Source organism: Taudactylus pleione, unplaced genomic scaffold (genome assembly GCF_031769625.1).
Source record: "Taudactylus pleione unplaced genomic scaffold, aTauple2 ptg000216l, whole genome shotgun sequence".
Classification (NCBI taxonomy): domain Eukaryota; kingdom Metazoa; phylum Chordata; class Amphibia; order Anura; family Myobatrachidae; genus Taudactylus; species Taudactylus pleione.
The window spans coordinates 1-557,325 of record NW_028284618.1 but is presented as its reverse complement, the minus strand read 5'-3'; the positions used below and the strand labels follow the sequence as shown (position 1 = coordinate 557,325).

The 557,325-nt window shown below is 44.5% G+C and overlaps 1 protein-coding gene and 1 long non-coding RNA gene across 6 annotated transcripts; one reads left to right on the top strand and one right to left on the bottom strand.

The window, feature by feature from the left end:
* Positions 1-123,025: 123,025 nt before the first annotated feature.
* NEBL (nebulette) lies at positions 123,026-399,805 on the bottom strand. 4 transcript variants are annotated; one of them, XM_088478590.1, is made up of 34 exons: positions 242,779-242,949; positions 242,627-242,698; positions 237,418-237,513; positions 228,419-228,529; positions 211,619-211,729; positions 209,213-209,314; positions 208,546-208,647; positions 206,313-206,426; positions 196,673-196,777; positions 171,537-171,641; positions 171,290-171,397; positions 170,580-170,684; positions 170,336-170,443; positions 169,087-169,191; positions 168,833-168,940; positions 168,172-168,276; positions 167,713-167,820; positions 167,199-167,309; positions 162,491-162,601; positions 162,282-162,392; positions 155,379-155,489; positions 154,290-154,400; positions 153,441-153,551; positions 151,700-151,804; positions 149,323-149,415; positions 147,865-147,957; positions 147,685-147,777; positions 147,187-147,279; positions 145,980-146,084; positions 145,108-145,279; positions 140,177-140,269; positions 138,664-138,804; positions 126,080-126,204; positions 123,026-124,148 (listed from the first exon to the last, which is right to left on the bottom strand). In XM_088478590.1, exons 1-34 carry the CDS (start codon positions 242,833-242,835, stop codon positions 123,972-123,974), a joined length of 3,678 nt encoding a protein of 1,225 aa, XP_088334716.1. In that variant the 5' UTR covers positions 242,836-242,949; the 3' UTR covers positions 123,026-123,971. The 4 variants fall into 4 exon arrangements, with proteins under 4 accessions (XP_088334716.1, XP_088334713.1, XP_088334714.1 ...); XM_088478587.1 differs by lacking the exons at positions 145,980-146,084; positions 147,187-147,279; positions 147,685-147,777; ... (24 more) ...; positions 242,627-242,698; positions 242,779-242,949 and adding exons at positions 280,209-280,316; positions 299,510-299,594; positions 372,323-372,417; positions 399,557-399,805; XM_088478588.1 differs by lacking the exons at positions 145,980-146,084; positions 147,187-147,279; positions 147,685-147,777; ... (24 more) ...; positions 242,627-242,698; positions 242,779-242,949 and adding exons at positions 280,209-280,316; positions 299,510-299,594; positions 372,323-372,417; positions 399,557-399,805 and having other exon boundaries at positions 140,189-140,269.
* Positions 327,644-372,408, top strand: LOC148517441 (uncharacterized). Of its 2 annotated transcripts, none has more exons than XR_015879285.1 (3): positions 327,644-328,000; positions 333,587-333,624; positions 371,580-372,408. It is a non-coding gene; the product is annotated as an uncharacterized LOC148517441 (long non-coding RNA). The 2 variants fall into 2 exon arrangements; XR_015879284.1 differs by lacking the exon at positions 371,580-372,408 and adding an exon at positions 335,489-335,686.
* Positions 399,806-557,325: the final 157,520 nt, after the last annotated feature.

The window sequence follows — 557,325 nt, the reverse complement described above, 5'->3', positions numbered from 1 at the left end:
AAGTGGCACCTGCACTGTAGCAGAATCTAGTGAGCGCCTTTTTTCGATGTAATTTTTATTTTTTTTATTAAAATATTGCCCATATAAGCCTCATTCCTGCCAAAAGTACCTTGTGAGTGTTATGCTGGGTACACACTATGCTACAGGGGCGTTTTAAGGGAGGAGGGGGCCCGTGTGCAGCCTCCATTAGGGCCCCCTCCGCTCTGTCAGTGTACCGAGCGCTGTAGATTCTGGCTTCATGCCAGAATCTACTGTGAATGCGAGGATCTCTGGGAAAATGGCGCCTGTGCCTATTTTCCCGGGGACATCTTTCTGCGCATGCGCAGATCACTGGGAGTATGGCCGCCTCCATTTTCCCAGTGAGTATTTGCTGCTCTGCAGAGCCGGTTTGGCACTGTGGAGCAGCACATTTGGAATCTGCAGAGAGGTAAGTATTTATTAACTATGGGTGCAGGGTGTGCGGTGCACCGCACACCTTGCGCCCATTATAAAGACGCCTATGCTATGCCATATGTAGTTTTTACAGCCAGCAATGACATATTGCGTAGTGCATTTGCGGGTCTGTAAAAACGATATGTCGGTGAGCAACGTTACCAGATATACCAGGTCGGCCCTACAGCACAGCCGATGCCGACATATTTTGCAGATATATCGGTACATCTGCCTGTGTGTACCTAGTGTAAGGCATATGGGCATGATGTGGAAACCACCCTCTAGCAATCCTGCATTTGCCTATATATATATGTGTGTATATATATATATACATATATATATATATATATATATATATATATATATATATAGATCTGCCAGCAGCTTGATGTTTGATTTATCCCAGTGCAGCGGCCATGGTGTGTAGCTGTGTATGACAGTGACTTGGATGCTTGGTGTATTATATGGCAGTCACTGTAATGCTCTCATAGGCTACTATAAGCTTCATGTTCTGGAGCTTGGTAAATCTGATAGCGCTGGTCACATCCCCTGCAGCAGCACACAATAGACCCTTCATACATTTCAGCTCCAGGCCCTTGTGGCTAGTAATCTGGCACTGGCTACAGCTCTACACTGGAGAGGAGCATTATTATACATGGTATGTCCGGCAATCACACTCCCAGTTGATAATAAGATCATTTTAAAATGACTGGCATTATATTTTTTCTGCTGCCTTCTGGTGGAATAAAACAAGAATATATTAATATAAAGTTACTTCCAATCAGCTTGTGAGCTGGAGATTTTGTGTAGAAGTCTGAGCTGTCACATTCCCCTCTCTTCCCAAATCACTACAATAGGACTTGGCAGGCAGCTGCAGCTTCTGTCCGCTTTCACTTTGTAAAATCAACGCTGCTGCCCTCTTTAACACCACTTTACGAGCTGATGGGTTTAAACGATTTCCACCGAAGGACAGAAAAATAATAATGTTTGCAAATCATCTTATTAATGGCTATGAAATATGAATTAAAATAAAATTGAGTAGACATCTATGACGAGAAAACCACATTGCAATATGTTTGTATTTTTTTCCCATTACTGTAGTGTATGTTTCTTTCTTGCACTGTAACAGATAACCTGGGAAGGAATCGGTATGAATGACCGGTGGACAGGATGCCCGTGGTCAATAGGCCGACAGCGGCAACCCGATGTGCAAAATACCGACAGGGGCCAGTAAGTAGACTAACCCTCCCCCCGTGGTGCATAACCGTAACCTACTTTCGGTGGTGCCTAACCCTATCCTCTCCCCAGTGGTGCCTATCCCTAAGTCCCCCTTCCCGCACCCTAAACCTTACCCCCCTGGGGTGGTGCCTAACCCTAACCCCTTTCCCCGTAGCCTAACCCTTCCCGGTCGGTGCCTAACCCTAACCCACTCCGGGATGGCCCCTAAACCTAACCCCCCCCATCCCCAGGCTAACCCTAATGCTAACCCGCATACTTACCGTCAGGATGCCAGCAGTCGGGATGTCGATGTCAGTATCTTGATCTACTTGATCTACTTCTCCATTCTTCTGCTTTTATTATCTGGTGACATATCACCAAATCCAGGCCCCACACACGGACAGCGGATATACTATGGAATAAATATCCTGCAAACCTCACATGTCTCCCATTCGCCTCCAAATCAATAAATGTGCCTTATAGAATTCACACTTGATCACAACTTATTATTTTACATCTGAACATCTCTTTACAATAACTACTTTTACCAATTTCTACATTTACCTGAGACTGCTGGTTTATACGTTAACCAAACTCTCTAAATAGCCCTTCATGAAGTGGCTTCAGCTACCCGTCAGACTTCACGTAAACTGATATAACAGCCATGGCTTTCCACAAACACCTACAAAAACTGCCTCTTAAAGTAGAATGTCAGTGGCATAAATCTTAATTCAAATGACTTCCACACATACTGTAAAATAGGAATCCAGCCATCTGTCATCCTAACCCTCTGTCCCATGCTCACTGTCTACCCCATCTGTGTCACCCCTGTCTGTCTGCCCATCCCCTCTAGAATGTAAGCTCTCACGAGCAGGGCCCTCTTTCCTCTTGTGCTTATCCTTTCTTTACTTATATTATCTGCTCTATACTCAAAAGCGCCTAACCCGTGACTTTTGCCATCCTGCTTCTGTTGCAGCAGTGTTTATATACCATGTACTTGTATTGCATTGTCTTAAACTGTATGACACTGTTTTCTTGTTCTGCTCAACTGTCTATGTACTATGTTTGTGCACTATGTTTATGTACTATGTAAGGCGCTGCGGAACCCTTGTGGCGCCATATAAATAAAGGATAATAATAATAATAATAATAATAGCAGCGTCGTCATTCTGATGGGTGTCGGGATTCCGGCGTCGGTATCCTGATGACTGGTATCCCATCCACTGGCATCTTAACTGGATCCCCCTGGGAAAAGGGTCCTGTTCGTTTCCAGGAGTTGAAACATAGCAACGTCCAGGCAAAGTATTACACCTAAGGGAGGGTTGTTGTCAGGATCCCGGTGCTCATGAACCAGATAGTTAGAATACCGTCTCTGGAATCCAGACGGTCACAATCCTGAAGGTGAGTCTAATGGCCTGATTCACTACCGTACGCAACTGCGTATGCAATAGCGATTATGCACGCAGTTCATCTGCGATAGTATGAAAATTCATTGCGATCGCTATTCTCTCACAGCACTACACAAGGACGGACACTTTACTTACCACACGTCCGTAATGTTTAGCAAGATTGTGAAACTGTCGGTACAATCGAGTACTATCGCAGTCTCACTTGCACAAGCTCTGACCTTACTCAGAAATTGCTAACTTCCACGCACGCTATCAGGCCTCAGGCTACGTAGGGCATCACAGTGGCTAATTTATGCACGCCCCTGCAACGGCGTTGAAACGCACTGGAACGCCTGCGTTTCACCAACCACCTCCCCGTCACCACCCACAAACGGCACTTCCTGTCAATCACTCTGCGATGGGTCTGCGAAGATCTCAGACCCGATCGCAATAGCTAGTTCATGCACACGCACTGCGATGCTTACAAATGCGCAGTATGCAACAATACATGCGTATTATCAACGGCGTTCCCTGCTGAATCAGACCATTAAGCAGTGGCATAACTAGGGTATTTGGAGCTCCGGGCAAGATGAAAAATTTAGCCCCCCCCCATGTGCGCGTGCCAAACATGTGGGCGTGGCCAAATGCCACAAGAGGCGGGGCCACTGAAAAATGTTGGCATGTCAACATGACACGCCACCGTTTCTCATCACTATGGGAACATTCCTTTCATTCCATATGTACCTTAGTGCCCCTCTTGCAATTCCCACTATAGTAGTGCCCCATATGCAATGTCCCCCCCCAGTAGCAGTGCCCCTTATGCAGTGCCCCACGTAGAGTGCCCCTTATACTGTACAGTGCCCCCACTAGTGCCCCTTATACAGTGCCCCCAGTAGTGCCCTTAATACAGTGCCCCCAGTGGTGCCTCTTTTATACAGTGCCCCCAGTAGTGCCCCTTATATGGTGCCCCCGGTAGTGGACCCCTCTATGCAGTGGCCCCAGTTGTGCCCCTTATGCAGTGCCCCCCCAATAGTGCCCCTTATACAGTACCCCCCAGTAGTGCCCCTTATACAGCGCCCCCAGTAGCGGTCTTCCCTATGCAGTGTCTCCAGTAGTGGTTCCCCCTATGCAGTGCCCCTTATACAGTGCCCCAGTAGTGGTCCCCCCTATGTAGTGCCCCCAGTAGTGGTCCCTCCTATGCAGTGCCCTTTATACAGTGCTTCCAGTAGTGCCCCTTACATATATCACAAATACACACAGAAAACATAACTCTTACCTGAATCCCCGCTCCTGCGCCCACCACCGTCCGCTCCTCCGTCCTCCCACTCGACACTATGGGAGAGACATCATGACGTTTCTCCCTTCACCCATTATGGGAGCCGAAGGCGGAGCTCATGAGTAAGCTCCAGCCCGGCTCCGGCCATGGGTGCAGCAGCCAATGAGAGTCTGTCTGAGTACGAATGTACTACCAGGCGCCGGTGGCGATGTGTTTGTTTTACTGTGTAGTGCGGACCACGCTCACTGCGGTCCGTACTACACTGAAATGAACCCCAGACCTGGACTGCGGTCGACTCCCCAGTTACGCAAATGGGTCTTAGGGTTAGTGTTAGGGGTTAGGTTTAGGGTTAGGCACTAGGGGGAGGGTTAGGCAGCGGAAGGGGAGGGTTAGGGTTAGGATGCGGGAGGGGAGGGTTAGGGTTAAGATGCGGGAGGGGAGGGTTAGGCTGCCAAAGGGGACTGTTAGGTCATGGCTGCAGGAGGGGTGGGTTAGGGTTAGGGTTAGAATACTTACCAACAAGCGTTGGGATTATGACCATCAGGATTCCCAAGACAGCATTGTGACCGTTGGGATTCTGACTGTCGAGACCGTGTACCCAACCCTAGTCAGGATCCCGGTGCTCAGGATCCCCATGGTCTTAATACCAGAACCAGAATCCCGATGGTCATCAGAGCACCATCTCTGGAATCCCTAAGGTCACAAACATGAAGGTGAGTAATAGGGTTAGGTTTAGGGGTTAACTCCTCATGGAATGTGTCTGCTCCTTTTCTTCCAGAATTCCAGATTGAGTAACGGACTGAGAAGTTAAAGATGATCGCAGCAGAGGTCTAAGCAAACTGATTATGTGTACTGCAGGCTTAGCGCCTGAGTCAGAGGTGCACATCTTGCTGGAGTTGCGGCAGTGATAATGTGCAAATGCTAGTTTCAGCCTCCTCCTTGTATATAGCGTGCGCCAGAATGTGCAAGCCCTGAGATACCCACTTTCAGTGCCTATGCACGCTGTAACATCACTGGTGTTCCTGGACAATCCAGCATTGGCGTGCCATCGCGTGCATCATTGACAATTGCACCAGCCCTATGGCACTCCTATAACACATCCATGCATCTTTTGCGTTCACTTTAAGCCACCTCCCAGTCATCGCCCAGGAACACCCATCGCTGTGCCTCTCCATTTCTGGTACCAACAGTTCCCTGCACAGCCGGCATTTGTACGTAAATACAAGGTTTTTCAGAATTTTTTCCATATGCGCAGTAGCAAATAATCACTCAGCTATGCGAACAAGGGCATTGTGTGCTCTTAGCGTGCACCTCTGAATCATGCTCTTAGTGAGAGATGAGGATAATCATTGCATTGCTGAATCATATACAGTCAGGTCCATAAATATTGGGACATTGACAGAATTTTCAGATTTTGGCCTCTATTCACCACCACAATGGTTTTGAAATGAAACAAACAAGATGTGCTTTAACTGCAGACTTTCAGATTTAATTTGAGGGTAATTACATCCAAATCGGGTGAACGGTGTAGGAATTACAACAGTTTCAATATGTGCCTCCCACTTTTTAAGGGGCCAAAAGTAATGGGACTATCAACTCAAAAGCTATTTCATGGATAGGTGTGGGCTATTCCCTCGTTATTTAATTATCAATTAAGCAGGTAAAAGGTCTGGAGTTGATTCTAGGTGTGACATTTGCATTTGGAATCAGTTGCTGTCTACTCTCAATATAAGATCCACTATCAGTGAAGCAAGCCATCATTAGGCTGAAAAATCAAAACAAACCCATCAGAGAGATAGCAAAAACATTAGGTGTGGCCAAATCAATTGTTTGGAACATTCTTAAAAAGAAAGAACACACCGGAGAGCTCAGCAAAACCAAAAGACCCGGAAGACCACGGAAAACAACTGTGGTGGATGACAAAATAATTATTTCCCTGGTGAAGAAAAACCCCTTCACAACAGTTGGCCAAATCAAGAACACTCTCCAGGAGGTAGATGTATATGTGTCAAAGTCAACAATCAAGAGAAGACTTCACAAGAGTGAATATAGAGGGTTCACCACAAGATGCAAACCATTGGTGAGCCACAAAAACAGGAAGACCAGATTAGAGTTTGCCAAACAACATCCAAAAAAGCCATTACAGTTCTGGAACAACATCCTATTGACAGATGAGAAAAAGATCAACTTGTACTAGTGTGATGGGAAGAGAAGAAAAGGAAAGGAACTGCTAATGATCCAAAACAGACCACCTCATCAGTGAAGCATGGTGGTGGTAGTGTCATGGCGTGGGCATGTATGGCTGCCAATGGAACTGGTTCCCTTGTATTTATTGATGTTGTGACTGCTGACAAAAGCAGCAGAATTAATTCTGAAGTGTTTCGGGCAATATTATATACTCATATTCAGTCAAATGCTTCAGAACTCATTGGACAGCGCTTCACAGTGCAGATGGACAATGACCCGAAGCATACTGCAAAAGCAACCAAAGAGTTTTTTAAGGCTAAAAAGTGGAATGTTATGTAATGGCCAAGTCAATCCCCTGACCTGAATCCAATTGAGCATGCATTTCACTTGATGAAGACAAAACAGAAGGGAAAATGCCCCAAGAACAAGCAGGAACTGAAGACATTTGCAGTAGAGGCCTGGCAGAGCATCACCAGGGATGAAACCCAGTGTCTGGTGATGTCTATGCTTTCCAGACTTCAGGCTGTAATTGCCTGCAAAGGATTTGCAACAAAGTATTAAAAAGTGAAAGTTAGATTTAGGATTGTTTAGTTTGTCCCATTACTTTTGTCCCCTTAAAAATTGGGAGGCACATATAGAAACCGTTGTAATTCCTACACCGTTCACCTGATTTGGATGTAATTACCCTCAAATTAAATCTGAAAGTCTGCAGTTAAATCACATCTTGTTTGTTTCATTTCAAAGCCTTTGTGGTGGTGAATAGAGGACAAAATATGAAAATTCTGTCAATGTCCCAATATTTATGGACCTGACTGTATGAAGCGATTACAGAGAGCACTGCAGAGGGTGGAATGTACACGTTAACTAATATTCTGGCTGCAGGTTAGTAGCACAATCTAAAAAAATCATAATTCTATTTTTGTGTACTTACTGATTTTTGATGTAAGACAGGCTGTTGTTAACATGGGATGCGAGGCAGGTCCACGCTTCCTGGATTTGTGTTCCACTGTGGAACGCAAACTGTAAGCTGTCATCTGCTGCGGCTAGCGTGCATTGCTGGGCACCGTTAGCCCCGCTGTTGACTATATGACAATAATGTGCAAAATGCGGCCAGCAAGTCAATTGGTCTTGCAGCACCTGTGCTGGCACTGTTGCTGGCCTGGGCACTGCAGTGATCAGAATAAATATCATCTCCCCACAGCTCTTGTGTCGGGAGCTAAACAGCCAAATACACATGACGCTTGAGGAGTGGAACTAAGCCTGTCAGCAAGCACTGCAGACAGGTCAGTCTTCTGTGGGGAGCTGGGGCAATTATGTATGTTATATTGTAACCCTGTGGGGACCAATGTGTTTTATTTATGTATTTATTTATTTAAATATATGTTTATTGGTTTAAAATGACAATAACAACAGGGAAAATTAAAACAAATTCAGCACAATACACCCAATATAAGAAAAAAAATGGGTTGAGAATAAAATATATTACAAAGAACCTCCATATCTTGAATGGAAGCCATGATATTATAAATATGTGAGCGGGAAAAACAGAGTTGTGTGGGCACCATTGGTCACACCACTACAAACAGTGTGTTAATCCGTCCGGTATAACATATGTTTAATTGTACATAATTGACCAGAAATTTTTTTTTTTAGCTTAAATGAATGCACCAGATATGAGGAGAAACAAAGGTGGAATGATAAAAGCTAGAATTATAGGATATGCGCTTTGAAATTTATTGCATTGTATTTAATTGTACCTATTTTATATTAATGTACCCTCATAACTCTATGTACATAGTTAATCTTTTTATATCTGTTTTACTCATGACATCTATACAAATCGATTGGAAACTAACGAATTACGATTTACAGGTGTGTCACCTTAAGCACTTTAGATCTGGTATATAAGGGGGCTGGGTTTCTCCCTTGGTATATCCCTCTGAAGAAATCCCATGTGGGAAGAAACGCGTTACAGCCACTGGATTGTATTCCCATAGCTCCATCCCTATTTTATTGGTGCCGTCTACTTAGACTCTGCTGACTACAAGAGACCACATTATTGTCACTGCTTTGATGTACAGAGCTTGTTCAGGACAAACCACAGGCTTAACCCCCCTGCGAGTGGACATACTAGTCAAGCAGCGTGTCATGTTCCAAAACAGCGAGGCAGAGAGCGGGGTATTCGCCAAGCCGCTACTTCAGGTGCACCTCGTGGAGAACACCGCTCCATGAGAGACCTTCTGACTGGCCGCAGGGTAAATACACGGGAACTGAACCCCATCCGGATTGAGGTGTGGAGAACGGGGGACCTGCCAAACTGTCACTTTGGGTCCACCTCGCGGCGAGTGCCGCCGTGTACAAATACCCGCTGACTGTTTCCCCTGGCATTAGCCACATAAAGGTAAACGGTGTACAGCGTCTGCTGTCACACTGTAAGTTGCTGAGCAACGCTGAATAACATAAACAAGTGATTATACCTGTATTATTGTGGACCAGACACTAACAATAAGCTTAAATAGGTATCCTCACAGAGGAGATTTGCCACAATGGGGGCTATATAAACAAAATGGTGTCCCCACTAATGCTGGGTATACACTATACAATTATCTGTCTGGTTGAAATTAAAACATGGTAATGTATGGGAGCAAATGACAATCAACCATTTGCTCACAAACATTGGAAAACAGACAAAAATGTTCGTTCAGGCAAATTGGTTAAAACATCAATTTAATAAATTTGAACAATTGTTTTTTGTCCGTTTTCCAGTGTTTAAAACCATATGATCGACTGTCATTTGCTCCCATACATTACCAGGTTTTCATTCCAACCATCTAGATTGGACAGATATCTGACAGACAATTGTATAGTGTATGCCCAGCATAAGTGATTTTACAACCTATATATAGATACTTTTTTCTGTACACCCAATTGTCTACCATATACACACAGCCAGTGTATGGACCCTACAATTATCTCTCTATAGAGCTATTCCTTTCTAACTGGACACTATTGTGAGGACTCAATTGGCAACATTTGTTTGGGGGTTTTACTAGAGCTGTGGGGATTAGGGCCTGATTCAGACCCGCTCGCGAGCGCTGAGTGCTCGCAAGTTGGTCGATGTTGCCCAAGTGCGCATGCGCACGACGGAGGCGGCTCCGTCGCACGCATGCGCGAGACCCGAATAACGATGGCCAAGCTGTCGTTATGGGTCTCGCACCAGAGGGGGCGTGCTGTCGATGGTGATTGACAGCACGCCCCCTTTGGTGGGCGTGCCGGGGCATAGCTGCCCAGACAGAGGCGTTCCTATGGGTACGCCTACCGTCTGGGGCCGGCCCCACTGACATCACTAGTGATGTCAGTGGGAGTGCTTTTGGCTCTGATAGCACTCCAGGGCTTGCGGCAACGAGACCCTACCGCAAAGGTCTTGTCGCAAGCCCGATGGTCGCGATGGTCTTGACCATCGCGACCATCATTTTGGCCGCTCGCTATAGCTGTGGGTGGTCACCCACAGCTATGCGAGCGGCCAGGAGGCCGCTCCAAACAGTAAGAGGGACGGCCCTGATTCAGAGCGAGCGCTCTGTCAGAGCGGCCGGCTCTGAATCAGGACCTGAGTCACATACATTGATACTGTTGTTGCAATTTAGATTTATCAAGCCATTGCTACACATTTGTATTTTATTGTATCAACATGATTTTAATATAATTATGTCTTTTGTACTGAATATTCATTACTACAGTTTACAGTATCACTATATGATTTATATGTTTTTTATCATTAAAACTTGATTTATTTTATTAAATTGTAGGCACATTCTTTTCATTTTTCACAGGGCTATCTTTCAATTATTATTATTATTTTTTTTGTTTGCCACCATTCAAACAGCTGAGTGAAGTGAAAATCCAATTAGAGGTTTTCCTTTTGAGCGCCAAAGCTACTACAGTATATATCTTGGATTATACTGTATCAACTATACTAATGGACAGAGGTTACCTTTATTATTCATCCAGATCCATTTCATTGATCAATAATCCTTACTGTGCTTACATAGCAGAATAAAGGGAACTGCATCTGGGTTACTTGGTTGATGCCAGTGCTTCTAGTCTCATGGAATATTTGCCATGTCTCACTCTAATATAATTGTCATTAATATGTTTTGTGGCTAGAATTCTCTGTAGTCCCGGCATAGCTGAATTCATTTAGCTGTACTTCTTGCTATTGGCCACGATACGTATACTGGGCCTGATTCAGAACCACTCGCAAGCGGGTTGATTGTTAGGCAGTGCGCACGCGCGAACGAGAAATCACTTGCTCCGGCCCTCGCATCCAACAGGGGCGGCTGTCAATGTTGATCGACAGCTCGCCCCGTTTGGAAGGCGGGGAGGGGGGGGTGGCTGGGCAAATCCAGGAACGCCTGACGTTTGTGGGCGGCCCTACTGACATCACTCGTGATGTCAGTAGGTGGACTTCCTGCTTTATTAGAGCAGGAAGTCCACTGGGGCTTGCGGCCACAAGACCCTACCGCAAGGGTCTTGTTGCAAGCCCGATGGTCGCGATGGTCTTGACAATCGCAAACATCACCTGGCCGCAACTTAAAAAACAAGCGCCCGCCCTGATTCAGAGCGAGCGCTCGCTTTTTGTGAGCGGCTCTGAATCAAGCCCACTGTTCCCAGACATTGTTGTAAAACACACAAACCACTAAAAAAACAACAATAAAACAAAATGAAAATAAATGGACAGAAATAGTAAGACAGTTGCATACAGTAATAAATCACAAGGTTCAAAAAGAAAGGTGCCCATATATACTAGGGTTGGTAAAATCTGGACCAATATAAAAGTGCTTGTTACCTAAATTCAAGCATGATACGTGATAATTATTGGAACAGGTAATGATCAGAGTGACATGCTCAGTCTTGTCAAGAGATGACCGCTATTGTCCTGTGGTTGCTATTGTCTTAATTATTATCACAGCGCAGATTGGTGATTATTGCTCAACCGGATAAACATCATAATAGCATACAAGCATAAAGTAAGTTATATAACTGAGTAAATGCTGCGCGGGCAGCCGGGATTTCTTATATAACTGAGCAAATGCTACACGGGCAGCCGGGATTTCTTATATAACTGAGCAAATGCTACACGCGCAGCCGGGATTTTTATTAATTATGGAATCGCCAGGTATAGTGCTGGAGGCTGCATGACAGGGTGACCGTGTTAAAGATTTGTATCTTCACAACAATATTCCCTCATTAAGAAAAAATCCTGATGGCTTGAAACAAAAAAAAAAGAAACTTTCCATATAAAAATAAATTGCACTTTGGGTATAGAAACCTCGGTAAGCCCTTAAGATAAATAGAGTCTCTGCATCTACTATTAGAGGAATTACAATATGCAGTTTGACATAGTATTTGTAATGTTTATCTTGTATAATCCTCCTCACTGTTGTCTTCAATAAACAAATAGTCCCAGCAGTGCATGTGTTTAGAGGCTGAAGAGAGATTTTATACTCAATAAGCCTTTGGCACATTTCTCTGAATAAGAGGCCATTGCTGACAAAGGGCCTGATTCAGACCCGCTCGCGAGCGCACAGTACTCACAAGTGGGTCGATGTTCCCCCACTGCGCATGCGCCACCTCCGGTGTGCACATGTGCGAGCGACAGCAGCTCCGTGGCACCGGGGCTCACTACAAGACGGGGTGGCTGTCGATGTTGATTGACAGCTTGCCCCGTTTGTAGGCAGGGAGGGGGGTGGCTGCACAAATGCAGGCGTTCCCTTGTGGGCAGCCCTACTGACATCACTCATGATGTCAGTAGTGGACTTCCTGCTCTATTAGAGCGGGAAGTCCACTCGGGCTACCACAGACCCTACCGTTGCAAGCCCGATGGTCGCGACCATCGCCAGGCCACCTGCGCTAGCTGTGGGTGGTCAGCGACAGCTTTGCGAGTGGCCTGGAGGGCGAAACAAAAAAAAAAGCCCTGATTCAGAGTGAGCGCTCGCAAACAGCGAGCGCCTATGAATCAGGCACAGAGTTCTCTCCCATAGAGCAAAATGTTTCATCTAGTTTCTAAGAAAAAACACACACTGAACAAACACAAATACTCACGTGGCGCACGGGCACACACTCACACATATACAGTACCGTAACTAGGGGTCTCGGCTCCTGGTGCAGGCTAGGCCCCTATGCGTGATATCATATGGAGAGGTTGGTGCAACAGTTGCCAGGAATTACAGCAATGCCAAGAGCATTCCAGGCCTGCTGCTAGCCTGATGCAGGGGCTGTGGGCGAGCTGCTTTGCCGCCCACCAGTATGTACAGTATACTACCGCAAGGGTCTTGTCGCAAGCCCGATGGTCTTGACCATCGCGACCATCATCATGGACGCTCGCATACCCACAGCTATGCGAGCATCCAAAAGGCCGCTTCGCAATTAAAAAAAACACGCCCTGATTCAGAGCGGGCGCTCGTTCAGAGCGTCCGGCTCTGAATCAGGCCCTCAGTCTAGGCTTGTTATCCCTTCCATCTTTATTCCGCCTCTCCAGGAGTAGGGAGACACGGCATGCAGTACCAAGTTCAACAATCGAAATGTCAACACTCAGAATGGTGACAGTGTCAGGTAGAATCCCTAATGCTAACCTGTTAATAATGAAATTTAAAGCAGTTTAACAATTTCTGCTTTACAACTAAAACATGATGGTGATGCATCATACTTGAATTTGTAAAGCCAACAGTGTTAAAATGCTTTAAATCGCATTAGTAACAGTTTGGCAAAAGGGCTTCGACCTGACACTATCTCCATCATGAATGTCAAAAGTTTTATTATCTATCACTCATACCCAACCCTGGAGACACAAGGCATGGATATACAAAAAATAGCTCCAGACCCATGCACATGCATTTTTGTTGTGTATGCGCAGCAGAGCCGTAACTAGACTTTTTGGTGCCCTGTGCCAGAAAGAGCATTGGTGCCCCCCTCATTTTTCAAAGGGACATAATGCACCCAAAAAAGGGCCATGGCTTCATGGGGAAGGGTCAGGGAAGAGATAGGAGAGGCCAGGGGATGCTGGGGATGAAATAAGACGAAGCTACAAGCAAGAATGATAATAAACAGAAATTTGACAGGCCCAAACAGCGCCCCCTGACCTGTGGTGCCCTGTGTGATGGCACCGGCCGCACTACCCTAGCAAGGGCCCTGATGCGCAGTTTGACAATGTGTATTTTGTGCACAACACCCAACATCCATCTGCAAATGAGCCCCATAATCTCTGATTATTACCTTAATAAAAGGTATAATTGCAAAAAAAAAACTAATGCAATTGAAATTCCAATCAGCACCTTAGCCGACCTAAATTGCTTCCAAATGATTTCACCCCTTTCATCCCATTGTCATTGAAAGTGAGAGCCACTTCATTATAAAGTAATTGTAGTGTCTGAATGTCGTGTTCCTTTCAGTAAACATCTAAAACCTTCCCATAGAGTTTAGTATGCTCCCTGGTACTGCATCGCTGCCAAGACTTTAATATAACGTTTTAGGTGTTTATCATTCAGATTCAAAATGCTGACACTAGGGAAAGAAGAGATGGAGGCAAGGTGTGGATAGAGCTCTGTAGTATAGCACAATATTAACAGACTGCAACTATGAGAAGTCAGATAAAACAGTCTCTAAGGTCAGTGCTGTCAGCAAGTATCAGTCAGAAGATCACAAGCACCAGCTTCAGGACAAATAGTTGATATAAGTAGTCTAAAACAATAGCCTGAAAGTTTAGTGCAGGTTACATTAATTAGATACCAAGGATGAGGTTAGACCAGGCAGCAGGTGTTGTCAGTCAGGTAAAAGGCAGAAAGTCAACGGAAGAACAGTACAAACATAGGGACATATCCAATAGCAAGCAAAATTTTGACAAACTCCATTAAGCGGGGGTTTTCCAGCAGATGCATGTTTTTTTTTATTCAACTGCCGGTTAGAAAATCAGTTGCAGTAATTTCCAGAGGAATTACTGTGGCTCCAGAGAACGTCTAAAAAAAAAAAATTGCTATTTTAAGTAAATAAGTTGGGAAGACCTTCAGAACCACTTGAACATCCCCCAAAGACTAATTAGACAATTGGAATTTTTCAATTAGCCTACTTGGTCCTATAATTACATGTCATTATTGGTTGTTAAACCCAATAATGACCCCAAATTATAATTTTTCGTACATTTTTTTTTTATTTAAATTAAAAATAATTGTTTTAATTTCTTTAAAAAAAAATAGATTGTTTTTATTGGGTAAAAAAAAATCACCTTTTTCCTACTTTTTTTTTCATTTATTCATTGTAATAAAACAAAAAAGTTTGCTTTTTATAACTTTTTTACTTTAAAAAAATGCACAAAACAGCCATTTATTGCATTTTTAAAAAACAACATATATATTCTTGGAACAGTAATAAACATTATTACTGTTACACAATATTTTGTTTTATTTTTTTAAGGTACAGCCTGTTCCCCATTTAATAAAAATCACGTGGGGTTTTGCCTGAAAAATATTTTTTTTTTCTATTGGTATTGGGTGAACGCATGCCCCCGGTGATAGGAGATTGATCGCAATGCCCACATATTTTTTTGCAGGGAAAACCCTACAGCCAATTGGATATGGACTTACACCATGTATACACTACACGATAAATTGGACGATTTGAACGATAACTACATCATTATCATTCATTATCCGCAATATCGTGCAGTGTATATGTCGTCAGCGACCAGCAATGCGCGCTCCCGCTGGTTGTTGTCAGCATCTTTCATCGCCTTAACCTGCTGTCCAACCTGACGATATCATCAGTTTGTGCAGGTTCGGGATGAGGGAGGGTGTCGGCACTGAACGACATATCGTTCAGTGTGGGCACAATATTCACTGCACGGTATAATTAACGATATCGTTATCATTCAATCATCATTATATCATGTAGTGGATATGTCCCTTAAGTTTTAGACAAGGTCAGGACCCAGGAAATTGGGCAGCACAGACGGTGTAATGGTCAGCATTACAGCCTCACAGCACTGAGGTCGTGGGTTCGATTCACGCTATGGCCCTCATTCAGAGCCGGACGCTATTTGCGCTCGCTCGTTCAGGAAAAAGGGGTGGCTATTCAAATGAACCGTTCGCTCTTTGCGGTCTGTTCACGCCTCTATGTCTGAACGAGCGAACAAAACTTGCGGTCGTAATTTTGAAAAATACGCCCCCTGGCCGCTCGCACCATACATCATGTCTGCTATTTATTTGATTAATCGAGTACATCGAACAGCGTATGAACTGCTCGCTATTCTTGTGGTTGGTTTTTCCTACCGCTATCTTGTGAGCAGTTCTGACTATAAAACAACCAAGTGACGTGGTCAATGACGCTGCTGTATTAATTATGCACACCCTTAAAACGCCCGTTTTGACCTTTAAGCACGCCTACGTTCTGAATTCCACTCCCTGTTTTCAAGCACCTTCCCCTGTTACCACCCACATATGCCTCCTCCTGTCACTCAAAATAGCAGGCATTCGCTATTTAGCGAACAAACGATTTTCGGCCGCACTGACTGGTTCGCGCATGCGTATTAAAATCCGTACGCATGCGCAGATGAGCGAACATCGCTCATAACTAACGAGCGGCCGCTTACGAGCGGCTCTGAATGAGGGCCTATGGTCCTAACTGAGTGGAGTTTGTATATTCTCCCTGTGCTTGCGTGGGTTTCCTTCGGGTACTCCGGTTTCCTCCCACACTCGAAAAATATACTGGTAGGTTAATTGGGTCCCAACAAAATTAACACTAGTGTGTAAGTGTGTGAGCATGTGGTAGGGAACATTGGGTCTGATTCAGAGCCGGATGCTATTTGCGGACGGTCGTTCTGATAAAGGGGGTGGCTATTTAAATGAACCGTTCGCTCTTTGTGGTCTGTTGCCGCCTCTATGTCTGAACGAGCGAACAAAACATGCGGTCGTTTTTTTGAAAAATACGCCCCCTGGCCGCTCGCACCATACGTCATGTCCGCTATTTAATAGATTAATCGAGTACATCGAACAGCGTATGAACTGCTCGCTATTCTTGTGGTTGGTTTTTCCTACCGCAATCTTGCGAGCAGTTCTGACTATAAAATAACCAAGTGACGTGGTCGATGATGCTGCTGTATTAATTATGCACACCCTTAAAACGCCCGTTTTGACCTTTGGCACGCCTGCGTTCTGATCTCCACTCCCCGTTTTCAAGCACCTTCCCCTGTTACCACCCACATACGCCTCCTCCTGTCACTCAAAATAGCAGGCATTCGCTATTTAGCGAGCACACGATTTTCTGCCGCACTGACTGGTTCGCGCATGCGTATTACAATCCGTACGCATGCGCAGATGTGCGAACATCGCTCGGAACGAAGGAGCTCTGAATGAAGCCCATAGATTGTAAGCTCCACTGGGGCAGGGACTGATGTGAATGGACAAATATTCTCTGTAAAGCGCTGCGGAATATGTGTGCGCTATATAAATAACTGGTAATAAATAAATATCACACCAATGAGAAAAGGAACTTATAATGGGAAACAGCAAAGGACCCCTGTTATATAAGGATTGCCAGCAAAGATCCCCTGTTTCCAAGGATTGCCAGCACTGGGCTGACCAGTTTGGGGCTGGTGAATGCTTTGCAGGGGTACCCCACTGTGTGTGTCTCCCTGCTTAAGGCATTACCACCCCGGTTGGTTGAGCCCGATAATGGTTATAGGAAAATAGGAGGGACCCCATACTGGTTTTCCCCCTGGTTTTTCTGTACCAGAATGAGCTCTGAGGTCCAGGCTGGTTATGCTTTTTGGGGAGACCCCACACTGTTGGTTTTTTAATTATTACATTGCTTTTAATAATAATATCAGGGTTAAAGATAATGATCCTTTTTTGTATTTGTGTTTTAAGTTATATTTGCTTTTGTACAGAATGTTCAAAACTGAATGCATTTACACCTGCCAAGTCCGACTAACATCAAAGTCGATTTTGAAATTTACTTCAAAATCGAATTAAATGAGTGATTTGGACAGTGAAAAAGCAAGTCGCTTTCAGTCCACTTAAATCAACTTCTTCCTTATGCTGGCCATACACTAGTGTGATTTCAGGCCGATTGCCCGATTTGCGACGCGTCGTACAATGAATCGTGTGGAAATCATGTAGTCTTTAGGTAGGATACAATCTGATGTGCGCTTCCGCCTCTCTTAAAACGTATCTTATGATCAGATGTGCAGCCCATCATATCTATCGTGATTGTATGCCGATCGTGCCGTGTATTTGTGCATGCGATGCATCGTGCGTCTGACCGGCGTCATTTCAGTTACACTTTGAAGAAGTGTGTGTTCTTTCAATGACCTTCCCTCCTAAACTGCAGATCGATCATATCGTGAGATCGTATGTACATCGTACGGCCGGGACTGCCGGGGAGTTCAAGGGAAATATTATGCTGGTCGTACTAGTGTATGGCCAGCATTAGGGGATGATTTACCTAAGGTTGATCTAGGACAATTTTTTTTTTTTAAACAAAATTTCTTTATTGAAGCATGGACAATGAATACAACAAAATAGAAAATAAAGTATACTATATATAAAAATATATATATATATATATATATATATATATATATATATATATATATATAATGACACAGTTAGGTTAGGGGGTCCCTCTCCTGGGTAGAGGACTCCTTCCTTACACACACACAGCAGCAGGGAAGCAGCACACCAGTCTGGATGCAAGTACAAGCTGGTCGGCGCCAGTCTTTATAGTACAATGTCAGAAATATAAAGAAAATATAAATCCTAGCCCTGTCGGGGCACTAACTTCACAGGTAGTTCCCTCACTACCAGAACCTGGCAGGGCCTAACGCCCTCGCCAGCAACAAAAGCACAGCACAACACTCAGTTAGGTTTCCAAGTGTCTCTGAGCAAACTCCCTGCCTGCTCTCCCAGGTGAGACACTCAGCCCTAAACACACTAGGCTTATATTGGCCACTCTCAGGTGGAAAACTAACAAGCCTGTTACCAGGCTGCGAGAACCAAAACCTGGAGTGGCCATGGGTGGAGCCCTCCCTCTCCTCTCACCCACAACCCCATGGTCCCAAACCGGCTTTTCAAAAAGCCGAAACTCGAGCCTGCTTCACTGAAGACTTTCTCCTGGGGGTTTAAAACACAAAAGACATGAATCTCGGACAAATGTACCTGCCACAGACCACTTTACCAGTGATCCTATCACAAACCCCCCCCCTTTGTTTCGACCTGTGGGGCGGAACAACTGAAGCCCCCAAACAATGAACACGTGATAACGCGTCAGCATTGGCCAGCTGGCTTCCTGGCCTGTGTTCCACTGAAAATTTAAAAGTTTGTAACGCCAAGAACCATCTTGTAATTCTCGCATTACTGTTCTTATTTTCAGACATCCACTTCAGAGGGGCATGGTCAGTGATCAATTTGAACTTTCTTCCGACCAAGTAGTACCTGAGAGCCTCTAACGCCCACTTTATGGCCAATGCCTCCTTCTCCACTGTGGCATAGTTTCTCTCATGTACATTCAACTTTCTGCTAAGATAGAAAATAGGGTGTTCCTCACCCTCCTTGTTCTGGGACAGGACCGCTCCTATACCTACTTCTGATGCATCGGTTTGTACTATGAATTCCCTTTCAAAATTAGGAGTCATCAGGACTGGTTGGGAACACAACGCTACTTTCAACTCCTGAAAAGCTTTCTCTGCCTCAGGACTCCATTCTACCATGACTTTTTGTTTGCCTTTGGTCAGGTCAGTCAGTGGGACTGCCATGGTGGCAAAGTTGGGTATAAACCTCCTGTAGTACCCCGTAATTCCCAAGAAGGCTCTCACCTGCTTCTTATTCAGAGGCCGTGGCCAGTTTTGTATGGCATCAACTTTATTGAGCTGAGGCTTTATCAGGCATCTGCCAATGGTGTATCCCAGACATTTTACTTCCTCCATGCCTAGACAACACTTTTTTGGGTTGGCTGTCAAACCTGCCTTATAGATGGAGTCCAACACTGCTTGTACCCTGGGTAAGTGAGACTGCCAATCAGGACTATGAATGACCACGTCATCCAGATAAGCACCCGCATACCGTCTATGGGGCCTTAGAATCCTGTCCATCATTCTTTGGAAGGTAGCAGGTGCCCCATGTAGCCCGAAGGGCAACATCTTGTACTGAAACAAGCCCTCTGGCGCTGAAAAAGCTGTCTTTTGTTTGGCGCTCTCTGTTAACGGTACTTGCCAATACCCTTTGGTTAGGTCAAGAGTGGTTAAATACCTTGCCGTCCCTAGTCTCTCAATCAGTTCATCCACTCTTGGCATCGGGTAGGCATCGAATTTTGAAACGCTGTTCAACTTTCGGAAGTCATTGCAGAAACGCACACTCCCGTCGGGCTTTGGAATCAACACAATGGGACTTGACCATTCACTATGTGATTCTTCAATAACCCCTAACTCTAGCATATTTTTAATTTCTTTCGACACCGATTCTCTTTGTGCTTCTGGTAACCTATAGGGCTTTAGATTAACTTTAACCCTTGGGTCAGTGATTATATCATGTTTAATGACCGAGGTTTTCCCAGGTACGTCAGAGAACAGCACCCTATTTCTGATCAGAAACTCCTTGACCTCTTGTTGTTGAATTGCCGACAGAGTTTTTGCCACTGTCACTTCGGGAACTAAGGGCCCTGGATTTACTGGAGGGGCTCGGACGGCCGACAGTACCGTTCTATCTTTCCAGGGCTTTAACAGATTTATATGGTATATCTGTTACGGCTTTCTTTTCCCCGGCTGGTAAACTTTGTAATTGACCTGTCCCACTCTTTCTAAGATTTCAAAGGGCCCTTGCCATTTAGCCAAAAGTTTATTTTCCACAGTGGGAACCAATACTAACACTCTGTCCCCAGGAACAAAGCTGCGTAACCGAGCATTGCGGTTGTATACCCTCTGCTGTGCCTGTTGAGCCTGTTCCAGGTGCTCTCTCACTATTGGCACTACCGCAGCAATTCTCTCCTGCATTTGAGAAACATACTCAATCACCATTTTGTAAGGACTAGACTGCCCCTCCCATGTCTCTTTGGCAATGTCTAGTAACCCCCTTCTTAGTCACCTGATATAACAAATCCTGACACATTGTCATGTGGGGATAGGACAAAGGACTATCAGGGTCTACGGGTTTACCATCAACTACTTTTACATTCTCCCTGGCTTTTACCAAAGTAGGGTCATTCAACTGCTCCGTGGCAAAGACCTCTCTTCTGACCTCTAAATCAGGCAGACGATCACCTGGCCCAACAACACTTCCCACCTCAATGGGAGGCACATCAGTTGGCGGGCCACCGTCACGTTCCGCATTCTCTAGTTCGCCAACCATAGTAGAAAAAGGGAATAACTCTGACTCAGAAGAAACTCCCTCCTCCACTACATCGACAACCTTCTCAAATGGATCGGGGTTGTTCACCTCTGGAACAAAACTGCTTTCCCACAACTTCCAGAAGTGAGCAAAGTCTCTCCCCAATATTGCATCGTACACCAGTCCATGCACCAAACCCACAGAAACTGTAGCAGAGCCACATGGTGTCTTGATGTTCACCTCGGCCGTAACATAGTATCGAGTATCCCCATGTATGCAGGTCACACCAACAGTTTTCCCTGTATGCCTCAAGGGGTTCACCAGCTCAGCTTTTATAAGTGTCACCAAGCTACCAGAGTCTAACAGTGCCTCTACTCGCTTGCCATCTACAGTGAGTACACACATGTGCTTATCAGTCTCAGCCTGCCGGTCAGCCGTACAGGCTGTCTGTGCAAAGAAAGACCCCCTGCAGTAGTCATGAGCAGTATCACATTGCATAGGTTCAGTTGTAAGTGAACAATTAGCGGAAATATGGCCGAAGCCACCACATCGGAAACACTGAGTCATATTAATGTCTAGTCGTTTACGGGGCAAGAACCTTCCTGGCCTGGCAGGCCTGTCTCCAGGTTCTACACCCTCAGTCTTAGGTACATTCCACCGCCCAGCACCCTTCTCCCCTGGAACAGTCTTACCAGTGTCTGTGGGAGTTCGCCGGTGCGCCATCATCAGCTCCTCAGCCGCCACGTACCTCTCCACCAGCTCGACCCACTGGTCCGCGGACTTAGGATCTGCATGGCTCACCCACTTGCGCAGAGTCACAGGTAATGATCGCAGGTACCGGTCCATCACGACCCTTTCCACGATCTGTGGTCCCGTCAGCGTCTCGGGCTGTAGCCATTTTGAGGACAGATGGACGAGGTCATGCATCTGTGAACGTGGAGGCTTGTCCCTATGGAACTCCCAGCGGTGGACCCGTTGGGCACGAACAAAGGTGGTGACTCCCAAGCGAGTTAGGATCTCCTGTTTTCGTTTTTTATAGTCCTTGGCATCAGCCAGGCATAAGTCGAAATAGGCCTTTTGTGGCTCCCCAGACAAAAAAGGTGCCACCAGACTTGCCCACTGCTCCTTGGGCCAACTCTCCCTTTCGGCCGTTCTTTCAAATGCGGTGAGATAGGCCTCCACATCATCGCCCGAGGTCATCTTTTGCAGGAAGTGACTGGCTCGTACGGAGTGAGTGGGGGTGGGAGGACCAGTAGCAACATCTCTGGGCCGGGCGAGCAGGTGCTGTACCACCTCTTTTATGGCCTGGCAGGTTTCCTCGTTGGCGACCTGTTGTTACCTCTGGGCTGTCTCCAAGGCCAACAGTTGCACCCTGGTGGATTCCTGCTGAGCTCTGGTGGATTCCTGCTGAGCTCTGGTAGATTCCTGCTGAAGTTTGTTTGTCTCCTGCTGAGCTGCTGTAGCTTGGAGCAACGCCTTAATAATATCCTCCATTTTGTCCTGGGGTATAGGTTGGAAGCTGAACCTTGCCTCTCTGAGCATTAGCTGACGCCCCCTCTATGGGACTCCAAGGACACAGCGTTATTTCCACACTTACAAATTGGGTGTCTGTCCCTTTAATTTTTAAATGGAAAGTTTTCCTCTTGCTGCAACTTCAGTGTGTGTGGATGCCCGCATTCTCCACCATATTGTGACACAGTTAAGTTAGGGGGTCCCTCTCCTGGGTAGAGGACTCCATCCTTACACACACACACACACACACACACACACACACACGCAGCATGGAAGCAGCACACCAGTCTGGATGCAAGTACAAGCTGGTCGGCGCCAGTCTTTATTGTACAATGTCAGAAATATAAAGAAAACATAAATATAAATCCTAGCTCTGTCGGGGCACTAACTTCACAGGTAGTTCCCTCACTACCAGAACCTGGCAGGGCCTAACGCCCTCGCCAGCAACAAAAGCACAGCACAACACTCACAGTTAGGTTTCCAAGTGTCTCTGAGCAAACTCCCTGCCTGCTCTCCCAGGTGAGACACTCAGCCCTAAACACACTAGGCTTATATTGGCCACTCGCAGGTGGAAAACTAACAAGCCTGTTACCAGGCTGCGAGAACCAAAACCTGGAGTGGCCGTGGGTGGAGCCCTCCCTCTCCTCTCACCCACAACCCCCAGGTCCCAAACCGGCTTTTCAAAAAGCTGAAACTCGTGCTTGCTACACTGCAGACTTTCTCCTGGGGGTTTAAAACACAAAAGACAGGAATCTGGGACAAATGTACCTGCCACAGACCACTTTACCAGTGATCCTATCAATATATATATATATATATATATATATATATATATATATATATATATATATATATATATATATATATACACAATTAATCCACTGAGCTGCACTCATAGCATCCAGTTCACCATGTGGGGTGCTCTATTTAGAGACGGCAAAGTCCAAAGCATAAGGAAGAGAAAATAGGCACTCACCATTCAGTAGAAGGAATCTTTAATAACTCACATATATAGCATGATGAAATCGACGTTTCGGTCCTACCAGGACCTTTGTCAAGAGAGAGACAATCGCGTGTCTTGTTGGTGGTAGCTTTGTGGCGATTGTCTCTGTCTTGACAAAGGTCCTGGTAGGACCGAAACGTCGATTTCATCATGCTATATATGTGAGTAATTAAAGATTCCTTCTACTGAATGGTGAGTGCCTATTCTCTCTTCTATATATATATATATATATATATATATATATATATATATAGCACATTAGACATAAGAAAAAAATAGCATTATATATCAAGAAATAACACTGTAATATCAACAAAATTCACATATTGACAAATGTAAACAGTACTGAAAATGATTAGACTCGGACCTGCATACCACCGTCATCCTTAGTAGAGATTATATCAATGTATATTGGGGGGTCTTGGGAACACATACGTGTTTCATACCATTCTGTACCTCGAAAACATTGCCAAAGTTGTTCCCTAAGCAATGGGGATGGAGTGCCAATATAACTCTCCCATGTATTAAAGAAGCATTTAGTGAAGTTTTGTTTTTTAAGGGAGGCTTCTAGCCAATCCATCCTAAAGATATAAAATAATTTTTCTAAGAAAAGTGAAAATAGTGGGCTGTATACATATCTAAAGGATACATTTCTTGGAAGCTGTAGATATCAATAATCTCAATCGATTTTTATCTATTTTAATCAATGTCAAATCAAACTAAATCGATGTTGTGTTTCTGGGGCCAAATCACAACAGACAAGTTTTGATTTTTTGGGGGGGTAAATGTGTGATTTAGCCCAGAAACTCAAAATCGATTTCGATCGATTTATATAGATTTTAAATATTTTAAAATCAATAAAAATCTATAGAAATTGACCTGTAGTAAATATATCCCTTACTATACAATTTACAGTCTAATCCTGGAACCTCAGATCACCAATTAAAAATGAATATGAATGACTTTCCCTGAATCCCAAACTTCTGTTCTTATTTCTGACATTTTGATGAATGAAATATTATGGACCATGACATGTCACCGCCATTGCTCACCAGCTCAGAAACTCCACCCACGAACTTTGTCTCTGGTGTCATAGCGCATGCGCTCTAGTAAGATCCTTTATTCCAGGGTAGCCAACCTCGAGATCTACTAACATCCAGACCATCCAGTTCACATCCAGACCATCTAGCTGTTGCACAGATATAGTCATTACTAACTGTCACACTCGCAAACATGCGGTGCATTCATTCCTAACTGACACATTCTACAGATCCACAGGTGGTCTAGAAAACAGGAACTGTTGGCAGCTCTCGAAGACCAGGGTTGGCTGCCCCGGCTTTATTCTCTCTGTGAGTGATGTCACTAATTATATCAGCCGATTTAAGGAAGCCCATTCTATCCCATAATGCTAAAGTGTTTCCTTGTCCCCAAACTGTGTTCCGAATAGTTCTCACGTACTTTTACCACTGCCTCTAATCTGACTATGTCTCTCAGATTCTCTGAGTTTGCCATTCTGCCTTGTAAAGATGCACTGTATAATGATCTCTGGGCCTGATTCAGACCCACTCACAAGCGCATTGCGCTCACAAGCAGGTCGATGGTGGCCCAGTGCGCACGCACGGCGTGAGCGAGCGCAAAAATGTTGATCGACAGCTCGCCCCGTTTTGTAGGCGTGGCCGGGGGTGGCTTCACAAACGATGGTGTTCCCATGCAAACGCCTGCCGTTTGTGGGCGGCCCCACTGACATCACTGGTGATGTGGGAGAGCTTCCGGCTCTATTTGAGCCAGAAGCTCTCTGGGACTTGCGGCGACGAGACCCTACCACAAGGGTCTCGTCGCAAGCCCGATGGTCGCGATGGTCTTGACCATCGTGACCATCATCATGGCCGCTCGCTATAGCTTTGGGCCGCTCCTAAAAAAACAGCGCCCGCCCTGATTCAGAGCAAGCACTCGCTTTTTGCGAGTGCCTCTGAATCAGGCCCACTGTTCCCATTCACTAACTACTGTACACCTCCTGTGTTTCCCCTGCCAGCTTCCCTGAGCTGTGAGGATAACCTGTGTACCAACCTCTGCTCAAGTTACTGACCATACCTCACACATTCCAGTGTTTATCTTGCCTGCTGCTCAGTTTTGAGCCACCACTCAATTCAGATTTAGTCCATCCTTGTATCTTTTATCTAGTCAACATAAACAGGTACTTTTAACAAAGCCTCTACAACGAAACACGTGTCAACTTCGTTATCTTCATCCTCCTCATGATACTCAAGAGATCACCAGTAGCAGAAAATGGGAAAAGATCACTCGGTACAACTACAGAAGACAGAAGCAAACTCTCACTGCCATCAGGGATGAATTAAGGTTTGTGGAGGCCCCGAGGAAACTAACTTGTAGGGACCCCTACCAATAAAATTGTCAATATGATATGCTGGTGATGTTATTAAAAAGTATAATGTGTGACTGCTCACAGCACCAAACATGTGTCAAACACACTGTAGTGCCCCCAGTTCACAGTATGCCACACAGAAATCCCACTAGTGTATGGGGAAGCAATGTGTACACTAAGCTGGGGCACCGCTGGACAGTTTTCTCCATGGTGACCCCTTCCATGAATAGGAGAAAGCAGTGAAAAGCCCTTTATTATCTAAAAAAGATGAAAACATTTTAATTAAAACATTTACAGATTTCGGTGATCCATCCTTTGCTAACATATGCTATTCCATGGTGCACACGAGCAAGGTGTGAGAGCAAGACTTTTGGAACCATCAGACTTCCATCTGGTGATTTCAAGAGTTTGTCAGTTTGCAAAACACAGTGAAGAGACATCCGTGTCACCTGTATAAGTTCAGGGGCTTCGTTATACAAGTAGCAATATCCTGTAGAGTGGGCTATAATGCATGAAGGTGAAAGATAAGTATAAGTCACCCATAGTTTTATTATTTTACACAACACTCTTAAGCTATAACTTAACTAATAAATAAGACACAGACAACTGTATAGAATTGGTAAAAAGAGGTCACAGCCAAATTTATTATATGAAATTAGAATTGTTAATTAGTCCTGGTGGCGAAAAAGCAGTGCTACCTCGGTCCACAGCTCATAATTAATTGATCGCTTTACCAAAATGGGGTGGAGTTTTCCCCACCCCCTGCGCGAGCTAACCTGGGTAGAACCACCCCCCCTTAACTAGCATAGTGCTGGCCCCTCCCTAGGATGAAGACCTGGTTCTCCCTTAAGGTAGCAACCGACTCGCTTTTCTCAAAGGGGGAATGCTAGCCAAGCTCTGCTGCGCTAAATTGAGCCGCCAAGGAGCACTGCTTTCCGCCAACAACGTGGACAAAAAAGGAATGGACACGTAACGCCACCAAACAAAAGACACAGCCCCTACTAACTATTCCAATGAGGCTAGAATGTCAGATACGAAAAACCCTAAACCTTCCTCAGTGAGGTGCACTCCACCTGGCCTATATAAATGTACCTCCTCATATCGAAGACGAGGGTGCTTGATAGCGCGCCTGCCCAAGCCAACCACAAACCGAGAGACTGCAGCATTCAGCTTCCTTCTTACTCTGTCTAGGGCCGCACCACCTTGTGTACCCCGCCAGAACCTCCTTGGAATCATCTCAGACCAGCAAAGTTTAACCAGTGGCCAACGTTCCGCTACTAATTTCAAATCATGCTTAATGGCAATGATCAATTCCACTCCTTTACACGTGCCAAGGTCATTACCACCCAAGTGCACGACCAGACAGTCAGGGGTCCCCCACTTACTCTCTGACTGTCATAGCAGGTCCAAAAGGCCGCTCCACCTAAAACCTCTCAACCTTATCCAACGTACCTTAAAATGGGCTAAACTGGCCCCATTATGCCTGCCAGCCCAGTAAACAAAAGAATGCCCAACAATACACACCTGGCAATCTTTCTCCAAAAAACCTGTGATGGGAAAAAACAGTATAACATAACGTTAATAACGTTAATAATTAGCTGCGGAGTAAGACCTCAACGTACCTGGCGCGAGTGCCCTCAAAGTGAGTCCCTCCATGCCGGATTCATGATCTGCCAGACAAAATCAGGACAAGGCAAACCATGAAACCTGGCAGCCGGTGCCAATGACCTAAACCTACCCCACTGGAACCGTGACAAGGCATCCGCTATCTCATTCTCCACACCAGGAACGTGCCTGGCCTTAAAATCAATGTTTCTCAACAGACAGACAAAAACTAAATGCCTAAGCAGCCTGAGCACTTGGGGGTAGACCGACCTCTGATTGTTAATGGCTTGGACCACCCCCAAGTTATTGCACCAAAATACTATTCTCCGATTGCTAAACTTTGAAGCCCAGAGCTCCACCGCCACCACAATTGGAAATAGCTCCAACAGGAGTAAATTGCGTGTCAAACCCTCCAAATGCCACGACTCAGGCCAAGCTGCCACGCACCACTCCCCGCCAAAGAATGCTCCAAAACCTAATGCCCCTGATGCGTCTGTAAATAATTGAAGCTCGCGATTGGCTACAGACGAATCGAGCCAAATGCGAACCCCATTGAACTCTCGTAGAAATCTTAACCAAACCTTAAAGTCTTCCTTCATGTCCGCCGAAAGGCGGACCATGTGGCAAGCTTTTTTGACGCCTGCGGAGGCACGCTCCAGCCTGCGGCAAAAAACCCTACCCATGGGAATGACGCGACAAGCAAAATTTAGCCAGCCTAGTAGCGACTGCAGCTGCTTCAAAGTTATTTTCTTAACTGATGTAAAATGCAATAACAACTCGCTGATTTTCCGCACCTTTTCACAGGGGAGCCTGCATAAACTCAAATCAGTGTCGATTTCTATACCCAGGTAAGATAAACTAGTAACGGGGCCCTCGGTTTTTTTGTGTGCAATGGGAACGCCCAATGAACTAAAAAGCGCCTTCGCCGAAAAAAGCAGGTCACTACAGACTGCGCTATCGGCCGGCCCTACTAACAGGAAATCGTCAAGATAATGAGTGACACCCGAATGGCCAGTGCCTGCTTGCAGACACCACTGCAAAAAGGTGCTAAAACACTCAAAAAAGGAACAAGAAATAGAACAGCCCATAGGTAGACACTTATCTATGTAAATGGAATCGCCTATCCGAAAACCCATGTACTTAAATGATTCGGGATGCAAAGGGAGCAACCTGAAGGCCGATTCAACATCGATCTTTGCTAACAAAGCCCCTTTACCAAAATCCCGCACGATACCAAGTGCATCCTCAAATGACTGGTATGTGACACTGCAATCGCCCGGATCTAAAGCGTCATTAACTGACCCTCCTTCCGGGTAAGACAAGTGTTGTATAAACCTGAACTTTCCCTGTTCCTTTTTTGGTACCACGCCCAGCGGGGAAATGCAAAGATTTTCCACAGGCGGTGAGGCAAAAGGGCCACACATGCGCCCCAAACTCAGCTCCACCTCTATTTTTTCCGCCACAACCTCTGGAAAATCCCTAGCTGACTTAAGATTTCTTCTAGCTACAACTAAAACGGGACGAACTAGCGGTAACCTAAAACCTTCTTTAAAACCCTGTAATAGGAAGGCCGCGTCCTCCTTAAGAGGATAACGCCTCAACCAACGCTCTAATATCTCCAACTTAATTGGAGACACCGCTTTATTTAGCACCTGTACGCTGATCCCCTTTTCCTGCTGTGGAACCACCGGGGCGATTGCATTCCTTTGCAGTGTGACTTCCCCCACAAAGCATGCACGCGTGCCGGTAGCGGCAACTGGCCCCTCTGCTACACTGGGCATTATTAAAAGCGTAGCACTTCCCCTTGCCTCCGGTATTATATCCGGGGCGGGCTGGAAAGGGATGTTTACGTCCCACCGCAGGCTCGACAGCTGATCGGGCCTGCTGCGTCACCTCCATCCACACCTCCACGTCCTTGAACCCAAAACAAAAAATTTTTTGGCCATCCTGTTTTTTCCTGAACAGTTCATCATACTGCCTCCAAACATTATGCCTAGCTGCGACCTGCATACCCTGCACTAAGTGCAGGTACTTCAGCACATTCAGACATTCAGCTGGGCGTGTCTCGATATAACATGCAGCAAACACATATATACCAGTCAGCCAATTCTGATAGCTCCTCCTGGCCTCCTCAGCTGCCACTCCCCCCTTTTTTGCTAACTCCCCTTAATATTGCTGTGTTTGAGCAATGGACCGCATCCCCCGAAGCGTCTGGAGCCGAACTGGCCGCTATACTACTCGCTTTTTTGGGACTCTTGCCCTTACCCTTCAACTGCTGCACAAAGTATTTCATGAGCTTGCGCGGCCTCTCTCCAGAACTAGAGGAGTCTGAAGACTCATCAGAGTGTGAAAGCTGCGCAATTGAAGGAACTGCAACACTCATCTCACCTGTTCCAGACGCCGACGGGACCTCGGGCGCATTCCTAGAGGAGGAGGCTTGACTCTCGTTGTGCGGCGCGCCCACCGCGCTTACAACAGTGACGACATCCCTTGAAGACGACCCGGATGCCAACGGCTGAATTAATGTAACCTGCGGGCTCGAGACATTTGCGTTAGCCACGGGAGCCGATGGTGGACATACAGCAACAGGTGCGGGGGTTGCGCTCCGTGGCGGGGAAGATAATGGGGGCTGCGCAGGAGGAGGAAATGCTGGGGAAGGTGGTAGGGGCGGGGCTAGAGCAGGGGAAGGTGGACGCATCACTGGGGTAGATGGCGGGGGCGGGGCTTGCGGAAGGGGGGGATGACGCACCAGCTGCTGGCTTGCATGCAGCCCAGGATTAAATTGAAACTGCTGGTGCATGGGTGCAAAATTGCCTGGGGCGGAGATGAACTGCTGGGGAAAAATCCCCGGCGCTTGCGCGTATGAGGTGGCATAAAATTGCCGGCTCGGACCCATGAACGGGTTCGGGATTGACTGCTGGTATAAACCTTGGTTAAAATAAGGTGAAAAACCAAATGGAGGGGTGGGGGCGGGGCCAGGCCCGTAATTTAAGAACTGCTGCCCCGCATTTGCGCAGGCCGCAGCGAGTGGGGGGGCGACATTGGAGCCACCAATCTGGGCCAAGAGCCCCCATAAGGGGTAGCTCTATCCTGCTGCGCCAACGGCCTAGGGAATTGGCTGAAAGGGGGCCGGTGCAACGAATCAGCGGGCCCGCTACCCTGGATCATATGATAGCCCTGCGCCCTAGGCGCTGTGGCAAACCCCAAACCTCCAGTCCCTGAGACAGAGAGGGGGGAATCTGAGGAGGTAAAAACCTCCTCAGCATCTAAAATGGCCGCCGGAGGCGAGGGGGCGTGGCTGTCGGCCGAGGAGGCCTGGCGCGCAGCCCCTCCAGCCACCTGGGACACATTAAATCGGGGGGTCCCTGGTGTACCCGCCGGGCCTGGCGGGTTTATTATATAAAACTCGCCTGCCACTGCAGCCGCAGCGGCGGGCGGGAGACGGGGCCCTGCACGGTCCAAAATGGCCGCCGGGGATAGCCGCGCCTGTGGAGCTGCCGGGGGAGCGATCTGGCGGGGGGTGCTGGGAGCTCTCTCCGCACTCCTCACCAACCAAGCCCGGAGGCCGGATGGCGAAGGGGCGGGAGGGAGAGAAGCGCCGGAGCTCCCTGCCGCTGTGGCCGCAGCGGCGGGAGGGGGGAGGGGGCCCGCGCGCACTGAAGTCAGGCGCGCACCCCGGGCAAGGGAAGAGACTGCGGCGACCGATAATGGTCTGGCCGCTTCAGCAAGGCGAAGGGGAGGGGGGGCATTACGGCGGGGACGGGGCATTTTCAGTTAATAAGAGGGGGGGGTATGTTAGAGCAGACAGTAATGAGGAAAAAAAAAGGGGGGTGGGAAGAAAAGAAAAAGAGGGTGAAAAAGAATAGTAGGAAAGAAACAAAAACTGTGTGAAAGGGAAAGAAAATATAGATAGAGAAAGCTGAAAAAATGAATAAAATGCTTAGACTGGTACTTATCACTCAGATCACAAGGTACTTGTCACTCTGATCTCAAAATGGCAAGAGGCAGTTGACTCCTCCTCCAGCCTTAAAATACAAATGTTAAACCCCGCCTCGACGGGGCAGCTAATAGGCTAATCAAATAATGATTGGCAACTGACCTCAACCAATACAAACTATCAACAAAACCAGCTCTAACTAGTACTGTACCAAATAAAAAACAGTGTGCTTACATCTTCTCAAGCTTATTCAAGCATTTGAATATTCTTATATAAAGATGAACCTTTTGCTGTTACAAAATGTCCTACATCACATTGGGGCTGATTCAGAAGTGGAGGCAGTTTTGATGTTTGTGCAGTTAAGCAATTATTTAGGGGTAAATGCAGAAATAGCTGTTTGCGAACCTAGTCACTTGCAATAGAGCTGGTGGAGGACAGCCGTGAACGTTACCGGGTGGTGGCCTGAAGTGAGCACAAAAAAGGCTGTCTCATGGGCGTGTTATGGGAGTGTCAAGAGCGTGTCAGTGAACATGGCTACATTTTCAAACGCAAAGCTGTAGCAAAAGAGACCGTAATTAGAGAACGTTCAGAAGGAGACACTGCGCCACCCACAGGTCATCATAAGTGTCAATGGTCATTGTATTGGTGAGCCCATGGTGGAGTGTTGGAATTCAATGGCGGATCTCCACTTTTCACGGACATTGAAAATGGGCGTCTCAGGGCTTGCAATCTGTCGCTCACAATTACATAAGGGGAAGGCTAGTGTCCTCCACTGAATCAGATCCATTGTGCGGTATATTCAGCATTTCAATAAAAAAAAAACAGGCAGGAATGAGGTTTTCTGTAAGAGATTATTGTCAGGAACAGGTTCCATTTGAAAATACATAAGTAATACACATGACAATAAATCTGTTTATCCAACTATTTATGTATTAGAATATGAATCATTTGAAAATCTATTAATGCAACTGTATTTAGAACAAGGCAATATTCTGCAGATCTCTGGCTAGATTATATGTTGCGTTTTATCCCAAACTTAACTTTCCGAAGAGGAGTGAGTGTACCCTGTGCTTTGCAAGCTTCGGATAGGAAACTACATGTCCCAGAATCCAGCTGAGAAAAGGGGCGTAGCTAAGAAAGACCAGGAATTGAAAGCCCGCAGTAGAGCAGACACAGGAAGGTTACCGAGGAGAGAGCATCCTGTCTGAGAATAGACAGAGAGAGCCAAGTGACAGACCCTGGGAAGGAGACCTAAAGTAAAAACAGGCACTGGACCTGCGGGCGAGAAAGAAGGAGCTGGCTGCAGAGTCTGTGCCCCCGAACAATTTGCGAAAGAGCCAACAAGGAAAAGTGCAATTTGGGGCTAAGTGGAGGCAGGTCGGGTGCACTGCTGAAGAAGGCTTTGCTGCAAACATGCTTAGTTGGATGAGACCTCAGGATCAGGTCCCGGGACTACAGCTAGTCCCAGGACCTGATCCTGAGATCTCCTCCAGATACAGTAGGGCCTGATTCAGAGATGGACACAGCAGCGTGTGCTCTTGAATCTGTTGACAGAGTCGCAGCTGCGATAATATGCAAATGCTTGTACCAGCCCTGTTCCTGGTGTAGTAGCCTGCGTCTGGATGGGCAGGGAGTGAGACGCCCACTAACAGCACCTCTGCACGCTGTAATATAGCTGGTTATTCTTTAGACGCCACCACCAGCGCCCCATGGACACTTGCACAACCCATATGGTCAGTAGGTGCAGTTTCACCGTCTGACTCTGGCCTCCAATGGCTGTGGCTGGGAACTGACACGCCCACGAGACTCCCATAACACGGCCATGAGGCTAACTCTTTTTGTGTTCACTTCTAGCCACCACCCAGGAACGCCTGTCACTTTTCCGCCCCATTTCTGATACCATCTGTCCTGATCGCAACAGCATCTTTGTGCATCTCTGTTTCATGTATGCGGTGTAGGGCTTCTGGAAATTTTCATGCATGCGCAATTGCCAAAAATTGGTCATCGCTATGGATTGCGGATTGCATGTAACTCAGAATCATGGACATAATGGATTGCCGGAATGGGGTTTTGGACTGTGACTGGTTATTAGAGCTGAAGAGTTAGAGACAGAAGGGTGGGTAAGAGGAGTATACTAATTGTTTGCTCAGTCCATACTGCCTTAATACCATGAGAGATGTGGAACTACAAGTACCAGGATGGCATTCTCTGCAGAGAAGAACTTGGCGATGTCCGGTATGAGGCCAATGACCTGATTCAGAGGTGTCAATGCCGCACTCAGTTGACCGATACATGTAACGTCCAAGTCACACTGCGAATGCGTCTCGATGATTACCAAAGGGAGATGCAGAATGAATTATCAGTAGCTAAGGCTCCGACGTCTTACTTGCGATGGACATTCTCAGTGACCATAGGGTTTCTCAGAAGTATGATGGTGCGACCGATGTGCAACTAATGGTGCATCTTTGTATGCAAGCGGCGGACTTGAGACGCCGCTAGTGGGTGTCTCAATAAAAATCCAGGCGGCTGCATATTTTCTCACCAATGCTGTATACAGGATTGCAGCAGCGACAGCAGACCCTCCAACGTGACCCGTTCCATTAGGTACAAAATGCTCTGCTCCTGGACAACTTTCTTAATTTATGATTGCAGCCACCTGTGATGAAACACCTGTCTAAACAATTACCTAGTTCACCACAGGTGCCTGCAATCATACATTATGTGGGAAGTCCAGGGCCAGAGCATTTTGTACCTGATGGAATGGGTCATGTTGGAGGGTAGGCGACAGGCATTGCATCATCCTCTGAATTACGCCCATTGACATTAAACTGTACAGACATTCATGTAAAATGACTATTGTGCGAGGCAGCCAGACAGAAGGAAGCATGGATGTGAGTGCCGACACATTATAGGAACATTTTCAAACACAGTTCCTGATATTCAATAATTTCCTAATTTGCATAATCTATTTCCATAGTTATTGCCTACAGCAAACCTGCATTATTATTATGACCCACCCCTTATTATTCTCCCACCTTGCAGAGGGACAGGAATTGTAATTGGTGACAGCTGTACATTTATATTTATCCTCTCTTCCTCTGCATGGCTAAAGGTGCGTACACACTGGGCGATAAAGTGGACGACTGAACGATAACGATATCGTTATCGTTCAGTCGTCCACTTTATCGTCCATTTTTAAGCCCAAAAAGATGAACGATGACGACGACGCGCGTTCCCGCGGGTCGTTCGTCATCATCGTTCATCGGGCTGACATGCAGGCCAACCTGACGATCTCGTTGCTGCATGTCAGGGAATGGGGGAGAGAGCCCGGCGCTGAACGATATCGTTAATGATATCGTTCAGCGGCTGTGCTCAATGTCATAAACGACATTGAGCACAGCCTGCCGGGGACACACTAGACGATATCGCTCAGGGAGCATATCGTCTAGTGTGTATGCACCTTAAGTGTTCTATGATATATTGGGGAGGGTTTTATATGATCTGTCTTTCAATGACAGATCATGACTGTATATGAGGAAAGAAAACAACAGCGTGGAATAGTGGACAGCACATTTCCAATAAATATATTACTGGAAATTCTGGGCCTCACACAGTTTTCACAAGCTGCTCTCTTTATATATTGCATTCATTAGTGTATGCGGTACCAAAGGATTGGTGCTAGAGACAAGAATAACGGTCAGAGGCAATGTACACTATTTAATGGTCATTACAATTAGCTAATTTCCAGGAGGTTGTATTTTACGCTTTACAGACCCCTCCTTAAATGTCTCAAACAAATACTGCTAACATGTGATAATTATAAGGCACTTAGATGCACAATGGTTAAAGGACGTTGGGCCTGATTCATTACGGATCGCTATTGCGATGGCGGCTGCGATTACGCACACAGGTCTGCTGCGAAAATATGCTAACGAACGAAAGCACAAAGCGGTCGCACAGCCAGCATAGAGACGCCCACTACCGCTATCTCACATCCGTAATACCTTGCAGTCCTGCGTATACATCTGAAACATCGAGTAACATCGGCCCCTCACGCACAATTACAACAGGTCTGACCTTACTCAGAAATTGCTAACCCCGTCTGATGCGATAAGTACTCAAGGTGCGCATGCCGACGCAGAGGCTAATTTATGCACGCCCGTGCAATGCGGTCAAATGGATAGACATGCCTGCGTTTCTCCAACCAGTCCCCCGTCATCACCCCCAAACACTGACGTCCTGTCTCTCGGTCTGCGATGGTTTTGTGTCTGCGTAAACGATCTCAGTACGATCGCAATGCTAACTCACGTACGTGCTCTGCAGTGTATACACATGCGCAGTACGCACCATCGGCCGATCTGCGTATGGTGTTGCAGTTGCGATCCGTGGTGAATCAGGCCCTTTATCCTTGCTGCAGACGGTTGTAGTCTATATGAATTGGTCCATTTTCTGGGGTTTGAATGAGAATGACCTGTAATTTGCATAAACTAAAATATTTTACTATACAATTTTATATGCAGCATAAAAGTATATGTAATTTGACACTACGTCACCTCCATTTCCCAACCATTTTCAATAATCAATTCAAATTTTTATGTAAAAATACAGTGTTTTATCTTGCGCTACTCAAGGAGATGTAGCCTATAACATGAAAGGCTGCATTTGCTTTTATGCAGTAATCACTCCTGGCCAGTACACTTCCTGCATTATAGTTAAAAGCTCATTTAGCTAAAGATGAACTTTTATTATGCATCTGCAAGGCATGGTGGGAGCTCTATAGCTTTACTTCTAAGCCATTGTTACAAGACTTTGCAGCCAGCTATTGCATATATTAACCATACTTAGCACCCGCTGCTGAGATATATTGGTATACTGGTATGCAGTCATGATGTTGGCAGACAGAATGTTGACCTTTACAATGTTGACAGCAGAAGGTCAACATTGATTACGCCGACATGGTTAAAATTATGACATCATCAGTGCCGACACCTGAAAAAATGTCGACATAAAATCTTGATATTGGAAATGATGATATTGAGGCTGATTCAGCAGTGGACGGAATTAAAAAGAGGTTTTGCAATTCCGTCCCGCTAAAACTCAAATACTGTAGGAGGTGTCTAACGTGAAGAGATGCCTCCTTTCAGCATCTACGATCCAAGCTCTCCGTCTGAGGTCGCAGTCTGGCCAGCTTACAAAACCATGAAGTCAGCTTCAATGGACGCAGACCCAGGCCTCGTCCCTCCCAGAAAATTGGGGTGTCATGGATAGCGTCATCTCGGCCCTGCACCCCCATGACGTTTTGTGTCACTGGGAGCTGGGCTGCGAGGACGTGATTCACAGCCCCACCCACTTACTTGTGTTGGCAGCTGCTGGGTTGTGACTAAGTTGACCATTTTTCCGAAAGCTTGGAGAGTGTCCTCAAATTCAGAGGGATGGGTACAGGATGCCGACACACGGGATCCCGGTGGTCAAAATCCTGATGCCGGCATCCCGACAGGGTTAGGGTACCGACACCTGTCGATAGGTATCCTAACCCTCTCCCGCTCCCTGAACCTAACCTCCACCTTAGTGCCTAAACCTAACCTCCCCTAGTGCCTAATCCAAACCCCTAACCCTAACTCTCCCCCCATTCCTGCTACTTACCTTCAGGATGCCGGCGGTCAGGATGCCGGTGTGGGGATTCTAACAGGTGTTGGGATCCTGGCACCCGTATTCTAAGTGCCGGCATCCCCTGTGATTGGATACTGAATATATCCCAATTCAGAAGTCTCCTGGTAGTTCTGTTGGAGTGGGCCAGTATGGTTTGGGACAGTGGAGGTACTGGGGTCGGTGAAACCCAGTGCACAGTGCAGCCAGTAATCCCCAGTGCGTGCAGAAGGTGCGCGGGGCCGGATAAGGGGCATAGTCTCACTGAGAGGGACGTGGCCTCGTGGCACACCCTCGGTTTCATCACTCTGGGGGAGTGTCCAGCATTCTCAGAGATGCTGGGCTGCTCCCGGAGATTCCGCCTGCACTGCCGGCTCCTCCTCCGTGACCAGGAGCTGGGTGCTGCACTAAGATGTTAGTGTGCAATGCCTGGCTTCAAGTAACTGAGGAGGAGCCTGAATTTTGATGTGACACCCGGTGCTGTACACACCTCCCTAGGGACGCCACAGGTTTGAGAGTTATATACTGTACATTAACAAAGTACAAAAGAAGAAATGTGCAGTAACTACTAGCAATTCATTATTTTAATTCAAATTAAGTTAATTATTTCCTGGTTACAAATGGTCAGTTTCTCTGATTATTGAAAACCTTTAATTTTTCAAAGAACAGCTAAGGCTCTATAAGCAAATCATGTAACACACAAAAACGTATCTTTTATTAATAATAATATCTGCAAACTGAGCCAAAAAGATGTTAAATCATGATTGATTCTTGGAAAATGACACCAGACAAGGGTAGGTAGAGGTTTGAATTATGATTTATAAGTTGGGGTAAGATTGCTTATGTATGAGGGTAAAATTGATTTTTCTGACAGATGTTACGACAGCAGTTTTGCCAATAAATAACCAAACTTATGTCAGTATTTTTGACAGTGGGCGAAATCGATGCTGTCATACCTAACATGAGAAAACAGAAAGTCTGTCAGACAAAAAATATTCTTATATTTTTTTGTTTGTTATGTGTTTCAAAGCATCTGATCTATATTATACATCAATAAAGTGACATGGAGAACAGTAGAAAGCTTTTGATGATATTGCAGGTATCTAAGTTTTATAAATAGTAAAAATATAAATATTAAACTCCACTCACGAAAAGAGGATTGGGTTAAACTTAAATTAAGCTGATCTGTTCAGGGTTGCCGACAATCAGTAAATTTGCTGACTGCATGAAAGAACATCCAAAAAAAATAGTAAAATAATGACAGTACACACACACACCGTAGATAGTAACATTTTATTACATATTAAACACACTCACACATACTTACCTTCTCGCCTATGGTCGATCCCCTTCTCCAGTAGTAATCCAAGGGTTTCCCTAAAAAAAAAAAAAAATTAAATGCAGACCGCCTGCTGGCACTTGTAGTTCCACAAGAGGCAAAAGGAAGGCACACTGGCACCTGTAGTCCCACTGTAAAAAAACAATAGTATACATCTATTATTCCCACTTCCCGGGCTTCAGCCTAGGCCTGTGATGTTCAGGAAAGGGGGGACTCCTTTATTGGGTGGTCCCCTGAGATCCCCGGCCTGGGCTGACTAGCTTGAGGTGTTAATGTTTGGCCTGGGTGAAGTGTGTCGGTATGCTATGGTATGGCATACCGGTACTTCAAGCAATAGACATATTTTTTTTTTTTGTAGTTGATAGGACAGTGAGCTCTGCGGGTATCCGCCCACTAGGACAGCCCCTAAAGCCAGCCGCAGTGTGTGTTTATGTGGCTGGCTCAGTAAAAAGGCTGGAGTCTGAACTGTCTGTCAGTGTGCCACTGCCTGTCCATCCACTCGGCCACGTGTGCCCTGAGCTGTCCCCATTGGGCGGTATCTGGAGTGCAGCATTGTGCCTTGTGCCTCCGAACCCCCACCCACCCACTGCAGAGACCAACATTGTGGCTTGTACCTCCAGACCCTCGCTCACTTGCCCGCATGTCCTGGGTGACAGACCGCCACCTGCTTGCATGTGGGTGCCTGTCCCACGCCGGAAGATCTGCAGCATCCATTACAGGCTGCAGATGCTGAGATCAGTATTGTTCCGGCCATGTGTGTATGTCCGTCCTCCACTGGTTTCAGTGACAGGAGTCACAGCCAGACAGCCATTCATACTGGCCTCCACGGTTACAGTGCGTTGGCTGAGGGAGCCCTGAGACTTGGTTCTACTGCTGGGGGCTTGTGCCCCCCCCCCCCCTATCCTTTACAACTGATGGTGCCACTGGTTCCTTCCTCACTCCTCTGGATGGAACCCTCTCCACTTCACCTAGTTTGAGTCAGAGTCAAACAGCCTCCTTCTCAGCTCTGTTACAGCAGCAGGTGAGTAATACTTGCTTTTAGTTATTTCTTCTTCTTTGTAGTGTGTACCCCACCTCCCCTGTGTGCCTCATTACTCCTGTGTGCTTCCCCACCCAGTGTGCCCCCCCACAACATTTTCCTATCGATGCCAATGTGTGTGTTTTATTTTTCCTGTAGCCTATGAATTTCTTTCTTTTCCATTCGGTGGTATTTGGGGGCACTTCAATTTAGTGCGATGTTGAATAGCGCTGGGAAGGGGTTTCCGGAGCCATTCAATTGATCGCGCCGTTAGTCCGACTAAAGGATTTATTGGTGCGAGCAGAAATCCAACTAAAGTGCTATCCGTGATGCTGTTTTTCAGTTTAGCGAGGTGCTGACAGTACTGCAACCCGCACTTTATTTGGAAAATGCTGGAGAGCGCGCCTAAACTCCTGGCTTAAGGCACACTAACTGGCATCTTCCGACTTAGTGTGCGGCACAGGGGAAATAAATGATTAGCTCCAAGAATGCTTTCCTGGTGCTATTCAGATCACGTTTAATTGAATTGCCCCAAATGTGTGAGGGTTTTTTTCATGCAAAGTTTATGTGATTACTGTATTTACTTTCTTCAGCGGGGGCCTATTCGGTTTGTATTTTCCTATGGGTGCCAATGTGTTTTTTTTTCCCATGCAAAGCTTGGGTGATTTATATATTTTCTGCGGGGGCCTATGTGTTTATTTTATTTTCCCTATGGGTGCCAATGTGTGTGTGTGTTATTTTTTTTTTTTTTCATGCAAAGTTTATGTGATTTATATATTTTCTGCCGGGTCCTATGTGTTTTTTCCCTATGGATGCCAATGTGTGTGTTTTTTTCAGTGGTCACACCCCCTTATGACTCATAGCCACGCCCATGTGTTGTATGACCACACCCCTTTTTTGCACGCACCTTTGTCGCGCAAACACAGTAGATGCCCGTTCCCCCACTTCAAAATTCCCACTTTGTCCACTGCCGTGGTGAAATGGTGAAAGCATTGAGTCCAATGCTGGTTTTAAAACTACAGGGACCCCCACACCATTTTTTCCCCGTATTTTTGAAACCAGGACTGGCTCACAGAGCCCAGTGCTGATTCATAAAATACTGGGAAACTCTACATGTTTTATCCCCCATATTTTTAGAACCATTGTTTTTTTTTTTTAACATTTAACTATTTTGGGGCTAATTAGAGGCAGAAACATGCACAGATCACACTGATCTGTGTATGTTTCTGTAAAACTCGCATCTCATGGGCAGGTGAATTGTTTTCCCCGAATTTGGACACGAGTTTTGTCCGTTCTCGTGAGTGTTATAAAACTCGATTTTTGGTAAATTCCCTGAACCTATCTTTACTAGTGAAAAGGCTCTCAAGTTTAGCTCTTGAGTTTGGCCGATGGTAAATTTAACAAAGCGTCTTTGCTAACTCTCCAGAGTTGTCCTGTAGCAAACGAAAGTTCTCTCCCTAGTTTGATGTTAGTACTTTTGCAATTTGCAAAAAATGGTCAAACTCTCTAGAGAATGCTAACTCAACCAAACTACTATCTTAGTAAATTCACCCCCCCGGATCGCAGGTGCGCAATAAGGGTTTCCTAGACTTTTTAGTTTCATGCATGCACAGTAGCAAACAATCACTCAACTGCCCAAACATCGGCACTGCGACCACCTTTGAATACGGCTCTATTTCTTTATCACACAAGGCGATTAATGTCAGGAAGGATGAAGGGATAATACTTGGTTATACAGATATGTCACTGGACAAGCTTTTAAAGGATGACCTTGAGCCACGTGTTCCTACCAATCAAGCAGTGCCATGTGTAGCAAAGCTCCTGAGTGCTTTAAGTCTATGGCACCATTAGTTTTCAGACGATATTAGCATTTGTATCCATTTAGTCCCACTCAGCGTTTTCACGTTGCCTTATACAGGTCATGACTGTAATAGAAAAACACATTGTATAGTTTATTAAGCTCCCACAAACTAGCAATGAGTTGGGAGCCAGGACATTGGATATTCATTGATGGAAACATATTAAGCTTGCAGCCCAATGTCATAGGACCCCTATTTCTGCATCTTTACACTAGCATGTATGCTTCACACCATTAGATTGCAGTTAATATGCACTCACCTCTCAGATATGGAGGGTAACATCCATACAAGGACTGGTTTGTGAGCCATACCCATATAGACCTTATATAGCCTTTATTGGAAGCAGCCATTACAACAATAGGCACAATTTTAAAACAGAAACAGAAAGAAATATGCCCGTGCTCTTCTTTACCCATATTGTACATGGTGCCAGCTGCATGGCAATAAGAGGTGTATCAAGGGTTAATGGTGCCCAGTGCAATTTTTTTTTTTAAATGGCTCCCTTTGAAAACTGATCTATTTGACTTCTAATATTGATACTCATATAAACACTCACTGGAAACACAATAGTGAAACAAGAGTATAGAAAAACCACAGTGATAAATAACGTGCACATAAACACACTGCTTGTGAAATGGAAATTTTAAGTGAATGGCAGGGGGAGCAACCTAGTGATCAATATACAATACAGAGGGCATCTAATTGTTTGCCATACAATACAGAGAGCATTCTAGTGAGTGCCTTACTATACTGAAGCCCACGCTATGCAATGATAGATGTCGTGGGAGCAAATCAGAATCTCTCTGATTTGATTCCATGCTGCTTGTAGATTTTTCACAGTATGTGCGACAGTAATTTCTAGGGGGGTGTCTTTAAATCCTGGATTTTGCATAAAATCCCTATCAGTATATTTAATTTTATATGTAAAAGGCAATTTACATTACTGCGTTTTACATATTCACACATACTTGTGCACTAACCTAAAGGCTGCTGGCTGTATGTGTTCCAGTGCTGGCAGCTGATTAAAATTTCCACTGCACTTAGGACCTGATTCAGACCCGCTCGCTAGGATGCGTTTGCTCGTAACTGGATGATTTTCCTAATTTTGCGCATGTGTACGCATTGCAATGCGCATGTGGGAACCAGTGCGAGAGATCAGGAAGCGTTCGCTCACTGCGCATAGACAGCCCAGCAGAGTGAGTGACCGGAAAAGCCGTTTGTGGGCGGTAACAGGGGCTGGCCATTAAAAACAGGGGAGTTAAGGTGCAAACGCAGGCGTGCCTGAGCGCCTCAATGCCGTTTCAGAGGCGTGCATAATTAAGAGACAGCGTCATTGTATACGTCACCTGGCTGGTTTTTACACTGAAGTGCTCGCAGGACTTGCAGCAGGGTATGGTCTGCCTCAAGCGATGCGATCGCATCCGATGGTACCCGATGTACCGATGGTTGCATACACTTCCTGGAGATGACGTGCGCAAGTGGGCACCTTAAGACAGGCTGGTGGGCGTGTGCATACACAGAGCGATCGCACGCCAAGACATAGTGGGCCTTGCCTGTTTTGCATGCGAAAGCATCTAGCGAGCGGGTCTGAATCAGGTCAACAGTCTTCAGGTCTGCTGCACATTTATCTACCAAGGATGCTCTCCCCGAACCAAACTGTATCCTCCCTACCAGTTCTCCCTTACTGCCCAGCTCTATCCATTATCCATACTACACCATCTTTACTTTGATGTCCTAATTATTATAATTAAATATGCACAAAATTGAATTAATTCAGATAAATTTTTCCTGTATAATTCATATAACAGCTAAATAATGCATTGCAGGCCTATCGCCTCAGTGAATGGATTAGTCATGCCAGGATATAATTGCATGTAACCTATTTCTTGTATTCTTCATCTATATATTTCAATGGGGTATACTTAGTATTGTTGTGGGAAAGCCGCTGATAACATCCATTTTTGGTGGATAGCTGTGAAAGTTAAGTATCCACTGAATGTAAGAAGTTGGAAGCTCAGAAGATATCGCTGATATCTACCAAAGTTCCTCCATATCCGACAGCCAAAAGCAGCACCCATAGGTTTCTATGAGGGCTGCCAAATGGTCAGATTATCAAGTTCAGGAATGGACTATAGGCTACTCTTTGGCACTTTTTCTTGGAGAGGGATCCAGAGGATCTCTCCCCATTGGCCGACACAGATGAATGTGCAGGTCTACAGCCCCATAAAACAATGTTCTCATACCTCATCCACAGAAATACCCCTCACTCACAACCACTCCCTGGCACCATACCTCACCCACTGTAATTTTCCCTCACTCACCTTTTCTGTCTGACACCAGCCTTAGCCACTGTAATACCCCTTACCAATCACTGCTCCTTGGCACCATTCCTCACTCACAGAAATACCCTATCCAATATCTCACAAAAAAAGAAAACACCATTGTATAACATTTGTTTATTTCTTAAATTCAATTGTCCTACTTCTCAAAGGTACCCATTGCTATTCATTCCTCCTCCCACTGGGCTCTTTCTCAGCTTGAGTCTGCTGCTGAATTCAGGATTGGACTGGCCCAGAGGAGTACCGGGGAAATCCCAGGTGGGCTCCACTGTCCGAAGACTAAGGCCCTCATTCAGAGCCGTACGCTCTGAGCAGAGCGCACGCTCTGAATGAGGGCCGTCCTCCATAACTATGGAGCGTCCTCCTGGACGCTCGTATAGCTGTGGGTCACCACCCACAGCCTATACGAGCGTGCAGTTTGATGGCCGCGATGGTCTTGACCATCGCGACCATCGAAACTGCGAGCCGGAGCCTGCGGTTGAGGTTTTCAACCGCAAGGCCCGGAGTGATTTTGGCTCTATCAGAGCCAAAATCACTCCCACTGACATCACTAGTGATGTCAGTGGGCCGGCTTCTGATGGTAGGCGTTCCCTTAGGAACGCCCCCGTCTGGCAGGCACGCCCCCGGCACGCCCACCAAAGGGGGCGTGCTGTCAATCAACATCGACAGCACGCCCCCTTTGATCAGACACAACAAGCGAAGGAAAGTCCTTCGCTCGTCACGTCTGGCGCATGCACACGACGGAGCTCCCTCCGTCGTGCGCAGTGTCAGTGCTGAACATCGACCCACTTGCGAGCGGACAGCCGCTCATGAGTGGGTCTGAATCAGGGCCTAAATGGTTTAGTGGCGAAGTCGTTAACACACACTCTGGTTACTGAAGCAAAAATTATAAACTGTACCCAGTGACTAAAGCCAGTAACCAGTCTAGAATGCTACATCTGTAGACAAAATAGTGGAGTCAAAGGCTTCAGAGGCATCGAGAAACACCTCCACCACTTCTCTATCAGCATTGTGGTGCATATGGAGATGCATATATAAATGGCGGCAGTTAGTTATAGTCGATTTGCCAGACATAAAACCAGAGTCAGAGTGGCACAGGGGTACAGGGGGAAATCCCCAGTGGGCCCCACTGTCTGAGGGCCCCATCTCTTTCATTAATGTCAGATTCCAGACCGTGCACTTAAATGATACATTATGACTCTGTTCCTGATTTACTACCATACGCAACTGCGATTACGCATGCAATCGGACGTTTGTTGCTTACTACGCATGCATATGCATCGCAGTGCACGTACGCGAACTAGCCACTGCGTTTGGGACTGCAGACCCATTCCAGAGTGATTGACAGGAAGTGCCATTTGTGGGTGATGGCGGGGGGGGTGGTCGGGGCGAACGCAGGCGTGCCAGTGCATTTTAACGCCATTGCAGGGGCGTGTATAAAATATCCACTGTGGTCTATGCAGACTGAGGCATGATAGCGTGCATGGAAGTTAGCAATTTCTGAGTAAAGTCAGGATTGTGCATGTGTGCGTGAGGCTGCGTTGGTACTCAATTGTACTGATGGCTTCGCAGACTTGCTAAACATTACGGATGTGTAAGGTAAGGCAGGCGTCCTTATGTAGTGCTGCATATAGCATTGCTATGAATTTGCATACTATCGCACTTGAACTGCATGTGTAATCGCTATTGCATTCGCAGTTACGTTCCATAGTGAATCAGGCCCTCTATTAGAGGTTTGGTTACCTGGTAGAGCAGGAACATGAATGAACACTGGAGTTTGGCTTGTTTCTATGAAAACTACACCGATTCGCCCTCCTGCCAATCAAAATTAGCGGATGGGTTAACAGATCTAATGCTTTCTTGTGTGGTGTGAAAATAAGTTTTAAAATATAGCACATTGCAAAATAAGATTGTAATTGTAAAAAATTAATTAAAAAGTAAGCAACATTTAAGTCATCACTGTGGTACTAACTTATTGTACTGTATTTGGCCTTTACTAGACCTAATGCAGTTCTCAATGAGTTTTAGATACATAACGTGTGTACAGGGATCCCCTATCATATGTAGAGGGCATAAATGTGATACATATAGACATGATCACCATCATGTGCTTTATTATTATACACATATACTGCATTACCAGCACTATGGCATTCCCAGCACTATGACGTATTCACTACAGTGCACAATCTATAGATTATACTGCATTAACTATCAGTATTACCTCTATATATTTATAAAGGGACCCAGACCATGCACTGTAGTATCCATGATGTCCTCTCTAATGGTTGGCCAAGCCTCTATTGGGCCCTACCACTGCGTACCACTGATGGCCCTTCATGACCCAGTTTGAAACTGTCTGTGTTCCTACATGCTTTCTGTCTACCTGCTGTGCTACCATACTCTCTCTGCTGGTCTTGATAAAGACCCTTTGGAACTGAAACGTCGACCGATTGTGGTGATCGTTCTATGAAAAAAGCACTTTGACACAGTTATATAATGCTGAGTGCCCTCATTTGGTTTAACAACCAATAACCTGGATATTATTTGGAAACTAAACCATGTTATGGATGTGACTGCAGCTTTCTTCTATCAACAGAATCCCAATGCAGAAAGCTCGACTTGGGATTAAAGCTAGACATCGAAATACCGACGCCTATCTTTATCCCGACGCCAAGATCCCGACAGCTGGCATCCCGAACGAAGGAACGCGGGTGCAGGTTATTGTTAGCCGTGGTGGTTAGGTTTAGGGACCCCCGGGGGAGATTATGGTTAGGTAACCCCCAGAGAGAGCTAGGGTTAGAGGTAGGCACCCCCTCGGAGAGTTAGGTTTAGGGTGCGTGAAGGGGGGTTAGGGTTATGCACCACCAGGAAGAGGTTAGGGTTAGGCACCACTAAGGTAGAGATAGGGTTAGGTGTGGGACAGGGGAGGATTAGGGTATTTACCAGCCCCAGTCAAGATGTAGAGCTATTGATTGCAATAGTAATGATAGAATAAAGCATTTCTATTCAAATACTGTACATAAACCTCAAAACATCTTATAGAGAAGGTAAATGTGGTCTGTAATAATAATTGCCACTTGTCTATTTTGGCTACAAGCCCCATTTACCTTCTCTACACTATAAGTTATTTTGAGTTTTAGATCTTTAGGTACCCTTATACTACTATATAACATTATTATTCCAGTCATAATATATGTTCTGTTTTGAATCACTGCACCCTAGTATTTTTACATTTTACATTTTAGGCCAAAAATGTCTTATTAAGAAATTCAACAAAGATTATTAAATGAAATAAATTGTGCTTTCCTGTCATCTTTAGGTGGTATGTTCAGGGATGTGTTCCTGTTTGTCCTCATATTTTATAATTGGCAGCACCTGCCAGCACTGTTTTTTTTCTATCAAATTGACCATGAATAATTTAATTTGTTCCTGGACCACCATCCCATGGCACCCCTTCAAGTACCCAAAGATGCCATGGTTTCTAGTATGGGTACCACTGGTTTAGACTATTCTTTCCATTTTACAATTTTATTTTCCTTGTCTCGCCCTTTTGAATGCCTCTATGTGCCTCTCCATGTCTGTATGTGCCCCTCTATGTGCCCTTCTATGTCTCTATGTGCTCTTCTATGTCTCTATGTGGTCTTCTATGTCTCTATGTGCTCTTCCATGTCTCTATGTGCCCCTCTATGTCTCTATGTGCTCTTCCATGTCTCTATGTTCCCCTCTATGTCTCTATGTGCTCTTCCATGTCTCTACGTGCTCTTCCATGTCTCTACGTGCTCTTCCATGTCTCTATGTGCTCTTCCATGTCTCTACGTGCTCTTCCATGTCTCTATGTGCTCTTCCATGCCTCTATGTGCCCCTCTATGTCTCTATGTGCTCTTCCATGTCTCTGTGCTCTTCTTGTATCTTTCATGAAACAAAACCCTACATTTTTGAGGATTGAAGATCTAAGGGGTAGAGAGGATTTTAAAGAAACCTTTATGTGAACGAACCAAGGGGGACATTGGTGAGTACACATGTCCATTTACTCGTAGAGGTGTCTGAGAGAAGTCTTCCATGCTGAAGAGTAGGGAATCAGTGGGAATGTTAAAGAAATGTTTCAATGAACTTAGCCTTCTGACTTATGGTGAGTGCGGACCATTACATAGCTTGATGGAGAAAATCGAGAGGGAGGATCATTGACAGGAGAATAAACCGTGTATTGGAGAAAGTTCAATATTTATCAGCTGAGACAGCACTTGTGGACTGTCCCAAAAACTTTATTTGTATAAATTTCTTCCCATAGTGCATCCTGGTGCCATCTCTTCCCTAGGTAAACAAAGCACATGCATCTGGCCGTCCACATGATGTAAAAGAAAATGTGATTTATCAGACCAGGCCACCTTCTTCTGACACCTTTCAATCATAATCACATATAAAAAGATGGAAATAACTCAGTCAAAAACGCTACTAATAATACAAGAAATCCAAAGGCCATCCATGTGTCCTCAGTGACCAACAAGGTATTATAAAGGTATTATACAATATGTTTCTTGTTAGAGTCCTTCTTTTCTTTCCTGTTTTCTTTTGGATACGTGAAGATAATAAGATAAAATTATTTCAATTTGTAGAACGTTCCTTTATCACTTATTAGGTAAAATTTCTCCACCTGGGAGAAAATATAGAAATAGTGGTGAGAACTTAGTAGTGTTGTCTTCTACTGTTAATAAATAGAGTTGGCTGTACCTCACTCACAATGAAGATGCAGCATATAAAAGTTTCTTTCTGGTTTTAAGATGCTCAGGTGTCCCTTTCCCTCATATGAATACTTACAGCACATATAGAGATAGGCGTACCCCACTCAATCTTTCTGTGTAGGGTGCTGTACATACATATGTAACACTAGTCCCAACGCTGGGACTTTAACCATTTTACTGCTGGCATTAGTGAGAGCTACTCCCCCAGTCACCAGTGCACTGCACCAGCCTCCCCCTCCTGCAGCCTGGGTTGTGCTGGGGTCAACAGCTACGTAGTATCACTGCAGCCGCTGAACTTAGTCCCGACTTCAGGGCTCAGCTGCTGTTGCCTCTCAGTGCTGGGATGTACCAGGAGCTGGCATTCCTGGTCCTCCAGCACTACTGGCCATGTTTTTTTATTTTAAAACTTGCAGCCATTTTACATAAAATCTTCACATAAAAAATGTACATAAAATAGAATAAATAAATATTTAAATTCCAATTTTACAAAAACATAATCATAACAGAAAAAGAAAGTAAACAATTTCTCTCTTAAGTTTAATTCCCTCTAACCAAACTTCAAATTCAACATAACAACTTAACCCTCAACATAATCTATATCTTTGCCGTTTACTTTAAACTTTTTTTTTCCCCCGTCCCTGTCTTCCAGCACTACTGGCTCCTATTGCATAGCTGCAGTCTCCAAACATGGTCCAGGCTGCAGCACTCCTGGCTTCTTTCTCTGCACAGGGGCACATAGAGCCGGTATTCCCGGACCCCAGCATGCGGCCACACATAGCCCTGTGGGCCTGTAGTGCTGGGTCTTGACCCGGTTCCCAGATATCGAGCCACAGCCCTGCATCCCGGGGCTATGTCCTGGCTGCAGCAGCACTTTGGTGGGATTCCAGGCCTGTAGCACATAACATAAAAATCTCATTTTGTGAAACAAACGGCGCCTGGCATCAGTAATATTTAATAATGGTGCCTAGTGCCAATTGGCCCATTCGGTGTCACAGCCGCCATTTCAAACAACTCAAGCCACAATAAGTGAAGATAAAACGTCCTTCTCTCCTATCCTTTCATCACTTCTCTCCTCTTTCTTGAGAAAAATTAAATTCACTTACAGGAAGAGCTCAATTGATGATGTATTATTACATCACAGCCTCACTGAGAACACTGCTCTATTTGCCCCCTCTGTATATTATACAGTTACTGTATGTTTTCGGCTTAATATGTACATGTAGCATACTTGCCGACACATTTATTGTTGTTTCTGAGAGATCCCAGAGAGGTATCCAGGTAAGAGGTACCGAGACCGCAGTGTAGTAAATCATGCCATCACAGCCCCGCCATTGAGTATGAGGCTTGTCACCACAATGCCAAGAATGATGTCACCAAGCCCCTGAACCATCCACTTCACTGGTGAAATGGCCAACATCAGGAGGCTGATCAAATGTCCCTGGAATCCAGGAGAACAGACAAGTATGACATGTAGGCTTACATGACGTCACAAAATGTAAAAAAACATGGAGATTCTATCAAATGTGCATTGTAAGAAATTTGTACAGGTAGTGACATGCATATATAAGCCCTGTGACTACGTAGTTTTGAACTGAGCTGCAAATTTTTGAAAATACAGATCTATTGTTGTCTGTACTGTCCAGAGCCGGATTTACACCTCATGGGGCCCTAAGCAAGTTATCAGTTTGGAGCCCCACTCCTTCAACTGCATGCAATTTTACACACACCCAATGCCCCCATAGCCACACACACGCACACACATTGACCCCATAACCACAAACACACACATACACACACACGGCCCTCATAGCTGCACATACACTGCCCCATGCAGTAGCTGCACGCACACATATTGCCTTACTAACACGAACACTAACTTACTAACTTACTGACATATCACTTTTTGACACAGATCCCTTACTGACAATGATACAGACACAATTACTGACACACCTTGCTGACAGACACCACTTTCTAACAGACACCACTTACTGACAGACACAGCACAATGACACCAATACTGCTTACACAGATACACTTACCTATAGACACCTCTTACTGACACACACACTTAATGACCCAGACACCACTTACTAACAGACACACCTACACAGAGACCTCTTACTGACCCAAACACTCTTTCTGACACAGACACCACTTAGTGACACAGACACACTTACCTACACAGACACCCCTTACTGATACGGACATCCCTTAGTGACACAAATACTCACTGACACACACATTTATTGACACAGATACCACATACAGGACGGGATGCAGCAAGGTGAGAAATGTGGTCAAACCCCGAAAATGCACGTTTGACCGCATTTCTCATATGCACCAAGCTACGAAATGCGATGCACTACGGGGCTTGGTTGCGGTGAGTAACGCCATGTCCTGATTGGTGTTACCCTATAGAAACCTATGGTCTTCTATCGGGAGAGTGCTGTGAAAGGGATCCAACCAGATCCCTCCCAGCACCCCCACGGCATGTGCGTCCTTCTGTGCTTCACCAGAATCCAAGGGTTGCCAATACCTTGAAATCGGATCACTACATTTTGGCGACCATGCTTGATCCTAGGTTTAAGTCGTATGCAGAGCCGTAACTAGACTTTTTGGTGCCCTGTGCCAGAGAGACCATTGGCACCCCCGCATTTTTTAAATAGGGACATAAGATAGTGCACCTGAAAAAGGGCCATGGCCTCATGTGGAAGGGCCAGGGAAGAGACAGGGGAGGCCAGGGAAACCTGGGGATAAAAGAAGAGGAAGCTACAAGTGAAAATGATAATAAACAGAAAAATTGACAGGCTGAAACAGCTCCCCTGCCCTGCGGTGCCAGGCAGTGGCCTGTGCAATGGCACAGATCGCACCACCCTAGTTACGGCCCTGGTCATATGTCGTGTCTTTCTTTCCGACTGACCCAGATCTTAAGAGATGCAAAGAGCTCCTGGAGGGAAAGTTGGCAGCTCAAGTGGTACACGACACAACAACATCTCATCCATCAGATTCTCCGACAGCTGCCAGAAAAAAACTCAAGTTTCCAGAAGACCCATGGTGATGCAGAAGAGTCAAAACAACATTGTGATATCTGGTCAGGTCTAAAAGAATTAGTGACACCTCTACCTCAACTTCATCTAATAGGTTCATCATCCAAAGAATGGTGGAGGATTATTTTCATGATACCACACAAATAGGCATGGTACAGAGGGCCTAATTCAGACCTGCTCATGAGCGCTGAGCGGTCACAAGCGGGTCGATGTTGGCCCAGTGCGCATGCGCACGATGGAGGTGGCTCCATCGTGCACATGCGCGAGACCTGGATAGCGATGGGCAAGCCGTAGCTATGGGTCTCGCTACAAAGGGGGCGTGCTGTCGATGGTGAGTGACAGCACGCCCCCTTTGGTGGGCGTGCCGGGGCGTGGCTGGCCAGATGGAGGCGTTCCCATGGGAATGCCTACCGTCTGGGGCCGCCCCACTGACATCACAAGTGATGTCAGTGGGAGTGCTTTCGGCTCTGGGCTTGCAGCAACGAGACCCTACCACAAGGGTCTCGTCGTAAGCCCGATAGTCGCGATGGTCTTGACCATCACGACCATCTTCCTGGCCGCTCGCTATAGCTGTGGGTGGTCACCCACAGCTATACGAGCGGCCAGGAGGCCGCTCTAAAATTAGGAAGGATGGCCCTGATTCAGAGCGAGCGCTCTGTCAGAGCGTCCGGCTCTGAATCAGGGCCAGAGTGCCTTTGACTACTGGAAAGAAAAAAAGGCAATTTGGAGGCCCTTGTACAGACTGGCTTTGGCTTTGCATTACTTAAGCTGCCCACCCTCCAGTGTGTTTTCAGCACAGTCAGGAACCTTATCAGCGATCACTGTAGGAGGCTACTTCCTCAAAATGTGGAAAAGATGATGTTCATGAAAATGAACTGGAAATTCCAAGAGGAAGACCGTTACCGCCAATTACATAAAATAAATACAGAGGTACCTGTAATGGTGGATTACAGCGGGGATGAATTAATATTGTGTGAGGATGATACTGTTAGTTGCCTTAAGCCCATTGGTAGCTTTTTTTTGTGGGGGCCCAAACAAACCAATCACTTCAGCTACAAGTGGCAGTGCCTGTCCCTGAAGTGATTGGTTTGTTAAACTGTGCATTTCCTGTTTAATATGTACAACAGATGGGTCGGTGGGAAAAACCTAAGGACAATTCAATCTTGCACCTCTTTCCTTTGCATTATGCGCTGATTGGGGCACTGCTGACAAACATTTTTATAGTTTATTAAACTGCCATGTTGTCTGCCACTGCAGTGCCACTCTTGTTTCCTAGATGTGCCATGTTGGAAGTTGATCTGCCACAGCCGCTGAAATCTTCTACATGTGGTTGATGGTGCCCGAATCATAGCGAAAGGGATTTATATATCGAATCCAAAACCCATGAAATCCAACACCAGGATGATGACGTTTTGTCTTGATATTGAATTCGAGCCTGGCGGGAAACCCCCAGCTGGAGTTCAGATCCCGTCGGATCTCCCTCCTCCTTCATAAATTTTCTTTGTAATCAAAAAATTTAATTACATTTACACACTAATCAATCTTTCCTTCCTTTCCCTGCCTTAAACTAAATACATACTTCATCTCCCTCAGGCCTCTTGATTAATGAAAACATTTGTTTCCTGATGTGCCATGTTGGAAGTTGAACTGCCATATGTTTGTGCCACCCACAGCTGTCGCTTAGCTTAGTCAGCCAGCTAGCTCAGTGCAACCTTTGGACCTAAACTGGATGAAAACAATATATTGCGCTGTGAGGTGGTCAGAATTGACTGGAAATGAGTGGAAATTAATGTTATTGAGGTTATTAATACTCTAGGAACATAAAAAGGCTCAAATTATGTAATTTTATTTTGTAAATATTTGGGGAAAAAATTCAAAACCAAAAAAAGTTACAGCAGTTCGGCAAAACCAAAACCGGCCAATGAATTAGAACCAAAACCAGCAAAACTGGTCCAGCGCACATACTCAACACTTCTATCCTAGTTCAGTATACTGTATGCGCCCCGTCCAATGTTGCAGGATTGACCTATATATAAGAAGTCTGTAACAAACTCATCAATACTTCTACTTTGCTTTCTCCTGTAAATCTTCCACTTTTTAGCCTTTACACTTCTGCTGCTTTCTACACATTAGCACACCAACTCTTTATCACAATATCAAAGTGTGAGGTGCAGTTATATGTGGGATCATGAGGGCTATTTATACTATACCTGACGCCTGTGTAGTATGTACTGTAAGCGTAATCTTTACCTTTTAAGAAAGAAAAAAATCCTGTAAATTAAATTCTGCCAATCAAATGTCACAGAAATCAATAAGAATAATAGCATGAATCAAGAAGCAGAGTGGTCCTTAAGCTATATAACATTTATCTTGTCGCCCCAATGTGTCACTAGGAGATAACAGGCTGTTATCACAGAAGTTTGTTCACAGAAAATGTTGCATGTGGCATTTTGGGACATCAGAAGATGTAGTGAAGCAAACAAACTCGTCACATCTGTCACACTAGCTATTATATTGCTGTCACACCATGTTTTCTCCTAGTGAAGGGCTGGAAAATAGTTCAGTTTTTAAGTAACAATTTCAAAAAGCAGAATTGGCTTGGAAAACTGCTGGAACAGAATGAGCAACTGTTACAGTTTTATTAGAATTCCAACAAGGAGATACAATGTGTTTTTCCCTGGATGTCATTCTTGGAACTGAAATCAGCTCATATGACACGAGCTAGAAGCCACTGAGCCCATACATCTAGGTGCGCCTGCAGGTCCCACTAACTAACCACTTGCTGTCCCCTTCTATCAGCCAGGTGGTATGCAGTCGGGAAGCCGGCGGACCTAATCCCTATAGCTGGCTTCCCGACTGCTTAATCCCGGCGAGGGTTAAATGACAGGCATCTAAATGTAAACGCCTATCATTTTACCGACGCAGGGAGACCGGTGCCCGGCATCCCGATCGAAGGGACGCCGGGCACCGAGCGTGGATAGCCGCAGGGGGGGAGGGTTAGGTTTAGGGCTCCCAGGGGGGACTTAGGGTTAGGCACCCCCCGGGAGGTTAGGTTTAGGCTAGGGGAAGGGAGGGTTAGGGCTAGGCACCCCCAGGGGGGACTTGGGGTTAGGCACCCCCCCGGGGCACTTAAGTTTAGGCAGCTGGGAAGGGGGGTTAGGGTTAGGCACTGGGGGGAAGGTTAGGGTTAGGCACCCCTAAGGGAGGGTTAGGATTAGGGGAGGGAATTAGGTTAGTCGATACTTACCTTAGGTATGATTTGGATTTTCACCCATGTCGGGCAGCCGCTGTCTGGATTCCAACCGCCGGACAGGCGTCCAGTGGTAAATCATACCAATTCCAGCCAGGTACCAGGTGCTGTGAGCATTGTCAGATTATAATTTGGGAAAAATAGGGCCACTCTCCAATGCAAGAGGGAGGCCTAAAGTTCTACCCCCATAGGGTCATCACTAACCCCATACCCCCCATGGGGTGATCACCGCCTATCTAATTTCTTTTTATAGTCTTGGACCATTCAGCTAGGAATAGAGTTGTTGTGAGTGATGAGGGGGTGGATGTACAAGCTCCTGCACTGCATACTCCGTACAAGGACATATAACGTGCCTGCTCGATAACATGAGCTGTCTGTGCAGAGTGCGGGTGATTGGTAAAAACATCAATGGATGTCACCATCTCTCTGTATAGAGTTCCTGTTGGCATGAGCTGTTGTGATAAAAACTAGAGCATCCCCCTCCTCTTCCAGAAAATGCAGCATCCAGAAGCTGGAAGAGGGTAGGGAGAGTTTGGGGAATATGTGACATGGGTAGAATAGTGGGAGAGCATAACTGCTGATAATGCTAAATAACACTGATATTATACAAAAATAATAATATACTAAGAGATCCTAAGTATACACATATATATGGCACGGGGAAAGTGGGGGTCATATGTGACCAGGAGAGCGTTAGAGATATAGGGGGAGAGGTATCAAACCTTAGACAGAGAGAAAGTTGCCAAAAGCAACCAATCAGTTTTTAACTGTCATTTTATAGACTGTCCTAGATAAATGACAAAAGATGATTGGCTGCAATGGGAAACAGGTTAAATAAATAGTGTATTTTACCAACTACACTATGGGGGCATATTCAATTGGGTGCGAGAATATCAAAAATCCCACACCTGTGAGCTTTTCCTGTAGGTGCGGGCTTTTGCTATTCAATAAGGCGCGTCTTATGTTTTTTTTGCGCTCCGGGCGGTTTTTATTCTCGCACCTCCAGAGCAAGTGTGATTTTTCCTAAAATCGTTAATCTAATACCCCTTTTACACCGGAGCTAAAACCCAGGTTTTTGAAGGGTTAACCCGGGCAGCTCCCTGGTGTAAAAGGGGAGAGAGTTGGATCGCCGGGTCGAGTGACCCGGCAATCCAACCCAGGTAACTAGCAGGGTTTAACACGGGCGTAGCCCGTGAAACCCTGCTGTGAGAACAGCGCACTCCGGGTCACGATGACCTGGAGTGCGCTGCTAGCCGGCCGATTGGTCCAGCTTCAGTGGCGCTTGGAGATGACGTCATCTCCAAGCGACCACTTTCACTCCGCAAAAGCCAGGTCTATGCAGACCCGACTGCGGTGTGAGCGGCGCTGACTCTGGAATATCCCGAGTCGGCGCCTGCAAAATTCCGGGCCTGATCCGGATAGGAACTTTGTTCCAACTCCGGGTCAGACCCGGAATTTAGGTGGAAAAGGGGTATTAGATAAAATCAGCAGGACTTGCTCTGGTACCCCGGCGGCACTCCCCTCCCCCCCCCCCTTAGGACTAATTAAGCAATTGAAAGTTTCCAATTAGCTTAATTAGTCCATAATAACTTACCTTCTGCAGCGCTGTCTTCTGCATCCAGCGTCGGAACCTGTGTCTTCTGCAGCAGGGTGAGTATGTCAATATATATAATTAATAATTAATATCCTATGTACGTTTTCATCAAAATGTATATATATATTTTTACAGTATACGAATATTGGTTTTGAAGTGTAGATTAATTGTCCTTATACATGTGGAATTGTTAATTATTATTTTTGTGTCAATGCTATTGATCTATGTATGGATACAGTACATTGTTGTAATTATTGGTTAACACAGTTTATCAATAATGTACCACAAAGTAGTGTTTTGTGCTGTTTCAACCATTGTACTAACCATGCTAAAATGGATTGCTGCTCTGAGTAACAAACTGGCAACATATATGAGGTGATGTGAGCGCAATACAAAGTACCTTTAATAATTGGCTCTAAATCCTAGGGACGATCACGTCTCTCTCAATGCTTCTCCGGAATGAGGTTTGCAATGCATAAGTGAAGACACAGGTGTAACATAGAGACTAAGAAACACCTGCTGTTAATTGACGGCATGCCAGTATTTATAGCGGCTGCCGGGACTTGGTACCATACTATCTGAGGAAGCCGCTGACGGTCTTAAGGCGGAGGAACGCGTTATATGAGTGCCAACCTGTGGAAAGGCATGACGATATGTGAGCTGCTGTTGGAGGTGAATCCCTGCGAATTATTGCTGCCGGATTAAGAACACGCATACCGGGTAAAGCACGTGTTCTGTGAATTAAAAATACTTTTTTAAAACTATAAGGAATACCACCGGGGATATAGATTTCTTGAGACGTAAATATGTTATCTATGCATGCTGTTTAAAAACTTTCCCTGCAACCCATGCCTCACAAAATCCACAGTCTAATCATCTCCTAACTGGAATTATTTTCATATCCGCTTATTGGGACAGATATCCAAAAGCAACGTATAAATTATATATCTTGTTTGAGGACTTTGTTACAAATATATAAAAATAGTGCTGTATACATTTTTTTCAACAAAAAAGGATACAAACTTTACAAACTTCTTCAAATAGAATTTTACTAGAACACTTTGATGTTGCAAATACTTCTAACTATCTGGTATTTCCTTTTTGTATGTCAATCTCTACTAAGTAGTATTGAATGATGCCATATCAAGTATAGCTATATATCTATGTAGCATCTATAAATCTGGTACATGTTGAGTTTTAGGTATCTGTATATTTCTGTATGTGATCTTTAATTTTATTTTTTATTATAATATTATAGTTTTATTTTTGTGTTATTATTTATCTATTTTCTATTTTTATTTTTCAACATATTTATTTTTAAGTTTGATATTATTACCTGTTGTTTAATTAAATAGACACCCCATAAATGACTAGCGCCTTACATTTTCTGTACAGCCTCTGCTTGTTTTAAAAGTACAGGGGACAAAATACATAGGGAACCCCTGTATCTTAAGTACCAGCACAGGACTTTTCTGATCCCATCCTGGTTGTGGAAATGCAGGGGACAAAATGAGTAGGGGTCCCCCGTAATTTTCATAACCAGCACCAAACTATTTCTAGTGGGTGTAATGCCACAGCCAGGGAAACTCTTTCACCAGGTCCCCCGGCCAAAGCATTACACCTGACCGCTAGTCATTCCAGGCTGGGGATCCCTTTGGAGGTGGGGACCCCCCCAATAAAGGGGTTCCCCTCTGCAGGTCACCCCGGAACTGGACCGACAGCCCAGTCTATTCCCATCACCCCTGGCCGATGGGTGCCAGGTTGATAGTGCCAGGTTGATAGTGTAAAAGATAGGAGTGTAAATATTGTCTTTTGTAATAGAACTACAGGTCCCAGCAAGCCTTCCCTGCTTGCCCCTACCCGCACTGGGTGTCATCAGAGGGAGGAACGGCACTGGCAAGGAGGTGTCTGTTTCCTAAACACACCTCCTGCTGAATTTGCATTTAAGATGGACGTAATTGCACAGCCGATTTAAGTGTGGCTCTGCAATACCGTCCATCTCTGAATTAGGCCCATAAAATATAGATTTTAAAACATGCTGAAGTGGTGACAAGTCTCATTTATACTCTTCCTTTTATTCAGTCAAAGAAATTAAGCATTCACATTGCTTCATCAGCAGGGACAGGTTGAAGGGATGTTATTTTTATTAATGGAATGTCTGACTCAGCAGTGGCCTTTCTGCACTTTCAAATGTATGTTTGACATAAATACCATCTTCATGTATAACATTATATATATATATATATATATATATATATATACATCTCTATATATATATATATATATATATATAGTTGATGGTTTAGATTTGGAGAAATATTGAAATGTTACCTGTAGGAAGTGGGGTGATCACAATCCTGTTTGGAAAATAAAATAATCAGAAAACCAAATCTGCACCCTGGGAGATTAACCTCAGCATGACTTATTATGGCTGCTCTGTGCTAGAGATTACTTTTATACAAAATTACAAATTAGACTTTTGTCTATGTCCTTTCTTAATGATAGGTTATCACAAGTGGCTGTCATTAAGTCTATTTATCTATGGCTAAAACGTTTTCAGAGACAGAGGAAACAAGAGAGCCGTGTATGTATATTTTGCCATTTATCACCTACTGTATTCCTCAATTCAAAAACACAGCTGGAAAAATAAATAACGTGCAGAAAACCTACAGTATACTGTATACCTGCGCTGTATCCGGTTTCTGATTTGTTTTTAAAAAAAGTGTTTTTGAACAACGTAAATTATTCTAATGTCTCTGTCTCATTCTGAGACAGCATAGGATTGCTAAGTGGTTCGATGTGCGGCCACAGTGCGGCCGATGTTCCCTCTTTTGTACGTAAGCGGCGGATGTGAGACGCCAGAGGTGGGCGTCACTGTGCAAACGACATCAGCTAAGTCATTAGCATATTTTAGTAAGTCTGCCGTGTCCGAAATCACAGTTGCGAATGCAACTGCTCGACCTTTGAACAAGGGCTCTGGGTTTTACTATAATTGCCCTCACTTTTCTAACTGATAGAAAGTACCCAGTATCTCTAGATAACTGCTTAATTCCCTGACTTTCTGATTAATGGGTCGATTCTGAGTCGGAAGCAAGTAGCAATGCGGGTGGGTCACGTGGTTTTCAACTTACTGCACATGCGCCAAAGAATAATATTGGCATCGCACATGCGCCAAACCAAACTACAGCACATGGACGGAGATCGCTTGTGTTTCCAGATTGATCTGTCCTTTGAGTGACCACACTAGCCATGAAATGGGCATTTCTGGGCGGTAATTGGGAGGCGACCATGCAATGCATGGAACTGATCTGTCCTTTGGGGGTGTCGTGGGCATGTTGGCCGACTTCAGTGCTCATTCGCGGAGTGCAGATAGAGATGGGACGTCTGTTTCAGATGGATCTTTTGCATCCAACATGAGGCTGGTGTTAGTCTTCCTACTAATGATGATGGCTGTAGCTGCAGACATAAGGACAGTGGGCAGGATCTGCTCCACATGCATTCTCGTGGATTTTTAGTATACAGAGGTGGATTCTCGCATAACCATGATATAGTTAGCAGGCAGCAGTGGCCAGACGAAAAAGAAGCCAGAATCAGCTCCTAATTAGGCAGATCTAGAGGAGTGCCAGATTGGATAACATGGTAGGATATAGAAATACATATTTAAATCAAACATCCATTTCTGTTGGCTATTTATTAGAGATGTGCGGTTCGGTTTTAATCAGATTTACTCTGATTTGTTCGGATTTCAAAAACAGCATAATATTGGCTATATGGCTGTCGCGTGTTTTGGATAGCCAATAAGAGAAATCCGAACTAATCCAAACTAGAGATAATATAGTGATAAGAATCTAATAAATCCGAACACACACATCTCTACTATTTATGTTTTTAGTGGCAAAGGGTGCTTAGCTTAGCAATTTTAAAAACCAAATTGGAAGGGAAGAGACTTGCTGGGTAGATTTGTCATTGCCTAAACAGTGGTGGACAACAGGTGTCCCACAGACCACCAGCGAACCGGCCACCTTTCTCCTGAGGCTGATGGTTCTGTGCCCCGCATAATTAGGGAGGCCACTGTGGGCTCCAGTCAGAAAAGTAAGTATTTTAGACTTTTAGTGAGTGGGGACATGTGGGGAGGTGTGAAAGTCAGGTGGGGAACACTTCCCATCAGTCCTGCTTTGTGAAACTTAGAAGGAGAGGACTTTACATGGAAGTTGGTATAACTGTGCAGTGCTTATTTTGCCCCATTTTGCCTTTAGAAATGTTGGGAGGTATGTGATTGGCATGTGGTGAGATCTGGATGGTATGTGGTGAGATCTGGATGGCATGTGGGGAGATCAGAGCGGAATGTGCAGAAATCACAGTGGGATATGGTGAGGTCTGGATGGCATGTGGGGAGATCAGAGTGGCATGTGGTAAGATCTGGATGATATGTGGTGAGATCAGAGTAGCATGTGGTAAGATCTGGATGGCATGTGGGGAGACCAGAGTGGCATGTGGTGTGGTCTGGATGGCATATGGGGAGATCAGAGTGGTATGTGATAAGATCTGGATGGCATGTGGGGAGGGCAAAGTGGCAAGTGGTGAGATCTGGATAGCATATGGGGAGATCAGAGTGGCATGTAACAATAAGAGCATTATATATACTTGCAGCCATCAGGAAGGTATACTTTGGGTGCAGGGTGTGCAATGTGAGGCTCCGCTGGAACCAGGGGCATGCGTGCAATTCCCACCCTGCACTCATTATAATTACACCTATGTGAAGAACTTCTTTTTAAATAATTTTTAGTACCTTCCAGTATTATACATTTTTAATAGAAAATAGTAAATTGTCCAAAAAAAGTTGTTGTTATATTAAACATAGCACCTAGTGATTACAGATGTGTTGTCATACATTCTGTCATACAACAGCCCCTCTTGCGCACTAGGTCTTGTGTTACTCTGCTAGTGATTTGTAGTTTTCAGATTAAATTGAAACGATAATAGATTCAGAATGAAATCAGGACTGCTTTGCCATTAATAAAAGTATCACCAATAAAGTGAGTGCCAAGTCCATGGCAATGGGAAAATCCAATATGTCCTATGTAGATATTAGCAAAGCTCAGCATAAATGTGGTGCCCATTACCGTCCCCAATGTTTTTAAATTAAAAAAATATATATTGCAACATACAGTTCAAGATTTAATTCTGATGCGTATTTGAGATACCACTGTCTTTTTCTAAAAAGTCTTTTCTGATAAAACTCCCACTTGCTGGGCGATTAGATTATTTGGAGCTCAGTGGTGTCACAAGAGGGGTGCAGGCCACACTTGGTGTCACCCTCCAAAGGGGTGACACCAAAAGCTGCACTCATGCCTGCAACCCCCCACTGCCACACTCCTGCCCGCACACACCCCCGCCGCCACCACTGGCACACTCCTGCCCACATCCGCCAGTCCGCTCCTTGCTACCACCCCTGCTGTGTGGGGGGGGAAATGGATGGACTGGCGGCGGCAGTATTTTGGTCCAGTCCATTGGACCATCCTCTCTTGTCTACCCAGAATACCGGGCATGATGTTTTCACACCCACCACGTATGCCCGGCATTCTGGGAGGAACACAGTGTGACTGCTGGACTGGTAAGGGGGGAGAGTTCACGGAGCTGCGCACTTTGGTTCCGAATTTTTTTTTTTATTGGTGGAATAGGGGGGGTCACTGTGCGATACAGCACCAGGTGACATCAGCCCTAGTTACGCCTCTGATGGAGCTAGCACATTTAATGTAAGAAAAAAATTATATTCTTCAACATCCTTGATGACATTGAGAATAAGAGTGGTATCATTTAAATGAGATTTCAGGGAGGCAGTGTGGGGCTGAAGTAAGTGCTCAAGTTGAAATGAAAAATTATCAGTGACGGATGCATTACCAGATAATATTGGATACTAGTGAGAAGTAGGAAGTGAAAACTGCAATTTAGCTATCAATATCATCCCATCAGACATGACATTTCTGTAGGGTGAGTCAGTAGAATTTTATAGAAACTGTTGACATTTAGTTGCCCCTTGGCCTCCAAGGTATAGTTTTATATATTCTGGACCACGATAGATACTGTAGATCGACAGACAGACATACAGCTAGATGTGTGTGGGTGGTTGTGTGCTTTAATGCATATATATTCAAATTACAAGGGGTTTTCAAAGGCCCCAAATCAAATTTAGCAGAAGTAGCCAAGTGACAGTTAGCATTATCATTGCTAAGACAATTAAGGCAGGAAAGACATTCATGGCGCTGCTCTGATCAAAGATTATTTCAGCATTGTGACTAATGCAACATGAAACTTCTACAAAACTTCTAGTGATAGCAAACATCTGGACAAAAGCAGTTTCTCGTGCAGTTCTGCCTAGTTGGTCAGAGCAAGTGAATCCATGTTACATGTGAAACAGATGATGGCTGGATGGTAAACTCTCTGCTGTCTCTTGGAGTTTGAGGCTCAGTTATTTATATAACATGTAGGATTAATCTCTGATGTGAGGAGTGCTGTGGTTAATGTTTAAATTTTAATACATCCTTTTATGTAATTACCATGTAATGTAATTAGATATGCTTTGTTATACTACAATAAGATGTCCTCTACTAGATTGTATATTTGGAAACACATTTGATGAACTGTTCACAATTTTTACGCAGTTCGCATAAAGCAGTGATTCTCAAACTCAGTCCTCAGGACCCCACACAGTTCACGTTTTCCAGATCTCCTGGCTTGTGCACAGGTGTATTCATTACTCACTGACACATTTAAAAAAATCTACAGGTGGAGCTAATTATTTCACTTGTGTTCTGTGAGGAGACCTGGAAAACATGCACCTGAGGACTGAGTTTGTGAGCCTGTGGTGTAAAGTAAAAGGGCGAGCAAATCTTAAATATCTAAATCATAATAGCAATGTAGAAGTGTTACATTAATCATGAGATCTCTTTTTATTGGAGAAGTGAAACTTTACATGTCTACATTCTATATACTGTACATCTTGATGGGTGTTTTAAAAAGCTGCTTTTATTCTTACAAGGTTGACTATGTGAATATACCTTTCCTTGGTTTTGTTCATTATATCTTATCATCATTATTATAATTTATTTCTATGGCACATCAAGGGGTATGCAGAACCTTACAAAGAACATTATACAGTGCAGACATAACAAGATGACATATACATACAGTGGAAATTGTTCAAAACAGTGCAACGTATAAGAGGATATAAGCGATATAAGCATTTCTGCATACACTGCCATCATACCCACAAAGGCATTGCTGGCTGACCCAGAACGTTCAGTGCTGCTGTTGGCTAGGAGGAAGATGGTATAACTGAGGACAGAGAGAGACTGTGTGAGGGGAGAAGGCTTTGCTCATATGAGCGTACAGTACAATGTATAATGCTCTGATATCCTGCTATTAAACTGCATACTAAGAAATTTCCTTAAGGGCATATTTTTGCCAGAGGCTTGAATCCGCTGCCCGCATAGGATGTTTTGACCTTCAAACTGACGGATTTACTACTTTGGAGGCTGATTGTAAAATCACCAAACACGTGCAGCATTTAAAAAATGGACAAATCTCCAGCAGTTTGACCCAAAGTGCCACAAAACTGCTAGAAAGCTATCTGGCCAATCAGCAGATGAGAAGACTCAATACATTTATTCAGTGCATTCATTAAGTATTGACCAAAAATATTAATAATTATGTTATGAGTATTGGTATTGATAGGTGTGAGCGGATGTGCACTGGAGGTCATCCACAAAAAGATGCCTTAACAAGGGATCGTTTTTTAAGCAACAGGAACAATACAGGGATAGCAGGACGTGCAGATGTGCAGTATATATACAGTAAGCTGGTATACACAGGGTTAATGTGATATACAGTGGTGGTATGCATTTGTGATGCTCTGAAAGTTTGTACAGTGCTGCACCACTAGCACCAGGGTCAGGTGTGTTCGGAAGGGTCCGGTGGCCGATTTCCCTGTAGCTATGATAGGACACACCGTGACAGAGAGGCAATGACCAGTCAGGAGGGAAGGTGCAATGCAATTTTATTGCTGCCAATCAAAGAATAACAATTGACACAGGAAATGTTTATCATTCACAGATTGAATGAAATAAATTACACTTTTCAATGCAAATTGGATAAGTATCTGTATTATTACAACTATAATGGCTAACAGTCTATGCAGGGTAAATGGCTTCAAGCACAATAAAGCACATGCAGGTTAGGCTGGTACTTGTGGTTCTCCACATGTAATGGCTAACAGTCTCAGACACAAGTCATTAATCAAGAAAGTGTTGCCAACTGAGGTTACACAGGGTTAAGAGTTTATCAGCTACCAGAAAGCAATACTAAACAGGTAATGCAATAATTAAACAGGTGCAATTGTAGAACTAAACCAGCAAATTACATTTCAGTACTACATTAGGCAGAAAACAGCATTTAAGCACATGGACACAATATTTTCACATAATACTGCATAGATGAAAAATACATTACATCCCTATACATTGCATTACAGAACAATATAACAGACGAAGTTCCCCCAGCGGGCCACTATTAATCAATTAATCAACACCAATGGCCAACAGTAAACAGAGAAAAATACATATCAATGGCATTACATTTAGTTTAAAGATAAACATAGGACATATTGTTCATCACCCAGAACTGCATCAGGCATGAGCGGATGCAGTAAAACAAGTCAGGTCCCCTCCCAGTATGAACTGGAGGTTCACAGGAAGAATAACAGCACCCCAAATCAGCCACAGATTTGTACAGAGAGAGAGAGGGGGCGACCAATCTCTTGCTTCCCCCCTATGTTCACAAATAAGCTACTGAGTTAGAACTCTCTCCTTATAAAGTGACAGAACCCCTAACTAACTGGGAGCCCCTTCCTACAGCTGCTCGGAGGCAGCTCACATCTACAAAGGGGAAAACCCTATTAGATAACCTGTGCTCAGGGAAAGATTAAGGGAACCACTAGAAGGCACTAAGGGAAGAGGGTGAGGGGGTGTCCCGGCTGGGTGATACTATCTAAAGACAAGAGGTGCACTCAGGGGAAGAGAGGAGACAAGAGCTTAGCAGGGGGGGGTCTGATGTTCTTACCCCTGGCTGTGGCTGTTCAGCCCCGCACGATGTCCAGGGAAACTCCGGGATGCTAGGCACCGCGCTGGAGCTCCCAGCTGCAGACCACTGGCAGGTATTTTACAAGGGGCAACAGGTGCAAAATTCCTTTCCACAGGGGCTCTGTCCGACAGACAAAAAAAACACAGCAGCAGGAGGGGTCCTGAAGCACTCTTCCTCTGGGGCTGTCTTTTCTTCTATTGTATGACTAGACTCTGGGCACTCCACAGACAAATCCTCCCTGACTCAGCACTGACAGCCCTGGGGAGGGTATTTTATAAACTCTTCCATACTGTTCTCTCTGTCAGTCCAGCATCTATGAGTGGACAGGGGGAACCCAGCAACAGGCCGCCTACAGGGATCTCTGCCTGGACACCCAGGCTACCAATCAATGGGGCAGGATTTTCTCTCCTAAATGGGTCGCTGACCAAGGGGCACTTTCTACCCCCTTGTTTGCACATGCTCAGTTAGGTCCGAGGGAGTGGGGTTAGCAAAAGTTCACTGTATTATCCTGTAGGGCCACTGGTGCTATATGATCTTTCAATAAAAAAAAAATGACAGGTTACAGAACACCTAAGTGTCTCCCTAATTTGATAAGGGGTGACCCCATAACTATGGGGGTACCACACATTGGTGTCTTATATATACACAGAAAACCTCCTCTCACTATGGGGAGATGTACAAAGTCTTGTAGAGAGATAAATGCATCTATGTACTATGCCTTGGAGAGAGATAATGTGGATGAAGATAAAGTACCAACCAATCAGCTCCTAACTGTCATTTTTCAAACACAGGGACAGATGTATTAAGCTCTAGAAAGTGATAAATTGGAGAGTGATAAACGACCAGCAACTCAGCTCCTAACTGTCATATTACAGGCTGTGTTTGAAAAATGGCAGGAGCTGATTGGTTGGTCGTTCATCACTCTCCAATGTATCACTTTCTAGAGCTAAAACATCTGCCCCACAGCCTGTTAAGTGACAGTTAGAAGCTGATTGGTTGCTACTTTACCTCTATCCACTGTATCTCTCTCCGAGGCTTAATACATAGACCCTAAAGTACCAACCAATCAGCTCCTAACTGCCATTCTACAGGCTGTGTTTGAAAAAAAACAGTTAGAAGCTAATTGGTTGGTACTCTCCAGTGAATCTCTCTCCAAGGCTTAGCACATCTCCCCTTAGGAAGGATAAAAGATGCGTAGTTATGTAGCGCCTAATTCAGCAAGGATCGCTGATGTAAGCGCGCACACAGGTCTGCTGCGAAAGTATGCTAATGCTTGTAATCGCAAGGCACTCGCATGGACAACATGCAGACGCCCACTTCCCGTCTCGCACATCCGTAATACCTTGCAAACCTCCTCAAACATCGGAAACATCGAGTACCATCGACCCCCTCACGCACAATTACTGCAGCCCTGACCTTATCTATAAATGGAATCGGTATGATTTACCGCCGGACCTGTGCCCAGCGGTTGGAATCCCGACACCAGGAGGCTGGCAGTGGAGGAAATCCCGATCGTTGAAGGTAAGTATATACTAACCTAATTCTAACCCCCTGACCCTAAACCTCCTTTAGGGTGCCTAACCCTAACCTTCCCCCCAGTGCCTAATCCTAATCCCCCTTCCAAGTGCCTAAACCTAACCCCCCCTTCCCCGCCACCTAAACTTAAGTCCCCCAGGGGGGGTTCCTAACTCTAACCCTAATTTAGACGCCGGTCACTTAACCTTCGCCGGGATATGACAGCCGGGAAGCCGGCTGTCGGGATTATGTCCTCCGGCTTCCCGACTGCATACCCTATAAATTGCTAACCTTGTTGCACACAGTGAGAGCTCAACCTGCGTATGCCATCGCAGTGGCTAATTTATGCACTGCCATGCAACGGCGTTCAAACGCACTGGCACGCCTGCGTTTCTCCAACCCCCACCCCCGCATAACCACCCCCAAATAGTACTTCCTGTCAATAACTCTGCGAAGGGACTGAGTACTCACTGCGATCGCAGTCCTGTTTGCAGTGAGGCATTCGTGCACGCGCACTACAATGCATACGCATGCGCAGTACGCAACAATCGACCATCTACATATGCTTTAGCAGTTGCGATCCTCGCTGAATCAGGCCCATAATCTGGAGTCACACTAACATCAGTGGTACTAGAGTGCTGGGGTAATGGGAGACTGCATGGAGCGTTCTCCCTTCAACAGTGATGGTATTATTATTTAATTACTACATTAGGGATTCAAATGAATGTTTATATTAATAATGGAGCATACACACGGTCAGAATAGTCAGACTTGTCAGATGAACGATTTGAACGATTTTTGACTGCATTAAAATGAATGGAATCGTCCAAGTCTGACTGCAAACACATCAGATGTCAGATATCGTTATCTGACAAACGGGAACGCGCATCGTTGATCGTCCATCGTTCAGGCATGTCAGATTTTCCTTCAGATATGAACAACTGAACGATTTTGAAATCGTTATCGTTCATATCTGAAGGAAAAATCTGACCGTGTGTATGTACCATAAAGCAATATTATTTATCAATTACATTAAGTTGGAAAAATTAATTGTTAATGGTGACAAATAAGGTATGTAAGGTTTATTCCTTTATTCAGTACATCATGATTGCACTCATAATAAATGTATTGAGAATCCTAATCTGTTGCTCAGCCAGAGAGCGCATAGAGAATGCTGTTTGAGCTATCTTATCAATCAGAACCACCTGTTTTGTTGAGCAAGTGTTTTTGATATTTTGGTTGTTTTGTAAACAACTGAAGAAATATTTAATTAAAGTGGTTCTTTTTTTGTTTACTTGTGAAAAATTGTCACAGCAATGTGTACTGAGAGTTTTGGAAAATTGTGGTTTTGTGGTGGTTTTTGCTCTAGTAAATCTAGTGTTTGAAAACCTCCAGAAAACCCCCCCAAAAAACTGCCCTTTAGTAAATTTTTTGCTTTTCTTTTATTTATTTTTTTAACCTACTGGTACAGCATATAGTAAAGTACCCAGTCTTCTGAAATAATCACACCAGGAAGTGGAGATGAGTATAGGGTGTTACTAAAGGGATTGGATAGATGTTAATTTGATTGAACTCTATGGCAATGATGCACAAATATAATGTGTGTACAGACACTGTGTCTGAAGAAGTTGTCCCAAGATGAGGAAACGCGTTGGGGGACTGCAGACATCATTGCCCTTACTCATCCGGTTCCCACCAGCACTGGCAACATGCCAATTAATTGTCAGGAGTAACCTCCTCATCGGCGGGGCATACGCACACTCAGCCATGGTGATCATTAAGCTAATCGGTAGAGATGAGCGGAGTCCTCCATCCAGCTCCAAACCATCATCATCTCAACCTAATTACCAGGATACAGAACACACAGTGGAACCGCAGCCCACCATCCATGATGGCCATATGATTATGGTAAGAACTGTTTACCTGTAAAGTCTATTCCTAATGTGTTTGTAAGCAGTGTGGCTTGTGTAATGTAAGCAGTTAGGATAATTAGTAGGATAATTCGAACACTTTATAAGTACAGATGGCAATGGTATGTATGGTCTCACATGTACAGTTGACAGTATGCTGCCAAGTTTTCACCTAACTGGGTCATCAGAATGTATTATACCTGAACAAGTAATATTCAAATGGTGCAGGACAGTCCCAGATGGGACATTCTGACACATTAGCAAGACCAATTTAGAAGAACTACATACATTCTGATGGACATCAAGTAAAGTTCCATTTGGAACTTGGATTTTGTTTTCCAATAAAGTAGGTTTTATATATCTTATTATATCTTAAACAGTAGTTGAATCTTTTTGGTCAGTGGCTTTCAGGTGCTAACTATTAATTGCCACATTTTTTAGTACCTGTTTTACTTTTTGTTTTGCTACATTGTATCTACAAGTCTGCTTAGGTGGATGAACCTGTCTTTGAATCACGACCAGACTAATGGGCCGGTCTGGCCTGCCTAAAGACCTGACTGAGCAGATCCGCTGTCCAGCGCACTGCCCAGCCAGCATGCTCAGATGTGGTCCTGCCGCGAGGCCTCATCCCAGTGACTTGCAGCACGCCCCGGTGATGTATGGCCACACCCCCGTGATGTGCACTAAGAATGCTGGGGCTGATTCTTGCCACCAGTCCTTCCCTGCTTTGAATGCATGAAATTGACATCTTTTTACTACAAATGTTAAGTGGGAATTTTAAGTCACTTAAATTAAAGGGAGATGTAATGATCAGAATTTGAATCTGTTAGTTTAAGAAAACTCTCCAGTTTTCAAAGATGCTTTGACCAGCAGATTGAGGGTGGTCAGTATCGTTTTGCTGCCTCTGACACACTCTGCACCTTTATGAATGCAAACCAACCAAAGTGTAGTGCAAAATCAGCTGGCCTAGATTTCCCTCAAGGCGTAGAGGTTTAGGGAGCACTAAGGGGAGGGTTAGAGTTAGGGTTAAATAAAAACAAGACCATTTTGTGTTAACCATCTTTGTGCCGACCATTTTACAATGTCGACCTTTTAATCCTGTCGACCTTTTGCACTGTCAATCTTTTGGCAGTCGAACCTTTACCCCTGTCGACCTATTGCATGTTGACCATTTGATGTCGACCTATTGACTGTCGACCATTTTATTGTTGATCTTTTATAACACATGCTCTGATCATATCGGGACAGGAGCCAAACAACTGAGTTTATAGGGTCATACAGTCAGGGTGGCAGATATTTGCACTACCCATTGAATTACTGTACATCCACGGCTCCAGACATCTATTTAATCTATGGTAATACAGCTACAGATGTGTCCTTTTACAGTGTGGCTTCAGTCGCACAAAATGGCCACTATTGGGATGTCAGGTCCCAAGAGACTCTGCCTCGCCAAACATCATATTTGCTTCAAATGTGCAACTTATTTGTTTAAAAAAAAAACCTGAAAGTGGCTAAACTACCATGCTAGCATACACAGAGCACTAGGACTTGCAGAGTTTGTACATCTGTGTTCAACTGAGTCTGAATCTGTGTAAAAAGGGCCCCGATGCCGGCGTCCGCGGCTTTTCCTCACGCCAAGTTCTGTTGTGATTCATCTGCGACTTTGCACCTGTGTAAAACCAATTCCTGTGCAGTTAAGGTCGCAGCCCAGCGTCTCTGGTGCACTGTGAGCGGCTTTTCGCTGGGGTGGCAACACAAATTCGCCGGGTAAAATACGGATGCCAGTATCCCCTTATGCATCAGGATACCGGCGTTGGAATCCCAACAGCCACATCCCGATCATAAGACATCGGACACAGGTAAGTATTAGCCGCAGGGGGGGGATTAGGCTTAGGCACCCCTGGGGGAAATTTAGGGTTAGACACCCCCCGGGAGGAGGGGGGGTTAGGGTTAGGCATCATTAGGGTCGGTTAGGTTTAGGCACCCCCACCAGGATACTTAGGTTTAAGGTGCGGGGAAGGGAGGTTAGGGTTAGGCACCACCGGGGGTGTTAAGGTTAGGCACCCACCCAGGGAGGTTAGGGTTAGGCACCAGGGAGGTTAGGGTTAGAGGGGGTAGAGGGGAGGGATAGTATACTTACCAGCCAGTCGGGATTATGTCCTAGCCGGGCTTCCAGGCTCTTCAGCCGCTGGTATTTCATACCCATTCCCTAAATCAGACCAGAAAAAAAAAATAATTACTAAAGTACACTTTTCCTGATCATTCTCAATGTTAGTAGAATAGAGCTGATGCAGAGTGGTTATTATTGAATGGGTGTAAATTACATATAAGAGAGTGCTTAGAAAAATAGCCTATTCCTCCACATATGTAGAGCTGTAAATATCCCCAGATGTAGCTGTCTCTGGACCAATAGTAACGGTGCCTGGTTCTTTACATGTCATCATCAGTGTATGCTGCATCTGCACTACATCAGGGGCAAAATGATGCATCTCTTTACAGGCGTGTGTGCACTAACATGCTGATCTATATGGGCCACAGTTGCAGGAACATGCTCTTACTGAACTTTGCCTTTTATGGCTCTACTCAGCCCAAGTAGCTTGTATGGAGTGACCGCAGCGACAGTATTTACATGTGGAGAAAAAGCTGCAAAGGGCATTATTGAACTATGGGCCTGATTCATTATGGAACGCAACTGTGAATGCAACTGTGAATGCAAGTGTGAATGCAATAGCGATTACGCAAGCAGTTCAGCTGCGACAGTATGCTAATTCATTGCGATCGCTATGCCGCCGCTGCACTACATAAGGACGCCCACTTTACCTTACACACATCCGTAATGTTTAGCAAAGCTACGAAAACATCGGTACAATCGATTACCATCGCAGCCTCACGCACGCTTGCACAAGCTCTGACCTTACTCAGTAATTACTAACTTCCACGCACGCTATCAGGCCACAGTATGGCATGGCAGTGGATGTTTTATGCATGCCCATGCAATGGCGTTCAAATGCACTGGCATGCCTGCGTTTACCCGACCACCCCCCCATCACCACCCACAAACGTCACTTCCTGTCAACCACTCTGCAATGGGTCTGTGTAGTCACTGTGATCGCAATCCCGATCGCAATGGTTAGTTCGCACATGCGCACTGTGATGCATACGCATGCACATGACGCAACAATCGGCCGATTGCGTGCGTATTAGCAACTTCGTTCCTTGCTGGACCCTATGTACAGTATAGCAGTGATCATCATGCAGAAAGGAACCATTATCAAAAATTCCAGTTGTCTCTCTGGACTCATAAGCTGTCCAATTGCAGTTGCTGTATGGTAGCTCAGAAGACAGCACAGTCCTGGCCATCTTAAATTATTTTATAGATGGACATTAACAGCCTAAGCGGTCTATGTACTAACCCTTGGAGAGAGATAGAGTGGACAGGGATAAAGTACCAACCAATCTGCTACTAAATTTTTACTTTACAGGCTGTGTTTGAAAAATGACAGTTAGGAGCTGATTGGTTGGTACTTTATCTCTGTCCAGTTTATCTCTCTCCAAGGCTTAGTGCATAGGCCCCTACATTTTGAATATATGAATGTCTTCTGTTAGGGTCAGTTTGACTTCCACAGATGTAAAAAAAAAATTTTTTTTTAAATTAGAGGTATGCTTCAGTTCCCCAGAAATCTGAATCCACCCGAATTTTGTGAATCCGGGCAGATCCAAGAAGCAGTTTTAATCTCCTGAGGAGATTCGAATAAATCCAAGTAGCGGTTCTGATCTTCAAGCAGTTCAGAATTCGGATTCTAAATCAGAATTTCAGATTTTGGATTGCAAAAATTACATGATTTTAGCTGTTTTTAAAAACTTTTTATCATTTTTATTTTTTTTTTTAAATCCTAAACCAAAACACGAAGCTGAATCCAGATCCAAAACCAAAACTCAGGGGTCAGTGCACATCTCTAATAAAAATACAGATTAATTCAATGTAAATAATTTATTGTTAGTCAAAGGAAATGTGTAAGAATTGTCATCAGTCAACGGCTAGGGGGAGATTTTTCAAACATTCCAAATAATTGTTGCCCATATAATAGCAATTCAGATTCTGTTATTTTATCGAATATACTAGATAAAATAATATGATTGGCTATTATTGGCAACACTTCTCTTTGGAAGTATTAATAGGGCATTCCACGCATCTTGTGTTTTCGTACAATGGATTTTAATTACATATAAATATTTTTTATAATAAAGCTGTTTATTTTTATTGTCTTTCCATAAAAAAGTAAAACATTTGAAAAGTAACTGTGCAAGCTGGGACTGTTTCTATTTACAACAAGGATTTTTTTTTTCCCCCATGTAGAAAACTTTTTTAAAACTTTATATACTTTTACACTACTTTAGATATTGATTAAATTCTCAAGTAGGATATTCTCAAGGGCCATTTACAACTAATTCTATTTTAAGAAGTTTATAACCTTTTAACATAACCTTTTCAAGAAAACGATTGCTGTTCATTTGCTAATACAAATAATCTGAGACATTTCCAAGGTCAGACATTTTATCTAATTATGCGATTTCTTATCCATCTCTGACCTGTTCTGCTTAATATCTCAAAGATTAAAGTGACTTTTCCAAGTGGCGGAAACTTAAAGCAGAAATCTAGTCCAGGCACATCTTCAAAGAATAAATCCATTTTCTAGAAATTTGACATAGGAGTTTCATATTAGTTTGGGGAAAATCTATTACTTACTCATCTACCTGCAAATCTTCTATCATTAAAGTCCACTTGATGAGTTTTTTCTCCTTCTGTTATTACTAGAGATGTGTGCAGAGACCTCCGTGTTTTGGATTTGGTTCAAAATCATCGTCGTGTTTTGGCTTTGGCAAAACAACCCTCGTGTGTATTGATTTCAGTTTTGTTTTTTGTTTTGGATCTGGATTTCTTTAATGATAAAAAGAGCTAAGATCATATGACGGTATGTAGTCAGGAAGCTTCCCGACTGTGAAATCCCGGCATGGGACTAATGATAGGTGTCTAAATACTGACGTCTATCATCAGCTCCATAACAAAATGCTGACGCCCGGCATACCGAATATAGGTAAGCCGGGCGTCGGGACCTGTTAGCCGCGGGGGGGGGGGTTAGGTTTAGGGACTCCCGGGGGGAGGTTATGGTCAGGCACCCCTGGGGGGAGGTTAGGGTTAGGTTTAGAGAGGGGGGGTTAGGTTTAGGCACCCCTGGGGGGAGGTTAGGGTTAGGCACTAGGAGTAGAGGTTAGGGTTAGGCACCCCTAAGAGAGGGTTAGGGTTAGGGGGGGAGAGGAGAAGGTTAGAATACTTACCAGGCGCCGTCGGCATCTTCATCTGCCGGACTTCTGGCATCGGTATTTCATCCGCCGGGCTTAGGACCGGCAGTATGTCATACCAATTCCCATATAACTTGGACCTGGTTTTGTACCTGCAGTAGTATTAATAACATCAATTTCCAATCAGTTTTGACCACCTCACTGTTCACAATTTTATTTTCACCAATATTGACCAGAGTCTGCAGCAAGGTAACTGGCTAAACTAAGGGACAGGGCAGCGGCACAAACAGTGAACATGAACTACAGCCCACACCCTCTCCATGCAAACTCCTGTGTGAAATGGCACCTGACATCACAAGGGAGGGACTTTACATGCAACCCAAAATTCTCAAGATCCGTTTTTGAGATCCAAGTTTCGAACTTGGCAAGAAGATGTTCCCAACAAAGGTCATTAATTAAATGGCAAAACTTGCAGCCAATTACAGCAAGCCGAGACTGGAATTACAAGACCAAAGTTATCTGCATGAAAGGACGTGAGAATCTAATTTCTGCTGCCCCTAGGATGGTGCAATACCATACCAATGTCGCCCAGGGTGCTATACAGAGGGGGCAGCACAGTCAGAGTGCCTGCATGGATGCTGGGCTTGCCATTAGGACACATCTGGCACCCAGCTACTTGCTCCCTGCCTCCTTGCTGCAGCACACGTGATGTCATGATATTGCGTGTGCTGCGGGAGGTCTGCCCAGAGTGCTGATGTGCCCTGGGCAGGCATGGCACTGGTATAATCTAGAGATGAGCGGTTCGGATTCCTCAGAATCCGAACCGCTCCGAACAGGTGGAATCCGAGTCCACCCGAACGCAAGTTCAGGTGTTCCCGCCTGACTCGGATTCCACCTCTAGGCCAAACGTCGGATTCTAGCGAGACCCGGGTGACGTTCGGCCTCTATAAAAGGCGCGGCGGCCGGGACTCAGCACCATTTTGCGGACAGTGAGGACGGACGTAGTTAGACTAGATAGAGTAGTAGGTATGCAGTAATTAGACTAGTTCTGCCAACTTTTGTTCTTGCCGCTGGACTTTAAAGGGCATTAGCCCCCTGACTGTGATAACACAATCATATAAAAAAAAATAATAACCTCCGTGACCTTACTGGGCATAAGCCCACTGTGTGTATACAAGCTCCATGACCTTACTGGGAATAGCCCACTGTGTGCATACAAGCTCCATGACCTTACTGGGAATAGCCCACTGTGTGTATACTGTATACAAGCTCCGTGACCTTACTGGACATAGCCCACTGTGTGTATACAAGCTCCATGACCTTACTAGGAATAGCCCACTGTGTGTATACAAGCTCCATGACCTTACTGGGAATAGCCCACTGTGTGTATACTGTATACAAGCTCCGTGACCTTACTGGACATAGCCCACTGTGTGTATACAAGCTCCATGACCTTACTAGGAATAGCCCACTGTGTGTATACAAGCTCCATGACCTTACTGGGAATAGCCCACTGTGTGTATACTGTATACAAGCTCTGTGACCTTACTGGACATAGCCCACTGTGTGTATACAAGCTCCATGACCTTACTAGGAATAGCCCACTGTGTGTATACAAGCTCCATGACCTTACTGGGAATAGCCCACTGTGTGTATACAAGCCTCATGACAGGGCATAAGCCCACTGTGTGTATACAAGCTCCGTGACCTTACTGGGCATAGCCCACTGTGTGTATACAAGCTCCGTGACAGGGCATAAGCCCACTGTGTGTATACAAGCTCCGTGACCTTACTGGGCATAGCCCCCTGTGTGTATACAAGCCTCATGACAGGGCATAAGCCCACTGTGTGTATACAAGCTCCGTGACCTTACTGGGCATAGCCCACTGTGTGTATACAAGCCTCGTGACAGGGCATAAGCACACAGTGTGTATACAAGCTCTGTGACCTTACTGGGCATAGACCACTGTGTGTATACAAGTTCTGTGACCTTACTGGGCATAGCCCACTGTGTGTATACAAGCCTCGTGACAGGGCATAAGCACAGTGTGTATACAAGCTCCATGACCTTACACTCATAGATTTGCTTTAAACTGCGGTGTCTGTGTCACTGCGCCGCTGCTCTGACGCTTGGTAACCATTCAGCTCACTGCAACATTTGACCAATAATGGTGAAAACTATAATTTAAGCTGTGAGGTGGTCTAAATTGACTGTAAATGACTGGAAATTAATGTTATTGAGGTTAATAATACTCTAGGAAGAAAAAAAAAAGCCCAATTTATGTGTTTTTAGCTTTTTTTGACAATTTTTGTAAAAAATCCAAATCCAAAGCCAGCCACCGCAGTTTAGTAAATCCAAATCCAAAGTCGGACGACTACGGTAATTAGAACCAAATCCGGCAAAAATGGTCCGGCGTACATTCCTAGTATAATCTGAAATTAAGTTTCTCCTTGTTTCTTTTGAGGAATTTCAATGTCCCCTGCTCAATTTAGCATCATTTATAAAGCATGAGAGTGCGCGGTCATCGGGGATGTTTCTTTTACATGTGTCTCTCTTGTGTGTTTGAATGTTTTTATGGTATTGTATTAAATTGAAATGCAAACACTTGTAGGAAGTTCCCCTGTAAAGTCACAGAAGATATACAGTAATAGGAAAAAATACTCTGCAGCTTATTTAAATAATCTTATCCTGTACAAATAAAACTTTTTCTGCAAGTATGTCATAATTAAGCATTTCTAAAACCTAGCCAGCACTCAGCAAGGATGCCCCAATCCGCTGAGTATTTCATACGCAGCAATGTTAGTTTTGTAAAATATAAGAGCTATCTCAATTGGGACAAGTAAGGAGCAATTTTCCATATCTCCAGACTTAGAGCCTGATTCAGAGCCGCTCGCTCTGAATCAGGGCCGGGCTTTTTTTTTTTTTGGAGCGGCCTCTCGGCCGCTCGCATAGCTGTGTGTGACCACCCACAGCTATAGCGAGCGGCCATGATGATGGTCGCGATGGTCAAGACCATCTCGACCATCGGGCTTGCGACGAGACCCTTGTGGTCTCGTTCATCGCAAGCCCCAGAGAGCTTTCGGCTCTAACAGAGCCGGAAGCTCTCCACTGACATCACTTGTGATGTCAGTGGGGCCGCCCCCAAATGGCAGGCGTTCTCATGGGAACGCCTCCGTTTGGGCAGCCACCCCCCCCAGCCCCGCCCACCAAACGGAGCGAGCTGTCACTCAACATCGACAGCTCGCCCCCTTTGGTGCGAGACCCGGAGCGACGAAGTGCCCGTCACTAGCCGGGTATCGCGCATGCCCACGACAGAGCCGGCTCTGTCGTGCGCATGCGCACTGGCCCACCATCTACCCGATTGCGAGCGCTCAGTGCCCTCATTCCCAACAACTGCAATGGGTGTTCTGTTTAAATAATCTTTTAGTAAGTAGTGAGCAGCAGATAGTGAACAGCCTGCTGAGAAATGTTCTAATCTAAGGAACTTTGGGCCGCTAGGTTGATGCGTATGCTCGCTGGATGCATATGCAAATTCGGCTAAGTGACAGCAAGGCAGGTGATCGCACAGCAAGGCATAAGCACGCCCACTATGTCTTGGCGTGTGATCGCTTTGTGTATGCAGACGCCCACCAGCCTATCTTAAGATGCCCACTAATACACGTCATCTCCAGGATGTGTATGCAACCATCGGTAGCATTGGGTACCATCGGAAGCGAACGCAGCGCTTGTGGTTGACCATACCCTACCGCAAGCATTGCGAGCACTTCACTGTAAAATTTAGCCAGGTGATGTGTACAATGACGCTGCGTCTTAATTCTGCACGCCTCTGAATCAGCGTTAAGACGCTCGGGCACACCTGCGTTCGCACCTCCACTCCCCCGATTTCATAGACCAACCCCTGTCACCACCCACAAACGACTTCTCTTGTCACTCACTCGGCTGAGCAGTCTATGTGCAGCGAGCATACGCTTGCCGATCGCTCGGCCACTGTGATGCGCACGCATGCGCACAATGCAAACATCGGCAGTCTGCGTGCAAACGCTTCTTAGCGAGCGGGTCTAAATCGGGCCCTTTGTCTGAAGCCATATATTTGACTATTTGTGTCCCATGCAGGATTAGGGCTGAATTCATGTACTGTAGACAATGAAATGGCTACAGTAATACTTACCTGTCCGGCGAAGTCCTCCAATAAGCGGCTCCCGGCAAGCAGTGCGAAGACTGAATATCAGGCGTCCAAAAAGTCATCTTCACACTGTGCAATGCACCGGCAGTAGAGATGAGCGGTCTGGCTTGCTTTAAATCCGGACCGCTCCGAACTTCTTATTCCAAGCCGCATTCAAGTCCTGGGCAGGGGTTTCCCGCCAGGCTCAGATGTCAGATCGAGGCCGAACGTCAAACCTCCTGGCGTCGGATTCTTGCTGGATTTGGATTCCATATAAGGACCCACAGCCGAGACTCTGCGCCATTCACTCCAGTCCAGTCACTATTCTGCATGCTGCGCTTTGTGGTGTTCAAGTGGAGCCATAGGCGTCTTTATAATGGGTGCAATGTGTGCGGTGCACACGGACCCCTGGGTCCAGGGGGGCCCACACTGCACACCCTGCGCCCACAGGTAATCATACTTACCTCTCCACTGATTCCCAAAGTGCTGCTCTGCAACGCCGTACTGGCGCTGCCGAGCAGCAAACACTCACTGGGAAAATGGCGGTGGCCATTTTCCCAGTGATCTGCGCATGCGCAGAAAAGATGTCTCCGGGAAAGTAGGTGCGGGCGCCATTTTCATGGAGACCCGCGCATGCGCTGTAGATTCTGGCATGAAGGCAGATTCTACAGCGCTCAGTGCCGCGCTGAGCCGCCGAGAGAGAGGAGGGGGCCCAAACAGAGGCTGCACACGGGCCCCCTCCTCTTACAATGCCCCTAAGTGGAGCTGTCCATCTCTAAGGGGCTGTACTGCTGGGGCTGTGTCCATCTCTAAGGGGCTGTGCTGTCACTATGTCTATCTAAGTGTCCAGTCCCCTTAGTCTAATTAATTTCTATGGCAGTGGTGCTGCACTGACTCTGCAGGCTCCACCCACTGCTTTCACACTGTGACTCGATATTTGTCAAGCAAAAAATGTTTCAAATAATAAAAAAGTACTAAAAAAATGTAAAAAAGAAATGGTTGTATTTGTACTGTTCTGTGCACTGCACCCCAGTACTCTGTATTACCCCAGTGCATGTGCGTAAAAGCGGTCTGACTCCACGCAGCTGTGAGGTGGTCAAATTTGACTGGAAATGAACGTTATTGAGGTTAATAATACTCTAGGAACAAATAAAAATGCCCAAATTGTGTGATTTTAGCTTATTTTGTACATTTCTGAAAAAAATGCAAATCCAAAACCAGTCACGGCGGTTTGGCAAATCCAAATCCAAAACAGGATGACGAATCAGAGCCAAATCCAAATCCAGCAAAAATGGTCCGACGCATATCTTTAACCAGCAGTGCTTTGCCATCCAGCATCTGCCCACGTCACAGGGTGAATGCTGGACACAAGGGGCGGAGCGACGGAGAAGGAACAGGATTAGTGAACCTCGCTGCTCTCCCCTACTACCAAGTTACTTGCCAGCTCATTGTGGCAACTCTAGATGGCAAAATTAAATTAAGAAGTGAAACAGAAACAAGAAGTTTTCAGTTCTTTTCTGAATCGCTCTCCACATTCTAGTGTATGGGGAAGCGACTCTAACAATAAGCAGTAGAACCGCTGGAGAAATCTTAGATTTCTCAACGTAAACCCCTTCCCTGAATAGGATGAAGAAGTGAAAAGATCGGTTATCAGGGAAACGGAGCTTTTCACTTCTCTATAACAGAGCCCTAAAAAACATGAAGCCTCATACAAGAGCAGATGCACTAATTATCCCTCCTTACAGTCCCATAGTAACTAAATGACACATGAAAAGAAGTTAAAAAGATTCCACTCATAGATAACACCATTGTCAGACAGATACATGATATGTCAGCAGGCATAGAAGAAACCGTGTGAGCACCCTAAGTAGATAAAGTAGTCTACAAGTAGTCGAGGGAAGGCCCAGCTATCAGCATTCATTTGCTACTTTACTATTACTATTTTGTTTTTTGTGAAGACCTTGAAGCAACAACAAAAGGCCTATATATACAGTATATATATATATATATATATATATATATATACAGTATATATACGGTATCCAGTCAGAATGTTGAAATGGACATGAGGTCAACAAGGAGGGGGGCGTCAGTCCTTTACTCTGCCAGGAGCACTCGGACTCCTAGATACACCCCTGGCTGTTTGCTTGTAAATACGTGACATTATGTGCTTTTGTACTAGGTATTTATATTGCAGAGCAAGTTGTTGGTACTTTAGAACTCAACGTCCAAATCCTTCCATGTAGGTCAAAGCTGGAACCATTTTCAAAATGATGGTGCTTATACTGTACATGTACCCAACCTTACCAACAGAAACCGGGTTTGAAAAATGTCATATCCTTAATGATCTGTAAAGTGCTCTTATAGTGTTATTAATTATTATTATTATTATTATTATCTGTACCCAGTAACCAGCGTTAAGTTTTTTTATTATGTGATGTCGTCCAAATCCATCCAGTGGAAGGCCCAGGACAAGCTCCCTTGGTCAAAGTTCTGCTCGGCGCACTCCACCGTGAGGACCTACCGGGACCCCAACCACTCCATTAGGCATCCCAGACCAATTGCCACCCCTCTGTGAAGTTTTCGTACAAATACATCCAGTGGAAGATCCAGAACAGGCTTCCCTGGTCAAAGTTCTGCCCAGTATCCCCGGGTTAAAGTTCTGCCCAGCATACACCAACAGGAGGTCCGACCAAGACCCTAACCCCCCTAAAACCTGGCCAGGATCCAAATGGACCACCTTGCATTGGTTTCATCTCAATCATTGCAGGGGTGGCCGAATGCATACCCAGACAGACAAACAAACATACCAATGAATTATATATATATATATATATATATATATATATATATATATATATAAGATTGTTTATTATTATTAGTTTCTCTTTTATTAATGAATTGCTGTTGAACTGAATAAACAGCAGCATATCCAATAGGACCATAATATGGTGAGGGCAGGGGCGTATCTATAATGGGTGCAGGGTGTGCGGGGAACATGGGCCCCTGGGTCCAGGGGGGCCCCACACCGCACACCCTGCACTCATAATATTACTTACCTCTACGGAGTCCGACATCGGTGCGGGGGTCCGGCGCAGTAAAACGACTGGAAAATGGCCGCGGCGGCCATTTTCCCGTCGTTTGTGCAGTGCAGGGAAAATGGCTGCCGCGGCCATTTTCCCGGTGACCTGTGCACTCATTATAGACTCTGGGCACACTCTAGTGCCCAGAGTCTATAACTCTGGAGATGGCCGCGCACAGCTCAGTGCGCTGCCGGCCACCGGGCGGAGAGGAGGGGGCCCGTGTCGGAGATTGCACACGGGCCCCCTCCTCTCTAGAAACGCCCCTGGGTGAGGGGGTGGGGAGAACACGACACATCATCATAAGGGTCGATACCCACTAAGCATCTAGAAATAAGAAAACACAGCAACATAGGAGATAAAGCAAAACAAAAATTAGAGAGAAGACATCAGTTGCTGCCCATGGATCCACACTAGGGGCGTATTTATAATGGGTGCAAGGTGTGCGGTGCACATGGGCCCCTGGATCCAAGGGACCCACACACCCTTCACCCAATTAAATATACTTACATCTCCATCGGTTCGGCACTGCAGAAATCACAGGGAAAATGGCCACTGAGGGAAAATGGCCACTGAGGCCATTTCTCCCGGTGATTCGCGCATGTGCAGTAGAGATGTCCCTGGATCACGGCACGGGCAGCATGCTCTGGCACAATGCCAGAGTCTACTGCACCGCCGGAGAGGTGGGGGCCCGATCGGAGCCGGCCCACGGGCCCCCTCCTTCCTTCTTTCTGGTCCACACTCTCTCAGTAAATTTTAATCAGCCCCACCTGCAGTGCAACATGGTTTTGCCAAGGTCCAAATTGCACTTTAAAAAAAAAAAAAAAATTTGGATTTGCTCCTAGCTCTGAATCAGGCCCAATGTACAGGGCCGCCATCAGGGGGGGACTGGCGGGCCTCGAGTCCCGGACCTGGAGACTGCGGAAAGGGAGGGGGCACGGGTGCAGCAGTGCTGCACTGGTAGCAGCGTTCAATTGAAATACAAGCCCGGCGGCTGCATGTGATTTATGGTGCTGCCGCGAGCCAGCCGGAGCTCGCGGACCGGCAGCCAATCAGAAGCAGCCGCTCCTGATTGGCTGCTGGTCCGCAAGATGTGATTGGCTCACAGCCGCGCCATATTTGAAATGCCGATGCATGGATGCCGTGCTACTACCAGAGCCACCCGGGACCCCCCTCTCTCTGCTCTCAGTGCTGATTCTGGTTGGCTGGCTGCACCAGCGCAGCCAGTTGAAAAAATTCTAAAACAGGTACCCTACTACTACTCCCTACTACTAATTCTAAAACAGGTAGCCTACTACTACTCCCTACTACTAATTCTAAAACAGGTACCCTACTACTACTCCCTACTACTAATTCTAAAACAGGTAGCCTACTACTACTCCCCCCAGTCCAGCCAGCTGTTCCTGCCCTGCTCCACCCCCCCTGTTCCTGCCATTCTTTCTTGCCCTATGATTCCCCCCTAGTCCTGCCAGCCCTCCCTGTTCTGCCCCCTGTTGATTAATCAACTATATGGAGTAGTGTATCCTTATTTACTACTATTGCTACTAAGACCTGTGAGTGCCGCTCGTGACCCTCTCTTATATATATATATATATATATATACTGCTTTATGGCTTATTAAATTGGTTTACGCATAAATTGGTGTCCTACCCTCTGGTGGTGTAGTACCACCCGCCTCTGCCAAACCCCTCTGCCTATTTTCTCAGGCTCCACGAATTCTGATGGCAGCCCTGCCAATGTAAGTTGGAAAATTTCCTTTAAATGCAGCTGTCAAATAGGAAAACCTTGAAAATAAAACTTACATTTAACAAATCTTAGAATGTATTAAATTCCACTTATGCAAATCAATCTGTTGTAGATGAAATAAATCTACCAGTCAGGCACAACTAACTAGAGAGTGTGTGTAAGAGCCATGACTGCCTGCACAGGAAACACTACCAATTACCCTAAGTACTGCTTCAGAGGGGCTTCGCTGTCATTATTCTCATCCCAATCCCGTTATCTGATAATGATATGAATATTTATTGTAGTGAAATATCCATAATTATACAGCACTTTATTTTTTGTTGGGATTTTAAATTTAAAAACAAAACTACAGTCTAATCATTTTTAATTATATTGAAAGTAGCTTTGTGATGTTCCTTTTTATGAATTGCTGCTTTTAAGTTTTAATTAATTATTGATAATTTAGCAATTCCCAATATACTGTAGAGATAAACATATTGATTGCATGACGGCTAGTTACATCCCATCAATCAGGGTTATAGCAGCACCAGTGCACAATGCATCTTAAAAGGAAAATGTCACCAATATTGCTAGCTACATTATTTCAAATTATTTATTTTTTTAAATGTATAAAGGAAATACGTGTTGGTGAATAAACACATCAGTGGATTGCTCATGTGCAAAGATACTGTTGTAAATGTACAAATTTACAGAGAGAGAGAGAGATGAGCAGTTCAGTTTTTCAGAAAACCAAACACACTCGAACTTAAGGGTTCCAAGTGATTCTGAGTCCCAGCTCAGTTCTTCTCACCACGCTCAGACCTCAGAACGAGGCAAAACATAGTTTTTTTGGAAATATCGGATTTTGCTTGTTTAGAGGGTGTGGGCATAGTTAGTCCAAGAAAATACCAGTATGAATGCTATTAGGACAGAGTTGTAGCAGTAAGTAGATGTGGAGTAGATGGGAAGCGTGATTTGCTGCAGGCATCTTTCTCACAGATGTGAGCCGGACCATTTTTGCTGGTTTTGGTTCTTTTTCGTCAGCCGGTTTTGGTGTTGGTTTTGCCATACTGCCGTGACTGTTTTTGGTTTTCGATTTGTTTTCCAAAACTTTACAGAAAAGCTAAAATAACATAATTTTAGCCATTGTTTTGTTCCTAGTGTAATATTGATATCCACTCATTTCCAGTCAATTTTGACCACCTCACAGCTCATAATATTGTTTTCAATATTTTTTGCGACTGGGTGAGAGCTGTCATACTTGCTTCCCCTTGCAAAAGATTGTTTCACAGTTAGTTGTTTTTTTATTAAATAGTAGTCTTCTTGTTCCCCTTCTGGGATGAAGATCCATTCCCAGCAGCAGGCATAGTGCTAAAGTATTCTTCTGAGGAATCCTGGATAGGGAAGGAGTTACCTAGCCTTAACAAATTGGATGCAGTACTACCACCGATCATTACTGTGGATATTGAGCATGAAGGTGTTTACGGTAGAGATTGCAGGTGCTGGGATCTAGATGAACTTGAGAGAAGGGAGTTTGCTGATGCTGGACTGCTTGTTGTTATTTTTTAGCACCAGTATCGGATGTTGTCAAAAACTTTTCATGGGTTCGCTGCAATGACGTAACAGGGAGGAGGTTCCTAGATGGTTAACATCCCTACCTCTACTTATCATGGTTTTACAAATGCTACAGATGGCTTGACAATTGTTGTCAGGATTTGGGTAAAAATAATTTCATACATAAGAGGTGCATTTGTTGGTCCTATGCCCAAGCAAGACAATGGCCTTCCTCTTATCATGGCCAAGAGCTGCTTCCACTGGTGCCTGACTTACACAAACAATATCCTCATCCTCAGCATCCTCATTAGCACTGGCGTCAGTTACACAAATATCCCCCTCATCATCTTGCACTTCCTCGGTGGCATCCTCAATTTCCTATGTCATCAGCTATGTTTGTGCTGCTCATCCCCACATTTGCAGAGGGAGCAGAAATGGTGGAAGGCGTCTTCTATGCGAGTACAACAGCATCAGAAATGTCAGGTTCTCCTCAGGGATTTGTGACATTTCTGTTTCTGAACACACAATTTGTTCTACAGACTTAGTGGATACATTTTTTTTATACCTCTTCTACACTCTGAGTGATAAGGTCTTCCATCATCATGAGAGGCAGAGGAATATGCCTGACTGACACTAGCAGAACCACCACTCATAAATAAATGCCAAGGCCTCAGTCTTTCCTTGCCCCTGCATTCAGTGAATGGCATGTTTTATGTTTTACTGCACCACATTTTCCCTTTTTTATATGTTTTTTTCCTTTGGCACTGTATATTGTTTTTTTTTTATTTTAAATGCCTTGAGTTAGACCCTTTATGCCCATGAGCATCGGCTTTAGTAGATGACGTTGAAGGACTAGCTTCGTCATCATTACTGGTGGCAGCAGCTGCAGTGACAGTATTTGGTTGCTCTTCTCTAAACGGAATGTTATCCATTTTTCAATTTGCAGATCACTGCATGGTTTATTTATATATGCACGTAAAAAAAGCGCACAAAACAGTACAATTATTTAATTTTTTTTATGTCACAACTCTATTCCTGCGTAGACTGAAGCCACAGGGCTTATATATGCACATGAACAAAGCACACCAAAAAGTACAATTATTAAAAAAAAAAAAAAAAATGTATGTCACAGCTCTATTCCTGTGTGGACTGGATCCACGGGGCTTGCCTTATATATGCACGTGAACAAAGTGCACCAAACAGTACAATTAATACATTTCTTTTTTTGATGTCACAGCTCTATTCCTGAATGAACTGGAGCCACAGGGCTTGTCTTGTATATGCACGTGAACAAAGCACACCAAACAGTACAATTATTTAATTTATTTTATTTCATGTCACAGCTTTATTCCTGCATGGACTGGAACCACAGGGCTTGTATATGCATGTGAACAAAACAAAGTAGAGAAACAGTACAAACAATACAATTATTGAATTAATTTTTTTACATTTTTTGATGTCACAGGTGCAGCTCTATTCAAACTACGTGGAGTCACAGGGTTTATATATTCATGTGAATGTCTTACTGATGGACACAGCACAGCCAATACAGCAGAGTACAGCATAGCTTACAGAAGCGTACACCCCCTATACACATTGACTAAGCGGCACAGCCGCTTGTGACTTGTGAGTCTGGACACAGCCTATACAGCAGAGTACAGCACAGAATACAGCAGTTTGCACTTACACATTGACTACGAAGCACACTTGTGTATAAGGGCAGAAACAGTGTGATTTCAAGTTCAACTCCAAGCTTATTTGTCCAAAAGTTCCTTTCAAGAGTGTGTTTCGTAAAGGCAGCGTATATAACTGTGCTTAGTGGGTATGTGTAGACTATACGTTTCCATAACACCTCAAATATAAATATAAATAAATATATATAAATAAGTGGAAATAAAGCATTTTATTTTTTTGGTGTCAACAAAAATCTACAGTAAAACTGCATGGTAAAGGTAACAGTCCCTCATTTCCCTATCTCATTGTATATTTACTTGGTGTGGTTGTAGTTAAGTTCAACTACAGTAGCTTTACTCCTGTCCTGGTGTAAAAAATTAAAACTATCATGGATCAGTCGATAGAAGAGCAGGAACAGCAACCCAGTACTAGTGCTGGCAGTGATAGTACTTCTTCGACATCTACTAAAGGAAGTCAAGAGGAAGGAAGGTGTAAAGGGCACCTCAAAAGTAAACAGTATTCCACAATTGTAAAGTAAGCATCACCTATAACTATGAATGGAAGTTACTGCCGATAAATGTAAAATTGACAACATTCCATACACCACATGCAGTGGCAAGGATATGCTCAGACCAGGGCCTTTCTTTGTGACTGGTGGTCCTGCTACTGATGCTTCATGCACTAGAATGCCTACTGCAAAAGCAGGGGCCAAACTCAGTCGGGCATCTTCTGTAACCTCGCATGCAGCACCTTCTTGCTCTGAGTCTAGATGTGTCACCTTTAAAACAAGCAAATCAGTGCACAAAAAGAACACTAAGGCTGCTGAACAAACTGTGTTCTCACAAACTTCACAGAACCCTGAGGAAAGTCTAAGGGTGTCCACTAGTGCCATGTGTGTGAGTCTCACATTTCTGACACTGTAATCCTAAAGATGCCTCCTTCCACCATTTCTACACCCTCTGCAAATGTGAGGATGAGCAGTAGTAGAAGTAATGATGATGACACTAATGATGATGTTGATGATGAGGATGTTGTTTGTGTAAAAGTAAGTCAGCCACAAGTGGCAGCAGTACGTGCCCATGATAAGAAGAAGGCCATTGTTATGCCTGGGCACATTACTAAAAAAGCCACCTCTTCCATGTGGAATAATTTTTTTCCAAAACCTGACATTTGTCAAGGCATATCTATCATTTGTGAGGCCAAAGTAAGTAGAGGTAGGGACATTAACCATCTAGGCACCTTCTCCCTGTTGCATTATTGCAAATTATTTATCAAAATCTGAAAATCCAGCATCAGCTGCCAGCAGCATGGATAGATCTCAGCACATGCAATCTCCACTGCTAACACCTTCATCATCTCCATTCGTGGAAAATGCCATTGTACCGACTAACCACGTAAGTACAGAAATGTGGATAAACGGTACCAGTGAAACTAAAAGTGACATGGTTGTGACAGCCAACTGGGTGTATCGCTGATCATGATAAATCCCCCCCTTTGTCCTTCGTGTGATGACTCACTGCCACCACCACAATAACTTACCAAAGGCCATACACATTTTTAGAGGTCTTATATTTGTGGGGAGATGATAATTTGGGCCCAGTGTCTTCCCAACTACCATGTATAAAAACAAATAGAGTGGGGCTTATCAATAAGCAGCTGTTAAAAGGAGGGTGTTAATCTCCTCAATGGTGTAAGAAATAAAGAAATGGATAACATCGCTAATATGGGGCGTATAGGTCTGTAAAGTGGGGTTCAAGAAATTGACCCTAAAATAAATAATAAAGATTGTTACACATGGCTTAGTTAAAAAACATTTAATGGACACATTAATAGTCTGCCACCTCCTAAGTAGGGAGTAATGGCATAATCATACAAATGAGTATACACTTGTTCCTGATGATGGTGTGGGTTATTTCCACACGGAAACGTGTTGAGCCTATGGTATTGGTTCCCCTGCACATTGGATTCACTAAAGGAAAAAAGGGACTATTTGCAACACTACCACTTAGATTCGGACCAGCTGCTATTCCACCTATAGACACCACTGGACTACTGCATGAGGATACAATATTGCGAGGACATCTTGCTAAAACCACCAGGAATGGTAACGTCCCTTAAGTAAATTTGCTGGACATTATACCGGGACATATCCACCCCTATATATCCTTCCAATAGTGATCTCCACAGGAGTGGGATATTACAGTCAGCAGACTGTTGAATACCAGTTACCTTATTAGCTCAACTACCACGTGCCTGAGGGAAATAACAAACATATATATGGGGGGGCATACAGTAAATATGAACGGCAAGCAAGACAAAGAACAGAGAAGAGCTAAGTGAGTCCCCAAATAGACAGGTAGCGGAGTGAAGCTGGTTGAAGTTAGTGGGATTTCTGTTGTGTGTCCAGTCTTATTAGTGTTGGAGGGATGGGAGTCTTTGCTGACATTTTGCACCAGAACCCTGGGGCTGCATCTCTGTCACACTTGGGTTCTACGTTCTACTGTATATATTAAATCCAATAGATAGATTGAAAAATGTTGGATATTTGTTTTCTTGTTTTGCTTTTAGGTTTATTATTTACTAGACTGCTGTTACTTGTCAGTAGATTTGACATTGCTGGTTACAATAAATTGTCACAAACAGCAGTAAAACAGCCACATTATGAAAAGTACACCGTTTGCTTTCTGTACGTGTTTTCTGTGAATATCTAAAAGGCTTTGCTTAGTAATAACATCCAATCAGTGGCACTTTGTGCAGTTGTTTTAGGTTTATTCTTTTTACTTTTAGCAACTTATTTTAGTAATCGCTTTCATAACTGACATTTGAAGTTGTCGCTGTTATTAGTGTATAATTGTGATCGTCACAGAGGAAACTTGACTCTCTGGCAGATCTCCAGCCTTTCTAGGTTCTGCTGAGTTCAGCTATTTATTGCTGCTCTTAAATCTAACACCAAGGAAATAGTTTTTGCTTGTTTATTGCGAAAAAAACAACAACTATTTATAGATTCGGATACAGAGACGGCTGCATGAAACCTAATGTGACACTGTATTCTGCAAGGAAGCAGAACCATAAAATACGAGGATATTGAAAAGAACCAGATGGCTACACATCATTTCATAGACTGAAAATTGTAATTTGTTTTGTGGGGTTGTTTTTCTTTTATCAAGCCAAGACAAAGGCAAAACTATGGCTCCTGTAATCTAACATCGCATCAGGCAATTTAGAACTGATATACAGGATGTATACTTTGTTGAACGATTTACACCCGTGAAAAGGTCACAAGGCAAAACCATCAGATCAATTTACATTGGTCTCCGGAGTACACATAACCGATATTCACCGCTGCCAAATGAGTATTTGCATTAATTAACAGTCAAACATTAACAGGAGTCCAGTGGTGCATTAGAGACTGACCCGCACCGATAGAAACATATTACTTTGCAGAATGTGTCATTATATTATGATAATAAATGTAATTAGGTCTCTGCAGGCATGTATTATAGAGAAATATACAAAATAATCCTCCTCTTTTTTTCATTTAGCATAAATTAAGCCAAGAAGTGCGCCATTAAGTATTCATTATGCGCCAGTACAGTAATAGTTTCTTATAATTATCATGAGATAATATAACAATGCCTAATGTGGGACCTTTCAAAGCTAAAGAGAAAACAATCAAAATAGCATCTCTATTATGAAATAACAGTAAATACAGATATATGAAGATCCCATATAGCTCCATGTAACGGGCCTGAGTAGAGTGCATTGGAACCTACATAAACCGGGCAGCCTTATTGAGTTGATGATGATTTTCATCTTGACACATCTGCAGTACAGTATATGGTGGCCTATATAAATATACAATTATAATATACTAGATGTAAGGTCATTAAGATATGTGCCACGGAAATTATAGACGTGGACATGCAAGTGTACAGATCATGGCAGTCTTATGAGGGGAGGTGGTCCTTGTGCACTGTTTGAGCTCCCTGCCCTCTCCCCCTTGGTGCTGTGCCAGGGTCTACCCTGTGTGTGCGTTTCTCCAATAAATGGCGGCATTTTACTGGATGTTTCTTCTGAGGCAGCTGACGCACAGGGTAAGTATATCGAATGGGGTGCAGGGTGTGCGATATGGGCTTCCTTGGTCCCAGGGGCCCATGCGCTCCGCACAACCAGTATCCAGAGTTGGATTAAGGCTTTGGGGGCCCCGGGGCTGAGGGGGCCCTAAAGAGCAAAATTTGGGGTGTAGGAATCGGGTTCTCGTGTGCAAGCCTTTGGCGCATACATGAAAAGGGAGCGTGATCATACATCATGCCCCCAATAGATGTCACTCAGGGGCATGTATATCGCTTCCTCTGCTCCTGGGCTGCCTCCGCTCTTGCACACACAGCAAATGAGAGTCCTTCCTCCCCTCAGGACAATGCAGTCCAAGGGGGGACAGTACTTGAAAAGCAGGACACATACAGTCACACACATGCATGCAGACATACAGTACAGTCACACACATACACACACAAACATACAGCCACACATACTGTACATTAATCACTAATAATACACATACATACACATATACATACATAGTCACAACTATACACATACATTCACACATATATACACACACATACAGTACATAGTCACAATAAACTGTGTACATACATATACATACATACATACATACATACATACATACATACATAGAGTTCCCCCCTCCCTGAGTCAGGCTTACCTTATAGGCTGCTGGATAGTCAGTAATATATAAGGAGCGCTTGTAATAAGATAGGCAATGCTGAAAACACTTATTAATTAATATTAATTTTAAAGTACATTATAAGTACAGGTTGAGTCTCCCATATCCAAATATTCCGAAATACAGAATATTTTTAGCCTGACTGAGATAGTGAAACCTTTGCTTTCTGATGGTTCAATGTACACAAACTTTGCTTAAAGCACAAATTATTAAAAATATAGTATAAAATAACCTTCAGGCTGTGTGTATAGGGTGTATATGAAACATAAATTAATTTCATGTATGTACACAAACTTTTTTTGATGCACAAAATTATAAAAAATTTAGCATAAAATGACCTGCAGGCTGTGTGCTTATGGTGTATATAACACATAAAAGCATTCTGTGTTTAGATTTTGGTCCCATTCCCAAGATATTTCATTATTTATGCAAATATTCCAAAATACAGAATATTCCGATATCCAAAATACCCCTGGTCCCAAGCATTTTGGATATGGGAGACTCAACCTGTATGATGTTTATAGCTCTCTTTGAGCAAGGTGTCGGGACCCAGAGGCGGGAGGTATGGATGTTAATCAGCCGTGGAGGGTAAAGACTTCAGCTCGATGTTGGAGAGATAGGTAAGTTACTCACTAGCTTTCCCTATACCTACCTTACTCCTGGCACTGGGATCTGAGACACCCGCTGAAACCAGAAGTACCACGCTACTGCACTTCCGGTATTCACAACAAGCGCCGGCGGGAGAGAGAAGAACGCCGCAGTACAGAGGACGTGACCAGTGCCAGGAGTAAGGTAGGTATAGGGAAAGCTAGTGAGTAACTTACCTATCTCTCCAACATCGAGCTGAAGTCTTTACCCTCCACGGCTGATTAACATCCATACCTCCCGCCTCCGGGTCCCGACACCTTGCTCAAAGAGAGCTACAAACATCATACTTATTCTTATTCAATAATACAGAGTTTTATCAATTTTAAAGTACATTATAAGTGTTTTCAGCATTGCCTATCTTATTACAAGCGCTCCTTATATATTTACTCATTATCCTTTACTTTTTGGAGCAGCTCCAACACACTTAGCGCGGAGCACAAATCCCTTTGCTGGATAGTCAGATCTCCTCGCCTCCTCTCCCCCATGCTGCCGGCACGTGTAGCTCTGCCCCTTGCTCTGACTTCACCTCCCTCTTCAGTTCTACAGCTGTTAGTGCAGTCCTACGCTGCACTGCAGCTGATTAAAGGATTGGGGGTCCCCCTGAGAGACGGCGGCCTGGGGTAACTTTCTCCTCCCCCCCCCCCCCCCCCCCTTAATCCTGGTCTGCCATTACCCATTATAGATATGCCACTACTACTAGTAAAGATGGATTGTTGCTGATGAATAAACAAGGCTTTTTCCCAGTTAACGCTATAGGACCCAACATGGAAACTACTGTACATTTGAGGCAAGATGTGCAACTTCCCTATGGTGTGTACTGTTATGGCAATGATTTGTAGAAAGAATTTATTAGGTGATAAAGGTTCCATAGCATTTCTGATGCTGTAAATCATTCAGAACAATCAAGGTAGTTTTCACATATTTGACAATTCTTTCTGTTCCCCCATCGGCAGAGTACAGGTGGGAGCAGCCATGTCAGATGGGGAGGAGGGGGTGTGGTCCATGATTGCAATCCCACCCCTGCTGTTCAAAGCCATGAGTCGCAGCATTTTAGAGTGGGGGCAAGGCTATTAGTCACTGCGGCCCTGCCCATGCTGTTTGACCCTCTGTAGAATATTTCATAGCCTTGCTGGCTGTGTCACAGAGCAGAATGTACTAACAATATTGTGCAAAATTATTACCTTATTCAAGTAAATCATATAATTCTCCTATATCTCTATAAATCTGCCTGGTTAATATAACATTTCCTCAGATAGACCCGTATCAGCTGATTTCTCTCAGTGCCATAGTACATTTGTGTATACAAAAGTCACTTTTCACCATATGGTGCCTTTAGAAATGAACCTTCTGAGCCTAATATAAAGTACACATCTTGCTATACCAAAAAAAGTATTCATAATTTTTTTCACATTTTATATTCTTACAATTAAAATGATTTGGGAATTATCACTAATCAACCAAAAAAATACTCTGTAATGTAAAATGTATTAAGTAAAATCTTAATAACAGTCAATTATTGATTACTGTACTGTACATAAGGATTCACCTGTTTTGAATTTTAGTAAATCCTTGTGCAATCAGTTGCCTTCAGAGCTTAGAAAACTAATTAACTGGAAGTAAACAAAAATACATACACCTGCCTGTGAAAGACCATAGAGTTGATTGGTTTTCATGATGAAGCTTTTGATGCACTAAAGAACTTTCAAAACAAATACAAGAAAAGGTTATTTAAAAAGAGCAATCAGGGAACAGGGCATTTCAAAGACTTTTATTATGCCCTGCATTTAGCCCTGTTATGTTACTGTATATATAACTGTACATTTGACGACATGAATGGATATATCCTTAATTGTTAATCAATAGGTATCTTGAAAAGCAATATATTTGTAGGCTTTACATGACATATGTTGTACACATTACAACAGATTTGTTTCTAATTTCCTGAGATATCTCTCTCTGTTTGCCAAGTCTTAGAAATGCAAATCAACTAAAAAAAAATATACAGCAGGTAAACTACATTACCGTTATATTTTATTCCAACTTTCACCAAACATTGTCTTATCGCCAAGTCTTTCAGTGGAATAAATACTGCAGTAGGTGTTGCAAATCATGTCATATTTTATAACAAATGCAATATACTTTATATAAACAAGATAATAAAATCTATGCAGTCTATTACAACAAAATACCATACAAACTGTAAAGGCTAAAAAAACCATTATGTCCTCCCACTTGCCCATTCACATTAGTCAGACTAGAGAGATAACAAGGTGACTTTGGGGGTAACATAATTTTTTAAAGAACCTGGCTGGGAAATGTAATAAGAAAAACCCACACAGCACTGACAGTACAAACATCAGCAAATAATTAAACATAAAAGTAGTACATCTATAATGTGAGCATGTAACTTAGTATAAACCAGTTATTACTACTCTTTTGAAGTGTGAAGTTGCATTTAATCCTGTTTGAATCTTTTAATCCCTGTTGAGTCGTAAACATCTCATTTGGCAGCGAGGAAGCACTCATGAATCCCACCAAATGATAATCTTATCTTTAATTGGTCAGAAAGCTCATTTCCCTACAGAGCCGTATTCCTTCATGTTTTTCTTTTCTTTTTTTTCTTTCGTAACTGCACAAATTTAAACATTGCTGTTGAATGAGAATTATGACTTGTGCTGTTAGTTTGTTTTTCCGTATTTTAACTTTTCAAGCAGGAATAATTAGCATTTCTTAAAGCCAAATCTGTATATACTGTACTATAAATGTACTCCCAACACAGCTTCACTGGCCCCGGAAAAGCGAATTGCACAGCCACCCTGAGTAATCTGAGTGTTACTCTGATTATTATTATTTGAGGAAGAAAGGGGTCTTGAGAGTCCATTTGAAGATTAGGAGCCAAGAATCAAAGTTATCAGGGAATTTTGACCCAAGTCCAGGGGGACGAAAAAAGGCAGCTACTCCAGGAAGTTGGAAGAGGCGATTGATATGACCATTGAATGGAAATAATGAAATGGAGAGTTTAGAAGGTAAGAGTAGGTGGGAGTAACCAGAAGATAGAAGCACCCCAACACTGTGGCAAACTCCAGGGAGCGTGAAAGAATGTGAGGCTCCCAAAGGAGATAGCTGAAGGAGAGGTGGTGTCAGATGGGTAAATGCAGGATTTGGTGATGGGTAGGAGATTCACGGAGTTGGAGATGAAAACGTCATGGATGGGGAGCAGTTGATTATAGAGAGAACTGGCTTTCCAGAGGAGACAGGAGAGAGGGAAATGGTTGGGAGGAGAGAGAAGGAGACTGTTAGGGTTGCTATAGTGTGGGGTTGAGATTGATTTAGTGCAGGTGGATAAGGAGACTGTGGGCTTCTGAATGAGGAAGGGTGACAGCAGGTGGTGGGCAAGGTGGAGGTTTATTGTGGCGTGGGTTAAGAAGAGGTGTAACTTGAAGAAAAGGGAGGTTGCAGTGCTTAGGAGATATGGGAGATGCAGTGGAGAGTACTAGATGGAATGAAGGGAGACAGAGGAGAGGAAGGAGGGAGAGGAGAAGATGGAGGGAGGAAAAAGATGGGAACTGGTGGTAGAGGAGAGAGTTATGTAGCTTCTGAGTGATGGGGGAGCAGAAAAAAAGAAAGACAGTGTAGATGAGGGTATTGGGAGAGAAATAGCAGTAGTAGTGATGAGAGTGAGATACAGGAACAGTACAGTTAAGATGTTAAACAATCAGATAAAAGGAAGAACAATGCTGGTAGATGTAAAGGCACAACTACTATAGTATATAATAAACAAAAGTAGTTTGGAGCTGTTAAAGTTGAAGGAATTAAGGATAAAATATTCTTAAAGTTGTACACGTGTTAAACAATGGTAGATACTACAGTGGTATAGAGATAAATTGACAGTGGTACAGGAATAATATAAACAGTGTAGAGTAATAAAAAAAATACATACAAAATTAAAATGGAGCAAACTAACTGGTAGTTGTTTGCAATGCTGAAGCAGGGTGTTGGCAAAAGGTGTGTCCAGGTTATAATGAAATCTGGTGGCTGAGTTGCAGGGTATCCAGAAGCTCAGAAGATACTTTTCAATTTTTTCCAAGTTGTAAATAATTATTTTTAAATGTTGTTGCCCTGTGTTCCTCCTGTTTATAGAACTCTTTAAATTCTGCTGTATATCTAATACCAATTAGACAAAAACCACTTTGAAATAAAAAACCTAAACAGCCTTGTAACAGGCCTGCAGCCAGTAACCTACTGAGTATATAGTGAAGCATACATGTGTAGTCACTGATTGCACCCCACCCCCCAATAACCTCACCCACACCATATACAAGTCATACAATTCTAATACAAACAAACAGATCCTAAGCAGCATCCCATGTATCTAGGAGTTATTATATAGTTATATTGCCAGACCTTAAGTTACTCTGGTTTTGCAGATAATAATTAATGGCAAAATACCTCTAAAATCAGTATATTCAAACAGCACTGGTATTTCTGTGTCAGATGACTGGTGCCAATAGATTACCTGCAAGGTGAGAAGGGAAAAACAGTCATATCATCATCCCTCACTGATCGCAGAGGATAAAGCTAGTAAGATGGCCGATGGTCACCAAGTGACCCGATGGCTGCGTCCTCACTCCTCAGACACAGCAGCAAATCATGGATGCCAGCAGTAGACATCGAGCTATAGAGCTATAGCATATTATCGCACAGCTGCTGCATCAAAAGTCACAGCGGTTGTGCAGTACAAGGGCGTATGTATAATGGGTGCAGGGTGTGCGGTGCACACGGGCCCCTGGGTCCAGGGGGGCCCACACTCTGCACCCATACTTTCTAATACTTACCTCTCCGAAGTCCCACGTCGGCTGGAGAGGCGCTACACAGAACGTCTGGAAAATGACTGCAGCGGCCATCTCCCCGGCTCTCTGCACATTCGCAGTAGGGAAATCGCCGGGAGAATGGCTGCCGCACCATTTTCCTGGTGTCCTGCGCATGTGCAATAGACTCTGGGAACAGACTAGTGCCCGGAGTCTACTGAACCTGCCAGTGCGCCACGGCTGCCGGAGAGAGAGGAGGGGGCCCCGGATGGTGAGTGAGCACGGCCCCCCTCCTCTCTAAATACGTCCATGGTGCAATAGCATAATACTGTGAATCAGGCCCATTGCGTAGGCTCTATACTTTTTTACATCCTATAAGGCTCTTCAACTTTAAAAGGAAAAGTAAGTGTTCCTTACCCGTTACATCAACCTCGCATCTCCTTTACCTGCTGAGCGGTCATACACATTAACTTACATTACCTTGTCTCAGTCCGTTGTACAGAATTACATGAAGTAATTGTTATTTTGTGCAGTCTTACATGAATTGCTTGCTTCAGGAGGTCATGTCACAACATCTACTGGGATTTAATGTTGCGTATTACCAAGTGTGACATTTTTTTTTGCTTCTGTCATTTGGACATAAAATATACGCTGTTGTTAGTGTCACTGTCATGGTGCATGTCTCACATTCTGACTGGACACCTGGAGGAATTCTGAGCTTTGTGCGGCTGTGATCCGCGGCTGCCTACATCACTTACAACTACGGTAGACCAACATTGGCGATTTTCTTGCAATCCTCTATAATCTGCAATGTTGGTGGCCACAATCTACCCATAAGACAGTCTGAACGCCAGAAACTTGCAGCCATCGCTCGAAATTGAATGACCCCTTAGAAAGCATGCTGGCATTAATCAATGAATTATCATTAAATTAAAGGCACTCATTTCTTTCTATAATTGTAGTAAAGTGGAAAGTATGTGGCTATAAGCAAACATTTATGACTGCCTCCCCTTTGCCTGCTTCCATCACATGTTTGGACCTCCAGTGAGATCACATTCTCCATGCTGCTATGTGAGCACCCAATGATATGAGACTTACCCCGTCACTTGGCTACACAGCTCTGTTGAGGTTATCACATGTCAATAAAATGATCAAAAGGGCATTAGAAAGTGTTATTCGGCATAGCTAAATACTTTGGCTATCTGCAGTTTAGCTTGCCTAGGGTTGTATTGTATATAGTACTAGCAACCAGCCCTGGCTTCTGATCTCGCCAGAGCCCCCTGCATCTCATAACAACCCCATGCTTCTCACTCTTGCCACCTACATCTCACCAGTGTCATCACTGGGGCCCGGATACTGGGATGTGCTAGGAAGGGCAGGAGGATCATGGATGAGGGATTTGTATTGCAGCTACCGTAAGCATGATCAGCAGCCTTCATGCGCACCCCTCCCCAGCTGCCAAATATGGCAATGAGCAGTGTCCTCTTTGCACAATGTACCCTGTATTTCCTGTGCTTTCTATTGAGCTTCCTCGCCGTGGTGCCTCTGTCCGAGAGCAGCGCTGATTTTCAGTGGAGATGCCTCCTGTTCACCAAGGGTGTTTGGCTGAGCAGGAACATGAAGGGAGCACTTCATAGTGGAGGAGTGGTGGCCGGAGTCCAACTGGAGGTTCAGTGTAGGGATGGACATCAAAATCTGATGGTTCCTAACCATCTGTTTTTGTTCAGATGGTAGTGTTTTTACCATTTGATCATGGTGGTCCAATGTTTGCCACCATCAAATGGAAATCATTTTATGGTGTTCCAATGGTTTTTGTTTTTTAATTCCTGATAGTTATGCCTCCTCTGACTCCTTCCTGGCTACTGTATCTGCATCAGGGCATCTTCATGGATTCGTTGGATGCTGTCTCTCACTCTTTGTCTGACTTGGACTTGATCCTACTCAGTTTCTGACTCACTCCCCTCTCTAGGCTGCTGTTAAGCAACAGGGCACACTGCTATCTCTGATTGGCTCTCACTGTCTCTTGCTGTTTCAGCTCTCTGGACAGCCCCTATACAGCAGCTTGGTGCAAGATTGTTTTCTGTGAGTTTGCTTCACTAAAATCATCACTGATCAGCTCCTTTTTGTTACACATGATTGGTTCATACACCTAAACCTTTTTCAACCTATACTGTATAGAATAGTGAAAAGCCCATTAACATCCATCCAGTGATTCAAGAGATTAGCCCGAATGAACGGGCAGACCTCTAAACTGTCAGACCTCTAAACTATAACTTTATTATATATATATATTCCAATGTATCCACTGAAGGAAGGATGCACTCGCCACTTAAAATCATCAGTCAAATTTATTCATAATGGAACATCATAATTGCAAAGATGAAACAGTGGTCATGGTCGACGTTTCGGTTCCAATCTGAACCTTTCTCAAGACCTCAGTCACTGGTAGTGTGAGCCGGCAGTTGCACTGGTCTGCTACCAAATCCCACCACTTGCAATACTGCAATACTCATTATGGGGCTGATTCAGAGTTGAGCACAAGTCCATCTGTGGAGTGTATCTTGTGTGTTTTAGCATTGAGCATGCCCCAGGACTGCGTACACTCACCTACATGCGATGCAGGGGATAGGGACAGATCGGCGGCATAAATTTGTATAGCCTGCATATGAACAAATATGTACATTTAGTTACATGTAAGCCGTCCGACTGGTGTTCTCTCTGCATTGGTCACTGTGTGTTTTATCTTTTAAGTTTATACAACTATGTGGTGCATTTCTGTTTTTCGGTATAATAAATGTAATTTATATGCAATCTATCCCAATAAAGGACGAAGGATTAAAAACAATCACACATTTTTAGACTTATTACATGTGTCTTATGTAACTATTGTTATATGATAATGGCAATGATTTTGTGAGGTTTCACTTTTTTTTTACTTTTCAGTTATAGGTGCCGGATAGTTGACCAGAAATAACCTGGGCTCCGGCTGAAGTTGGACGGCGGAATGGATGTTACTGTTATTAGCCTTTTCTTTATATGGTGCCAGAAGGGTTCTGCAGCGTCTTACATAGTACATGAGAGGAAACAGTACAAACAAAACAAGAAAAGAAAAAAATGCAAAAGACCATACAATACATTGCAGAACATGGGATACATATTCTTTCATATGCAGTCATACCCACAGATGTAGCTCCTGCTATCGAGCCCAAAGGTTTGTTGCCATTGTGGGCAGTGGGGAGGGAGAAAGGGTGTTTATATAAGTGAGGGAGGGAAAAGCACTTGAGGGATCCAGACCCTGCTCTTGAGAGCTTACAATCTAAAAGGGAGGGGCAGCCAGACAGGTGTGACACAGAGGGGAGAGACAGTGAGCGAGGAGGGTAGAGCGGTTGGTTAGGATAAGAGTAGAAAGACTTTAATAAAGAAGTGGGTTTTGAGAGCCCATTTGAAGCATTGGAGAGAGTGGAGACTGTTTGTGGGAGGGGGAGAGTTCCAGTGGCGGGGAGCCGCACAGGGAAAATCTTGGAGGCGGGAGAGGGAGAAAGTAATCAGTTGGGAAAAGAGGCGGCAGACATTGCCTCAGTGAAATGGACGGTCGGGCGTGTTGAGAGAGACATGGTTGGCGATGTATGGGTGATAAAGTTTTAAAATGATCATTTGTATAACTAAACATTGTGTCCTCTGTCATTTACCACTTACTATTCTATAAAAGACAATCAAAAAATGGTTAGAGGGCTTTTATTGGAACACAACTAGTAGTCAAAGCTTAAACCTCTTAATGGACAGAAGTGCTATAAAACAATAACATCTGCAGGTTAGACACAGCAGACTAAACACAATACTACAGGAGAACAACTGCAAAACATAATAAAAGAATATATACTGTAAGTGACATTGTTTAATTATATGCAGCCTATAAAAGCTGAATCTTTATGCTAGATCTGATTTAATATATTACAGAATATGGAATATCTGGGTTGTGTATGTACTTAAGTGACTTCTATAAATATTTTATCAGCGAAGAGGACAAAGAATTGGGCTTCTTGTCAGTTATCTGGAATAATTGTTACTGAAAGCTTTCCAGAAGATATACATAAAAGCCGCACACACCAGTAACTAGTCCCTATGATTTTATCATAAGATGATCACAGACAGAAACACTCTCAGCTCAGATCTATCTCCCCCAGCAGACCTTACAGTGTGTTACCGGAGAGACAGCCAGCAACCATTACTTCAGCATGGAAGCACAGAGTGGATTATAGTCCTTCTTGGTGCACAATGCATTTACCCACATATCTTATTAATACTTTAGTATCTCTGCTCTATGACCACTTGTCTTAAAATACAGAGCTTTTCATCTGAAGGGTCACGTACTGTATGGTGATTATATGGGTCACCTGTAGGTGCATACATCCAAAAACTCGGTCACTTTGCATTAACTACGCTCTGCAAGGCTCATAATATGAGCCTCATATGCCAAACCCCAGCACATATGCTCATGTGTGACATCAAGTGCCTACTTTACACAACAGCACCGTATTTTGAGGTTCATTTAGGGGTTTATGTATCAAGCATTGAAAAGCGTGGAGAGGTGGACCGGTGGAGAAGTTGCCCATAGCAATCAATCAGCTTTGAAGTAGCATTTATCAAGTACAGTCTATAATATAATAGGTAGGAGCTCATTGGTTGCTATGGGCAACTTCTCCACTGGTTCACTTCTCCACACTTTTCACTGCTTGATACATTAACCCCTCAGAGTTGGACACATTTGTTCAGGAGTAAAAACGCGTGCCAGAAACGCAGCTCATTTACATGTTTATTTTTGTGATTGGCACATATCTTACAATATGCACAACCCAAAATAAACATGGGAATGTGTCTGCAGGAAGAGACATCTAACGCCCTTAGATACACTTTAAACGTATTATGATGCGCTGGCGTACTCAAGACACCGTTCATCATCATTTACCTGGTGATGGTGAGTGGTTTTTTTTGCTGTTAAAAATTTAATAAAAACAATATATTACCCCACCAAAATGTGTGATTCAAGCACCAATGTTCATAGCCTGGGCTGTCTGTGGCAACTGCGAGGGTGCAAACAGTTGAGGTCCTGCCTCACAGGTCACCCCCCAGCCCCAAAGGCCAAGAGGATGTTGAGTACTTTGATGTGCACTAAGTGGTTCAAAAATCCCCCTTTATGTGAATAAGGATTCTTCACTTATACCTATGAGCCAAAACTTTATGGGCCTGATTCAGAGCCGCTCGTAAGCGGCCGCTCGTTCGTTGTGACCGATGTTTGCACAGCTGCGCATGCATACGGATCGTAATACGCATCCACGAATCAGTCAGTGCGGCCGAAAATCGTTTGTTCGCTAAATAGCGAATGCCTGCTATTTTGAGTGACATGAGGAGGCGTTTGTGGGTGGTAACAGGGGAAGGTGCTTGAAAACGGGGAGTGGAGATCAGAACGCAGGTGTGCTTAAAGGTCAAAACGGGCATTTTAAGGGTGTGCATAATTAATACAGCAGCGTCATTGACCACGTCACTGGGTTATTTTATAGTCAGAACTCGCAAGATTGCGGTAGGATAAACCAACCACAAGAATAGCGAGCAGTTCATACGCTGGTCGATGTACTCGATTCATCTAATAAATAGCGGACATGACGTAGTAGGATGCGAGCGGCCAGGGGGCGTAGTTTTCAAAAAAACGACCGCAAATTTTGTTCGCTCGTTCAGACCTAGAGGCGTGAACAGACCGCAAAGAGCGAACGGTTCATTTGAATAGCCACCCCTATTTTCTGAACGAGCGAGCGCAAATAGCGTCCGGCTCTGAATCAGGCCCCATGACCACTACCGGGATATAAGACGCGACCCCACCTTTCCACAATTTCTGATGGGCTCATCTTCTTTGTATTATTCTGATCGTTTTTATAGGCAAAACTCAGTGCCGGGAGAAGCCTGGGGATGAGAAGCAGGTGGGCGGAGTTGAGGGCGGGGCCAGTCAGCCAGCATCATTAAGCCCCGCCCCCTCATGGTTATTACCCATGACTGCCGGATATTTACAAGAGGGGGCGGGGCCTAATGACGCGACTCTCATAGAACACTCGGATCCGCCGATACAGAGTAATGTTCTCCCCATTAGGAAGTTCCGGGGGTGCGGGGGTACCCAAAAAATTGGGAGCCGTGGCAAGTATGCTGTAACCGCTGCTCTCCAAAGCCTGCATCACATGCATTATATATGGCATTATATATTATTTGTGGTTACTGTGAAATATATATAGACCAGAGGCTTCAATCCCTGTAACTTCCAACAGGGATTACATGTGATTTCTCAGTGGTAACCCATTTAGTAAATTGGTTTAAACAGTGATAACATATATTTTATCTTCATATACCATAGTAAAGTAATCAAATGTGTAAAAGAAAAATAACATTTAAAGGATAACACCAGCCATAATGAAAAAAAATATTTTGAGTGGATTTTAAATAGTTAATTATTAATTAAAGAAAGAAAAAAAACTTAAATTACACTCACTGCGGATGTTTAATAGTTTTGTGGCCCATACACGGGACGATCACACAACCATCAGATATCAAACATCCAGCACATGCACCAACCACCAAATTACTATAATGACCCGCAGTCAATGATCGCAGGTCCCTATAGTAAACAGGCTAACCTGGTGGACAGGGGCATTTCTAGAGAGGAGGGGGCCCGTGTGCAATCTCCGACACGAATCTGTCTGGCGGCCGGCAGCGCACTGAGCTATGCGCGGCCAGCGCTGGAGTTATAGACTCTGGGCACTAGAGTCCGCCCAGAGTCTATAGAGTATGCGCAGGTCACTGGGAAAATGGCCGCGGCAGCCATTTTACCTGTATTGTGCATGCGCAAACGATGAGAAAATGACCATGGCAGCCATTTTCCAGTCGTTTTTACAGCGCCGGACCTCCACACCGGCGTGGGTATCCGGAGAGGTAATACTATGGGTGCAGGGTGTGTGGTGCGGGGCCCCCCATGTGCCCCGCACACCCTGCACCCATTATAGATACACCTCTGCTGGTTGATATCGACCAGGTTGGCCTGCATGCACGGGCGATGGTTGATATCGACCATCCGTGCCCACGCATCGATGGTCGTTTGGTCATTGGAGAGGGTTAAACAAAAAGGATGATACAAACGATCAAATGATATCGTTATCGTTTATATCGTCCTTTTTATCTGACCGTGTGTATGCACCATTAGAGTCATGTTCCCTGAAATCTTACCATGGTCTATTGAATTAAGCTGCCCCACTCCCCTAGTGAGCTTCCTAACTTCCTATTCATGCCAAATGGAAAGTTTGTCTGTAACCTCTCAAGTACAAATGCTCAAATACTGTCAGTGCTTTCTTAGATGGCTACATACTGTACAGTAGCAAGCTCTATGGTACAAATGCTGGTCATTCTTTACAGAAAGCCGGATCGCACCTGCCACCTGGTGTCCATTCTAGGTAATTAAACTTTGATCTAATCAAAAATAAACGATGGGGAATTTTACAACAATCCATGTGACACCTGATACATTGATACATTTTTCCTGTAACATCCACTTATTAGATGCTAAAATTTCCAAAACCAAAAGCTAAAAATGCATCAAAAGTGATTTTTCACTAATGCACCTCTTTACCCAATTCAGTCCTGCTAGGTGCACAGCCGCATTACGATTTCTGAACTTCCCCTAGAAAAAATAATGACTCCTAAAGTACTACTTAGTCACAGGCTGATTCAGAGATTGGCCCAGACGGGGCTGCGTCTTTATATGTCACGTCCGATTGTGGAAGGACTGAGACCCCCACTTGCAGTGTCTTCTTAAGTCAATGGGGCATATTCAATTGGGTGCGAGAATAGCAAAAATCCTGCACCTGCAAGATATTTCCTGCAGGTGAGGGTTTTGTGCTCTTCAAATAGGTGCAGACTTTTTCATTTTTAACACACCAGGATTTTAATTCACGCACCTCCAGGGCAAGTGTGATTCTTCCTAAAATCGTTAACTTTAGGAAAAATCAGTGGGTCTTGCTCTGGCACCCCGGCGGCACTCCCCTTCCCCCCTCCCGAGGACTAATATTAAGCAATTGGAAGTTTCCATGTAGCTTGATTAGTCCATAATTACCCACCTTCTGCAGCGCTGTCTTCTGCATCTTCTTCTGCATCCAGCATCGGAAACCGGCTCTTCTGCAGCAGGGTGAGTATGTCAGTATGTGTGAGTGTTTGTTACTGTTTGTAAGTGTGTACTAGTGAATGTGTGTGGCCCCTGGTTTGTGTGCCCCCCCCACTCCCTGGAATGGGGCGCTGGGAGAACTATATCTCCCAGCAGCCATTGCACCTCCCACCAGCCCTTGGAGCCTCCCAGCAGCCCCTGGGACTACCAGCAGTCCCCTCTCCAGTGTGAAGATAGAGGGAAGGCCACCGGGAGCCGCTGAGACCACTGGAGACCCCCGGGCAGGTAAGTGCAGAATTCTTTTTTTATATTTTATACGCGGCGCCGGGTCTTCAGAGCTGAAAACCCCACGACCAGTTTTTTTAAATTGGATACCGCGGATATCAGGAGCGCGCATACCCGCTGTAATCCAAAATTGAGCATGAGGGGGTGCAAGATTTAGCGAAGTATAAAACCTTGCACCCCTCGCACCCAATTTTGGATTGAATATGCCCCAATGTATTTCAGTCCAGTGCGACTTTAGACGCCACCATCGGTCGCACCTTCTAAACTGCAGCACTCCCTGGAAATACAGAGAGAGACGAGAGATGATGCCGCAAGAGCTCAACCTCACCTCTGATAACCAGACAATGCCTGGACCTGGGGGCTGGGCCACAAAGCAGCCAATAAAACACAGAGGGGGGGACAATCCTTGAGCCCTAATGGACACCATGGAGGAAAGGAAATATGCAGAAAACACACAAGGAGAAAATGGTGAGGAGGGTCCACTGTGGACAACAGGACACTGTCTGGGGGCTTATAAATCACTGTGTAACAGTATAGGGGTGTTTCTGCAGACTCCAGTAGCTGGCGCCTCGTCACTGTGCAGGGACCGGCACCTTCTATGTAATGGATGGGGGATCTGCTCTGCTTGGGATGATCTGTGTGTGTGTGCTATGGGCGATCTTCTGTGCCAGTGGAAGATATGTGTCAGAGGGGATCTGTGCAATGGGATATCTGGGGGGGGGGGTTTTGGGGGATTCTGCGCTATATATATATGTGTGGGTGAATCTGGCTCTGATATTAGCCAGCGCCTCCCCAGCCATTGACCTCCCTGCACGTCCCTGCTACACGCAGACCATCGGGACGCAGACCATCGGGACGCATGCACAGTGCAACTAAGACACACGTGCAGTACAAAAAGCATCAGCCAACTGCGTGTATGTATCACCACTGTGTCCTCCTCTGAAACAGGCCCCCGGCTCAGCCTCATATGTGTACTGAGCAAAGGGACAATGGACTGGTCTTTAATGCATTCAGGCTGCATCTAAAACATGATATCCATGTATACTGCCTTTAAGCTGTATATGGTCCTTTTTTTGTCTGTAACACTGTAAAATGGGTTTGTATTTGGTTACAAAATAAATAGCTATAGAACACATGCTAAATATGACCAAACATTGTGTTATTTCTTAATTACTAGCACAAGAATTGTTATTAGTGCAATCTATCTAATTGTGTCCAGACGTAATCATAAACACTGTATGAACAATAGAAATATACACAATCATATGTAATATATGTGTATATTTGATGAGGGGCACTTCAGCGTTGGACGGGTTAGTGTCCGGTGTTACAGCACTTTCAGGGTTAATTATCTAACAGATGAGAACTTTAGGGTTAATTGATTAATATTATGCAAAATATTCAGTAAACCATAGCAACCAATCGGGTTGGGTACAAGATGCTGGTGCTAGGGATCCCGGTGGTTAGAATCCCGGAGGTTAGAATCCTGACGCCGGGATCCCAACAGGGTTAGGATACCGACACCTGTCGGAAGGTATCCTAACCTCCCATGCCAGTGCCTAAACCTAACCTTCCCCCAAGTGCCTAACCCTTCCCCTAGTGCCTAACCCTAACCTCTAACCCTTCCCCTAACCCCAGTACTTACTGTCGGGATGCTGGTGCTGGGATTCTGGCTGGTGTTGGGATTCCGCTCCGGTCCTGAGTGCCGGCATCCTGCATGTCGGCATTACGACTACATCCCCTACCGATCAGATACTTGTTTTCATTATGTAACTTTCGATAGACTGATAAAAGCTATTCGCAGATCAGTTGCTGTTTTTTGCACCAAGTGAAGGGTTAACAAATGAACCTTAGTAAATACATTCTGAATCCTTTACCAAGGCAATCCAAAAATAAAATATTCAAACTAGCAATCAACCCGAAATAAGTTTTATAGAGTACACACTATCAGTGGCGTAACTAAGGGGAGTCAATCAGGGCGTGTGCCCTGGGCGCCGTATGACTGGTGGTGCGGGGGGGGGGGGGGGCGGGGGGGCGCCCCCAGCCACGGTATAGGCCCGCCCTAGTTAGGTAGTGTAGTGCCGACCGCAGTGTGTGCTGTCAGTGCTATACATTTACACAGGACTGGCGCCGGTCCTGTGCTGCACAGCCGAGCCCCTTCCTTCCCCCTGAGCGCTTACCCAATAACGCCAGGAGGCGGGCTCAGGCTGTGCAGTTTAACACACACATCGCCACCAGCGCGGCAGTGATGTGTGTGTTAACCAGCAGCCAATGAGAGTCAGACAGACTCTCATTGACTGCTGCAGCGCCCAGTGCAAGAGCCGGGCTGGAGCTCACTTATGAGCTCTGCCTTCCAGCTCTTGCAGTGGGCAATGGGAGAAACGTCATGTCTCTCCCATAATGCAGAGCGCGCAAGCCCGGGAGGACTGACATGCGGCAGCGGGAGCAACGGCCGGAGCTGGAGCGTGGATTAAGGTAAGTGTATTTTTTTTTACTTGTGTGTCTGCACTACGGTTTGCACCATTACTGGGGGGGACCTCTATTGGAGGTGGAGCACTACTGGGGACTACAACTGGGGGGGGATACTACTGGGGGCACTGCATCGGGAGGGGGAAAACTCTACTGGGGACTACTACTGGGGCACTGTATAAGGGGCTTACTACTAGGGCACAAGGGAAACTACAACTGGGGACACTATATAATGGCTTACTACTAGGGGACCACTACTGGGGGCACTAAATAGGGAGGACCACTGCAGGGGGCACTGTATAAGGGCACTGAATAGGGGGGGACCACTACTGGGGGCACTATATAAGGGACTTACTACTAGGGGCACAAGGGGCACTGGACTAGAGGGACCACTACTGGGGGCACTAAATAGGGAGGACCACTACAGGGGCACTGTATAAGGGGCACTGGATAGGGGGGATCACTGCTGGGTGCCTGCATAAGGGGGACCACTACTGGGGGCACTGCATGGGGGGGACTACTGCCGGGGGCACTATACAAAGGGCACTGCATAGGGGGTACCACTACTGGGGTCACTGCATCGGGGGGACTACTACTTAGGGCACTATATAAAGGGCACTGCATAAGGGGGTACCACTACTGGGGGCACTGCTTTGAGGGGACTGCTACTGGGGGCACTGTATAAGGGGGACCACTACTGGGGGCACTGAATAATGGGAACTAATGAGGGGCTGCATAAGGGGGACCACTACTGGGGGCATTGCATACTGGGGGTACTGTATAAGGGGAACTAATAGGGGCTGCATAAGGGGGACCACTACTGAGGGTACTGTATAAGGGGTAGTATTATGGGCCTGCATAAGAGGGACCACAACTGGGGACATTGCATACTGGGGGTACTGTATAAGGGGCACTACTGGGGTTAAGGTGCATATGGAAAGGTGTGTTCAGAGTGATGATAAAGGGGTGTGTGTCATGTTGACACGAACTATTTTTAAGTGACCACGCCCATTTTTCAACACGCGCACATAGGGCGGGGGGGGGGACTCCTTTTTTAAATTTGCCCTGGGCTCCAAATACCCTAGTTAGGCCAATGCACCCTTACAAAGTGGGAGGCACATATAGAAACTGTTGTAATTCCTACACCATTCACCTGATTTGGATGTAATTACCCTCAAATTAAATCTGAAAGTCTGCAGTTAAAGCACATCTTGTTTGTTTCATTTCAAAGCGATTGTGGTGGTGAATAGAGGCCAAAATATGAAAATTCTGTCAATGTCCCAATATTTATGGACCTGACTGTATATCACATAGCATACCTCCCAACATTCTGAAAAGGGGGCGTGGCCTGCTAGTAAAGTGGGCTGCTCCCGGCTTCCCCCCGCACTGCGAATAGATACCGTGCGCATGTGCATAGTATTTATTGTGTTCTCCCCCCCCCCAGCCTCCCCCCCACCATTGGACACTGCGGCCCGTGGGCGGAAAAGGGGTGTGGCCTGCTAGTAAAGTGGGCTGCTCCCGGCTTCCCCTGGCACTGCGAATAGATACCGTGCGCATGTGCATAGTATTTGTGTTTTCCCCCCCCAGCTTACCCCCCACCATGGGACACTGCGGCCCGTGGGCGGGACAGCAGAACAGTCCCAGAAAAACTGCACTGTCCTGTTGAATGCGGCTGTATTTATTTGCCTGCATCATTCATGTTTTTTAGTGATAGAGATTTGTGTGTCTGTCTGTCTGTTTCTGTGTCAGTCAGTGTGTGTGTGTAACTGTCATAGGCTGAGTGGTATATTTTACTGTAGTGGTCCTAAATCCTGTGTATGTGTAAGCTATATATATATATATATATATATATATAATATATCAGGGCCGTAACTAGGGTGGTGCGACCAGTGCCATGGCACAGGGTACTGCAGGGCAGGGGGCGCTGTCTGGGTCTGTAAATTCTCCTGTTTATTATCATTCTCACTTGTAGCTTCCTCTTCTTTTATCCCCAGCATCTCTCTGGCACTTGGGACCAAAAAGTCTATTTACGGCTGTTTTATATATAATATAAATATATATATATATATACACAGTATATATGTACACTACTGTTCAAAAGTTTGGGGTTACAAAGACAATTTTTTGTTTTACATGAAAACTGACTTTTATTTATCAAATGAGTTACAAAATGAATAGAACATATAGTCAAGACATTGGCAAGGTTAGAAATAATGATTTTTATTTGAAATAATAATAACTTTGCTTTCGTCAAAGAATGCTCCTTTTGCAGCAATTACAGCATTGCAGACCTTTGGCATTCTTGTTGAGGTAATCTGAAGAAATTTCACCCTATGCTTCCTGAAGCACCTCCCACAAGTTGGATTGGCTTGATGGGCACTTCTTGCGTATCATACGGTTAAGCTGCTCCCACAACAGCTCAATGGGGTTGAGATCTGATGACTGCGCTGGCCACTCCATTACAGACAGAATATCAGCCGCCTGCTTCTTCCCTAAATAGTTCTTGCATAATTTGGAGGTGTGCTTTGGGATATTGTCCTGTTGGAGGAGGAAATTGGCTCCAATCAAGCGCTGTCCACAGGGTATGGCATGGAGCTGCAAAATGAGGGATAGCCTTCCTTATTCAAAATCCCTTTTACCTAGTACAAATCTCCCACTTTACCAGCACCAAAGAGCCCCAGACCATCACATTACCTCCACCATGCTTGACAGATGGCGTCAGGCACTCTTTCAGCATCTTTTCACTTGTTCTGCATCTCACAAATGTTCTTCTGTGTGATCCAAACACCTCAAACTTCGATTTGTCTGTCCAAAACACTTTTTTCCAATCTTCCTCTGTCCAATGTCTGTGTTCTTTTGCTCAGAATAATCTTTTCCTTTTATTGGCCAGTCTCAGATATGGCTTTTTATTGGCCACTCTGCCTAGAAGGCCAGCATTTTGGAGTTGCCTCTTCACTATAGACATTGACAGTGAGGTTTTGCAGGTACCATTTAATGAAGCTGCCAGTTGAGGAGTTGAGAACTTATGAGGCGTCTATTTATCAAACTAGAGACTCTAATGTACTTGTCGTCTTGCACAGTTGTGCATTGGGGCCTCCCACTTCTCTTTCTACTCTGGTTAGAGGCTGTTTGTGCTGTTCTCTGAAGGGAGTAGTACACACCGTTGTAGGAAATGTTGAGTTTCTTGGCAATGTCTCACATGGAAAAGCCTTAATTTCTAAGAACAAGGATAGACTGTTGAGTTTCAGATGAAAGTTCTCTTTTTCTGGCCATTTGGAGAGTATAATCGAACCCACAAATGTGATGCTCTAGATACTCAACTAGCTTCTCTACTGATCCAACCTGTTTTCAGCTGTGCTAACATAATTGCACAAGGGTTTTCTAATCATCCATTAGTCTTCTAACGTGCTTAGCAAACATAATGTACCATTAGAACACTGGAGTGATGGTTGCTTGAAATGTGCCTTTATACACCTATGTAGATATTCCTTTAAAAACCAGACGTTTGCAGCTAGTATAGTCATTTACCACATTAACAATGTATAGAGTGTATTTCTGATTACTTTAAAGTTATCTTTATTGAAAAAAACAGTGCTTTTCATTCAAAAATAAGGAAATTTCTAAGTGACCTCAAACTTTTGAATGGTAGTGTATATATATATAAAAAAAATAAAAACAGAAAACTCAGCACTCACCATTGTTAAATCACTCAAAATAATGTATAAATAAATAATGGGGTTTTGGTTCATGGATTGATCAATGCATTTAAGCCTGCAGCCCACATCACGGGACCCTCTTCTCTGCAGGTCCTACACTATCTCTCATACTTATGGAAACCTGGTAGCTGCTATCACAGAGTTTAAACTGAAAAAATGTTACCTGGTTTAAAGCTCACCTGCCAGCTATTGGCTTTTAAATTCAAGGCAGTCACCAAACATAGTTTCTATCATACTACCAAAAAGGCAGCTGACACAGGTTATTATAAATGAGCTTGCACAGGGGTGCATGAGACAGCTGTGATCATAAAAGGTTAATTATAAATTAACCAAATAAAAGTCAGAAATCCACTGCACTCGCCACTCCCAGATTTGGGGTGCAGACCTGCACACGCCATTCCCAGGCATGGGGTGCAAGTGGCTTGTGACCACATTGCTTAAATAACTAAAAACAGAAAACTCAACTATTGTAAGTGATTTAACAATGGTGAGTGCTGAGTTTTCTGATTTTATTTATTTGAGCAATGTGGTCACAAGCCGCTTGCACCCCATGCCTGGGACTGGCGAGTGCAGGTCTGTACCCCAAATTTGGGAGTGGCGAGTGCAGTGGATTCCTGACTTTATCTATATATATATATATATATATATATATATATAATGTATGTTTGTGGCTAGATGTTTTTTCATTGGTTTGGTAACCATGGATTTGGAAACCAATCCGGTGTTTGCCACTACCCAGGGAGCCTGTTCAGGGCCTTCCACTGGATGGATTTGGCCGATATTAAATAATAAAACTTAAAAACTTGAAGACTTAAATGTGAACAACGCCGGGTACTTCGGCTAGTTAAAAATAATTTATACACATCTCTGATAAAACCTCGCATTGCTAAGAAGCGTTTTAAATGTTATATTTTTATCATTATTATCAACAGAAAAGGAAAGTCACTGCGAGAATTATTTATACAGGAATTACCTATTATCTGGAAAACTATTATCCATAAAATCCCAAATATCAGAAAGCAACGAGTATAAATAAATGCTACTGCTTGGTGCTATCATAATACAAGACATGATAAATAACAACTGCTGAACAGTTTGAGTAGGTGAAAGACAAGGGTCATCCTTAATTGTGCTGTAATTTATTAATATTCTAGGCATGGTTCTCCAAATGACAGGAAGCAAAAAACTTTTCCAGAAAAACCCAGACTCTCGAGCATACTGGTAAATAGACCTAACCTATTTAATTCTGATAATAGAGTCATAAGGGCAGCCCTTCAGGTTGTGGAGCACAAGGCAAAGGCAGGTGAGGATCTATCAGTCAAGTATACTTGTCTACAATCAATTAATCAGAGGTGCAGGTCCACCCCTTAGGGCTGACTATCTCTCATCTGTCTCTCCAGCATTTTTCTACTGTCAGCGGGTGATGAGTAATGTGTTATTATCACTAGAGGCAAATGCACAAGTAGATAACTTTGAAAGTAGAGTATATAGCTCATGAAAGTGGGAAAGTTAGCATTGATGGTACTTTAGTCTGTAGTACAGAATGGGAATTTGAGGACGAGACACACATTTTAGTGCAGATATAGCAGGGGAAATTTAAGGTGGCCCTGGACAATATTTTGAAAATGGCCTTACGTTTCAGGTGTGGCCATATTGTCAGTAGGTGGGGTCATTTTGTGTACCAACAATAGGTACATGTGGCTCCCCCTTCAAGCAGAGCATTCACATTTACCAAATAGGCCTCTTTCTCCAAATTAACCCAGACATTACTTTATTAGCACCCCTATTACATCATTATATACATCCCACAAACCCACATACACACACGCACACATTACAGAAACCAGCAATAGTCCAAAACTCCTCTGTAATCAGCATAACCCGCCAAATGACAGCAATCAGTTCCTTCCCTGGAAATAATACATCAAAATCGGGATCTCGGATTCAGGTAAAGGGGTGTTCCCTATTTGCTGAAAGTGGACAGAAGTTTTTGTCCTTTAACTCTGAAACATTGGTCAGCTACTAATTTTTTAAACTGTCTGAATAACAGAAATCTATATTACTCTCAATCATTTCCGATCACTTCTCCTTGTCATGCTTGGTCCTTTAGGTGTCACTTGTCTATTATAGGTACTCTTAATACCTGAGGAGACTTTAGCCTAGCCAACCTGTGTCTCTACTGGGTTACATGTTATAATCCACAGCAAATATACACATTTACCTTTTGTTTGGCTAAATCCAACAGCTCATAGAATTACTAACAATACACCATCACCAAATAACATCCAAACCTACAGTCATAAGTATATTTTTGTTGAAAAGGGAGGATACTGCTCTGTTCCTATTGTGTTCTGCTGGTGAGAAAGTCCAGATATAGGGAACAACCGCAGGAGCCATAGGATCCGTTCATCCAGGAGATGACAGTGCTGCTCATCGTAAGTAGAGAAAAGTTTAAATTCCACAGTTGGCCCATAGATACTGATAGTATAACATAAAGAGATCTGACACAGATCAAAATTCGAAACATTGTTATACTGCACCACTTCATCCCTATAATAAGGATTTTTTTTCAGATAAAACGTGGTAGGCCAGAATACTATGGTGCTACTTACCTAAACGTTGATAATAAATAATAGAGAGACATGCCGGACCGTAGAGAACAATGACTGACCCCAGTGATTGGTGAGGCATTGCCAAATCATGGGGGCATGGTGACCCCCCGAATTAATGAAAATGTCTATGCATGCTGAGGAAGGGTACAGTCTCCCCCTGCACAGCTGGCACGCCCTTAAATAAGCCCCTTCCCTCTTGACCTACCTGTAGACACGTTCACTGTAATTGTACCAACCTGCACCTCCTAATTTCCAAAACTTCAATTGCAACCTGGATTACCATCCAACCATATGCCTGAATGGATGATAGAAATCTGTGTTTGCATATGGTGTGTCTTAACTATTTTTTATTTAATTTTCCTCTATAAAATATTAAAACATTGTCATTTTCCATTAAGCATCTATAGTAGCGAGATTCTGCTTGTCCAAGTTTTTTTCCAGTATTTTAGGAATCTTAACGGCTTAATAACCCAAATGCTGGAGACCATTATAGCCCCCATAATTTGCAAACTAGAGCTGTGTCAGCAAGCTTTAGTGTAGCAGGATTTTCAGGACGGTAACCGTATAATACTGGTAGGGAAACATCATTTTAAGAGTTTTAAGTCATAAAAACAGCAATGATGAAATTAGGTCTTGTGAAAATGTCAAAACAATTAAAGCCTGTTAGAAAAATGCACAAGTAACGCTGGAAAATCACAAGACAGCTATTAATTGGGTAGACGTATATTTATTGGCAAATTAGAGTCAGATTGTGAGGTGCCAAATTATTTTATTAGTCTTTTAATGATTTGGGAACGTAAGTAGCAAACATTCTGGAACTTCTAATGAAATCACCACTTTCTAATTAGCCAACACAAATATCTCTTTATTGAAAAAATAAGCACAAAAATGTAAGCAGTGTACATCATCACTAGGTGGCGCCAGAAGTCTTTTAGAATAGAGAAATAAGCCATCACTTACATTGGTTTTCTTACTATTTTCTTCTAATTTATTGAAAGAATGAGGATGATTCAGAGGTGCATGTTGCGCTAATGCTGCACGCAAGCAGACAATGGGGTCTATTTACTAAGCAGTGTTAGGAGACAGAGTGAAAAGTGATAAGGTGCCAGCCAATCAGCTCCTAACTGCCTTCTCACAGGCTGTGTTTGAAAAATGACAGTTGGGAACTGATTGGCTGGCACTTTATTACTTTTCACTCTGTCTCCTAACACTGCTTAGTAAATAGACCCCAATGTTTTAATTCTGCACATGTGCCCAACTCACATTGCACATGCGTCCTGATGGTTTCCGCACAGTGGCGTAAGTTCATACGAGGAGCCCAGCGGCGAGATAGTTGTTGGTGCCCCCTCCACTCGCATTCACTACCAACACCCCAGTCCCAGTAGCACTCACACACACTCCAAACCACATTCACTACCAACATCCCAGCAGTGCCCAGTCATGCCCTTTCCTTCCCCTGGATTCACTTTCAACACCCCAGTAGCACCCAGACACTGTCCTCCCCCTGCACCCACTGCCAACACCCCAGTAGCACCCAGACACACACCCTCACCCCTTCCCCCCTCTCATTCACAGCCAACACCACAGCAGCACCCAGACACACAATCTCAGCACCTCCATATTAACTTCCAAAACCCCAGCAGCACCCAGACACACACTCTCATCTCCCTGTATTCACTGGCAACACCCCAGTAGCACTCATACACACTCTCCCTCTTTGCATTCACTAATACCCCAGCAACACCCAGGGAGGAACGTGGCACACGCTCCCTACTTATTCTTGCTCTGGGGTGCATAAAGCAGAGCCTGGAACAACGAAGGAGGTTAGTGTGCCCCCTTCAGGGTTGGCATCTACCCTGAGACAACTGCCTTCCATTGTCTCCTGTATATACGCCCCTGTTCCCGCTCTAAGACACAGACCAAAATTGCACACAGAGAGATGCAATTTCTTTGAGCCTTTTTGGGTGATAACAAGGGGGTGGCTAGCCAATTGTGGGCGTGTCGTGGTCAGTGACTGCATCTAAAGACGCAGTTGCACTGCACATGTGGCCGTGTTCACATATGTGTCATGTCCGCCGTGGGAAATTCCCTTTGGGAGGGAGTGAAAGCTGAGGTCCCAGGTTGAGGGAGGAACCGGAGGCGTGGGGCCTGTATATATGACCTCCCTATCCACGGGTGTCAGACGTTGACGAGACCAGTCCAAAGGCGCAGAGTCTAACCAGCTGGGAGGTGTTCACCAGTGACCACTACCAATCGAGATATGGGTTTTAGCTGCACCCAACTGGCAGGTCGCGACCCTTTGGTCTGGTGTCTGATACCATGGGTATAGAGAGAGATATAATATGGCCCAGGATATATACTTCTGAAAAGAAGCACCAATATAGGAGATAGCTACTTGTCCAATAATGATGGTAGTGCTAGGTGTCCTGTCTGTGGTGAGGAGAGCACACACTGGAGGAGAAAAGACTGCATCAAAAGAAGCTATAACTAGTACACATGAAAGGGGTCCTTGACGCTATGTTGCGTCGAGATAGACACTTATATTGAGACACCAGCATCCCAACAGAGTTACAGAGAAACCTGTTGGTAGGTATCCTAACCTTTCCCCTACCCCTCCCTCCCCGCACCCTGAACCTAACCTCCCCCCTAGTGCCTAACCCTCCCTGCCTAGTGTCTAACCCCCCCCCTAGTGCCTAACCCGTAACCGTCCCTGTCCCCCCACTACTTACCTTCTGGATGCCGGCGGTCAGGATTCCGGGCTAGTATTCTAAGCGCCGGTATCCCATATGCCGGGTTTGTGACTACATTCCCCCTTGAGTCTCTATCTGTATTTACTCCGTGCCTCTAAAGCACTAAGGCCCTCATTCAGAGCCACTCGCTAGCGGCAGTACGCTCGTTCCGAGCAATGTTCGCACATCTGCGCATGCGTACGGATCGTTATACGCATGCGCGAACCAGTCAGTGCGGCCGAAATTCATGTGCTCGCAATATAGCGAATGCCTGCTATTTTGAGTGACAGAATGAGGCGTATGTGGGTGGTAACAGGGGAAGGTGCTTGAAAATGGGGAGTGGAGATCCGAACGCAGGCGTGCTTAAAGGTCAAAACGGGCGTTTTATGGGTGTGCATAATTAATACAGCAGCGTCATTGACCACGTCACTGGGTTATTTTATAGCCAGAACTGCTCGCAAGATTGTGGTAGCAAAAACCAACCACAAGAATAGCGAGCAGTTCATACGCTGGTCGATGTACTCGATTAATCTAATAAATAGCGGACATGACGTATGGTGCGTGCGGCCAGGGGGCGTTTTTAACAAATAAACGAGCGTATGTTTTGCTCGCTCATTCAGACTTAGAGGTGTGAACAGACTGCAATTTGCGAACTGATCATTTGAATAACCACCCCTTGTTTTTGAACGAACGACCGCAAATAGCGAACAGCTCTGAATCAGGCCCTAATTGTACAATTTACATCCTTGGAGATAGATTTGTCCAAAAACCATGCTAAGAGTGCTGCGTATCAATTCAGTAGAAATCAGTATCTCTTGAATATTTGGTATCTTGAGATTTAAAAGGTTGTATTTTCCTAAATATTGGTTCAGTGCACTAAGTGGCTGCCTCCAAAAATGGCTGCCTGTACTGTGTGTGGGTGACAGGTGTTCTTCAAAGAATATACAGTGAACTTTTTACTGTAATTATATTTTATTATGCAATCCAAGGTACAGTCTTATAATTTATCAATGTTTATTTTCTCTATTTTTCAATTTTATTTTTTATCATGTGGCTAAACGCTCGATCGCCAAGTATAAACAAAACATTAACATTCAGGTGTAAATATATTTGGCTTGTCATTTTGTATCTTCCTTTAGCATTCAATATAATATAATATTTTATAGTTTGCTTTTGAAAACTGATGACAGTATAGGTATAATATAGTGTTACAGAGTTGGTATCCAGATGGAAAATCAACAGTCAAAAGGTCGACTGACAAATAGTTGACAGTGTAGAAGGTTGACAGGATTAAAATGTCGACAGTTTCATAAAGTCGATACACAAATGGCCGACACAAAATTGGCGATACATGTTATTCCATGGTTTTTCGACATTTTTAAAGTTAGGGTTAAGCACTTGGGGAAGGGTTAGGCACCAGAGTAAGGGTTAGGCACATCAAGGAGTGCTAGAGTTAGGCTTCGGGAGAGGGCAGTTAGGGTTAGGCACTAGGGGGAGGGATAGGCACCAGGGGGAGGGATAGGATTAGGGTTAAAAGGACAGAAAGAAACATGTAGCCCATTTTTGTGTTGACCATTTGAACCTGCTGACCTTTTAACCTTTGACCTTCTGCACTGTCGACCATTTGTCAGTTGACCTTTTGTCCCTGTCACTTTTTGACCTTTTGCCTGTCGACCATCTGGTTTTGAACTATTGACTGTCGATCTAGACACTGACAATCTATTATACCACACCCTGCAGAGTTTGTTAAACAATACCACTTCATATAAATGTTACACTATGGAGAACATTTCTGAATTAATTCCACCTTTTTTGCACTAGTTTTAATAAACATTCCATTTATCCAGGTACAACAAAATCGTGGATCTCTAAATACTCATATTCAATTTCAAGAACAATGGGTAGAGCACATTAGATCTAAATTATTTGTGGAACATAAAAGGCACTGACTAGCTATTTGAATTGCAAATACTGTATAAGGAATATAGACTTTTGATTTGTCTTACATCTGAATTACACAGGCAGCACTGGAGGAATCATAGTAAAATCATTTTGGCACCATTGAAGCCTATCAAAAACCTTGATTATATTAAACTACACAAAAAAAATGTTTTGGAATAAAAAATAATTCCCTCTGTACCTATAAAATAAAACTATTAAAGTACGTACTTTTTTACATGATTTTTTGCATTATTTTTTTTTCCGACGGACACTTGTCGCTGATTAAAGCCTGAATCCCAGACCTACAGCCAGTTAAAACAATTTTTTTTAAAATACAAAATTAAAATATTTAACTTTTCTTGAGAGTGCTAATGTGGCAGGGAGTCTTACCGTGTAACTCTTCAGATTATTCCGAAACAAACAGCTATCTAAAATGTTGCTATGGAATTGCCAATAGCACTAATATACTGCAAAACATACATTTGTTACATAAGGGACTATTTATCATCGGGGGGGCCGGGTGGGTGCGTGACCTGAGTTCATACCTGCGCATGGTAACAGGGTCCAGGTGGGGAGGCTGTGGAGGAAAAAGGAACGGGGCTCTAGAATTCCACGCCATCAATCGCATCTCCACTTACGGCTGAAGGGGCTTAACTGGGTTTTCACAAGGCGTTCTCACATATGCTAAGTTCAGTGCGGGCATCAACAGAATCGCCATGTGTGCGCACGTGTAATTACGCCTGCTTTCAGGTGTATCTGTTGCAAGTGTGCACTGAGAATGATTATGCTATGAAACCAAGCGTACCAATGTTGGCAGTCCGCCCGCAGAGATTCAAAAAATGGGTGAATATACGTATTTAGTTGTCAGCATGCAATGTGGGAGCAACTACGGCCGACACGAGTTTTATTTTATTTCTTAATCAATAGATGGTTTGTTAGTGTTTGAGAACAAACTCATTTGCAATAGATTGTCTAAATAGTAGTTTGTGCCTTACTTTAGCTTCTAGACTGACTGTAAAGCTGGGTAACCATTAGCCATGTATTTAGTGTATTAGTGTATGTTTTTATATGAGTGAGCCCACAACTGCACCATATCATCGTCACTAAATGCTACATATTCCATGGTATTGTACTATACTGCACATGAGTGATATGCAACATGTGGAACTACAGGTCCCAGCATCCCCATGTCACAACAATTGGTAGACCTGACGTTGTACAAGCCTACAATATATTGATTAAATACATTTGATCCAATTTATTTGGAGCATTCCATAAAATGATCCAGTGTGTTTATCTTATTTTTTTTTTTTTTACGTTTTTTTTTAAACATTTGTAATAATTCTGAAGGCAGTCAGTAGTACGGTATAATATATCTATTAAAGCTTAAATAAAACCAAAGCAGCCCTGCAGTATAGAGATTGTGTATTGAACTTTGGTGGATAATAGTTTGTGCTTCTAGCCAGGTACACTCAGGGCCTGATACAGAGATTTGCGCACTGGCGATAATTATGCAGATTGAGCGATTTTTAGGCTTTGCGTAGGCGTGAATGCTGTACTGCGCACGCGCAGCGATTGGTTTGCAGTTACGCTCGCACAGAGGATTCACTGGTAAAGTGACAGGTAGTCAGCACCTGGTAACGGAGGGGTGGCTAGGCAAACGCATGCCTGTAGGAACCGTTTAAACTCCATTTTATGGGCGTGCATAAATTAGCCATTGCGTTCTCCTTTGCAGTATAAGAGCGTTCTGCGTGCCAGGAGAGACGCAGTGTTTGAGACAGGTCAGACTTCACTCGGAAGCTGCACGGCTGCCTGATCTGCGGCGCTGTTCCCGATGTTTGTGCTGATGCACGTCGTCGAGCAGATATGAGAAGACAGCAGTGGGTGTCCTTATGCTTGGAGAGGCTTTGGAAGACATCGGCATATTTTCTCTGATGCGATCCGTAAGAGGTCTCAGATGCGATTGCATTAGCGGAAATCTTGGAATCAGGCCCTCAGTGTTGAGCAGTGTTTGTGCTACAGTATTTTGGGGGTTTTTTTTGCATTTTCTTATGGTCATTGACAGTTCCTGTGTTCATTGGGGACATATGTGCAGAAACAATTAGCTCAGCTTGACTTCAAGTCTGAGTTGTCATTGGCCAGTGGTCTGTCTCTATTGAAGGAACAAACGCCACTATATTGAAAGGGATTATTTGCCAGCACTGTTTCTGTAGCAAATATAATACAGGATGGGTGACTAAGGCACTTCTGTGCACTTGTAGTGCACACGTCACACAGACCAAATCGGTCTAAATGAGATTTAAATCAAATGAAATGTAAACTAAATGCATAGTGTAATTCACCTGTAATAATTTACCTCTCCCTCTGTTTATTGCTCACGTCTTTTATGCCACAGGCTGGAGCATGCAAATTAGATGCCGGTGAACTATCTGACCAGCACTAACCACATTTTATCATTGCAAAGAGTTGATCTAGTCACAGTAATCTAATGGGATCCCCCAACCTGAAACCTGTATAGTAACTGTCAATTTATATTATTTTGTTATTACTGCTTCAGAGGAAATAAAAGATAAAAAAAGAAATAAATCCTAGCAGTTATACATGGAAAACATCAAACTGGCAAAGGAAGGACAAGAGGAAAGTCTCCTGCGGTTACACTACACACATGGAGCTAACACAATGCTCTGTAATGCTCTGTAGTGGAGACTGCACATTTATTATGTCATTAGTCATATTTACCAATCAGACATATTTATTAAGTGGAGATAAGATCTTTATCTGCTGAACACAGATAGGGTTTCTTAATTATTAATAGTGACTACCGGCAGCAGCTGTAACCTTGTACCGCTGGCAGTAGTTATCAGTAGGGCTCTCCAGGGAAGGATATATAATACAGGGACATATTATGGTTATACCTATACTGCCGACACAGTTACAATGCTTTGACTTACATTAGTAATGTGTCGACATTACGCTGCTATCAAACTCATTGTGAACATCGCGACTGTCAGACACCTAACTACATCCCAATCTCATGAACCAACTCCTATCACAGCTAGGGCAGAACCCCAATGCCCAAGCTAATAGTCAGACCCTACACCACCACCGCAACCTGCCACTCTATTTCCAATCTGTACACTGATGGCTAAGAAAATATCCAAAGAGTTTTGTAATTACTGAAGAGTAAATGTAAAAATAAAATGCAATTTATATATACCCTGTATGATATGTTTTCATATGTGCGCCCTGTGTAGCTGACAGGTCCACTGTAAGCCTAAAATGTACACTTGCCAGGAACCATGGGGATTATGCATCAGGGTGTATAAATGGGCAGATATTATTGGCTCTTTCTATTGGACATAAGTTTACTGAGGCGCGGGTTTACATAAGTGGAGATGTTACCCAAAGCATCCAATCACATTCCGGCTAATATTTATTTGAAACATTCTAGAAAATGATAGCTATAATTTGATTGGTTGCTATGGGCAACACCACTACCTGTGTAAAACCGTACTTTAGTAAATTTACCCCTATGTCTCACTGACTGGTGTGGAAGCCTACACAAAGCAGGCGCAGCTATTTTGTGGCCTGATATAGGAGAATGCGACCTCTCATGGTACCGAGGGACGGATTCAGAGGCGGACACAGTGCTGATGTCAGCGGCGTTGAGGGATTGCGCATGCATACAAGCCGCACTGCGCAAGATCCAGGGTTCATCACCGCCGGTGGGCGCAGTGAGGACTTGGAAGCAGAGTGAGTGACTGTCAGGGAATGTTTGTGGGAGATAACAAGGGTTGAGGGGGCATTGACTCAAATACAGGCGTGTCACGACCATTTCAGGGGTGACTGTGCATGCGACTGCAAATTCGCACACAGGGATTAAGGCTCTGGCGACTTACTGGAGGAGGATATTCTGAGAGACCATAGGGTTGCTCAGAACATCGATGCGCAACCTATGGTACAGCGGGATATGCCGCTAGTGGGCGTCTCAATACAAATCTCAGCGGCTGCGACATTTGAATATTTTCGCATAAGGGATTGCAGCTGCGACGGGATTTGCGTCCACCACTGGATCAGACCCTGAAGTACTTTGCAAGATAATAGGAACATTTTTACTTCAGTCAGTGATTTGATAGTCTACATTCTCAGGTCACAACATGGACGTACCTAGAATGGGTGCAGGGTGTGCATGCACAGACTATACTAACCACTCCACCGATGCTTCAGAAATCACTGGGAAAATGGCGCCAGGGCCATTTTCCTGGAGATTTGCACATGAGCGATAGAGAAAACACTGGGAAAATGGCACTAGCGCCATTTTCCCGGAGATATACGCAGTGGACTCTGGCACAGTGTTAGAATCTACTTGATGCATGCATGCGCCGATGAGAGAAAAAGGGGTTGCACAGAGGCTGCATATGGGGGAATCGGTATGATTTACCGCCAGTTGGAATCCCGACACCAGCATCCCGGCAGCAGTGGAAATCCCGATCGTACTCAGGCAAGTATTAGCTAACCTAATTCCCCCCCCCCTAACCCTCCCTTAGGGGTGCCTAACGCTAACCTCCCCCCAGTACCTAACCGTAATCCCCCCTCTAAGTGCCTAAACCTAACCCCCCTTCCCCGCTGCCTAAACCTAACCCTCCCCCCCCCCCCCCGACTATCCGCGCTCGGCATCCCTTCAATCGAGATTCCAGGTGTCAGGCTCCCGGCGTATGTCTAATGACAGGCGTCGGCATATCGATGCCTGTCTTTAGACCCTTGCCGGGATATGACAGTCGGGATTAGGACCGCCGGCTTCCCGACTGCATACCCATACGGGCCCTTCCTCTCTTAAACCGCCCCACAGCTGCAAAACGTCTGTCACCATACACACTTTGATAAGTGGCCAATATGATAGAACTGCAGTTGTTTCAATGTAAAGAGCTTTCACTTGAAAATGAAGGAGGGTGGCTGTCAGTAACAATAGACACTGTCTAAAAATAGATTTTTCTAAAAAAGTAACAGGATCTTATTTACGTAAAGTGGACCTTGTGTGCAATAACAGGACTAAAACAATAAAGAACTACAGAAACTATGAATTAAAGTAGGAGTCAATATAATAATCTTTCATCTACATATAAAACAGGAAGCATTATATTAGAATAAAATGTTTGAGAGGTTAGGTTCCTTTTTAATTATGATGCAATATTAAACGCACACCCTTACCATAGGAGTACTGTATATAGCAGAATATTTCATTTGCCGCTGCTATATTTCAGATTGTCAGCAATTACCAGCCCTCTTGAGTTGAAGTATGAAAGTATTTGTGGTTGGAAAAAAATAAAATCTTTAAAATCCCATTAATGGTTACAGCCTGCAGCTAAGCCTATAAAGGTTTTCCTGTTACCGTCCTCTCCTCTGGTCTGGTAAGCAGAAAACTTTATGTAAATGCTTTTTGTCTAATTTTTAGGTTTGCCATAGAGTTTAGTGCTAGTGCTTACAAAATAAGCATGTCAGCTTCAAGCTTAATTCTGCAAGTTTTAAAACAATAAATTGGCAAATAATTCATCACCCTTGTGATCCTCCCAAATAATATAATGCTGATTGCAGAACCGCGCGGCAAGGTGCAGCTGTCAGTTAACAGGCTCAATGTAATTGGCCGGCAGCATCCCAGACTTCCCGGTCCTCTGTACAGTCCCGTACATCCAGCCTTCGTCTATAGGCTGCACATTGACAATATAGTCACCGTCTCGGAAGGAGACCTCATCTTCATCCTGCGCGCTGTAGTCGTACATGGCTCTGTATGTTCTCTGTATAGGAAATAAAGGCGGATGATTTACCATTTCAGTATTAACTTATAGGAGTAAAGAGATAATAAATAGTGAGTACTACGTCCAAAATAAAGAATAAGAAGACTTGTCCTGCAGATGGCCAGTATATAATTCTAGAAATTAGGAACAGTGGTCAACTATGCAATTTACACAGAGATAAAGACACATATGGAAGATCTGGTTACTTCTAGTCATAACAATCTACTTTTCTAACACTGTTTAAACTGTTGATCACTCTCTTCTTCATCTTACCCTTCTCTCCGTTTCCCCCTTGTGGCAGTTCCCTCCTAGTACACTTCCTACCTAGCTAATAGCTCCACAAGCATCTCTACCTTTCCTCTCTTCTCTTGGTGAACTAATTTGCTCCTTAGCACTTCCAGTACCACCTCTATGCTGGCAGCACCCAAATCTACCATTACTCTCTCCTCTTCTCTACTATCTCATGTGATCTCTGCAATTTCTACATGGATGCCCCAATGCTGCCCAAGTTGATCATCTTCTCATCTCCCAGAGTGGCTACCTCTCCTGAAATCTCCTTATGGTCAGTAACTTCACTATTTTTCTGCCTTGTACTGTATGACCCTGTTTTATGTATTCTCTGTTTCCCCACTGTCCAGCACGGTCAAGACTGCTTATTAAAAGGACACGTGAACAAGCTGATAGAATACTGTATACACTGTACAGTATTGAAGTACTTCCACTAGTATGGGTGCATCATCATAACTATATAGTTGCCAGCGTAATGCCAAGTACACATCAGAACAATGTGTATCTTGGGTGACGGCACGACCGACAGGACGAGATGTCGGACGGCCGTACACACTGAACAATATAGAGCACAATTGTGAGGTATATCACTCATTGCCGCATTCAGCTGTATGTACAATACGGAGACATGGGCACAGATGCGTCCGGCTCAGAGCGAGAGCCCATGACACAAATGTCACTACTAAACACTGAAAACTGATGGGGTAGCCTGCTTACGCTCATGGAAGAACCTCGGCACTGCAACAATAGGAACCCACATTGCCCTCCATTCCAGCAGAACATTTGTAAAAGGGATGTTAATTAGGACTTCTCTATGCCTATACTCCACCCTATCAATGCAGCACTCACTGTGACCAGAAGAGTCGCAATACTACGTACACACGCAGTTCAACTGCGATAGTATGCTAATCCATTGCGATCACAATGCAATCTCAGCTTAACATAAGGACGCCCACTTTACTTTACACACATCCATACGGTTTAGCAGGACTGCGAAAACATCGGTACAACCGAGTACCATCGCAGCCTCACGCACACTTGCACAAGCCTTGTACACGCTGTTGCAGTTGCGATCTGTGATGAATCAGGCTCACTATACGGGTTATATTTGTTCTATAAAATATTCTGCATAATAACCTTGTTTTTCTAACTCTTAGCACTGTACGCCACAATGTCAATTTTTACTTCCAAATTACTCTCTCTTAACATGTAGCCCTAACTCTCCGAGAAGTATGTCCAGCTGGCCTACAGTAATATATCTATAACACAACTCCATAAGTGCTGGTATCACAATGCGTAAGCTTGTCCCATCCCCGCCACAGGCTGATCAACACCTGGAACGTTACAGTAGCTTTGATATTCTTACATGCCCCATAAATGTAAGGAAGAAGGCAAAGATCTGATTGGCCACACGAACTGTCCTGTGTATGATCATCGGTATTATTACTATTACAAGATATGTAGAGTTATTCTCTTACAGTTTATAGGAATTACAAACAAATGATATTATTGTAGCTTTAACAACCCGGTCTGAAGCATATAGGAGACCTTTCCATATGCAGCTAAGGGGGGAGCGGACACATATTATATAGAGACATGTCAGTAAGAGTGACTGATATACCCCATCTGGGGCCAGTACTCACCATACTTTGTGATGGAGACTGTGCATGTGGAGAGTGCATTGACCTCATAGAGGACATACTTGTCTGGTGCATGTAACCAAAGCCTGGAGACTGAGAAGGCTGATAATTACCAGGAAGCACTGGTGCTGCAGACGGAAACAATGGAACAATTACATCATTTACAGACAACAAAGAAAAATAGATAAAAATTGGTTGGGCATACTTATTTCATGTATTATATTCAGCAAAAATACACCATCTTATTTTAATGTTGTATGAATTTGGGTATGGGATCCCGGCGGTCGGGATGCCGCTGGTCAGAATACCGATGCCAGAATCCCGACACCCTTCGGCAAGTAAGTTACGACTAACCCTTACCCCTACATCCCCGGTGCCTAACCCTAACCTTCCCCACGCCTGTGCCTAACCCTCCCCAGTGCCTAACCCTAACCCTCCCTCGTGCCTAACCCTAACCTCCCCCCTTAGTGCCTAACTCTAACCTTCCCCTTGCCAGTGCCTAACCCTCCCTCCTTAGTGCCTAACTCTAACCTCCCATCTTAGTGCCTATCACTAACCTCCCCCTGCCCAGTGCCTAAGCCTAACACTCTCTCCTTTGTGCCTAACCCTAACCTCCCCCTTGCCAGTGCCTAACCCTCCCTCCTTAGTGCCTAACTCTAACCTCCCATCTTAGTGCCTATCACTAACCTCCCCCTGCCCAGTGCCTAAGCCTAACCCTCTCTCCTTAGTGCCTAACCCTAACCTCCCCCTTGCAGATGCCTAACCCTCCCTCCTTAGTGCCTAACTCTAACCTCCCTCCTTAGTGCCTATCCCTAACCTCCCCCTGCCCAGTGCCTAAGCCTAACCCTCTCTCCTTAGTGCCTAACCCTAACCTCCCCCTCGCCGGTGCCTAACCCTCCCTCCTTAGTGCCTAACTCTAACCTCCCATCTTAGTGCCTATCCCTAACCTCCCCCTGCTCGGTGCCTAAGCGTAACCCTCCCCCTAACCCCCGATACTTACCTTCGGGATGTCGACGGTAAGGATTCTGGTGCCAGTATTACATACGTCGGCATCCCGCAGGCTGGGACGCTGACTACATCCCACCTAAATAATGTTTGTTTTACCACACAATTTACATAAGTAATAAAGGATAATGCGCTAGGGTGATTTAAGAGGAATAATTTCTCAAGTAAGGAGGCCACCAGTATATCTATATGTGCCGGAGATCTTATAGATCCAAGTGAGTGATATTGCCAGGGGGCTTGCCAATAGTGACCTAACGTATTTCACTATTTGTGGCTTTTATTTCCATTTGTGAAAGAAGTAAAGAAGGTCACCATAACAGATGGATGTTTCAGTCTTACTCTTCTTGGATATTTAGTAAGTGCTAGTACGCATGGTACGGTGGGATGTAGTGTGTGACTTGCTCTGAGTCTATATACGTTTCATGTGTCTTCTTGTTTATTTGTGCACTGGATAATTCAGTTATTTGGAAGACCGTTTAGGATGGAAAAGAGAGTTACAAACTCTGACACATTAGAAACACTTTAGTAGTCATAAGGTGCAATAATAATATTTAAAGAAAAACATGTTGATTAAAGGAAAATTCTACTGTTAGATAAATGTTAAATCAACAGGAATAATCTGAGACGGATTAGCAAATCACATATAAATATCACACAATCACAATAAGATGTTTTTAAGATAACGCTTTAAGCAACAATGCTGAACATTACATACTGGGGTCTATTGTGCTTCATTTGACAACAAGCTGACTGTTTGAAGTAAGGACCATCCCAGCAAAAGTGAGTAGTGCACTGCTGGGCTATTAGGCTGGGTACACACCTAAAGATTTTCTGTCCAACCATCCAACTAGTTGGATTGGTTGGAATGAAAACCTGGTAAGGTATGAAAGTAAATGACAATCAGCAATTTCCTCCCAGATACCGGAAAATGGACAAAAACTGCAGTTTGAACAAATTGCTTAGACCAAACATTTAACAAACTTGTCTGATGACCATTATCATCTTGTTTTCTGGCATTTAGGAGCAAATTGCTGATCATCTGGTAACTCCCATGCGTTACCAGATTTTCATTCCAACCAATCAACTATATGTTATATATTATTTAGAAAAGAAGGCACTCAAAAGGGCCTTTGAAATAAAACTTATCGTACGGAAAATACATGTTGGCCCAGGACCTTACGTCATAGCTAATGAGAGGTTCAGGAACTCAGGAGCTCATTCAGACCCGCTCGCTAGATGCGTTCGCTCGCAGCCTGCATATGCAAATCCAGCGCACGCCCAGCAAGGCAGGCAATCGCACGGCAAGCCAGTAGCACACCCACTATGTCTTGGCGTATGATTACTTTGTGTATGCAGACACCTAACAGCCATTCATAAGATTCCCACCTGCGCACGTCATCTCCTGGAAGTGCATGAAAACATTGGTACATCGAGCACCATCGGATGTGATCCCAGCGCTTGAGATTGACTATACCCTGCCGCAAGCCATGCGATAACTTCAGTGTGAAATCCCACCAAGTGACATGTACTATGACGCTGCCTTTTAATTAAGCACGCCTCTGAAACAGCATTGCAACACTCAGGCACGCCTGCGTTCGCACCTCCAGTCCCCCGTTTCAAGTGGTCTGCCCCTGTCACCACCCACAAACGGCTTCTCCTGTCACTCACTCTGCTGGGCTGCCTATGCGCAACGAGCGAACGCATGCTGATCTTTCGCAGTGGTTTGCGCACGAGCATTGCGATGTATACGCAGATCGCAACTATCGGTCAGCTACGAGCATTCGCACCCTAGCGAGCGGGTCTGAATCAGCTCCTCAGTTCCTGATGAAAAATAGCCCTGGATCTGACAGACCCCAGGAAAGTAACATCTTTGTTTACCTTACTGAAGCCCACACTACTGCTACATTTTACTCTTTGTGGTAGAGATTCCTTAATATAGAGTTTTGTTGTAAGAGGTATCACTGTCTCCTCTTTATACCTCTGCTGGCTGATCATAGTAATATGATACATGTACAACCATTATATGATGTCCTTATACTTCCACACACCACTTTCTTCCAGTACAGAACTCTACCTCTACAGAATAAAATATTCATAGATTATTCTTGAAATCCTTTCACAGAAACCTTGCATTAAATGTACTACTACAGACTTCTTCTGAGGATTAATTTACATAGGACATGGAATATATAGGTGTTTGTCACATGACCAGGGTCTGCTGCCAGAATCCTTAAACAAAGTCCATAAATATAGCAATGAAAAGTCTTAAGCAGCACGTTCTGTGATACAGCGGGTGGTGACTCAATGGAATATTTAACAAACTCCCAGTTTTATTACAGGCAATTGGTTTAAAAGAACATACAATAGTGTATAAAGGCACAGTGATAAGCTGGCCATCCACTATACAGTTTTCTGTCTGATATCTGTCCAATCTGTCTGGTTGGAATGAAAACCTGGTAATGTATGGGAGCAACTGACAATCGTCCATTTGCTCACAAACACTGGAAAATAGCCAAAAATGGTTGTTCAGACAAATTGGTTAAAACACACAAATGTAACCAATTTGAACAATTTTTATTGTCCTTTTTTCAGTGTTTAAAACCATATGAACGACTGTCATTTGCTCCCATACATTACCAGGTTTTCATTCCAACCACAAATTACATATGATCCCGCACTAGCAATCTATATGTATACTCGTATTATTTCATATTAATAGCTCTTATATTTTGCATGCGACATTTGCTCAGTAATATTCTATTTATTTATCTGGGATTATTAACAGTATTTAGAATTTAACTATGAAGTTTATTACTGAGGTGATACCATACACATCGAGACATACTTAGAACAAAGTAGAAAGAAAAGTGGTGTTTTTTGTTCAGGTGCACTTATGTAGTTTTCCGCATGGAGCATTAATTATATGGTTAAAATATTAAATCAATTGAAATTTCTTTAAAACAATTCTGGAAGGGTTTCCGATAGGGCAAAATATTTTAAACAAGATACAAGTATAGATAGATTTATGTATAGAGAAAAAATAATAATAAGAAGAAAATGTGTTTAAAACTTATAGTTTTCCCCACTGGTTAAGTATATATATATATATATATATATATATATATATATATATATATAAATATCTTGAGGCTAGATTCAGAGTAACTCTTGTTAATCTCTTTATATTACCATAGACGGATTAAGCAGTCCTGTGCTGTGCTGCTGTTTTGAAAGATAAAGGATACCCAACGAAATACTGATAGGACAGTAACATCATAAGTACACAGGGATTTTCACCCTAATTGTTGTTTTCACGGCATAACTTCCCTTGTAACGCAAATATTTCACCTCTGTTTATTGTGTTGAATTCTGCATTAAATTTAATTTCATTAGATATATGAATCATTGCACTGCTGTGAAGTGTAACAGTTTTTATAAGCATTCGAAGTTGAAAAACATTCAAATTTCAAAAAGTGTCCGCAATTTTGGCCACCACTGTATATATATATATATATATATATTAGGGGTGTGCACCGGCCACTTTTCGTGTTTTGGTTTTGGATCTGGATCTTTCTTCGTGTTTTGGATCTGGATTGGTTTTGCCAAAACCACCCTTCCGTGTTTTGGGTTCTGGGTTTTGTGTTTTGGATCTGTATTTTTTTGAAAAAAAGCATAAAAACAGCTAAAATCACAGAATTTGTAGGTTTTTCTGCTCCTATGCTATTATTAACCTCAATAACCTTAATTTCCACTCATTTCCAGTCTATTCTGAACACCTCACACCTCACAATAGTGTTTTTATGTCCAAAAGGTTGCACCGAGGTAGCTGGATGACTATGCTAAGCGACACGAGTGGGCGGCACAAACACGTGACCCATCTAGGAGTGACACTGCAGTGGCAGGCAGGATGGCAGTTAGAAAAACTAGGCCCCAAACTGTACATAATGCAAAGAAAAAAAGAGGTGCAAGATGGAATTGTCCTTGGGCCCTCCCACCCACCCTTATGTTGTATAAACAGGACATGCACACTTTAACAAATCAATCATTTCAGCGCCAGGGTCTGCCACACAACTGTGGCTGAAATGATTGGTTCGTTTGGGCCCCCACAAAACAAGCTGGCAATTAATGTGTCCCTGCACAAACTGGCTCTACGGAGGCAAGATGTCATCCTCATCCTCCTCATCCACCGATTCCTCACCCTCTTCAGTGTGTACATCCTCATCCTCACAAAGTATTAACTCGTCCCCACTTGAATCCACCACCACAGGTCCCTCTGTACCTTCTGGAGGCTGGTCTCCCTGGAAGAGCTGATAATTCATTTTGATGAACATCATCTTCTCCACATTCTGTGGAAGCAACCTCCTACGCCTTTCGCTGACAAGGTTCCCGGCTGCACTAAACACTCTTTCGGAGTACACACTGGAGGGGGGGCAACTCAGGTAAAATAGAGCCAGTTTGTACAGGGGCCTCCAAATTGCCTCTTTTTCCTGCCAGTACAGGTATGGACTGTCTGACATGCCTACTTGGATGCTGTCACCGATGTAATCCTCCACCATTCTGTCAATGGTGACAGTATCATATGCAGTGACAGTAGACATGTCAGAAATTGTTGCCAGGTCCTTCAGTCCGGACCAGATGTCCAAACTTGGTCCTGCCTGCCCTGCATCACCGCCAGCGGGTTGCTTAGGATACCTAAGTTTTTTCCTGGCAGCCCCAGTTGCGGGAGAAAATGAAGAAGGAGCCGTTGACGTGTCACGTTCCGCTTCAGCTGACAGTGTGTTCACCAGCAGGTCTTTGCACCTCTGCAGGCTTGTGTCGGCCGGAAAGAGAGACACCACATAGGCTTTAAACCTAGGATCGAGCACGGTGGCCAAAATGTAGTGGTCTGATTTCAACAGATTGACCACCCTGGAATCCTGGCAAAGCGAATGAAGGGCTTCATCCACAAGTCCCACATGCCGAGCGGAATCGCTCCGTCTTAGCTCCTCCTTCACTTTCTCCAGCTGCTTCTGCAAAAGCCTGATGAGGGGAATGACCTGACTCAAGCTGGCAGTGTCTGAACTGACTTCACGTGTGGCAAGTTCGAAGGGCTGAAGAACCTTGCACAACACGGAAATCATTCTCCACTGCGCTTGAGTCAGGTGCATACCCCCTCCTTTGCCTATGTCATAGGTGGATGTATAGGCTTGTATGGCCTTTTGCTGCTCCTCCATCCTCTGAAGCATATAGAGGGTTGAGTTCCACCGCGTCACAACCTCTTGCTTCAGGTGATGGCGGGGCAGGTTCAAGAGTGTTTGCTGGCGCTCCAGTCTTCGGCACGCAGTCGCTGAATGGCGAAAGTGGCCAGAAATTTTTCGGGCCACCCAAAGCGTCTCCTGCACGCCCCTGTCGCTTTTCAGAAAATTCTGCACCACCAAGTTTATTGTGTGAGCAAAACATGGGACGTGCTGGAATTTGCCCAGATGTAATGCCCGCACAATATTGGTGGCGTTGTCAGATATCACAAATCCCCAGGAGAGTCTAAGTGGGGTAAGCCACTGGGCGATGATTTCCCTCAGTTTCTCTAAGAGGTTGTCGGCGGTGTGCCTCTTACTGAAACCGGTGATACACAGCGTAGCCTGCCTTGTAACGAGCTGGCGTTTCTGAGATGCTGCTACTGGTGACGCTGCTGCTGTTGCTGCGTAAGGTGATACATCTACCCAGTGGGCTGTCACAGTCATATAGTCCTTAGTCTGCCCTGTTCCACTTGTCCACATGTCCGTGGTTAAGTGGACATTGTGTACAACGGCATTTTTCAGGACACTGAGGACACTTTTTCTGACGTTTCTGTACAGTCTCGGTATCGCCTGCCTAGTGAAGTGGAATCTAGACGGGATTTGGAACCGGGGACACACTACCTCCATCAATTGTCTAAATCCCACTGCACTAATGGCGGATACCGGACGCACGTCTAACACCAACATAGCAGTCAAGGCCTCAGTTATACGTTTTGCTTCAGGATGACTGCTGTCGTACTTCATCCTCCTCGCTAAGGACTGTTGGAGGGTCAATTGTTTAGTAAAAGTAGTGGTGTTCCTACTTCCTCTCTGGGATGATGAACGACTCCCAGCAGCAGCAGCAACAGCAGCAGCGGCAGCAGTAGGCGTAGCAATGCAGGATCCTCCGGAGGAATCCCGGATAGGAGAGTCAGTCATGCCAGTGATATGGCCTGCAGGACTACTTCCGATCCTGACTAAGGAGGAAATTGACGAGGAGGGAGTTGACGGTGTGGTTTGCAGGCGCTTGGATACAACAGGACAACGGGATTTAGGTGTCCCTGGACTGCTTACGGTCTGAGCCAAAGTTTCTGAACTTGACAGTAACTTTTTATGAACGCGCTGCAGGTGCCGTATAAGGGAGGATGTTCCTAGGTGGTTGACGTCCCTACCCCTACTTATTTCACCTTTACATATGGTACATATGGCAAGACAGTTGTTGTCCGGATTTGGATAGAAATATTGCCAGACCAAAGAGGTGGAATGTTTGGTCTTCTGCCCAGGCATGACCGTGATGGGCTTTTTCATCCCACGGACAACAACTGTCTCCCCCGGAGCCTGATTTAAACAAACCACATCACCATCAGAATCCTCCTCGCCAACTTCCTCCTCAGCGCCAGCTACACCAGTATCCTCATCCTGTTGTACTTCAACAGTGACATCTTCAATTTGCATATCAGCAAGTGGACTGTGGGTGCTCCTTTCAGCACTTGCAGGGGGCGTGCAAATGGTGGAAAGAGCCACCTCTTCCCGTCCAGTGCTGGGAAGGTCAGGCATCGCAACCACCACCACACTTGGACTCTCTTTGGGGATTTGTGATATCTTCTTAGAAAGCACAGTTCTTCGCTGTGCTTTTGCCAGCTTAACTCTTTTGATTTTTTTAGTGAGAGGAGTGCTTCCATCGTCATGTGAAGCTGAACCACTAGTCATGAACATACTAGGGATCGACCTTAGCCGTTCCTTGCCACTCCGTGTCGTAAATGGCATATTGGCAAGTTTACGTTTCTCTTCAGCTGATTTAAATGTCTTTTTCAAGGTCATTTTCCTGAACTTTGCCATTTGGGATTGTATGTGCCCTCTACTATGACATTGGGCATCGGCCTTGGCAGACGACGTTGATGGCATGTTATCGTCTATGTCATGACTAGTGGCAGCAGCTTCAGCACTAGGAGGAAGTGGTTCTTGATCTTTCTCTATTTTATTTTTATCGGAGAAAGTTTGGTCCTCCATTTATGTTATATCGATTTGATATATACGTGCGGCTAAACACAGAAAATAAATTTTTTTTTGGTTCGGACTGGAGTGTACTTTGTGGGTTACAGCACCCTTTAACGGTCAAGCCAGCCGGCCCTTTACTTATGACACAGGCGCACTCTTGGCACTACTTTGTTGATGCACGTGCGGCTACTGCGCACACAATTCACAAACACAGAAAATAATTTTTTTTTGGTTTGGACTGGAGTGTACTTTGGGGGTTACAGCACCCTTTAACGGTCAAGCCAGCCGGCCCTTTACTTATGACACAGGCGCACGCTTGGCACTACTTTGTTGATGCACGTGCGGCTACTGCGCACACAATTCACAAACACAGAAAATAATTTTTTTTTGGTTTGGACTGGAGTGTACTTTCGGGGGTTACAGCACCCTTTAACGGTCAAGCCAGCCGGCCCTTTACTTATGACACAGGCGCACGCTTGGCACTACTTTGTTGATGCACGTGCGGCTACTGCGCACACAATTCACAAACACAGAAAATAATTTTTTTTTAGGTTTGGACTGGAGTGTACTTTCGGGGGTTACAGCACCCTTAACGGTCAAGCCAGCCGGCCCTTTACTTATGACACAGGCGCACGCTTGGCACTACTTTGTTGATGCACGTGCGGCTACTGCGCACACAATTCACAAACACAGAAAATAATTTTTTTTTTGGTTTGGACTGGAGTGTACTTTCGGGGGTTACAGCACCCTTAACGGTCAAGCCAGCCGGCCCTTTACTTATGACACAGGCGCACGCTTGGCACTACTTTGTTGATGCACGTGCGGCTACTGCGCACACAATTCACAAACACAGAAAATAATTTTTTTTTTGGTTTGGACTGGAGTGTACTTTCGGGAGTTACAGCACCCTTAACGGTCAAGCCAGCCGGCCCTTTACTTATGACACAGGCGCACGCTTGGCACTACTTTGTTGATGCACGTGCGGCTACTGCGCACACAATTCACAAACACAGAAAATAATTTTTTTTTGGTTTGGACTGGAGTGTACTTTCGGGGGTTACAGCACCCTTAACGGTCAAGCCAGCCGGCCCTTTACTTATGACACAGGCGCACGCTTGGCACTACTTTGTTGATGCACGTGCGGCTACTGCGCACACAATTCACAAACACAGAAAATATATTATTTTTTTAGCACTTGGGGGGAGCACCCCTGATGGACAGAGCACCCCCTGGACAACACTACAGCACCCCTTTAGGACTGGGACACTGCACAGGACTTTGGAACTGACTGCACAACACAGTCCAGCCAGCCCCTATGGACTTTGAAGTAGTGGACACAGCCCCTATTAACAACAGCAGCACAGCACAACACAGCCAGCCCCTATGGACTTTGAAGTAGTGGACAACAGCAGCACTACACTACACTACACTACACAGCACTAACTCCCACCCTCCCTCTTCACTGTCCACAGCCGAGTGAGAAAATGGCGCCGACGCGGGTACCTTATATAGGATCCAAAACCCGCGAGACTCGGAAGGCGGGATGATGACGTTTTGCCTCGATGTCAGATCCGAGTCAGGCGGGAAAAGTCGAGCCTGACTCGGATCGGACTCGGATCGGGGGGGCTCGGGGGGGTTCGGATTTCAGAAATCCGAACCCGCTCACCCCTAATATATATATATATATATATATATATATATATATATAAATATATATATATACTTAACCAGTGGGGAAAACTATAAGTTTTAAACACATTTTCTTCTTATTATTATTTTTTCTCTATACACAAATCTATCTATACTTATATCTTGTTTTAAATATTTTGCCCCATCGGAAACCCTTCCAGAATTGTTCAATAAAGATTTAATATTTTAACCATATAATTAATGCTCCATGCGGAAAACTACATAAGTGCACCTGAACAAAAAACACTTCACTATTCTTTCTATTTCATTCCAACCAGCCAGATTGGTCAAATATCTGACAGAAAATTGTATAGTGGATGCCCAGCTTCACTATTAGTAATGAGGATAATATTGATACAGCACCCATTGGTTTGACATCCAAAGTGACCAATAAACATAAATGCTAATCACCCATTATGGTGCATGGGACAAATGCAAATTTTAAATATACATTAATGTTATGTACCAAGATTAAAACCATAGGGGAGATTTATCAATTCTAAAGAAGACAAATGGAAGTGTTTTCCATAGGAACCAATCAGCTTCTAATTATCATTTATCTAGCACATTCTATAAAATGATAGCTAGGATCGGATTGGTTGGTATGGGTAACACCTCCAGTTATTCCCTTTAGATGGTTTGATAAATCTCCCCCATAGTGAGCAAGTTGCTGATTTTATTGTCACATATAACCTTATTGCTATCAATCACACAAAAGACATTTTTAACAATGCATTAAAGCTGTTACTAAAACATTTGTATGTTATACAGTTAATATTAGTTGAATGTGAGCTTTGCACAGCACCAAGGTGGTGGTAGTAGTAATAATAATGATATTTAAGGCAGCCGTCCCCTGTACTGGAATGGGTATGAAATACCGCCGGCCGCATGGCCGGCGGTTCGATTCCCGTCAGCGGCAGGCCGACATCAGCAGAGTTCCGAGCAGCGGAAGCCCGGCAGCGCTGGAAATCCCGATCGTGGATAGGTGAGTATCTACTAACATAACCCCCCTAACCCTAACCCTCCTTAGGGGTGCCTAACCCTAACTTCCCCCCCAAGTGCCTAACCCTAATCCCCCAAGTGCCTAACCCTAACCACCCCCTTCCCCGCTGCCTAAACCTAAGTCCCCCGGGGGGGTGCCTAACCCTAAGTCCCCCCCGGGGGTGCCTAACCCTCCCTCCCCCTAGCCTAACCCTCCCGGGGGGGTGCCTAACCCTGTCCCCCCCGGGAGCCCTAAACCTAACCCTCCCCCCCGCGGCTGTCCGCTGGCGGCGCCCAGCATCAGTACAATCGGGATGCCGGGCGCCGGTCTCCCGGCATCGGGGAAATGTGGGCGTCTACATCTAGACGCCCGGCATTTCACCCTTGCCGGGATATGACAGTCGGGAAGCCGGCTGCCGGTATTTAGGCAGTCGGTTTCCCGATTGCTTCCCCCTGTACTAGTATTTCTAACAAACATAATAATAGAGGCCCACTAAACTGAAAATACAAGTTAATCCAGTATATATAAGTATCACATAAAAGCATTAATAAATAAATCTAACCTTGTTCTATACCTTACTTACAGTACTTAATGTATTTTTCATACTTATTAAACTCTTAAGGGGTATATTTACTAAAGTGCGGGTTTATAGAAGTGGAGATGTTGCCCATAGCAACCAGACAGATTCTACTTATCATATATCTAGTACATTCTAGAAGATATTAGCCAGAATCTGATTGGTTGCTATGGGCAACATCACTTTTAAAAATCCACCCTTCAGTAAATAATATACCTATAAAAGCCTTATGTAGCGATATACTATTGCAGTGGTAGTCAACTGGTGGTCTATGGTCCTGACCCTGCTCCAGTCTCTTACAGAGGCCTGCATGTGAGGGTGAGAAAGTTTTACAGGAGAACCCCCATTATCCAGGGTAAGTGAGGGGAGAGGTTGCATGGATAATGAAATAGGAACGTATATGTACAGTCACCACTGCATTGTATTTAGGTGTTAATGTGGACATACGTACTGTAAGAGTGAACACGAACAACCTAACTCCGACTACTGTATGGTATTTATATAGTACCAGGGAGGATTAGGGGGAAAAAAAACTATTTGCATTGATTGAATAATCCGCACCATGGTTACTACGATCCCGTAAAAACACGGTTCTACAGTAGTTACAAAGTACAGGCAGATCTGTACTTACAGGGCAATTGCAATTCTGCCTCTAGGTGCAAAAAGGAAGCAAAAAGGTGCAAAAAGGAACCTCTAGGTGCAAAAAGGAACCCTGCTGCCAGAATTAACTGAGCGGCTGCATAATTTCTGCTCTCAGAAAGGCAGGTGCGCACTTGGTGGAGGTTTCCTGATGCCCAGAAACTTCCACCATGTAAAGGTTTTAATCAGTGGGCAAAGAGCCCTGATGTGCTCTATTCCACAGCAACCAATCAGATGCCAGCTTTAAAAAGCATAACTACAGAAAAAAACTGAAAGCTGACATCTGATTTATTGTTACATTTGCTGCACACCATTGATCTTGAAACCACATTTTAAAGCCCCATAAACTGTGGGAGGTTGCAAGGAGGTTTGGAGACAGCATTAATCACAGGGCTGGTAAGAGGGGACGGCTGCGTTAAACGTGAAAGTCACTGCACGTTACCTCCATCAGCTGCCCTTGTTCCCTCACTGCAGTAGGAAAAACTAGGGTTCATCTCAGATACTTCTGACCTGTCATCCCCCTGACTCAATCCAGCAGCCCCAGCAGAGTGACAAGAGTGTCTGTTACCAAGGCTGGCTCTCTCTATAAATGAAGGGATAGCATTGTGATGGGCAGGAAAGAAAATAAATGAAGCAGAGAAACATGCAGATGGCACGAAATGCAGAAAAGTACAAAATGTAGGTAAAAAACAAGGCTCCATCCCATATATTGTACAATATACTAGGCACTGGGAAACAATCCTCCCCAGTGCCTTTCCCTACTCTGTCTGTTCTTGCACAGCTCACAGTTCTAGACCATATAAAGGCACAGCGCTGTGGGCTGAGTGATATTATACATGGCACTGGCATCCAAGGTAATTTTTATTATCCTTAAAATCTGCAGTCGGGAATGTATGGACACTGGAGTGGTTGTATCAGAACATACCAGTTATAATAACAATTATTAGAATTGTGTATGCTAGCTCATTTCCCATTGTTGTATATTACTCGTCTCTTATAGGACAAGGCACTTGTATACTGTAAATTACTGTAGCTTTACACACAGGATGATATGAACTTGGAATGTTGGGGGTTACTGATCAGTAAGGGTCACTCACTAAGTAGGGTGCAAAGCTCTTGTACCGCTAGTGCCAGATACTATTTACAGACCATGCTTCTATTTCTAAAGCTGTTAAGTGTGACCTGGAGCCAGAGCACTGGATATATTACATCAGTGGCGTCCCTCCCAGCGGTGTCACCCGGAGGGGGAGGGATGATGTGTGCCCGACACTGCGCAAAGGGGGGCGTGGCCACAGGGGAAGGGGCCGTTACCTTTTGGCCCGAACCCCCGTGACTATTACTTGGGGGGGGGTGCACTAGGTCCCTGTGTGGATTGCCAACTGGCTCCCTCAGTAACAGGAGCCAAGTGCTGCTCTTAATGCTACAGTGCAGCACCCGGCTCCTGTTAGTGAGGGGCAGTTTGCACCTTGGTGTCACTCCTCGGCGGGTGACACCCGGGCGCGGACCGCACTCCCCTTCTGATGCCACTGTATTACATAATTGGATAATAATGGAATCACTATCATGAGATTAGACACAGTGATCTGCCTGACTAGGGGCAATAATAAGATTACGTTTGGTGTAAGAAAATAACTAAATAAGAGGACAGGGGTTTGGCATTAAGCATATTGTGGAAGGATGAAGTTGGGTGGTCTTAGTGAGTCACCAAATCTGTGCTGGGATGGTGGGATCCTCCAACACAAGTTTAAAAAGGGGAGTGACCACACTTATGGGCTGGCCCAGAAGATACAGCCCAGGTGGGGCTCTGGAAGCCAAGCCAGGCCAGGAGGCCAGATCTGCAAGTAGCAGATAGGAATAGTCTAAAATAAAGCTGTTTATTTCATCTGCAATGTAACATTTGTTTCAGGTCACTCCGCATTGACACAGAATGGGAAGAATAACTTGAGCAGTTATACCAGATAACATACGAAGGCTGCGAGACTGAATATTGTCTTCCAGTGGGTCAATGTCGAAGATGGAGCCAGGATCAGTACGCCAAACTTTAAGGTCTTTGATGAGAAAAGAAAGCATGAGGTGAGAAAAACAAACGGAAGATAGGAAATGAGATGCAGGCAACAACAGCGAACACAATGCTGGCAGGAGAGGTGGAAAAATAACTGTAGGTAATAGAGTGATTTAGAATACAGCTCCATCAATCACATGCCACCAACAGGCCATATTTTGCAGATTTCTTCTGATAGGACAGGAGGTGAGATAATTACTCACACAGTCAGCTAGCTCACAGCTGCACGATTCAGTGACTCCAATGGAGGACTTCTGATCTAAACAATTCTTTTTTTGCAATTACAATTCTTGTTTGCAGACTCCGGACCTGATGCAGTGGTGCACGCTAAGTGCATGCAACGCTGATGTTGGCGGATTTCAGTGATTATTTGCTGCTGCATATGCGTAAAATATTCTGAAAACCCTCCCTGAGGGTACATACAAATGCGCTGTTGCATACGGGATCACTGGCAATAGGAAATGCGAGGCAAAAGCCGCAGAGGCCATGTTTATATGGAGTTAAGGAGCCACTGCGTATGCGCTAGGCTGGTGCAAGAGTCGATGCTGAGCGCGCTGGTGCTTCGGTGGAGTGTTTGGAACCACCGGTGGAGTTTCCCTATCAATGGGCTTTGAAAGTGGGCTTCTCGGGGCTAGCACTCGCAAGTACACAAGTGGATGACTGAAACTAGCGATTGCATATTACTGCCGCTGTGTCTGAAACAAAAATCGTAACCGTGGCTGCAAAAGCATGCATCTCTGAATCAGGACCTTAGCTTCATGTTTGGTTACTATTGCTGGTATATTTATACATGGCTACAGTATATGCATACTACAACCAGGAATAAAAGCAATAACAAAACAATAATATTTCTGTTTATAGACTGAAAGGGCTTTGATATGATAAACTGTTTTCTTACATTCATGTTTATTATTATATTACCATAGACTTACCACATTGCATTCAGGTGTATTATACCACAGACTTACCACATTGCATTCCTGTGTATTATACCACAGACTTACCACATTGCATTTATGTGTATTATACCATAGACTTACCACATTGCATTCCTGTGTATTATACCACAGACTTACCACTTTGCATTCCTGTGTATTATACCACAGACTTACCACATTGCATTTATGTGTATTATACCATAGACTTACCACATTGCATTCCTGTGTATTATACCACAGACTTACCACATTGCATTCCTGTGTATTATACCACAGACTTACCACATTGCATTCCTGTGTATTATACCACAGACTTACCACTTTGCATTCATGTGTATTATACCACAGACTTACCACACTGTAGACATATCACAATGCCTTCATTACTTTTTCTACCTGTAGATAAGTAAGGTAACAAGACCTCTCATGTGTGTAATGTTTTCTATTTCATTCTAATTTCCCACCAGGCCAGAGCAGGTAGACCACTCTTTCCCCTCACGGCCATTAGACTGCACCTCATACAAGTCATACTGTCCCAACATCAGTTGTAAGATGGCAGGACTGGCGGAAACATGGTCAAACATTGAGGTGCGTAGTGTGATCAGGATTTCTGTTTCTAAAGGGCACATCAGCAGCTGAAATTCATTGCCAACTTGTCAAGGTATACAGTGATAGCATTACGTCACAGAAACAGGTTTGGGTTTGGTGCACTGCTTTTGATAACAGCAGGACAGACGTTCAAGATGAGCAGCAATCTGGCCGGCCAAGCACGCCCACCACAGAAGATAATTTGTGCCATATTGAAGGTCTGATTTAGGAGGACAGAAGCATTCGAGTTAGTGACATTGTTGATGAACTGAACATCTCAGTGGGTACTGTGCACAACATTGTTCATGAGCCACTGGGGTACCTTCTTATCCTGGCTTCAAGCGCTTGACATTGATTTCTTCTATACTGGGATATATGCCTTAGTATACCATTGGAACAAATGCTTAGACAAGTATGAGGACTATGTTTAAAAATAATCTGCACCAAGGCCATACTATAGATTAGATGTACGAGTTGAATAAATTTAAGCAATGGGTGGTCTCGTTACCTTATTTATTGAACCACCCTCATAGAATAGATAGGTCCTCTGGAACCACTGTCTCCCCTAAGATGTAAGGCCGCTACCTTCTGCAGCATGCTCATACTACATCTTCCACACACTGGGAGGTGGTGAGGTTCCTCGCCTCATTAGAGAGTTAGGGGTGTATTTACTAAGCCTTGGATGGAGATAAAGTGATTGGAGATAAATTACCAGCCAATCATCTTCCAACTGCCATGTCACAGGCTGTTTGAAAAATGACAGTTAGGAGCTGGTTGGTTGGTACTTTATCTCAGTTCACTTTATCTCCATCCAAGGCTTAGTAAATAGACCCTTTAATGTGCCAACATCCACTGTAAGTTGCTGAATACAGCGACTTTGTTAGCTTGGATATTGTTAAACTCTTACAGTCTATAAAACTCTTCTGCTTTTCTAGGGATACTGTATCACTATTGTAAACCGGAGAGAAGTAATTCATCAAACACCAGCGTAATGATGAGTTGAGTGTTCAAGTCAGCAGTGTGGACAGAAACCTTGACCATACAATCACTGTTACTTGGAGTTACTACAATTCAAACCATTTATATTGTCAGTGTGTATAAGGCACTGGAGAATAAGGTTGGTGTGATTTATGTCCTATGTGTTTTACACATCAACCCTCCATTCACCTAGTGAGAGTAAAGTCCACTAAACTGTAATATTAAATTGTCAGTTGCCAGCTGCTTGATTTATGTATTGGTGTGCATGTACATGGAAAGATATATCCATCTCCATGCATTTCCTGAAGAAGCCCAACAGGTGAAACGCGTTGATAAGGAGGACAAAAGGTTGCGCTATACTTAGCACGGACACCAGTCTGCCAGCAGACCCCTCATCAAAAACATCTAAGCTACACTTGGAAAAACCACCTTCTACAGAGAGGTACCAAACAACTTGACATTGCACACTGATTATATGTTTACAATACTGTATTGGATAAAGCACACCCTGGGTAATAAAAGTATATGAAAAGTGAACACTGACTAATTACTGGCTTGGGACATACAGATACTATTTAACAGCTGATTTCATTAAATATTAATCTATAGACATAACGGAAGTAAAACGCCAAATAGGTGTATTACTGTCTAAAAATACAAATATAGAAGTATCCGCCCAATTAATTGAAATGTTATATGTATTGTGATGTTAATTGTTTATATGTTGTTTTTATGTTATATACCGGTATTAGGCTATACTAACACCCTTTAGAGAGAATATGAAGAACATTTTTATTACTGTGATAAATGAAGTTTAAATAAAGCACATTAGAATATCATCCGGACTCAGTATCTCCTGGTATGAAACGTGCAGCTAATTCTGCAGGTTGTTACTATAGAATAGTAGAAAATAATTAAAGTATACAAGTTATGCAGATACAGTAGATGCAACCACTTTGTGCCTCATCCCTCATTCATAGGATCTTAGTGAATCATTTGTGTCTTCCACCGTGTAGAGGTGATGAGTAAACTGTAAGTAACCCAATAAGAGTAGCTTAAACAGAAAGAAACAAGTTACATTTTAGACTGAGGGGCCTATTCATCATCACTTCATTCTTATAAAAGCAGGTGAAATTGCACATTTTCACCTGCAATTGTAAAAATTTAGTTATCGAACCATTCATCAAGAAGGTAAAGCAGGAGATATCACAGATATCTCCTACTTAGCTTCCTCTGGCGGAATGGCCCGCTGTCCCCATACACTAGTATCACAGATATCTCCTCCTTACCTTCCTCTGGCGGAATGGCCCGCTGTCCCCATACACTAGTATCACAGATATCTCCTACTTACCTTCCTCTGGCGGAATGGCCTGCTGCCCCCATACACTAGTATCACAGATATCTCCTACTTACCTTCCTCTGGCGGAATGGCCTGCTGCCCCCATACACTAGTATCACAGATATCTCCTACTTACCTTCCTCTGGCGGAATGGCCTGCTGCCTCCATACACTAGTATCACAGATATCTCCTCCTTACCTTCCTCTGGCGGAATGGCCTGCTGTCCCCATACACTAATATCACAGATATCTCCTGCTTACCTTCCTCTGGTGGAATGGCCCTCTGTCCCCATACACTAGTATCACAGATCACTCCTGCTTACCTTTCTCTGGCGGAATGGCCCTCTGTCCCCATAGTATAGGGACAGAATTCATCAGGCTCCGAAAATACAATAATCTCGGAGCTTGAGTGCGGGAGCATTCCCCATCTTCAGGTGGTGAATGCTCCCGATACCCGCTCCTTCCCTATGGGAAAGAGTCCCGGATCCCTCTGCCCCAGTCCGGCTCCTTCCGCCAGACCTGTAGGCCACGCATGTGCACTTGTCTCACTGCTCCGAAAGGATGGATTGTTAATTATCGGGGCCCATTCAGATGCCGATAATTAACATAATGAATATACCCGCCTATGTCATACAGGTGCCTTTGAGACTACAGTCTTCACACATAATGTGACCATCACACAGCTGTTGTAGGATCCGCATATTTGCACTACAACTCTCAGCATCTGGCTCCCCGCTTGCCTGCATTCTCCTCTGTACTTCATAACACTGCCCCCCCTATCAAATGAAGCTTTGTCCTTACTAAGTCAATCACACAAGGGGGCAGGTAACTGCCACCCAAAAGAGTACACTCCGCTCATGAAATACTGTGTTGCTGTGAACACTCTGATGATCTGATTGGCTTCAGGCTGTTTCGCTCACTTACTTCAAAACTGAGGTACTTTAAAGAGCATGAGAGCCTAGTCCAACACTACATAACTCACCCACAATGATCCCCGGCCGTCTATCCATTTCCACGACGTGGGGGTGCACCCCCTTATACGCTGCGTCGCTGACAATCTGTGAGTTCTTTCTCACTCGCTCTGTCACCGGATCATCTACTACCGGGGTGAACCCTCTACCTTTCGTCTTCTCAAAGTCTTCATGATATTTTATCTGAAAAGCATAAGACACAAATAATACGTCTAATATATGGCTGAAAATGACATTCAAAATCATGATGAGGTGTCCTGGGGACATGGCTGCAATACAGTGTACCGAATATCAAATAAAACTTCTTTAATAACATTTAGCTTTAGCTCCACCACCATGCAGAATACACAATTGCTCCCTCTTCTTTATAAAGCATGCTCAACTAAAAAGAAGGTTCTTCTCCCAAAGGGCTTAAATCGATATCAATTGAACCACATCCTACACACTGGGAGCTATTGCATTATAAATATAGATGAGGTATATCGCCAGCGGGATTATACTAACAATATATGGTGTAGTAATGTATACGCTTGCCTTTCATGCAATGGATAAGATATACGTTTTAATATTGCATAAAAATAATCTTGTGTTCTAAGCAGAGTCACCAGTGGCAGTTTGGGCAGATGAGCTGCCAGCTTAGATGTGCAGATAATCACACCGCAGGCATCACACACTGTGTCAGGTTCACTTCCATGCAGGTTAATGAAAAAAAAACACACACACAAAATCATGTTAGTCAGAATATATCTTTATTAGTTCTTAACTTTTGACAAACACATGGCAGTGAAACTGGTCCGGTAAGCATGTGGGTGAGGTAGTGTCCAGCAATACCACTAGTGCAAAGCAAACTGCATTTTAATCAGGGAACCCTGAAGCCTCCTACCATGGAAATGTTGTTTTGTGATTCTTTGCAATGCCTCATTTCTGGTGTATCTAGAATTACGCTAGGTCTACCTTTCATTTGCTGCACATCGCTGCTGTACTTTACCTGTGGGAACACAATCAGATATAAAAGAGTACAGAAGAGCAAGTAGTCACAAGCCTCATTACTAGTACTAGATATTCTATTAATAATATATATTTATTTAAATGTACACTAAATCATATATTACTATTTAATTATAGTCGTGTATACGTATATGACGTATCATTGTTTTAGCAACTCCAGTCCTCAAGTACCCCCAACAGGTCATGTTTTCTGAATATGCTTAATCGTAATCCCACCTCCATATACGGACAGAAATTCTGAAAATATGACATGCTGGGGGTAATTGAGGGTTGGAGTTGAGAACCACTGACTAAAGCCGGGTACACATTAGGCGGTCTAGTGTGCCCGGCATCTTCAGCGATGGGGCATACACACTTGTCGATGCCATCAGCGACTGAGCCACGATATCCCCCATGAGACCTGCATGCAGGGGAGACGGACGATGTCGCTGATGACGCGCAGGTATGCACTAGACGATGTACCAAATATGTCGCTCCGATCTGCCGGATAGGATGACATATCGTCTAGTGTGTACCCAGCAATAGCATTTGGCACTGACCTAGTGATACCAGCAAACACTGTCGGACCATGGTCATCATCTAGCCATCATTTCTGCCAGTCCCTGTCTAATCAATCCTCATGCACATTGTGTGGACAACATGGTCTAACTCCAGGGGTAGCCAACCTCGGTCCTCGAGAGCTACTAACAGTTCACCTTCTCCAGACCACCTAGCTGGTGCACAGGTGTAGTAATTACTCACTAACACATTTGAAAAGAGCCACAGGTGGAGCTAATTATTTCACTTGTGATTCTGTGAAGAGACCTGGAAAACATGCACTGTTGGTAGCTCTTGAGGACCAAAGTTGGCTACCCTTGGTCTAACTCAACGAAAAATGAGTTACAGTATAACAGTGCTTGCTAAAATCTTGCAGAGTTAGAGACCTATAGGGGGAGATGTGCTAAGCCTTGAAAAGAGATAAAGTGGAGAGAGATATAGTACCAACCAATCAGCTACTGTCAAATAACAGGCTGTGCTTGAAAATGACAGTTAGGAGCTTGAAAACCCTGCCCCGTATTTAGAGTACAGCCAATGACACTTGCCGAACTAATGTTTTCTTGGTTCTTTTTAACCCTTTCCATCTCTGGGGTAAGGCTGACAGCCGTGACCTTTCCAACCTTATCTTTGTAATGAATCTGAAGAGATAAAAGGAAAATAAGTAAAAAGCTTTATAATTCCAGCACTGTGGCTACCTTTACCTGAGAGAACAGGAAATAAATATGCCTTATACAGGGTTGCACTGAACATCCAGTTCTCAATACAAGCCCCTCAGGGTAGAACGCTCACTGGATAAAGCATTCTCTCATGTAAAGATCACTTGAATCAAAGGAAACTATCGTTAAAACTTCCAATAGTTATAACATTATAAGCAATGTAGCAAAACAGTCCTGTGTTAAAATAATGGAGGTGAAAACTTGAATGCCTGTCCATTATGGCTATTCTCTTTCCCAAATTATTTATCAGAACTAACAGCATAAAGAAATATTTGCAATGGAAAATATTAAAAGGTCCCTGGAATCTATGACACGGGAGACTCTTGCCGTGCTGAAGTGCTCCTGGTTCCTCTTAGATCGCTCCATTTCCGGAGTCATGCTGACGGCTGTAGGTTTACTCAGAGGCTCTTTATACTGGACCTATTAACAGTAAAGTTACCACCATTACACTTCCAAGCAGTTTGTGTGAATATAATAAAGACAAATCCAGGATGCATTCTCCCTTACATTGCTTATGTTTTTCTGGATCTCCCTAACCCTCTTAATTTCTGGGAGGTCGGGTATTGCTGTGGCAGGTCCAATATCTTCTTTATACTTCACCTACAATAAAACACAGTCAATGGAGGAAGCAGAATAAAACAGAATATATTCGATAACTCTACTTTGTGTGTGATTTGTACATATTGTACAAATATGTACAAATCACAACACGTCACAGCACGTCATAACATGCCAATGGCGAAACATATTTGAATCGCATTTACCTAATTCATGAGCCTTTGGGGCTGATTATGGGTCGGATCAAATGGAAATGCGGCCAGATCTCGTGGATTTCGGCATACTGAGCATGCGCCAAAGAAAGAAATCGGTGAGTGCGTTTGCGCTAAATCAGACTATTTCAGATGGATCTTTTGACTCAGCATGATGACGGATGTGGACAGAAAAACAGTGGGTAGGACGGGCTTCCACATGGAGTTGCACAGATTTTCTGCATAAACGGGCGGATTATCGCAGGAGCATAAGCTAGTAAACAAAAAGTATGGTGGTCGCTCACATCAGCTTAATGACATTGCACAGGTGCTTGTAAAGGGCGGGGTTTACACTGAACCACAGAGAAAAGAGGGAGATTCCCTCCAGCACACTGCAGCAATATCAACAAAAATACTTGAATCCTACATGATAATAGAAATTCAGAGGTATTAGTTACATACATTTGCAAATATATGAATAAGCACCAGGCCAACGTCAAGGCTCCTCTATACTGGCTCCTCTATACTGCGCCAGTATAGAGGAGCCTTGACGTTGGCCTGGCGCTTATTCATATATTTGCAAATGTATGTAACTAATACCTCTGAATTTCTATTATCATGTAGGATTCAAGTAGTTTTGTTGATATTGCTGCAGTGTGCTAGAGGGAATCCTTTTTTTTTTTCTCTGTGGCATAAGCTAGTAAGCAGTCTAACGCAGCCATCCAGAAAGATGCATCTGACTTAGAATCAGGTCCACTGTGAGAAATGAAAGCATTGCAATACAGTCTGCTCCGTCAGGATTCTAAGCCTAGTAGTACACACTATACAATTATCGGGCAGATCAGCCGATTACTGCATAGCCGATAATTGTATGATTGGCCCAATAGTTACATAGTGCGTATGCAGGAATGTTAGCCGATAAGCGGCTTCAGACGCTCCTCCAACAGAGATCGAGAGGTCGGGATCGGATGTGCTGCACATGCTGTCTTGTTCCCGACCTCCTGTTGAAGACAGCACACACTGAGCTAAAAACTGCTTAGTGTGCACACCGATCCGATAATCGCTATGTCATGTCAGAACATTTATCGGATCTACACAATTTATCTGCTAGTGTGTACCCGGCAATCGGCCCATTAGTGGAGTGCTCATTTCCATTCAAACGAGTACAACATAGTGTTCCCTGGGAAATCCAAAACAGACCATTTACTGCACTTACCGCACTGATATTATTTTGCGTGATCTTAACTCTTTCCATCTCTGGCGTCTCTCTCACGGCAGTGCCAGATCCTAATCCTTTTTTATAAAATACCTGATGGCAAAAAAAGCATGTAAAATTGTTTTATTACTCACATAGTAAACAAAAATCCACGATTGGGTATAACCTGGCTCATATGGTTCTCAATCATTTTGGACCTGTGGACCCCCTGGCAGACCCTTTGTGTTATTTGTACCCCCAACATTTGCAAAGCAAAATATTTGGAATGAATATAATTGCTACCAAATTAAATGTTTAGGCACGGCTTCATATAAAAGCAATACATCTTCTATAAACAAGATTTTACAATTTAAAAATTTTACTTTGATAATTAAAATTTAAAAAAATAAAAACTTTTTTATTTCGAATCAACTTCATACCGGTAAAATATATATTAGCATGCAATATTATAGGCTGATGTCACATGTTCTGACATTCATCTCTTTTATGCAGGAAACACCATTGACCCTGTTTAAGGACCTCATTCAGAGCCGTTCGCAAAATGCGAGCGCTCGCTCTGAATGAGGGCGGCCACTTCTCTGTAAAGAGTCGGCCTCTTGGCCGCTCGCTAAGCTGTGGGTGACCACCCACAGCTTTAGCGAGTGGCCAGGTTGATGGTCGCGATGTTCAAGACCATCGCGACCATCGGGGCTTGCGACGAGACCCTTGTGGTAGGGTCTCGTCTACCGCAAGCCCCAGCTAGCTACCTGCTCTAACAGCAGGAAGCACCCTACTGACATTACTGGTGATGTCGGTAGGGCCGCCTACAAACGGCAGGTGTTCCTTCAGGAACGCCTCCATTTGTCTGGCCACCCCCCCACCATGCCTACAAAACGTGGCGAGCTGTTGATCAACATCGACAGTCGCCCCTTTTGTAGCGAGCCCCGGAGTGAGAGAATTTCTCTCTCGCTCCAAGGCTTGCGCACGCGGCGCGTGCTCAGTGCCCCACTATCAACCAGCTTGCGAGCGCATAGGCGCTTGCGAGCGGGTCTGAATGAGGGCCTAAGTATTTCCTGATTGTTATCAGGGTCACAGGTGGAGACATCCATAGGTCACTGCTTTCCCTATCTGTGTAAATATCACCGATGTGTGATGGTGTGGCCGAGATTACTGGCATTGTAAATCAGGGGGGTCAGGGCTACGATGATGCGATTCAGTGGCGGCTGCGCGCGGGGGGGTGGATTTTGTTTGCATGCGTGCCGGCCGGGCCGGGAGACTTGCCCTCTCTTGCGAGTAACCAGAAGGGCCAAGTGTGGGCGAGTAGGCAAGTGTGCCCCTGGCGGTTACTTTAACTTAAGCTTACCATAGTATCCCTTTATACCGGAACACACGTGAATTACCCCAAGTTGAGAACCATTGACCTAGCTAATACAGACAGAGCAATGCATAAGGTACCATTCCGTTATGCCTTAAAATTACAAGTAAATCAAATAGTTTATATTATTTCATCATTAAAAGGGAACTTCCCTCTTAAATCATTATTCCCCTATTGATAATAAGATGATTTCTAAATTAGTGATATTAACTTTTTTTGCTGCCTTATGGTGGAAAAATAAGCAAATATTTTAGATGTTTAGATCATAGGTTCTCAAACTTGGTCCTCAGGACCCAAAACAGCGCATGTTTTCCAGATCTCCTCAAACAAGTAAAATAATTAGCTCCACTGGTTTAGATAATTTTGGAAAATGTTGTGCAGCAGGTCAGATCAAATCATCAGATCCGACTGCTTTGCACATGATTATAGGCCCCCCGGGTGCTGCGTACACACTGTGCAATAATAGCACTGACCATCCGTAGCCCACTCTAGTCACTGCTAGATTCACCATATAAGGTATCTGTCACTGCTGACAGCCAACAGAGCTCTGAGTCATATTCCCCTCGCAGCTGCATAGACATGCCTACCCATATGGAAATCCTTGATGACATTTCAGAATTTCTTGCGATCAGTGGCAATTCTGCTGGAGATCATTACCGGCCACAAGCTTGGTGGGGACATGAAGCAAATGACAACATCAAGCACAGGGCCCTAAATAGGGGTGTGTGAATGGTGCTGTCGCCCAGGAAGCAGGACCCTGGGGGTGGTACTGTCGCTGCCCCACTGCACCTTTGGCATTCTAGGTGACTGGAAAGGCACCCTGCAGCTAGTAGAGCTGCTGCAGTACTGTTTGGATGCGCAGGGCACCCACACTGCTGCCTGCAGAGCTACCTGGGGAATCCATAGGACACCCCAGGAAGTGCTATTCTACCTAGTGCCGGTGGTCCCAGCACCTGGCACAATTGTCCTGTTATGGAGTGATGAAGTCTTTCTCACATTATTAAACACTGTTTGTATACTCACAGAACTTATGCTTTTTTGAGCATTCCTAACTCTCTCTATTTCAGGGGTATCTGCTATAGAAGAATACGTAGAGAGCATTTTCTCTGCTTCGTCCTTGTATCTTTTCTGTAAAAATATAAAATAATGATTGAGTGATCAGAAGTAACAAACAACTTAAATTACTTAAACGCTACAAGTGATCAAGCCCAGGATCCCTAAATAAGGCTCTCCCTAAATGATGAATTTATTTCTTATGTATTTTTACAACACTCAGACTCCTGATAAAGCATAGCCTAGCGGAGCAGATTGGAATCACGGAAACAGTGACGATTAGGACGAGTAAGTTATTGTGTTGCACTTTCACAACAAGTGATGGATGAAGCAGTAAGATCGCTAGAGATCTTTCCAAGCTCTGAGCTCAGGACAATATTCAAATGGTGAATTCAGGAGAACAGACTCCTAGGACATGCCAATAACATCTGACGGAACCTTACACGTTACCGCTCTGCGGGATATTAGGCTAGGAGAACCTCACTTACACTATTTTTCGCTCATGCCCCACAGAGAAGCAAGGAGAAATAAGGGAGGCTTCTCCTATTGTCATAACCGAAAATGCTCACAGACGTACGTCGCACAAGGCTTTCACGGAACCTCTCAGCTACATGAATCTGTCGCTATCAGTCAACACTTTATACTAAAGCATGACCTAAGCTTATGCCGAGTCAGAAATGATCCATAGAGAGTTTGTTTCACTTGTGTTGGAGCTCAGCATTGTGAAAAAGGGTTTTCTCCCTAGAATGTGAGCGGCTATAGAGGCACTCACTTCCTAGACACCAGTAACACAATAGAAGTGACTATCGGCCTGTTTCAGAGGTGGACGCTAATCCAGGCGCAACTCCGTGTATTTATACAGCGTGACTGCGTCTTTATGGTAATGCCATAGCTGGTGAAAATTGTACAGAGACGTCACCGGCTGCTTTGTGTAACAAGTCGCACCGTCAGACATTAGAGCAGTCCAATGGTTGCTTAGAATGTCCGTCAAAACATGCCCGATGGTGCTAGTGAAAAAGACGCAGTTGCAGGCCGCGAAACACTTGCGTCTGACTAGCACATTCCCCCCTCCCCCCCCCAGAAACGCCCACCAAAATTTATTCTGCATCCCCTGGAGTTAACCATCAGGGAGCATGCGCAGTAGGACTTGGAGCATATGCAGTACAGAAATCATTGGACAACTGCACAAACATCTGCACTTCTTCCACCTCTGAATTAGGCCCTATGTCCAGATAACATAATTACATTTGAGGTTGGTTACAGGATGCCGGCGTTCGGGATCACGGAGGTCAAAATCCCGACACCGGCATCTCAACAGGGTTAGGATGCAGACACCTGTCAGTAGGTATCCTAACCCTTCTCCTACCTCTACACTAACCCTCCCCAGTGCCTAAACCTAACCTCCCCCCTAATGCTTAAACCTAACCTCCGCATCCACGCACCTTAAACCTAATCCTGCTCCCTTAGTGCCTAACCACAATCCTCCTCGTAATGGATAACCCTAACCCTCTCCCTAATCCCACCACTTACCTTCAGGATGCCGGCGCTGGGATTCCAGCATGGTATTCTAAGCACCGGCATCCCCTTTCCCGGAATATTGACCGGATCCCTTACATTTGGACAAAACACACCTGCGAGCTTCAGGACAGTTGTATACATTTTTATACTATTGCAAAATAATGACATAATCAATACTGCCAGAGTTACTTACCTGACTTGCAATCTCTGAGGCTCTCTTAGCCCTTTGCACCTCTGGGATATCCGGGCCGACCTGCATTCCTTTCCCTTTGATTTCAGTGTCTAGGTCTTTCTTATATACTTTCTGCAAAATAAGTATTTATCTTTTATATTAGTCAATTTTTAATACACACTGAGGTTCTAACACGTTTTAATGTACAATACTACAGTGGGACTCATTAGCGAAGCACAAAATAGCGTAGGTGCTGTGAAGACTCCTCTTTGCTGGTGCTGGGACTGCACTTTGCACCTCGTACCTCGATTTTCAAGGCAGATAGGAGGAATGAGGAGTAACAGGGGCATTACTAGCTACGTATAGAGCAGACACACCAGTTTATCTAGCTGTGTGGAGCATTGGAGTTGTGGCTTAGACAGGAGTTACATAACACTGGGGTGTTTTTGTGTCACACCAATAGAGATTCAGTTAATTTTTGCTGATGTCTGAGCAAAGCATGGACTCGCCAGGAGTCCCCCTAACTCCCAACCAATTATGGCTAGCAGAGGAAAAATTGTTTCCGTGCCAACCATTTATTTCAATAGCCTATTCATTTCAATGGGGTTTTCACACACTGTACACCACAATAGTATGATTGGGATATTGATATAATTTGGAGAAACTCTGTGCCTCTTGTGCCTGGATGCAAGACTCATGCCAATACATTCAGCTCATATCAACCATGGGTGTACCACAAGAGTACTGTGTATCAAGAAAGAACACTTTGCAGTCACATGCATTTGCACATGCAATTTGTGCTTATGTTTTTTGATGGGTAACTGGCCTTCGGAACATCATTTACCCACTAGTACTGCCAACAGTACTTACCTGACTTGCAATCTCAGAGGCTCTCTTAGCCCTTTGCACCTCTGGGGTATCCGGGCCCACCTGCATTCCTTTCCCAATAATTTCAGTCTCTAGGTCTTTCTTATATGCTTTCTGGAAAGAAAGTAAAAATGTTAAAGATGTTATATCCTAAGTGAAAATTTTAACCATATACCGAGATACAACATTGAAGGTTAGGCTACTTACCGGCCCCTGTCGGGATGTACACCATCAGGATGCCGCTGTCGGTCTTCTGACCACTGGCATCCCGTCAGCCGGTAAATCATACCGATTCCCTTAGAACAACTGGTAACATCACTGTAACTTGTTACCTCTAATCAGTGCCAGCGTGCCCTTGTCCGGCACCCCTGCCCAGGACGCACTTGATGTCATGACATCACACAGCAAGTACCGGGGGAGCTTCAGGAGGTTTGCTGGGCCACGTTGCTGATTAGTTAGAGCCCGTGCCTTCTCTTGGCTTTGCATCCTGGCCGGCGGCACCAGTCACACCCCCCTTTGTTACGACTTTGCCTCCAAAGTTTTATTTGATGAAAGAGGTGGTTTTAAAGGGATTTGAGTTTGTATTTATGATGTGACATTTACACTTATGCACACTGCAGAATGAACACAGTCCTATCGTAGGCACACTGCTAATTGGGGGAGGTATCTCCCAGACTTCCATGAGCAGAGATTGGGCATGACACTTGGTAAACACTAGGCGGAAAATCTATATTCAATGTATTTGTTACATAGAGAAGTGCTGTTGCTGTGAGTGGGTTGTAGTTTGTGGGGGGTAATTTCCGCCATATGAACATATAGTGCAGTCCTTACAAATAGGGGACTTTTAACCATTATTATAGCAAAATGATAGTGAATACTGGAGTACGATCCAAAACAGATGGTAGTATGTTTATAAATACTATATACTATTACCTATTAAAAATAAACTAGTGTCTAATTAAAGTTATTTATTGCCTGCAAATATATACTCTATATCTTCCCGGAACACAATTCACATGACAGGTTGCTCGGATCTCGGGATCATGTATTAGACGTGTGCATATGACAATAACTTATGCCTCCTGTACCCACCTGGCTGACTAATGCAGACACCCTCTTGACACGTTGGATCTCGGGTATATCAACTCCCACTTGCATTCCCTTCCCCCTGATTTCTGTTTCCAGGTCTTTCTTGTATTCTTTCTGCTCATAAGAAACAATTATGAAATGTACATGATAGAACTGTCTGTCCAATATGACAATCCATGACAGTAGAGCCGTATCACATAGACCTAGCAAGCCAAAGGAATAAAACACCACAGTTCCAAAACAGAAGAGACCACGGCCTAAATGTGACAGGCTGCGAGTAGTGGGTAGCAGGAAAGTTCAGCTGCAAAATTTAAAGCGCCAATTTTTTTTTTATAAAGGAAAAACCAGGTTAGTTTTGCTTTTAAACGGAATGCTGCTTTAAATCTAATGGCTACATCACCAAAATGTACCCACTTCCAGCAACTCACAACTGTATAACATTGGGTCCTCATGTTTAGTTTCTTTACTTGTGTGTTGCTGAGAAGTCTGAGATAGGTATCCCCATTGATCAGAGAGTATAATGAGGATGCTTCACTGTCAGCTACATGTGTACTAAGGTTATGTACAATGTCTGCTTATAAATTAATTTGTGTTTACTGTACATCTTGGTTACACAGTAGGTGGTGAGAGTTACATTATTCCAGAAGGGGCAGAAGCTCTACAGAACTAGTATATCACCCACCAGTAGTGCACCTATAATGGAGGCACACTGCACAAGGTTTGCCCGCACGGCACAGCCGTTACTAAGTCATAAAGTAATTTCAAAATGGCCAGGGTAGAGTAATTTAACAAAAATTAAGTGTTACAGGTTGAGTCTCCCATATCCAAAATGCTTGGGACCAGAAGTACCTATTAGTTCTACTAAATATCTACTATTGGAAATAGGACCCAAGTCTAAACAGAGAGAGCATTTATGTTTCATATACACCTTATCCTCACAGCCTGAAGGTCATTTTATACAATATTTGTAATAATTTTGTACATCAAACAAAGTTTCTGTACATACACGAAATTCATTTATGTTGCATATACATCTTATACCCACAGCCTGATGATATTCTTATACAGGATTTTTAATAATTTTGTGCAGTAAACAAAGATTGTGTACATTTAACCATCAGAAATCAAAAGTGTCACTATCTCAGTCGTGCTCCAAACATTCCATATTTCGGGATATTTGGATATGGGAGACTCAACCTGTATTTAAAAAGTTAACTTGGTCAGAAAGCTGATTCACATACATAAGCTGTGTCCCAGTAATACTCTGCTCCAGAGCTTGGGAGTCCAGGTGGCATAATTGCCTTAAAGCTGGGCTGAGTAATAATTCTGAATAGTCCTTGGAGTGGGATGAGCTCAATATCCCGACAGCGAGGATTCCGGCACTCAGAAAGCTGTCGCCGGAATCCCAACACCTGTCAGAATCTCAACTCTGGCATCCTGACCACCGGAATCCCGAAGGTAAGTAGCGGGGTTAGGGGGACAGTTTGCGTTAGGGATTAGGCACTAGGGGGAGGGTTAGGCGCTAAGGGTGGAGGGTTAGGCTTAGGGTACGGGGTGGGGGAGGTTAGGTTCAGGCACTAGGGGGGATGTTAGGTTCAGGCATCGGGGAGGGAGGGATAGGGTAGGGATAGGGGGAGTCTGACCGTCAGAATCCCGAGCACCTCCATCCCATACCCATCCCTTGGAGCATTCCTAGTCTGGTCCAGAATAAACCAAACCCTTCATACTGTACTTAGGGCATCTCTACTGTGAACCTTCCTTTGAAATAGATAGTCATTCCAAATGTCATGCAACCGGTGACACACTGGTGAGTAAGCCTCTGTGTACTTATTGCAACAAATCTGATGCCATGTATTTGAAGTGAGTAGTTGTAAAACTAACTTATGCTGTGTTAAGCTGGGCACACACCATACGATTGCTGTAACCTAGCGAAGGTACAATGCGATGTAACAATACATCGCATGTGTCATACACACTGCATGCTGCTTGTAACTGTACCGCGTCGTTCATTGCGATGACGGCCACCATGAACGCCAGATTGGATGTTCACATACATTGTCCTCATACATTGTCCTCATACATTGTTGATGCAGTCGCGCCAAACAGCCCCTCTCAGTGCGCCAGGTCCCGTGCGACACTGCTTGCGCAAAGCATATTTTTCACCCGAAAATGAGTTTTAGAGCCGGATTCCATTAACTGTGGTAATTAACCACGTGCTAATTGGTCCTGCGATGCTATTCAATTACAGCTGGCGATAAGCCCGCAAGCTGCACTTAATGAAGATTTCTGTTATGAACCTGACGGAAGTTCAGTGAACGCGTTAACCCATAGCTCCGGGTACTTATCCTGGAATCTATGGGTTAACACGTTAGCAGCAATTTTACCATGTGAGGAAAAGGGGTTGCTATTTAATTGCCTTTGGCGTAAAAGTCCGAAGCTGCCACCCTTTTCCTCACGCGGTAAATTACCTCAGCTAACACTGGTTAACCAAGATTTTGTTCCATGAGAAAAAATACCTGATTTTTTTTCACCCTGAATTCAAATATGGTTTCGAAATATTTCTTCAAATTTGAATTTATAATTATCAATAATATTTGAATAGTATTATTAAATGCAAAAGCTTAGATAAATGAGTCACTAGTAGCCAGCATAAACAAGACTAGAAATCATTATATGAGGAAAGTGTGGCCAAAACGAACGTCACTGATTCATGGGCAGAAAAATTTTTGATCCGGAGAAAATGTATCTGCCTCCGCTGCACATTAAGCTTGGGCTGATGAAGAATGTTGTCAAAACTATTAATAAAACCGGTTGTGGATTCACCTATATGAGGAAAACTTCCCCAAAATCAGTGAAGCAAAAATAAAGGAGGGTTTTTTTTTTTGGACCTCAAATCAGGGAACTGCTTCGAGATCGACACAGAGCTTAATGAACACGATAAAATGTGCATGGCTGTCATTTAAGAAAATTGCCAATGAATGTTTGGGTAATTACAAATTAGAAAACTACCGTGACGTTGTAAACAAGCTTCTGACCTAGTTTAGAGCTCTTTGATGCAATATGAGTCTAAAACTTCACTCTTTGGACTCCCACTTAGATTGTTATCCGAAAAATCTTGGGGCAATTAGTGATGAACACGTCGAGCGATTTCATCAGGATATCTTCGACTTGGAAAAGCGGAAGTGGAGCCCATCTATTTTTATTTATTTATTAACAGTTTCTTATATAGCGCAGCATATTCCGTTGCGCTTTACAATTGGAAACATTTATAGAACAAAACAGGATAACAACAGACAGACATAGAGGTAAGAGGGCCCTGATTGCAAGCTTACAATCTATAGGGAAATAGGCATTGATACACAAGGATAGGTGCTATATATTGCAATTTGGTCCAGCCAAAATGCAGAGTTTCTTGGTGGGCTGTATGATCCAGTCACACAGGAATGTCGGCCAAATGTCAGGGGTATGTGAAAGAAAGACAATGTGTGTGGACTGTGAGAGGGGATGTAATAAGACATGGAAGTTATGAAGGTTATGTGGTCGGTTCTGGAATCTGATAAGCTTGTCTGAAGAGGTGAGTTTTCAGGGAACGCTTGAAGGATTGGAGACTAGAGGAGAGACTTATTGTGCGTGGTAAGGCATTCCATAGAGTGGGTCCAACCCGAAGAAAGTCCTGTAATCGTGAATGGGAGCAAGTAATGCATGGGGATGAGAGACGCAGATCTTGTGCTGAGCGGAGAGGTCGGGTTGGGAGATATTTTGAGATGAGTGAAGAGATGTATGTTGGTGTAGTTTGGTTAATGGCCTTATGTGTAAGTAACAGTATTTTGTATTGAATACGGTAGAAAACCGGCAACCAATGGAGGGACTGACAGAGCGGGGCAGCAGACGATGAATGTTTGGCAAGGAAGATAAGCCTCACAGCTGCATTCATAATGGATTGTAATGGCAATAGCCTGTTTTTGGGAAGACCAGTAAGGAGACTATTGCAATAGTCAATGCAGGAAATAATGAGTGCATGCATTAGTTTTTGCAGTGTCTTGTGTGAGATATGGTTGAATTTTGGATATGTGTTTTAGATGCATGCAACATGATTTTGAGACAGATTGAATATGGGGAACAAAGGACAGTTCAGAGTCAAGGATGACACCAAGGCAGCGAGCTTGTGGGGCGGAGTGGATTGTTGAGTTATCAACAGTGATAAAGAGATCAGGTTGGTAACTGTTATTGGCCGGTGGAAATATAATTAATTCTGTTTTAGAAATATTAAGTTTCAGGTGGCGAGATGACATTCAAGATGAAATGGCAGAAATACATTCAGTGACACGGACCAATACAGACGGTGATAAATCTATAGAGGATAGGTAGATCCTCTATGTTGGCAGACTATTGCTGGACACTGAAAAGAGATGTTCCTGCAAATATAGCCGAAAATCAGCCGCATCTTCATTTTAAAGGTAAACATATTTTACATGTAATAATAGCCATATTGGCGCAAAAAAAGTGTACACGGATTCTAAAGTTTCTCAAAAACTATGCCTATGCCTGAAAATGCTAAAACCAGAGTTGAATTCAGCATCCAAAATACTAAAAGTTTCACCTATTTTACCTTATGGGACAGAAAATGTGTAACATTTTGTTAACCAGTGTAATTGAATCAGGCCCTTAGTTGCAATGCGATGCGACTAAGACACACAAGGGGACTGTACTGATCGATTTCTATAGGAAGTGCTACGATGCATCAGAGGCTGCTTCTCTCCATTGTGCTGCATTTACAGACTCAGCAGCACACAGATGTACAAGTGTCACATATCACATCAGTCAGTGCAGTCTGCTGGTCAGCTCTAGAACATCGCATTACAACAGAGACACAATTTTGGGTGTTGCATGGGACCTGGCGGCTCTCTCATGCAGGCATCTCAAACCGCATGGCATATTGAGGCTAGATGTATGAGGTGTACCCAACTTTGGACTCATCATGGAACTTGTGCCGGGCCTGAAAGCCAAGGAGCAAGACTTAATATTCATCTATAATGTACTAACGCTAACATGATTGTGCTGTTTTTTCCCACATTTGTCGTACGCTGTATCTTCTGCAATTCACGTTCTTAGCGCAAATTATGTGCTTAGCATTAGCCGCACTAAACACTTTGTTGTTTCCTGAGATAGCGCCAAGTAAAGAGAGTAATTTGCTTATAGGAAAATCCTAATTTGTACCCATTAGTATAATTACAGTAATTATATGTGGCTTTTATCTGAGTATTATTAATAGGAAGCAATTATAACTATTCTTATAATGACATATCTAACCTCATACAACATTAAATTATGTATTTCATTTCCAAGAAGAGTAATATAATGAGAACTAATTGATGGTTTATTCCGGGACAGAAAAACACTGATTATTCCATTTATTTTGTTGGTAGAATCTTAGAACTGTATGTATAATTAACTATTAACTATTTATTCTGGTTATAAGACTGCAGAGTATTAAAATAAAATGTACTGTAGCATATTTGATAATAGGATGAGGATATTTATGAGAACTGATGCAGGAGGAGGACATAGCAGAGCCCATATCATCCAATCCAGTTTTTTCATTCCCGTTCCAGTCTCAGAAACTGGTTCAAGTACCTCGGACCCTGGTTATGTAGGGCCTTGAAAGTCAGTAAAGCAATCTTGATTTAGATTTGCTATCTTACAAGAAGCCAGTGAAGAGAGCAGAAATGCGTGTTATACGGTCTATTCACAGATATACTGTATTTAATAAAGACCATCTTGATAACTAATATACAATACAGAGAGCATTCTATTCTGGTGGCAACCCAGTGAATCTGAAAAATAAAATATATTAAAAAACCTGTCCAAGGATCCTCCTATACCCACTAGATGGCTCTCAGCACTCTTGATGGTGAATTACATGGACAGGCCAGGGAGGGTAATGCATCTCTTCCAGCCCAGCTCTGCTCTGTACTATTATGGAAAGGTATATTTCCCCTTCAGTTTCTGTACCTGTTAGTGACGTGGCGAGGGCAGAAGTGTGTTTTGCTGCCCATACAGTCCACTAAAAAATGAAAGTTGTCCCCTCGCCACGATTCGGCTTGGTGACTTGCCACAAGATTATATTCCCCCTCTATGCCCATGGATGGTAGGGAATGATGTTGGACAGTAGCTAATGACGTCAGGGTACAATGACTGAAGGGGATCTATCCACTTCCTTACTATAATGCATAGACAATACAATGGTGTTGACTTTAGTAGCTTCTCTCTTTACCAAACACTTCCCTTGTGCTTTGTTGATTTAATTTGTTACAATATGTTTTATGTATTATCAATTGTAAAATAAATGTGTCAATGATTATTTTATATCAGAAACTGTCAAAATAAACACATTAAAATAATAAATTATGTAGAATAGGTGTTTAATATACAACCATGTATCACTATAAAAGGAATATCACACCTACGCAAATGCCGTATCAGTTGATTAACAAAGTTCTGAATAACCCTGTGATTATTCAGAATGGCCGCAGGAATTGAGATATCGGAGAATTTACAACTGTGTAGTCTGGCCCAGAATGGTTGCAACACGCCCCCAAAATGGTTGCGACATGCCTGCATTTTTGTCGATATTCCCCCATTTCCTCCTGGAAACGCTCCCTGACTGTCAATCACATTTTCCATCGGTACTGAAACGTGACTCTTGCACAGTGCTACTCCGACACCTGCAGATCACCGATAAGAACTGCGTAAATATCGGCGCTGTGTCCATCTCTGAACCAGGCTCTCTGAGCGGTTGTAGAACTACCCGTCATCCATTTCTTGAATTGCATAATTACTTCACATTGAACCACAATAAAAGACGAAAACATATGAAATATAAAAAACTGTCAGACTCTTAATTACCTGACTGACTATTTCAGATGCCCGTTTGGCTCGGATCATATCCGGGATGTCTGCACTGACCTCCATGCCTTTCCCTTTTATATCGTTTTCCAGGTCCTTACGGTACTCTCTCTGCCAAAAGAGACAATCAGCCAAACTTGTGTTACTTACACATTATTTGCACACACAAACATCATGCATCTCCATAACAACCTGTTGCTAGAAATTACCTCATTTAATATTTGGCCAGCATTTTTCACCCTTATTAGATCAGGCGTATCTTCTAGAACTGTCAAACCCTTTCCTTTGATCCCTTCTTCCAAGTCTTTTCTGTACTCCTTCTATAAGGAGAGAAGGAAGACTCAATACACGTAGACTAATTACATTACACATGAATGGAAGAGAATATTGGCAATAGGTGGGGAGCAATAGCCCACAATGCACATTTCCACAGTGATGTCAGGCTGGGTAAAGCAGCTGAAATGCACAGGTTTTGTTTTTGCATATTTGGTTATGTGATAGGTGACAGTACACACTAGGCCGATCCAACATCCTATCTGACGATTGGTAAGTGCATATACACTTACCAATCGCCCGCCCGATGTGTCAGGCCTGATGTCAAAACTGGGCAGACATCTAAATTTGCCTGCCCAGTTGAGCTGTCACTCACCTCCAGGTACCTGCAGCAAGTGTCCAGGTGATCAGCAGGTCGTCCATACACACCAGCAGATGCACCGATTTATCTGCAGATACATCAGCATTTGCTGTGCTGCACAGTCAATGAGATATGTCTATCAATAACGTCATTCACAGACATATCAAGGGTACACACCCGCTGACATGCTCGCGGTATATCGGCCGTTCCACTGAATGCCCGATATATCGCCCAGTGTGTACCCAGCTTAACATGCGGCTCCCCTTTGGTCAATATAACCCACGCGTTGGTGTTCATTGATGTGATTGGTGATAGTGCAGTAACCGGTACAGGTCCAGGTACTGTATAATTAACTATACCACAGTGATAATTTTTATACTCGGTGATGAGCAAGATAAAAGTTGAGCACAGCCATTAAAACTGCATAAGTAATTAATAGATTCTAGATTGGTCTCTGCTTTGGAAATTAGCCCTCTGGTCTAGGGTCTGCTTTACACACTAGCCACCAAGCGTCGTCTTTACTTTAAAACCACATAAACTGGGTAGTCTGTTTTTTACACTAGCCACAAGAACTAGGTAATTATTTATATACTACCAATAGTGTTTGATTAGCATTTAACACTAGCCATGTGCAATGTGGAATGCTGTAAACAACAGGAGGTTAGTCTGCAGTGTGATTTTACAGTAGCCACCAAGAGAGGTTCAGATCTGGCCTCGCTCATCGTTGCTCTGGTCCCGCCACACAAGCGACTTAGTCACAGCATGAAAATACCGTGGCATGCAATATACAGCTTAACCACTGTGTGGCCAGTGCTCCAAACTACGGTACTGAATACAATAGCAGTGGATGGGGATGGCACTTCAGTATACTGTAGCAAACCTTCACAGACGGGCCAATCACGTTCAGTGTAAACAGTCGCATAGCCTACTGCTAATAAGTCGCACACACAGTAATTGAATAAAGTCGCACATGCAGTGTTTAATAAAATGAGATGTTTCATGATCGCACTAGTACTCTAGTTGACTTCGGCTCAGGTGACTTCATAGGCCGCCCCTCTCCCCTACCGTTCATTTCCGACACTGCCGCTAGCAGCTTACAGAACATGCCAATTTTAAAAGTGTACAGAGGCTACCTTACAAAGTCGCACAGATGAGTTTCATGATGCAGTATATGGAAAAGGGGGGGGGGAAACAATGAGTACTTTGACGCACTGTATGGAAAAGGGAAATAAAAATCTGAGCAATCTACTACAGTACCGTACGTCATTATTACTTGCAATACTGGAGCAGAGACAGAGACCTTATTCAAAGTGTGAGCTTCTCATACTGGACAGGGCCCTATGCAATAACACTGAGAAGCAAAGGGCATATTTAAAGGGAGGACAAATATTTTCTTACAGTAAATGGCATCACAAGGGGGGGAGGGGTACAGCACCTGACTACTGTAGGTGGCTACAGTCGGTTAGTCGTATGGTCCATGCTTAACATAGTGTTTAACTGGTATTCGATTCCCGTAAACCAAAGAGGTATTGAAAAATACTTTTCAATTTGATTTTGTTATCATTATTATATTATATATATTTTTTAAATATTAATTTTAGATTGCTCTGCAAGTGAAATATTGACAATCAAGACATTAAATTTTTACATGTACGGTATATGTACATCTCTTACTGCAGAGTTTACAAACTCCGTCATTACAGTCCAGGTTTTAAGGATATTCATGCTTATCAATGTATAGTGACATGTTGCTTTTGCACTGGGCTGGCCACCACTCGCATACAGTACAATAAAAGTTTAATGTAATTTGTTCTCTTAGTAACTGTATACTGTGGGGAATAGGTGAAATTCTCTGTGGCAGAATGTGTAACAGGTTGCCTGCCCCTCTGATAGTGAAATCAATGACTCTAATGTCCTGGGGGAATGGGCTGACTGATAACATAAAACATTAGAACAAAAGGGGAAAAACACTCACTACTTTGTAAAAGAAACAAAAAAAAGTACTTTGACACACATCACTATAAAGTAGAAATGAAGTAAATGAGTAGTGTATCAAGTACTGTACATACTGCAAAGCCTGATTCAAATTTCAAACATGTATGCAAATGCTGTCAGAGCTGTGAATACCTCTCTCAGCCAATCAGCGGACGGTTTCTATGGTAGTAGCTCCTATACTGCAAGTATCATTTCACTACAATGGATATTTCACGCATGTGCAATGACATTTATCAAAAGCGACATCTGGTGGACGTAAACCAATATTACAGTCTCCGGCGTGTCAGTACACTATGCTGCGACCGAATAAGTCACGCTGCAACTCAATACGTTACAATGCGGCTTGACGTGGGTGCATGAGATGCGACTAGCTGGGCGTGCTACATATGGATGCTAGACAAGCGAGGAGGACACATCTGTGACCTGAAGCGCTCCAAACAGCCCCTCTCGGGGTGCGCCAGGGCCCGAGCATCTTTCTCATTCAAAATGTGCGCCTTATTTGCATAAATAAGACAACTGGGAGCGACAAAACTACTTTGCTAGCTTGCACTGATCAATCTGATCTGCAACATTTGTATTTCTATTTATCTGTTACTAGGCATTAACATATGTTTACAAATATATTGCGAGCGTGAATGCAGTTGAGAATGCTATAGCGTACAACTCTGAATCAGGCCGTATATCATTCCATTAACATCATTCTATTAACAACTCTACAATATCCGATTTTTTACCTGTAAGGAACAGAAACTACCATATTTATTAAGTGGCAGCTGTAACAATCTGCTCTCTGAGCTATAGCACCAAACAGCAAAGGAGGAGGCTCAATACATTTATTACGTGTGCCATCATGTGCTATTCCGTCCACCTAAAACGCAAATGCAGCAGAGGTGTCTTTAGGTAACAGACACCTCCTTGATGCATCTGCCCTCCCCAATAGTTGCTCCTTTGGCCAGGCTGCGGTAGCTGAAGTTTACCGCAGTCTGGCCGACCCTGGCAGCTGCGAGGCCAGGAAATCTGCGTCCACCGACACAGACCCAGGCCTTGTAATTCCCAGAAAATGGGGGAGTCGCACCCACCGTTTTCGGGAACGATGGATAGTCATGCCCCTCAAACGCCGCAGCATGTCAATCATGCGAGCAAACCCTAAACCATCAGAGATGTACGTTAACCATCGGGTTAGCATACATCTCTGAATTAGGCCCCATGTTAAAAGTGGAAGTCAGCAGCCAAAGGCCCTCATTCAGAGCCACTCGCTATTTGCGGTCGTTCGTTCTAAAACTAGGGGTGGCTATTCAAATGAACCGTTCGCTGTTTGCGGTCTGTTCACGCCTCTATGTCTGAACGAGCGAAAAAAACTTGCGTTCGTTTTTTGGAAAAATACGCCCCCTGGCCGCTCGCATCCCACGTCATGTCCGCTATTTATTAGATTAATCGAGTACATCGACAAGGGTATGAACTACTCGCTATTCTTGGGGTTGGTGTTTGCTACCACAATTTTGCGAGCAGTTCTGACTATAAAATAACCCAGTGACGTGGTCAATGACGCTGCTGTTTTAAATATGCACACCCATAAAACGCCCGTTTTGACCTTTAAGCACGCCTGCGTTCTGATTTCCACTCCCCATTTTCAAGCACCTTCCCCTGTTACCACCCACATACGCCTCTTTCTGTCACTCAAAATAGCAGGCATTCGCTATTTTGCGAGCACATGAATTTCGGCCGCACTGACTTGTTAGCGCATGCGTATAACGATCCGTATGCATGCGCAGTTGGGCTAAAATCGCTCGGAACGAACGAGCGGCCACTTACGAGCGGCTCTGAATCAGGCCCAATGTGTGTTATACATGCATGCAGGGGCGGTTTAAGAGAGAAGGGGGCCTGTGTGTAGTCTCCCTCATCTCTAGCAGGTGCAGTACTGAATAGGAGAGGGCCCCCATGTAGTCCCCTCATCTCTCGCTGGTGTAGTACTGAGTAGACTCCCAGGGGTATATTTACTAAAGTGCAGGTGTTTAGAAGTGGAGATGTTGCCCATAGCAACCAATCCGATTCTACTTAACATTTATCTTTTACCTTCTAGAAGATAATAGCTAGAATCTTATTGGTTGCTATGGGCTACATCTCCACTTCTAAAAACCTGCACTTTAGTATATATACACCCCAGAGTCTACTGCACATGTCCAGGTCTTCGGGAACATGGGTGACCCATTTTCCTGGTGATTTCTACGCACCCACCTCAGATAGGTAATTATAATGTATATAATTGAAGATGCATGTAACAAGCATACCTCACTGAGCAGGTTTGTAGCATGCTTTGCATTCAGGAAGGTCGGTGTGAGCTCTAGATCCACTGATGATTTCCCTTTCATTGCTTTTTCAAAATCCATACGGTATAACTTCTGTTAAGTAAAAATAATAAACAAAACTAAATAACTATATCACATAGTTTAAATACAACAAAATAACAAAATCAATACATGCTATTTCTACTGGTATACCATTGTGAGTGCCCCTAGTGGGGAAGTTAAATCATAACATCTACCGGGGCACAGACAGTTGTGAATGAATAATCATTCTCTGTACATCCCTGCATAATATGTTGGTGCTACATAATCAAAGTGTAATAATAATTTCCACAGTAATATTTTTCATTTTAGGGGCAATTATTGATAGAGTGTGGGGATGCCAATGGTAACTAGTGGGCAAGGGGCAACTGAACGACCTCATACGTGCAACTATTGGCGAGATTGGATAATATTTTATTGGACACTTGAATTCTAGGTCCTCCAGCGTTCTACCAACCTCACTCTGGAATTTCTGAGCCTCCTTTGAAACAAAGTATGATGGGGTATCAACAAATTCAAGCATGGACTTCCCTTTTGATTTTTCATACTGCTCTTTGTATTTGACCTGTAGTCAAAAATAAAAATAAATAATAATTTGCAGATTAAATGTACATTATTGCTTATTCAAGATAATTGTGTTTTAAAATGATTAAAAGCAAACCTCTCAACATTTAAACACATAGGGACAAAATTAGATCCACCCTTGATCTACCCAAACTCTAGCTGATCTGCCCACAAAAGCCTGCTTATGCGCAAATCCCCACCCACTTTCATGTCAACCACCCCATTCAATGTCTCCGAATCAGGATTGTGCTGACATATTAGTATAGTTGGGAGGTATGTAAAAGAGACCCATGACAAACTAAAAGTATTCTTCAGTGTAATACTATGTGCAATATCTAAAACACCAACTCACATTACTCTGGAGTACAGCATTTTCTTTATGATGAAGCTGTTCTGCTGTATCCAACGCAAAATGGTAATTGCCCTTATTTTCTTCAAACTGTTTCTTATACGTGTTCTGAAAGACACAGCAAATATTGATTTTTGTATTATGTTTATAAAAGAGTTTTACCTTCTTCCATCGTAAGTCACTTGTATTAGTTTTTCATTGTTTTGTGAAAATGTTCAATTAAAAAATAACAAAATGCAACTGAGCCATGAATTGGCAGTCATGGTTTGTTTGCAAGTGTGTATATGTATTAGAAAAATCTACTTTATTTTTGCTATAATTTATTATTGCAAATAAACCAAACAAGTGAAAATGATCAAAATAAGCCCCATTCATGATCAAAAAGATTTGCCAAAAACAAACATCAAGTATTGCAGGGCAGATAAAAATATATTAAAGTGATTGTACGTTTTCTATCCTTGCGATCGAAAACCAGAAAAGCTGCTTTATCACATATTATTAAGAAATATATTATAGAAACCTGGATAACACACCAAGCACAGCGGGTGCCAGTTGGAAGTGTTGAGGAACTAGGGGCTGAGGGACCTCAAGTGTTCAACTGGCTGGGGGAGATTAGATAAAAATTTATTGGAGTTTAATAAAAATGTCATCACATTCTACCAACCTCGCTCTGAAATTTCTGAGCCTCCTTTAAAACACAGTATGATGGGGTGTCAACAAATTCAAGCATGGACTTCCCCTTCGATTTTTCATACTGCTCCTTGTATTTGACCTGTAGATGAAAATAATTAGCTCAATGAGGTGAATTATTTAATGTAATTGTTTATGAAACATAATTATTAAAAATGATAAGAGACCCCCATTACAAGTGAAAATATTGTTTTATATTTGTAGCACAGTAATATTTAAATTACTTACCTGACTCTGGAGTACAGCAACATCTTTATGGTGAATCTGTTCTGCTGTATCCAAAGTAAAATGGTAATTGCCCTTATCTTCCTCAAATTGTTTCTTGTACATGTTCTGAAAGACAAGGCACATATTGATCTCAGATTGAGTTTAAAAAGCATTTTATCTGCTTCCATCATTAAACAATTATATATTTATTTTATTTTGTGAAAATGTACAATGCGAGTATTTAGTTGAAAAATAATGTTAAAAAAAAAAAAAAAAACTTTTAAGAAAGTACGGATGTTCATACAGTTAAAAATCGTTTAACACTGGGGGTTAATCAAACCCATATTAGAGTAATATGAAACCGATATTAGAGTAATGGGGTAATGAAGAGCTGACAATATAGTTATTAAAAATATTAATATTAAATGTCCTGCTACAAAGATTTGTAAACTGGCTCCAGCATATGTAGTAATTTACCTTTCTGGTCCTGTAACACATCATTTTTATAACACCAAGTATAGTGGCCTGTAGTTGAGAAGGGCAATATTCTACAAACTGAATATTTGGCCTCATTCCGCATTTAGTGGCACAAATTTCTCAGGCAGTATCTGTGTTGCAGTCATTATTTGTTCCGCTCAGTCTCCCATGCTAGTTATGTTCCACAACATTTTTCACTTGCGCCAGACACATCATAAAAGGCTCATTCACTTCTAACTACATTAGCCTGAATGTTGAATGTGTGTGTGTGCCTCAGTTAGATTGTAAGCTCCATTGGTGCAGGGACTAAGGTGAATTAATAAACCAATGAATAATTCTCTGAACAGCTCTGAGCAGTATTTTGTAGCTACATCTTAAAAGCTGCATCAGGACAATATAAATCCCTCTCATGAATCATGCAAATCCCACCCGACCCATCCACACAACGTCCAGATTCAGATCAATCAGACTCATTTCTTAGTCTAAATGTAGGGATAATTCAGGACTATGATAAAGATTTGATATATGAAGAACAGCAGCAAATGCAGTATTGTCCTGTAAAGGAATTTTTTTTTTATTTGTAACAAAATATGTGCAGGGTATATCATAAGGGACTGCTAATGTTAATTAGCAGCTAAATGGCGACTGTAGAAACCCAGCTGTTCAGCTTGTTGGGGGTCAATGGTTAACATTTGAAAAATCAGTTTATGCTTCTAACATTTTTGTACAAGCATTACAGTATATTCTACCATTTTTTGTACAGAAGTTCTAGGTGCACCAACTTTCTACAAACCTCACTCTGGAATTTCTGAGCCTCCTTTGAGACACAGTATAATGGGGTGTCGATAAATTCAAGCATAGACCTCCCCTTTGATTTTTCATAATTTTCTTTATATTTGACCTGGAGAAGATAGTAAAATAATAATTTGCTGAATAAAGTGACAGTATTATTTAAGATAACTGTGTTTTCAAATGACTAGAATAGATGATAGATGACAATCTAAAAGTAGTGTGTACAGATATATGTACAGTATTACCTGACTCTGGGTTACAGCATTTTCTTTATGCTGAATCTGTTCTGCTGTATCTACGGTAAAATAGTAATTCCCTTTATTTTTCTTAAATTGTTTCTTGTACATGTTCTGAAAGACACCGCAAATCAAAAAAAAAAAATGGATGATCCACATTAAGATTTAAAACATTTATGTCTTCATACACAATACATTTTTGTGGGAGTTGAAAAGGTATATGAAATTTTATTTTCTAAATAATGGATTCTATCTATAGCAAAAAAAATTAAAATAAATATATATATATATATATACATGTATATGTATATATATATATATATATATATATATATATATAGATATATATATATAATGGTAAGTACAAACCATATTACAATAATGAAGGAAATGAAATGAGAAGCTGACAAAACTGAGTTTTAAAAATAAAAAGTAAAACATTTATGATACAGTATAAAAGCTGAAGATGAAGATTTGTAAATTAGCTAAGGGATATGTAGCGATTTACCAATACACGGGCTGTGTTGGTGGTCCGTAGTTTTGCAAATACTGTCTGAGAAACCCCAGCTGTTTAACTATTTTGGAGCTACCTTGAATAAACTTTGATTGTAGATAGGAGATCACCCTTGGCATAGAGTTTGTGCTTTATAAATGTGCCCTTTGTCTTGTACTGTACCATGTCCTTATTTATGTTCTATATGTTCCAACATTCTACCAACCTCACTCTGGAATTTTTGAGCTTCCTTTGAAATGTAGTATGATGGGGTGTCAACAAATTCAAGCATGGACTTCCCTTTTGATTTCTCATAATTTTCTTTGTATTTGACCTGTAGAATAAAATTCAATATTAATTTGCTTAGAATATTACAATATGATTTATCCAAGATAAGTGTCATAAAATGACGAGAGAAACTAAAGGTATTATTTACAGTTGTACTGTGTGTGATATTTAAAATACTCATTTACCTGACTCTGCAGTACAGCATTTTCTTTATGATGAATCTGTTCTGCTGTATCCAATGCAAAATGATAATTTCCCTTACTTTCCTCAAATTGTTTCTTATACATTTTCTGAAAAACATAGAAATCATTGATGTTTCACAATAACATTAAAAATGTTTTCTCTTCATCCATAATAACCTACTTGCTTTTTGAAAATAAATAAATAAAAAACAATTGTGATCATTTACTGTACAATTAAAAAAAACAAAATACAAACAGAACAGAACCATAAATTGTCCCACATAGCTGTGCATTTATTTGGAAAAATAATATGAGATATGGTAAGAACTTACCCTTGTTATCTCTATTTCTACGAAGTCCATAGGGTTCCACAGGATACCTTGGGGTATAGGTGTGACGTCAGTCGCAGGGCACCAAAGAGTTAAGCTTTCAGCCTCCCAGGATGCACTAGGTCCCTCTCCTATACCCCGCCCCCGGGCCAAGGCACCTCAGTTAGTTACCAAGCCATAGGCCGGAGGAGGAGAAGGAAGAGAGAGAACAAAGATCTGGACACATACAAGAATCACATTCTCACCAGAGGGAGACGGAAAACCGGTGACCAGAGCAAAGCCCATCTGCAGCACAGGTGCGACAGGGCGGGAGTCCTGTGGAACCCTATGGACTTCGTAGAAATAGAGATAACAAGGGTAAGTTCTTACCATATCTCATATTTTCTACTTCAGGGTCCATAGGGTATCCACAGGATACCTTGGGGATGTCCCAAAGCAGTATCCTTTAAGGGTGGGGACGCTCCTGTGCAGAAAGGAGAATCCGCCGCCCGAAGGAAGCATCCTGAGAGGCGAAGGTGTCAAACCTGTAATACCTCACGAAGGTATGGACAGAAGACCACGTAGCAGCCTTGCAGATCTGAACTGCCGAGGCACCACGTCGAGCTGCCCACGAAGGACCCACAGACCTAGTGGAATGAGCCTTCAGAGAAGGAGGGACCGGTAGGCCTTCATGAAGATAAGCTTCAGAAATAGCCATACGGATCCAGGCTGCCAAAGTTTGCTTTGAAGCAGGCCAACCCTTTTTACGGAAGCCAAAGAGGACAAACAAAGCGTCCGACTTCCTAAACGAAGAAGTGCGGTCAACATAAGTCCTTAAGGCCCGCACAACATCCAAAGAGGCCTCACCCACGGAAAGACCCGGTGAGTTAAAGGCCGGAACAACTATTTCCTCGTTAATATGAAACTGGGAAATAACTTTGGGAAGAAACTCGGGCCGAGTGCGGAGCACTGCCCTGTTCCCATAAAAAACCAAGAAAGGGGGTCTACAAGAAAGAGCCCCTAACTCAGAAACACGTCTGGCCGAAGCAATGGCCAGAAGGAAAACAGTCTTAGCTGTTAGCCATTTAAGATCCACTGAGCCCAGTGGTTCAAACGGCGGTCCTTGGAGAGCCCTCAGGACCACAGCCAAATCCCAAGGCGCCACAGGTGGAACAAAGGGCGGCTGAATGCGGAGAACACCCTGCATAAAGGTGCGCACATCCGGGATTGTAGCAATCCTACGGTGAAACCAGACAGATAGGGCCGAAACCTGTACCTTCAAAGAAGCAAGGCGAAGCCCATGATCTAGTCCCGCTTGCAGGAAGGCGAGAATCCGAGACAGACGAAACTCCCGCGGTGCATAACCTCTCGGTCGACACCACTGGAAGAACGTATGCCACACGCGATGGTATATCCTCGCGGAAGACGGTTTCCGAGCTCGTAACATGGTACGCACCACAGAGCTGGAAAACCCCCGGGACCTCAGCATGGCCGTCTCAACAGCCACGCCGTCAAAGACAGCCGAGTCAGGTCCGGGTGAAGGCAAGGACCCTGAGACAGAAGGTCCGGTCGTAGCGGCAACCGCAGAGGAATGTCCACGGACAGACCCTGAAGGTCTGAGAACCAGTGCCGTCTGGGCCACGCGGGAGCTATCAACAGGAGCGTCCCTCCTTCCTGTTTGAATTTCCGGATTACCCGTGGAAGAAGGGAGACCGGAGGGAACAGGTATGCGAACCGGAACGTCCACCGGACGGACAGAGCATCCACCAGAGACGCCCCTTCGTCTCTTGTGCGAGACCCGTACACCGGCAACTTGTTGTTGTGCCGGGACGCCATGAGGTCGATTTCTGGAAGACCCCACCTGTCCACCAGTAGTTGAAAAACGTCCGGGTGCAGGGACCATTCCCCCGGATGAACGTCCTGGCGACTTAGAAAGTCCGCCTCCCAATTGAGCACTCCCGGGATGAAGACCGCTGATATGGCCGGAAGATTGCGCTCCGCCCAAACCAGGATCCGAGAGACCTCTACGAGAGCCGCCCGACTGCGAGTTCCTCCTTGCCTGTTTATGTAGGCCACGGTGGTAGCGTTGTCCGACTGGACCTGCACCGGGCGACCCTGGAGAAACCGCTGTGCCTGCTGGAGAGCATTGAAGACCGCACGGAGTTCCAAGATATTTATTGGAAGCTCCGCTTCTGTCGGCGTCCACCTGCCCTGGAACAAGTGTGGACCCAAAACTGCTCCCCAGCCCCGAAGACTGGCGTCCGTTGTCAACAGGACCCAATTTGGAACCCAGAACGGACGTCCCTTGTTGAGGTGGGTCGTCTGTAACCACCACGTAAGGGACAGGCGAACCTCCTGGGTGAGCACAATCGTCTGGGACTTCAGAGACTGAGTCAGCCCGTTCCACTTGGACAGGATCAGGTGCTGCAGAGGTCTGGAGTGAAACTGGGCGTATTCCACCATGTCGAACACCGACACCATGGAGCCCAGTAACCTCATCGCCGAGTGTAAGGACACCCGGCGGCTGTGCAGACAACTGCGCACCCTTGACTGTAAAGCAGAGATCTTGTCCTCCGTCACGAAGATCCTTTGCTGTCCCGAGTCCAATAAGGCTCCAAGATGCAGAATCCTCCGAGACGGGATTAGAGTGGACTTCTGCCAGTTGATTAGCCAGCCGTGCCGTTGCAGCAGTGCAATGGTCAGGTCCAAGTGGCGTAACAGGAGCTCTGGAGATCCTGCCACCAATAACAGGTCGTCCAAATACGGCAACATGCGGACTCCCTGCAGCCGCAGAGAAGCCGCCATGACCGCCATCACCTTGGTGAAAACACGTGGTGCTGTTGCCAGGCCAAAAGGTAACGCCCGAAACTGGAAGTGGTCGCTGCTGATTGCAAACCTGAGGAACTGTTGATGGCGCCAAAGAATAGGGACATGCAGGTAAGCGTCCTGTATGTCCAATGACACCAAGTAGTCCCCAGGTTCCAGCGCCAGAATGATGGACCGTAGGGTCTCCATCCGAAACTTCGGGACCCGCAAAGACTTGTTGAGTGCTTTGAGGTTGAGAATCGGACGATATGACCCATTGGGTTTCTGTACCAAAAATAGATTTGAATAGAAACCCTGGCCCCTCTGGGAGAATGGAACCGCCACTATAACTCCAGCCTGGAGCATAGTGTGCAATACCTTCCGCAGCTCCGTAGCCTTGTTCCGGTCTGATGGGAGACCCGTGGTGAAGAAGCGAGCCGGGGGTCTGTGCCGGAAGGAGAGGGCGTATCCGTGGGAAACCACCTCCAGAACCCAAGTGTCTGTCGTAGTGGTCGACCAACACTGGGCGAACTGTAGCAGGCGGCCTCCCACCCTGGGATCCCCCAAAGGGAGGCCCGGACCGTCAGGCCGCAGGCTTGCCATCTGGCTTGGGGGCCGGACGTCTGGTACTCCATGCCTGCTTCCGGGGCTTGACCGATTTCTTAGGGCCAGCCTGTCGAGGAAACGACTGTGGTTTGGGCCTGCCCTGGGCCCTAGATGACCGAAAGGACGATGGTCCCGAACCAGAAGGAGCAGCGGCCGACGGGAGACAGGCAGATTTGGCTGCCGCCAGCGTGGCCACAATCTTATCCAGATCCGGACCGAAGAGAACTTCTCCGGTAAACGGCAACGCTTCCAGACCTTTCTTGGAATCTGCGTCCGCCTTCCAGGATCGCAGCCACAAGGTGCGACGAGCAGCTACCGCTGCTGAAGAAATTCTAGACACCAGAGTACTAATGTCTAGAGCCGCCTCGTTGATGTAGGTGGCCGAATCACGGAGATTGCCAATCAACTCCGCCTGATCGGCCGGACAGTCGGATTCAAAAGAAGCCTCTAATGAATCCGCCCAGCGCTCCATCGCTCTGGCAACCCAGCAAATGGCCATAGCCGGCCGTGCTGCCCCCCCAGCAAGGGAATAAGCGGACTTCAGGCAGATTTCTACCTTGCGGTCCGTAGCATCCTTAAGGGAGGACATGGATGGCATCGGCAATGTGGCACTACGGACAAGACGGGTCACGTGAGAATCCACCTGTGGAGGGGATTCCCACTTCGCAAAATAATTATCCGCGAACGGATAAGCCACCGCCAGGCGTCTCTGCGGCTGGTATCTTTTGCCCGGTTGTTTCCACGCCTCCTCTAAATGGTCCACCAACTGACCCGAAAGAGGAAAGACTGTGGCATCGCCCTTCACATCTTTGAAAAAGGCATACTTAGATTTAGCCGCTGGGGGAACTTCGTCCTCAATCACCAAGGCTGTGCGGACCGCCCGAATAAGTCCAGGAATATATACTTTGGACTTAGCATCAGCGTCCTTAGTATGGAGAGGTTCCTGATCGTAAGGATCTAGAATCTCCCCATCATCAGACGTCCCTTCGTCATCCTCATAAGGAGCGGACAGAGACGCCACCGGCCTTTTATGAGACCGCATCACAGACTCCCCTTGCAACACATCCGACAAGTGCTGTACAGAACTCGTCAGGGAGTTAACCCACGCTGGCTCCTGAGAACCCGGGAGCGGGGAAATAGGGAGACTGTGGGGTACCACCAATTGTCGTGGGAACCCCTGCATGGGTGACGACACCACAGACTGCTGGGACAAACCCATCGGAGTAAACGCGGGCTGCGGAGCTAACTGGCCCACTAAAGCTGTTAACGCCTGAGCGAAACAAGCCCAGGGCGGCTCCTGTACCGGTGCTGTAACCGTAATAGGCCGCGCCATGGACAAACACTGCCGGCAAAGGCCCTCCGCGCTACCCTCCCCCTCCGCTAACGGTACTTTGCACGTGGTACACTGTAGCCGGAGGGGAAAATCACTTTCAGACATGATGGCACCACGTATGTGACCTCTCTCACCAATTAAGTATTAAATAGGCGAGAGACCACCCTGCAGCACCGCACCGCAAGGGCTTTAGCAGAAAGAACAGGGACAGTAATAAAGCTGACAGTTTAGAGAAGGAAAGATTACAGGCAGCAGCGCTAGCACAGTCACATACAATGCAGAAAAATAACAATTCCTGCACTAACAGCGCTGATCACTCAACTACACAGACACAGGGCCTGGTAGGACACAGCGCTGCATACACAGACCTGACCACAGCGGAGGAGAGGTATGCGGGGGGACCCAGACCACGATGCTTCCGTCCAGCGCTTCCAGCAGCGTTCACCATGCGTTCTGGAGAAGATGGCCGCCGAGGAGCAGAGAGGAGGCTGGCCTGGGGGAGGAGCGCTGCCACAGGACCAGTCGGCAGCATGCAGAGAGGGCTGTGTGCAGCGGGGGAGGCGCCGGCTGTGAGACAGGGAAGGCGCGCTCCCCTGGCATGCATTTAACCCCTGGGACGCCGCAGCGCTACCGCTCTGCTGCGGTCCGCTGTCCCAGGGGGTAGTGGAAGCGCAGGTTGGTCGCCTGGCTCCACGCTGCAGCCAGTCCCCAGGGAGCCCCCTGCCTGGGGACTTAGGACCATGTGATCAGCGGGGACCCACCGCGGGACCCCGCTGCTTACCTCTGTCCCCCTTGAATCCGGCCATGGTCCGGAGCATCTGGGGTCACCGCTAGCTGTGACCCCAGACGCCCACCAGCATCCCCGGATCAGTACCGGCGTTCTGGTACCGGCGGGGTGTAGGGAAGACAGCATGGACGTCAGGACTGACTGTCCATGCTGTTCATCCAGATGTGCAGCCACAGCTGCATGAAGAATAAGCTTCAGGGGCTCTTCTAGCCCCCACTCCAACAGGTGCACCCGACTCCGGCCGGGCACCAAACTAAACTGAGGTGCCTTGGCCCGGGGGCGGGGTATAGGAGGGGGACCTAGTGCATCCTGGGAGGCTGAAAGCTTAACTCTTTGGTGCCCTGCGACTGACGTCACACCTATACCCCAAGGTATCCTGTGGATACCCTATGGACCCTGAAGTAGAAAATTGTATTTTGATCAACCAGGGCGGAAATATGTTTATGAAAATTCTTCTTGTAAACTGTGGATTTCTATTAAAAAAATCTTACTTGTGGGGTAAAAAAAAAAAAAAGTGCACAAAACAGGGTGATTAAACCCATAAAGCAAAATATAAACAATAGATTTCAATCTAGTTCAAAAAGTGCTAATGTTTTCTGTATGAGGGTAAATAAAACCTACTGTACATACAGTATTAAAGTGAGTAGACACAGAAAGTAGACAGAAATGAGGGGGAATGGGGAGCAGAGTTGGGTTTTGTGAAGACCAGAGTGTTAAGAGAAGGGCTAGGCTAAAGACATGTGTTTTGAGGGCACATTTAAAGGCTGGAAGGCTGGCTGAATGGAGCATGGGAGGGCATTTCATAAGATAGGAGCAGTACAGGTGAGGGTGTAGTTATCAGAGCGGCGGACAGCATGCTGCCAGTCTGAATCCCGACACGGGACTCAAGATATCTTAATCCCGATGCAAGAATCCAGAAGGACGGCAGCCCAAATGAGGTAAGTCTGGGGCGCCCTTGGCATTAGGCGCGGGGGGTGGGGGGTAGTGTTAGGTTTAGGCAGCCTAGCGGGGTTAGGGTTAGGTTTTGGGGGGAGGTTAGGGTTAGGCACCCCCAGAGGGGAGGGTTAGGGTTAGGCACCACTGGGGGGGTAGGTTTAGGCACTAAGGGGGGTGGGTTAGGTTTAGACATGAAGGGGGGAGGGTTAGGTTTAGGCACTAACGGGGAGGGTTAGGGTGGGGTGTAGGGAGGGTTAGGGTTAGGCTACAAGAAGGGAGGGTTAGGGGGAGAAGGGGGAAGGGTAAGTATACTTACCTGACCCCTGTCGGGATACCAACCATCGGGATGTCACTGTCTGTATTTTGACAGGAGGCATCCCGACAGCCAGCATTACATATCGATTCCGTACAAGAGAAATCCTGGAGGCAGGCATGATAGGAGGTGATCAGGAAGGAGGTGATGAAGCAAACATTGAAAGAACGAGCAGGGTGGCAGGGAGTATGAATGGGAATGATGCTAGAGCTGTATGGACGGGAAGAGTGATTGAGGGCTTTGAAGGTAAGTGAGAGAAGTTTGAATTTATTTCTGAGAAGGACAGGGAGCCAGTGAAGCTACTGGCAGAGGGGAGCAGCAGAGGTGGAGCATTGGGAGAGAGTAACATAAGGCATGCTGCAGAATTAAGAATAGACTAAGGTGGGAAATAGGAAGGCCAGTGAGGAGTTGATTACAGTAATAAAGGCGAGAAATTATAAGAGCATAGATATAGGTTTAAGTGGCTTCTAGGGTTACAAAGAGATGGAAAATGGAGATATTGTTAAGAGGGAAATGGCAAGAATGGATGTGGAAAGAGGAAAGAGAAGACAGATTCAAGGATGACACCTGGACATGGAGAACAGAGGAAACAGATGGGTAGTCAACAGAGAGGGAGAGAGAGAAAAGAGAGAGTTACTAAAAGTGGGGAAAGATGATGATTTAAATTTTTGAGAGTTTAGGAAATGGCTGGTGCATCACACAAACCGTGGCCAGCAGGCAATATGAGAGAGGGCAGGAGGATAGGGGTCGGGGAAGCGAGATAGGGCCAAATGTAATAGGTTGTGCCTTTTTTAAAAAAAATTTGATTAGATTTTGGCGAGTTTGATTTAAAATTGCAATTTGCTTTGGTCTTAATAAATATTGTAGCTTTAAATCTGACTACTAACGTGATGAAATGCCTGCACTACCAAAAAACTTCTAACTATTACATTTGGTCCATTGGGTTGAGTGTCACTGGCATAGAAGTAATACTGAAGGCCACAAAGGTATTTATAGGATTACTAAGGGAAGAGGTGCAGCGGGAGAACAAGAGGGGACCAAGACAGAGCCTTTGTGAACACCATCAGGAAGGGGGAAGAAGTGGTGACACAGACGGTTGGAGAATTAGGAAGAGAACCATGGGAGTGCAGTGTCAAGAAGGCTAATGGAGTGATGGGTTCCAAGGAGGAAAATGTGGTCAAAAGTGTGAAATGCTGCTGTGAGGATGAGAAGGATCAGTGTAGAGAAGGGACCCTTGGATTTTGCAACGAGCAAGTTATTGTGCAAGACCAAATACAATTTATGGAATGCTCTGTGACGGGTGTGGTATGATATGTCGACATGTGAATGTCGAGTCGGTCATAACATTGATATTGACCATGTTGACTTTCATCATGTAGACAGTGATGAAATGTCGACATGTTTGAATGTCGACATATCGTCCCTGGTGGCCCAGCAGTAACTTAGCTGCTCTTGTTGGCTCCAGCAGCTCCAGTGAGGCTTCTGAGTCCTGGCGGTCATATGACCATGGCCTCCGGCTCAGAGCTGTGTTGACCGGGCGTTTCGGTAAGTAATTCTCACCTATACCTAATCTCTACCATTAACCCTCCCTCTAGTGCTTAACTCTAATCTCCCCCTGCAACCCAAACTCTTCTCACAACCTAGCCCTAAACCTCCCACAGCCTAACACTAATGTCAGCATACTGACTGCGTCCACATGTTGACATTCTTAATAATGTTCACGTTGCCTGTCGACATTTTAACAATGTCAACATTGTGATTATCGACCTTTTCAATACAGCCATGGCCAAAAGTTTTGAGAATGACACAAGTATTGGTTTTCACAAAGTTTGCTGCTTCAGTGTTTTTAGACCTTTTTGTCAGATGTTACTATGGTATACTGAAGTAAAATGACAAGCATTTTATAAGGGTCAAAGGCTTTTATTGACAATTACATTAAGTTTATGCAAAGAGTCAATATTTGCAGTGTTGACCCTTCTTTTTCAAGACCTCTGCAATTCGCCCTGGCATGCTGTCAATCAACTTCTGGGCCACATACTGACTGATGGCCGCCCATTCTTGCCTAATCAATACTTGGAGTTTGTCAGAATTTGTAGGTTTTTGTTTGTCCATCCACCTCTTGAGGATTGACCATAAGGTCTCATTGGGATTAAGGTCTGGGGATTTTCCCGGCCATGGACCCAAAATTTTGATGTTTTGTTCCCCAAGCCACTTAGCTATCACTTTTGCCTTATGGCAAGGTGCTCCATCATGCTGGAAAAAGCATTGTCCGTCACCAAACTGTACTTGGATGGTTGGGAGAAGTTGCTCTTGGAGGATGTTTTGGTACCATTCTTTATTCCTGGCTGTGTTCTTAGGCAAAATTGTGAGTGAGCCCACTCCCTTGGCTGAGAAGCAATCCCACACATGAATGGTCTCAGGATGCTTTACTGTTGGCATGACACAGGACTGATGGTAGCACTCACATTTCCTTGTCCGGACAAGCATTTTTGCAGATGCCGCAAACAATCTGAAAGGGGATTCATCAGAGAAAATAACTTTACCCCAGTCCTCAGCAGTCCAATCCCTGTACCTTTTGAAGAATATCAGTCTGTTCCTGATGTTTTCCTAGAGAGAAGTGGTTTCTTTGTTGCCCTTCTTGACACCAGGCCATCCTCCACAAATCTTCGTTCTGACATCCACAGCTTGTGCTGACAGGCTTGGGGTGATAATGCTTTGGCCGGGGAGACCCGGTTGAAAGGTTTCCCTGGCTGTGGCATTACACCCCAGCTGGATTTGAGCCCAGTGCTGGTTTTAAAAGTAGGGGCAATTTTTTCCCCCCTATTTTTGAAACCAGGACTGGCTCAGCAGACCAGTGCTGGTTCCTAAAATACGGGGGAACCCTACATATTTTGTCCCCGTATTTTTAGGAATCAGGACTGGCTGAGATGCCTGGGGCTGGTTATGCTTTTTGGGACGGGAACCCTACGTCGTATTCTTTTTAAAAACAACACTTTAGGTAGTTTACATGCAGAAACATTCACAAATCACACTGATCTGTGTATGTTTCTGCCAAACTCGCAGCTCAGGAGGTGGTCTATTTGAAACTTCTATTTAGGTCCGAGTTTGCTACAATTACACCTGTGATTGTAATCGTGATTCTTGGCAATTCCCGAGTTGTATCTTTTTCAGTGAAAGTACTTTCGAGTTTGGACAATGGTGTATTTAATCGTGTTTGCAATCTCTCCTGAGTTTTTCAGTCTAAATAGAGAAATCTCTTTCAAACTCACGGGAGTTTGTCTTTAGTAAATTTGCGAGCTGAAAAAAAATATCTTAACACCGAGATTGCAATCTCGCCCACACACGAATCTTTGTAAATGTACCCGTCATTTTTCTATCACAGCCTGTAACATTATAGTTAGAAGCTGATTTGTTGGTACCTTATCTCTCTCCACTTTATCCCTTTCCAAGGGTTGATACATCTCCCCTATTGTTCATTAACTGCATATTAATTTTCATTGCAGAACCAACAAAATTTCCAGTATTAGCATCTCGGAGTGTATCTGAGAATCCTTTTTCTAATGGATTGTGCAGATTACAATTCTACATTCTGTTTTGGAAGGCTGCATAAATACAGCTACAAATTTATACTGATCTTATCCTTTTGTCGCTATCTATTAAGGTTCCATCAATCATTACTGCATTATTTCTACTACATGCCTACGTCATCACCACCAGAAGTCCCATGACCACTTTGAAGACTCATCATCACCGGTGGCACTGGCAGGCAATGCAAAAGCAGAAATAATATCATCACCACCATTACACCAAGCACATCTGTATACAAGTACTGTATGCTAGAGGAACTACAGTGATGTAAGCCTCGAATATGTTGACTGTGTAGATAAACTGGTAACAACCATTCTTTATCATCACCTTGTCCACTTTCACTATCTGTTTACTTGATATTTATCAAAACGTAAGTTTTCTCCCCACTCAATATCATCATTATATTGTAAATAACTTTACAGAACCTTGTATTATTCTTCAGAAATGGGTTGTACACTTTCACCTGCCCATAGTTTTTTTAATCATTGATACACTGGTGACACTAGTACATATATGGTTTTTGACCAAAAGCTGCTGCTGTTATTGTCGCTTCTGAGATTGTGTCAACATCAACAGGGACACCAGTTTTCAGGTGCTGCTCCTCAATATACAACTGATGAATAAGCCAGATTGTTCTACAGAACCTGAATGGCTGATATCAGGATGAAGGTGCATACACACGTAACGATTTTGTAACCAACGATTTTCTGTCAGATTTTCCCTTGAAAAAGTGAACGATTTTTTGAATTGTAATAAATGATTTTTACAACGATGAACGAAAAATGTTCCTTCCCTTAATGAAAATCGTTATGTTGGACAGTCTGAAATGGACAATGAACTACAAAAGGGAGCGCGCTTGAATGATTTTTGTTCATCGTTATAACTCAGAAACTGAACGATTTTTTGAATGATTGAACGGTAACGATGTCGTTAACGACAAATCGTTAAAAAAATTGTTATGTGTGTATGCACCTTGACTGTTTTCTTACTCATTACCTTCCCCAAGGCTTTTATGACTGATTAAAGTACCAGTAATGCTGCTGCATCCCTTTGAGTATGATTACTGGCATTTAGTTGATGACATCTCTAAGCAGCTATGTTTTAGGTTTGAATTTTTACCACAATTGTTTTCTGCTTAATCATTTGTTAATTAATAATATTATTATAAGCAGTGTTGCCTTCAGGGAGGGATCAACTAGATTGGCATTGCAGAGGGGCATGATCGGCATAGGGGGAGTGACCGGGCAGTGTTGTGGGTGGACCAGGGCATGGCCAAGAGATCGCGACATTTTGGCCCAGCCCCGCTACACAATGCCAAGACTACCGGCAGTGTGAAGCAGGGGACGGGGCCAAAATGACGCGATTCAGCGCGAATCGTATCATCGGCCTACCCCACTGTGGGGGTTTCTCTTATACCCGTGGGGGGGAGGGGGGGATGTATGGGTCGGCAGCTGCCGGGAGGCTGGGAGCAGCACCCGATTTTCGTGAGGCGAACCGGGAGGGTAGGCAAGTATGATTATAAGAGTTAGGCATCCACAATGCATATGCACAACTCAAATACGCCCAGAGCACAAGTTCTGCGTCTGGATCTATGATGTCCTGAAACTGCCATGATCCTGACTTATTTCCCTCATATTCTACTAGTTTGTCCTGTGACTGACCTCTGCCACCTGTTCTGCAGGTTAGGATATCAAGATTTGCCTGAGAATCTGTTCAGCATACAAGCTGCAGCATGTGTCTGTGTTACTAATTGCTGGATTCCCTTTTGGACTGATTATGCACCTGAGAGCCGCTCTGTCTGTGAGAGCTGCAGATTCCTGAATACAGCAGAGCTTGCAGTCCAGCTGATATGGACCTGAACTGCAGAGATCATGTGGATGTATTGTTTCCAGCCATTTTCTCTGCATGTCCACAGTGTGCGCCACGCCTAAATTCCCTACAAAATAAGAGATGGGCGCAGCCATGACAGTCTGCATCAGGTAATTAGCTAAACACCAACCAGAAGCCAGGCTGTAGTCACATGATACTCCTGGCCAATCCCTGGACAGCCAGGGGTATATAGGGAGCTTCTAGGACACTCCCAATTTGCCAGTGCTTTGTTACTGCATAACCTGCTGCAAGCTTGCCTGTGTTCCACAGTTACTTTCAGCCAACAGATTTCCAGCACAGTATCGATCTCAAGTGCTTCCTGGCTCCTGTTTTGCTGGTGCCATCCCAATGAAAACCGCAGCATTGAATCCTGTATCGCTGGCGCAGTCCAAGTGTCCACACAATTGCCGGTTCCTGTATTAGCTGGTTTCATCCCAGTGTCCACACAATTGCCGGATCCTGTATTAGCTGGTTTCATCCCAGTGTCCACACAATTGCCGGATCTTGTATAGCTGGTTCCATCCCAGTGGCTGCACAGTAGCTGGATCCTGTTTTATTAGCTGGCCCCATCCCAGTGTCTGTAAAATTGCTGGATATTGTATTAACCTAGAACTGTCTTGTCTTTAGTTTCTCCAGATAGCTATTTACACAGTTCTTCATTATCCAGCTGTCACTCTCTAATCTCTTGACCACATGTAGAAGAGTTATAATTGATCCCCCAGTTTCCGTCCAAGCCTCACAGACCACATTCCAGCTACAACACCTAGTCCAGATCCACATCCGTGACAGAAACTTTGCATAGTGCTGAACTTCCGTGCACAACCGAGATAGAGAATCTGTCCAGCAGTATCTTGCCAGTGCTATTAACTATAGAACCCATATGCTTATAAGATAAACAGGACCAAAGCTATAGAGAGCGGTTCTGGTGCCTGGTACTGTAGGGGGCATGGCCTAATGGTGCGGGGCGTGGCCATGCCCCCTACAAAAAAGTCTTAAAAAATAATAATTGTGCTGCAAAGCATCTCTGTGCACTACCAGGAGGGGCGCCCTGCTCCCCTCAGCAGATCCATGGGGGCATGAATGCTCCTGCCTGCCCACGCACATCAAGTGCAGGCAGAGGAGACTGCTACAATGCTGAGCACAACAGCAGCAGCCCCCCTGGACCCACCGCAGCTCAGTGCACAGCAGCATGTGAGAGGCTGCTGCAGTGGCGCTGACAGGTAAGGAGGCATACCCAGGCCCCTCCAACAAGCCCAGGCCCAGATAATTAGTACCCGCTACATCCCCCCTCTTAGCGCCACTAAACAGGACAGAACAACTCTCAAAGTGGTCAACCGATGTGTTAGCCAGTGGGCAAAAGGTAAATAAAGAAATAAAAAACACCAGATCTACTGTAGTGTCATTTACTTGTGTTCCAGCTCAAAATAAATTGTATGAACTTCAGCTACTGTATGTAATGCTGCATACACACGGGACGACTTGCTCGATCATCGATATCGTTGAACGATTTATTCTATTTAAAATTGAACGATATTGTGGTACGATTTCATCAATGATCATGAACGATTTTATGAACAATGAACGATTTCCGACAGTATTTAAATGATGAAGAATTCATAGATATCGAGCAAGTTGGCCAGCCTGTACGGCCGACCTCAGATATCGTGATCGTTCACACGGCCACGCGCATCGTTGATCGTTCAGTGCAAAAAAAGTAAACAATATGGAAGATCTAACGATAAACTATATCGTTATCATTCAAATCGTTGACAAAAAACCGTCCCGTGTGTACACAGCTTTAGACATTCACTGAATTGGTCTGTTAGTTCAATCTCAGGGCCTGATTCTAACCCGCTCGCGAGCGCTGAGCGCTCGCAAGCGGGTCGATGGTGCCCAAGTGCGCATGTGCACGATGGAGGCGGCTCTGTCGTGCGCATGCGCGAGACCCGAATAACGATGGCCAAGCCGTAGTTATGGGTCTCGCACCAAAGGGGGCGTGCTGTCGATTCCGGGGGCGTGGCTGCCCAGACGGAGGCGTTCTCATGGGAACGCCTACCGTCTGGGTCCAGCCCCACTGACATCACTAGTGATGTCAGTGGGAGTGCTTTTGGCTCTGATAGAGCCAAAAGCACTCCTGGGCTTGCGGCAGCGAGAACCTACCGTAGGGTCTCGTCGCAAGCCTGATGGTCGCGATGGTCTTGACCATCGCGACCATCATTTTGGCCGCTCGCTATAGCTGTGGGTGGTCACAGGGCATAAGCACGCCCACTATGTCATCTCCAGGAAGTGTATGCAACCATCGGTACATCGGGTACCATTGGAAGCGAACGCAGTGCTTGAGGAAGACTATACCCTACCGCGAGCACTGCGATCATTTCAGAGTGAAATACAACCAGGTGATGTGTACTATGACGTTGCCTGTTAATTATGCACGCCTCTGAAACAGCGTTATTTCGCTCAGACACGCCTGCGTTCGCACCTCCACTCCCCCTTTTCTAGTGGCCAGCCCCTGTTAGCCCCTGTTACCACCCACAAACGGCTTCTCCTGTCGCTCACTCTGCTGGGCTGTCTATGCTCGGTGAGCGAACGCTTCCCGATCTTTCACAGTGGTTTGTGCACACGTCCTGCGATGCATACGCATACGCACAATGTGAACCATCGGCATCTACGAGCGAACGCTCCTTAGCGTCCGGGTCTGAATCGGGCCCTATATTCCCTACCACATGTACACACATACACACTAGGGTTAAATGTTTTTGTCAGGACAATTAACCTACCAGTATAGTTTTGGATTGTAGGAGAAAGGAGTATGGTGATGCATTGTGGCATGGAAGTCAAATATTTTATAGCTTTTATATTCTGCACATTGATTTGCATCAGTTTTGTTGTTATCTATCTGAGACAAGCCGTGCATACAGTATTACCGTATCTGAGACAAGCCGTGCATACAGTATTACCGTATCTGAGACAAGCCGTGCATACAGTATTACCGTATCTGAGACAAGCCGTGCATACAGTATTACCGTATCTGAGACAAGCCGTGCATACAGTATTACCGTATCTGAGACAAGCCGTGCATACAGTATTACCGTATCTGAGACAAGCCGTGCATACAGTATTACCGTATCTGAGACAAGCCGTGCATACAGTATTACCGTATCTGAGACAAGCCGTGCATACAGTATTACCGTATCTGAGACAAGCCGTGCATACAGTATTACCGTATCTGAGACAAGCCGTGCATACAGTATTACCGTATCTGAGACAAGCCGTGCATACAGTATTACCGTATCTGAGACAAGCCGTGCATACAGTATTACCGTATCTGAGACAAGCCGTGCATACAGTATTACCGTATCTGAGACAAGCCGTGCATACAGTATTACCGTATCTGAGACAAGCCGTGCATACAGTATTACCGTATCTGAGACAAGCCGTGCATACAGTATTACCGTATCTGAGACAAGCCGTGCATACAGTATTACCGTATCTGAGACAAGCCGTGCATACAGTATTACCGTATCTGAGACAAGCCGTGCATACAGTATTACCGTATCTGAGACAAGCCGTGCATACAGTATTACCGTATCTGAGACAAGCCGTGCATACAGTATTACCGTATCTGAGACAAGCCGTGCATACAGTATTACCGTATCTGAGACAAGCCGTGCATACAGTATTACCGTATCTGAGACAAGCCGTGCATACAGTATTACCGTATCTGAGACAAGCCGTGCATACAGTATTACCGTATCTGAGACAAGCCGTGCATACAGTATTACCGTATCTGAGACAAGCCGTGCATACAGTATTACCGTATCTGAAACAAGCCGTGCATACAGTATTACCGTATCTGAGACAAACCGTGCATACAGTATTACCGTATCTGAGACAAGCCGTGCATACAGTATTACCGTATCTGAGACAAGCCGTGCATACAGTATTACCGTATCTGAGACAAACCGTGCATACAGTATTAACGTATCTGAGACAAGCCCTGCATACAGTATTACCGTATCTGAGACAAGCCCTGCATACAGTATTACCGTATCTGAGACAAACCGTGCATACAGTATTACCGTATCTGAGACAAGCCCTGCATACAGTATTACCGTATCTGAGACAAGCCGTGCATACAGTATTACCGTATCTGAGACAAGCCCTGCATACAGTATTACCGTATCTGAGACAAGCCGTGCATACAGTATTACCGTATCTGAGACAAGCCGTGCATACAGTATTACCGTATCTGAGACAAGCCCTGCATACAGTATTACCGTATCTGAGACAAGCCGTGCATACAGTATTACCGTATCTGAGACAAGCCGTGCATACAGTATTACCGTATCTGAGACAAGCCGTGCATACAGTATTACCGTATCTGAGACAAGCCGTGCATACAGTATTACCGTATCTGAGACAAGCCGTGCATACAGTATTACCGTATCTGAGACAAGCCATGTATACAGTATTACCGTTCTTGTGATCAATAATTCCACTTGCGGCTAAATACTAGACTTAAGTGTAAGATTTCTGCCTTCTCTGGTTCTCACCCTGGAGCTCGCAGATTCCTCCCCATCTTATCTGTATACAAGATATAAAGCAGAGCTGCCAACATATTAATAATAATTTCCAGCAAAGCTTCTTGAGTCAGATCATTGAGGTGCATTGTCTGCTTTCCTTTCCTAGGTGGAATTTGGTGCTCTATAATTCCCATCAGGACATGATTATTGAACTTAGGTCACTTTGATTTTTTCGCCACTCAATCATTTTTAACTTATAAAGCCAGGACAATTAGACTACACAGTGAGAACTGAATCAGAATAAGAGTATATAAGAAACAATGGGCCTGATTCAGACCCACTCGCGAGCGGCTGTCCGCTCGCAAGTGGGTCGATGTTATGGACTGAGCATGCGCACGACGGAGGGAGCTCCGTCGTGCGCATGCGCCAGACGCGACGAGCGAAGGAAAGTCCTTCGCTCGTTGTGTCCGATCAAAGGGGGCGTGCTGTCAATGTTGATTGACAGCACGCCCCCTTTGGTAGGCATTCCGGGGGCGTGCCTCCCTGACGGGGGCGTTCCCATGGGAACGCCTCCCATCAAAAGCCGGCCCACTGACATCACTAGTGATGTCAGTGGGAGTGATTTTGGCTCTGATAGAGCCAAAATCACTCCGGAGCTTGCGGTTGAAAACCTCAACCGCAGGCTCCGGCTCGCAATTTCGATGGTCGCGATGGTCACGACCATCGCGGCCATCAAAATGCACGCTCGTATAGGTTGTGGGTGGTGACCCACAGCTATACGAGCGTCCAGGAGGACGCTCCATTTTCATGGAGCCCGGCCCTCATTCAGAGCGTGCGCTCTGCTCAGAGCGTACGGCTCTGAATGAGGGCCAATATGTTGGTTAGGATGGAGACACAGGGACATTAAATAAGGGGGGGAAAGCAAGAAAAAAATTGTTACAAGCCGGGTCTGTCCGTGGATATCGTGGTGATTCCATTAGGTGATCATAGTCACCAGGATTAGGGGGCACAGGATTAATTATCTAATGTCACCCATTCAGTATTGTGAATGTTCCCACAGTGCCACCAAGACTGATCAGTGATGGGCTGGGAGTGTGGTGTTGGGCTATAATGTCACAGCCCAGTCCCATACTCCCAGGTCCATATGTAATAGCCTGCAACAATTTGCAGACAGCGGTGAGATTTCGGTGACATAGCCACTAGATTTAAAGCAGCACATTTCTGTAATGCAAAACCAGTTTGCTTTTGCCTTAAAATAAATTGCCACTTTAGGGGGCCTATTCATAATCACTTAATTTATACAAAAGCAGGCGAAAAATAACAATTTCACCTAATGTTGCATAATTTAAGTGTCAGCCCCATTCATCAATCATGTAATACAGGAGATATCACAGATATCTCCTGGTTATAATTGTGCCTTGATAATTTCCACAATCCCCATACTTTAGTATGGGGATATGGAAATTTTGTGTAATTTTTCGGAACTTGTGATTGATACTGTACGTCATTCTGAGATGGCGTACAGCATTGATACCATGCACAAGCTGCCGTTTACATGGTAGCTTGTGCAGCAGAGGGATCTATTCAGAACCCTCCTGCTGCGGTTACTTACCCTGGCATCTCTTCTGCCGGTGGGAGCTTGTGCTGCAGGGGCGTTAGAAGCAGCGTCGGGGAAAGGGGTTGGGGCGTCAGACTGCAGTGGTGGGTTACGGGTGGAGGAGGGGCAGCTACATACACAGGTGGCCGCGGGGGAGAGGCACCAAGGGAGGGGGAGATCGGCTGGCACTGACACCAGCGGCAGCGGGGGAGAGGAGCCAACACTGATACTGGCGGCCGTGGGGGAAGGGGCTGCACCAACACCGGCGGCAGCGGGGGGTGGGGGGGCTGGCACTGTCACCAGCGGCCATGGAGGAGGGGGTTAATGATACCAGGGACACATTACATAGGAGCAGGCAGCAAGGGTGGTGGGTCTCCATACAGAGGTGCTGGGGTGGCACAGTGTGTTGAGAGTATGCAGGCAGAGATGGGACACTGACAGAGGAAAAGTATCACATTTCCGAAAAGATGTCTTCACAGAAATAGCATCTTTTCGGAAGTGATACTTTTGTCATAGAGGAATGATGAATAGCATTACATTTATCAATGAACTCGTGGCGAGTTCAAAACTAGAATATCACTCATGATTTTATTATCACGATGAATAGACAGACCCCTAATTCTATTGCCTGTGTAGCAGAAATCTTGCCACTGATCGCAACCTGCAGACTATTGCACTCATCACCTGCAGGCATGGTACAGGGTGAAGTTAGTATTATTTGCAGCGGACGCTATGTTCAGATATGAGAACATTGAGAGACACTGCCTAAAATATTAGTTAACTTGGTGACGGATATTATTCTCTACAGATTTTCTCATTTTATTGAAAACAACATGGAAAACCTGTAAGCCCATTCACATCCTATGATATTACTTCTCATTATTGTTCTAGTAGTTACTTGGTTATTTCATCCTTTTCTAATTCAATTGAAATAATTTTACAAGTTGTCTACAAGTGAAGTATGACAGTGTCTCCCAACAACAGCCACAAATGTTGGCTCATGTCAAGTAACCTTGGGAATCACTACTGTGGTATGAGACAGCAAAGCATGGGCAGTGCACAATTCATGGACAATAAAAAAAATCCCTTAATGAGGGACGACTGACCATTGCCTGTCCGATGGGTATGTGCAAGCGGCCACTACCAACTGAAGGATCCCTGTATGTAAAATAATGTGATGTTCTAGTCCAATTGATACAATTGGTACCGCCATCAAAAGAGTCATAATCTGAAAAGCTAATATTTTTGGAACTTTCCCTAGAGATTGTAAGCTTGCCAACAGGGCTCTCTTACATCTATGCCTGTCTATCATTACCCAGTCTTGTCTTATTAATATTTGTAAAGCGTAACGTAATATATGCTGGACGTAACTGTTTTATAATACTAATAATAATAATAATAATAATAAATCAGGAAATATTAAAATAATGCTGATTTTTTTATTTATTTATTATTTAAAAAATGCTAAATTGCTTGAATAAATAGACTTCATAGTATTGTAAAAAGAATCCAGTTTATTTGCTTGTTACAGTTACTTGAATGTCCCATAAAATAGCCCCTTTACAAGAAGCTAGTAGTTCTACTTATCATAAAGTAAGATCAAATAATGGATAATTTGTGACACAGTGCCCCCAAGTGGCCTAAATCATTATTGGAAACTTTTAAGCATGGAATACAGTCAGTCTAGGGACTGAAGGTATTTCAGCATACACTAACAAGGTAATGCTAAAGGTGACAAGTCAAAATTAGCATGACTGTAAACACAGAAAATATATGAACGTATGCATGATTTACATAGTAATTGTCTCTGTATAGAAAAAGTACATAATACTTAATCGTGCAATTCTGTGTGAAACAATGGAATGCAACTTTGATAATGCAACATGATCTGAAATGAAAAATATGTATCCTACAGATATCTGGGTAACTCTAATACAACTTGATTCCCCGGCTGGAAATATGCAGTTTACAGAAACAATATGCTTTGGAATAACTCTGCTCAGGTACTTCTAGCACTGTCAACAAGCACTCAGCAGCATATGATAGACGTCATCTCTGCGCAGAGGGAGGCTGTCAATGGTAACCCACCTTGCAGTACTGAGGACTCTCTACATAGCACAGCCCTAAGCTAGGATGCATTGCGTGGTGTGAACAAGGGCATCTTTATAATGGGTGCAAGGTGTGCTGTGCAGGGGGGCCCACACCGCACAACCTGCACCCATAGTTAACTATACTCACCTTTCCGCGGATTCCGGTGTCCTGCAGAGCAGCAAAAGAAATCACAGGGAAAATGTCGGCGGCCATTTTTCCTGTGACTCGGGTGTGAGCAGAAGAGATGACCCGGGAAAAGGGCGTGGGCGCCATTTTCCTAGAGACCCGGGCATGAAGCCAGAATCTACTCCGCTGACAGAGGAGGGGGCCCAAACGGGGGCTGCACATGGGCCCCCTTCTCTCTTAAAACGCCCGTGGGTATGAATACCACTAAATGAAATGCAGGATCTCTAGAGGGGGTTTCCAAATGCTGACTTCAGAGTGAGTTTGAACAGACGATGAATTGTATATAATTATTACTTAAGCTATTGTCTGCCTCCTACAAAGTGCGGTGTATGCAATGCTTTAGATACATACAGGGCCAGCACCATTAGATGTAGCAGGAGGGCCAGCCAGTATGTGCTAAATGTTTTTTTTCTGGATGTGGGTACCACTCCACTATACAAGGCCCCTGCATCGGAGTCTGGGGTGTAAACTTACTAAGAATCATGTTAGTCCGAGATTCCAATCTCAGGTGAGTTTAGCCATTTTTTTACCACTCGCAAATTTACTAAAGGCAAACTTGGGAGAGATTTCATTCTTTTCACTGAAAAACTTGGGTGAGATTGCAAATTTGAATAAACTCACCATCAGCCAAGCTCAGAAGTACTTTTCATGAAAAAGATACAACTCAGGAATTTACTAATAAACGAGATTACAATCTTGTGTAACTGTAGCAAACTCGCAGCTAATTAGAAGTTTCAAATAGACCACCTCCTGAGCTGCGAGTTTGGCAGAAACATACACAGATCAGTGTGATTTGTGTATGATTCTGCATGTAAACCTTATCTAAAGGGTTTATATATAAAAAAAATACGTATGGTCACCCCCCAAAAAGCATAACCAGCCCGGGCTCCTGAACCTGTCCTGGTTCCTAAAAATACGGGGGGGAAAACGAGTTAGGTTCCCCTATATTTAAGGAACCAGCACCTGGCTGCTGACCAGTCCTGGTTTAAAAAATAGGGGGGGAAAAAATGGTGTAGGGGTACCCCTATTTTTAAAACCAGCACCGGACTCAAATCCGGCAGGGGTGTAATGCCGCAGCCAGGGGACCCTATCACCGGGTCTCCCCAGCCAAAGCATTATCACCCCAAGCCAGTCAGCCCAGGCTTAGTCTGAAGCCGGGGGCTCTTCCCCGTGGAGCGGTGGGTGCGGGGGTAATAGTGGTGTCAAAAAATAGAAACTATTGTTTTTTACTGTGGAACTACAGGTGCCAGCAGGCGGCCAGCACCCGTACCCACGCTGTAAAAAAATAGTTTAAAAACCACAACACACACATATCGTAGTAAGTTCAAGTTTATTACATACACCTACCACACTCACACATACTTACCTGCTGTCAGATGTTCTGGCCTCTTGACGGCCCCTTGGCGTTACACCTGTCAAACCGTAACGCAGGTGTCCTAAGGTGAGCTCAGGGAGGACAGAAACCTCCCGTCAAGCAGAAGGGAGAAATCCAATGGGAGTGCCTGTTAAAAAAAAACCTATACGCACCTTGCACTGGTCTCCGTAGCATCCCCGGGTCTTTGCAAAAAAAACAAACCGACACCCGGACCATAAACGGACATTAGCGATATAGGTGTGTGACCAAATACATCTATGGCCGCCAAGAGCTGCGCAGGGCCTTGGTTACAGGGGGCGTGGCCATGCCCCTTTAGGAAAAAAACACAGACATTTTTATTTTAGTGCTGTGAGCCCCTCAGCCCGGCGCACAGCCAATGGGGGACGCGATCAGTGTGATCACTCCCCCCCATAAACATAGGAGACTACTCCACGTGCTGCTTAGCAGCTGCGAGCAGTCTCCCACTGCAGCCCAGAGCACAGCAGCGTGTGCTGGGCAGCTGTGATGTAGAAGGGAGGGGGGGCGGTGCCGGACCCAGGACCCCGCCGGGCCCCTCCAGCAAGCCCGGGTAACTTGTACCCTCTCCCCCCCACTCTCGGCGCCGCTGCATACATCTCTACAAGGCCGCTCTACAGTTAGTGGCCGCTGATTGGCTCCAGCTCCAGACATTTGTGTGGTGATTATTATTTTAACTGTGATACTGAGGTGATCTGTAAAAAATGAGCTACAGTATTAGGGTTCCCTGAAGACCAATTTTTGGAAACACTGGTCTATAGTATAGGCTACATGGGAGAGAGTCTAAAAAGCTAACTTTCTGTATCTTACATATGTATCTCATTTATATACACATATATATATATATATATATATATATATATATATACACATATATATATATGTGTGTGTGGCCAGGAAAAGGTTGGACACCGCGCTCCAAATAAACATGTGCAATATATCCAGCAGGAGACAGAATTGAGCTTTCTAAGCACACATTTTCCCAGCTCATGGCGAGACGTCTCTTTTCTTACTAGCAGTTGCTCTCTGGTTCGGTGCGCTGACTGAGCGCTCAGATCCGCACACACATAGCAGACTGGGTCGGAGAAGCTGCTGCCACTTGGCATGCGCAGTACATTAAATAAAGATTTGGAGTAGACAAAAATTGCGGCGCTAGATAGATAATGTGTAACAATGATACATCCCTTTACTGTAGATAATGTTGTCTTATAATGAATGAAGTCAACTGGAATCTCCTTTCTTCTGGATAGGGTCCTGGTTTTGACAGTTGCTTGGTTATAACATAAGGGGAAACATTAAAGAGATAGAAAAAAACAATGTGTAGAAGTATTTGAAGCCACCAAGGAAGAGTTAATCGTTCAAAATCAAGTTTTCTATCATAAGGTAATGTATCATAGCATACCCCACTCACATCATATGTGGCGGGTATGTATAATAAAAGGTATCTTTTAGTATAGAGTTTCTTCTTTATAAGGTTAGCGTACCCAACTCACTTCTAGCTCTCAATGCAATGAAAATGCATAAAGGTATCTTTTATCCTTCTGACCAACACACCATAATTAGATATACATAAATCTTCCTGATAGATTATAACGATTAAATAATGATGAGGTACTGGATAGCGTACCCCATCTCACACTGTGTTGTTGATATTAAATCATATATGGGTATCTTTATGTGGAAAGTGTACATTCATACCCCAACTCACGTGGAGTAAGATGATGGAAGTCCTATCAAGGTATCTTTTCCCAATAGAATTCAGTCCTTCACTCAGTTACCATGGTGAATGCAAGTGGGCGATGTTTTCAGTCTGTGCTTGTATCCCGATGGTTGCCGCAGGGAGGTGCAGGGGGCGATTTTGGATGCAGGAGCTGAGGATTTCAGTGGACATTCCTGGGAGGTAACATGGGGGTAGCTAGCTAGACGTGCTTGTTGTGCTGACAGTGACTTGGTCTCAGGGCTCGGGATGACACAGGACGCCTTGTTCAGATGGCGAAATTGCACCTACCGTAGGGATGGTGCATGCTTTGATTCTGCGACTGATGGTGCGTCTAATGCTAGGTACACACCTGTCAATATATCGTTTGTTCGATGACGAATGATATATCGGTAGTGCATCGGGTGCTGTGTGCACCTGATATATCTGTGAACAATGTCGTTCACAGACCTATCAGGTCGGCCCTACAACACAGCCAATGGCGATATATCATGCAGATATATCGGTGCATCTGCATGTGTGTACGGACAAGGTTGGACTGGCGCACAGGGATACAAGAGTTATCCACCAGTGGGCCCCACTGCCTGAGGGTCCCATCCCCCGCCCTAGGGGTGGGGCAGGGTCATGGATTAACTTGGGTGCTTGATTTGTTTCTATGGAAAGTGTCCCTCCTGCCAATCACAGTGGGTGGTGCTGACATACCCTGTCCCCTCTTTTATAAAGGGGCCCTATTCTTTGTATGTCCTCTCTAATGGTTGGCGAAGTCCATCTGTTTTGGCTGGCCACACCCACTCTGGTGGCTGGCCACACCCCTTAAGCTTGGGCACTCGGACGGTGGATTGGTCTGCTGAGCTATACGTTGTGATAGTGTGTATTAGCTTACGTATGCAACGAGATGGAATAGCGCCTCTCCCTGTAGGCATCTCAGTAGACTCAGAATCGGTTGTGGCATTAGCATGAGGATGCAGCTCCGACTGCGCGCACCTCAGAAACCGGCCCAATATACGCTTCCCAAACTTGTGTGCCACCCAATCTGCAATTTTTTAAATATGTGTAAGTAAAACCAAATGTCATTCATCCCTGTACTTACATTGCTCTGCATCTTGCTGGTCTTCATAGCATGCTCCAAGGACAGTAAGTTTGGGAGATCTACAGATGGGTCATGTATTCTTTGCTTGTCTTTCCTATATTCCACCTGAAAAAGAGGGATGTTAAGATGAATTAAACTAGATTCAGCAGTTACTAGAACATTATTACAATATAGGGGCGTATTCAATTTGAAGCGAAAAGTCGTTTTAGCGTGTTTTTAGCGGAAACTTTTCACTGATGACGTCATTTCGCCAGGCGGAAAAGTATCACCGTATTCAATTTGAAAGACTTTCCGCCTAAGTCAATGCAATGTAATAGGCGAAAAAGATTCGCCTATGAATGGCAGTCGGAAAAAAGTGCAGAATTGGGGTTTTGGGGTGCAACGTTGCGGGAATTCCCGTGCAGCCTTCAGACAGTCCCCCAAAGGTAAACTGTGTAAAAAAAAAAGTAAAAAAACACTTAAGGACACCCCAAAAAATCACTTTGAATTTGGGGACGAAAAAAAAAAAAAGTTGGGGGACAAAGTTAAAAACTAGCGAACTTGACTCTGGGGGGGTCCCCAAGTAATGCCCCAGGTGTTTTTCTGCCCCAGGTGTTTTTTAGCAGCTATTGAGCCCATTTAAAAAAACCAAATACCTTCAGTAAGCCAAATCAGGGGGTATCATAGGGAACCCCCATGTCAGAGCATCTCTTTGGGGGTGTCAGGCTGATTTCCCCATATCTGACAGTACTTTCCGCTTATTTAAGTTTCGCTGGTTTCCCGTTTTCAAATTGAATACGGCAATACGCGGGCACACGCGCAATACTTTTCCGCCTGCAAAACAGGCGAAGTAGGATAAAAGTCCGGGAGGCAAAAAAGTATCGCGGCTTAGCTCAAATTGAATACGGGCCATAGTGTATACACCATACACCAGTGGTTCCCAAACTTGACATGGGTTGGTGGTCCAGCACTAAATCAAATTATTTATGGTCAATATGATAGGCTAAAACCAGCGCTGGTGGCGGCCAATCAGAAATATGCAGACAAACAGAGGCAAAACTCTGCCCAACATCACATAAGTGAACCTAAACATGACAGATGAGCACAATTTACTTCATTTAATAATTTTTGCTGAATTTCTCAAGAAGAAACTTTTGGCCTAGGAGTGCCGTGAAAAATATAATGATACCCTAAGGAGTCGTAATTCAAGAAAGTTTGGGAAACTCTGCAATACAATTCTTCAAAGCAAAACTAGAATAAATGTTATTAACACTCCATTATAACCAAGCTCATTATGGTGTATGTGCTGCCTTAGGCACAGAGATTTGCAGATTAATGACGTGATCATTCATGTATTGCTGCCAAAATAATAGTAATAAAGTATAATTATCACTACTGAAATAATAAAGAACATTTCAATTTGCAGAACTATGTAATATTATTTTAATATTCAGTGTTTGCTCCACTCTGCGCCCACTGTCCAAATTTCTTCAGACTTTTATCTGTACAGTAATAAAACAGTAGCAGTGTTGCTAGCATTATCACTCATCAGTGCACAATATGGATTTATGGAAGTCTCCGATATTTAATGATCTGTGCATGCACTGGAGCTGCACTGCCCGTGGTCAGACCTGGTCTTGCGACATTGATCACAGTGCCCCAAAAGCCGCAGCACGATTGACATGCTGCTGGTGTTTGGGGCCGGCCAGGGGGAGCGTTCCACAAAACGGAGAAGTTTTCTGGGCATGCTGAAGCCAGTGGGCACAGCTTCACAGGCCCCGGCAGTCTGATTTTGCTGGACATCCTGAGGACATCTTAGGGTGTCCGATGTTCACGTAGTTGATCCAATGTTGCATGTATTTATTTATAACCTCCTGCGTCTTTAGCAGAATTTTGTACAACTGCTGCGCGTTGAAATGAGCATACATCTCTTAATCAGGTCCTAAGTAGGATGTGGAGTCCTATCTCTATGTCACAAGGGATATTGCTGTTGCCATTCTGCATACTAATTATGTAAGAGCCTCCAGTTAAGAGTGAAGTGGTATCTGGTGAGGAAACATGTGCAGCAAGCGCCATAAGCACGGCGAACCATCTTGTAGGAGTGTCATGGGCATTTAGCCAATTTATTTATCCTAAGCTAGTGATGAGTTTCGAAGGTTGTACCATTGATGGTCGATGGTTGTAGACCATCAGCAGATGAGTTTGATTGTGGGTTGAGTCTTATTGGGCGCACAAGGAATATGGACCTCATTCAGAGTCGGTCGTAGCGGCCGCACGGTCGTAAGGGAAAAGGGTCCGGATATGCAAATGATGCCCTCGCAAGTTGCGTCCTTAAGATCAGATAGTTAGCTGGCCGACCAAGGGGAGGATGCGGCCGTAAGACAAAAAATACGCCCCCTTCTCGTACGCATTACACGTCATGTCCGGGCATATAAGGATTAATCGAGACCATCGGGAACCATCGGAACTGGTCGTAGAGCTTAAGGTTGACCATACCCTCTCTTAAGCACTACGATCAGGTCAGTGTACAAACCACCCATGTCACATGTGCTATGACACTACTTTGTTAATTATGCACTCCCATAAAATGCCGTTCGCATAATTAGGCACGCCTGCGTTCGGATCTCCACTCCCCCGTTTTCAAGCACCTTCCCCTGTTACCACCCACAAACGCCTCAATCTGTCACTCAAACTACCGACCTTGCTGTGTTCAAGGAGAGAGAAATTTCTGATCGTAGCAGCTCGTTTGCGCAATCGCATTGTGAACTTTACGCATGCGCAGTTTAGCGAACATCGGTGGCGTACGGCCGTGCGGCCGCTACGACCGACTCTGAATGAGGTCCTATGTTTTTACCATGTGTGGAAGGTATAAAAATAATATTGCATAAATAATGTTTAAACAGTAAGTATTTAATATGAGTGTCTCTCTGGTTAAAAACATAAATAAAACATAAATATACAGAAAAAATAACTTAGTGATAATGGTACTTATGCACAGTTTAAATAAAAATGGGATAAATATCAATATAATAATTGACTTGATAAAACAATTGCCCAGATATGGACAGTACTGGTGAGGACCGAATATAATTAATGTTAGAATCCAGAGGATAAGTTATTTATTCTCAATAGAAAGGGATTGCCAGATTGTCTTTGGAATCAGTAGCATAATTGTAGAGTTACCCTTTATATTTAGGCAGGTTGCAGTCCAAAGTTTGTGTGTTACTTGAAAGGTCCTTAATCTCTTAGTAGTGGAGTAAACCTGTATATTTGACCAAGTATAGTGCAATGTCAACTTTAAAGGGTCCTCTTGCTTTCACAAGTCCCAGTTAACCGCATTCAAGCTGTTATAGAGTGGATAACATGTTGCAATAAAAAAGAAACAAAGTTTCTTTTGGTGTGCACAAAGGCCGTGTGTGCCGGGAGTGCAGGCGGCTTGTGTTCGTGGCTTGTGCAGCAGAGGCAGCCCCGTCCGGCAGAGCTCTTGTCTTTGAAGCTGCCATGACTGCCGCTGCGGTGTTCTGTGTAATCTCCAAGTTCGGAGATCGAGTGGAGACAAGTGGTGGGTGTGTCCATGGTGGGTGTGTGCAACGCGTTTCTCCCGGTCGGCCTTCGTCAGGGACAATGGTTCAGGCTGTTTGTATCATGCCATTTATTTAAAGGGCTTCCTTAATTGGATCCTGTTAGGGATCCTTTTAAATCTTAATTGAAAGAGCACCATTTTCTGTGTTATAGTTATTGTAGTTTTTAGAAATTATTCTGTATTGTATGTATTATAAGTTTCTACTTATAGATAAGATCTGTGTATATCAATTAACCATATACTTGAGTTTATTGATAAAGGAATGGAGGAATATTTGTTGGAGATAGAGATAATCTACATTGTTATTAGACACAATTGTTCTGCAGAGGGTATTTAGAATAAAAGGGGGGGGGGGAATTGTAGTATACTTATGAGGACATGAGAAACAATGGTTGAATGTGTTGTTGAAGTTCCTTATCTATTCATTCTTTTTATAGAGGTGAGTTCCCTTTGTTGGGAGAGAGCTATTTTAATAATTCCACACTTGTAGCAGAGGGAAAAAACAAAATTGGGAATAGGGATAAGATGTATTGAGAAAAATATTGGGATATAAAATAATTAGCGTATATAGTTGGATAGTAATAATATTGTGGAGGTTCTGAGCGTTAATCTATAAACGTTCCTCTCTTCCCGGCTAGTCCTTAACATACATCTCAGTTCCTAGGAAGTGTTCCGTGACAGTTTCAATTGGCCTAAACCCTCTAAGTTGTGGTTCTGTCTTCATTCTAGTTGCTTGTTATCCTGAGTTTCTTTGCTAGTAATCCAAGATCCGAGCTATGGATCCCGAACGGCAAACAGAGGGGCAGGGTGGTATACACATGTGGACCCACTCTGGTAATAGGAGAGAGGATGTTCCTTACAGTACCTGTATTTCGTGGGAGGTCTCCCATCCCAGTACTACACAGTCCCAACCCTCCTTTGCTTCTAAGTTCGGATGGTATTTTTTGGGCATTTCCAGGGTAGTATGAATGTAATTATCTCTCCACCCATGCGGGTCCCAATGAGCCTGGTTTCCCAAACTCCCCTGTGTGTCAATCAGGAGCCCCCGCCCAGAAAATTGGAGAGTTCGAAGTCAATGTTAAGACCATCTGGTGTTAAAGTTTTTAGTTCAAATATCCATTTACTTTCTTCCCTTGACATGGATTTGATGTGATTGCCTCCTCTCCAGGAAGGTTTAACTAGAGATACGGCTTGAAATGAGAGTATGGAGGAGTCTCTATTGTGGTGCAGGTTGAAGTGTCAGAGACGCTATGTGTCCTTAGTCCATTTTCAATGTTTCTCATATGTTCTCCGAGACATGTACTGAGTTTTTTTATGGTACGTCCAACGTACTGAAGTCCACAGGGACATGCTAGTAGATAAATGGTGCCCTTGAAATCACAACTTAGTTTTTTTTTTATCTTGTATTCTTTTTTAGTGGTATAAGAGACAAAGGGCCTGATTCAGACCCGGTCGCTATGAGCGTATGCTCGCTCGATGCGTATGCAAATATTTGAAAGTGATGCGGCGGGCAGCGATCGCTCGCCAAGGCATAAGCACGCCCATCTTACCTGTACGAGCGTTCGCTTTGTGTATGCAGACTCCCTTTGGGAATGCAGAGACGCCCACTGCCCCACGTCATCTCCTGGAAGTTTGTGAAAACATTGGTACATCGACCACTATCGGATGTGAACGCAGTGCTTGTGATAGCTTTTTTCTACCGCAAGCATTGCAAGGATAACAGAGTAAAAAAATGGCTGGTGACGTGTACTATGACGCTGCCTGTAAATTACACACGCCTCTAAAACGGCATTGAAACACTCAGGCACGCCTGCGTTCACACCTCCACTCCCCCGTTTTTACTGGACTGCCCCTGTTACCACCCACAAACGGCCTCTCCTGTCACTCACTCTGCTGGGCTGGTTTTGCTGTGCAAGCGAGGGATCTGTGAACGCACTGTCTAGTTTGCGCACACGCACTGCGATGCATATGCATGCGCAGACTAGCAACCATCGGCAATAGTGAGCGCACTGCGGATAGTGTCCGGGTCTGAATCAGGCCCAAAGTTCATAATGGGGGTGGTTGTTTTTCTATTTGTGGTTTTGCATGCTCTACAGTGATTACAGTAGAAAGAACCTGTTTTTCTATTGTTGAGCCAGTTTTGACTGTTATTCTAAGGATTTTTGCTTGGTGACAGATGGCTTCTTAGGAGTTTTTGCTTGATGTTGGAAGCTCTACTGTAGACAAATGTGGGTCTATCTTTAAGTATTTTTTTGAGGAGATCATCTTTCAATAAGATATGCCAATTTTTTTTCTTTTAAACTTATAATACATACAATACAGAATCATTTCTAAAAACTACAATAACTATAACACTGAAAATGGAGCTCTTTCAATAAAGATTTAAAAGGATCCCTTACAGCAGGGATTCCCAACTACGGTCCTCAAGGCACACTAACAGTCCAGGTTTTAGGGATAGCCATACTTGAGCACAAGTGACTTAATTAGTACCTCAGTTATTTTTATTTAACCATCTGTGCACAATCATGGATATAACTAAAACCAGGACTGTTAGTGTGCCTTGAGGACCGAGGTTGGGAATCACTGCCTTACAGGATCCAACTAAGGAAGCCCTTTAAATAAACTGCATGATACAAACAGCCTGAACCATTGTCCCTGACGAAGCCCGACCGGGAGAACCGCGTTGGACACACCCACCACGGACACACCCACCACTTGTCTCCACTCAATCTCCGAACTTGAAAATTACACGGAACACCACAGCAGCAGTCAGGACAGCTTCAAAGGCTAGAGCTCTGCCGGACGGGGCTGTCTCTGCTGCACAAGCCGCAAACACAAGCTGCCTGCACCTTCGGCACGCTCGACCTTTGCAGGACTAGGGAACCCGCCAGCACGGAGGACGGAGCACGGAAACACAATGCCAAAACAGCCAGACGAGTTGTCACACTCGCATACCCAGAAAGAACCCGCTACACCTGTCAGCTACAAACGAACGGGTAAAGGTAGGAGGGTGCGCGCACCAAAAGAAACTTTGTTTCTTTTTTATTGCAACATCTTATCCACCGTCGAAGTCAAATAATTGGATGTGATCGTTTGCAATTATTATCTGATGATCTAGTCGTCTGTTGCCTGGTAAAGAGTAAATCGGATGCATCCTTTGCGTCGGCGCAATCCGATGCGCACAGATGCATATATATATATATAAATATATATAAATCCACTTGAGTCCACACTCACATCATCCACAGTTCAATGCTGGGGTTGCAACCTCATGAGCTCCAATAAAAATCCAAAATGAAGGTGCACTCACCAGTCTTGTAGTTAAATCAGCAGGAGTAGTTTATTCAAAAAACATCAGCCCATAATATCAACGTGTCAGTCACCGTTGGGACTTTTGTCAAGACGGCGCCCGGCATCACTACAATCGGGATGCTGGGCGCCAGTCTCCCGGCGTCGGGGAAATATGGGCGTCTACATCTAGACGCCCGGCATTTCACCCTTGCCGGGATATGACAGTCGGGAAGCCGGCTGCCGGTATTTAGGCAGTTGGCTTCCCGATTGCTTCCCGCGGCGTCTGTGCCTTGCCATCAATGGCAAAATGAAACACCTGCCATTGGCCATAGACCATTGATGGTTGCAAACCATAAATGGTCGGTGGCCATCCCTATTCTAAGCCATGCGTATGGGAGTAACAACGGTTTCTATTGGAGCTGGAAACCAACCTGCCAATACCTGATGTGCTGTAATGAGTTTTTTTTTCAACCAGAGGCAGATTTTATTCAACATAAAAAGAAACAGGATGTTATATAAACCATTTGCCTTCATCTGATTTAGTAGTTACATGAACTCTGCAATTTATTAACAAAGAAAAAAGGACCACAACAAAATGTAGTTACAACATAAGGTTGTGTGAGGATAATTGTCTGGTTGTTAAATATAATAGACGTGGTACATGCATTATTCAGAGTCTAAAATGGTGCTTGATGAAAAATGAGTCATCAGCCTCTGTCTCCTGTATAACCAAGCAGAAAAGCAAAACAGAAAAAATTCAAACACTTAATTTCAAACATTGCAAATTGTGCAAATAAGTATGGACTAAAGGGCACCCATACATCTGCCGGCCATTTGCCCTATCGGACTGGAACCGCCGATCCGCCAATTGGAAATGCCGATCGGTGGCCATCGATGATCGCCAATCTGTTGGGGAATCTGTGAAATTCCCTGATTTGCTGGTCCCGATAATATTTTGGTCAGGTTCTGCAACTCAGTTAACAGCATGTTGGATTTCACCGATGCCCTGACCCCGGCATCTGGGCCTCGGGAATTGACCCAATACATTGCAGATGTATGGGGATCTTAACACACATTGCACATTATTGAGGAAACATTTCACTCACATTCAGGGATTTCACTGACATTCAGGGCCTGATTCAGAGGTACATGCAGCTCTTTTTAAGGGGATGCGGCGGCGATAATATACAAATGCCAGCTCCAGGCTTACCCTTGTGTACTAGCGAGTGCCAGAATGTGCAAGAACTGAGACACCCACTATCAATGCCCATGCACGATGCAACACCGCTGATGGTTCTGGACAATCCACCATTGCATGGACCATTGACACTTGCACCTGCCCTATTGCAGGTACAGTGTCTCCATCTGAACATGGCCTCTGTGGCTGCAGCTCTGCGTCTGACACTCCCATAACACGCCCACTGACACTCCTATAACACACCCACAACACGCCCACCGACACTCCCACAACACGCCCACCGACACTCCCATAACACGCCCACCGACACTCCCATAACACGCCCACCGACACTCCCATAACACGCCCACTGACACTCCCATAACACGCCCACTGACACTCCCATAACACGCCCACAGACATTCCCATAACACGCCTACACAACAGATTCTTTTGCGTTCTCTTCAGGTGACCTCCCAGCCACAACCCATGACCGCCCATGGTTTTCCCTTGCTATCTCTGATATCAGCGTTCCTGTATACAACAGTGCATTTGTGCGCACTCACAGGGTTATGCATGCACCATAGGGGTTTTCAGAATATTTAGCATGAGAGCAGTAGCTACGTGAACAATGGCATTGCATGCACATTCCTTCATTCTCCATCTGACCACGGCCTCCTATGCTTGTGGCTGTGCGTCTGGGAACGCAGCCCCTTGCATTGACACGCCCCCAACACTCCCATGACACGCCCACTGAATGGACCATTTTTTGCGTGCATTTCTAGCCGGTCATTGCCCATCACCTATCTCTGATACTGTCTGTCCCAATCACAACAGCAGCATTGTGCGTACGCTCTGTGTAACGCATGCTCCGTAGGGGCTTTCTGCGATTTTCCCGCATGAGCAGTTGGAGAAAAACGCTGAACTCCGTGAACATCAGCATTGCATGTAGCTCTGAGGGCCCGATTAATCACGCATCGCTGTTGCGATTACGCACGCAGTTCTGCTGCGAAGATATGCTAATGTTTGCAATTGCTCAGCCAGCATAGAGACGCCTACTATCATTTTCTCACATTCGTAAGACCTTGCAGTCCTGTGTATACATCAGTAACATCGGACCCCCACGCAGAATTACAGCAGGTCTGACCTGTCTCAGAAATTGCAACTCTCGTCGCACACAGTAAGTACTCAAGCTGTGAATGCCATCGCAGTTGCTAATTTATGCACACCCAGGAAATTATGTTCAAATCAAAAGGCACGCCAGAATTTCTTCAACCACTTCCCCATCACCACCCCCAAACTCTGACGTCCCATCACTCTCTGCGATGGCCTTGTATCTGCGTACGTGATTGCAGCTCAATCGTAATACTGTCCTGCGCTAGCACACTGCGGTGCATACACATGCGCAGTATGCACCATCGGCCGATCTGCGTACGCGGCTGCAATTGCGATCCATGATGAACTGGGCACTGAATCCCGCCCTAAATGTCCAGGAAAGATCTTCAACATCTCTGAGTTTGTAAAACCCAGGTGCCACAACTCCCAAATGGAAACTAAGGAACTTTTGCATAAATGTAGAAGAGGTAAATAAAAATACATGAAATACGTACATCGCTGGCCAGCACTGCCGCAGCTTGTGCCTGCTTGAAGGATGCGCTGTCTAACGGGTTGTAGCACGGGGCTCTACCCTTCATTTCCCTAACAAACTGTTCCTTGTACTTCACCTGGTAAATAAAAATAAAACAAATCAAATATCAGGAGAAAGAGTGTAACAAAGCCACCACTAGCATTCATAGATATAAGTGTGTCAAACGTTGTTGTAGGTAAAGGAATCTTAAACAGGAGATCTATTGGTAAAGTGTTTTTCAGAGCACTGTAGAATAAAGTCTACAAACTAGAGATTCACTAAGAAAGATGGCTCTTACTAGGCAATAGTTTGTACTTAGCACGATAGCTGGGACATGAACTTTCATCTAGTTATCTATGTACCTTTCTGATCTGCCCCACGTCAGCGGCAGCAACACATCAGTGCCCAGATATGAGAAGAAGTCACGGCTCTTGCATAAAGAACGGAGGTTTTGCATCCGTAACACCACAATGTTTAAGTAGATCCACTTGTCAAGCAGCCAGTATTAAGTCAACAAACTTAACGCGTTTCTCCGTTATTAGACCATACAACGGTTTCCTCAGAAGATATCTTCTTCTTATATCTGGGCACTGATGTGTTGCTCCCACTGCCGCTGACGTCATCACATTGGCAAACGGTGATTCTGATTATCAGACGGGGAACGTAAGTCACAGAAGATTGCCCTACCACCGGTATCTGGGGACTTTGCCTTTGCTCAGGATTTCCCTAAGAGTGGTGAGACTATATGGATGCAAATCATACTAACACACTGGCTCTGCTAATCAAGTTTCTATACCACTAGTAGATTTCCACACGATCCTTTGAATGACATTTTTAAAGCGACTAATATTTGCCAGTCATCAGTGATATATCTCTATGAAAATATGTTGATATAGGATACTAGTTATACTCTATTTATTATCAATTAATCCAGCGCTCCCTTGAGTGTGTATATATATATATATATATATATATATAATGTACTCATTTGGTTTATGTTGATCTTAATTGAGTAGTGTTTCCAGCACTACTATTGGGAGCTGCTATATAGACAACAATTGTTTATTATTGTATTTTATTGGTTGCCCCTAATTTATATACTTAGGTATTATATACATTGCAATTCAACCTGATTAATTATTCTGATTAAATAATTTTAATACGATCATATTTTCGAGCAATTTGGCTTCACAAATGTAAATCTGAACTGCTATAGATTAAGATTAAATTCAACTGATCCTGACGATTTAAATGACAAAAGACATTGGTTGCACAAACTACTATGTGATGGCCGGTACACACTTGCCAATGCCGGTAGCGACAGCGGTGGTCATGCTGCATTCAGCAGCATGGCCCCTGCTGACTATATCGCCCAATGGACCTACATGCAGGTCCGACGGGCGATGTTGCTGATGACGCGCGGGAGCGTGCATAGTCAGCGACATAGCGGGTTACACACTGGCCGATATGCCCAATATGTCATCAAATCCGTGGGATCATACCCAGCATAAGGGTCTTCTGATGAACTCACACTAATAGGAACAATAGGGATTAGGAATCAGACCAATTGTTAACAAATCTGACCTGATTGAATTTGTATTGTTTTATATGTTGGCGTATACTATCCAATAATTAGTTAATGTTGTCGATTTGACCAAATTAATCATCCAAAACCTTGGCTTTAATGTAATTTTATCAGGTCAATCCTGATGATCCACTAAGCAAACGGACCAGTTTCATGTGGCTGACCTGAACAAATCCATATAACATCAGCACTCGCACAAATAGGCCCATCATGTGCTGGCCTTGTTGCTTTGGTCATTAAATGATCAAGAACAAAAGCCAGCAGCAGTCTCCTGCTAATTTAGGGTCTCATTTATCAATGCGTTTCACCATATGCAACGAGAGATAAAAATTGTTATGATAATGGTACTCCAGCCAATCAGCTCCCATCTGTCATCTGTTTGAAAAAGTACAGTTAGGAGCTGATTGGCTGGAGCACCATTTACCATACACCATACGTTTTACCACTCGTGAGCGATAAAAGTCATTGATAAATGAGGTCCATCATTTTTTTGTCCAAAAATGATCTGATCGGTGTTATCAGCCCCTGTTGATGCTGTTACCAGTACTTGGGTGATAACTGTTGAAACACTGAATTTGCTGTGTACAGTCAGCTATGTAAGACAGTATGGAACACTGGCATCCTATATTACCTGGCTGCTGAGCTTTGACACTTCTTTTGCATGTTCAAAATCCGGTCTTCCCACCACTGTGGGCTCCCTGTCCATGTCACATCTCCCTTTCTTATAATCAACCTACATAGAGAGATAAATACACACTCCATGTTAGGACATAGTACAATAGTTTCTTATGAAGCAGGTCTTGGAGGGGCAAACATGAAGAAGAGCCATCCAGGTACTGTACATGAAACGAGAGCAGGTTTCCTGGAACTAGAAGCTGCAGTATCTGAGCCAGGGGAGGTGTATCAAACCTTTGAAAAAGATAAAGGGTCTGATTCCGATCCGGACGCAGCTGGACGGCAGGTGAGTCATTAGCATAAATTCGCAATCACCATCCATGAGAGATCGCAACTGCCATGGCATTTGCATACTGATCGAAATCAGGCCTAAAAAGAAGTTGCCATAGCAACCAATCAGCTTCTATATGTCATTTTATAGACTGTGCTAGATAAATGATAACTAGAAGCTGATTGGTTGCTATGGCTAACTTCTCCACTTTATCTCTCTCTCGAAGGTTTGATACATCTCCCCCCCATTCTTTTATTTTCTTTTTAATTTATACTTATTTTTAGTAGTTTGTATCCGTCCAAGTAAATGTAAGTAAAATATATGTAAAACATGGTAACAATAAAATGATTACATTGCTAATGATCTTGGAAATCTCTGTGGCCTTCTGTATGTCCGGCCTGTCCAGCACCGCCGTGTATTCGTGCATATTCAGTGCATCCTTTTTATAGGACACCTGCGGCAAAGCAGAAACACTATAAGGTATCGGGAAAGAAACATCAGTAATACTCACAGATGTAATCTGTCTGAATAAGTATCATACCAAATGCTCTATAAAAAATAAACATAGAATACTGGACAGATCTGTTTGGTTAATGTCAATGAACAGTTACTGCCTTACTTAGTCAGTGTATGTAAAATGTACTGAAAGCTTACATAAATATATACCGACACCGACAGGTGATCATTATACCATATTAGAAGCAAAGAATAATCTTATTTGTTCTGATACTACCTCATATCTCTCGGTAGAAGGATATAAAATGTTGTGTGCAAAGAAAAGGAAACAGAGCAAGCAGTAACATACAGATGTGTCCACATACATATAGCCTCCTTGTGCGTTAACCAGCCCTTCTAGTCGTGCCATGCCTCGACTCGGTAGCGCAGAGAATCTGTTCATGCGTCTTTTTCCCCTAAAATTTGTCTTATTCGCAAAGTGACGCTGTTTAAAATTATATGCGGCATGCCTATATTCTGTGTGCGTGGAAGCAGTATAAATACAAGTGACGCAGGACGAGTTTCCAGCACAGGAGTTGCCCACACATCCATTCTGCAGATGGAGCCTGCAATTTTTAGCAATGCAGTCAGGCGCACCCAACTACGAGCAACTACGGGTGCTTTAGAGACATGCACAACTCAGTTACATCTACGTTTGCAGAGGTGAACTAGGCGACAAGAAGGCGTTCGCACATAAGCGAAGTTGCGTAAAGGCGTGTCAGGGCTGCGTAGCTGGAATTGCAGAGCAGTTGGATGGAATATGCAGAGATCATCTATTTACAGATGGATCTCTTGCACTGGTTACAGTATAGAGCTGGTTAATGTGAACGCTGATAGTGATGCCGGCAATTTCCACAAGCGCATGTACAGGGTTGGTGCAGTCGCAGAGATGCCAACAACTCGGCATATGGGCAAATACACCCATTTAGTTTTATGCAGTGCAAATGTAGCCGACTTGTATCTAACTCAGACCTTCAGGCTCAAAGTGGATTGAGATTGTTCTTAGGACCTGATTCAGACCCGCTCGCTAGGATGCATTCGCTCATAGCTGGACGATTTTACCATTCTGCGCAAGCATCGCAATGCACGTGCGTGAACCAGTGCGAAAAATCGGGAAGCATTCGCTCACTACGCATAGACAGCCCAGCAGAGGAGTGACCGGAAAAGCCGTTTGCGGGTGGTGAGTGGAGCCAGCCACTAGAAACGGCGGAGTGGAGGTGTGAACGCAGGTGTGCCTGAGCGTCTTAACGTCATTTCAGAGGCGTGCATAATAAACAGGCAGCGTCATAGTACACGTCACCTGGTATTTCACACAGAAGTGATCTCAGTGCTTGCGGCAGGGTATAGTCAACCTCAAGCGCTGCGATCACACCCGATGGTACCCGATGTACCGATGGTTACATACACTGGAGATGACGTGCGCAATTGGGCGTCTTAAGACAGGCTGGCAGGCGTCTACATACACAATGTCATAGTGGACATGCTTATGCCTTGCCGTGCGATTGCCTGTCTTGCTGGGTGTGTGCCGGATTTGCAAACGCAGGGTGCGAGCGAACGCATCTAGCGAGCGGGTCTGAATGTGCTCCTTAGTCTGATCAGCATCAGTGTCAGAAGCTGACATAACATTATTTTGGTTTTGAATTGCTCATGTTTGTCAATGGCAGGGAGTGTTTGGCGAGAGATAACGGGAAGTGTTGGCTAAATACGCAGGCATGTCTCGTCCGCTTCAGGGGCGTGTCACATCTTGCATCTGTGATCCTGTATGCAGGACACATGGCTCCGGCATCTCAGTTCCCATGCTGAGTAACCATAGACTCACTCAGTTGATGTTTGCCTGATCTGCGTCCGATGCTGCATATGTGTACGAAGTTGCGGACAGCTGCGATGGCTCAGGTGGGTGTCTCAGTACAAGTCCCAGCGACTGTTCCATTAGCATAATTTCGCAAATCTTCAGCTGAATAATTCGCAGCTGCGGCAGCAATAGCGTACAGTTCTGTATCAGGCCCTAAATATGCATTCCTATAGAGCAGGGTGTAATCACGTGTAGCATGCTGATTCTCATTCTTGTAACATGCGTGGTTGATGAAATATTCATCTCCCACTTCATTAATATGCTAACTATGCTGTTTCCTTTTGTAGTAAAGTTACAGAGGAAGTTTCTAGGCTTAGCACATCACACTGTGGCACTGATTTCACACAATTCACAGGATATATGAGCTGTCTTGGGTAAACATTCTTGGCATAAATTAGGGTAATTACTCACGTTACTCTGGTGTTTGTTCACTTCTTTTGCATGTTTCATTTCAGGAGGCTCCAACATTTGCGCATACGTTGATTTTCCCTTTTCTGCATCATATTTCTGCTTGTAGAGAGCCTGCACACACATTATTATTATTACCAGTTATTTACACACATTAGCAACAGTAACTCACTGAACATGGAGTCAATTTACTAATGTGCTAATTTTTAGAAATGGAGATGTTGCCCATAGCAACCAATCACATTCTACTTAACATCTATCAAGCACTTTCTATAAGATAATAGCTAGAATCTGATTGGTTGCTATGGTCAACATCTCCACTTCTAAAAAACAGCACTTTAGTAAATGTACCCAGATGTTAATCCAAAACACATTTATCATTACAGGAAGGAGAGAGATAATGAGACTGTGGGGCTTATTTAATAACTAGAGAAATAACAGTGTGTCGTCACAAATGGTAACCAATCAGATGTCAGCTTTTATTTGCCTGACAACATTGCCTTTTAAAAACTTATCTCTTATTAGCTGCTAACGGTTATTAGAGAAAGAACACATTTGCTCTTTGCACCATGTTATGATAACTTATGACAAAACAGAAGTCCCAACATGTGTTCTGTATTAATACTACTAAAACGTTGGGAATATGCACAGAAGTCATTACAACCAATCAGCAAATAGCCTGTGTCTGGTGAAAGTTACATAATTAAAAATGTCTGATTTGTTGACATGCTTTTAATGTAGATATGCCAGATTGTGCAATGTTTATAACTAACCCAAAGGTATACCAGCCATACATGTACTGATACAACCCAATATTGCTGCATGTGTGGCCTTCTAATGATGGTCATGTCTGTAAATAGGAGTTGACCTCCAGTCTGCTATATGTTTGACCAGACTGGAAACCAATCCTATGCAATTTTCTTATGTTACCTATAACTGACATATTCCCATACAACCTTTTAAAATAAGCCCGATCATACATTCAACATTTTGGCATAGGACTTCTGCCAGTTAGGAGATATTGGCAGGATCTTTTCAACCTCCTAAAGAAGACAAGTTAAGGTGTTGTCCATAACAACCAATCAGATTGTAGCTGTCACTTTATAGACTGCACTAGATCAATGATATCTAGGATCTGATTGGTTGCTATTGGCTTGAAAAATCAAAACTCAATGAGAATCCATCAACTCTTATGATGTATCCGATTGTGGGAATGTGATTTTATCCACGGCACCATCAGCTTCCACATCCCACATTTGTTTCTCCGATTTCAGGGATGTGTGTGACATAAGGAACGCTGTATCCTGCACATGACTAATTGTATGGCAGAGCCTTGCATACTGCTCTTATTTATGGCAGAGAAATTATCTTTGCCAAAGATATACGATTCATTTTTTACGATGACAATAGGAAAAGTGCTTCTTTTATTGATGTAGTTGTCTGTGGTAAATTCCTCTTCAGCAGATGGCTATTCCTGTGAAATGTGACTGCCACACTTGTCTCCAACCTTGTAAATTAATGTAGCATTTACAATGAAGAAAAGTGTGTGTCATATTTCAGAGGAGCAAAGACAGAGCATCTGCTGCAATATATCACCAGGGACTGACTGATTGTTTTTTTCTGCACAAGTCTTAGGGTCTGATTCAGCAAGGAACGCAGTTGCTTATATGCACGCAATCGGCCGATTGTTGCGTTCTGCGCAAGTGTATGCATGGCAGGGAGCGAACTAGCCACTGTGATTATGACAGCGATCGCAGAGGATACGCAGACCCATGGCAGAGTGATTGACAGGAAGTGCCGTTCTGGGTGGTGACGGGGTGGTCAGCTGAACGCAGGCGTGCCGGTGCGTTCGCACACCGTTTCAGGGGCATGCATAAATTATCCACTGCGATACCATATGCAGCCTGGGGCCTCCTAGCGTGCACTGAATTAAGCAATTCCTGAGTGAGGTCTGACCTGCCTTAACTGTGCATATGGGTCCGATGTTACTCGATGTTACCAATTGTTTTGCTATGTTGGCCAAGTATACGGATGTGAGTAAGGGGAAGAGGGCGTACTTATGTCAGGCTGCGATCGCAATGCGAATGCATACATTTACATATCACCGCTGATATTAGCAACTGTGTTGCGTGCGTATAAGCAGAATAGCGATCATTGCTGAATCAGGCTCCTAGACAAGTACTAAGAGGTAAATTTACTAAGCTCCGTGTTTGCAATCACGGGAGCAATTTGCCATTTTTACAAACACAGGAAATAAGTTACTAATGCAAAAATGGGTGTAATTTATATATTTTTAGAGGTGAACATGGCAGAATCAGAAGTTAAAATGCATCCGTAAATACAACTAGAAATGAATACACCACTCGGCAGTACTTTCTATAGACAGGTATACGACACAGGAATTTACAGAGAATCATGATTATAATCACAGGTGTAATCTAAGCAAACTCGTTTAAAAAATAGAAATTTCAAATAGTCCCCCTCCTGAGAAGTGTGTTTGGCAGAAACATACACAGATCAGTGTGATCTGTGGACGTTTCTGCCTCTAATTATTAAAAGAAAGGGCTCATTTCTATGTGCTGCTTGTCCAGGAGTGTTGGGCTAGGGAAACACGGGGATGAAACATGGGTAGGAATGATCACATATACCTTCGGAAAACACGATCCTGCCAGACACGGGAGCTTAATACATTTCCAAATAAGAACCCCCCCCTGTATGATCGTTCCTAACCATGTTTAATCAAAATCGGGCAAAACACGATTCTTAGAAAATGTACCCCTAAGACTACATTTATTCTTTTCCCTAAGAAATCTGGGAATGCTGCGATTTGTACCAGACATATCGATTTATCCAGTCACTGGACCAGATCCCATGAACCCATGGCACTTTATAGAGCAATATTTATACATGTATATGGCATGGGAGATGACTTATTGAACAGAAAAGCACATGTGGCCCATTGGACAAAGCAAATGAGTTTGTCTTTCTAGGACCCTATACTTGAAAGGCTAGAAAATTACTGGCAAGGGGGCGAGGATGGGTAATGCCCCCTGGGGGCACATTATTACAGACAAAGGTCGGCACTTTCAGGTGGATTGAGTTTCTTCAAGTCATACATATAACCAGCTCGCCTAGTCACATATATAGCTCTATATATAGCACTTATTATTATTATTATTATTATTATTATTATTATTATTATTATTATTATTATCTTTTATCTATATGGTGCCACAAGGGGCTTACAGCGCCTTACAAGGTACATAAACAGAAACTGTATGAAGAAAAAATTTACTTACCATACAGAACATTGCAGCACATGGACAAGGTTTATAAACATTGCTGAATCAGCAGGCATAATACCTAAGTAAGCAGTAGGATGGCAGAACGCAAGAGATTGGTGCCGTAGTAGGTAGTGGGGAGGAGATGATGGTATAAGTGAGGGAAGGAAAAGCACATGAGGGAAGAGGGTCCTGCTCGTGAGAGCTTACATTCTAAAGGGAAGGGGTAGACAGACCAGGATGACACAAAGGGGTGAGACATTGAGCAAGGAGCATGGATCAGTGGATTGTAATACCACTGGCCCATGTGAACAGTCATATCTGATTTTACTGCAGAACTTCAAGAGAGCAAGCAGGGGAAATGTATCAAGCCTTGGAGAGAGCTAAAGTGGAGAAATTGCCCAAAGCATCCAATCAGCTTCTAACTGTCATTTCAAACACTGTGAAAGATAAATTATAGTTAGAAGCTAATTGGTTACTTTGAGGAACTTCTGTAATTTATCATACTCCAAGGCTTAATACATCTCCCTCCATGGTAATAACAGGACTATGATGGAGGAGGCGACAACTGCTCTGCTACTTCCCATAATAGCTTATCATTGTAATTATAGTCTTAATTCATGACAATGTGGAAATCAAGACTCCTTACGCCACACTCCTGGATCTGCTCAGGTTCAACTTGTTCTACTTATTTCATGTTAAAACCCAACCAGCCCACACCTGGAAATGCTCAAGGACCAGTATTAAGGGGAAAATGCATCAGTAGTGAAAAGAGTGAAGAAGCAGACCAATGGAGAAGGTGCCCGTAACAACCAATCAGCTTCTACCTATCATTCTATAAATTGTACTGGATTAATGTTACCGTAGAGCTGATTGGTTGCTATGGGCAACTTCTCCACTGGGTCCCTTCTCTTCTATTTTCACTGCTTGATACATAAATCCCTAAAAGTGAATGTTCATATTATTGTTACCAAAATATTGTTTATAGTGTGTATTGCAACCACTGTGTGGAGCCCTCATCTAAGCTAGTCCTTATGAAAAGGAAATAACTTTTCTTTTTTTTTCTTTTAAAGGAATAACTGAAAACAAGTGACATATAAAATATAAGATCCAGCACTGATAATAATAATAATAATAATAATAATAATAATAATAATAATAATAATAAAAAGATTTTCACAAAAACAAGAGAATAAAAAAAATTATTAACACAACCTAAAAAGTATTTTCCATGGACTGAATGCCATGCCACATTAATGGGCCCAGTGCATACATTGCATTAATAGGCCCCCAAATTCATTTAAAAAAGGGCAAACATGTGTCTGATCCAAAACTAGAATGTATCAAGTGTCCTGTAAAGGAGCCAGGCTGTAGGTCTCATGATGATAATAACCATTACTGATTCTCTAAAGGCTTTCTTTGTGCCCTGTTCCAGAAGGCATATAATATAAAGTACTCTGTATGCACTGTGCTCCCTGGCAAGGTTACGTTCTCCATAATTGTTGTCAGGAAAGCTGCCAGGTATATGTGGGGGGTCCGATAGAGAAAATATAGTGCAGTATGAAACCTGTTTTCTAAGTGTAAAATATGCAAATTTCTACTTCACAATCCCCCAACATAAATTGCAGATTGGGTATTTGCGCCTCATTGAGGCATAATGGGTGAGGGGAAGGGCAGTCAAATCTGGGTATAGGTACACTTGACATAAACCTGGCACATAAGTTTTAAGGCAAAGGTGGATGAGTCTTGATGCATATTGGTGCGGATAGGCCATGTTTATGTGCAGCGAAGCTTACTTTTTGATGCATATATCCCATAGTGCAGAAGATATTGTAGTAAAAAAATAAAAGCAATGGGAAATATACTGATAGATTCATTATCTAAAGAAGGCATTCATCAAAACATTTCTTATTGGAAAATATGGACAAATTAGGCCACATTCCCTATCCACCCAAGCCCTACCACCATCCGCGCCCCAACATGTAATTCAAAATCAGTCACAAACCTCTGGAACACCAAAGCCAGTGACTGCCCAAACTAATAATGGGAATATTAGAAGGTATGGGCAGGTGTTAAGACATGTTACCACTGTTCTCAACTGTGTTTATTGTATATGCAGATGTCATCAGTGTTCAGCTGCAGATAAAGACAGATAAAAAAAGAAGGTAGCTAGAGGAAGTGTTTTCATCCAGACTCTGTTCTAGAAAAAGAGGTTCCTCCATGTAGAAAGCAGCATGTTAAAGTTTGCAGCATGTGTTTGATCCTGTTTCTGCAGAAATAAAGAGTTCCTGCTTAATTCTATTCTCTGCTGCTCCTATATAGCATATCTGCTAACCGGTTATGGGCCCAGGACTGCGGAAAGAAAAGGTTTAAAAGTCAGAACCTTAGTGAGAAAAAAGGACAGAGAGAAGAGGAATTGGCTGCTGCTACCAGTGCTTGAACCAAATTCACAGTAATGAGTCTGACTAACCTGAACAACCGGACATGGAAATTCAAAGTAAAGATGCTGTCACAAACGTGGAATTTAGGAGCTGTGTTCCCGGACTGGGCCTTGGATCAGTATTACTTGGCGCAGACGCTCGCTGGAGGAGACTTGGCTTAATGAAGTTTCTCCGCATGAGAGGGTGCAGCGAACTGACAGGAGTTTGAGGAATGCGGCAGTAACGAGGTAGCTAGGAAGCTACGTGGAGCGGCTGGATAGCCGTGGGTAAACGTTGGCAGCTGAGTGGCTACGTGGAGCGGCTGGATAGCCGAGGGTAGATGTTGGTAGCTGAGTGGCTACGTGGAGCGGCTGGATAGCCGTGGGTAGACGTTGGTAGCTGAGTGGCTACATGGAGCGGCTGGATAGCCGTGGGTAGACGTTGGTAGCTGAGTGGCTACGTGGAGCGGCTGGATAGCCGCGGGTAGACGTTGGTAACTGAGTGGCTACGTGGAGCGGCTGGTTAGCTGTTGGTAGCTGAGTGGCTACGTGGAGCGGCTGGTTAGCCGTGGGTAGCTGAGCGGCTACGTGGAGCGGCTGGTTAGCCGTGGGTAGACATTGGTAGCCGCTCAGCTACCAACGTCTACCCACGGCTATCCAGCCGCTCCACGTAGCCGCTCAGCTACCAACGTCTACCCACGGCTAACCAGCCGCTCCACGTAGCCGCTCAGCTGCCAACGTCTACCCACGGCTAACCAGCCGCTCCACATAGCCACTCAGCTACCAACGGCTAACCAGCCGCTCCACATAGCCGCTCAGCTACCAACGTCTACCCACGGCTATCCAGCCGCTCCATGTAGCCACTCAGCTACCAACGTCTACCCACGGCTATACAGCCACTCCACGTAGCCACTCAGCTACCAACGTCTACCCACGGCTAACCAGCCGCTCCACGTAGCCGCTCAGCTACCAACGTCTACCCACGGCTATCCAGCCGCTCCACGTAGCCACTCAGCTACCAACGTCTACCCACGGCTAACCAGCCGCTCCACGTAGCCGCTCAGCTACCAACGTCTACCCACGGCTAACCAGCCGCTCCACGTAGCCACTCAGCTACCAACGGCTAACCAGCCGCTCCACGTAGCCACTCAGCTACCAACGTCTACCCACGGCTATCCAGCCGCTCCACGTAGCCACTCAGCTACCAACGTCTACCCACGGCTAACCAGCCGCTCCACGTAGCCACTCAGCTACCAACGGCTAACCAGCCGCTCCACGTAGCCACTCAGCTACCAACGTCTACCCACGGCTATCCAGCCGCTCCACGTAGCCACTCAGCTACCAACGTCTACCCACGGCTATCCAGCCGCTCCACGTAGCCACTCAGCTACCAACGTCTACCCACGGCTAACCAGCCGCTCCACGTAGCCGCTCAGCTACCAACGTCTACCCACGGCTATCCAGCCGCTCCACGTAGCCACTCAGCTACCAACGTCTACCCACGGCTAACCAGCCGCTCCACGTAGCCGCTCAGCTACCAACGTCTACCCACGGCTAACCAGCCGCTCCACGTAGCCACTCAGCTACCAACGGCTAACCAGCCGCTCCACGTAGCCACTCAGCTACCAACGTCTACCCACGGCTATCCAGCCGCTCCCCGTAGCCACTCAGCTACCAACGTCTACCCACGGCTATCCAGCCGCTCCACGTAGCCACTCATCTACCAACGTCTACCCACGGCTATCCAGCCTCTCCACGTAGCCACTCAGCTACCAACGTCTACCCTCGGCTATCCAGCCGCTCCACGTAGTCACTCAGCTGCCAACGTCTACCCACGGCTATCCAGCTGCTCCATGTAGCTTCCTAGCTACCTCGTTACTGCCGCATTCCTCAAACTCCTGTCAGTTCGCTGCACCCTCTCATGCGGAGAAACTTCATTAAGCCAAGTCTCCTCCAGCGAGCGTCTGCGCCAAGTAATACTGATCCAAGGCCCAGTCCGGGAACACAGCTCCTAAATTCCACGTTTGTGACAGTTTGCACTGGCCACTTGTGTGAGCATTGGGGATCCTTTTATAGTGGACACTGGGAGCTGACAGGCTGAGAGAGAAGGAGAAGGCTCCTCATTGGTGGTAGTGGGGTCACATGGGCAATCCAAGATGGCCACGCCCATGGACCGGAGGACAGCGCTTCCTGGAGGTAGTCAGCGGGGACCAGCGTTCAGCAGGAGCCGGCGTGGGAGCAGCACAGCAGCGGGACCCTCCAGAGGACAACAGCGGAGACTGCCTTGGGAGAAGAGGAAGGAGCGTACAGTGCGGGAGCCGGAAGACAGCGCGGGTCAGCGCCCGCACAGGTAAGCGACGGGGTCTGATTCTGGGGTCTCCAGGCCGGTGTGTGACAGATGCTGCTCACAAAAGGAGTGTGGCAATGTATACAAGAGGCTAAGCTTGACCCAGTCACAGAGGAATGGACTGAGAAAGCCCAGAATACAATATCTCTCAGTATAGATTATAATCCAATTGTGCATATATGTAACTGTGACCCTGCAAGAGAAATGTGGGAGATGCTGTAGAAAGTTCATGATAGATAATTTAAGCAATAAGCTGAATTTTGAAAAAAAGTTGTACCATACTAAAACAGCTTAAAGCCAGCACATGCAGGATTATAGAGATAGTTGAGCATTTGATGTGTATAGGAGAAGAAATTAAAGACTTTCATATAGCAGTCCTGCTACTCAGTGGTCTCCCAGACAGCTATGAGACACTTGTGACAATTGATGCCAAACCAGCTGGTGAACTGACATTAGGGTATGTTAAAGGAAACTTGTGGATGAATTCAATCACAAGATAGAAAGTACAATTAACCATGATACAGCATTAAGAGTTCAGGACATTATTATTAAAAACACTAGTCAGATATCAGAAACACTTGAAAGTTTTGTGTGCAAGAAACCTGGTCACTTAAAGGCAGACTCTGTAGAGTCTGGAAAAACAGAAACAATCAGTTCAAGAAACAAGGTGCAAAGCAAAATGCAAAAAGTTCTATAAAAGAGCTGCAAAATACTTCTAATGCTAAATGTAATTGTACTACAAACAGGCACTGTGATAAATGCTTGGTGTATTGACTCAGGAGCTAGAAGTCATATGACAAATGATAAAAAAAAATTTACTCAGTTAGACCAAAGTAAATCAGAAGGTATAGCCACAGTTATTGGTCATTACATGGTCTCAGAAGGAATAGGAGAAGGTTATATTTACTGTTCAGTCTCTCCAACATTTACCAGAAAGATTCTTATTAAGAAAGCCTTATATGTGCCTAATTTTTACACCAATCTGTTGTCTGTGAAAAAGCTTACCAAGCAAGAACATGTTGTGACATTTAAAGGTGATAAATGCATTATTACATATATTAGATACACAGTTGCAGAAGGAAAAAAAATCACAATTCTGCTGTATCATTTAAATTGTAATGATGCTATTAACACCACTAAGCAGGAGCATATTAACTGTATTCATGTATGGCACTGTTGTCTAGTGCACAGAAATCCAGAAGCCATAAGAGCACAGCATGCAAATGGTACAAAGATTGATCCCTGCAACCAAGTAATGACATGCAGAATCTGTTTAAAAGGAAAAATTAGCAGGAACATTTTAAAATAAACAGTAATGGCAGAGCTAAGGAAAGTCTAGACCTAATTCCCACACATGTATGTGGACCAATGAAAGATGTGACCACAGGCAAAATAAATATTATCTCACATTCATTGACGATTTCTCAAAGTTCACAACACTTTACCTGCTGCAGAAAAATCTGCTCAGAAAAAGTTGAAGAATATCTACAGTACCTCAAGTAAAGAACAAGTTTGGATGTTTTCTAAACAACACTACATTTAGATAATGGGACAATATGGCAAGAGACAAGCCATTCTGAATAGATTTGGAATTACAGTATGTTCCAGACAACAGTAACATACAATCCAGAGCAAAATGGTGTCACTGAGAGGATGAATCGGACACTCTGCGAAAGTGAGTGACGCAAGCTCTATGGTGCAGATATGCCAGCAGTTCACTGGGGAGAAGCAATTGTGACAGCCTGCTCTCTCCAATATAGTTTATTGGGAAAAACAATTCAAAAGACTCCATATAAACTGTGGAATGGAAAGAAACCTGACCAACAAAATATAGTAATATTTGGAAGGAAAGCATTTGTACATGTTCCAAAGGTGAAACACTCAAAGTAGATGCTCATGCAAAGGAAGGAGTTCTTGTAAGCTACAGTGATTCGTAAAAGGGTTACAGAATTTTGCATAAAGAAACCAACTAGGTGACAATAAGCAGGTGTTGTTACTGATAAAAAGTGTATCAATGATTTCATGAAACTACACAAAAAGAGCAGCTTGAGAAAGAAGTTCAAAAACCACCACCAGAGGAAGAGGTAAAATGAGATAGCCTGTGGACTGGTTTTCCTTTTAAATGACTGTTACTTTATAACATTGAACAGACCCACATGGACGTAGCCGATGCCTGCAGTCCACATTTACCCCTTTGTTTGCAAATTATAAAACTTGCTCTGTGGTCTTAAGCAATCGGCATGAGCATGGAATTGTAAAATTAACAAAGTTTATTGGAACAAGAGTTCACAAGAAGTAAAGCTGAATTATGCCTATACTCAAAGTAGGGATGTGCAGGCTCGGATAGGTTCGAGTTTGCACGTGGAGTTCGGATTTTTCCCTCCAAAAAAACGGAACTCAGAACGAGGCAAAACGTCATCTTACATGGACGAACATCATCATTCCTGGACTTAAGTCCAGGAATGATGATGTTCGTCCATGTAAGATGACGTTTTGCCTCGTTCTGAGTTCCGTTTTTTTGGAGGGAAAAATCCGAACTCCACGTGCAAACTCGAACCTATCCGAGCCTGCACATCCCTAACTCAAAGTCTGCAAAAGGGAAATTGATGTATCAGCTCTTATATGTGGATGATTTGATTATTGCCCATGAAGAAGAAGAAGAGTTCACAAAACTAAGTTCTACACTCACACTTTGATACTAAAGACCTGGGAGAAGTGACATACTTCCTAGGAATCAACATACAGCGAGAAGAGGAAAGAATTTTTTAATTCAATATGTCTTCTAAAATTGTTACAATTCTCAATCAGCCTTAATAAGACTTCGGGTCATTTGAGAAGTGCTGAGAAATAGCCGTATTGACTGCCCGAACCCAGAGTAGCACTTGCAGATAGGAAGGAAGCACAACACCAGGGTCTGTGCCGGAAACACAGAACTGGAATCTGCAGCTACAGTGATCACAAATACTGGCTATAGCGTGTAATTTACCCACTTTTGAGGACCGTGGGCTCACTTTTCAAAAATGTGTGGGTACCCAGGACGCGCTCCGCTGCAGCCAATCTTTAACAGCCAATTAAGTGACTGACAGGGGCGTCCTAAGCCGTGAGGCAGAGGGGAATATACCTCCTGGGTTGGACCCCTCTGTAATCCATTTGGAGTTGAACCTGTAACTTGATGCGGCCACAGACCACAATGTGTGTGGCAGTGACAGAGAGAAACCTATTTCTTTTAGCCGGCTCCCATTCGACAGGCCCGCCCCCCGGGTTCCATCAGATGCTGTGGAGCTCCAGCCTGGGAAGGGGGCATGTCACAACTGATGACCTCAGTGCCATTTGAAGTCCTGCAAGCTGAAACTTACTGTTGCAGCCAGGAGCATGGGAGACGGATGAGGGCAGAAGGAGCATCTGCAGTGACAGATGCCCTCACTCCAACAACTCACTAGTGGGCGCGGCGTAGGCAGGGTGGGGATGGGTGCTGGGGGAGCAATTCCCCTGGACGGCCAGCACTAAACTGGTCCCAGTGCACTCACTGACTTTATTCTGCACATGTGCCCAGTCCCAGGTGTGGCACCTGCTGCTGGACGTGACCATGGAGTCTCGATTGCGACGCCCATAGAGGATGTCAGGGGAGACCTGGCTGACTGTGTACTATACACATTCAGTGAGGTTGAAGTACAACAAGATCACGCACCCGGCTCCCTGCAGGCTACAAGTTCCGGGGTCGTACGATGCAGAGTGCCAAGAAGCACAGAGGAGGGCCCGTCTGAGACTAAACAGCGTTCCCTGCTTCGGTACCTACTGCAGTGATATGTGCCAGCAGCTGAGGTCAGTCCGAACCAGAATAACATTTCAAAGCTGTGCAGATTTCTTTTTTCCCATAAAGGGGGGAGGGGGAAATAGACTAGCTCAGTGGTTCCCCCTCCCTACCCCCAATACTGCCGCCCCAACCCTCTCCTTGCAAACCAGTACTGTGCCAGCTGCTATCAACCCTTGCCCCCTCCCTACCCCCAGCACTGCCCGCCCCTAGCCCCCTCCTTGCCCCCCAGCACTGTCACAACTGCTGTCTGCATTTACCCCCTCCCTACCCCCAGCACTGCCTGCCCTTACTCCCCTCTATCCCCAGCTCTACCCCAACTTCTCCCTGCCTTTCCCCCCAGCTATACCCCAATTACTACCTACCTCCAGCACTGTCCCAGCTGTCCCCATAATATGTGATGGCGAAACAGTGGAGTAGGACTCCAATTATAGAAAGTAAGGGGATCCATGGGATCCACAAATATTTTCACTCAGCATGATCACTGCCTTTACAGGGAACTGGAACCGTTCATGGAAAACTCAATCCCGAGACCTGAATCCAGGTACAGATGTGACCTCCTAAATCTATCCTCAATAAGCTGCTCAGCACGACATGCCTGGCATGAGTGAGCTGCCAGGTCCCGTGCAATTCTGCTTGCGTCAGGAGTGTCTTTTTATTTGCTGAAAATGCGTCTAAGTCGTATTTTCACCAGGAGACTGTGCTGATTAATTTTATATGGGACATTTGTATATCTGTGTGCGACTGTAAAGGGAACTTGGCATGGAAAAATGCTGCAGTTGTTGCATCGTAGCACTTCATGATTCAGAGACTGTCACACACAGATATACAAGTGTCACGTATCATATTAATGAGTCTCCTGGTGCATCCTAGTCGGATTACATTGCGACTTCAAAGCATTTTCATCAAAAAAGATGCAAAAAAGATGTCCGGTCCTAGCTGAGTCTTAAGGGTCCTGCCATGCTGGGAGGGACTGTTTGGTGCAATTATAGCAAAGATGTGCGAGAACACATTTGTACATGGAGCTGGAACCCACTGCTGGAAGCTTACAGACATGGGAAACTCAGAACAGAGTAAATATAGGACTGGAATTAAGAACTCAGAATTGGGGGCCTGATTCAGCATTGCAGGTATGTCTTCACAATGCCACAATTAAAGGCATTGTGAAGTAGAGAGCGGGGCCACAATGACGCGATTCAGCATGAATCGTGTCCCTGCCCCCCACTGCGGGTGGGGACGAGGGGGGGGGCAGCGGCTGCCGGCAGGGGGGGGCGGGAGCAGCACCCGATATTCGGGAGGTTCCCGGCCAAATCGGGAGGGTAGGCAGGCCTGAGCTGCATGTTAAAGTTTGCAGCATGTGTTTGATCCTGTTTGTACAAAAATAAAGAGTTCTTGTTTGATTATACTTTCTGCTGCTCCTTTATAGCGTATCTGATAACAGCAGGTATCTGGTGCTCATGTATATCTATGTACCAGCAAAAGCTTAGGCGTACAAAGCAGCTTTATATGAGAAAGGAAATTTACAGGACTCCTTTCAGAATTAAATTTAAACCACAATTGAATTGAAAGTTGTTGCCTGAAGCAGTAACTCAGGATTTATTTCAGTAATCAATATCACATGGAAACAACAGAAACTGAAAGCAAGGACATCCATTTCTTTTATCACCCAGTGGCACTGGCTTTATTAAATAAAAAGTAAGTGTAATACAGCATTTCCCACTAAACATTAAGGATCACAGCACAGGCTGTATTTCTGCAGCAAGTGGTCAGACGGGACGCTTAGCTTATGACACAAGGCCAATATTTAGTGGCAGTGTAAAGCCTATTTTTTTGGGGTGTTGCCTTAGAAACTTGGCACCAAGTGTAGTAGGCAGATTTCTGCAACAAAGGTCCTTCTGTTGCTGAAACCCAGGCCGCAGTCAGTTGGCTAACACTGCAATCTGTCTGCCAGTGTCTGGTCTTGACACTGGACTTGTTGGCCAATAATTAATATGAAACAGAACATAACCAGAGGGAGAAGGCTAATATTATCTCATTATTGGTACAGTCCAGCCACAAATGCAGATTATGAGGCTGTGATCAGCTACACATTAAGCTACGCAGCTTCGGCAAACACCACTGCTGCACCCCAAGATTAGAAGTGTAGCCAAGTGGGCCTATAGGCAGCTATTAAACAGTGCAGTCTACACCACTATGATCATCAGCAAAGGGCCCAGCAGGGAAGGGCCAGACCTGTGTACTGTATACCCACCTTTCCTCCCATTTGGTGCCCGTGACCACAACAGATTATTATTTACCATACAAGATAAATTAACTTAATTTCAATCATTAAAGGGTGTGCCTAATAAAGTCATAAAACCATACATTTATTAAAAAACATAACATTTGACATATATCAGATACACAAAAATATAACGACCATCACATATAGTGAATCATAAATATGTTGCAAGAAACTACCCGGTCATTGATAGAAAAAATTGATTCTACTGTTTCCAAATGATTGTGTTCACTAATAAATCCAAACAGGATAAGAGCTGTAGTAAATTGGTATCCTTAGCCGCAATGAGCCAGACATACGGCTTAATGGAATGTCTCTGTATTTTTATAAATAGTTGCAGCAATTGTGCGTAAAGCTTGTAACGACAATAGACTTAAGCCTTGATACAATGTCTCTGTGGTCTGCACATAGTTGTAGCAGAGAAAATGATTTTGCAAACAGCTTGTAACAACAGGATCAAGGTGTGGCAAGTTGTATCTAATATAGCACATCGATATTTACATGGAGATCATAGTCCCGGTATAATTACCCAGCTTAGAGTTCCCACACAAATCCTATGGTGTAAGACTGGTCCGGTAACAGCCGCCCAATGTATAGCGTCTTCTAGCCAGGCAAGACCCAGCAATCCGTTTCCCGGTCCAACTGCAGATATGAACCACGGGAGCCTCAGGAAGTAATGCCGCACACCATTAAGTGATGTCTGCTATGCCGTGATGCTCAGGACAGGAACACAATCACTCCAAATGGAAACGTTGTGGTAATGAAGCAGTAGATGGGTAGTAGTTAAAAGTCTCTGACGCTTTTCTCCGTCATGTGACTGTTTTCTCAAAGGGTTAGTATATCAAAGTCTCAAACGGAGGTGTCTTAAATACCCCTCCTTGCTCCAGGGGCCCATCCAAATCTTCATAGTATTTGAATAGGAATTAGATAATCAGTCTCACATGATTATTATGGTCCACCTGAGCAAACAGTTAGAATCTTACGTATGTATCCAATACGTCATTAAAATACACATATGATGATCATAATATGAATGAAATCTTTGTGGACAACTTGAGAACAATGACAAAAAATTATAATATCACTAGAAAGCAAAAAAATAAAACCCTGGGGTTTATTTAATATTAGAAAAAACATCGCTCACAGACTGTTAAGAGAGGACAACTACATCTAGATATCTCACTCGATTTGTAGAGCCTCAATGACTCAATGGAATAGAGATCTGCATATAGATCCCAGAGACCCAGGTACCACTCCCAACATGTACAATAATGTACAATTTGTATACATCATTGAGAGAAAGTAGGTTTATCTAAAACTCTAATTAAAGCAACACAGTGAGACTGATTATCTAATTCCTATTCAAATACTATGAAGATTTGGATTGGCCCCTGGAGCAAGTAGAGGTATTTAAGACACCTCCGTTTGAGACTTTGATATACTAACCCTTTGAGAAAACCATCACATGACGGAGAAACGTGTCAGTACTTTTAACTACTACCCATCTACCGCTTGGACCGGGAGACGGATTGTTAGGTCTTTCCTGGCTAGGAGAAGCTATACAGCGGGCGGCTGTCACCAGACCAGTCTTACCCCATAGGATTCGTGTGGGAACTGTAAGCTGGGTAATTATACCGGGACTATGATCTCCATGTAAATATCGATGTGCTATATTAGCTACCACTTGCCACACCTTGATTTTGTTGTTACAAGCTGTTTGCAAAATAATTTTCTCTGCAACAACTATGTGCAGACCACAGAGACATTGTATCAAGTCTTAAGTCTATTGTCGTTACAAGCTTTACGCACAATTGCTGCAATTGTTTATAAAAATACAGAGACATTCCATTAAGCCGTATGTCTGGCTCATTGCGGCTAAGGATACCAATTTACTACAGCTCTTATCCTGTTTGGATTTATTAGTGAACACAATCATTTGGAAACAGTAGAATCGATTTTTTTTCTATCAATGACCGGGTAGTTTCTTGCAACATATTTATGATTCACTATATGTGATGGTCATTATATTTTTGTGTATCTGATATATGTCAAATGTTATGTTTATTAATAAATGTATGGTTTTATGACTTTATAAGGCGAACCCTTTAATGATTGAAATTAAGTTCATTTATCTTGTATTGTTTATATCAACAGTTAGTTAGAGCTATTTTGTGGGTAGCTGCATTAGGTTTATTTATATTTTTATACAATGGACAACTTGATATTTTTGTGCCTAGTTTTACTTTTTTAATTTTACTTATTATTTACCATATAAGGAAACTCAAATTATCAAAATTCAAAAATCTATAGGTAAATGTTTTATCAGTATATCAAAATTGAGAATATGGGATATTAAGCTGTTTTAATGGGGGAATGTATTTTTCCTATACATAGCAGAATAACTGTATATCATTTACTGATGGAAACCGATAGGCAGCCTTTCCAAATTGAACATCTATCTTCCTGTCAGGGACCTTTTACATATCTGTGAATGCTTAGATAAACTCGTATTTTCTGTTTACAGAATGAAAATGTGTACAGAACATAATCAGAAATTAATAAGATATGTGCATCCATTTTCTAAAAGGTTCTGTAAAAACAGCTAAACTTGCGGACCTGAGACATATTAGAGAACATAGAGAACATGGACATTCTAGATTGTACCTCACTTTGAAGCTGGGTAACTTGTTTGGCAAACACAATGTCTAATGTGGCTGGCATCCTCTTGTACAGGGAATTGGACAGTTCTTTCTTGACGGCTTCTTTGTACTTTGTCTAGATGGAGGGAAAAATTTTTAAATTGAAGACTAAAAATGAACATTCTCAGACATTTTGAAAACCAGTTCATTTAATGAACCTAAACTACTGTAGGCTACTAGGCCCTTTGCACGATGCCTCTCAAGTTATAGACTTTCAAACAATGCAAGGAGACATTAGTAGTAAACATTTTAAAACACTTTAAAACAGTAGAAAATTTGCTGCCAACATGGCTGCATGTAATAAAGCTATAAATATGGAAAGTAATAATCTTTTCAATATAAATATGTATATAATAGTATAACAAAATTATTATATTATATTTTCTGAACATATAAATAGAACATAAAACCTGCTAAGATTTAAACCAGGTGACGTATCAGTTCATCGGACCATTTACTGGCCTAGCTTGTTAGGAATTAGGGATGTGCGCAGACCCCCGTGTTTTGGTTTTGGTTTGGATCTGTATCTCCTTCAAGGTCTTGGATCTGGATTTGGTTTTGCAAACCACCCTCAAGTGTTTTGGTATTGGATCTGGATTTTTTAAATAAAAAATAGATAAAAAGTTTTAAAAACAGCTAAAATCATGTAATTTATGCAATCCAAAACCTGAGATTCGGATTTAAAATCCGAATTCCGAACCACAAAAAGATCAGAACTGCGACTCGGATTTACCCGGATTCATGAAATTTGGGTGGATTAGGATTTCTGGAGAACCGAACCGCACATCTCTATTAGGAAGGTTGATGTTTCTCCAAAATGTGCATATTTTTTTCCAAAACTAGGGTCCAGCCAAGAAGGAACTTATCATTTTGATGTGTATTGTTGTTATAGGTCCATTTCTGCAGCAATAAAGCTTATTGTCCAATCCTTCCACTGACTTATGCCTAATAACATAACATAATACAAACCTGAGAGACTGAGCACACTAGTAAATATGGTTGGAAGATGATCTCTACCTGCTTAGATGTGCTGTCAGCATCTGGCCTCACTAAGGGCTGTGTTTTTTATCTCAGCCTTCATTGGAATCGCACAGCGCATGTATCCCGATGTTTACCGTGCAGAGACGCAGAACAGATTTGGATGCAGGGTCCATGGATTTCAGTAGGTGTTACTGGGAGATAACAGGGGGGTGACTAAGCAGGCGCATCCAAAGACGCACAGCCGTTCACATAGGAGGCTACACTCACACTGAGAGACCACACCTGATGCTGCAATTTTTTGGATGGTGCACCGATGGTACAGTAGTACATCTAAAAAAGCCCTGAGACAGACATGCATCGCAAGAGGGTGACTCCGAATTAAGATGACTGGATGCGGCATTAGCATATAGTGCAAACGGGGATGCGGCAGGAGACACAGCTGCGGCCACATCTGTGGGCTAGTGTGTATTAGGCCCGCATAGGCCCCAGCGACTTTGGAGCTATTGTTTCCATTGTTGGGTGTGCACTGGGATATTCTTTGCATTTGAGACTAATGAAGTTAGGTGATCTTACATGTTATCCCTAATGGTGGATTAGATGAATGCAAACCATTAATATAGAGTCCATCCAGAGGCGTCACTGGGTCTATTGACAATCGGTATGCACTCTGGCTCCCCCCCGAGCGTCGGCCGAAAAGGGGGCATGTCCTAAACAAAGGGTGTGGCCTCACAGGGATCCTGACGTCCAATGCGCTTTGTAAATGAGGCCCACAGAAGAAACATTTTCCACATTTTGTGGACATTATTGTTCTGTATGAGTAATTGCAAATGGTAAAGAACATTCAGTCATACTGAAATGACTGTCTTCATTTTAACTCGAAAACAAAACTTGACAATAGCTCTAGATTGGAGCAGGGTCGAATGATGGATTAAGTTATTAAACTATTCTTTGTACATGCTGTGGCTTTCATCTGCTAAGCTCCAAAGCTTAATAAATTATCAAATGTGTAGAAAGCAGAAAAAACAAAAAAGGCATATTATATTTTAAGATGGATTAGATCCAGCAGATACATAGAATTCTATATGTTTTTGACGTTTCAGCTGGGACAGTTTTCGTTAAAATGAAGTCAACAGCAGAGACCAAGAGTGGGGTCTCCTACTGTTGGAGCTGTACCTAATTATAATAACGCTTATATATTGAAAGTAAAAAACAGATCATCTAAATTAAAATAAGTTTGCACAGTCTGGAAAAAACATCAATACTGTGAACAGTAGACAGACTATAGACCCTAACATATAGCTCTGACCCAGATTTAAAGTCTCATGGCCACATTATATAGTCCATTGCCTGTAATATGTAGCCCTGGGCACAGTATATCAAGTTCATATCTACCAAAGTCCAATGCCCACTATTTACCAATGATCCTAAAGATGTGGCCACATCACTCGTTGCGTATGATAAAACTCGTTGATAAGTAGGCCCCTAAGGCTTAGTACATAGACCCCATGGTCAGTCTATTTTATCTTGCAAACTATACTGAAATTAAACAAACAATAACAAATAAAAGTTCTCCCTGCACTAGGCTGCTTGATAGAAAACCAAAATCTAAGTGATTGCTACATCCACATGGATTTTTATTTTTCTCCAGATAATTTGGAGTTTTCATATCTATACTGACACAAATGAGGAAGGTAAAGAGGGTTATGCAGCAAAGGAGGGAGGCAAAAAGGGAGCTGCAGGAAAGGAGGAAGAGGAAAAGAGGGAGCTGCAGGAAAGGAGGAAGAGGAAAAGAGGGAGCTGCAGGAAAGGAGGAAGGGGAAAAGAGGGAGCTGCAGGAAAGGAGGAAGGGGAAAAGAGGGAGCTGCAGGAAAGGAGAGAGTAAAGGAGAAGGGAGATGCAGGAAAGGAGAGAGTAAAGGAGGAGGGAGCTGCAGGAAAGGAGAGAGTAAAGGAGGAGGGAGATGCAGGAAAGGAGAGAGTAAAGGAGGAGGGAGATGCAGGAAAGGAGAGAGTAAAGGAGGAGGGAGATGCAGGAAAGGAGAGAGTAAAGGAGGAGGGAGATGCAGGAAAGGAGAGAGTAAAGGAGGAGGGAGATGCAGGAAAGGAGAGAGTAAAGGAGGAGGGAGATGCAGGAAAGGAGAGAGTAAAGGAGGAGGGAGATGCAGGAAAGGAGAGAGTAAAGGAGGAGGGAGATGCAGGAAAGGAGAGAGTAAAGGAGGAGGAAGATGCAGGAAAGGAGAGAGTAAAGGAGGAGGGAGATGCAGGAAAGGAGAGAGTAAAGAAGGAGGGAGATGCAGGAAAGGAGAGAGTAAAGGAGGAGGGAGATGCAGGAAAGGAGAGAGTAAAGGAGGAGGGAGATGCAGGAAAGGAGAGAGTAAATGAATGAGAGAAGAGGGGAGTTGCAGCAAAGCAGGAAAAGAAGGTGGGAGCTGAATCAAAGAAAGGAGGGAAGGATGGATCTGCCATGAAGGAAACAGGAGAGGAGGGAGATGTTTAAAAGCAGGAGGGGGAAAAAGGGAGCAGCAGCAAAGGAGGGAAGGAAAGAGAAACTGCAGCAAACGATGGAGAGAAGCAGGAGGGAGGGGAGGAGGGAGCTGCATCAAAGCAGAGAGGGAATGAAGGAGCTTCAGCAAAGGAGGGAAGAACAGAGCTGCAGCAAATGATGGAGAGAAGCAGGAGGGAGGGAGTTGCAGCAAAGGAGGGAGGGAAGGAAGGAGCTTCAGCAAAGGAGGGAAGAAGGGAGCTGCAGCAAATGATGGAGAAGCAGGAGCTGCAACAATAGGGGGAAAGAAAGAGGCTGCAGCAGGAAATGCAGCAAAGGAGGGAGGGAATGAAGGAGCTTCAGCAAAGGAGGGAGGGAATGAAGGAGCTTCAGCAAAGGAGGGAGGGAATGAAGGAGCTTCAGCAAAGTAGGGAGGGAATGAAGGAGCTTCAGCAAAGGAGGGAGGGAATGAAGGAGCTTCAGCATTTGCTGCAGCAAATGAATGAGGGTCAGAGCAAACTGCAGCAAAGGAGGCTTAGCAAACAAATAAAGTGTGGGCATTCTTCTCCAGTGTAGAATTATAAACATATAGAGAACAAAATCAAAACTGCCTAAAAAAGTACTACACTTTCTCAAACAATACGAAGCGCTAACAGGAAAAAAATAGATCTATAAATTAAAACTATTAATTATTGTTAACTAACAATTACTAGTATTAGTGTACTACTTTTTGACCAGATTCTTACAATTTATGTGCTTGTTGTGTATTTTCTAACATTTGGCAAATGCAATAAGAGCAGTTTGACTGGAATGTAATAAAAGAACCTTGCTTAATGTGACCCAACAATAGGACATTGTTGTATATAACACACTGCGGTACTTATTACACTATTCTATTTGTCATGATGTGAAATGCTTCAATAAAATTATTTTTAAAAAATCATATGGATTAATGATCCCCCACTTTCAAGGTTCCTCTGATGGGGAAGCTCCTAATTTTGACTTCCTCGCAGTGTTGTTATTTTTTCAATTAAGCAAAAATAATAACTTTTCCTCTCCTGTTATTGTTATATTTTTATGCAAACATCTCGGATAATAATAAAAATACCATTCGCTGTATAATGGATCGGGAGAGGACTGAGCAATGGCAATTAAACTAACTGGAGAGGGCGTTTTAATCCTGTGCAATATTGTGTCACAATGTGCGAATGCACACATTACCTTACATTATGGTAGCGCAACATCGTCAAAGTTCCCGCGCAACTCTATGGCGTGCGAGGCACAATTGGTGACATTGGCGGTTCGCGTTAACCTGTTCGGCCATCATGCAGAATTGAACTGAACCCTACATATTCATTTAAGAGCTAAGAGAAGACGCTCTAATAACACATGAAATAGGCTATTGTGTTCTTCATGTGTACAACTATAAGTAGGATTAGCATGTCAAAACATGGGCAACCGTACAACAGATGAAAGGTTTCATATCATTTTTATGGGAAGAGAGAACAACGCAATGTTTCAGTTTCATTCTTCTTTCACCATCCATGTTTCTCTTTATTATGAGCAATAAAACTATCCCTGTCTATAGTGATCAAGCCTGGAAATCAATTACTCGTCATTGTGTGAGACGTCATTAAAATGCTGAATGGAACGATTACTGTTACAAAAGCTGTCCGCAGTTGTTAAGCATAAATCAGAATTAGACTGTTGTGTTGACATGTGTAGCCCGGACCCGTGTGTGGGTCGCTGCTCGTGTTCTGCGCTGGTTTAGTGGGCAGCTGACTACAGAGATATGTCAACAGTGTCATATATTTTATTTGATACAATATCATTTGTTAAACCACAGCTGCCACTACTCAGCCAATTCCTCATTTATGTATTTGATGCATAATTAAACATAAGCCCCATATTCACGGGAATACGTATTTTATATCTTATTGGCATTAAAAAAAAAAAGTTACATTTATGGAATGGATTAGGAGTTACTTTTGTATTACGTATTGCTACTTTTATTTTGTTTGTTATTTATTTGTTTTTTTTGGGCACAGAAGTTAGGTCTTATGTATGGTCATTGGCAATAGGTGTAGTTTGTTTGTTATATAAAGAGCAGTGTGCAAAATGCTATACATGGCAAGGAACACTAGGCAACTGTGATTTCGGATGCAGCGGACTTGCAAACATATGCTAATGACTCAGCAGCAGTCTTGTGTACAGAGATGACCACCCTCGACGCTTATACACAAAAGACGCATCATCGTGAACACCATCGAACTTTTGAGCAACCCTGTGACGTCTCAGAATGTCTGGCTCAACTAAGACGCCGGAGCCAGTCCCGCTGCAAACAAATCTGCAGTGGCTGACTAGGAGGCGCTCGGAAAACGGTGGCAACACGCCTGTTTTTTTGTAGCCACCCACGTTATTTCCCCCTGAAGGGTCAATACATGTCACTCTCTTTGCAAATAAATGTAAATGTCAAAAAAAGGAAGCCTTATTGTACTGTAAAAGTGATTACTTAGCATCGACGCTTCAGGTACAATTATATACAGTAAAAAAGTAAATAATTGGGGTTTGCATAAACATTTCATTACATAAAACATCTCAAACAATGTTATAGTATGGATTTAAAAAAAAGTAGAATTCTGACCAATATTGTCTTTGAAAATGTTACTATCAAGAAAAAATTAATACTATTATAACAAGTTGGATGTATGAACTTTTTGTTCATAATGGGGTATACAGTATGTATTAAGCCTTGGAGAGAGATAAAGCACCAACCAATCAGCTCGTAACTGTCATTTTTCAAACACAGCTTGTAAAGTAACAGTTAGGAGCTGATTGATTGGTACTTTATCTCTCTCCAAGGCTTAGTACATCATCCCCAAAAACAAGGGCGCCAAAACGGAATACATACGATTTACCGCCAGCCGCATGTTCTAATCCTGACAGCGGCATCCCAGCAGAAGAGGAAATCCTGATAGTCAAAGGTAAGTATTTACTAACCTAATTCTACCCCCTAACCCTAACCCTCCCTTAGGGGTGCCTAACCCTAACCTCCCCCCCAAGTGCCTAAACCTAACCCCCCCCCTTTCCCGCCGCCTAAACCTAAGTCCCCGTCCGTCCATCGGCTTCCCGACTGCTTCCCACCAAAACATCAGACAACCCCGTTGATCAAGTGAGTGTGTGGCCATGTACTGCTCTGCATATTCTGCACCTATATAAATAAGCGCGCCTGCTGACCTTCCAGAAAACTGTACCTGACCCCCCCCCCTCTCGGTGCCCTTGCATATAGAGGTCCACGTGACATTACAATCTTCCTGCTGCAATTTGTCACGATCAGCAGACCCTCCAACATGACCCCTCCCGTCAACTACAAAATTCTCTGCTCCAGAACTCCCCACCTAATTTATGATTGCCATTGTGTACAATTACTCAGACCATAGTCACCTTATAAAAGCCAAAAACAACAAATTGACCAATCATACATTATAAACAACATTTTATACCCATATACTCAGGCATGTCAAATTCTCACTGAACCAAGGGTTAATCGGCGTGGTAAAACTAAGTTTGTCATAGTATTATCATGGAGTTATCCACAATTGATTATACTGTAATATATCAGTGAAGGGCAGTTTGAGACATTTCAAAAGCTTCATGTGTGGTCCTGGAAAAGGGCCACCCATTACACGTGATCCCATAAAGAAGTTCAAACACTACATCTCATCAAAGAGCAGCTCCATAACAGGGCGGCAGTGCGCCCTGTGCCGGCCCCGGCCCCCATACCCATCACATCATGACATCACACCAAGGGGAAGGGGCTGCAGACTCTAGGAAGTGGAGCACTGCAGATGCTCCGGGTAGCTTCATAGGCTGCAGGGTGCCTGTCTGGAGTGTCACTTGGATGCCCCTGCAGGCTCTGCAGCAGCACTGCTGCCATTCCAGGCACCCTGCCAGCCATACATAGGTGCCGTGGGCCACAATTATAAATTATCTAAAATTTTACACTCTGGATTTTCATAATCACCATCATTCAGACCATGCATTAGACATTGGGAGGGAGCTGTATCAAGCCTTGGAGAGAGATAAAGTGGAAGGAGATAAAAGTACCAACCAATCAGCTCCTGTCATGTTACAGGCTGTTCTTGAAAAATGACAGTTAGGAGCTAGTTGGTTGGTACTTTATCTCTCTCCACGGCTCGATGCATCTCACCCTGGGTAATAATTCATCTGAATTGTAAAAGTTTGGAGAAGTGGGCTTAATGTCGCAGCGAACCACATTTCCTAACTGTAAAGCAATAGCCTATGACAAATCATATTCATTCACACTGAGAAATTGCTTAGGCAAGTACGGTAATTGTCCCTCCATTGTCCTTTGTGCAATTGTACCTGTGAGACATTCTGCAGCTGAGAATTACTTGAATGCAATGTCAAAACGATCCTATCATATTTTATACTAAAGGATCATACTGTACACACAAGATGATATGATCCATGCGTTATATTGTCTAGTGTTTGGCTTGAACTCCTGGGCTGTCCCGGGCAAACGATTTCAGCATACACACTGAACAATATCATTATCGTTCAGTGACATCATGCTGCCACATCCCCAAACTTGCAGAATCTGATGATATCGTCAGACTGGCCTGCAAGTTCAGGTGATGGAAGAAATGAACGATCCATGGAGCGCGATTCGTTAACGATATTGTGCATACTCACTGGACAATCTTGAACAAAATGAACAATAACAACATCGTTATCGTCCATATCGTTGAATTTATCGCATAATGGGCCTGCTTCAGACCCGCTCGCGAGTGCTATGCGCTCGCAAGCGGGTCGATGGCGGCCCAGTGCGCATGCGCACGACTGAGCCGGCTCCGTCGTGCACATGCGCGAGACCCGGATAGCGACGGGCAAACAGTCGTACCAAAGGGGGCGTGCTGTCGATGTTGAGTGACAGCACGCCCCCTTTGGTGGGCGGGCCAGGGGAGTGGCTGCCCAAACGGAGGTGTTCCCATGTGAACGCCTCCGTTTGGGGGCGGCCCCACTGACATCACGAGATGTGAGAGTCGAAATCTCTCTGGGGCTTGTGGCAACGAGACCCTGCCACAAGGGTCTCGTCGCAAGCCCGATGGTCTTGACCATCGTGACCATCTTCCTGGACGCTCGCTATAGCTGTGGGTGGTCACCCACAGCTATGCAAGCGGCCAGGGGGCCGCTCTAAAAAACAAGAAGGCCGGCCCTGACTCAGAACGAGCGCTCTGTCAGAGCGTCCGTCTCTGAATCAGGGCCCATGTGTATGCCGCTTAAGAAATAATAGCTGTAAACTGACACAATAACCACTGTTTCCTGAAACCCTATCCTGCTTCACCCTTGTTGCTTTTGCTTAGTACTTGGATCACTGATACAACAAGAGCTGGTGACATACAGTAGGCTGCACCCAACAGGTATACAGACCTCCATAGTGACTGTAGCTATATACCCATACAGAGACCTTAATCTTACCTCCGATATGGACTCTGTCACAGCTTTGATCTGAGCAATATCAGGCACAAACTTGCACTTGCCCTTGGATTTTTCATACTTCTCTTTATAGCTTATCTGTAAATGAAAAACAGTATTTAGATTATTTTCAATAGCATACTCTAAATAGGTCAACATTGCTTTAATTGATTTCATAATTATGAAGTGTTACGTGGTCCATACATCTGTGATTAATTGGGGCAATTCCCTGTTCTACAGATGTCTGAGCCAGGGGATCGTTGAAATCCAACATGTTGGGCAATCTCGATTTGCCGGTTCCGACACAAAAATGATTGGAATCGTTGAGTCAGGGATTGTTAACATGTAGTATTTTGCCGATCCCCGAGATATGGCTAATCATCGAATTTGGCGGGGTGGATCGCCAATCGGTAGATCAGATCTTCTAAATGGGGAATACAATCCAAAAGTACTAACCAGTAATTTTACAGGCTTTGTTTGAATAATTACAGCAGCTAAATGGTTGGTGCTTTAGCTCTCTCCACTTTATCTATCACCATGGTTTGATAAATATCCCCCTATTACTCTGTCTAACTTACAGTCTATTGATCCCAATCACTCCACCTGTCACAGGTAGCCTTGCCCTCACACAAATGTGCTAGTCACTCAGGGTGTTGCATCAAGCCTTGGCGAGATATGGCTCAAAGCAACCAATCAGCGTCTGTCATTTCAAAGCCTGTGCTATATAAATGACAGTTAGAAGCTGTTTGGTAGCTTTGGCCAACTTCAATTGATCTCTCACCAAATCTTGATACATCTCCCCCAAGTCTCCAACAAGATCAGCACATTTGTCTCTTGAAATACTCTGTGCTGCTGCGAGCATTCCGGTGACCATTCTTCAGGCTATTCTGTCCATCCACGTTAAGTGGGAAATTTTATCAAAACTTCAGATTGATCTTGTACGGTCTAGAAAATGATATCTAAAAAGTGTTTGGTTGTTTTTGACAACACCTCCTTTTTAGAAGGTTTGATAAATCTCCCCATAAAAATACAGGTTGAGGCTCCCATATCCAAATATTCAGAAATACGGAATATTTTCAGCTTGACTGAGATAATGAAACCTTTGATTTTTGATGGTTTAATGTTCATAAACTTTGTCTAAGGCACAAATTATTAAAAAGATTGTATAAAATAACCTTCAGGCTGTGTGTATAAGGTGTATATGAAACATAAATGAATTTCATGTATATACACAAACTTTTTTTGATGCACAAAATTATAAAAAATATTGTCTAAAATGACCTGCAGGCTGTGTGTATAAGGTGTATATAACACATAAATGCATTCTGTGTGTATATTTGGGTCACATTTCCAAGACATTTCATTATAATATGCAATTATTCCAAAATACGGAATATTCCGAAATCCAAAATACCCCTGGTCCCAAGCATTTTGGATACGGGAGACTCAACCTGTAGTATTTTACAAGAAATAAAGAATATTTTATCACCATTTCCATTTTAGAATTAGTTTTTTAGAACACCACCTCTGAATTGGGTTTAATTATTATTTGTTTGTAAAATCTGGATGTGGGTACCCCAATCCTATTTCTCCAATCTATGCTAGAGGGATTATTATATGGTGATGTACACATTTACATTTAAATTGTAGTTTTCTGCAAGAAAAGCATTCACAACAATTTAATCCAGTTTATAAATTCAGTTTTAATGTCACTTTACATTGTTTTTCTGAAATGTACTAATGAATATTTTGGACATTAAACACATAATAATAATAATAATAATAATAATAATAATAATAATAATAATAATAATAATAATAATAATAATAATTTGCTGATGCATTGTATCTCCCTATAGCCTGAAGGTGTCACTGTTGACATGTCTGTCTATAGAAAGCTTGCAAATAGCAAGAACATTTTGAAACAGACAGTCATAGCAACCCCTTCACCAGCAGTCTGTAAAATAAAGTTACATCTGGAGAAATGGAGAAAATACTAATGCAAAGGTTACTCAGCCATGCAATGTAAATAATCTGTATTCATGTAACTCATTGCTCATAATGCTAATATCCCACAGCCATTAAAACTCCAATGCAAAATTTGTAATAATATAATAAATGTTAAATAGAGCTATAAATTAATAAAACATAAATTAATAAAACAGTCACAAAATGCATTAACTTAATAACATTTGCAAACAGCTCAGCATGGCTAATTTAATAAAGTACTAATTGTTTCAAGAGGATGTCCAGAACAGGGTTTCCTGTTACAAATCCATTTAGAATATATATATATATGTAGTTCAGTGGCAGGCAGCACTCCCCAATATGTAAGGTCATTCGGTAAAATGCAGGTGCCCTCCTAGTCAACCTTCTACAATCAGGTAAACATGTAAATAAACAAGTAGACGGCAGTGTTCCATGCAGAAATAAAGACACTTTCAGCCACGTTTCGAAATACCAACATTTTAATGTGTGTAGCCACCGGCTCGTCCACGACTAGTGTGATGACGTCATTGGTGGTGCGATGGCGCAGAGGTCACAGCATGTGATCAAATACACTAATGCCTGCTGAGATACAAAGTCCTAATGTAACTAGGCAACCATGTAAACCAGGGATGGGGAACCTCCTGCCAGGGGGCCTTATAAGGCCCTCGGAATCATTTGGTCTGGCCGTCTGAGATTTTTTTCTGCTAGCCTCATTTGGCTAGCAGGGTGCCTACACCCTGCAACCAGAATCTATGCAGCAGTGCCACCTGGAGCGTCCTTAGGATGCTTCAGACGGTCACTCCGCTGCCCTTACAGGTCCTCGGAGCATCCTCAGGATGTTCCGGGCATTGCTGTAATCACTGGCGATTGCGGCCACGCCCCTGTGTGACAACAAATGGAGGGCGCGTGGCCTGAATCAGGCCCGCAAATAATGTTATAAATATCAAAATGGCCCTCGGCAGAAAAAAGGTTCCCCACCCCGGTTGTAAACAATAGAAGATTGTGATGGTCTAACTGCCACATATTATACAATAGAGGCTCATTTGGTCGCGATCAGTATGCGCAGGTGTTGTCTTAGGCATACGATTGAACAGTAACTGATATGCAGTGGTTGGCTTGATATCTTACATAATATTTTCTTCTATTGTTTACATGGTTGCCTAGTTACATTAGCACTTTGTATCTCAGCAGACATTGGTGTATTTGATCACATGCTGTGACCTCTGCGACGTTGCACCAACGATGACATCATCACACTAGTCGTCTACGTGCCACGGACAGTCCGGGAGGGGAGTCTATATGGGTAAGTGATGTATCTTTGTATTTTGCATCCTGATGAAAATGCTACACGCATTGAAACGTTGGGTTATCTAAACACCGCTGCAAGTGTCTTTATTTCTGCATCGAGTGCTGCCGTCCATTTGTTTATCTATATATTTATATATATATTTCCTTTTTTTACTTTCGATTGCATTTCTTTTCACCAATCCCATTTAAAGACTTTAAATCCCTCATTGGTACAGGATTGGTGAGGAACAAAATAGAATGCAAGTCACCAACAAGGATTAAAGGACATGTTAAACTACTACTATTACATAAAGACTACAGGCCAAATGTAATAGCGTGAGAGTTTAGAAAATGTTAGAGTTTAGCAGTGACACTCTCACACTAATACACTGATCGAGTTGTATTTTCAATACAGGAAACACCTGGATTAGAGTTTAAATCTTGAGAGTTTGTTGAGTCTAAAAAACATGCGAGTTTGCCTGTTCTGTGACTTTAGCACTTTGGCTGAGTTTAAAAATGTGACAGTTTTCTCGTCAATGTTCTAAACTCTCCCCCTATTACATTTGGCCCTACAAGAAGAAGAAGCAGCGCCAAACACAGTGATATAACCACAGCTGACAGTGTTTGTGCAACAAAATTAGGTAATAAAGTTACTTGAGTCATTAGTTAAGTAAATTAATGAATGTTCATTATTTCATCCGTGGGATGCTTGGAAAGGTCAAACAGAATATTATTCTACAATTTCCTATTTCCAATTCACACTGTGCCATAAATTTAGTGGTGTTAGCATATAAACAAACCAAATCTAATGTTCTACTTTAATCTTATTGCTGATATGATGATGTTAAGTGATGTTAAAATTAGAGATGAGCAGTTTGGTTTAGCTAAAAATCGAACACACCCGAACTTTGGGGCCCCAGCTCGGATCACTTTGGGGTTCCGAGTAGAACAGAGTCCTGACTCGGATCAATTTGGGGTTCCGAGTGCAATCGAATCCCAACTCAGGTCTTCTCGACAAGTTTGGAACTAGGATCTAAAGACCAGATCTCACGTATTTGGGATTTAATTTAAGTCCCTTCCTTGTGATTTCAGCTGCTGTGAGGTGGTCAAAATTTACTGGAAATGAATTTTATTGATGTTAATAATATTATAGTAACAAAAACAGGTCCACATTACATGATTTTAACTGTTTTTATAAAATTTTAAAGAAATCCAAAACCAAACCAAAACACTTGAGGGTGGTTTTGACAAAACCAAAACATGACGATGATTTAGAACCAAAACCAAAACACTGGGGCCTACGCACATGTGTAATTAAAATATGTATAAAATTGTGTAAATAATAAGCATATAAACATTTCTGCCATTGCTTATAATCACTGAGTTCTGATGTCATCACTTCTTTGTCCATTAGAAATAATGTTCACTCTGCTACAAATTATTACGGAAATTTCAAGGTGACTTCTCGGCATATAACCTTGTATTTTTATATAGCCAGAACTTGTTGGTAATTTCTAATATCCCTGTCATTTAAAATAGGGAGTGCGTTATGCCAGATATAAGTATTTTACAGTAAAATCTATAATGATAATAAATCCATTTGCGCTTAAATAATTTTTCTTACAATATTTGAATTACACGAATAAAACTGAAAAACCCGTGTACCAGTGGGAATTTTCTATGCTATATAGATGTTTTTTTCATAGGATAACTGCTAGTTAAGACATTATCTATGAGAGGAGACACAGTTTGACCTTGATGATCTATACTGGTTAGGTCATTGGGAAGCATGTAGTACATAACATTTCAATATTAATAACACAATCTAATTAGTGACTATAGCAGGACGCTTTGCTGCTATGATATAACATTGGTATTGTTACAAAGAGAACATGATTCCACATGAAAGAAAGAAAATGGCATTTATTTTACTTACATAACTACTAAGCTCGCTGCATTTCTTTGCAAATTCAATATTTCTGTCTTCTACAACAGGTTTGGGGAAAACCTGAAAGAAAAAAAATCATTTATTTTACCACTAACTAAAAGAACAGACTTGGAACCCGCAATAACTCGACAGTTCTTAACCTTTTCCTCTTCATCGCTGTCATCAACTGTTGAGTCAATGATGACGGGAACTTTCATCTTTTGGGACAGGGAAAAAAAATGTATATAGAAATATATATAATAGTACAATAATGCCCTGAAATCCTCAGCACTCTGCAGTGTAGAGAGCTGCAAAAAAAATGGATTCAATAGATGTTGTCTGGTCGGTTGTGCTAAACCTGTCAAGGGTTCACCCCTATATGGCGCTAGATGGCTCTTATCTGAGTAGCTCCGTGATAGTACAGCATAAGTGCCAGTCAGGCTCTTTCCTGCTGATAATGTATATTTAGATGGCTGATTCCAGTGCAAAGGCTTGTTGCAAAGACCTGAAAGAACATACCTATACACAGCAATTTAGTTTCCTAACTATGCAGATATTCAGGCACATATGTAAATATACCGCATTGTTATATAGGGAAGGTCTTTTTTTTTTTTTTTTTAAATCTCTTTATTTATAAAGGCAGATAACAGATGAGCAAAAATATGAGTAGAAAAAAGAATGATTTAACAACAAACTGTACAGTGCCATATATAGAAAAAAGTACTTAACAGTACATGTAACAATAAAGTTAGGATATGTGATATAATACCAAAAAATTACTCAGGTGAAAACACAATACACAACAAAAAAGAAAAAAAAAAATCAAACTACCACATTTTCAATTTTAATTTTTTTGATGAATCAAAAAATGTAAACCTTCAACATTTAATAAATACAAAAATGGATGGGAAACAAAAGATGGATTGTGTGGGTGGGAATGAGGGGGAGCACCAGGCAGAGAAGGTCTATTTTATTGTTCTTTCTGTGTACAGTACATGCTGCATTTCAATATATAGATGTAGGTATTCTGCCACTAACAGCTGCCTAACGTTCAATTAAAATAATTTCTGCATCCAATTTACATAAAAGGGAGAGCAACATGGCCCTCTCACCTGCTATTTCATTGTTTTTTTATAGTATTATCACTCTGGATAAGGTGAGATTGATTTCCTTGATGACCGACACTGATGAATGTTTACAGGTAAATGAGAACATTTATGTAAAGTGGATCTGCCCCCTGCATGCAGCTGATGCAGCCATTTTGTGAGTAAATACAAAAAACGTAGATCACCATAACTATATAATAAAGCTGTCAAAGGAGGACGCAGAACAGTACCAAGTAGGACTCTGTGGACCAGTGACATCACTGAGGCATTGCCTGTCCTATATTCAGAGGCCTGACTCATATTTAAAAACAACTAGCCACAAAATGGCTGCCTCCATTTTGTGTGAGGTAAACTTTTGGGCCTATTTATGACAGTAAGAAAACTCATTATATTTCACCAAAAACAGGTGTTTTCACCAGACATAGGGTTTCTCCCTATTTGTCATAGCCCCACAACCGGTGATCGCTATCGCTGGGTCTCTCCAACCATGGAGAAGCGGTCCTCCTTTCTCTAGCAGAGGATCCTTATTGGAAAGTAAATGTTTTATTATATTAAATAATTAAAAAAATCAAAAATTCTGTTTTTTCACATATTTTCTTTTCAATTTTTTTTTCAATTCTTTCTTTCTTTTATTTTGGATGCATGCAGGACTGACTGGCGAAGCGACAAGACTCCTCTTATCACTGCCTACCAGTAGCGCTGGGGAACTGTTTACGTGCATATGCAGCTTTTATTTGTAGAGTATACTGTACATATAAATAAAACATGTCCTGATAAACAGGTCTTCTGAATGTACCATACAATGCTGGTGGTACAAACAACTGATTGCGGAATAACACAGCTATTCCTGTGCTTTGCTGAAGTGACCTCTGAACACAATGCAGAGACAGCGACAATGGCATATCTCACATTCCTGCATAATATATTATTGAAACAATGTATATATTATACTGTATTTTCTGCACATAGACCAAGTGAACAAACATCTACAGTAGTTATGTTAACAGTTGAATATCCTCAATGTATAGCAATTTTGCCTTGATCTTTATATTGATCTTCAATATATTTATCCTGTAAAGGAAACATATGACAACAGTGTTTAATAGATACGTGTGGACAGTGGGTCAGAGATGTACGCTAATTTAATAATAATACTTTCTTTATTGTCATTAACAGCACAGGTGATGTCAACGAAAAACCAAGCAGCACTATACCGCATAATAAGACAGGCAGCAATTACACTACTGTTAAAAGTAATAAGGAAGCAAAATGCAATCGCAGCTGCAATTTCACATGAAACGCAGCTGCGAAAAATAGGCTGATGACTCACTTGCTGTCCAGTGTTTAGAGACACCCACTGAAAGCATCTCACATCCGCCACTTACGCACAAAACCGGTAACACGAACGCAGGGTCAGTCCGCGGGAGCAGAGGGTTAGGGTTAGACACTATGGGGAGGGTTAGGCTGCGGGAGCAGAGGGTTAGGGTTAGACACTAGGGGGAGGGTTAGGCTGCGGGAGCAGAGGGTTAGGGTTAGACACTAGGGGGTGGGTTAGGCTGCGGGAGCAGAGGGTTAGGGTTAGACACTATGGGGAGGGTAGGCTGTGGGAGCAGAGGGTTAGGGTTAGACACTATGGAGAGGGTTAAGCTGCGGGAGCAGAGAGTTAGGGTTAGACACTAGGGGGATGGTTAGGCTGCGGGAGCAGAGGGTTAGGGTTAGACACTAGGGGGAGGGTTAGGCTACGGGAGCAGAGGGTTAGGGTTAGACACTAGGGGGAGGGTCAGTCCGCGGGAGCAGAGGGTTAGGGTTAGATACTATGGGGAGGGTTAGGCTGCGGGAGCAGAGGGTTAGGGTTAGACACTATGGAGAGGGTTAGGCTGCGGGAGCAGAGGGTTAGGGTTAGACACTAGGGGGATGGTTAGGCTGCGGGAGCAGAGGGTTAGGGTTAGACACTATGGAGAGGGTAGGCTGTGGGAGCAGAGGGTTAGGGTTAGACACTATGGAGAGGGTTAAGCTGCGGGAGCAGAGAGTTAGGGTTAGACACTAGGGGGATGGTTAGGCTGCGGGAGCAGAGAGTTAGGGTTAGACACTAGGGGGAGGGTTAGGCTGAAGTGACCTCTGAACACAATGCAGAGACAGCGACAATGGCATATCTCACATTCCTGCATAATATATTATTGAAGCAATGTATATATTATACTGTATTTTCTGCACATAGACCAAGTGAACAAACATCTACAGTAGTTATGTTAACAGTTGAATATCCTCAATGTATAGCAATTTTGCCTTGATCTTTATATTGATCTTCAATATATTTATCCTGTAAAGGAAACATATGACAACAGTGTTTAATAGATACGTGTGGACAGTGGGTCAGAGATGTACGCTAATTTAATAATAATACTTTCTTTATTGTCATTAACAGCACAGGTGATGTCAACGAAAAACCAAGCAGCACTATACCGCATAATAAGACAGGCAGCAATTACACTACTGTTAAAAGTAATAAGGAAGCAAAATGCAATCGCAGCTGCAATTTCACATGAAACGCAGCTGCGAAAAATAGGCTGATGACTCACTTGCTGTCCAGTGTTTAGAGACACCCACTGAAAGCATCTCACATCCGCCACTTACGCACAAAACCGGTAACACGAACGCAGGGTCAGTCCGCGGGAGCAGAGGGTTAGGGATAGACACTATGGGGAGGGTTAGGCTGCGGGAGCAGAGGGTTAGGGTTAGACACTAGGGGGAGGGTTAGGCTGCGGGAGCAGAGGGTTAGGGTTAGACACTAGGGGGTGGGTTAGGCTCCTGGAGCAGAGGGTTAGGGTTAGACACTATGGGGAGGGTAGGCTGTGGGAGCAGAGGGTTAGGGTTAGACACTATGGAGAGGGTTAAGCTGCGGGAGCAGAGAGTTAGGGTTAGACACTAGGGGGATGGTTAGGCTGCGGGAGCAGAGAGTTAGGGTTAGACACTAGGGGGAGGGTTAGGCTGCGGGAGCAGAGGGTTAGGGTTAGACACTAGGGGGAGGGTCAGTCCGCGGGAGCAGAGGGTTAGGGTTAGATACTATGGGGAGGGTTAGGCTGCGGGAGCAGAGGGTTAGGGTTAGACACTATGGAGAGGGTTAGGCTGCGGGAGCAGAGGGTTAGGGTTAGACACTAGGGGGATGGTTAGGCTGCGGGAGCAGAGGGTTAGGGTTAGACACTATGGAGAGGGTTAGGCTGTGGGAGCAGAGGGTTAGGGTTAGACACTAGGGAGATGGTTAGGCTGCGGGAGCAGAGAGTTAGGGTTAGACACTAGGGGGAGGGTTAGGCTGCGGGAGCAGAGGCTTAGGGTTAGACACTATGGGGAGGGTTAGGCTGCGGGAGCAGAGGGTTAGGGTTAGACACTAGGGGGAGGGTTAGGCAGCGGGAGCAGAGGGTTAGGGTTAGACACTATGGAGAGGGTTAGCCTGCGGGAGCAGAGGGTTAGACACTAGGGGGATTGTTAGGCTGCGGGAGCAGAGGGTTAGGGTTAGACACTATGGGGAGGGTTAGGCTGCGGGAGCAGAGGGTTAGGGTTAGACACTAGGGGGAGGGTTAGGCTGCGGGAGCAGAGGGTTAGAGTTAGACACTATGGAGAGGGTTAGGCTGCGGGAGCAGAGGGTTATGGTTAGACACTAGGGTGAGGGTAGGCTGCGGGAGCAGAGGGTTAGGGTTAGACACTAGGGGAGGGTAGGCTGCGGGAGCAGAGGGTTAGGGTTAGACACTAGGGAGAGGGTAGGCTGCGGGAGCAGAGGGTTAGGGTTAGTACTAGGGGGAGGATTAGGCTGCGGGAGCAGAGAGTTAGGGTTAGACACTATGGGGAGGGTTAGGCTGCGGGAGCAGAGGGTTAGGGTTAGACACTAGGGGGAGGGTTAGGCTGCGGGAGCAGAGGGTTAGGGTTAGACACTAGGGGGAGGGTTAGGCTGCGGGAGCAGAGGGTTAGGGTTAGACACTAGGGGGAGGGTTAGGCTGCAGGAGCAGAGGGTTAGACACTATGGGGAGGATTAGGCTGCGGGAGCAGAGGGTTAGGGTTAGACACTATGGGAAGAGTTAGGCAGTGGGTTAGAGTTAGATACTAGGTGGAGGGTTAGGGTTCGGCTGTAGGAGAGGGTTAGATAATGGGGGAAGGTTATGGATAGGGGTAGCGTACTCACTGCCAGAAACACTACATCAGATGAGTTCACCAGAACTCTGTGTCAGCTGGCCTTGCCACAAGACATCTCCAGAGCTGGTGGAGTAGGTGAGTGAAACTGCTGCACCACTGTGACTGTTTTGTCGACTAATCATGTTGACATTTTATCAGTGTCGAGTCTTAGGGTTAAGCTGCAGCAGCAGAGGGCTAGGGTTAGGTTATGGGAAGGAAAGGTTAGGCACTATAGGGAGGGTTAAGGTTTGGCTGTGGGTGTAGTTTTTAGGTTTAGGCACTAGGGGTAAAGGTAGGGTTAGGGGTTAGCGTTACTTCTCGACAGAAGTGCCACAGGATCCGCCAGAAGTCATTAGGATGTCACCAACGGACCCTGAAGACACCACTGTAGTAATTATACCAGGACGGGTTCTAGTTGGTCCAGAGCTCATGGCAATATATATATGTAATCCAAAAGTGAACAGAGTGTACTCACCAGTCACTTTTATAAACAGACTTTATTCTTCAAGAGTGGTATAACATCATAGTGTACTATGATGTTATACTGCTTTTGAAGAATAAATTCTGTTTAAAAAAGTCATCTTTTGTAAGTGCACCCTAGCACTTTCTTTTTTATTATAATTGTGGAACCCCAAGGGGTGACAATGTATTTGCACCTAGGCATTGATACTGTCATTGCGTGCGTGTGCCAACATACTGTGGATTATTGTGTGTTTTTTAATCCTCCCTGGTCAGGCAGTGTCTTCAGTCAGTAGTCATTATTCATGTAGATCAGATGGCCTGGAAAATGCCTGTATTATTCTGTCCGAACACCAATGTCATCATCATACGAGACTTGTGTCCCCTGTATCACCTCTTGCCCTGTGTCCCCCTCCAGCCTCCTGTCCCCTGTCACTCCATCACTCCAGCCCCCATCACTCCAGCCTCCTGCCCCGTCACTCCATCCTCCTGCCCCATCACTCCAGCCTCCTGCCCCCATCACTCCAGCCTCCTGCCCCCAGTCACTCCATCCTCCTGTCCCCTGTCACTCCATCCTCATGCCCCATCACTCCATCCTCCTGCCCCCAGTCACTCCATCCTCCTGACCCCAGTCACTCCATCCTCCTGACCCCAGTCACTCCATCCTCCTGACCCCAGTCACTCCATCCTCCTGACCCCAGTCACTCCATCCTCATATCCCCAGTCACTCCATCCTCATGTCCCCAGTCACTCCATCCTCATGCCCCATCACTCCAGCCTCATGCCCCCATCACTCCAGCCTCATGCCCCCATCACTCCATCCTCCTGCCCCCAGTCACTCCAGCCCCCCATCACTCCAGCCTCCTGTCACTCCATCCTCATGCCCCATCACTCCATCCTCATGTTCCATCACTCCAGCCCCCATCACTCCATTCTCCTGCTCCCAGTCACTCCAGCCTTCTGTCCCCTGTCACTCCATCCTCCTGCCCCATCACTCCAGCCCCCTGCCCCCCATCACTCCATCCTCCTGAATCCTGTCACTCCATCCTCCTACCCTGTCACTCTAGCTTCCTGTCACTACATTCTCCTAACCCAGTCACTACAGCCTCCTGCCCCTAGTCACTCCAGCCTTCTGGATCCTGTCTCTCCATCCTCCTGCCCCGTCACTCTAGCCACCTGCCCCCTGTCACTCTATCCTCCTGCCCCCTGTCCCTCTATCCTCCTGTCCCCTGTCACTCTATCCTCCTGTCCCCTGTCACTCTATCCTCCTGCCCCATGTCACTTCAACCCCTCCCCAGTCCCTTCAACTTACCTTCTTGGATTACCTGCTCAACATCCTCAGTGGTGCAGCGTGGAGGAGAGCCGCGAAAGTGAGCTGCGCATGTGCAGAAGATGCATGTCAGATACGCGCCTCTGTGGAGAGACAGTGGGTCCTATTGCCCAGCAGCTATTGGCCAGCAGAATTCAAGCTGGCGTCGTCGCTGGCAGGGTGACGGTGGTGGCGCTGGTGGGGTGACTTTGGCTGTGCCCTTGTGCCTACACTACCCCGGGCATCAAGCCCCTTGAACCGCCCCTGTGTTAGAGCAGGTAAGTCACCACTAGACTACCAGGAACGTTTTGTGAACATTCTAATCATGTCGACATTTCATCAGTGTCCACATCATGAATGTCTATGTGATCAATGTTGACATGCCAAGCATGTTGACATGCTGCATGTCAACATTACAACCATGGCAACAAAACATACCACACCCACTGTAATCATATGGGTTTACCTGGTAGCTCAGATTTCCTCTTACGGAACCAGTACATACTAGATTAACACAATAAAATATATTGTCTCCATATATAAAGTCCATTTTACCAGACTTCTGACTGAGAAATGATCGGGTGTCTTTGCATAAAGAGAGAGGAGAACAAGATAAGTAAGAAGGAAAACATTCTATTATTCAGATTGTTTTAGCACCCTTAAATAAGGAAGAACATTTTACTAGCCTTCCTAATTTGTACACATTTTGATTCTGTTACACTGAAAGAATATTCTGAGATTAATGGTTATGCTCTCTCCGGAATAGCATTTAGGCAGGCATAGCAGCAAGCATGAATGATAATATGAACTTCAGCGGTACGCTCAGAGATTAGCCTAGCATGGGAGACAGAACACAAACCATTCAGATGAGGCATGTTCTGCAGAAACAGACAGCACTTCAGCACTGTATAACTCATTCCCTGCTCAGCCAGCAGTTCAAAAGCAGGTTAATATTTAATATGGTAAATAATCTTTCCGACTTGCCGCAACCTTTAGAGCAAATTAGTTTAAAGTTGAAGCCTTTTTATAGTCACTTCAGACATTTTTTTAAAGGAAACATTATAATATCGGAACACTTTAAAAAGATTAGATTTTTTTTTTTTATAGAACTTTACATTTATTTGCATTTCCAGTGCTAGGAGAGAGAATATAACATTTGGTTACACATTTTTAATTTGGAAAAGTGGACCAATAGTTTGCTCATTTTTCAAAGTGACTGTATATTACATTCAGCAATAAATTGTTGAAATTGGAATGGGACCCGTTGCGATTACCTTGTTAAATCAGAGTCCATTTCTCCAATAGATTGTTGCTGATTCCGTCTTCTCTGTTTTATCTGCATCCTGGTGTTACTGGCACTGGGGTGTGAGTCTCACAAGGAATGGGTATAGTTGACTAAATTCTGGTGTCTCTGTAACAATAAGTGTGATAAATAATTAGATCCCCACACTCTTTTTGTATCAGATAAAGGAGTTTAAACCTAGTGGTGTCACTACTGATGAAACGAGTGTGCACTGCAAAGTAGAGTCACTTTAAAAATACTGTTACAGAAGTCATTGCTATCAATGTTACACTTAGGGGTATATTTACTAAAGTGAGAGTTTTTAGAAGTGGAGTTGTTGTCCATAGCAACCAATCAGATTCTACTTATCATTTAGCTATCACATTCTAGCAGATAATAGCTAGAATCTGATTGGTTGCTATGGGCAACAACGTCAATTCTAAAAACTCTCACTTTAGTAAATATACATCCCCTATATAAGGATCAGAGCACCCGTAACTCGGACCCCTCCAGGAAGGCTGCATGTGCAACTATTCGCATGCCATTTTAGTTGCAATTTGTGGCTACATGCCATTACTGTACTTTGGACACGTCTGTATGCCCACTGACCGCACCTGCATGCCTACTGCCTGCATCTGTATGCACATTCCAGTTCCTGGCATCCTAAGAGCACGCAGTTGAACAGCATTCGTATAATTGAAAAAAATATGCGCATTGGAAGAATTCACAAATGTGTATTAAAAACAAATGCAACTGGCATCTAAACAAAAAGTTGCAAATTGTATTTATGTGTCACTCCGAATAAAGCCCTGTACAAGGAGAATTTCACAGATTATGCAGAGCATCCTTTATTTTGCTTATCTTATAACAAGCACACAGGTTCTCCAACTCGGTCCTCAGGACCCCAAACGGCGAATGTTTTCCAGGTCTCCTCACAGAGGGCCTGATTCAGGAAGGGACGCATGTGAGAGATCGCACGCACTCGGCCGCTGCGTGTATATGCTAATCAATGCATACGCACGGCATCCGCAGCACAAGGATGCAGACGCCCAGCAATACATAGTGCCGCCCATCTCCCTTTACTCAATGCTCAATCAGTACGCAGGATAGCGCAAACATCGGTAACATCGAGAACCATTAGACCCAGACAAACAATAGAGGATGACCTGACCTGGCGCTGGATTTTGGTTACTTCCTGCGTGCATCGAGTCGTCTGGTTGCGTATGCCGCCGCACTGCCTTAATTATGCATGCCCCCTATAATGGCGTCCCAACGCACAGGCACGCCTGCGTTCGCCCAACCACCCCCAGTCACCACCCACAAACAGCACTGTCTGTCATACAATATCAGAAGGGTCTGCGTATACACTGCGTGTAGTCAGCATACCCTTACTCAATCACATTGGCTAGTTCGCGCATGCGCAGTGCAATGCATATGCATGCGCATTGTGAAAACGTCGGCCAAGTGTGTGCCTTCTCTCACTTGCGTTCCTTGCTGAATCAGGCCCAGAATCACAAGCGAAATAATTAGCTCCACCTGTGGATTTTTTAAAATGTATCAGTGAGTAATGAATACACCTGTGCACCTGCTGTGTGCAGGCACGGCAACAGGGGGATGCAAAGGGGACACTTGTACCGGGCCCCGGGATTCAGAGGGGCCCCGAACCCTCAGGAATTTTGGGAGTCCAGTTCACATGTCCCCCTCGCCTCTGCCACCTGCTGTGTAAGCAGCGCACGCCCGGTACGACGACTGCAGCAAGATCCTCGCGAGTCCCGGCAGTGACAGGGAGGCCGAGCTGGTACAGGGTGTGTGACACCATGACGACGCGCCGCTGAATCTGAGAGGAGCCGCTGGGTCTGAGTTGCCCACCAGGGAAGACTGAGGAACACAGGCCAGCAGCAGGTAAGTGATGGCCGGACTGGGCTAGAGAGTCACAGGGTGTGGGGGGTGGGGAGCTTCAGATTAAGGGGGTGGCAGATAAAGTAGCTGGGCAAGAGGGGAAGGTGTGACAGACATCAGGGCTGGGGAAGACGGGTGTGTGACAGACACAGGGTAGCCTTGGGCTTTAAATACAGCCCTTTTATCTCATCCGATAACTGTTATTGGTCGTTAAGAGAGCTCAATTATCATCGAGTTTTATCATTTGCAACAAGTGATAAAACCCATTGCGTATGATAAATTGTGCTCAATCACTTCCCAACTGTCATGTTTCAAACAGATGACAGGAGCTGATTGGCTGGAGCACCATTTTCATGTGCAAAGAGTTTTATCACTCATTGCGTATGATAAAACTTGTGGATAAATGAGGCCCAGAATTTGGGAAGAGTTCTCGGACCCATGTTAACCCACTGTTTGCACCCGATAACGGGCTAATTATGGTATATATATTTTTGTGTCTGCTCAGACCTGAAAAGAAATGTGCATTAAGTGCAGTTCTACGGGCTGACTTTGCAGCTAATTGATTTCTCCCTGTATGTTTAATACTGTAAAGAGCTAAAAACAATTGTACGATGCTTAAAATAAATACTACAGTTCAGGACTAAAACTGACAAATGCAGGCTACTGTACTAAGCCGTCTACTATACGTAGGAGCTAGACTGAGTACAGTGGGGCTGATTCATCATGGTTCGTAATAGCAACTGCATACACGGATCGGCCAATGGTGCATACTGCGGATGCAACGCAGTGCGCGTGAGCAGGTTAGCATTGCGATCCCAGAGTTTGGGGGGTGGTGACGGGGGAGAAACGCAGGAGTGCCTGTCCATTTGAACGTCGTTTCATGGGCATGCATAAATTAGCCACTGCGACGGCATAAGCAGCTTGAGTACTCACTGCATGCGACGAGACTTGCCCTTTCTGAGACAGGCCAGAGCTACTGTAATTCTGCGTGAGGGTCCGATGTTACCGATATATAGGCAGGAGTGCAAGGTCTTGCGCATATGAGAAAGCGGCAGTGGGCATCTCTATGCTGCGATTGCAAACATTAGCATATTTTTGCAGTACAACTGCATGAGTAATCGCAGCTCTGATCGCAATAGTGATCCATGCGGAAATAGATCCAGTGTTGTAAACGGCCACGAAAAATTGTCAAAACAGCTTTTTTTCATTCTCCTGCAAAAGTAGTGCTGCCAATAAAACCGACACATCAGTGTAAAATAAACTCCTGAATAAATACAAGTATGCGCTGCGAGTTATCCTAAGCTGGCATGTTGGTCCCTGGACGGAATAAGCTCTTTTCCCATTGTGATGCCTGCTGAGTTTTTGATTGCCTGCAGCAGCCTTAATCTAAACAATGACTGTAACCAATTTAGTGCATAGAACATGGAGGTCATTCCAAGTCAGCAGGTACTGTACATAATGAGAGCAAGGACACAAGTGCTGCCAAGAGTGAGGTAATATTCCAGGCTTGATGTCAAATACCAGGGATTTATGTGCAAGATAATATAATAGGTGTTGGATGGGTTATGTTCCAGAAATAACGTTTGAAAGAAAAAAAAAAACATGAATGATTCCAATGAAATCTGATATATTTCCCAACCATCGTTAAAAAACTGGGGAAATGTATTGATCACCAAAACACAGGGAAAATTGTTCATTTCAAATGACGTCGCACTCTTGAACCAGGTCACTTAGACCCGTTCTAATTCTGCCACCAAAATTTGGATTCTTATCATTCCGAAAATAATATATATTATAAAATAATTTATGGAAGTCAGCTATAGACTTTTAATGCATTTGGAGACAAGGCAGAAGGAGAGGGAGGCTTATATTGACTACACAAACCTTATAATAGTGTGGTGTCATGGTTCAAATAAAACCTAGAAAAAAACACTCCATTCACCTGTATTCTAGAAAGTAATTATGGAAGCTCTACGCAGTATTCGCGCATCACATAGCAATCACAAACTATTGCAGCATGGGACATTATGTAGCAAAAAAACAGTGTAACATGTGTTGTGGTACAACTAGCTTACTGAAAGGATTCTAATGACACTACCAGAACATGATTTGGGCTTTCTAGAAAAATGCTTCTCAAACTGTGTGACGCGACACCTTAGTGTGTCAAGAGTTGGTCCCTGGTGTGTCACGTACAATGACAGCTGGGTGACAAAAATAAAGAAAGGCCGGGTCCTGCAGGACACACTGAAGCCAATCAGCAGAGCAAGGACAGGATAGTGTGCTCTGCTGATGTCCCCGCGGCTCCAGGACACAATCTGGCAAATCAGCAGAGCAAGGGAAGGAGAGTGCTTCCCTGTTCTTCCCCCTACTCCAGGATGCACTCTGGCAAATCAGCAGAGCAAGGGGAAGAGTGTGCTTCCCTGTTCTTCCCCCTACTCCAGGGTGCACTCTGGCAAATCAGCAGAGCAAGGGGAAGAGTGTGCTTCCCTGTTCTTCCCCCTACTCCAGGGTGCACTCTGGCAAATCAGCAGAGCAAGGGGAAGAGTGTGCTTTTCCACTCTCACCCCTGCTCCAGGACCCGCCCTGCACAATTAGCAAAGCAAGGGGAGGAAAAAGTGCAAAAATTATTAAAGTATTCCACAGAAATTAAATTCTATTTACCGAATGACCATTCATATTTTTATCAATCTAAATTGGGTAGTAGCTAGTTTGGACTTCAAAACTATTTTTTTTGTTGTTTTTTTTGTTAAATCTTTTTATTGAAATTTTCTAATAGTTACATACAAAAGACTTAGATGATTTGTGTTAAGTACAAATAGATATTATGGTACTTCGACATATATGGAAATTATAACCAGAATATAAAATATATATAGTTGAACAACTAACTCACTATACATCAGTAACGATATCTGTAGTGATGATGCACATAGGGGTTTTAATACTAGTTGAGAAAATATGAATATCTGTACTCAGAGGCCTGCTCTGAATTTTTCCCCATTCGTGCAATTTGAGAAAACAACAAAAAGAGAGAGAAAAAAAAAAAAAGATAAGAAATCGCTGTCTACATGAATTAAACCAGATTAACAAACATTTCCATCATTTCTCTTTTGTACACCATTTCAATAAGTACAATTATTCATAAAAAGGGGGGGGGGGTACACAAGACAAACATACATGTGGGGAGAACACGATAGGTAGGGTGGGAGGGACATAGGGAAGATTCTCAAAAAGAAGTTGTATGTCGAACCTCATGATTTCTCCATCCGTATATAATTAGGCTCCTATTTTTCTGTTTCTGTCAGTCATATCCGCATATCATCACAAATACACTAATAGTATATATATTATTAACTTATAGTGTGATATAATACAATCATACCCTCTATATTTAAATCAGCTGTCTCAGCAAATACCAATTTGTATTTTCAAACACCTGTAATATTTGGATTTGGGTCTGTGGTGGCAAATAATCAATGTAAGGACCCCATCTCCTGTAAAATTGCACTACTCCCTTCTCGACATCCAGAAATGAACCCCTCCTATCAAAATATAAATTTTGAAGCAGTAAATGCTTCAAAACTAGTTTTTACTCTTTTGTGTCACTATGGGGCATATTCAATTGGGTGCAAGGTTTAGCGAGGAAAAATCCTTGCGCCCAATTTTGGATTACGGCGTGAATGCAAGCTCCAGATACCCACGGTATCCAATTAAAAAAAAGTCTTCACAGGGCTTTCAGCTCTGAAAACCCCGCGCCGCAAAAAAAAAAAAAAATTCTGCACTTACCTGCCCAGCGGTCTCCAGTGGTCTCCGCGGCTCCCAGGAGCCTCCCCTCTATCTTCTCACTGGAGAGGGGGCTGCTGGGAATTGCTTAATTAGTTCTCGGGGAGGGGGGTGCCAGGGTCCCAGAGCAAGTGCCACTGATTTTTCCTAAAAGTAACGATTTTAGAAAAAAAATCACACTTGCTCTGGAGGTGCGAGAATAAAAAACTCCCGGGGCTCAAAATAGAAAAAAATACACACCTAATTGCAGGAAAAACCTTGCAGGTGCGGGATTTTTGCTTTCTCGCCCCCAATTGAATATGCCCCTATGTCTGTGAATGGAGAATATTATTCTCTCTTCTTCTGTTGATTCAAAAGTTACAATCTCTAATCGTTTGTATCTATTCAGAAGTTCTGAAGTTTGTTACTGTATCAATATGATCTATCCAAATGAGAAATCTACATCCCACGATGTTCCAGGGCTTAAGCCTTCCCTCTATATTACATCATTTGTATGGAAAATATATATATATATATATATATATATATATATATATCGCTGTCCACTATGTATATAGGGATTAAGCCTTTAAGTTATATAGTTCTGTGTATTCAGTGAATAATGGAGCTTTGAGTTTCAGAGTATTTTCTAGTACAATCAGAATTTTCCGGAGTGGAGTCACAGTAGTGTAACTTCTACATGTGTCTCAACATAGATAGAGACCGTGGAAATTTTCTAGACACAGGGTAATTTCAGTGGATTCGCTATAATAGTATTAGTGCCCCTGTATAAGCAGAAAGTTTATTTATATATACACAACACATTTCTTGTAAATTGAGACCTTTTTTTACAAGAAATGTGTTGTATATATAAACTCAAAGATCCATTATTCAATGAATCCACAGAACTATATAACTTAAAGTATTAATCCCTATATACATCTATAAGTGGACAGCGATATATATATAGTTCCCATACAAATTATATAATATAGAGGGAATGTTTAAACCCTGGAACATCATACTGAAATGACATGCTAGAGTGTGGGATGTAGATTTCGCATCCAAGGGCTCTATTTATTAACATTATTTTTACTAAAATAAAGCGAAAAAGGGTGTTTTCACACCCTTTTCAAATTATTTTAGTTTGCCCTAAAGTTACTAAAGGGCAATTGGAGTAGAATTCGTAAAATTATACTCCAACCCCTAATTATCACTTATTTTTAGTAAGCAGATCGCTTTTCCCATAATTGTAATGGGAAATGTGATCTGTCTGTAAGTTACTAACAATAAATTGTGAAAAAATACCAGGGAAAGCCCGGGGGGTCGTGGGGTGGGGCTTAGCGATGGGGGTGGGGCTTAACGTCAGTCGGTCGGCACATGCGTCGGCATTTGTCACTGTATTTTTTGCAAAATACCGTGATAAGTGTGCGGAGGGGATTCGCAGGGACAGAGCTTTATTGCAAGCTCTGTCCCTGCAAGGGATTTGTAGTAAATCCCTGTGATATTGCCTGAATTCGCAATGCGAATTCAGTCAGTAATATCACACTACAATCTACATCATAAATGCGGATTGTTGTAAATAGAGCCCTATGAGAGATCATATTGATACAGTAACAAACCTCAGAACTTCTGAATAGATACAAATGATTAGATATTGTTACTTTATATCAACAGAAGTAGAGAGAATAGTATTCTCCATTCACAGACATAGTGACACAAAAGAATGAGTAAAAACTAGATTTGAAGTCTAAACTAGCTACTACCCACTTTAGATTGATAAAAATACAAATGGTCATTCGGTAAATAATATACGTCTATTTAATTTCTGTGGAATAATTTAGTCATTTTTGTCCACAAGATTACTTAATAATTAGGTCAAGACACTAGCTCCAAGTGGCCTGGATAATTTTTATTTTCACTACATTTTCTCTGACACACATTACTTTATCTTTTTATATTTTCACTTTTTTATTATTTCAGTACAGACTTTTAAAAGTTTGTAAATAGAAATTATGTTTTATATATATAAAGGTGCATCTAGTTATGACAATTCTTTACTTCTCTTTGTATATTTATGTTATCTGTGCTATTTGGAAGATCTATCAGCCTTCCTTCACAGTGCAATCAATATGGGTTACTAAGATTTGCCCAGCGTCTCTTACTGTGTAAATCATCTGTGCTATTTGGAAGATGTATCTGCATTTCTCCACAGTGCAATCAATCTGGGTTAATTGGAAGATCTGCCTAGTGTCCCTCTACAGTTTAGTAATTTGTGCTATTGGAAGGTCTATGAGCATTTCTTCACAGTGCAATCTATCTGGGTTATTCAGAAGATCTAAAAAAAACAAGAAAACTCTGCGCTCAAGTAACTATGTTGGGACATAGACAATACCACATATGTGCACAAATATAGTCTGAAAATTAACAATTTATTCAACCTTAATAGAGGGTGAACGCATAAAAATACAATAAATGCAGATAAAAATACTAATAATCTATCAGTTTAGTACAGGACAGGAGGCTAATGCAAATTGATTGAAACACACATTCATAGTCTGGAAAAGTTCCAATTCAAATACCTGCAGGCATTAATGAATCCCGTGTATGAGGCACTTATAGATAAATTGCAGTGGGATCTAAAGATGAAATAACGTATCCCCGGGAGGTCGCTATATGGCCTGAGTACCTGCCGCAGAAAGAGACTCCTGTCTCTAATCAGACCAAGTGCAGGGGACCATTCAACTCAGTGGGTAAAGAGAGATCCATCCCAGAAGTGTCTGATGGAGCGGCTACAGGGATAGTCGCAGTGAGCGGTCAGTTGTCCCGTCTCGCTCACAAGGCAGGGCTGGGGGACAAGCAGCGGTCAGCAGCCGGCAGCTCCCATCTCACTGACCTGCCAAATAGGAAGCACGATCAGGTGGTGAATACTGACGGGGATAGCCGCATGTAGTTTGTGTTTATTCAGAAGATCTGCCAAGCATCTCTTACTGTGAATTATCTGTGCTATTTGGAAGATCTATCAGCATTTCTTCTTAGTGCACTCAATCCTGATTATTCAGAAAATCAGCCCAGAGTCTTTCTACAGTTTAATTATCTGCACCAATTAGGATTTTGAAGCCCTGATATTATGTCTCTATAATGCAACTAATCTGGGCTATTCAGAAGATGTGCCCAACATCTCTTTACAGTAAAATCATGCTGTGTGCTACTTGCAAAATCTGGCCAATATTTATGTAAAGTGCAATTATCTATGCTATGCAGAAAGCCTGTTACCTGTAAGCATTTCTCTACTGTACAAATTACTTGTGCTATTGGAAAGATCTGCAAAGCATTCTCCTGCAGTGCAATTATCTGTTCTATACTGAAAATCTGCTAGCAAATTCTTCAGTGTGGTTACCAGAGCTATTCTTATGATTTGGTTAGCTTTTTTACTATATATATAGTTTAGTATTATCTAGTAATTCCTATTTATTTGGCATACTTAGCTAGTGCACTAAGGGCCTGATTCAGACCCACTCGCGAGCGGCTGCCCGCTCGCAAGTGGGTCGATGTTCTGGACTGAGCATGCGCACGACGGAGGGCACTCCGTCGTGCGCATGCGCCAGACGCGAAGAGCGAAGGAGAGTCCTTCGCTCGTTGTGTCTGATCAAAGGGGGCGTGCTGTCGATGTTGATTGACAACACGCCCCCTTTGGTAGGCGTGCCGGGGGCGTGCCTCCCTGACGGGGGCGTTCCCACGGGAACGCCTCCCGTCAGAAGCCGGCCCACTGACATCACTAGTGATGTCAGTGGGAGTGATTTTGGCTCTGATAGAGCCAAAATCACTCCGGAGCTTGCGGTTGAAAACCTCAACCGCAGGCTCCGGCTCGCAGTTTCGATGGTCGCGATGGTCAAGACCATCGCGGCCATCAAAATGCACGCTCGTATAGCCTGTGGGTGGTGACCCACAGCTATACGAGCGTCCAGGAGGACGCTCCATTTTCATGGAGGCCGGCCCTCATTCAGAGCGTGCACTCTGCTCAGAGCGTACGGCTCTGAATGAGGGCCTAAGTTCCTGGTGCTATCTAGTTTTATGGTACATTTAGCTAGTGATATTAGTTTCTTTTACAGGGGTATTCAATATGAAACGTTAACTTCACTGTCGAAGTTAACGTTTCATATCGGAGTTTTTCTCTGCGTTAAAGTATCGCGCGCTCCCGCTTATCCCCGTATTCAATATAAAATTAACGAAAACGGGAAACTCCGAAGTTGGATTTGCGTAAAGTTAAGAATTTTTCCTTAAAATAATTGTAAGACCCCACTAAAGTTGTTAAAACATGGGGGGACACTATGGGTACCCCCGTTTTAGCCTTTAATTGAAAGTCGGGGATTTAAATAGCCGCAGCAGGTGTTTTTTTCCCGACATTGAAGAAGTGATGCAGAAGAGCACTTAGGTTATTTTTTTCGTTTTTTTAAGTGGTCCCATCAAATTTGGGGTACATGAAAATGGGTACTAGCATATTTTTAAGTCCCTAAAGTAAGTTTTAAAAAATTCTGCATTTGTGCAAGTGCCGCTATAATTCTATTCTAGAAAACATCTGCCGCATACTTGCAGACTAGCCCTGAACCTATTTCCCTATTGTTAAACAATTTTTTCCCATTTTTTTTTTTTCACCCCAATTTTTAAATAAATTTTTTGGGGTGTCCCTAATTTTTTTTTTTTACTTTTTTTGACAAAGTTCTTTTTTAAATGTCATTCCCAGGGGTGCAGGCTATTTTTTTTAAAGCCTGCACCCCTAAACCCCAATTCTGCACTTTTTTTCGACACCTATTCAATGGTGAAAAGTTATCCCCGTTTTTAATCAAAGACTTTTCAAAACTGCGATAAGTCTTTGAAATTGAATACGGTGTAAAAGTAAAACCTGCGATAATGATGTCATACCTCCGATATTAACGCAAAAACGATGTTATCGCACCCATATTGAATACCCCTATAAGCCAGAAGTGTCCTGTTCCCTTTAATATATGTGTCTGTCATCTTGAGCCTGCACTACATAGAGATTAAGTCCTGGTGGCAACTTGATTATGCAGGCACAGGATCACAGTAGGCACTGAAAACATTTACATTATAGTTAATCTTCCATGTTGACAGTATTAATTAGCCTATCTTACTCAAATCACTGTATTAAGTAAAGGTTATGTTTTGTTATATTTTAAATTACTTAAATGTTCTTTATTTATAACATTGGCCAAAGATCTGCCAGCATCAGATTTTTTGCAGAATTGTATTTGCTCAATAATTTCTGTGATTGGTGCCAGTGTGACACGTTAATGAGGAATGTGCTAGTATCTACTAGTAGGCTCAAGGTATTGACATGTTTTACATATATATAACATGTAGGCTCTACATGCTACTTAAATTACATTGGTTTATAGGTTTCGATCAGCTCGGCATTCAATTAAGTCAGAACTCATTTTCTAGGCTTATCATGATCTTACGCTTACAGAGACAATGGCATTTTATGGGTTTTGGCTGGATGTAAGTGCTAATCAATATGATTTCCTTAGGCAGCATGAACAAGACATTGAACTGAGGCATGGATTCTGCACTAATAAAAAGCTGTGTCAATCACATGTGCACTGTCTTGTGTGAGCCAGGGGATACTCTGCTACACGTTATCTATAATGCTAGAAGACACTACATTTAAAAGACCGTAAAATGTTAGGGGACATAATGAAAGCTATACAGTATGTGCTTATATATTTCAATAGTTCAGTGCACAGAAACCACCACTGAAATGTAGCCTTAATGGAAAATGTTGGGGTGATTTAATTTTCTTATATTTGGCATCAAAACTGTATGACAAAGAAGCATTATTTTCTATTTCTACAGATATTGGAACACACTTGACTACTCCCTTGATCTGCAATGACCTGTCTCTTATCCAGCCAACCACAGGAGGGCCTCGCACATACTGCAGGTTAGGATCCCTTTCGTCAAGCGGAAAGCGGAACACTGCCCTTTTTTCAATTGTGAATGCAGCCATTTAATTATTTCTAACTTGGCATTTAAAGAGGCTTATTTACAAATATGTGCACAATGCAGGATAGTAAGATTACACTGTTGGGCCCATTTATCAAGGATCACTTTTGAAAAGCGAACAGGGCATTCCAGTAACGACCCTGATTGCTTTGCAATCCCAATTGTGGAAATCCCGACTCATTTGGGTAGTTATTCTAACTCTCCCCCTAACTTTACATCTAACCAACCTTTCCAATAGTCTAACCCTAACCCCCCCCCCCGCAGCCTAACCCTAACCTTCCCCTCCCACAGCCTAACCCTAACCCTCCCCCTAGTGCCTAACCCCTAACCCTAATACTCACCATCAGGCTCGCAGCCGCCAGGATCCCGGGGCCGGGGATTCTGTCCGCCAACATTGTCTGCGCAAGGATGGTGACTGCATCCCATGTGTTGTGTGGCCGAGCATAAGCACATTTGCATGACCTGCTCACTGGAGTAGCAATTGTGGTAGCAGGAGTGGTAAACGCACCAGAGCCCAGAGGCTCTGTAAACCCCACAGCAGTGTCGTAACTACAGCCCCCACATACCCCGCGGTGGCGCGGAAGCTTGTGGGGCGCGATGGCTAGGGGGCTGCAGATTCTATGCAGACTTGCTGTCCGCATGAAATCTGCTGAAAATGTCCCTCCAAAAATGTCCGCTGCCTAGGAGGAGACAGATGCTAGAGGTCCTACTGGACCTATAGTGTCTGTTAAGCCAGCTCCACCACCACATCGAACCGCGCACGCTCTCTGTGTGCCTGGCACCTGGCTGCCTGGGAGGAGAAGAAGCCGAAGAGGAGCAGCATGCTTACAGAGGAGAGGAACAGGTGGACGCCACGTCCGAATCACCTGACTGAGGTACACCGGTGTGGGTGGGGGCTCAACTACAGGGGACACAACATAGGGGCTCAGCTACAGGGGGCATGGCATATGGGCTCAGCTACAGGGGGCATGGCATATGGGCTCAGCTACAGGGGCACGATATATGGGCTCAGCTACAGGGGGCATGGCATATGGGCTCAGCTACAAGGGACACGGTATATGGCTCAATTACAGGGGGCATGGTATATGGGCACAACTACAGGGGGCATTGCATAAGGGGCACTACTACAGGGGGCATTGCATAAGGGTTCACTGCTACAGGGGGCATTGCATAAGGGCCACTGCTACAGGGGGCATTGCATAAGGGGCACTACTACAGGGGGCCCTGCATAATTTGCACTGCTACAGGAGGGCCTGCAAAATGGGCACTGCTACAGGGGGCATTGCATAAGGGGCACTACTACAGGGGGCATTGCATAAGGGGCATTACTACAGGGGGCATTGCATAAGGGGCACAACTACAGGATAACTACTACAGGGGGCACTGTATAAGGGGCATGGTGTGGCATAATTTGTAATAAGGGTATTACTGTGTGCCATTATGTGTTATACGTGGCATTATTTTGTGGCATGATGTGTCAGGGCATTACGGTGTGGCATAATGTGTTATAAGGGGCATTACTTATTATGTCATAAGGGACATTACTGTGTCATGGAACTACACACCTTAAACGTCATCTTTGGGTGTTTGTTTTATGGCCGGGGGGCGTCTGAAACTTTTTTGGTAGGGGGGACCAAAATTTATAGTTACGCCACTGCCCCACAGTTATCACAAAACAAAGCTATGAGGATTCAGGACTGACTGGCTCTTTTGTTACCTGTGAGACCATGGAAGCAACAAGTCCATGTTAGCAGTTATGGGAAGCTTTCTAAAACTGAATCACAGTGAAATAAAATCACTGCACTGCACTCCTGCAAGAAATAAAGTAGAAATTATCTAATATCAAATAAATAAGCTGCACTGGAGCTTCTGTATGTCCATAGGGGGCTGGCTCAGGAGCTCAAGATGGTATAGTGATATTTTTGCCATACTGTGCGGCTGATATTTAAGCGCTGCAATACTGCAATACTCTGCCTAGACATCTCCAAGCCATAGACCTTGCCCAAATCCTCCAAATAGAGGGGAAAGGTAATTGAAACTGTCAGCCATGTGAGCCAAGGAGGGTAGATAGAAACTGAGCAAAGATTTATCAAATCTTCTAAAGAGAACAAGTGGAGAGACTGCCTGTAGCCAATCAGATCTCAGTGAGGGAAGAGTGATCCCCACCACGGTAAAGTAACAACACTATCAAGAAATGTTGGTGGGCCTGACTCAGCAGTGGAGAGGAATTGCAAAGCTGCACGCAATTCCGTCCCTGCAATTACAGTAATGCGGCAGGAGGCGTCATGTGCACAGGTCCTGCGCATGTATAGATTCACGATTATTAGGAATCTGCGTTCAGCAGTGCGCCTGTGTGCATTGTTGAATGAGGGCCTTAGGGCCTGATTCAGAGCCGGACGCTCTGACCAGAGAGCTCGCTCTGAATCAGGGCCCTCCTCCATGAAAATGGAGCGGCCTCCTGGCCGCTCGCATAGCTGTGGGTGATCACCCACAGCATATGCGAGCGGCCAAAAAGATGGTCGCGATGGTCTTGACCATCGCGACCATTGGACTTGCGACGGAGACCCTGCGGTAGGGTCTCCCTGCCACAAGCCCTAGAGTGATTTTGGCTCTATCAGAGCCAAAATCACTCCCACTGACATCACTAGTGATGTCAGTGGGGCCGGAACCAGACGGTAGGCATTCCCATGGGAACACCTCCGTCTGGGCAGCAACGCCCCCGGGCCATCCGAGGTCACCTTGGGAACGCCTGAAGACGCAAATGGCGTCCTCAAGACGTACTCTGACGCCTAGCGCCCTGCTCACAGCTTTCCAATCCTGGCTCGTTGTTCTCTGCAGCGCAGTGCATATGACATCATGATCATGTCGCATTGCTGATCATGAACAGGAGACAACAGGAGCTGCCAGCAGACAGAGAGGAAGAAAACGTTGATGAGAAAAAGTAGAAAGGCGAATCAGAAAAAGGACTACAGAGGTGACAGAGGGCGTGTGGGAAGGTGTGTGTATAGGTGCCTCAGTACCATATTTCTCTTTAAACCTCCTATAACATATGAAATAAAAATATATGTCAGTTTTAACAACAACATTTGTTTTTATTTGTGAGAGAACAATCTATGGGGTCTATTTACTAAGCAGTGTTAGGAGACAGAGGGCCTGATTCAGAGCCGGACGCTCTGACCAGAGAGCTCGCTCTGAATCAGGGCCCTCCTACCTAAAAATGGAGCGGCCTCCTGGCCGCTCGCATAGCTGTGCGAGTGGCCAAAAAGATGGTCGCGATGGTCATGACCATCGCAACCATCGGGCTTGCGACGAGACCCTGCGGTAGGGTCTCGTCTGCCGCAAGCCCAGGAGTGCTTTTGGCTCTATCAGAGCCAAAAGCACTCCCACTGACATCACTAGTGATGTCAGTGGGGCCGGACCCAGACGGTAGGCGTTCCCATGGGAACGCCTCCGTCTGGCCGCCACGCCCCCGGCACGTCCACCAAAGGGGGCGTGCTGTCAATCAACATCGACAGCACGCCCCCTTTGGTGCGAGACCCGGAGCGATGGAAAGCCCGCCGCTCCCCGGGTCTCGCGCATGCGCACGACGGAGCTCCCTCCGTCGTGCGCATGCGCAGTGGGGAACATCGACCCACTTGCGAGCGTACTGCCGCTCGCGAGTGGGTCTGAATGACCCCCTTAGTCAGCTAGTCACTGGTCTGGGCTTATTGCAAATGAAAACACACCATTAAAAATACATGTGGGAGAGTGGTACAGGTCCCATGCCAATGAAAGCAGTGTGATATTATATTCTTATTCAAAAGTATAATTTTCTAAAAATATAATGACATTATTGTTTATACAATGTATTTAACGGTTCACATATTAACCCATCATGATTTCCAGTTTAAAGTCAATTTAGTTAGCAATGGGTTTCTTTCTTAATAATGCCTAAAATAAGAAATAGTAATAACTAACAGCAAAATACTATAGATAATAATATACATGTCTGTGCAAGAGGTTACATTCATTGTATTGCGCAGGACATACTAATAAGCTTTGTAAATTCAATTTAAAGCATTTATTTAAAAAAAAAGAATAAGTATAAATGGACAAAATTGTAACTTTAGCTCAGTTAGTACTTTATCCATCTAATAATTTATTCATCTGTACATTTCTGAAGGCATATTGGAGACTGTACAGGTATATGTATACGATTCCAGCTATATTGAATTTGCTGCTTAATTCAAACTTGGCACAAACTGCAATATTGCTAATAGCTTATTTAGCTAAATCTTAACTCTTGAATGTGTTAGGGAAATATTTCCAGGCTGTTGCCACTAAAATGTTTGTTAGTTTTTATGCTACGCAAAAATTGTTACCTTATAACTATTGATATGACCTATTGGTGTAGAACCTGGGTGATTACAATAGGTACCAGCGGTATGTGAAATGGAGGTTAGTCCACACAGTGAGTCCTTAACCAGCCTTGCAGCTTTATTGGTAACAGCGGGAAAATAGACACAGTGGTGTCAGCAGTACACAGCGGTGATAACAGCGATGGTTATATCAGCATTTGAGCAGGTAATATACATCGTTCATCGGTCTCACCTCTGAGGAGCTAAGCACTGCACAACCATGCAGCACCGTGACACTCAACACAGTAACGCGCAGTGTGTCACGCGTTCCCTATGATGTCATCCAGTGACATCATCCTGCCAGGGCCACAACACAGAGGAGAAGGAGACAGTACAGGAGAGCACTCCTCTCCAGCAATAATAATGTTTTTCGAAAATTATATTTGTGGCGCATGATTTTCATTTTTAATTTAAAATATATTGCACATAGCTCAGTACAACCTCACAAATATGCCTCCAATCCCACTTTCCTTCCAGGTTGTTCCTCTTACTGCCTGATGCTTACATCTGAACAGATTCACTGACTGCTAAGTATATAGGACCTCATTCAGAGTCGGTCGAAGCGGCCGCACGGTCGTACGCCACCGATGTTCACTATACTGCGCATGCGTAAAGTTCGCAATGATCAGAAATTTCTCTCTCCTTGAACACAGCCAGGTCGGTAGTTTGAGTGACAGGATGAGGCGTTTGTGGGTGGTAACAGGGGAAGGTGCTTGAAAACGGGGGAGTGGAGATCCGAACACAGGCGTGCCTAATTATGCGAACAGCGTTTTATGGGAGTGCATACGGCTTTATAGCAATAGGCTGCACAGTGCTGGCACTGTACGTCGGAGGAGGTGTAATGTACGGTCTTTAAGTTAAAACACTGCACATTACACTTCCAACTCAGTGCAGTGCATTGGCTGTGCGGCCTATTATTATAAAACTGCACAGTGCCTGACAGTCTGCGACCGGTGCGTAGGTAAGTGGGAGAAGAGGAGGAGAGGGGGTGGTGCCGGAACGATTTTATGTTGCCCCCCCAACATAAAATCGTTCCAATGCCCCTGGGTGAATGCCAATAGCATATATATGACAGCTGACTTGAAATTTATATTCTATGACCCCGTTTTGTAGCCTAATTCAAATAACAATAACTGAGCAACACAGTTGGCACAGTTGGAAGCATTACTGCCTCATAGCACTGGTCTTGGGTTTGATTCCCACCAAGGCCCTATCTGTGTGGAGTTTGTATGTGCCCCACATATATCTGTGGGTTTCCTCTGGGTGCTCCAAGTTCATCACACAATTCAAAAATATACTGATAAGTTAAATGGATCCTAACAAAGAAAAATTACCCTAGTGTGTCCATGTGGTAGGGAATATAGATTGTGAGCCTACTGGGGCAGGAACTGATATGAATAACTAAATATCCTCGATAAAGTGCTGCAGATTATGTGTACGCTATATAAATGTTAAGCATTTTAATTTGGTTCCAGGTAGGGGTGAGCGGGTTCGGATTTCTGAAATCCGAACCCCCCCGAACCCCCCCGATCCGAGTCTGATCCGAGTCAGGCTCGACTTTTCCCGCCTGACTCGGATCTGAAATCGAGGCAAAACGTCATCATCCCGCCTTCCGAGTCTCGCGGGTTTTGGATCCTATATAAGGTACCCGCGTCGGCGCCATTTTCTCACTCGGCTGTGGACAGTGAAGAGGGAGGGTGGGAGTTAGGGCTGTGTAGTGTAGTGTAGTGTAGTGCTGCTGTTGTCCACTACTTCAAAGTTCATAGGGGCTGGCTGTGTTGTGCTGTGCTGCTGTTGTTAATAGGGGCTGTGTCCACTACTTCAAAGTCCATAGGGGTTGGCTGGACTGTGTTGTGCAGTCAGTTCTCCATAGGGGCTGTGTCCACTCCAAAGTCCTGTGCAGTGTCCCAGTCCTAAAGGAGTGCTGTAGTGTTGTCCAGGGGGTGCTCTGTCCATCAGGGGTGCTCCCCCCAAGTGCTAAAAAAATAATATATTTTCTGTGTTTGTGAATTGTGTGCGCAGTAGCCGCACGTGCATCAACAAAGTAGTGCCAAGCGTGCGCCTGTGTCATAAGTAAAGGGCCGGCTGGCTTGACCGTTAAAGGGTGCTGTAACCCCCGAAAGTACACTCCAGTCCAAACCAAAAAAAAATTATTTTCTGTGTTTGTGAATTGTGTGCGCAGTAGCCGCACGTGCATCAACAAAGTAGTGCCAAGCGTGCGCCTGTGTCATAAGTAAAGGGCCGGCTGGCTTGACCGTTAAGGGTGCTGTAACCCCCGAAAGTACACTCCAGTCCAAACCAAAAAAAAAATTATTTTCTGTGTTTGTGAATTGTGTGCGCAGTAGCCGCACGTGCATCAACAAAGTAGTGCCAAGCGTGCGCCTGTGTCATAAGTAAAGGGCCGGCTGGCTTGACCGTTAAGGGTGCTGTAACCCCCGAAAGTACACTCCAGTCCAAACAAAAAAAAAAATTATTTTCTGTGTTTGTGAATTGTGTGCGCAGTAGCCGCACGTGCATCAACAAAGTAGTGCCAAGCGTGCGCCTGTGTCATAAGTAAAGGGCCGGCTGGCTTGACCGTTAAGGGTGCTGTAACCCCCGAAAGTACACTCCAGTCCAAACCAAAAAAAAAATTATTTTCTGTGTTTGTGAATTGTGTGCGCAGTAGCCGCACGTGCATCAACAAAGTAGTGCCAAGCGTGCGCCTGTGTCATAAGTAAAGGGCCGGCTGGCTTGACCGTTAAAGGGTGCTGTAACCCCCAAAGTACACTCCAGTCCAAACCAAAAAAAAAATAATTTTCTGTGTTTGTGAATTGTGTGCGCAGTAGCCGCACGTGCATCAACAAAGTAGTGCCAAGCGTGCGCCTGTGTCATAAGTAAAGGGCCGGCTGGCTTGACCGTTAAGGGTGCTGTAACCCCCGAAAGTACACTCCAGTCCAAACAAAAAAAAAAATTATTTTCTGTGTTTGTGAATTGTGTGCGCAGTAGCCGCACGTGCATCAACAAAGTAGTGCCAAGCGTGCGCCTGTGTCATAAGTAAAGGGCCGGCTGGCTTGACCGTTAAGGGTGCTGTAACCCCCGAAAGTACACTCCAGTCTAAACCAAAAAAAAAATTATTTTCTGTGTTTGTGAATTGTGTGCGCAGTAGCCGCACGTGCATCAACAAAGTAGTGCCAAGCGTGCGCCTGTGTCATAAGTAAAGGGCCGGCTGGCTTGACCGTTAAAGGGTGCTGTAACCCCCAAAGTACACTCCAGTCCAAACCAAAAAAAAAATTATTTTCTGTGTTTGTGAATTGTGTGCGCAGTAGCCGCACGTGCATCAACAAAGTAGTGCCAAGCGTGCGCCTGTGTCATAAGTAAAGGGCCGGCTGGCTTGACCGTTAAGGGTGCTGTAACCCCCGAAAGTACACTCCAGTCCAAACCAAAAAAAAAATTATTTTCTGTGTTTGTGAATTGTGTGCGCAGTAGCCGCACGTGCATCAACAAAGTAGTGCCAAGCGTGCGCCTGTGTCATAAGTAAAGGGCCGGCTGGCTTGACCATTAAAGGGTGCTGTAACCCCCGAAAGTACACTCCAGTCCAAACCAAAAAAAAAATTATTTTCTGTGTTTGTGAATTGTGTGCGCAGTAGCCGCACGTGCATCAACAAAGTAGTGCCAAGCGTGCGCCTGTGTCATAAGTAAAGGGCCGGCTGGCTTGACCATTAAAGGGTGCTGTAACCCCCAAAGTACACTCCAGTCCAAACCAAAAAAAAAATTATTTTCTGTGTTTGTGAATTGTGTGCGCAGTAGCCGCACGTGCATCAACAAAGTAGTGCCAAGCGTGCGCCTGTGTCATAAGTAAAGGGCCGGCTGGCTTGACCGTTAAGGGTGCTGTAACCCCCGAAAGTACACTCCAGTCCAAACCAAAAAAAAAATTATTTTCTGTGTTTGTGAATTGTGTGCGCAGTAGCCGCACGTGCATCAACAAAGTAGTGCCAAGCGTGCGCCTGTGTCATAAGTAAAGGGCCGGCTGGCTTGACCGTTAAGGGTGCTGTAACCCCCGAAAGTACACTCCAGTCCAAACCAAAAAAAAAATTATTTTCTGTGTTTGTGAATTGTGTGCGCAGTAGCCGCACGTGCATCAACAAAGTAGTGCCAAGCGTGCGCCTGTGTCATAAGTAAAGGGCCGGCTGGCTTGACCGTTAAAGGGTGCTGTAACCCCTGAAAGTACACTCCAGTCCAAACCAAAAAAAAAATTATTTTCTGGGTTTAGCCGCACGTATATATCAAATCGATATAACATAAATGGAGGACCAAACTTTCTCCGATAAAAATAAAATAGAGAAAGATCAAGAACCACTTCCTCCTAGTGCTGAAGCTGCTGCCACTAGTCATGACATAGACGATAACATGCCATCAACATCGTCTGCCAAGGCCGATGCCCAATGTCATAGTAGAGGGCACATACAATCCCAAATGGCAAAGTTCAGGAAAATGACCTTGAAAAAGACATTTAAATCAGCTGAAGAGAAACGTAAACTTGCCAATATGCCATTTACGACACGGAGTGGCAAGGAACGGTTAAGGTCGATCCCTAGTATGTTCATGACTAGTGGTTCAGCTTCACATGACGATGGAAGCCCTCCTCCCACTAAAAAAATCAAAAGAGTTAAGCTGGCAAAAGCACAGCGAAGAACTGTGCTTTCTAAGAAGATATCACAAATCCCCAAGGAGAGTCCAAGTGTGGTGGTGGTTGCGATGCCTGACCTTCCCAGCACTGGACGGGAAGAGGTGGCTCTTTCCACCATTTGCACGCCCCCTGCAAGTGCTGAAAGGAGCACCCACAGTCCACTTGCTGATATGCAAATTGAAGATGTCACTGTTGAAGTACAACAGGATGAGGATACTGGTGTAGCTGGCGCTGAGGAGGAAGTTGGCGAGGAGGATTCTGATGGTGATGTGGTTTGTTTAAATCAGGCTCCGGGGGAGACAGTTGTTGTCCGTGGGATGAAAAAGCCCATCACGGTCATGCCTGGGCAGAAGACCAAACATTCCACCTCTTTGGTCTGGCAATATTTCTATCCAAATCCGGACAACAACTGTCTTGCCATATGTACCATATGTAAAGGTGAAATAAGTAGGGGTAGGGACGTCAACCACCTAGGAACATCCTCCCTTATACGGCACCTGCAGCGCGTTCATAAAAAGTTACTGTCAAGTTCAGAAACTTTGGCTAAGACCGTAAGCAGTCCAGGGACACCTAAATCCCGTTGTCCTGTTGTATCCAAGCGCCTGCAAACCACACCGTCAACTCCCTCCTCATCAATTTCCTCCTTAGTCAGGATCGGAAGTAGTCCTGCAGGCCATGTCACTGGCATGACTGACTCTCCTATCCGGGATTCCTCTGGAGGATCCTGCATTGCTACGCCTACTGCTGCCGCTGCTGCTGTTGCTGCTGCTGGGAGTCGTTCATCATCCCAGAGAGGAAGTAGGAACACCACTACTTTTACTAAACAATTGACCCTCCAACAGTCCTTAGCGAGGAGGATGAAGTACGACAGCAGTCATCCTGAAGCAAAACGTATAACTGAGGCCTTGACTGCTATGTTGGTGTTAGACGTGCGTCCGGTATCCGCCATTAGTGCAGTGGGATTTAGACAATTGATGGAGGTAGTGTGTCCCCGGTTCCAAATCCCGTCTAGATTCCACTTCACTAGGCAGGCGATACCGAGACTGTACAGAAACGTCAGAAAAAGTGTCCTCAGTGTCCTGAAAAATGCCGTTGTACACAATGTCCACTTAACCACGGACATGTGGGCAAGTGGAACAGGGCAGACTAAGGACTATATGACTGTGACAGCCCACTGGGTAGATGTATCACCTTACGCAGCAACAGCAGCAGCGTCACCAGTAGCAGCATCTCAGAAACGCCAGCTCGTTACAAGGCAGGCTACGCTGTGTATCACCGGTTTCAGTAAGAGGCACACCGCCGACAACCTCTTAGAGAAACTGAGGGAAATCATCGCCCAGTGGCTTACCCCACTTAGACTCTCCTGGGGATTTGTGATATCTGACAACGCCACCAATATTGTGCGGGCATTACATCTGGGCAAATTCCAGCACGTCCCATGTTTTGCTCACACAATAAACTTGGTGGTGCAGAATTTTCTGAAAAGCGACAGGGGCGTGCAGGAGACGCTTTGGGTGGCCCGAAAAATTTCTGGCCACTTTCGCCATTCAGCGACTGCGTGCCGAAGACTGGAGCGCCAGCAAACACTCTTGAACCTACCCCGCCATCACCTGAAGCAAGAGGTTGTGACGCGGTGGAACTCAACCCTCTATATGCTTCAGAGGATGGAGGAGCAGCAAAGGGCCATACAAGCCTATACATCCACCTATGACATAGGCAAAGGAGGGGGTATGCACCTGACTCAAGCACAGTGGAGAATGATTTCCGTGTTGTGCAAGGTTCTCCAGCCCTTCGAACTTGCCACACGTGAAGTCAGTTCAGACACAGCCAGCTTGAGTCAGGTCATTCCCCTCATCAGGCTTTTGCAGAAGCAGCTGGAGAAAGTGAAGGAGGAGCTAAGACGGAGCGATTCCGCTCGGCATGTGGGACTTGTGGATGAAGCCCTTCATTCGCTTTGCCAGGATTCCAGGGTGGTCAATCTGTTGAAATCAGACCACTACATTTTGGCCACCGTGCTTGATCCTAGGTTTAAAGCCTATGTGGTGTCTCTCTTTCCGGCCGACACAAGCCTGCAGAGGTGCAAAGACCTGCTGGTGAACACACTGTCAGCTGAAGCGGAACGTGACACGTCAACGGCTCCTTCTTCATTTTCTCCCGCAACTGGGGCTGCCAGGAAAAAACTTAGGTATCCTAAGCAACCCGCTGGCGGTGATGCAGGGCAGGCAGGACCAAGTTTGGACATCTGGTCCGGACTGAAGGACCTGGCAACAATTTCTGACATGTCTACTGTCACTGCATATGATACTGTCACCATTGACAGAATGGTGGAGGATTACATCGGTGACAGCATCCAAGTAGGCATGTCAGACAGTCCATACCTGTACTGGCAGGAAAAAGAGGCAATTTGGAGGCCCCTGTACAAGCTGGCTCTATTTTACCTGAGTTGCCCCCCCTCCAGTGTGTATTCCGAAAGAGTGTTTAGTGCAGCCGGGAACCTTGTCAGCGAAAGGCGTAGGAGGTTGCTTCCACAGAATGTGGAGAAGATGATGTTCATCAAAATGAATTATCAGCTCTTCCAGGGAGACCAGCCTCCAGAAGGTACAGAGGGACCTGTGGTGGTGGATTCAAGTGGGGACGAGTTAATACTTTGTGAGGATGAGGATGTACACACTGAAGAGGGTGAGGAATCGGTGGATGAGGAGGATGAGGATGACATCTTGCCTCCGTAGAGCCAGTTTGTGCAGGGACACATTAATTGCCAGCTTGTTTTGTGGGGGCCCAAACGAACCAATCATTTCAGCCACAGTTGTGTGGCAGACCCTGGCGCTGAAATGATTGATTTGTTAAAGTGTGCATGTCCTGTTTATACAACATAAGGGTGGGTGGGAGGGCCCAAGGACAATTCCATCTTGCACTTCTTTTTTTTCTTTGCATTATGTACAGTTTGGGGCCTAGTTTTTCTAACTGCCATCCTGTCTGCCACTGCAGTGTCACTCCTAGATGGGTCACGTGTTTGTGCCGCCCACTCGTGTCGCTTAGCATAGTCATCCAGCTACCTCGGTGCAACCTTTTGGACATGAAAACACTATTGTGAGGTGTGAGGTGTTCAGAATAGACTGGAAATGAGTGGAAATTAAGGTTATTGAGGTTAATAATAGCATAGGAGCAGAGAAACCAACAAATTCTGTGATTTTAGCTGTTTTTATGCTTTTTTTAAAAAAAATACAGATCCAAAACACAAAACCCAGAACCCAAAACACGGAAGGGTGGTTTTGGCAAAACCAATCCAGATCCAAAACACGAAGAAAGATCCAGATCCAAAACCAAAACACAAAACACGAAAAGTGGCCGGTGCACACCCCTAGTTCCAGGTGACCTCATTAATATGAACAAATGTAGTACTGTATAGTTTTGTCTAATAAACCAGAACTGCTGGTAACAAGATGACATCCTTTAGGAGTATGGGGAAAACAATTTCCACACCAGCATATTAAGCGAATATGATGCTGGTGTGGTGTGGAAAATATGTTGTTAACGTTTCTTGTCCCAGGAATGGGAGTCGGGATGTAGAGAGGTTTGAACAGTGTTTTGTGAGAGGCTCTGGTTAATCTGCAATTGTGCTATATAGTGGATATTACACTGGATTTGTACCTAACTGCCAATCGGGACAAGAATCCCTGAAACACTGGTCTGGATATTTTCCAATTGGCGGTAATACAGATGTGTCCTCGTACATCATTTCTGCGGTCGCTCCAAAAAGACACTCTCAGTGCGCCAGGTGTGGTGCTACTCTGCTAGTGTCGCGAATGCGTCTTAGTCACAATGCAACATCAAAATGGCGCACCAGGAGGCTGCAGTGATTGATTTGATAAGCAACACTTATTTCAGCTCCTTGGCCCATCCGGAGACAGAACAGAACATCCAGATTTAATATATACAGTAGATACTAAATACAATTTCTATGTCCTGCACCAATCACACTGCCCAGTCATAGGACTCACTGCTAAAATCGTAATATTTTAAGCAATGTCGGGGGATTCTGACTACCTGCAATACCCTGCTGTGCTCAACTAGGATTGATTCTGCCAAAAAATGTAAGTACCCATTGTGAGTACAATATGTGACGAGTGCACTTTAAGTGTGGACTAAATATTCTCGCCATAATGTGCTATCATTGTGATTGTAACGATGGCACTTTGGCACACTGCTGCTTTCTGTCATTTCCTATCTTATCCTTTCCTGCAACAAGAGAAACATACAAAGTGCAAACGACACAATTGGGGCCTTTTAAATCCACTGTTCGCCAGATTGAGAAAATAAGACACCGCAACTTAAAATTCAACAGAGCTACCAGAAGCGCACAAAGGACATTCCCAGTACAAAAGGCCCATTTAGCTCATGAGAGTTTGCTTTCAACAGTAGCATTCCCCTGGAAACCATCAACTTATTTTCTCAAGTAGATCTAATTTCCTTACCTCATAAACCTTGCCAGGTGTCCCCTTTGAGTTTGGCCGTATCGCAGGAGGGACAAGACAATTATTTCCATTCTGTCCTCGCTTTTCCTCTTCTAACTGTTTTCTGATGTCTTTTTTTGAAGGAGAGCTGGCTGGAATGAAAGGATCGCAGAGCTCGGAGACAATTCCGCTATTGCAGAATTGTTACTTATAATCCTGTCAGTGCTTAGAAGGACACCATATTGTAGCCCCGGCTTTCGAAGGTCTTTCCTTTCATCTGTATAATTTTTAAATGACCAACATATTCCACATTTCTGCTCAACATGACTGGTCATTTTTTCTTTACTGCAAAAAAAAACAAAACAAATTAACCTGGCACTCTACCCCTCTCCCACAAGGACAGATGTATCAAAGCTTCGAAAGAGATGAGGTGGAGGCGTTACCCATAGCGACCAATCAGCTTCTAGATATCATTTATCTAGCGCAGTCTATAAAATGACAGCTGATTGGTTGCTATGGGTAACCTCCACTTTGGGGTTTATGTATTAAGCCTTGTAGAGAGACAAAGTGGACGGACCAATAAATCAGCTCCTAACTGTCACTTTACAGGCTGTGTTTGAAAAATGACAGGAGCTGATTGGTCGGTACTTTATCTCTGTCCACTTTATCGCTAACCAATGCTTAGTACATAGAAGCTGTTCACTAGCCTTATACACAGTGATTGGTCTGTCTAGCTTTACTTGCTCGACATGCCAGAGAGATTTGCATATGCAGAAAGAAATACATCAGGTATCTCAGGTGCATTATTGATAATCCTGGCAGTGCACTGACTTTAATGTATATTTTAGGATCAATAATATATATTATCGTGCACAGCTATTATCATGAGATATGGTATGTGTTGCATTTACATTTATTTCATAGACAACTGGAATGTGAATAGATGCAAAGCCATCAGAAGCCCACCTGGTAGAAAGTCGCTGTTGCCATTTTGGTCATGCTGAAGGTACAAGTTGCCAAATGGAATAGCCAGCGATTTGTAAACTCACCGCAGATGTACCTGAAAAAAAAAAATCAAAGTATAACAGAGGTTCATCCAGACTGTAAAATGCAGCTATATAATCTGAGAATGTGTAAAAAGATTGTAAGAAATATCTTTTAAGAAAATCCTGTATATCCCCTTCCACCCTCCATGTGAAGACAGCACTCGCGAAGTAACAAAGATAAAAATTGTGGGCACAAATAGTGCCCCCCCCCATTTTACCACTATCAGCACTAGGATTAACCAGCCAGGACTGGTGTCACTATACCACGGACACACAGAGAGTGGCACCTAGTGGCCTAGGCCAGGATCGTGAGGCCTGGCTAAAAAAAACTAGTTACGCATTATATGACTGAAGGAACTCCTGTTGCAAATAACTGAATTAAGAATGAGTCGATGTATATAAATGCACTGGCTTTGCTCAGATTGTTTAGAATACACTACTAACCAATCAGAGCAAAGCCAGTGCATTTGTCTACACTGACTGGTTTAACTTGGTCATTTGCGACAGGAGCTTCTTGCAGAGCTAGTCATGCCATGCCTACTGCTGGTCATACACTATGCAATTATCTGTCAGATATCTGTCCAATCTGGCTGGTTGGAATGAAAATCTGGTAATGTATGGGAGCAAATACCAATCGAAATTTGCTCCCATACACTAGAAAACGGACCAGATTTTCCTTCCCACCAGACAGATTGGACAGATATCTGACAGATAATTGTAGAGTGTATGCCCAGCATTAGTGGGGGTTTTTTTTCGTTTTGTTTTTTTTTTTTTTAATTTTTTGGGGTGATTTTTTTTTTGTGACTCTCCAAGTTCCAGCGAGGCCTGGTAACCATTAAAGATGGTCACGACAGGTCTTGCTGTGACTTGTAGTATTTATTCTATTATAATATAAACTAATCACCCTGTACCAACCACCCAGGTGTGTGGTACGATCCCTAGTGCTAGCATGCGGCTGGTTTCTCCTGTTGGGACACAGCCCCATGCTATACCAGCTAGTTTTGCAGTATAGCAGGGGGACCTCATTCTGTGTGTCTCCCTGCTATAGTGCCAACATTCCTGGCTAGTAAATCCGCAAACCTTTTTACAAAAACACTAACCCTGGGTGACTTCTAATACCCATACATTCCATGCAGGGGCTTAATTATACTATATCCATATATTTGAGATACAGGTTGAGGCTCCCATATCCAAATACGGAATATTCCGAAATACAGAATTTTTTTGGCATGACTGAAATAATGAAACCTTTGATTTTTGATGGTTCAATGTACACAAACTTTGTCTAAGGCCCAAATTATAAAAAATATTGTATACAATTACCTTCAGGCTGTGTGTATATGAAACATAAATGAATTTCATGTATGTACATAAACTTTGTTTGAGCCACAAAATTATTGAATATATTGTATACAATTACCTGTAGGCTGTGTGTATAAGGTGTATATAACACATAAATGCATTCTGTGTGTATATTTGGGCCCTATTCCCAAGATATTTCATTATGGTATGCAATTATTCCAAAATACGGAATATTCTGTTATCCAAAATACCCCTGGTCTCAAGCATTTTGGATATGGGAGACTCAACCTGTACTGCTAAATAACATTCAGTATGAAGGTATTTACCTTTTCCCAATGCATAATCTGTTCTCAGGATCTTGGCTTCTCATCTGTGTCTTGTAGATAAAAGACTGATGTAAAAGTGTTGCAGTTATAATGCACAATAGAAAAGTACTGTATGTGCCAATTATTACACTATAGAAAATTCAGTAGGTTACCATATTGTTATCCATGAAACTTTGACAACATTGCTCCAGGCTCCAAAAGTCTGCTTGACCTCTTCGGAAGGTTTTTATACAAGTATCACAGCTCAATTCATTTGTCCCTTGGAGAAGCATTGCAAATGAGTCTAATAAGCCACAAGAAATCTATAGTAGAACCCAGAAGGAACAGATGAAAGAGTTCTTGATTTGTGTAATGCACGATAAAGCAGAATCCTCTCTAACCTCATGCCAAGTTCCCAGTTTCCAGCGTTCGACACTGAAATAAGATCTTTTAAGAACCTACTGCCCCAGGAATTATATTTGTACGATGGATTTAAAAACCTTTCACATACCCATTAGACATGAGGATGCATTTTCAATATTCAGCATCTATGGTAAAAATAGTTTAGTATCTCGTATAAAGAGGAGGAAACTGCTTACATTACAAAAACAGACAAAAAGTGCCAAGCTGTCACCGAACTACGTTGTTATAAAGACTGACGTGTATTTAGTTTTATGTTTACAAGACGCATAAGAGCTACAGTGACACAACCAGCAATATACCGTATGTCACCAATGCGTGATGTATAGAAAGAACAAGCCTGTTCCATTTTATCTTTAGTGTCATCTCTCTGAGCAACAAAGACATTTTGTTCCATCTCAGAGTACCGAAAACATGTACGGGTAGAATATTACATTTCTTCAGGATGTCTTTATAGGCATCACTATTTGTTTGATGAGTACAGTAAATGTAAGCAGAACTGTTATTATTGGAAATCAGAAATGACTGGCTAGTTTAAAGTGCAGCAGCCCTGGAGAAGTGTGTGGGTAAGGGGCTGAGACCCCTATCAGTATATGTAATATTAAAAATGGTTTCAAAACTGAAGGGGAACAAATACAAATTTACATTGAGATACCGTATATATTGTCCTCTACTCTGCCCCCCCTCCCACGCTCAGTTCTCTCCACCACATGCCCAACCTGCTCCAGCCTGCAAAGCCCCCACTCCCATACTTACCAAGTTCCTGCCTCCTCTCCTAGGTCTGTGCCGTCTGGCTCGCAGTGGAAGCCGTTGGGGTTCATTTGTCCCGGCTCCTACAATGCGCATATATATACATACACACACATGTGAACCTGACACGCAGTCATACAAGCACATGTTCATCCAAAATATCTCCACATACAAATGCCAAGAATATATTCAGACCAACAGGGTAGTTGTCCATCTGTCATTTATGGCGGTGTCACTCCTACATACATTGCTGATCTGTTCTTGGGTTTTTTTCAGCCGCTGTAACTCGGGTGTGTCTGTGACAATGCTGAAGCCCCGTCCTTTGCTCTCTTCAAAGTCCCTCTTGTATTTTACCTGAAAAATAAACATTTATATCCATGAGATGTAGCATATATGTGTGGAGTATACAAAGGCAACTTGCTGCAGGGCAGGTGGCACCACGCTACTACTATACCCTAGGCGAGAAAACGCACAACACCACATGATCATTGATGAGCGGAATACAGTATGCTTTTCCTTTGAAATTAGTAATGAACATGTAGGGCTATTTCTAAGGGATAGCGGAGAGACCATCATCTAAACTCCTGGTGATACCAAACAAGCAGTGTTTACTGGAAATGGGGTGTCTCTCTTTCTCTCTCTCTCTCTCTCTATATATATATATATATATATATATATATATATATACAGTCAGGTGCATAAATATTGGGACATTGACAGAATTTACATATTTTGGCCTCTATTCACCACCACAATGGCTTTGAAATGAAACAAACAAGATGTGCTTTAACTGCAGACTTTCAGATTTAGTTTGAGGGTAATTACATCCAAATCAGGTGAACGGTATAGGAATTACAACAGTTTCTATATGTGCCTCCCACTTTTTAAGGGCCAAAAGTAATGGGACTATCAACTCAAAAGCTATTTCATGGACAGGTGTGGGCTATTCCCTCGTTATTTCATTATCAATTAAGCAGGTAAATGGTCTGGAGTTGATTCTAGGTGTCACATTTGCATTTGGAATCAGTTGCTGTCGACTCTCAATATGAGATCCAAAGAGCTGTCACTATCAGTGAAGCAAGCCATCATTAGGCTGAAAAATCAAAACAAACCCATCAGAGAGATAGCAAAAACATTAGGTGTGGCCAAATCAACTGTTTGGAACATTCTTAAAAAGAAAGAACGCACCAGAGAGCTCAGCAACACCAAAAGACCCGGAAGACCACGGAAAACAACTGTGGTTGATGACAGAAGAATTATTTCCCTGGTGAAGAAAAACCCCTTCACAACAGTTGGCCAAATCAAGAACACTCTCCAGGAGGTAGGTGTATATGTGTCAAAGTCAACAATCAAGAGAAGACTTCACAAGAGTGAATATAGAGGGTTCACAACAAGATGAAAACCATTGGTGAGCCACAAAAACAAAAGACCAGATTAGAGTTTGCCAAACTACATCTAAAAAAGCCATTACAGTTCTGGAACAACATCCTATGGACAGATGAGACAAAGATCAACTTGTACCAGAGTGATGGGAAGAGAAGAGTATGGAGAAGGAAAGGAACTGCTCATGATCCAAAACATACCACCTCATCAGTACAGCATGGTGGTGGTAGTGTCATGGCGTGGGCATGTATGGCTGCCAATGGAATTGGTTCCCTTGTATTTATTGATGATGTGACTGCTGACAAAAGCAGCAGAATGAATTCTGAAGTGTTTTGGGCAATATCATATGCTCATATTCAGTCAAATGCTTCAGAACTCATTGGACGGCGCTTCACAGTGCAGATGGACAATGACCCGAAGCATACTGCAAAAGCAACCAAAGAGTTTTTAAGGCTAAAAAGTGAAATGTTATGCAATGGCCAAGTCAATCCCCTGACCTGAATCCGATTGAGCATGCATTTCACTTGATGAAGACAAAACTGAAGGGAAAATGCCCCAAGAACAAGCAGGAACTGAAGACATTTGCAGTAGAGGCCTGGCAGAGCATCACCAGGGATGAAACCCAGCGTCTGGTGATGTCTATGCATTCCAGACTTCAGGCTGTAATTGCCTGCAAAGGATTTGCAACAAAGTATTAAAAAGTGAAAGTTTGATTTAGGATTGTTTAGTTTGTCCCATTACTTTTGGCCCCTTAAAAAGTGGGAGGCACAAATTGAAACCGTTGTAATTCCTACACCGTTCACCTGATTTGGATGTAGTTACCCTCAAATTAAGTCTGAAAGTCTGCAGTTAAAGCACATCATGTTTGTTTCATTTCAAAGCCATTGTGGTGGTGAATAGAGGCCAAAATATGAAAATTCTGTCAATGTCCCAATATTTATGCACCTGACTGTATATATATTATTTTTTTTAGCTGTAAATGATGTGAGCCCTATTCACAGGTAGATTGCAGGGATAATTATACTCTTCCCTGCCGCAGACAGAAGCAGCGTGACGGACCTATAAGTAGCTCTATAAAGAGGCCGTGCGTCATATTACTAGTGGGGCTGTATGTCTGAAGATGTGTTTTGTATTAGAGAGGTTAAAAATCATATTATATGCCTGAATAGTGTAGTGTGTCATACTGTGAAATACTCTTCATCTATCAATAACATATAGATATATATAATACATACACAAATACTAATTAATTGTGTACTATTCACACCAGTTGATGAAGTGTCTAATTGAGATGTGCGCAAACCCCTGAGCTTGGTTTTGGTTCTAGATCATTGTTGTGTTTTGGTTTTGAATTTGGCAAAACCACCCTCAAGTGTTTTGGTTTGTTGTCGATTTTGGATTTCTTTAAAAATTTATAAAAACATCAAAACTCAAGTAACTTGGGCCTTTTTTTTGTGCCTATAGTATTATTGACATATTTCCAGTAAGTTTTGACCACAAGGGAGGGACTTACATGCAGTTCAAAACAAGCAAGATGCATTTTTTAGATCCAAGTTCTGAACTTGGCGAGAAGACCCGAATCGAGATTCTGTTCTACTCGGAACGCTAAAGTGATCTGAGCCAGGACTCGGTTCGACTCAGGAACCCAAATTTCTTGTGTGTTCGGTTTTCAGCAAAACCGAATCGTTATAATTCATTCAACGAATGACTGTACTCTCTATCACCATCTGTGGCCATAAGTGGTAGTGCACCCCCCTCCACCCCATACACACATACACCTATATTAAATTTATATATTATCTGAAGAAAACATTGAGTTAACAATTATGTATATGGCATTAAAGTTATTTTGAAGTAAAAAAAATCTATTACTATTTTATTATTATTCTTCCCCACAAACACATGCCTAATTTACCTCTATGGTAAATTCAGCCCTGATTATAACGTGTATCTCTGAAGAATGCAACACATGCAAATTTATGTGGATAATTAACATGGAACACCGGACATACTGGGTGAATTCAGTGTGATGACCTCGAGTGCCTGCGAAATGGTTCGGGAAAGGTACTTTGCATCCAGTGCACTAACCCACAGAAATGCGCAGAAAATATTGTTTACCATAATTAATGGTAATGGTGACACTGTGTTGCTAACTGACTTTTATAATGGAAATGTTTTGCTAGTATCATATAAGAGGCCTAAATAGGATAGAAAAGGTCAGTAACAACATTACTATGTAAATATTGGCAGCATCAGTCAATAAATCTGTTGTGGCTAACGTAGTTCACTCTGCACAACGTATCATAAATATTGTTTTATTTTCAAGTTTAGCTCCGCTGTAAAACAAACGGCAACATTCATAAAACACGTTATTTAATAAAACACATAAAACAGATGTTTGCTGTATTCTAAACTGTATTCTTGCACCAATCAAACATTAATAGAAAAATGCTGAAACTCTAGTACGCCATGATTAAAGACAGTTTGGGAACTACTGCACTAAGCCATTTTACTGCAAGAAAGCAAAGAAAAATGTCACAATATGAAGGTAGGAGTGTTGCATTTTTAATTATAAATATGTGGCACTTAGCAAATACCTGCCTATTCTCCCTCAATGTCCAGGAGTCCAGGACGGTATCCGGTCATTAGGTCTACAGTAAATAGGCAGACAATGTTTAGGTAGACAATACAAGTTAGACAGGCAATAGGTCGACAGGGTGTGAAGGTCGACACACTAAAGGTCGACTGGTAAGAAGGTCGACAGGTACAGAAGGTCGACAGTATCATTAGGTCGACAAATGGTTGCCGCAGAAATGGTCGACACATTTTTTTATTTTATTTTTAGGGTTAAGCACTTACCGGAGGGTTGTTGTAAGGCACTTATTCCGACAGTTAGGGTTAGGCACTTACCCAGACTTTAAAGGTTAGGTACCAGGAGGGAGGGTTTGTGTTAGGTACTTACCGGAGGGTTAGGGATAGGCACTAGAAAGGACGGTTAGGGTCAGGCACCTACTTCAACAGTTTGGGTTAGGCACCAGACGGGAGGGTTAGGGTTAGGTACTTACCGCAGGGTTAAGGCTAGGAACTAGAAGGGATGGTTAGGGTTAGGCACCTACCCCAACGGTTGGGGTTAGGCACCAGTAGGGAGGGTTAGGGTTAGGGACTTACCGGAGGGTTAGGGTTAGGCACTAGAAGGAACGGTTAGGGTCAGGCACCTACTCCAACGGCTAGGCACCAGGCAGGAGGGTTAGCGTTAGGCACTTACTGGAGAGTTAGGGTTAAGCACTGGAAGGAAGGGTTAGGGTTAGGCACTTACCGGTGGGTTAGGCACTAGAAGGGACAGTTAGGACCAGGCACCTACTCCAATGGTTAGGGTTAGGCACCAGGAGGGAGGGTTAGGTGCTTACCGGAGGGTTAGGCACTAGAAGGGACAGTTAGAGTCAGGCACCTACCCCAACGGTTATGGTTAGGCACTAGGTTGGAGGGTTAGGGACCAAGGGGAGGTTTAGGGTGAAGATTAGGTCTAGAAAACAAAAAAAATTGTCGACCATTTGTGTGTCGACCAAATGACCCCGTCGACCTTATGTACATGTCGACCTTCAGAAACTGTCGACCTAATGCCTGTCTAACTTGTATTGTCTACCTAAACATTGTCTACCTTTTTATTGTAGACCTAATGAACCACACCCAGCCAGGACTCCTACCAGACTGTCAATAGAGCAGGCAGTTCTCATGGAGAGTGCTGACCTGAAAATGAGTGGGCAGGAGCGAGTTGATGCAATTTGCATCATATGATGTCCTACGCCTGCTTGATGATGCGGGGACATGGCGCAGCCCTATAGCTGGTCCAAGAGTTCTGCTTCCAATCAGACGGATCTCTGCCTATGCACAAAACAGCATAGCCCGCAATTCAATCTACACGCCCTAGATGCGCCCTCACTCAACTTATGCTGGGTACACTAGACAAAGTGTGTAACCAAGCGATGCCACCTGCAGACACCCCCCCCCTCGCCCACCACCAACGGGCTGAAATATCGGTCGGCTCATACACACTAGACAACCCGGTGCCCGTCCGCCCTATATGTTGGCTCCTGCCACATCCCGCTGCGTGGGGTCATCAGCCACATCGTCAGGTCGGCCCTACATGCATTTTTTTCCGATGCGCCAGAATCGGTCATGTCGTTACAAAAACCATCTAATGTGTAGGCACCTTTAGCCTCAGTTTCACCCATTCAGCCAAGACGGACTTGTGTGTAACTCTGCATCAGTCCCTAAGTGCACAGGTGCACATGACACAATTATTATGGTCGTAGCCTTTGTCCCGGCCCACCTGTTTTTTTTCCTGTGTCTATAAGTGAGGTATGACAAGTATATAAATATGGCTTAGCATCCAGCTTTTACCTACGTTTACGGGCACTTTATAGTTACATTGGTCATTAGAAGTGTTGTGGATTGTTTTTCACACAATCTGCCACTAGAGCAAAACCTGGGTCTGTGTTGCATAAACCACCACGAATTTCATAAGCTGCTAGCTCCAGTAAATGCCGCCGCCTTGTCAGGAAATATGATTCCTTACGATTTACTGTACTACCGTGAACATTGGAAAGAAAGACAAATGCAGGCAGACCCCATAGGATTTGATAAGTGGTTGTGTGGGTTTGGAGAGTATGGCACTGTGCGTTGAGTCACAGCTGAAGCTCTTTATCTCAGCTATCATTTTAGAGCACCTCTTAGAGAACTTGCAGTGTATGAATTTGCCTGAGCATGTTCTGTTTAGTCTGGACGCACGGAGTCTAACAAGCTCCCTGGGGTTACAAAGTACTGAAGCAAGACGGGATGGACTTTTGCAGCAGAGAGTCCGCAGGTCACAGCCCAACAGGCTAACTCAGGGGACGTGGCCTAAACATGGAGGTGACCATGCCCTCCTACAAAAAAAAACCATGACGGAATTACTGTTTAGGTGCGCTGACCTGTACAGGGGGGTGCCGTGCCCCACCTCAGCCAGTGGCAGATCCAGGTGGAAGCATGATCGGTGCGATCGCTTCCCCCTCCCCCCTCCCGCAGGCAGTTGAGGCTCCCTGAACCCACTGCAGCCCAGCCCACAGCAGAGTGTGCTGGGCTGGAGATAGAGGCTGCGGCCGCTGATATATAAGAAGGGCAGCACAAGGGGCTGCAACAAGCCAAGGCCCTGAGTAATTAGTGGCGGCCCCCCTATCAGTGCCACAGCTTGTGAGAGCCACTGAAGGTTTACTAGTGATGGCTCCCGCTGACCTGTATCAGGGCTTTTAATACTTGAGACCAGTAAGGAGCACTGATGTGGAGCACAGCAGCTGATGGTGGCAATGTAAGCCTACTATTGGCCAGTGGCAGATCCAGTGGTGGTGGTGGTGGTGGGGGGCGAAAAGGGCAATCGCTCACACCCCTCCCCACCGACACTTCTTCCCTGCCGTTGACTGCTATCTAGTAGTGCAGCGGCACATGGGACAGGGAGAAAGTAGAGACAGCTGCTTCTCAGTGGCAGCCACCTCCCCGGGCACTCTGTTGCCCAGTATACAGCAGAGTGTGGCTGGGTGGAGAGGCTGCTGACATTGAGCTGCAGCAGTCCCTGCTCTCTCCCAGCTTGATGTGCCACTGCGCTGCTATGAATAACGGAAAGCTTGGATGAGTCGGGAGTGGCTTAAACCAGGAGTCTGGAGGCTGGCTTGGGTGGTGATCACATGCAGTTCGGTTAACCTATTAGACAGCTAAGGGTGTGGTTTTGGCAGAGCTAATTTAATTTCTGGATGGCAGGCTTTAGGCCTTTTTCCTGAAGAAAATTTTCCCACCCACACTTTCCTAGGGTTTTGTTTGTTGTTAGCTAGTGTTTTGGAGTGAAAGTACTGCTTATCATCAGCCCGGGTGCAGTTGGTGCATTGGGTGTACTCACCTTCTAGTAATTATGGAGAAAAACTGTGCCACCTGTACGGGGACAGTATGGCTATCTACAGATGGGATTGTGAGAGTCAAAGGTTTTGTGCTTAGTACCCTTGTGATTGGTTATGCATCCACTAGGCGGATACCGCCCGTAGTGCAGTGTTTGGTTGTTTTGTTTGCCTTGTTGGGCTGCACTATTTAGGAGCCTTCCTTTCTTGCCACCATACAATCTTCTAAAATTAATTTATTTTACTGTCTCCGTGTGTTTATTTCTCAGATAAGTTGGTTATGTATGATGAGGACACACCTCAGCCGTTACTAGGTATAATATCGACCAGCGGTAGTGGGCAGGGGAAAAGTGTTATGGGGGGCATTCGACCTGATTGCCCCCGCTCCCCCCCTTCCAGATCCGCCTCAGGTTAGGGCTAATGTAATTCTTGTGCATCTGTGTTGTAACTACTTACGAAATAAAGACATGGAGGCAACAAATTTGAGATAACGAGGTCAGAACTGTATGGTGGCATATCAGGGATGTCCCTAATCAGCACAGTCCAACAATGCAAAACCTACAGCAATTGCATTGCGGGCTGTGTCTGCTCTATGGGTGCCCTAAAAACTAAAATTAGGGTATCCACCCCACACTCCACCATAACCACTCCACCCGGAAAGGTGGTTTTGCTGCCCCCATGTAGGTGGTCCAGACTTCCTAACCTCCAGGAAGCTGAGTGCACCCACCAAGCCAACTGCACCCTGTCACATGACTAGCTGTACCTTCCCGCCCAAATGCCCAACAACTATAGCCGCAAGAGAATGGGGGGGGGGGTTCTTCAGAAAAAGAGCTCTGTCCTGAAACCAGAGTCTTAAATAACCCCTACCACTAGTCTACATGCAGCAGACCCTCACAGAGATGCAGAAACATCTGTCAGTCGCTGTATAACTTGCGGTAAGAGCATAACAGGTGACCACCACTCAAGTCAGCCCCCAGCCTCATTGTTTAAGCCACTCCAGGCTCATGACAACCTTCAAATGCTAGTATGCAAAGTTACTGTCTGCGGTTTAGTGTATGGGATTACCTATGCCTGCCAGCTAGTGATTAGCATACTGGGTGTGATTCTTTCTGGATCCTCTCCAGAGCAAACAGAGGGTTGGAAACTCAAATTATGATTCTACGTGTAGCTAGAAATGACATTTAATAAGGACATACCACGCACCGCCCTTGGAGACAGATCATTAAAATATGGAGAGTTTAAACACTATGGTGCAAATTTCTTTTATTTCATCACAAATACACAAAGCCTTACTTTAGTCTATTTATCATTAGGCACACTGGTGTTTATTATATGATAACACATTTTTTTAATAAGGAATAAATAGATTCTTGGATGGTACTAGTTGTGCTGTCTTGTACATGAAATGGAATCATTGCAGGAGGTAAAATTCATCCTGGGGTAAGCTCTGCTTTAATGACGATCGCGTGAATTGATAACGGAGTTGTGTATGCATGCAGAATTTGTAATACTTCTAAGCGTATTGTATACGTGTCAAGAATAATATTGTAGTCACAGCTTTTGTCAGGCGTGAGCTCTTTTCCGTTGCTGTACCTACGTGTAACAAACACAAGATGTACTTTGTGGTCTTTTAAATGACCTCTAAACTGAAAATACAAATGACTTTTGCAGCATGCAGAGGAGAGGAAGCGTCTCAGGGATTCAGCCTGCTGGGATGGTAAGTGTGTAGTGTATGAGGTAATTCAATGGAGAAGACTCGAGGAAGAGACGTCAATGACAGAAAGAGACGATTGCTGGGGCAGGTTTAGTGATGAAGACTGATCAGTCCCCTGATGTTACACAAGTAACAGTGACTTAGGAGATGTACACAGGGAAATCTGAGATAAAGGCCTCATCAAATAGCAGCAAGGATTCTGCAGCACTGCCGGAGAGAGAGTTTCCGACACCATTAATAAAGCATCAAGTTCATGCAAACGACTTACATGGACTGAACCTACGTTGGGCGTAAATGCATTTGCTTAGCGGAACCTTTGCACATTAGAAATGCACGTGCTGACAAAGAAAGGCGCACACCTACGTCCATTTGCAGATTTGGTGCTTGCTTGCTTGCATCTCCTAATACTTGGAGACAGGAGAGAGAATTGGCGTACATAAATAGATCGAGTACAGTAAGGACATGTTCACTTAACTGCAAATTCAGACAGGCCTGCACAGAGATTCCGATACACCTATCGGTCACCGTATCACCTGCAGGAAGCTGGCAGTTGGTGTAAATGCACACTGATGGTGCTGATAATGGTTGCCAGTGTTAGCTGGTTGCTTCGGATTGGCTTAATGCGTATTTGCGTCTGAAGCTAATAGGTGCTTTCATCAATGATTGTGCCTATATTATATGATTTTGTGGGTGTATTTTAGAATTAATTTTTGCTACTTTCACTCATACAGAAGTGTCCTCACTCGTTTCCACAGCAGTCACACCAAACAGCCCCTCTCTTGGCGCGCCAGGTCCCTTGGACCTCTGCTAGTGCCGGGCGCCTTTTTTGCAATGCAATACGGCTAGGATGTGTCAGGAGACTGTGCTGCTTAATTTGATATGTGACACTTGTATATCTATGTACAACACAGTCAATCAGCATGCGAAGTGCTACAATGCAACGGCCGCAGCTTTTTCTACGCCAAGTTCCCTGTACAGTCTCAGTTGCAGACAGATATACAAGTGTCATATATCAAATAAATCAGCAGTGTCAAAAAAAAGATGCCAGACGCTAGCAGAGCTGCATGCCACCTGACGGCTCACTCACGCCAGGCATATCCCGACGCATGGCGTATTAAGGGGTCTGATTACTAAGCAGTGTTAGAAGACAGAGTGTAAAGTGATAAGGTGCCAGCCAATCAGCTCCCAACTGTAAATTTTTCAAGCACAGCCTGTGAGATGGCAGTTAGGAGCTGATTGGCTGGTACCTTATCACTTTTCCCTCTGTTTCCTAACACTGCTAGACCCCTGAGTCTAGAATGAAAAAAGACACATCTGTACACAGGAAGGAAAATTATACCTGCTGTAAAATGCGTTTTTTTCCCTAACCTTCTTTGTGCTTATTACCCGTTTAAGTACCCGGTTAAGTAGAAGTGTGTCTGGGTGAATGTACATACCGTAAACCTGGTGCATAAGTTACTGTTACAGAACTATATGCATCTTGTGACACCTGTGCCTAAGCATATGAAGATAAATACAGTATTTTTACATGCAGCGTATGCGAACTTATTTTTTGACACATATATCTCCAGCACACTATGAGCCCCTATAGAGTGTGTGCGTGCCGAGATGCATTCTAACCCTTCTGGAGGTCCATAGTGCTAAAATGTTCTATAAAGACATTTTACAGTATCCGTGTGACCATATTATTTTCTATTTGTATTTAGGGCCATACATACTGACTTTGCTGCCCTTTCCTCCGGGAGGGGGTAGCCAGGTCGGAAGAAAGGGGGCTTGACGGCCAGGAAACTATACAGTGCAGATAAAACAGGCATTATATGGCGGAAGGTGGGGCTACACTGACGCGATTCACCGCGTCATTGGCCCCCCCTGCACAGCCAACTTGTGGTATGTAAGTGGACGGCCGCAGGGGGTGCGAGCAGGGGGAGGGGGGTGCTCTGGAGACTTGACAAATTTCCAGGTGGCTGGGAGTGTCACCTGATTTCGGGAGACTCCCACCCATTTCGGGAGAGTATGCAAGTATGGTTTAGGGCCTGATTCAGATGTGGACATTATTGCAATACCTGCTGTGCAATACCATCCAGCAAATCTTTAAATGCTGCTGGAGGTGTACTCACAGCGATTGCGATCCGAGAGCTGCATCCGGAAATGCTGCATCTGATCACCATAACAACCATCGGTCGCAATGGCGGCAGCTCCTGCCAATCTTAGAAGGCTTCAGCTTACTCAGCTTGCAAGACCAGCTCATTAGTGCTCTGAGGCTCACATTTTTGGTGTACGGTGCATAATTCCCAGAGTGATGCTCACACGGCATTCTGGGGCACATTTTCGGGAGTGATGTCGGCAGTCACAGACAGTGACATCACACCCGGATGCAAAAGCAGCAGGAGGAGATCCATTCTGCTAAAGCCCAGCTGGCTACGGTCGCATCCCATGTCAGGTAAGTGGTTAAAGAGGAATGTAGCATGACACCATTAGGCCCATCAGGAACCCAGGAAAGCCGGCAATTCCAGCTAAGGTAAGTAACTTCCATTTCCCATATTAAGTAATTCAAACACCAGAAGTCAAGATCGCCAGTAGTCAAGATCATTCAACTAGCCCCCTCCCCAATGAAAGACTCCCCTATTTTGTTCCTCAGATGGAACCTCATGCCCATCTCAAGGGGGCAGGAATGTAGTGTGTAAGGGGGCAGGAATGTAGTGTGTAAGGGGGCAGGAATGTAGTGTGTAAGGGGGCAGGAATGCAGTGTGTAAGGGGGCAGGAATGCAGTGTGTAAGGGGGCAGGAATGTAGTGTGTAAGGGGGCAGGAATGTTGGCCCTCATTCAGAGCCGGACGCTCTGAGCAGAGCGCATGCTCTGAATGAGGGCCGGGCTCCATGAAAATGGAGCGTCCTCCTGGACGCTCGTATAGCTGTGGGTCACCACCCACAGGCTATACGAGCGTGTATTGTGATGGCCGCGATGGTCGTGACCATCGCGACCATCGAAATTGCGAGCCGGAGCCTGCGGTTGAGGTTTTCAACCGCAAGCTCCGGAGTGATTTTGGCTCTATCAGAGCCAAAATCACTCCCATTGACATCACTAGTGATGTCAGTGGGCCGGCTTCTGACGGGAGGCGTTCCCGTGGGAATGCCCCCGTCAGGGAGGCACGCCCCCGGAACGCCTACCAAAGGGGGCGTGCTGTCAATCAACATTGACAGCACGCCCCCTTCGATCGGACACAACGAGCGAAGGACTTTCCTTCGCTCGTCGCGTCTGGCGCATGCGCACGACGGAGCTCCCTCCGTCGTGCGCATGCTCAGTCCATAACATCGACCCACTTGCGAGCGGACAGCCGCTCGCGAGTGGGTCTGAATCAGGCCCGTAGTGTGTAAGGGGGCAGGAATGTAGTGTGTAAGGGGGCAGGATTGCAGTGTGTAAGGGGGCAGGAATGTAGTGTGTAAGGGGGCAGGAATGTAGTGTGTAAGTGGCCCCACGCTGTCTTTCAGGCAGCGCATAGACCAGTACTACAAACAGAAAATGCTGCCTGGTATTTCTTCTCCCTACTTAGCCCCCCAACATACACCTGATGTCTAAAGGCGACTGTCTCAATTCCCTCTGGGACTTATACCACTGGTGTGGAAATCTTAAGCTGCGTACACACTAGACGATAAAATAAACAATATGGGCCTGATTCAGACCCGCTCGTGAGCGCATCGCGCTCGCAAGCGGGTCGATGGCCAGGCAGTGCGCATGCGCCGCGTGCGCACTGTGCATGCCCCGTAGCATGAGAGAAATTCTCTCACTCCGGGGCTCGCTACAAACGTGGCAGCTGTCGATGTTGATCGACAGCTCGCCCCATTTTGTAGGCGGGGAGGGGGCATGGCTGGACAAACGGAGGCGTTCCTGAAGGAACGCCTGCCGTTTGTGGGCGGCCCTACTGACATCACTCGTGATGTCAGTAGTGAGCTCCTACTCTATTAGAGCAGGAAGCTCACTGTGGCTTGCGGGAACGAGACCCTACCACAAGGGTCTCGTCGCAAGCCCGATGGTTGAGACCATCACCTGGCCACCCGCTAAAGCTGTGGGGGGTAACCCACAACTAATCGAGCGGCCTGGAGGCCGCCCAAAAACACAAAAGAGGCCGCCCTGATTCAGAGCGAGCGATCACAAAGAGCGTCCGGCTCTGAATCAGGCCCTATGAACGATAACGATATTGTTATCATTCACCGCATTCAATATCGTCCAGTGTGTATGCAAGATATCGTTAACGATGCACGCTCCCGCAGATCGTTAATGATGTCTTTCATCGTCCCTCCTTGCAGGGCAACCTGAGAATACCATCAGGTTCTGTAAGTTCCGGGATGAGGGTAGGTGCCATCATTGAACGATATTGTTATCGATATCGTTCAGTGTGTATGATCAATGTCAATGACGACATTGAGCCTGGCAGTGCAGGGGAAACATGGAGCATATCGTTAAGTGTGTATGAGCCTTTACTTATCGTCCATTAGTGGGTGTATTTTGTTTTTAAGAGTTCGGACAAGGCTGAACTGTGCAGTTTTGAAAATTTATGCTAATTTTGCATCAGCACCAAAGATAAATTACTTTAGGGAGCAGCTTGAATTATTCTGCATTGATATACAGGATATCTGAAATTCTGAAACCTAAACAATGTACAGGTTTATAAAAATCTGCAGTCATCAGAGAGGAAGGGAGGTATTTCCTGTTCTATTTTTGAAGTCGTTGGGCGAGTTTGAATTACTTCATTTCTGAACCAGTGATAACATACAGTAGCTCCAGAATGACTAACGCTGGACCTGTGTAATGCCTCTATAAAATCTTGTGTGTATTATGTGTCTCACTGACTTGGTAAATAAATACAGACACTTTTAGGCATAGTCAATGAAGTGCAAAGCTGGTGCATGACTAGCATACTGCATACAAGATTGTCCAATTTAGCGAAAATGTGATAATCTATAGTAATACAGAGGCATGTGGAATTATATTCCATAATGAGTGCAAACCAAAATGTATACAAGTGAGTTGCTCTATTTATATATATCCTAGGTCTGCATAGGGAAAATAAAATAAAAAAACAGAATAATCTATGTCTCCAGCAAACTCAGAGAAAAACACAAAAAGACTTGCACATAACAATAGCTATAACAATAACAACAATAACACACATAATAAATCATGAAAAGCAGACAGCAACATGTTCTAGATTGAAGGGTAAATGTAATGGGTAAATGTAAATGTACTGCAGCTTTGAGACATGGGCGAGTACCATTAAAAGACTTACTTTAATACATCAGGCAGTCTCGCACGGGACTTGCCGATGTCTCAAAGCCGCAGCCTATTACATTTATCCCTAAGCCTGCTTATAATGCTGCCCACTCTGTGATACTACAGGTGATACAGAGAATTGGCCCCATATTACAGTATTTGTGTTGCCAGAAAGACAGTGATGCCCAAAAAATAGCCCAATCAAATAAATCATTATCAGGTATGTTGGAGATTCGGTCAGAAGATGACTGATTGCCCACTGTGTGTGGGCAATCATCCACCTGCTCTAACAGTACTCAGTATTCCAAAAGTGCTCTAAATTAGACATGGATCCTGGCGATTGCCTCTTTGGAAGTGTCGCCCCTCCCCACCTGCTTATCGTGATTGTCAGTATTATTGTTTTGCAAGAAAGTTCAGTAACAGTCTCTGTCTTGCTGTAGGTCTTGAGATGCTCTCCCTGCCGTTACATGGGTTTAGGCTGATATACTGAGGTCAGCGACACCACCAATCCTGGTGGGCCTTATTGTGTGTCATTGGTGGGTGAGTTTGGATACCTTGAGTTGTTGGGGATGAGCTGGCAGGTGGCCCATCTCAGTCTTGACTTGTTGGTTATGGGCTGGCAGTTGGATTCCTTCTAGGCACTGAGTTTTTGGCAATGGGCTGGAAATTGGCCCCCGTCTAAGACCAGTTGTTGGCGATGGGCTGGGAGTTGGCCCCCATCTAGGATTGAGTTGTTGGTGATGGGCTGGCAGTTGACCCCCATCTAAGCCTTGAAATGTTGGCAATGTGCTGGCAGTTGGTCCTCTTCTAAACCTTGAGTCATTGGCGATGGGCTGGGAGTCGGTCTCCATCTAGACATTGAGTTGTTGGTGATGAGCTGGCAGTTGGCTCCCATCTAAGCCTTGAGTTGTTGGTAATGGGCTGGGAGTTGACCCCCTTTATATAAGACTTCAGTTGTTGGCACCAATCCTGGTGGGCCTTATTGTGTGTCATTGGCGGGTGAGTTTGGACACCTTGAGTTGTTGGGGATGGGCTGGCAGGTGGCCGCCATCTAAATCTTGACTTGTTGGTTATGGGCTAGCAGTTGGATTCCTTCTAGGCACCGAGTTGTTGGCAATGGGCTGGAAGTTTGCCCTTATCTAAGACTTCAGTTGTTGGCGATGGGCTGGGAGTTGGCCCCATCTAGGATTGAGTTGTTGGCGATGGGCTGGCAGTTGGTCCTCATCTAAGCCTTGAAATGTTGGCAATGGGCTAGCAATTGGTTTAAGCCTTGAGTCATTGTTCGATGGGCTTGGAGTTGGCCTCCATCTAGACATTGAGTTGTTGGTGATGGGTTGACATTTGGCCCCCATCTAAGCCTTGAGTTGCTGGTAATGGTCAGGCAGTTGCCCACCATCTACACCTTTTATTGGATTATTTGGGTAAGATGTAGATACTGTGTGCTGAAAACAATTGTCTACCTTCCCTGGTAGGTAGAGGCTTCAGGTAGTGCAGGAGGCTATCAGCAGAGGGGAGGGTTGTGGGACTAGTTTAGGAAGCAGCAGAACAGACCAATTGTGTGCTGAATGTCTTCTCTATGTCATCTAGGGATGCCCAGCACACAGCTCTGGATGAGGAAACTACCCTTAGTGATTATCTTAATGCCTGATCCACGAGGGAAAGAAGAGTGATGTGAGGTTCAGTGTCTCTCTCTGAACTGTCAACCTGTCTTCTATTACTGTCAGGGTGTGTAAAGATGCATACACATGTAAAGATTTTCTGTCCAACCATCCAACTAGTTGATTAGTTGGAATGAAAATCTGGTAACGTATGGGAGTAAATGATGGTCAGAAATTTGCTCCAAAATTCCAGAAAACAGATGAAAATGGTCGTTAGACATTTTGTTAAATGTTTGATCTAAACAATTTGTTCACACAACAGTTTTTGTCCATTTTGCGGCGTTTGGGAGAAAATTGCTGATTGTCATTTGCTTTCATACCTTACCAGATTTTCATTCCAACCAATCAACAAGTTGGATGGTTGGACAGAATATCTTTACGTGTATGTATGCAGCTTTACTCAGTTCTGCTTGTGACTGTGTCTTCATTGTAAGTGTTTGTCTCTGACCTATCAGCTTGTCTTCCAGCACTGTCAGTGTATGTGTCCCTCAGTCCTGCATGTGTTTCTGTCTGTGAATCTGACCAGCTTTGAGTAAGTGAAAAATTCCAATAATTTTGTAGAGTAGAAATTACCATGTGCTCCACCACATAGCATGCAGTGTCCTTTACGTAAATGGTTATGGAGTAAAGTGTGCTGGTGTGGGCGCTGCTGGGATAAAAGCAGGCCTAAAAAATGACTGAGAGTGTCCTTAGCTAACACTCACACAATGATAAATAGATAAGCAATGGGTGTGTCACAAATCAAACGGCGCTTATCTCAATAAACCAAGCAGATGAATATGGTGTATAGTAAAAACAGCGGGATTTATGCCACAAATAGGTACCAAAATAGATACATAAACAGTCAATAATGGGACAAGAAACAGACAATAAAGAACGGTTAATATAGAAATGAACTCATCAAAAGACAAAGCAATATGAATGTGCAATGAGGTAATTAACAAAAAACACACAGAGGAATACCTCACCAAGGTGCTAGCGTGACTCAAAACTCCTTGCAATTGGGTATGTATATTCTGATACTTTAAAAATGGTTGCTGCTGCTAAACATAAGGGGCTGCACCTTATATATAAGTTCAACAGAAAGGAAATCAAAAAGAAGAAGTGCTAACCATAAATAGTGTCACAATTTGAATCAAATTATAATATATTCAATATGAAAAATAAATACAATAAAATAAACATAAAAGGGTTTCAGCTGATCCCAATAAACAATGGCAACATGGATAAATCACAATGATTTAGATTCAAAAAATGAATCAATAAAAACATAATAATTGTCATTTTTGCAATGGTCTACACAGTATATGGTTAATCCACTGGTTCTCCCATTCAGAAAAAAAGACTTTTAGAACCAATAAATATAAAAAGAACTCTGCTACAATTCCTAGATTTTATTTTGATAAGGGAAACCTCCAGTTCCTAGAGAGGTGGAAATCCCTTACTGAAGGAGGATAATTTGTGTGCACACAATTAATGGTAGTTGGGAGCTTCTCATAGTAGGCAAATTTGTGCAGTTTCCTTTTTCTTAATAAAGTCTTGCAGCACTGTGTTTGTAGCAAGATGCAGACACAAATTGGTAACAAAACACCTGTGATGTTTCAATCTGCTGGCAACAGAAACACTAGTTCAATTCATTCGTCCTGCAGCTGATTGACAGAACGCAATCTATTTGATAGATGCTGATAAAGATGAATTTATCTTGGTGTGGATTAATTCACCTTAGAATACATGTTCCAAACATTCATACTCGAACTACCAGCTTGGCATATACAATGTTAATTGTTAACAGCTACTGACAGTGTTCAGTATGCCGTCTGTGTACGGATAGAGGCCCTGATTCAGACGGGCCGTTTGTTTTTTTTCCGGCCTCCAGGCTGCTTTCTAAGCTGTGGCCATCAGGCTTGCGACGAGACCCTTGTGGTAGGGTCTCGTCCACTGCAAGCACCAGTGAACTTCCTGCTCTATTAGAGCAGGAAGTTCACTACTGACATCACTGGTGATGTCAATAGGGCAGCCCACAAACAACAGGCGTTCCTTCAGGAACGCCTCCGATTGTCCAGCCACCCCCCCTGCAATCACAACTGACAGCCGCCCCGTCTTGTAGTGAGTCCCGCAGCAAGTGAAAATTCACTCACTACGGGGCTAGCGCATGCGCACTGCCCGGCCATCAACCCACTAACCAGAATCCACTAACCTGTGGAAAAGACTGTCAGATAATATTTGTGAGTGCTGCTTACCGCTGCCTTATACGGGACCTCTGGAGGTCCATAATACTGCGGAAGATCAGTCCGGATATGTTCGGCTGCTGGTGAGCGGTGTACACCGTCAGTTTGGGCGCCCTGATGTGGTCCAAAAGGCTGTTGTCCACTCTGATGGGAGAGAACTGTTTTCCAGGTAACGTCCTCAGTAGTGAAGAAAACGGAGGGGGTGGATCTTGACGCATTTCTCAGCCACGAACAAGGGGTTGTTTCTTCAGAAGTCAGTTCCTCTGTGACTACTGACGAACATTGGATCCAGAGCCAGGATCCAGCTCTGGGATTCCCTTTAGGTATAAATAAGACCAGCAGAAGCATGGGTGAGTACTAGCCTTGAAGAAGAGACCAGGAAGTATCTCGAAACGCGTTGGCCTACCCTCGTGCTATCTGAATATTGGACACCACTGGAAAGATACCACATCACTGGTAAAGCTTAGGAGCCACGTGCAGGGGAACCGGTGCCTCTGCATGTTCATTCTATTAACACCTGCGGCTCCTCATCACAGTGTGTGGTAGGGACTTCTTGTTTATGGTGTCGAAACCCCCTTTTATACACGTGTCACTATATTATTTATGTGTCACCGTCTTTAAAGCTTTCAACAACATTGCTTCAGGTTCTGGAGAACCTAGCCTCCTCCATCGGAGGCCTTATTAATTACCTCATTGCACATTCAAATTGCTTTGTCTGTTGATGCGTTCATTTCTATATTGACCGTTCTTTATTGCCTGTTTTTTGCTCCATTATTGATTGTTTATGTATCTATTTTGGTACTTGTGGCATAAACCCCGCTGTTTTTAGTATACATCATATTCATCCTCTTGGTTTATTGGGATAAGCGCCGTTTGATTTGTGACACCCCCATTGTTTATCTCCTTTAGCTAAATGCCTGCCCTCTCCTTCTGTTATGCTCATTACACTAATCTATATAAATAGAGGTTAATAATAATAATGAATCTCGTTCTTGCACTGCTACACAAAACCGGTGACCATTCTCCGTATACTACAAGGAACACCCTCCAATTCTTTCCAATGGACAGTGCAAACTCCTTTTCTTCCAAATGCCAACTTGCTCTATGAATCTAGGCACTTTGAGAAAAATCTAGGGATACGAGAACTTTGGGCTCAAAAGACAGAGGCATTTGATATTCACTGAATGCCACCAGATACTAATTTTCCAGATAACCTGGAGTGAGAGACCAAGAATTTCCATATTTACACCTAGTAGCAGATGGCAAATAGGAGTACGGCAATAACGAGATCTCTGTGGCTGTGCTGATTGCCATATGGCAAGGCAAATGTTGTATGTAGGTGATATGGGCTCCTGTACTATCAGAATTACGGTACCTGACTTTGCAGTTCACTCTGTTGCCTCAGTCGAAGATTTTCGGGAGTATCTGCCACTGTGGTGAAGGACTGCTTTGGATAGTGTCTAGAGAAAAATTATGAACATCATAAATTATCATTGTTGAATACAATAATAAAATGCATGCAAACAAGTTTTTTAAGCTGTCGACATCTATTCACAGGTGACCTAGTATAGCTCAGAGATTGGAAACGTGTTGCATTCCTGCATTTGTGAACTTAACTGTCCCAGCATGCTGTCCTGTATTTTGGCTGGCAAAGTATGCTGTGACCTATGAATGGCCACCTTACACCTCAGGCCACCTCACAACATGGAGACAGGTGGGCATGACCCCACTTTCATTCATTCTAACCGCTTAATAAAAATATATGAATATGGTATATCCTCATTACCTGGTGCCTAGAATATCATGCTTGTATACAACCAACCCAACAAAACTAGTATACAAGCACAAAATACAAGACGTGCACTAGCTGACTTTAGAAGGCCCTTTGCAAGCATTTGTAATTGCTGAAGCAGGTGGAATATTCTGAACAGGCCACACTCACTCATTTAATTAATCCTAAAGGGCGGGGTTATGTGGAAGAAATGTTGAAGGTCATTCTGTTACTGTTAACGATATGTTTCTCCATTCCCTGTATATGGGTTTGTTTTATGCATTTTAGGGTTGATTCAGAGTTGGGAGCAAAGTAAGAAAAGGAGTAACTTTACACGTTGGCAAAACCATACTGCGCTGCAGGTGGGACAGACTTAAAATGAGCAGATTTAGGTTTTGGAGGTGCATGTCCTAGCCATACTTGCCGACCTTTGGGCTGCCCCCTTCCAAGGGGGTGTGGAGCAGCTAAAGTGGGCGGTGCCAGGGGTGTGGTGATGTGTCATCTGAGCCCCGCTAGACAATGCAGAGATTACCAGAATTGTAAAGCAGGGGGCAGGCCCAAGATGACTAAATTCCTATGGGCCTGGTTCAGATTTGGGAATAGAGTGGACAAACCATGTTGCAAAGAAAGGGGTGCAAATACATACATTTTTGTTTGCATGCAGGATAAATAATGGCTACTTTTGCATGTTGCCTACAAATGCTGGATAGCATTATATCTACACTGCAATTTAGATTTCAGGTTGGACACATCCCTCCCAAATCTAAATCTCTCTTCACATTTTACATTTGCCCCATATGCAGTGAAACATGGTTTTACCAAGATGCACAGCTTCTTAATCTTTCTTTCTCTATTCCCAACTGCGAATCAGGCTCTATGGGTTAAATGAACTAGGTTTAGGTTATAAAGTTTAAAATTGAAGGTATAGCTGGGTGGATCTGCTGTGGTTGCCAAAGCCAACCGAGAGATTGGGCAATATATGTTCACGAGTACAGGAAATGCTCAGATTTCCCTCCAATTCCAGGCAAGGTATAGACTATCATCCATTAATTGTGGCCAAATCAAACATATTCTATCCTGCTGATGTCATTTCCTAACCAACATTCTCATAGTATCTGAAACTATTTGAAAATGAGCAATAGTTGTACACAATTTCAAGTACTTTGTTTATCTCATCTAGCAAGAAACCAGTGTGACTATGCAGAAATCTCAGCCCATAGCTAGCAAGCAAAGTGACGGTAAAGGATACCTGGATATACTGCACATGGTAAGTGGTAACTTGCCCGGATCATCAGATTGCCAGTTACAGTATGTTAGAAATATGTCTATACACATTAAGGCCAAATCTCCCACACATGTATTTTCTTTATTATGTCCGGTCAGAGACGCTATACATGCAAAGATCTGTATATCGACTGACTGGATATTATAACCATCTGGGAAATTCATTGGCCATACATGCTATATTTTGAATCCAAACTGGGCTACATCAGTCGTGCATATATATGTTTCAAAGTCCACTCGGCTCCCATCTTCTCAGCCTCTTGACAGCTAGATACTTTAACAATATTCCTTAAGGGAAGTGGCTGTGCAATTCTGTACAACTAATATGATAAGGCTGCAGGAGGTATCTGATGGAAAAAGACGCCTCCTGCTGGCATCGCAGATCTGAGTGCTGCGTCCAAAGGCGCAGCTCTGGATCATCTGCAAGATCACCGGCCACCTGAGTAACCCTGAGGTTGCTCACATTGGCCCTCACAGTTCCGTTGCTGAGGCCAGGAAGTGTGTGTCGGAGGACGCAGGCCCTGGCCTCGGCAATCTCAGAAAATGGGGGCGACATGCCCCCATTTCCCAGAATGGAGGCCGGCACCGCCCTGATCACGCCCCCAAACCAGCGCACCCTCTCAATCAGGCTGTTGCTCAAGGGGCACTGTGTGCGAGGATGCAGGACCCGTTCTGTACACGCGCAGGTGCCCCCCCCATTAGAGTGGTGCGCACACCATCGGGTTTTCGTACATCTCTGTATTAGGCCATAAATTGTCAAAAACGTCTTTCTCTGATGCAGTTACTTGTCCTGGAACCTTCTCTTTGCCACTTCCTGTCCCTTTTCTCGGTTTTGATGTTCCTGTCTCTCCCCATAACTGTAAACTGAGATAGTTGCTTTATACACTTTTTGTTTACTGCATTACAAATGTAAGCACTATCAATACCTATTTATTTATTTACTCATTTATTATTATTGTATTTATTATTTATAAATGTACTCAATGTTCTTTTAATAAAAATATTTAAAATAAAGTCCAGTTTCACTGTCCCAAAACTAGGAGAGAAACAAAATGACAGAATTTTCCTTCTTTATTAATTATTATTAGTAATAACAATAATAATAAACATTTTAAGACCCATTATGCGGCTGATTTAGAACATAAATATTGTTCTATTTAGTTGCAGAGCAGGTGGCAAAATTTTTGCAAAATGGATACATATAAATCGTCCAAAGCTGTGCACACCCCTTCCCCCCCCCCCCACAAATTGGGTTACATATGCAAGAAGTTATTGACAACTTCCTCCACCATCCCACAACTCCAGGTTCAGATGAGCGAGTCACAATTGCGCAAGTGTGCTTAGGCGTATATACATGCACCCACTTTCTGGGCACGCGCAGAACAATTTCACGAGAGATACCATGCAAGTCCCACTCTGCACCAGGCACAGTGGAAGAGATGTAGCCAAGCTTCTAAAGCGTGCTGTAGTGGACAAGAGAGAAGTTTCCCATAGCAACCAATCAGCTTCTAGCTAGCATTTATCAAGTACATTCTATAAAATGATAGGTAGAAGCTGATTGGGTGGTATAAGTATCTTCTCCACCTACTCTTTCGAAGCTCCCCCAGGGTATCTTCAGCACTTAAACACAATAACTGTAAACACATTACACTATAGCAATTACAAGGCATAAAGGAATAATGAGGTCGCTGTGAAAAAGAGCTCACAGTATAAAAGGTAAAGGATACTGAAATATTGAGTGTGACGATTGCAGACATATGTTTTCTGAAGGCTGGGAGTACCGCCAAGCCCTGTGGTACCAGAGGGGTTTATTTGCTTTCTATCCGCTATATCTGATGGCACAGGACACAGATGGTCAGATATTACATGTGATGTGAAGCGACAGCTTCAGCTGATCCACCATGTCATGACCACATCACGCAGGGCTGCTCCATAGCTGCAAGGAAGGATGAAGGAAAGACATCCAACTCCGATATGTCACAGAGATAAAATGCAGATAATATCGCACACAGTAAATCATTACTATGATATATGTATATGTAATGTTTCGTTATATCCCGAGGCAATGAAAGGTTAGCTTATGGACATGATACTACCCTATGTAATAGATCATGTTTTCTTGGATCTAGATCTAAGCTATTAAAATTGAACTTCTATGAATATACTTATATGTCTCAAATAGAAACATTATATCATCATAGCCATTTGCTCTTGAAGAGTTTCCAATTCTGTTTATTTAGACCTTAGTCCTGTCTCTCTTCCTCCTTTCCTTTTGCTGGAATGTCTTGGGGTGCCCACACCAAGGATAGAGAGAAGGAGAATTCAGGAACTCCCTGGAACAGTAACTCATAGAATGCCAGTCCCATATATACTTATGGTGTAACGGGATGCAGTCAGAAAGCCGACGGTCGAAATGCTGACCGACGGCTTCCCGACTGTCTAATCCCGACAGGGGACTAATGACAGGCGTCGAAATCCCAATGCCTATCATTATCCCTACGCTGGGAGCTCGACGCCCAGCATACAGAACGAAGGAAAGCCGGGTGCCGGCCTCGGACAGCCACCAGGGGGGAAGGTTAGGTTTCAGGGCTCCCGGGGGACTTAGGGTTAGGCAGCCCCCCGGGAGGGTTAGGCTAGGGGAAGGGGGGGAGGATTAGGGTTAGGCACCCCTAAAGGAGGGTTAGGGGGGGGATAGGGTTAGGTGAAGTTACTATACTTACCGATCAGGATTTTCAGTCCTGCCGGTCTTCTGCTGTTGGAACTTGAACCGCTCGGCATAGGTCCGGCGGTCATTCATGCCGATCTCGGTGTAACTGTCCCCAGCCAGCAGGTGCTTATACCCCTCCACATTTGTGTGATACTTTAGTGTAGCAGACAAATTGTCGGAGGGTGACTGACAGGTGATGCCTCTGGATAAGATGTACCAATAGCCCCATTTCCCTGTCCCTATACTTATATTTGCATAATAAAAGAAAGGTACTTTACAGGTCAGGATTCAGTGATGTCACTGGTTCCTACTGAGACTGGCTACATTCTATTGAATGTCAGTTCAACCGAAAATGGCTGCATCCATTGTGTGCAATTACCAGGTCCACTTTTAGGGGGAAAATGTTTCAAACCTTCTAAAGTGTGGAGAAGTAAACAAGTGCATCCAATTAGCTTCTAGCTATCATTTATCAAGTACATTCTATAATATGATAAGTTGAAACTGATTGGTTGCTATGGGAAGCTTCTCCACTTCTCCACTCTTTAGAAGGTTTGATAAATTTCCCTACTTATGCATAATATTCATGCATATTAACATTACATTACCATTTCAAAATATAGGCCAGCATATCCCACTGCGCTATAATTGGGATCTAAGAATTAGTAAATTGACAGTAATTGTCTTTTATATTGTATATTGCATTAAAAATCTAATATAATGTTAAAAGATAAAAAGGACGCCATTTTGCTAGAGGTGAGCGGGTCGGTTTTACTCTGTTATGTTCGGATCTCAAAAACAGCATCTTATTGGCTCTGCGGCTCTCATCTCTACATTTTACTTCCTCTCTCAGACACAATTATGGTTACGCTCACTCCCTTATGTTTCATGTCCCTGAACCCATTGCACTGTAGACCACGGACCATGTTTACAAGGACTCTGTCATAAATAATTAATGTCACAGATTTTACCACTAGCATTACCCAGTATCTGCAGGCTATGGAAGCTCTACATTTGACATCTCCTAAAATAAAATTGTTACATTTTCAAACATTAACTAAAATGTTAGATTATACAGACAAACCTTTTGTTATTATTATACTGACATCTAGTAGCTATAATCAGCCCCTTAATGTTATTATTAGAGCTGAACGTTTAATTAGATATACTAAACCGATACTTATAGGTTTCTGGGGAACAAAATGTGCCAAATCTCTTTAAGCCATCTGACTTAATCTAGGGATCTCCACAGCTGTAAATAGGTATATCCTAGTGGCACAGGTATGCAGGAAGAACAGAATAATTCTGAGAAAGAACTTTCAGGAATTTCACTAAAACTTACACAAGTTTGGCAAGCAAAAGTCAAAATAGATTGAAATTGTAAGTGGGGTACACACTGTGCCAATGGATAGGCCGTCCATACCACCGATCCAATGACTGGTAAGGTTATGCACAAACGATCTTGTGTATGTAAACACACTTACCAACCTTACTCCCGAATATGTCGGCCCAGCAGACTCCATTTGAATAGGCCGCTCACTTGTGACATCATATTCAATGGATTCTGCGCCCGATATAGCATTCGGTTGTTCCATTGTGTGTACACTCTGAAGTTGAGCGATGTGAACAATATATCTGCACAGTATATCGCATCAACCGTGCAGTACGGCAGATCCAATATATCTGTGAATGACATCGTTCACACATATATCGTGTGTACAAACTGACCGATGGTCAGCCCAATATATTTTTCATCGGCTGTATGAATGATATATCAACCAGTGTGTACCCAACATAAGACTATTCCAAATTTCTTTTAACATTTTTGACAGTTAATACTAAAAAAAATTGCAAATAACATTAAAGATTTTCGTTATACAAAATGATTCTTGATTTATGATAACAATAACTTAGAAAAACAGTAACAAATACAGTAATCAGCTACGAAGCCCTTTAACCAATCCAGTCCACTTGATCTGTACAGTATAATAGTTGGGAGGAAGGATGCGTACTGTCCACATGCAGCCAAATGTCAGTGGGGAACATCCCCCCTTCAGCACAGGTGCCTGTTACCTGGGGCTCACTTTCCTGGCCTTTGATCTGTCACTTAGGGTCGGGGCTTGGCATTGTAAAACTCACAGGAGAAAATGCCCCTTCCAGGGTCATCAAAACTCTTTCAGTGGTTTTGATAATCTCTCCAGCCCTGGAACCAGGCCGGAGCACAGCAATCTGATTAATGGAGCGTACACACGGTCAGATTTGTCAGACTTGTCAGATTTGTCAGATGAACGATTGAACGATTAAACGATCTGAACGATTTGAACGATTTTACCAAAGTTTTGAACGATTTGAACGATTTGAACGATTGAACGATTTTTGACTGCATTAAAATGAATGGAATCGTCCAAGTCTGACTGCAAACCCATCAGATGTCAGAAATCGTTATCTGACCATCGGGAACGCGCATCGTTGATCGTCCATCGTTCAGGCATGTCAGATATGAACGATTTTCCTTCAGATATGAACGACTGAACGATTTTTAAATCGTTATCGTTCATATCTGAAGGAAAAATCTGATCGTGTGTATGCACCATAATGGAGCGTACACACGGTCAGATTTGTCAGACTTGTCAGATTTGTCAGATGAACGACTGAACGATTAAACGATTTGAACGATTTGGACGATTTGACCAAAGTTTTGAACGATTTGAACGATTTGAACGATTGAACGATTTTTAACTGCATTAAAATGAATGGAATCGTCCAAGTCTGACTGCAAACCCATCAGATGTCAGATATCGTTATCTGACAAACGGGAACGCGCATCGTTGATCGTCCATCGTTCAGGCATGTCAGATATGAACGATTTTCCATCAGATATGAACGACTGAACGATTTTTAAATCGTTATCGTCCATATCTGAAGAAAAAATCTGATCGTGTGTATGCACCATAAGTCAGACATTCCCGGCCCCCAATGGCCCCCAGGTAAGCATGTCATTTTTACACATACATCATAGATTATTACTCCTTTGGGATAAATTCCTCCTTCATGGACTCTCAACACTTGCTGAATTTGTTCTATAGTTATCTGAGTACTTATGAAGTGGTTTCCATTCATGTCCTGCTTTGTGTTTTCTTACCCTGTTTATCGTTTACTAAAGTCATCCGTCCCCTTCTGGCGCTATCAGGGGCAGAACTATGGGAGACAATGGAGGCGCCTGCCGCCGGGCTCCAGCTCTGAAGGGGCACCTCCTCCATTGTCCACAACATATTCACCCCACTTATGGCTGTACCTGTGCACCCAGAGTGTACCGTCATGGCTGCCCAATACATGGCACTCCTTCCCGGCACCTGAGAAGCTACCATACACTAGTGGAGAGCTCCGTATCAGACCATCAGCTGGGGGAAACACCAAATTATAACTTGCCTCCGGGCATCTGGGGTGAATTTAAGCCACTGGGTGAGCAGTTTTGTCATGACATTTCATTATGTTAACTAGCATAAAGACTGAATTATTAGCAATCAGCAGTTAGTATGTTGAAACTACAAAGATCTCATTTATGTGGGTTTTGTTTGTAGGCAATTAGTAAAATGCTGTGAAATAAATTAGTACTATAGACAAAGCAAGGAATAGATGATCAGCACTCAGCCCCTGAATGACAAAGAAGTCCAAAAACTCAATCATTTTCATACAACAACTATGCAGGTTGCCACATTCAGTACACTGTAACTTGGCATATGTTTCCACCTCTTTTCATGTATGTGAGTAATGAGTAATAGATCACTTTGTAATTTTGTTTTATAATGCAAAATAATTGAAAGACACTCTGCATGCGTCAAAAATGAGCACACGCACGTACGGTCTATACAAAGTCATCCATCTTTGGTGTTGGAAATGATCTGTGCAGGTGTTGATATTGCACTGTGCCCTCTCCATTTGGCTCCGACTGCTGTAGGGTTGCAATCCTGAGGCTCTACACATGAGAACGATGTGTATCGTAGCCGGCCCGCCGCCCAATCTAATGATATAGCGGACAGCCGTACACACTGCACGATTAGGTGTACGACTGCCCGATAGATCGTTCTCCTGCTCCACTCACCTGCATGGCATTGTCACCCGGGTCGTTCCATCTGACGTGCAGCACGTCAGATGGAACGACCCGATGACGGCCCGCCATAAAGCGTACACAATGTGTGATCCGCATGATATGTCGTTCCAATTTGGCATATTGTGCCGATATCGCTCTAGTGTGTACCCACCCTTAGAGAATAATTGTGCTCTGTGTGGCTCTGACTATGGAAAGTAAAATAAATTATACCAATGTTTCTAAGAATGCAGCAGAAACCAGACATTTGTTGTTAGTAGGCGATTAAATAACTCCTGTAATTCCTCTACTTTTTAAGAAAAAATTAAATTATTGCTAAATTCATTGTCTGAACAATAATGATGAAGTCTGGAGATACAAAAAAATATATATATATATACTTAGCATGTCTAGGAGCTGTGGCTTAGGGGCCTTTTCATCATTGGGAGCCTCATGGCCTCTGATGATGTAGTATCGCTGCAGTTATACTTTAGTACGGGGTGACAAGAACAAGCGCCATCTGAAGCTGGTGCTTGTTCTCGCAGGCAAACTCTAAAAACTTAAACTTTGCTGAATATCAGGTGGCCCTATTCGGACCCCTGATGATGAATGGACCAGTAACTTAAAACTAGCATTTCCACATGGTTAACGGAACAGTTTTCATTTAATGAAAAGGACCCTTAGTATTACAGTCAGAGTAGAACTAGAGCAAAGAACGGGAAAGAGTTTGATGGCAATCTCGCTATTTAATTATTACATTATCGAGAGAGCTGCCCCACCTCCAATTCTCTGCAAAGACAGGTGTATGCCAATTTGATTGGTCGTCAGGCTGCCTGTCACAGGCACGTCTCTAACAAGTCCCGCCACGATGAGTAATGCCCACCCTCTCCTCAAGGTGCAAAAAAAATGATAAAGAAAAAATGTTATGAGGAATTTGGAACTTTTTGGTACATATACTACCGTGCTATTTTGAATAATTTAATAAAGTGTTAGCACGCAATAATTTTGGAGAAAAAAAGAGCATCATGGGAACAGGTAAGGAGTTACACCAGACATGAGTACTGAAGCATACTCTTTACTACCATTTGGCGAGCTTAGGCAGTTTCCTAGAGTGCCAATGGTTAGGTGGCACCTAAAACATTAAATGAGTGACATCATTTTTACACTCCCAATCTGAGGAGTAGAGGGTGCTGCATAGTGCCCCCACTTTCCGACTTCAATGGTAAGAAGCAACAGCCTTTGAGACGCAACAACCAAGGGTGAGGAGCCATTTCTGAAAGTTGAGTGGCACTGTCTGGGGCGGCATACTGATCCCTGTGAATTCTGCTCTTCTGTGGCATGAAGGGAGGAGCTCCCATTACATTCCAACAAAACCAGTAGCAGACAATTATGAAAAGTTGTACAAAAGCAAAAAGTGCTATAATTTATTGCAATAAATCAGATATTTGCTTTGTAAACTACTAGAATAATAATAGTTAGAATCTGGCCATTTGTTTTGGGTTCAGGGTTTTTTCCTGTGAGATTGTTTCATAAATATCCAGCAGTTAGGTAATCCCTTATCTTCTAACCCTCTCTTTATAGCTCCTTAAACAATGGATGCATACCCATAACCTTTAGCAAAAAAAAAAAACCTGGTTATGTGCTCTGTAAATGGAATGGGTATGAAATACCGCCGGCCGCATGGTCGGCGGTTCAATTCCTGTCAGCGGCAGCCCGACAGGAGCAGAGTTCGAAGCAGCGGAAGCCCGACAGCGCTGGAAATCCCGATCATGGATAGGTAAGTATAAACTAACCTAACCCTCCTTAGGGGTGCCTAACCCTAATCCCCCCTCTAAGTGCCTAACCCTAACCACCCCCTTCCCCGCTGCCTAAACCTAAGTCCCCCGGGGGGGTGCCTAACCCTAAGTCCCCCCCCCGGGGGTGCCTAACCCTAACCCTCCTTCCCCCTAGCCTAACCCTAGGGAGCCATAAACCTAACCCTCCCCCCAGCGATCGTGATGCCGGGCGCCGGTCTCCCGGCGTCGGGGAAATGTGGGAATCTACATCTAGGCATTTCACCCTTGCCGGGATAAGACAGTCGGGAAGCCGGCTGCCGGTATTTAGGCAGTCGGCTTCCCGATTGCTTCCCCTGTAAATTATTCTATAGAACAGTTACACAGTATAGATGGCCCTGAGGGACTTAGGGGTAGATGTGCCTTGGGGAGTGATAAAGTACCAACCAATCAGCTCCTAACTGTCATTTTTCAAACACAGCCTGTAAGGTCACAGTTACGAGCTGATTGGTTGGTACTTTATCTCACTAGACTTTAGGGGCAGGATGCATCCCGCCACTCTTTGCATGTTGTTAACGCAGGTATACATGAAACAATGAAAGACTGCGCAAAGGACCGTTCTCTCGGTGAGAGTGACCCTTTGCGAATGAGGGACTTCCAGGTCTAAGACCCAGAAGTCCCTCTGGTGTCCTTCTGCGCATGCGCAGAAGGATGCACATGCCAGGGGGAAGGGGGTGTGCAGGGAGGGATCCGATTGGATCCCTCTCGCAGCACTCGTCCAATAGAAGCCCATAGGCTTAAATAGGATAATGCCAGCTGAAGATGGCGTTACCCACCGCTTCCAAGCCAGGACTTGGTGTATATGAGAAATGCGGTCACACCTGCATTTTCTGGGTTTGACCGCATTTCTCCTGCCCATTATCTCTCCATGCAGGGGCGTCTTTAGAGTGGAGGAGGCCCATGTGCATCCCCCATCACGGGCCCCCTCCTCTCACTCCGGTGTCCGGCAGCCAGCTGACGCGGCTGGCTGGACACTGCAGAATCAATAGACTCTGGGCACTATTGCGCATGCGCAGATTGCCGAGGAAATGGCGCAGCCTCCATGTTCCCGGTGATCTTCTAACAGCGCATGCGCAAAACACCAGAAAAATGGCCGCTGTGGACATTTTCCGGCATTTGAACAGCGCCGACGCTGGATTTCGGAGAGGTAAGTGTGACAAAGTATGGGTGCAGGGTGTGCGGTGCGGGCCCCCCCTGTGCACCCATCATGGATATGCCCCTGTCTCCATGGCTTAGTACATCTATCCCTCATTGTTTTTATTACCTTCCATCACCCAAATCTTTCAGTCACAGGCAATGGTGCCAGGATTGCATCTGAGTTAAACTAGATGCCGTTCCCTCCCAGTTGGTGCAATGCCAGGCAGGTGAAAAATTGAGTGTGGTTATCTGATTTAGCATGTCATTATAATTCATGTTTGTACCATTACAAGCATACCTTAATGTGCATACCCTGCATTCCTTACATACTGTATGCAGGCTATATACACAATGTCAATACTGCAACAGATGTGACCATTCAACCCAGCATCAGGTGTGTCTCTCACCTCACCCCTTTCAGGGTCAACACGCCAGGTGTCAGGAAAACTCTGGCTTCATTACAAGTTTATTTTAAAAATTCTGCAACCGATGCCACGCGTAATCATAGCAGCAAGCTTTCTGTTGCACAGAGTACTAGAGGTGTGTGCCGGACAAATTTTGCTGGTTTTGGATCTAATTCGTCATCCCGTTTTGTTTTAGTTTTTGCCAAAACGCAGTGACTGGTTTTGGTTTTGGATTGTTTTCCAAAAATGTATAAAAAAAAAAGCTTACATCACATAATTTGGGCCTTTTTTGTTCCTAGAGTATTATTTACTTCAATAACATTAATTTCCAGTAATTTCCACTCAATTTTGACCACCTCACAGCTCACAATATTGTTCACAATATAGGCCAAAGGCTGGCTGGCTAAACAGAGCAGTGCCACAAATACAGAGCAGTTATTTCTGTTTGAAAATGTTTTGCAAATTAGTAATGTGATCAGTCAGCATTTTTGTTGAGCAGTTCCCCAAAATCTCTACAACCATAAAAACAGTGGGGGTCATTCAGACCCGCTCGTGAGCGCCAGTACGCTTGCAAGCGGGTCGATGTTCCCCCACTGCGCATGCGCACGATGGAGGGAACTCCGTCGTGCGCATGCGCAAGACCCGGCGAGCGAAGGGCTCTCCATCTCTCCGGGTCTCGCACCAAAGGGGGCGTGCTGTCGATGTTGATTGACAGCACGCCCCCTTTGGCGGGCGTGCCTGCCAGACGGAGGCGTTCCCATGGGAACACCTACTGTCTCAAGCTGGCCCCACTGACATCACTAGTGATGTCAGTGGGAGTGATTTTGGCTCTGAGAGCCAAAATCACTCCAGGGCTTGCGGCAGCGAGACCCTACTGCAGGGTCTCCGTCGCAAGCCAGATGGCAAGCCCGATGGTAACCCACAGCTATGCGAGCGTCCATGAGGACGCTCCAAAAAAAGGTAGGAGGGCCCTGATTCAGAGCGAGCGCTCTGGTCAGAGCGTTCAGCTCTGAATCAGGCCCAGTGTTCCATACCTATGGGTTGGATACAGTGCGGGTCGGATACAGTGCAGGTTGCATACAGTACGGGACAGAGCCGTAACTAGACTTTTTGGTGCCCTGTGCCAGAAAGAGCATTGGCGCCCCCCTCATTTTTCAAAGGGACATAATGCACCCAAAAAATGGTCATGGCTTCATGGGGAAGGGCCAGAGAAGAGATAGGAGAGGCCAGGAGATGCTGGGAATGAAATAAGAGGAAGCTACAAGCAAGAATGATAATAAACAGAAATTTGACAGGCCCAAATAGAGCCCTCTGACCTGTGGTGCCCTGTGCGATGGCACCGGCCGCACTACCCTAGCTACGGCCCTGGTATGGGATACAGTGTGGGTTGGATGCAGTGTGAGTTGGATACAGTGCGGGTTGGAGTGCAGGTCAAATACAGTGCGGGTAGGATACAGTGCAGGTTGGATACACCAATGGTGCACTTATTGTAACAGAGGGTGCCGGCGGTGTCCTCAGTGCGGGAGTGCTGGTGGTGTCAGCAGTTCAGGGGTGTCGGCAGTGCGGCGGTTTCGGCAGTGTGAGGGTGCCGGTGGTGTTGGCAGTGTGGGGGTGCCGGTGGTGTCCTTAGTGTGGGTGCTGGCAGTGTCGGGAGTTCGGGGGTGCTGATGGTGTAGACAGTTTGGGGGTGGCGGCAGTGTCCTCAGTGTGGGAGTGCTGGCGGTGTCAGCAGTGCAGGAGGGCGGTGGTGTTCTGAGTGCAGAAGTGCTGGCAATGTTGGCAGTACAGGGGAGCTGGCGGTGTCGGCAGTGCAGGGGAGCCGGCAATGTTCTCAGAGCGGGGGTGCCAGAAGTGTTGGCAGTGTAGGAGTGCTGGCAGTGTTCTGAGGGCCTGATTAAGCAGTGCAAGCTAGTGCACTGATGAAAGCAGATTCCCGATGTTTGAGAATCTGCGCAGGTCTGTGAGTTCGCTTGCAAACTGGTGGCAGACTGTCAGTGATTGACAGTCTGCTGCCGTTTGGGGGCGGCGATAGCCTCCGTTACCCGAAACAGAGGTGTGTCGCCGCTGTTGAGAGGGAGGGAAGAGGCCAGGATCTCCATCGGGTGAAGGAGATTTCCTGGCCTCTTCCTCTAAATTGCGGCAGCTGGCTGCAGGACCCTATGGGTCAACGCAGCCAGCCGATGGTACGCAGATTAACCGATGCTGCGTTGAACGCAGCTCAGTTATGTAATACACAGGGGGCGTGCATAAGGATCGCAATTGCAAAGCTGCCTGAGTGCCTGAGTGCCGGTGGTGTCCCCAGTGCAGGGATGCTAGTGGTGTCGGCAGTGCTAGGATCCGTCAGTGTCAGCACTGCAGGGGGTGCCGGCGGTGTTGGCACAGCAGGTGGCAGTGTCCTTGATGAGGAGGGGGTCGCCATCTTGTGTCCGTTTGCCCCATTGAGGTTTATGGGGGAAGCACTGATTGTGATGGCTCTCAGCCAGACAACTCTCTCAGCCAATCAGTGGTCAGGCCATTGATTTCAATGGGGCTTTTGAAGTTGGCATGCGAGCCAAAACCGGGAGATCCAACAGCAGGATCTCAAGGTTTTTTGCTTGGAAAGGCATCCGAGGCAGAAAGGGACATGCGAGCTGTGGCTCGTATCGCCTCAGATCCTGGAAGTTTGGGTGTGTTCGGATTCCAAGGAATGCAAACCGTTCATCTCTATTTATTACCAATCTGTCAGGAGATTTTTCTTACAATACCTAATTCACCTAGTGAGATTAGTCAACACCACAAATATATTCCGTTTTTAAAATAACCACGCCAAATTCTTCTGTGTGTACCCCATAAATGTATGAACATGCAATCTCACAAAGTTAGAGCTGTTTCAAAGTATGGGTAGGTCACAGTCCAGAGCGCCACCTAGTGAGGAGGTGTAGTATCTATAATTTTTTCTTTTCTACTTGAAATTAATCTAGTATTTTCATATCACTACTGTTCCTCATAACAATGGTTTCTATGTACAAGGTATGTTGAAATGACTTGGCAAGTATGTATTGTTTTTATATGAATTAAAATATGCTCAGCACCAATAATACATTTTTATTAGCATAGGGCCTGATTCAGAGCCGGACGCTCTGACAGAGCGTTCGCTCTGAATCAGGGCCGGCCTTCTTGTTTTTTAGAGCGGCCTCCTGGCCGCTCGCATAGCTGTGGGTGACCACCCACAGCGATAGCGAGCGGCCAGGAAGATGGTCGCGATGGTCAAGACCATCGCGACCATCGGGCTTGCGACGAGACCCTTGTGGTAGGGCCTCCTTGCTGAAAGCCCCAGAGAGCTTTCGGCTCTAACAGAGCCGAAAGCTCTCCCACTGACATCACTTGTGATGTCAGTGGGGCCGGCCCCAGCCGGTAGGCGTTCCCATGGGAATGCCTCCGTCTGGGCAGCCACGCCCCCGGCCCGCCCACCAAAGGGGGCGTGCTGTCACTCAACATCAACAGCACGCCCCCTTTGGTACGAGACCCGGAGCGACGGAGTGCCCGTCGCTATCCGGGTCTCGCGCATGCGCACTGGCCTACCATCGACCCGGTTGCGAGCGCACAGCGCTTCCGACCGGGTCTGAATCAGGCCCTTAACTCATACTTGTCTACTCCCGAAGCATCAGGGAGACCTCCGTACTTAGGGAAGTACCCCAGGAGACCAGGTAACCCTCCCATGTCCTGCCCACTTCCTAGGCAAATGGGGGGGCAATTATGCAAATCTCAGCAAATCGCGCCAAAATGGCCCCATCCCCTCTAGGCGATGCCACAATTCCATGCCGTTCCGACGGAACACGGCAAATAATTGGATTGCCCCCACTGCACTTTTGTGAGGCACCAACAGAGGAATACTGATTCAATTGCCAAAGAGAACTATTTTGCATATTTATGGGGAGATCGGAGATGTACTAAGTTTTTAAAAGTAATAATAGTAAAGTGGAGAGTGATAAAGTACCAACCAATCAGCTCCTAACTGTCACTTTACAGACTGTTTGAAAAATGACAGTTAGGAGCTGATTAGTTGGTAGTTTATCTCTGTCCACTTTTCAAGGCTTAGTACATCTCCCCCATTATCTTATTTACATCCAGAATGTAGAAAGAAAATAGAAAAGTACTCTCTTAGGGCCTGGTTCCCTATCGTATGCAACTGCGATTACGCGCGCAATCGGCCAATTGTTGCATTCTGCGCATGCGTGTGCATCACAGTGCGCTTGTGCAAACTAGCTATTGCGATCGGGACTGCGATCACAGTGACTACGAAGACCAATCAAGTGCCGTTTGTGGGTGGTAATGGGGGTGTAGTCAGGTGAACGCAGACGTGCCAGTGCATTTCAAAGCCACTGCATGGGTGTGCATAAATTATTCATTGCGATGGCCTACGCAGCCTGAGGCCTGATAGCGTGCGTGGAAGTTAGCAATTTCTGAGGAAGGTCAGAGCTTGTGCAAGTGCGTGAGGCTGCGATGGTACTCGATTGTACCGATGGTTTCGCAGTCTTGCTAAACATTACGGATGTGTAGTAAGTAAAGTGGGAGTCCTTATGTTATGCTGCAAGAGCATTGCGATTGCAATTAATTAGAATACTATCGCAGTTGAACTGCATGCGTAATCGCTATTGCATTCGCAGTTGGTACGGTAGTGAATCAGGCCCTTAGTTGGGGCACTCACCCTACCCAACTGAAACTAAAATGTAGCTTTTAATAATATTCTTTAAAACACATCCATAGCAGAATGCTGTAACAAGAAGTCAAGATTCAAAAAATACAGATCCAACAATAGTAAGTTTAAAAACGTATTAAATTAGGAATGGCAGACATTGATCCCGCTACTCATCCACATGGAAAGTGGGTATCAGCAGCCTGTTAGACACATCTGAGATGTAATGGTCTCGGATCCAAAGCAATCATATTTTTATACATTTTGGATAAGACCTACCCCCTCCTACATTAATCCTTCCTGTGCTTTGGGTAATCCCCTCTCCCCCCTTGGGACACGAGATTACATCCAGAATGACCTATATTTAAAGGACATTTAAGTTTTTTCTATTTTTATAAATATTATACATATTTTGATTTTCTCATATTTTGGGTTATTTTTTTATCTAACAATTTATTTATATTGATTTTTCTGCGGTTTTATCATGTTTAAGTTATTTCTCTTTGGAGTAGAATAATTTTTTATTTTTTTTTAATGTTGCACCTTAAAAGATTGATCTTTCCACTCTCTTGCTAGGCCGCTATTTATATCTATATCAGTGACCGCTATTAGAGCTGTTATTAGTGATGAGGGTCCTGAGGTACGCTAGCTTGCGTAGCATACTGTGCCTTGCGTAAAATCAGCTTGGAACACGCCCAGAAAGTGGGTGCCTGTATATATGCACCTACGGGATGCAGTTATTATGTCAACATTTACAATGTTGACAATCATTATATTGACACCACAATTTCTAGTTAAGTTGACATTATTGAAAACGCAACCTTGAACATATCTGCAGAATGTCAACATGTTTACAATGTTGACATGACGACATTCTGCACGGACCAGAGGGTTAGGCAAAAGGGGGAAGGTTGGGCACCTGGAGGGGAGGTAAGCATTAGGCACTAAAGGGGGGTTAGAGACCAGTGGTGGATTTTACCTAGGTGATGCAGCCCACCCCACCTCCAGTAAAATCCGCTACTTTAGTGAGCCAGTTGCAGTCCGTGACTATACTGGCTACACTGTGACTGGCAGTAGCTTCACATTGGAAGCTCTACCTGCCGGCCGGCTGGACCAGCAGCGGCAGCCCTCCCTCATGCAAGAGGGTAGGAGCCGCTGGCTTTAGGGACACTCACCAACGGAAACACCGCCGGACCTGCCAGAAGTCACCGTCAGCTGACTGCTAGATCTGGAAGACACCACTGGAGCCCCCGGACCTGCCGAATCATGTAAATCACCACTGGACCATCAGGAAAATTTTATTAGTGATGACATGATGAATATCGACAAAATATACCGAACCTGCACCTACAGTATGCAGAATCCTGTAACTGAGAGAGACAGGAAAAGGGTCTCACACAGACCTGCAGAAACATACTGTATGTATGCCGGCTAGGCACCAAATATTTGCACCTGCAAATACACACAGATTAGGATGATGTAAACCAGGGGCATATGCTGTCGATTCAGCATTCGATGCATTTAGAGATGACTACAGCTCTGCTTTTAGCAATTTATTTTATACCCATTTGGCCAACATTTGTGCATCAGCACCATACAGCTACCAGGGCCGTAACTAGGGTAGTGCGGCGCGTGCCATGGCACAGGGCACCGCAGGGCAGGGGGCGCTGTTCTGGCCTGTCAATTTTCTGTTTATTATCATTCTCACTTGTAGCTTCCTCTTATTTCATTCCCAGCATCTCTTGGCCTCCCCCATCTCTTCCCTGGCCCTTCCCCATGAGGCCATTCCCCTTTTTTTGGGTGCATTATGGGCCTAATTCAGACCCACTCGCGAGCGGTGAGCGCTCGCAAGCGGGTCGGTGTTGGCCCAGTGCGCATACGCACGACGGAGGTGGCTCCGTCGTGCGCATGCACGAGACCCGGATAGCGACGGGCAAGCCGTCGCTCAAGGTCTCGCTACAAAGGGGGCGTGCTGTCGATGGTGAGTGACAGCACGCCCCCTTTGGTGGGCATGCTGGGGGCGTGGCTGCCAGATGTAGGCGTTCCCATGGGAAAGCCTACCATCTGGGGCCGGCCCCACTGAAATCACAAGTGATGTCAGTGGGAGTGCTCTCAGTTCTGATAGAGCCAAAAGCACTCCAGGGCTTGCGGCAACGAGACCCTACCACAAGGGTCTCGTCGCAAGCCAGATGGTCGCGATGGTCTTGACCATCGCGACCATCTTCCTGGCCGCTCGCTATAGCGCTATACGAGCGGCCATGAGGCCGCTCTAAAAATTAAGGACGGCCCTGATTCAGAGCGAGCACTCTGTCAGAGCGTCCGGCTCTGAGTCAGGGCCTATGACCCTATTTGAAAAATGAGGGGGCGTCAATACTCTTTCTGGCACAGGGCACCAAAAAGTCTAGTTACAGCTCTGATAGCTACAGTATATCCTTGTTTGGTTTGGAAATTATTGGTTACTGACAGCTGCTGTACTTTACATTATATATTTTATTATTTATACCTAACTATGATTGGAGCACTTTGGCTACTGACCCTACCCCATAATCACACACATTTTTGTATACTTTAATATGGTCCAGACTCAGAGGCAATTTAGGGGTCAGGCCGCCCCTAGGCACGATATTATTGCCGCCCCTCCTTCACAACTGCCTTCAGCTTCCACAGTCAGGGCAGTTAAGCATACTGTACCTGCAGAGCCACCCAGCAGCAGTGACAGGCGGCACTGCAGAGACATCATGATAGTGTCACTGCAGGCTCAGGCTCCACCTCCTGGTCCCAAAGCTGAAACCTCCCGGCAGACAGCAATTAGGTATGTAGCCCCAACTTCTCCCACACCTCCTTCATGTAAGTTGCAAACCGTAACTCCCCACCCCCCTTCCCCTACTGTTGCTACTTAAAAAAAAAATCAAATGCTCTGATGTGGGGGGTTGGCAGCCTGCTGTACTGCCCCCAGGTGGCGGCGCCCTTAGCCACGTGCCTACTGGGAAATCCGCCACTCTCCGGGTTATATCAGTGTTTACTCACCTGACATTTTTGTAAAGGATTGTAATTCATATATATCATTGGTATATATATATGGAGGTGTTGTTATGGGCAACACCCCCACTTCTATAAATCCCGCACTTTAGTATATATCCCTCTGTCTGAACTACAGGGCCAAATTGACTTTGGGCGGGCTCGGGTACTGTGGGGAGCATAACTTCTGTAGGGGCACAGATACGCCCTGTAGTGTTATAAATTCCTATGGTGCACAGCAGGGCATGATCACGACGTGGCATGGTTACGCCTCCCCTGCACTCCCATCTACTATCTGCCCCAACCCCGTCTCGATGCCCCCGCTCAACTATTAGAAGTCTTTTACCATTACTGCTTTTCCTCTATTGTAATTGTTACTTAAGGCAAAGCTTTAATAAGTCGGGTTTTGCGTTTACAGCAGGAGAGCGCAGAGAAACCAGACTTTACAATAGAAATGATTATAGAATGACCATGGATATTTTTTTTCTATAACAGGAATAGAAGCCTCAGATTTACTAAGCGACATGTTTTGGATCCTCCGCAAAACCGCAGCTAAGGCTGCCCAAATAAATGATGTGCCCCTGGCAGGCGAGTTTAAAGAAATAGGGTCTGTGCAGGTTTTTCTTTAAAAAAAAATATATATATATAATATATATATATATATATATATATATATAGCACATACGATGCAGGCTGCACTCAGAGACTCCAAAAGTGTAAGAAGAAAAAGTTTTAATGCAATGTCAACGTTTCGGAAGACGAGCCTCCTTTCTCAAGACGAAAGGAGGCTCGTCTTCCGAAACGTTGACATTGCATTAAAACTTTGGGAGTCTCTGAGTGCCGCCTGCATCGTATGTGCTATTGGAGGGTGTTGCTGGTTCTACCCACAGGAGGGCACCGGAGCAAGTATAGTGCTGGAGCACTGTCACGGAGTGCCGGTCCATTGGATTGTATATATATATATATATATATATATATATATATATATAAAAATCTTAAAAATGTGAAAACAAATAAATAAATAAATGGTGTTGGGGTTCCCCCTAAATGATAACCAACACTGGGCCACTAAACTAAACTGGTAGAAAAATCAGAGTGTGGGGGACTGAAGTATGGGGTCCCACCTATTTTGTCGAAACAGCGCAGCTCCATTCATTCCTATGGAGGGTGACACCTCTCATTACAAGTGGGGTCCCAAAAGGCTAAGGACCAGATTCAGACCCGCTCGCTAAGAAGCGTTCGCACGCAAACTGACGATTTTTGCATAGTGCTCATGCATCGCAGTGCGCATGCGCAAACCAGTCCGAGCGATCAGGAAGCGTACGCTCGCTGGTGGGTGTCTGTATACACAGAGCGATCATACGCCAAGACATAGTGGGCGTGCTTATGCCTTGCCGTGCGATCGCTTGCCTTGCTGTCACATAGTCGAATTTGCATACGCATCTTGCGAGCGTACTCATATAGCGAGCGGGTCTGAATCGAGCCCTAAGTCCCATGGAATGAAAAGAACTGAACCCTTTGCAAAGTAGCAAGTAATTAATAGGTAAACGAGGGTTGGTAAGGTCTTTTAATAAAGGACTTTTATATTTGGAATGGGAGTACTGTCATTATTTTAATATTTATTTTTACAAGTTTACAACAGGTGCCAGTGGGCCTTTAATGCCCAAGCATGCTGCCACTTGGGATTCTCCAGCTGCTAAACTGGCAGCAGTCTACTTGGAAAGAACAATATTATTATTATTTACTAATTAGCCTCCATACTCACTGCATTAGGTATAGAGAGAAGAGCTGGCTGTCCTTAAGTAGGGGTTACTTTTTTGGGTGGTCCCCATTTTCCTAGTGACACAGCCCTGGGCTGGCCAGTCAAGGGCTAGTTCGCATTATGGCAGGTGAACCCTACACTGCGTGTCTCCCTGCTATAGTGTCACCTGCCCAGGATGGTTCAGCCTTGAGCTAGTCAGTGAAAAATATGGAGTGCAGTGCCGCCTGCAGCATCCTCAGGACGCTTCAGATGGTCACACTGCTGCCCTTACAGCTCCCCGGAGCATCCTGGGGATGCTCTGGGCATTGCTGTAATCACCGGCGATTGTGGCTACACCCCTGTGTGTCATCACACGGAGGGGGCGTGGCCTGCACCGTCCCGCGAATAACGTTATTAATACCAAACTGGCCCTCAGCAGAAAAAAGGTTCCCCAGCCCAGCTTTACAAGAAAGGAGCACCCAGTCCCATGCACACATTACAAGCATTTTATATGTACAATGTACAAAGGGCACTGACTCAACTCATAGCTGTAATAGACAGAAATACCTTGGAAGCTATTGCACTCCACTCCATTACTTTAGACTCCCACTGAGCTCTCACACTACCACACATGGTACAGATGTTCAAAATATAACCTATCCAGAGCCCGCCAGGGCTGTAACTAGGAATATGTAAACGGTGCCGTTGCCCAGGACACAGGGCCAAAATCAGGGGGGTGCAGCTGGTACTAATGTGCCGGGCTCGGTCACAGGAGGATGTGTGCACCTTCAATTACATCCGCCTTTATTTATCACATGCATTTCTGAGTAATGTACTTGAACCCAGGATCTCACACATTGCAGTCAGACACTATACACATGAAGCTATATGTTCCTGTATAGATCGGCAGCCTGCCGCTCTGCTGCAGAACACCGTGCAGCCTGTACACCCATCCGGAGAGTCCTCAGGATGCTCAGGGCAGTGCTGTACTTTGGTGTTGGCAGCTTGGCCCCTTCAATATGGTGTAACGTGTCCAGGGCAAGTAAAGGGCACAAAAACGCCCTGCTACAGCACTGAAGAATGGGTAGCTGTTCGTGCTTAACACAGACATCAGCAAACCACATAGTGGATGTGAGCGGGAGGACCAATCACTAGTTGCATTCATGAGATTGTGGCTAGAAGACTGGAGACCATATTTATCAAAAGGTGACTATTCCCAGCAAAAATAGAAATTTTCCCCAGCAGAGATAGGGTTTTATATTTTCACATCACCCTCTACATCATTGGACTTTGCAAAGCGAGGTCTTTTTGAAACAAAATTATATTTTTGACATGATGGGTCCTTAACCAGCAGCATCACATTCCAACTCTCTGACACAAGATATTAGAGCAGCCACAGGAGACTTGCAGTGAGTGGAAGGACGAATCACAAGCCACAATCTCATGAATGCAGCTAGTGATTGGTTCTCCTGCTCACACCCTACGTGGTTTGCCAATCTGTATGAAGAACAAGCGCTTACCCAGGCTCTGGAAAGGGTTGTTGTAATAAAATGTTACAAGGTAGTAGTTTAAGAGAGGAAAACTGGCACATTTAATTTTTCTATATTTGTAAGTGCCAATTAGTAATAAGTAGAGATGTGTGCCAACTCCCGTGTTTTGGTTTTGGATCCGGATTCATCTTTGTGTTTTGGTTTTGGATCTGTATTTCTTTATTTATTTTTAATATATTAATGACATAATTTGACCTGTTAGCAGGCAATCCAAAACCTGGGTTCGGTATTTAAATCCGAGTTCTGAACCGCGTGAAGATTCGAACTGAAATTTGGTTATTATTGGTTCTCTTAGAGCCGGACCCGCACATCTCTACTAGTAAAGTGGTTGGTAATCACTGTTAATCATTTTCTCCTGCCTTCTGATCAACAAAAAACATTTAAATTGATCAGCAACTGTGTAGCACTAAGGGATTTAAGATTGCCGAAACAATGTTGAAAGTAAAAAGAAAAAAAAAGAATTGCAGACAAAAATGTGTCCTAATTTTAAGTAGATGATTTCTAGGATCTGTAATAAATGTTACCCCTACTTATACCCCTTTTCCACCTAAATTCAGGGTCTGACCCGGAGTTGGAACAAAGGGACTGATTCAGAGCCGCTCGTAAGCAGCTGCTCGTTGGTTCCGAGCGATGTTTGAACTGCACATGCGTACGGATCATAATACGCATGCCTGAACCAGTCAGTGCGGCCGAAAATCGTTTGTTCGCTAAATAGCGAATGCCTGCTATTTTGAGTGACAGGAGGAGGCATATGTGGGTGGTAACAGGGGAAGGTGCTTGAAAACGGGGTGTGGAGATCCGAACGCAGGCGTGCTTAAAGGTCAAAACGGGCGTTTTATGGATGTGCATAATTAATACAGCAGCGTCATTGACCACGTCACTGGGTTATTTTATAGCCTGATCTGCTTGCAAGATTGCGGTAGGAAAAACCAACCACAAGAATAGCGAGCAGTTCATACGCTGGTCGATGTACTCGATTAATCTAATAAATAGCGGACATGACGTAGGATGCGAGCGGCCAGGGGGCGTAGTTTTCCAAAAAACGACCGCAAGTTTTGTTCGCTCGCTCAGACCTAGAGGCGTGAACAGAGCGAACTGTTCATTTGAATAGCCACCCCTTTTTACTGAACGAGCGAGCGCAAATAGCGTCCGGCTCTGGATGAGGTCCAAAGTTCCTATCCGGATCAGACCCGGAATTTTGCCGGCGCCGACTTGGGATATTCCCGAGTCAGCGCCGCTCACACCGCAGTCGGGTCTGCATAGACCCGGCTTTTGCGGAGTGAAAGTGGTCACTTGGAGATGACATCATCTCCAAGCGCCACTGAAGCCGGACCAATCGACCGGCAAGCAGCGCACTCCAGGTCATCGTGACCCGGAGTGCACTGTTCTCATAGCAGGGTTTCACGGGCTATGCCCGTGTTAAACCCTGCTAGTTACCTGGGTTGGATTGCCGGGTCACTCGACCCGGCGATCCAACTCTCTCCCCTTTTACACCAGGGAGCTGCCCGGGTTAACCCTTCAAAAACCCGGGTTTTAGCTCCGGTGTAAAAGGGGTATAAGTGACAAAATAATTCTAAAATAAATGTGCTGAACAAAACAGATCAGCTCACGTTTGTCCGAATATGCAGTAGTGGGGGGTGCACCGTATTCTTTGAGGTACAATGTTGTCCCTTAAGCCGATACACACTATAAGATATATCGCACAATATATGGTTCTGACGCGGATGGGAACGATATATCATGCAGATCGATATGCCATGCACAGCAGATGGGACCATGCAATGAACCACGCCATGCTGCTACATGCAGTATGGAACAATGTATTGCGCCGTCGAACACTGGATTGTATAGTGTGTACGGCATAAGCGATATATCGTTCCATCGCATTGTGCTGTCACTGGGTACACACATCGTAGGGTGTACCCAACTTATGGGTGCGTTCCATCTATGTGGCAGGTAGGGTTATATGGCAATAGGTGTGAGAAGGGTTAAGTATGAAGCTGTAAAAAAAAATCTAACAGTTGTTACATTCCTTTAAAATTGTAAGTTAAAAATAAAAAAAGACATTGATGAGATGCTGACTAAAACAGTATAGTAATAAGGACATATTAGAAAAATGTAATATAATAATTGCTTGTAGTATATGACTGGATTCTATCAGAATCAGCTATTCAGTTAGGTATGTATAAAACGGGTTGGGTATAGATTGCCGGCAGTCAGGATGCCGCTGGTCAGAATACCGACAGTGGCATCCCGACAGTCAGAATCCTGACACACAGGTAAGTATGCTAGCACTAACCCTAACTTCTACCCTAACCCTCCCTCCCCGGTGCCTAAACCTAACCTCCACCCCTAGTGCCTAAGCCTAACCTCTCCCTCCCTGCACACTAAACCTAACCCTCCCTCCCCGGTGCCTAACCCTAACCCTCCCCCTAGTGCCTAACCCTAACCATGCACCCTAAACCTCTCCTAACTGCCAATACTTACCTTTGGGGTGGCGGTCCGGATACTGGTGCCGCGATCCTGATGCTGTCTGGATTTCGGCGCCGGTACTAACACCATCGGCATACCGCACGCCGGGATGCCGACTACATCCCATCAGGCTTGCCTACCCTCCCGATTTGGCCGGGAGCCTCACGAATATCGGGTGCCACTCCTGGCCCGCCCAGAAAGGCAGGCAAGCCTCCCGGCGGCCGCCGACCCTCCCGGCTCCCCCCCCCCCAGAGTAAAGATAGAAACCCCAGCAGCGGGGGAGCCGGTGACGCGATTCGTGTTGAATCTCGTCATCGTTGCCCCGCCCCCGGCTTCACAATGCTGTTAATTTGGGCATTGTAAACATGGGGCAGAGCCGTGATGATGCAATCGTGTTGTCATACCCTCAGTCTCAGACCCCCAATACTTCATCATTGCCCGCTCACACCTATCCCTGGAAAGAGCAGATATTCAGCTCCCTCCCGGAAGTAGCTTAAATTCTGTCTAGCAATTGCACGCTACAGATGAGGGGAGGCCCTGCCCCTCTTACAGCTCTTAAGCTGGGTACACACTATACGATGGAGTGATCTAGTGATGAGATATAACGATACATCGCGCTGCCATACACACTACACGATCTGGCATACATCAGCGTGATGAAACGTTACATGCTGCATGTTAAAACACTGCGTCGACCGGGAATCTTCCAATCTGATGTGCTGCACAGAAAATGGGATGATTCAATGAACACTGGGCCTGATTCAGACCCGGTCGCAAGCGCTGAGCGCTCGCAACCAGGTCGATGGTTGCCCACAGTTCATGCGCACGATGGAGCCAGGTCCGTCGTGCGCATGCGCGAGACCAGGCTAGCGACGGGCACTCCGTTGCTCTGGGTCTCGCACCAAAGGGGGCGAGCTGTCGATGTTGAGTGACAGCTCACCTCACTTGGTGAGGGGGCCGGGGGGGTGGCTGCCCAAACGGAGGCGTTCCCATGAGAATGCCCCTGCCGTTTGGGGGCGGCCCCACTGACATCACAAGTGATGTCAGTGGAGAGCTTCCGGCTCTATTAGAGCCGAAAGCTCTCTGGGGCTTGCGATGGGCGAGACCCTGCCACAAGGGTCTCGTTGCAAGCCCGATGATCAAAACCATCGCGACCATCATCCTGGCCGCTCGCATTAGCTGTGGGTGGCCACCCACAGCTATGCAAGTGGCCAAGATGCCGCTCCAAAAAAAAAAAAGCCCGGCCCTGATTCAGAGCGAACACTCTGTCAGAGCGAGCGGCTCTGACTCAGGCCCACTGACCGGGAATGACGGCTTGGGCATACTCACTATTCCATGTGTACGATATAGCGCCCCGATCCACGACGGGACAATAGATCGTATAGTGCTAGACAGACATAGGACCTGCCCCATCTGCCTCCGCCCCACCTTATCACACCTCCACACACCTGCAGCCCACTCCACCTGCCTCCGCCCCTACAACTCATACTTACCTACTTTTGAAAAAGCATTTCAGGGAGATTGTGAAAGCAACACATTTGAGCGCGGCGGTAAAGTGGACGTGTACTGCTACATCTGAGAGGTGTGCGATAAAGTTGACTTATATCCAAAATGTATATGAGCCCCAATCATTGGGGGAGATGCATGAAGACAAGAAATATCAGGGCGCTTAAATAACACTTGTATTATATGTAGCTGCAGCAGTTTAAAATAAAGCGAAAATTGCAACCCCACACAACACTAGAAAATGAAGAAAACTGCGCTAATATACAGACAAAATGAATACATTTATTAAATAAAAAAGTAGAATAAAAATACCAAAAAATAAATAGTTGTCAACAATAATGCATATATATAGATGAATGGTGGATGGAATTAGTGAACCACTAAAATTAACCACAGAAGTATCTGAGGATTATAATGATATCCATTAGTCAAGTACAATTAATGGCCCTCATTCAGAGCCGTACACTCTGAGCAGAGCGCACGCTCTGAATGAGGGCCGGCCTCCATGAAAATGGAGCGTCCTTCTGGACGCTCGTATAGCTGTGGGTCACCACCCACAGGCTATACGAGCGTGCATTTTGATGGCCGCGATGGTCGAGACCATCGCGACCATCGAAACTGCGAGCCGGAGCCTGCGGTTGAGGTTTTCAACCGCAAGCTCCGGAGTGATTTTGGCTCTATCAGAGCCAAAATCACTCCCACTGACATCACTAGTGATGTCAGTGGGCCGGCTTCTGACGGGAGGCGTTCCCGTGGGAACGCCCCCGTCAGGGAGGCACGCCCCCGGCACGCCTACCAAAGGGGGCGTGCTGTCAATCAACATCGACAGCACGCCCCCTTTGATCAGACACAACGAGCGAAGGACTTTCATTCGCTCGTCGCGTCTGGCGCATGCGCACGACGGAGCTCCCTTCGTCGTGCGCATGCTCAGTCCATAACATCGACCCACTTGTGAGCGGACAGCCGCTCGCGAGTGGGTCTGAATCAGGCCCAATGTGTCCTAAATTATATATACATTCTTTATTATATGACTGTTCTAACGATTTTATACGTTTATAGCTAATAGTTATTAATTATTCTTATTGATTTATACATATTGGCATTTTTATTATGTTATTTTTACAACTACTTTTGTCTCTGTTTTGTATATAGAAATATCTAGGTATATCTATACAAGTAGGATTTCTCTATGTGAACTAAATAGACATACTAATGAGACAGCACATGGTTAATACACCTGTTTCTATTTATGTTTGAAGTGCTTTACAAAGCTCCCTTTATAAGGGAGGGATCTTTTGGTATGGGCATAAGCTTGAAAAAGTCCCGAGACGGGATGAAATGCGTAGCTGCCCGTATCCACTACAATTGTTTTACCCTGTAACCAGCTCCTGCATGTGCCAATGCCCGCAGCCTTTATTTGATGTGGAGAGATCAGAGAAGCCAACGGTATAGAGAGGTCTGATAAGCCGCGGCCGCGCTTATCCACCCATCCAATATTTCCTGCATCCTCTCCGGGCTTGATCATCACTACTTATTATTTTATCTGCAGCCGGATAGAGAGCCTACCATCTGATCCCTACAGCCGTGAGACACGGAGGCTGCCTTACTCTCCGGCTAGCAGTCTCCACCGTACAGCCGGACAGAGAGCCGCGCTGTTAACATCAGCTGCCATCTGTGACTTTGAGGTTGGTCAGTGTTCAAAGCTTATTTTTATATCATGCGCCCGACAGGGTGACACTCTGACTTTTGCTATTTACCAACCACCTCTCTACACAATATATATCACAGACAACACATTATTGTGGACACTTAAAAAGGATACCTTTATTGCAGGCTTGCGGTTACAGTGTTGCAACAAGAAGCTATTAATAAATTATATACAATCAAGTGGCTAAACATTTTCCATTGATGCTACTGAACTTTTGCTACACAACGGCTGTTGTTCAATAACTCTTAATACAGCAATATTTGCATCATCTATACTCATCAGTGAATCTATTCAATATAGATACACTCATTGTGTATTACGTGCTCTTTATTGTCTAATATATGCCATTTTTCATATGTACTTTATCTTATAATACCTATATTGTTGATATCATTATAATCCTCAGATACTTCTGTGGTTAATTTTAGTGGTTCACTAATTCCATCAACCATTCATCTATATATATATATGCATTATTGTTGACAACTATTTATTTTTTGGTATTTTTATTCTACTTTTTTATTTAATAAATGTATTCATTTTGTCTGTATATTAGCGCAGTTTTCTTCATTTTTGGGAGATGCATGAAGCCCAGAAACGGTATCAGCGCACGTTAGGTGCGCTGATACCGCTTCTCCCCGATGTATTATCGGGTGTCTGGTCGGTAAATGACAGGGGCGCTATGCACCCCTGTCATTATCGGCACTGCTATCTACAAGATAGCAGCGCCGATAGCCTGGGCCATGCACGGTCAGATCACCTGACCGTTCGGCCCGCTGTAGCTGTCGTTATCGACTGCTACAGCCTGTCATTGCCCTATCCCCACAGCAGGGACAGCGCTGTCCCTGCTGCGGCGGCTGCTGGCTCCAGGCTGCACGCGGGGATCTCGCGATACTTGTGAGATCCCGCGCATGCTCAGTGGAGCCGGCCGGGACAGAGACACAGGACATCAGCACTAGGCTGATGCGCTGCTGTCTCTAGCGGGTAGAGCCAGAGGGGGGAGTTTACGCCCCCCTCTCCGGCCGATGAGATGTATATATAACAGCTTCATAATGGGGGAAGGGCAGGGTCAGAACTATGGGAGACTATTGCCCACAATATGTTCACCCCACTTAGGGCTGTAAATATGTACCCTTAGTGTACCGTCACGGTCGCACAATACATGACACCACTTCCCGGCACCTGAGAAGCTACCATAACCATATACTAGTGGAGGGCTCCGTGTCACACCATCAGATGCCGCTTCCTTCTATCTATAGCCTGTCCCCGCTCATTGATGTCACTGGTCCTCAGCAGCTTATCATGCCATTGTGACTCTGGCGCCCCCCGTCCCACTCCTCCCTGGTGGCAGCTCTAGCCGCGGACCTGTGCAGTGGACCCGAGCATAAGCGTGGCTGAAGATCTTCCAGGAGCTGGATGTCAACAAGGATGCACCAGATGGAGCTGCGGGTAAGAGTGCATGGGAGGCGGGGGCCTGGGGCATCACCAACTGAGTCTGGGGGCAGATCTTTAGTGGAGCAACTTCCCAGCATGTGAAGCAGTCAGCAGTAGACTAGGCATTTTGTGATTTGTAGTTCCAGTCTTACAGTAGCAGTCTTACAGTATCTTGAATCAAACTCAGGGCCTGATTCAGAGCCGGACGCTCTGACAAGAGCGCTCGCTCTGAATCAGGGCCGTCCTACCTATTACTGGAGCGGCCTCCTGGCCGCTCGCATAGCTGTGGGTGACCACCCACAGCTTATGCGAGCGGCCAAAAAGATGGTCGCGATGGTCAAGACCATCGCGACCATCGGGCTTGCGACGAGACCCTGCGGTAGGGTCTCGCTGCCGCAAGCCCAGGAGCGCTTTTGGCTCTATCAGAGCCAAAAGCACTCCCACTGACGTCACTAGGGCCGGACCCAGATGGTAGGCATCCCCATGGGAATGCCTACCGTCTGGGCAGCCACGCCCCCGGCAGCTTATGCGAGTGGCCAAAAAGATGGTCAAGACCATCACGACCATCGGGCTTGCGACGAGACCCTGCGGTAGGATCTCGCTGCCACAAGCCCAGGAGCGCTTTTGGCTCTATCAGAGCCAAAAGCACTCCCACTGACATCACTAGTGACGTCAGTGGGGCCGGACCCAGACGGTAGGCATTCCCATGGGAACGCCTACCGTCTGGGCAGTCAAGCCCCCGGCACGCCCACCAAAGGGGGCGTGCTGTCATTCACCATCGACAGCATGCCCCCTTTGGTGCGAGACCCATAGCGACGGCTTGGCCGTCGCTATTCGGGTCTCGCGCATGCGCACGACGAAGCTCCCTCTGACGTGCGCATGTGCACTAGGGTACCATCGACCCACTTGGGAGCGCTCGCGGGCGGGTCTGAATCAGGCCCTCAGTCCTCAAAGCCCCATCATCAGGTGGTTTTCACCTGTATCAGGAGGGCTCCCCACCCCACATCAGGTGGCTTTCCCCTCCATCAGGAGGACTCTGAGCCTAATTGCACTATACAGGTCACTATCTTATCTGTGACTAACGCATAGCTGTATATACCCGAAAAAGGGTGCTTTGAGGGGATATCCTGCAAATAGAAATATAGATAGATATGCACCATATTTATTTTCCCTTTTTTTTAGGGTGGGGGGCACCTGGGGAAGGGTACAATCAGGGATATTGTTAGACTCTTCAGGGAGTCAGGAGATTGCTGCTATTTCAGGGATTCTCGCTGACAATCAGGGAAAGTTGGCAAGTATGCCAGACCTCCACCCACCTGCAGCCTGCCCGCAAGCCATTCTAAGGGGTCCGTTTACTAAGTCTTGGATGGAGATAAAGTGAACGGAGATAAAGTACCAACCAAACAGCTCCTGTCTTTTGTTTAACCACTTGCCTGGAATGGTCACATTTTTCTGACCACACCAGGCAGTGCGTTATCTGATCTGGTCACAATAATTCAACCAGTCAGATAAGCAGTGTGGGGGGCTGCAGGACGAGAATCCACCCGCAGCTGCTGCTCTCAGAGGGACCTGCCGTGCTGCCGAACACTGCTTATCAGTCAGAACAGCAGGACCCCCCACAGCAGGACCTCTCACACTCTAGGGGGGTGAGGGGGGGTAATTTTATTTAATCTCTGCTGCCGTTAGGGAAAGTAAATTACCCCCCCCCCCCCCTCACCCATCTAGAGTGCACCTGGTAGATAAAGCCGCTGGGAAAATGAAAGTTGCAATGGTCGCAATGTTTCCGATGTTGGTTATCCGATGTTTCGATGTTGTTGTTTTCTTAATTAAATCCTTTTGGATAAGTTGAAATACATGTTCTTCACCTATGGAGAATTTCTGAGCAGTTTTTAGAAAAATAATTAGACAGTTAAGTGGTTAAACACAGCCTGTGACATGACAGTTAGGAGCCGATTGGCTGGTACTTTATCTCCATCCAAGGATTAGTACATAGCCTCCTCAGGGTAAGTAAGCAGAGCTGGCCCATAGAATAGTGGGACATGGTGAGAGACGGAGAGAGAGAGAGAATATGGGTAAAGCGAGAGAGTGAGATGGGAAGGGGAGAGAAAGAATAGGGGGAGACAAAGAGACAGGGATGGGTCGGAGAGAAAGAGAGAATAGGGTGACAGTGGTAGAAACACGGGGGTATATTTACTAAAGTGCTGGTTTTTAGAAGTGGAAATGTTGCCCATGTCAACCAATCAGATTCTACCTTTCATTTATCTAGCACTTTCTAGAAGATAATAGCTAGAATCTGATTGGTTGCTATGGGCAACAACTCCACTTCTAATAAAAACCCGCACTTTAGTAAATATACACCTGGGAGAGAGAAAGCGATAGAGACGGAGAGAGATAATACAGGGAAACGAATGAGAGAGAATTGGGGGAGTCAGGAGGAGAGAGATGAGAAGGTAGAGGAAAAAAAATCTGTACAATAGCTAGCGATCCAGCAAAAAAAAAATATATATATTATATATAGGGTGAATCGTTCAGTAAATGAACAGTTAAGGGAAATCTCATATTTAAACTATTACGAGACGTGTGTCATCATTATTACTATGTATACTTTAAAATACATTTTTGGTTTAAAAATTGAGGGAGTGATTAGAATTTTACAAATAAAAAATACAGGAGAGGTGTATAAATTACCAGTGAATGAACGCACAATGCTAGTAAATGAACAGACAAGTCCAGTTAAATGAATAATATGACTTCCATCAATAAAACACAATCAAAAGATCTAATCTAAGATTGTATGCACTAAAAAGTAACATTACTGTGTTAAACCTGAAAATGTTCATTCACTGGCTGATTCACCCTATATCTATATACATACCGATACTCCATTACCGGGACTGACGTATAGTAGCTGGGGCGCTATATAGATCCTTATTTGTGTTTGTGGCGCCACACTCCCATTTCATAGACTTTTAATTGAAAAGTAGATTTGTTACAGGTACATGTATGACACCAAGTGGAGATGTTTATCTCTATTGAGTTATAAGTTGCCGTCCTTGTAAAACAGGTCTATTTTCATTAGGAGTCTAGATAAAACCTGTAAATCTTTTATGTTGCATCTTCCCATGAATCACTGGCAGTCATGTATAACATTGTAATCTCTGTTTGCTTATTTTCACTCAGAATGATGTATTAAACATGCAGAGAGTAACTGTTGTAAATCTAGTAATACTACAGTGAATAGGGAGGAATGTACAAGCTTAAGCTTATCAGATGGGCGATTACTGTGATCCGATGCTGCGTCTTCGGGCCCAGCACTCAGATCGCAGATGCAATTAGGAGGCGTATTTTTCCCGCAAATGCCTCCTGCGGCATTACCATATGTTAGCATCGGCATCGCTGCTGCGTCCATCTCTGAATCAGGCCCTAAATCAGGGGACGGGGAACTGTTTTTCTGCTGAGGGCCATTTTGATGTATATAACATTATTCGCAGGCCTGGTGCAGGCCACGCCCCCTCCGTGTTACATCACACAGGGACGGGGCCACAATCGCCGGTGATTACAGCAATGCCCGGAGCATCCTAAAGATGCACCGGGAGCTGTAAGGGCAGCAGTGTGACCATCCGAAGCGTCCTTAGGACGCTCCAGGCAGCACTGCTGCATGATTCTGGCTGCAGGTGCCATTCTAGATGAGGCTAGCAGAATAAAGTTCCGAAGGCCAGAACAAATGCTTCAGCGGGCCTTATATGGCCCCCAGGCCTGAGATTGCCCATCCATGCCCTAAATACATGACAAGAGTACTGGGCAAGACAAACATACTGCATCATACAAGAAAGAAATTGTTGAAAAGTGCACGTGAACGTTTGCTGAACATTATTGGAGCACTTCAGGTAGATGTAGCCCTCCTTTTTACCACTACAGACAGGATATAAGGTGATTACTATTCGCTTGGATATAAGTGCCTCCACCCAAACTATTATTGGTCGTCTGGGAAACCTGGTAAATTAATGGTGTGATGTACAATGGGAAAACATGAAATCCTATTGTATGTGTACATTCATTTAAGATGCATATGACATATAATAATACTTATTTTTATGATTTACCACCGCTGTCCTTTCTTCTTTTGTAGGAGGCCGCCGACTGGGATCCTTCCTGACTTTCACTTAAGTAAGTATAGCTCAACAATTAACAATTACCAGTTCTTAGTCTTTAGAAAATAATAAATCAAAGACATGCACAGATATTACACACTTGCAATACAGTATCGATTACAGAATATAATATTATTCTCATCTAGCATTTCTATAGAGTCCTTTACCCCTATCCAGTTCTGCTGTACCTCAAAGGGAATGTCTCTTATAAATATCCCGTGGTAGAATGTCACTTTGCTACATGGAAACACAAAGTCTTGTATACGTCTCCCTATACTGATGTAAAGTTTCGGCAAAGTTATTATACTTTCTCCGGGATTATCTTGCTCCGCAACTCATAGGTATAAAGTAATTCAACCTTCCTGAAAGGAAAATGCTCCCCTGTGGGAATTGGGGCAGAGCCAGAGTAGTAAGCGATATGATATATCAGTATTTCAATTTGTTATAGGATGCTAGGGAATATTACCCGGGACTTTAAACTCCCACCTTTCTGTGACAATAATTCCCCGGTGGCAGTACTGGCTGGTTTCACGAGTAGGTATTATGGGCTGCCGTTGTAAAGAGGATTAGTGTAATCTGCTAAATTGTTATAAAATTTCTTCTTAATGTTGGCTGTGCACTCCTACATTTCCTGTACACCTTAGTCTGCTCCCTTGTATATATTAATCCTCCGTTAATATAACGCCTGTAACTTGTAAAATCCTTAGATTAAATGATAAGAGTTATTTTTACTTCAGCGTTCCTGCTTATAACTGTGAAACAGTCTATATGGATGCCCTGTGGCTGTTTACTTCAGGGGCTATATTCACTGTCAATGTTCCTGGCTTATACAGTGAGACAGTCTATAGGAATGCCCTGTTGCTGCTTTAATCCTGGGGCTATATATATTTCTCCTTTACTGCCATGGAATATATATATGTGGGGATGCAGGAATAGATTACTCAATCACTATCACTGCAGCGCTGCTGGGCACAGAGAAATCGCCTTCTGAATCCTTGTCTACAGGCAAGGCTTGGAGCTGCTGCTGCTCTAGTATTTCAGAGCCCCGCCTCCGACTCCTATTGGCTGCTGGCCGAATCCCCCTGTGGCCATCACAGAGAGTTCCCTGTGACCACTTCCGCCGCCTCTCAGTGCGGCTGAGGGGAAGGTCTTCCTGTCACTCCCCCGTCCTCCGGAGCCGGACCCCACCAGCGCGCCATGCCGCTGGAGCTGTGGATCGCCTCTGGCTCCCACACAGAAGCCCCACGCTGGCACCGCTATCGCCGACCAGAGCGCCTATGCTCATAGAGGTCAGTGCGATGCGGTCACTGGAGGGGGGAACAGCAGACTGACTCAGTGGCGCTAGCGCAGCCCTTAAGTACCTTCTCTCATGCCGCGCAACCTCCCTGCCTTCCCGCTCTCCTCGCGAGCTCCCTCTCTCCCTGCTCGCGCTGCATCTGGAAGCTTCCAGTGCTTGCGCTCCCTGTGTCAAACCAGCCCAATGTAGGTGCTCCAAAACGCCATCACTGCTCCTGCTGTGGCTCTATCCCTCCCCTCACATTCTTAACAATAAATATATACACTTTCATTTCATATACAACCTTATAATATAAACAGATCAATGTATGCTTATCCTATCCCTATATATGTGTGTGTATATATATATATATATATATATATATATATATATATACATATACACATATATATGTGGGTATCAATGTGTCACAAAATGCACCAAGGTGCCAGACCGCACTCTCAATGCATTCAATGCACATCAACCCCAATATGTACTTATTCTAGTTTACCCTAGGGTTAATAGGGCTACATAGAGCAGGACTCGCATTTCAAATGTGCTCATAGACAACGGCTCACAGAGTAATTGCTGGTTACTTGTGCAGAACTCCAGTTGTGTGGAATGAAAAGATGGATGAAACTAGGAGAAACCTGCATCAAGACATAAAGGTCCATTTACTAAGCGCTGAATACACAGACGTTTACATTTTGAGTAACTATTGGCCCATCTCACTACCCGCTTAATGGTTTGGGAAGTCCTAACGTACAAATGCTTATTGTGGGACTGAGATATCAGTTGGAAATATGCATGTTGGAAAATATTAAAATGTAATTCAAATTTCTTTCTATATTTACCTTCATATCTAACTAAAAAAACCAATGCTTATTTTCCTGCCGGAACACGGAGGAACTGAATTCTGGCACCTTTCTGTCCCCACAACAGGCAAGTGAGCACATAGATAAATGTACATTATTATTACACTGTCAATCACTGCAAGTAAGAGGGAAATTCTGCCCAAGCTGCCTTTAGTGGTAAATCTGAGCATAAACTATATTACCTGTTACACAGTTGGGTAGACATTGCGGAAGTACCTGGTAACAGTTAACATATATAGGGGTCTATTTACTAAGCAGTGTTAGGAAACATAGTGAAAAGTGATAAGAAAGTGATAAGGTGCCAGCCAATCAGCTCCCAACTGTCATCTCACAGGCTGTGTTTGAAAAATGACAGTTGGGAGCTGATTGGCTGGCACCTTATCACTTTTCACTCAGGGCCTAATTCAGACCCGCTCGCGAGCGCTGAGCGCTCGCAAGCGGGTCGATGGTGCCCTAATGCGCATGACGGAGGGAGCTCCGTCGTGCGCATGCGCAGGACCCACATAGCGACAGCCAAGCTGTCGCTATGGGTCTCGCACCAAAGGGGGCGTGCTGTCGATGGTGCGAGACCCATGGGAACGCCTACCGTCTGGCTCCGGCCCCACTGACATCACTAGTGATGTCAGTGGGAGTGCTTTTTGCTCTGATAGAGCCAAAAGCACTCCTGGGCGTGCGGCAGCAAGACCCTACCGCAGGGTCTTTTTGGCCGCTGCATAAGCTGTGGGTGGTCACCCACAGCTATGCGAGCGGCCAGGAGGCCGCTCCATTTTTAGGTAGGAGGGCCCTGATTCAGAGCAAGCTCTCTGGTCAGAGCGTCCGGCTCTGAATCAGGCCCTCTGTCTCCTAACACTGCTTAGTAAATAGACCCCATAGATTGTTCTCTCACAAATGAAAACAAATGTTGTTGTTAAAACTGAAATATATTTTTATTTCATGTTATAGGAGGTTTAAAGAGAAATATGGTACTGAGGCACCTATACACACACCTTCCCACACGCCCTCTGTCACCTCTGTAGTCCTTTTTCTGATTCGCCTTTCTACTTTTTCTCATCAACGTTTTCTTCCTCTCTGTCTGCTGGCAGCTCCTGTTGTCTCCTGTTCACGATCAGCAATGCGACATGATCATGATGTCATATGCAATGCGCTGCAGAGAACAACGAGCCAGGATTGGAAAGCTGTGAGCAGGGCGCTAGGCGTCAGAGTACGTCTTGAGGACGCCATTTGCGTCTTCAGGCGTTCCCAAGGTGACCTCGGATGCAGGCCCAGGAGCCACAATAGCAGTGGTCCCTTGGTCGCATCACTCTCGGGATGGCACTGACTGGGGGTGCAGCAGCTGAGTGACCTGGAAAAGAAGGGAGCCTGTAGCTGCAGCACCACCTGAACCAGCTGTAGTTCCCCCAGAGCCTGCATCCGCTATCATCTATCATGACAGAGCTCGTACAGTGAAACCCAACATGGTTTCCCTGCATCTCCTCTAGCCCCTGCGTATGTTCAGGAGAGCAGAGAGCAGGCTGCAAAAGGATCTAATTGCATCGCTAGGCCTTCCTATCAATTATGTTACGGGTTCCGACGAAGTGGCGTTCCGCCTATTTGCGTATTCTTAAATCTTACAATGACAAAATCATTGAACATAGGGCCTGATTCACTACCGAGCGCAACTGCGATTATACACGCAATCGGCCAATTGTTGCGTTCTGCGCATACTTATGCTTTGCGCGAACAACCGACTGCGGATGGGACTGCAATTGCAGTGACTACGCAAACCCATTGCAGAGTGATTGAGAGGAAGTACCGTTTGGTGGTGGTGACGGGGTGGAGGGGGTGGCAAAACGCAGACGTGCAAGGCGTTTGAACGCTGTTACAGACGTGCGTTAATTTGCCACTGCGATGCCATACGCAGCTTGGGCTTTCACTGCGTGCGATGAGGTTAGCAATTCCTGAGTAAGGTCTGACCTTGTGCAAGTGTGCGTGAGGCTGCGATGGTACTCGATGTTACCGATGGCTTCGCAGACTTGCTAAGTATTACGGATGTGTGTGCAGGGTAAGGTGGACATCCTTATGTTAGGCTGCGTCAGCATTGCGATTGCAATCATTAGCATATCTTCGCAGTGAGATAGCGTGCGTAATAGCTATTGCGATCCATAATGAATCAAGCCCATAATCCAATCCCCTAGTTACATTTACAATTTCAAGCTGCTTCCACAAGAAAAATGTAAAAACAAAATTATAAAAAAAATATGTAAAAAACAAAAATACCTGAGAAGGCGATAGCAATAGGAGGTACTACCTCTGTCCTTTACACGATGAAGCTATTGCCAGAGGTAGCCGATAGAGGCTATTGCTGGCCATGGGGCTTCTTAGATTATGGCTCTTGGTTCTCTGATAATTAGACCCCAAAGTCAAGCTGTAGACTAGGAACAATACTATAACTTTTTTTTTTTATCACAAATATTTGATTCATAGCAAAGCTTTTGACAATGCAAATAACAATAGCCCTACAGCTATGTACCAACAAGCTAAACCTGCACTTATAATATTGTCTTAATTAGGCTCAGGCGTGTCACAATCATTCCCACACTACAGCAGAACCAGTTCCAACCAAACCCATTAACAAAAACAAACCCCTGTTAGTCATAAAATGGGGACAGGGATTTTATTGTACATAAGCTGTAGTAGATTTATGGGTTTATCAGTCACAGTGTTATATACGATGATACCTGTGGGAATGAGGCATATTTATGTTTGTAATTATAGCCCACCAAGTTCCCAGTGCATAATGCACCTAGCAAATTCATTCCAGTATGTCGAAATGCATTAATGCAAACAGTATGCACGGGGCTGGTTGTGTATTCTTTTTGCATTCACTTAACACCCACAATGAACAATTAATTATGACATTAGTTTACAGCCATGACTTCTAGAGCCAGTGTTTGTGACATTTTTAAAGTACATAGGCCCTGATTTAGAGGCGCTCGCTATTCGCGAGCGCTCGCTCTGAATCAGGGCAGGACGGGTTTTTTTTCATCGGCCTCCAGGCCGCTTGCTAAGCTGTGGGTGGCCAACCACAGCTTTAGCAGGCGGCCTGGCGATGGTCGCGACCATCGGGCTTGTGATGAGATGCTTGTGGTAGGGTCTCGTCCACCGCAAGCCCCAGTGAGCTTCCTGCTCTAATAGAGCAGGACGTTCACTACTGACATCACGTGTCAGTTCAGGAACACCTCCGTTTGGCCAGCCACCCCACCGACCCGCCTACGAAACAGGGCGAGCTGTCGATCAATATCAACAGCTGCCGCGTTTTGCTGCGAGCCCCGAGCAAGTGAAGTTCTCACTATCTCCGGGGCCTGCGCACGCGCAGTGCGCACTGCCAGCCATCGACCCGCTTGCGAGCGATATGCGCTCGCAAGTGGGTCTGAATCAGGCCCATAATCCACAAACCATCTTAATTTACTCACTTTCCCACCTACTTACAGTGGGACCCCCACCCCCCTGCCCCACAAATACAGTAAATACATTTACCGTACATCGCTTTCTATGAAGCCTTGGAAAATTGGAAGCTATTCTCTTGGTTTTATTCACCATGTAGCACCAAAAGAACTCGTGGCCACAATTTTGGGTTGCTTTAAATAGTTTATATCCTCAGATGTGTTCGGCATTAAGGTCCATATGATTCCCACACAAATAAAGCATATTTACCTACTATCCAGGAACACTTGGGAGACTGGGAAGATTAGATGGTCCTCCTGCTTCCTAGTGAAGTGGGCAGGATGGGGAGAATAAGGAGCTGATTCATGCGCCGGGTCCAGCGTGTGCGTGCGCGAGCCCCGCTGAGCGACTGAAGTTCAGTCGCTACGGGGCTCGCAACAAGACGGGGCAGCTGTCAATGTTGATTGACAGCTCGCCCCGTTTTGTGGGCGGGTAGGGGGGGTGGCTGCATAATCGCAGGCGTCCCCTTAGGAATGCCTGGCGTTTGTTGGGCAGTCCAACTGACACCACTATTGATGTCAGTAGTGGACTTCCTGCACTATTAGAGCAGGGAGTCCACTCGGCCTTGCTGCAGCCTAGACCCTACCCTAGGGTCTTGTTGCAAGACTGATGGTCGCGATTATCGCGACGGTCTCCAGCCCGCTCGCACAGCTTTGCGAGCGGCCGGAGACCAAAAAAAAAAAAAAACACATTCAGAGCGACCGACCGCCAGCAGCGACCGGCTCTGAATGAGCTCCTAAATCCACAAAATCAGATGGATCTCTGCATACACACAACTCTAGCCGGTACCTCAGCCTACACATCCACGACACGTCCTCAGAAAAGAACACGTAGCCTGGAACAGTCACATCAGCCGAAAGGGATGCACTTGAGATGGGTTGGGAATGAAATCCCAGCTGTCGGGATGCTGCTGGTCAGAATACTGACAGCGGCATCCCGACAGCCAGAATCCCGACACCCATAGGGAAGAGAGGGGAGTATTTTTCTAAACCCTACCCTACACCTAACCCTCCTCCCCTGTGCATAACCCTAACCTCCCCCCTAGTGTCTAACCCTGCTACCTAACCCTAACCTCCCCCTAACACCCTGATAGTTACCTTCAGGATGCCGGCGGTCGGGATACTGGTGCCAGGATCCAGACCTATCGGAATTTCGGTGCCGGTATTCAGACCGTCGGCATCCCACATACCGGGATGCCGACTACATCCCCTTGAGGTACATACGACTCTAAATTGCCAGTAGTTGCTCAGATACAAAGCATGCGCAGCGCTAACAATCGCAAGATCCATTCTCCTGTGCATCTCTGAAACAGATGTCATTCTGCAATTGGTCAACTTAATATTGAAAAATGTGGACACCAGGGAGAAAAATGACCAGTGATACATCCTTAATACCAGGGGAGTTTTCCAGGGCCGGCACTACCATTAGGCAACCTTAGGCAGTTGCTGACATGTGTGGGCAGAAGCTGTGAAGCTTTCCGCTGCTGCTCCTCTATTATAGTAATGGGCAGAAAGTGTGGTAGGGGGTTATCAAGTCACAGCCAAGTATCTCACTACCCACAATGGCAGATTTTGTGCCCTGCTGCTCAGTACTTAGTAAGAAATACACAGCACCCAGTACTCACACGCCGGCCTTGGCTGCATCTAAGAATTAAGGTCAGAAAATAAAAAGGTTGAATTTTCTTGAAAAAAATGTAACTTTTCTCTTATATAGTTCTATTATGTATTGTGTGTCAACTGGATAAAGAGGAACTAGACACAAATAATGTAGTTAATCAGTTCCTCTTTAATTTCATTATGCACTTTTTACAAGAAGAGGGAGGATATGATGATGTAATCAGGTTTATAATCGGGGCAGGCAAATCAAATGAGCATTTTATCTGCAAAAATGCAAATAGGAACAGGTCTGAACTGTAGCAGAATGACATCACTCTTGTTCCACTCCATGACTTGCGTACCTTCAGAGACACCAATGACTGATGTATGTCACTAGTCTGTTGGATTACAGGTCTAGCATTGTGTAATAGAGATGGGCAGGGCTTGTTTTCTTTCTGTAGTTTTGTTGTTCTGGGTCTGATTAAAATTGTAAAATCTCCTGTTTCCCTTCTCTTGATTTATAAAATTGTACTATGATTCCATGGTAAAAAAATAATCATTATGACACATAGAGCCAAGTTCAGAGCGCTCACTTCGGCACACACTAGTGCACAGGGCGAAGGCTGAAACTAGCCTTTACATATCGCCATCGCGGCTTCTCCAATGGGTGCTAGTGTGAACACAGCAGCGTCCATCTCTGAATCATTCCCATATGTCAGAGGTTCCCAAACACAGTTCTCCAGGCTCCCCAACAGTTCAGGTTTTAGAGCTATCCATGGTTGAGCACAGGTGGTTAAATCAAATTGACTGAGGTACGAATTAAGGGCGTGATTCAAAGCCGCTCGTAAGCGGCCTCTCGTTCGCTCCGAGCGATGTTTGCCCAACTGCGCATACGTACAGATCGTTATAGGCATGCGTGAACCAGTCAGTGCGGTCGAAAATGATGTGCTCGCAAAATAGCGAATGCCTGATAATTTGAGTGACAGAAAGAGGCGTATGTGGGTGGTAACAGGGGAAAGTGCTTGAAAACGGGGAGTGGAGATCCGAACGCAGGCGTGCTTAAAGGTCAAAACGGGCGTTTTATTGGTGTGCATAATTAAAACAGCAGCGTCATTGACCACGTCACTGGGTTATTTTATAGCCAGAACTGCTTGCAAAATTGTGGTAGCAAAAACCAACCACAAGAATAGCGAGCAGTTCATACGCTGGTCGATGTACTCGATTAATCTAATAAATAGCGGACATGACGTAGGATGCGAGCGGCCAGGGGGTGTAGTTTCCCAAAAAACGACCGCAAGTTTTGTACGCTCGTTCAGACCTAGAGGCGTGAACAGACCGCAAAGAGCGAACGGTTTATTTGAATAGCCACCCCTATTTTCTGGACGAGCGAGCGCTAATTGCGTCCGGCTCTGAATCAGGCCCTAAGTCACCTGTGCTCAACCATAGAAATCTCTAAAACCTGAACTGTTGGGGAGCTTTGAGGACCGCGTTTGGGGACCTCTGCCCTATGTTTTTATCCAAGTTTTTAGTTTATACTCTAGGTGATGTTAACGTGGGGCTGTATGTCATTTGTTATTTAATACCTGGGGTATGTTGATTCCTGTATCCTGCTTTTGTTATGTTATTGTGACATGATTATGAAAAAAACAAATTGTGTTTGTAAAATTGTGTACGTGTTTTATGTATTAGTACTCTTTTAAGCTACTAATGTCAAAATTACATGTTTTTGTGAAGTTGTAATAATGTATTATATTTATGCCAGAAATAGGCAGATTTTCTAATAATAATTAAAATGCTCATAATACACTATGAATAAGAGGCAGTTTAAATCACTCACGTAATTTATGGTGGAATTTTACCCCCCAGCTTAAGTTGTGAAAGCTATACCATTACTACATTATAGCCTGCAGTAAGGACACAAGTGCAGTTAACATGGTTTCCAGCTCACACCCTCCTAAACTGACAACTGAAATCCATGATAAGATGTGATTTCGGGGCTAAATGTGGGATTACCAGACACCTAAGAGCCTATTTATCATTCGATATTTGCCGCATAAAACACCTGTTTACGGAGGAAAGCCGCAATTATTAATGATCGCCACAATATACCATATAGGTTTCTATGGTGGCTGCTAGTCTGTTTGATTTACCAAGGATTGAAATGCGAAGCTGTCTGGAGTTTGGCCCCGGTAGGTATGGACTACAATTTGCAAAACATATTGGTTTGCTGCACTTACTGTAGACCACGTATGCGCAATAGCGCTTCGGGGGTCCTGAAAAGGAGTTAGGTGAGCCCTGATCACTTCACTGCAAACTCATCTTTTGGAGCCCCCGTCCAGTACATTAGACCAAATACGAATTTCGTTTTACCGTGAATAGCGCAGATAAGAAATGACAAACATCTTGTCTAAAACACTATGGGTTAAATGTAATAGCCTACGAGCTGGTGCTGAGAATACATGCAAGTTTACCCATGTTTTGCCCGTATGAAGGGAAATCGCCCCCTCCATTAGCACGACTGCCGGTCATACAAGTGTGTAGCTGGCCTTACCGATGAAAAAACCCATTGACACTTGTGAAAGAAAAAGCTACATTTCAGTTTCTATGACTTCGGGGCCAAGTGATCACAGTTTATTTTCTCTTTAAGTAAGCAGAATATTTATTTAATTAGAGTAATTCTATTTTCAGACTTGCTCTGAATTATCAGACATATATAAAATGAGGTTTAATGATATGTTATTCATTTACAATGTAAACCAAAAATAATTGTGAAATATTACATGCATTTCCCCTAATCCAAAAAGTAGTTTGTTTAGAACACAGGTTCTCAAACTCTGGCCCTGATTCAGAGCCGGACGCTCTGACAGAGCGCTCGCTCTGAATCAGGGCCGTCCTTCTCTTTTTTTAGAGCGGCCTCCTGGCCGCTCGCATAGCTGTGGGTGACCACCCACAGCTATAGCGAGCGGCCAAAAAGATGGTCGCGATGGTCAAGACCATCGCGACCATCGGGCTTGCGACGAGACCCTTGTGGTAGGGTCTCGTTGCCGCAAGCCCTGGAGTGCTTTCGGCTCTATCAGAGCTGAGAGCACTCCCACTGACATCACTTGTGATGTCAGTGGGGCCGTCCCCAGACAGTAGGCGTTCCCATGGGAACGCCTCCGTCTGGGCAGCCACGCCCCCGGCACGCCCACCAAAGGGGGAGTGCTGTCACTCACCATCGACAGCACGCCCCCTTTGTAGCGAGACCCATAGCGACGGCTTGCCCATCGCTATCCGGGTCTCGCGCATGCGCACGATGGAGACGGCTCCCTCGTGCGCATGCGCACTCACCCAACATCAACCCACTTGCGAACGCTCAGCGCTTGCGAGCGGGTCTGAATTAGGCCCAGAGAGCGGGAAAGAGTTTGATGGCAATCTCGCTATTTAATTATTACATTATCGAGACTGAGAGCCCCACGTCCACTTCTCTGCAAAGACAGGTGTATGCTAATTTGATTGGTCGTCAGGCTGCCTGTCACAGGCACATCTCTGACAAGTCCTGCCACGATGAGTAATGCCCACCCTCTCCTCAAGGTGCACATGTGATGTCAGTGGCGCCGGCCCTAGACAGTAGGCGTTCCCATAGCGGGAGGCGTTCACTCACCATCGACAGCACGCCCCCTTTGGTACGAGACCCATAGCGGGTCTGAATTAGGCCCACTGTCCTCAGGACCCCAAACAGTGCATGTTTTCCAGATCGCCTCACAGAATCGCAAGTGAAATAATTAGCTCCACCTGTGGATCTTTTAAAATGTGTCAGTGAGTAATGAATACACCTGTGCATCTGCTGGGTGACCTGGAAACTGTGAGCTGTGTGGGGTCCTGAGGACTGAGTTTGAGAACCTCTGGTTTAGAGCATGCTGTGAAGAAATGTCAGCCAAGGACAATGTTTGTCTGATGTTTCCTCTGATCTTACTATGTGAGAATACAGTAGGCTATTTCATTCTTAATTCAATGTCATAAGTTGGGTGTGGGCTCATTATATCTGAAAACTATGTGAACACATTTCTGCTTCAACCCACAGACACAAAGGTATGAAAACCTACAGTATATGTACATATGTTTTGTGATGTATGGGTTAAATTGTAGCATGACTTCAACATGAATGCTGTCCTTTGTCTTGTGAAAATTGCGATTAGGGGAGTTTAACAATAGTTGGAATTAGATAGTAAAGTGTGTGACCACAATGGATCATTAGTAATGGCAGCATGGGCGGTTTTAACAGAGGTGTGGTCCCATGTGCATGGGCCCATGTGTCTCCGTGCGGGACCCTCTCTCTCGCTGTCGCATTCCCGAGTAGACTTTGACACAATGACAGAATCTACTGCTCATACTCAGATATCCGGTAACATAGCGATCGTGCCATTTTTCCGGTGATTTCTGTAATGCGCATAGGCAGAACGTAGGAAAAATGGTGTGGACACCATTTCCCCAGGGATTCCTGCAGTGCCGATGAAGAGGTAAATATTGTGAATGCAAGCAGAGTGTGCGTGGGGGCCCTCCTGGAACCAGGGGCGGTCGCGTGCAGCTCACACCTGTACCCATTATAGATACGCTCATGGTTCAAAGATGACCACAGAGCACCACTATTAAATCATCTTCTCACCACATGAATCAGCCCTGGTCAAGCGGGAGTGGTGGTATAGTTCTAATGTGTTGCCAATTTTACATATGCAAGACATACATAGAATGCCAGTGTACCACCAACTCTGGGCATCAGACTATCATTCCCAGTGTCAAACGTAGGATTTCTAGAGGGGGGTTTCCAAATGTTTGATTTTAGAGTGAGTGTGGCCAGTCCATGAAGAGGGCAGAATTAGCACTTAACCAGCTATAATATGTATCATACAAAGTGTATGGTGTGTCATAATTCCAGCATATACAGGACCAGCGATCACAGTAACCCATTATAAGCGGCAGTAGGTCCATCCTGCCTGTTTTTATTTTAGATGTGGGCACCATTCCAAGAACATGCAGCACTAGTAAAATTCTATTATATTACTATTTCTATTGTGGTAACGGTATGGGCTGGTGAGGGGGGTTTCCAGGCAGATGGAACCCCCCCTGCATTTGCCTATGATTCCGTACCCTGTTATTGTTCTGTTGTTGGAGGGCAGGCAATGGACTAGCATGTTGTATATGAGGGAGACAGGCGGTAGCTGGAAGGGGGTTCTGCGCCAGCGCTACTGCGTCTGTCAGCGACAGCGACACATATGGCTAGCTACTCTTATCTCTCAGGAACGCCAACTGAAATGCCCAGCTCTTGTGTCCAAAATCTTTCTGCGTCTCCCTGCAGGAACCATCGGGACGTATGCGCAGTCTGACACTGACCCATGCGCAGACTTACAACATCGGCCAACTGCGTGTGGCATCAATACTGCTTCTACCTTTGAATCAGGCCCTTAGTTATATCATGGCAATAAGCATGTCTTCCCCAAGAACACAGCAGGGACGGGGAGGCAGGGGAGGCAAAGTCTCCCCTGTCATACCCCCTCCCCTATCATACTCCCTGTCATGCTCCAGAGTTTTGATGTAAAAACTGTGCCTCCCCAGCCATTTACCTCACTGCACGTCACTGGAACACAGGTGAGGCATTGGCTTAGGGGTCAATACACCTAAACCTATATTGCACCCACCCTGTAATGGGGACTAGGACATTTCTCTCCTTCATAAATATGCTCTACAAAGCTGTGTATGTCTGGTAATCAGATCATAGACTATTGTGCAGTGTTCCTCTCCTCTCTGTGCTGAAATACTCTGTCACCTCACAGCTTTCTGAGCAGAGCTGTGTTGCAAAATTGATTAGAATATTTATTAGGAGACATTAAAATGTATAATAAAAGTAGAAGATGACAGTTTGCAGTAATAGCAGGGAGCTCCTGAGCACTGCACTGTACACACTTTATTTTACTCCTTTCACATATTTGATATGCGGAACGTGAAGATTTAAATAAACATAATGTAATAATAGCATTACTTCTTCACGAATCTGCCTCAAAGAACCTTTTCATGACATGCAGTATTGAGGAGAATTGTTAACAGCGCTGAAAAACATGAAAACAAATGAGTGACTCAGTTCTCTGCATCCTTTCAGCATTTCCAAAGCCCTGTCATGTGGAATAGTACAGAGGTAGTGGTCAGTGACTTTAATGAGTCACATAATCCCAGAAATCAGTCCTTTTATATCAGACAGCTTTTGTCTCAGATCGCGCAAACATGTCACCGTTAAAGAGCCACTAACTCTGTTGGATCAAAAATAGTGGGCAGCAGTATATCCATGTTAGTATCATTGCATCTCGCTCCAGCAGTGTTTCCCTCTTCCACGGTGTCCTCTCCTGTGTTGCCGAAGCTAAGGCTGCAGGTGAAGGGTAATAACATGGCATGCATGGCAGCCCTCCATGTATCTGTGTAACAACAAGCCATTGTGACCACTGAATCAGTATTCACAGGATGTAGCCTATCATTCACTAGAAAGCAATGACATCACTGAGGCAGGAGGCACATTATCACCTCCTTGCTCCACTTACACCTCTGTTCCATCTGATACATACTGCCCCACATCTGAATGGTGTCCTCTCTGAGAACCCAAAAAGGGTGATCCTGGTGGGAGGTAGACGGGGCGCCTTGAAGCACGTCATTGCAGCCCCCTGCTGTACAATATTATATGGTAATGTGACGTCTAAATCCCCTTCACAGAGAGGACCCTGACGTCATCAGCCAGTGTCCAGCATCATTCCCTGCCAGCCAAGTGGGCATAGAGGGGGAATATAACCATGTAGCGAGCCACCGTGCCCCAAGTGTGGCGAGCGCTGCGAGCCTGCGAGGGGACAACAAACTTGTTTTTAAGTAGGGACAAAGTACTTCTGTAGCTGGCTGTCATGGGCAGGAACTGCACTTCCGCCCTCACTTACGTCACTTCCAGGTCCCCAGCACGAAGGGGAAATAAGCTCAACCAATATAGGGCCGTATTCAATTTGATGTCATTTTCGCCTGTTTTCATTTTACCCCGTATTCAATTAGAAAGACTTTCCGCCTAGGCGGAAAGTTAACGCAATGTAATAGGCGGAAAAGGCCGCATGTCTGCTGGCACTTGTAGTTCCACAAGTGCAAAATGGCAGACATGCTGGCACTTTTAGTTCCGCTGTAAAGTAAAATAGTCTTACATTATTTGCCCCCCCCCCCATTACCCCCATACCCACCACTCCAGGGGTATGAGGAAGAGCTCGAGAGGGGGGGACCCTTTTTTGGGGGTTCCCGACTCCCCCGAGATCACCGGCTTGCGCTGACCGTCTTGGCGTGCTAATGCTTTGGACCTGGAGCCCCGGTGATTGGGTCTCCGGGCTGTGGCATTACACACCAGTCGGTTGGGTCTGGTGCTGGTCTTAAATATAGGGGGTACCCCATGTCTTTTTTGCCCCCTATATTTAAAACCAGCACTAGTCCTTGCAGCCTGGTATTGGTTTCTAAAATACGGTGGAACTCTACACATTTTGTTCCCCCCTATTTTTAGAAACCACCACTGGCTGCCAAGCCTGGGGCTGGTTTGGCTTATGGGGGGGACCTTATGTCATTCTTTTTTTTTTTTTTTTTTTTTTTTTACAGGTATAAACACAACAGGAATTTTAGGGAAAAAATCCAGGAAACCCCCTAAAGATGTTTAGTCATAGGGGATCACAATGGGTACCCCCATTTTTATCTCCTAAACAAAGTCGGGATTTTAATAGCCGCCGGCAAGTGCATTTTTGCTGAATTTATAAAAAATGACTTTAGGGACTTAAAAATATGCTAGTACCCATTTTCATGTACCCCAAATTTGATGGGTCCACTTAAAAAACTGAAAAAAAAAAACCTAACTGCTCTTCTGCATTACTTCTTCAAAGTCGGGAAAAAAACACCTGCCGTGGCTATTTAAAAAACCCGACTTTCTTCTGCATGCAAAAACGGGGGTACCCATAGTGATCCCCGAGGTCTGGACATCTTTAGGGGGATCCTACAATTATTTCCCGAAAATTCACGTTTTTTTTCGCCGATCCAAGTATCGCCAGGTCCCGTTTTCGCCTACTTTGAAATTGAATACGGGGATACGCGGGCACGCGCGCGATACTTTAACGCCAACAAAACAGGCGAAGTCGGCATTAAGTCCGGGCCGCGTTAAATTATCGCGGCTCGGCTCTAATTGAATACGGGCCATAGTATCCGAGGAGCAGATACTAAAAGTAAATAAGTATGCAGTAATCCCATCTGGCAAATGCCAGAAGGGCCCAGTGGCGTCACAAGGGGGGTGCAGGCCGCACACCCGGGTGTCACCCGCCAAGGGGTACACCAAAGTGCCGACTCCTCCTCAGTGACAAGAGCTTGGTGCTGTACTGTTACTTGCAGCACTTGGCTCCTGACACTGTGAAGGAGCCTGCACTGCACACAGAGTGGTCCCCAGGGGCAGTTCACCCCTCCGGGACCCCCTGAGTAACTAAAACGGGGGTACGGGCCGAGAGGCCACGCCCCCTGCCCGCAAGGCCACTCTCCCTTTTTCCAGCACGCAGTTTCGCACTACTACAATCCCCGCACCGGGTGTGACAGCGGCGAGGGACGCCACTGGAAGGGCCGATGTCTTCATGGACCGGTCCGACCGTCTGGAGTCCTGGCTGAGCAGCTCCACCTCCCGGCACTCTGATCGTCTGGCATGCTTAAATAGGGAATAACATGTGGCCGTGCCGCTGTGCCGCGTGTCCATACCCCCACGTTGCGTGGCCATGCTCTCCTTTCCTGTCCACATGTGCCAGTAGCACACGCATGCAAACAATATCAGCATGGTTTTTAGCAGCAGTCCGTCCCTGTTAGTATGTATTTTTTCCTATATAACATTTAAATTGTATGATCTTTGTGTCTGGGAACTCCATTTTCCTAGTTCCTTACAGTATGCACTTTCCCCTTGTCTGTAATCAGAAAATAATTACTATACTAGGGATTACAATAACATTACAGAGTATATCATTATAAACCATATATATATAAACACCAATACGTGGGAGTACTCATTAAGGGGTCCTTTGTTTTAGTCACAAATAGTAGATATCACAATGCAAACTTTTATAAAGGTCAAATAACAGACTTTTTTCAAACTCACAATAGTCAGAGTTCTGAGAAATGAACATATGAAAAGGTCTCATATTTTCTAGATAACAAAGGTCATTAATATAAATACTGTAAGAAACAAAACCTGTAAACTGTGACTTTGTTTTTGTCTAAATGTCAATGAAAATGTATTTTTATAAGGTTATTAAATCATACAGTTAGTGGAACAGTCACCAGGCCCATAGCAAAACTGGGTATAAGGAGGATAGATTCCACTATAGCACTATATTCTTGGAGGGAGCTGTGCCTCGGGGGAGGGTCTATCGGGCATTGCTGGACCCCCAGGCTCTGTAAGAAAATATTTCAGTCATTCACATCAGTCCCTGCCCCAATGGAGCTTACAATCTATATTCCCTATCAAACAGACACACATTTCTTGCCAGCCTCTGTAATCGCAGACACAATCCCGACTTTGTTTTTTTAAATTGTGTTCATTTATAAAGTTTTAGGAGCTTATGTATCAAGCTGTTTGATAGATAAAATTATGCAGAAACTGCAGCTTTATGTTTTGCTCCTATGTACTAAAAGCACAATGCAGGGGATTTCACAGAAATCTCTGGCAAAGTTCTAATTAGTGCTGCAGATCGCAGTCCCCATTATTATCAATGGGGACTTCAATCTGACCCCTATGTACTAAACTCCAAAAAGCTAAACTTTTCTGAGATGGTGTAAAGTGCTTTGAGCCTATAGGGGCTCCAGGTGCAGGAGAGAGATCTTTCGATCTCTCTCTCGCAGCCCCCCGACCGGCTCTGGCAGCTGATGCTGTGCACATGAGCAGTGTCAGCTTCCGCCGGGGAAGTGAAAGACTTCCACAATTTGCCAGGGATATAACTCGTGGTGGCCGCTGACACTGTAACCGAGCATTTTGCATGTCGGTTACATCCGCAGTGACTGACAGAATATAGGCATGCCGCATACCTTTTTAATCAGCAGAAGTTGCTTGTGCGTTCTATTCGCTTTGCGAAAAAGATGCATTTTAAGAGAAAAAGTCAAACGAAAAGTTGCTCGGTGCTACCGAGTCGCACGGCGCTTACGTGTTATGTGCAATGCGACTTGTAGAACACGGAGGATAGATGTATGTGGAGTGGACACATCTATACAATAAATTAGATTAAGAACAGTTTGTACATATATGACATTATATAAGATCTGCCATCCATTGGATAATGTATAATGCAAATTCTAATTATTATACAGGGAAGTCCATTTAAAATCCTAGCTGTAGCTTATTTGTATTCCCTATCCAAATGCAGTAGAAGTATATTGTAACAAAGACCTTCTGAGAAGTTACAGTTTATAGTTAGAAGCAGATTTTCCCTGACTATGGCATTTGTTGAAGTCAGTAATGGTAGAAGGCGTAGTTACCGTGGGTGCATCGGGTTCAGTTGCCATGGGGCTGGAGAATCTACTGGGCCTTTCCCACCTGCATTCAGCTCACCTCACTTAGGGGCCCATTTATTAATGATCACATTTTGCGATGCGATCAGGGCATACAGTACCGCCCATGATCGCATTGCAAAATGCGATCATAGTGGCCGGATGTATTAACCGGCACATGCAGGGTGACGGGCTCCAAAACGGGAGCACGTTCCTGCGATGTGGCCAGAGTGCATTCGAGGCTGCTGCGCATGCGCAGTCCCGTGGACTGCACATGAGCGGCGCCCATTGCCGGCTGAGGGATCTGGGAGATCCCTCCGATGGCTGATATGTGGTAAGTGCCTATAGACTACAGCGGCTAACGCTATCTTCAGATGGCATTAGCTGCTGGTGCCAATATCGGGAATGCTTCACATTCCCGATATTGGTACATTTGGCAGCATCGCATCCCCCATAGAAACCCATGGGGGAGGCGGCTGCCAGCGGCAATGCAGGGATCACAGCAAGTATCAGAGATACCTGCTGCGGTCCCTCCTTCATACATCCGGGGGATACTTAGTATTTGAGGTAAACCCCCGAAAACAGGTGCGTTTACCTCAATGAATGATAAATGGGCCCCTTAGCGCCTTGTGTGGCCAGTGGTCGCATTGCTAGCCATACAATGAGAACTTACAGCAGATGATCAGTTCTTCTGCTCCGAGCTCTGGTGACTTCCTCTACGGTACCATGGAGGCAGATTTACATGGGATGGGGGAGGGGCTACATGGGTATGGGGTGGAGCTTCACTGGGAGCCGCTGGACTCTATATCCCTGCCAGCTTTGGTGTGTGAATATGGTCCCGGCATCAAAAGTCACAGGTAGATGTGTGCCTGTGACTGAAGCTGGCCACGCATCTAAAACCAGCCAACTTGATTGGTTGGAATGAAAATCTGGTAATGTATGGGAGTAACTGATGATCAGCAATTTGCTGCTAAATGCCAGAAAACAGATGAAAATGGTCGTTCTGACAAGTTTGTTAAATGTCTGATCTAAACAATTTGTTCAAACAACAGTTTCTGTCCATTGTCCAGCATTTGGGAGCAAATTGCTGATTGTCATTTGCTTTCATACCTTACCAGGTTTTTATTCCAACCAATCAACTAGTTGGCTGGTTGGGCAGATAATCTTTAGATGTGTGGCCAGTTTAAGAATCAGTTTGCTGCCGGGACCATCAGCTCTGCAGACCCCCTGGCTGACACACTGATATTGTCAGTAGAGGCTACAGAACCGTTTTTAAGATGGGGCACTGAAGTTATTTTTCCCTGGCCCTCCCTCTCATAGGAGCTTGTTCTATTCACGTGTCCCTTACTGTGCATCCACAGCCATCCGCAACTGTGATTTTGCCCCCTTCCCCAAGCCTGTTAGCAGCCGATCAGAAGTAGAGTGAGTGAACGGAGACAAGACAGTGTTCAACGCCACATAACTGAACATAGCAGGCAAGCGCAATTCTCCTTCTCTAAAACCATTGGGGGCCCCTTAAAAATGTTGCTATGAGGCTCACACTGTCTTAGCTACACTCCAGCTGCAGTAAGTGTCAGTCTGTTTATATAGGCCCTGCTTTCCATTAAGGCAGTGCAATGATGTACTGTAAATGGTGGGCGGCCGCCGTAGTGTAGCAGAATCTCCCAGGGGCTTGTTTCTTCTTGCTCCGTATAATCCCTCTGGGGTCCTAAACCGGCTTTCGTTCTGCGCAGCTTGAAATTAAGCTTTTATACATGTCACTAATTTCAGTATTTTTTACAGCTTACCTGAAATGTTTTTTTCACTGTTGTTACGTCACTTTACAGTATGTTTGTTTTATTTTTCATCTTGTACACTGGAAAATTGTGCAGACCAGTCTGGGGCTATCAGATACAATCAGGCTCAGACACCAGCCAGTCTGACTATCTTGTCTGTAAAGTGGGTGTGGCCTGTTGGCACTGACTATGGCCCTCATTCAGAGCCGTACGCTCTGAGCAGAGCGCACGCTCTGAATGAGGGCCGGCCTCCATGAAAATGGAGCGTCCTCCTGGACGCTCGTATAGCTGTGGGTCACCACCCACAGGCTATACGAGCGTGCATTTTGATGGCCGCGATGGTCTTGACCATCGCGACCATCGAAACTGCGAGCCAGAGCCTGCGGTTGAGGTTTTCAACCGCAAGCTCCGGAGTGATTTTGGCTCTATCAGAGCCAAAATCACTCCCACTGACATCACTAGTGATGTCAGTGGGCCGGCTTCTGACGGGAGGCGTTCCCGTGGGAACGCCCCCGTCAGGGAGGCACGCCCCCGGCACGCCTACCAAAGGGGGCGTGCTTTCAATCAACATCGACAGCACGCCCCCTTTGATCAGACACAACGAGCGAAGGACTTTCCTTCGCTCGTCGCGTCTGGCGCATGCGCACGACGGAGCTCCCTCCGTCGTGCGCATGCTCAGTCCAGAACATCGACCCACTTGCGAGCGGACAGCCGCTCGCGAGTGGGTCTGAATCAGGCCCTATGGCTGACGGCCAGGTTCCACCACCTTGGTGTTCATGGATTATTATTTTTTGTTGTAATTGTAATGGGGATTATTATTATTATTATTATTATTAGTAATAGTATTAGATTTTAAATGCACGCATCAAGAAGTGTATTGAAAATCTATTGGATGTTCATGGGTCATGACCAGCGGCGGCTCCTACCCTCTTAGATGAGGGGGACTGCTGCCGCTGAAAAGGGGAGGCAGAGTGCAATTACTCACCCACTCCTCCTGGCCGGGTCTTGGTGCCTGCGCAATCGATCTGTTAGGCGCCGGGACCAGCGCATGAGCACTAGCGGCAAGAAAGCCGCGCATGCAACCGGCATCCAAAGGGCTGCATCGCCTGCAGCCCCTAGGAGCCGGTTAGGGCTGGTGGAAAGGCAGAGTATAGCGGTTTCCTCCTGGAAGCCGCTCTCTGCTAATAGCAGCCCGGACTGGCAGTCCCAGGGGGAGGAGACACCAGGGGGAGGAGACACCTCCCCCTGAGACTGCCTGTTGTGTATATATGACTGGCAGGTAGCGCTTCCAATGGGAAGCCACTGCCAGTCAACACAGTGTAGCCAGTGCAGTCACGGACTGCACTGACTACACTAAGGTGGTGGATTTTACTGGGGGGGGGGGCTGCAGCCTCGAAGCCCCTAGGCAAAATCTGCCACTAGTCGTGACTGAGTGGTGACTGAAGATGGCGACTCAGAGGCACGGAGATGGAGTGTTCTATCAAGTTGCAGGTGTATCGCTGAAGTGGTTGCGTACACCAAAGCTTTATCGCTCACATTGGAGGCCATACTCAGACTGAAAATCTGCACACACCATAGGGTTGGTGTAAGTTCCAATGGTGCGGCCGATGGTAACATCTAAAGAGGCACCAAACACGATTGCAGAGTCTAGAGAGGCACAAAGCGATATTTTCCCGCCATCTTGAGTAACCGGAGGGTTTCTTAGATGTCTCATTGTCACGCAGATGATCTGCTTCTGCATCCCTGGATAAAGCAGTAGATCACAGAAGCCGCCAGTGGACTTTTTTTTTACATAAGACGCCTACTTCGGTTTTTGCATATTGTACATCATCCGCTGTGTACAAAGACACAGCAGAAGTTACTATTGCGTCCATCTCTGAATCAGACCCTAAGGGCAGGACGAGCGGGTCACGTGCCCTGGGCGCCGTAGGACAGGCGGCATGGGGGGCGCTACCGGCCACGGTCCAGCCCATCCTAGTTAGGCAGTGTAGTGCCGACCGCAGTGTGTGAGATCAGCGCTACACATTTACATAGGACCGGCGCTAGGCTTCCCTGCGCCCATCGCCGGTCCTGTGTCCAGCGCCGGTCCTGTGCTGCACAGCTGAGCCCCTTCCCTCTCCCTGAGCGCTTACCTAGTAGCGCCAGGATGAGAGTGGGAGGCGGGCTCAGGCTGTGCAGTTTGACACACATATCGCCGCCAGCTCAGCAGCGATGTGTGTGTTAACCAGCAGCCAATGACAAACTCTCATTGGCTGCTGGTCCTGCCCACACATCAACGCCACGTGCGGCGGGAGCAGTGGCCGGAGCGTGGATTCAGGTGTGTATTGTACTACTACTGGGGGGACCACTACTGGGGACTACAACTGTGGGGGGCTACTACTGTGGGCACTGCATCGGGAGGGGTACCTCTACTGGGGACTACTACTGGGGGGGGGACTACTACTGGCGGCACTATATAAGGGGCTTACTACTAGGGGCACAAGGGAAACTACTGGATGGGGGGATCACTACTGGGGGCCTGCATAAGGGGGACCACTACTGGGGGCACTGCATGGGGGGGACTACTGCTGCGGGCACTATATAAGGGGCGTACTACTAGGGGCACTGCACTGGGGGGACCACTATGTGGGGCACTAAATAGGGAGGACCACTACAGGGGACACTGTATGGGGGGTGGACTGCTGGTGGGGGCACTATATAAAGAGCACTGCATAGGGGGTACCACTACTGGGGGCACTGCATAGGGGGGGAGACTACTACTGGGGGCACTATATAAAGGGCACTGCATAAGGGGGTACCACTACTGGGGGCACTGCATAGGGGGGACTACTACTGGGGGCACTATATAAAGGGTACTGCATAAGGGGGTACCACTACTGGGGGCACTGCATTGGGGGGACTGCTACTGGGGGCACTATATAAAGGGCACTGCATTAGGTGGACCACTACTGGGACACTCCATAGAGGGGACCACTACATGGGGCACTGCATAAGGGGGATTACTACTGGGGGCACTGAATAAGGGGAACTAATGAGGGGCTGCATAAGGGGACCCACTACTGGGGGCATTGCATACTGGGGATACTGTATAAGGGAAACAAATGGAGGGCTGCATAAGGGAGACCACTACTGGGGGTACTGTATAAGGGGCACTATTATTGGCCTGCATAAGAGGGACCACAACTGGGGACATTGCATACTGGGGGTACTGTATAAGGGGCACTACTGGGGTTAAGGTGCATATGGAAAGGAATGTTCAGCGTGACGATAAAGAGGTGTGTGTCATGTTGACATGCCCCATTTTTAAGTGACCACGCCCATTTTGTAGGCGTGCACATATGCTTATCTTAATCCATCTTTGTCTATATGTACACACTAACCAGGCTGCATTCTCAGTGTACAGAGAAAGTGTATAAAGAAAACAAAGCAGGCTAGTAGCCGCTATACTGTAGATGAAGATCATCTCTTTCCTACTTTTCTGTATTTACAAGTACGTCCTGCATTTTACACATTATCCGCTGCTTGTATCTGTGTATTCTTTGCAAAGTCGTTTCCATAGGCAGAGTATAACTATAGACCATGGGGAAGTGTTCTCGCCTCTCATAAAGGTGTTAGTGTGAAGTATACCAATCTAGTTTCTGTCAGCTGCTGTAAAATAATGAATTGGGGGCAGTATTACTTGTTGTCAGAAAAGGTCTCAGGTGCCCTGTGCCTGCTGCCATTCATGCCACCACGTCCTGTGCACAGCTTGGTGCAAATTTTCACATCTATTAATACTTTGCTTCTGAAAATAGAGAACTAGTGTAATGTGTAGCTGTCACCTAGACACAGTAGAGCTGTCATTGTATGTGCCAAACCTGTATTCAAGCCTATCGCTTCACTGGGACTCATGCTTATGTGATGTTACTAGATCCAAATGAACTGTTGCTTTCTCATGATCATTGGTTCGGCAAACAAAATGGCTGCCTCTGCTATGTGTAGGTCACAGGTACACATGTCAGTAAATGTCTCAAACTCCAATATTACTATTTTGAAAAGAAAAACTCCACCCCAGTGTAAAAATTTCTGGCTCTAAATACTAATATATATATATGTGGCCTGATGAAGAGTTGTGCGCTATGCCGATGTTTTTCGCAGTTGATTATTGTTCGCCTGCGCATGTGTAAAAGTACATTACCACAGCGAGTGCTTATTTGCAGTGTGATTGATGGGGAGCGTTTGGGCGAGATAATGAGGAGTGGTGGCAAAGAACGCAGATGTGTCGTGACCGTTTCGGGGCCGTGTCTCAGCCGCAGGTGGGCGTCTCAATACATCTCCCGGTGGCTGCGATATTTGTATATGATTGCATTGCAGAGGCAACGTTAGCGTACAACTCTGACTCAGTCCCATAGGCCCTGAGCCGCCACAGTGCTCTGTTCTTGGAGCAGGGCCATTCCAATGTGAAAAAATAGTTTCTTACATACAACCAGCAGCGGCTCCTGATCTCTTACCTGCGGGGGCTGCCGCTGCTGATGGCCTGGGCCTCGGGCCCTGCTCAATGAATCAGGCAGGCGTCGGGGCATGAGCGGTGGCACCGTGCATGCGCTCGATAACGGCATTGGTTGCAGCCTCGAGAAGCCCTTCAGGGCTGCCCAAAAGGCAGAGCAGCGGCTTCCACTGGAAGCCGCTCTCTGCTGATCGCAGCCCGGACTGGCAGTCCCAGGGGGAGGAGACAACTCCCCCTGAGGCTGCCTGTCTTCAGCGTGACTGGCAGGTGGCGCTTCCAATAGGAAGCCACCTCCAGTCACAGTGAAGCCATTGCAGTCACGGACTGCACTGGCTCACTGAAGTGGCTGATTTTATTGCGGGGGGTAGAGGGGCTGCAGCCTCGCAGCCCCTAGGTAAGATCCACCACTGCATACAACGTAGTTCTATTCCAAAAACAGGGCATGGCTAAATATGCTACCTCAGGGCACATAGAGGAGGGGAGGGAGCAAGGCTCACGCACCGCATTGTAGTGATCAATCTCATTATCATGCATGCATGTTGTAGCATGCCACAACTCCTCCTATGGGCTCTCCTGCCAGATGAAACCCTCCCAGAGAGACAAATATTAAGGGTAGGGAGTGGAAAGATATTTGCCTTACAACAGTGGTTCTCTAATTGGGGTAGTAGTACCCTCAGGGGTACTCTCTGTGACGTTCAGGGGTACTTGCTAAATTTTCTGCAGTGGCGTAATAGGACATCCAGGTGATATACAGTACATATAGGGAAAGCAGTGTCCTAGGGGTCCCCATGCATCACAGTAGGAGCCTGACTGCGATATCCTGGTAGAAGAAAGCATATGTGGACCATAGTTTTATTTAAACATTTTCAGAACTTGTAAAATATATATATATATACTTATAGAAATATATATATGTACAAGTCTTTCTATTCTTGTGTCATTTTTTTCAAATGTTGCATATTGCACATTTATAGCTTTTATATAAAGCTGTGCCTAAACTTTCTATCTCATAACACTTATAATCAGCACTGAGGCCAAACCACAGTTGACACCTCTCACGGAAAAGCCGGGATGCTCCTGAAAAATGTGTGGTGCTCCCAGCCACCCGAATGAGTTGGTTTTGCCTTTAAAATGACTGCTGCTTTAAAAATACGGTAAGACTCGCGGAAGTTCCCGCGACGGCTGCAGCTCGTAACCTGTTGCATAAGCCCCAAGGGGTATAGTGAATTTGCTCGGTGAAAATAAAAAAAGCTTCTTCTTGAAAATCAACTAAAGATAAGTTCTCAGCTGCATATAACATAATGAAGGATTATTGGATTATTCACTGTAAAATAATTTACACAGGTTGTATAAGGTGCCACATGGGTTTATACTAGTAAAACTGACAAACATATCACAGTTACCAGGCAACAGTTCCTACAGCTTGTGTATATAATGTGACATTTCTTAAGAATCTACAAAATGATATCCTTCTCTGTAATCATCATATTAAACAAATTAGTCCTTCTGAAATAACAAGACCACCCAAACACCTTACTTTTATATTTAAACATTTGTCTACCCTTAGCATGTTGTGACAAGAGACTACACACTGGAGGTGAGGGTGGGGGGCTCTTATGGAAACTGGAAGACCGAAATAAGAGGTGTAACCTACAGCAACCAATCGGATTGTGCCTGTTTTCTAATGTACTAGACAGAACAAAAGCACAAATGTGATTGGTTGATATGTGTTACATCATCCTGTCTACCAATTATCATCAGTATGCATGGACAATTTGGTTTGTGCTTCTTCTGAGGAGTGGGTATAGCTATTCCAGGTATGCGGGGAGGGCATACACTGGCTACATAAATGTTAATATACAGACAACACACACACAGCGAAAACAATATAAAGTAACACTCTGTGATTGCCATATAGTAAACAGAGCCCCTGGTGATGCCATAATGTAAATACAACATGCCAGTGACCGCCATACAGTACATCACAGCAATAGGCTGCACGGCCACTACAAGGGAAGGAAGCAGTAATTTGTATCATCTGGGTGGTGGCCATCCACGGTCTGTCCGCGGTAATGCCCTGCCTGCTGGTACTTGTGGTTCCCCAAGTACCAGGATGCAGGGGAGGCTTGCTGGGACCTGTAGTTCCACCTGTAAAAGACAATATTACACTTTAAAAATGGACTATCATCTCGGCACCCACAGCCCAGGAGTGCCGGGGATAGCCCGGGCTTCAGCCCTGGCCTTGGGTGCCCCGGGCTGACTAACTAATCAGCCGAGGCCAGGAATCCTTGGCCTCGGCTGACTAGTTAGGGGGATGAATGCTTTTGCCGGGGGACCCCGACATATGTGTCCCCTGGCTGTGGCATTACCTCCTGCTAGTGGAGCCCGATGCTAGTTCTGAAAATATGGGGGACCCCTACTTGTTTTGTTCCTTGTATGTTTAGAACCAGTGCCAGCTCCAAGAGCCTGGTGCTGTTTCATCAAATATGGGAGATCTCTACACATTTTGTTCCCTGTATTTTTTGAACCAGGGCCAGCTCAAAGAGCTGACCCATTCCAATTATGAGGTTATTAATTCTCAACCTCCTCCTCTTCACAATTATAATTAAATTATTCATTAATAAATCCCCTTTCCTGCACAGTGAATGTATTTTTCAGCAGACACAGATTGGAGGACTGCTGAAAAATTGGACAAGTGAGTAGCAGCCCTGCACTGATAGGGTCAGTTTTAAATATTTCCTCAGCAGGGGGAGTACCCGTTCCCCCTGTAGCCCCATTGGCTACACCCCTGTTCGCAACTCTTAATTTTGGCAAGGCAGACATGATTGTACTTAGTTTTGAACATGTACAAAGTCGCAGATGAAACACAACAGAACTTGGCATACGGGGATACAATCAGTTTGCCAGTGACGTGATGCCGGCTGTTGAAATACCGATGTCGGAATCCCAACAGCCGCTATCTCTATTAAAGGTATAGCAGGGTGCCTTAGCTTTTAGCCGTGGGGGGGGAGTTAGATTTAGGCACCATGCCGGGGGGGGGGGTAGGGTTGGGCTTTGGGGGGGGGGGTTAGGGTTATGCACCACTGGGGGGGGATAGGCACTAAGAGGGATGGTTAGGTTTAGGCACCAAGGGAGGGGGGGTTAGGTTTTTAGGCATTAACAGGGAGGGTTATGGTTAGGGTGCAAGGTGGGGAGGTTTAGGGTTAGGGTACAAGAAGGGAGGGTTAGGGGGAAGGGGGGAGGCCTAACATACTTACCCAACCCCTTTTGGGAACCGAGCATCGGGATGCCGCTGTCTGCATTTTGACAGAAGGCATCCAAACTGCCGGTATTTCATACAGATTCCCTCCCACAAAAGGCGGCCAAGTTAGCCTGATGATCCAGGAACTTGCTGACATAATTAGTGTTGATTCAGTTCATCATGCCCTCGCTGCACGCTACTTGTACAGTAGGGGACGAGGTCACAAAGACGCAATTCCGGCATCATGCCCACTGTACCTTCCACATGGACGCCATCATGCACCCACACCACCCCTGGGATTATACTAAAGTGTGCAGTCACAAAGTCGGCATGTATGGCCTAATGATATGGATGGAGTTGCAGTTGAGTGCACTGGAGGGGGCGATAATAAATTATTTTAACAGTGGGAGGGTCAGGGTAATACAGAACATTGTACTTTACTTTCATTGTTCAAGTTAGAATAATTAAATATTGGGGTTAAGTGTTCTTATACAGTACACTTTAGGGATTACCTATTAACAACAGTGGACACCAATTACATGCCCCCACTGTCACTTCTAATGGTAAAACAAACAAGAGGCTGTTGGGTAGAAATCATTAACATGGTTAGTAACGCTCTGATTTTCACAAATATGTTTACAGACAAGACCATATTGTAATGAATATTTATGAAGCCACCAGCAATCTGTCCTTGGGTAAATAGGTTTCCCTACAGGATAGTAGTGAACTCTAGAATTTATAATCAGAGATGTCACTGGATAGTAAAACCAAAAACATTTATCCAGCTTATCTTATAACAGCTACACTTCTGGGAAGACTAGATCAGAGCGTAATCAAACGTTAAGAGGGGAATTCAATAAGTCGCTGGGTTTATCCTGCAGGTAATTGATTGCGCTGCCCGATTCAGTTAGCTGCGGGCACTCCTTGCGCTAATTACCAGAGGCAGGTGCCTCAGGAGCTGCGAGGAAAATCCTCATTATAATGCAGACTGTGCACGGAAACTCATTGATTCCACACTTTACACGAAGTCAATGGGTTAGCGCATGTTAATCCCTAGTTTACCGCATGGGGAAAAGGCTCATTAACTGAATAGTATTTCCCCACAGTATATCCAGTGGCTAATTGAATTCCCCCCCTAAGAAGAAAATCAACAGCTTGGGATTCTGGGCCTGATATAGAGATGTACGCAAACCCGATGGTTTACATACATCTCCTATATTTTGGGGTCTGTGCATGCGCAGGACTCTGTTCAAGTGCATGATAAGCTTGTCTGCTGGTTTAGGGAGCAATCACAACAGCAGGGTCAGGAGATCCTTGGACACTTGGTTACCCAAAATGCAGGTGAGTATCATTCCAAAACGTTATAACAATTGGACATTCCCACCAGATTTAACGCTCAATACCCCACACACAATATTAATTAGAGGGTTTTTTTTAGTGCTCGGGGATCACAATAATATTGGAATAGTTGAAGGTCAAAACCAAATGGGGAAGCAAGACAGGGGAGAAGGCCTTTTAATAGGACAGAGGGAGCCCATCAGGGCATGGGGCCAGGGCTTCCATAAGAAATTGTGGGGACCAGGACTTCACCGCGTTTTTGCAACTCCAACCCTGCAGTGTCTCTCCAGCTCCAGTCAGACCCCATTTCCTCTCCTCATCCAGCCACCCTTCTGTGTCTCCAGCCAGCCCCCCTTTTACATCACCAGCCAGGCCCCCTTTTATGTCACCAGCCCCCATTTTCTCTCCTCATCCAGCCACCCTTCTGTGTCTCCAGCCAGCCCCCCTTTTACATCACCAGCCAGGCCCCCTTTTATGTCACCAGCCCCCATTTTCTCTCCTCATCCAGCCACCCTTCTGTGTTTCCAGCCAGCCCTCCTTTTATGTCACCAGCCAGCCCCCCTTTTGTGTCTGCTGCCAGCCCCGGCCTGTGCCTCCAGCCAGCATCACTTACTTACCTTGGCGGCTGCTCCTCTTTATATCGCAGCTCCTCTCAAGGAGATTCTATTTCCCCTTGATCCTAAGGACCGGGATATGACATGGAGTGAGGGTGGAAGTGCGGTTCCATACCATCACAGCGCTTGTCTCAGCTGGAGTATATGGCCACCAGTCGTAGAAATTTGTAGCCTCGCGGGTTTGCTTCGCTCGCCACATTTCGGGCACGGTGGCAGGTTGCTATTCCCCTTCTATGTCCACATAGATAGTAACTGATGACGTCAAGGTCCATTCAGTGAAAGGCATCTAGACACTACACTCCTTTCAGCGGCGTGGTGCGACATCATGTCAAGAACGCTTCGCCGCAGTAAAAATAAAAAAAATGTAATTGTACATTCCACTGTCAACTGGCCTGTAAAATCGACCTGACATGGGAGAGCCGGGGTCTGTGGGCCTGCAAGCCACTGAGGGGAGCTCCGGGTATGGTCCCGAGCTCCCGGTGGCCTGGGGCGGCAGGAGCCAGGAGCGGGCCCCCTTTTCTGTCCGAGCCCTGGACTCAAGTCTCGGCATTACCCCCTGATGACATCCCCACCTGGGGCTTTTGGTTCATGAGGGCGTCAGCAACTTCTTCCTACGTAATGTCCGAGTTTAATTTGCAGGCCAAAATTTGTCACGTTTGGGAAGACCACATTGATCAAGAGATTTCTGAGTAGCAGCCAAATTAGAAGAGGTGGGATGTTCCGCTGCGTGGACGTTGTAAAGAAATTCACAGAAATTATGAAAATATTTAAGAATGGTGTCGGGATTGTTACTCAATGTCCACGGTTGCCCCTAATAGTTGGTATGGTTTGTAGGACCTTCTTTGCTCTGCTCTTAACTTATTGGTCAGTAAAGTGTCCAGTTGATAAAAGCAAGGGTTTGAAACAATATCAGTGTCGGATAAAAGTTGTAGAGGTGCTACCATCCCAGGATCAGGTCTATACAGGAGTAAGAGCGGTGAATTAGGGAATAAAAGTTAAAATCTTTACAGGAGGGATTAAGAGCTCTCTATGTATATGAATAGGCTAGCCCCAGCTATGTGACTCTGGAGTACACATGCACGGAGGAGTGGGGGGGACCTGTGAGGTACGCCAGATCTATCGAGCTCTGGGGATAAAATAGTGTTAAAATCCACTTCCACAATCGCGAGGTCACCTTGAATGTTGAAGAGTTGCGCAAAACAGTTGTAAACCCAATTTGACCCAGAGTTTGGAGCATATAAATTTTCTAAGATAAAGGTCTGGTGGCCTACTTTACCAACCAAGATGATGCATTGCCCAGCAGAATCTGACGTAGCTTTAGAAAGCTGGAAGCAGACCAAGTTGCAGGTCATTATAGCGACACCATTTTTCTTTGAGGAGTGAGAGGAATATTCCACCAAGAAATACCTACAGGAAGCCCGGGTTGGCCGCCACTTTTTTTTTTTTTTTTTATATTTTCTCCTGTATTGAAACATATCTATTACAAACATAAGAAATATCAATTATAGTACAGTCAATGGAAATACAACATTATACATTTCTGGAACACATAACCAATATACATTAAAGTTAGTCTATCATTACATTCCAGATATGTGTTAAATAAAAAATAAACATAATAATTTTGGTGAGTACCCAAATCCACGTCGTCTACTCTTCCCCTGTCCATATCTGTGTAATAAATATAAAATAAAACTTGTAAAAGACTCAAGTTGAAACGCGTTGGTACATCGGTACTAGGGTGTAGAGAGAATAATAATCAAGGAGGTTGTATGTATGCATGTCTTCCTCATCCGCTACATCCGGATGTTGGTGAGACCTGACCAAAGGAGCGGAGTCTAACTTACGGGGAGGTCTTCGCCAGTTACCCCTCAAATTGGGATATGGGCTTCTGTTGCACCCAGTAAGCAGGTCACGGCTCCGTGGTCAGGTACTAGCAAGAAGACTGAAGTAAGCTCGGAGGTATACAGAATACAGATGCGGTGTCAGTACTGGAGTGTAGTACTGGAGACTGGCACATGGACTATGCACTGAGGTGTAGCTGAAGTATCCAGACGCAGGGTAAGTACTGGAGTATAGTACTGGAGACTGGCACACGGACTATGCACAGAGGTGTAGCTGAAGTATCCAGACGCGGGGTAGCATCGGAGTAGAACACTAGGAATCAGCACACGGAGGATGAACTGAAGTATACGCTGAAGAGTCAGACGCAGGGTAGCGTCAGAGTAACACTAGAGAAACTAATTATAAATGACACTGGAGTAAACACTAGTGAATATCGCTGGGAACGATCACTGGTAGATACAGCGTGGAGCCTGGAACAATGTTACAGCAAGCTGTCACTGCAAGTAGCGAAGTAGTTCAGGCAACTTCCTGTTCCTGGAGTCTGGCTATATACCCTTAGGTAGCTGTCCATTGGAGGAGCGAGTCAGCTGAGCTGCCAAGGCTACCAATGGAAGGGAAACTATCAGGTGATATAAACAACGTGGCTGTGCCACATGACTGCGAATTTGTGGATGTGCCGCCCAAAAGTAGAAATAGGATTAGTGAGCAGACCATCTAGGGCAGGCACACAGCTGCAAAACAAAAACGCTGTGCTTTACTCTTCGAGTGCGCTTAATTCATAGGCTCAATGACAATACGAATAATGAGCAACAGAACAAACCATGCCAGTTTCTCACAGCCTGGGATATAACTCGAGGCAGAAAGATGACTCTAATAACACATTGACACATCTTTACATGGCAGTACAGTAAGAAATAACAACATACAAGTACAGTTTAGGACAGAATGGGAGGGCATTTAATTTGACAACCAACTCAATGTTTATTTCTCAATGTAAAACACATGTACAGTTGAACATTCATATCAAAAGCAATGACAAAGTATGGCAAACTAACATACAGTAGCCTAAAGGAAGAAAAAGGAAAGGACTCTTGGGGAGATGTATTAAAGTACGTAGCAGTAAAAGCGGACGTTATGTCCCGCAGATACCTTATCCCCGGATGTATGAAGAGCGCGATGTAAGCGGCAAGGCAGAGGCGCTAAGGGCACCAGTGTTTATCGGCGCTTCTATCCGATAGGAACGCAGATAGGAGAAGATATGTTTGAACTGTCTTTAGAAGAGACCGTAAGGAAAAGTACCTTTATCAGTTTCGCCAGGCTGGCCTGGAGCTGGCAGTCTTCCCTTATTATTTTTATTTTTTAAATAAACTTTATTGTTCCTAAACATGTTGGTCTGTTTAGAGGCGCTGAAGTGAGGGAGGTGAGAGCCTGTATTTTCTCCACAGATCCGCATGTTGGCCGCGCGTCACTAGTGTCCCTCAATGACCACCAATTATGAGCCTGCAAAATACCGCTATGCTCCCTGGGAGACTCCCCACCGCATGCGCAATAATACCTGTAACGCTGATGATGACAGCTGATCACCAGACTGGTGTTTTTGCACACAGCTATTGCAATAAAGCCAGCATTACATCCAGCCGATAGCTGCACCTACTTCCCCACTAACCGGCAGTGATGCGGAAACGGATAGATACGTCCCGGAGATGGACTAGTGATACAACTGCCCCTCTTTGTGGGAGCACATATGAATTAAGAAATATTAAATATAACTTTTATTAAATGCTAAAAAGGAGTGAGCAATACAAAAAGCATCCAATGACAAATACATTTTAAATAAATTTAGCATCTGCGAAATATAGACAATGCAGTTCAACAATCCAATGGGTGTAGTAATTGTCATAAAATTATCCATTAAACCAATTGTGCAGATAACATGCAGATAACATGGTGTGCTTTATGGTATAGCATATGGACGTTATGGACCCACCGTACCTGATTTTTGAATCACACTGTATTATTCTGTACCTGGTATAATAGCCATAGGAAGGGAATTTTTTACCTATGGGCGCATTATATTTACTACACCCATTCTATGACTGTTATGTAACACATAAAAAAGTTTCCATTTTTAGATTAAGAGCCTTTAAAAAACAAGGGTTGCGCTTAGAAGATATTGGGGTAGATGTATTATAGCAGCACTTAATGTGCCTCTATACCGATTCCTGCTTCGCCTCTTTACCGAGGCGCAGCAGGAAGCACTACCGATGAGATGTAAGAACATCTCATCGGCCGGAGAGGGGGAGCGTTAACTCCCCCCTCCGGCACTACCCGCTAGAGACCACAGCGCATCAGCCTAGTGCTGATGTGCTGTCTCTCTGTCCCGGCCGGCTCCACTGAGCATGCGCGGGATCTCGCAAGTATCGCGAGATCCCCGCGAGCAGCCTGGAGCCGGCAGCAGGGACAGCGCTGTCCCTACTGTGGGGATAGGCTAGCGCCAGGCTGTAGCTGTTGATAACGACAGCTACAGCAGGCCGAACGGTCATGCGGTATGACCGTTCGTACATGGCCCTGCCGCTCGGCGCTGCTATCTTGCAGATAGCAGCGCCGATTATGACAGGGCGGGCCAGGGCAACAGGTGGCATGGCCTAATCGCGGGAGGCATAGCCACGCCCCCTTTCCAAAAAAAAAAAGCTTTGCAGCGCCGTGATGGGGGGGTGCTCTGAGCCCCCTCAGCCCTGATCAAAGCCACGGGGGGCGAGATCAGTGTGATCGCCCCCCCCCACAGGCACAGTAGACTGCTCTGGCTGCTGCTCAGCAGCCACAAGCAGCCTCCCCCTGCAGCTCTGCACACGCTGTGTGCTGGGCTGCTGTGAGGAAGGGGGGGGGCGGGCTTGGTAATCTGTACCCGCTCCCCCTTCCTCTCGGCGCCCCTGCGTACATGCTCAACCTGACAGTATCGTCAGATTGACCAGCATGTTCTGGCGATGATAGTTGTCAAAAACGACCAGCGGACGCGCGCATCGCTGGTAATTTTGTACATTAATGTGCGCGAGTTGTGCCCAATTACTAAGCGACTGCATGATTACGACATCGCTCAGTAATGTCGTGTAGTGGATATGCGGCATAAGGGATACATTTACTAAAGTGAGCGTTTTTAGAAGTGGAGATGTTGCCCATAGCATTAAGACGTCAGCTTGGTCCATGAGGATGAGTAATATGCAAATTACTCAAGCACTGGTTGCCACAAGCGGGACCGAACTTTGCATGCACAACACTGACAGCCTATGCCAACCATTGATACTACAAAAGTGCCCAACTCACAATCATATTAAAATATAGCACCAGAACAAATTGCAAAAAAAGTCTCTGATGGGCCTACACGATGGAAAGCCTGAAGCCTTTATACAACATCAGCCCATGGCAAATTATTATGACCACTGTTTTCCAAGATGTCAGACCTTGGCTTATGAAATATGAGTCACATCAGTTTGTAATAAGTAAAAGAAAACCCACGTGTTCCAATGTACAAAGAGATGCTTGGAAGTCATGCAAATTCCACTTTTGCAAATATTACAAGATCACAGGAAAGACAATACCTGTTTTCAGCTGTAATGCAATTTCTCTATAAAACATGCAAATGATCTGTACATATACAAGAAACCATTGTTGTGATACCAGAGTAAATCTGTGCGCTCACCTGAGATATACCTGTGGGTGCTCTAATTGTTTCATTGAATTATCCATTTGTTCTTCAGGATTAAAAATACACTTCTACTACCGTCCTCATTCAGGGGAGTATGGGAGCTAGGATATACTTATACTTCTGTCCACATCCACGGGAGTATGGGCGCTAGGATATGCTTCTATTACTATCCTCATCCACGAGAGTATGGGAGCTAGGATACGCTTCTATTACTATCCTCATCCACGGGAGTATGGGAGCTAGTATACACTTCTACTACTGTCCACATCCACGGGAGTATGAGAGCTAGGATACGCTTCTATTACTGTCCTCATCCATGGGAGTATGTCCTCATCCACGGGAGTATGAGAGCTAGGATACGCTTCTACTACTGTCCTCAACCATGGGAGCTAGGATATACTTCTACTACTGTCCACATCCACGGGAGTATGGGAGCTAGTATACGCTTCTATTACTGTCCACATCCACGGGAGTATGGGAGCTAGGATACACTTCTACTACTGTCCACATCCACGGGAGTATGTCCTCATCCACGGGAGTATGGGAGCTAGGATGCACTTCTACTACTGTCCTCATTCAGGGGAGTATGGGAGCTAGGATACACTTCTACTACTATCCTCATTCACGGGAGTATGGGAGCTAGGATTTGCTTCTACTACTGTCCTCATCCACATGAGCATGGTAGCTAGATTGCGCTTCTACTACTGTCCTCATCCACGGGAGTATGGGAGCTAGGATACGCTTCTACTACAGTCCTCATCCACGGGAGTATGGGAGCTAGGATATGCTTCTACTACAGTCCTCATCCACAGGAGTATGGGAGCTAGGATACACTTTTACTACTCTCCTCATCCATGGGAGTATGGGAGCTAGGATACACTTTTACTACTGTCCTCATCCATGGGAGTATAGGAGCTAGGATACGCTGGGGGACTTTTATCAAAATTGGATCATAGTAACAAGCTTCTGGAACTCCCAGCAATGAGACAGTCGCTTTCTTTGTCTAAACTATACAAGTAAAATGACAGAAAATTATATATTTCATATTAGTTATATTATAATAAAGCTGCCAGAAAAGCTCCTGTTGTTCCACATGAAACTTTCTATTGCTTATGGCACCAGGATGCATTCACATCTGTCAGGAAACGAAGATGTCATTGGCTAAAAATAGAAGAGGAGTAATGATTCCAGTCTTGATATAAAATGGTAAAGTACTTGTCCACAGATGCATGAGGGAGATGGAGCTGCAATCAGACCACAAAGCCAGCGTTCTAATTATCTAAAAGCACTTTCTTCCAAATGCCATTATTATTCCACAGAAAACATATTTTCGGAAGGCACTGCTGTTATCTTCTGTCCTATTACTCTACAAGGTGGAGGTGACTTTTCCGCTTTAATCATAATAGTTGATGTAAAGGTCAAATGTACCTTTTAATCTGATGTCTATTTAGTCTGATGACATTAAATATGTCTGTACAGTAAAGTGTATAGAGATCATGGACTGCCAAGGCGATATATATTGTGGCAGTATCACCAGAGGTGCTGCTGGTGAGCAGCAGATTCTGTGTGGGGCAGGGCAGATCCTCCCACATAGAGTAGAAAAGCATTGTGGGTAGATGCCTAATAGCTGCCATATGACCAGAGCCCAGGTGAGGCTGCTGGTGGACACAGTCAGACAGTCCAGGTGGGGCTGCAGTGTGAGTGAAGCAGACCAGGTGGTCAGGATCATACCTGCAAGGAGGCAGGCAGATCCATATACCTCTGACACTGTCCTTGTGAGAGGCAGCAGCCAACAAGCTGAGAAAGCTATACCAGGCCAGGAGGCCAGTGTCCAGTCCTGCATGTGGCAGGAAGGACCACCAATCTCAGAGACTGTGAGAGAGACTTTCATGCAGACTAGCTGCTTCTGCAGAGAGGGTTCAAGAAGTGAGCTAGTGCCCTAAGAAAGGGCTAGGCGTTTATTATTTTATTTCTGTTTCCTGAATTCCATGCTGAAGTAAAAGCACCATTTTCATTTGTTTAACTGGAATGCGATGTGTGGACTCTAATTCTGCATCTAATCACTGCACCACCAACACCAATCTACCAAGCTAATAACCCCAATTTATCACAATATATATATATATATGTAAATATCCCACTGCCACACAAATATTTATGCTCCACATAGCACCATGGCAAAGTAGATGCCATTTTGTGTGGTTTAACCGCATTTCTCATATGCACCAAGCCCTGGAATGAGATGCATTCCGTGGCTTGGATGTGGTGGGTTGCGCCATCTTTAGATGGCATTACCCTGTAGAAGCCTACGGGCTTCTAATCGCAAAGAAATCTGAGAGGGGTCCAAATCGCAGAAGGATGCTAGAGGGACTTCTGGGTCGTAGACCTGGAAGTCCCTCACTTGCTAAAGACAGCTCTGACCGAGAGATCTGTCCTTTTGTGATTTTCTCAATTACGTCGGTATACATGTGTCATGGATCCGGCCATAGTGTCGACCCAGTTACAATGCTTTAACTAACATTAGCACAGTGTCAGCAAACTGTGCTTGACATTACACTGCCGACAATGTGATTCTCGAAATGGTACCTCCCGAATAACAGTGCTGGGGTGACGGAAGGGGCGGTAAATAACAGAGGAGAGGGTAATGAGTAACATGAATTGGGGGTAGGGGTGTTTGGGGGTTATTAATAAAAGGGGTGGTTGATGTATATGAGAGGTTGGACATTGATGAAGAGAGATAATGAAAGAGGGTAATAAATGGCATGGGTGAGGAGTGAATAATAGAGGTGGGAGGTAGATTAATAGCAGGAGTATGGACTAAAGAACTGGGGTGAGGAAGAACAGGGCTTTGGTGACAATGAAGGCAGCTGATGAATAACAGGGCTGGCGGGATGATGAAGGAACATAATGAAGGTAATCACTAACAGGGTGGGTGAAGGTAAAGTGATGAATAACAGTTGGGACGGGTTAGAAGAGGGAAGGTGGGATGGATGGAATTACAGGGGATACTGGAGGGGCTTGGGATCTGCTGCACACCAATGTGAATTGTATATAATCATGTTATGAAATTATGAAACTGATGTATTTATTGTGTAACTTATGGCACAAATGCTTGGCTATACATAACACACATTTCTAAACATCTGGCACTCCACCAGCACTCCGCAGCGTAACCCATGCTTTTTGTACCAGCAGGGATTGGGCAGCCTGAAGTGGTGATGTCTCCAGGTGCCATGTCTGTATCATTTCTGCAGTGAACCAAAGACACTTTTTGCAGTGGGCACAACTTGGGTAAGAACTGGCACTGGTCCCACAAGACAAAGCATCCCATTAGAAGAATGTACCAAGGCACGCTACTCAGTACTTATTTTTTATGGCATTCTTCTTCCATTTCAAGTGAGAAAATTAGAGCAGAGGGCGTGGCCACATTACAGAGAGGGCGTATCCTCTTTATGGGGGGCGTGCCAGTCGCCTGGGGATGTGTCTAGCATGATGCTGCCCCTTATTCCCCAACCAATCCCAGCCGAACCAAACGTTCAGTGTAAAGAAAACCGGGGTCTGGTGTGCACAACACTCATTATGTCAGCTCTCTATACCATACATGCCTCCCCAACTGCTGGTCCGCTGAGAATAATGCAGTCTCAATCAGTAAAGCTGAATCAGAACAGGTGAAGACTGGAGAGTATATCATTAATTCCCATATGAGTCACATTATGCAGGAAACTCAAATAATAAAAAGTTACAGATTAATTAAATCTCTAAAAAAGTAAACATAAATTGAACATTTTAATGGTACTGTGTTGCTATTTATATACATAACTGATTAAATGTATTGAGCGGGACCCAGTTTAAAACACCAAAATACGTATCTGGTATTTTGGCAAAACCATAAATATTTTTCAGCTCTGTCTTCTATGACAATGTATTGTACTTACGCGTTGCAGTAGGGTTTCTTATCGTATCCCTTGTAATTATTCATGTTTAGAGTCATTTTGCAAACCTCGCAATGGAAACATCCTTTATGCCAGTACTACAAAAAAAATAAAAAATCACAATCATATGATTAAATCATTAAATATGAATCAAAGTTATTTCATTCATATAATCTTAAATCCCGTGAAAAGCTTGTAAAATACAACAAGTGCTTATTTTAAATCAGGCTGTTGGAACTGAAGAGACAGGAGACTAATTGTAACAAGTAACAGCAATTATATGCAGGCGGCTTTACAAATCCTTGGTGATGTACCACGAGGCCTGGAACTGATGCTTAGAGAAGCTTCGCACAATGCATGCTTAGTAATTCACACCTTGTGGCATAAGGGTGCTCAGGAGCTGTCAGTCAGAGACAGGGTTATAGTGGTAGAAGAATGTCTCCGAGAACCAGACCAAACAAAAAATCGCTTTACAACAGGGAACATACACTCATTCAGCCAATATTATTCTCTAAGAGGCATATTTACAGTATAAACTGTATTCACCCATGATTGTTTCAGAAAATAATAGAACAGACATAGGGGTCTATTTACTAAGCAGTGTTAGGAGACAAAGTGAAAGGAAATGAGGTGCCAGCCAATCAGCTCCCAGCTGTAATTTTTCAAACACAGCCTGTAACATGGCAGTTAGGAGCTGATTGGCTGGCACCTTATCTCATTTCACTTTGTCTCCTAACACTGCTTAGTAAATAGACCCCGTAGTGTTCAGAAAGGTTGTGACAAGATCGACCCTATACCTGAGCGATAAGTTTTATCAGTAACTGGGTCACCATGCCTCTCCCACGCTTGCTTGGCATAATCACCATGACCAAATTTAATTTATTGCACTTTGAAAATTTGTTCAGCAAACTTCCAGAAGATTAAAATTACCATCTTCCCAGAGTCACCGCCTCACTTCAAATCTCCCTAACAGTCTATTACAGCACAATTTTCTTAGTCTCCCAAGCTTGCTGCCTTGGTTATCACACTTGACTCCATCCTCTGTTTATTTCCCTCACATTCAGGCTCAAAATCCTGTCGTCTCCACCTTTGAGATATTGCCATAATACAGTCTTCACTTACCCAATATGCAACCAAAACTTGTATCCACTTTCTCATCATCTCCCGCTTTGACTACTGCAACCTCCTCCTATGTGGCATACCCCTCACCATGTAACCTGCTTTTCAGAGGAACAATGGCAAGCAACAAACAATTGAACTCAATTTTGTCTGACCATTAATCTCAGGGAAGCTCCCCGATTGTCTATACAAAATGTTAAGACAAACAAAAAATTGCCCCAATTAATTATTCTGAAAGTCATCTGTCTGTGTTCTTAGGCAGGTCTTTCGCAGACAACGCCTGAGAGATGTCCCTGTTTAACTGTATCAGAATAGCACAGACAAATGTGACTAGCTCAGCCAAGTCCAGTTCAGAATCTTTCAAAAGATCTGCATAAATAATATTCTAACAGCATCTAATACCCCTTTTCCACCAAAATTCCGGGTCTGACCCGGAGTTGGAACAGAGTTTCTATCCGGGTCATACCCGGGATTTAGCCGGCGCCGACTCGGGATACTCCCGAGTCGGCGCCGCTCACACCGGAGTCGGGTCTGCATAGACCCGGCTTTCCCGGCGTGAAAGTGGACGCTTGGAGATGACGTCATCTCCAAGCGCCACTGAAGCCGGACCAATCGGCCGGCTTGCAGCGCACTCCAGGTCATCGTGACCCGGAGTGCGCTGTTCTCACTACAGGGTTTCACGGGCTACGCCCGTGTTAAACCGTGCTATTTACCTGGGTTGGATTGCCGGGTCACTCGACCCAGCGATCCAACCCTCTACCCTTTTACACCAGGGAGCTGCCTGGGTTAACCCTGCAATAACCCGGGTTTTAGCTCCGGTGTAAAAGGGGTACAACATACCTTATTTATGCTGTGGCAACAGTAATGAATTGTCGAATGTGTCTTAAGCTGGGTAAACACTATACAATGTAACAATCGATGCTACTGTCGTTCCAATGTCATTAAGTCCCAGAACACACAATCTAGAGCTTACACACTATGCAATCTTTAGTACGACAGGGCGATATATAGTGTCGGGGGATTGTATCTAATAAATAGTTTCTTCTGGGCCTGATTTAGAGACGCGCGATAATGCATACACAACTGCATACGCTCACGGATCGCAGTAGCTAAAATATACTGATGCAACAAGCGGCAGATTCTGTATTGAGACGCCCTCATAGCTGCCCGCAACTGCGTACACAAACGCAGCATTGTACGCAGATCTTCAAAACATCGACAGCTCCAGTAAGTCCATGGTCACTCAGAATAGCTGTGGTAATTGAGACGCTGAAGGTTCGTTCTGTGCGTGCGCGATCGCAGACGCTGGCTAGTACACGCCCAGAAAATGGGCCGACGCGCCTGCGTTTTGGCCAGAACTCCCCGTAACCACCCACATAATGGTCTCTTCCTGTCAATCTATTGCAAATGAATCTTCACAGCGTGCGCGTTCTCAATTAATTCACAGCGCGTGCATAATGCAGCTGGGACTTATGTGCAGGCTATCGATAATTGCTCAACTGCGTGAACATCGGAATAGCGGTCAGCTCTGAATCAGGCCCAATGTGCAGTTGTGCATACACACTTCACAATGTTCAACACATTGTGCATCACATCATCCCATCTGACGTACAGTACAGCAGTTGGGACGATGCGATGAACGATGGCCTGGATGGATTGGGTGTACACACTATATGATGTGATTGTTCCCTTTCTGTATCAGAACAATATATTGGACGATAGATCTTATAGTGTGTACCCAGCATAACAGAGACTCTATGACGACTAGTACCAGAATGTGGCTATAATGAAGCCTTGCAAACTTACCAAGCAGACCGCTTGCTCTAATTACCCATATACACAGAGCTGCAGTGACATTGATTGGGTTGGGGGACTGGGAGGGCATATTAGTTTCCCATCACTGTGCTAGTTCCTATGGTGTGTGATGACGCAAGGGACCTGGTCCCAGCATCGCTGGGGTGTGTGGTTACTCCTACACTGCTCCCTCAGACCCCTACAGAGGCCTGAACCCAGGAACTTTGTATATATTCCCTCCTCTCTTGGCGCTCTTGCTTATATAAGGGTGATGGTTTGTGTCAGAATCAGAGAAAGAAAAACCATGCTTGTCTGCTAATGAATTTTGGTGAGTTCTCTCGGACTCCCAGAAATGAAGTCAACCCTCCCAGGTCCGATGATGCCATTACCCTGCAAACAGTGCTAAAGTACTGCTTGGGATGTTCCATGACATTCCCTGCATGATGCAACCTAATCCGTGCCTGGCCAAATACCTTACATGTTGCCATAGCTTTTCTACCAGACGGTGAAATAATTCAGTATTCTATCAGAGTGATATGAAGATTGCTATAAGTACACCAATGATGACAACTTTCTTTGCCAGGATCTGGACCGAAATTCTTACGACTGAGCAATACTAACATTATACTGTGGTCATCAGCACGTTCACGCTCCCACCTGTTGATCTCTGTGCCATCCCTCACATCCAATGATTACTGATCTGTTAGTACTGACAAAGAAGTCTCTGCAGACCCTTTGCCCATACTTCCATTGCTTGTAAGGGAACTAAGCGGCTTTGCATGCATTGCTTCTGGCTCCATGCAGCTGCTCAGAACAAATACATGTACATCTGCTGCCGCTGTGAAATGTTTTGCAGAGACTGTAGTCCAGCGGCTGGGTCAGAATCAGGTAGAGATGCTGTTGCCTCAGACAAGCGGGAAGTCTTTGTATAAATAAAAGTATTTTTACCATGATGCTGCTTTTTTGTCTTTAGTGTCTTCTTCTTCAAAGGTACAAAATACACAATTTTTGTGAATTCTTCTCAGGTTATTCCTGTCTAGTCCTATACAATCTCCTGCTGTGCCTCTCACACCTGCTTTCTATTAGGTATTCTATTTGCCTCTTCTTTGGTTTTCAATTTTCCCTACCACTAATTTTTCCCTTGTGTTGCTATGGCAACATTCTTTACTATATTACTATATACTACTTACTTTACTCCTTGCTTGGTGGGCTCTTATCGCAACAACTGTTCAGGCAAGAGAAATGTAATACATGGGGCCAAAAAAATATTTCTTATTGCTTCAATAAATCGTCTCATAAAAACCTGAATGCAGCTGCATCCATGGCCAGCAACAGATAAATTAGGGCCCGCCACATTCATGTTTTTGGGGCCCCACATCCCTCCCTGGTAGGTACAGGCCATTCGGCCATTGGCTCATCACCCCTGTACCTCTCCAACCCCATACCCGCCTTTCTCTCAGCGTTATCCCCCTGTGTCTCTCCAGCACCATACCCATATGTGTCTCTCTTCTTTATCCCAGTGTCTCTCCAGCATCGTCCCCCTTTAGTCTCTTTAGCCTCATCCTCACCTATGTGGCTCCAGCCTCATCTTTGCCTGTGTCTCTCCAGCACCATCCTGTGTCTCCAGCCTCATCCCCCCTATGTCTCTCCAACCTCATCCCCCTGTCTCTCCATCTCCAGTAGTTGGCTTATCTCCCCTGTGTCTTATCCTCATTGCCACCACCCCACCCCATATCTCCAAGCCTCACCCCCCGTGGCTCTCAGAGTTATCGCAACTTGTGTCTCATCACCTACCTTAATTCTCCTCCCTATATGTGTTTCAGCATCATTCCGCCCTCCTCCCTGGTCTCTCAGCACCATCATCCTGTATCTATCCAGTATGATCACCCATGTCTCTCCAGACCAGCCCACACATACATCCTCTTCATGGGCGGCCACAGGCAAGGGGAACACATGAACTGGACTCCAAAGATTCCTGAGGGGCGGGTGTAGTATAAGTGTCCCTCTTTTACCACCCTGTCACCTGCCCTGCCTGCCTGTATCGTTTTTGAGCAAACTGCACGTACATCACAGCCGACATACGCAACTTAGAACAGCTATCATGGATTCTAGGTTGGATGTATCTCAGTCACTTCTCACCGACAAATGAATTTGCGTTACTGGGAGGAGACCAGGGGCAGCTCCAGAGGTGGGGCTGCAGTGCAGTCCAAAATTCAAATTGGGGAGCCACACCAAGCTGGTACCAGCCTGAGGAAGGAGACGTAGACTCTGAGAAACACATTGCTATTTATCTAACATTAGAACATTACGCTCATTAATTTCTTCATTTTTATTTTCATTTGTATTTTATCATTGTTTTATTAGATTTCTGATTTTTTTGTATTTTTTAAATTAATAATATTTACTTCAAAAATAGTATTGTATGTCTTTTTTGGGTGTGGTGAAATTACTAACACACCGCTTAGACCTTTTTAATTTCATATTAATTGAAAAATAAAGTTTACTGTCTTCTAAAGAAACAAGTCCATATCCAAAATTATTTTTGGACCGATTTAAAAGACTCATCTTAATACACCGACGGACATCGGGATGAGAAAATGAATGTCCAAGGCTTATAGGATATCTTATTCAAGGTGAGTATACTATATAACATGTATGACTTTGGATTGGGTTAATTGATCTGTACCATGGAGGCTTGTAGTATTTATTTCCACATTCACAACATATGACGTGTGGGAGGAAGTGACAACCTTTCTATAAAGCAGTGGCATCACAAGGGGGGTGCGGGCCGCACCCAGTTGTCACCCGCCGAGGGGCGACACCGAAGTGCAGACTCCCCCTCAGTGACAGGAGCCGGGTGCTGCACGGTAGAATTATGTGCAGCACTCAGCTCCTGTCACAGTGTGGGAGCCGACACTACAAGTACTCTGGTCCCAGGGGGCAGTCCGCACCTCCTGGAGAGACTAAATCCGGGGTTTGGGTGCGTGGCCCTGCCCCCATAAGCGAGACCATGCCCCTTGACACAAGGCCACACCCCCTTTTTCCAGCGCTATGCACACTGCTAAGTTGCCACCACACTGGGTGCATCAACAGGTAGGGACGCCACTGCTATAAAGATCAGCGTTGCACTCTGCAACTACCGTAGGACCACGGTGAAAATTGAGTCCAACGTCTATAGCTCACTCCTGAAGGGTGAGTGCGCATCTATCTCTCACAAGTAATAAGATATTTTTACGGTTTTACACTATATGTTGTTTCTTTCTTTTACATATTTTTGAGAAAACAACACCAGAAAGAAAGGACTTTTATTACATCAAAGAAAGCGCTAGAACCACCCTTGAACCCAAGTATTCTCTTCGAGGGGCCCTGTTGAAAGCTCCTGCTGTTCCTGGCTGCAGGGAACATAGCGCCAGTCACTCACAATTGTAACCTGTATTAGGGAACCTAGGAGCTCATTCAGAGCCACTCGCTAGATGCGATCGCTCGCATCCAGCGTACGCAAATTTGGCAAAAGTGACACCATGGCAGGCGCTCGCTCGGAAAGGCATTAGCACGCCCACTTTGGCTATGCAAGCGATCGCTCTGTGTATGCAGACACCCATAAGCGTATGTTGAGACGCCCACTAGCGCACGTCATCTCCAGGAAGTGTTTTAAAACATTGGTACATCGAGGACCATTGGAAGCTAACGCAGCGTTTGTGGTTGCCTTATCCTACCGCAAGCACTGCGGGGACTTCAGTGTAAAAAACAGGCATGTGACGTGTACTATGACGCTGCCTGTTAATTATGTACACCTTTGAAACGGCGTTGGAACACTCAGCACGCCTGCGTTCGCACCTCCACTTCCCCGGTATTAGTGACCTGTTACTACCCACAAACGGCCTCTCCTGTCACTCATTTCACTGGGCTGTCTTTGGTTGGCGAGAGAGCGGGTTTACAATCGCACAGAGTAGTTTGCACACGAGCAGAACGAAGCGTGCGCATGTACGTTTTCGCATACCATCGGGCAGCTTACGAGCGCACAGCGCATGCGAGTGGCTCTGAATCAGGTCCCTAGTCTTAGGGGCGCGACCTGCGTGCTGGACGCAGCTAAGTCCAAACCTCCTTGTGGGGGTCCCTGGTGAATACAACAGGCACGTTAGACTCCGCGTCTCAGTAATAGGTCTCGCCAATCCCAAAATATGGGTAGCATCCACTACCCATCCGTGACTTGTGACACACCGTCCCCTGGAGAGGCGTACAAACTTCCAGTGTCTTGTCTGGCAATCAGACAACTTTGAAACACAGCAAATATTTAGGAACTTTTTTAGCTTCAGAGTTTCTTTGCACAGTCCATTGCTTTCCAAAATCCCTCCAATAACAGATTTACAGCATAACACTGCCAGTTATTCAACTCACCTAAATCCGTGACCAATTTAAATAGTTACTTTAGCATTCAATAAATATTTAATTAGCAAAAGCTATCCCTGAAAGCCTAACTTCAAACAGCAGTGGAACAAAGCCCTGGAATGAGCACATTTCAAGGTCTAGTTGCACATGCAAATTAAATTAATGAAATCTGAAGTTGTACTAAGCAATTAAATGACACAGTAACGCACTCTAAAGGTAAAATGCACATCCGCTGTGACAAATAATTCAACTTAATGAGTGGAAATTATAAGGTATTACAATAACACACTTAATTGATTTTTTTCCTTCAAAATCAGATTATATTATGCAGTACAAAAGTTGATTTTTTTTTTACTGTGAATATGCAAATTGTGTCAATTAGTAAATCACAGGGAATAAATTATACTCACTTTAAAAATGTCTTCAGTTACAAATATGCCATTGAAATCAAGGAGTCAGTTTGCAATGTGCTGAGGAATGGCATTCCTGTAGAAAGATTTCCAAATGCTATGACAACCAAAAATGGAATGAGCCATCAAAGGAATGACTTTTGTTTGGCCCTAACAAAGGTTACTGCTACCTATAACACTGGACATACCTTGCAGGAAGCGTCACCATATTTCAACAGCAGAAGCTTCCCAATAACCATACATGCCTACCCTCACGAAAGTCGCAGGAGTGTCACGATTTTTCGGGTAGGCACTTCTCCCGCATTCTTACTACTTTCTAGTGAAATGGGCAGAATACGGAGAATTTTCTTGCGGACCGGGGTGTCAGCGAGTAGGGGGCGTGACCTAATGATGCAATTCTATGAGAATCGCGTCATTTGGCCCAGCCCCTTATTTAAATATGTGCCGGGGCTTAATTACGCAATCCGTCTGGCCTCGCCCCCAACACCTCTCACCTGCTTCTCCTCCCCGGGCTTCTCCCGGGGAGGAGAAGTCAAATGTCGGCAAGTATGCCAATACCTTTACATTAACTCCACAATACTTGTTATGTTATCACCTTTGCATGGCATAGTGATACTTGTAGTGCAGCAATAACTATTCTCTTATCGCCATCTTAAAATAGTAATAACAGATAAAAACAACAGGATGCGGTCAATATCCCGGCACATAGAATAACGGCGCCGGAATCCCGACACCTGTCAGAATCCCAGCGCCGGCATCCCGAAGGTAAGTAGCAGGGTTAGGGGGGAGGTGTTAGCATTAGGGCTAGGGTTTAGGCACTAGGGGGAGGGTTAGGTTTAGGCACTAAGGTCGTAAAGTTAGGTTTAGGATGCGGGGGGGGGAGGTTAGATTTATGCATTAGGGGGGAGGGGGGAGGTTAGGTTTAGGCACCAGAGAGGGAGGGTTAGGTAGGCGTAGGGAGAGGTGGAGGGTTAGGATACTGACCTGTCGGGAAGCTGGCGTCAGGAGTTTGACTGGCCGCATCCCGTACCCAACCCAAAACAACACTTTGTTCTTTGCTAAGACTATCCAGGAAGTTTAACCCTTAAAGATCTGCGCCAGTATATTCTGCCCCTGCAATGTTTTTTTTAGTTAAATTGCTGTGATAACCAAAAATAAAATATATATATATTTCTGTACCCCTGGAATGAGGACGCTGTGCATTGACAAATAGGCCCGTAAGTTTTCCACAAATTAATTCTAATTTAAAAAACTTCTACAAAAATGCTGGAAATGATGTGTGCAGGGGTTGATATTGCAGTTATATAGGCACACACCAGCAGATGACTCAAGCTATGAACAACCCTGTTATTTAACCAGAGGTACTGGTTTACTGAAGTATAGTAGGTACAGCCGTACTCACTGTTACATGCACATTGGTGATGGAGCGGAGCATGAGTGAGTGGGTTTATACACAGCTCACCAGCCGGTGAGTGTATGCTGCAAACGGGTAGCAGTGCAGGGATGCTGGAACAGTTTTACATGCAGGTATTAACCAGGTTCTCTTTAGGAGACTTTAGTCAGAGACTTCTGACTCCCGCCATGTCACTCTACACAGTACAGACAAGATGTCTCCTGTACATGCTCAGTAGTGAGCTCTGCAGCCATCTTGGGACAGGGTATGATGCCTCCCTGGAGGGACAGGTGACTGGAGTCTGAGCAGTAGAGCACTCCTCTTTCAACAAAAAAGACTCATTGCCATCGGCTGGAATAAACACAAAAATGAGCCATATACTGTACAGTAATAACGTCAATTCATCTAAACTTGGAAAAACACAGGGAAAAATATATCAAAGTGTAGAGAGAACTAAAGTACCAACCACTCAGCTAACTGTCTCTATACAGCAGGGGTGGGGAACCTTTTTTCTGCTGAGGGCCATTTTGATATATATAACATTATTTGCGGGCCCGCTTCAGGCCACGGCCCCTTCGTGTGATATCACATGGGGGCATGGCCACAATCGCTGGTGATTACAGCAATGCCCGGAGCATCCTCAGGATGCTCCGGGGAGCTGTAAGGGCAGTGGTGTGACCGTCTAAAGCATCCTAAGGATGCTCCATGTGGCACTGCTGCATACATTTTGGCTGAGGCTGTCATTCTAGGCACTCTACTAGCCAGATGAGGCTAGCAGAGAAAAGCTCAGAGGGCCGAACCAAATTATTCCGCTGGCCTTTTACGGCCCCCGGGCCTGAGGTTCCCCATCCCTGCTTTACAGGCTGTGACAGTTATGAGCTGATTGGTTGATATTTTAATCTCCCCCACAGTCTGATTTCAGGGAAAATGACCATTCTAAGTAAATGATTTCCAATGTCATGCCCTATGACCTGCAACTTCTTATTTGAGTTGTCTACCAGAATTCATTTGGTTTGTTGGCTTTCTAAAACAAGTGTTTCCTCTTACAAAAACCTAAAAGATGCAATCAAACGAATGCAATGTTGTGATTTGTGCCATCTTTATTGATACTTCACAGAGAGCGGAGAATTTGTTTTAGCTTCTCCAGGACGGACTGTTATTGGCACTGGTACTGGTGAGTTCCTCCAGGAATGTGGGGTTCCTTCAAATCGGACCCCTACAGGTCTGTGGTCGGGGGTCAGGGGAATTGTGTACAATATAAAAAACTGATGGTACCTATCTTTTATCCATATTATACAAGTTAAATATATTCTTATTGCCGCTATAAGAATTTAAGTTACTTTGCAATTTATCAAATTACTTTTCTCAGGATTGTGGCTCTGATAGCAGCCTATCCCGGAAAAGAGTGAATAGTAAAGTAATAATAACATTGTTACTTTACTGCCAGTTTGGACCCAGCTTGCCTAATGCGAATGCACAGCCAGCATGTGCGAGTATGAGCTGCCAACGGGTGATCAGGAGAAAATATAAAAAAAAAAAAAAAGAATGAGAAAATGTAGCCGATAGGCTAGACTGGGTAACACCATGTAAAGATGGTGTCAGCTACCAGGGTCAAACGCCAAAAGATTAATCATTTTAGAGCTTGGTAAATAGTGCATTTTCGTAGTCCCCATAGAAAGATATGGCGACTACTCTTGTGAACGAAAACAGAGAGGCGGTCGCAGATGTCTCTGATATTTGATGTGGTACCTACAATATAAACGATGAAAGTACTTAAACAATGCGCCAATCCCGTACTTGGCCGGGAGGCTCCAAAAATTAGGTGGCGCTCCCAGCCACCCGAAAAAGTAGGCAAGTCCCCCGCTCCCAGCTGCTCACTAGTCTCTCATTAGTGAGGCTGGCTCTGGTTGGGCCCTGTTACTGTTAAATTTCAGCCAGCCCTTCACTCCATGCCGGTGATAGAGTTTCGTGTTTCCGTTTGTTTCTCCTGTACGCCAGTAGAGTTCCAGTGTTCCAGTCTCTCCATTGTTCCAGATGTTTTATATTTCTCCTGCTGTTGTGTTCCATGCAGGTAGCATGATCTGCATTCCACCTGCTGTGTGCTGCACGAGCCATCCAGGTAGCACAGCGTGCATCTCTGGCTCAGCCGCGTGTCATCCTAGTGGTACAGAGGGCACCCCTGGCGCACGTTAGTGTCCATCGGCTTTTGTCAACCAGGCGACATTAGCAGCACTTTAGCGTCCTCAGAGCGCTATACTGCACATCCTCGCCAGTGTCAACCCGGCTACATTGGCCGCACTCCAGCATCCTCAGAACATTATTTAGGAAACCAACGCCAGTGACAACACGGCCGCAGTTTAGCATCCTAAGGGCGCAATCCAGTATTGTTACACCAGTGTCAACACATTGGCCGCACTCCAGGGTCCTTGTTGCGCAATTACTGCGACACGTTACCTCCTTGTACTCACCTGGTCAGAGACTTAGCAGCCCTCAAAGCTGCTTCCTCAGTGCAAAGGCTGCATCTCACCTCCGGCCCCAAGGCCGCAACTAGCCAAGGCTGACCAGCCCTCAAGGCTGCTTCCACAGCCCAAAGGCTGCATCTCACCTCCGGCCCTCCGGCTGCAACTAGCCAAGGTCAACCAATCCTCAAGGCTGCTTCCACAGCCCAAAGGCTGCATCTCTACTACACCCCCTGACTACAGTAAGTTAGTTTATCACAGCCCTCAAGGCTGCTGCATGGCCCAAAGGCCGCCTCATCTTCACGGCCTACAGGCCCATCCTGCCCAAGACATCTTTCAGCTCTCAAAGCTGAAGCACGGCCGCATCCAGCCTAGAATTCCTCAGAGTCACCCCCGTGGCATAACAATAAGTATGTCCAATCCTTTGAAAATGGGCGAAAAAGTAGTTTAATAAATAGGCCTCTTACAGTGGTCCATAGCCTGTGTCACGACTCAATGGGCCTGATTCAGCTTGGATCGCAACTGCTAATACGCACACAATCGGACGATTGTTGCGTACTACGCATGCATCGCGGTCGGGACTGTGATCGCAGTGACTAAGCAGACCCATCTCAGAGTGATTGACAGGAAGTACTGTTTGTGGGTGGTGACGGGGGCAGCAAAACACAGGCGTGTCAGTGTGTTTGAACGCCGTTGCAGGGTCGTGTATAAATTATCCACTGCGATGCCGTACACAGTCTGAGGTTTAATAGCGCGCGTGGAAGTTAGCCATTTCCAGCATTGGGACCCGGTCTCCTGCAGCAGCGTGTGAAGGGACAGGAAGCGGAGCCCCTCCGGGTGAGTATCCTCTGTTGCGGGTCAACGTCCACGGCCCCCGGCTCGTCTGATTCAAGACCGCTGCCACGTCCCCCCCTGCTTGCTGGCGCACTTTGGCCGCGCTCACGGTCCTGACCTGGTTGCAGGGACAGTGTCCGTGAGTGTGCGGCACAGTGCACCGCAGCAAAGAGAGATCCCCGCTGTCGGCTCCAGCTGGATGTCCCCGGACCATAAGAAGAGTCCTCCCGGGCAACGCGCACAAAGACAGATTAAAAGGTACTGTTTATTGAGACTAGCGGGACGCCGCTAGATCTTTTCAGACGTTACTCTCACATCATTTTTCCCTTCATATTGGAGTACAGACTACCAGCAGGAAGATACAGGTGGATAAACGGCATATGTGACTTTTTTGTTCTTCAAGTTTTTTGTCTATCAATTTTTAAATCTCTATATATTTATTGAACACTACCATTGCATTCATTTATGTGCATGATATCCTCAACAGGACATCTGTTTTTCATTCACTTATGATCATTACAATTTATATTGATTGATTAGAACCTTTGGCATTTAGAACCTTGTTATTAGTATCATTAAACACTATTCCTTTACGTATTTCCTATGTTTTTTTTGACATCTCATTAACATATATCCATTTAGTATAAGGGTTGTGCGCAGCCTCTGGCTATTTTTCATATCATTTCTGAGTAAGGTCTGGACTTGTGCAAGTGTGCGTATGGGTCTGATGTCACTCGATGTTATCGATTATTTTGCTATATTGCTAAAGTATACGGATGTGAGTAAGGTGAAGTGCAATCATTTGCATATCACCGCTGATATTACAAACTGCGTTGCCTGCGTATTAGCAGAATAGTGATCCTTGCTGAATCAGGCCCTCAAATCGGAGCTGTGCAGCCTGTGTAAGCTGTGCATTAGGCACAAATGAATGAACATTTTTGCTATGTCAGTTTTGACATGGCAGTATGAAGGCTCAGTGATAATAACAATATAAATATTCTAAACAGATATAACTTCTTTCACCCAGGTATTGTCAGACTTGTTCTTGAGACGCTTTCTGTGACAAAAAAATGCCAGTGCCTGAGCTGCCATACTGCAACACAGGGCCCTGACCGGCTCGGGGGGATCACAGAGGAAGGATTATTTACTAAGAAAGTGCAAATGTAACACAACAACTAATCCAACAAATTATTTCATTATTTAATCTGCACTAGTACATTTCCACTTATACCCCTTTTACACCAGAGCTAAAACCTGGGTTATTGCAGGGTTAACCCGGGTAGCTCCTAGGTGTAAAAGGGGATAAGGTTGAATTTCCGGGTCGAGAGACCCGACAATCCAACCCAGGTAACACAGGGTAAACGGCGCGATCTGGGTCACGATGACCTGAAGCTTCAGTATCGCTTGGAGATGACGTCATCTCCAAGCATCCACTTCCACGCCAGAAGAGCCTGGGTCACTGCAGACCCGGCTCCGGTGTGAACGGCGCCGACTCGAGAATTTCCTGGGTTGGCGCAGGCTAAATTCCAGATCTGATCCGGTTTGGAGCCCTGGAGCTGATGCGATCGCTCACAAGATTTGTATGCAAATTGCGTAGGAAGTGCAATCGCACAGCAATGCATTAGCACGCCCAGCATTTCTTAGGGGATCGGTATGATTTACCGCATGGCCGGCAGTTCAAATCCCAAAAGCGGAAGCCCGGCAGAGGTGAAGATCCCGACAACAGCTAAGGTGAGAACAAACTAACCTAAGCCTCCCCTAACCCTCCATTAGGGATGCCTAACCCTAACCTCCCCCCCCCAAGTGCCTAACCCTAACCACCCTCTAAGTGCCTAAACCTAACCCCCCCTTCCCCGCTGCCTAAACCTGTATCCTATTGGGGGTGCCTAACCCTAACCTCCCGCTGGGGGTGTCCTAACCCCACCTTCCCCTAGCCTAACCCTAACACTCCCAGGGGGCTGCCTAACCCTAAGACCCCCCCGGGAGTCCCTAACCCTCCCCCCGCGCGGCTGTCCGCTCCCGGCGACCATCTTACCTTCGATCAGAATGCCGGGCGTCGGGCTCCCGGCGCAGGTAAAATGACAGGCGTCAGGATTTCGACGCCTGTCATTAGACCCTAGCCGGGATTAGACAGTCGGGATGCCGACAGTCGGGATTTAGACCGTCGGCATCCCGACTGCATACTATTTCTTAGAGAGCGATCACATAGTGTATGCAGACACCCACCAGCCCACCTGTGCACCTAATGTCCAGGAAGTGTATGCAACCATCGGTACATTGTGTAACATCGGATGTGCTCGCAGCGCTTGAGGTTGACCATACCCTGCCGCAAGCACTGCGAACACTTCAGTGTAAAAACAAGCTATGTGACGTGTACTATGATGCTGTCTTTTAATTATGCACACCTCTAAAATGTAAAACGCCTCTGAGATGCTCAGGCCCGCCTTCGTTTGTACCTCCACTCCCCAGTATTTAATGGCCAGCCCCTGTTACCACCTACAAACTGCTTCCCCTGTCACTCACTCTGCTGGGCTGTCTATGCACAGCGAGCGAACGCATTGTGAACTTTCACTAAGGTATGCGCATTGCGATGCATACACATGCGCACAATGCATACACATTGCATGCCTTCGGCAGCAGCGAGCGTTTACATCTTAGCGAGCAGGTCTGATTGAGCTCCCCTGTTCCAACCACCGTCTCAGACCCGGAATTTAGGTATAACAGCAGTAAATAACCATACTGTGCTTCCCAGCAGGGCCGTTGAGAGCCTGGCCAGGGTAATGGAGGGGGCATGGCCTAATCGCTGGAGGCGTGGCCACGCCCCCTTGAAAAAAAAAAACTATCTCGGGGGGGGACTTAGAGTTTGGCACCACCCCCCCGGAGGGTTAGGGTTAGGCTACGGGAAGGGGGGGTTAGGCACCCATCGGGAGGAGGTTAGGGACCCCCCCCGGGAGACTTAGGTTTAGCCTGCGGGGAAGGGGGGGTTAGGTTTAAGCACTTGAGGGGGAGGTTAGGGCTAGGCACCCCTAAGGGAGGGTTAGGCACCCCTAAGGGAGGGTTAGGGGGGGGGGGTTAGGTTAGTAAATACTAAAATACTTACCTCTCTTCCAGCGTCGGGATTAGAACCGCTGATCCCTTTTAGATTTGTTTTCATTTCCCAAAATATTTCATTGTGGTATGCAAATATTCCAAAATACGGAATATTCCGATATCCAAAATACCCCTGGTCCCAAGCATTTTGGATATGGGAGACTCAACCTTACACTAATGCTGGCCATACACCTACACGACCAGCATAAGATCCGATTCATCATACGATTTCCCTACGACTCCCCGGAGCTCCCTGGCAGTCCCGGCAGCATGTCTGTTGTTTTTCTTAGCACAAGATCTGTCGTAAGATCGATCCTGTGTCTCACAGGCTCATAAGGGAAACAGTCATTGAAATGACTTGAATTTCCGCACGATGGATCGCATGAACAAAATAAACGGCACGATCTGCACACGATACGATGGACAAGATGTGCTGCACATCTGATCATAAGATCTGATTATAGGAGCTGCGGGTGCGGACATCAGATCGTATCTTACTAAAATAATACACGATTTTCACAAGATCCATCTTATGACTCATCGAAAATCGGGCAATCGGCCCGAAATCGTGCAGGTGTATGGCCAGCTTAACAGCTCCAATGTCTCCCTAAACACATAAAAGTAGATATATTGCATCATTTTGTGAGGAAAATAGAAATACAATTTTAAAACTTATTTATGGCTGACCATGTGGCTACCATCATACTATCATGATGATAGGCCTATTTTTATGTGGACGCCTAGAGATGTAGTCCCATCCGTCCAATTTTTTATCTGGCCTTGAGAATATTTCACTAATGCAGATCTGTCTTTGCACCAGTGGAGCTTACAATCTATGTTCCCTATCACATAAACACATACATGCTAGGGTTCATTTTTTTCAGAAGCCAGGTAACCTACTACCACTATTAATTGAATCAGAGCACCCGGAAGAAACCCAGGCATACACAAAGAGAACATACAATTTCTTCAGAGATGGAGCAGGACTGGTAATTGAACTCATGACCTCGGTGCTGTGAGGCAGAAATGCTGACCACTACACCATCCGTGCTGCCTCTCATGGCACTGTGTATTGGAAAGATGAAGAAAGCATACAATATTATCAGCTACATACAGTGGGGTAAGTTCATCCCAGACGCCCGGAGGCAAGCTATAATCTGATGCCCCCCTGTCACAGCCGCTGACACTGTAATGTAGCAATTCACATGCAGACAGGCTATAGATAGATGAGGGCAGCAGCTGATGGGCTGACATGGAGCTATGCACTAGTGTATGGTGGCTTCTCAGGAGCCGGGAAGGGGTGCCATGTATTGGGCAGCCGGGTACATAGTTACAGCCCTAAGTGGGGTGAATATGTTGTGGACAATGGAGGAGGTGCCCCCTCAGAGCTGGAGCCCGGCGGCAGGCGCCTCCATTGTCTCCCATAGTTCTGCCCCTGGCTACATATGATACATAATACAAATAAACATACAATAATGAAAACAAAATATAAATGATGTATTATACACTTTCATCTTAAACTGGGTACACACTTGGCCGACGGGTCGGCCTAACCGATTGGTAAGTGCATATACAATTACCAATCCTTCACCCGATGTGTCTGTGCTGACTCCACTGACATCACAACTGGACGGGCATTTAACTATGCTTGCCCAATTGAGACGACAGTCATCCTGCAGCAAGTGTATTGGAGTTCCTCGTGTCGCCCATACACACATGCACTAGATATATCACCCGTTCGCATCTGTCAGTGTGTACCCAGCATTAGCCTTCATATACAATAGGTACAATAAGTGTTTTACCTGCACTGCAGATGCATCCACAGTGAAGTGGATGTAACTGGAATTCCTGTAATTAAAGAGGTTATACTACTGTGTTCTCTGTAACGCAGGACGCACCCAGAGGCTGCAGGTAATATATATGGCGCCTCTAGCACTATAAGCTGTTTGTCTACCAATCATTTGCAAAGTGGTTTTCCCTTTAAGGGAAAAACTGAATGACATGGTGTTATGTAGGAACACATACAGTATAGTGCTGCAGCAATAGTGTTGGATAAATGCTGCTGCACTTCATTACTAAGGAAGTTGGACCATGAATTATACGAACCCCCCATGAGCAAACTGTAAAATTGCTACTCTGTGTGTTGTCTGCATCAATATAAATAAGCCTAATGTAATCGTAAGAATCTGCAACTGTTTTACCATCTCTGACGTTCTTAATATGTACAATAAAAATCACTTAACAGGGAAATCATTTTCTTTACAGAATGCTACATCCCCATGGCTGCTGCCAGGAAGTCACAGAAAGCCACAGAGTTTAGGTGGGGGAGTGTGGAATGGCAGGAACACCAAGAAGGGCGATATGTTTGTTACTTTTTAAACCTAGAAGGGAGGATGCCATAGTTATTTGCATTCCTTCAGGGAATGTCATTTAGACATAAGTATTGTAACCTTCAATGCAAGGTTAAAAGAAACACAGAGGGTCTGATTCATAGTTGTACACAAACCTGATGGTATACGTACAACTACAATGGTGGGAGGACCGCACATACCCAGGACTTGTTCTGTGAATGTGCTGAACGGATCCTGCGTCGTTGTACACAGGGCCCCCTAAGCCGCAACAGTGCTGAGCTGTCTTCCTAAAAAATGGGGGCGTTTCGTCAGGGCCGTAACTACGGCTGTGCGAGCGGTGCCAACAGAGCGCAGTGCCCTGTGGGCGCCACCGCTGCTCACCAACAACCCCTGCATCTGACTAACGGTGCCTGGAACAGCACTCTGCAGCCAGAATCGCTGCTGGATCGTACTCTAGACACCTCAGACAGGCACCCTGCGTTATTTTTTACATTTTTTCATATATTGTACAGTATATTACGGAAAATAAGGCTCATTTAGAAAGTGATCATCCCCCGAGGCGAGGATTCTTTTAGTGTTGCCACTAGTGTTGTCTGATTTTGTTCAAATATACCTGGTTTTTATGGCAAGCATTGCAGACTAAGATGACAGCATCTGAGGGGTCCAAACAGAGGCATCACCGGGTATGGTAACACCTGGTGCGCACTCTGGATGTGGCCTAATTAAAGGGGGAGTGACCTTGTGGGGCATCCCGATAACATCACTCCGGGGGCTGCCCAGCATCACCCTAAAAGAGTAGGCAGATCTACCACATCCCGCCCACTTTATAGTGAAGTGGGTCCGATGAGGAGATTTTATGGGGAATTCACTGGTCCGTAGGAAGGGGGCAAGGCTAAAATGATGCGAATCGTGGCCTAATAACGTCTACAGTCCAGCCCCGCCCCCCTAAGATGTCAGCAGAAGCTCCTCTCCGGGCTTCTCCCGGGAAGGAGTTCTGTAAAGTCGGCAAGTATGTGCAAGTTGCAAACTGATGATGACCGACCGCAGCTTATTGGCCAATTGTATCTAAATCCCTCCTACTTATGCGAATATTCTCATAATAATTCTGCTGCTGTGATCTATTCTCAGTATTACAGTGAAATGTGCGATTGGTTTGCAGTAATAAGACGTTTCCTCTTCAGCTTGTACAGGGAAAGCTACTGATACAGTTACTAAAATAACAATTTTGTATTTGCATCTTGTTCAATTTTCATTTGACATGCTTTCTGCTATTTTATTACCTAGGAATTAGGGATGTGCAGGCTCGGATAGGTTCGAGTTTGCACGTTGAGTTCTGATTTTTCCCTCCAAAAAAACGGAACTCAGAAAGAGGCTAAACGTCATCTTACATGGACGAACATCATCATTCCTGGACTTTTGTCCAGGAATGATGATGTTCGTCCATGTAAGATGACGTTTAGCCTCTTTCTGAGTTCCGTTTTTTTGGAGGGAAAAATCAGAACTCAACGTGCAAACTCGAACCTATCCGAGCCTGCACATCCCTACTAGGAATTACACTGACCAGCTATGAACTGTAGTGTGAACCTGGACTGTTAAGCTGGACATACACCAGAGCAACTTACCTCCAACCATCCAACTAGTTAGTTGGTTGGATTGAAAATCCGGTAATGCATGGGAGCAAATGACAATCAGCCAATTACTCCCAAACACTGGAAAACATATGAAACCTGTTGATTAAATCAAACAGATTTATCCAACTTGCATAAAAAAACTTTTTTCGTGTTTTCTGGTGTTTGGGAGCAATTTGCTTATTGTCATTTGCTCCCATACACTACCGGATTGTCATTCCAACCAACCAACTAGTTGTATGGTTGGAGAAAAGTTGGTCTGGTGTATGGCCAGCTTTAGTGTGCCTTGAGGACCATGGCTGGGAACCCCTGGTCTAAATAACGATTGTCTCAAAAACATACTGAACCCCTGTAATGTGTATGCACTAAGTAATTATTTTTTAGTATTTTTTACTACCACGTGAAGTCCCATTCCGGGTTCATGTACTCCTGTTATCCGCTGGAGTAAAGAGGCGCATTTTGCTAGGTATACCAAGCTGGACACATTAGTGCAGGCACTCTGCACTGGTAGCAAAAAGGTTTATTCTAACTCATTTTACATTTCCTGATAATTGCGTCCAATACGGCATAAGCACCAGTATTGGTTTGGAAGATTTATTACCCATCACCACCACCAGAGCATGGGGCAAGTAATTGTGGCAGGAATGGTCAATTTAAAGTATGGTTTGATTAATATAATGCATGGATGAAGAAGTCATATATTGTATTGTATGCTATTTTCTTGGTGATTTTTAGTCCTTAGACCTGGAGCAGTGGGGAATGTTAAGACGAGGGCCAGGAACAGTGTGATACCTGTGCAGAGTTTGTATATTCTCCCTGTGCTTGCGTGGGTTTCCTCCGAGTGCTCCGATTTCCTCCCACACTCCAAAAATATACTGGCAGGTTAATTGGCTCCCACCAAAAATGAACCCTAGTGTGTATGTGTGTGCGTGTAAATGTGATAGGAATATAGATTGGAAGCTCCACTGGGGCAGGGACTGATGTGAATGTCCAGAACTTCTCTGTAAAGCGCTGCGGAATATGTGTGCGCTATATAAATAACTGGTAATAAATAAATAAATAAATATTTTAACCTCTAATGATTTTTGTTATCTCAAATACAGTAGTATTCTTATTAATATTAATTTTATTTTGCAAACTAGGGCCCCCATTTATCAACGCTAAAGGGGTTATGCCACCCTTTCTGGATTTAACAAACAGCGGTAATCTAAGATTACCGCTGTTTGTCAAGCATCGCTCTCACCATCATTTAGATGGCGAGATCGATGCGGTCCCCACTGCCGGCAATGGAGACCCGGCGGTGCCTTTCCGGCTTCAGCGAAGCCTTCCAGGCACTGCTGGGTCCCAGTGTCATGCACATGCACAGACGGACCGTCGCTCATAACACTGGAGCCCCCATCGCTGGCCCAGCGGGGGATCTCGTCGAGGAGGAGGACTTCGCGGGACCTCGCCGGAGGGTAAGTATTGGTAAATACCAGTAAATTTTTCGTTTGTATCACAGTGATACTAAACGAACAATTGCACTGGTGTTTACCATCGTTGATAAATGGGGGCCTAGATTTGCTATTAGTAACTGAAGGCATTATGACTTTAATGCCACGGTCATAGTAAATCTCCCACTTTGCATATACATGCTGAGCAAACAACTGTCTCTGTGGATTAGATAAGTGACACCTGGCTCCCTGCGGCTCTCTAAATTCGTCCTCTGAGGCTGTTCTTGCTCCAGCTGTTACAGACATTTGATAATAATAATTTCCAGGGATATTTCACGGCTGAACGTGTACCATTACAGAATGCCCCTGATCAGCACTGCAGATGACCTTGTTTGTGCATCGATGCCTACATGAATGTCCGAGAGCACACCAAGGTGCAGACCAACCCTCCAGGAGGCGTCTAAGTAACGTAGAAGGGAGTCTAGGTGGGCTGCAACACCTTGGTAAAACCATGTAGCACTGCAGTTGGGGCAGATGTAACATGTGCAATGATAGTTAGATGTAAGAGGATGTGCCCAAACTCAAATCTAAATTGCTGTGTAAAGATAAAGCTGTCCAGCACTTGTGGGCTACATTGAAAAGCAGCCGGTACTATTAACCCTGTGTGCAAAAAAAAAAAATGTAATTAAATGTATTTGCACCCCTTGCATTGCAACATGACTTGATCCAGAAAGTTAGGCTGGGGACACACCAGGACGATATCGGCACGATTTGGCATATTTCTACGACAAATTGTGTATATCGGCTAGTGTGCGTTCCCGCTGGTCGTATGCGACGTCTTCCGTTCGTCTATGCTGCACGGATAATCGGAAGATATTGCATGTGATATGGTGCCAATCGTGCAGTGTGTACGGCCAACCGGACGACCAGAGGATTTGTCGTTCCAGTTTGGCCAATGGATCCTATGGACGGTTGTTCTAGTGTGTATGGTAGCAACGATAAATAGTTTATGATCTGACAATATAACATATCGTTAGATTGTATGCGATATTGAACAGTACCTACATTCAATATCGTATGTTCTGACCTCAAGGGAATTTGGATATGAAATCGGCCCTATTACAAGTCGTTCAAGTGTGTAGCCGGCTTAAAGCCGCCCATACACAGTGAGATATGCACCGTGCGATGCGATGGGGGATCCGATGTCTGACATATCAGGCGGTCCCCACACACGGTGCGATCGGGTGGCCGACCGCCCGTCACGCCGGCTCCCCCTCCCCCACCCGCAAAGCATTAAATGTGATCGCACATCGCATCCCCAGATCGACTGAACCTGCAGTAAGATCTTGGGGTGCAATTTATGACCCCACAGGTGCACGCATTATCCGATATCATGCCCATACACGGTACGATATAGCAGCCAAATCGTACCAATACATTGGATCGGCTGCTTTATGGCACAGTGTATGGACACCTTTACTTGCGCTTTATTGCTTTGCTCAAAATAGTCCCCTAAGTGTGCCGAGAGGTGGTGCAACTTGGTTTTCCGTGAAAATACTATCACCCTATCACCCCCAAAAGGCGTGTCTAGATCCACCTATGGGCATATCTATTGCCAACTGGGTGTGTTCTGGACCAAATTAAATTACATTGATTTATAAGTCACCAAAATATTCTGTATTGCTGACATGGAGGCAAACTGGTGTCAGTAAATTTCGATATAGCGATAGGGGCATAAGGGGGCCTTGCAAAAAGAAATGTGGACAAAAGGCCTGAGTCACTACGGATCGCTATTCTGCTTACACGCACGCAACGCAGTTGCTAATATCAGCGGTGATATGTAAATGTTTGCATTCGCATTGCGATCGCAGCCTGACATAAGGACGCCGACTTCCCCTTACTCACAGCCGTATACTTTGACAACAAAAAAATCGGTAACATCGGACCCATACGCATAGTTAAGGAAGCCCAGATACTACTTAGGAATTGCTTACTTCTGCGCACGCTATGACACCTCAGGCAGCGTCTGGTATCGCAGTGGCTAATTGAAACGCACTGGCACACCTGCGTTCGCCCGACCCCCCGTCACCACTGATAAACGGCATTTCCTGTCAATCACTCTGTCTTGGGTCTGCATAGCCTCTGCGAACGCAGATCGCAGTAAACACAACGTCTGGCTCGCGCACTGCAAATTAATCGACCGATTGCATGTGTATAAGCAACTGCATTTCTTACTGAATCAGGCCCAAAGTAAGAATCTGCTCCTCCACAACCATTCTAATTAAAATGCTTCAACCTTCAGTTTTGGATGCAATATATAGATGACCATACCAAACTGCAATTCAAATGAAATTTGCTGTAATCACAGACACAGGCTCAAATGACCATAATATATATTTTATATACATATATATATTATATATATATATATATATATATATATATATATATAATTAATAACACATTTTACTACACACTGACACTCTAGCTCCCCCACTGACATTAATATATCTTTGCCCTGCAACATTGACATTAATAGAACACCCCCCACACACACATTCATATTAATAGATCCCTACACACACATTCGCATTACTAGAAACCCACACACACACACACATTCACATTAATATGACCCCACCTCACACATACACGTTCACATTAATATGACCCCACCTCACACATAAACGTTCACATTAATATGACCCCACCTCACACATACACGTTCACATTAATAGAACCCCACCTCACACACACATTCACATTAATAGAACCCCACTTCACACATACACGTTCACATTAATATGACCCCACCTCACACATACACGTTCACATTAATATGACCCCACCTCACACATAAACGTTCACATTAATATGACCCCACCTCACACATACACGTTCACATTAATATGACCCCACCTCACACATTCACATTAATAGATCCCCCACACACATTCACATTAATAGATCCCCCACACACATTCACATTAATAGAACCCCGCCTCACACATACACGTTCACATTAATATGACCCCACCTCACATTCACATTAATAGATCCCCCACACACATTCACATTAATAGATCCCCCACACACATTCACATTAATAGATCCCCCACACTAATTCACATTAATAGATCCCCCACACACAAATTCACATTAATAGATCCCCCACACACATTCACATTAATAGAACCCCACCTCACACATTCACATTAATAGAACCCCACCTCACACATACACGTTCGCATTAATAGAACCCCACCTCACACATTCACATTAATAGATCCCCCACACACACACATTCACGTTAATAGAACCCCACCACACACATTCACATTAATTGATCCCCTACACACAAATTCACATTAATAGAACCCCGCCACACACATACACCAGGCTTGCCTACCCTCCCGATCTGGCCAGGAGCCTCCCGATTTTCGGGTGCCGCTCTCGGCCCCCCGGAAAGGCAGGCAAGCCTCCCGGAAGTGTCCGACCCTCCCAACCTCCCCCCCTGAAAAACACAGAAATCCCCGCAGCGGGGGGCCCGGTGACGCGATTCACGCAGAATCGCGTCATCGTGGCCCTGCCCCCTGCTTCACAATGCCGAAAATCACGGCATTGTGAAGAGGGGGCGGAGTCACTATGACGCGATCGTGCGGCCCCGCCCTGGCTCCGCCCCCAGTATGACACAAAATGGCAACCCCGCCCCCTGCTCCTCCCCCAATGGGCGGCCCCGCCCCCCGCTATTAGCCGACAATCAGATCCCTCCCGGAAGGCTGGAGCTGATTGTCGGCAAGTATGACATACACATTGGGCTCGATTCAATTCAACGCGAATTGAAGACATGGGCCCTCATTCAGAGCCGTACGCTCTGAGCAGAGCGCACGCTCTGAATGAGGGCCGGCCTCCATGAAAATGTAGCGTCCTCCTGGACGCTCGTATAGCTGTGGGTCACCACCCACAGGCTATACGAGCGTGCATTTTGATGGCCGCGATGGTCGTGACCATCGAAACTGCGAGCCGGAGCCTGCGGTTGAGGTTTTCAACCGCAAGCTCCGGAGTGATTTTGGCTCTATCAGAGCCAAAATCACTCCCACTGACATCACTAGTGATGTCAGTGGGCCGGCTTCTGACGGGAGGCGTTCCCGTGGGAACGCCCCCGTCAGGGTGGCACGCCCCCGGCACGCCTACCAAAGGGGGCGTGCTGTCAAACAACATCGACAGCACGCCCCCTTTGATCAGACACAACGAGCGAAGGACTTTCCTTCGCTCGTCGCGTCTGGCGCATGCGCACGACGGAGCTCCCTCCGTCGTGCGCATGCTCAGTCCAGAACATCGACCCACTTGCGAGCGGATAGCCGCTCGCGAGTGGGTCTGAATCAGGCCCATGGTCATTTAATTATTTATCAACAAGTATATATATTGCCAGTGGTGCAAGCAAAATAATTTTGTTACCGGTACTTTGTGCGCATTCCTAAGGCGCGTGGACACAAAATGAGCATGACCACTTTGCACTAGAGGGTGTGACCATGCAGCACAGGCGTGTCCACGCGTCACGTCCCAGCTCTCGGCACTCTGGGGCATGCCCAGCATCCCAGGAGCTGCTGCACTGACCGCGGCCACTCACGCGCATTAGTCCTTCTCGCCACCGAACGCTGTGACTTGCTCGGTAGCACGGGCGTGCAGCTAATAGCAGCGGTTAGGTGGGTGGGGCGATACTGCGTACCGGCTACTAATTTCTTAATGGTGCTCCGTACTGGCCCATACCGCCTTACTTGCACCACTGTATATAGCATAATAATAAGTAGTCATTCACATCAGTTCCTGCCCCAGCAGAGCTTACAGTCTATATTCCCTACCACATGGACACACATACACAATAGGTTTAATTTTTAGTCAGCTGCCAAGTAAAATACCAGTATGCATTTTGGGGAAAACCAGAGTACCTGGAGGAAACCTATACAATCATGAGAGAACATGCAAACTCCTTACAGAAAGAGCCCTGGTTAGAATGGAATGACTCCAAGGCTGTGAGGCATAAATTCTAACCACTGTGCCACTGTGTTGCCCCACAATCACAATAGAGACATAGGATACTACACCTCCCAATATGACCTGACCGCGAAACGTCATCATAGTACAAATGCACTTTTATTCTATACAAGCATAGGCCTACACTTCCCATCATGACCTGACCTGACCTGATTATAGTACAATTATTTTACACCCTATACACACAACATATAGGACACTTCAGCTGCACAACGTGACTTGCCAGTTGGACAGGATTCTAATTTAATTTTAATGCATTTTAAATGACCATCACGTTGAAAAGCTTTCATTTATACAACAAGCAGTATAAGAACAGATACCAAGAACTGCATCTCTCATGTGTATATGGGACAATTGATCATTAACAAAACCAGGGACATTGTCAGGGACAGTCCTTGAAAGCCCTGGGAAGCGTTTAACTATGATCTAGCTGCAAAGACTATCTAGCATCTGGTATCCCTGTACAACTGAAGCATGGCAGTCATTTGACCGGGGTGTAAGTTCTGACATTGGTGCCTCAGAATAACAGCCAGTGCCTTCAGTATGCAGCATGCATCCAGAAAGTCAGCTGAACATGCGGCTTAAGCAGCACTGTCGCTGGGGAGCCAGTCTTCCTTTCTCACCATCATGCTATTTCAGCATTACTTTCACACCATGACTAGCAGAGAGGTCTGATGACTGCAAGTGTATGGTCCTGTTAGCTGACACTGCTTAATAATAATATCATTCCCATCTCACACTCCTTCTCGTGCTATTCCGCTGCTCTGTTGCCTAGGGTCCCTGTGATGGAAGCCAATGGGGCTAACCAGAGCACAAAGTGACACAGCACAAGGGATTAGCAGACGTTTGCAGAACTAGACACACGCAGCACTTGACATTTGCTGGACACATTCTTTCATGGAGAACATTTACAATGAGACACCAAGTTGTGCCCTGCCTATGTATACTCTGTATTGTGCCGTCTCCCTGCTGCATGGAGGAACGGCTCATTAAGAACATTCCTGCCATAGTCACTCCTTAAGCCTCCAGGTATTCTCTCCTCGCAGTATTATCATTAATTAACCCTTTCTGCAACAAGGCTTTGCACCGAACGATCGGCACCGGCTGCCTACTTTGCAAGAGCGCAACGGATTATGCTGGTGCTATATAAGTAAATGTTAATAAAGAAATATTTTAAAGTAGACCTCAGTCCACCAACTGATGTTGTCAGAATGCCTACAGAAGAGTTATACTTCTGCTCCAAGGAATAGGGACCAGAAAGAAAAAAAAAAGAGTCACTTACCTTGTCCAAGCAGTTGACTTTTTCTGTGGGATACACAACTTTGCCACAGCGGCCGCACTGTGGGTTCATTTTCTCAGACTCCTTGGAAGAGCTGTCACAGAGTAGCAAAGTAAGGAAGGCTCAGAGGAAGGATACAAGGCTCCTCCGCTTGCTCTGAGCACAGGAGATGTGATAGAGATTCCAGAGGCACAGCTGTCAGTGAGCAGGCAAAGAGGGAGTGCTGATCAGCTGGAGAGAGAATACATCACACTGCAGTCCCAAGGCAGATGTGTCAGTGTGTTTGTGACTCTGCGCTCCTGAGCTCCCCCTGTCCGCCCTGCCTTCTTTTTTTTTTTTTTTTCTCTCTTTTTAATGCTTTATTGAAATTTACAAGTTATACAATACAGGTTCCTGAGCACACAGATGTGTAAAAAGCACACAAACTCATTTCAGTCTTTCCTTGTTGAGTACAAAAAAAAGCTAAATACAATATATTCAGTTCTTTTTTAAAAAAAACTAAAAACAAACTCTTTTTTTTCTTTCTTAAAAATTTTTTTTTTTTTTTTAAATAAACCGAAAAATATATATTTTTTTTCTAGGTTTGTTCCCCAGGTACTCTGTTGCAATGCTGACAGCCCCCTTCTTCGCCTTCTTCGAAAAATAAGATTTATTGAGAGTTCTGCAATGCCATGACAGGGTTTATTTTGTCTCAAATTGAAATTTTTCGTACTGCACATGTGCAGATTTTAGCTATTTGTGTCTTTTTTTCAGTCTCAAGTATGACATGAGACTGTGGGCCTCATTCAGATGTGGATGCAACTCCGATATTCAAGCAGTTGAGCGATTATTGGCCGACTGCGCATGCGTCACGGTCGCACTGCGCATGCGCCATGATACTTTAGTGAGGATTTTTTTGCAAAGTAATTGACATTCAGGGACCAACTTGGGGCGGTTATGGCGAGTGACGGCAAACATGCAAGCATGTCGTGACCATTTTCGGGGCGTGCATCTGCCTGCAACTGCAATCCCACACTCAGAACTTATGGTGCCAGAGTCTCAGTTCCCTTGCCCATTCTGCACGACTATAGGGTTACTAATATGGTTGATTATCGAAGGATCTGCAAATACCGCTGCATGGTGATTGAGCCGCAGCCAATGTGAGAGAGCTGCAGCCAAGGGATGGGAACCACAGCCAATTGGAGGGAGCCGCAGCCGAGGGGAGGAAGCCGCAGCCAAAGGATGGGAACCACAGACAAGCTGAGGGAGGAGCAGCCAAGGGGACAGAGCCACAGACAAGGGGAGGGAGCTGCAGCTAAGGAGTGGGAGCCGCAGCCAAGAGGTAGGAACCACAGCCGAGGGGAAGGAGCCATAGCCAAGGGGAGGGAGCCGCAGTCGAGGGGTTGGAGCCGCAGTCAAGGGGAGGGAATCACAACAGTGCAAAATTTACATCTGAGACTGACTCCAAATCAGACATGCCAATCTCTCCCTGATTGTCAGGGAGACTCCATGAAATAGTAGCAATCTCCCTGACTCCCTGAAGAGTCTAGCAATCTCCCTGATTATACCTTATCCCCATTATGTAGCTTTAAATGGGATTATCAGTGCCATTTCAACACATTGGTTATAACTAAGGGGTTGGTTATGGGAGACCAGCAGTCGGGATGCCGGCCGTAAAAACACAGACAGCAGCATCCTGATGCTCAGAATCCTGACAGGGGCTCCGTAAGTATACTAACCCTCCCCCCTTCACTCCGTAACCCTCCCCTCCCCGTTAGTGCCCAACCTAACCCTCCCCCCTTAGTGCCTTAACCTAACCTTCTCCCATTGGTGCTTAACCCCATACTTGCCTACTTTTGAAAAAGCATTTCAGGGAGATTGTTAAAGCAACACATATGAGCACGGCGGTAAAGTGGACGTGTACTGTTATATCTGAGAGGAACGTGTCTTAAAGAATGTAAGCTCTTTCGAGCAGGGCCCTCTACCCTCTTGTGCTTCTCCCTACTGTAATTTAATGTATCTCTTACTAGCCACTAGGGCAACTAATACTTGGCTGCTTATGCGGGCGTTAATGTCACTAAAATAGCAATGTTTATCCATGTCCTGTCCTGTATTGTATTGTATTGTATTGTAAGTCAGTGGTTACTTTTTTGTCTATGTACTTTGTAAGGCGCTGCGGAACACTTGTGGCGCCATATAAATAAATGATAATAATAATAATAATAAAACTGACTTGCATCCAAATGTAACCGAGCCCCAAAGCAGTTAGTAAGATCTATTTGTATTGTTTTATAAGTGGTTCCATATAAGTGGCCAAGAGAAACCTTATGAAAATGCATGTAGCCATAGGGATCATTGTGCCTTATAACCACTGCAAGCAAATGGTACTGATGAACCCATTTGAATGGGAGGCAATCAGGAAGCCGACTGCCTAAATACCGGCAGCCGGCTTCCCGACTGTCTTATCCCGGCAAGGGTGAAATGCCGGGCATCTAGATGTAGACGCCCGCATTTCCCCGACGCCGGGCGCCGCGAGCGGACAGCCGCGGGGGGGGAGGGTTAGGTTTAGGGCTCCCGGGGGGGACTTAGGGTTAGGCACCGTCCCGGGAGGGTTAGGCTAGGGGGAGGGAGGGTTAGGGTTAGGCACCCCCGGGGGGGACTTAGGGTTAGGCACCCCCCCGGGGGACTTAGGTTTAGGCAGCGGGGAAGGGGGTGGTTAGGCACTTAGAGGGGGGATTAGGGTTAGGCACTTGGGGGGGAAGTTAGGGTTAGGCACCCCTAAGGAGGGTTAGGGTTAGGGAGGTTAGGTTAGTGGATACTTACCTCTCCACGATCGGGATTTCCAGCGCTGTCGGGCTTCCGCTGCGTCGCACTCTGCTTCTGTCGGGCTGCCGCTGACGGGAATCGAACCGCCGGCCGTGCGGCCAACGGTATTTCATACCAATTCCCATTTGAATGTGTATATCTCTATATTTCCAAGTATATAACAGCTACATAATAGGAGTAATGTGCAATCAGCGAGATTGCTAGACTCTTCAAGGAGTATGCCTAACCCTCCCCCAGTGGTGCCTAACCCTAACCTCCACCCCCCTGTGGATGAAAGCTAACCTGGCCCACATTACTTACGTTAGGGATGCCGGCTGTCGGGATTCCAGCGTCGGCATCTCAACTGATGATGGTATTCCAGTGCCGGTGTTCTGGCCGCGAGTCGGGATTCCGGCGCTGGGATTTCGACAGCCAGCCGACATCCCGTGTGCCGGCCAATTCACTACATCCCTGTTATAAGGTACATTGGTGTATCAGTGTGTTTTCATCAACAAGTAGATCTACTGAGCAACAACTGCTGCTTTGGGGTCCGTTTACGTTCGGAGGTAAGTTATCTTTATGACACACCTCTCAGGTACACGTCCATTTTGACACTGTGCTCATAAGTGTTGCTTTCACCATCTCCCTGAAATGCTTTTTCAAAAGTAGGAAAGTATTCTCCAAATAGGTCACAAAGATGTTTAGACACATTTTGCAAGTCTGCATGAGTCTGATTCTGAATAAATCCCTAATTGTCTATTTTTAGGTAATAGCGGAGTCCTAGGGAAGCTGGAAAATTATTATGCTTGTTATTATTGCCTACCTGTAACTGTTGAAAGAGGAGTGTGCTACTGATCACACTCCAGTCTTTCTGTCCCTCCAGGGAGGCTTCATGCCCTCTTCCAAGATGGCCACCAAGGTCAATACTGAGCATGTGCAGGGGCCATCTTGTGTTTACTGTGTAAGTGTAAAGCCATGACCTATCGCATCAGTTACAAATTGCTCTGCTCCTGGACTTCCACCTAGTTCATGATTGCAGTCACCTGTGTTGAACTAGTTAATTGATTGATTGAGAAGGGTGTTTCAACACAGGTGGCTGCAATCATCAGTTAAGAAGGAAGTCCAGGAGTAGAGCATTTTGTACCTAATGGAACGGGTCATGTTGGAGGGTCTGGTAAAGCTGGGTGGGTATACATTAGACCAGGGGTGGGGACCAGAATCTATGCAGCAGTGCCGTCTGGAGCGTCCTTAGGATGCGTCAGATGGTCACACTGCTGCTCTTACAGTCGCCGGAGCATCCTTAGGATGCTCCGGGCATTGCTGTAATCACCGGCGATTTAGGTCCCGCCCTGTGTGACATCATATGGAGGAGGCGTGGCCTGCACCGGGCTCTCGGATAATGTTATATATATTAAAATGGACTTCGGACGAAAAAGGTTCCCCACTCCGGCAACGGAGCGTTGGCGGAGGGATAGGACTATGCTTCATTCGGCAGCATGGCATCCCTAGCTAGTAGCTACATCCTCAGATCTTTCTGCATGTATAAAAGGTCTGAGGATGCGACCCGTGGGAGCGCGTGTCGGCATCGGCATCGTGCGTACACACTGGACGATTTGTCATTCCAATGCATCGGAAACGGGCAAATCGCTCAAGATATCGTCTACTGTGTAGGGGCCTTAAGAGTAACCAGGGCCGTCAAGAACTCTGACAAGCCCTGGTGCTGAAGGGGGCGTGGCCAATTCTGAAAAGATGTGACCACACCCTCTTCCTCCACAAAAGTGAATAAACTAATCGGTGCCACAGGGGAGAGGGGGGCGTTTCCACGGGGACACATCTCCTCTCTGCCCACTACTACTGCGGCCACATCTGCATTGCAGCGCAGCCACAGCGGCATACCTCCCAACTTTTACGTTTCATTAAGAGGAACATTTCCTCGTGCCTGAAAAGGGGGCAGGGCTTTACATAAAAGTGGCGGAGCATCGGGAAAACGGAGCGGGGCCTCGCAGCACCCCTGTTTCCGTCAGTGTGAGGGTGTGCCCAGCACTCTTGAGATGCTGGGCAGCCCCCAGGCGCTGCCCTACACTAGCATGGCATCTGTTCTACCTCTCCACATACATCTCCACATCTAAAAACTCTCACTTTAGTAAATGTACCCCCTAGAGACAATCTGGTTATTATTATTACCTGCTATGAAGCTGTTCCAGCATTCCTGCATAAATAGATGGCAATCTTGTGGTGGTATATAATTAGGATATAAGTAGATGGGCACCTCTGCCTACTTTACAGTTGGAAGGTTGCCTAGCCTGGCTGCCTGTGGCTGATATACAATCATATGGGCAAGTGTAAAATAGATTGCATACTAAGCAGTGTATTATGTGACGTATATATATGCATATGGCGGTGTTGTCTGCTGTATTATGGTGGTATGTCTGACTCTGATATAATAAGTGGGCACTATTAGCTAGTATGTAATCATGTGGGTACCCTCCTGTCTGGTATATTATCACATGTGGTATAATGTGAATACGTAACTGTGGGTAACTGATGGTATGATTATGTGCAGAGCACTGATAGTATACCATGTAGGTTAGCACTAAGGAGATCGGATGTGGGGTCCTTAAAGCTGTACCCCGGCCTGTGGTCCTATTCTTAATCCACCTCAGTAACTGTAAGGATGTAAAGAGCTTTGTGCATACACTACTGTAACAAGGCAAATAAGGAACGTATTGTTTGAATATATATGTAAGCACCGAACCAAACCACAAGAATGTACTTTTCTTAATCAGACTTTGATGTGGGCGAATCCCCAGAGGCGCGTTTGTCTACAGATCATATAATTACCTTTATTTGCCTGTTCCTATTCACGCATTCAGCGTTCCATTATGGCGATGAGCAAAAGCAACACATGAAAGAGGCGTGATCTGTAGACTTCAAAGCCCACACTGGGGAAGTCGCTGTTTTCAGAAAAATATCATATTTCCTCCAAGGGTGGTCTCCTTAATAGAATGCATTACACAGGAATTATGGAAATGTCCCTCTGCAAATCACAGGAAGCGTCAGACTAAGGGGCTGTAGCTAAGATGATAATTGCCCTAAACAGACCACGAAGATAATGTGATGGGTCTCCTTCTTCCATTTTATTAATAACAGGTGCACTTCTTTAGCTACAATGTGAAAGCTAAAGACAAGTCTGACCCTTCACACTCATACTATGTTCCTAACCTTAATCCTACCACTGCTGCAAGACTGTTGGAAGGGGGAGGGATGAGCGAGGTGACAGGTCCAGTCATTGGGAAGAGCGGGCACTGCCAGGGATCCAGCAGGGGGCAACAAGAACAAGTATCCCATGTCCAATAATATATAGACTAACCAGGTCTGGATCGGTGCTGCAGACTGTGTAATATGTGCGACTGGCTAGTCTGAATTACTGTGCAGGGGGTGTAGTTCTTTCTGTTGGAAGGAGTGTGCTCCTGTGCTGTTTCCCTCCAGCACTATCCAGGTAGGATAGAGCTACTCAACTCAATTAAGAGGTCTGACCTCTACCATGTGCTACTGCACATGCACTACATCTCCGCGTCTCTTTACTCTCCAAAGTTCATGAGGACAGGTCCAACCTGGAGATTCTCACCACCAAAGAGCCCTACAGTGCCCTGATGTATTTCAGCGAGTAAACTAGACCCCCAAAGTTGCACACTAGACCACCATTGCTACTATCCGCTGGTAACAGATCTAACTTTTCCCTCTGTACACTGCTACCCCAGTGGCGTCATAAGGGGGGTGCATGCCGATTCCTCCTCAGTGATAGGAGCCAGGTGCTGCTCTGTAGCACTACGTGCAGCACTCGGGTCCTGACACAGTGAGGGAGCCAGTCCTGCATAGAAATAGACAAATAGACTCGTCCCCGGGGGCAGTCTGCATCTCTGCACCCCCGGAGTGACTAAAATGGGGGTTCAGGACCCTAGGCCGTGCCCTTAGCCGCGTGTACTACTCTCCTGTCCGCACCAAGTGCCACCCAAGGGAGGGACACCACCCTCTTGTATTCTATGTCTAAAGCTATATTACAGGATTTCTGCTGTTTGCTGCATTTTCCTATGTCTCGTTGTGTGCTGACGTAAAGTATATTTGCCCAAAACCATTATAGGGGAGTCCTCTTGACAGCATCACTGGGGGTCGTCCTGTCCTGCTGGGTCTCGGCACTGGTGGTGACAGTGTTGCTCCGGGGTGGTCCCAGGTGTTCCCTGTTCCCTTAGCTAATGGGTCATGGTCATTATTCCCCCCTATGCAGTATGGGAGAGGCTTCATGACGTCTCTCCCATTACCCACTGCAGGAGCTGGAGGGGAGCCGGCTCTTGCAGTGGGCGCTGCAGCAGTCAATGAGAGTCTATCTGACTCTCATTGGCTGCTGTTTAACACACACAACGCCGCCAGCGCTGGCGGCGATGTGTGTGAAGCAGCAGAGTCTGTCTGACTCTCATTGGCTGCTGATTTATACACACATCGCCGCCACGCTGGCAGCAATGTGTGTGTTAGAATGCACAGCATGAGCCCGTCTGCCACCCTCCTCCTGGCGTTATTGGGCAAGCGCTCAGGGGGAGGGAAGGGGCTCGGCTGTGCAGCACAGGACCGGCGCTGGGGCCTAGCGCCGGTCATGTGTAAATGTGTAGTGCTGACCGCACTCACTGCGGTCAGCACTACACTGGCTAACTAGGACGGGCCCCGCTCGCCCTGCCCTAGTTACGCCACTGTGTCTGGAGTCTGGTTGAGGGCACATGGTTGATGGAGCTGGTTTATTCCCCGGTCACGATTTCAGTTCGGCTGGGGCTTCCAGCATGATAGTCTGTAGATCGGGCCAGTGGCGTAAATATAAATTTTGCTCCCCCATGCCAAAAAAGTTTCAGGCGCCCCCCCCCCCCCCCACCCAAAGATCAAACACACCCAAAGACAACGTTTAAGGTGTGTGGTTACATGATACAGCAACGTGCCTTACACATTATGACACACTAAGTAATGCCACTTATAACACAGTGTGCCACACCGGAATGCCCCTTACAACACATTATGCCACACCGGAGTGCCCCTTACAACACATTATGCCACACAGCAATGCCCCTTACACATCCCACACAATAATGCCACATATAACACATAATGACATACAGTAAAGCGCTTATAACAAATTTATGCCATGCTGTAATGCCCCTATTTCACATTATGCCACAGTGTAATGCCACATACAACACATTATGCCACACAGTAATGCCCCTAATAGCACATTGTGCACACAGTAATGCCAAATACACATTATGCCAAACAGTAATGCCCATTACATCCCACCCTGACAGAGCTACTTCACCAACCCTCCTTTCTGCTCCTGCCAGTCCGTCACCTCAGCTCAAGACAGGTTGCACAGTTTTTATGTCCGTGTAGAACCAGATTATTGGGAACATAGTTTATAACCTGTAAACTGTGTATCAAATTAGTGCCCCTTATACATTGCCCCCTGTAGTTGTGCCCCAAAATGCAATGCCCCCTATACTAGTGCCCCTTATGCAATGCCCCCTGTAGTAGTGTCCATTATGCAATGCCCCCTGTAGTAGTGCCCCTTATGCAATGTCCCCTGTAGTAGTGCCCATTATGCAATGCCACCTGTACTAGTGCCCCTTATGCAATGCCCCCTGTAGTAGTGCCCCTTATGCAATGCCACCTGTAGTAGTGCCCCTTATGCAATGCCCCCTGTAGTAGTGCCCATTATGCAGGGCCCCCTGTAGTAGTGCCCATTATGCAGTGCCCCCTGTAGTAGTGCCCATTAAAGTAGTGACCATTAAAGTAGTGCCCCCTGTAGTAGTGCCCATTATGCAGGGCCCCCTGTAGTGCCCCTTCTAGTAGTTAGCCCCCTGTAGTGCCCCTTCTAGTAGTTAGCCGCCTGTAGTTAGCCCCCTGTAGTTAGCCTTCTGTAGTTAGCCCCCTGTAGTTAGCCGCCTGTAGTTAGCCGCCTGTAGTTGTTCCCCCCCTCCGCGCGCACACAAACAAACACACACACACAAAAGAAAAAAACACAAACACTTACCTTTATCCCCGCTCCAGTGCTGCTGCCGTCCATACCCCGGCGTCCGCTCCTCGGCACTATGGGAGTGACGTCATTACGTCACTCCCATAGTGCTCTGCGGGACCCGGAAGACGGAGCTCACTCCTGAGCTCCATCCCCGGCGTCCGCTCCTCGGCACTATGGGCATGGCGTCATTACGTCACTCCCATAGTGCCCTGCGGGACCCGGAAGACGGAGGGAGCTCCGTCCTCCGGCTACCGCCGGGGGTTTGAATAGGAGCCGGGCGCCCACTGGTAACTCACTCAGCGGGTGCCCGGCAGATGGAGGGTGCAGGGGGTGCGCCAGTACCCATTGCACCCTCCGTAGTTACTACTACTGCCCCCGTCGCCCCCAAGCTACCCAGCGCCTCCAAGCCACCGCGGGGGCTGCGGGGGCAGTAGTTACGCCACTGGATCGGGCTGCACGACATGCCATCTCACCTTTGCTGAGGTCACATGTCCTGATGTTCGATTCAGTTTGTGCAGACTACGACATTTGAAGTCTGGCCGACTGGGTCGTGGTTGTGGGCTGCCCTACATCCCTGTGTTGACTCCTAGATTTGCCCGGTGAAGCTGTCCCGGGACTCTTTGTTGTCTGGTTATACGGTTGAGGGCACATGGTTCCCCTGTCGCGGTTTTTCAGTTTAGAGATTTAAAGATTATGGTGTCTCTCTACCTTGTTGTATGTGGTGGCCGCTACGATTGCTCCCTCGCAGGCCTCCGTCATCTACTGTTTGTTCACACAATCTCAGTTGCTGTCTGGATGTCTTTGTTGTTTGTTGTTTTCTGCATTGGCATTTTTCTAAATGTATTAATTTGGAGCTCTCTGCCACTCGTCACCATAAACCGTGGGGGCCTCAAGGAATTTTGCCCTGCTCTTGCCCTGAACCGTGGAGACTGATTGGCTTTTGTATTCCTGGCAGGTTTTTCAGGTTTTTACTTCAGGCTAAGTTTTTCATTAGTGTTTTGGGATGTTGTGGGAGGACCTGGGGATATCAGTCAAGTCATCTTTAGGTTGTAGGGCTTTCCTTAATATAAAGGGCTTGTCAATGCATTGGGTAGGCTGATTTTACCCTCCTGGGGTCAGTGGTACCAGCTGACTGGCTGGTGTTATTTGGTGCACTAATATTGGAGGTGGAGACCTTTTTGCTTGCCATTGAGAAGGACAATTGGCCCTGCCAGTGTGGCTGTGGAGACCCTATTGACTTTCCATTAAAAAGGGCAATTGGCCCTGCCAGTGTGGTGGAGGAGACTTTATTTACTTGCTGTTGAGAAGGGCAATTGGCCCTGCCAGTGTGGTTGTAGAGGCTCTATTGATTTGCCATAAAAAGGGCAATTGGCCCTGCCAGTGTGGTGGAGGAGACCCTATTTACTTGCTGTTGAGAAGGTCAATTGGCCATGCACGCGTGGAGTCCTTATTTACTTGATGTTGTGTAGGGCAATTGACCCTGCCAGTGTGTTTGTGGGAGTCCTAGTTACTTGTCCATGTGAAGGGCACTTTGCCCTGCAAGTGTGGTCACTAACATTTGTTAGAGCGCAGGATATGAGTTGCACATTCATATTTGGGCGGTCAGCGGTCATACTCCTGATGAGGATCCTCTTTTGTGATTTATCCTTGAGGAAGTTTTTAATTTTTAGTGTGAGCTTGTTTGAATTATGGCGGCGGGCTCGGCTCATGGTCAGCTCATTGGGTGACGGGAAAGAATGGCAGCCTAGGGTTCAGTGAGATTGCTTAATAGGTTCACTACCCTGCAATGTACCTTTAGGCTGATTGCCCTACCAGGGTCAACGGCCTCGGTTTCCTAACTGGGTCTTTGGTTATTGGGTAGGGATTTGGTGACCTGTGTTCTTGTCTTGAAATGGGTCCTTCAAGCATTTTTGTTAATTGATCAAAGATTTTGACCCTGATGGCTGCCTTTCTCTTTCAGTCACCCTACCATTTATACATATATATATATATATATATATATATATTATGCCACTTTCTAATGGCACATCTGTGTCCGTGTTTTTATTTTAAATAAGTTAATGTTAAGTTTTAAAGCTGCATTGGGTGTTGATGTATATGTCATTTGCCAATAGGGTGTTTCTAAATCTAAGTACTGGTTAATTATACCATGTGTGTAATAGCCGCGACCAGCGCCAACTACTGTGTTATATATTTAATCAACATCACTTACACTCTGGCCAGATATACAGTATTATACTCTGATGTATCAATTCAACTGGAAAACTACTGTTCCCAACAAACTCTGCATATTCAATATTGTGACAATTTACACTATCACCTGCTGTCATATCCATCTCTGCTAATACCTTCCCACATGAAGGACCCTCAGCAGTCATAACAAGAGCTCTCTTACACCAGACACCACAGCACATAGGAACCTGTCAGGAGGAGAGAAGGGAAATGGAAATAGGGACATGGCCACGTACATAACCAATGGAGCGAGGCTTGCGTGGCCATATGTGACAAGGAGTAGTAGTGTAGGGGCATAAACGACAAGGTAGAATGGGGAGCAGGAGTAACGAGTGACTGGTTGGGGTACATATTGGAGAAGGATAGGAGCCAGGATGTAACCCAATGATATCATAGCGATGTTAGGACCCCTATCCTCTTGAACCCTGTCTAGTTACATCCCATGTTGCCAGTGGCGTCACAATGTATGGTGTCACCCAGTGCGGTAGTGTGCAGACTTCACATGTGCCGAATGCATGGGAGGCAAAAGGAGGGATGATCTTTTGTCTGCGAAACCATGCTCCCTGGTTTGTGATGTATGGGGCAACCCCCAGCCTCTCCCGGCACAGTGGATGACGTGCACATATTGTACATCATCCATCACCGCTGCTTGGTGATACCATTCGAGGGAATGACTCCAAAATAGAAGAGCCGCTCTGCTATTTTGGTGTCACCGCCTCAGATAGAGTCACCCGGTGCGGCTGCACCACCCTTTCCCCAGTGATGCACTGCATGCTACCCGGGGCCTTCTCCCTTCTGCGGAGTTTGCAGTCAGTAGGGAGCTGAGTGAACTCTACCGTGTGACCACTGACTCTACAAGCGATTCATTCTGCTGTCAGATGGCGAGAATTATCGTATTCCCCACATTTCTACTAAGAAAGTGAAGTGCCTCCTGCACTGCGCCATCTTCCCGGTGATATTCAGGAAGATGGTGAATGCGCACTAGAGAACAAAGGGCCTTATTCAGGTTGGATCACAAGGCTGCGTTTGCACGCACCTGCTAGCTGTGAAAATATACTAATGAAAGCAATCGCACGGCAACCGCAGCACTATACCAAGACGCCCATCACTGTATAAAGCCGACCACTTCCCATGACATGCATCCGCTAGTCAGCGAAAACATTGGTAACATCAAGTAACATCGGAACCATTCGCACAGTTGTGGTTGACCTGACCCTACCTCACAAACTGCTAAACCTCCTGTCGCCATCTAGCCATCTGCCAGCGTATACAATCGCAGGGGCTTAATTGTGCATGCCCCTGTAACAGCGTTCAAATGCACAGGCACACCTGCGTTCTTTCTACCACCCCCAAACGATCACTTCATGCCAATCACAATAAGATGGGACTGCGCGCTCGCTGCGGCCGGAACGCGCACGTGCACTGCGATGCATACACATGCGCAGAGCACAAACATCGACCGGCTGTGTGCGAACGTGACCATTCGATCCAACCTGAATAAGGCCCAAAGACTCTGGAACAGTGCCAGAGCCTTTGCTGTCACTGCACAGCACCATCTTTCCATAGATGTCACTGGGAAGATGGCACCGCGGAGGAAGAGGGGCCCACTTGCCGGAGCGAGGTTACTATACTATACTTTGAGTAGTAGGGTGTGTGGTGCGAGGACCCCCCGGACCCAGTGACTTGTGTGCACCGCACACCATGCACCCATTATAAATACGCTTATGTGCTCATCATTTTCTCGCCTACACTACTGCATCCTCCTCCTATCTGGCATTACTCGCACCCATCTATCCCCACTTCAGTCTATCTTAAATACAGCATCAACACTGTTCTCCCCCTTTCTATGCTTCAGATCACCACAGCACTATGCAGATCCCTACACTGGCTCCCCATCATTTCCAGCATCGTATGCATATTACTCATTGTCACCTTCAAGACCTTCAACAACGCTACCCATCCATCTGTAAAGCCTTACATATCAACGACATATATAATACAAATAATAATAAATCTTTGGGATATACAAGGCTATTTACGACACTGGGATATACACAGGACTAATTGAATTTCCAGCTATAACCGTTTGTTTGCTAGCCCAGAGGAAGGTCATGGTAAAGGTGGAGATAAACAGTAGCTAACAGTTCCAGATCACTGCCTGCCCTTTGTTGACCATTAACAGGAAAGCGATTCTTTTTTTCTCTGCTTGTTATGTCTCATAGGGCAGCGGGGATCCTGGGCTGCAGGGACATAGTCACACAATATAAATAACTAGATGTTCTACGTCTTGTGGGTTATGCTGCGCACTGTGACACTGAACACAGAAATCAGCTCTTTTTCAGCAAAAGGGAATTTCACATGGAGCTGATGAAAAAAGCAATTAGCCAGATATGGAGTCAAAATATTGTTTTTTTGAGGTTGAAAGTAGAACCTGCCAAAATCGTAATTGTGCAATAATAACTGTTCCTACTGCGTTTGTGCTCACAGCATTGAGAGCCGGTTTACATTTTCATTTCTAGCAACACATCGAAACATATGGGGGCTGTTCCTGAATCTGAGGCATCTGCAGCCGCTCTTCCAGATGGCCGCGGTAGTCTACTTACTAGCTTAGGTAAGGAAAGACGCCGCCCATGTATGCCAAACATCCCTGCATTTGCATGCAGAATGCCATCCCGCCAACTGTTTTTCCTTCATCAAAGGAAACCATCATCATTAGTGTTGGCATTATACCCACTCTATGCTGGGTGCAAAAGATCTGTCAGATACAACCGTCCCCATCTTCATCTGCACGCTACAGCAGTCGGCTTACATGGTCACCAAACACGCACTAGACGGAACAGTTACTGCCCATATCCGTCCGCGAGTGTACACCTTGTCCAGCGCATGCGATGTCGGTGATTTCTTTCTATGGCGCATGAGCACTATGCAGATAACCGCAAGATCCGTCTGCATTTCTGCTTGTGTCCAATCAAGACCAGGGGTGTCGAGGGGGGGGGGAGCGGGTACTGATGACCAGGGCCCAGCCATGCCAGGGGCCCGGGCCGGAGCACACCAGTAGATTGTTTTAAAAAGAAAGAAAAAGTCAATGTCATCTTTATTCCTCTGTGGGCGGGATGCAAGCTGGGGGTTGATGGGAGACGGGTAGGAAGGGGAAACACTGAACTGTATAAGTACATGTTCCAACTTCATGAATTTATGCTCCCTGGTTGTGCAGCAGCTGCAGCCGTCGCGCCGCTGCAGAGCTACTGGTCTGAGGTCTCGCAAGATGGTGACATCATTGTGCGAATCTCACTCCCTTCATCGGGCTTCAGGCTGCGGACGGAGACTGGGAGGGATGAAAGACAGACTGGGTGGGTGTGGAGTTTAGTCTTCTGATGCAGTGAGTCGGGATCAGGGGTAGGGCTCGTCGGAGCAGTACAGTGCGAGGGAAGAGCTCACTGACTGAGTAACTGTGCTGCTGCCTACTGAAGGCTGATAATTTATAAAATTCTATATAACTATAATACATGCATCCATCCACATTGCCGTTAGTGTATTAGATATATAGTTAGTCAGAGATATACTGTATTTAAGAATCGGTATGAAATACCGCCGGCCGCACAGTTCGATTCCCGGTAGCGCCTGTCCGACAAAAGCAGAGTTCCCGGCAGCGAAAGCCTGACAGCGCTGGAAATTCCAATTGTTGCTTAGGTAAGTATAAACTAACCTAACCCCCTAATCCTAACTCTCCTTAGGGGTGCCTAACCCTAATTCCCCCTCTAAGTGCCTAACCCTAACCCCCCCTTCTCCGCTGCCTAACCCTAAGTCCCCCGGGGGGGTGCCTAACCCTAAGTCCCCCCAGGGTGCCCTAAACCTAACCCTCCCCCCCCCCACAAGCGGTCCGCTTGCGATCAGGATGCCGGTCTCCCGGTGTTGGGGAAATGCCAGGCGTCTACATCTAGACGCCCGGCAATTCACCCTCGCCAGGATATGACAGTCGGGAAGCCGGCTGTCGGTATTAAGGCAGCCGATTTCCTGATTGTATAACTGTATATATATATATATATATATATATATATAAATATATATATATATATCTAAATATATATATATATATATATATATCTAAATATATATATATATAAATATATATATATATATATATATATATATATATATATACATGTTGAGTCTCCCATATCCAAAATGCTCGGGACCAGGGGAATTTTGGATAACGGAATATTCCGTATTTTGGAATAAATGCCTACCATAATGAAATATCTTGGGAATAGGACCAAGATATACACACATAATGCATTTATGTGTTATATACACATTATAAACACAGCCTGCATGTAATTTTATACAAAATATTCAATAATTTTGTGGCTCAAACAAAGTTTGTGTACAGAAATGAAATTAATTTGTGTTTCATATACACCTTATACACAAAGCCTGAAGGTAATTTTATACAATATTTTTAATAGGGGTGTGCACCGGCCACTTTTCGTGTTTTGTGTTTTGGTTTTGGATCTGGATCTTTCTTCGAGTTTTGGATCTGGATTGGTTTTGCCAAAACCACCCTTCCGTGTTTTGGGTTCGGGGTTTTGTGTTTTGGATCTGTATTTTTTTTTTAAAAAGCATAAAAACAGCTAAAATCACAGAATTTGTGGGTTTTTCTGCTCCTATGCTATTATTAACCTCAATAACCTTAATTTCCACTCATTTCCAGTCTATTCTGAACACCTCACACCTCACAATAGTGTTTTTATGTCCAAAAGGTTGCACCGAGGTAGCTGGATGACTATGCTAAGAGATACGAGTGGGCGGCACAAACACGTGACCCATCTAGGAGTGGCACTGCAGTGGCAGACAGGATGGCAGTTTGAAAAACTAGGCCCCAAACTATACATAATTCAAAGAAAAAAAAGAGGTGCAAGATGGAATTGTCCTTGGGGCCTCCCACCCACCCTTATGTTGTATAAACAGGACATGCACACTTTAACAAACCAAACATTTCAGCGCCAGGGTCTGCCACACGACTGTGGCTGAAATGATTGGTTCGTTTGGGCCCCCACAAAACAAGCTGGCAATTAATCTGTCCCTGCACAAACTGGCTCTACGGAGGCAAGATGTCGTCCTCATCCACCGATTCCTCACCCTCTTCAGTGTTGTGTACATCCTCATCCTCACAGAGTATTAATTCGTCCCCGCTGGAATCCACAACCACAGGTCCCTCTGTACGTTCTGGAGGCTGGTCTCCCTGGAAGAGTTGATAATTCATTTTATGAACATCATCTTCTCCACATTTTGTGGAAGCAACCTCCTACGCCTTTCGCTGACAAGGTTCCCGGCTGCACTAAACACTCTTTCGGAGTACACACTGGAGGAGGGGCAACTCAGGTAAAATAGAGCCAGTTTGTACAGGGACCTCCAAATTGCTTCTTTTTCCTGCCAGTACAGGTACGGACTGTCTGACATGCCTACTTGGATGCTGTCACTGATGTAATCCTTTAACAGACAGACGCACGCTTGTCGCTGCTGCTTTGAGGATGCAAGTGCGGCTACAGCCCACACAATTCACAAAGACAGAAAAAAAAGAAAAATATTTTTATTGTTTGTGGAGCGCACTTTGAGGGTTACACCACCCTTTAACAGACAGACGCACGCTTGTCGCTGCTGCTTTGAGGATGCAAGTGCGGCTACAGCCCACACAATTCACAAAGACAGAAAAAAGAAAAAGAATATTTTTATTGTTTGTGTAGCACACTTTGAGGGTGTCACCACCCTTTAACAGACAGACGCACGCTTGTCGCTGCTGCTTTGAGGACAGTATCATATGCAGTGACAGTAGACTTGTCAGAAATTGTTGGCACGTCCTTCAGTCCGGACCAGATGTCCAAACCAGCCCTTGACTTATGACACAGGCGCACGCTTGGCGCTGCTACTATGTTGATGCACGTGCGGCTACATCGCACACAAGTCACAAACACATTAAAAAAATAGTTTTTTATTTTTTGGAGCACTTTGAGGGTTACACCACCCTTTAACAGACAGACGAACGCTTGTCGCTGCTGCTTTGAGGATGCAAGTGCGGCTACAGCCCACACAATTCACAAAGACAGAAAAAAGAAGAATATTTTTATTGTTTGTGTAGCACACTTTGAGGGTGTCACCACCCTTTAACAGACAGATGCACGCTTGTCGCTGCTGCTTTGAGGATGCAAGTGCGGCTACAGCCCACACAATTCACAAAGACAGAAAAAAGAAGAATATTTTTATTGTTTGTGTAGCACACTTTGAGGGTGTCACCACCCTTTAACAGACAGACGCACGCTTGTCGCTGCTGCTTTAAGGATGCAGGTGCGGCTACAGCCCACACATTTCACAAAGACAGAAAAAAAAAGAACAATATTTTTATTGTTTGTGTAGCACACTTTGAGGGTGTCACCACCCTTTAACAGACAGATGCACGCTTGTCGCTGCTGCTTTAAGGATGCAGGTGTGGCTACAGCCCACACATTTCACAAAGAGAAAAAAAAAGAACAATATTCTTATTGTTTGTGTAGCACACTTTGAGGGTGTCACCACCCTTTAACAGACAGACGCACGCTTGTCGCTGCTGCTTTAAGGATGCAGGTGCGGCTACAGCCCACACATTTCACAAAGACAGAAAAAAAAGAACAATATTTTTATTGTTTATGTAGCACACTTTGAGGGTGTCACCACCCTTTAACAGACAGACGCACGCTTGTCGCTGCTGCTTTGAGGATGCAGGTGGAATCTAGACGGGATTTGGAACCGGGGACACACTACCTCCATCAATTGTCTAAATCCCACTGCACTAATGGCGGATACCGGACGCACGTCTAACACCAACATAGCAGTCAAGGCCTCAGTTATACGTTTTGCTTCAGGATGACTGCTGCCGTACTTCATCCTCATCGCTAGGGACTGTTGGAGGGTCAATTGTTTAGTAAAAGTAGTGATGTTTCTACTTCCTCTCTGGGATGATGAACAACTCCCAGCAGCAGCAACAGCACTAGGAGGAATTGGTTCTTGATCTTTCCCTATTTTATTTTTATCGGAGAAAGTTTGGTCCTCCATTTATGTTATATTGATATATACGTGCGGCTAAAGCGCACACAAACACAGAAAATATTTTTTTACTTTTGCTGGAGAGTAGTGCACTTTGTGGGTTACACCACCCTTTAAGAAATGAGCCAGCCGGCTCTTTACTTATGGGACACAGGCGCACGCTTGGCGCTGCTCCTTTGTTTATGCACATGCAGCCACAGTGCACACAAGTCACAAACACAGAAAATAATTTTTTTTTTTGGTTTGGAGTGTACTTTGGGGGTTACAGCACCCTTTAACGGTCAAGCCAGCCGGCCCTTTACTTATGACACAGGCGCACGCTTGGCACTACTTTGTTGATGTACGTGCGGCTTCTGCGCACACAATTCACAAACACAGAAAATATATATTTTTTTGGTTTGGACTGGAGTGTACTTTGGGGGTTACAGCACCCTTTAACGGTCAAGCCAGCCGGCCCTTTACTTATGACACAGGAGCACGCTTGGCACTACTTTGTTGATGCACGTGCGGCTACTGCGCACACAATTCACAAACAGAAAATATATATTTTTTTGGTTTGGACTGGAGTGTACTTTGGGGGTTACAGCACCCTTTAACGGTCAAGCCAGCCGGCCCTTTACTTATGACAGGAGCACGCTTGGCACTACTTTGTTGATGCACGTGCGGCTACTGCGCACACAATTCACAAACACAGAAAATATATATTTTTTTGGTTTGGACTGGAGTGAACTTTGGGGGTTACAGCACTCTTTAACGGTCAAGCCAGCCGGCCCTTTACTTATGACACAGGAGCACGCTTGGCACTACTTTGTTGATGCACGTGCGGCTACTGCGCACACAATTCACAAACACAGAAAATATTTTTTTTTTGGTTTGGACTGGAGTGTACTTTGGGGGTTACAGCACCCTTTAACGGTCAAGCCAGCCGGCCCTTTACTTATGACACAGGCGCACGCTTGGCACTACTTTGTTGATGTACGTGCGGCTTCTGCGCACACAATTCACAAACACAGAAAATATATATTTTTTTGGTTTGGACTGGAGTGTACTTTGGGGGTTACAGCACCCTTTAACGGTCAAGCCAGCCGGCCCTTTACTTATGACACAGGAGCACGCTTGGCACTACTTTGTTGATGCACGTGCGGCTACTGCGCACACAATTCACAAACAGAAAATATATATTTTTTTGGTTTGGACTGGAGTGTACTTTGGGGGTTACAGCACCCTTTAACGGTCAAGCCAGCCGGCCCTTTACTTATGACACAGGAGCACGCTTGGCACTACTTTGTTGATGCACGTGCGGCTACTGCGCACACAATTCACAAACACAGAAAATATATTTTTTTTTGGTTTGGACTGGAGTGAACTTTGGGGGTTACAGCACTCTTTAACGGTCAAGCCAGCCGGCCCTTTACTTATGACACAGGAGCACGCTTGGCACTACTTTGTTGATGCACGTGCGGCTACTGCGCACACAATTCACAAACACAGAAAATATTTTTTTTTTGGTTTGGACTGGAGTGTACTTTGGGGGTTACAGCACCCTTTAACGGTCAAGCCAGCCGGCCCTTTACTTATGACACAGGCGCACGCTTGGCACTACTTTGTTGATGCACGTGCGGCTACTGCGCACACAATTCACAAACACAGAAAATATTTTTTTTTGGGTTTGGACTGGAGTGTACTTTGGGGGTTACAGCACCCTTTAACGGTCAAGCCAGCCGGCCCTTTACTTATGACACAGGCGCACGCTTGGCACTACTTTGTTGATGCACGTGCGGCTACTGCGCACACAATTCACAAACACAGAAAATTATTTTTTTTTTGGTTTGGACTGGAGTGTACTTTGGGGGTTACAGCACCCTTAACGGTCAAGCCAGCCGGCCCTTTACTTATGACACAGGTGCATGCTTGGCACTACTTTGTTGATGCACGTGCGGCTACTGCGCACACAATTCACAAACACAGAAAATAATTTTTTTTTTGGTTTGGACTGGAGTGTACTTTCGGGGGTTACAGCACCCTTAACGGTCAAGCCAGCCGGCCCTTTACTTATGACACAGGCGCACGCTTGGCACTACTTTGTTGATGCACGTGCGGCTACTGCGCACACAATTCACAAACACAGAAAATAATTTTTTTTTTAGTTTGGACTGGAGTGTACTTTGGGGGTTACAGCACCCTTTAACGGTCAAGCCAGCCGGCCCTTTACTTATGACACAGGCGCACGCTTGGCACTACTTTGTTGATGCACGTGCGGCTACTGCGCACACAATTCACAAACACAGAAAATATATTATTTTTTTAGCACTTGGGGGGAGCACCCCTGATGGACAGAGCACCCCTTGGACAACACTACAGCACCCCTTTAGGACTGGGACACTGCACAGGACTTTGGAGTGGACACAGCCCCTATGGAGAACTGACTGCACAACACAGTCCAGCCAGCCCCTATGGACTTTGAAGTAGTGGACACAGCCCCTATTAACAACAGCAGCACAGCACAACACAGCCAGCCCCTATGGACCTTGAAGTAGTGGACAACAGCAGCACTACACTACACTACACAGCCCAGCCAGCCCTAACTCCCACCCTCCCTCTTCACTGTCCACAGCCGAGTGAGAAAATGGCGCCGACGCGGGTACCTTATATAGGATCCAAAACCCGCGAGACTCGGAAGGCGGGATGATGACGTTTTGCCTCGATTTCAGATCCGAGTCACGCAGGAAAAGTCGAGCCTGACTCGGATCGGACTCGGATCGGGGGGGCTCGGGGGGGGTTCGGATTTCAGAAATCCGAACCCGCTCACCCCTAATTTTTAATAATTTGTGCCTTAGACAAAGTTTGTGTACATTGAACCATCAGAAATCAAAGGTTTCATTATCCCAGTCATGCCAAAAATATTCCGTATTTCGGAATTCGGAATATTCCGTATTTTGGAATATTTGGATATGGGAGACTCAAAACCTGTGTGTGTTATATATATATATATATATATATATATACATAACATTAGGGATGTGCACCGACCCCCGTGTTTTGGTTTTGGATCCGTATCTCCTTCAAGGTTTAGGATCTTGATTTGGTTTTGCAAACCACCCTCAAGTATTTTGGTTTTGGTTTTGGATTTGGATTTTTTGAATAAAAAATAGATTAAAAGTTTTAAAACAGCTAAAATCATGTAATTTATGCATTCCAAAACCCAAACTTCAGATTTAAAATCCGAACCGCAAAAAGATCGGAACCGCAACCCGGATCTACCCAAATCTCCTCCGGAGATTAGAACCGTGACTTGGATTTACCTGGATTCACAAAATTCGGGTGGTTTCGGATTTTTCTAGAACCAAACCGCACATCTGTAATATATAATATATGTGAGTATATATTAGGGTTGTACGCCGACCCCTGTTTTTGGTTTTGGATCTGTATCTCCTTCGAGTTTTGGTTCTGTTTTTTTCTTAAAATTTATCAAATCTGCTAAAATACATCATTTGGGATTTTTTTTGTTACTACAGTATTATTAACCTCAATAACATTCATTTCCACTCATTTCCTGTCAATTTTGACCACCTAACAGCTCACAATACTGTTTTCATCTGGTTTAGGCCCAAAATTTGCACCAAGCTATCTGGCTGACTAAGCTAAGCGCCAGCAGTGGGCAGCACAAACACGTGGCAGTTCAAATTCTAACATGGCACATAAGGAAACATATGTTTTCATTAATCAAGAGGCCTGAGGAAGATGGAGTATGTATGTAGTTGAAGGCAGGGACAGGAAGGGTTGATTGGTAGTAAATTTAATTTTATTGAATTTTTTGATTCCGAAGCAAATTTATGATGGAGGAGGGGAGAGCATGGGTGAACAATATGTCCCATGTTTTGCCCACAAAACCAACTTGGTGGTTTGGAATATTTTTAAAAATTAAAGGGGCATGCAGGAGATGCTGTCTGTGGCTATAAACATTTCTGGATATTTTTGGCATTCAGCAAATGCATGTCAAAGATTGCAGAAGCTGTGGCAGTTCAATTTCCAACATGGCACATCAGGAAACAAATGTTTTTATTATTCAAGAGGCCTGAGGGAGTTGGAGTATGTATGTAGTTGAAGGCAAGGAAAGAAAAATTTGATTAGTAGTAAATTTAATTTCCTTTTTTTGATTCCGAAGCAAAGTTATGAGGGAGGAGGGGAGGGGAGGCATTTACAAAAAATATTTAAATCATTCTCATCAGTCCTTGCCTCAGAAGAATCCTTAATTCCCAACCTGTACAGGGACATTAAAAAAAACTTAATTAGTGGCCTCCAAAATGCCGTTGTACCCATTGTCCACTTAACCACAGATATGTGGACAAGCTGAACAGAGCAAACGCAAGATTTAAGATTTAAGGTTTGTCATACGTTGTGTCTTTCTTCCCAATGGACACAGATCTGAAGAGATGCAAAGAGTTGTTGGTAAGCAAATTGTCAGCTCAAGTGGCACATGATGCAGCGATGGTTCTCCTTCAGTTTCTCCAGCAAGTGCATCTGCCGAGAAAAAGCTAAACTTTCCCAAAAGGTGATGCAGATGAGTCAACACAACCAAATTTTGACATCGGTCAGATCTAAAAGAATTGCCTATAATTAATGAGACCTCTACCATGACTCCATCTGATACGGTCACCATTCAAAGAATGGTTGAGGATTATTTTACATTTTTTAATGATAGCATCCAAATAGGCATGTCAGACAGTCTGCCAGTTTGACTACTGGCAGGAAAAAAAGGCAATTTTGAGGCCCTTGCACTAACTGGCTTTGCTGTACTTCAGCTGCCTATCCTCCAGTGTGTATTCAGAAAGAGTTTTCAGCACAGCCAGCAACCTTGTCAGCGATCGGCATAGGAGGCTACTTCCTCAAAATGTGGAAAAGATGATGTCCATCAAAATGAACTACAAATTATATGCCAATTACAACCAAAAATGACAGAGGCACCTGTAATGGAGGATTTCAGTGGGGATGAATTAATATTGCGTGAAGATGATGTACACACTGATGAAGGTGAGGACATGGATGATGATGGTGACAACATCTTGCCTCTGTAAAGCCAGTTTGTGCACATAGAGATCATTGCCAGCAACGTCAGCTGCCCATTGGTAGCTTGTTTTGTGGGGCCCCAAACCAACCAATCGCTTCATGATTGAGAATATTGTTGATGAAGGTGTTGGTGGTGAAGATGGCAGGTGCTTGGATCTAGCAGACAGAAAGGAGCTAGCTGATGCTAGACTGCTTGTTGGTACTTTTTTAGCCAAAGTTTCTGAATTTTGAAAAAACTCATCCTCCTATGATCCTATGATAAAGCTGTTGAAGCGAAACGCGCATCAGGAGACACGTTGTGCACGCTACCCAGCGTGTACTATGTTTTTACTTTTGTAATTGTGTTTGTAAAAATCACCAAGAATATGTACATTATACTTTGACCGGAGGGTGTCTGTTAGACAGCGGGATCAGATAAGCGGGTACGCAGGACAGAGTGTATTGATCACACATTTATGGTGAAACATTGTTTCTACAGGCTGCAGCGTGAGATGCAATATGAAACATTGAGCTCTGTTAATCTGTGTAAACCTATTCATTTGTCTGGGGTGTCCATCAAGTCCTATCCAGAGTCATTACCTACTAATATTGTATGGCATACCATGGTTCATGAAAGATAATAAGGGGTCTATGAGAACAAATTTTGATCCCCTGGTACATCTATTAGAGTGGAAAAATAAAAATGAACATTAATCAACGAGCCACCAGCCATTAATGGCAGGAATTAAGACATCTGCTATACAGCTCTTTATATATGAGCAAATTGAGGTGATCTTGCCACATAACATGGTACTAATATATTATTAAACAGAGTTACCTATCTGTGGGAACTGCATTAACTCCTGAGTGATCAAACTCACAAATGAAGGAGACTATAGCGTGGGACTCATTTTGTTAGACTCATAAATCTACCTAAGGATACTAATTACAAGTAATCCTGAAGTGATACCATCTATACGATAGTCCAGATATATGTGGACCTTTTTACATTAGCACAATTTGTTGGCTAATTCTGTGATATATCTATGCCATCTGTCAGAGCAATACATAACATTATATAAGAGGTTGGACGACCTATGATTATGTGCTCCGTTTCTGTATAAGAGAGATAAAGAAAAGCTAGGGTAGAGGAGTGGACCCTTTAGACATTGTTTATTATAAGATAATTGAACATTCGGCTTTACAAAGGGTACAGATGGCTTGACAATTGTCTGGATTTGGGTAGAAATAATTCCAAACATAAGAAGTGGATTTTTTTGTGTTGTGCCCAGGCATGACAATGGGCTTTTACTTATCATGGGCAACAACTGTTTCTTCCACTGGTGCCTGATTTACACAAACAACATTCTCATCATCAACAACATCCTCATCATCAACATCCTTATTAGCATCAGCTACACAAAGATCCTGCTCATCCACAGAAGCATCCTCGATTTCTGTGTCAGCATGTTCACTTATGCTTACATCATCATAAGAGGCAGAACCACCAGCCTTTCCTTGCCACATAGTGTGGTGAAAGGCATATTGGTAAGTTTATGTCTTTCTGCAGCTAACTTTCCCTTTGATGTTTTTTTCTTTACCACTGTAAAATATTTTTTTTTTTATTTTAGATGCCCTGACTTAAGCCCTGTGTGCCCTTGGGCATCGGCTTTAGTAGATGATGTAGATGGACTAGTATCATCATGACTGGCGGCACTGGCAGCAGCTTCAGCACTAGTATGTGGTTCCTGTTCTCCTCTCAACTGATCGTTCTTCATATCAACAACCATGAATGTAGTGGGGTACAGCACACACGTCAATTTGTACCAATTTTAAATATTACACTATGGTATCAATGACCTACAGTGTCACAATATTTTTTATGAATAAGAAAAGAATAACACATTGCACTACCACTTAGTGTCACAATATTTTTTATGAATAAGAAAAGAATAACACACTGCGCTACCACTTAGGGGCATATTCAATTAGCCGCGGGGTTTCACCCGCGGCTAATTGACAGGCAAAAGTCCCGCGACGCGGGGTTTAGCTATTCAATCAAATAGCTATTTCCCCGCGTCATTAGACCGGGACTCCTGCGCGAGAACACACTGATTCCGCGAGAACTGCGGAATCAGTGTGTATTAACCTCTCGCACGAGGCCAAATATGGCGGCCTCACGGTGATTTTACCTCGCACCTACATGAGGTGCGAGGTAAAATCAAACAGCGGGGACTCGCGCGTGGGGTCTCAGGGACACCCGCGCGTGGAATCCCCATTAATTGATTCCCGTCCAGCGTGACAATTAGCCACGGGTGAAACCCCGCGGCTAATTGAATATGCCCCTTAGTGTCACAAGATTTTTTACGAATAAGAAAAGAATAACACACTGTGCTACCACTTACAGTGTCACAAGATTTTTTATGAATAAGAAAAGAATAACACACTGCGCTGCCACTTAGTGATGTCATTATGTTTTATATATGTTATTTAGCACTTTGTTGTGGTCTTGTAGTTGGCTTGTAGACTAATCATTTATTCTCAATTGAGGAAAGAAGTGAAAAGTTGTATATTACGCTGCGCTACCACTTACAGTGTCACAAGATTTTTTCTCAATAAGAATAACACTGCGCAACGACTTATAGTGTCACAATACATGGATGATAAACTGCGGTCTGGCCGGCAGTGTCACAGAACAATAACAGCGCAGCTAAGTTGCTAACACACACACATTTTATTTCACTTTTATTTTTTTACACTGGGAAAAAGCACCCCTGGACGAGGCAGCAGCCCTTGATGAACAACACAGCACCCCTTTATGGACAACAAAGCACCCCTGCGGAATGTGAACGGACTACCTGCAGAGTCACAAATACGTGGATGATAAACTGCGGTCTGGCCAGCAGTGTCACCGAACAATAATAGCATAGCTACTAGCTACAGTAGCACACACAAAAAAAAAAAAAATCAAAACAGATCTTTTTTTTAGGTGGAATGATAATTTTATTTAACTTTTATTTTTTTAATACTGGGGAAGAGCACCCCTCGATTGACCAAGCACCCCTTTATGTACTACAGCCCTAGCCCCTTGATGGACAGGACCACACAGCAGCACCCCTTTATGTACTGCATCCCCAGTCTGACAACACTGCACCCTTGAACAACAGCAGCACAAACAGAGCACGTCTGTTCTGCACACTCTCTACAGCCAGAGTGAAAATGGCGCCGATCACTGGGACCTTTATATAATCCAAAACCTGGGAGAATCCGACAGCGGGAAGATGATGCGTCTTACTTCGTTTTTGGTTCTGAGTCAGGCGGGAAAACTCAAGCAGGACCCGCCCGAAACATCCTAATCTGAGCTCGAATTGCGAAGTTCGGGCTGGTGCGGTTCTCTGAGAACCGTACTCGCTCATCTCTAATATATATGTATTTATATGTAAGTGTATATATAATTTATGTATAGTGATCGCACTTATGCGCTATAGTGCTACAAAATTACTGTGGAGAACCCACTTTAAAGAAAAGATGGAGTCCAGGGGGATGCTTTCTGCAACCAATGCCAGCCAATACCAATGCTATGTCATCCGCTGCATATGGCTGCCGGGTAGGAGAAGCCATTGTAAAGCATCAGCCAAAGACTGTGTATTCGAGAAAGAGGGTAAACAAATAGCAAACCCGCCAATTCCAACTGCATGCTCCCAGCATCCTCCTATGTCTCCCCGAGGCTGGATCAGTATCAGTGGCTGCCCCTATATGTAGTGTACTGCTGCTGCCTGTGTACATGTGTCTGTATGGGCAGACATGAATGACTAGAGCTTCCCAGGTCTCCCAGCACACACACTAAAAGGGGGCCTTAAACACCCCATAGCAATGTAAAAAACCTGATTAAGTAATAACATCAATTGAAATAAAATAAATTCCATATAACAAAAACTATAAAAAGTAAAGAATAAGGGGCTGTGTATTAATAATCGCAGCACTGCAGTGATTATGAACAGTCTGTATTGCGACAGGTATTTTCATTTTGAATGAAAATATCCCCACTATGTTATAAGTGTAACTTACAGAGATAGATGTAGCAATAGCCACTGTATCTGCTGATCTCTCTCCTGCGAGTAAGCCTCCATAGGCTTAATGCGCTATATACCATCTAGGGACTGCAGTCTACAGTGCCACAGTAATTAGCTTACTGCAGGTGATTTCTGTGAAATCTCCTGCATAAAGGCCCCCATACATCAGAGATTGATTGCAGCAATCGTGCAATTTACAATCGATTGTGTATAAAAATCTTTCCCTTTTTCAATCATTTGCAGATTGCAGAATTGCCACAATCGATTGAAAAAGGGAAAGAGTTTTACACACAATCGATTGCAAATTGCATGATTGCTGCAATCAATCTCTGATGTATGGGGGCCTTTAGTCTGTTAGTACATATCACGAATACTCTGCATGACTTTTTATGAAAAATGGGCTTGATAAATAGGCCCCAAAGTGAGATAGTGGAGAAAGGAAGAAAAATATCAATGTTTATGCTCTTTTGTGAGGATTTTTGGATGACACATTTTCAATGATCATAGTGTAAGAAAGTTATATTTATTCACTGATAAGGACAATTGAAAATTTCTCATGCAAAATACTCACAAAAGAGCATAAATATTTCTCTTTTTGAAAGAGAGTGTATATCTGAAGTGTTTGCACATCTAATTATAAGTGTATATGGAGGTTAAAGGTACCTGCCTTCTGCCCAATTTTAGCATTGTATAACACTGACATGAATCAAGTCAGTGGCTTAACTAGAACTTTGTGGGATGTATACCAAACAGTAGTAGTGCCCTAGTTAAATGTATGCTGCCTAGTAGTGCTATAGTTCACATTATGCCACACAATGCCCACTGTTCATATTATGCCACATTTTAGTGCTCCCAATTCACATTTACCCACAGCACAGCCACGCCCCCAAACATGCTGTGGCCACACCCCCTCCAGAGGGGGCACTGGGAAATTGCTGTACCGGGGCCCAAAATTTCTCTTGGCAGCCCTGATCAAGCCCATGATGCACAGTGACCCTCAGCATAACCCACGGATCAATACCACAATACAATACTATATTTCAAATTTAAATGCCATCACTAAGTCATAATGTATACTCAATAATAACAGGTTACATCTGGCACAGGGAGGGGGTCTAAAGCAGCAGTCGGTCAATATTCAAAAATGGCCACCGTATTAGGTACACCTACATAGTACTAATTAGGACCCTCTCCCCCACGGCACCAAAACAGCCTAAATTCTTATTGGTATGGATTCAGCAAGGTGCTGGAAACATTACTTATAGATTCTGGTCCATGGTTCAGCCAAGTGTTCTGTTGGATTGAGATCTGGTGGCTGCGTAGGCCACTGGTGTACACCGTACTTATTACCATGTTCATAAACCAGTGTGAGCTGACGTGTGCTTTGTGACATGGCTCCAGGGGTCTGAGCACCCTGTGCCGGACCAGTACGTAGCAACCTGCAATTGAATTTGGGGGCGTGGCCTCATTACCATAGGCCACACCCCCTAAGGTGATGTTATTTGGAGGCGTGCCCACATGGCACGCCTCCAAATAGTGTCAGGCTGGGGGTAAAGCCCAGCCCTCCATCACTGGCTGGGCTTTCCCCAGCCCTCTCCCGTTAGTGAATGGATGCCGCGTGCATTCATGCATCATCCATTCACACTCCAGGGGTCCGGCACCGCCGCACAGCTGCCGCAGTGGGGGGTCCCCAACTTCCAGATTTGACCACCCGCGGGCCACTTCAGCCCACGGGTGGAACCCGCTGAAATCGGGATTTTGGGAAGGGGTGCGCCCTCTATGGGTGGTGCCCCTGTGCAACCGCACTGCTTGAACACCCCTAGAGCCGGCCCTGCATGGCACGTTTCCTGACGGAAATTGCCATTAGAAGATAGGTGCGCTGTGGCCATATAGGGATGCACATGGTCAGCAAAAATACAAATATAGGCTGTGGCACTTAAACAATACTCAGTTAGTATTATGAGCAGATAAGCAGGGCCCTCTTACCTCTTTGCCTGCCTATTATTTCCCATTATCCTTTTTTTACTTTTTGTGTACAATTGTAAAGTGAAACGGAATATATTGGCGCTCTATAAACGTTAATAAATGTTAATAATAATAATATTAAGTATCCTAACATTCTCTATACCATTACACTACCATCACCAGCCTGAACCTTTGACACAAGGCCAGATGGATCCATGGATTCAGGGTGTTTATGCCAATTTCTGACCATACCATATGCATTCACAGCAGGAATCAAGATTTGTCAGCCAATGGCAAATGTTTTTCTATTCTTTAATTTTTAGTCAGTCTGTGCCCTCTGTAGCCTTCTTCCTGTTTTTATCTGGTAGGAGTGGAACCTGGTGTGGTCTTCTGCTGCTGCAGACTATAAAGTTCAAGTTGTGACGTGCTGTGCATTCAGAGATACTCTGCATACAGCTGGTGTGATACTTGGTTATTTCAGTTACTGTAGTCTTTCTGCCAGCTTGAGCTCTGGCCATTGTCCTCTGACCTATCTAACTAACAAAGCATTATTAGTCACAGTATTGATGCTCATGGAATATTTTTAGTTGTTTGCATCACCCTTTCTACACTCTAGAGACCGTTGGGCATGAAAATCCCAGTTGATCAACAAACTATCAGAAAAATTATTCTATGGCTAAAGTTTGGGGAGCAGTGCGCTCCTGTGCTGTCTCCTACTGTACAGTGCTGTACCATGGGGATGCATGTGCAAACACTCCTTGCACCAGTGTGTAGAGTGCCGCAATACTACACGTGGATATGTTGACACCACTTTCACAGACTATTGTTACTACTGCTATAACCACTGTTAAACCTGTGTACACCACTGTTACTAAATAAACTCACCATCCTGGTTAACAACATCTATGTGGACTAACATCAATTTCACATTCTGCTGACACCTACTGTAACTAAACAGGTTCTACCAATAGGTTATAGGCCCAGTACCACAAGAGTAAAGAATACAGAAAAGTCTTCTGTTCGGATCAAGACAAAAAATGCACAGTGCAGAAGCCAGCATGAGCTTTGTAAAACAGAGAAGCTCAGAAACTTATGCCATGTGGAAATTCGCTATGGAGATACAGGTAAAACGAGAAAAACTATCCAGGTGACAACCCAAATCCTAATAATGTGGATAGAGCCATGGGAACCATTGGCCCAGCTATAGGTATTCCACAAATCACGTGAAAGTGTTAGCACATGACATGTGGATAGCCCTGCAGGCAGAATATGAAGATGTGGGGGATAAACCTGAGGCATACTCTGTATGGTACCAATGCATGAAAGAGTACATTGACATGGTGTTGTCCATATCTCAGCAATTGAGATCTGTAGAAGTTCAGGTGGAAAACGAGGAGGATGCAATGGCTATGCTGCAAAATCTGATGCCTGAATTTGATTTCTTAGTAGTGGGTGTGGGCTACTGTGTGACCAAGCTACCAAGGGAGAACGTGAGGTCTAAGCTGCTGCAGTTTGAAAAATGCATACCAGTTGAGACATATGCTGAGAGTACTGCTTTATTCCCAAAGGACACTAAGGGGGGAATTCTATTAGCCCAGATAATTAAATGGTGGTGGTGGCTGCGACAGTAATGGATTAAAGATAGAAATAATATTGTACTTTACAGTGGGACTACAGGTCCAAGCAAGCCATCCCTACTGCACTTGTAGAACCACAAGTACCAGCCAGCTAATGGCACCTGTAAACCCACTGTAAAGAAAATATATAAAAAAGGAACGGCACACACACACACTGAAGGATTAAACCCTTTATTACACATTCACACACATTCACAATCTTACACTTACATACTTATCTTCTCCCTGGAGGAGATCAGTTCCCTTCTCCAGGTAGAATCCCAGGGGGGTTATGTAATAGGTTCCAATGTTACGGAATTGTTTTTTTTTTTCTGCGAGATTGCAGCTAAATTTAAAGAAGCAATCAGTTATAAGTAGAGATGAGCGGTTCGGATTCTGTGGAATCTGAACCGATCCGAACACCGGGGATTCGAGTCAACCCGAGCTGCGGCTTGGGTGTTCTCGCCTGACTCAGATCCCACTTCGAGGCCGAGCATCATCCCCCTGACGTTGGATTCTCGCGAGAGTTCATTTCTATATAAGGCGCCGCGGCCGGGACTCGGCACCATTTCACTGTTCACTTGCATGCTGCGCACTGCTCTGCAATGTCTCTCTGCATATGTTAAAGTGGCTGTGTTCACAGTCGCTGTGCTGGTAAAGTGACTGTAGGGGGCACTGCACGCTGATGTAAGCTGCACTACTCTGCTGATCAAAGTGACAAAGTGACTGTAGTAGCCTGTGTCCACTCCAGACTCCAGACTCACAAGTGGCTGTCTTAATAAAGGGACAACATAAAAACAAGAAAAGGGGTGTAGTCTCGAAAGAAAGAGACATGGTCACACAATAGTATCCCCAATTCAAATTATGTCACACAGTAGCACAATCTTATTCACATTGCAATGCATATAGTGCCCCTGATTAACATTATACCACATAGTAGTGTTCCTTATTTATGTTATGACACACAGTAGTGCCCCTTTTACACAATGCTCACATTAGTGCCCTTATACACAATGTCCACAGTAGTAGTGCCCCTAATACACATACTGCCCACAGCAGTAGTGCCCCTTATCCAGAGCCCACAGTAGTGCTGACCCTTGTCCACAGCCCCCAGTAGTGGTGCCTCTCATACAGTGCCCTCAGTGGTAATGCCCCCATTAGTAGTGCCCCCAGTGGTAATGCCCCCATTAGTAGTGCCCCAATGGTAATTGCCCCATTAGCAGTGCCTCCAGTAGTAGAGCCCCCAGTAGTAATGCCCCCTGTAGTAATGCACCCAGTAGTAGTACCCACAATAATAATTCTCCCTGTAGTAGTGCCCCAGTAGTAGTGCCCCCTGTAGTAATGCCCACCATAGTAATGGCCCCTTTAGTAATGCCCCCTGTAATAGTGTCCCCAGTAGTAATGCCCCCAGTAGTAATGTCCTCTGTAGTAGTACCCCCTGGAGTAGTGCCCCCAGTAGTAGTGCCTCCTGTAGTAATGCCCCCTGTAGTAATGCCTCTTACACAAATAAAAAACAGTAACACAGTGACACAATACTTACCAAAAGCCCCCCTCCTGTGTCGGATGCCGTCCGACTGGCCGCTCCTTGGAACTATTCAGGAGTAAGCCAAAGTCTGGTACACGGTAATTCACCAAAGCGTTTTATCAGGTATGCCAAGTTCTGGTACACGGCAATTCACCAAAGTGCTTTATCAACAGTAAGCCAAGGTCTGGAATATGGTAATTCAGCCAAGCATTTTATCAGGAGTAAGCCAAGATCTTGTACACGGTAATTCACCAAAGTGTTTTATCAGGTATGTCAAGTTCTGGTACACGGCAATTCACCAAAGTGCTTTATCAAGAGTTAGCCAAGGTCTGGAATATGGTAATTCAGCCAAGCATTTTATCAGGAGTAAGCCAAGATTTGGTACACGGTAATTCACCAAAGTGTTTTATCAGGAGTAAGCCAAGATCTGGTACACAGTAATTCAGCAAAGTGTTTTATTAGGTGTAAGCCAAGGTCTGGTACATGGTAATTCAGCAAAGTGTTGATAGCCTATTCTAGAATACACCTGCTGCGTATTTGCAGAATAGCCTTGAACCTATTTCCCTATTTTTAAACACTTTTTTCCCTTCTTTTTTTTTCACCCCAATTTTTACATGAATTTTTTGGGGTGTCCCTATTTTTTTTTAAACTTTTTTTGACACGGTTATTTTTAAAATGTCATTCCCAGGGGTGCAGGCTATTTTTTTTAAGCCTGCACCCCGAAACCCCAATTCTACACTTTTTTTCGCCACCTATTCAGTGGTGAAAAGTTATCCCCGTTTTTTTTCAAAGACTTTTCGAACCTGCGAAGAGTCTTTGAAATTGAATACAGTGTAAACTAAAACCTGCGATAATGACATCATAGGTGCGATATTAACGCAAAAACTGAGTTTTTGCTCCATATTGAATTCCCCTAAAAGTGTTTTATTAGGTAAGCCAAGGTAAGCCTTGGCTTATTAGGTAAGCCAAGATCTGGTACACGGTAATTCAGCCAAGCATTTTATGAGGAGTAAGCCAAGATCTGGTACACGGTAATTCAGTAAAGTGGTTAATTAGGTGTAAGCCAAGGTCTGGTACATGGTAATTCAGCAGATCGTTTTATCAGGAGTTAGTCAAGATCTAATACAGGGTAATGCAGCAGAATGGTTTGTCAGGAGCAAAGCAAAGGTCCTGTACATGATTATTCAGCAGATAATTTTATCAGAAGTAAGCCGAGGTCTGGTACATGGTAAATCAACAGGGCGTTTTGCTAGGAATAAGCATTGTCTCTAGTACATGGTAATTAAGCAGAATGGTTTGTCAGGAGTTAAGACATTGGGTCTGATTCAGCAAGGAAAGCAGATGCGAATGCAATAGCGATTAAAATGGCTTTTTGGGGCACACTTTAACATTGTAATTCAAACAATATGATGAGTATATTTATTAAAACACACATTTTATTGGATACTACCCCTTAAAATATTCCCAAAGTGTTCAAAATGGGGGTATATCAAAGAAATATCATTAGAACAAGTATTAAATATCAAGGGCTATGCAAAATATCAAATAATATAATATCAAATAAATTCCATTCTGATACCCAAAATAGGCCCGTTATCAATTTGAGCTGAGCCGCATTAACTTAATGCGGCCCGGACTTAACGCCGACTTCGCCTGTTTTCCAGGCGTTAAAGTATCACGCGCGTGCCCGCGTATCCCGTATTCAATTTCAAAGTAGGCAAAAACGGGACCGGTGATACTTGGATCGGCGAAAAAAAACGGGAATTTTTGGGAAATAATTGTAGGATCCCCCTAAAAATGTCCAGACCTCGGGGTTCATTATGGGTACCCCCGTTTTTGCCTGCAGAAGAAAATCGGGGTTTTTAAATAGCCGCGGCAGGTGTTTTTTTCCCGACTTTGAAGAAGTGATGCAGAAGAGCAGTTAGGTTTTTTTTCAGTTTTTTAAGTGGTCCCATCAAATTTTGGGTACATGAAAATGGGTACTAGCATATTTTTAAGTTGCTAAAGTAATTTTTTATAAATTCAGCAAAAATGCACTTGCCGGCTGCTATTACAAATCCCGACTTTCTTTAGGAGATAAAAATGGGGGTACCCATAGTGATCCCCTATGTCTAAACATCTTTAGGGTGTCCCCTTGAATATTTCCTGCAAATTCCCGTTATGTTTCTACCTGTAAAAAAGCAGGATAAAAGTTTAAAAAAAGAATGACATAAGGTCCCCCCCCAAAAGTCAAACCAGCCCCAGGCTTGCCAGCCAGTGGTGGTTTCTAAAATATGGGGAACAAAATGTGTAGGGTTCCACCGTATTTTAGTAACCAACACCAAGCTGCAGGGACTAGTGTTGGTTTTAAATATAGGGGGCAAAAAAGTAATGGGGTACCCCCTATATTTAAGACCAGCACCAGACCTAACCGACCGGGGTGTAATGCCACAGCCCTGAGACCCAATCACCAGGGTTCCAGGTCCAAAGCATTAGCACCCCAAGTCGGTCAGTGCAAGCCGGTGATCTTGGGGGAGTCGGGTACCCCCTAAAGAAGGGTCCCCCCTCCCCTCCTTACGCTGAAGCCCGGGGCTGTTCCCCATACCCCTGGAGCGGTGGGTATGGGGGTAATGGGGGGGGGAATAATGTAAAACTATTGTGTTTTAAAGTGGAACTACAAGTGCCAGCAGACATGCAGCACCTGTAACTTCACTGTAAAATAAATAGCTAATAAAAGACAAAACACACACACCGTGACAGTATAACTTTATTACACACACCTACCCATTCACACATACTTACCTATACCAGATGAATCTGTCCTCTTCTCTAGTAGAATATCCAAAAACATGGCACTGCAAAGAAGAATTCATACTCACCTATATCCTGGCGCTGGTCTCCGCAGCATCCCCGGGACTTGGCAACACAAAAAAACGAGTTTACCCGATCCACGCACTAGCTATCAGTATGTGTGCTGCCACACATACTCTTAGCTCCCAAAAGCCTGCTGCCGGGACTGAACGGAGCTTTGCAGTCCCATCAGCCAATCAGCGGCCACACTGACTGTAGAGCGGCCGTTGATTGGCTCTGGCTAATGACAGTTCCCACGTGGGCGAGTCACACCACGTGGGAACTGTCAGTTGCCAGAGCCAATCAGCGGCCGCTCTACTGTCAGCGCGGCCGCTGATTGGCTGTCGGGACTGCCAGCTCCGTGCATGTTCTGGCAGCTGGCATTCGGGAGCTATAAGTATGTGTGGCAACACACATACTGATAGCTAGTGGGTTGGTTTCTAAAATACGGTGGAACCCTACACTTTTTGTTCCCCATATTTTTAGAAACCACCACTGGCTGGCAAGTCTGGGGCTGGTTTGGCTTTTGGGGGGGGGGACCTTATGTCATTTTTTTTGTACATTTTTACTACTTTTTTTTACAGGTTAAATAAAACAGGAATTTTCAGGAAATATTCTAGGGACCCTCCTAAATTTGTTTAGACATGGGGGATCACTATGGGTACCGCCATTTTTAACTACTGAAGGAAGTCGGGGTTTCTAATAGCCGCGGCAGGTGCATGTGGCTTTGAATAAGGTGATGCAGAAGAGCATTTAGAATTTTTTTTAGGGCAAAACAACTATGGACATTAAATTTGGGGTACTTGAAAATGGGGTTCAGCATATTTTAAAGTTGCTAAAGTGACTTAAAAAAATAGTGAAAAACCCACCTGCCGCAAACTTGCAATCAAAAAAACACTTGGGGCATACTTGGGGACCCCCTCCCCAGAGTCAAGTTCGCTATTTTTTAAGTTTCTACCCCAACTTTTATTTTTTTTCACCCCCCTTTTCAAAGTACATTTTTGGGGTGCCCTTAATTTTTTTTTTTTTGACACAGATTACCTTTGGGGGACTGTCTGAAGGCTGCACGGGGGTTCCCGAAATGTTGCACCCCAAAACCCCATTCTGCACCTGCCGTTCATAGGCGATATTTTACTGCCTATTACATTGCATTGACTTAACGCCTAGGCGGAAACCCTTTCAAATTGAATACGGGGTAAAAATAAAACAGGCGATAATGACGTCATCGGCGGTAAATTACCGCGAATCCGGACTTAGCGCCTCAAATTGAATACGGCCCATAGTCTGGGTTATATGTATTCTATTAGGCTATTTTCAGTAGGTGTGTGACGACAAAAATACAGTAAGTCATGAATGTTCATTCTACCACTTATCCCCTATGCTCTACCTAAGTAGGGAAATATCAAAATTCCACTCAGAGTTACCTCCTTCAATAATTCTATTTGGTGTTCATCCACTACATATCATGTACAATCATCCACTATATATCATGTGCAATCATCCACTATATATCATGCGCAATCATCCACTATATATGATGTACAATCATCCACTATATATCATATACAATCATCCGCTCAGTGGCGTAAATTCATCCCAGACGCCCGGAGGCAAGTTATAATTTGGTGAACCCCCCCTCCCCCCGTCGCAGCCGCTGACACTGTAATGTAGCAATTCACATGCACACAGGCTATAGATAGACGAAGGCAGCAGCTGATGGTCTGACACTGAGCTCTCCATAGTGTATGGTGGCTTCTCAGGTGCCATGTATTGGGCGGCCGTGACGGTACACTCCGGGTACATAGTTACAGTCCTAAGTGGGGTGAATATGTTGTGGACAAGGTGCCCCTTCAGAGCTGGAGCCCGGCGGCAGGCGCCTCCATTGTTTCCCATAGTTCTGCCCCTGCATCCGCTATATATCATGTACAATCATCCGCTATATATCATGTACAATCATCCACTATATATCATGTACAATCATCCACTATATATCATGTACAATCATCCGCTATATATCATGCACAATCATCCGCTATATATCAATATATCATGTAAAATGATCCACTATATATCATGTACAATCATCCACTATATATCATGTACAATCATCCGCTATATATCATGTACAATCATCCGCTATATATCATGTGCAATCATCCGCTAGATATCATGTGCAATCATCCACTAGATATCATGTACAATCATCCACTATATATCATGCACAATCATCCACTATATATCATGCGCAATCATCCACTATATATATCATGTACAATCATCCACTATATATCATGTACAATCATCCACTATATATCATGTACAATCATCCGCTATATATCATGTACAATCATCTACTATATATCATGCGCAATCATCCACTATATATCATGCACAATCATCCACTATATATATCATGTGCAATCATCCACTATATATCATGCGCAATCATCCACTATATATCATGTGCAATCATCCACTATATATCATGCGCAATCATCCACTATATATATCATGTGCAATCATCCACTATATATCATGCGCAATCATCCACTATATATCATGCGCAATCATCCACTATATATCATGCGCAATCATCCACTATATATATCATGTGCAATCATCCACTATATATCATGCGCAATCATCCACTATATATATCATGTACAATCATCCACTATATATCATGCGCAATCATCCACTATATATCATGCGCAATCATCCACTATACATCATGCGCAATGTACAGTGATCCACTATATATCATGTACAATCATCCGCTATATATCATGTACAATCATCCGCTATATATCATGTACAATCATCCGCTATATATCATGTACAATCATCCACTATATATCATGTACAATCATCCATTATATATCATGTACAATCATCCGCTATATATCATGCGCAATCATCCACTATATATAATGCACAATCATCCACTATATATCATGCACAATCATCCACTATATATCATGCGCAATCATCCACTATATATCATGCACAATCATCCACTATATATCATGCGCAATCATCCAGTATATATCATATACAATCATCCACTATATATCATGTGCAATCATCCACTATATATCATGTACAATGATCCACTATATATCATGTACAATCATCTGCTATATATTATGCACAATCATTCGCTATATATCATGTACAATGATCCACTATATATCATGTACAATGATCCACTATATATCATGTGCAATCATCCACTATATATCATGTGCAATCATCCACTATATATTATGTACAATCATCCGCTATATATCATGCACAATCATCCTCTATATTTCAATATATCATGTACAATGATCCACTATATATGATGTACAATCATCCACTATATATCATGTACAATCATCCGCTCAGTGGCGTAAATTCATCCCAGACGCCCGGAGGCAAGTTATAATTTGGTGAACCCCCCCTCCCCCCGTCGCAGCCGCTGACACTGTAATGTAGCAATTCACATGCACATAGGCTATAGATAGAGGAAGGCAGCAGCTGATGGTCTGACATTGAGCTCTCCATAGTGTATGGTGGCTTCTCAGGTGCCATGTATTGGGCGGCCGTGACGGTACACTCCGGGTACATAGTTACAGTCCTAAGTGGGGTGAATATGTTGTGGACAAGGTGCCCCTTCAGAGCTGGAGCCCGGCGGCAGGCGCCTCCATTGTCTCCCATAGTTCTGCCCCTGCATCCGCTATATATCATGTACAATCATCCGCTATATATCATGTACAATCATCCACTATATATCATGTACAATGATCCACTATATATCATGTACAATCATCCGCTATATATCATGCACAATCATCCGCTATATATCAATATATCATGTAAAATGATCCACTATATATCATGTACAATCATCCACTATATATCATGTACAATCATCCGCTATATATCATGTACAATCATCCGCTATATATAATGTACAATCATCCACTAGATATCATGTGCAATCATCCACTATATATCATGTACAATCATCCACTATATATCATGCACAATCATCCACTATATATCATGCGCAATCATCCACTATATATATCATGTACAATCATCCACTATATATCATGTACAATCATCCACTATATATCATGACCAATCATCCGCTATATATCATGTACAATCATCTACTATATATCATGTGCAATCATCCACTATATATCATGTGCAATCATCCACTATATATCATGTGCAATCATCCACTATATATCATGTACAATCATCCACTATATATCATGTGCAGTCATCCACTATATATCATGTGCAATCATCCATGAAAAAAGGGGAGTGGATTTAATATCAATCAATATGAAAAAAAAAGGAATTAAGCAATAAGCATCAAGTGATGTCATTCCTCTGTGGTACTGTGATTCGGATACATAAATGTGCAAAACATATATTAATATAGGACAGAGTATATTCTACACTCTTGGTATGACAAATGTCTTAGCTCCTAGAAATGAAAAACCAGATACAAACTGCTTGGATACAATTTTGATACAATAGTGACAACAGTGTGAAGTTCTAACACTTCTATCATTCCGTGTCATGCAGCCGCTTCAGACACAAAATAAGGGAGTGGAAGAACTATTAATTGTCATAAGGAAGATTTTAGAGACACGTCTCTACTGTTCTATCTGTTGGTAGGAGATTCCTGTTGCTATCAGCATTACAGGGAAACTCAACTCCTCCATGTTAGTACTATGTGGAACTATATTTTCTTCTCTTTCATATGATCTTTGGAAATACCTCTGAGAGTATTTATTCCTGTCTATAAGAATATCTGAGACAAGAGAACCTTACAAGGACTATTATTGACTAGAGTTGCTGGATAATTCGTAGGATTATAAACTCCTCTTAAACTTTTTCTTGATATATGAACATTTATTGACCCCAGCTAGTGGCGCAAGAACTACACTTTGCCTGTCACATGTCAGTCCTGCTCTGCCTGTCAGATGTCAGTCGTGCAGGAGTACAGGAAAACGGACCAAAGCCTCTAATAATGCCATCTAAAGATGGCGTTATGTAGGTACGAAAATATTTAACAATTGAAGCTTGTTAAATCTAAGCAGATTGCATTTCCCATTACAGGTATGGGAAATGCGATCTGCATTTTAAAACTATACAAATTTCAGGTATGAAAACTCCTCCAAAAGCCCTTTGATACATTTAAGGTATACTAAAATAATGTGAATAGGGTGTGAAAACTCAAATTTTCGCATTATTTTAGTATAAAAAAGATTTATAAATTTGCCCCAATAAACGTCAAAATATATATATATTGTATAACAAAATGTGGTGTACAGCGCTAGAAATTTATTAATATACTGTCTCTCTTCAAAAGACTGTTTCTTTAGTGTCCCAAAGAACAAATAGAAAGTACACTCCTCATCAAATGAGTGGCAGCTTCCGTGGTCTCCAAAAAGGACTGTTGCTCAAATAGTCCGCAAGTGAATGTGTTCAAAAGTTGTGAGACTTTGGCGCCCTCTAGTGTAAAATCCGATATACCACTGTATTGCAGTTGGAAACTTTTTTCTTTACCAGGAAAACTCCCATATAGCAGCAACCAGAAAAAATAAAAAGATAATGAACGTGTATTAATCACAAAAATGTATACACATGTAAATACCATCACCCACACGTGATATATTTCTTCATCCAGCAGCTCACTCGGTTGTGTAAACTTATATATAAAGTGCACCTGTGTCACTCTTTCTACATAAAAGTGCTTATGTGCAACAAATGAAAAAGTATAAAATATGTCAAAAATATCAGCAATCTGTTCAAAGTGCACCGTGCTTGTGCAAAGAGAAAACTGCAGACAATAAATTCCAAGTGCACCGTGCCTGTGCAAAAATTCTCTGTGCCAATAGTCCTTTCAGGATATCGTTCTGCCGTCCGCACTGTCACTCATATGGAACATATGGTTTGGACAAATAGCTATAATACCAATAAGTATTATAACAAGTACAAATAAAAAGAATCTAAAACATACATCAAAAATCAAGGAGGTCAGCTTATCTGTTGGTAGAGTTTGGATCAGTATCACCATGTAACCCTCAACGCGTTTCGTCAGCCAAAGCTATGGCAGGACTTCTTCAGGAGGATATCCTCCTGAAGAAGTTCTGCCATAGATTTGGTTGATGTGAAAGTCCTCTGGTATGAGCATTAGCACTTTCTTTTTGGTTTAAAAAGGACTATTGGCACAGTGAATTTTTCCACAGGCACGGTGCACTTGGAATTTATTGTCTGCAATTTTCTCTTTGCACAAGCACGGTGCACTTTGAACAGATTGCTGATATTTTTTACATATTTTATACTTTTTTCATTTGTTGCACATAAGCACTTTTATGTAGAAAGAGTGACACGAGTGCACTTTATATATAAGTTTACACAGCAGAGTGAGCTGCTGGATGAAGAAATATATCATGTGTGGGTGATGTTATTTACATGTGTATAACAGTTTTTTATAAATACACGTTCATTATCTTTTTTATTTTTTCTGGTTGCTGCTATGTGGGAGTTTGACTGGTAAAGAAAAAAGCTTCCAACTGCAATACAGTGGTATATCGGATTTTACACTAGAGGGCACCAAAGTCTCACAACTTTTGAACATATATATATATATATATATATATATATATTAGGGGTATATATTAGGGGTGTGCACCGGCCACTTTTCGTGTTTTGCGTTTTGGTTTTTGATCTGGATCTTTCTTCGTGTTTTGGATCTGGATTGGTTTTGCCAAAACCACCCTTCCGTGTTTTGGGTTCTGGGTTTTGTGTTTTGGATTTGTATTTTTTTTTTAAAAAAGCATAAAAACAGCTAAAATCACAGAATTTGTGGGTCTTTCTGCTCCTATGCTATTATTAACCTCAATAACCTTAATTTCCACTCATTTCCAGTATATTCTGAACACCTCACACCTCACAATAGTGTTTTTATGTCCAAAAGGTTGCACCGAGGTAGCTGGATGACTATGCTAAGCGATACGAGTGGGCGGCACAAACACGTGGCCCATCTAGGAGTGGCACTGCAGTGGCAGACAGGATGGCAGTTTGAAAAACTAGGCCCCAAACTACATAATGCAAATGCAAAGAAAAAAAAGAGGTGCAAGATGGAATTGTCCTTGGGCCCTCCCACCCACCCTTATGTTGTATAAACAGGACATGCACACTTTAACAAACCAATCATTTCAGCGCCAGGGTCTGCCACACGACTGTGGCTGAAATGATTGGTTCGTTTGGGCCCCCACAAAACAAGCTGGCAATTAATCTGTCCCTGCACAAACTGGCTCTACGGAGGCAAGATGTCGTCCTCATCCTCCTCGTCCACCGATTCCTCACCCTCTTCAGTGTTGTATACATCCTCATCCTCACAGAGTATTAACTCGTCCCCGCTGGAATCCACCACCACAGGTCTCTCAGTACGTTCTGGAGGCTGGTCTCCCTGGAAGAGTTGATAATTCATTTTTATGAACATCATCTTCTCCACATTTTGTGGAAGCAACCTCCTACGCCTTTCGCTGACAAGGTTCCCGGCTGCACTAAACACTCTTTCGGAGTACACACTGGAGGGGGGGCAACTCAGGTAAAATAGAGCCAGTTTGTACAGCGGCCTGAAAATTGCCTCTTTTTCCTGCCAGTACAGGTACAGACTGTCTGACATGCCTACTTGGATGCTGTCACTGATGTAATCCTCCACCATTCTGTCAATGGTGACAGTATCATATGCAGTGACAGTAGACATGTCAGAAATTGTTTCCAGGTCCTTCAGTCCGGACCAGATGTCCAAACTTGATCCTGCCTGCCCTGCATCACCGCCAGCAGGTTGCTTAGGATACCTACGTTTTTTCCTGGCAGCCCCAGTTGCGGGAGAAAATGAAGAAGGAGCTGTTGACGTGTCACGTTCCGCTTCAGCTGACAGTGTTTTCACCAACAGGTCTTTGCACCTCTGCAGGCTTGTGTCGGCCGGAAAGAGAGACACCACATAGGCTTTAAACCTAGGATCGAGCACGGTGGCCAAAATGTAGTGGTCTGATTTCAACAGATTGACCACCCTGGAATCCTGGCAAAGCGAATGAAGGGCTTCATCCACAAGTCCCACATGCCGAGCGGAATCGCTCCGTCTTAGCTCCTCCTTCACTTTCTCCAGCTGCTTCTGCAAAAGCCTGATGAGGGGAATGATCTTACTCAAGCTGGCAGTGTCTGAACTGACTTCACGTGTGGCAAGTTCGAAGGGCTGGAGAACCTTGCACAACACGGAAATCATTCTCCACTGCGCTTGAGTCAGGTGCATACCCACTCCTTTGCCTATGTCATAGGTGGATGTATAGGCTTGATTGGCCTTTTGCTGCTCCTCCATCCTCTGAAGCATATAGAGGGTTGAGTTCCACCGCGTCACAACCTCTTGCTTCAGGTGATAGCGGGGCAGGTTCAAGAGTGTTTGCTGGCGCTCCAGTCTTCGGCACGCAGTCACTGAATGGCGAAAGTGGCCAGAAATTTTTCGGGCCACCCAAAGCGTCTCCTGCACGCCCCTGTCGCTTTTCAGAAAATTCTGCACCACCAAGTTTATTGTGTGAGCAAAACATGGGACGTGCTAGAATTTGCCCAGATGTAATGCCCGCACAATATAAGTGGTGTTGTCAGATATCACAAATCCCCAGGAGAGTCTAAGTGGGGTAAGCCACTGGGCGATGATTTCCCTCAGTTTCTCTAAGAGGTTGTCGGCGGTGTGCCTCTTACTGAAACCGGTGATACACAGCGTAGCCTGCCTTGGAACGAGCTGGCGTTTCTGAGATGCTGCTACTGGTGATGCTGCTGCTGTTGCTGCGTAAGGTGATACATCTACCCAGTGGGCTGTCACAGTCATATAGTCCTTAGTCTGCCCTGTTCCACTTGTCCACATGTCCGTGGTTAAGTGGACATTGGGTACAACGGCATTTTTCAGGACACTGAGGACACTTTTTCTGACGTTTCTGTACAGTCTCGGTATCGCCTGTCTAGTGAAGTGGAATCTAGACGGGATTTGGAACCGAGGTCACACTACCTCCATCAATTGTCTAAATCCCACTGCACTAATGGCGGATACCGGACGCACGTCTAACACCAACATAGCAGTCAAGGCCTCAGTTATACGTTTTGCTTCAGGATGACTGCTGTCGTACTTCATCCTCCTCGCTAAGGACTGTTGGAGGGTCAATTGTTTAATAAAAGTAGTGGTGTTCCTACTTCCTCTCTGGGATGATGAACGACTCCCAGCAGCAGCAACAGCAGCAGCGGCAGCAGGAGGCATAGCAATGCAGGATCCTCCGGAGGAATCCCGGATAGGAGAGTCAGTCATGCCAGTGACATGGCCTGCAGGACTACTTCCGATCCTGACTAAGGAGGAAATTGATGAGGAGGGAGTTGACGGTGTGGTTTGCAGGCGCTTGGATACAACAGGACAACAGGATTTAGATGTCCCTGGACTGCTTACGGTCTTAGCCAAAGTTTCTGAACTTGACAGTAACTTTTTATGAACGCGCTGCAGGTGCCGTATAAGGGAGGATGTTCCTAGGTGGTTAACGTCCCTACCCCTACTTATTTCACCTTTACATATGGTACATATGGCAAGACAGTTGTTGTCCGGATTTGGATAGAAATATTGCCAGACCAAAGAGGTGGAATGTTTGGTCTTCTTCCCAGGCATGACCGTGATGGGCTTTTTCATTACACGGACAACTGTCTCCCCCGGAGCCTGATTTAAACAAACCACATCACCATCAGAATCCTCCTCGCCAACTTCCTCCTCAGCGCCAGCTACACCAGTATCCTCATCCTGTTGTACTTCAACAGTGACATCTTCAATTTGCATATCAGCAAGTGGACTGTGGGTGCTCCTTTCAGCACTTGCAGGGGGCGTGCAAATAGTGGAAAGAGCCACCTCTTCCCGTCCAGTGCTGGGAAGGTCAGGCATCACAACCACCACCACACTTGGACTCTCCTTGGGGATTTGTGATATCTTCTTAGAACGCACAGTTCTTCGCTGTGCTTTTGCCAGCTTAACCCGTTTGATTTTTTTAGTGGGAGGAGGGCTTCCATCGTCATGTGAAGCTGAACCACTAGTAATGAACATAGGGAAAGACCTTAGCCATTCCTTGCCACTCCGTGTCGTAAATGGCATATTGTCAAGTTTACGTTTCTCTTCTTATGATTTAAATGTTTTTTTCAAGGTCAGCATCGGCCTTGGCAGACGACGTTGATGGCATGTTATCGTCTATGTCATGACTAGTGGCATCAGCTTCAGCACTAGGAGGAAGTGGTTCTTGATCTTTCCCTATTTTATTTTTATCGGAGAAAGTTTGGTCCTCCATTTATGTTATATTGATATATACGTGCGGCTAAGGCGCACACAAGCACAGAAAATAATTTTTTATTTTTGTTGGAGACTAGTGCACTTTGTGGGTTACACCACCCTTTAAGAAATGAACCAGCCGGCCCTTTACTTATGGGACACAGGTGCAGCGCTGCTCCTTTGTTGATGCACGTGCAGCTACAGCCCACACAATTCACAAACACAGAAAATATTTTTTTATTTTGTTTGGAGTGCCCTTTGGGGGTTACAGCACCCTTTAGCGGTCAATCCAGCTGGCCCTTTATTTATGGGACACAGGCGCACGTTTGGCACTACTTTGTTGATGCACGTGCGGCTACTGCGCACACAATTCACAAACACAAAAAAAAATATTTTTTTATTTTGTTTGGAGTGCCCTTTGGGGGTTACAGCACCCTTTAGCGGTCAATCCAGCTGGCCCTTTATTTGTGGGACACAGGCGCACACTTTGCACTACTTTGTTGATGCACGTGCGGCTACTGCGCACACAATTCACAAACACAAAAAAATATATTTTTTTATTTTGTTTGGAGTGCCATTTGGGGGTTACAGCACCCTTTAGCGGTCAATCCAGCCGACCCTTTATTTATGGGACACAGGCGCACGCTTGGCACTACTTTGTTGATGCACGTGCTGCTACTGCGCACACAATTCACAAACACAAAAACATATATTTTTTTGTTTTGTTTGGAGTGCCCTTTGGGGGTTACAGCACCCTTTAGTGGTCAATCCAGCCGGCCCTTTATTTATGGGACACAGGCACACGCTTGGCACTACTTTGTTGATGCACGTGCGGCTACTGCGCACACAATTCACAAACACACAAAAAATTTTTTTTATTTTGTTTGGAGTGCCCTTTGGGGGTTACAGCACCCTTTAGCGGTCAATCCAGCCGGCTCTTTATTTATGGGACACAGGCGCACGCTTGGCACTACTTTGTTGATGCACGTGCGGCTACCGCGCACACAATTCACAAACACAAAATAATATATTTTTTTATTTTGTTTGGAGTGCCCTTTGGGGGTTACAGCATCCTTTAACGGACAAGCCAGCCGGCCTTTTACTTATGGGACACAGGCACACGCTTGGCGCTGCTCCTTTGTTGATGCACGTGCAGCCACAGTGCACACAATTCACAAACACAGAAAAAATATATATATTTTTTTGCACTTGGGGTGAGCACCCCTGATGGACAGAGCACCCCCTGGACAACACTACAGCACCCCTTTAGGACTGGGACACTGCACAGGACTTTGGAGTGGACACAGCCCCTATGGACAACTGACTGCACAACACAGTCAAGCCAGCCCCTATGGACTTTGAAGTAGTGGACACAGCCCCTATGGACAACAGCAGCACAGCGCAGCACAGCACAGCACAGCACAACACAACACTGCACTACACTACACTACACTGCACAGCCCAGCTAGCCCTAACTCCCACCCTCCCTCCTCACTGTCCACAGCCGAGTGAGAAAATGGTGCCGACGCGGGTACCTTATATAGGCTCCAAAACCCGCGAGACCCGGAAGGTGGGATGATGACGTTTTGCCTCGATTTCAGATCCGAGTCAGGCGGGAAAAGTCGAGCCTGACTCGGATCGGCCTCGGATCGGGGGGGCTCGGGGGGGTTCGGATTTCAGAAATCCGAACCCGCTCACCCCTAATATATATGTATATATATATATATATATATATATAAACATACATACTGTATATTGGTAGCACAGACGGTGTAATGGTTAGCATTACTGCCTCACAGCACTGAGGGCCTGATTCAGAGCCGGACGCTATTTGCGAACGGTCGCTCCAAAAAAGGGGCCGGCTATTTAAATTGAGCGCTCGTTCATTGCGGTTTGTTGACGCCTCTATGTCTCAGTGAGCGAACTAAAAATGTGCTTGCTATTTTGTGAAGACGCCCCTTTGCCGTTCGCATCACACGTCATCTCCGGTATTTATTTGATTAATCGGGTACATCGAAAGGCATCTGAACTGCTCACAGTGCTTGTGGTAGGTTTATCCTACCGCTATCACTGCGAGCAGTTCAGGCTAAAAGACAACCAAGGGACGTGGTCGATGACGCTCCTTTACTAATTATGCACTCCAAGTAAACGCCCTTTTTTCCGTTAGGCACGCCTGCGTTCAGATCTCCACTCCCCCCGTTTTCAAGCACCTTCCCCAGTTACCACCCACAAACGGTACGTTCTGTCAATCAAATTAGCAGCCCCTCGTTATTTTGCGAGCGCACGATTTCCGACCGCAATGACTGGTTTGCGCATGCGCATTACGACCCATACGCATGCGCAGTTGTGCGAACATCGCTCATAGCGAACGAGCGGCTCTGAATCAGGCCCACAGGTCGTAGGTTCAATTCCCACCACGGCCCTAACTGTGCAGAGTTTGTATATTCTCCCTGTGCTTGTGTGGGTTTTCTTTGGTTTCCTCTCACACTCTAAAAATTATACTGGTAGGTTAATTGGCTCCCAACAAAAATTAACCCTAGTGTCTATGTTTGTGCATTGTTATAGGGAACATAGGGCCTGATTCAGAGCTGAACGCTCTGACCAGAGCGCTCACTCTGAATCAGGGCCCTCCTACCTGAAAATGGAGCGGCCTCCTGGCCGCTCACATAGCTGTGGGTGACCACCCATAGCATATGCGAGCGGCCAAAAAGATGGTCGCGATGGTCTTTGACCATCACGACCATCGGGCTTGCGACGAGACCCTGCGGTAGGGTCTCGCTGCCGCAAGCCCAGGAGTGATTTTGGCTCTATCAGAGCCAAAACCACTCCCACTGACATCATTACTGATGTCAGTGGGGCCGGCTTCAGATGGCTGGCAGCCAAGGCCCCGGCACGCCCACCAAAGGGAGCGTGCTGTCACTCACCATCGACAGCACGCCCCCTTTGGTGCGAGACCCCGAGCGACATATTTCTCGTCGCTCGCCGGGTCTCGCGCATGCGCACGACGGAGCTCCCTCCGTCGTGCGCATGTGCATTCGGCAAACATCGACCCGCTTGCGAACGTCATTTGCTCGCGAGCGGGTCTGAATGACCCCCATAGATTGTAAGCTCCACTGGGGCAGGGACTGATGTGAATGGCCAACTATTCTCTGTAAAGCGCTGCGGAATATGTGTGCGCTATATAAATAACTGGTAATAAATAAATTATATTAAATGTATATGAAAAGGGACATTCACGAAAATGTGGGGATGAGTATGTTATGCTTTTCTGTAGGGTGTACAGTGTTGACTCTGACCATCATTTTCATGGATATGCCATTTTGCACCTTGTGGGTCTATTCTGAAATGGACAGGGGGCCTGATTCAGACCCGCATACACCAGACACACTACAATGCCCAGCATACCCTGTACAATCCTGGCTACAACTGGATATCTCTGCACCCTGTACCTGCCGTTTCTACTGATAACCCTGTGTCGTCCTGTACCAGCTTCTACCGTTTAGTAAACCATTCCCTGGTTCAGTGGATCTGCTGTGTGAACTGACCTCCATTGCACACTGCTGCCACCTACTGCCACCGTTGGATCTACCAATAGGCCGGATCTCTCTTTGCGTGAAATGGACTTTTCTGGGTGGCAACTAAGCAGCAATGTCACGATTGCATGCAATGGGATTGTCATGGACACGTAGTTTTACTTCCATGCTATACTGAGTCTCTTGCACACACCTGTACATATCCTTGCATTAGCCGTATGAATACACGCATTGGCATAAGGTAATAAATCAGGCTTCTACGGCTTCCCACAAATGCAGACACTGATACCCCTTTCAGACATACGACCTGGGAAATTTCCTGCTCAGACCCGGTTATTTCTCCTGTGGAAATTCCCGGGTATTTGGTCAAGACCCCCCTTTCACACTACAACGTCTAACTGGGAAATTCCCGGGTAGACCCCTTTCAGACAAGAGCAGGGTTTTCCTGTTTTACACAAATCACAGTTTTGTCATTTTAAGTGGACGTTATGCTAGCACACATTAATGAGGTCATGCAAAGGTGGGGGTTTGGTATAAGTGGACTGGGAGGGGTACCTATAAGGCATTGCTGTATTTCCAAGCATCTGTGTAGCATGGAGACCTTCTATTGTCTGGTGGATTTGGTGTGCTACACAGGAACTGAGGCATGGCTGAAGCTGCTCACACTGTTCATAATCGTACAGTGTGAGATCCTGAGGAGAAGGGAGCATTTTGTGGTGGAGAGGGCATCCAAGCGCCGACATTACCTACGCCGGAGGAGAGCCTTGGTAATGTCCAGCATCTCATCCATATTGAGAGTGACCGGAGGGTCCTCTCGCGCAATATGGTCTCGAGATCGACAACATGGAGAGGCTTTCTGGGCTACGGTTCAGGGGTTTACAGAGAACCAGTGGATTGCAAATTTTAGGATGTCGCAAGGCACCTTTAATTACATCCTGGAACTCCTGACCCCATCACTTACCAGGCACACTACTCGATGGAGACAGCCCAGTACCCCGAGCAGTAGACTTGCGATCGTCTTGTGGTGGTATGCTACCCCTGGCAAGTACCGCACAATATCCTGCTTGTTTGGTGTAGGCATCTCCACGGTTTGTGTTTTGGTGCGTGAAGTGACCCAGGCCATCCTGGATACCTTGTACCACCAGTTTATTGCCCTACCCCATGGGCAGCGACTGGATGAGACAGTGTCCGGGTTTCTGCACCGCGGTTACCCACAGTGTGCTGGGGCAATTGATGGCACCCACATCCCCATAATTGCTCCCACAGACAGCCCAGCATACTACTATAACAGAAAGGGATGGCATTCCATCATTCTGCAAGCCGTCGTTGACCATCGGTATTGGTAAGCCACATTTATTAATTTTAATTAGATATATATTGTGACCTGCATGCAAAGTAAAGTATCTAAAATGTTGTGTGTTTAAAAAGTTTATATGTAAAGTTGTAACCGGATCTTATATACGCTTTCTATCAGAAATAAATAAATGTATATATTGTAGTGTATTTAAAAGTTAGGGGTATATTTAATAAAGTGAGGGTTATTTGAAGTGGAGATGTTGGGCCTAGCAACCAATCAGATTCTACTTCACATGGTCTATATTAGGGGTGAGCGGGTTCGGATTTCTGAAATCCGAACCCCCCCGAGCCCCCCCAATCTGAGTCCGATCCGAGTCAGGCTCGACTTTTCCCGCCTGACTCGGATCTGAAATCGAGGCAAAACGTCATCATCCCGCCTTCCGAGTCTCGCGGGTTTTGGATCCTATATAAGGTACCCGCGTCTGCGCCATTTTCTCACTCGGCTGTGGACAGTGAAGAGGGAGGGTGGGAGTTATGGCTGGCTGGGCTGTGTAGTGTAGTGTAGTGTAGTGCTGCTGTTGTCCACTACTTCAAAGTCCATAGGGGCTGGCTGTGTTGTGCTGTGCTGCTGTTGTTAATAGGGGCTGTGTCCACTACTTAAAAGTCCATAGGGGCTGGCTGGACTGTGTTGTGCAGTCAGTTCTCCATAGGGGCTGTGTCCACTCCAAAGTCCTGTGCAGTGTCCCAGTCCTAAAGGGGTGCTGTAGTGTTGTCCAGGGGGTGCTCTGTCCATCAGGGGTGCTCCCCCCAAGTGCTAAAAAAATAATATATTTTCTGTGTTTGTGAATTGTGTGCGCAGTAGCCGCACGTGCATCAACAAAGTAGTGCCAAGCGGGCGCCTGTGTCATAAGTAAAGGGCCGGCTGGCTTGACCGTTAAAGGGTGCTGTAACCCCCAAAGTAAACTCCAGTCCAAACCAAAAAAAAAATTATTTTCTGCGTTTGTGAATTGTGTGCGCAGTAGCCGCACGTGCATCAACAAAGTAGTGCCAAGCGTGCGCCTGTGTCATAAGTAAAGGGCCAGCTGGCTTGACCGTTAAAGGGTGCTGTAACCCCCAAAGTTCACTCCAGTCCAAACCAAAAAAAAAATTATTTTCTGTGTTTGTGAATTGTGTGCGCAGTAGCCGCACGTGCATCAACAAAGGAGCAGCGCCAAGCGTGCGCCTGTGTCCCATAAGTAAAGAGCCGGCTGGCTCATTTCTTAAAAGCTGGTGTAACCCACAAAGTGCACTACTCTCCAGCAAAAATAAAGAAATATTTTCTGTGTTTAGCCGCACGTATATATCAAATCGATATAACATAAATGGAGGACCAAACTTTCTCCGATAAAAATAAAATAGAGAAAGATCAAGAACCACTTCCTCCTAGTGCTGAAGCTGCTGCCACTAGTCATGACATAGACGATAACATGCCATCAACGTCGTCTGCCAAGGCCGATGCCCAATGTCATAATAGAGGGCACAAACAATCCCAAATGACAAAGTTCAGGAAAATGACCTTGAAAAAAACATTTAAATCAGCTGAAGAGAAACGTAAACTTGCCAATATGCCATTTACGACATGGAGTGGCAAGGAATGGCTAAGGTCGATCCCTAGTATGTTCATGACTAGTGGTTCAGCTTCACATGACGATGGAAGCCCTCCTCCCACTTAAAAAATCAAAAGAGTTAAGCTGGCAAAAGCACAGCGAAGAACTGTGCTTTCTAAGAAGATATCACAAATCCCCAAGGAGAGTCCAAGTGTGGTGGTAGTTGTGATGCCTGACCTTCCCAGCACTGGACGGGAAGAGGTGGCTCTTTCCACCATTTGCACGCCCCCTGCAAGTGCTGAAAGGAGCACCCACAGTCCACTTGCTGATATGCAAATTGAAGATGTCACTGTTGAAGTACAACAGGATGAGGATACTGGCGTAGCTGGCGCTGAGGAGGAAGTTGGCGAGGAGGATTCTGATGGTGATGTGGTTTGTTTAAATCAGGCTCCGGGGGAGACAGTTGTTGTCCGTGGGATGAAAAAGCCCATCACGGTCATGCCTGGGCAGAAGACCAAACATTCCACCTCTTTGGTCTGGCAATATTTCTATCCAAATCCGGACAACAACTGTCTTGCCATGTGTACCTTATGTAAAGGTGGATTAAGTAGGGGTAGGGACGTTAACCACCTAGGAACATCCTCCCTTATACGGCACCTGCAGCGCGTTCATAATAAGTTACTGTCAAGTTCAGAAACTTTGGCTAAGACCGTAAGCAGTCCAGGGACACCTAAATCCCGTTGTCCTGTTGTATCCAAGCGCCTGCAAACCACACCGTCAACTCCCTCCTCGTCAATTTCCTCCTTAGTCAGGATCGGAAGTAGTCCTGCAGGCCATGTCACTGGCATGACTGACTCTCCTATCCCGGATTCCTCCGGAGGATCCTGCATTGCTACGCCTCCTGCTGCCGCTGCTGCTGTTGCTGCTGCTGGGAGTCGTTCATCATCCCAGAGAGGAAGTAGGAACACCACTACTTTTACTAAACAATTGACCCTCCAACAGTCCTTAGCGAGGAGGATGAAGTACGACAGCAGTCATCCTGAAGCAAAACGTATAACTGAGGCCTTGACTGCTATGTTGGTGTTAGACGTGCGTCCGGTATCTGCCATTAGTGCAGTGGGATTTAGACAATTGATGGAGGTAGTGTGTCCCCGGTTCTAAATCCCGTCTAGATTCCACTTCACTAGGTAGGCGATACTGAGACTGTACAGAAACATCAGAAAAAGTGTCCTCAGTGTCCTGAAAAATGCCGTTGTACCCAATGTCCACTTAACCACGGACATGTGGACAAGTGGAACAGGGCAGACTAAGGACTATATGACTGTGACAGCCCACTGGGTAGATGTATCACCTTACGCAGCAACAGCAGCAGCGTCACCAGTCGCAGCATCTCAGAAACGCCAGCTCGTTCCAAGGCAGGCTACGCTGTGTATCACCGGTTTCAGTAAGAGGCACACCGCCGACAACCTCTTAGAGAAACTGAGGGAAATCATCGCCCAGTGGCTTACCACACTTAGACTCTCCTGGGGATTTGTGATATCTGACAACGCCACAAATATTGTGCGGGCATTACATCTGGGCAAATTCCAGCACGTCCCATGTTTTGCTCACACAATAAACTTGGTGGTGCAGAATTTTCTGAAAAGCGACAGGGGCGTGCAGGAGACGCTTTGGGTGGCCCGAAAAATTTCAGGCCACTTTCGCCATTCAGCGACTGCGTGCCGAAGACTGGAGCGCCAGCAAACACTCTTGAACCTGCCCCGCCATCACCTGAAGCAAGAGGTTGTGACGCGGTGGAACTCAACCCTCTATATGCTTCAGAGGATGGAGGAGCAGCAAAAGGCCATTCAAGCCTATTCATCCACGAATGACATAGGCAAAGGAGGGGGTATGCACCTGACTCAAGTGCAGTGGAGAATGATTTCCGTGTTGTGCAAGGTTCTCCAGCCCTTCAAACTTGCCACACGTGAAGTCAGTTCAGACACTGCCAGCTTGAGTCAGGTCATTCCCCTCATCAGGCTTTTGCAGAAGCAGCTGGAGAAAGTGAAGGAGGAGCTAAGACGGAGCGATTCCGCTCGGCATGTGGGACTTGTGGATGAAGCCCTTCATTCGCTTTGCCAGGATTCCAGGGTGGTCAATCTGTTGAAATCAGACCACTACATTTTGGCCACCGTGCTCGATCCTAGGTTTAAAGCCTATATGGTGTCTCTCTTTCCGGCCGACACAAGCCTGCAGAGGTGCAAAGACCTGCTGGTGAACACACTGTCAGCTGAAGCGGAACGTGACACGTCAACAGCTCCTTCTTCATTTTCTCCCGCAACTGGGGCTGCCAGGAATAAACTTAGGTATCCTAAGCAACCCGCTGGCGGAGATGCAGGGCAGGCGGGACCAAGTTTGGACATCTGGTCCGGACTGAAGGACCTGGCAACAATTTCTGACATGTCTACTGTCACTGCATATGATACTGTCACCATTGACAGAATGGTGGAGGATTACATCGGTGACAGCATCCAAGTAGGCATGTCAGACAGTCCATACCTGTACTGGCAGGAAAAAGAGGCAATTTGGAGGCCCCTGTACAAACTGGCTCTATTTTACCTGAGTTGCCCCCCCTCCAGTGTGTACTCCGAAAGAGTGTTTAGTGCAGCCGGGAACATTGTCAGCGAAAGGCGTAGGAGGTTGCTTCCACAGAATGTGGAGAAGATGATGTTCATCAAAATGAATTATCAGCTCTTCCAGGGAGACCAGCCTCCAGAACGTACAGAGGGACCTGTGGTGGTGGATTCAAGTGGGGACGAGTTAATACTTTGTGAGGATGAGGATGTACACACTGAAGAGGGTGAGGAATCGGTGGATGAGGAGGATGAGGATGACATCTTGCCTCCGTAGAGCCAGTTTGTGCAGGGACACATTAATTGCCAGCTTGTTTTGTGGGGGCCCAAACGAACCAATCATTTCAGCCACAGTTGTGTGGCAGACCCTGGCGCTGAAATGATTGGTTTGTTAAAGTGTGCATGTCCTGTTTATACAACATAAGGGTGGGTGGGAGGGCCCAAGGACAATTCCATCTTGCACCTCTTTTTTTTCTTTGCATTATGTACAGTTTGGGGCCTAGTTTTTCAAACTGCCATCCTGTCTGCCACTGCAGTATCACGCCTAGATGGGTCACGTGTTTGTGCCGCCCACTCGTGTCGCTTAGCATAGTCATCCAGCTACCTCGGTGCAACCTTTTGGACATAAAAACACTATTGTGAGGTGTGAGGTGTTCAGAATAGACTGGAAATGAGTGGAAATTAAGGTTATTGAGGTTAATAATAGCATAGGAGCAGAAAAACCTACAAATTCTGTGATTTTAGCTGTTTTATGCTTTTTTTTAAAAAAAATACAGATCCAAAACACAAAACCCAGAACCCAAAACACGGAAGGGTGGTTTTGGCAAAACCAATCCAGATCCAAAACACGAAGAAAGATCCAGATCCAAAACCAAAACACAAAACACGAAAAGTGGCCGGTGCACACCCCTAGTCTATATGTATAGTTTTAACTGGATATTATCTTGCTCTCACAGCTTCACTGATGTCTTCATTGGCTGGCCTGGTCATGCTCATGACGCTCGTGTTCTGGCCAATTCTTATCTCTACAAGATTGCGGAGGAGAGGCAGAATGGTTGGCTGTTTCCTCGTGAGGTAACTATACACACATTTATGTCATGCTTTTTATTGCAAAACCGATATGTGTTATCTTCCATACCGAACCACAACATGATTTTTGGGATGTCACCTGCAATTTGCTCTGATATACCGTACACTGTTACCTGTAAAGCCTTTAATAGTAACTGTAATATTTGTTTCTATTTGCAGAAGTCCAAGCTTGTGGATGGAGTGGAGATACCAATCCACATCATTGGGGATGCTGCGTATCCACTACGGAGGTGGTCGATGAAAGGGTACAGCCAACAGGTTGTGCTTTCGAACGAGCAGATCATCTACACCCATACCCTCAGTTCAGCTAAAATGATTGTTGAAAATGCATTCGGGAGACTGAAGGGACGCTGGCGCTGCTTGTTAAAAAGAAACGATGTTGACATTCGGCTGATTACTGATGTTGTAGCGGCATGCTGTACCTTGCATAACATCTGTGAGATACAGCAAGAAGAATACCTGCCAGAGTAGGACATCGTGGAGGAGCCTGTTGGGAGTGATCCTTCTACCCTTTCATCAACCTCACTTGCTTATCGAACCAATGATATTGAATTGATTAGAACCACCATTTCAAAAAACACTAATTCTATGTTATTGTAAAAAATACAAAAACTTAATTTTTGAAGTGTTCAAAAAATCTTTTATTTTAATAAAGGCCTTTTGTTTAAGTTGCATACGAAGTTTGAAAGCATTTCCATATTTCTTACATACTAAATAATGTTGCACAAAATACAACACAATTCAAAACCAAACAATAGTATAAAATAAATAAAAGTGCACATTTACTTCAGAACCCAAAGTACTCCATCTGTATGTATGGATTGATATTGTCGAAGCGTAGACAATGAGAACAATGTTAAGTGCGCATATAGCTGTGAGGCATTAAAACAAAAAAAACGACAAGCAGTAACCATAACATTTTCAACATCATGATACGGATATGTCTAGTTAACATCACTAGATACTGTATATTTGATTACCACAGTTAAATATTTTGGTAAACTGTAAACTCTGGGTTTTTGACAGGAGTAAGTTCCTGTGACAGAGTATTAGCTGGCAAAGTATCTTTAAATTGACCTTCGAGTACATTATCTAATGTATTATCTGTAAATGCTGAGGATGATTGAGGTGTTTGCGGATGTTTGGATATATGGGATGTAGTTTGCCCAAATGCTGTGGGGGACTTTCCTTGTTGCGCATACTGGGATGTTTTGCAAAATGCTGGGGGGGGACTTTCCTTGTTGCGCATACTGGGATGTGCGCCCAAATGCTGGGGGGGGCTTTGCTTGTTGTTGAGCATACTTGTATGTAGTTTGCCCAAATGCTGTGGGCAAATTAGCGTGCTGGTCATACTGCGATGTATGCTCAAATGAGGTGGGAGACTGAGGTTGTTCCACATACTGGGATGGTTCCCCAAATGAGTTTGGATAATTAGCTTGGTGCCCAAAATGGGTGGGTGGTGGAACATGTGTTGTTTTGTAGTGGATTGTGCTCAAGATTTGAGTAAAGAATTTGCGGTTATCGCGACTAAGCCTTTCCTGCATAGCCATCATTTCCTTTAGCAAATTACTCTGCATTTCTCTCTCATTGGCCATGAACCGCTGCAGTCTGGCATCCTTTTGTTTCTGCCATTCCGAATCTAGGTTACGTAGTTGTTCACAAAGAATATTTGTCATGGCTTTGGTAGCAAAATCAATTTTGCTCTTCTTTTTACGTGTTGGCACTTTGAAAATTGAAAGTAAAAGAGAGAAAACATTGAACAACAAATGTAAAAAATATTTGAAATACAAAACAATAAATGGTCCCAATTAAAAAAGCAGCACGTCTGTTTGCATGCGGTGCCCATCCTCCACTACAAGATAAACGCACAAACAATGCGGTTTATACTATATACTAGAAATTGAACTACAACATTACATAGATTATTGCAGCAGAACATAAGTTATTTGAATTAAACTTACTGTTACCGCGTAGGGTGGGCTAGTCTCCCTGGGTCTGTGGCTCAAACTCAGAATCTTGCCTTTGCGTTGGAGAGATCACATCTGTGCCAGTGCTTGGTTCAATGATGATGGTATTAGATGAGTCCTCATCTGGGTCATCAAATAGGACCTGCGATAATGCCGGGCTCTGCTGGCTGCTCTCAGGAGTTGTTGAAGGCGTGCATGTCGTTGTTGCAGACAGTGTGCCAGCATCACTTGAAGAAGATAGAGCAATGGGGTTGCATAGTGCTGTATGCCCAAAAGCCGAAGTGCATAAATCGTATAAGGCCCACTCCATCCTTCCCACACCACTGCGATTACCATTGTGGTCATGGACCTTTGTGTATTGTTTCTTTAGGCTCTTTAGCTTATTAAGGACTTGCTGCTGTGTCTTCACAATACCCCGGCTGGCCAGGATTTTGGCAATGTTGCAATAGATCATGGCATCCTTAACAGTGCCTGTGATTTGAGCTTTTATTTCCTCCTCTCCCCTCACATGTAAGAGCTCACGGACCTCCTCGTCCTTCCAATGTGCCATGATCACCAACCACCTGTGCACAGCAAAAATAAAGATTACCGCGCTAAAGAAAACCCAGAAAATGTTAATAATAAATAAATAAGCAAATGAATAAAAAATAAATCTCTTGTATGGTGTATTAATAATGTATTTCAGTATTTTAAAATGTATGCCATATAATAATAATAGAAACAAGCTCTTTTAATAAGGTAATAAAACAGTAATGTTACACACCTGGCACCACTCTCCAACCACCTGGTACTGCACTCTCTCCTCTGTCACCACGTAGTGTTGAGGGTCTCTCTGCAGCTGTTGTGGGACCTAAATCCGCCTTGTAGCACTGCACTGCCTTTTTAGTGCTATGTGTGCGTCTGTGGCGTCTGCCCTCCACTGTCCGGCTGCTGCTGATGATCTCATCAACAGGCAGCCACGTCCTGGCCAATCAGGAGCTTTTTGGTGAAGCCCAGGAGCAAATTCCCGGGTAGCACCATTCACACAAGAGCAGGGTAATTTCCCGGGACTTAAGTCCCGGGAAAAACCCTGGTTGATTGCAGGGGCGGCTACCCGGGAACGTGTTCCCGGGTAGGTACCTTTCAGACAGACGCGGCTACCCGGGAATTTGGCTGAGGCAGGCCAAATTCCCGGGATTCTCGACAAGTCTGAAAGGGGTATTAGCGTCCGACTCAGAAAAGCGCATTTTGACCAATGTAAAAGAAAAAAACTCACAAGCACACAAAAGTAACAAATATAATAGACAATCCTGATATTGCCCATCTAATGGATAATTTAAGGCATAACTTAACCTTTACTTTAATGAAGTTTCTCTGATTTGTAGCTTATTTAATTTTACGGGAAAATGATCACTATTTGTATAAAGCTACCAACAAGATTATACTGTTTTCACAATTAAAAGAAGACAAACTGTTTTACTTGATAATTCTGAATTTATTACAGAAGGTGCGATGTAAAACAAAAATTTGTTGTTTATTTCTTTGCAGAATTTTGTCCCCATAGGAAATGTCTGTCATTGTCATCCCAAGTGTCTAGAACATGTAATAGAACATAATTATGTCTTCTGTATTTAAGAGTCTTGAAAAGATAATGATGGGCCATTTTACATATGCAAATTACACATTTCTGAACATCGTTCAAAAATAAACTAGTATCATAATTATCAGTTGTCATTATCCAAAATATGGTGCAGGTTTTAGAAGACAAAAAAAAGGGAAATATAACTTTTTAAGGATGTTATGTATTGCAAAACAGTTCGTGGATATGTTCAGTAATAAGATAGTTGCGGGAAATGCTTCTTTACTCACTAAGGATCTGCTCTAATGTTGGACACAAGTCCTTTTGTGTCACATAAAAATTTGATTACCACTAGAATTAGTAGCACTATGCATGTGTACAACTTGTGTATTTTAAGTTGCATTTATCTTGCACTTGTGGCACCTTGCACTTAGGGATACGGTAATGGGTGTGAGCAATTCTGTAAGGGCATGGATATGCAAGGCAACTACGTTCCTTGGTAATGTAATTCAATAATGTTCCTTGGGGATGCAAGTCAATCACATTCCTCAGGGTGCAAGTCAATCACATTTCTTGGTTAAGCAAGTCAACCACTGTTCTTGTTTATGCAAGTCAACCACGTTCCTTGAAGTTGCAAGTTAACCACTGTTGTAGTTTTTGCAATGTGGACATTACACAAAATCTCATGTGATTACAGGGGCCAGAAACATTATACATTTCAGTTTAGAAGATTTGCCCCTCTAAGATATATTGTAACTGTACACAGTGCAGAGCAGTACTAACAGTAAGGTGTAAGGAAGGGGAACCAGTGCGCTGTAGGCATCACTTGGGGTGATGGTGCCTTTTTGCCAGTTTGGTAACACGTGTATTATGTGTGTTGTTAAGCACGTTTACCACGCTGGAACGCATGCTGATTTGGCGGCGATTTCATCTATTTTGTCTTACATAAGTGTTGGTATATAAAGGGGCTCTTGAGACAATATTTGGTTAGACCTTGCTCTGTCCACTACTGGACGTTGTTGTACTGGAAGTAACTGACTTGACAAAGGTCCCTGACATGGACCGAAACGTCAACTTCTACTATGCCTTTGATGTGAGTAAATAAATGTGAACTTTGCTTTGGAATTGGTGAGTGACCTCTGTGGTTTTGTAAACCACCCTGGACTTTGTATTTGGGAGCCATGTGGTTCCTTTAGTGGAGAACCCCAGCAGTTGCTTTGATTAAGACGTGAGTGCAGACCATTTATGTATGAGTGTGTACTACCCACAACATAGAAAATAGATAAATCATGCAATGGTGAATAAATTAATAGGCTCTTCCTACTTTAATAGGTGGCTGCTACACTTTCAAAATCGTGCAGTGGTGAGCTGCACATAAAAGTGATAAAAGTCAAAAAGTGAGAAACAAATAGCACCTAATAGTGCTATAACATGCATAACACTGTGAAAAAGTGCAGTCAAGAGAGAATATTGCTTATCTGTCAATTTGTAGATAAACAAAGTAGGGGTGTGCACCGGCCACTTTTCGTGTTTTGTGTTTTGGTTTTGGATCTGGATCTTTCTTCGTGTTTTGGATCTGGATTCCGTGTTTTAGGTTCTGGGTTTTGTGTTTTGGATCTGTATTTTTTTTTTAAAAAGCATAAAAACAGCTAAAATCACAGAATTTGTGGGTTTTTCTGCTCCTATGCTATTACTAACCTCAATAACCTTAATTTCCACTCATTTCCAGTATATTCTGAACACCTCACACCTCACAATAGTGTTTTTATGTCCAAAAGGTTGCACCGAGGTAGCTGGATGACTATGCTAAGAGATACGAGTGGGCGGCACAAACACGTGACCCATCTAGGAGTGACACTGCAGTGGCAGACAGGATGGCAGTTTGAAAAACTAGGCCCCAAACTGTACATAATGCAAAGAAAAAAAAGAGGTGCAAGATGGAATTGTCGTTGGGCCCTCCCACCCACCCTTATGTTGTATAAACAGGAAATGCACACTTTAACAAACCAATCATTTCAGTGCCAGGGTCTGCCACACGACTGTGGCTGAAATGATTGGTTCATTTGGGCCCCCACAAAACAAGCTGGCAATTAATCTGTCCCTTCACAAACTGGCTCTACGGAGGCAAGATGTCGTCCTCATCCTCCTCATTCACCGATTCCTCACCCTCTTCAGTGTTGTGTACATCCTCATCCTCACAGAGTATTAATTCGTCCCCACTGGAATCCACCAGCACAGGTCCCTCTGTACGTTCTGGAGGCTGGTCTCCCTGGAAGAGTTGATAATTAATTTTTATGAACATCATCTTCTCCACATTTTGTGGAAGCAACCTCCTACGCCTTTCGCTGACAAGGTTCCCGGCTGCACTAAACACTCTTTCGGAGTACACACTGGAGGGGGGGCAACTCAGGTAAAATAGAGCCACTTTGTACAGGGGCCTCCAAATTGCCTCTTTTCCTGCCAGTACAGGTACGGACTGTCTGACATGCCTACTTGGATGCTGTCACCGATGTAATCCTCCACCATTCTGTCAATGGTGACAGAATCATATGCAGTTACAGTAGACTTGTCAGAAATTGTTGCCAGGTCCTTCAGTCCGGACCAGATGTCCAAACTTGGTCCCGCCTGCCCTGCATCTCCGCCAGCGGGTTGCTTAGGATACCTAAGTTTATTCCTGGCAGCCCCAGTTGCTGGAGAAAATGAAGAAGGAGCTGTTGACGTGTCACGTTCCGCTTCAGCTGACAGTGTTTTCACCAGCAGGTCTTTGCACCTCTGCAGGCTTGTGTCGGCCGGAAAGAGAGACACCACATAGGCTTTAAATCTAGGATCGATCACGGTGGCCAAAATGTAGTGGTCTGATTTCAACAGATTGACCACCCTGGAATTCTGGCAAAGCGAATGAAGGGCTTCATCCACAAGTCCCACATGCCGAGCGGAATCGCTCCGTCTTAGCTCCTCCTTCACTTTCTCCAGCTGCTTCTGCAAAAACCTGATGAGGGGAATGACCTGACTCAAGCTGGCAGTGTCTGAACTGACTTCAAGTGTGGCAAGTTCGAAGGGCTGGAGAACCTTGCACAACAAGGAAATCATTCTCCACTGTGCTTGAGTCAGGTGCATACCCACTCCTTTGCCTATGTCATAGGTGGATGTATAGGCTTGAATGGCCTTTTGCTGCTCCTCCATCCTCTGAAGCATATAGAGGGTTGAGTTCTACCACGTCACAACCTCTTGCTTCAGGTGATAGCGGGGCAGGTTCAAGAGTGTTTGCTGGTGCTCCAGTCTTCAGCACGCAGTCACTGAATGGCGAAAGTGGCCAGAAATGTTTCGGGCCACCCAAAGCGTCTCCTGCACGCCCCAGTCACTTTTCAGAAAATTCTGCACCACCAAGTTTATTGTGTGAGCAAAACATGGGACATGCTGGAATTTTCCCTCAGTTTCTCTAAGAGGTTGTCGGCGGTGTGCCTCTTACTGAAACTGGTGATACACAGCGTAGCCTGCCTTGGAACGAGCTGGTGTTTCTGAGATGCTGCTACTGGCGACACTGCTGTTGTTCCTGCTTAAGGTGATACATCTACCCAGTGGGCTGTCACAGTCATATAGTCCTTAGTCTGCCCTGTTCCACTTGTCCACATGTCCGTGGTTAAGTGGACATTGGGTACAACCGCATTTTTCAGGACACTGAGGACACTTTTTCTGACGTTTCTGTACAGTCTCGGTATCGCCTGCCTAGTGAAGTGGAATCTAGACGGGATTTAGAACCGGGGACACACTACCTCCATCAATTGTCTAAATCCCACTGCACTAATGGTGGATACCGGATGCACGTCTAACACCAACATAGCAGTCAAGGCCTCAGTTATACGTTTTGCTTCAGGATGACTGCTGTCGTACTTCATCCTCCTCGCTAAGGACTGTTGGAGGGTCAATTGTTTAGTAAAAGTAGTGGTGTTCCTACTTCCTCTCTGGGATGATGAACGACTCCCAGCAGCAACAGCAGCAGCGACAGCAGTAGGCGTAGCAATGCAGGATCCTCCGGAGGAATCCCGGATAGGAGAGTCAGTCATGCCAGTGACATGGCCTGCAGGACTACTTCCGATCCTGACTAAGGAGGAAATTGACGAGGAGGGAGTTGACGGTGTGGTTTGCAGGCGCTTGGATACAACAGGACAACTGGATTTAGGTGTCGCTGGACTGCTTACGGTCTTAGCCAAAGTTTCTGAACTTGACAGTAACTTTTTATGAACGCGCTGCAGGTGCCGTATAAGGGAGGATGTTCCTAGGTGGTTAACGTCCCTACCCCTACTTATTTCACCTTTACATATGGTACACATGGCAAGACAGTTGTTGTCCGGATTTGGATAGAAATATTACCAGACCAAAGAGGTGGAATGTTTGGTCTTCTGCCCAGGCATGACCGTGATGGGCTTTTTCATCCCACGGACAACAACTGTCTCCCCTGGAGCCTGATTTAAGCAAACCACATCACCATCAGAATCCTCCTCGCCAACTTCCTCCTCAGCGCCAGCTACACCAGAATCCTCATCCTGTTGTACTTCAACAGTGACATCTTCAATTTGCATAACAGCAAGTGGACTGTGGGTGCTCCTTTCAGCACTTGCAGGGGGCGTGCAAATGGTGGAAAGAGCCACCTCTTCCCGTCCAGTACTGGGAAGGTCAGGCATCGCAATCGCCACCACACTTGGACTCTCCTTGGGGATTTGTGATATCTTCTTAGAACGTACAGTTCTTCGCTGTGCTTTTGCCAGCTTAACTCGTTTGATTTTTTTAGTGGGAGGAGGGCTTCCATCGTCGTGTGAAACTGAACCACTAGTCATGAACTTGCCACTCCGTGTCATAAATGGCATATTGGCAAGTTTACGTTTCTCCTCAGAAGATTTAAATGTTTTTTTTCAAGTAATTTTCCTGAACTTTGTCATTTGGGATTGTATGTGCCCTCTACTATGACATTGGGCATCGGCCTTGGCAGACGACGTTGATGGCATGTTATCGTCTATGTCATGACTAGTGGCAGCAGCTTCAGCACTAGGAGGAAGTGGGTCTTGATCTTTCCCTATTTTATTTTTATCGGAGAAAGTTTGGTCCTCCATTTATGTTATATTGATATATATGTGCGGCTAAGGCGCACACAAACACAGAAAATAATTTTTTATTTTTGTTGGAGACTAGTGCACTTTGTGGGTTATACCACCCTTTAAGAAATGAGCCAGCCGGCTCTTTACTTATGGGACACAGGCGCACGCTTGGCGCTGCTCCTTTGTTGATGCACGTGCAGCTACCGTGCACACAATTCACAAAGACAGAAAAAAAATTTTTTTATATTTTTTGTGGAGCGCACTTTGAGGGTTACACCACCCTTTAACAGACAGATGAACGCTTGGTGCTGCTGATTTGAGGATGCATGTACAGTGCAGACAATTCACAAACACAGAAGAAAATGTTTTATTTTGTTTGGAGTGTACTTTGGGGGTTACACCACCCTGCTGCTTTGAGGATGCAGGTGCAGCTACAACCCACACAATTCACATAGACAGAAAAAAAGAAGAATTTTTTATTTTTTGTGGAGTGCACTTTGAGGGTTACACCACCCTTTAACGGACAAGCCAGCCGGCCCTTTACTTATGACACAGGCGCACGCTTGGTGCTGCTCCTTTGTTGATGCACGTGCAGCAACAGTGCACACAATTCACAAAAACAGAAAATATTTTTTTATTTTGTTTGGAGTGCACTTTGAGGGTTACACTACCCTTTAACGGACAAGCCGGCTGGCCGTTTTCTTATGACACAGGCTCACGCTTGGCGCTGCTCCTTTGTTGATGCACGTGCAGCCACAGTGCATACAATTCAAACACAGAAAATATTTTTTTTATTTTGTTTGGAGTGCACTTTGGGGGTTACAGCACCCTTTAACGGTCAAGCCAGCTGGCCCTTTACTTATGACACAGGCGCACGCTTGGCGCTACTTTATTGATGTATGTGCAGCTACTGCGCACACAATTCACAAACACAGACATTTTTTTTTTTTTAGCACTTGGGGGGAGCACCCCTGTTGGACAGAGCAACCCCTGGACAACACTACAGCACCCCTTTAGGACTGGGACACTGCACAGGACTTTGGAGTGGACACAGCCCCTATGGACAACTGACTGCACAACACAGTCCAGCCAGCCCCTATGGAATTTGGAGGAGTGGACACAGCCCCTATGGACAACAGCAGCACAGCGCAGCACAGCGCAGCACAGCGCAGCACAGCACAACACTACACTACACTACACAACCCAGCCAGCCCTAACTCCCACCCTCCCTCTTCACTGTCCACAGCCGAGTGAGAAAATAGCGCAGATGCGGGTACCTTATATAGATTCCAAAACCCATGAGACCCAGAAAGCGGGATGATGATGTTTTGCCTCGATTTCAGATCCGAGTCAGGCGGGAAAAGTCTAGCCTGACTCGGATCGGCCTCGGATCGGGGGGGTTCGGATTTCAGAAATCCGAACCTGCTCACCCCTAAAAGAAAGCAACTGCACCAGTCTGTGATATACCCTCCAGATATATTTACTTCTATTATTTAATATTACAAATAGGAGGGGTGCTACCCACTATGGTTTAGTATCTGATATAGAAAAAGAGAGATAGTTGTATGGAGCACCAATCACATTTATATGAACTCATAAAATATAACTTTTATTAATTCTTAAATAAGAATTAATAAAAGTTATATTTTATGAGTTCATATAAATGTGATTGGTGCTCCATACAATTATCTCTCAATTTGTCTATTCCTTGGTGTCTCATGGGTCCAATTGGACAATATGTGTACATAAAAGGATAAAAAAGGGAACAAAATTATCACAACATTGTGCGAATTTCTTAAAACCATATATCTGGTAAACAAACTCTTAAGGTGCATACACACACAACGATTTTTTGAACGATTATCATTAACGATATCGTTTATCGTTCAATCGTTGAAAAAATTGTTCACTTTCTGAGTTAAAACGATGAATGATTATCGTACATGCACGTTCACGTTTGTAGTTTGTAGTCCAGTCAGACTGGCCAACTCAACGATTTTCATTAAGTTAATATGCAAAAATCGCTTGTAGTTCAAAAAAATCGTTTATTATACTTTCAAAAATCTGACAGATAATCTGACAGAAAGTTGTTCATAAAACCATTCATAAAATCGTTGGTAACAAAATCGTTGTGTGTGTATGCAGCTTTATTAGCATAAAGTGGTGCGATGCACGATGGGTTTCAGCTTTCAAGTAGGAACTTAAAGTTCCAATATGTTTTCACCCAATGCAGGGATATATTTAATTAAAACACAATAATTTTTTTAATAAAATGGGATGGGACATAAGACAAATATTAGGTATCAAACGTACAAGAAAGTACAATTATGGCGCCTATCTGTCCTAATCAAGGAGTCTAGATAATAGGTCCATCCAAAGTGTTTCATCTGTAGGTCCGACTTCATCAGGGGGGATAACCATGATCGCCAAATAACCGATATTTATAGGGGTAGCTATCAAACAAAAGAGGAGGTTGATGTTACATCACTATGCTATATATAAAGAGGCAATTTGGCGGCACTCTGAACTTGTGAGTACATTTAAAAGCTTTTAATGATCCAATAAAAGTATTTTAATTTACTACTAAGCAGTGCTTTATTTCAGCAGGAACAAGCAGGAACTCAGTTGCTGAACCTCTAACTATGACGCAATGTCCTGGGCCAAATTGTATTTTCCATAAGATAAGTTTTATTTTAAAGTCCCTTTCGAGTACCTTCTTTTCTAAATAATATATATACTGTATATGTAAATAAAAAATATATAATTGTTTTTCTATAGTTCCACCCCCAGCAGCTCCACCCACAGTTCCTGAACCTATTTTCCTATTTTTCCAGAAAAAAAACCCTGCTTACAAATCACCGAATGTCACTAAATTTCCGCTTTATATTGAGGTATCATTACTCCGTTTAGGGCACCAGAGTGAGCAAAACCATTATATTGAAGACGAGTGCCGGATATTTGCATGCATATATATATATATATATATATATATATATATATATACCTCCTCCATGGACCGGCACTCCAGAAAAACAGCTCAAAGTACTTGCCTGGGTGTCCTCCCCCCGGTATTGTACAAGCAACCCGTAAATAATGCAAAGGCTGAATGGATGGCACTCACAGGACTTGTAAGCACAGCAGACAAGTTACAAACAGGTCATTTATTGCCGACGTTTCAATCTCCCATCTTGGAGATTTTCCAAAATAGAACAACAAAAAACACATATAACATAGATATAAGTACTCACCCGTGAACCACGCGCCGGACCACAGACGCCGGGAAGGAGATGACGTCACACACATGCGATGTCGTATCAGCGCGCCTCCCACCACCGGCTGCGTCCAGTAACCATGGTGACACCCTACACCAAATGCTAAATAATACAATGATGCCCAAAGACATAATACACACATACATATTAAAAAACAAGCGATAGGAAATGCTGATGGACAATATAACTACTAGACAATTTAAATATGGCTAGAATACATAAAGAAACTCCCGAACGGAGGCCATTAGGAAAATGACAACCTAACATTCTGAATTAACACTACACAGGTAAGAAAAATAGGGACAAGTAAGCACTCGGGGAACTATAGAAAGCTAGATAAACCTAAGCTCTCATTCAGTCCAAAAGGGGCCATGCAGTTCATGCGATGTATCCACTTAACTTCTAACTGCAGTAGAGCCCTATCTCTATTACCACCTCTAATCGACACAGGTATTTGATCTACAATTTTGTAGCTAAGAGTAGCTAATGAATGCTTCATATCCCTAAAGTGGCGAGCCACCTGTTGATCTCAATCTCGTCCGTTTAAGGCCAATCTAATGGCCGAACAGTGTTGCGACATTCTCTCCCTGAATTGACAAGTGGTTTTGCCAATGTAGATGAGACTACAGGGACAGCGAATGGCATATATAACATAGGAACTAGTGCACGTGAGTATAAATTTAATGGCAATTTTTTTGCCAGAATGGGAATGGGATATATATGTACCCTGTTCCAAATACCTACAGGTAGTGCATCCTAAACATCGATAACATCCTGGTTTTTTACTTAAAAAGTTGCTCACTGTTGACTTAGAATTGTAACCAGTGATATCATTGTGAACCAAACGGTCTTTCAAATTACGGCCTCTGCGATATCCGAACATTATTTTCGTATCTTTCAACATCTTCAGTTGCGGATCAGAGGTAATCATAGGCCAATGTTTTTTCACTGAACTATTTATAGTGGCACTTTCTGTGGTGAAGTTATTCACAAAAATCATTTTTTCCGATTGTTGATGTTTGGATTTCATCGACTGCTGTAAACATAATTGTCGCGGTCGCTGTAGGGCTTTATCCATAGCTGACTTTAATTCTTTTAAAGGATAACCACGTTGATAAAACTTTTTGCACATCTTCTCCATTTGATTTTTGGCCTTTCTTAAGCGCCACAGGGTGAAAACTCGCAGCATGTAACAGGGTGTTCCTTTCAGTCTGTTTTGAAAAGAGATTAGTTGATAGGGATCTACCATCCCAACTCAATTCCACATCCAGAAAATGAACCCTGTTATAGTCAGTTGTAAATGTGAATTTGATGGATTGATGCTTGATGTTAATTTCTTCCATCATTTGTAAAAATAACTCCTTATTCCCGGACCATAAAAGGATAATATCATCTATGTATCTTCGGTAAAATAAAATGTGTGATGCATACAGACTATTAGAAAAAAATAGCCAATCTTCAATTTTGAGCATAAACACATTAGCTAATGAGGGAGACACACTCGACCCCATCGCGCAGCCGTTTAACTGTATAAAAAATTTACCATCAAAGTAAAAGTAATTTCTGGTAAGAATAAGTTTCAGTAACTGTGTAAAGAATGTAGGGTCAGGTCCCCTTATAATCACTATTGTTACCAATAAATTCAGTTACCACTGCTATACCTTCCTGGTGAGGTATGGAGGTATACAAATTCACAACATCAATTGTGCATAGTAACATAGATGCAGGTAGATCTTTTAGTTCTTGTAATTGTAGAAGTAAAGCTGTAGTATCCTTCAAAAATCTAGGCTGTATCTGAATCAAAGGTTGAAGAAAAAAGTCCAAATATTGGGACACCTTTTGAAACAATGAATCACGTGCTGTTATAATGGGTCTACCGGGGGGGGAAGATACACTTTTGTGGATTTTAGGCAATGAATAAATCAACGGTACCACCGGATGTTCTTGTACAAGACCTTTATGTGTCTCTTCTGTAATGATGCCGTCCTGCAAAGCTGATATTAATAATTGATCCAATTCTTGTTTGAACATCATCGTAGGATCTGAATCCAAGCATTTATAGATATTGCAATCATTCAATTGACGATAAATTTCGGCAACATAACAAGTTGCGCCTCCCTTGTCCGCAGAGCGTATAGTAATTGAACGATCTTCACTGAGGGATTTCAATGCTAGATGTTGTCATTTGGACAAGTTAGAAAACTTTGTTTGGAAACCGAAGCACTATTCATTACTTCTAGATCTGTTAATCTGGAAAAACAATGTATGGATGAATTATTGGTTTGAGGATCAAAATTCGATTTGGCTCTAATCGGTGTCTTGCCCCGGTCCCTATTATCAATAGCTGAATCACCAAAAAATTATTTTAATTTTAAACTGCGTTTAAAACGCCAAGTATCTATTTTCCAATCAAGGGCATCGAAATGATTAGTGGGTACAAAAGAAAGACCATAATTCAGGAGATCAATTTCTGCTGATGTAAGTGTTCTAGAAGATAAATTCACCACTAGGTCCTCTTTCGGTATGGTCTCCTGCCTCTGGTTTTGACCTCCACATCTCGTGTATTTCCTCTTATTACCCCGTGTCCTGCACGGGTAGTAACCCCTAAAGGGGGCCTTTGTGTCGAAGTAGATGGCAAACTGTCCTGTTCACTGCATGATGTATTAGATTCACTAGACCTATCAATCTCATGTGGTCTGTAATTCTTATGGCCTCTAAAGGGTGGTGTCCTATGTCTAGAAGGAGCTTTACCCGTAATCCAAGTGTAAACACTCTGCTCCTCATAGTCTTTATTTACTTTAATAAACTTTTCTTTTTTAAATTTCATGAGTTCCTGCTTATAGGATTCAACCTGAGAATTACGTTTTTCCATCCACTTCACTGATTTATCTTGTGAAAACTTGTTAATGTGTAATGTCTTGAAGCTGGCAATACTATCCTTCACCTTGTTTAATTCTCTGGCAGACTATTCTGTAACCAGAAGGATTAAATCAAGGGAACATTTGTTAAGGATCGCAATCCAACTCTGGCAAAAATCTATATTGTGTCTGCCGATGGTGGGTATATTCCGCATCCTAAAACCCCGTGGGATTTTTCTTTCACGATGATAGTCCGATAGTGTCACACCATGCATATGGAAATCTATCTCCTTTTTTTTTCATTTTAAGGAGGGTCAGATATAAATCATCAATTGGTTCAACACCAGCATTATCAGAAAATTTTTCTTTAAAATAAAGGTTCTCCGTTTCTGAATCTGAGAAGCTTCAAATTTCACCAATCTGCAAATGAATGTTGGTGAAACCACTCCCATCTGTGGGAGCATTAGATATTGACATACTGGATTTTACACAGTGACATAAAGATCAATGACAGTCAATCAATGTAACGATAGTCGATGTGCAAAAAAGTAACCAAAATCAATACCAGTCAATCGATGTAACAATAATCGATGAAAATAAAGTCACTGTATTCCCAACTGGGCAAAATAAAGAATTGAATGATTGCAATATCTATAAACGCTTGGATTCAGATCTTCCGATGATGTTCAAACAAGAATTGGATCAATTATTAATATCAGCTTTGCAGGACGGCATCATTACAGAAGAGACACATAAAGGTCTTGTACAAGAACATCCGGTGGTACCGTTGATTTATTCATTGCCTAAAATCCACAAAAGTGTATCTTCCCCCCCCGGTAGACCCATTATAACAGCACGTGATTCATTGTTTCAAAAGGTGTCCCAATATTTGGACTTTTTTCTTCAACCTTTGATTCAGATACAGCCTAGATTTTTGAAGGATACTACAGCTTTACTTCTACAATTACAAGAACTAAAAGATCTACCTGCATCTATGTTACTATGCACAATTGATGTTGTGAATTTGTATACCTTCATACCTCACCAGGAAGGCATAGCAGCGGTAACTGAATTTATTGGTAACAATAGTGATTATAAGGGGACCTGACCCTACATTCTTTACACAGTTACTGAAACTTATTCTTACCAGAAATTACTTTTATTTTGATGGTAAATTTTTTATACAGTTAAACGGCTGCGCGATGGGGTCGAGTGTGTCTCCCTCATTAGCTAATGTGTTTATGTTCAAAATTGAAGATTGGCTATTTTTTTCTAATAGTCTGTATGCATCACACATTTTATTTTACCGAAGATACATAGATGATATTATCCTTTTATGGTCCGGTAATAAGGAGTTATTTTTACAAATGATGGAAGAAATTAACATCAAGCATCAATCCATCAAATTCACATTTACAACTGACTATAACAGGGTTCATTTTCTGGATGTGGAATTGAGTTGGGATGGTAGATCCCTATCAACTAATCTCTTTTCAAAACAGACTGACAGGAACACCCTGTTACATGCCGCAAGCTTTCACCCTGTGGCGCTTAAGAAAGGTTTACCTTTCTCACAATTGTTGAGAATAAGGAGAATTGTGAGCGATGACATTGAGGCCAAAAATCAAATGGAGAAGATGTGCAAAAAGTTTTATCAACGTGGTTATCCTTTAAAAGAATTAAAGTCAGCTATGGACAAAGCCCTACAGCGACCGCGACAATTATGTTTACAGCAGTTGATGAAATCCAAACATCAACAATCGGAAAAAATGAATTTTGTGAATAACTTTACCACAGAAAGTGCCACTATAAGTAGTTCAGTGAAAAAACATTGGCCTATGAGTACCTCTGATCCGCAACTGAAGATGTTGAAAGATACGAAAATAATTTTCGGATATCGCAGAGGCCGTAATTTGAAAGACCGTTTGGTTCACAATGATATCACTGGTTACAATTCTAAGTCAACAGTGAGCAACTTTTTAAGTAAAAAACCAGGATGTTATCGATGTTTAGGATGCACTACCTGTAGGTATTTGGAACAGGGTACATATATATCCCATCCCCATTCTGGCAAAAAAATTGCCATTAAATTTATACTCACATGCACTAGTTCCTATGTTATATATGCCATTCGCTGTCCCTGTAGTCTCATCTACATTGGCAAAACCACTTGTCAATTTAGGGAGAGAATGGCGCAACACTGTTCGGCCATTAGATTGGCCTTAAACGGACGAGATTGCGATCAACCGGTGGCTCGCCACTTTAGGGATATGAAGCATTCATTAGCTACTCTTAGCTACAAAATTGTAGATCAAATACCTGTGTCGATTAGAGGTGGTAATAGAGATAGGGCTCTATTGCAGTTAGAAGTTAAGTGGATACATCGCATGAACTGCATGACCCCTTTTGGACTGAATGAGAGCTTAGATTTATCTAGCTTTCTATAGTTCCCCGAGTGCTTACTTGTCCCTATTTTTCTTACCTGTGTAGTGTTAATTCAGACTGTTAGGTTGTCATTTTCCTAATTGCCTCCGTTCGGGAGTTTCTTTATGTATTCTAGCCATATTTAAATTGTCTAGTAGTTATATTGCCCATCAGCATTTCCTATCGCTTGTTTTTTAATGTGTATGTGTGTATTATGGCCCTCATTCAGAGCCACTCGCTAGCGGCAGTACGCTCGTTCCGAGCGATGTTCGCACATCTGCGCATGCGTATGGATCGTTATACGCATGCGCGAACCAGTCAGTGCGGCCGAAATTCATGTGCTCGCAATATAGCGAATGCCTGCTATTTTGAGTGACAGAATGAGGCGTATGTGGGTGGTAACAGGGGAAGGTGCTTGAAAATGGGGAGTGGAGATCCGAACGCAGGCGTGCTTAAAGGTCAAAACGGGCGTTTTATGGGTGTGCATAATTAATACAGCAGCGTCATTGACCACGTCACTGGGTTATTTTATAGCCAGAACTGCTCGCAAGATTGTGGTAGCAAAAACCAACCACAAGAATAGCGAGCAGTTCATGCGCTGGTCGATGTACTCGATTAATCTAATAAATAGCGGACATGACGTATGGTGCGAGCGGCCAGGGGGCGCTTTGAACAAATAAACGAGCTTATGTTTTGCTCACTCGTTCAGACTTAGAGGTGTGAACAGACTGCAATTTGCGAACGGATCATTTGAATAGCCACCCCTTGTTTTTGAACGAACGACCGCAAATAGCGAACGGCTCTGAATCAGGCCCTATGTCTTTGGGCATCATTGTATTATTTTGCATTTGGTGTAGGGTATCACCATGGTTACTGGACGCGGCCGGGGGTGGGAGGTGTGCTGATGCGGCGTCGCATGTGTGTGACGTCATCTCCTTCCCCGGCGTCTGTGGTTCGGCCACTTGGTTCACGGGTGAGTACTTATATCTCTATTATATGTGTTTTTTGTTGTTCTATTTTGGTCCCTGAGGAAAATCTCCAAGATGGGAGATTGAAACGTCAGCAATAAATGACCTGTTTGTAACTTGTCTGCTGTGGTTACAAGTCCTGTGAGTGCCACCCATTCAGCCTTTGCATTATATATATATATATATATATATATATATATATAAATGATGGTAAAAGACTGGCACTCTATAGCAGTATATCAACTTGCTCCGGTGCCCTCTGAATAAACGAATACAAACAAACAGCAAGCAGTGGCACTCGGAGTCATCCAACGGTAGAGAAAGTATTTACTGTTAACAAATCACATTACCAACGTTTCGGGACAAACAAGCCCCTGGGGCTTGTTTGTCCCGAAACGTTGGTAATGTGATTTGTTCACAGTAAATACTTTCTCTACCGTTGGATGACTCCGAGTGCCACTGCTTGCTGTTTGTTTATATATATATATATATATATATATATATATACATTAGGGATGTGCAGGCTCGGATAGGTTCGAGTTTGCACGCAGAGTTCGGATTTTTCCCTCCAAAAATCGTGTCTCAGAAAGAGGCAAAACGTCATCTTTCATGGACAAACATCATTGTCCATGGAAGATGATGTTTGTCCATGAAAGATGACGTTTTGCCTCTTTCTGAGACCCGATTTTTGGAGGGAAAAATCCAAACTCGGCGTGCAAACTCGAACCTATCCAAGCCTGCACATCCCTAATATACATATTTATATACGAGGGCAAATTGAAAAGTAATAAGACTGCCTCTGTTTATCTGTCCAATAGGTAGATGTGGCAACGCTATGCTGGTTATTGTGAAGCTCATGCATCAATGTGTCTGAACCTGTGGTTGGACTGCCGTAGTCTGCTTTGTTTGGTCACAGCGAGTGGAAGATCTTCGTACGTTTTGTCATGGTGGATGAGGAAATCATGTCTGTGAGATTACATCAGAGATGTGTTATTGAATTTTGTGTTAAACTTGGAAAAAGTGGAAATGAAACCAATGAAGTGTTACGGCAAGCATACGGTGGACAAACAATTAGCCATGCTGTAGTATTTCCGTGGTGGAAGCACTTCAAAGAGGGTACTGAGGAAGCATGTTTAGGGAGACCATCCACCTCGGTTACAGATGTCAACATTGCCAAAGCTGCGGAGATGTTACAAAATGACAGAAGGTTAACTTTACGTAAACTTTCGGCTTCACTTGGCATCTCATTCGAATGAGTTCAGCGTGACAAAGGAACTGAAAATGCATCACGTGTGCCAGGGGGGTACCCAGAAATCTCACAGAAGTGCAGATGCGACGACGAGTTGAATCGTGCAAGAACACCGTTGGAATGTCGGATACCCGATTTCCTGACATCGATTGTGACGTGTGATGAATCATGGATTCGTCATTATGATCCGGAATCCAAACAACAGTCCATTGTATGAAAACACGTGAATTTGCCTCCGCCAAAAAAATTCTATGTGATTCCTTCGGCATGTAAAGTCATGCTTCTGCTGTTCTTTGATGCGCACGGTATGATCCTACAGCACTGGATTCCCTGTGGACAGACAATTAATGGTGACTACTATAGAAACGTCCTGAAAACCCATGTGCGTGGAGCCACGAGGAAGAAAAGACCACAGCTGCTGAAGAAACAGTGTTTTTTGCTCTAAGACAATGCCCGACCACATGTTGCTGTTGATGCACTGGCAGCACTGACTGGAATTAAAGGGACAGCACTGGAAACCCCTCCATATAGCCCGGACTTAGCGCCCTGTGATTTCTGGGCATTCACAACCCTGAAAATCAACTGCGCAGAAAGAAGTTCTCAACATATGATGAAGTGAAAAATGCCACAGCTGCAACACTAAAAGTGATGTCACAAAACCGTCTACTGCACGTGTTTGAATTGTTGTTGAAATGCTGCAAAAATATATTGAATGTGAAGGACGGAATGTTCAGATCCTGTGGAGACATCTGGTTCTGAATAAAAAAAATCAGTCTCAGTACTTTTCAGTCAGCTCTCATATATATATTGTGATATATCTGGGGTAATTAACTCAGTAGAGAGGTCAGTGGTGCAGTGAGTACTGTAGGTACATAACAAAGATCCACACACAGCTCTTCAGGTTTAAATGAAAATAAATGGAGCTTTACTGTCAGCATTCATGAACAAAAAATAACAAATACCTAGCCCCAATCAGGGCACTAACTCACTTCTTGGACCCTGACTATCATGGGCAGCTAGTCTGCAAATATAACACAGGGCCTGATTCAGTAAGGGACGCAGTTCGTATACGCATGCAATTGGTCAATTAATTAGCACTGCGCATGCAAATGCATTGCAGTGCGCGAGCTAGATGCTGCGGTCAGAATTGTGTATGTAGACCCATTGCAGAGTGATTGACAGAAAGTGCTGTTTGTGGGTGGTGACTGGGGGGGTGGCTGTGCAAAAGCAGGTGTGCCAGTGCGTTTCAAAGCCTTTGCATGGGCGTGCATAAATTAGCCACTGCGATACCAGACGCCTCCTGAGTACTCATAGCGTGCGCAGAAGTTAGCATTTCCTGAGTGAGGTCTGGGCTTCCTTAACTGCGCATCTGGGACCAATGTTACTCGATGATACCGATTGTTTCACTATGTTGGAAAAGTCTACGGATGTGTGTAAGTGGAAGTGGGCATCCTTATGTCAGGCTGTGAATGCAATGTGAATGCAAACATTATGATATTAGCAACTGCTGTGCGTGCGTATACACAGAATTGCATTATTTACTGAATCAGGCCCACAGTCTCTTGTAGTCTCAGTCCTCTCTTACAGGTATAAACACGGCATCCTGGCCTTCACACAAAGTCTCTCTTGCGGTCCTCCTAGTTTGACTTCCATAACATCACACAAATAGTCCCAGAGATTTGCGATGCTCCCTGCCTGACTGCAGGTCTGGACACTGGCTAAGCCAGGTCCCCACTGACCTCCAGGCACACTGGGCTCTGTATCTGCCAACGTCCCACTTGGACTGTCTCCTCCAGCTCTCTCCATAAGGCAGCCTCTAGGTGTGGTCACATTTCCTATTTAAAAAAATTGGTGATAATAGGGAGGAGACAATTAAATTGTTTAAAATCAACAATGATGAGGTTAGAAATAGCTTAAAAAAGAAATCGGAGTTTTATCCAACACATTTTAAAAGTGCCTACATAGAATCTTTTTACACATCAACTCTAGAGGATTTTTGGACCCTATGTGAAAGGAATAATAAAAAGAGAGTTAGATATGATAATCTTAATAAGAACGAAAGAAAGGCACTTAATAACCTCATGAAAGATAAAACTATTACACTTAAGAGTGCGAACAAAGGAGGTGGAACAGTAATTCAGAACACCTCCGAATACCATAATGAGGCTATGAGGTAGCTGACAGATGTGAAGTTTTATTGGAAACTTCAGTCTGAATCAACGAGTAAATAAGTAAATACATACGGGAATTGAAAAATCTTTTGGATAGGGCTCTGATAGAGGGAGCAATCTCCAGAGAGGAATATTCATTTTTGTTTAATGGTTTTCCTATTATCCCCTCTTACTATGACCTTCCCAAAATACACAAGTCCCTTTCCTAACCACTTGGTCATCCTGTTATTTCGGGTGTTGGGTCCCTCACCACTAATCTTTCTGCTTTTGTTGGTTCTTTTTTAACGACTTATGTTGCTACTCTCCAGTCCCACATCAGGGATAATCTCCATTTTCTGCAACTGGTGGGGGATGTAGAGTGAAGTGATGGGTATGTGTTGATGACTTGTGATGTTGAGTCATTATCCACTACTATCATCCCATCTTGGAGGCCTTGAAGCCACCCGCAACTTCCTTGACTCTGATGTGGGGCTGGAGACAAGATGACATGAGTTTGTATTGGATTCTATTTATTTCATTTTAACACATAATTATTTTTTGTTTGATTCACAGTTCTTTTTACAGTTACATGGTACTGCAATGGGCACCAGGTTCACACAAAGCTTCGCCAATCTGTACATGGGCCTCTTTGAGGACCAGTATATATGGGGTGATCCATTCTGTGGGAGCCTGGTGCTCTTTGGCAGATATATAGACAACTTTTTTATTATTTGGGATGAGGCTTTTGATTCAATTTCATCCTTTATTGCACATCTTAATTCAAATTATTTTGGTTTAAGATTCTTACACACACTTGTCACCTTATTCACATTAATTTTCTGGACATTGCTCTGGATGTTAGAGAGAATAAATTATGTACAAAAGCTTATAAAAAAGATGTAGATTGTAATGGATATTTAAATTACTCAAGTTGTCATTATGGTAAATAGAAAGAAAATATACCTAAGGGTCAGTATTTATGTCTCAAAACGGAATTGTTCCGATATAACTATCTTTAGAGAACAAGCAGGGGAGTTGATCCTAGCATTCCTAGAGCAAGGTTATCCATCATCATTGTTGACTGAAACATTAAAAGAAGTAGAGAGATATGATAGAAACTATCAATTAAGAATAATAAGAAGAAAGAACTAGTTAGATGTAAGCCTTATACTATGTCCTTTATCTCAAACTTTAATAGCTGTTCAGATCAGATTAAAATAATTATTTGTAAAAATGTTTCCCTTTTAAAGATGGATAGAGTCTTAGCCCCATATATGGGGGACCAACCTGTGGTCACTTTTCGGAAATCTGAAAATTTTAAGAATTTATTTTCACTGACTTTTGTTGTTAATAAACTGTCTGAACAGAGGACTAGACCTAAGAATGAGTTTCTGGTAAAATCTAAGGAGAATTTTAAATGTGGATGACGATCCTGTATCACATGCCAATTTACTATGCATAGAAGTAGTAGTTTTCAGTCTATTTGTTTGGGGGAATAAATATGATATAAAAAAAAATTAACTGTCAATCTACTTACGTTATATATTTAATAACATGCAAATGTGGGAAACAATACGTGGGATGTACCATGAGAAACCTCAGTATCAGGTTTTTACAGCACAGGAGAAATGTAATTAAAATAATTATTTCCATAGTGTTTCTAGACATATAACCCACTGTCATGGGGGTGATGTGAAGTCTCTCTCTATGCAGGGGATTGAACAAGTGTCACCTCATATCCAGGGGGGGACAGGTTCAATCTTCTGTGCAAAAGGGAGGCTTATTGGATTTTTGCACTGGGGACACTAATACCTGAGGGATTAAATGAAAATGTTGAGCTTAATAATATCTATTGATCCCCATTGTAGTTGTAGTTGTTTTTATATATATTTAAATTCATCATGTAACACTTTGTATATAATGAATATTTGATTTATTATTTTTTATCTGTAAACAATTGTATGGTTGATTTAGGACACAGGTGATTTATAAGTATGTAATAACCTAATTAGTCAATTATTTACAGCAGTTTATTGGCAAAGGGAGGTATATAATGCCAGAATGAAGTCCCCCTCTTTATTTACCTTCTGAAGAAACCGTGACTATACCTAAATGGAGAAACGCGTCAAGGATTAGACGCAGTGGGACCTTTTGGTTTATTCTTAACCCTATATTCGTACATTGGATTGACATGATCAAATCTTCCTAGCCACCGCAGACCACCTTTCAGTATGGACTAAGCTGGGCACAATGCGGTAATTGAGTCTGCTTTGAGGCCTAATGGCCCTCTTTACACATGCAGACTGGTAGGACTGTCTGTGGTAATTGTGAGTACGTCCCGCTATCTACAGCTATTAGTGGGGACGAGTGATAAGCTCACCTTTACACAGCGACCTTTATTGCCCCGGAGTTGGGTGCTGGCGATCGATATTGGAATTAAGCCTTCTATTGTGAGGGAATGACTGGTATAAAGAACTATTCTAATATAAAACAACACAGCATATCCAGATTGGATCTGTTAGAGTTACAATTGAAGTGACTGAGTGATAATTACTGATAGACAATATATATTCCTTTTACAGGTGGGTCAAGCTTCAATACGGAGTAAGCTCTCCAATTAACAACAAAAAGCATTTACAGCTCCTGTGGATATAGGATGAAATATACTATAAACTAACTGCTATATAACTGTGGCAGGATTTACTATTTATATATTGATCCCTGTTTCTGATACAGAATTGAAGAGGAGGATTTTTTAGTGGGTGTATTAATGTGCACACAATTTTAATGAAGGTTTAGATATCGTTCTTTTTTAGTGTGAAATAAAATGATTTGATTTATATCCGTATTCTGATTCATCCATTATAACGCGCACCCTAGAATGGAGTGATTTCACGCCATTTGTTGTTCTTCTTTTCTGTTAATATTTTGGGTTACTGCAGAAGTACCTAATGGGTAGCAGGGTTTTTTAATACTGTGTATATGTAAAGAGACTTGCACTGAAACTAATTAAGCGAGCGTGTTTGCGTTATCAAGGTAACTTGAATTTTGTTGGTTGAACTCCATTTCCTATTTTACCCTGTGTGGGCGGGCCCTCCAGCCCTACACAGAATACATGTCTTACTGTCATGCCACCTTGCATGATTAGCCACAAGATTCCTGCTCCATTGTGACGGAGATCCTTGCTCTGTGATACATGGTATTCATGACATTTATGCTGATGAACTTGCGGTATTTGACCACCACCTGTGTTACGCAATCTGCTTACCTGCACTGTCACCTTATCAAAAATGTATTTTAAAGCACGATGAGGCACCCATATGTTTCTTCTATTTATTAGCTATATACATATATATATATAGTATATATGTGTGTATACTGTGTGTGTGTGTGTATGTGTGTATATATATATATATATATATATATATATATATAATTTTCTCCAAGTCCTGCACTCACATCAACATAAGTCTCCAGGATAGGGGTGCACTCCAGTCACACCAGTCCGTTTCCCAGATAGCAGGCAAAAATATTTTTCCAATGGAGGCACTCACCAGTCAGATGTAGCAAAAAGATGATTTATTCCAACAAAAAAGTTAGATTGCATAGCGACGTTTCGGTCAAATCCAGACCTTTTTCAAGCCAGCATCACATATCAACGATAGCAACCATCAACTACATCAACAATGTACAGCCACAGCTCAAAGAACTGTCTTACCTTACTAGTGCAGCACCATAAATACCCGCAGTAATCACACCAGCGGCATCCTCCCCCATGTGCAGAGCGCGCGCACCGGAAGTGATCTCACTTCTTCCATGCCGCGCTGTAACCCCTGCAGCACTAGCTTGCGTTCCACACTCTGGAACGCACAACAGCCCTCTAATAAAGCGCTGTCCGGGTGTACCACATGGCATCTACCACATTACACCATAATCAAACTGGAGAATTTAAACACTTGGGGTTAACTCCTTAATCAATAAACATCAAGAACAAACTGCAAGTATCACAAATGGTGCTCCACTAGTGTACAAGGGACACTTAAAGTACAATCCAATGTAATAAAACACCTAAAGCCCACATTAACAATATTATCCTTCTTATATTATATATTTAACCTATTGAATATTTTTATTTTTAAATTTTTATATTTTTTAATTATTTTATATATATTTTTAAAAAATAAGCATAGAAAACAGCATTAAGACAAATTTGTATATATAAAGGTTTACCGCCAACCACTAGACCTAACATCCTAATTTCAGACCATTATAATTCCAATATAAACATCCTCCATGGATCAGCCTAAGTTACAGAAATGCTCGTACTGCATTATGTTCATTCAAGCCTCTTGGAGCAACAGTATCCAGCTTATATATCCAGCGTGCCTCCAATCTTCTCAATGCTGTTTCACGGTCCCCACCCCTCACCAGTGGTGGCACCCAGTCAATGAGTCTACATCTTAAAGAGGACATCTGATGGCATGCTTGTATCCAGTGCTTAGCCACTGGTTTGTCTGAACTCCCAGTATTAAGTGCCTGTCGTATGGAGCTCCTGTGATTTGCCATCCTCTCCCTAAAATTTCTTGTGGTAAGACCCACGTAGGCAAGTCCGCATGGGCATGTTAATAGATAAATAACAAAGTCGAGCGTGCAGTATAATCGATGTTTGATTGGTATCGCCACTCCACTATGCGGGTGAGGGAATGTAGTTCCTGATACCATAGATCTACAAGTCATACAATTCGTACATTTAAAGCATCCCACTTTCATACGTGGGAGCCACGTCTCACTAGATTTTGCCGATGCAGTAGCTGATGGTTTCATAAGGAGCTGTTTGAAGTTCGGCCCACGTCTATAAGCCATCATCGGTCGCTGAACGGTATCCCGCTTCAAAACAGGATCTGTTGCCAGAATTGGCCAATTATGTTTATAGGCTCTAGAGACATAATTACTAAAGTAAAGTAATCTTTCATCTCATTGCCCTCACTCTCCGGTGTAGTAACACATTAACCTCACTCACCTCTGTAGTTACACATTTCCCTCCCTCGTCCATGGTGTATCACATTCAACGTCACCTCCCTCACCTGTGTACAATCCGTCCCTCACACCTGTAGTATCTTATTACCATCCCTCACCTCTATAGTAATACATTACCCCCGCTCACCCCTATAGTAACACATTCCTCTCTGTCATTTCTGGAGTAACACATTCCCTTCCCTCACCCCATAGGAACACATTTGACATTCTCCTCTCTCACCTTTGTAGTAACACATTCACCTTCCTCACCTGTGTAGTAACACATTTCCCTCCTTCACCTGTGTAGTAACACATTCCCCGCCCTCAACTCTATATTAACACATTCCCCTCCCTCATCTGTGTAGTAACACATTCCCCTCCCTCACCTCTATAGTAACACATTCCCCTCTCACTGCTGTTGTAACACATTTTCCTCTTTCACCTCTGTAGTAACACATTCCCTTCTCTCGCTATTCAAATAGAGGAGCCACACCAACTGCCAGTGATGTTTGGCAGCACTTGGCGATGATAGTTGGTGTTTGAATTTGAACTGTGCTGTAGCCATGATGAGACAGTCAGGCAGGTCATTGCACAGGGGAAAACAGTTTAGCTCTTTTCACCCCCTTAGGAGATGAATTTTGAAAAATCCATTCTTAGTGGGCACCTAGGTCATGGAAGGAATATTCTCCCCAATTTTCATGAGCACTTAGAGCCTTATTCACTACGGATCACTATTGCTATCGCAGTTGCGATTCTGCACGGAGGTCTGCTGCGAAAATATGCTAATGAATGCAATCGCAAATTCGTCGCACAGTCAGCATAGAGATGCCCACTACGCTTTTGCACATCTGTAATATCTTGCAGTCCTGCGTATACATCGGTAACATCGGCCCCTCACACAGAATTACAGCAAGTCTGACCTTACCTAGAAATTGCTAGCGTTGTTGTACACAGTAAGTACTCAAGCTGCGTATGCCGTCGCACTGGCTAATTAATGTACGTCCATGCAACGGCGTTCATACGGGATGGCACGCCTGCATTTCTCCGTACACACCCACGTCACCACCCCCAAACGCTGATCTCCCGTCATTCACTCTGTGATGGCTCTCTTTCTACGTGAGTGATCGCAATGCTAACTCACACACGCCCACTGCATTGCATTCGCATGCGTATTACGCACCCATAAGCGCACGCAGGGGTGTCCTGAGTACCCAGAAACCCCCTGCCCACCAATCAGTAAGTGTAGCGTGGACCGCAATGAGTGCAGTCCGTACTACACAATAACAAGCTCCGCCGCCGGCGACGGCCGAGCCTGCACATCCCTAGTAGTACTACCCTGTGGCGGTGTGTTTGTTTTAGCAGCCAATGAGAGTCAGACAGACTCTCATTGGCTGCTGCACCCACTACCGGAGCCGGCCTGGAGCTCACTCATGAACTCCACCTTCCAGCTCCCACAGTGGGTGCAGAGCGGGCCGGGAGGACGGAGGAGCAGGAGTGGGGATTCAGGTAAGTGTTTTTTTCATTTTACTTTTTCTTTGTCCTATATATGTAAGGGGCACTGCATAGGGGTGGAGGCACTGCATAGGGGGGACTACTACTGGGGCACTATATAAGGGGCACTACTGGGGGTACTACTTAGGAGGGGCACTACTGGGGCACTGTATAAGGGGCACTACTTGGGGCACTGCATAGGGGGGAAACACTACTGGGGGCACTGCATAGGGGGGGCTACTACTGGGGGCACTGTATAAGGTGCACTACTGTGGGCACTGTATATAGGGCACTACTGGGGACACTGCATAAGGGGCACTACTGGGGGTACTGCTTAAGGGGCACTGCATAAAGGGCACTACTGGGGGCAATGTAAAGGGGCACTGCATAATGGGACCACTATTGGGGGTACTGTATAAGGGGCATTACTGGGGGATGGGGGTCTTTAATAAATCATGCTGGCTGTATTTATTTGCCTGCTGCATTCATGTTTTTTAGTGAGAGGTGTGTGTCTGTGTCAGTCAATGTGTGTATACCCCGTCATGAGTGGTATATTTTACTGTAGTGGTCCTAAATCCTGTGTAAGCTGTTTCTAACTATATATATTTATTTATTTATTTGTGGCTAGATGTTTTTTTATTGGTTTGGTAACCAAGGATTTGGAAACCCCCCTTTCAAAATCCTGTGTTTGCCACCGGCACCATCGGCCAATCTGCGTACGCTGTTGCTGTTGTGATCCGTGATGAATCAGGCCCTTAGTGCTGATGCGTTATGGAACTTGCCGTGATCACCAGAGGGTGCAGAGGTGCCAAATGTTAACACATATCTGTGGTATTACTGCCTGCTTCGCAAGAGGGTAGATTTACTATAGATTCTAACAATGAAAAGTGGTTGTGTTTCCCATAGCAACCAATCAGATTGTAGCTATAATTTCTCTATTGCAACCTAGAAAATGATAGACAGAATCATATTGGTTGCAATGATCAACACCATCACTTTTCATTTTTAGAAGCCTTAGTAAATCTACCCCGAGGTCACAAACTGAGATTATAATACAAGATGAGCATGAGAACACTAGGGTGTAAATGCTGTAACCGGCAAGGTACTAGTGCTAACTGCTGCTATTTAAAGGAGCTGGCAACAATGAGAATCCAGCCCAAGGCCAGCACCCAGATGACATAAATAATAATAATTTTTATATAGAATCTTTCTTCCAATAAATGACCACAAGAATATAAATAAATGCTGGCAACCACAATGTCATGCTCTGGCGGATGTATGGCGAGACCTAACCAAAGGTGCGGAGTCTAACCTACCGGGAGGTGTTCACCAGTGACCCCTCCAAGCGGGATTTGGGCTTAAGCTGCACCCAGTAGGTGGGAAAAAATGGAAGAACCAGGGGAGTTTCTAGAGAGGAGGGGGCCCGTGTGCAGTCTCTGACACAGGCCTCCTCCTCTCCACCCGGCAGCTGGCATCGCACTGAGCTGTGCGCGGCCAGCGCCGGAGTTATAGACTCTGGGCACTAGAGCGTGCCCAAAGTCTATAATGTATGCACAGGTCACTGGGAAAATGGCAGCTGCGGCCATTTTCCCTGTACTGCGCATGCGCAAACGACGGGAAAATGGCCGCCGTGGCCATTTTTCAGTCCTTTTACAGCACCGGACCCCTGCGCCGACGTGGGACTCCGGAGAGGTAAGTAATATTATGAGTGCAGGGTGTGGACTGGGTCTGGGTCTGGACCCAGGGGCCCATGTTGCCCGCACACATTATAGACACGCCCCTGGGAAGAACACTATCACAGGGTAAGAACAGAAGAAAGATATTGGAGGATAGTAGCGTGATGTAAAGAGAATACACTAAGTGGTTTCAGTCACAATGCTGGCACAGGAGATGGTATAATGAGTGGGTACTTGGATGATGTACAAAGTACAAATACTGTGGCTTTAGACGCAGCACTGACACAGGAGAATGGTATCACGAGATAGTACTTGAATGATGAACTCAGTACCCACACTGTGGCCTCAGATGCAGCAAAGGAGAATGGTATCACGAGATGGTACTTGAATGATGAACTTAGTACCCACACTGTGAATTCAACCGCGGAGCTAGCACAGAAGATGACTCTTAATAGATTGTACTCAGAAGAAGTTCTGAGTGTACACACCGTGGAAAACACTAGGAACTAGTCACTAGAAGGAACGGAGCTTGAAACCTGGAACGCTGCAACAGCAAGTTAACACTGGGAGTAACAACGTTGTACAGGCAACTTCCTGTTGTCCAGAGCCCTGTTATATACCCTAAGGTAGCAGTAAATTGGAGGACACTGTCAGCTGACCATAAAAATGCTAGGGATGTGCAGGCTCGGATAGGTTCGAGTTTGCACGTGGAGTTCGGATTTTTCCCTCCAAAAAAACGGAACTCAGAACGAGGCAAAACGTCATCTTACATGGACGAACATCATCATTCCTGGACAAAAGACCAGGAATGATGATGTTCGTCCATGTAAGATGACGTTTTGCCTCGTTCTGAGTTCCGTTTTTTTGGAGGGAAAAATCCGAACTCCACGTGCAAACTCGAACCTATCCGAGCCTGCACATCCCTAAAAAATGCTACCATTGGGTAAAGAGTTAGGGCCTGATTCAGACCCACTCGCGAGCGGCTGTCCACTCGCAAGTGGGTCGATGTTCTGCACTGAGCATGCGCACGATGGAGGGAGCTCCGTTGTGCGCATGCGCCAGACGCGACGAGCGAAGGACTTTCCTTCGCTCGTTGTGTCTGATCAAAGGGGGCGTGCTGTCGATGCTGATTGACAGCACGCCCCCTTTGGTGGGCGTGCCGGGGGCGTGCCTCCCTGACGGGGGCGTTCCTAAGGGAACGCCTACCGTCAGAAGCCGGCCCACTGACATCACTAGTGATGTCAGTGGGAGTGATTTTGGCTCTGATAGAGCCAAAATCACTCCGGGCCTTGCGGTTGAAAACCTCAACCGCAGGCTCCGGCTCGCAGTTATGATGGTCGCGATGGTCACGACCATCGCGGCCATCAAACTGCACGCTCGTATAGGCTGTGGGTGGTGACCCACAGCTATACGAGTGTCCAGGAGGACGCTCCATAGTTATGGAGGACGGCCCTCATTCAGAGCGTGCGCTCTGCTCAGAGCGTACGGCTCTGAATGAGGGCCTTAGTCAGTTGAAAACAGACTGTCATGGCTGCGTCCATGGCGGTAACCACAGAAACCTCATCACAGAGCGAGCATATGGATGCCCTAGCAGACCCCAGGTTTAATCCTCAGCGCATCACTTGCCGCCACACTTGGCATCTGACCACTCTAGAGATCAGGGGCAACCGGCACTGTGATGAGTAACGGCCGATCCTAGGCCACAACCTGACAGTACCCCCCCCTTTCAGGGTAGACTCTGGACACCCACAAGGCTTATCAGGAAACCTCTTATGAAATGCTTGAACCAGTTGTGGAGCATGGACATCAGACACCTTGATCCATGCTCGTTCAAATTGAGTTTGTACTTGAGGAGTTTTGGGTGGAGAATGCTGAAATTGATTAAGGATTATTGGTCGTAGAAGAGAAACATGAAATGTGTTGGAAATCTTCAATTGAGGAGGTAGCTCTAGTTTATACACCACTGGATTGATGATTTTAAGAATACAATACAGTCCAATGAAGCATGGAGCAAATTTCATGCTTGGAACCTTTAATTGAATGTTCTTAGTTGACAGCCACACCCTATCTCCAATTTTCAGAAGAGGAACGGCCAGACGCTTTTGATCCACAAAATTTTTGTAATTACTAGGATCTTTTTTCAAAAAGGAATGAATGTTTATCCAAGTATCAGACAATGATTTCACAAGATTAGTGACAGCAGGTACTTCCATGGGAGGTAAATCTTGGAAATTTGGAACACGCGGATGTCTTCCATAAACTGCAAAAAATGGAGTAGCCTTTGAAGAAGAGTGGTACCTAAAATTGTGGGCAAACTCTACGCATGGCAATAAATCGAGCCAGTCATCTTGAGAAGAAGAAACAAAAAGCCTCAGAAATGTCTCCAATTCCTGATTCATCCTCTCAGTTTGGCCATTTGTCTGCGGGTGATAGGCGGAGGAAAACTTCAGTTTAATTCCACAAGAGGCACATAAAGCCCTCCAGAATTTGGCCACAAATTGCACACCTCGGTCTGACATTATCTTCTTGAGTAGTCCATGAATACGGAAGATGTCATGAATAAATATTTTGTCCAACTGTGGAGCAGAAGGAAGGGAAGGGAATAATATGGGCCATTTTCGAAAATCAGTCCACTACCACTCAGATGGTATTATTGGCCTGATTCAGACCCACTCACTAGATGTGTTCACACAGCCAAATTATGTAAATCCTACGATCGTACGGCAAGGCATTAGCACACCCACTATGTCTTTGCGTGCGATCGCGGTGAGTATTTAGACTCCCACCAGGCTGTCTTAAGATGCCCACTTACACACGTCATCTCCAGGATGTGTATGCAACCATCGGTAACATCAAGTACCATCGGAAGAATAAGCAGCACTTGTGGCTGACCATACCCTACCGCAAGCACTGCGAGTGCTTCATGTGAATTTCAACCATGTGACATGTACTATGATGCTGCATCTCAATTATGCATGCCTCTGAAATGGCGTTAAGATGCTCAGGCACTCCTGCGTTCGCACCACCACTCCCCCGTTTCCATTGACCATCCCCGTCACCACCACAAACGACTCATCCTGTCACTCATTTTAGCAAGGTGGCTATGCGCAGCAAGTGATCGCTTCCCGATAGCATGGACTAGTTTGCACACGTGCACTGCAATGCATATGCATGCACACATTGCAAACATCGGCAGGCTGCGTGCAAACGCATGCTAGCGAGCGAGTCTGAATTGGGCCCTATGTTCCTTGGAGGATGGTAACTCAGAGATAAAATCCATCGACAGGTGAGTCCAAGGAACATCAGGAATAGGCAAAAGACGCAAAGTGCAAAACACTTTATTGTGAATGGATTTATGCTGGGTACACTTGGCACAGAAGGCAATAAAATCCCGGACATCTTCTTTCATTGTGGGCCACCAGTAGGAGAGCTGTAAAAACTTAAATGTCTTGAGAATGCCCAAGTGAACAGCAAACCAGTAGGCATGAGCTAAAGTTAATAGGTTCTTATGCAACTGAGGTGCCACAAAGATCTTGCCAGGAGGAGGAGGCAGAGGAGGAGGAAGCAACTGGGTGTGAGCGAAGACAAGAGGATCTAAAATAGGATGAACTTGAGATTGTTCTTCTTCTTCCTGTGGAGGCAGAAAGGACTGGGAGAGCACATCAGACTTTTTATTTTGTATGCCAGGCCAAAATTGTACTTTAAAATCAAACCTGGAAAAGAAAAGAGACCAGCGAGCCTGTCTGACGATGAGCTGTCTTGAGATAAAGAAGATTCTTGTGATCCATGATGATTGTAATTGGAAATTTGGTGCCTTCCAAAAGGTGTCTCCATTCCTCTACAGCCAATCTCATAGCCAGAAATTCTTGATCCCCTATGGCAAAATTCTTTTTAGTTGGAGAGATTTTGTGAGAAAAGAAACCACAAGGATGATTCTTTCCATCGTCAGCCACTTGAGACAGTACAGCTCCCACTCCTACCGAAGAGGCATTGACTTCTAATGTGAAGAATTATTCTAGTTTTGATTGAGAAAGAATTGGAGCAGTAGAAAAAGCTGTTTTGAGGGCTTGGAAAGCCGCCACTGTTGCAGGAGGCCAACGGGACAGGTTAACACCCTTCTTGGTGAGAGCCGTGATGAGAGCAACAATTGTAGAAAAGTTTAAAATGAACCTTCTATAATAGTTTGCGAAACCAAGAAATTGTAAAATGGCTTTCAAGGAGTGCGATTTGGACCAATCTTGGGTGGCTCTTAGTTGTCTGAATCTATTTGATGAGAATTCCCCAATATAATTTGCCACAAAAATGACATGGAAGACTGTTGAAAAAGGCATTTAGAAATTTTCCCATAGAGATGATAACTTCGAAGATGAGACAGGACCTCCCTGACATGATGGCGATGAGATTGCAGGTTCTCTGAAAAAATAAAAATGTTGTCGAGATAGACTATAACGAATTTGTAAATAACATCTCGGAAGATTGTGTTGACGTAACTTTGAAAGACTGCTGGTGCAATACACAAATCAAAAGGCATCACCAAGTATTCATAATGGCCGCCTCGCGTAATAAAAGCGGTTTTCCACTCGTCCCCTGTCTTAGTATAAATTAAATTGTAGGCTCCCCGGAGATCCAATTTAGTGAAAATGGATGCTCCACGAACCTTGTCAAAAAGCTCAGAGATAAGTGGCAAAGGATACCTATTCTTTACGGTGATTTGATTCAGCCCATGGTAGTCTATGCAGGGTCTGAGACCTCTGTCTTTTTTCTCAACAAAGAAAAATCCAGCCCCAGCAGAAGAGGAAGATGGTCTTATAAAACCCTTGGCTAGGTTTTCTTTATGTAGTCGGACATAGGCACTATTTCCGGAACCGAAAGAGGATAGATACGGCCACGAGGTGGCATCTTCCCAGGGATAAGATCGATCCCACAGTCCCAAGGGTGATGGGGAGGCAATTTGTCTGCAGCTTCTTCACAAAAAACATCAGCAAAATCTTGATATGGTTTGGGTAGACGAGAATCTGGTTTAGAACTTAATTGGTCAGATGTAGAAGGCTTTGAGGAGGATTCTTGTTGGGACTTGTTGAGACTTGTTGGGTTCGTACTGGCACAACATGAGGAAGACACTGGTGAAATCAATTGGATCCCCAGGCCAGAACATGCATGGTGGACCAGTCCAGCATGGGGTTGTGGGTTGTCAACCAAGGCAGACCTAAAACTAGAGCATGGGGAATCTTAGGTAAGACCAGGAATTCTAACTCCTCTTGATGTAGGCAACCTACTCGAAGTAAAACAGATAGATTAACTGACAATATAACATCTCCGAGAATACCATTTCCATCCACCCCAGAAAGAGCCAACTTGTTTAGAAGATGAAGAACTGGGATTCCTAGCTCATGTATCAGAGTTTCAGAAATAAAATCTGCAGCAGCTATTGAGACCACCAAGGCTTTAATATTTTTTGTCCAAGCCTTGAAACAAATAGACACCGGTAGAAGACTATCCATCAATTGGGAAAACTTGGTAAACACCCCAACCGGACGCTCCCAGAGCCAGTTAGGGTCTCCCGTTTCCTTAGAGGACAATGGACCTCATTCAGACCCGCTCGCAAGCGCTGAGCACTCACAAGCGGGTTGATGTTTAGGCCCTGCACACGCGCAGTGGCCACACTGCGCTGAGCAAGCCCTGTAGCGAGAGAGAAATTCTCTTGCTCCAGAGCTCACTACAAAAGGGGCGGCTGTTTATGGTGATTGACAGCTCGCGCCATTTTGTAGGCGTGGTGGGGGGGGCGGTTTCACAAACGGAAGCATTCCTTAAGGAACACCTGCCGTTTTGTGGGCGGCCGCACTGACATTGGCAGTGATGTCAGTGGGGAGCTTCCTGCTCGATTAGAGCAGGAAGCTCCCTGGAGCTTGCGGTTGCCGAGACCCAACCTTAGGGTCTCGTCGCAAGCTCCGATGGCCGCGATGGTCTTGACCATCGCAACCATCACCCTGGTCGGCTACTAAAGCTGTGGGTGGTAAACTACAGCTTAGCTAGCGACCAGAAGGCCGCACTTCTAAATACAAGCGGCCGCCCTCATTCAGAGCGACGGCTCACATTTTACGACCGCCTCTGAATGAGGGCCAATGTTTAGTAGAGGCAAAGCTTGTTCTGGAATCAGTGGGTCCGTTCTACCAAAGTTAACCGAGACCTGTTGATCGGCATAGGTTCTTCTTTAACTGGTGCAGGAGAAAAAGACAGTACAGCTGGCAGAAATCGATCCTTGAAATTATCTTCATACCCTTTACTAACCTGCCGTTCTCTGTGGTGCAAGTCTATCTTGATACATAATGATATTACTTCTGATAAAGAGTCAGGAACAACTCAAGAGGCCAATTTATCCTTCATTCTTTCAGATAATCCATGAAGAAATGCTGCCTTAACTGCCTCATCATTCCACTTTAATTCAGAAGCAATTGCCTAGACTTGAACCACATACTATCCCATTGTACGTGTCCCTTGTCGAACTTGAAGGAGATCAGAGGAAGCTGAAGTAGTCCGGCCTGGCTCATCAAAAATTCTCTTGAAAGAGCAAATCAAATTTTCATAATTAAAGACTAGAGGATCAGATCGCTCCCATTATGGATAGACCCAGTCCAAGGCGGTCCCAGATAGTAGAGAAATAATGTACACAACTTTTGACCTCGGAGTGGGAAAGTTCTGGGGTAGACACTCGAACTGTATCTCGCACTGATTGATGAAGCCCTGGCATCGTCTGGAGTTTCCGTCAAAACGCTCAGGAGAGGCCAACTGCAGACAAGATTTTGGAGTTACTGCTACAGGAGGGTTTTCAGGAGTAGATCCAGAAGGGCTATGAAGTATATTGGCCAGTGTCGATTGAATAGTAAGTAATTGACCAGAGAGTTCCTGGAGATATTGAGCCACCTGGCTTTAGTGCTGCCTCCTGATTCTTGATGCGAGAGGCAAGATCTTGCAACACTCCTGCTGCCTGTGATCCAATGGCTTCCATAGGGCCTATACAAACTGTCACGCTCTGCCTAAGATGATTCTCCACCACGAGATTAGAAGACATGGACCCAGGTTAAGGAGGGAACAGGAGGCGAGCGGCCTGGATTAGTGCCTTCCTTATTCACCTGTACAGGATGTTGGTGAGATCTGACCAAAGGCGCAGAGTCTAACCTACTGAGGGGTGTTCATCAGTGACCCCTCTAAGCGGGATTTAGGCTTAAGCTGCACCCATTAGGCAGGCCGCGGCCCTTTGGTCAGGTATCCGGCACAAGTGGGAAAAAATGGAAGAACACTACCACAGGGCAAGCATAGAAGAAAGATATTAAGGATATTACTGAAGTGATGTACAGAGAACACACTAAGTGGTTTTAGTCACAATGCTGGCACAGGAGATGGTATAATGAGCAGGTACTTGGATGATGTACTAAGTACACACACTGTGGCTTTAGACGCAGCACTAACACAGGAGAATACTATCACCAGATGGTACTTGAATGAAGTACTAAGGCCCTCATTCATAGATGCTCGCAAGAAGCAAGTGCTCGTTCTGAATGAGGGCAGCCGCTTGGAATTTAAAGTGCGGCCTCCTGGTCGCTAGCTAAGCTGTGGGTTACCACCCACAGCTTCAGCGACCAACCAGGGTGATGGTGGCTATGGTCAAGACCATCGCGACCATTGTGTTTGCAACGAGACCCTAAGGTTGGGTCTCGGCAACCGCAAACCACAGGGAGCTTCCAGCTCTGATCAAGCAGGAAGCTCCCCACTGACATCACTGCTGATGTCAGTGCGGCCGCCCACAAAACGGCAGGCATTCCGTCAGGAACGCCTCCATTTGTGTAACCACCCCCCCGCGCCAACATCGACAGCCGCCCCTTTTGTAGAGAGCTCCGGTCACCCACAGCTTAGCGAGCGGCCAGGAGGCTGGATTGAAAAAAAAACAGGCTGCCCAGATTCAAAGCGAGTGCTCACAAAGAGCGTCCGGCTCTGAATCAGGCCCTCAGTACACACGCAGCACAAGAGAATGGAGAATGGTATCACAAGATGGTACTTCAATGATGAACTCAGTACCCACACTGTGAATTCAGCCACGATGTAGTAAAGGCAACTTCCTGTTGTCCAGAGCCCGGTTATATACCCTAAGGTAGTAGTCCATTGGAGGACACTGTCAGCTGACCGCAACCAATGCTACCATTGGGTAAATGGTTAGTCAGGTGAAAACAGACTGTAATGGCTGCGTTCATGATGGTAACCGCAGAAACCACATCACGGATCGAGCACCTAGATGCCCTAGCAGACCCCAAGTATAATCCTCAGTGCATCACTTGCCGCCGCACCTGGTGTCTGACCACTCTAGAGATCAGGGGAAGCTGGCACTGAGGTGAGTAATGGCTGATTCTAGGCCGCAACCTGACACACAACAAACGTACTTATCTGTTGTTCCTTGCACTCAGCCACACTCCTTTCAGGCTCGTCTTTATATCAAAAGGGAGAGGGCAACAGTTGACTTGAGGGACCTTATCCTACGTAGTTGATGAAGGAGGACAAGGAAAAAGTTAGTTAACTAATTTATTTTGCCACATAGCACCGTGAGAATTCTAACACAGTGCCAAGATGGCGCAACGCATGTGCAGGAGATCAAACTGCGGCCATCTTGGTAAAGTGAAATGCTTCGCTTATGACACATATATGTAGGTAGCACTGTAGCATACTCCACATTTTAACATATTATCCCCCTCATTGTTAATTATCCCCTTCTCAAAAACAATAAACTTCTTCAACACTGACAACCCTTTTTAGCATTATAAATTAACTGTCTTATGGCCACCATTAATTAACTCTGATATGATTAACTAATGCCATTAATATTTATTACCCTCTTATTATTTTTCGCATAAAAAACCCTTCATCCTAATTAACTACATTAAGAACACTAACCCCTTCACCCTCATTATAAACCCAATTATAAGCTAAATGATTACCTTATTGTCCAGATTTTCTTCTCTCTGTTGCTCCCACACTGTGCAGCCATAGTATAGAGGAAGCCGGTCTCTCCGTGGTGATTGCGAAGCAGGAGCCACCAAGGAGGAAATACTGTATGCGCCGTGTGTTGAGTTATTGGGCTCCATAGCCTCTATGCGGAGATTAATAAAGGACCATTATCCCTACGGACATTGACAGTCTGCCCGACCGCCTACCTGCTGCATAATAATAAAAATAATAATAATAATAAGCAAATCAATAAATAACTACGCATGAGAATATACTTTAATATCAACAGCGGCTGTGCAAATCAATAATCTGGGGAGTAAGTCCAACTTCCTGAGCACTGGTGTATAAAAAAAAATAATAATAATAATGTTACTTGTCGGTAAGAACAGAAGGCAAGGGTATATTTATCAAAGGGTGGAGAGCTTGCCAGCGAAAATGGATGTTTTCACTTGGGATAGGATTATTTATTTTGCAATGCCCGATACATCAAAGAGTTAAATCCTGCAGGTGGTAAGAGTCTTTGATTGGTTTCATAGGCATCACCATTATCAGAGACCTCTCCATTCTAGCCCAGCTATGCCGGATCAGCTGCAGGTGGAGATGTGCCTGAGATAGTCTGCATCGCCGATAGTTGCGTATATGCTGGCGCGTGCGCAGGGTCGGCCCTAGCCCAAATTTTTTGGTAAGCGAGTAGATTTTTTGGTGCCCCCTATGCACTGCCCGCGGTAGTGGTCCCCCCTGTGCAGTGCCCCTTGCACCCCCAGTAGTAGTCCCCCTATGCAGTGCCTCTTATATTGTGCCCCCAGTAGTAGTCCCCCCATGCAGTGCCCCCAGTAGTGGTCCCCCCTTGTAGTGCCCCTAGTAGTAATCCCCCCTCTTGTAGTGCCCCTAGTAGTAAACCCCCCTCTTGTAGTGCCCCTAGTAGTCCCCCCTTGTAGTAGTCCTCCCATTGTTGTGCCCCCAGTGGAGGTTCCCCCCCATGTAGTACCTCCAGTAGTAGTCCCCCCAGTAGTAATCCTCCCTTCAAGTGCCCCCAGTAGTAGCCCCCTTCAAGTGCCCCCAGTAGTAGCCCCCCTTCTAGTGCCCCCAGTAGTAATCCCCCCTTCAAGTGCCCCCAGTAGTAGCCCCCCTTCTAGTGCCCCCAGTAGTAATCCCCCTTCTAGTGCCCAGTAGTAATCCCCCTTCAAGTGCCCCCAGTAGTAATCCCCCCTTGTAGCCCCCCCCAGTAGAGACACACGTAATAAAAATAATAAAAAAAAACACTTACCTGATCCCCGCTCCTGCTCCCGCCGCCGCTATCAGCTACTCCGTCCGTTCTCCACGACCTCTTTGCATCATGAGAGAGACTTCATGATCTCTCTCCCATTACCCACTGCGGGAGCCGGAAGATGGCTCCCGCAGTGGGAGCAGCAGCAGCCGATGAGAGTCTGACAGACTCTCATCAGCTGCTGAAACAAACACACAGCTGCCGGAGCCGGCGGCTGTGTATTTGGCAGTGTGTAGTGTAGCGCCGACCGAACTCCGTCCAATCAGCGCTACACGCGCGGTGCAGCTGTGTCACAGAGACACAGTCTGCACCGCGGTAAGCCTCTAATAAATCTGCATGGTCGCAGCCGCGGCACCCTTCACTATGTGGCACCTTATGCGGCCGCGTACCATGCGTAACCATAGAATCGGTCCTGAGCGTGCGCAGAGCGTAAACACGCAAGATACCTTGTGAAAATGGACTTGCGTTCACCTCTGGATCATCCCCTTTCCGTCCATAGAGTAGACCATTGAACCCAAAACTCTGGCCACCCCTGCAGTACAGGGTAACACCATCAAAGACTACAAAACAAGTCACATTAGTTTAGTTTACAGTTGGAGATCTCAGGCTCCAATTATCCCAATCATTTCATTGATCACAATGGCACTCCTAAATGCTGTACAATGTAGCAGCGGCCTTGTACATTTTTCTACAGAGTAAATATTTTGAAATTTAGATTTGTACTGAGGGCCTGATTCAGAGCCGGACGCTATTTGCGGACGCTCGTTCAGAAAAAGAGGCTGGCTATTTAAATTGAGCGCTCGCTCTTTGCGGTCTGTTGACGCCTCTATGTCTGAAAGAGCGTCCGAAACATGCGCTCGCTATTTTGTAAAGACGCCCCTTGGCCGCTCGCATCATACGTCATCTCCGCTATTTATTTGATTAATCGAGTACATCGAAAGGCGTATGAACTGCTCGCAATTCTTGTGGTAGCATTTTCCTACCGCAATCATGTGAGCAGTTCAGGCTAAAAGACAACCAAGTGATGTGGCCGATGATGCTGCTTTGTTAATTATGCACACCCTTAAAACGCCCGTTTTGACCGTTTGGCACGCCTGCGTTCGGATCTCCACTCCCCGTTTTCAAGCACCTTCCCCTGTTACCACCCACAAACGCCTCATCCTGTCACTCAAATTAGCAGGCTTTCGCTATTTTGCGCGCACACGATTTCCGACCGCACTGATTGGTTGGCGCATGCGCATTACGACCTATACGCATGCGCAGATGTGCGAACATCGCTCGGAGCGAACGAGCGGCCGCTTACGAGCGGCTCTGAATCAGCTCCTGAAGACACTAAACTGTACATCTTAAAAGTAGGATTAATTTTTCATATTTTTTTATTGAAGAGCATTACATCATACAGAGTTAAGTAAGATACAATATTTAACAGTAGGGTGAGAATTTAATAGCCTGCGAGTTGGCGTTATCGGCAGGATCCCGGCAAATCTGCCTGTTTTCATAAAACAACAACAATTTAAAAGGCAAATCAAGCCTGGATTTGCCTTTCAAACCATTGCCGCTTTCAGGATCTCGCCGATGCATGCATCTTGACTTCTATTACACCCCCTCCTTTTCTCTATGCAACTACAGTACATCAATTATGTTTTTCATCAATGATTTTCTGAATGTTTTGATGAGGTGTAAGGGCGGATGGTAAACAGTAAACAATTTCACAGATTAATGGCTCCATCTAGTGGATGTTATTTGCATTTTCATTGTCTCGCTTACACAATGAGCAGCTTTAGAAAATAATAACAAAATGTATCAAGCACTAGAAATATTTTCAAACTATAATTTGCAATAAATGTGTAAATATAGGATATTATTTTTAAAACATAGGCTATGTGTATTTGTCTGTAGCCATTAGTATATTTTGAAATAAAATGAAAAAAATATTTTTTAAGCAGATATTTAATGTATTAATACATGAATTAGTAACATTGTGTGAAAGGAATTTTAATGATAAATTGTGAGTGTGATTATAATTCTATGCAAACTAATGCAATACTCACATGTCAGAATTACCCAGGTCTGCAGCTACAGTTTGTCACATTTAAGCAGTCCTATGTGAATTCTTACAATGGATGATTGAAGTATTATAGCTGCTAATAAATGTTCAGCTTATTGCATGCAGCCGACAACTAACTATCACAAGCTATCTCACAGATTGTCTGGTGTCACAGCCATAACCAGTGTTGGCAAATACAAGGGAAGAGATGTATTGCCGGGCGGCTAGTGGGCGGTAGATGTCTGGACCTGCGTCACCTCGCCAGCGAATTGCTCTCTACCTCCTTAGGCTTCTGACCGGCAGTGAGTCTGTGCATGCGCCGGTCACAAACTCCCAGCTGCACCCAGGGCTATTTGGAAAAGAAGAATATAGGGGTCTATGTACTAAGCAGTGTTAGGAGACAGAGTGAAAAGTGATAAGAAAGTGATAAGGTGCCAGCCAATCAGCTCCTAACTGTCATCTCACAGGCTGTGTTTGAAAAATGACAGTTGTGAGCTGATTGGCTGGCACCTTATCATTTTCTTATCACTTTTCACTCTGTCTCCTAACACTGCTTAGTAAATAGACCCCTTATTGTTTTATGTATGCACAATCCCTGTCTGTGGAAACTGAAAGCCAGGGACAGCACTGTGTGGCGTGGCAACGACAGCTGTAGCTGTTGAAATCGATAGCTGCAGTTGTCAGAACGGATAATGCCACTGACCATTCCGCCCCACTTCTGTGCCCTAACAAGGGGTAGCGGCACCGATAATGACAGGGGAGCATAGCGTCCCTGTAATTCTGATCACTTCCCTGCATTACTTCCCTGCATTACTTACCTGCATTACTTCCCTGCATTACTTCCCTGCATTACTTCCCTGCATTACTTACCTGCATTACAACATGCAGGGGAGCGGTAACTGCAACACATAAAATGCTCAGCTAGTGATTTTACCACTAATGCCCCTTCATACATCTGCCCCACAGTGTGCAATTTCCATTGTGTCCCCCAACCCCCAACCCAATAGAGCGGTGCATGACCATTGACAAAGGGGGGGTGGCTAGATTCTCAGAAATAATAAAATTAAATTTCAATAAATGTATAGGGAGGTCAAACTACAGGCACTTGTGGCAAAAGCAGTGAACTGAACACAGAATATAAAATATATTAATTCGAAATTGACCTTAATGTAGAAGTTAGTCCATTCACTCCCTTTTAACCTTCATAGAGGACCATAACGAGGGTGTGTGACTGGTGCAGCTGCCCAAGGTACAGTGTTGAGGGGCGGCAGAGTTGTTGCCCTGACAGCTTGCAGTGTACTTTAGGATGTGCCCTGCTCCCATCTTCCTGCACCAGTGCTACCCCAGCACTTGCTCTGTGATCACAATGTCACATGCGCCAGGGGTGGGAGGCAGGGCAATCAGTTATGATGGCAAGAGTCCCAGCTTTATAATACTTCTTAATCTAAACCTGCGATGGCACTGCTCTCATATGTCATATTTCCTTAAGCAGGGCTCGACAAATCATTTAGGGGCATATTCATCATCAAGCCCTGATTGGCCCTTGTTAATTAGGCATCTGACTCACCACAAATTGTGGTGGTGGATACCAAACGACCGGAGCAATTCAGAATTTCTCAAGTACAGGAACCACTGCTCCAAAAAGCAGCTGTCCCGGCAAGCGCCACCACGGCTACGTTCGCTCCTAATCATTGGAAAGTGTGACAATGGGCACAAGAAAACGAAGTATGAAGATCCCTTTACACGGTATTATATTTACAGAACATAAGAGTTATTATGCTTCACAATATATGGAATTAGATCACCTGTAATGGCCCCCATACATCTGCGACGTGTCACCACGATGTTGCGATCCTACAACCCGGCATCGCAGGATCGGTGAAATCCAACATCAAAATATGATCGTGAATCGCAAATCTTTAAAATTTAACATGGTGGAATTCACCGATCCTGCGACGAATCGCGGAACATCGATGGCCGCCGGTCGGCATTTCCGATTGGCGGATCGGCGCTTCCAATCCGATCGCAGGATCGCGCAATGCGCCGGCAAGTGTATGGGGGCCTTTGGGCAATAGATTTGCAATATAAGCACATTTCCGCTCCAGGCCGCCTCTCTTTCCAGGTAGATAACCTTGACATCCCGCAGGCTCTCTTCGCTGCAGGAGCTCTGGTGATGGTATACTGGTCTGTGCTGCTGGGATGATTTAGGGTCACGATCCAAGACTCACTCTTTCACGTCAGCTGAGTACAGCTAGAAAAGCTGCTCCTCAATGATTCAATCTTTCAGTACATCATAGTCAATAACTTTCAACCAGGTAAAACATAGACATTTGGGCTACAAGTAAATACTGATGTGCCCAGCTATAACGTGGCATCACAGCGCTATCTCTCACGCCACGCATGGCGCGCCACACACCACGCCATGAGTCGCGCCACAAAGAAAGTTTATTAGTGAAAAAAGTCATTACGTGTAATACAACATTTTGCCCACCAGATGTCACTTTTCCTAAACTACATAGCGCATGCGTCTGATTTCATTACGTGTAATACAACATTTTGCCCACCAGATGTCACTTTTCCTAAACTACATAGCGCATGCGTCTGATTTCATTAAGTGTAATACAACATTTTGCCCACCAGGTGTCACTTTTCCTAAACTACATAGCGCATGCGTGTGATTTCATTACGTGTAATACAACATTTTGCCCATCAGGTGTCACTTTCCAATGTACCGTACGGTATGTTCTGTATCACCGGCCGATGATTGTTTGACAGAAGCTTAGACATTAGACTTTACAAACTACAGAACTCTATTAATGGGTGAAGCGTGTGGCCTAGCGGTCTAATGCCTAGTCTCACTGCTTCTCCTCTCTTCTTGTTCCGTGGGTTCGAGACCTTGAAAATACAGTATGTTTTTTTAATTTATTTTTAAAATCTTCACTTAAAATATTCAGTATTCAATACAGTACATGTGAGCGCATGTCTGCCCAGTGCTTCGGGAGTCAAACAGCAAAACTAGGATTTTTATTATTGTACATACAGTGTTGTACCTTAGAACGCAAACTTGTGTCAATGCCGGCGCTGACATGAACGTGGACATTATAGTGATTTATTATTACCATCAAGTGGCAATGGGCCCTGTTAAAGAGACTGGTTTCTGTATATCAAACTGACTGCGCGTTTAAACCGCAAAATTGCGTCAATGTCTGCGCGTGCCCAGTGGTTGGATTTTAATCACAATGGAATGTGTGCCCCATGTCCAGTGGAGCAAAGCCATACATTAAGTAGCGCTATTTTATGGCGCATGCCCAGTTGTCTGTATTGCTAACAGTACTGTTGAATTTTCACACTAGTGCCATTCTGCACTGTCCGAGACTTACAGTACCGCACAGTATACACAATAGTAAATTCATTACTACAGTACATAAGGTGCTACAGTAGTGGACTAACAGCAGTTTGTAGGGCAGATGCAGAGCGCAAACTTGCGTCAATGAAAATACTGTCTTAGACTTGGTAACATTAGTAATTTAATATGTTTAGTAACTGATAATTGACTGTACAAGAGAGGGGTCTCTATAGTACAAACTGACTCGGCGTTTAAAGCCGCAAAATTGCGTCAATGTCAGCACAGTTTGCGTTGTGGTAAATTATAGCCAGTTCTGATGGGTTACGGTACAAATAGGATCTCTGGCTTGTGCCCAGAGGCGGGGTTGCAATGCATTGCCAGTGGTGCTGCGCCATAGCCATACCCTTGTAGCGCTATGGCTATGTACTGTACACCATGGCGTACAGTATGGAATATCATACTGTACAGTACCAGGTCATGATTAACACACAGTGAAAGTGTGTTATTACACTGACTGTGTAATAATAATATTAAAAATAAAAAGTGTAACCTTGACTGTCTAATAACAATGAAAAGCTTCATTATTAAGCTTCCTGGTTTCGAACCCGGGTTGTACAGACGTCTGCAATGTAGAAGTTCGATTTCTTACCTCTACGCTACAGACGCCTGAGTACTGTACTTCATCGTATGGTACTGTAGATGTCACATAAAGTACTGTAGAGGACTAGGAGAGACTTGTGAGCAAGGGCTTAGGTGATCCGTCTTGCTTACACTTCTCTCCTTATGTTCGAGACCTTTATAATTTAATGTATTTTTTTAATGTTCACTATAGTACTGTAGTTCAGTCTAGTTATCCAACCCTTACAAAAATCAATCTACAGTATTGTACTGTATATGTGCCCAGCTACAGTACTGTAGTTTGTTGCTCCATACGGTACGCCATACAGTATACCGCATTGTTGCGTGGTACACTGTGGCGTATTGAGTCTCATAGCACTGCGCATGCCCAGATGTCTGTATTATACGGTACTTATACAGTAACTGTAGTTGTAAGTACAATACGGTAGACATTGTAGTGATTCCCTGACTCTAGGAACTACAGTACAGTAGATGCAGTAGTCTAGGGGGCTAATGCCTAGCCCTACTGCATCTACCATTTTCTTGTCCCGCTGGTTCGAGACCTTTAAAGTACATACTTTATACGGTAATTTTATTTTGTTTTAAATCTTCACTAATACAGTACATTATCCAGAAATTCTGGTATTTCTATGCCACAGTACTTTGACCAAAAAGTCTAACCTTGTTAATAAAAAATAAAAAGTGTAACCTTTCAAGCTTCGAACCCGCAAAAGGGTTGTACAGGCAGCGTAATGTATTGGTTTGATTATTTACCATTACACTACAGCCGCCTGCAATACCAAGTTTGCACCTGGCTTGAGTGTTTCCTACAATACTGTACGTCATCGTATCTCAGGCGCATGCCCAGATCTACTGTATACCCATTTAGCGCTTTTTTTTTTTTTACTAAACTCAGTACATTTTATATATTAGGGGGTAAATGTACTAAGATGGTAGTGCTATTAAGTGATTTTGCCCATAGCAACCAATCTGATTCCAGGTATTACTGTACAGTATCTTCTAGAAGGTGCTACTGTAGATAAATGCTAAGTACAGTAGAATTTGATTGGATGCTATGGGCAACATACAGTACAGTAACTTCTTAAATAGAACTCCCATCTTAGTAAATTTACCCCTACAAGTTTCACTTTTCCCCCCAATTTTTTTTCTTCCGCCCCCCAAAATGCAAGTGAATTTTTAGTGTGTTCTGATTTTTTTTTTTTTTAAATTACGCAGTTTACAGTACCTTTAGGGGACGTTGAAGGCTTCCCGCAACATTGCACCCCAATTCACCAAATTTTTCCGCCTGCTATTCATACAGTAGGCGAAACTTTTTTACATACTGTCTTACTGTACATTGCATTGACTTCCCGCCTACAGTAGGCAGAAAAGCTTTCAAATTGAATACAGCGATAATTTCACGCCTGGCAAAATGACGTAATCTCCCAAACTGTTTTTAGCCAATCCCGTGTTTTTGCTCCAATGGGTGAAAAAGTGCCAACCAATGTTCTCCCAACTGTCATCTCACAGGCTGTGTTTGAAAAATGACAGTTGGGAGCTGATTGACTGACACCTTATAACTTTTTTATCACTTCTCACTGTCTAACACTGCTTAGTACAGTAAATAGACCCCCTTGGAGTGAAAAGATGAGACCGGCTAAAAACAGTAAATAGACCACCCCAAAATTGAAAACGTCCCTCAGTGTATACAGTACTGTATGTCTACTGTACTGTATTCTACTGTAAGTGACGGGCAGCTGTGAAATCACTGTGATGGGCAACAGGGATACTGTACAGTATATGACTGTGGGTGTCAACCCCCATCGGCCTGCGCGCCCCTGGTGAGTGAAATCCTGGCAAATAGGATGATACACCCCTGCATCTGTGAGTTATTGACTTTTTGTACAGTACCTTTTTAATGACAGATGCACGTGTTGGGTCTCAGGCGCACTTAAAGACTGATTTACATACAGTGCAAACACCAATTGTATAAATTAATGACAATTTTTATTTAACCTACAGTAACATGCTTTACAGAGGTGGGGGGGGGCGGGGGAGCTTGTTTAGCTTTCCACTCCTGTAGTCCTCTACTGTCACACGCTTCTTTCTTCTGCCGCTGGCATGTCCTGGAGTTCCAAGCTGGACACGGACATGACTACTGTACAGTACCTACAGTAGGAGGAAAGAGATGACGTGAGAACAGTCCTTCCTCAATGCCGACCGATACGCCCTACTGGGGGACCGAGGACTACACAAAAAGAGTTGGCTTTTAATTTAAAATCATCACTGGCACTTTTGGCCTCAGATTCAGAGTTTCACCTATACCAGGTGCAGACTCTACCGTGCATCAGAGTGCAAGGTCCACTGTACGCCCTGAAGAAAGGAGGATAGGCAGAGACAAACAGACAGTAAAAGACAGACACACAGGTTCTCACCGGAGATGCTCTTGTTCTTCATCCTGCTTGATCCCACACACCCTGTACTGTAGGAGAGAGAATCCGCTGTACAGGGCCCTTCCCTGCTCTAACAGTGTCACACTAATCCACTTCTCCACATTAATATATGCCCTAACTAACCAGACTAACAATTTTATTAATAACTACAGTAATTTGTATTATACTGTAATTAAGCCTGGTGGTGAAATACTGTAAGCAGCCCATAATATAACGATAAAAAAAAAAATACATGAAACAAGACAGTATTTGGGTGCCCCAGATGGAGGTGAATACCAGCTGTGTGAATACGATAACAGAGCACTAACATTACCAAAAATCTCACCTTATCCTGATGTCGAAGGGACCGCCGCTCTAACCATACAGTAGATGTACAGTAGAAGCCTGTCTCTCAATTCACGGTGCACCCACTACTGTATGTCTGCAACTATGGATGTGGATGTTGAAGCAGCCACTACTACTGTACTGTATATGAAATAAAGGAACCTGAAAACTTGAAACATTTGCATTACAAACGGCAACATCAAGCGCAGTAGCAGAAAGTGGCAGCTGCAGCACAATCTGTGACGATGCCAATGTGTGCCTTGGAACAGGGGTCAATGTACAGTAGGTGTAAGGAAAAGAGGAAAAGTATGAAGTACAGTACAGTACATAAGGTACAGTAAGGGAAAGTTATTGTAGACAAAGAGCTTATAAAATAAATTGTAATACAGAGAGCTCTCTCTCATACAGATCCCACTACTACCGTACTTAGTGTGCAAGGTTGGAGCAGCATCACCAATGTCATCAGTTTGGGATGCAACGCTATTTTGCGCATCAAACGCACAGTCAGCTTTGAACACAGAGCGCTCTCTCATAGACGGAAACCACTCTCAGACACAGTCCAAGGGACATAGCCATAGTGTACGAGGCTGAGACCGCATATGCGTTGTCGCATGTTTGCGTTTTGCGGTTTCTGGGTGCAGAAACTTGGCTTGCTTTGGGGGAAGGGACCTGATGCACTGTGTATGACTCTCGGCCCACTGGGCATGCGCCAGAAATCCCATCGCAACCCTCCTACTGGGCATGCGCCCGCCAGAGATGGAAATGCAACAGAATACAATACTGTACCGACTGCAGTAATACAGCCAACTGCGCATGCTCAGTGATAGCATAGCGCTACATGGCATATGGCTTGGCGCCACAGATCCCATTGTACCCCCCTCCATTTCTAATCCATCGCAGATGGCTGACAGCCACCATAGCGCCAACCGTGTAATACAGAGAGCTCTCTCTCATACAGATCCCACTACTACCGTACTTAGGGCCTGATTCAGAGCCGTTCGCTATTTGTGGTCGTTCGTTCAAAAACAAGGGGTGGCTATTCAAATGATCCGTTCGCAAATTGCAGTCTGTTCCCACCTCTAAGTCTGAACGAGCGAGCAAAACTTACGCTCGTTTATTTGATAAAAACGCCCCCTGGCCGCACGCACCATATGTCATGTCCGCTATTTATTAGATTAATCGAGTACATCGTACAGCGTATGAACTGCTCGCTATTCTTGTGGTTGGTGTTTTCAACCGCTATTTTGCGAGCAGTTCTGAGTTAAAAAAAACCAAGTGACGTGGTCAATGACGCTGCTGTATTAATTATGCACTCCCTTAAAACGCCCGTTTTGACCTTTAAGCACGCCTGCATTCGGATCTCCACTCCCCGGTTTCAAGCACCTTCCCCTGTTACCACCCACATACGCCTCATTCTGTCACTCAAAATAGCAGGCCCTCGCTATATTGCGTACCAACGATTTTCGGCCGCACTGACTGGTTCGCGCATGCGTACTAAAAACCGTACGCATGCGCAGATGTACGAACATCGCTCGGAACGAGCGTACTGCCGCTAGCGAGTGGCTCTGAATGAGGGCCTTAGTGTGCAAGGTTGGAGCAGCATCACCAATGTCATCAGTTTGGGATGCAACGCTATTTTGCGCATCAAACGCACAGTCAGCTTTGAACACAGAGCACTCTCTCACAGATGAAAACCACTCTCAGACACAGTCCAAGGGACGTAGCCATAGTGCACGAGACTGAGACCGCATATGCGTTGTCGCATGTTTGCGTTTTGCGGTTTCTGGGCGCACAGTTTGTGATGCAGAGGCAGTAGATTCACTAACAGTTTCTGCAGTTACTGTATGAAATCACTATTCTGTGGTGCTAAATTGTACGGCACCGTCAGTTTGCAGATGCAGAGCCCTGTCAGCCACCATAGCCACAGTATGAAATCACTATTCAGTGAAATACAGTACAGTACAGAGCCCTCTCTGGGCACTATAGTGTCCAGAGCAGACAGTGACAAAAAAAAATATACAGTACAGTACAGTATATTCTTTTCCAGGGATCGAACCCCGGACCATAATTCTTCCAAAGTGATCACCTAACCACTAGCCCACACGACAGCTACAGTGAACCACAGAGAGTGGCCTCATCCTTGTGCACTCCTCCCGCTGCTGTTTTTTAATAAAAAAAAATAAAAAAAAAATGGTCATACTGTAATGCATCCCATATCAGTGAAAGCTGTGCGTGCATCTAATTATTCTACAGTATCGGCTATACCGTGACAACAACTCCGGCAACTTCTCTACTATTCAGTTACTGCACCGTACCGTATGTACAATACAGTATGTGTAGTGATTTGCATCCTGTTATAAGATGTTACGTACAGTACGGTACAGTACTATATACTGTATATGTATATTATGCGACATTAAAAATACAGTATGGGTTGTGCGTTCATGCAAATGCTGTGAATATGATAGACATTCAGTACAGTGAAGCACTCGCCACCCAGCGGTTAAGCACTATATTACATGCAATTACAAAAGTGGAGCACTCGCCACCCAGCGGTTAAGCACTGTATTACATGCCGTAGCATATCCTTCATTGAAAAATACCACGGTATTCCACAAGTCCATGGCGCAACTCAGAGGCCTGCACGCCACGCCACAAGTCCATGGCGCGTCTCACGCCACGCCATGAGCAACAAAATAGCTGGGCAGATCTGTAGGTATCAGAGGCACTGTGCTTTCACTACTTTCTGAATTTTGCCTGTGAGCCTCAGGGATTATATTAAAACACTGCAGCAAAGCCTTCTTGATAGTTTTCAAATAGTGGGTAGTGGAAATACCTTAGGCACTGGGTGTTGGGATGTAGTGAGTGGATCTCATTAGGAGAAATGTCAATAATGAAATAACAGGATCGTAAACCATTTATCAATAACTTCCAATACAGGCAGTAGAAGAAATGTCAATAAAAGAATATGGATAAACTGAACTGGTATATTGAGCTCTACTTTTTTTCTCCTTCAGAGGTAATCTTTTTACTAACTGTAAGTTCCGCACCTTATGGAATTCCCCTAACTTGCTCTGGGATATTTGTGACTTTTATGCACGTGTTTGGCGCAAATTGGATTACAATTTGTTTTAGAATCCTTTTATATGCTTGAGAGCTAAATATAATTCTATTCTTATGCCTCAGGGCTAATTTTTGATGTTATAACTTAATTAATAAATACATATCCTTTTGTTGAAATTTTCTCTACTGTCTTTAGTGTAGGTTATTGATAAACGGCTTATTATATTATATGCCTCAGGTTGGTGGACCAGCACCAATTCAAATTATTTATTGTCAATTTAAGAGGCATAAACATAAAACACGTGGACAAACAGAAGCGTAACCCTGTCCACCACCACATAACTGAACCTAAGGCCTAAGGATGACAGTTACTTAATATTCTTTTTCCTGAATTTCTTAATAACAAACTTTTGGCTTAGGGGTGCCATGAAAAAAATGTTGATACTCTAGGGCAGTGGTTCTCAAACTCGGTCCTCGGGACCCCACACAGTTCATATTTTCCAGGTCACCCACCAGATGTACAGGTGTATTCATTAGTCACAGACACATTTTCAAAGATCCATAGGTGGAGCTAATTATTTCACTTGTGATTCTGTGAGGAGACTTGGAAAACATGCACTGTTTGAGGTCGTGAGGACCGAGTTTGAGAACCTGTGCTCTAGGGTACCGTGATTCAAGAAAGTTTGGGAACCACTGGCCTAAAGTATTTCCACTACCCACTATTTGAATACTTATGTCCTCTAGGGGCCTGTGAAAATACCTAGGCAACAGGGGCTATGTCACGGCCAGGGTATTTCAGCATGGCGTTAGGCGAGTGTTACCTGTGAGGTCATTGTGGCGCGGGCTGTCTGGTGGTGGAGCTGGTGTCTGGCGGGGGGCTTTGGCTGCGCGCGTTGTTGTGCGGGCCTGTTGTCACTCTGTGCTGGTAAGGCCTGGCGGCATCTCCATTCCGTTTGGCATGGGCGCCGCCATCTTGCCTTCTGGCCATGTGATGCGGCTGGCCAATCCTGGTGAGTCACATGCTCCCTCCGGCCAGTAACAGCACGGCATGGGGTATTTAGGAAGGGTCAGTGCCTTCCTTCTTTGCCAGTGCAACGTGTATCTCAGCCTAGCTGAGAGGGAGTTCTCTGTGCTTATCCTGTTCCTGTGAATTCGCTGTCTGCCAGTTTGCCTGTCAGCTCCTGGCTTCTACTGGACTACCCCGCTTCTTCCATCACCCTTGCCCATACCTGAGTGTCTGAGCCTGCTGACATCCTGCGCTTCAGTTCACTACCTGCATACCTGGCTTGATTATTTTCAGTTCACTACCTGCATACCTGGTTTGATTATTTTCAGTTTCACTACCTGCACACCTGGACAGCTCTAATTGTTTCTACTTGGACATTAACCCTAGTACTCCCACCACAGAACTCTTGTGCACATTTATATATTCCTGGACTTTTATTTACTGCCACATTATATGTCTACTCAAGCACTTATTAAAAATCCTAGTTTTATTTTCAAATCTGCTTCTGTGATCGCTCCTGCTACCACCCCGGGTCCACAAACAACCCAGAACATAACAGGCTACACACTTTTATTTTCAGAAATACTTAAATCTATATATTCTTGATAGCTGCATAATCTCCATCCATTCCAGGGGAGGGTCTGTAAGGGCCAAGGGCTCTAACTCTCAGTCCAGGGGTTAAGTAGTGTGCCCACTGACTGGGAGCCAGTGCATACTGTCTACAGATATTTTCAAATCTCCTGAGAAATGTATCCAAAATCCCTATCTTTTTTTAGGACAGGTAAATGCACTGGATGGTGTCTGCTTATACAGTATTTAGGTATTTGGCTGCAGACTGGTTGTAGATTTTAGCCATCTCTAGTTGGTACCTGTGTTCAGCCTCCCATTTTGCAACCTCTCTTTATGCAGCTACTTGGCATAATGCAGCCTCACAGTCTGCTTGGCGTTCTGCAGAACGTAGTAAGGACCACACGGTAAGGAGCCCCCTGAAAGGCTCTACCCACTTCCCAACTGAGGATCATACCTGGCTACACTTCTCCCAAGAGGACTGAACACCATATTACCTACCAAACTAGCCATAATACCTGTAAATTTGGTCAACAATATCACCATCCTAGAGGAGCACTGACTCCTCCAATAAAACAGGATAGGATTCAATTTGTTTGCCTTGCCTTGTTTTGGTTTCTATACTCAATCATTCCACTTCAGTTATTCCCAATCCACACTCATCCCCATAATCGACCAACGCCACCTGCACAGACACAATTACTCATCACACTATCACATGTAGGTCCCGTGTCCTGCAGCTTCTCCATTGATAGTATCATCAAATCATATAATCATAACTATCGAATTCAACTAGGCTTTACTCTGCCTTGAATCTCTTGTATTGTCTAGAGGCCTGTGATTTGTTGTTTGGATTCAGTTTCCACTTTAAAAATCTCAATAGGATTTTGGAAGCTTGTATTTTTTTGTATCTGGTTGTACAAAATCCAAAGTACTTCCCACCATGCACATAGGGATCCAGCTGTTCAGTCTACAAAGTGCTTTCTAATATGTACATGAGGATCCTGCTGTACAGGCTACTGCTTTCCACCATGCACATGAGGATCCTGCTGTACAGGCTACTGCTTTCCACCATGCACATGAGGATCCTGCTGTACAGGCTACTGCTTTCCACCATGCACATGAGGATCCTGCTGTACAGGCTACTGCTTTCCACCATGCACATGAGGATCCTGCTGTACAGGCTGCTGCTTTCCACAATGCATATAGGGCTCCAGCTGTACAACCTCCTAAGTGCTTCCAACCACACACATGGAGATCCAGGTGTCCTATCTCCTAAATTCTTGCGATAAATTGTGCAGTGATTGTCACTCTACCACCAAGCTCATATCCATGAAGGAGCTTTCTGACAAAGTTGCATTTTGGATATTTTCATTTGTATATTCCACTAAATAAATAAAAGATAACAGAATCCTGATGTGTTGGAATGATTGCTTTAAAGACCAGACAGTTATTATCATATGAATGAACTGATTTATATGACCAGAAGCAGTGCTTTGTTGTGACATACTCAGCGGTACCCAGTACTGGGTCTTTTTGTTTTGGTTTATTCTTTAACTCTTATAAGAAGTTCAGGAAACAGGAAGAAATCAGTGAAATCATTTCAGAAAGGAATAAAATAAGTATCTGCACACTTATCCAGATAAGGTTGACACAAATCCACGATTTTTCCCGTCAGCTTGGAAAACACCAGTGCTGTCCGAAGTCTGGAGGCTGCTTAAACACAGACAGGTGGTGTCCAGATACTGCAGGATTAAAGCATCGATACGGTCACTATCAGTGTGTCACCGGCCGACCATCTCTATTGTCCTGTAGTTGCCTCCTCCACTGTACTCCAGCAACAGGGTGTGACTGACTGGAGTCAGAGTCAGTGTGTGCGGCAGTCAAGACAAAACAATACCGACTGCTGTAAAACAAGTTGACCAACATCATGGAGTTTGCCTTCCAGCCTGGTGATGAGTAATGGTAAACCAAGGCAGGGGCATGAGAGGGCTCTGGGCTGCCCTAATATTAGGCACATGAGGAGACCCTAAGTGACAGGAGGCATATATAATACATACAGGTGCTCTCTATTTTATGTACAGGAGGCTTACGTAATACCTACCTGTGGTCTATGTGATGTACAGGGGCCATATGTAATACTTAAAAAATATAGGGTCTCTATGTGATGTACAGGGGGCATATATAATACAGTACATTCAAGGGCTCTATATGATGTGCAGGGGGCTTACATAATACCGTTAGATGCTCTATGTGATTTACAGGGTGCATATATAATACTGTACTGAATTATCTACCACCATGGAGTTTTTCAAATCTTATTGCTGATTTCATTCAGTGTGCTGGGGGATTACTTTTTGTTGTTTCTTGAATAGACTAACCCCTTCCTTACATGCACCTGAGTGATATTACTGAAGTGATTGAGCAGCTACCAACATGTATATCTAATTCATACAGGGGCTCTATGTGATGGTCAGGAGGCTTACATAATACATACAGGGACACTATGTGATGGTCAGGAGGCTTACATAATACATACAGGGACACTATGTGATGGTCAGGAGGCTTACATAATACATACAGGGACACTATGTGATGGTCAGGGATTTTGTTTTGCAGGAGTGCAAATCTTTAGTTTCTATAGACACAAACTAAGATCCCAAGTTCTTCCATGTTCTTCCATGTTCCTGCTCTACCAGGTTACTGACCCCCTACTAGAATAATAATGTATAATTTGAGTACACGGTCTGGAACCTGACATTAGAGGAGGGGTTGGAGTCCTCAGACAGTGGGGCCCACCGGAGATTTCTCCAGTCCCCAGTGGGCCAGTCTGACCTTGTTCCTAGCACCAATGCACCAAAGCACTGTAAAAGGCTATAGTAAAAGTAGCTATGTACTGTAAGAATCAATGTTTAATTAGTGAAATAGCACCTGACAACATCAATCCCAATACTGGCAAGTTGATGGTCAATCGTCTGGCATTTCGTGCACGGAAATCCAGAGCGAGATTCCAATCTTACGTCAGGGAGTTCAAGTACCTTCAGGTCCAATTTCTCTTGTCAACTTTGGGCACTGCATTTTTTCTGTATCTTAGGGGTCTATGTACTGCGCATGCACACAGTGTCAGCTCCCGGAGCTGGCCAGGGGCTGCGAGAGAGAGATCGAAAGATCTTTGTCATGCCCCTGGAGCCTCCATATGCTTGCAGCTATCTGAAGAAAGTGTTAACTTCCGGGGCTATACTCCTAAAAGCTTTGCTTTTTGGAGTTTAGTACATAGGGGTCAGATCGTAGTCCCCATTGATAATAATGCAGTGCTAATTAGCACTTTGCCGGAGATTTCTGTGAAATTTGTGCTATTAGTACATAGCAACAATACTGTTGCAGTTTCTGCATAATTTTATGTAAAAAACAGCTTGATACATATTCCCCTTACTCTCAGCGACAGACTGGGGATGTGATTCGGCACTGGCATCCATCTGTGCACGTGCGTATGAAAAAGGGGCGTAGTCATGCCTCACGGCATGTGTTGTGAGCCACAGGGGTGTGGTCTCACGACACCCACCTCATCTCTCTGCATGTCGGCCAGGCTGAGCACTCGGAGGTGGAACTGCTCGGCCAGGATTTCGAGCCAGACCAGTCCATCAGGCCATCGGCTATGCTGGTATTTGTCAGAAGTGCCAGATCAACCGTCTGGCCCTGCTTAGTCCTCAGATGAAGCAAACAGGTCATATGACACCTAGGGCCTCTCATAGACCAGATAGGGAGCAGTCTTCTCCCAAGATGCATCTCTGCACAACATACATATTACCTAATATGGTAGTAAGCAACGCAAGCAATGGTTTTAGTGCACATAAGTGTCTCATGCACAGTATAAGAAATTAGTCAAAAGAAACAATTTAACCCTATTTGTCACAAGTTCACAACCAGAAAATTGCCTTATTGGTTTGGAGAATTTCCAATGTAATGGCCAAATTGTTGAGGTGCTAGTAATCCCAGTTCTAAGGAGGCCACTCATCTCTACATAATGTTTTATAAAAAATGTTTACATTATTCCTCCAGCTCCATAATTCTGCATTCCGGGTTTGTTATGTTATATCGATGTCAAAATGGTCCTAGTGTCGACATAAAGCATGTTGACATGTTTAGCATAGTGACATTCAGCAGGTCGACATTGATTAAATGTTTAATATCATCATAACAGTGAATCCCCGCGATTCGGCGACCACTTTCCATTCAGCTCAGGCTGCGCAGCTATGTCAGGTGATGCAGAGTTCCGGCGGCGTTGTTTGATCCAGTGGTTCCGGAGGTGAGTACGCTATCCCCTATCCCTAATCATCCCCCACAGCTCAACCCTAACCCTAATGTCGGCATGCTGCAGAGTGTTCTAATTTCACATGTTGACATTTAAGATGTGGAAATTGTAAACATGTAGACATTCTGCAGATGTCAACATGTTCCATGTCGACATATTAACAATGTCATCATCATAATTGTCAACATTCTGGTGTTGACATTATGACTGCCGACATTTTGAGTGCCGACATGGTGACTGTAACCCCTGCATTATCCCCTGCAAACTTCTATTAGATGCAAGTGAAATGAGAGTGTCTGTTGTCAATGTGGTGGGTGATAGTATATATTTATTTGTGTAGCTATAATCTATGCATCAACTTGCCTACTTAATTGATTGAATACATTATATTAAATGAGATAATATTGCAAGACCTTGATGTTACAGAGAGGTAAACTTCTGGTATGAAAATGTCTATTTCTGAGGAATATTGTCACTTTATCAGAGTACTGTATTAAATATCATTAACCTTTTCTAATACACCCACCATTGCCAGTGAGGTCTCAACTATTATACAATAGAATTGTCCACCAGTCTCTAGTAATTATAGGGCAGGTCCTGCAAACAGAGCCGTAACTAGACTTTTTGGTGTCCTGTGCCAGAAAGAGCATTGGCGCCCCCCTCATTTTTCAAAGGGACATAATTCACCCAAAAAAGGGGAATGGCCTCATGGGGAAGGGCCAGGGAAGAGATAGGGGAGGCCAGGAGATGCTGGGGATGAAATTAGAGAAAGCTACAAGTGAGAATGATAATAAACAGAAATTTCACAGGCCCAAACAGCGCCCCCTGACCTGTGGTGCCCTGTGCATTGGCACCTGCCCCTCTACCCTAGCTACGGCCCTGCCTGCAAAACAATGTAACAGTGGGTACACACTTGCACGATATCAGCCTGATTTACAGTATTGAAGCCACCAACCGGGCGTACCGTGCAGTATGTATGCCCGATTGCCAACTCCCGCAGGTTGCATGCAATATTATGTGATTGGTCATGCTGCTTGGCCAATCACACGGTATCGCATGCAGCGCAGTGCATATTAATAAAGGACGGAAAGACATATCGTTCCTTCATTCATTGAATCTTGTAATGTGTACTGGCAATCTTGCACGGTCTGGGGCGAAGGTAAATCGCCCCGACCATCGGCGACATTGCCGTTCGTACAAGTGTGTACCCGGCCTAACAATAAAATAAAAATAGGCTACTGTTAAACCTTAAATAAATTATGTGAAAAATCTACTTGAATTTAAGATACATTTTGTCATGTTTATCATTTCTCAGACTATTTATAATTCCCGTTTTCAAGTGCTCACATTCTAACTTCCAATGAATAAATCTCTCTTCTATTCTACAGTAAGTAGATTAAGTGATTTACCCCTCACATTTATCACAAGTCTCAGCAATCCCTTTGTGCATTGCGTGTTCGCTAAATCTCAGCATATGTACTCTTCAAGGAAAGAGGAAAAATCAATACAAGACAAGAACAAATACACGCCTATAAAGCTTATACAACTTCTGGTACATAAGCCCCGAACAGTCCCGCAGCCGCACAGCTATTACCATGTGTGAAAATGTAAAATCTTTCTTGCTTTCTAATAAAACTGTATTGCAATAAAACACATATATAGTATACTATTGTATAAAGAATCTAAAAACCAAGACACTATCCTGACCCTACCAGACTGTAATGGAAGAAATGTATAAATTACTAGCTTAAATATTGTGGAAAATTATAATTTTTCTATTTCCTCCAGAGATTTGGTGATTGAAGTTTGACTGCTCCCAATGACGATTCCCCCTCCCACTACTTGAACATGCATGCATTATAAGTCCCCTTCTCTCCCCAACTCCCCCTCTAGAGTCATAAAGGCCCCCCTACATCTACAAAGTATTGGGCCAATTCCCTGATCCCCAGACACCGAGGTTGGGGTATATATGAAATCCAAAATGTTGAATTTCCCTAATTAGCCGGTCCCAACCAAAATATGATCGGGATCAACAAATCAGGCATTTCTGACTAGCAGATCTGCGGTTCTGGTCCAATTGGGGTATTGGGAAAGTGGGTGGCAGATGTATGGGGCCCTTTAGAGTTGCATTAGAGGGATTACATATAGTGCAATCTGCATTAGGTACCCGCATCTGTTGTGAACAAGTGCATACAAAAATAGTGCATTTCCTCAAATATGTAGAGCTGTACATATCTCAAAATACATGCAACGCTGCAAGGGAAACCTATCTGTCTAGCTGGTAGCAAGTCATCATCAATGCACAAAATTTCACCAGCAGGTGCAAAAGAGAAGCTTCCTAATCAGATCTTTGACTCATCAGAACCCTAATTACATCCACAGGAGTAATAGATAATTATTCTCTGCTATAAGTTATATATAACAGACAATGGGGTAAATTTCCTAAAGTGAAAGTTTTTAGAAGTGGAGATGTTGCCCATAGAATCCTATCAGATTCTAGCTATTATCTTCAAGAAGGTGCTAGTTAAATCTTAAGTAGAATCTGATTGGTTGCTATGGGCAACATCTCCACTTCTAAAAACTCTCACTTTAGTAAATCTACCCCATAATAACCATAGTATGTTGCTATGTGTCTTAATAAATCGGCTACAATTTCTACACAAATCGTCTACTTGTAACCTGTTTGTTGCAACTATATATTATTCCCCCTGTGTGACTCTCATACATCCCATAGGATCCGTATACTCACAACACATTTGCCACAATCAGTACTCCATGGGCCTTATTCAGAGATGCACGTAAACCCGATTATTTGTGTATATCTCCGATGGCTAGAGATCTGCGCAAGCACAGGATCTGAACTGCGCGTGTGCAGGTCTCTTTCTGCGACTATGGTCACAGTAAGCCCCTAAACCACAGCATGCATAACATGCTGCGACTGTTTGTGGACAGGGCGGCCCTGGGCTGCGTTCACAAAAACACCCGCTCTGCCAGTGACCCATCCAGCTCTGCCCACCCCGCCAGTGGCCCAGCAGTTACCCAGCCAGCTCTTCCCGAGGGCCAGTGACCCAGCCAGCTCTTCCCACCCGCCCTGCGCCAGTGACCCTGCCAGCCCATCCTGCTCAGAGCCAGCCAGCCAGCCCTGTGGAGTAAGAAAATCTACTTCTTTTTTTCTTTCTGTGGAGAGCAATGTTTTTTTTTCTCTGTGGAGGCCAATGTGTTTTTTCTTTGTGGAGAGCAGTGTGGGTTTTTTATGTGGGTGAAAATGTGATGTTTTTTTTCTGTGGGGACAGTAAATGTGATTTGTTTTATACCTCTGGGGCCAATGTAGTGTGGTTTGTTCCTGCGGATGTTTGTTCTTTCATAGGTCGCGCACGCCACATCGCCGGATGGTGTGCCTTGGCAATCTTAAAATTTTGTGTAGTGTGCCTCAACTTGAAAAAGGTTGAAAAAGGTTGAAAATCACTGACCTACCGTGTCACAATACACTTATGAATACTACACTGTGCTACAACTTACAGTGTCGCAATACATGGATGAAATTGGAGTAGTCCTAACAGTGTCACAGTACGTGTATGAATATTACACTGCGGTTCCACCTACAGTGTCACAATACATGTATGAATATTACTTTGTGCTACCACTTACAGTGTCACAATACTTGGATGAAATTAGGGTACCACTTACAGTGTCACAATACGTGTATGAATATTACACTGCGCTACCACTTAAAGTGTCACAATATGTGTATGAATATTACACTGTGTTTCCACTTACAGTGTCAAGATACTTGGATAAAATTGGGGTACAGCTTACGTATGTCACAATACGTGTATGAATATTACACTGTGGTTCCACCTACAGTGTCACAATACGTGTATGAATATTACACTGCACTACCACTTACAGTGTCACAATACTTGGAAAAAAATGGAGTACCACTTACAATGTCACAATAGGTGTATGAATATTACACTGCAGTTCCACCTACAGTGTCATAATACGATTATGAATATTACACTGCGCTACCACTTACAGTGTCACAATACTTGGATGAAATTGGGGTACCACTTACAGTGTCACAATACATATATGAATACTACAATGTGCTACTACTTACAGTGTCACAATACATGTTCAATTACACTGCGCTACCACTTACAGTGTGTCACAATACGTGTATGAATACTACACTGCGCTTCCACTTACAGTGTCACAATACTTGGATAAAATTGGGTACCGCTTACAGTGTCACAAAACGTGTATGAATATTACACTGCGCTTCCACTTACAGTGTCACAATACTTGGATAAAATTGGGTACCGCTTACAGTGTCACAAAACATGTATGAATATTACACTGTTGTTCCACCTACAGTGTCACAATATGTGTATGAATATTACACTGCGCTACCACTTACAGTGTCACAATACATGAATAATTACACTGCGCTACCACTTACAGTCACAATATGTGTATAATTACACTGCGCTACCACTTACAGTGTCACAATATGTGTATAATTACACTGCTCTACCACTTACAGTGTCACAAAAAAGCAGTGAACACCTGAATACTGTGTCTGAAGACGCAGCATCGGATCATCTTCTGAGGCCATTGGCCATCTGAGTAACCCTGATGTTACTCAGATTGGCCATCGCAGCTCCATAGCAGAGGCCAGGAAGTCTGTTTTGAAAGACGCAGACACTGGCTTCTCACTGCCAGAAAGCAGTGATTGCCACGGCCCCGTTTTTTGGAACAGGAAGCCGGCACCGCCACTACCCCACCCCCAAATGGCCGGAGCCTGTATCATTGACGATAGCCTTCTTGGATACCTCCAGAAATATTTTCCCTATGCAAAGCCAGCTATACTCCTATCACTATAACCATCTTATGATGGCAATAAAAAGGAATACAAGTTTTGTTTTTAAATATATATTGTGATAGGATCATTGGTAAAGTGGTCTGTGGCAGGTACATTTGTCCCAGATTCCTGTCTTATGTGTTTTAAACCTCCAGGAGAAAGTCTGCAGTGTAGCAGGCTTGAGTCTCGGCATTTTGAAAAGCCGGTTTGGGACCTGGGGGTTGTGGGTGAGAGGAGAGGGAGGGCTCCACCCACGGCCACTCCTGGTTTTGGTTCTCTTAGCCTGGTAACAGGCTTGTTAGGGTTTCCACCTGAGAGTGGCCAATATAAGCCTAGTGTGTTGAGGGCTCATTGTCTCACCTGGGAGAGCAGACAGGGAGTTTGCTCAGAGACACTTGAAAACCTAACTGTAAGTGTTGTGCTGTGCCCTTGTTGCTGGTGAGGGCATTAGGCCCTGCCAGGTTCTGGTAGTGAGGGAACTACCTGTGAAGTTAGTTCCCCGACAGGGCTAGGATTTTTGTTTATGTTTTCTTTATGTTATTTCTGACATTGTACAATAAAGACTGGCGCCGACCAGCTTGTACTTGCATCCAGTCTGGCGTACTCTTTCCCAGCTGCTGTGTGTGAAAGGAAGGAGTCCTCTACCCAGGAGAGGGACCCCCTAACCTAACTGTGTCACAATATGGTGGAGAATGCGGGCAACCACACACACTGAAGTTGCAGCAAGAGGAAAACTTTCCGTTTAAAAATTAAAGAGACAGACACCCAATTTGTGAGTGTGGAAATAACACTGTGTCCTTGGAGTCCCATAGAGGAGGCAACAGCCAATGCTCAGAGAGGCAAGGTTCAGCTTCCAAACTACACCCCAGGACAAAATGGAGGACATTATTAAGGCCTTGCTCCAAGCTACAGCAGCTCAGCAGGAGACAAACAAACTTCAGCAGGAGACGAACAAACTTCAGCAGGAATTTACCTGGGCTCAGCAGGAATCCACCAGGGTGCAACTGTTGGCCTTGGAGACAGCCCAGAGGCAACAACAGGTCGCCATCGAGGAAACCCGCCAGGCCTTAGCGGAAAACAGCCAGGCCATAAAAGAGGTGGTACAGCACCTGCTCGCCCGGCCCAGAGATGTTGCTACTGGTCCTCCCACCACCACTCACTCCGTACGAGCCAGTCACTTCCTCCAAAAGATGACTTCGGGCGATGATGTGGAGGCCTATCTCGCCGCATTTGAAAGAACGGCCGAAAGGGAGAGTTGGCCCAAGGAGCAGTGGGCAAGTCTGGTGGCCCCTTTTTTGTCTGGGGAGCCACAAAAGGCCTATTTCGACTTATGCCTGGCTGATGCCAAGGACTATAAAAAACTAAAACAGGAGATCTTAACTCGCTTGGGAGTCACCACCTTTGTTCGTGCCCAACGGGTCCACCGCTGGGAGTTCCATATGGACAAGCCTCCACGTTCGCAGATGCATGACCTCGTCCATCTGTCCTCAAAATGGCTACAGCCCGAGATGCTGACGGGACCACAGATCGTGGAAAGGGTCGTGATGGACCGGTACCTGTGATCATTACCTGCGACTCTGCGCAAGTGGGTGAGCCATGCAGACCCTAAGTCAGCGGACCAGTTGGTCGATCTGGTGGAGAGATATGTGGCGGCTGAGGAGCTGATGAGTATGCCCCACTGAGCCCCGATGGCGCACCGGCGAACTCCCACAGACACTGGTAAGACTGTTCCAGGGGAGAAGGGTGCTGGGCGGTGGAATGTACCTAAGACTGAGGGTGTAGAACCTGGAGACAGGCCTGCCAGGCCAGGAAGGTTCTTGCCCCGTAAACGACTAGACATTAAAATGACTCAGTGTTTCCGATGTGGTGGCTTCGGCCATATTGCCGCTAATTGTTCACTTACAACTGAACCTATGCAATGTGATACTGCTCATGTCAACCGTAGGGGGTCTTTCTTTGCACAGACAGCCTGTACGGCTGACCGGCAGGCTGAGACTGATAAGCACATGTGTGTACTCACTGTAGATGGCAACCGAGCAGAGGCACTGTTAGACTCTGGTAGCTTGGTGACACTTATAAAAGCTGAGCTGGTGAACCCGTTGAAGCATACAGGGAAAACTGTTGGTGTGACCTGCATACATGGGGATACTCGATATTATGTTACGGCCGAGGTGAACATCGAGACACCATGTCTGCTATAGTTTCTGTGGGTTTGGTGCATGGTCTGGTGTACGATGCAATATTGGGGAGAGACTTTTCTCACTTCTGGAAGTTGTGGGAAAGCCGTTTTGTTCCAGAGGTGAACAACCCCGATCCATTTGAGAAGGTTGTCGATGTAGTGGAGGAGGGAGTTTCTTCTGAGTCAGAGTTATTCCCTTTTTCTACTATGGTTGGCGAACTAGAGAATGCGGAACATGACGGTGGCCCGCCAACTGATGTGCCTCCCATTGAGGTGGGAAGTGTTGTTGGGCCAGGTGATCGTCTGCCTGATTTAGAGGTCAGAAGAGAGGTCTTTGCCGTGGAGCAGTTGAATGACCCTACTTTGGTAAAAGCCAGGGAGAATGTAAAAGTAGTTGATGGTAAACCCGTAGACCCTGATAGTCCTTTGTCCTATCCCCACATGGCAATGTGTCAGGATTTGTTATATCAGGTGACTAAGAAGGGGGAAGATATTGTGGAACAACTAATAGTTCCCAAAGCCTACAGAAGAACAGTGTTGGATCTGGCCCATGGTCATATAACGGCAGGCCATCTAGGGGTAGAGAAAACCACTGAGCGAATAATGCAGAGGTTTTTCTGGCCCGGGCTTCATAAAGAGGTGTCTGACTTTTGCGCATCCTGCCCTGAGTGTCAGTATCATGCTCCCAGGCCACATTTTAAGGGTCCACTAGTTCAATTGCCTATTATAGAGGTGCCGTTTGAAAGAATAGCGATGGATTTGGTTGGACCCTTAATGAAGTCTGCCAGGGGACACCAGTATATTCTGGTCATAATGGATTACGCTACCAGGTACCCGGAAGCGATCCCGTTGCGCAATACGGCAACCAAGACCATTGCCAGAGAGCTAGTTCATGTCTTTAGCAGGCTGGATATACCCAAGGAGATACTAACTGACCAGGGTACACCGTTTATGTCAAAAGTCATGAAAGAGTTATGTCGCCTGTTCAAAATTGAACAGTTAAGAACTTCGGTTTATCACCCCCAAACCGATGGGCTGGTCGAGAGGTTTAACAAGACGTTAAAACACATGCTTAGGAAAGTGGTCGACAAGGATGGTAGGGATTGGGATTACTTATTGCCGTATTTATTGTTGGCCATAAGAGAAGTTCCCCAGTCCTCCCCTGGGTTTTCACCCTTCGACTTGTTGTATGGGAGACACCCAAGGGGGTTACTAGACATTTCCAAAGAGACATGGGAGGGGCAGTCTAGTCCTTACAAAACCGTGATTGAGTATGTTTCTCAAATGCAGGAGAGAATTGCTGCGGTAGTGCCGATAGTGAGAGAGCACCTGGAACAGGCTCAACAGGCACAGCAGAGGGTATACAACCGCAATGCTCGGTTACGCAGCTTTGCTCCTGGGGACAGAGTGTTAGTATTGGTTCCCACTGTGGAAAATAAACTTTTGGCTAAATGGCAAGGGCCCTTTGAAATCTTAGAAAGAGTGGGGCAGGTCAATTACAAAGTTTACCAGCCGGGGAAAAGAAAGCCGGAACAGATATACCATATAAATCTGTTAAAGCCCTGGAAAGATAGAACGGCACTGTCGGCCGTCCGAGCCCCTCCAGTAAATCCAGGGCCCTTAGTTCCTGAAGTGACAGTGGCAAAAACCCTGTCGGCAATTCAACAACAAGAGGTCAAGGAGTTTCTGATCTGAAATAGGGTGCTGTTCTCTGACGTACCTGGGAAAACCTTGGTCATTAAACATGACATCATCACTGACCCAGGGGTTAAAGTTAATCTAAAGCCCTATAGGTTACCAGAAGCACAAAGAGAATCGGTGTCGAAAGAAATTAAAAATATGCTAGAGTTAGGGGTTATTGAAGAATCACATAATGAATGGTCAAGTCCCATTGTGTTGATTCCAAAGCCCGACGGGAGTGTGCGTTTCTGCAATGACTTCCGAAAGTTGAACAGTGTTTCAAAATTCGATGCCTACCTGATGCCAAGAGTGGATGAATTGATTGAGAGACTAGGGACGGCAAGGTATTTAACCACTCTTGACCTAACCAAAGGGTATTGGCAAGTACCGTTAACCGAGAGCGCCAAACAAAAGATAGCTTTTTCAGCGCCAGAGGGCTTGTTTCAGTACAAGATGTTGCCCTTCGGGCTACATGGGGCACCTGCTACCTTCCAAAGAATGATGGACAGGATTCTAAGGCCCCATAGACGGTATGCGGCTGCTTATCTGGATGACGTGGTCATTCATAGTCCTGAATGGCAGTCTCACTTACCCAGGGTACAAGCAGTTTTGGACTCCATCTATAAGGCAGGTTTGACAGCCAACCCAAAAAAGTGTTGTCTAGGCATGGAGGAAGTAAAATATCTGGGATACACCATTGGCAGAGGCCTGATAAAGCCTCCGCTTAATAAAGTTGATGCCATACAAAACTGGCCACGGCCTCTGAATAAGAAGCAGGTGAGAGCCTTCTTGGGAATTACGGGGTACTACAGGAGGTTTATACCTAACTTTGCCACCATGGCAGTCCCACTGACTGACCTGACCAAAGGCAAACAAAAAGTCATGGTAGAATGGAGTCCTGAGGCGGAGAAAGCTTTTCAGGAGTTGAAAGTAGCGTTGTGTTCCCAACCAGTCCTGATGACTCCTAATTTTGACAGGGAATTCATAGTACAAACCGATGCATCAGAAGTAGATATAGGAGCGGTCCTGTCCCAGAACAAGGAGGGTGAGGAACACCCTATTTTCTATCTAAGCAGAAAGTTGAATGTACATGAGAGAAACTATGCCACAGTGGAGAAGGAGGCGTTGGCCATAAAGTGGGCGTTAGAGGCTCTCAGGTACTACTTGGTTGGAAGAAAGTTCAAATTGATCACTGACCATGCCCCTTTGAAGTGGATGTCCGAAAATAAAGACAGTAATGCGAGAATTACGAGATGGTTCTTGGCGTTACAAACTTTAAAATTTTCAGTGGAACACAGGCCAGGAAGCCAGCTGGCCAATGCTGACACGTTGTCACGCGTTCATTGTTTGGGGGCTTCAGTTGTTCCGCCCCACAGGTCGAAACAAAGGGGGGGGATATGTGATAGGATCATTGGTAAAGTGGTCTGTGGCAGGTACATTTGTCCCAGATTCCTGTCTTATGTGTTTTAAACCTCCAGGAGAAAGTCTGCAGTGTAGCAGGCTTGAGTCTCGGCTTTTTGAAAAGCCGGTTTGGGACCTGGGGGTTGTGGGTGAGAGGAGAGGGAGGGCTCCACCCACGGCCACTCCTGGTTTTGGTTCTCTTAGCCTGGTAACAGGCTTGTTAGGGTTTCCACCTGAGAGTGGCCAATATAAGCCTAGTGTGTTGAGGGCTGATTGTCTCACCTGGGAGAGCAGACAGGGAGTTTGCTCAGAGACACTTGAAAACCTAACTGTAAGTGTTGTGCTGTGCCCTTGTTGCTGGTGAGGGCATTAGGCCCTGCCAGGTTCTGGTAGTGAGGGAACTACCTGTGAAGTTAGTGCCCCGACAGGGCTAGGATTTTTGTTTATATTTTCTTTATGTTGTTTCTGACATTGTACAATAAAGACTGGCACCGACCAGCTTGTACTTGCATCCAGTCTGGCGTACTCTTTCCCAGCTGCTGTGTGTGAAAGGAAGGAGTCCTCTACCCAGGAGAGGGACCCCCTTAACTAATTGTGTCACAATATATATTTATTTTTTAAATATAGAGACAGCAGTGTCATTCGCAAATGTAATGTTGTTAACGCTGCCAGCAGGTATCGTAAAGCTGCCCCAGCACAATGTGGGTCTGTCGCACTGTGGGCCAGAGGTACATATGATGTCGATGTTGCAGACAAGCGGCCGATGTTTTCTGTCTGTGCATGCGTCCAAGTTGCACTGTGCATGCGTCCCGATGGCTTTCTTAAGAGGCAGATCGAAACTGGACGCAGAGAGATGCAATTTAGGTGGGCATTTGAGGGAAGTAAAAGAGTGGTGGCTAGCCAGAATGGGCATGCTGTGCTCCAGAGAGACCCTGCTATATAGCCTAATGATACCTCCTGCAAAGGCATACGTATATGCACCACTAGCCACATACATCACCGGCGTGTGCTCTGAATGTTCTGCTCAAGCTCCGCTCCATCCAGGAACCTGTGTGTATGTCACTGTTAGTACGGTTGTATGGACAAACTCCTGGTTAAGTGCCGAGCTGTCTAGTACATCTGGTGAATCCGCTGGTGTATACTACAATATTTACTCTGCTTTCCACCTCCAATAGTACACACATATCAACAGTAATAAGCAGGCTGAATGATGCCACCAATACTGTGTGTATTGCCCAGTGCAATCCTAGGCCTATATCGAATGCCAGTCCATCTTCCTTTCTTTACTAGTTGTCCTCAATCTTTAATATTACCATAAAATTAAGGAATAACTTAACATGACATTCATGCCATTGTCACTGCAATAAATATATGGATATAGCCTTGTCTGAGCAAACCAATAATGGACAAAAGCTTTATTAAAGACAAACTAAATGACATTTAATTTCTTCTATCTAGCCTAGCCACTTGTACAATGGAACATTGTGTCATATGTAATATCCCAGATCTGTTACAAGGCATTGTAAAGCGTAGGCATTATGATAGGAAAAGATAAAAGAAATCCAAGGCTCTAATCTGCTTTTCACTGAACTCCAGAGGTGGTGTCTTCAAATAGGGGCATGTAAAAAAGGAGGACCGGATAGTGCCTCTCTTCATAGGCAAGTGAAATACGTATTTAAAAGGAAGGGGTTTCCTCAGTAGGAATGTTATTATAAGACAAAAGTGCTTTTACAAGAGAGATGAATAAAAGGTGCCCCGAGAAGTGTTGAACTGAGAAAAAGATCAAAATCTTTCATTTTCTTCTAAGTGTGATTCGGTGCTTTGTTATTTAAACATGCTGAAAACAAGGTGTCATTCTTTACGGTTGGCTCGGCCAAGGCTTTCTGAAAATCTGCGACTGATGAAAGAAAATTTCCATTCAAATGGAAGAGCTGGAGATAACAGGATGCATTGGGATATACAGTTCCTGTGTTCTGTTAAATGGCATCCAGGTTATAGTCTGTCCTTGCTACACATTGAAACCAATGATCAGAAAGCTGGGTCACAGTATGAATAAGCTATTAGACCACAATTGTTATTATTAATAGTTTTATATAGCGTTCTGTCCCATAGCGTGTGATGAAAGAGGGCTCTGCAAGCTTACAAACTGAAAACATTTACTTTTATACGTATTTAAGTAAATATACAGTATATTTAAAGGACAATGGATCTTTAAATAAAATTGGAAAATTAAAAGCTGAAATGCTAAGTACTTTTTTTCCACACTGTGACAGAATTTAAGTAATTTAAATGATGTGCATTCATGTGAAAAAAAAGAATGGTAAACTCTAAGACACGTCACAATGAGGAGTGGTTCCCACCACCATAGTTTCCTCCTTTGGGAAGACCCTGGCCAGTGATGGAACTACTGCCACTCTGTCACGCCTGAGGGTTGGAAAGTGGGAGCAGGCCCGCCAAGAGCCGCGGCGGGCACCGGTAACAGGGGGCGAGGCCTAATCGTGGGAGGCGTGGCCACACCCCCTTCAGAGGAAAAAAAAAAGATTTTCAGCGCCGCAAAGCGTCACTGCGTGCTGGCGAGGGGGGAGCTCTGAGCCCCCTCAGCCCTGCTCAAAGCCAGGGGGAGCGCGATCAGTTTGATCACTCCCCCCCACAGGCATAGGCATAGGGAGGCTGAAGAGTAGATTTGAGAGGCGTGGATGAACTTAGGTGGTTTGAGCCAGGACCTCCTCATGATATTTATGTGAGGAGGTTGAGATACAGCAGTGGATGATGGGCCCGAAGGCGAGAACAGGAATAGAAAGTCTTTATTGTACAACAGGTTGGAATGGGACTGGATATATAATACTGAATGAATGAGCAGAATCGGACTGGGGCCAATGATGCTGGATTGAGAGCTGGATCGGTTTGAGACCGATGTTGATGATTTGAAGAACTTGATGGATTTGAATCTGATGTTGAAGAATTGATGAACTTGATCGGTTTGAGACTGATGTTGAAGATTGTAGAACTTAATTGATATGAGTCCGATATTAATGAATTTATTAACTTGATCAGTTGGGACCGATGTTGATGAATTTAAGAACTTAATTAGTAAGAGTCCGATGTTGATGAATTGATGAACTTGATCGGTTGGGACTGATGTTGATGAATTGAAGAAGTTAAGTGATATGGGTCCAATGTTGGAAGCATTGTATGAGACCGATGATTGGAGGTATCTGCTGGAACTGATGGTGGCTGTAAGAACAAGTCTTCTTGGTAAAACCAGACTGGTGTGCAAGATGGTATAGAAGACTTGTTACCATATCTAGGAACCGGATATAACAGACAGAGGGCCTGATTCAGACCCGCTCGCAAGCGCACAGCGCTCGTAAGCGGGTTGATAGTCCCCCACTGCGAATGCGCCGCCTCCGGTGTGCAGATGCACGAGACCTGTCCTGTGACTGCATCTCAGTCACTACCGGTCCCGCTACAAGACGGGGCGGCTGTCGAGGTGAGTGACAGCTCGCCCCGTTTTGTCGGCGGGGAGGGGGGGGTGGCTGCACAAACGCAGGCGTTCCTTTAGAAATGCCTGGCATTTGTGGGCGGCCCTACTGACATCACTAGTGATGTCAGTAGTGGACTTCCTGCTCTATTAGAGCAGGAAGTCCACTCGGGCTTGCGGGAGCCGAGACCCTACCACATGGTCTCGTCACAAGCCCGATGGTCGCGATAATCGTGATGGACTCCAGGCCGCTCGCACAAGCTGTGGGTGGTCACCCACAGCTTTGCAAGCGGGCTGGAGAAAAAAAACATGCCCTGATTCATAGCGAGCGCTTGCCAGCAGCGACCGGCTTTGAATCAGGCCCTGAGACTGTTATACAGATACAGAGTACCTGGGAGCTCAGCAATGAGCTGTAACTTCAGCAAGAAGCGACGTTGTACTGGCAACATAGGCCAGTCTGGAAATGAAATTTATACTGGGGAGGATCCCCAGGGATTGGATGCTGCGATCAGCTGGTCAGGGAGCAGCACTCTGAGTGGAGGAAGAGCGTTAGGTGACAGAGTCCAACATGGCTGCGCCCATACTATTGTTTAGGAGGGAACTCTGGCGTGCAGACTGTGTACCATCATGCTAGGAAGACACGCTGTGAGCAAGGGGCTGCGGAGAGCCAACTCCATGCTCAGTGAGAGGACACTGAGCAGACGGGGCAGGAGCAGCACAGACAGACCTCAGCACCAGCCGAAAGCGATGTGCAGCATGAGCGGACCTCTGTGCTATCCTGGACAGGCACCGGAGAGGAAAGAACGTTTTAAGGGTCCGGAGCCTGATACACTCTATGGGACTCGGATTTCAGGGGTCCCAACAATGTATACTCCCTTCTCATCTACCTATGTGTTATTGTCCTCTATGATCTCTATGTCACCTATTATTATTATTATTATTATTATTATTATTATTATTATTATTATGTATTGTACTTTGCTTTTATATTGTCTTGTGCTGCTATTCTTCAAGTATGTCCTTCTTTTTGCCTATTCTTCATAATGCAATCTTTCTTATATATGCTTCACAATTATACAATGCTGCAGACTTCATTAGAAATAAATGATAAAAATAATAGTAATAAGAAGAATGCTGAGAGAGAAAAAAAAGGAGTGATGGTCTCTTCTGAGCATGGACCAGCCTAAAATGTTAAATAACTTTTGCCCTTTAATAACTGCATGATCTCTACTACAGTAAAGCTCTGTCTCCTGTGCTTATCCCAACCCTAACTAAAATTTGTAATCTCTCTCTCTCTCTACTGGCAACTTTCCATCACTGTTCAAGCATGCAGTGATTACTCCCATTCTGAAAAAACAAAATTCTGACCCTAATACTCTCTCAAATTACCGTCCTATCTCCCAGTTCCCATGCCCCTCCAAGCTACTTGAGAGACTTGTCCACACCCGCCTCACACACTTTCTTAACTCACACAACTTATTGGACCCACTTCAGTCCGGCTTTTGTTCCCAACACTCCACAGAGACAGCACTGACTAAGGTAGTAAATGATCTTGTCACTGCCAAGGCTAAAGGCCATTACTCACTCCTAATTCTTCTAGATCTCTCTGCTGCTTTTGACACTGTTGACCACTCTCTTCTCATACAAACACTGCAATCCCAAGGTCTTAAGGACACAGCTCTTTCTTGGTTTTCTTCCTACCTATCTGATCGCTCTTTTACTGTTCGTTTTTCTGATTCTGCCTCCTCTTCACTACTTCTATCAGTTGGAGTACCGCAAGGCTCTGTCTTAGGTCCTCTACTATTCTCAATCTATACCACCTCTCTTAGCAAACTAATCAGCTCTTTTGGATTTCAGTACCATCTGTAAGCGGATGATACTCAAATCTACCTATGCTCTCCAGATTTATCTCCATCTGTATTGGTCCGTGTCACTGAAAGTCTTTCTGCCATTTCATCTTGGATGTCATCTCGCCACCTGAAACTTAATATATCTAAAACAGAATTAATTATATTTCCACTGGCCAATAACAGTTACCAACCTGATCTCTCTATCACTGTTGAAACCTCAACCATCCACCCCGCCCCACAAGCTTGCTGCCTTGGTGTCATCCTTGATTCTGAACTGTCCTTTGTTCCCCACATTCAATCTGTCTCAAAATCATGTTACATACATTTAAAAAACATATTCAAAATTTGACCATACCTCACACAAGAGACTGCAAAAACTCTAGTCCATGCACTTATTATTTCCCGCATTGACTATTGCAATAGCCTCCTTACCGGTCTTCCCAAAAACAGGCTATCGCCATTACAATCCATTATGAATGCAGCTGCAAGGCTTATCTTCCTTGCAAAACATTCTTCTTCTGCTGCCCTCAGTCCCTCCATTGGTTGCCAGTTTTCTACCGTATTCAATACAAAATACTGTCACTTACACATAAGGCTATTAACCAAACCACACCAACATACATCTCTTCACTCATCTCAAAATATCTCCCAACCCGACCTCTCCGCTCAGCACAAGATCTGCTTCTCTCATCCCCATGCATTACTTGCTCCCATTCACGGTTACAGGACTTTCTTCGCGTTGCACCCACTCTATGAAATGAACTACCTTGCACAATAAGACTTTCCTCTAGTTTCCAAGCGTTCCCTGAAAACTCACCTCTTTAGGCAAGCTTATCAGATTCCAGAACCTCCCACATAACCTTCATAGCTTCCATATCTAATTACATCCCCTTTTACAGTCCACACACAATCTCACACATCGTCTTTCTCTCACATCCTCATGACATTTGGTCGACATTCCTGTGTGATTGGATCATGCAGCCAACCAAGAAACTGCATTCTGGCTGGACCAAAATGCAATATATAGCACCTATCCTTGTGTATCAATGCCTATTTCCCTATAGATTGTAAGCTTGCGAGCAGGGCCTTCCTACCTATATATCTGTCTGTTATTACCCAGTTTTGTTCTATTAATGCTTACAATTGTAAAGCGCAACCGAATATGCTGCGCTATATAAAAAACTGTTAATAAATAAATAAAATAGTGACTTCAATTGTAAAATGCTCTGACCTCTGGTGGTGGAGCCGGGGGTACGGGTGGGGCGGGGTGGATGGTTGAGGTATCAACAGTGATAGAGAGATCAGGTTGGTAACTGTTATTGGCCGGTGGAAATATAATTAAGGAAATTGATAGCTGTTTCTTCTGACGAGGCAGAGATTCTACAAATGAATACAGAAATTCTGAAATCCATCATTTTGGCCATAGGTAATCAGTAGTTAAGAGTTTTTGTGCAAGAAGTTTACATTGGGAGTTTTGGTCTCCCAACCTGTTGGCTAGAATTTTTTTTTTTTCAATATTACCATTTTATTTGAATTTATAAAATTGTAAAGTGTAAAAGGGTACAAAATAAAAGAAAGGAAAAGGGAGGGATACAACGGGGGAACACACATGATAAAATCCACATTATACAATAAATCACAGTATAATAGGGAAACAGTATAATATTCTACCAACAGCAATAAAGGTAAACAATTCTCGTCCAACTGTCAATAACATTGACATACATAAAACTTAAAGTCAGTGAGGGTCTAGACTCACAAAAATGTGAGGGGGTAGATCTCTCATTATCTAGGTGATTTTGTCGCCCAATACTCACTCCATTGAAACCACCGTACCAGGGGGTTTGATGCTGAGGATGAATATAGGGCGCCCGCTGTTTCAAACTCATAATGAGATTGCACAGCTTTTTCAATAAGGTCTATGCCCGGTACATTTGGAGAGTGCCAGAATTGAGCCAATAAAAGTTTTGTTGAAATAAGACTATGTCCCATTACATAACGTTCGTTGGAAGGGAGAAGACCCCGATATACATGAAACATGGCCAATAGGGGGGCAGGGGGTTAATCGGAATCCAAGGATTTTAGAGATTTGGGCAAACACTATTGTCCAAAGATTAGAAATTGCTGGGCAGGACCAAAAAATATGGATAAGAGAACCTGTGTTCCCACAGTTACGCCAGCAAAGATTTGAAATTGATGGCGACATAATATGTAAGAGCACAGGAGTTAAATATAAACAATGTAATAGTTTGTAAAATTGTTCCATGTGGGGAATACATTTAGATAATCTAAAGCATGTCTTGAAAACTGAATGCCACTCATCTTCCTCCAAAACACAGGCAAGGTCGGACTCCCATTTTACTAAAGAAGAGAAGTTTAATGGTTTAGAAGAGCTTAACATGAGGTTATACCACTTTCTTATACCCCCTTTACTAACCGCTTTAGTAAGCTATTCCTTTATATATTTTGGAATTATCGGTACAATATGAGGAGCCTGAGTAACACTAAAAAAACAGTGTCGTAGTTCTAAAAATGTATAAAAGTCTTTGGGGAGAGACTAAACTGAGCCTATAGTTGAGCATAGGGCAGAAGAATGCCTGACAAAGTAACCTCACCTAAGGAAAGCTCACCTTTAGCTATCCAGGAGTCAAATGATAAATCCTGGATTAGCGAGGCTATTCCAATAAGCGAGAGATCAGTGGAAGGAAGGGATATCTCAATGGATCTCTTAACAAAATCGAGCCAGGCCTTACGAGTGGCCTGCTCTGCTGAAGAGCGGGAGATACCAGGAATGTTGACAAAGGGCGGTCACCACAACATGTCCGTCAGAGGAAATGGGGAAATTAATCCTCTTTCTAACAGAACCCACGATTTAGGATTTGCATCAGAGAACCATGCTTCCATTTGGGATAGCATACTCGCAAGTTGATAGAGTTCTAGATCTGGGAATGCCAGGCCACCTTCACATTTTTGAAGGTACAGGGTTCTCCTATTGATGGCTAGGATTTAATCCAACTTGTGAAAAAGTTTGTTGTCTTCATCATGGTAGCCCATTCAGAGAGGAATCAGTTCAATTCGGTTCTAACTCATCAAGGATTTCCAGGTTTTATGAGCTTATCTTTCTTAAATATAAAAGTCAAGTAGATCTAGTTCCGCTCTTACAGTTATTTGTAGGCATCTCACAGGAGATACAGAGACATAAATAAAAAGCATTAAGAGTAAAATATTTATGTAGAACGTCCTGTAGTTGTTTTTCAGTCATGGAAATGTGTAGGAGAGATTTGTTAATTCTCCCTGTGGAAAAAGGGGAGAGATCATCTAAAATAGGGGCATGGTCTGAACATACTTTTGGATATATTTGGGTGCAGACAAGTTTTGCGGTTAGATCAAGGCTTAGTGGGATCATATAAACCCTAAAGTAGGTATAATAAACAATTGAGAGAAAAGTGCAGTCCCTAGTCAGTGGTTCCTTGACCCTGTAAGTGTAATATATGAAATTGAGTTTAAGGAAGACTAACAAAGCTCTTGATATTACATATTGGAAATGTTGCCTTACCTGTCAGCCAGGACACAGGGTAAGCATTGGATGAGACCGATTGTTGGTAAAAACTGAACTAAAACAGGAAATCACATGTAAATTACCATCTGGCCTGAACCAAGGTAGGGAAGACATCACCTTGTCAACTACATTCCTTTAGCTAAATACCAAGCAGGGAGTCCCTCTATGTCTGTACGTACATCTGTCTGCATGTATGTGTGTTTGTGTGTGTGTGCATTCATACTAATATACTTCTATGGACATGGTTTAAACAGTGGCATTGGTGGTACCCCAGGGATGGCGGGGACCTGAAATGATACCCCATGAATCGAAGTCTGGCAGTCAATTCAGGGGGTATATGCCTAAGGTACCTAGCTTCACATTTGATCATCTCCACAAAAGTCACTTTTCTGACACAGTAATTGGTGCCCATGTACTAGTGATGCAGAGAGTGTGTGAGCCAGCACAAAGCTTTTAGTACACATATCTGATAAGGTTCCTGGGCTCCAGACCCCACTCCCGCCGAGGCATTCTGCAAACCAATTGAAGTGGCAATCTGCATCCCTGCAGGGAGGGACAATAATTTGGCTGCTCCCAGGGGGTCTGGTTAGTTCAATGGGAACCCAACCCTCTCTCTGCCCATGGGATACTGTGCAAAACTCCTCAACGCTCTTGCTGAGGCCCTCCTAAACCAATCAATTTGGCAATCTGTGTCCCAGCAGAGAGGAATGATCACTTGGCCGGACCCAGGGGTCCCAGTCAGTGAAAGGCAAATTTTACCCTCCCTTAACCCACAGCATGCCCTGTACTCATCTACTGAAGGCTGTGTGAACTTTAGGTGTCTGCTTCCAGCCATTCCTCAAGGGGTCAGGTGCCTGGCTCCTTCTGATGTGTGGTCTGCTTTGTCTGACAGTTCTTCAGGACCCTGAGACTGCCAGGGGTCAGTGAGACACGACCCCCTGGTGGAGCACATGAGTTCCCCAGAACCAGGTTATTGACACCCCCAGGTAATAGCTTTCCCCTTGAGTATGGACTGGCTGGCAATCCCCAGGGGAAGGGTGTGGAAGTAGAGCTCTCACTGGTGTTGGTCTCGGGAACTGTAGATCTTGGAACATAGTCTCTGTTAGCCCCCCACCTTCCACAACCCAATCGATATGGCACCCTGTTCCAGCATGTAGAGATGATCTCTTGGCTGGACCCAGGAGGCCCAGTTGGCACAATGCAAACCCAACTTTCCATCAGCCTGTGGCGTTCCGAGTGAGAGGGTTTGGACTCCAGTTGTCTGCCTACCACTCCCCTTTCCTCATGAGGCAGCAAGGCTGGCCCAGTTGGACTCCAGGTGGCTTGGTCTGCACCATCATTTAGCCCTGCAGGTGTCCGACAAAGCCCTGGGAATGCCTTTATCAGGACATGTCCATCCCATCCTCTAATTCAAAACAGGCGCTCCCCTGCAATGGACCCCATTGGAGCATGCAAGGTCCCCATCGCCGCATGAGCATCACCACACAAGACCACAGCATCCGGACTAGCTAGCGAAGTTTAAGATGTGACCATGCTGTTTAGAATTATTATGGTTTGGCAAAGCAATTATGACCCTTGCATAACTGTTACTGCAAGGTAGACAGAAATGCACTATGTTACTGATTTTTAACACTTTGTGGGGTGCTGTCAAGACAAACAAATAATACTCCCGTAGATGCATTGATGCAAGATTAGTTTAATATAAAACTTAATTTTTAATATGCTTACTAATAAAGGGCCTGATTCAGGGCCTGATTCAGACCCGCTCGCTGCCGGAGGCAGCTCGCAGGTCTGATGGGCGTGTTTTTTTGTTTTGTACTTTTTCTCCAGCCCACTCGCAAAGCTGTGGGTGACCACCCACAGCTTGTGCGAGTGGCCTGGAGATGGTCGCAATTATCACGACCATCGGGCTTGCAACGGGACCCTGTGGCAAGATGTCAGTAGGGCCGCCCACAAATGCCAGGCGTTCCTTTGGGAATGCCTGCGTTTGCTCAACCACCCACCTACCTGCCTACAAAACGGGGCGAGCTGTCAATCAACATCGACAGCTTCCCCATCTTGTAGCGAGCCCCGGAGCGACTGAACTTCAGTCGATCGCTGGGGCTCGCGCATGCGCACGCCGGATGCGGTGCATGTGCAGGGGGCAAACATCGACACACTTGCGCGAGCCCCAGCGATCGATTGAAGTCCATGTGTCCCTCTGATCAAGATCAAGAGCGCTGTGCGCTTGCGAGCGGGCCTGAATCAGGCCCTCACTACGGATCGAAATTCTGCAAGAAAGAAAGAAAGATTGATTCCTGTGTCACAATGGTCAAATTTGCAGTATAGTCTCAATATTTATTAATAATTCCCACTAAGTTATCACTGTATAATATATACACTGTAAATAGGTCTTCCAATTGCATCACTCACAGATGAAACTGACTGCATGCATTTGAGCTACTGTGACATCATTGGCCAGATGTCTGTTTGGTTGGAGGAGCAACCTAAGGTGTGAAAGAGAAAAAATAGTAAACTTCTGTAGTTAAGTAGAAACACTCAAACAATTTCAGATCAGAAAAATAAATTGATAGGCTCCGGTAGATTTCCTTCCTCCATTGGTTTGAGAGAATAACTGAAAAAGGGATAACTTATTATCCAGAGGATGCTTTAGATGTGGGCGACCCAGACATTGGGCTGTGGAATTCACCCAGGAGTGTACCATACCTAAGCCACCCTGGACCACAACATCTAGGAATCTGGCAGTGTTGGGAAACAAGAGAGGGGAGCTCGTGGACCACGCATGAGCTTCCGAGTCACTGTGGGGAGTGCCCAGTGGAGCAGTTCACTATCGGAAGGCCTGATGGAGATCCTAAATTGGTGAAGGTAGTTCTTAACGGACAAATTTTTAAAGTTTTGTTGGATAGCAGGTCCGAAGTGTCTATGTGTACAGGCTAATGTTACTAGTACCAAAACAGTTTCACCTTCAGAGAAAGCCCTTATGCTTCTCCAATTGTAGTAGCATGGAAGAAACCGGGGAGACACAAATGTGGGTTTTAAAGAACATTGAACAATATCCCCATACTGGATCAATACTTACACTATCCTTAAAATAAAAGAGGCTTTAGATTCTTTTTTAAGAGAATAATTGCTTCTTTAAGCTCGATTTATGTAGTGGATCCCATTAAATCCCCAAGTGTTCCTCTGATCAAGATAAAATCTCCCGGATTTTTGAATTTCTGAAGATGCCCCAGGGTATAAAAGGAACCCCTGCAACCTTTCAGCAGACAATGGAGCAAACTATGGGAGACATGAGCTACTGTCATTGTCTACTCTTTGATGATATAATAGTTTTTGGAAAAACCTTACAAGAACATAATCAACAACTTCTTAAAGTGCTTCACAGATTAATCTCCAGGGGCCTCATACTATCACTTGATAAAGGTAAATTCTGACAGTCTTCAGTTAAATACTTAGGTCACATCAGGAGTCGGGATGGTATACCTACTGATCCTTCGAAGGTGGAGGCAGTAGCAAGATGGCCCAGTCCCAAGAAGCTGAAAGAAATGAGCTGTAGTTGATAAATTACATGATCACTTATATAGAGCTAAATATGAGGTGCATACGGATAATAACATGCTGACATACAGTATGTGCATACCGATTCTAAATTAGATGCAACTGGACAGCAGTGGTTGGCTGTGCTCTCCATATATGATTTCAGTATAAAATATCGACCAATAGCAAATGACATAGACACAGATAGTTTGTCACAGATGCCTGAACAACCTGTCGAAATTAAAGAAGAGTAGATGGAGATGCCAGCATTGTGAAAGGGCTATGTCATTTTATCTGGGGGAGTAGTGAAGAAATGAATGCGGTTGTTAGCGCTTTAGGTGCTTCCAGCACATCACTGCTTTCTGCCGATTGTTGAATTGGACAACTCGCATTAAGTGGTAAACCCAAGATCACTGGTGATAAACTGAGAAATGGGGGGACACAGATATTGCTCCACTCTTCGGTATCATAAAAGGGAAGTTGAGTAACTTGGAGTCAACCACTTGCTCAGATGTCGTTCATCTTCTGGTCAGGCAACAAAAACATCTGATTATAAGAAAGGGTCTATTATACAGGAAAACCCAGAAATCCTATGGCTAGTGGTGGTGTCAGTTAACATTACCAAAAATGTACAAACATTTAGTGATGATGGCCGTACATGATAAGCACGGTCATCTCTGAATTGAAAAAGCCATGGGACTTATTTCTTTCTGGCCTCCCATGGAATGGGAGGTTGAAAAATATTGCAAAAACGAAACAAATTGTATCTTGTGGAAAACTCGTCTCCAGCTTAGTGCAGCTTTGGACAACATCACTATATGCCCCTAGATTTATTTTGTGTAGTTTTTCTCTCTTTGGAAGGGCCCTCAGGGAAGGATTATAACATAATGGACATAACTGATAATTTTACTAGATACACTAAGGCATATTTAACCAGAGATCAGAAGGCCACTACTGTTGACAACAACCTCTGGCACAAATTTTTAGTATGAGGGTTGTCCAAAAAGTAATGCCTGAATGTTCATAACTCTAAAATAATATGCAACATTTATTTGAAACTTTGTCAAGCTGTAGTTTAATATGTCTGCTAGCTATATATGTATTTTTGTTTAGGTAATCCAAGAAATACCATGGAATCCAAGATAAAACAAAGAGCCATCATTGAATTTCTGGGAAAAAAAAGCTGCAGTGCTACAGAAATCCACAGAAGACTGAAAAAAGTGTATGGTGAGCATACAATTGACTATAGCAATGTCAGAAGGTGGATGAAGTTTTTTCAGTTGGGAGAATCGTCCATGTGCGACAAACCTCGAGGTGGCAGACCATCAACTGCAGAGACAGCAGAGAACCAACACAAAGTCGATGCCATGATTCAGAAAGATCATCGTGTGACCATCAGACCATCACAGATATCAGTGATAAACTTGAATGTAGCCATGGCACTGTAGAAACACTAATCAATGATTTGGGATATTGTAAAGTGTGTGCTAAATGGGTTCCAAAGCAATTAACCAGGGATCATAAGGCCCAGAGGGTGGAAGTGTGCAATGACCTTTTGACCAACTTTGAAGCCAACCCTGAGACGTTTTTGGAAAATGTCATTACAGGAGATGAAACCTGGGTATTACTTTATGACCCAGAAACAAAGGCCCAATCAAAACAATGGAAACACCAAAGTTCACCTAGGCCAAAAAAGTTTAAATCACAGCAATCTGTAAACAAAGTTATGGCCACATTCTTCTGGGATTGCCAAGGTGTTATTCTCATCGATTACTTGGAACCAAACCAATCAATCAACAGTGATCGATACATTATTATACTTAAGAAGCTGAAAGAAGCCATCCACAAAAAAAGGTCAACAATTCCACTGTCAAATGTCATCTTACACCACGACAATGCCAGACCTCACACTTCGACGGCAACATCTGCGGCCATTGCCAAAATGGGGTGGGCAATAATGCCACATCCACCATAGAGTCCTGATTTGGCCCTTCTGACTTTCATCTGTTTGGCCCTCTCAAATACTGTCTCCGGGGTCAACATTTTGAAGACATAGAGGTTGTTAAAATCGTCATACGTTCCTGGGTCAAACACCAACCACTGGAATTTTTCCAAAGTGGATTCACAGCTTGGATTGAGAGGTGGAGAAAATATTTGAGGGCAGATGGTGAATATTTTGAGTAGAGTCATTCTGTTACTAAGACTTCAAAGTATTTTACTGCAAATTTTCAAATCTGTATCTATAATAAAATTTTAGTTGTGAGCATTTAGGTATTACATTTTGAACAACCATTGTATATAATGGTCTGAAAACTTATTTGCATACAGACCAAGGAAGGGAGTTTCAGAGCCGCATGATTAAGGAACTCTGCGTCTATTGTGGAATCTCTAAATCTCATACAACACCTTATCATCCCTTAGGAGATCTGCAACTGAAACGGTTCAGTAGGCTACTGCTCAGCATGACAGGCACTGTACACCATCAAGATAAACATTAATGGAGTAAATATTTGGGCCAATTGGTTCATGCCTACAGTTATACCAAAAATTAGTCTACCGGGTACTTACACTACTTATTCATGTTTTGGGAAGAAGGGCCATAGTTCCTATTGACCTCTTTCCAGCCCCACACTAAAGATGTTGTTCAGTTAAGAAAAAAAACTTAAAGAGGCATATTGGCTTGCCAAAGCTGCTTCCCAGAAGTTGGGGTGAAAAAAAAAGATTGATTTAATCGCGAAGTGCAAGAATACATATTAAGTCCAGGAGACCAGGTACTATAAGACAATTAGGAGTGCCTAAGAAGAAGAAACTGATTAACCAATAAATGATGATGTGATCATTGAGAAGATATCTGATCTCCCCATGTATAGACTTCAATTAGAATGTGGTTCAGTGCCGTTACTGACATATCATTGTAGACACCTGTTACCACTGGGGCAAAAGAAATGGATGCATGAATCAAGTCAGGATAGACAAACCCAAGAGGTTGCAGGTAGATATTAATAGGAGGTTACAGAGCTTTCATAGGCCGGTTAACAGGATGCCAAGTGGGGACAGTGAGGAGGAGGAAACAGAAGGGCATTTTCATAGAGATACACTTACTTCCTCTGCAATAGAAGAAATGTTGATGGGAGGAGGGGGGCATCAGACAAAACAAAGTAGTACATTAGAATTTCAATTGCAGATGGGTTGCTGTCATCTACTCTCTCAGATGTAGTTTATAACATGGATAGCCCAGAATCATATTATGCCTGCAAGAGAGCAGCCTATCAGGAGTAGGTTGCCCCAATGGTGTTAACATATAATAAGTAAGGGGAGTCCATAGAGGCATCTAGGGTGATAAATCAACATCTATTGTATTCTTGTCCTTATTTTCGGAGCTATTGTTAAAAAGAAAAACAGGTCTATGCAGAAACTTATATTATGTAAGATTTTATGTACAAAGGGAAAAAAAGAAGAAACTGGTGCTCTAGTCTAGGATATTAGAGAATTGTCAATTACAGTGCCTCAGCACTATGGGGAGAATGTAACTCCGGTTCTTGGTTAGAATTGTAAATATACTGCTATGATAGATAACTTTGTTTATCGTGTGTAATGGCATGACATTTTTAACTGTTAATATAGCATATTTTACGCAAGGTATTTCTAAATAGTGAAGTATTGTCAGACTTTTATGCCCTATACAAAAAAGGCATTTGAGGTATTAGAATGTACCACAAGCTGTCTCACGTGGAGAGTGGTACAAGACATAGAAGGGCCCAGAAGCTTCCAGCACTGGACCCAGCAGAGGAGGATGAACCCAGAGTTGCACGCAGGCATTAGTATAAAAAGACTGAGTGGGAAAGTAAGCATGTGGCTGCTGAGAGAGACATACACCTGAGATTATCTGTTGTGCTGAAAATGGCTCCCTGTCAAAGGATTGGGTCCCTGGACTTCACTATGGAAGTGGCGGTCAGTGGAACTGACTGCAAGTGTAACTGGAGGCAATTTCAGCCCCTTACCCAACATCAGCAGGCCAGCCAATCAGGGGGAGAAGAAGGTGCCCTGAGGCACATGATCCAATTGCAGAGATCCCTGGAAACTACTGCGCTGAAGAAAACTCTCCTCACCCATTCAAGTCTGCAGAGGGAAATGGACAGTGCCACAGACTTACACAGGTACTTTAATAATGACAGATTTTCAGCCACGACAACAGCATAAAGAGAAAATCATCTGAGAAAGAATACATTTGTTTAAACATCTACCACAGAGGCACTAAATTAATGCTGGCAAATCTAAGACAGTGGTGACTGTCCATATGCAAAGAGACTATGGGGTCTATTCATTATGTTAATTATGGGAGTCTGAACAGACCCTGATAATTAACATGCTAACTCACCACGAGCGCTGGAGCAATTCATCATTGCTCCGGCGCTGAGTCATTTGATCCAAAAACATCTGCTCTCTCCGAGCAGCTTCACTGCATGAACTACAGGTCCCACATGTGCACAAGAGCCTGACATCCAACGTAAAGAGCCGCTGGACAGGGGCGGAGGGATCTAGAAGGATCCCTCTTTGCAACCTGGGACTCCTTCCCATAGGGAAGGAGCAGGTTGCGAACTGCAAGCACCTGAAGATGGCAAATGCTCCCACAGTCAAGCTCTGAAAATATAGAATTTTCTAAGCTTGATGAATTCTGTACCCATACTAGTGTATGGGGACAGCAGACCATTCCGTGAGAGAAAGGTAAACAGGATATATCTGTGATATCACCTGCTTTACCTTCTTGATGAATGGCCAGATAATTTAATTTCTAGAATTGCAGGTGAAAATGTTAATTTTTTTGTAGAAAACAAGATATGATGAATAGACCCCTAAAGCTTTCTGACATATCATATACTTATACAGAAGTTAGCTTAGCTTCCTACTATACTCATTATCATTAACAAAACATGCAGCTCTAAAACAGATCCCCTCTAGCATTAAGGAGTTAATTGTTACTTATTAGATATAAGTTACCACAGCGAGGAGCAAATTATTTGTTAACAATAGCTCTCAAGGACCCAAACAATCTAGTATTCAGAGAGCAACAAGGTTTAACAGTTACAGTATTCAAAGCAGACATTAAGTAGGAGGTGATTGGATCTCCTCAGTAATAACTTTGCAGGAACAGTTGTTACTTGCTCAGATCAATAATATTGGAACAAGGCTAGTTCCCCGAAAAGCATATAAACAAGTGTCAAGCATTATCTTATTATACAATATTGGAGTGCCAGCTGTACCATTTCATGTGTGTGTATATATATGTATATACACCTTGACAAAGGGACGCAGGTGTCCCAAAACGTTGGTACAGTATTTTGTGTGAATACACTATTTAAAACTGAAAGAGTCTCCAATTGTCACTGCCTGTTCGTTCTGCCTTTCTATATACTGTATGTATATATATATATATTTTATGATATACAGTCAGGTGCATTGACAGAATTTTCATATTTTGGCCTCTATTCACCACCACAATGGCTTCGAAATGAAACAAACAAGATGTGCTTTAACTGCAGACTTTCAGATTTAATTTGAGGGTAATTACATCCAAATCAGGTGAATGGTGTAGGAATTACAACGGTGTCTATATGTGCCTCCCACTTTTTAAGGGGCCACAAGTAATGGGACAAACTTAACAATCCTAAATCTATCTTTCACTTTTTAATATTTTGTTGCAAATCCTTTGCAGGCAATTACAGCCTGAAGTCTGAAACGCATAGACATCACCAGACGCTGGGTTTCATCCTTGGTGATGCTCTGCCAGGCCTCTACTGCAAATGTCTTCAGTTCCTGCTTGTTCTTGGGGCATTTTCCCTTCAGTTTTGTCTTCATCAAGTGAAATGCATGCTCAATCGGATTCAGGTCAGGGGATTGAATTGGCCATTGCATAACATTCCACTTTTTAGCCTTAAAAAACTCTTTGGTTGCTTTTGCAGTATGCTTCGGGTCATTGTCCATCTGCACTGTGAAGCGCCGTCCAATGAGTTCTGAAGCATTTGACTGAATATGAGCATATAATATTGCCCAAAACACTTCAGAATTCATTCTGCTGCTTTTGTCAGCAGTCACATCATCAATAAATACAAGGGAACCAATTCCATTGGCAGCCATACATGCCCACGCCATGACACTACCACCACCATGCTTCACTGATGAGGTGGTATGTTTTGGATCATGAGCAGTTCCTTTCCTTCTCCATACTCATCTCTTCCCATCACTCTGGTACAAGTTGATCTTTGTCTCATCTGTCCATAGGATGTTGTTCCAGAACTGTAATGGCTTTTTTAGATGTTGTTTGGCAAACTCTAATCTAGTCTTCCTGTTTTTGTGGCTCACCAATGGTTTACATCTTGTGGTGAACCCTCTTTATTCATTCTTGTGAAGTCTTCTCTTGATTGTTGACTTTGACACATATACACCTACCTCCTGGAGAGTGTTCTTGATTTGGCCAACTGTTGTGAAGAGGTTTTTCTTCACCAGGGAAATAATTCTTCTGTCATCCACCACAGATGTTTTCCGTGGTCTTCCGGGTCTTTTGGTGTTGCTGAGCTCTCCGGTGCGGTCTTTCTTTTTAAGAATGTTCCAAACATTTGATTTGACCACACCTAATGTTTTTGCTATCTCTCTGATGGGTTTGTTTTGTTTTGTATTTTTCAGCCTAATGATGGCTTGCTTCACTGATGGTGACAGCTGTTTGGATCTCATATTGAGAGTCGACAGCAACTGATTCCAAATGCAAATGTCACACCTAGAATCAACTCCAGACCTTTTACCTGCTTAATTGATAATGAAATAACGAGGGAATAGCCCACACCTGTCCATGAAATAGCTTTTGAGTTGATAGTCCCATTACTTTTGGCCCCTTAAAAAGTGGGAGGCACATATAGAAACCGTTGTAATTCCTACACCGTTCACTTGATTTGGATGTAATTACCCTCAAATTAAATCTGAAAGTCTGCAGTTAAAGCACATCTTGATTGTTTCATTTCAAAGCCATTGTGGTGGTGAATAGAGGCCAAAATATGAAAATTCTGTCAATGTACCAATATTTATGCACCTGACTGTATATATATATATATACATATATATGTATATCTATCTATCTATCTATCTATCTATCTATCTATGTATATATAATGTCCAGAAATAATCCAGTACACCATAATTGCATACCTTGATATCTAATGTTGGCTTTACTTGCTCTTTAAATTTGACATGACTGATATACTCACCCTCATACATCCTTGTTTCATTCAAGTGAGCTGGAGGGATCTGCTTTATGCATACATTTGGACAGTTAATCTTATGAAAGTTGAGTAATGAAATACTATAGTACAAGTGTAGTGTAATCCTAATTATATTTTGTGATTGGTATATAAACTTTTCCTTTTAAAAACGCCAACATGTTGGTAAAACGTCATTGGAAGTGATGCTTGGAGTAGAGTTTAACAGCATATTTAGCAGGATATGTCTAGCATATGTCTTTAATCATGCTCCTCACAGAACACACATGGAAAGAGGGTTAACATACACAGACAGAGGGTCACTGACTGCTTAATGCACAGGGATCAGTGATCTCGGTTTTTGCTGCACTACTTTCCATGCAGAATCCTTGTTTGTTCTTTTGGGGGGGGAATATAATAGTGCATGGCGAGAAAGCAAGCGGCCAAATAAATTACAGGTGCTATCCTATACATACATAACTGAGGCTGCATAAGTGTAGCGAGGCAAAGCAATTTCACAAAGTGAATATATACATACTTCGTACTACACTTTTCCCATGACAGGACACAATACTCATATATACAAAAGTTCAGAAATGCCTCTTCTGTGATTGGTGTGTGCCTATATTTACATTTTCACAGGAAGCATAGAGACACAGGGGTCTATGTACTAAGCAGTGATAAGTGACAGAGTGAAAAGTGATAAGTCTGTGATAAGTGCCAGTCAATCAGCTTCCAACTGTCATCTCACAGGCTGTGTTTGAAAAATGACAGTTGGGAGCTGATTGGCTGGCACCTTATCACTTCCTTATCACTTTTCACTCTGTCACTTATCACTGCTTAGTACATAGACCCCTAACTATTCAAAATGGGGATATCTGTGTATGTGTGTGTGTGGGGGGGGGGGTTGATGGGTGGAGCTTAGCAGATTGTGTGATTTCTAAATATATTCGGGTTAGCTATACTCGGAAACCTTGCATCGCACTCACTGCTCAGCCTATTTATCAAACATTAAGTCTGGCAAAATCAGCAGTTATCACAGGAGAAAGGGTCTTTTTCTGACCAGGGCTATTTATGAAACCGCCAATGACAGAAAAATCTGATTTCTCCAATGTTTGCATAGTTAACAGTGAAGACTGACATTCCCATGATCTCTATGGGGACAGCCCAGTTTATCAACCTCAGAAAAGCTTAGCTTTTTGGAGCTCACTCCTGGTAGCTAACGTCATCTTTAGACAGCGTTGGCAGAGTTGGACCCAAGGTGCTTGGTTCCTTTCTATAGAAAATACAACACGATTTGCCGATTGGTTAGCCAAGCATCTGTGGCGGCTGGACACACCCCCTCTGGTAACTGACCACACCTCTTAAGCACAGGCCACTACCACTGCATTCCTCCAGTGGGCCCTTCATGCCCAAGTCTGACACTGAGCATTAGGCATGAGCCGTGGTGTCCATCAGGACGTGGAGTATTTCGCTGCTGCATTATGCTAGCAGCGAAAGACTTTTCAATAAGAAAGCACTTCCCAGGACTGACTCTTTTTGGAAACAGTATCCCAGCAAGTCAGCTTTGTGAAATAGTTCCAATAGACCAGAGACAAACAATGAAAAATTATTTGCTGTTATTCTGATGAATAATAAATAGGCCCCTAAATGAGATTTATGTAAGCTGTACTGAGTCTCAAGCAGTGAATAATGTGGTCCCAAAAACCCATGGTCCCGTTATTACTGGGGGGGTGGGGTGCCGGAGGTCTGGACTGCCCTGTGTCCAGGGCCGGCTGGCTCTCTCATAGTGTCAGGAGCCAAGTACTGCACCTAATTATACAGTGCAGCACCCAGCATCTGTCACTGAGGGGGAGTCTGCACCTTGGTGTCACCTCTCGGCGGGTGACACCCGGGTGCTGCCTGCACCCCCCTTGTGACGCCACTGTTACTGGCATAATTTCCAGATAAGTTAGTATAAAGATGAAGGTAACCTCAACCTAAAAAGTCATAATACAAATATTGATTATTAATTATCTATTTACATCCTACTGAGCCAAAACTAACATTAGCTGTGTGAATAGGGGGCATATGTCTTAATAATCGTGGCAATAACGTGATTATTAAACGTCCGTATTGCAACAGGCTATTTCATTTAAACAAATTTTCCCCTTCTGTAAACTAAAGATAACTCGCAGGGACAGTGCTAGCGATAAGCGCTGTCCCTTCAAGTTAGATCACAGACGCATTTTGGAGAGTCTTTCAATATTGTTAGAGACTCCTCCTTGGAATCTGACACTGCGCATGTGCAGGAGGCTGCAGAAAAGGGATCGTCAAATCCCTCTCCTGCGAATATGCCCCCATAGGCATAAGGCAGATTACACCATCTGAGGATGGTGGAAACCTATGTGGTCAAACTCTGAAAAGCTTGTGCTGTTGCTTGGTGTTAGCACACAGCAACAATTCATATAATTATGCAGAAACTGCTGTTTCTACATCATTTTACGAAAAAAAAAAAAAAGTTTGATAAATAGGCTCCTAGATAATAAATCCCCATGAAGCAATCTAGCCGAACCAATAACTATTAAATAACCTCATCTATGAAACTCTGGCTTGCCCATAGACTGTAAGCTTGTGAGCAGACCTCTCTTACCTGAATGTGATATAAAAGGTCGACAGTAAAAAGATTGACAGTCAATAGGTCAACACCAAATGGTCGACATTCAATAGGTCAATAGGTACAAAAGGTCAACAGGTACAAAGGGTTGACTGACAAAAGGACGACAGTGCAAAAGGTTCAAATTGTCGACACACAATTGGTCGACAAAAACAATTGTCGACTTTTTTTTGTAATTTATACTTAACCCTCCACCTGGTGCCTAATCCTAACTGTCCCCCTTGTGTCTACCTAACCATAGCCTAATCCTAACCCTCCTCCTAGTGCCTAACCCTAACCCTCCTCTCCAGCAGCCTAACCCTAACCCTCCCCCAAGTGCCTAACCGTCATCCTCATCCTGACCCTAACTTTAAAAAAAAAAAAAATTCAAAACAGAAAATACATGTGTCAACCAATTTTGTGTCAACCATTTGAGCCTGGCAACCTTTCAACCCTGTCAGCCTGTCAGCCTTTTGTACCTGTCAACCATTTGTCCTTGTTGACCGATTGCATGTCGACAAATTGGTGTTGACCTATTGACTGTCAACCTTTTTATTGTCGATCTTCTATCCAGATACCCTCTTACTTCTCTGTCTGTTTGTTAAAGCCCAGTATCCTTTCTAACTGTTCTGTTCACAATAATAAATCACTGAGGAATAAAATGGCTCTAGAGGAATAAATGTTAATGATAAGAATAAAATATTTTTAAATAGCAGCAATTACTGGGTAAGGACTTAATTCAATGTAGTTACACTGAACGCTAATAAACCCTCATCATAACACACGTGGACATGGGAGGAGCATTTTTTCTGCTGCAAGAAGGGAAATGCACAACCTTATTTAAGGTTGTGCAGGGATGGATAACCCAACTCTAAAGTGCAGTGTAAAATACAGTAGAGCTGATCATTACGTGTCTGCCGTATGAGAAAATATGTCGTATTTACCCTACATGCAACAAAATGTTGTATTTGTACCAATAGTTGGTTACGCTAACTCTAAATCTTCCTCAATAAGGGCTGAAACCAGATTTTTACAATAGAAAATAATGGGGTATTAGGGTTGGTAAATTCCCATAAAACATTTGCAGAGCAGGGGTGATTCATTAAAGGTATACGTTTTCCCTGGGAGTATAGGACCTGTGTTTGCATCCAACAGCCAATCTAGGTAGGAAAAAATATATAAAAGAGTCCTACAAGCTCAGAGACACAGATACAGCAAGTTGGGAGAAAATGTATGCGTTTAATAAATCAATCACACCCCACTCAGTGAATGATTTCTAGTCATTTATGAACCCATAGCTACATTGTTTAATCAGTCTGCTTTTCAACCCAAAGCTGGCCACACATCTAAAGATGTTTTCATTCCAACCAGTCAACAAATTGGCTGGCTGGAAAGATAACCTTTAGATGTGTGACCAGCTTTACTTTTCCTAACGTCATTGACTGAATATGAACAATAAAATATCTTTAATAAATCAGCATCTGTACTGAGGAAATATGGGAACAAGAGGTTGAGGTGATTTATAAGTAGAGATGTGTGTGGACCCTAATGTTTTGGTTTTGGGTCTGCATTCATCTTCGTGTTTTGGTTTTGGATCTGCATTCATCTTCGTGTTTTGGTTTTGGCTTTGCATAAAAATCAGAAAAAAAATTGACTAAAAATCGATCAAAAACAGCTAAAATGTCTGAATTCAAAACCCAAGTTCAGTTTTTGAATCCGAGTTCTGAACCAGCAACAAATCCGAACCAGGACTCAATTCAAATTGGGTCACAAAAGTGAATCCGAACCTTGACCCGGATCTACTCAAACCCCTAAATTCGGGTGTTTTCAGATTTCAGAAATCCGGACCCACACATCTCTATTTGCAACAGGTGTAGGTTTTACCCCTCCTGGCAGATTTCTTTTTGCTTTCTACACCCATTGAGATCAGCGGAAAAGGTCAAAACTGTTCTCTTTTCTATTTTCTTTTAATCTTATGGGACATTGCAAGAGCACTCAAATCCATGAAGTTGGTGTCAATCTTAAGCTGGGTATACACTATACGATGTAACAAACCATGTTATGGTCATCCCAAATTCACTAAATCCCAGAACACATGATATAGAGTTTACATGCTATGCAATTTTCCAAATGACAGCACGATATATTGTGTCAGGGGATTGTATAGTGTGTACCCAGCTTTAGTTCTACTACATCATCACCATTGTGTAGAGATTCAAATGGGGCATATTGGTAAGCAAGAGTAATAACGATGACTAAAGGAACTGTACGTAATTTCATGGATATAACACAATGTGTGTAAAATGTGCAATCCGTGGTTTATTATACAATTGGGTATTATGTTTTTTAGATATTTTGTGTATGTGTTTTTCAGTAACATTCTGTCCATTATTTCACTTTTCCTTTATTTTTATTTAGTATTTTATTCGAATACTTATCTTACAATCTGAGGACAAATGCAGAAAAAAGAGAGCAGAAATAAAATAAAGGATGAAAAAATGAAACAAAATGAAAGGAAAATAAAATTTAAAAAAAACTAAGAAAAGTACAGAAAAAAACACCATAAGAATTCAAAGCACATAAATAACCATTAATACATTATTATGTTATTATATACCTAAACTGGAAAATTTGTGGATCTGGGCATATTAGGACACATGCTAAAACCCAAAGTGTTCTGCTGACAAATTTGGAGAAAGGAGGAGTGGAGCAGTTTATTTTTATTTATTTATTTTCAATGATGCTGATAAAACATGATTTATAGACACGTCTCAAATGTTTTCAATTGTAGAGTTATTACAATCATAATATTATGTTTCTATGGTCTGATAGATACTGTGTTAAAATCTAATTAATGCAGAATTTTATGTTTGCTATTTCTAAATTACATATTTAGTTTGCAGGAAAAACAATTATTACTGTGCAGTGTTAAGTACTGCCTAACACAACATAACACAAATATATAGAGGTGTGCTGCATAATAAAATTACTGTGCATAGGTGCTCTATGTATGTAATATAAAACTAATATGACTATTACTTTTCATGTTGCATTGTTACACATTCTTTATTTGTAATAAGCTTCCACCTATTAGATGCCCCTAAATTTTGACCAAAGCTCACCAGAACAATGTCACCAAACGCTACATATAAGGGACTGGACTGACAAAATTTCTCCAAATCACTGATGTAGAAGGGATATGCTTTTGTATTAGTGGGGACACAATGATTAAGGACTGTAGCTAAATATAACTCTTTGTGATAATATAATAAGCACACAACTCTAGACATCCATGTGTGCAATTATCTAAATAGCTTGCACCTTTGTCTGTGTTTATGGGGGCAGAGGGCTGGTGACCCTAGTGCTCCCTGAAGGCAATCTTTTGTAACACAAGAGACCTGACTACACACAGGTGCCTGGGAATGCCAGTATATATGTGCACACCTGCTGCAGGGGGACAGTGAGAGCTGTGTATACTGCAGACTTCCTGAGCACCAGAGACCTTTAACCAATTAGTCGCACTGCTCTAGGTAGCTCCCAATTAAATTGATGACATTGACATAATTGACAGGCTTGTCGCAGGTGACATCATTGTAATAGTAAGCAAACTGACTAGCTAAGCAGCTATAAAATATGATCTCTGCTTCTGCAAATCTGTTCAGCACAGTACTTTGTGGCTTTACAAAGCTCGTTCATTATAAAGCTGTTAATCATACAGCCAATATTATTTTAGGCTGATAACCGTGTCTCTGCTAATCAGTGCAGAAGTACAAATAGCAGCACAGAATTGCAGGGGACAGAGTTATGTACCTTGCAACTGAGTCGCCTGCTCAGTGAACCCATAAGAGGATCCTATGGGGAATATCAACTTTACCATAAGCAGAACAACGTGCTATTTATCCCAGCCTCCCAGCACTATCCCCACCACTGCTCCGCGTGTTAAAGATACATTTAACTTCTTGAAAGCAGAGAGATATTTTTCTGACAGAAATTTCTGCTTTCGTGTCAGATAGGTGGGTGAGAGAGAGAGAGAGAGAGAGAGAGAGAGAGAGAGAGAGAGAGAGAGAGAGAGAGAGAGAGAGAGAGAGAGAGAGAGAGAGAGAGAGAGAGAGAAATCATGGAATAAACAAAAAATACATATGTAAAGAGAATGTATAATTTGTTAGAATGTTATAGAGTATTATTAGTAAAGTTGTATTATATATTATTGAGATTGAGAATTTATTTTAATTGTATATATGAACTATTCGGCTTTCTTAGGGTACAGTAACGCTATTAATTATCATTTTCCATCACTGTACATTTTTTAAATGCAAAGCCAAACCCTTGGGGGGGAAAAAAATCTGTGCAACATTGGTATTTCTTTATTTTCATCAACAAGAACCAATTGAATTTTATCGATTACTCTGGAATAAAATATTAAAGAGTTGAGGCAACTAATGGAAACTAATAACAGGATGATAGATAGATAGATAGATAGATAGATAGATAGATAGATAGATAGATAGATAGATAGATAGATAGATAGATAGATAGATAGAAGATGGATAGATGTTTAGATAGATAGATAGATAGATAGATAGATAGATAGATAGATAGATAGATAGATAGATAGATAGATAGATAGATAGATATCTAGCTGGCTACTCTCCCCATGAATACAGCTGCGACCCCTCCGTATTTTCTATTAATTCCAGCTACTTGTCTATTACTATCGTTTTTGTGTCGATCTCTGCTAGTGCTGTTACTATAATTACAGCAGCCCTAGATGTACACCGTGATATAAGCGCACCAGGCTATTCCATTGTTACTATATTTTATTCTAGATGAATGGAACAATTTGCAAAAACAAAGCTTAGCTGGCAGATATTTGTACCATAAATAATAATGAAACACATTGATCAGAAAGGCATAATACAGATTTGGGACGTCTGTCTGGACCTCCGGTTATTGGAGAAATGCATATCAATGTTGACGGGGAATTCTGAGACTTATAGTGATAAAACATTCTGAGATTTGCAGTTCCCCAACAGCTGACACTGGTTACTTATTTCTGGCATGAAGATATTTTTCAGAATGTTTCCATGATCGTCCACGTGTATGTGTAGGGTAAACTCATATCGTTGCATTTACGTTAATTGCTATCGCCAAGCAGCTTGTGGACACTTGACTTGTCCCGAATATATAGACTGTCCCATGGCAACACTATCGCTTGGTATATCATTGTATTGCATTTTCTTCATTATAGCTATAAGTTTTAAGTAGAAATAAAAAAAATCGTGTGAAAATCAATAAAGATCTCCGTTCTGCCTAACTCAGGCGTTCCACCTTAAAAAAGTCTGCCCCTTTAAATGGCCTTAGGAAGGAAGTCTCGATGCAGTTACCACCACTGGCCTACAGAGGGCACTGGTGTTACGCGATTCGGAATTCCCAGAGAATGTAGATAAAATGCAATAAGGTGAGATCCATCCATCCATTGCCGCACGGGCTGCCATCCAAATCCTTCATAATACACCCTCTATGCACGCAGTTACGAGACCGCAAACACATAATAAATATTGATGTACGCCTGTAAAAAAAAAAACTGTACATGTATGTGTATTGTTCTCCCCACAATACAAAGGAAGATTAGCTCATTTTGCACAAGCATGCTCTTATTTAACGAATAGATCTATTAAAATCACACGTTCAAAATATTTCTATCTAAATCGTACTGATCATAAAATGTATAATGAATGAACGAGTGACATTGTTATAATAATGATAATAATAATAATAATAATAATAATAATAATTATTATTATTATTATTATTATTATTATTATTATTATTATTATTATTATTATTATTATTCCTTGAAGATATATTTATTTGCCTTAAATAAGCATAAATGTCCTAATTTTATATGGTAATAGGGTTGTATTTTTTCGGGGTTTTATATTATTATTATTATTATGTTAGAGGATTTTTTTTGTGTTAAATAACGCAAATATCCAGTTTCTTAAAGGCAAATTATTTTGAAAATAGTCCTTTGGAATGCAGGGGGGTTTTCCTGGAAAATGTATTTTAATCTCTTATTAGTAACACTTTAAATGCACAAATCAGATCACTGTTTAACTACAGACGTGTTTGTGACATTCCAGTGTTTCACCCTAAGAAATACTAATTCAGCTAATCTGACCATTTAAAAACACATGTACTGAACATATATCCTAATTAAATTTTTTATATTTTCCAGGGGAAAAATGATAAATGGCATTTAAAAAAAACATTGTCATTAATTTCAGTAATTAAAATATTGTACAGTGCAAAATTTAACTGGGCCCTGATTTATAATATAAAAATAAAATAAAAATGAAATATTTGCTTTACTATTTTGGCTTTGGAAAACAATGAAATAGACCTATAAGACATTTAGAGCCAGTTATTTTTTTTACTAAACATAATGATGCACTGTTTTTATTTTTCTTGTTAATCCAGTACTGATATAGCAAAACCACTGAATATTAAAAAAAAAAAAAAAAACATATTAAGGAAGCGTTAATTACAATTGTGTGGGCTTCAGACGAAGGAATATCCCATGTGCCCAGTCTATGACACATGTTACTGCTGCTATAACCGTATAATGCCTGTGATAACGACAATATTTGTGAATGTCTCCTCACCTTTCACTCAACGCAAGATCCTAGCTGAGCCGAGCCATGTGCTGTCCTCCCCAGAGGGTGCGGGAATATGGTAATATTTGTCTTTCTCATTCCATACTCTTCCTTAATTGCTCATTGTTTCATTAAGCAAAAATGAAAATGTCAAAAAATTGTATATGCTAATTATTCAAATCCAAACTAACTCCAACTATTTTAATTAACTGTACCCGCTGGAATGTACTTATAATATCAATTATTTGTGATTGTACTGCTTGTAAAGCGTGTATGCTTAGCATTGTATTATCTTTATTTGTAAATCTCTCTCTCTCTTTATTATGGATGAATGAATCAAAAGCTCATGTGTTGTATTTCCTCTCAATTAATTATTTATTTTTGTATTTATTTTATTCTTACCACCTTTTACCTGTCATTATCTGTTATTTTCAATGAGTAGAAATTGTTACACTGTGTGGATGGGAGTTACAATCTTACAGCAGTGTAACAATGTTTTGCTGAGTGGGGAATATCTGAATAGACTTTAGAAGTATCTAATAAGAGTATTCGTTTAATTAACTTTTTTTTTCTCTGCTTCTTTTAATGAACCAATGTATATATACTTAACAGGACCTCCTAATGAGTGGCTACTGGCGATGAACAGGCTATGATCTCTCAATTTAAACCCAATTGTGGGGCTGTTGTTGCTCTACCTGCACACCTCACCCATTCATATTCACGGGTTAATCTCTGGTCCCCTTTATTTATTTTGGGTGTATTATGTATCTTTGTGACCCCCTTTCAGTGGTAGCAGCTGATGTTTGGGACAGGCGGATAGGCAGTAATTGTGTTACAGGCAGGGACGAGACGAAGCTGTCCCGTCTCAGGTCATAGCAAGCTGGACACATCATGACCTGTCTTATATGTCACTTCTGCACGGAGAGCTCCCCGAGACAGCTCATTCCCTAAATCATCATCAGACAATCCCCCTAGGATAAGATTCTGGCTGTTACTCCGATGGGTATATTGTCTACACAAACACTGGTCTACATGCTGGGGAACTACACGTACCATCAGGCGCCGAGTTATTTTACATACATTGGAGACGCCAATAGATTGCTGTGGAGTCTTCCTTCTATTTCTGTAGTGTCTATTTCATAGTATATATCCTGCATCACCTCTATATTACAGAACTGCTCACTGTAACCTCTCTTTACAGTTCAGCCCCTGCCATGCAGATTAGTAAACTCTTTATCCCTCACAGTAACACTGAAGCACCTTTACAAAAATAAAAAAAAAATACCCCCTAGTTGCAAGTAAGTACCCACATGTATTTACAGTCTATTCTATAAACGCAAGGAGTAATCTCTATAATTGTTTTCTGTAACTGGGTATTAGAATATGACGGGGCTGTCATGGTATCGCTGGGACCAACTATGGGGTGATGTAAAGCAGTATAATCCCAGTTCCCCCCTTTAGTTGTGACCTCTTGTCAGACTGCACTGCTATAACACTGTACATGAATTTACTGGAAAATCTACTTGGATGTATCATTATTTTATTTTATTCTACTCACAGACCCCTGTAAAATGGAGCTGAGATTACGGGGGCAGCGGTTTTGTAATCCCAGTTGATGTCCTGGTGCAGTCAGACTAATGAGTCCTATTCCCCGGGGTCATGCAGCCCCCTACTGTCAATCACACACACTGATTCAGAGGTGGCATTGTGCCCCCCCAACTCCCCTCCCCCTCCTGCCTCACTCCCCTTCCTCTCATTTTCTGGGACAATAGAGCAGCCTCTGATCATTCAAACGGAATCTGGCCATTATCTGGAGAGAATGCTCAGTCGACATTCCGTTTTGGTGGATCCCAATCTCTTGCCTGTGCCCACCGCAATATCACCGGCTACTGCATTAACCCCTGCACGTCCACGCTGCCCAATGAGGTTGGCACATGTACCTTTACTGGCGCAAGAACATCTGATATGCTACATCTTAGTTTAGGTGCAAATTACTCATGCAACCTAAAAGGTGATTTCAGTGGCACAGTAATTACATTTTTAAGTACAAAAGATGTTCTTGACAACAGATATACTGTAAATTACTAAGTACAGTTATTTGTATCTATCTATCTATCTATCTATCTATCTATCTATCTATCTATCTATCTATCTATCTATCTATCTATCTGTCTGTCTGTCTATCTATCTATCTATCTATCTATCTATCTATCTATCTAATTAGCTAGGTTTCCTAAATGTATTGGTTGTCACAGATGGTGCTTTGGAGCGTTTGTAATTAAGATTTTAGGAGAAAGATTAGAAGTTTATTAAGACCTAATTCAGACGTGTGTATTGTCAAATGTCTTAGTAAAATAACCACATATTTCTGAGTAAACAAATGAAAATCCCATTCAGAGCAAAGATTCAAAACCAAACAGGCAATAACACACGTGATAAAATCTTCATCTTTAGCACAACAGCGAAATATTTTAAAACTTGACACAATTTTTTTTGTTTCTTCGCTCAAATATGGCAGTGTTCCGTGGGATTAGGGTTGTAATGGAAAACCCCTAAAAGTAAACAAATAAATAATTCAATAAAATAAATAACAGAACTCTTTTACAATTTCCTTGTATTTAAATTATACGTCACAAATTCAAATCTACAATTACAAAAAGAGAGCTCACTGCTGGTGTTAGCTCAATGATTTTAGTATGTTGGCCAATTTTACATTACACAGCGTTTAGTAGTTGTAGTGTAACTAATTATTACTATAATGTAGTGTTCAATTACTTAAATCCGTCGGATAGGATTGCAAAGAGCGCAGGAAACATTTACAAACGCTAGTAAAGGGTAATTAGCGATATGATTAAATTGATGAGATGGGGCAGGCAGGGGATAATACGTAGATAAAGTGTAAATCGGATTAAATCATTCCTTTTTCCGGTTCCTAACAAATAGAGGGGGTGTTTCCTCTTCTTGAAGGTAAAACAGAAAGGTTGGGGTGCACCCCTATTATTCAACTTGTAAGCACGAATCCTTTAACTTGTATATTTTTTAGGGTAACACTCTATTTGGGTGGAGCCCTTGCCAGACTACATTTCCCAGGTCAAAAAAATATTTAAAATGTAAAACAAAAATAATCGCCCTTGATACAATTTTTTTATAAATAAATATATATGTATATGTATATATATAAGAAAGTAGAGGACGGCACTCCATACACTGGTATATATGCTTTAAAACGGCCCTTTAATGAGCCGACGTTTCGGGGTTCCACCCTTCGTCAGGGACAGCAGTACTGCTGTCCCTGACGAAGGGGGGGAACCCGAAAGTCGGCTCATTAAATGACCGTTTTAAAAGGATATACACCAGTCTATGGAGTGCCGTCTCTACATTCTTCTGCATGGAGGTGTTGATTTGCACCTTTGGAAAGGCACCCTAGCAAGTATTCAATTATTGCCCTACTGTGTGAGTGCCGGGTTTTCTGGATTATATATATATATATATATATATATATATATATATATATATATATATATACATATATATTATATATATATATATATACATATATATTTATATATATATATATATATATATATATATACACTTTATATACGTTATATATTCCAATAAGAATATTTTAAATATATTGCCTCAGTCTGTTTGGCAGTCACAATGCCTGATGGATAGATGAGGATACGAAGTTACACACAGCTGCCGGTTGTTTGCCAGGTTCTAGGGGCTGCTGGATTTGGGTAAGGTCTCCGACAACACAAGGAAAGTTGTGTCTTTCAAGTGACTATTGTTTCTTTTTACCTATAGATGGGACTTGAAACTAAAGTATGACAGGGAGAAGGACTGACAAGGGGCTCAAGTGGCCTGTGGCTCTGGCTGAGCTCTGTGTGCAGATTTATTGGACTTTTTCACAATGGATTTTCCGAGTAAGAGGTCACCCCCAATTCATGTTATTCTCCAAATGTTGCATCTCAATAAAATCCTACGGGGATTCAGGCCTGCCTGCAGAAAAGTGGCTGATCTATTTTGGATGTATATTTAGGTGTCTCTGATAATACAGGGGGGTAAAACACATATGCACGATTATTGCAACCATTTGGGTGGCAGATATTTGTGAGAGAAAATCAAGAGTCTATTTAACTTGTTTTAGTGTGTGTGTGTGTGTGTTGTGTGTGTGTGTGTGTGTGTGTGTGTGTGTGTGTGTGTGTGTGTGGTGTGTGTGTGTGGTGTGTGTGTGTGTGTGTGTGTGTGTGTGTGTGTGTATCAAAATCCACATCTGAGGCCTAATCAGTCGTCGATGTATAAGATCATAGTATTGATACACACATACCAGTTGCACTTCTGTGGAGTTCAACACTGGCGAGGCCTATAAAGTAGGAGTGCTCTGGGTTATCGGGTGCGAGTTATTATAATATGAAAGTAGGGTGCAAATCGAGAGAGAGAGAGAGAGAGAGAGAGAGAGAGAGATTTTTTAGTTTTCGGCAATAAAAAGAAATAGGGAGTGTGCTGCTCTCCAGATGCCCTAATACTACAAATCTCACTATACCCGGCCTCATGCTGAGACTTGTAGTGTTTCCTAGTAGGTTGCCAATCTCTCTGCAGCCTCACACTTTGGGGTATGCGGCATAGACCGCGGCTCTGCTGATCTGGCACATGTAGAATTTCAGGCACACAAGGCTAACGATCCCCATGGAGGAAAACAAACATCATCTCTATTTACTAGGGTGCTGGAGCAAACACAATATGAGATTATCTAGAAATGTAAATTAGTTGATTATACAGATGAGAGAGGTATTTTGAGTCGCGTTGTTATGATAAAATAATAGCAAAAAAAATCATTGGGATTAAATCATTTTATAAAGAGAGATAGACAGATGTGTATATATATATATATATATATATATATATATACTGAATTGAGTATTTCTACCACATACACATTAAGTCGGGGGATTTCCGGTAACATAGCCTATAACATTTTAAAGCTGGTCTATGACAATGGAAGATACGATTTATTCATGAGAGCTTCGGTGCTGAGTTTCCACATGCACACATTGTAGATCTAGTATGTACTTGTTAGTGTGTTGGTGGGCTTCAGCTAGCAAGTAATCCATCCCACCATCACCCCCAGGCGCCCCCATGTTACAGGCCTGTACCTCCGCACATTCTGGAGAGGAATCACTTTGCAAAATGTAGGGCTCCTAGAAAATGAGACTAATGAAAACCTAGCGGGGCCCACTGGTTTTTACACCGTCCTCATTGGAAACAAAGGCAGTG

Excerpts from the sequence above, each read along its gene's own strand:
- NEBL (XM_088478590.1), bottom strand. The coding sequence starts at position 242,835 with ATGAAAGTTCCCGTCATCATTGACTCAACAGTTGATGACAGCGATGAA. Across the intron at positions 155,490-162,281 it reads CATCTGAAATAGTCAGTCAG|AAAGAATACAAGAAAGACCT; the intron begins GTAATTAAGAGT and ends TCTTATGAGCAG. Across the intron at positions 140,270-145,107 it reads ACGGCCGGGGATCATTGTGG|ACCTTAAAGTTTGGCGTACT; the intron begins GTGAGTTATGTA and ends TTCTCATCAAAG.